The 430,073-nt window shown below is 48.3% G+C and overlaps 2 protein-coding genes across 2 annotated transcripts; both read right to left on the bottom strand.

Annotated features, from left to right (window-relative positions):
* Nucleotides 1-109,818: 109,818 nt before the first annotated feature.
* Nucleotides 109,819-114,199, bottom strand: LOC146869095 (collagen alpha-1(XII) chain-like). Its single transcript, XM_085599813.1, has 2 exons — nt 114,124-114,199; nt 109,819-110,477 (listed from the first exon to the last, which is right to left on the bottom strand). Exons 1-2 carry the CDS (start codon nt 114,197-114,199, stop codon nt 109,819-109,821), a joined length of 735 nt encoding a protein of 244 aa, XP_085455939.1.
* A 4-nt stretch (nt 114,200-114,203) lies between these two features.
* Nucleotides 114,204-374,904, bottom strand: LOC146869094 (uncharacterized). Its single transcript, XM_085599811.1, has 7 exons — nt 374,863-374,904; nt 372,641-372,710; nt 332,572-332,640; nt 225,198-225,293; nt 221,068-221,259; nt 114,436-114,582; nt 114,204-114,313 (listed from the first exon to the last, which is right to left on the bottom strand). The coding sequence occupies exons 1-7, from the start codon at nt 374,902-374,904 to the stop codon at nt 114,204-114,206; spliced, it is 726 nt and encodes a 241-aa protein (XP_085455937.1).
* Nucleotides 374,905-430,073: the final 55,169 nt, after the last annotated feature.

Genomic DNA, 430,073 nt, shown 5'->3' with positions numbered 1-430,073 from the left:
AGCCTGCTAAAATATTTATCATGGTGCCTGTGTTGCTATGTTGAAAGTTTAGCGCGGCGCCCGGAGCCATGGCAGCACTCGGGAGAAAGCTGACGCACTGCCAACTAAAAACAAGAATTTGCAATGTAATAGGTCTCGCATTTACACAAGTTTGATCTATTGGCATTGTAAATGACAATGCCTTTTATTTTATGTTTTGCTTTTTAAAACGTAAATAAAAGGCATTGTCATTTCCAATGCCAATAGCTTAAACTAGCGTAAATGCGAGACCTATTGCATTGCAAATGCTTGTTTGGAACGGGAAGGAGTTTCCCTGCTGGAAAAGTGATATGAGGTCTAGTGACAACAGCAGACCAAAATGGGCTAACATTTGAAGGTCTAGAGCTTAATAGGTTTCTAAGACTCTGATTCAGCAAACGTCTGACTTTTATCACCAAGGAAGCATCACTGAAATGTTCACAGAGAGAATTACTGACTGGTTTAGATAATTTTCTACTGCAACAACTGAATTTTAATAGCACCCTAAACTTCTAGCAACTCTACACTTTTGAATGACAACAGTCATCTAAAAATAGCAGATAGATTCTTCCCACTGGCAGCAGATATCGTGGAGTCAATATATGTGCAGGCCGATATTATTGTGCTCTGCATTGTGACATACAGCGGATAGATTTCTCTTTTATGGGACTGTATGTGTTGCAGTAGCAGACATGCCAACATTTTAGAAGAGGGAAGTTGGAGATCTTTAAAAATATATTCAGGAGAATGTATTTCTCCCATTGACTTCTATTGCGGTCGCATCGGGTCTATTGGCTTGTATGGGACTTGCAAGGGTGCTGCTGCAGGGTCGGATATCAGAAATACAGATGCACGTTTTTTCATTACCTGGCAGGAATCTGGAGGCGGGATATTAGTCTTGGAATCTGTATTCTCCTGTGTGAATCAGGAGGGTTGGCATGTATGTAGTATGTCTATGTCTATTTGTGTTGATGATAGGGGCTCTCACACCAGAGGTGCAACTAGAGCCAAAGTTCGGACGGGGCTATGAATTTTTTTTTGGGGGGGGGGTTAATTCTTCCAGCATTAGCAGCATGGAGATGCATGGGCTCTAAGAAGGGGGAAAAGAACAAAGCCTTATTAACAAGTAAATGATCTTTTAAAGACCTGTGAAGTGCTCGGGTGTGGCTGTGTGTGTGTGAGAAAGTGGCTCTGTATATACTGTTCCCAAATAGGTACAGTGTGTACAGAGTCCACAGTCCCCAGAGGTTTGGCAGAGGCTAAAGTTAGATATAACCTTACTCTCTTAAAGTGGTAGCTTGGTCGAGTATTAAGGCAGTATCAGAAGACAGTGTAAATCATTTGTTGTACACACTCAGTCAGCAAATGGTCTCACACACTCAATAACTGAACTCTAGGCCAATGGTTTATATAAAACATGTATGGTTGGTTTATTTTAGAACCAAAAATTGGTATTAAAATATACTTTATCAGAATGAGATGCTTTGTTTAAATACTTTTGTAATATGCAGTTGATTTTTGTAAATGCTGGTTACAGGTTGTTACAATAGGCAACACAATTTCAAACACAATAATGCATTGAGCTCAATGGAAGTTTTAAGTTATTTGCAATAATTACTTTCAGGATTACTTTTCTAACTCCAGGACTGGATCCTAGATTCAGTCCTGGGACAGTTCTTAGAAACAAGTGATAAAAGTCGACTTAGTTACTATTGTGATTTTTAGGCAATATTTTGCTATTTTAAAAGTTGACAGACGAAATTTCATAGAAAAACAGTCAATGATTCCCTATGGGAGAAAATTCAAGTTGCCGGTATAGTATGTTCTCGTAACTTTTGTAATCCAGTACTGGGCTCCTAGACTCAGTACTGGGACCTCTATCTGAAACAGGTAAGTAGTTACGTTTTCACAGTTGGTACGATTTTTAAAGAATATTTGTAGTTTGCAAAAATCGACACTTAGAAGAAATTCCACAGAAAAACCGTCTATGATTTCCTATGGAAGAAAATTGGGTTAATGGTAAGTACGGTTGTGAATATTTTTCAGGGTTAGTGCTGGGCACCAAGATCCAGCACTGAGATCTCTCCTAATAGCAGGTTAGTATTTTCTTTTTCGTTACTCGGTTGATTTTAGGTGAATATTTTAAGTTTTAGAAACTCCACACTTAGAAGAAATTTCAGAAGAAACCAGTCACTGTTACCCTATGGAAGGAAATTGAGTTTTCGGCTTTTGGGTACTCGACTGGCAGAGTTAGGGTTCTGGGCACAGACTCAGGGGTCTCCCAGGGTCAGGTAGGTACAGTTGTTACACCCTCAGCGACACTGAGGCGGTCGGGTGCAGAGTGAGTTAGGCCCAATGTTATCCTATGGGAGGCCGGGGGGCCTTGGTTGGTGGCTGCTGACTAGCAGGCCACGCGGCTGTGGGAGCTGGGCTCCTGGTCAGTTGCTCAGGGCACCTGGGGAAGTAGGTAGGAGTAGAAGTTGCACTGCCAGGGCCACTGGGGCGGCTGGGTGCAGGGTCCTTTTGAGCCTTCGGGCGCTCAATGGATTTCAATAGGAAAGCTCCTGGCTGAACAAAGGCAGCTCGGGGAAGAATATTCAGGTGCCACCACCACTTCGAGAGGTAAGTTGGGTAGTTGGAGGATAGTTAGGTACCCAGGGGTTGGGCACAGGGGGCCGCAGGGCGCCGGGTGCAGGGGTGCCTTTTGGTGTAGGGAAATCTTACCCTCTGTTGATCACGGTTGGGGGGGTACCTGGTTTTGAGGGCAGGCATCGTCAGGAGCGTCGAAGTGAGTCCTTGGGTGCCGAATTCGGGGTCACAGTCGCCGGGGGGACGTCCTCGGGGTCTTTGTTCACTCCGGCATAGGCCAGGCTCGGAAGGTGCAGAGTGTGCAGGGTTCGCGGTTCCGGGCTGATGCCAGGGGTTAGAAGCTGGTTTTGAGCAGAGCCACTGCTCATGGGAGTCCCAGGTGCTTAGAGCCAAAAGGTAGCCAGGTCCTCCGGGGTTTGTGAGGTTGCTGGCCACAAGAGGTGCCGGGATGTAGTAGGGTTTTATGCAGCTCTGTTGTGTGCCAAAGTGACGTGAAGTCTGTGCCTTCTGGCCCCACAGAACAGCATACGAGCCATCTTGTGACAGTGCACGGTAACTGCCTCTGGCCAGCAGTCTCTTTCTATGTACATATGGGATTTTAGCTTCACCTTGTTTATTTAAGGTGTGCACCCGCTCATACTTACACCAACATTCATTGCGGTGAGCCGACTTCAGCAATCAGTGCATCAAACGGAGGGAGGGGGGAACAGAATGAAGATGCATTTCAAAGCAACGAGCCACATACAATGTTCAACACTAGTACCCACGTGACCTCAACTACTGGTGCAGCAACTCAAGCGCAAAAAGTTCATAAACGTGCAGAAAAAATAGCTTCCTGGAAAGATGATGGAGATAAAGCAACAGAAGGAAAGCACAGTAAAGCAACCTCATGCAGAATGTGTAGTAAATCCTCCTGCATTGCCTGAAGATTACAAGCCTGCGCGCATCGCGCTCAAAGTAAAAAAAATGAGAGGCAGCAGGGGGATGGGAGAGAGGAGGGGGCCTGCGCCTGTTTCCCTTGTGGGAGCGAGCAGGAACTAGATGGTCTGAAAGCTCGCTCCCCCAAGGGAATCGCCAAACGTGCACGCGTTGCCATTCAAAGCAATGCAATGCGTGCACGTTTTGACTGCAAAATGGAATCGATTTCAAAAGGTCTTTTTCCTATGCAGCGCATGCGCGCTGCGTATGCGAGACCTAAAAAAGGGGGGGCAGCCAGACGCAAGCAGCGTGCGCGTCCCTGCTCGCTCTCAAGGCAATACTCCATGGGATTGAACTTGCCAGAAAAGGTGGGACATGCACCTACCATTAGCCATTTGCATGCAATGATTTGTAAAGGACAAATACGAAAGCCAATCCCAAGTGTGGGAGGAGTCAGACCCCCACAAAGTATAGACAACAGATCTCCTACAGCGCAAGTGATGTGTAGGCTTGATCTAAAAAGGGAAAGAAAGATGCCTGATAAACAAAACATTTTAAAAGAATAAGGAGTAAAATATAGAAAGTGTGAAAAAGTGGACAATACAAAACAGGCACGCATATCAAAACAGAAAAAATATCATATGTGTGAGCCTGTTCAAGGAGAGAAGCTATCGGCACTCCACTGGATCTTTTTCCCACATGCCATGAAGTGTCCACACTGTACACAAGTAATCCCAAAGTCTGTGAAATCAGGTATTCCCTCTCTGGAGTTCTATGTGGCTGATGATAAAGCAGGTGGGGATACTGAAGGCAGCAGACAAATGCAGTGGCTATCAAAGACGGTGCAGTGGATCATTAGCAGAGGATCTGCCAACGTGAAAAAAGAGGAAAGAATCCAGAAACTCCACAGAACTACTCAGAAAACTACAGAACATTCAAAATACAACAGCTAGACTGGTCCTTAACCTGCGCCACCGCAGCCACATCACTGAAGACCTTTAAGAACTCCAATGACGTCCACTCAACAAAAGAAGCACGTTCAAGCTCCTCACACATGCCTACAAAGCCCTCCACAGTGCAGGATTTGCATATCTGAACCACGGCTTTTCATTCCACGTTCCCACCAGACACCTCCTGATGAATACAAGCCCCAGCTAGGCCCGCAAGAGACAAGGGTTCGCTCTTCTGTAACGAAATCTATAAGGAAGTTGGCACGGAAACTGCAAAGTACAAAAACAACGTTTATTAACCCTTAAGGGTGGTCCTACAATCCACACAACACTCTTCAGTATTGCAAGGAGTAGCACACAGAACTTGCGTACATTGTCCCCTTTTATACACAACAGAGGGGCTCATGAGTGGGTGGATACCACATGAAGTCGAAGAACATTACCATTTAGGGTCATTCTCGATACCAAATCAATACATGGGCGGAGCTAACACATTCCTTGGGCCCGCGAAAACACATGGTCAAGCAAAGCTAATTATAACAGATGTGGTCAAGTCTGGGCATGCGCCAGATGGACAAGAGAGAGCTATTTATAACTGTTGCTAGGCAGATTACAAGAGCAACTAACACAGAGGTCGGACTCTCCTCGTGGTGAGCACGTGGGCAGCATGTCAATACAAAATGGAGTCCGGACTTCGGCCAACATAATGAGGAAAACACGATAAAAGGGAAACACTAATGTTTTCAGTGAATGCTTAATCACATTCTGCCTTAATTTACAACAGACGACCCTTTCAGCATTTACTGAAGACATCCGGTTTCCAAGAATAATCATCGTATATGTCAATTATCATCATTCCTTTAACCTCTTTAGCTAGACCCTTCTGGCGGGCAACATCGGCAATAGCTTTCTTATCTGGAATGCAAAATGAAATGCATACGGAACAGCACAATGGTCCACATTGAATACACATACAGAGAAAGAACAGAATTGCTATAATAATGCAGAGACCAGTTAAGACCTTCCATCCCCAGGCAGTAACCAACGCCCAAAACCATCCAGAAAAGGACCAAGTGCCGTTTTCCGTGTGGATTTCAGCTGCTATTTTATGCAGCTTATTAATGGCGGAAGCAGCTACTTCCAATAATTTTACAGGCTCCTCCTCGATCAGCTAGCATCACATCCAATACCATACGATTCTGTAATGCAACAATCCTGGTAATCTGTAATTCTTCCGTAAGATTCCCAAGAGCAGCAGCAGTCTGATTAGTCACAGCTTCTACCACTCTTGTTAATCTTCGGATCTTCCTACTATTCAGAGCGGCTCCAACAAAGAAAAACAGTCCTAAATTAAAATCAATATACTGTTGCAAGCTGGTATCTGTTTGATCCACCTCATTAATAGATAGAGTACGTTTATATCTATTTACAGTCACATTATTCAGCAATTTCAAATCCTTATGATATGACGCAGGTGCTAAGAATACAGGAGGTAATAGGAATGATACATAGCATACCCCAGACCACCCAGCCGGCAAACGGTAATAACCTTTATTTCCACATACAAAATAGGTATTATGGGATGCTAGGAAGGTGCTGTTATTTAACCCATCAATGTTTAACACAGTTATACAATCACTGACACCGACAGGGATAAAACCCACACTCTGGACGCACAGGTCCGCTTGGGCTTGTGCTACTTGGATTACAAATTTATCCTTCCCCACAGTGTCTCTGGTGTTCGTGAAGATATAGGGGATGGATTCATTGTCCGGTCGGTACTCTTCCCATTCCCAAATTGTCCCATTCGCTTGTGGATATCCATTCTTGTCCTGATGGCATTCTTTATTAAGTCTGAAAAGCAATCGTCCCACTGTCGGTTTTCGAGTGGCAAACAACAGAGTGTACCATGCTCTACAAGAGCCATTGTGAGAGAAAGGAAGGGGTATGAATGGCGTACCTCCTTTCTTCTGATGGGCTGGCATCATCCCACATATCCAACAGTTCGTAGCATTTGTAGCAACGTGGGTGTGATGCAGCATCTGAATGAAAGTGTTATTCAAATAGGATTGTCGATGCTTCAACTCTTGGTATGGCAATGTGTAAAAGTAGTGCTCCGCAGGCACTGGAGTCGTCAACACAAGTGTCTCTCGGGCAGGAGTTGCCTCCTCCACAAACCATGTGGTTATACCAATGATAGCTACTGTTAGCATGAACCCCAGTGCACAAAGAATTTTCTTCTTCTCCATGTCAAAGGAAACAATACCCTGGTATCTTCCTGAAACTAAAAAGTCTGTCAGAACTCTTCCCCTTGGGCAGCGGTTGATTTCTTCACCAGCGGGCCAAGACGGGTGTCGCTACACTAATGCGGGGCTGATCCCCCCCCCTTGCCTCATTGGCTCTCCGTTTCACTAACCCAAGGGCCGTTCTGACAGTATGTCCCGGTACTGGAAACCTCACTTCCTTGGTCGCAGATGATATCGCCTTCCTCCCGAAATCGTGTGGTCCGAAAAGAGCTCCTCAGTGTCGTTTGGCTCTGCAGCACGGCCTGTCTCTGCTGCTAGGATGTCTCGTTGATCGGTCAGCACGGCAGACTCCACCAATCCGGGCGGTACCTTTCGACAGTGCAAGGAATGGATCCAATTCTTCCTGTTCGAGACTCGCACAGCCGTCCTCGTTGCAAGAAGGACTTGCTCAGGTCCGACCCATCTCGGCTCCAAACTGTTCGATCTGTCGAAAACCTTTATCATCACATGATCTCCAGGCCGGAGACCATGTCCTTCGCCAGTAGACCGATCAGGGAGCGCCTCTCGGACCTGTTGATGAATAGAAACCAAGTTATCCGTTAACTGTGCCAGGTAATCACTCATCATCACACAAGGTACATCATACACAGCCTTAGGCCTTGGTGGACCCCAAATGTTCATTGGGCGTCCAAATACAATCTCATAGGGTGTAAGGCCGGTTCGGGAGTGTGGCACCGACCTAATTGACAATAACGCCAGTGGCAAAGCGTCTGGCCAAGTCAAAGACGTTGAAGCTTGAATTTTGGCGATCTTAAGCTTCAGTGTACCATTATATTTCTCGACTAGTCCTGCAGACTGAGGGTGGAACACGGCGTGGAACTTCTGGGTGATGCCTAGGCCCTTCAAGACATACTTTATAACATCTGCTACAAAGTGAGGGCCATTATCACTCCACAGAAGTCTACAGACGCCGTATCGGGGGAAAAACTCTTTCAGCAATAGCTTCGCTGTAGTCATTGCAGTATTGTCTTTCGCAGGGTACGCCTCGACCCATTTACTAAAGGCGCAAACCACTACTAGAACATACTTCAAATTGTTACAGCGCTCAAACTGGATGTAATCCATCTGCAGAACCTCAAAGGGTGCAGTGGGTGTCGCAAATCCTCCTGCTGGAGTTCGCGTGCCTTTCCCTGGGTTATACTTCAGACAGATCATACAGGTCTGCACCACCCTCTTCGCCGTGCTAGCAATCTCTGGATGCTCCCAGACTTGGGTAAGCAATTTCACAATTGCGGAAGCTCCAACATGTGCTAGCCCATGTGCCATCTGGACCATAGGTTGTACAAAAGCCGTGGGTAATTTCCATCTATCCATCTGCTTATTTCTCCAGCAACCCTCGTCATCCAGTTCTCCTTCGCTAGCCCATTGTTCCCGCTCTTTGTCAGAAGCGGTCTTTTGTATTTCTCGCACTTCCTCCTTCGCATCATGCCATCTCTCCACCTGTGACTTCACTACATACATGGCAGTAGTACCGGGCTGCATCGCAGTCTCCCGTGCTACTCGATCCGCTAACGCATTCCCTTCTCCAACCTTATCAACTACTTTCCTATGGGCACTACACTTAACAATGGCAATTTTCTTTGGGTATGTCAATGCAGTTAAAAGATTGTGGACTAACTCCCCATGCATTATCTGCACCCCATGTGACGTTAGAAACCCTCTCTCCTTCCAGAGTAGGCCGAAATCGTGCGCTACTCCGAAGGCATAGCGGCTGTCTGTGTAAACATTCACACACAATCCTGTACTAAGCTCACACGCTCGTGTTAACGCTATCAGTTCCGCTGCTTGGGCTGATTTCTGTGGTATGCGTGCTGTCTCCACTATCGTCTGTAACGTGGTAATTGCATATGCTGCTGAAGTCGTACCATCTGGTAGCTTCAGGCATGATCCATCTACCCACAACTCTCCATCTACATCTGAAAAGGGCGTATCCTGGAGATCAATACGACCCTTTGTTTGTTCCTCAGTCACAAGAATACAATCATGCGCTTTCTGTGCCTCAGGCTGTGTCTCGGGGTATGGCAACAATGTGGCCGGGTTTAATGTCACGCACCTTTTTAACGTAATGTGAGGAGCTAAAAGCGTCAACTCATATCCCGTTAAACGGGCACTGGTCAAATGCTGCGTCTTTGTTTGATTAAGCAGGGCATCAACAGCGTGGGGAACTAACACCAACAGTTTATGGGACAATACAATTCCTTCACTCTGCCGTATTGACACAGCTGTCGCCGCAACCGAGCGAAAACACCCCGGCAATGCTCGGGCGACAGGATCAAGTACAGCCGAAAAGTATGCACAAGGGCGCTGCTTATCACCATGCATCTGTACTAAAACTGATAATGCACATCCATCTTTCTCATGCACATACAACGAAAAGGGTTTTGCATAATCAGGGGTCCCTAACACTGGTGCTGAACAAAGGGCCTGTCGCAATTGCTGAAAAGCAGCATCACACTCATCTGACCAAGGGATTGGGATAGGCGTATCTTTTGTCAAGAGGGCTAGTAATGGCTTAGCCGTGTGTGAAAACCCCAGTATCCACTGTCTACAAAAAGAAACGAGGCCCAAAAATGCACGCACATCCTTCTGCGTGGATGGCCTCGGTGTGTCCAAGATTACTTGGATACGATCTGGTGTGAGTGCACGCCCCTCCTTAGACAAAAGGTGACCCAAATAAGTCACCTTTGGTCTACAGAATTGCAATTTCTTCCTAGAGACCTTGTGATTGTGGGAGGCTAAAAAGGAAAGTAGGGATAGCGTGCTTTTCTCGCACAACTCCAGGGTGTCAGCCGCCAACAAGATGTCATCGACATATTGAATGAGGGCAACCCCCTCGAGTAAAACAAAGGAATCCAACTGTCGCTTCAAAGCCTGACTATAGATACTAGGGCTTTCTGTGTAGCCCTGGGGAATTCTACAAAAACGATAAGATCTGTTGTTTAGTGTGAACCCAAAAAGAAATCGGCTATCAGGGTGAATGGGAATAGAAAAGAAGGCATTTTTCAAATCAATCACTGAGAACACGGTCGCCGTAGGCGGGACCAAGGTAAGCAACGTCGTGATATCGGAAACCACCGGGTACTGAGGTATCACGATCTTGTTTACCTCCCTCAAATCAATTATGAACCGATAGACCTTTGCATCCGTGTCCTTTTTCAGAATAGGGAGAATCGGACTGTTACAGATATTATAGGGAACTTCTTCCACTACTCCTACTGCGATCAAATCCTGCACAATCTGTATGAGAGCTTCCTCGCCCTCCTGGGAAATACGATACTGTGGGAGGCGTGGTAGCACCGCCCCCTCCTGGACACTAATGTGGACCGGAGGAATCACCATTTGTCCGACATCTGTGTCCGAAGTCGCCCATAAAGCTTGGGGGAGGGTAGCCAACAACGCATCCTCTGAGATCGTACACATCCGCCCAGATCGGGGGTAGTTGTCATTTAAAATCACCCTCACACCCTCAGGGGAACAACGAATTGTAGCCCTAAAGTACTTTAACATATCAAGGCCCATAATGTTATCCGGTGTGTACGGAGCAAGCAGAAACGGACAAGGCGCAGAAAAACAATCAACTTTAAACGCAAGGGGCTGTGAAAGAGGGCTTCGGGAGAGTGTACCGTCAAACCCTACCGATGTAACTATTGAGCCGGATGGGGGAGCCCCCGGAACCAAGTACCTAGACAATGCACTACGTGTCGCTCCTGTATCCACTAGGAACTGATCAGTAGAACCTAAAACCTCAGCCGATACATAAGGACCCGTCTGATCGACCGGCACCTCAACTGATTCGGACCCCCATCCTACGCATTCCTATGCATGCTGAGAATCATGATATCCCGAGTGATCGATGTCCGATACATGATACTGATGCTGGCGATCGAAAACGTTTGAGCTATCTCGGTGCTGCCCAGCAGTGTCGAAACGGACATTATCGTTAGAATTCCCTCTAAAGTTCGAGAAGCCCCCCCTACCTCTCTGGCCACCCGGAGTGTGCCCCTGCCGCGAAGCACGCAATGCTGGGCACTCCCTGGCCCAATGGCCCAACTGCTTACAGTACGCACATTGGTTCTTATTCAAATCAGATCGGCCCGAAGGGGGACCATAAGATCCGCCCCTTCCCCTATTATTATTACCCCGGCGGGGCGGGCCATATACTTGTGCTAACATCACTTTGGTTTTGAGATCTTTTGATTTCTTCTCCTCCTGGCCCTTCGCCTCGTGCTCCTGACGCTCATAATACTGAGCGATGGTCAGAAGGGCCGTCGGTGTCGCGGAGGACCAAGAACTCTCACTCGCTTTTAACCGGGCCGCAACTGCCGGCAGCAGATTGGCCACATATTTGTCCGCGAAAAGGTGGCGGCCTGTGTCGTCGGTAAGCGACTGGCCACTAAAGTCATGGAACGTTTCTTCGAAGCGCGTGAAGAAATCTGCAACTGACTCATCAACTTTCTGCTTACATGCCGCTAACATATTCCAGTCAATCTTTTTAGGGGGGATTATTGTTTTCAATTTAGCCACAATAGCAGCAGGGAGATCTAGAATATTCTGGGGTGGTTTCTGTGCGGGCTTCCGTTCCCTATCCTCATCCTCAAGCTCAGACCACCGGGCTTTAAAAGCAACTGCATCATCCACCTTTCGGACAGACCGCCACGTGTCCGGTGGTAGAATAAGGCCAAAGAACAGATCTATATCCGCTAAGGTCATAATGCAAGAATTCAAGGCCCCCTCGACTTCTTCATAGAAGGCCGCTGGATTCTTGCGGGGGTCAGGCAATGCATTCTTTAACGCCATAACATCGGCCCTATGCCAAGGAGTATAAACCCAATTATACACAAAATATCCCCTAGCATCGGCAGAGTTAATGTCCGAGCTAGTCCCTGCTCCTTTCGGAGGGACATACAAAGGTGCCGCCTCTCGCATCGGTTTAGCATGCACTACATTATCCTTATCTGACTGGGAGGTGGATGGGTGGCCCCCTGCCGCAACTGAATCCGACCGCTTCTCCTCCTCCGCTCGTTGGCGTGCTTTCTCTCGAAGGGCCAGCACCTCGTCCCGCAAGGCGAACAGCCGCCGAGCCGCCTCAGGAGCCTTAGAGGGAGAAAAAGCACCGTTACGTATTGCTCTGGCATCCGAAGACACTTCGTCAGGCTCAAAAACATGAGAATATTTTCGGAAAGCATTAATCACTTCATCCGCGAAATGACCCAGAAAATACACTTTATCTCTCTCCTGCCATGGCCCCCAAATTTGAAATAATTCCTCCATGGATACCTTGCCTTTAAGCGCACGGAAGGAAATTTGCCGAAGCTCAGCCATTTGCTCGGCCGGCAGCATGGACCGTGTGTCTACCTTACCCGAAGCCGGGTCAGAATCTTGCGGCCGCGGAGCGGATGCGCCAACATAAGGGGGCGGAGAGCGATCTAGCAAATAAAAATCATCATCAGGATTATTAAGGACAGGATAAAGCGGCTGGCGAACAACATATTGACCCGAAACTTGTAGCCTACGCTCTTTCTCTTGTCTGTCCGTTTGCTCTTTGTCCTCCCGATGCTTCGCTTCCTGCGCTCGCATATGATCATTCTTTCGTTGCTCCTTATCAAACAGCGCTTTCTCACGTTTCTCTCGCTCACGCACTTCCTTCACCCATAATCGCACACACTCAAACATATCCTGACGAGCACGTCGCTTACACATACACTGTTCCACATACTCAATCTTACGTATATCAAACGATCCATACAAAGGCCATCGCAACTCAGGATCCTTCCTAGTATATTTCCTCCATAACGTGCTGTACATTATGGAAGAAAGACCATGCTTCACGTACATATCCCTATTAGGAGTCCCCTCTGGGGGAGCTGGAGCAGATTCCTCGAGGTTCAACCGGTTATCCAAACAGCAGCACCACTTACGGAGTGCGCTAAAAGCAGGCATGCTAGGAATAATGCAAAATATGCAGTATTATCAAGAAAAATGGCACTTAATCGTTGCGCCGTTCCAAGTTTACACAGCTCCGGAGAAATTTCTCCACATTACCTGCCTATATGTGTTGCAACGCATATATTTTCACAAAGACAAATTCAAAATATGACTAGTCACCATCAATCAAACTCAAATAGCCAGACCAGGCTTCAAAACTCGGAGCAAGTACCGTACAACGGTTCTTACCAATCAAGAGTCCAGGTTCCAACTGCCAAGCTCCACAATCGCCCAAACGGCTCTCACGGCAGGACCGACAGAAGAGGTCTCAGTCGATGACCGGCGCCACCCAGATGGTCAGCTCGGAAGGGAAGGAAGAAAAACCTCGGGATGCCAGGGCTAAGACGCCGCTGGCAGTGATCACGTCCCCGGCCAAACTCCTCACCTTCGTCGCGACCAGTCCTTCGAGCATCCGAGTCGCCGATGAGCCCCACGTGACGGGCGCCAATTGATGAATACAAGCCCCAGCTAGGCCCGCAAGAGACAAGGGTTCGCTCTTCTGTAATGAAATCTATAAGGAAGTTGGCACGGAAACTGCAAAGTACAAAAACAACGTTTATTAACCCTTAAGGGTGGTCCTACAATCCACACAACACTCTTCAGTATTGCAAGGAGTAGCACACAGAACTTGCGTACATTGTCCCCTTTTATACACAACAGAGGGGCTCATGAGTGGGTGGATACCACATGAAGTCGAAGAACATTACCATTTAGGGTCATTCTCGATACCAAATCAATACATGGGCGGAGCTAACACATTCCTTGGGCCCGCGAAAACACATGGTCAAGCAAAGCTAATTATAACAGATGTGGTCAAGTCTGGGCATGCGCCAGATGGACAAGAGAGAGCTATTTATAACTGTTGCTAGGCAGATTACAAGAGCAACTAACACAGAGGTCGGACTCTCCTCGTGGTGAGCACGTGGGCAGCATGTCAATACAAAATGGAGTCCGGACTTCGGCCAACATAATGAGGAAAACACGATAAAAGGGAAACACTAATGTTTTCAGTGAATGCTTAATCACATTCTGCCTTAATTTACAACACTCCGCTCCTCCCAACTGGCCCTGGCCCCCGTCCCATGGATCCACAAGACTAGAACTGGAGGAAGATCCTTTTCCTACCTCGCTGCCAAGACCTGGAACACCCTGCCGATCCGCCTTTGGCAATCCCATCACTGACCTAATTCAGGAAAGATCTCTAGACCTGGCTCTTCGACTGATTCCCAGCGCTCAGACGGATCAGCATCCCCCCGCCCCCCCCTCAGTGCGTAGAGACCCTCACGGGTGAGTCGCCGCGCTTTACATATCCCTCTATGATTGATTGATTGACCTCTAGTCAATCTATGCCTAGAGAAAGCCAGACAGACTTGAACTTCAACATCACTTGTGGAACATCATTGTATGTGGAGAATATAAAATAAACCCATATCCATGAACGATGTGTACAAGGGTTATGGGCAGAAAGCACTGGTTCATCAATCTCTCCTTTCTCCTGGGGGATGTAGAAATAGAAAAGAAAAAGTACAGAAATTGAAAGTGATGATGGGAAAAAAGGAAAATGTGAAAAGGGGCTAGGAAGAGCAAATGTAAATTTGAACAGAATCAAAGGAAGTTTCTACAGAGTGAAAGAATAAAGAAGGTACAGGAAAAGATGGAATGCTATAGGAAATACATTCTACACAGTTGGACATTATAAAAACAGAAACAGACCTACCTTGGGATGACAGCAGAACTATTAATAAGATCTCTTTATTCTTCTTTGAAGAACAGCAAGGGCGCTCCCCTGGGCATAGAGTTGTCTCGAGACGAATGGCTTCTGAGAGGAAATAACAGGAACATGCTACATGTGGTAGTGATAGATTCATAAATAAAAGCCAAAGAAAAAGAAAAGAACTCGGGTTCAGGAAGGTCAATGTTAGAGTTGAAGGTAGAAAAATGATGAAACAAGGATTACAAATATTTTAAATTAACAGCAACATTCAAAATAGAACAGGAAAAAGACGGAAGTAAAATCTTTTTTCAATCAAAAAGCCACAATTGTAACAAAATAGAGATACAAGTGTAGACGAAACACTATACAGTCATTGAATCACTGAAACTTAAAATAAAGCTAAGAAACGTGATAAACAGCTGAACTAATGCTGAATATCCCGTTTAATCATGGCCGCCACAGTATGCCCAGCGCACCCAATGCAGTGAGAGTGAAAGGGAGTCGAGTAATAATGGAAGGAGCATAAGCGATTCAAATGTGCCATTTAATGGAAAGAAAGTTTGAGAACGGAAACAGGTTCACGCCTTTCGAGTCATGGTTTTCAATGGAAGGTTAGGGGAGTGACAGTATTGATCTAATACTCAGATGTATAGATCAGCTTCGTGGAAGGTCCTGTGACTTATTATCTCTTTTAATAAGTCTATGACGGAAGGAAATGTTAAATGCAGCCATAGTGAGAACACATGTAAGCACGGAATGTTCAATGTTTGGACAAAACGTTGAGAATAAAATATTGCGTGGACCAAATATTGTCTCCAAAATATCGAATACCAAAATATCATAAATGTACGTTTCAATGCGTGAGCAAAGTTTATATCTTCATGGTACGTAGATGTTGAGTTTAGAATAGTAAATCTATACTTACCCATTTGCACTACCTTCTTGATACTATGATTCTCGATATTTTGTCAAATAACAATATTCACTTTTGTAATGATTCTAATCTCACATGTGCAACCAGATATCCATACTCCTGTCGTACAATCATCAACTGTTCAACCAAGTATCACACCAACTCAGGAGATTAAAGCACTTATAAAAATATATTTAATTAAAATGTTTTTCACAATGATAATAACATACAATTTAAAAAAACATACAGTCAGTATATCTAAAGCACAGACTCCAATAAATTTTACACATTTTTTAATCCTCCTCCCCCCCGGAAAGGAATAGCATAAGACAGATTCGCCATTTATAAGTTAATTTGCAATCATATACAGTATAGCATAGAGGGATCTGTTTTCCGTCTTAGTGTTTTTACTGTTTTGAGCAAATTTACCAAAGTTTTCAACGTCGATGCGTTTCGGTGGGTTAAGTCAATTAGGCCATCTTCATCAGGACAAACATGTATTTCACTATCCTCTTTTCTGTTTTTGTTAAAAAACACACAATTTTCTTAAAACCTATCATATAAAAAGGAAAAATGAAAGAGTTTCTTTACATATACATGTATGAAAGCTTGTTGCCATCAATAATCATTCCATTTAACCCCAATATTTTTTTTTCCTAGGCTCTACTATCCATCCATTTCTTTAAAGAAAAATAACAAAAATGAAAGATTTTAATTTTACCCAATTATGAATTGTGAACAGCTGACAATAAGTGCTCCAACATCCCATAGTGTTATTACCAACTCTCATACCTCTATCATACTTGCACACCCCAGTGCAGCTTCTCAAATGCTCATGCTTTTGTGTGTCGATTGTCATGCAACTTACTGGTGCAAATGCACTCGGTGACAAGACGTATTCACTTTACTTTCAATTATTCATGGATTAATTTTCATATCTTTATGACAAGAGGTATAAGCAACCTTATTATATGTTCTCATGTATGGGCCATTACTTTAATATAATATTGAACTACTACATACCTATTTGACACCACTGTCTATTTAGGGTGTTCAATTGAGACAAATGATATTCCAAAACTAGGGTCAAAAGTCCATACCTTGCTGCCCACTGTATAATAAAAGAATATATGTACATCTTTAAGGATAGAACACGCTAAACAGCCCCTAATTGTTTACATTAGGCAGCCCCCCTTCATGGGATATCTTCCAAGTGGGACCCACCCAGTCATCCTTTTAAAATATAGCCACCATTTTGACTATGTCTAATTCGCAATGTGATAACGCCTTCATTGCCTTCATTGCTCAATTTCCCTGCTCTAAATTATCCAGTGCTAGGTTAGTGTGAGTCTCTGCCCCTTGAAGCGGCAGAAACTACTCTGCAAAGATTAGAGATATCGCCGTCAATACGGAATGGCGTTGTCACTGCATTTAGTATTATTTTTTAACATTCCCCTCACCTGAAATCCAATTGAGGTCCCCTTATGATTACTACCCTCGAACCGGCTGTATTCCCGTAGCTACGAATAAATATAAAAAGTTTTAGTTAAAAGGGAGATTCTATGTACTCCTACCCCTGCTACCGCTAAAGGGGCCCAGCGTCCTGCTTTTCACGCCTCCTCACCTCGATATTTTGGACATGAAACTTTGCCCACATAACATTTTACCAGTAAACTCTTTATTAGCTCTCTAGCGTAAATTTTGAATACTATTCCTTGTGATGCTTATTTATTAGGAGGTCAGGCCTGAAGAGCAGCATCAATTAGAACGGCTTATGATGAATCAGTTATTTATGTGGCCACCTTTACAAACATCATTAGGAGTTCTCATACCAGGCAGAAATGGAGCTCCTCTACAAAACCATCCTGGTACAAATCATTCCTAACAATGTTTTTATTAAAACCTGTCACCTATGATCACCAATTTCAGAAATTGGGTTTCTGGTTGGCAGAGATACCACAATCCTTGTTTGTGGGGTTCCCCAGGGATCAGCCCTGAGTTTTCTCCTTTTCAATATATACCTCTCCCCACTTGCAGCCTTGGTTGAATCCCTGGGGGTGAAGGTGATCTCCTACGCTGGCGATACCCAGCTTCTGTTTTCTTTTTCTTTTGACAATCAGAGGCTGCTTTTATCAACTTTAGGAGCTGTCTAAGTAACATCTCGGCTTGGATGACCCAAAATGACCCAAAATTGTCTAATGCTGAACTCAGAGAAAACCGAGGTGCTCTTCTTCAATCAACAGGCCTCTCCACCCTCTAAGCTCTGGTGGCCACAAGAATTTAATGCCCCTCCTGAGCCAGTAGACTCGGTGAGAAACGTGGGTTTCAGATTTGATAATGATATTTCTTGCAAGTCCCAGAACCGTCAAGTCTCCTACTCCTGTTTCAGGAAACTTGGTACCCTGCGAAATTTGAAGCAGCACAAAAGTCCTTCTGACAGAGATTATTTACAGGTCCAGAAGTGTCTGGTTTGAGGGAGTCAGATACCCAGTAGTTATACCCAGTTGTGCCTTTGAATTGGCAGTGACGTCCAAGAAGGTTCTTTGAAATACATAGAACCACTTTATTCCAGACCTGGCTCTAGACTATCTATCAGGGGTAATCCGTAGTGAACACTACCTCTTCAGAGGTAAGTGTCAGCTCCTCTCTCTATCCCTTCCTGCCCAGGAAGGGCCATCAGAATGCAGATGAGTACTAGGACATACCTAACCTTCCTGTGTTTGTGGCTCTCTAAAGGGAATGTACAAAGTATAGCTGTCGCCCACCGCAGGCATGTATTGGAAACAGGCTGCAGGCACACAGAGCTGTAAGAGCAGAGAAATACCCACTTTCTAAAATGTTCATTTCTAAAATAGTAATGTTAAATCCAACTTTACCAGTAAAGAGGATGTATCATGACCATTTGAAAGATATGAAACATAACACAGCCAGTCCTTTCTAATCAGGAATTACAGCTTAAAAGTGTATTATGGAATTCCCTATGTTAGCTTATGAGAGGAGCAGGCCTCACAGTAGTAAAAGACAAATGTGGGTGTTTTTTAATACCAGGACATGCAAAACTTGAAAGTACATGTCCTGTATTTTACTTACACAGCACCTTGCCCTATGGTCTACCTAGGCCCTACATTAGGGGGGGGGGGTTTATTTATAATGAAATAGGAGTATAAGACTTGGGAAAGGGTTTTAAATGAAAAGTGGCAGTGAAACATTGCATACTGGCCCTGCAGTGGCAGGCATGAGACAGGTTTGAAAGGCTAATCATGTGGGAGGCATAATCAGTGCTGCAGGCCCAATAGTGGCATTTAATTTACATGCCCTGGGTATATTCTATACCACTTTATCAGGGACGTATGAGTAAACTAAATATGCCAATTGTGTATACACCAATGTTACCATGTTTAGGGGAGAAGCATGTGTACTTTAGCACTGGTCAGCAGAGGTAAAGTACTCATAGTTCTAAGGCCAACAGAAAGAATCAGCAAAAAGAGGAAGTGAAAGGCAAAACGATTGGAGGAAGACCGCCCTAAGGATGACAGGTCCAACATGACTCTCCCCCTGCTGAAAGTGGGCAGATCTATCCAACCTCTAGTGAATGCTCATCACTCAGGCGGAAAGACCTTAATAGACCATAAGCAATGGCATGGTCATATCACTGTTTCGTTACATCCTTTCTGGCTTTTAAGTAGGCTGAAACTTGCTTCCACAACTTAGTCATTTGGCTTCTAAAGGCCAGCAGGTAGCTCACTAGATAGTGAGGAAACTTCCTGGGAGGTTGCTTTCACCCTTCTTTCACACACACAGAGTTCATCTGACTGGTTGCCCATACAGAAGCTAGAAGGGGCTGAAGCCAACACTCTTCTGTGGCACCTCTCTGTGTGCAAACAGAAACATGGCAAGAAGATAACCAACTTATTCCCCACTACCTCGGGCTGGCTTCAGGGTCTTGTTGAAACTTTCAACAAGCCCATTTGTATGTGGATGGTAGGTTACCCTACACTCCTGCCACATTGGCTACATATAAGTAGACATGACGTTGGTGCCCCTGTCAGACACCACTTCCTTGGGGAAACCCATTCAGGTAAAAATCCCCATAAGGGCCTTTGCCACTGCATGTGCATTTATGGCACTGAGTTTTATTGCCTCTGGGTACCTAATGGCAGGATCCACCAGAACCAGGATAAACCTGTTACCTGAAGCAGTCTGGGGATCCATAGGCCCAACAATATTGATGGTCATTACAGGCCAACGACAAGCAAGGGATTAAGGGCGATATAAACCTATGCCCTGTCTCCCCACTTGTCTGGCAGGTCATAAAAGTCCAACAGAATGCATCTGAGGAAGTAGTGATCCTATGCCCATAAAAGTAGGATACAAGCCTTGCAAAGGTCATGTCTTGGCCCAGGTGTCCAGGCAGGGGAAATGTGTGAGCCAGCTCCAGCAGGTAGGCCTTGTAGCACTTGGGGACAAGCAGGGCCCTTGTTGTCCCATGAACAGGAGGCTTAGGCTCACTGTGAAGGAGGTTGTCCTATCAGTAAAAGTTATGACTTCCAGAGGCATTACCTGCTGCTTGGGCTTCAGCCTGTTGCCTCATGCCTTCAAGGGTTGGCCACACCTTCTGTTCACTACAGAACTCCTCCTTGGTGAGACCCCCTTCCACATTCCATCTAGCAAGTTCTGGTAAGTCCCCAAGGGAAGCAATGTTTGGGACATTTTTTCCAAGCTCCAGCTGTTTCTAACTCCTCCCATCATGGGCAGCTATGGGCTCTGTCATTGCACAGATCAAATCAGGTAACCCCAACATCTCCACATTAGCCTTGAACTCCACTCACTACCAGGTAGTTTTCCCATGCTAATTACCAAGCAAACAGTCCATGGACAGGGCTCACTGAAGATCTGACCCCCCACTTAAATGGAACAAGGGCCACTGGAAAGATACCCTCTCTGTTATCAGCCACCACAACCTGGTGGAATTCATTGGGAATAGCCTGCTCTGGGAACACCAGCTGATTCCTTACCATGGCTATGTTGGAACCTACATCCCTCAGAGCCTAAACACCTTGCCCATTGATAGTAACCCATTACCTATACTCTGTAGTATTAGAGGGCACATGGAGCTTAGGAAACATCTCATGGTCACCTAGAGACACTAGTGTAACCCCACTAAAGTCCCCCCACGTTAAGGGGGCAGAAACTACTTCACGAGCACTATGCTCGCCACCCCTGGAACTTTCCCTCCAGTGGGAGGTTGTGCTCTTTTTGAACACTTGGGGGCAGATTTACAAGCCCCTTGCGCCACTTTTGCATCACGTTTAACATGGGAAAAGTGACGCAAACGTGGCGCAAGGGGCTTGTAAATCTGCCCCTTGGGATCCCCCTTTTAGTGTCCATAATCAAAACACTCATAGCACTTTGGTCTTTTGGGCTACTGACTTTTGTCAGGGTAGTTTTTCTTCTGGTAGCAAGATCGGAAATGAGACCCAAGTTGGTTTGGGGGTCTGAAAATAACTCTTTTTTTCTGTTACTCCTCCTTCTTCTAGTGGGCACCTTAACCACATTTTGAGAATCCCCCCAAGATACTGTCTTGGAAACTCTGGTGCTGACCCATATATCCACCTCCTCAGCAAACTTCCTGTGATCAGAAAGCTTACTGTGAACCAAGTGTTGCTTAAGCTCTGGAAAACAAACATCAAGCTTGTGCTCCTTTAAAAATAAGTTGTACGGGGGGGCATGGCATGGAAACATGGCCGACGGGACAAGAGCTGCCGGACAGCCAGCATTGAAAATCCTGTCTAATCCTGCCATTTTATACAGTTTTATCGATCCCCTGAAAGGCCAGGCAGAGATAGCATCCACAACTATGAGATCGAGTGGCGAGAGAGTCTACAGCTACGATGTTAAAGCTCTTCTAGACAGCTCTTTTTTTTTTTTTTTAATTTTTATTGATTTTATTGAACGATTCAGTGAAGTCACAATAAATTATTAACAATTCATATTATACAAAGTAAAAACAAAAATCGGAGCAAGAAGTACATACAGAGAGCCAAAATAAACAGTCCATGATTTAGCAGGGTTATGACAAAATAACAGTCCTTAGATTATATTACTGTACCCAATTTCTTATCGGCTCCCATATTGTGGCACCCAATTTTTTCTGTGCCCTACCTTTTAATTTATACAGAGCGGATTCCAAATTATATATTGAAATGACCTTAGCCCTCCAATTAACAAATGATGGAGGCTCGGGATCGAGCCACTGTGATGTTATACATAACCTCAAAACCGACATACATATAAACTTAAGAGCTCTGTGGGATCTCGGTTGCCTCCCCAAATCTGTGCCAAATTCTATTCCGAACAAAACCAAGGATGCTGTTACAGTCATCGGTATACCCAAAGAGCTTGACATAAAACATTTAATAACCAATAAAAGTTGGTGAAGTGCAGGGCAGGAAAAAAACATATGTGTCGAATCTGCCTCAAAAAGACCACATCTGGAACACTTAGTCCCCCTTCCCGCCTTCCATTTTGCAATCTTTGCTGGCGTATAGTATAAATTAAACATGGCCATATAGGATTGGCTTCTTTTTTTTTTTTTGTTACAAGTATGGGCCTACAACCTTCCGGCCGGCCGCTAGAGTGACAGGAGCATATTACATACATACAAAAAAGGCTCTTGGCGTTGCAGAGAGGTAAATCAGGAGGTATCAACGACGTGGGCCACATGACTCCGAGCCCACAATACGGTTTCATTTTATAAAAACACAACAACACAAAGAACCACACCCGCAAGGCAACCCGCAATCCGAAGTGACAGCACGCGCTCCTTAAGTGGGGGACCCCAACCATCCACAAGAATCTAAAGAGGGGAATGGGAACAGATCAGGGACTGGGGAACCCTGTGCCCGGGGCTGGGGGAGGGGGTCAACTAGGGGGACGGAGCTGGTGAGGCAGCCGGCAGTAGTGGTGGCTCACAAATACCCCCACGGTAGGCGTTCCAGGGGCCCCAAATTTTCACCCACGCCCCAGGCTTACCTCTCGCCACACACACCACCTTTTCTCGGAACATACACCAATCCATGTGTTCTTTCCAGGCCGACACCGCCGGGGGCCTCTGGGATCCCCACAGCTGCGCGATGTCACGCTTAGCTATCATATATCCCAGAGTCACCCATCGTGTCTGCGGAACCGAGTAGTCAGTTGGTTCCCACACATTCAGCAAGCATCTCCTCGCTTCAGGCAACAGCGCGACACGCGTAACCGCTCGCAGGACCTCATGCACACCACGCCAGAATCGCTCCACCTTCGGGCATTCCCACAGAATATGCGAAAAAGTTGCCAAAGCACCACACCCACGCTTACACAGCCCATCCTCGGCATAGCCCATACGGAGAAGCCTTGGCCCCGTCATGTAAACCCGGTGGAGGATCTTTAGCTGGACGAAGCGAAGGCGAGCCGGTATGGCCACCTCCTTCGGAAAGGCCACCGCGGAAATCCAGTCCTCGTCGTCCAACTCCAGCCCATCGGCAACCCAGGCCTCGCGGAGGCCAGTCAGCAAGCCCGAGCGATCATTAATCAGTTTTTTGTATATGAGGGAGATCGTGCTTAGGATTGGCTTCTTAAACTGCCAGAGAGCAAGATAGAGCTGGCGGTTCTCAAAATTAGCTGAAAATCCAGATTAATTAATGATAATTTCTCCTCCCATGCTGCTTCATGTCTACCGATATCATCAGATTCTATTAAAATAATTTCCCTATATATCTGACCTATTTTACATTTCCCCTTTAACAAATCCAACATTCGAATCTGTGAGACCTGACATCTCCCCCTCACAATTGCGGCCTGCAAAAAGCTTCTAAGTTGGAGATATTTAAAAAAATCAGACTTTCCAACCCCGAATTTCTCTTGTAAAGTTAGAAAAGAAACAATATTGCCCTGCTCTTGTAGGTCCCCAATTGTTCTAATACCATACTGTGACCACCTACACATAACCGAATCATGAAATACGGTAGATGACAAAGCAAACGAGTCTAAAGGTGTGTACCATGTAATACAAGGAATAGATAATTGTTTCCTAAGCCTCTTCCAGCCTCTTCCAGACTGCATATTCTGCCTGAATAATTTTAAACAGAGTCTTTTTATAGTAACTTGGCTCCAGGGTTTTGAGGAGTAACCCTCGCGCCGATTCTCCAAGACACCACTCATAGATAGATGGAGAAAAAGCGGGGTCCAAAACCGCACTCTTCCCACAAACCAAAACACCCATAAATTGTAGTAGCGTAGCGTAGTAATATAAATAAAAATTTGGAAGAGCCAAACCTCCCCGCTCTACCGGCAGATATAACCATTTCATCGCTCTTCTAGAACGGCGATAACCCCAAAGAAACCGTGAACACATTCGCTCTATTCTCTTAAATATAAGATTGGGGAACATAATTGGAATGGCCCGAAACAAATATAAGAATTTCGGGAAAATCGTCATTTTTAGGACATTACCTCTTCCAAATAGAGAGAGATGCAGCCGGTTTAATCGCTCCAGGGTATTATTTGCTGATACAATCAGTGGTTCGGCATTAATCCTTGGAATATCTTGAATTTTAGGGGAGATGATCACACCTAAATACATTGCCTCAGTGACTACCTCCACCTCCAATGGTAGTCCAACCTCCGTGTGTAGCACCTGTGTCTTATCCAGATTTAATTTATAGCCAGATACTGTACCAAAATTGTTAGTGATGACCACAATTCTTTTCATAGCCTTGTTCATATCCGTAGATAATACCGCAAGGTCATCAGCATATGCCAACACTTTCACTGAGTGTGTATACGCTTTTACCGGGCAGATTTCCAAATCAGCCTCTAACCTAGTAATGAGGGGATCTATAAATAAAGCAAACAGAAGTGGGGAGCAGGGGCACCCCTGCCGAGTGTCTCTGCTAACCAAAAACCTCTGTGACTCTTCCCCCCCCAACCGAACTATTGCGTTTGGCATAGAGTACATTGACTGTATTGCCTGTATAAAGCCATTAGGGAATGACTTCCATCTCATCACTGCCCATAAAAACTCCCAGGAGACCCTGTCGAATGCCTTTTCGGCATCCAACAGGGCCGCCCCCACCAGAACCCCCGTTCCCTGTGCCCAATCAAATACGGATATAAGATGCCTAATGTGATCCGTAGTCCCTCTCCCAGCTATAAATCCATGTTGTCGTGATGAAACTAGAGGGGTAATGATTCCTCCCAGTCTCCTTACCAAGCATTTCGAGTATATTTTGTTGTCGGCATTTATAAGAGAGATTGGGCGATATGAGGAAAGCTCACAGGGATCCTTTCCCTTCTTCTAAAAACTATTATAACTGTTTCCGACCAAGAGGCCGGAGGGGCCCCATTAAACGCAGCCTGAAATACCAAAATCAATAGCCCTGCTAAATACTTCCTAAACTTAATGTAAAACTCTAAAGGGATCGAGTCCGAACCCATCGCCTTCCCTGAGGCTAGTGACAGCATAGCGGTTTCGATCTCTCCCCGAGAGATCCCTTCCGCTAATACACCTTTATCCACCTCCTCTAATTCCACAGAGCCCATTTTGTCTAAATACTGTTCAATTCCTCCAACCGGTTCTGCCATGTATACATTTTCATAGTACTTTTTAAAAGAATCACGAATCAGGGAGGGGGTCTCTAATACATTCCCATTCATATCTTTAACCTTGGCAATCCTAGAGTAAACCTCTTTTTGTCTTAGCCTTTTAGCAAGAACACTCCCAACCTTTTCTCCATATTCATAAAACTCGCCTCTGTGTACTTGATACTTGGCGGCTGCTACATCTGCGTACCCTTGGTATATAGTTGATCGAAAGGCAGCAACTTCCGCCTGAGCCTCCCTAACCCTCCCAGCACGGTTTATCTCAAAGACTAACTTTTGTTCGAGTCTGGAGAGGGCCGCTAAGTCATTTATAGATTTCAAACGCTCATTTTTCCGCTTCCTTGCTACGAACCTTACTGTCTCACCTCTTATGCCAGCCTTAAGCGCGTCCCAAACAACCTCCGTCCTGGCAGAACCAATATTCAACTGGATAAACTCAGGGCTCTGCTGTGGTTTTGTGGTTCTGGGCAGCCATGCAATGCAACGCAACATATCAACCCGCGTCACTTTCGGTCTTCGATCTTCTCGGAGTCTCGGCAGTGGCAAAGGAGCTCGGAGAGCTCGTGGAGTGTAGCGAGGAGCGTGAATAAGGAGAACAGCGAGAAGCGAGGAGTGTGAAATAAGGAGAACAGCCGGGAGGCTGCAACGAGGCTACAATAACAATTAGCCTTTACCGCCTTTACTGCCCTTACCGCACCAAACCTGCGGGAACCCCCTGGAGGGGAGAAGGAGGGTCTAGAAATGAGAAATTGACCCGAGCAGGGGCTGGTAATAGGAAAATAGCCTGAAGTGGAGTGGAGGCTACTTAATGTTAGTTTTAATTCACGGCAAACCCGATGCACCACACCATACCACAGCAGAGGTAAGTGATTCTTGGGACCTTTTGGAAAAGTCCCTTTTTATTTAAACCCCAATTTATCAGAGAGCTGTCTTGGACTTAGTAAGTGGAAGCAGCAACTGGTATCGATAAGTAGTAGACAATAAGCAATTGCGTGTAGGCGTGGAGACAGAGCCATATAGACTGGATTTATTGTGATTTGTCCCCGCTCACTACTATCCTCCTATTGGCCTAGCTACAATCTGTTGAATTTTACGGATTAAAATTACGTGTGATAGCGGAGCTCTTTTACATGGCACATAAAAAGCAAAAAATAAGTAAAATAAGTAAATTAGGAAAAGACCCCCCGATTTTGAACATTGAAACAAGCGAATCAATTATATCTCCAGTGGAGAGTATGGAAGATCAAGATGTTAAGAGGGTACAAAAAAAATACACAAAGAAGAAACTGATGCCGGATACACCGCAAGCTATTACCAAAGGGGGGGAGCATCGTGTCTAAATCAATAAAACACTTCGGTGCCGATTCCGATCCTGTAAAACCCGGGTACGAATCGTCGGACGGAGCGTTTTCTCCGTCCGACTCGTACCCGGGAAAAACACCTTACAAACATGCAAGTACGATTTGTACAGAAATACCATTTCCGTACGAATCGTAAAAAACACCGTGCGACTAAAAAATACATACAAATCTGATCCGGGACAGCACATACGCGACATTCACACGGAGTCAGGCTGCTTTTTACGTACCAGCAAGTACGATTCGTACCGACAGCACTCCGGACAGCAATATTTTTACGGGACCCAAAAAGTGCCAGAAAAGCTAAGTACGCCGTGATGTGTGAGGCAAAGGGGGCCCGGTACGTGCCGTACCCCCATCCCTACACGTCTGTGCCGTACCCCCAGCCCCCCATGTACGCACCGTACCACAGCACCCATACGTGTACGCGCCGTACCCCCACCCCCCATATGTACGGTGCGTACCCCCACCCCCCGTATTTACGGTGCGTACCCCACCCCCCCGTATGTACGGTGTGTACCCCCACCCCCGTATGTACGGTGCGTACCCCCACCCCCCCGTATGTACGGTGCGTACCCCCACCCCCATATGTACGGTGCGTACCCCCACCCCGTATGTACGGTGCGTACCCCACCCCCCATATGTACGGTGCGAAATTCTGTTCTCGGGCCGGAAAGTCCGCTCGCGGGCCGGAAGTTCAGATTTGGGGCCAGACTACATTAACTGTGGTCATTGATCATTTGAGCCAAGGGTAAACACCTGTCCAAGTCCCTACCATCCCCCACCATGCATCAGCTGACACACTCCAGCCAATCCCAGCCAACAGCTCCAGTTTGCCATGATGTTGAAAGTGCTTACCATCCCCCACTATGATCCAGCTGAAGCCAATTAACACTAACTGACCAGCAGCAAAAAACATTTAAAAGCAGGACACAGTGAATGAACAGGTTTGGCCACAGAAAGTTTGTGTTTGCAAGCTGACACTGGCTGAGAACAATGGAGCTACTGAGAAGGAAGAGGAATTTCACAGCAGAGGAGACCACCATGCTTGTGGAGTTCATAGTGAGGCACCACAAACGCCTCTATGGACACCCACCCTACTGCACAAGTGGGACACAGAAGGCAGGCCTGTGGCAGCAATTATCCACTGCTGTCACAGCATTGGGGGAGGGGAGGCGCACAGTCCAGGACATCAAAAAGAAGTGGCAGGATGAGAGGCAGAGGGTGAAGGAGAAATACTCCCGAATTGAATTAAATCGGATCCTCCCTGCTGCATACTCTGGACCCCGCATCCGCCTCACCCCACTGGAGGAGGATATCCTGACCACGATACACCCCCAATTGGTCCATGGGCTGCCTGTTAGTGATGTCCGCTACGTGGTACCAGGTAAGTGGGATGAAAAGAAAAAGTGCATGAAAAGATTGTCTGTGTTGCACTGTCATTGTGAATAAGGAAGTAGTCCAAAGTGTATATAAAAATTATAGTCAGAGATTCATGTGTCACCCTCTGTATGTAGCACCACAAGTCCCACAATCCTTAGCGATGGAAATGGAAAATCCCTCCCCCACTTTAGAAAACATGGGCACTGTACTGTTGCAGTAATACACCAGCCTGCTAAGTAGCAATTGACAAATATCAGCAGAGATGCGCCAGTAACAATGCGACACGCAATCCAACTCTTGTGCAACCGCGGATGCGTCACATTTACAATGCGGTGCACTGTGGCGCAGGGATAGACAGATATGTGACGCATCTGATGGCATTAGGGGGGTGCTTTGCTGTAGTAGTGTCACAAGTGTTCACGCAAATCCAAAAATTTCCATGTACCGCCTACACCTAACGTTCTGTGCCACTCATTACATGTGCCTCAAGCAGGCGTAAGTTTGCATAGCACCACCCTATGAAAAGTGACTCCGTGAAATCTCGTAGATTACACTGCATCACATGTACGAGGCATAACCAAAGAAACGCACACCCTGCCTACATCACAGCTGATGCATGTTTAATGTTGTGCAGGACTGCACAACGTGACGCATCCCCATAGATGCATTACGTTGTGAATAAGTCTAAATGTGTCACCTGTATTACCCCACCGCTGTGTCACAGAAGTGACGCAACTGCAGTGTAAATGTATTACAAGGGGCGTGTAAACCTGCCACAAAATATCCAAGAAGTAAATCACCCTGTGCCAGCTTTAAGCACAAAGCAGAAGGTGAGAGGATCATCAGATCAAAATAGTCATACACCTATTCTGTTGTACATTTCCCACCCTGCCACGCCATTACATACCCAACGCACCACTGCTCCTACCTGCCCAGTCGGCGGCAGTCCTGCACAACACTGTTAGCATGCAGAAGAAATGGGGAAATGACAGAAAAGTCCCACAAGCACATTTCCCATTTGTTTACTTTTCTCTCTTCTCACCCATTGACACATTCAGCCAGAGCACAGACAACTGCCGTAGCAGAGGTCCCTGCATCTACTGGGAGGAATCGACACCGTACAGAGAAAGGCATACCACCCTCACCGACTGGTAAGTCAAAGTGGCCAGGAGATGGTCAAAAAGCATAAATTGTCAGGAGTGACAGAGGGACATATAGTGCCCACATATGAAAGTCAACCAGAGATGAAAAAATAGCTGCATTACTATTGGAGTTGTCAATGGACATCCACCTTTAGTAAAATATAATTGCGAACAGCGAAAGGCAAAATATTAAATGTCTTGGCTCATCAAACCTTTGTAATTGTGGAACATGACATGTTTTTCAGCAACAGCCCCAGACCTGGGAATCCAATCCTGTAATCGAGTGCCACAACTAGTCAAAAGGGTGTCCCCACTATGTTGTAATTGTGTCTGTAGACCTAATCAATAAATCCAATTTGCAGAAATATGGCAATGATGAACAAGAAGTGAGATACCAGGGTCAGTAGTATTGACAATGCATCCAGTGTCCAACTTTGAATGTTTCCAATATAGATCAAATGCCCAGTCCACACAGCTGGTCATGTACCACTTACATTGGCTGGCTTTTGTGTTGTCCATCAACAAACCACAATAGTGGACCTCACATCATGATCCGTAGACATGTCATTGTGATATAGGTTGCATCCAGGTAGTGGGCCCATTCGAAGTTATGTGGGAGCAATCATGATATTACGTATAACACACTTCTGGTGCCCACAACTGCTTGTGCTCATCCATTGTGCCAGAAATGTAGTGCATCACATGTGGCTGCAGAAATGTAAAGTTGCAAAACACACTTATCATTGTAGGAACAACGAGGTCCTCCCAGAATCAAAGACACACACGGACTTCTGCTACAAGGTTGGCTGTGACATCTGTTCAGGGACCACACACTGTTCCGGTGCTGGGCCAAGGAAAGTAAACCCAAGACTAAATCAGGCTGAATGCTCATTAAATGTGCTTTTCACCTCCACCGTATGTTGTATGTGTTGTACAACACTGTTGTCCTGCATCACAATATGCTCACATATGGCATTTGTACCCATGCAACATCAGACCCTGGTGGCTAATGAAAGGATGACACAAAATGTATGCCAAGTGAGTGCAGAATGAACATACAATAGTACAATGTGTCATATGAAGTGACCAAAACACAACTGGCTTGCAATTCAATGATCGGAAACACCATGATGAAAATAGCATGGCTGAGTCCAACACTGATGCCAGTTGTGTCCCTTTGAGATGGTTGTAGGGGCTGCTAAGGTGAATCTTCATGCAGTTACACCTGCAAAATGACTTGGCTGAAGAGCAAAACTCTAATCCAGTGCAGGCGGAAGGCATCAAAGCTTCTCAGCCTATCCGCAATGTGTGATCATAACCAAATGTTGCATTCTGCTTGCCTCCTCTCCTACCGTATTCACATGTATAGGAGAGTGTTTGATATATGAGGATTGGAATTCTGCTGTACAAGACACCAATCGTCGTCAGCTAAGTAGTACCATGATATTGGAAATAGAATATGCAAAGAGAGGACACTCAAAGGATGGACATAACAAATTTGTGTTCTCTTATTCAAAAATGAGCTGTGTGACTTCATGCGTAGGGAAGCACAAATGAGCAACATCATGTCCCTGACTATTGCACATCTCACACATGAACCCCTTTCTGACTTGTCAACAGACAACATTAGACTCTGGAAATATGTAAGTCTTAATGGCAAAGGTGAAAGCAGTGTAATGCGGAGGATTCCGGGTCATTTATCCCTTCCTATCAGTAACCTTCTCATACAAGTGTGTCTGTTGATGTGTCATCTTATTGATGTCAGTGTTGTGTGGAGGTAACGGCTGGCAACTGCTGCATGTGAGCAGGTGCCCACATGTAAAGTTCAGGAGCCAAACATGCTGCACATTGTTCTGGATTACCCACAAATGGTCATTGAGAATGACATGTTGGCTCGGAGCTACCATCTGTTGTTAAAAAATATAGACCTGTATGTCTTATCACAGCTACTGACAGGATGACACCACAGCAGCGGGCACCATCCCGGGGACTGCATGACAGCCTGGCTGCAGCAGTGAAACCATCGCGCACCTGTCCTTCAGGTAATTCTGGCATGAGGTGTGTCACTAGCTTAGACTCCGAAGCCATGACAGAGATCCAGATTCCCCTCTGCATGTAATCAGCATGTGGCATGTCGGAGTCCCTGTAGTACATGGTCCACTTCCCTCAGGTGGTGGACAGGCTGAGCCAAGTTTTGGATAGGATGGATAGGACTTGGCAGGACATGTCCAGAAACATGCGAGACATGATATCCATCCAAAGGGAAGAGGGTGCAAGACACCATGCCTTGGCCATGAAGATGATGGAGGGCATATTGAAAGTGATCCAAAGTCTCCCTTCACGGTCAACGCAGGGAGGGGAGCCATCATATCTGCCCACAGGAAAGCACATCCCCACACCTGTACCAACTGCACAGCAACAGAGCAAAGGTACACATCCACACCAGCGGGCTGTACTGGCACTCACACCACCAACCCCTGTACAGGCACTCCCGCCACCTGCACAACCACCACCAACCCCTGTACAGGCACTGCCACCACCTGCACAACCACCACCAACCCCTATACAGGCACTGCCACCACCTGCACAACCACTGCCAACCCCTGTACAGGCACTGCCACCACCTGCACAGCCACCACCAACCCCTGTACAGGCATTGCCACCACATGCACAACCACCAATAAACCTTGCTGCTTGCTGTTGCTGCCCGGACGATCTGGAGTCTTTGCCTGCCGTCGTTGGATTGTGCCCCGTGCTGAGGGGAGGAACTTGCATCTTGCCGGACCCGCTGCGCGGGTCCCGCTGCGCTAGGAGTCACTGTGGGGAGGCGAGCTGAAAAAGAACTGAGCCCTCGTGAACCGGCAGGGCTGCGAGCAGCCCAGCAGGGACTCCATTGCCCAGGAGTCCCTGCGTGTCACACCTGTGGCCGCTCTCCCTGCCGGCCACGCCCCCCGACACCGTAAAAGCAGCCTGTGTTAGAAACACTGCGGGAAACCTTGCTGCTTGCTGTTGCTGCCCGGACAATCTGGAGTCTTTGCCTGCCGTCGTTGGATTGTGCCCCGTGCTGAGGGGAGGAACTTGCATCTTGCCGGACCCGCTGCGCGGGTCCCGCTGCGCTAGGAGTCACTGTGGGGAGGCGAGCTGAAAAAGAACTGAGCCCTCATGAACCGGCAGGGCTGCGAGCAGCCCAGCAGGGACTCCATTGCCCAGGAGTCCCTGCGTGTCACACCTGTGGCCGCTCTCCCTGCCGGCCACGCCCCCCGACACCGTAAAAGCAGCCTGTGTTAGAAACACTACGGGAAACCTTGCTGCTTGCTGTTGCTGCCCGGACGATCTGGAGTCTTTGCCTGCCGTCGTTGGATTGTGCCCCGTGCTGAGGGGAGGAACTTGCATCTTGCCGGACCCGCTGCGCGGGTCCCGCTGCGCTAGGAGTCACTGTGGGGAGGCGAGCTGAAAAAGAACTGAGCCCTCGTGAACCGTCAGGGCTGCGAGCAGCCCAGCAGGGACTCCATTGCCCAGGAGTCCCTGCGTGTCACACCTGTGGCTGCTCTCCCTGCCGGCCACACCCCCAGCCCTGCCCCACCCCTAGATAACCAGCTGGAGTCACCGCTGCACGGGAGCGAGCGGGAGCGACCGGGGCGAAGACCGGGCTAAGAGCGGGCCGTTTGAGGCCGTTCGAGGTCTGCGAGGACTGGACTGGGCCACCCTCTTTCGTTCTTTTCCCAACATTTCCTCGTCTGAGCCTAAATTGACAAACCATTCTATCATTTCATCCCCACTGTTGAGCCAGGGGGTTGCCCTTGTTGTTGTTGTTAAGTTATGTGCACTAGGTTAACACGGAGCAAGGCCGCCAAGGGTGGCCCTCCAATCAATGGCCCCATGGATGATTTCATCACCCGTACCAATATAGCCATAGACCATGAAATTTCTAAACTTCAGACTCGTGTCTCCCTGGAATTGGCAGCCGCCAGAAGACTGTCCCAGGTAATCGAACTCTCAAAAAAATCCTCCCTGGGCCACATAGCCACCGCGGTTACCCCGGAGCGTCCAGCCATTCCCCATTGTGTAGTCACGCAGGTTGATGTTCACCACACCCCGACTCTTCCCCCATTTTCCCCTACTTTAGAGCCACCGACTCAGGAAAGTGTAGTGAACCAACCTACCATTTCTCTCAAGCAGGATGTTAGTTTTAATTCCCCCACCCCTGTAATATTTTCACCTAGGTGTATCACTAGTAAAGACAAACAGCCTAAAAGAAAATGCAATTCTTGGTCTGCTTACTGTCGTAAGAAGGCTAAAATTGCGGTTGCACAACAGCTGAAATCGATTAGTGTACCGGTATCCAATGCTATAGGAGGGTGTGTTTCCAGGGAACAACCACAATGTGAGGGAGCCAAAGAGGGGACAGCCACTGCTTCTTCCACCATCATGGCAGAGGATGAGGGCTTACACGTAGAGGGTCTGGAAAGGAATGAAGGGGAATTTATAGGTTTAGTTTGGGAAACTCTTAAGAAACTTCTCTCCCCCCTTGATCTTAGACTCTCACGCATTGAGAATAACTTGCTTGAGATGGAAAAGAGCATTATTGCCCTGGCCACTCTCGGCCTGAGAAGTCTAGAAAATCAGGGCTTTCCTGTAGTTGACCCACCACCTCAAGTTCTAATTTCACAAGCCCCGCAACCCCCCCCTCCAGTACCAGCTTTTGTACGGCCGGTTCCCAAACCGCGGACCGTGGGTGTGGATCATATTACCACCGCCCCCAAACTTAAGGCGCCCAAGCGCCCCACCCCTCAACCATCAGTCAAACCCAATGCAGGCGTCCCACATAGACCCCCTCCCAGTGAAGTGGCGTACCAACCAACCCAGTGCCCTTCTGTCAAGAACAATTTTAGAGGGGGCTATATCGATCTCCCTCCAGAGGCCAATGATTATGTGGTTGTGTTGACGGGTGTCCCCCAGATTGGAAACGGACAATACGAGAACCACTGGTCTCTGAAGAATAAGATAATGCATTGGCTTAATGTGAATAGACCAATTCCCAATGGCCGGAGAAGCAGAGTCCTGATGGTACGTAGAATCCCCTGGGTGGGTCCCACAAGGAAAACCAGTTCCGGGGACTGTATAGTGGTGACCTTTGAGGACCCTCACATGGCACACCGCATCTGTTCTTGGCCCATTGGTGAAGGTTCTCTTGTTATACCTAGGCCACTGTCCTTCTTTTATCCACCACGCCCTAGACATACACGGTAAGAGGACTGGTCATTAGTACACCACCACACTTGGAGGAGTCATCCTAATATCTACCAAGATTTCCCCTTAAACTGGAATGGCCTCCCAACCTCGAATAGGTTTGGCGGTCTTGAGGAGGTAGATTGACTCCCAAGGCAATCTGCTCTCCAAGCACCTTCACCACAGGGCCTAGGGCTCACAGAATCTTTTCCTGTGTTGATTGAACCTTCTGCTGTTAGCTCCCTAGGCCCAGAGGGAATGCCATTTGCTTTACCTACAGAGGGGGGATTGAACACGTCATGCACTTTAGGCTCCCAAGCCGTAGTGGAACGACTGGACTCTCCTCGTATGATTCCCTTGCCACCTACTCAGAATGTCCCAGCAGTGAGGAAGTTGACCGATGCAGCAATGGCTCCCTACCATCACCAGATTGAGCCACTGCATAGGTTAAATAGAACAGCTGCGGGGGTAGCAGGACCTGTGCTCAATCTGGCTATACCTGTTAACCCTTCAAGGCAGATTACCCCAGCCGAACCCTTGTTAAAGATCATAAGTTGGAATGTGGCAGGGCTCGCCCGTAACTTTGAAATTCCTGAATGGAACGCCTTTTTAGACCCTTATAACATCTGTCTCTTGCAGGAAACCTGGTGCCTAGAACCCAGGCACAGAGTAGGCTTCACGACCTACTTTGTCCCAGCTTCCCAACAACATGGATGCAAAGGTCGCCCGTCTGGTGGCCTTCTTGTATGGGTCAATATCGCACTAGGTTTAAGTGTAAGCCAAAAGTCCACTCATTCTCCTGACCTTCAGAGGATAACTATACTATGCCCAGGGGGAAGGAAGTTAGAAGTTTTTAACCTCTATCTAAGGGGGGCCAGGGGTGGGGTATCATCTCTATCCTCTACAGGTTTAAACAGTGATCTAGCCGCCTGCAGCATTGATTCTTACGTTCTTCTTGCAGGCGACTTCAACTGCTGCTTTGAACCATTGGCTAGGGAGGACATTCTGGACACTTGGGATGAGGACACAAGGAGAGGTATCCCCACCCTGACCCTAGACCCGATTCCTAAATGGACGCAGAGTGCGATAGACATCAATGCACTCTGCTTGGAACACGACCTAAGACCAACTAATGGACGATCCAAATCGGATCCTATGGGTGCGCACACCTACAACAGGATGGGACATACCTCCAGAATAGACTATATCATGCTGAATTACAATCTATGGTCATTCCACTATGACATGGAGGTTATAGCGTCTTGTGATAGTGACCACAATCCTCTCTCTCTAACTCTGATTCCGCCTTGGCAGGTCGGGAACCTAGCCAAGTTTCCCCACAAGTGGAAAACCTCCCATGAACTTGTACCTTCAAACTGTGGCAGGCGCCTAAAGTGGGCTAAAGCAGCGGCGGATGAGGAAAGGATGGCTCAGGCAGGGACCATCATGTTAGCGGTGGGGTCGCGCCTCGATGCCTTAGATGTCACCAGCCAATTTGTTTTACCGATATTCACAGAAACCATTGTGGCATTAAGCGATCTGTTTATTATATCCCAAACCAGCGCGAGGGTTGCTGTGAAAGGTGCTTCTAGGGCAAGAGATAAGTGGTATTCCTCCAAATGTCGGGTTGCTAAGGGGGAACTCATTTCCGCAGTGAAAAGCAAGGATCCAGGCAATATCAGACTAGCGAGGAAACTTTACAAAAAAGTTGTAGCTGAGGCTAAGGAGGCTCATGAATACAGTTTTTGGCGGGATCTAGTGGAGGCAAGTACCAGGAAAGATTCCAAGGGGTTTTGGGATCTGTTGAGAGCCAGGGACAAACCTCTTGATCTTCAGTTTACCTGTAATATCCCTGGTGATGTCTGGTTTGCCCACTTTTCCAAACTGTATTCTGTTCCACGGGGGGCTCCCCAACTTAGCATGGGTCTTCTTGCCAGTTTTCCAGCCGAGATTTCATTAACGACTGCCCCTTCAGCACTGAGGAAGTTGAAAGGGCAATCAGCTGTATTGTATCTAACAAGGCTGCAGGTCCTGATGGAATTCCGGGTGACCTGTTGAAGAAATACCCATCACTGTGGAGTAGACTAATTGCCTCACTCTCGAATGAGGCTTTGCTGGGAGGTTCTCTCCCTGATTCATGGAGGGGCGCTGAGGTCGTCCCTATTTTTAAGAAAGGCTGCCGGGACGACCCAGCTAACTATCGCCCTATTAGTCTGCTTGACTCAACACAAAAGGTTGCGGGCAAAGTGGTACTAGGTAGGATCTTGCAGTGGGCCGAAGAAAACCAGGTTCTGTCAGATTTCCAGGCAGGTTTTAAAACAGGGATAGGCACCATCGAGCAGACATTTCGCCTTCTAATGATATATTGGATAGTGGTTGTGCTGGGTGGGGGCAGCTTGTATCTAGTCTTTATAGACTTGCGAACTGCCTTCGACCTGGTCCCACGAGCCCAATTGTGGAATGTCCTCGATAGGTTGGGCATACCCCCTTACTTGTTGGCTTTGCTCATAAAGTTTCATGAAAGCAACTTTGCTCAGATTAGATGGGGTACCCAGGGGGAAAAAACATCTCGTATTCCCGTAGATAGGGGCGTCCGCCAGGGGTGTGTGCTTGCCCCCACTCTGTTTTCTCTCTATGTTAACGGAGTGGTGGAGCATCTGCTTCAACACCCGTCAGATGCACCATCCCTGGCTGGTAGGAAAGTCCCTATGCTCCTATTTGCGGATGATACCCTCCTAATTTCAAAATCACCAGCAGGTATCCAAAAGTTGCTTTCTAGTTTCAAGGCCTTCTGTGACATCAAGGGCCTGTCCATAAATATAAGCAAGACCAAATTCCTTGTTCTTAACCCCCCCAGGAAATCTGTTGTCCCTCCTGTTTTAGACTCTGTTCCACTCGAAAAAGTCAAAGAATTTGACTACCTAGGCATTCGACTCTGTGACAATATGAGTTGGAAGGGGCACCACCAAAAGGTGTTTCTGACCCATAAGAGGGTTGCAGGGGCCCTGCTCAAAGAACATCGTGCCTCATCCTTAAAACCTATTGGGGCACTACTAGACATTTACAGGGCAAGGGTGGTGAGTGCAGCATTGTATGGCGCGGAATTGTGGGGCATACAGAGAGTCGACATCTTAACCCACCTCGAAAACAACTTCCATAAAGATCTTATGAAGTTACCCCACAGTACCCCTACAATCCCCCTCTTGCTAGATGCAGGTACACGCCCAATTTGCGAGCAAGCTAGGCTACGCCCCCTTTTATTATGGGCCAGGATATGGAACGTCCCTGAACTGAGTAGCTATGCTGATGCCCTAAGCGAACTCTTATCCCTATCAGGCTGGCATAAGGTAACCTGGCTCAGGGAGGTTAAGCGACTTCTTTATGAGTTGGGTTTAGGAGACGCTTGGGTCAACAGAACAACACCTTCAAAACAAATGCTAAAGAAGGCTTACTGGCTTTGGGTGGATAACGAGAGGTTGTGCAACCCTAAACATTGTAAATCTGTTGCCCAGTTCCTGCTAGTTAAGGAGCTCCCCCTTAGAGAACCTTATCTGGTCTTAATCCATAACTCGGGCGACAGAGCATTGTACTTTAAATTTAGGGTGGGTGTACTTCCCTTAGGATTGTTAACTTCCACCTGGAAACCTCCATTTCAAACTATACCTTATTGCCCCTTCTGTGACTCAAGGGTTGAGTCCATAGCTCATCTGTTGTTTGAGTGCCATGCTTATGCTGTGCCTAGGTTGAGATGGTTGAAGCCCCTATGTAGGAGTCTGGGCACAAGATCACATTTGGAAGCCTTACGCATATTGCGTTCAGATGCCCGTCCCTTTTTTGCCTGCTGTATGGCTAAATTTCTGGGCTGGGCTTGGAGGATAAGAACTGCAAAGAAACAGTTGATACAGTAATGTGCTTCGGCCTGTACTGGCTCTTAAAATTGGCTACCATTTTACTTTTTTTTTTTTAAACGCCACTGTTGATTCGGTAGGCTTTTATACTGTGCTTTGTTAAACTGTTTTTTTTCTATTGATGTAATGTATTGCTTTTATGATATGTTTTTATATCGAAATAAAGCTTCAATCAATCAATCAACCAATAACCCCTGTACAGGCACTGCCACCACCTGCCCAACCACCACCAACCCCTGTACAGGCACTCCCACCACGTGCACAACCTGCCCTTGTCCAGGCACAAACATCAAGTGTGCATACACCATCTGCCCCAGCACATGTAGATGACCCTGGACAGACCCAAGGACAATACCCACCTCCACGTAGGCGACAAGCTAGACCTGACCACTCCGAGCGGTCATCACCCCCCAAATTGCGATGTCGCAAGCACGATCGCCAGTGACAGGAACCCCAGGTATGTGTGTGTGTGACACAGTTACAAGTGTAACCCATCATTGCAACAAGCCATTATGTGCATAGCAGATGACTCACCAAATATGTGTCCATATTCTGAACCAGACATTCCAAATGAAGTCAAACAAGTGGAAGAAATTAGAATTCCTCATTGATATTTATGAAGGTACAGAAGAACAACTATCCGTTTGGAAGGAAGAAAGGAAAACAAATGATGATCTTGATGCAGAGGGAGAAGGGAACCTGGATTGGGGTGAGGCAAAAAAAATATAACACTTCAGGGAACGTCAGGGAAAACAGTCTATTTACAAGGGGAAAATTAAATAATAGTTCACGACAACGTCTCCGTCGAAAGTCAAGTGTCCTTCTGGTCATCCTCTAGGACCACAATGTCCAGATCCTCTGAGTCCGATGGAGGCACACGTCTGGCGGTGCAGGAACAGGCACCACTTGTGTTCGTGACACACGAGTAGTACGGGGGGAAACAGTGTGGGGCAATGGACAAGGGGAGACATTGATGGTGGTATGGGAAGGGATTTGGGAGACAACAGACGACATGGCTCTGGTCATTGAATTGATGCTGGTGGTGAGGGTGGCCAGAGATCGGACAATGTCCTCTCGCATCATGCGTACCTCCATACACACTTGTAGCATGATGCGAGCGGACATGTCTGGCTGACCCTCACACATCCACATCAAGTACCCTGGCACAGCCACAGGTGGAACAACACCGGGAGGGGCTTGGGGGGACAGGAGGGGTGTGGTGCCTCAGGTCCAGAGCCAATGATGTCATCGAGCTGGCAGCTACGATGAGGGGGACTGGTTGCAGGGGATGCAGCTGGAGCCCCAAATGGAATGGGGGACTCTAGAGGTAGGGAGGGGCTGATGGCAGTCCCAGATTGTGTGTTGGCCTGTCCCGGGGACACCTCTTCAGGGCCCACAGGTGAAGAGTCTTGGGGAGAGTAGCTCTCCACCACATCATGGGCAAAGGTGTCGGGTTCTCACTCCCCCCCCCTTTAGTGTCCACAGCCTCCACCCGGGATGTAGCACCAGCATCAGGGTGTCCCTTGTCAGTCCGGGTGGGCGCAATCCCCTTGCCTCTTGATGTTGAGGGTCCCTCCTCATCCTCCTCTTCCTCGCTGGTGGAAAGAGGGTGTAGCCGCCGCCGCACTGGTGGCCTCGCGCCCCGGACCTGGTCCTGCTGCCCTTCCTTTTCGCCAGCTGTGTCTGCTGAAATGTAAGCAAAATCCTAATGTTATGATTGTGTCATGCAGGACGAGACACATACATAGAGGAGCCAAGGTCAGACTTATTTTCCTCTGATCACACACTACAGTTGTCAGTGTCTATGAGCTCACATTACGTGTATGTTCACTGTCATTTACTGGATTGAGTCTGACGTGGATGTTTGTGGCTTACACAACTGTATTGGCCAACCCTCAACCTGGCATTCTGGTGATCTGTGTGTCCTGCCACTGCTACATGTGCAGGTTCCAAAAGCAGTCCACCAATGGAGAACATGAAGAGTCCTGATTTCTTGGATTTTGGCCATTTATAGGGAGTCGCAGCTATTTAACGTCTGGACAAGTGTCATCTGCTTTGTAGCATTGTATGGGACAAGACCAGTGGCGAATGTGGGTCACACATCCACAGAGGGTCTGGGCTATTTCTGTAGCTACATTGTGAGTCTAGCCTTTTGCTGTCCCCACACATGATCTGACAATCCAGTGGCACATATTGGCTTTGGTGACTGATATGGTAGTGCAGTACACCGCTGAACAGTGGGGGATTGTTGTGACAGCTACCTGTACATGTGAAATGTCAAACAGGCCACTGAGGGTGAGACGTCTGTCAGTGGACACACCTTGCAAATTTAGAAGCGCTTAAAAGTGATGCAAGGATGTCAAAGTCTGTCTTGACTCCATGGCACATGATGATTTGTCTCAATTGGAACACAAACTCTACAAATGCAATGCAAGTCATAGCATCCAATACCCTTTGGCCTGCCATGCGCACACTGGACAGTGTCTGTACCATTGCTCGTCCAATGCACACATCAGTTATGATTTCCTAGTGCCAATTGTAGTGGTGCGGGAAGATCAGATTTCAGTATAAATGCACAAATGTGGCTCATTTAGCCAGTTGTCATGACGAAACTACAACTCCCAAAATGCACTCTGACCTGTACAGTCCATATGCCACAGTGTGCCTTTTTAAGCTTGGTGACTGCTGCATGGACACGGAATCTGTGAATGGAGGCATCGGACACACAATGGTACAGCACTGTTTCCCTCACATCATACTCCCAGACACATTTAGCATATGATGCACTTACCATGTCCCTGCTGCTCATGCTCCTCCAGCTGAGCATGGAGGGTCGGCCAAGCTGCTCGCAGGACCCTTCTGTGCAGTGGGGAGAGGCGAGGATGATGCACATGGTGCTGGGAAGACTGGCCCACCAGCTCCTCAGCCTTGTGCCGGGACCACCATTTTAGGTCCTCCCAGCGCTTGCGGCATGGCCTCGCACTCCTGGTGTGGACTCCCACTGCACTGCAGCGCTCACCGATGATGGCCCACAGCCTGGCCCGGGCTGCATTGCTCAGCTGGTGCTCAGGGTCCCCATATAGCTGAAGATATTTGGCCAGCACCCCCTCAGCCAAGATGTCTAACTCACTTCCAGCCATTATGGGAAAAATAAGGATGATGAGAGCAGCAGGATGTCAGAGGATCTGATCTCTGATAGAGGATGACCCAGAATGAACACAAATTGGCTGCCAACTATTTCCTGTGATGTATTTCCTGCCTCCCACTTCCTGTACAACATTTCCTGTATGAAATAATGTGTTCTGGGTCATTTTCGGAGTTTACGGCCCGTAAGTGCAGTTTCCGATTCCGGAGCGGAGGGTCCGCACACGCGCATTATGCTCCGTAATCGGGACTTCCGCTTTCGGGCCGTAAACTCCGAAAATGAACCGGAACATATTATTTCATACAGGATATGTTTTACAGGGAGTGGGAGGCAGGAAATACATCACAGGAAATAGTTGGCAGCCATTTTGTATTCATCCAGATCCATCCACAATCAGGAATCAAATCTACTGCCATCCTGCTGTTCTGTTGTGGATAAAAATGAAATGACAGTGCATGTGAGAATTATAAAAATGTAACAAGAGGGGGAAGAGACCATTTAATGACATTTCTGCACGGATGGGGTGGGGGGGGCTGACACAACATCAAACCCCTGTTTCAGTTTCTCCTACTTTGCATTATGGTACATGTAGTCCATATTGGGTGCTCATTAGCAGAGTTGTGTGATGTGTTATGTAACATTGGGGTGAAGCAGTGTGGCTATATCACAGACACATGGTGTCTGATTCACCCATGACATCACTCACGTTGTGGGCACATCATTTAGGGGGTAGTCACATCTGTTGAGGGCACAGGCCCGACAATGCTATGGTTATGGCCTTTTCTGATTAAGTGACCCATCCTCATGAGGTCCGGCTAGGTCTCTCAGTACATGTATCATTTTCCATCTGCGTCAATAGATTCTTTAGGGACATCCACTACACTGATCGCTGACATGGGCACAGGAGCTGAAGCACGCTCAACCTTTTGACTACTGTCAACAGCTGTGATTTACATGCAGTTAGTGTGGCTTGCAAAGTTGTCTCAGGAAGGAATTTATTGACACAGTCGTGTATATCCAAGTTTCATCATTGGCAACAGACAGCAATCCACATTTAGTCCATTCCACTACAGGTTGCTCATGTGAAAAATGTGGCAACGAGCTGCACACAGACTTGCATGCCCTGACCTCGGTTATGTGCAATGGCCCAGTTTCCCAGATTCAGAGCTAGCCAAGGTTCCAGCGGTATGTGTAAGCCATGCGTTAAGGCAATGTTGTGCAAGACACAACAGGTTAATATGATCTTGCACACTACTTCTGGGGAGTACAGCAGCACACCCCCTGTACGGTCGAGACATCTGAATCGCGACTTCAACAGACCAAAAGTGCGCTCTATGATGGCTCGAGTCCGTATGTGTGCCCTATTGTACCTACGCTGTGGTACAGTGTTTGCACGACTGTAAGGGGCGAGGAGATGTGGGGTGATTACATACCCAGCGTCACCTGAGGAGTGGAGAAAGGGCAGTTGGTTACATTTCCCTCTTTGAATTGCACAGGACATGATCTATACTGTATTACATGCAGTATCTGTTGGGCCATGTATGTAGCTTTATGATTCTTACTGTACAATGGTTAATGTTGGGGGGCATTCAGACATTTCAAAAACACATTTTCCTAATTTCTAACGCTTGGTACTTACCCAGTAGCCACATGTTGCCAAATTCTCCCGCAGCCATCCGCCGGGCAAGAGGTGACATGCGGAATATGAAGCTGTCATGGGTACTGCCTGGGAACACCGCATGCACATTAATGAACCTCCCACTGGCATAACAGACAGCTTGCACGTTGATGGAATGCCATCGGTGTCTGTTGCAGAAGATGTGTGCAATGTGGCGGGGTGGCTGAACGGCCACATGGGTACAATCAATTGCACCCAGCACACGTGGGAATTGTGCAATGAGATAGAAATCTCGGGCTGCCCTTTGTCTCAGGGCCAGTGTACGTGGCATTTGTATGTGGTTGTGGGATCTTGCAGTGATGCATCTCAGTACCTGATGCAGGCACCGCGACTGGCTCATCTGGGATATGCCCATATGGTCACTGGAGACCCTTTGGAAAGACCCAGTGGCAAAGAAATGGAGCGCAGAAAGGATCTTGAGATATGCTGGGATTGCATGTGAGCAGCAGGTCACAGAGTCAAGTTCCTGCTCCCACTCACATACCATATCCAAGATGACTTCTGGAGGGAAACGGTCCCTGGCCCTTACATCTTGGCTGGAAATTCCAAATAGGTTGATCCTCTGTCTGAAGATCCTCTCTGCTCTCCTCCTCCTCCTCCTCAAGTAGTTTTGCCGCATGGCAAGGGGCAGTGCAACTAACACATTCAGTGACATGTTGAAATTGTTTGTGTGTGTCTGCTCTGCAGTTATACATGCTGCAGAGCTAGGATTGGCTGGAGTGTGTCAGCTGATGCATGGTGGGGATGGTAGGGACTTGGACAGGTGTTTACCCTTGGCTCAAATGATCAATGGCCACAGTTAATGTAGTCTGGCCCCAAATCTGAACTTCCGGCCCGAGAGCGGACTCTCCGGCCCGAGAGCGGAATTTCCGGCCCGTGTCCGGACTTTCCGGCCCGTAAGCGGAACTTCCGGCCGAGAGCGGACTTTCCGCTCCGGGTGCGGAACTTCTGCTTCGGAGGCGGAAATTCAGGCCCGAGTGCGGACGTAAAGTTAGTAGTCGTAAATCCATTCTGTGAATAACAAAAGTAGTAAGTTCATTCTGTGAATGCCAGAAGTAGTAAGTGCATTCTGTGAATACCAGAAGTAGTAAGTGCATTCTGTGAATACCAAAATGGTAGTAAGTTTAGGATTTTGTCTTAAGTTTGTTCTGTGAATCGGGCCCATAGATTAGGGATCTGGGTTTTCGCATAGCCTAAGAATAATTTCCTGGAACATCAATGGATTCAAAGAACAAACAAAGATTGATTGTATAAAAAAATGTCTCACGGCAGACAGACATTATTTGCCTGCAGGAAACTTGGCTATGCGACAGCACCCTAGTTGTTGAAGGGTGTACCCAGATTTACAAACCCGCCAGTAAAGCAAGATTTGGTCGCCCATCAGAGGGGCTTATGACACTTATTTCCACAAGAACTGCAAAAAAAGTGAATTTGATAAACACTTCTTGTAAATGGATGTTGGTCAGTGAGGTATCCCTACTGGGTCCGAAAGGTTAAACGACCGCGTGATTGTGGTGAACATCTATATACAGTGGGGCTCTCAAGAAGGAAATTAAAGAGAAATGGGGCTATTCAAAGATGACATGAACTCCCTGAGCGATAAATATGGAAATGAATTGCTAATCATCACGGGAGACTTTAACCATAAGTTAAACCCCGAAAAATTGGAGCCTTGGATTACAGAAATGTTAAAAGTGTATCAGATAATGCCGGCACAATTCCCCATTTGCACCATGAATAGGCAAGACAAAGCCCTAGGGAAATTTTTAGGATCAAAGAGGTTATTTAGCTTAAATGGTAGGACAGAACTCGATAGACCAGCAATTCAGACATTCAGAAGAGGCAATCAATTGTGTCCTATAGATTACATCTTTGTACACGCTTGGAACTTTGCCTTGGTAAAATAATTTAAGGTAATCAAGCGTAAAGATAGCAACCATCACCAACTCTTTTGTGAAATATTGAGAGGGCCGCCAAGAGTTTGTGAACGATTCCTACCTCAATCATTGATTTACCCAAAATGCCGGACCACGAAGTTAACTGATGAATATCCAACAAAATTAGCCAGCTTTCAACAGAATGTATCCATTGAGGTAGTACAGGATCAGACGGTTCCGTGGTTTGAGGAACAAATACTTCAGGTTGTACAGTGCCTCAGAGCCGATCTAAAGAAGAAGGAAAAGGGCGGTAAAATCTGACAAGCCCTGTATAGAAAGCAGTTGAGCTGGTTTGATTCTGTATGTAGGGAAAAGAAAAGGATATTAAGGAGAGAAGAAAGACGTATGAGGCTAAGGTATGATCAGGAGGGTCTTAATAATTTAACAAATTTAAGGAAAGAATATAAAATGTTATTGAGATCTAAGAAGAGGAGTTTTGAAGAAAAATGTTGGGACACCCTATTGGAAACTATAGAAACAAAAAATATTAAAGGGTTCTGGAAGCTGATCCAGGACTCCTCGGGTCGATCCCCGGGAACCATGAGTTGTGTAGTTGATGAGGCATCTTGGGAGGAGTGCTTAGGCCAATTATATATGGCTAGTAATGTGCCAGTATTAAGCGAGGAAAGAGCCCCTATGTGGCGGACAGCAAAAGAACTAATACCATCATGGTCCATAGAAAAAGTGAAGGATACTATTAGGAAGTTAAACTTAACCCGAGCATCAGGACCAGATAACTTACCAGCTGTTATAATTAAATCAGAGTTAAACTGGTGGGCCCAGTTTTCTCTAAGATGTTTTCTGCCGTGCTAGATTCAGGTACTATCCCAAAATCATGGAGGGGAGCGGTGATTAGGCCTCTGCACAAAAAAGGGGACAGAAAGGACCCTAAAAACTATAGATTAATCAACCTATTAGATATCGGTGTGAAAGTTCTCAAAAATAATTCTAGGCAAACTGAAGGATTGAGTTGAGTTACATTTGATTGTCCCAGTGGAATAAGGAGGGTTTAAGGAGGGGCCCTCAACCACTGACCATTGTTTTGCCTTATGGGCATTAGCTCGAAAGTCGGTAGAACAGCAAGGCAAATTATACTGCTGTTTTGTCGACTTTTGGGCGGTATTCGATTTAGTAGAGAGCGCCTTTGGGAGACGCTAAAAAGATATAACATTCCTGGAGAACTCCTAGTAGTTATTCAAGAGTTGCATAGTGAGAGCTGGGCACAGGTTATTAAAGACACTATGGGGGGTTTGACACTAGAGATAGCAATCAATAACGGCCTAAGACAGGGCTGTGTATTGGTCCCACTGCTTTTGGCAATTTTCCTTGCTGATCTACCTTCCTCTTTAATGACGGAAAGAGGTGCAAGGCCAAAGGTAAACGGGAAGCATTTGTCCTGCTTACTGTATGCAGACGATCTAGCTATCCTTGATCAAAGAGAACTGGGTCTGTAAAGGAAGCTAAATACATTTGATACATATTGTGCATCTAAAAGCCTAACAGTGAACATGGATAAAACAAGATCAAAAATGCGATTGGTTCCTGGGGCAAACAAAGTTAGAAGTTGTCAATGAATGCAAATACCTAAGAGCATTGGTTTGACAAAGCTTTAAAATGGGGTACGCACCTAGAGGCCCAAAAGCCAAAACCTTAGCCTTTGTTTGCGGGTTGAAAAAATGTAACAGCAAATATGGAGCTTTGTCCCACAGACCCCTGTTGAAGGCCTACAATGCAATGATCTCTCCTCATTTGAAGTTTTGAGCAGAAATTCTATGTTTAGGAGGGAAGCTCCTGGGACAGCGAGGAAGAGAAATGTTTAAAAACCTTGTTGTCATTGCCCAGCTCTTCAATGATACAGGCCATTAGGTTGCAGCTCGACTTGTTGTCGTGGAATATTCAGGTTCAAGTAAACTTACTTGGGTTTTGGAAACGGCTGGGCTCAAGTGAAGAAGCAAAAGTGTCACTATGGTGTATGAAGGAGATTCAGCTGAGTGAACTAAAGTGGGCAAAAGTAATAAGAAAGAAACTACTTCATCTTTGACAATTTGAAGGTGAAAATCGACCCCCGTCCCTGCATGTGGAAGAACCTAAAGGTGCACTAAAACCCTAGAGGAAGGAAAAGTCTCGACTACTTGATCTGGAGTATGTGAGACAAAAAGACTCCATGCAATTCATGATGAGTAGCTGGAGCAATGATGGCTGGTGCCCTTATCTAGACCCTTATCTAAACCAAATCAATGCTTTAGAATGCAATTATCGAGGGTGAGAGTAGGCATTGGTCCCGCTCGTGCAAATGTTAAAATAAAAAGTATACTGATGGATCTTGATGGTAGATGTACATGCGGGATGGGCATAAAATTTACTTGTTTACACATTTTAATGGATTGCCAAAAATTGTTAGCTCTGCGAAAACGCTTTTTACGGGCAGTTTTTTTAAAGTATGGCATAAGGTCACGGATGCAACAATGGAGCTCCTTATTGATATGCAGTTCCTTAATATTGCAATAGCATTGGCGACGTTTATCCAGGCTGCTAAAAGGTTCCTTATGGAATAGGGAGCAAAGAGGTGGACTGAGGATTGATAAACAGAGTTTTAAATTGGGTAATTTTAATTGTTTTAAGTAGAAACCGTAATGTCGTGGTGGTAGTTTGTACAGCGCTCAAAGCGCTGCGTGGAACAGGAGCAGAAAGGGATTATGAGAAGTAATAAGGGGACTGTAGAAGGAAGGAACGAGGTGGGTAGGGTTAAAGAAACAAAGGAACAGAACGCTGTGCCGTGCTAGTGCTTTTATAGTGTTTAAACTACTCATGCTGCCTCAAAGCGCTGCGTGGAACAGGAGTGGCAAGGAAGGGAGGGAGGAAACCAGCCAGGAAAGGAGGAGCTTGTATTGGGCCGCAGACCCCGTATCAGCAGGAGGTTAGAAGGCTGAGGTACCGAAACAAAACAAAAACTTAAATCTCCATCATTTATTTTCAAAGTAAAACAAGCATTGGCATAGCCAATAGGTCTCGCTTTTGGGACCTTATATGTATTTAGTTATGCAGCACAATATCCTTGATGCAATAAAATCAACTGTAGCATGGCTAAACACTTATAAGGTCCCAAAGGCGAGACCTATTGGCTATGCCAATGCTTGTTTTTCTTTGGAATAGAAAAATATTTGAATTCTTTGGGTGCTTATTTAAAATGAAGAATTTCCCCCGCCCTACATCATCCACCAGAACGGGAAGTCTTATAAAGAGGCCAACCCCTTAACATAAAGCGATCTATAAAACATTCTGGGGCAGATCTATATTGGAGATGCGCCACTTTTACGCCGCCGTTGCGTCACTTTTGTGACGCAGCGGCGGTGTGAACCCTGCGCCACGTTGCGCCATATTTACATCGTGACGCATCTATGGAGATGCGTCACGATGTAAAGCCCTGCGCCACGTAAAACCTTCGTCAGGTTTCACGTGGGCGTGTCGACAGAGGGGGGGGCGTTCCGTCGCAGGAACGCCCCTGAAAAGTGACTCAGTCAAATCTATAAGATTTGACTGAGTCACTTTCCCAACGCTGATGCGCCAAAACCCTGCGCCTGCTTGAAGCAGGCGCAAGGCTTGACGCACCATGTTAGGGATAGGGTAGGTTGGAACAGTGCTGGAGTTGCGTCGCGCTTGCGATGCAACTGAAGCACTGCGCCAACCTTACGCCATCGGATGCGTCACGCATCTGTTTATTTCTGCGCCATGATGCGCCGCATTGTAAATGCGGCGCATCATGTGTGGCGCAAGGGTAAACTTGCGTGACGCATCATTCCTGGCGCATCCTTGCTGATTTGCAGGAATGCGCCAGGAAACATAAATCTGCCCCTCTATTTTTTGCACAAAGGAAGGAAATGTAAGCTGCTCCTCAGGGCCGTTTCTAGGTCTTTTGCCGCCCTAAGCGGCCGCCTTGTCTTGCCTAATGTTAGAAACGACCCTGCTGCTCCTAGCACTTGAGTGATGCTCTCTCCCTGCGAGCGCTGACTGCACGCCCACCCCTCACGCTGCAGCCTTGCTACTCCGGTGTTATCTTTGCAGCAGTGGTCACACAAGCCTGGCTAATTGGACAGAGCACCCACCAGCTCTGATCAGAAAGCGGCATCTCCTGGTTCATCCACTCAGCAGAGCTGGCATGTGGCTGGAGAAAGCCTGTCTCGTGCACACATCAGGCCCAAACCATGCGGAACACGGGGAGGGGGTTAGTGGGGTTACATTATCAATACCCTGTCAGATATGGATACATGTTTCACATCTCCACATGCATGTAATAAACACCAAGGAGTGCAAAACATTCTTGGGATCTGGAAGAGCCGAGAATGGTGAGTGAAAAATAGAAAGAAGGAGAAGGAGAAGGTAGGTGGATCGGTTGCCATGCTGGGCAAGGAGAAGGACAAAGGGAGGCAAGGTAAGCTTAGTGAGCTAAGAGTGAGTTTAAAGGGAGGGAGAAGCAGAGAGAGAGAAAAGGAGAGGTAAGCAAGGTACTGAGCAAGAGATAGATGACGGACGCACTGAAAGAGAGGTTGATAAAGTGAGGCGATGAGGTAGGGAGGGAAGCAGAGAAGAAAATCTTATTAATGTCCCCATCACTTCATCAGTGGGCATCTGAGAAGGGAAACCTGGGTCATTGCCCTCTTTGTCCATGGCCACTGGAATTATGCGATGCTGCTGCGTTTTCCGAATAAAGCGGTACAAAAGGGGGTGGTGATGGACGGAGCGTCAGAACCAATCAAACACTCACACCCAGTCAATAGATCTGGGTTTGATCCATCACCGTTCTTTAGCCCACTCTGCCACCCCAGTTCAGACATGGCCATATGCGTTTTCCGAATAGCTATGCATTTGCCACATTAGCCACATCATCCATCATCTGCTGCATTGTCTTCAAATTTTAACAAAAAAATGTTTACAGCTCACTCATCACAGATCAAAAGTTACTAAAAGCACTGAAACGTGTTTCTTTCCGCACAGTGGAAGGCCATTCGCCCAGCTGGCCACCATTCTCTCGCAGACTTCTGTAGTAGGGGGTTTTAATGTGCAGCATAAATGTGCTTTTTCTTGCCGCATTATATAGTCATCTCTGTTGCATGATTTGGCCCCCTGTAGCCGCATAATTCCCGTGGCCCCTGGCACTGTCGATGCCATAAAACACTTTTTTGAGCACGTGCAGAGAAGGCATAGTTGACAATGTGGTCTTTTCATAGCATTCTTGTTATCTGTCCTCTCCACATAGATATGGGAAACAACACAGTCCATAAAAAAACACTGGGTGAGAGGAGATCGGAAGAGACTTGAAATGTGCAGACGAGCCCCGGTCCCCGGCGCCTTCACGTGCAGCTAGTACACAACTGCAACCCTGGGACAGGCGGTGTACTGCCTCCCCCGGCTAGGGTAAGCAAACCACGGGTAACCGCTGCTCGCGATAGTGACAATACACTAGAAACTGGAATCTTCTAGAATTAAACTGCCCAGCACGGTTTGCAGTAACACACTGGCCACGACCTCTTTAAACTGCTAATCCGTGTGAAGCTGGCCCGCTCGCGAAAGAGGAGACCTTATTGCAACTGATAGGTGAGCAAGGCGAACATTTGGGAGGGTGTCCGGCATTGCTTGTAAGGTGAGAGGTGCATTTTTTATTTGTAGACTGTGATTGCCGGTGGGGGCCACCTGCACTACTTTTCTGGGGACCAGTCCGGGACTTATTTTCCTCATTAGACATTGAGTGCGAGCAAGAGGGAGAAACAAACAAAGCAGACCTCGGGAAGAAGTCCCCATCACTGAAGGAGAAATCCGAAACCTGCATGACTGAGTGAAGGGCGCAGGGATGCCCAGGTCATGTATTAGCGAGGCATAGGGTGGACTCCGGGATGCGCAGCTTGGTATTGGGCGCGACGACATTGAACCTGAACCAGGGACTTCTGAGCAAAGCTTTGGGCACCGGCGCACTCTCTTTTACAAATTAATAGGCACTGGCGTCCGGGCTGAAAAGGAAAGGGGTAGAAAAGCATACGGCACTAAGGGGCATATCAGCAAGGCCCGGCGATAATTATCGCTCAGCGCTCTTAGCATGAGGATAATTATCGCCGGCCAACTCTGAATTTTATCGCGGAGATAGCGTGCTATTAGCAACGCTTATCTTCAAAGCGATAAAATTCAGAGCGCAAGCTGCCAAATGTGCGATTATCGCTGGAAATCCAGCGATAATCACACAACTTTCGGCGAAAGCTTGCTGATAGGGCTACACATACTTAGCCATGATATCCACTTTACATAGGATATCATGGCTAAGTCAGTTTCAAAGCAGGCGTAAGGAAAGTAGCGATAACAGAGGTTATCGCTACTTTTCTTGTCGCTATCCTGCTTTGCCTGAGGCTTGATAATAGGAGAAATGTCGCTTAGCGACATTTCTCCCATAATTCTGGGCAGGAACGCCCAGTTTGCATCTCATTAGAGATGCAAAGCTGGGCGTTCAAAAAACAGACGCTAATGCAAGGTTTCACGCGCTAGCGTGACCTTGCTGATTAGGCGTTAAAATTATGGCCGCTTTCCGTCCGAAAACGGACGCAAAAGCGGCGATAATTTTCTATCACCGCGTTGCTGATATGCCCCCAAGACCGGAATGGTTATTGCTAGGCATTTCCGTTGTTCAAAGAATGGCCACTCGGGCGCAACAGAAGAAGGGACCCCCTGGGTGGGAGTTTGTGAAGAACGCTTGCCTCATACATCCTCAACTGGACTTTAAGGGGCAGATTTACGTTCCCCGGTGCAATAAGCAGGGATGCGCCAGGGAAGATGAGTCACTCCAGTTTTCCCTTGCGCCACCGCAGATGCGCCGCATTTTACAATGCGGTGCATCGTGGCGCAAGGACAAGCAGATGCGTGACGCATCTGCCGGCGTAAGGTTAGCGCAGTGCTGAAGTTGTGTCGCAAGCGCGACGCAACTCCAGCACTGTTACAACCTGGCCTATCCCTAACATGGTGCGTCACGCCTTACGCCTTCTTAAAGCAGGCGTAAGGATTTGACACACCAGCGTCGGAAAAGTGACTGCGTGAAATCTTATAGATTTCACTGGGTCACTTTTCCGAGGCTTTTTCCGATGTAACGCCCACCCTGCATACATTAAACCTGACGCGGGTTTAATGAGGCGCAGGGCTTTACAACGTGACGCATCTCCCTAGATGCGTCACGTTGTAAATCTGTTGCAGCATGGTGATAGCTTTGCGCCGCCGCTGCGTCACAAAAGTGACGCAACGACAGCGCAAAAGTGGCGTACGGGGCTTGTAAATCTGCCCCTAAGTGTTTCTTGTTGAGTCCCCACCCCACCTTCCACCATCCGAAGAACTTATACTAGATTAAAGCACGGATCCTCGCACTGAGTAAAGTATTGCCGGGCTCGCCCGATTGACAAAGTGCTAACATGTGTAACCTGAGACACCAGGAATGCAGCTGGCAGCCTGCTGGCAGCCTGTGCGCCCCTGCTCGCTCCCGAAACCCATAGGCTATGGGAGGGAACATTTAAAAAGAAGGCGGGACATACCCGAGCCTTTGGCCATTTGCGTGCTTTCTTTTGTGGAAGCCTTATGCAAATGGCCAATCAAATGCATGACTGGAAAAAAAAACACGAGGAAAAGATGTGCTAGATGGAAGTCTTTAGAATAAGCCTCGCAGAATTGGCTGACCAGTTTGAAAGCAGGGTGCTTCTGATTCCAGAAAGAAGCCATGTGATATCTCCCACCCCTGTGACGTCTCCGAGGAGCAGGCTCCGGGCTCAAGGCACCAACAGCATAGGGTAAACTTCCATGCAGCCCAGTGGTAACACAAAATGACAGGGCCCCGTTCAGGATGTGACCTGGTCTCCTATACTTTGGAGTTATTCATCGGCCTTCAGCAGATTAGGACTGCAGAGCCCCGATTCACTGTCCTGCTGCCCTCCTGCACTGCTCCCCCATCCTGTGCCCTCCTGAAATGCTGGTGCCCCCGTCCTGCTGCCCTCCTGCTCAGCTGGTGCCCCCGTCCTGCTGCCCTCCTGCTGCCCTCCTGCTCTGCTGGTGCCCCTCCCGTCCTGCTGCCCCCCAGTCCTGCTGTTCCCCTCCCCGTGCTGCTGCCATCCCTGTCCTGCTGCCCTCCTGCTCTGCTGGTGCCCACTGTTGTTAATAGAGGGCAGTGGGTAAACCAAGGGCACACAGGGACTTTAAGGGCACCTTCTGGGACACCTGCTCTTTGCCTGGGTCTGGGCAGTGCGGAGGGCGTCTGGTGAGCACGTGAGAGCAGAGTGTACAGTACTGAACGGCCCTGCACCTCTACAGCTGAAAGGAAAGCCTTGCTTAAACAAGCAGAGCGGCTGCTAAACTGTCTTTAATTCACTGGGAGATATGTGTGATTAGAAATATGAGCATGCGAAGAGGATTTATGTTCGTAGCTTAAAATAAAAATGAATGGCACGTGCACTGTTTGATAGCATGGATTACAGAGCACAACATTTGCTTAGCATTGGTGTGAGAAGTTGGCCTGGTATATGCTGTCCACTAGTTATAGTGGGCACCCTGTACCAGTCCAAACAACCCCTTATTGGTTGTAGGTTAAAGACAACCTTTATTGAAAGCTATCCTAGTGGTAGCTATGGAGAGCAGCCTTCAGCCTAAGTCTTGAAGGAATGTAAAGCAGCTTGTTTTACCAGTCTATAATCTCTTGAATGATCAAATGAAAAGACAACCACACCAGGTATATATCTAACATACATGTATTTATTACTAAACAAACCCTCCTAATCTCTTTGTGAGACTAGAGGTCAAAACACATAAATTACACTTCAATAATCACAGTAAAATAGCACAAGTTGTCAAGAATTAGTACCTGAGTCTGGTGAATCCACGGGAGCAGAAGGTTTGAAGTCCAGTTGGTGAATAGTTCCCAACTCCCCGAAACCTCCGAACCAGAATACTCTGATATCAGAAACGGGGGGTGGAAAGGGGAATGGGAGAAAAAACAAGAGAGACTGCCACTCTGGTGCCTTCGCTGCTAACCCTCTGGGGAATATCTGCACCGGTAATGACAAGCACAGAATTACTACGTCCAGAACTCCTCAGTGTACAAAATAAATAAACATCACATTAACCTCTCAATTTCCTGTCTGAATAGTGGATTTTGCCTCGCTCTAGCTATTTGAATTCTTATGCAAACTTTCTTTCTGGAGTTCAGTATAATAGCTTTTGTATAGTTCTGTTGATTTAATCCAATATCTAAACTGTATTTCTCCTTCTCTTTTTAGGTATTCCTTCTGAAAAAGATGCAGCCTTTGTGGTTGGTAAGTATTATATATATATATATATATATATATATATATATATATATATATATATATATATATATATATATATATATATATTACCTACTGGCGGTCGCCAGTAGGTAGTTATAGTTAGGACCCCTTTTCCATAGGAAAACCTCAACATTCTATTTTGAATAACTTTGGCGCCGGCCGATGAATCCTCGCGAATTTCTCAAAATAGGTGGGGCGCTACGCTCCGCTCCTACCCTGAAAGTCTCGGGGGGATTCGTCAAGCGGGGGCTGAGATAAAAGGGGGGTCCCAAAACGCGTTTTCCCCATGCATTTTTCCATAGGACCTTTAGAACGAGCTACAGCCCGAACGGCTGAACAGAATTACTCGAAATTTGGCAGAGAGGTAGTCCCTAGGTCAAGGAAGTGCCTTTTGTAGGTTTGGTGTAAATCTGTTCAGTAGATTCTGAGAAAATAGCCTTTAAATCAATATATATATCTGAGCCCGCTTACGGTACGCTTACCGTACGCTTACCGTAAGCGTACGGTGGCGTGCGCGAGCGCGATTCTGATTGGCTCTTAGATCTTAGTAAACATTCGAATCGGCCGAAACCAGGAAGCGGCGGCCGCCATTTTGTGTATTTCACTCAGAAAAAAAAGAGTGAAAACAAGAAAAGGGGGCAATGAGGAGAGTTACAGACCCCCTTACATTTGTGAGGGGGTCAAAGAAGGACTGTAAAGTACAAAGAAAACATTTATTGATTTTAAAAAAAATCACGGGGTACGCGTACGGTAAGCTTACGGTAAGCGTACGGTAGAAAAAAAAAAAAAAAAAATGAAAATCAGATTTAAGTGTTTAGATATTAGGGGGCTCTAAAAAGAGCTGTTGTGTTTATGAAATGATTTTTTAGTGGTACCTACAAGTAAGTACCGATGCAGAGTCTAAGGTTCAAGAGGAAGACTCTGTTCCCTTCATCATTGAAGTGCACACCATCTCCTCTATAAATGTCTTGCATGTCATAACGCAAGTTGTTGTGGTAAATGGCACCCATACCATAGTCACGGAGGAAAGCAGAAACAGATTTGTTGACGTGCTTTCTTGCTTTGTCATCGCACCGCGTGCCCACCGTGCGTGCACGGCACTAACTGCGTAAAGTGGGCGCGTGGTGCGCGAAGCGCACCGCGCGCGCACGGAACGAACTGCGTTAAGTGGGCGCGCACGCCACGAATGGCGTAAAGTAACTTAGCATTTAAAAAACCGTACAAATTCACTGAAAAAACCATAGGTTTCACACACGTTATAGTTAGGAATTAGCATTTAAAAAACCTTGCAAATTCACTGAAAAAACCATAGGTTTCACACATGTTATAGTTAGCGGAAATTTTACTGATAAAAAACCAATGAAATTCCCCCGTTATAGTTAGTGCAGGCAACTATAACTCACGCGACCGCAATCTTCTGCTGATGACATATGTGTCTTTATGAAAAAAAAATATTTGTAATATATGTATAGCTAAAAATGTATGGAAGAAGACATGGGCAAATAAGTGTCTAAATACAGTATTAGCATCAGCAGAGGATTGCGGTCGCGTGAGTTATAGTTGCCTGCACTAACTATAACGGGGGAATTTCATTGGTTTTTTATCAGTAAAATTTCCGCTAACTATAACATGTGTGAAACCTATGGTTTTTTCAGTGTATATATATATATATGTATATATATATATATATATATGATCCCACAATCGTCCAATGCTGCGCTCTCAGTAACCCAAAGAAAGCCAAATCCGGGTAAGTGCAAATAGAGGTGTTTATTCCTCACAACGCGTTTCAACTCATTGCAGAGTCTTGTTCACGTGAACAAGACTCTGCAACGAGTTGAAACGCGTTGTGAGGAATAAACACCTCTATTTGCACTTACCCGGATTTGGCTTTCTTTGGGTTACTGAGAGCGCAGCATTGGACGATTGTGGGATCATTACGAGTCGGCGTGCTCCGCCGGCGTTTGCGCCACCTCTCACGGGTCAAGCGGCCCAGAAGGAGCATTTGTGGATTTATATATATATATATATATATATATATATATATTACCTACTGGCGGTCGCCAGTAGGTAGTTATAGTTAGGACCACGTTTCCATAGGAAAACCTCAACATTCTATTTTGAATAACTTTGGCGCCGGTCGACGAATCCTCGCGAATTTCTCAAAATAGGTGGGGCGCTACGCTCCGCTCCTACCCTGAAAGTCTCGGGGGGATCCGTCAAGCGGGGGCTGAGATAAAAGGGGGGTCCCAAAACGCGTTTTTCCCATGCATTTTTCCATAGGACCTTTAGAACGAGCTACAGCCCGAACGGCTGAACAGAATTACTCAAAATTTGGCAGAGAGGTAGTCCCTAGGTCAAGGAAGTGCCTTTTGTAGGTTTGGTGTAAATCTGTTCAGTAGATTCTGAGAAAATAGCCTTTAAATGAATATATATATCTGAGCCCGCTTACGGTACGCTTACCGTACGCTTACGGTAAGCGTACGGTGGCGTGCGCGAGCGCGATTCTGATTGGCTCTTAGATCTTAGTAAACATTCGAATCGGCCGAAACCAGGAAGCGGCGGCCGCCATTTTGTCTCTCGCACTGAGTGTTGTTTATCAAACATGATGGCCAAAAACATGTTACGGGGCTGTTTTGACAACTCCCTCCCACATAGTCATGTTGAGGGAGTCCACAAACATCCCCCAAGGGCAAAAACGGTTTTATTTTTTTTTCGGCAATTTCGCGGGGTACGCTTACCGTACGCTTACCGTAAGCGTACGGTAAAAAAAAAAAAAAAAAAAAAAACACTATCCACACTTACCCCACCCCCTGTGCTTTTGTTGGCCGAAGGCCACCAAATGTACAGGGCTTATTATAAGGGAAAAAAACACTATCCACACTTACCCCCCCCCCCTGTGCTTTTGGTGGCCGTAGGCCACCAAATGTACAGGGCTTATTAATAGGTAAAAAAAACTAAATTTTGGCAACATGAAATTATAAAATCGAAATAAAAAAAACACTATGCACATTGACCCCACCCCCTGTGCTTTTGGTGGCCGAAGGCCACCAAATGTACAGGGCTTATTAAAGTTGATAAAAATCGTGCACGGAACGAACTGCGTTAAGTGGGCGCGCACGCCTCGAATGGCGTAAAGTAACTTAGCATTTAAAAAACCGTACAAATTCACTGAAAAAACCATAGGTTTCACACACGTTATAGTTAGGAATTAGCATTTAAAAAACCTTGCAAATTCACTGAAAAAACCATAGGTTTCACACATGTTATAGTTAGCGGAAATTTTACTGATAAAAAACCAGTGAAATTCCCCCGTTATAGTTAGTGCAGGCAACTATAACTCACGCGACCGCAATCTTCTGCTGATGACATATGTGTCTTTATGAAAAAAAAATATTTGTAATATATGTATAGCTAAAAATGTATGGAAGAAGACATGGGCAAATAAGTGTCTAAATACAGTATTAGCATCAGCAGAGGATTGCGGTCGCGTGAGTTATAGTTGCCTGCACTAACTATAACGGGGGAATTTCACTGGTTTTTTATCAGTAAAATTTCCGCTAACTATAACATGTGTGAAACCTATGGTTTTTTCAGTGAATATATATATATATATATATATATATATATATATATATATATATATATATATATATATATATATATATATATATATATATATTATCTACTGGCGGTCGCCAGTAGATAGTTATAGTTAGGACCCTGTTTCCATAGGAAATCCACAACATTCTATTTGGAATAACTTTGGCGCCGGTCGATGAATCCTCGCGAAATTTTCAAAATAGGTGGGGCGCTACGCTCCGCTCCTACCCTGAAAGTCTCGGGGGGATTCGTCAAGCGGGGGCTGAGAAAAAAGGGGGGTCCCAAAACGCGTTTTTCCCATGCATTTTTCCATAGGACCTTTAGACACAGCTACAGCCCGAACGGCTGAACAGAGTTACTTGAAATTTGGCAGAGAGGTAGTCCTCAGGTCAAGGAAGTGCCTTTTGTAGGTCTGGTGTAAATCTGTTCAGTAGTTCCTGAGAAAATAGCATTTAAATCAATATATATATGTGGGCGGAGCCTAACCACACATCTCATCCTGAGATCTGATTGGCTGTCAGCACTTCATCCAAGAAGTGTTGGCAGCCATCTTGGGACCAATATACATGATAGCACCTCATTAAAAAGCATTGCAGTTAATAGAAGATTTTAAGACTTTAGTTACATTATAAATCATTTGTTGATGGTACCATACTCATTTTAGGAATTGTGGTATGTTCTAAGGTGATTTCACCATGTGAAAAAGCCTTCTGCTGGGATATCATGATTGAGAGAAAAATATTTTCTCATGCTTTTACCACAGAGGTTTGGAAGGTGATCTATAAGCTAAACTGAGAGCTTATTTTCTGTAAATTCACATTATCTTTCTCAGTCATGTGAGAATGAAGTCTGACATTCTCAGTAAAACATGTACATCCAACAAGGGCAGAGACTGTCAGTTGATTCCTTTGTGTTCTACTGCAGCTTTCCAGAGTGTTCCAAAGAACTACTAGAGCGCTAACCGTCCTACTTATGATAAATGTATGGCACACCTGAAGCCATCTTGCTTGGATTAAAGTGGTAACTCTTAAAACATTTAATTTAAAAAGGAACAAAATGAGGGGGTTCATTTTTCCATAAAAAGTATGATTAGTGCTGCAGAAAGAAAAATTAGGGCACATTTTGAGTGACTTCTCAAATCCTGGCATGCAGACTGAAACATGCACTTTCAATACCAGCAGCAGTTTTCCCTGGTGAACAGTAGCTTTACTACAGTGATCTAATGAGCAAAAAGAGTGCTAACATTCTGATTTTATGGCAAATGTGTGACACATTTGAATGCCTTCTTGATGGAATCAAAGTAAAAAACTGAAAGTATTTCCTACTGAGGAGACTGCAGTAAATGAGGAAATTAGGAAACTTCATAACAAATAAGTCTCCCAAGATGGCCACCAGAGACAAAAGAGCCCAAATGTAGCCCAAATATCACCCAGATGTAGCCCAAGTATAGCCCAATGACAGAATGTCCAAGAATGTCCAAGAATGTTCTTAAAAACAACTAGAGCACTTACTGTCTTCATTATGACAAAAGTATGGCACACCTGAAGCCATCTTGATTGGAATAAACTGGTAACACTTAAAACATTTAATTTAAAAAGGAACACAATGAGGGGGTTCATTTTGCCATAGAAATTATGATTAATGCTGAAGAAAGAAAATGAGGGCACATTTTGAGTGACTTCTCAAATCCTCTTCTATTTGATTAAAAAATTCTGACATGCAGACTGAAACATGCACTTTTAATACCAGGAGCAGACTTCCATGGTGAACAGTAGTTTTACTACAGTGATCTAATGAGCAACTAGAGTGCTAACATTCAGAATTCATGGCAAATGTGTGACATATCTGAATACCTTCATGATGGAATCAAAGTAAAAAACTGAAAGCATTTCCGACTGAGGAGACTGCAGTACATGAGGAAATTAGGAAACTTCATAACAAATAAATCTCCCAAGATGGCCACCGGAGACAAAAGAGCCCAAATGTAGCCCAAAATCACCCAGATATAGCCCAAATATAGCCCAATGACAGAAGTGTGCAAAACACTTATTATTTTGTGTTTTTGCAGTGTTATATAGTGCAGACTTGTCAGGTATTGGAGTGCTTTACATGAGCATTGGTTACATCACACAAGAACAAATTCATTTTGGTTGTAGACATGGGGAGACTAAGTGATTTGACCGGAATCACAGAATGTCGAGCTGAAGCAGTAACTTCAACCTGGTTCCCCAGTTGCAAAGTCTGCAGTTCTGGAAGTACACCACATCCTCTCCCCTAAGTGCAACATTTAATCAAGTTGTCAACTAGATAAAAAAACATAAAGATAACAAATAATTTAAAAGTGCTTTGTCGCTATTTGAAAACTCAGAAAATATGTCCTTATTTTAGTCTTTTAGAGCACTAACCATAATTTTGATGCCAATAAGACCCTCTCATATATGTAATTTCTAAAGGAATGCTCTAGGTATTACAGTTTTGATTACATCAAGATGATGTCAGGCGTTCCACACTTTTGTAATAAATATAGAATGTTAGCAATCTAGTTGTTCATTAGGATACTGTTGAGAGGCAGAGGCCAGGGGCACGGACTCTGAAAATTGAAGGCAGGTAGGAGGGTGCAAAGGCAACGATTTAACCACACTGAGCAGGCAGGAAGGGCCGTGGAAGCACAACAGACTATGGAGGGCAGTGGAAAGGGGGGCAGGGGCAACAAACCAACAATACAGGACTTGCAAGAGAGGCTGTTGGAGGGAAGATCTATTACGGGTCAAGGAAGCTAGGGGCGGTCCCCAGAGCCCCGGGAGCCACCACAGAACTGAGCAGGAGAGTGAGTCAGGGACAAAAGGGGCACCTTAATTTGAGCCGGGGTGCCTAGGAATGCTTGCTCCAAAAATGAAGAAAACAGACATATGAGACATGGAATTGGAGGCAGAATACAATGGCAGTTTAATGAGAAGATGCAACTTCAAAGAAACCGCAGAATAGAGACATAAAGTACAAAATACAGAATCCAGATAATCATACAGCTGTCATGATATTCTCTGTATCTCAATTAATGGACTGACAGAGAGAGAGAGAAAACACATCTATAAATGCATCATGAGAAACAAGTTACACCAAGGAAAATGTTACCTAGGGACACTCACATTTACTCTTAGAGCAAGCATTCCTGCAATTACAATACAACATCTTTTAAATGCAAAAGTAAAGAGAACAATGGTTAAACATAACATGACGTTTCATATAGGTAAAATAGAATAAGATACTTCAAGCAAAGCAGAGCAAGACATTTTAAGCAAAGGAAGACAAGAGCTCCCAGTTCTTGGGGAAAACCTGCACAGCCTGTTAACCTACATACAGACGGCGAGGTTGTCCGTCGATATCTGTGGGTGCTCCCTTTTTATATCATTTTGTGGGCTCCTTTGCACGCTACATCTACCTACGTATGCTACCCAAAAGCTTCGTCTGCAGATTTTACCAGACATTTCGTCATTTACCCACTTAATGCTGACAATGGACTGGGTGAAAAGGTCAGTCTCTCAGGCCAATCGCTTATCGTAAGTTCCATAGAGCAAGCAGAAAATAATGGGTATTGTACAGGAATTCAATATATTCATGTATAAAATCTCCTCAGTTCTCCTAACTTGACGCTCTGCGGTTGCCACTTCCTTAAAAGCGGGAAACCTGCCCAGGAAGCAAGTACCAGTCCAGGATGCAGCCTACTGTATGTCGACAGCTTCAGGGGGATGTTGAACTTTGATACCGAGCACGGAGCACTCGGGTAGGGTGGGGGCTACTAGTTTGGAGCAGAAGGCCTCGCAGACCTGCCTTCAGACTGCTATACACTAAAATTGCAGAGCTATGGTCAATTTAACAAAGAGGCCTACATATTGAACAGAAGGGCCTACACAGGGGTTTTATGCTGGCTGAGTGGTAAGGATGTCTCAGGATAATTATATAGCAACACAGGACCCGCTGGTCAATTTAATACGGCCTACAAATGCGGCTGGCAGGGCAAGGACAAGGGTCTCATACTTCAGGTGTGGACAGAACGGGCCAGGGGCCCCCTGTGATACAAAATCTACCCTCCTTCAAGGCTGTGGCAATGTAATAGACCATTGTGGGCAGAAGGAAGAGGCAATGGTCGTACAACCAACATGCCAACAGACCCGATTCAGCCAGGAAACGTCCAATGTTTTTAAGCTCAAATGGGCTTTATTTGATCTGTCTCCTGTCTACAATATCCTCTTTTTCAATGTAACTCAAAGGGGAAAATCAATACCCCAGTTTTTTTTCAAAATCTCCCTCTTACCAAGTTCAAAATGTTCGCAAGTATGGTACATTGGATCATGGAAGGAAATGGGATAGGGACATGGACTTGGATAACAGAGGACAGGAGAGACATGGAGAGGTGCACCAAACTGACCCTGCAGGGCAGGCATCAGGGTTTGCAGCAGCACAATACACCCCACAGGGCATGCAGGACGGGAGTGCAGCACAACAATCCATAGAAAGCAAGAGGGAGGGGACAGGACCATGCACATGGACAACAGAGAACAGAGGGGCAAGAGGCAATGGTAGCTAGCTGACCATAATGGACAGACAGGAGAGAAGGCTGCAGCATAACAGACCATAAAGGGCAGGAGGGACGGATCAGGGGCATTACAATGGAACAGACAAGCCAGGAGGGAGGGAGTAGGGGTCTGCACATGTAAACAGAGGGCTGGGGGCAAGGGGGCAGGGCAGGAGCAGCAAGATGGCCATGGAGGTCAGGCAGGATGGGCACTAGAAGCAAGACACAACATGAAGAGCAACATTGAGACTGTGATGGCATACACACAGACCATGGAGGGAAGGTGGGAGGGGGTCAGGGGCAGCTAACTGACCACACAGGGAAGGTGGGAGGGGCCATGGCAGCACAGAAGACCATGCATGGCAAGTGGGAGGGTTAGTGGCAGCACAATGGCTATGATGGGCAAGAAGGAGGGTGCAGGGGCATGCACAAAGGACGATGGAGGATAGAAGGGAGGGTCAGGACCTGTGCACAGACAAGAAAGTTCAGGGGAAGGGGCCTCACAACAGACCACACGGGGCAGGCAGGAGGAGCAGTTGCAGCACAACAGACCAGGGAGGGCAGAAGGGTGTGGCAGTACAATGGACCATGTAGGACAGGAGGAAGAGGATAGAGGCATGGCATGTGGACAGGCAGGGTGGAGGTGTCAGGGACAGGTTACAGTCATCTGACAATGCTAGGCAGGTGGGAGGGGAGTGGCAGCTCAACAGAACACTCAGAGTAGATAGGAGTGGCAGGTCCATGGGACATGGTGGGCAAAAAGGATGGAGCAGGGGCATGCACAAAGACATCGGAGGGCAGGGGGAAGGAGAATAGGGGCAGCAAGCTAAGCACAGAGTTTAAGCAGGAGGTCAATGATGGGGCATAGAATTGGGCAATGGAGGGCAGGAGGAGTGGACTGGTACATCATACTAAATTGAGGGCAGTGGCAGCACATCAGACCATGCATGGCAGGAGGGAGGAGGCTAGTCCATGGATTCACACAACAGAGGATAGGGAGGAGGGGGATGGGGCAGCAAGCTAACTGTTCAGAGAAGGCGGGTATTAGAAACTTTATTGTTTTTAAAACATTTTGTCTGTGCAAACTACTTAAAATATGAACAAGTATGCAGCATAATCTCACTTTTATTCAGGAAGAAGAAGACGTTAGTGACTGTGACTCCGGGCTCACTTGGCAAAAACACCCCCTGACCCTCCACCCCCTATCGCAAAATGTAATGCCCGTGAAAAGGGTAGGTGAACACAGTGTTATATAGAACATAGTCCTGAGAGCACGGTTGAAAATGAAAACTAGATATAGTGTATGGTATAAACTATGCACCAAAAAGTGTGATATAAGATGAACCAGGCGTGAAATATAATATGCAATACATTGTGCGCAATGACAGATTCATTGGAGAGCGCGAGATAGCACAGGCACTAGCGCGTGCTATGCGATATGCGCCTTGGAGTGTAATATGCACAGGGCAGTGTTGTGTAACCTAATTAGTCTCTAAAGTTGTAATATAAAATATGTGCTGGGGAGTGTAACGTTGCATATGCACTGTGACAAAGATATGGATCCCAAATTGTAATATGTATGGCATAGCACTGTGCGTTATAACATAGGCATCGAGGAAGGCACGTTAGATGGGGCAATATAACCCGTGCGAAGACAAGTGTGGCATGACATTTTCACGGGGTGGTGTTACAGTGCACATGGGCTAGAGAGTGTCATAGCATATGCACTAGCTAGTGGAATACAATACAGAGGTGTGTGGCACTCGGCAGGCAATGGTGGGTGTAACACAGCATTGGGCTCTGTCAGGAGCGCGCTGTGACTCGCAAGTGATGTTCGTCCCCTTTCCAGAGAGTAAAATAAAAAGTATTACACATCCGGCAGTGGATGTGTGTTTTATTAACTGTGAGGGGGGTTTCTTGCATAGTTTTGGTCGAATTTTTGTCGAATCCCCTTTGAATGGCTTGGTGTGCATGTGTATTAAATGTGCCCGTCAATAGCTACCCATGTTTGTATAAATAAACGACAAGGGTGTCTACCGGGATTAGGCACGGTAGAGCATCGGACATGTCAGAGCTTCACTAGTGGTGTAAATACATTCCACGTGGATTAATTGCATGCATAGTCGCCTTTTAATGAATATCACGCAAATCGTCATGGTGATAGGTACGTACGGTTTGTCCAGCATGTCCTAGGTGTGTCTATAAATATCTATTTTTTAAAAATAATAAAAAACAGTGGCCGGCCCTGGGGATTGGGGTCAAAAAAATATAATTAGGAGACAGGCCCTGGGGGATGGGGTCATCAGGGCCAATAAATTAGAATAAGAAGGGGAACCACACAGCCCCCCTTCTTAAAAAAATAAAATAAATAAAAGACTGGCATCGTGCCGGAGGCCATGCCCCCTCCATGCAGCACTCTGCAAACGCGCCCCCAACAGGCATCTCTAGTATGCGCCAGGGAGCTGCGCTGCAGACAGGTGTTCTGAGGCCAAGCCCCTTTTTACACCTCTCTGCAACGCAGCTCTGTGGCGCTTACTGGAGGTACCTAGTGGTCTAGTGTGACCCTAGGGACCCTTAGGATTCAAGGGGACTTAATCTCTCAACTTAGAACAGCCACAGGGCGCGTTTACACAGTGGTGAAGGGAGGGGACGGGGCCTGAGGTGACGTGTGCAAACACGCACCATGGCACGTTTTAAATTGGGGATATAATTTCCCTTCAATACTGAGGGCCCCTGGGGGCTAACTAGCCCACCAAGTGCTTCCAGTAAGCGCCACTGAGCTGCATTGCAGAGAGGTGGTCCAGACCGTGCCACTTTTTACACCTCTCTGCAACGCAGCTCTGTGGCACTTACTGGAGGTACCTAGTGGGCTAGTTGGACCCTAGGGACCCTCAGGACTCAAATGAACTTAATCTCCCAACTAAAAACGGACACAGGGCGTGTTTACACAATGGTGAAAGGAGGGGACGGGGCCTGAGTTAACGTGTGCAAAAACGCCCTGTGGCCTGTTTTAAGAGGTAGTTTTAATCCCCATGCCCTATTATATACTAGGGGCTTATAGAGGAGGTAAGGCTAATCACAGGGGGACCCCAACGCATAATGTTCCCTAGTGTATGTAGGTGTTTTCACTGTATTCTAAGTGTCTTTTAACATAGCACTGGCTCTAGGACTGGTTAGTCAGACTCAGTTACCACCAGTATCCGTCTGAAAAAGTTGAGGGTACAGGATGATTTTGCAACAAGGCTTCTTTCTGCTCTTCTTTTTGTTCTTTCTGCACGTTATCCTTCTTCCTGCACTTATCTTCGTATTTGAGGACTTCTGTTGCTTCTTTCTGCACTTCTTTTGTTTCTTTCTGTGCATTTTTTCTTCTTTCTTCACATGTCCTATCTCTGTAGGCATAGTTAGAAATTTGCATTTAAAAAACCTTTGAAATTAACAGAAAAAACGATAGGTTTCAGGCACGTTATAGTTAGGAATTAGCATTTAAAAAACCTCAGAAATTCACTGAAAAAACCATAGGTTTCAGGGGTGTTATAGTTAGCTGGACTTTTCTCTTGTACAAAACCATTGAAATTCCCCCGTTAAAGTTAGTTCAGCTAACTATAACTCGCGCGCCCGCAATGCACTGCTGATGACGTCACATATTACATCACTCATGACATGGTCAGTGACATCACTCATGACATCACTGATGACATCTCAAATGACATCACTGATGACATCACTGATGACATCATCCTTGTGATAGAGTGGCAGACCTCCTCTCACCCTAATATAACCTTTGTTACACACATTCAAAAATAGAGACTAAAATTTTCAAAACAATGGACATACCAATACCAGTTACAACAACCTCTTCAGTAATTCTAAGATCCACATACACATCCACTCATTCACCAACAGTCCAATACAGTCACTCATACATGTACTCACTCATCATATGTACTCATACACCTATACATTCTGTTACACAATGCCACTCATCCATAGAGTTACTCACACACATAGTCACTCATGCTAATAAAGAATCAAACATACATTTACTTGCATATACAGTTATACACACACCACCACACTTACTTCTACGGAAACTTACACATACTTAGTCTTTTAAACAATCACTTATAGAAACACATACTTATTCATACAGGAACTCTTTCAATCTCTCACTCTCACATATACTCACATATATACACCAATAGTCACATATACTAGTTTAAAACATATGTAGTTACTCATAAAGACACTATTGAGACAGTCATTCACTCACTAACACACCCATACACACACTCATCCACCCATACAGTCCTGCACACATACTGTGTTCAACACATACAAACAGTGAGTCACTCATTCATGCACCTATGCACTGCGTAATACCCCCACCGAACCATGCAGACACTCAGACTGATACTCAAAAAACCAACTAATAACCTATATAGACACCCATGTAGCTACTCACCAACCCATGCAGCCACTTATACACAAAGTGAGAGACTGATACAGATATTTACATATTTAAACATTACTCACTAAGCCATGTATTCACTATGATACACTTAATCAGTCAGTTACACAATCAATTTTTCAAAAACAAATCATCCATTTAGACACTTATATACCCATTTATTCTTCCATCGACCTTGAGATTTACATATATAAAACATATTTAATTTTCAGAATAACACACATTCACTGGATGATGTCATCAGTGATGTCATCAGTGATGTCATTTGAGATGTCATCAGTGATGTCATGAGTGATGTCACTGACCATGTCATGAGTGATGTAATATGTGACGTCATCAGCAGTGCATTGCGGGCGCGCGAGTTATAGTTAGCTGAACTAACTTTAACGGGGGAATTTCAATGGTTTTGTACAAGTGAAAAGTCCAGCTAACTATAACACCCCTGAAACCTATGGTTTTTTCAGTGAATATATATATATATATATTTCTAAATACATTTGAAATAAGATGGTTGTCGAAATGATACTGCTTGCCGGTGTTCTCAAGCAGGTGTTCTAGGCGCTAAAAATCTGTTCGTACACACTTATTCAATAGCTCAGGACAGAAACTCATGTGGAGGAGTTAGCAAGAAAATACACTTAAAAATGCTCTATGCAGTCTTAGATCGTTTTCAGCCTTTTCATAGGCTCAGTAACACAGTGAGCAAGTCTTTAGAAAAAACGTTGCCCCTTTATCACTGTCGCTTCTGTCCTCCTTGTGGTAAAAGTAGACGCTAGGCAGGAATGTTCATAAACACTGTTAGCACAACTAATTTAATAAGCTGGGCTCTTACTGAAGAGAACTGCCCATACGAATGTCAGCGCAAAGGACTGGTGCCCAATCAAAATCACTTCAGGAAAAGAAAAGCCTTACCGCGGTAACTTGACTCAGCGATGCTTCAAATGATCTCAAACTCCTCGCTACTTACAGGAACTCTGGCGGAATACAACTCTCAGTGGAGAAAAATATCAAACTCTGAGGAGCGCTGTTCGGAAGCCGCCCCCACAGAAAATATGACGGTTGAAGTGCACAGAAACTACTGAGGCGCGCGAGTAAGAACTGAACGGCTGACCGGCTGAAGGGAGGGAAAAAGACTAGAGCGCTAACTCCCAGTGCCTGTCCTCCATGTTGGATATCCTCTGCCTAACAAAGCGTCTTGCCACCAATTCTCTCCAAGTAAAGGGTGAATGAACCAGCCTAGAAACCCTCCCAATCTTACGAATTGGACATTTTAGCACTGAACTTGGGAAAGTCTGATCAGACATGACACAAGTACACGTCAGGCCCTAGGGGCGAGCCAAACCACATACTAAAATAGTGGTATAAGAACCACGACTTTACTAGACACAATGCCTAGAGCCTGTAGAATCGCTGGGACCCCAAGGAACCACCCAAGGTAGTGACACAGGGGACCCACGGGTCTGTGTGCAGTGTGTAAACACAGCCGCGAGCTCCTGTTAGCTTCTATGGGGAAAGTCGCAGTTAGATTTTTAAAGATTAGGGACACTTAGAATGGAGTCAGGACGAAACCCTTTTGAACTTAGGAAGTCCTAGGGCTAACACCCACGGGAGCACCAGAGTACTCGTGTTACCTCACCCATGGAAGCCGGGTGCATAGATGTCTTTTGGTGTCGGGTCGCGTCATCGATGTCAATGGGAGCTGGCGAAGAAGTGCTGCTGCAATGAAGATGCGAAGTGTCCGAAGAGATCCAGGCCTGGATCAAAGATGAGAAGAACCTGAAAGCAGAGTGGACAGAGTCTGGGTCACTAGCCAGTGACCAGGAAGGCAATAAGCAGATGTCTACCGATGTAGGGTGATTTCAAGAGAAAGAGGTGAAGCTTGACTCTTCAGCCACGAGGACCAGGAGGTGTCAAGGACAACAAGGAGCTGGATTTGAGCTGTCCCTTGAAGGATGTCAAGTGCTGCAGCATCTGTGCCTCAATTGGACTCAACAAGCCTTGGCAACAGCAACCAACGCAGAAACAAGAAATATACTTCAGTGCAGACCAGCAAGGTCTGAGGAACTCACCACTTGGTAGGGAGTCGGGGCACGTCTTGAGCAACCAGGGAAGCCCAAGGAAATTCAAAGTTACCCTCTCAGGGGCCCACAAGTCAATGGACCAGGGATCGCGAAGGGACCTCAAGACGAAACACAAAATAGTGGCCCACGGGTCACTCGGAGTGACCAGGCCAACAATCTTCAGTAGATTCAGTGCTCGAGATGGGGGCTACATATCAGCCCAAGCACGACTCCAGGAGATGTCGAGAAGTCAATGCAGTTGCAAAAGTACATGGTAACCAGGCGTTCCGGTTCCACGCTACTCACGAGGGCTGCGGGTCTCAGCTTTGCTGGGGACTCGGGTCGGCCTGTGAGATGTCTGGAAATCCTCTTCCTGGGCTGCAAATACTTCACAGTCCGGCGGGAGCTTCAGAAATGCAGACCGGAAAATTGCTTCGTTGGTGCGTGCCAAGCAGGGGAGTCACTCCTTGACCCCAAGGGAGATTTCTTCAGTCCTCTGATCTTCAGCAGAGCGTCTAAGGTCCAGGATTGTGCTTCGTCCAGGGTAATCTATAGTTCTGGTTTTAGAGGTTCCTTACTTATACCTAAGGAAGGGGTTGGACTAGCTATGGGGACCCACCTATGGGAGGGTTTGTAAAGAGGGGTGGCTACGCCCATTTCCTTTGTCCAGTTTCGTGCCAGAGCTGGGGCTGAAAGCCCCTGAACCGTTTTGAGCTGAACTATGCACAAGGACACCAAATGTGCCCCCAGTGCAGGACTTCAAAGCACTCAGAGAGTGCTCCCACCCAGCTCCATTACACATATGCCTGTCTGGGAGGTGGTTACACCTCCCTGTGACAAGAAACCTATTGTCCAGGCCTCCCTTGCCTGAGCTTCGGTCAGTAGCAGGAGGCCAGACCCGTGTCTGTGGCTGCAGCATCCATTTTGTGATGCCAGGGCTCTATTAAGTTTCTACCGGGTAACCCAGTACTGCCATGTCTCTCCCTCTAGAAGGGTGGGATCATACTCCCACACCATTACTGGTGTGGGGATATGATTCCAAGGTGTTTGACACCAAACACGACATGTTTCCGTGCAGCTAGTCCAAAGTTAGCATTTACCGTTTGGTTATAATGCACTTCAGAGTATATGGTTAGGCTGCACTACAAACAGCATCAGAGAAGGGTCTACGAACGCTGCAGAGGGTCTCTGCTCATACAGGGGCACCCTCTCACATAAGAACCACCAAGCACTCTTCCTTCAGGATTGATAAGGCCTGCCATAGGAGTGACTTATAGGTTTATATGGGTGAATGATATGTAGTGATATAGGTAACCTATATCCCAGTAAGGGGTGCATGCACCACCTTACCCAGGCTGCACTAGCAGACCTGTGGTGTCATTTTGGGTGGCTTTCCAAGGGTGGCATAATACATGCTTTAGCCCCTGGTAGGCCTCTGGGGTACCTGTGCCCTGGGTACATAGTATACCATATACTAGGGACTTATAAGGGCACCTCAGATCCAATCTGTAATGTACCTAGAGAACATGGAATCATTTTAGAGAGGAAGCAGCTAGGCTGGAGCCCTGAATAGCAGGGTCCCAGCCAGACTTAAGTCGAAAAACAGGGAAACACCAGCAAAAAGTGGGGGTATACATGTGAAGCAGAACCTACTCTCCTACACGAACCCCCCCCCCCCAAACGCAGAGACATTAAACTAACCTTGACAAGTTGGGTCTTCATGTTCTAAGTGGAAATATCTGGAAAGTCCATCTGCATTGACATGGTAATTCCCAGGTCTATGTTCCACTGTATAGTCCATCCCCTGTAGGGAAATGGACCACCTGAGCAGTTTGCGATTTTCACCCTTCATCTGTTTTAGCCATAAGAGGGGCTTATGGTCTGAACAATGAAGTGAGTACCAAACAAGTATGGCCTCAACTTCTTCAGAGCTCAAACCACAGCAAAGGCCTCCCTCTCAACGGCTGACCAACGTTTCTCTCTGGGGGTCAACCTTCTGCTTATGAAAGCTACAGGTTGATCCTGACCTTCATCATTCACCTGTGACAGTACAGCCTCTACCCCCAACTCAGATGCATCTGTTTGGACAATAAACTTTTTGGAGTAGTCAGGACTTTGCAGAATGGGAGCAGTGCACATGGCCTGCTTCAGGTCATTAAATGCCTTTTGACAGCTAACTGTCCACTGAACCTTTTTGGGCATTTTCTTAGAGGTTAAGTCATTCAGGGGTGTCACTATTGATCCATACCCCTTGACAAATCTTCTATAGTATCCAGTCAGGCCTAAGAAGGCTCTCACCTGAGTCTGGGTAGTTGGAGCAACCCAGTCCATTATGGTCTGGATTTTGCTCTGCAATGGTTGAACCTGGCCTCCACCTACAAGGTTGCCCAGGTATACAACGTGACTGCCTTATCTGGCACTTAGTAGCCTTGATAGTTAGGCCTGCTTTTTGCAGGGCCTCCAAAACATTCCTCAGGTGGACCAGGTGATCCTCCCAGGTGGAGCTAAAGACAGCAATATGATCTAGATATGCTGCACTATAGTCTTCCAGGCCTGTAAGGACTTGATTCACCAACCTTTGGAAAGTGGCAGGTGCATTCTTCAAACCAAAGGACATTACCACAAATTGATAGTGCCCACTAGGGGTTGAAAATGCTGTCTTTGACTTTGCGTCATCAGCTAGTCTGATCTGCCAGTAGCCAGCTGTCAGGCCAAATGTGCTTAGAAACTTGACTGAGGCCAAAGTATCTATTAGCTCATCTGCCCTGGGGATGGGATGGGCATCAGTCCTAGTGACTGCATTGAGACCCCTGTAATCCACACAAAACCTCATCTCTCTCTTGCCATCTGTGGTGTGAGGTTTAGGTACCAGGACTACTGGACTAGCCCAGGGGCTATCTGAGGGATCAATGACTCCCAAATCCAACATCTTTTGAACTTCAGTCCTTACACAGTCCCTGACATGGTCAGGTTGCCTGTAGATCTTATTCTTCACAGGCAGACTGTCCCCAGTGTCCACTTCATGAGTGCACCAGGTGGTCTGACTTGGAGTCAGAGAAAACATATGTCTGTACTGACTGAGAAGCTTTCTGCAGTTAGTTATAGGTTTATATGGGTGTATATATGTTGTGATATAGGTAACCTATATCCCAGTAAGGGGTGCATGCACCACCTTACCCAGGCTGCAGTAGCAGACCTGTGGTGTCACTTTGGGTGGCTTTCCAGGGGTGGAGTAATAAATGCTTCAGCCCCTTGTAGGCCTCTGGGGTACCTATGCCCTGGGTGCATAGTATACCATATACTAGGGACTTATAAGGGCACCTCAGATTAATTCTGCAATGTACCTAAAGTACATGGAATTATTTTAGAGAGGAAGCAGCTAGGCTGGGGCCCTGAATAGCAGGGTCCCAGCCAGACTAAAGTCGAAAAACAGTGAAACACCAGCAAAAAGTGGGGGTATACATGTAAAGCAGATCCTACTCTCGTACAATGGGCTCAAAGCCCTGCAGGAACATAATGATAACAGTTCACAACCACTACTCCCAAACGAATATGACACTTTACAACGAACGCGTTACAACACGTGTCTTTACAACACATTTTTACATAGCAAAATCCATTTTAACCCATGTCGTTACAACGCATGTCGTTACAACGCATAATCCATTACAACTCAATTACTATTCTAACTCCACCGGGGCGTTACTTTGGGGAACGCGTTGAAATGGATTATGCGAAGTAATGACATGCGATGTAATGGATTACGCGTTGTAAAACATTCGTTGTAATGACACACGTTGTAACGCATGCGTTGTAAATGATGTTTCCCCTCCCAAACACTACTGTTAAGTTACATAGTAACTGTAAGCCTACCCATAGCCGTCTGAGCACTATCAACTAGCCTTAACCGAAAGTCTGACCCTAGACCAAACAGCCAAATTAACTTAACTAAAAAACTATTCTAACTACCCACGTGGCAGCGCTACAATACCATGAACACAAACTCTATCTGTATTGAAAATGCTGATGCAAACCCCCTGCCGTACCCCGGGACAATGAGCACCACTACCCCTGCAGGCAAGCAGTGGAAAACAAGATGGCGGGCGCTGCTTTGGAACACATAATGGGAATGCGTTATGATCTGTGGAAAGCCACAGTAGATCTTAAATCTGTTTGTGGTTCTAGATCCTGGCAGGTGCGGGGCACACAAGCTTTACCTCGAGCATGCCTCATCCCAACACGAATTTTATTTTCAAATGATTCGTTCTATCAGACTACTTGTTTTGGCTTGGCTACTTCGAAGCAAATGAATACCCCTACCATTCCTGCTCTGGCTACATATCATAACTGGAGCAGTCATACCAATTATTCCATTGAAGAATTGAAATCGTTGTATACGAATGTTACATTTAATATTTCTATTCTAGACCCACTAGTTTGGTTGGTTTGGCAGACCAGTTCGGATGCTTGCCAACTCCGTTTCCATAACAAGGCCCCTGGCTACACACAGGATCGGCCTGATCCTCGATTTTCTAACTCCCATTCGGTTACCACCTATTCTGTTGGAAAATTATGTCAAAATTGGTTACAGCACTCAACACTATCGTCAGTAAAACAACATTTGTCGTTGTTATCCGGTGAAATTGATTTGACAGATTTTATAAAAGGACCTGCTGGTCCTAGATCAAAAAGATTTCTTTACGCAGCTTACAATGAAATCTGGAAGCTGTCTCAAATTGAAGCTGCATCACGTTCAAGGGCAATAGATCAGGCTAATCTAGAAAAGTACTTGCTGTTGTTGATAATAGTATTAACACACTTTCTACCCGCATTTACACGTTGGATAATATTGTTTCATCTGTTGTTGATATTGTACAGGATGATGTGTTTGTTTTGTATCATGGTCGAAATCAATTGCGTTCAGTAATGCAGTTTGCTTGGACTTTACAAACACTAAAGATGGGGAAAGTGCCATGGGATTATTTGCATGCATCATCTTTATTTTTGCCTTTTAACTTGACAGACAAACAGCAGTTTATGTCCATGAAAGATGCTACATACACTCTTTTACATATTGAAAAGATAGATCCTATTCTCCTTGGCCGAAACCGACTGTGCTGTCTGGCTCATCCATGGGTTAATAAGTCTGCCATTTTCTTTGTTTAAATTTAGCTCCTTCATGAAGCATTATGCATTAGGCCTCTTTGAACCCTTAGGCAGCACTTTCCTTCATGAGGTGTGGTCATTGCCTTTCACATACAGATGCCTGCGGGATGACAAAGAGGTTTACCTTACAGGGGAACCATGCGATTCGTCAGTGGGTCCTTTTCTTGTTTGCAAAAACATACAGTTGCATGGAACTTGTAATCTGAAGACCCCAAATCTTGCATGTGTTTTAAAAGGTATTCTGGTGCCAGCTATTACACCTGCTTTCATTCTGCTAGCAAACGGTAGTTATCTGCTTTTAAATAATGAGGAATGCTGCGGCATGCTAACAGGCATCCCTTACATTGTGACTTTATCACAACGTGTGGTTTGTTGTAAAAGTGTGCTTTTTCCACCCCCACACAGGAGACTCGATAACTCGATCTGGCCTTCCATTCCAACCTTGAAGGCAGACTTCAAAAGGTTGAGCAGAATAAGAGCACTATTATCCCAAAAAGAAGTTTCGCTCACATCTGCGTGCGAGATATTCATCCTTCATGTAGCTAACACGCGGACAGAGGTGCAAGCCCTTCTTAATAATGACCTCCCTCTACATTTCGGTGCATTAATTCATACCATTTTCAATGCCTCTTATACTGCTGGCTTGGCCCATTTTTTTTAAAGTTTTGGGCTCTGGCCTTGTGACTTCTATCCAAAATATATTTGGTGTGATACCAGCATTTATTCACTCTATTTTTTCCAGCGTCTTCGGTGGGTTGCCACTATTACTTGCCTCAGCTGCTGGAGTTCTGCTGTTGATGTGCCTGCTACAAAATGGCTGCTCCTCCTGTGGCCCTACACAGCCCAGACCGGCTGCAAATGCTTCATAACCATATGCTTGAATGCTATGGTACTCTGCCTCTGGCCACACTCAGCGTGGCTTATGGATTGTCCTTTCGTTTTGCATATTGCACTTGCGTGCAGCCAGTCTTCAACTGCTTAGAATGTTCTTTTCAATGGGCATTGGATCTTTGCCTTTACAACACGGCATCTCCTGCACCGGATTTTGACCTGCTAGTAAGTCCCTTAGTGTCCCATGAACAAGAATGTTCTAGTGTTGGAATTATGGCCTGCGCGGCTGCGCTTGGTGTATTGGCACAATGGGATATCTGTGCAGAGGCACAGGATTTCCTACAACGTAGTTACATCAAGTATCACGCAAGTTGTCCTACGATGGTGCTGGAGGCACCCATTGTTGAGTAACACGTTTGTTTGTTCTGTTTACTTGATTGGATGGCGTCTCTTTTTTCTGACGATAACAATGACTTCTTCTTGGAAGATGTTGCAACTTACTGCTTGTACTCTCTGATGGATTAACTTGGCTGACGCTCATCTCTGCCGGATTTTTTTTTTGTGTGTTAATTTTTGCCACGTTAATTTTTTTTCAGGCATTGTTGCGAAATTTCTAATTGACTCTCTTCGCCTAATCTGAGGTCACATAGATACAGATGCTCTTGATTCTTGCTCAGACTTCTTGAACTCTGTGTTCTACATAGACCATTGTCCGTTGGACTGACCAGGGGAGCGTGTAGTGAGGACATGGTGTGAGAAGTTGGCCAGGCATATGCTGTCCTCTAGTTATAAGGGACACCTTGCACCAGTCCAATTCGACTCTTAAGGTGATAGGTTAAAAGACAACCTTTAAAGAAAGCTATCCTAGTGGTAGCTGGGGAGAGCAGCCTTCAGGCTAAGTCTTGAAGGAGTGTCAAGCTTATTGTTTTACCATAGATAACCTCTTGAATGACCAAATGAAAGAGTAGTCCACACAGGTATATTTCCAAAATATATGTATTTATTCTAAAAACAAATCTCACTAGTCTCTTTATGAGGCTGGAGGTAAAGATACAATTCAATAAAGCTTTTATAGTTACAAAAAATAGCACTGGAATCACAGGGCCCCAGTGGGGGACCAAACCATATATTAAAAAAGTGGTATAAGAACCACGACAATTCTACAGACAATGCCTAGGGCATTTAGGGTCGCTGGCCCCTTGTGAAACCACTCAAGGTAGTGAGGAAGGGGACCCACGGGAGAAGCGTGCAGTGGTATAAGCTACTGTCGGGATCTCTATTAAATCCTATGGAGAATGTCGCGGTTGAAATTTACAAGATTAAAAACACTTCTAGCAGGAGTTCAAGTTCAATAGTTTAGAGTTAAGCTTTTGGAGGGCCCGCACCCACGAGAGTACCGAGGTACCACTGTTACCTGCCCCAGGGAAGCCGGGTGCATAGGTCGTTTTCAATGTCGGGTCGCGGGCTGGTTTTTAATGGGAAAACGTGAAGAACTGCTGCTAGCAAGAAGCGTCGTCGATGTCGTGAAGATTGAAGATGTAGATCTTGAAGAGAAGGACCTGAAAGCAGAGGGGACAGAGTCTGGGTCACGGCACAGTGACCAGGGAGCTCAAGAGAAAGAGCCTTTCAATGTCGGGTGCTTCCAGGTGGAAGATGGGTAGCTTGGATCAGCAGCCACGGGCTCCGGGAGGCATCAAGGAAGGCCAGCTTCTGGAGAGCGACTGTCCCACAAAGGATGAGGGTTGTTGCAGTGTTAGTGTCCAGATTGGATCTACTAAGCCTTGGCAACCGCAACCCATGCAAGTATCACAAAACAGCTACTGGTGCAGATCCACGAGATCTGAGCGAGGTCTCCCGCAAGGAGACTGAAGAGCAGGCCTGGAGCAACCAGAGGGAACGCTTGGAAGTAAAGATTGACCTCCGCCATGGCCCACCAGTCGAGAGACAAGGGACCGCAGGAGGCAGCAATTTGGCGTGCATAAAGATGTGCCCACGGGTCACCGGAGTGGGCTAGGGCATTGATCTTTGGCAGAGATGATGCTGAGAGGTTGGCTCAATAATGGGCCAAAGCACAACTTCCCCACTTGTCGGGTTCGTGTGCTGTGCAAGAGGTGGCTGGTGTCCTGGGGTATTAGGGATCTCGGCACCCACGGGGTGCACAGTGCTCAGCCTTGCTGTGCACACTAACTGGCCTCTGGGATGCTTGGAAACCCACCTCAAGGCAGATAGGAGTCGTCGATGTCCGTAGGAGCAACGAAGTTCCAACTGGGTCACTCGCAGTGTTTCAGGTTCCTGCCAAGCAGGGAGGTAACTCCTTTACCCCAAGGGAGATTTCTTCATTCAGCTGTGCGGCAGCAAGTCGAAGTTCAAATCTGTGAAGTCCAAGAATAATCTGAGGATCTGGGGACCCTGCACCCACCTTTATCCAGAGGTATAGGGGGGTGGCTAAATCAGAGCCCACCAATGAGAGTTCAGGCGGGAAAGGGTGGCTACACCCTCTCCCCTTTGTGTGTTTCCCGCAAGGGCAGGGGACAGGATGCCCCTGAACCGGTTCCAGGCGGTGTAAGCAGAAGTAGGCACTGGAGAAGCCTACGTGCAATTCTGAAAGGCATCCTATGGTGCACCCACCCAGTTCCAATCCACATAGTCTGCCTGGGGAGGTGAGAACACCTCCCTGCAACAAAATCCCTATTGTCCAGCTGCCGTGGCTGGAGTTCTGCCTAGCAACAGGCATCCAGAGTCGTGTGGGTGGCGGGTAGCATCCATTTTGTATTACGTGTGCACTTTTAAATTGGTGTCTAAATTCTGTCGCTTTTACCATATCACACCTCTAGCAGGGGGGAATCATGCCCTCATGCCCATGGATGGACTGGGAGTATGATTCCTACATGTTTGACACTAAACACGACATGGTTCTGTGCAGCCACTCTCAAGTTATCACGCTATCGCGATTACTTATAATGCGGTTAAGAGTATATGGTATGGCTGCACTACAAACAACTTCGCACTAGTTTTTACGAAGGCTGCAGAGGGGCCCTACTCAGGTAGTGGTTCCCCCTCACACATATCTCAGCACCCTGCCTTGTAGGATTAGCAAGGCCTGCTTTAGGGGTGACCTATGAGGATATATGTGTTGTAATGGAGTGGGATACAGGGTACCTATATCCCTGTAAGGGGTGCAAGCACCACCTTACCCAGACTATAGTAGTGGTCTGGTGGTGTCAGTTTGTATGGCTTTCCCCGGGGTGGCACAATAAGTGCTGCAGCCCCTGGTAGGCCTCTGAGGGACCCATGCCCTGGGTACCTAGGGTACCATCTACAAGGGGCTGATAGGGTGTCCTCAGTATCCAATTGACATGTACCTAGGGTACTCACATCGGTTTAGAGAGGAAGCAGATAGGCTGGGGTCCTGGATAGCAGGGCCACAGCCTGGCTAGAGTCATAAAACAGTCAAAACATCAGCATAAAGTTGGGGGCAACTATGCAGTCGATGCCACTCTCCTACATAACCCCCCCCCCCCAAACGCAAGGACATTAAACTAACCTTGACCAGTTGAGTCTTCATGTTCTAAGTGGAAATATCTGGAGAGGCCATCTGCATTGGCATGGTTGCTCCCAGGTCTATGTTCCACTGTATAGTCCATCCCCTGTAGGGAAATGGACCACCTGAGTAGTTTGGGGTTTTCACCCTTCATCTGTTTTAGCCATAGGAGGGGCTTATGGTCTGTTTGAACAAGGAAGTAAGTGCCAAACAAGTATGGCCTCAGCTTCTTCAAGGCCCAGACCACAGCAAAGGCCTCCCTCTCTATAGCTGACCAACGTTTCTCTCTGGGGGTCAACCTTCTGCTAATAAAAGCTACTGGTTGATCCTGGCCCTCTTCATTCAGTTGTGATAATACAGCACTTACCCCCACCTCAGATGCATCAGTTTGAACTATGAATTCTTTGGAGTAGTTGGGGCTTTGGAGCACTGGAGCAGAGCACATGGCCTGTTTTAGGTCATCAAAAGCTTTCTGACAGCTGACAGTCCACTGAACTTTCTTGGGCATCCTCTTAGAGGTTAAGTCAGTTAAGGGGGTCACAATGGAACCATATCCCTTTACAAATCTTCTGTAATAACCAGTCAGGCCTAAGAAAGCTCGGACCTGAGTCTGGGTGGTTTTAGCAACCCAGTCCATGATGGTCTGGATTTTGCTCTGTAGTGGTTGAACCTGGCCTCCACCTACAAGGTGGCCCAGGTACACAGCCTGACTCTGCCCTATCTGGCACTTAGCCTTGATAGTGAGTCCTGGCTTTTGTAGGGCTTCCAAAACTTTCCTCAGGTGGATCAGGTGATCCTCCCAGGTGGAGCTAAAGACAGCAATATCATCTAGATATGCTGCACTAAAGTCATCCAGGCCTGAGAGGAATTGGTTCACCAACCTTTGAAAAGTGGCAGGTGCATGTTTCAAACCAAAGGGCATTACAATAAATTGATAGTGCCCAGCAGGGGTTGAAAATGCCGTTTTAGCTTTTGCAGATTCAGCTAACCTTATCTGCCAGTAGCCAGCTGTCAGATCAAATGTGCTCAGATATTTGGCTTGTGGAAATGTGGATTTTCCTGGTCAGTTATGTCCCCTATCTTGGACCCCAACGGTTCTATATGCATGTTACAAGTACATGTATGTTCCCTCCAGTTCCAGTTTCTAAGACGCAAACATATGTGTGTCTACCGTCGACATGTTCTCTGTCAGATCCGCCATCGATGGGCTGGATATTCGATTCCTAGGTATGAAAGGTCACCGACTTTATATGGCTAAGTTACTCCATTTTTACAGTTCAGGCAAGTAGGCCCGATTCTGTCCTCAAAGCCTTTCCCTGCTCTCAGCCTCTGACAGCTTCAGCTTGAGCTCGCATCTGTATCCATGAACTTTGTCCTACTCCCTGTGCAGCTAACGGTGCCTGCATCGGCCAGTTTTCGCCTGCCTGCCAAGAAGCTGTATTTCACCTTCGAATTATCTATTTTGCTCTTCAGCCGATGCATTCCTGTCTAGTGATTTAGGTAAACATTTCCTTTAGTTCACAAGCAAAAGGACTCAGCCTTTCCGTCCTCCTGCAAGTGATTCATAGCCCTGCTGCCATGGAAAGTTTTCTGCCCCTCGCATCTCATATAGACACTTAGACGCTTGTACACGCACACACAGTTAGTATAGAATAGATTCTGTCCGAGAGTCCTTCCTTGTGGATAACATAGTTCTCCAAACATAGGATGGTAGATATGATTTGGGATTAGGTTGACTTGACCCCTCAGACTTCTCGTCTCCACATGTAGAGCTAAATGTCAAGTCCCCTTCACCCCCTAGTTGCACGTCAATTACACGTCATACTGCTGCGCGCGCATCTATGCCAAGTATTATCTTATAGATCCACCTATGCCTGATAATCCTAACCAATCATGTTTCTTTTATTCCTTATTACGCCTAGTTTCGATTACGTACCTGTTTTGTCACTTTTCTTATCAAATGTTACGCCTTCTACATTCGTTTCATTGTAATGTACTTATTATAAAAATACATGTCTGTCAATAAATTATTGTACTTCACTTCCTGAACCCTCGTGGTGACGGAACCTGAAGGCCGCGACTCGAGTCGGCCATTTTGAATGGAATAAAGCCCATTTAGAAAACCTCTTATACCACGGATTCTGCCTCTTGTTATTTTGAGCTATTTTACTTTATTTTAAGATTCCGTATGAAATTCAGTCCGGTATTTTATTTACCACATAATGGCGCCCGAATAGGGACACTTTCTCATCTCACGCGCCGGCGGTGCGTTGCAGGCCCGGTCTCCTGCCACAGCTGGACGGACCATAAACGCGTACCAGCAGGATTTCCTGTAAGCTCCCTCCGGTCAAGCGGGGGCGACTGAGGCTGCGATCAACCCAGACGAGGCGGTGAGAAGTGCGAAGTATCCCGACCAGAGCCTAGCTGAGAGAGCAAGATCCGAGGTATACAGAGGCCCACCAGGTTTTCCGAAATCCCGATGTCCAGAGGGTCCGCTGTCCGCAGTCATCGAGTCCTGTCCATTCTCTGAGGCCTTCCGTTTCAAGGAGCTACTCGGTGAGTACCATCGCCGGGGAGGCGTGTTGACGCGCACATAGGTTGTGCCGGTCAAGACGGATTTGGGTACACAAATCCGGTCTGCACTGTTTAGCAGTGTATATGTACTGTTTAGCAGTATATCAAGTATTCCGAAGTATTCAGTTATTGTCAAGAATTCAGCGTGGTGATTAGTTAGGCAGACTGTCATCATTGCCGGTCATTTTTAAAATGTTTAATGTTTAATGTTTAAAGTATTCAGAGATGTCTTGCATATTGTGGTATGAATGATTGTTCATTGTTCACCGTTCATTATTGTGTTTTTTCATATTAAGTAAATTCAAGAGTAAGTATCAGATCAGTTGGCAATATGCCGTTCTTCTCGAAGTTAAGACAGATTACTACCAGAAAAGGGGTGCTTGAAGAAGCAGTTCCTATTCCTCCTAGGGACACTCCAGGGCATTTTATGTACCATAAACATGGCTTAGATGCCATATTGTTTCTTGATCTATGGGTAGATTATACCAAGGGATTACCGGAAAGTCAAAGGTGGCCCATAGCGGGAACCTGGGATGCAGAGTGCATCATGAAAGTGGAGGAAGAGTTATGGAAAAGAAAGGTCAGACAGTCACAGAAAGACGCTGTTGAGTTATGGCGTAAAGAATCTCATAGACGAACAGAAAAAGCACGTAGACAAGAAGAGAGGAGTAAAGAAAGTTCAAATAAAGTTCAAGAAAATCTATTAATTGAGGAAGGTATCCGAGTGAAATCAGAACAAGTACATAGACAAAGAAATGCTCTTATGAATGGTATGTATCCCCTACTAGCCGAAGGATTACCTAAGGCTGCTCCAGAGATACCAAAAGACTTGCCACCCCCATTATTTCCAATTAAGGTACATCCAAAAGGGCATCCCAGAACCGCAGAAGACGTCTTTCTTTCCTCATATCTAGACGACGCAGCTCCCGAGTATGCTAACGCCGCACCACATAGACCGTCTGGCGGAGGGGTTCAACGTCAGGATCAGGTACCTGCCCCCGTGCAACAGCAAGTTCCGACACAAGCGTCGGCAAGCACATCTGTTTCCGCATCTGTCTCCGCAGTCGACTCTACAGAGGTATCGACACCCATAGTTGCTGTGTCACGTTCAACGAACCCATTCACACCCGACGCCCCAGATAGGGCCACGGGAGGTGCTAGCAGTACTTTTACACCACCTAGAATAAATAAACTTGTCTTTCAAGAGTCAGCACATTCACGTACACCTAAATTCGTAAGTGAACGTACGCTTAAGGAACTTCTTGTTAATTGTAGATATGACCCCGTGGTCGGTAAAGAGGACGAAATGGTCCTAGCATCATTACGTATCAGACGAGCCGCAGAGTATTTAGCAAGGTTACCAGGAATGACTACGCATCTAGATAACATATATCATTTTGTTCAAACAGGACGAGATCCAGGCTGTATTAACAGAGCTATGGAATTCCAGAAAGTAGAGATACAGGGGGAACTGTTACGTTTCCTCATAAACTGTGTGATCAGAAATCAAGACCGCCCGGGGGTAGACCCGAATGCAATGCTTATTCTTACAAGATGGAGTCAGAATATATCAGAAGGGAGACACGATAAGCAAAATTGTATAATAGCCATGTGCCGAAAAATCCGTAAAGAAATAGAGCGTATTCATGAAGAAAGATTGGGAACAGACGAGTTTGAGCAAGATGAAGTGTCCGAATCAGGGAATTCCGCAAGACAGTCAGAGACCATAGCCTATGTAGGCAGAGGTAGATCCTGTGAAAATACTAGATGTTTTTCTGATCCAATACACTCTGTATACCCAAATAACAGCAGAACGTATCCAACGCCTGTAATAAATCTGAAGTCTCCTGAACATTCGTTTCAAGCCACAGATAAAATACTACGAGAACGAAGGGGTTACCACCTCCTCGATTCCATGGATGAGCAAGAATTAGCCAGATCAGCCGTTCACTGGATTGTTAGCCCTGAAAAATACGGTGATGAGACCGTAGCACACACGTTTCTCAACCTCAGTACAGATGAACAACGTTTAGCTGGAATCTATATGATTCAGCAACTCCTTATATTATATAAAAGCCGACATGCTGACCCTGGTCCTTTACCTGATATATTAACGGAACTACTCACGTACAGATGGAGAGGTTCTAGTAACAAGCTAATTAAAGAGATATTAGTGTCACGTAAACAGTATGTCCTTTTTGTAAATCCAGATTCTCTCTCCCTGCCCCGCAGAGAAAGAGCACCGTACTATATGGATAGACAAAATCCTTTACGAGAAGTGCACCCAATAAAAGGCGAAGACAATGAGTTTCACCGTGTATTTGTTTACACCCCCATATCAAAAATAGAATTATTAGAAATGAAGAAAGTAGTACCTAGTCATGACAAAGACCCAGCGGGTTTCCACCGAGAAATTAAAGACATGTTACTGATGGGAGAGTACACCTTTCCTGATATTATGACGATATTAAAGGTGCTTTTGCCTGCTGGCATTTATGAAAAACTGAAAGAAAAAGAGTGGGAAGTAGGAGACCAAAAGATAGACTGGACAGCGTTAGCAGAGGAAGAAAGGAGCCGAACTGCAGGTTCGGGGCTCGGGGATAGAGTTAAACTGTTACCAGGTTTACTAGTACAGGTACTGCCACGTTTATTAACTACAAAAAAGGAAGATTGGGGTGCAATCACAGCCTGTAAACAAAAGCAAGATGAAGACACAAGCGATTATTATGCTCGATTTGAAAAATGTTTTGGTATAAATAGTGGTATAAAAGCAAGTAGTGACTCATATCCACATCTATTTGTGACAAAATTAGTGGAAAATGCATTGCCCCCAGTTAAGAATAGAATATTGAAATTCGAGAGTACCTGGCAAAGTAACACTCCGTCGCAAATGCTACAAATGTTACAGTATCATCACAATAGAATTAGGGATGAACAAGAACACGAGCATAGACGCATGAAGGATACAAAAATGAAAATGCTAGTTTCTCAGACAGTACCAGCAGATGGCCACAAAAAGGGTGTGACACATTCTGGTGATTCTGCAGTTCCTGTAAAAGGAACCTGCAATTACTGTAAGCAACTAGGCCATTATGTACATGATTGTCCAGTCCTGAAACGTAATATAGCTACAGGTATTGCAAAAGAGAGACCACGATTAGTTAGACAAGATCAGAATGAACAAGGAGCTATGCAGCATGGACAGTCCATGCCAGTTCAGCAACAGTCCATGCCAGCCTCACAGCAACCCATACAGTTTGTGCCAGCTGCACCACCGTTGCCTGCTACTGCCACACAAACAACAACACGACAAATGTATCAGACTGCACAGTATGAATACCCTGAATATCAGCATTACGCATGAACCAGCCTAGAGAGGGAAGTTGACTTACCGCTCATCGAGATTCCTGTAGATCAAGAAGGACCTTATGTACATAGTGAATTATTAGGTCAAAATAGAAAATTCTTACTCGATACAGGGGCAAGTCGAACAACCATAAAACGTAGTGAAGTTCCAGGGGCACCCCTCTCAGGCTCTCAAAATGTTTCCCTTGGTTTTTCGGGAAAACCTATTGTTAATGAAGTATCACAGCCTCTACCACTTACGATAGGACCTTTGACACGAACTACAGATTTATTGCTTACTAAATCATGCCCAGAAAATCTGTTAGGAATTAAAACTCTGAAAGCACTAGGAGCCATAATATGTTGTTCTCCGGAAGGAGTAAGGTTGTTTTTGCGTGATTTTAAAGGTCACTATGTGTCTAGAGACATGGATCCCCGACTACAGACTTTACCAGTACATCTATGGGCACAAGGCCCTACGGATGTTGGCTGCATGAACATTACACCCTATCGAGTTACATTGAAAGCAGGAGTGGTACTACCACGAATGCGACAATACAAGTTACCGCATGATGCTGTAGTGGCTTTGTTGAAAATCATTGATGAGCTAATTGCCCAGGGAGTAGTTGTAGAAACAGACTCCAATATATGTAATTCACCGATAATTCCGATTCTTAAACGAACTGATCCTACTGCTCCACCAGTATACCGATTGGTCATTGATTTGCGTGAACTAAACAAATGCATTGTACCTCAATTCCCTGTGGTCCCTGATATATCATCATTATTGACAGCAATTGATTCCGAAGCAACATTCTTTACTGTAATCGATCTCAAGAATGCCTTTTTCAGCGTCCCAATAGATCCGGAAAGCCAATACTTGTTCGGATTCAGTTTAAATGGGCGCAGCTTTAAATTCTCACGCGCTCCCCAAGGATTTACAGAAAGCCCCAGCATCTACAGCCAAGCACTGAAACGAGAACTTGACAGTATCCACATGCCAATCAATACAGCACTGCTTCAATATGTCGATGATCTGCTGATCACCGCGAGAAGCGAGCCAGAATGTGAAAAAGCTTCTCTGACAGTTTTACATTTTCTAGCCGACAAGGGGCACAAGGTGTCCCCTTCTAAGCTGCAATTCTGTGTCCAGCGAGTTATTTATCTTGGTCACTCGCTGTCCAAGGAGGGAAGGCAGCTTACACCAGATCGCATCCAGTTAATTGCTAACATGTCAATACCCCAGACACAAAAAGAGGTGCGAGCTTTCATAGGCCTCACTTCATATTGTAGGCAGTGGATCCCTCAGTACGCATTTCTAGCAAAACCACTCATTCAGTTAACCACACAGGAGGCAGCCACATCGACTGTTCTCCCTTGGACTCAGGAACATACACAAGCTTTTGAAAGCCTAAAGAAAGCTTTATGTCAAGCACCTGTTTTAGCAACACCATGTTATAGCAAACATTTTACACTCTTTGTTACAGAACGCGAAGGTACTGCCTTGTCAGTACTCACTCAGGATCAAGCAGGATCACGCAAGCCATGTGCTTATTTTTCCAGTACATTAGATCCCGTCGCTCAGGCTTTGCCTGCATGCCTGAAATCAGTGGCAGCGACAGCTTTAGCAATCAGACAAAGCGATGCCATAGTATTAGGACACCCATTGACAGTACAAGTACCACATGCAGTAGAGGTTCTTGTGAACCGAACACAAACACAACACTTGACCATAGCAAGACTTACCGGTTATGAACTGACATTGTTTCAACCACACATAGAGATCCGACGGTGTAATACATTGAATCCTGCTACACTATTACCTGTAATCGGAACAGACCCACTAGCTCATGATTGTGTTGAAATCATTGAAATAAAGACGAAACCCAGACAAGACTTGACAGACGTTCCATTGTTAGATCCAGACCTGACGTTGTATGTAGACGGATCGTGCATGAGAACAAGTACAGGAGATTTAGTGGCCGCGTATGCAGTCACAACAGACACTGAAGTTATTGAGACACATTGTATAGATACTCTGTCAGCCCAAGCAGCAGAACTTATTGCTCTAACGCAAGCCTGTATTCAAGCCACAAATAAGAAAGTTAATGTATACACTGACTCACGTTATGCATTCGGAGTTGTACACGACTTCGGCGTGCTGTGGCGAGAGAGAGGTTATTTAACGTCCCATGGTGCCCACATTCAGCACGGACCCCTCATTCATGCTTTGTTAGACGCAATACATCTACCCACTGCTATATCGATTATGAAATGTAAAGCACACACGAAGGTTACTGATACCGTTTCTCAAGGCAATGATTTAGCTGACAGAACAGCTAAACAGACTGCTCAGAAACGCACATTAGACATGACAAAGCCAATAGTTCAGACACCAACACAGTGTATGACAATTAAGGATCCCGCACTTGACGTAATTGACATACAGACACATGCCACAGCAGAAGAAATAAAGAAGTGGACTGAACTAGGAGGGATCCAGACAGATCAAGGATGGATGACGAAGGAGAAATCTGTATGGTTTCTCCCTGATTCCATGGTTCAAGCCATTATAGCTACAGTTCACAGTCCAGCACATTTAGGAGAGAAGGCTATGCTAGACAGCATTCAACACATTTGGTTCAACAAACATTTACGAGCAGCAGCTAAACAAAAAGTTCGTACCTGTATGATATGTTGTCAGTTTAATCCAGGAAAGAGTGTTCCCGTAGAGCAGGGTGGATTTCAGCCTCCTGACCATCCTTTTGAAGTCCTCCAGATGGATTATATTCAGATGGAACGTTGTCGAGGATTCAAATATGTTCTCGTAGTTGTCTGCGCTCTCTCCCGTTGGACAGAGGCGTATCCCGTATCAGATTACACTGCCCCGACTACTGCCAAGCAGCTAGTTCGAGAATTCTTCCCACGGTACGGTTTACCACGTGTTGTATATTCAGATAACGGCCAGCCTTTCTCATCCGAATTAATGAAACATGTCTCACTTTTGTTGGGATATCAGTGGAAATTCCACTGTGTCCGACACCCCGAGGCAGCAGGTCTCGTGGAACGACATAATCAACTTTTAAAAATCAGATTGTCTAAAATATGTCAGGAAAAGGGTGTGGACTGGATAGTAGCCTTACCAGTTGCGCTATTTTACATGAGGATGGTAGCACACTCTCGAACAGGGTTATCCCCTTATGAGGTGATCTTTGGTAGACCACCGAATATGTGGGGGACGCCTATACCCCGTAAAATAACTGATGTTGACTGTAATATGCTGACAGATTACCTGGCTTCCTTGATGTCTGCACTACAATCTTGTCGTTCACAGGTAGTCGCAGCTTTTCCCGACAACACCGAGGTGAAACCTCATGATGTAATTCCCGGTGATTATGTTCTCATCAGAAATTTTGATCGGAAAACCCAACTGGAGCCAAGGTGGAGGCTTCCTAAGTTGGTCCTGCTGACGACCAGAACAGCTGTGAAGATCGAAGGAAGAAAAGGATGGGTGCATTCCAGCCATATAAAGAAATTTCATGGACTTCCTCCTGACACAAACAGTACTCCCCGTGTGTCTTCCCCCATTGACTCAAAGCTACCTTTGGCTGAGGCCAGTAGCACCGAACTCTATAAGCAGAAACTCAGGTCCAGATCCAAGCTGTCGGACGATTTGATTGTTTAAGTCCTCTCCAAGGTGAAGCGGTTGAATCTGTCCCGACATGTATCCCTTAGATCTGAATCACGTAGAGTCCAGAATCATAATGAAACGACATGCTTATTGTAAATTACTGCGTAGCCACTGTATTGTGACTTTATTAATTTTGTTTTCCTTGAGTTTTTTAATAGTTACTGCAAGTATATTGTTGCATATGTATTATCCTGTTTCTAAACGTGCTTTCAATATAACTGGAGAACATTCTTTTAGTGACCTACCCCCACATGAGTTGTCCTATAGACTTGCGCTGCGCAATAACACATTCATTAGCATGTTACATCATTCCCATCAGACTAGTAATGCCACCAATTGTTGGGTGTGTGGCCGACTTCCTCCCTATCAGAATAACAAAGGAGTTCTGCCTTTCTTTCCACATCCGTTTACACACAATGGCTCCTGTGGAGCATGGTTTAGTTTATTAAATTCCATAGACCCAGACACAGCAGTTTATCAACAACACTGGATATGGGGAAATCTGAATCTAGTTTTATTCAAAGTCTGTCACCCTAATAAGGAGGGTCATCCCAGTAGAACAGGAACTGATTTAGAAAATGAAGTGTATAAATTAGGTAATTTTACGCCTAATCTTATGATTTTGAATGTCAAAACCGAAGTTGAACTAATTCTGCCCACTATGTCAGTATTTCCAGCTAAGGGTGAATTATGTGTGAGAAAAGTTGGTTCCATACATATGGGCCATAGCCAATGCGTTACTACAGTAGAATATAGTGATCAAGGTAAATCTTCATTTAGAGCTTCTCGCCATTCTTACTTCATATGTGGCCAGACGGCATATATGCGTCTGCCTCTAGATTGGGATGGTACCTGTTACATAGCATTCCTTTTGCCACCTGTTTTCCTAGCTCCCCCTGATTATTATCGAAATGTTCATTTAGTACACAATAGAGAGCGAAGAGATCTCCCAGTTGTCGATTATACTGAGACGGCATGGGACAAGTATGTAGATTTCAATAAAGGTATCTTTCCCTATATAGGTACTATATCAAATAGTAAGCTGATACGCAGACTCACCAAGACTCTTGAAGCTGTAGTAAACGAGACTATAGCCGCCCTAGGCAATCTGACAGAGGAACAATCAGTGGTGAGAATTGTTGTTCTCCAGAATCGTCTTGTCCTTGACGTCATCCTGGCCGATAGGGGCGGAGCTTGCAGGGTCATCGGATCCAGCTGCTGCATATTCATACCAGAAAATTCGCCATCTGTATATAAAGCTATAACACGCCTTCATAAGATTGTAAGCCAGATACACGAAAATCCAGGCACTTGGACGTGGTCCGGGTGGTTTTGGAGTGTGATATCAGCCTGGGGATGGAGAGTTCTATCCTTCCTAGGTATTGGCCTTCTTATGCTCTTCAGTTGTTGTTTATGCCTGCAATGTGGACCAGCGATTTGTGGTCTGTGTGCCACATCATGCATTCCATATCACAGTTCTCGTTCAAAATGCCGGAAGAAGAAGGAAGAAGAAATGATGCTCCATGAGCAAATCGATGGATTGATGAAGATTGATATCTCTTGAAGGGCAAGTAGGGGACAAGGAGGGAATGTGGAAATGTGGATTTTCCTGGTCAGTTATGTCCCCTATCTTGGACCCCAACGGTTCTATATGCATGTTACAAGTACATGTATGTTCCCTCCAGTTCCAGTTTCTAAGACGCAAACATATGTGTGTCTACCGTCGACATGTTCTCTGTCAGATCCGCCATCGATGGGCTGGATATTCGATTCCTAGGTATGAAAGGTCACCGACTTTATATGGCTAAGTTACTCCATTTTTACAGTTCAGGCAAGTAGGCCCGATTCTGTCCTCAAAGCCTTTCCCTGCTCTCAGCCTCTGACAGCTTCAGCTTGAGCTCGCATCTGTATCCATGAACTTTGTCCTACTCCCTGTGCAGCTAACGGTGCCTGCATCGGCCAGTTTTCGCCTGCCTGCCAAGAAGCTGTATTTCACCTTCGAATTATCTATTTTGCTCTTCAGCCGATGCATTCCTGTCTAGTGATTTAGGTAAACATTTCCTTTAGTTCACAAGCAAAAGGACTCAGCCTTTCCGTCCTCCTGCAAGTGATTCATAGCCCTGCTGCCATGGAAAGTTTTCTGCCCCTCGCATCTCATATAGACACTTAGACGCTTGTACACGCACACACAGTTAGTATAGAATAGATTCTGTCCGAGAGTCCTTCCTTGTGGATAACATAGTTCTCCAAACATAGGATGGTAGATATGATTTGGGATTAGGTTGACTTGACCCCTCAGACTTCTCGTCTCCACATGTAGAGCTAAATGTCAAGTCCCCTTCACCCCCTAGTTGCACGTCAATTACACGTCATACTGCTGCGCGCGCATCTATGCCAAGTATTATCTTATAGATCCACCTATGCCTGATAATCCTAACCAATCATGTTTCTTTTATTCCTTATTACGCCTAGTTTCGATTACGTACCTGTTTTGTCACTTTTCTTATCAAATGTTACGCCTTCTACATTCGTTTCATTGTAATGTACTTATTATAAAAATACATGTCTGTCAATAAATTATTGTACTTCACTTCCTGAACCCTCGTGGTGACGGAACCTGAAGGCCGCGACTCGAGTCGGCCATTTTGAATGGAATAAAGCCCATTTAGAAAACCTCTTATACCACGGATTCTGCCTCTTGTTATTTTGAGCTATTTTACTTTATTTTAAGATTCCGTATGAAATTCAGTCCGGTATTTTATTTACCACAGGCTGAGGCCAATTTATCTATGAGCTCATCTGCTTTGGGAATGGGATGTGCATCAGTCTTAGTGACTGCATTGAGTCCCCTGTAGTCTACACAGAACCTCATCTCTCTCTTGCCATCCTGGGTGTGAGGTTTGGGTACTAGGACTACTGGGCTAGCCCAAGGGCTATCTGAGGGCTCAATAACTCCCAATTCCAACATCTTTTGGACTTCTGTCCTTATGCAGTCCCTGACATGGTCAGGTTGCCTGTAGATCTTATTCTTCACAGGCAGACTGTCCCCAGTGTCCACTTCATGAGTGCACCAGGGGGTCAGACTTGGAGTCAGTGAAAACATATGCCTGAATGACTGGAGAACTTGTCTGCAGTCAGACTGTTGCTGGGCAGTGAGGCTGCCTGCCAAGGCTACACCATCTACTGACCCATCATCAGGGTTGTGAGAGAGCAGGTCTGGGAGAGGGTCACTCTCTTCTTCCTGTCCTTCATCCGTTGCCATGAGCAAGCCCATGTCAGCCCTGTCCACATATGGTTTCAGTCTGTTTACATGAAGTACCCTGTGGGGACTTCTGGGAGTGCCAAGGTCCACCAAATAGGTGACCTCTCCCTTCTTTTCCAATATGGTATGGGGTCCACTCCATTTATCCTGGAGAGCTGCAGGGGCCACTGGCTCCAGCACCCATACCTTCTGTCCTGGCTGGTACACCACCAGTACAGCCTTTTGGTCATGCCAGGCTTTCTGTAATTCCTGACTTGCCTCAAGGTTTTTGGTCGCCTTCTTCATGTACTCAGCCATCCGGGAGCGGAGACCAAGTACATAGTCCACAATATCCTGTTTAGGAGGTTTGAGAGGTAACTCCCATCCCTCCTTCACCAGACAGAGTGGCCCTCTGACAGGGTGGCCAAACAAAAGTTCAAAAGGGCTGTAACCAACCCCCTTCTGTGGCACCTCCCTGTATGCAAAGAGAAGGCAGGGCAGAAGAACATCCCATTTTCGCCTAAGCTTTTCAGGGAGCCCTTTGATCATACCCTTTAGGGTCTTGTTAAATCTCTCAACAAGCCCATTGCATTGAGGATCATAAGGGGTGGTGAACCTGTAGTTGACACCACACTCCTACCACATTGCCTTGAGGTAACTACTCATAAAGTTTGTATCTCAGTCAGACAATACCTCCTTAGGGAAACCCACCCTGGAAAAGATTCCCAGGAGGGCACTTGCCACCACAGGTGCTGTGATGGTTCTAAGGGGAATAGCTTCTGGGTATCTGGTGGAATGATCCACTACCAGCAGAATAAACCTGTGCTCAGATGCTGTTGGTGGGTCAAGGGGACCAACAATGTTATTCCCTACCTGTTCAAAGGGAACCCCCACCTCAGGTAGTGGTATCAGGGGGGCCTTTGTGGATTTACCTGCCTTGCCACTGGCCTGGCAGGTAATGCAAGGGCTACACAAACTCTTACAGTCCTCACTCATTTGAGGCCAATGAGAGTGAGGGACAATTCTGTCCCAGGTCTTATTTTGGCCTAGGTGTCCTGCTAAGGGAATATCATGGGCTAGTGTGAGTAGGAAACCCCTAAACTTCTGAGGTATGACCAACCTCCTGGCTGCACCAGTCTTGGGGTCTCGACCCTCAGAGTAAAGGAGTCCATCATCACAAGATATCTTATGGGTTCCACCAGCATTCCCAGCAGCCTCAGCAGCAGCCTGCTGTCTGAGGGGTTCAAGAGTGGGGCAGCTCTGCTGCTCCAGGCTCAAGTCTGCCCTAGAAGGTCCACCTGTCCCCAAGAACTCAACCTGATCAGGCTCAAGTTCATCTGAGACAGTTCCTTCTTCAGGTGTCAGATCCTCTTCTGCAATAAGAGTCTCTTCAAACTGATCCTGGGGGGAAGGCACTACCTTACCCCTGCTACTCCTCCTCTTGGAAGGTCCTTGGTCCATTTTTCCAGGATCCATGGCCTGTTCAGTTTCTGTCAGCTTAGCTTTTGACCTTGTCAGGGCAAACACTTCTGCAGGGATACCCAGCATTGCTGCATGGGTAGTCAGCTCCACCTCAGCCCATGCTGAGGTCTCCAAATCATTCCCTAGCAAACATTCAACTGGTAGGTCTGCACTCACTACAACCTTCTTTAGGCCAGTTACCCCTCCCCAAGAGAAGTTAACAACTGCCAGAGCATGATTAGTACTGACATTGCTTGCGTTGGTCACTTGGTAAGTTTCCCCAAGTATGATCTGGCTAGGGTCCACAAGGTCCTTAGTCACCATGGTGACACTAGCCCCTGTGTCCCTGTAAGCTAGAGACTCACTTCCATTTATTCTAGGCTGTTGTTTATATTTGCCCACACCACTTGGACTCACAAATAGGGACAGGTCCCCATCACAAACTAACACAGCCTGAGTAGGCATTCTGACTAGGCCAGAGTCCTCTCCAGATCCCAGGGTCAACCCTACTATGCCCTTGTTCTGTGTACCACCACCTATAGCTGGACTAGGGGAAACAGATGCCTTAGGGGCAGGTGTAGTGGCACTTGTGGAGTCTTTGGCCTTGTTACAGTCTGAAGTCCAATGGGTTTTCTGCTTATAGTTTTTACACCATGGCTTCCTTGGCTGTTTACCTTTGTTTGATTGGGAATTATCAGATTCTGCTTTTTGGGGGCCTGTTGAAGACTGCTGGTCTTTTCCCTTTTCCCCACCCTTCTCAGAGTTTTTGGCATCTTCCTTTTTAGTTGCACCCCCAAGGGCTGGACCTTTTGCTTGATCCTGGTTCTGACCCATTTGTCTGCCTTCTTTCCCAATTATTGGGGAGAGGTCAGATCTGAGTCCACCATGTGCTGATGCAATAGCTGATTCTGACAATTATTAAGGATCTGCTCCCTCATGATGAGATTTTATAATCCTTGGTAATCATTTACTTTACTGCCAGTTAACCAACCTTCCAGTGCCTTGGTAGCACAATCTACAAAGTCTACCCAATCTTGATTCTGTGCTTTCTGGGTATCTCTGAACTTTAACCTGTATTGATCAGTGGTTAGACCAAACCCATCTATTAAAGCATCTCTCAAGATATAATAATCATCAGCATCCTCTTCTCTAACAGAGAGGAGCTTGTCTCTACCTTTATCAGCAAAGGAGAGCCATAAGATTGCTGCCCACTGCTCTACTGGGACCCTCTGAACCTTACAGGTCCTTTCAAGTGCAGTGATCCATTTATGGATGTCATCCCTTGTCTGATAGGGGGGCACAATCTTATGCAGGTTCCTATTGTCAGGAGCTTTCTCTCTAACTCTAGGGGTATTAGTACTGCCACCAGGGGTCTCTAGACCCCACTTTCTTGAAGCTTTCTGAAGCTCCAGGGACTCCCTGTCTAATGCTAGCTGTTCTTTCCTGAGCTGAAGCTTGGCTTGCTCAAACTGGATCAGTCTGCATTTCCTCTCCTTGGAGGATTCTCTTCTCTGAGAAGAGGCAGAGGTCCTTTTGAATCTCCCAGAATGGTTAGACTCCTCTGAGGGGGATCTGTTCCTTCTGTTTGGATCCACCACTCTCCCATTAGGGATGGAGGGAGTGCCTCTTGGGCCATCACCTCCATGTTGTGAGTGGTCTGGTTCATCCAGGTCAAGTTCAACTTCCTCTTCCTGGTCCTCATCAGAGTCCACTATCTGAGTGTCCTCTTCTGTAGAATGCCCACCCAACCTGTCTACCCCTTCAGGCACTAGTGTCTGTTTGAAGTCTGCAATGAGCAGGATTTCCCTGAGACGTTGAGTGTTGGCACCCTTGGTTGTCTTCAGTTGTCTAGTGGTGCACATCTCCCTAAGCTCAGCAAAAGAGAGATGGTCATACTTGTCGACTGGGACCCTCTGTGGTCCTTCCAGGGCCTTATGGGCTCCTGAACCTAAAGACATTTCTAGTGTAGTGGTACTGGTGTATCTACCTACACTAGGTGTGGCCTACTGAACCCTTTCTTGAGTTGTAGTCAAGGTGTGTTAAGCCCTGTTGGACTTGGCCCTTCTGGCAGGTTCACCCCTAAACTTTTTGCGATTATCCTAGCCTTTTCCTGTGTCGTGTAAGTGGTTTTAGGCCTCTAGGCGCTTTCACACTGTGTCCCAGTGGAAAGCGCGTGCGCTCTGTGTATGGTTTAGTGAGACTGACCTCCCCTCCCATAGGAATGCATGGGGAATGTGTGTGCCCATGATAGTTCATGGTGCGTGGGGAGTGCAGGGTCGAGTTTCGTATGTGCGAACTCGGGAGAGTGAATGCTGCGCGATGATGTGTGAGGCATTACTGTAGCTAGTGTAGAAGTTCCACTTCTAGACGCTGGCATAAATGTGCAGTGACTGTCTGGCGTGTGATTGGCTGGTGAGCCTGGCTCCAGGAGTCAGGATGGGTCTGCCCCAGTGGTGGGTGGAGAGCTCTGCATGTTGATGAGTGCACCTGGGACCTGAATAGGGCTGGGCTTTCCCCACACAATGCTGGCTCCGCCCCCTGTGGTGCGACTGATGACCCTGGCCTGTTTTGTGAATAGGGAGAGGGGCTGAGCAAAACAAAGTGCTCAAGAACCAGTTGCAACTGGTTTGCCCCTTCCCTGCACCTTGAGACAAAGTATAAAAAGTGGCTGTGACCCCATGTAAAATGTTCTCTTCTGATACTAACTTGAGGGGGGCCTGCTGCTGCTGGGCACCAGGAGAGACCGCCACTGGGGACTGCCTGTGAGCTGGCCCTTGGGCCCAGTCTTTGCCCCCCTGCATCTTAAGACTTTGTCCTGGACCTTGCCTTCAAGCGCCTGGGAAGCGCTATACCTTTATTTGCTGAGAAGCGCCTTCATTTGTGGCCAGCAGCGCTGAGCTGCGATAATTTACGGGGGAACCCCGACGTAGGGATTCCCCCGCTTTTTGCCGTGTTTTGTGGTGGGTGCCCACCCCGCATTGTGGTGCTCGTTGGTGGGTGCCCACCCCGCTTATTTGGTTGTTTTTGCCTGGAAGCGGGAGCCCACCCCGCGACTTCGCCGTGGTTGACGCGGGTGCCCACCCCGCTCCTGATAAACAAACGAGGGTGCCTACCCCTCTTGCTGCCAAAGAATAGATCACAGCCGCCGGCCCGGGGCCTCGCCAGCACCGTTCCCGGCCAGCGCTGACGTCAGGGGAAAGCCGCGCTGAGATTGGACTCAGCGCGGCGCATCACCTAGCAACCGAGGGGCTCGTTGGCCCGAAGCCGCGCTTGGATTGGAGGAAGCAGCTGGGAGCCTACCCCACGCTTCCCCGGAAGAAAGAAGAGAGCGAGTCAGCGAAGCAGCAGCGTCGCTGCTGCCCGGCCGAAGTGCTGCCGGCCGCGGAGAGTGTGGAGACGACGCCGCAGAGAGCCGGTAAGTGTGGGCGTCCCCGCAGGTCTCTCCTCGGCCCCGCGCAGCGTTGTTCCTTGTTTTAGACCCCGAGTGAGGCTCCAACGACCGGGGCATATTTGTCTTAGAGCCCCGAGTAAGGCTCCAACGTCGGACCTTCTTTTGTTTTAGAGCCCGAGTGAGGCTCCAACGACGGGGGCATATTTGTTATAGAGCCCTGACAGGCTCCAACAGTTGGGGCACATTTTCCTTTGAGGGCCCACGAGTCCCCCGGGCGGGACTCCAACCTTTTGGGGGTATTCTTCTTTTAGAGCCTAGGTGGCTCCAGCGCAGCATAGTGTGGTTTAGAGCTTGCAGGCTCCAACGTGTGGCATACTAACTTCCAGAGCTTAGGTGGCTCCAGTGCTGCATATTTGTTTTGAAAGGCACAGTGGTGCCCGGCTCATTTTCCCAGCTGCCCAGCACTTAGTGGGCAGCTGCAATGTTTAGGTTGTGCCCTGTTGCCTACGCTGCGTGCACAGTCCAGCCCTGACTTTGGACAAAGGGTGTTTGAGCCCCTGAGATGCCAAGTTGGCCTAGGGACAGTTTCCCTGTGTTGTGCCCTCACCTAGGGTACATGGTGATTTTTAACATGTATACCTTTGCACAATGTGCATTGTCTTTATGCTGTTTTCACTCCTAAACTGTGTTTATGCCTAGGAGATTGTTTTGCTAGTAGAAATTATGCTAGAGTGTTCATGGTGCCCTGCGTGACATATGCCTAAGGTGTTTAGGGTTGCGTAGGGTGTACTTACCTGCTACCAGTGGTTACTGGTTGTGCGCTACATTTATTATTTGTTCTACATTTCTACATTTACAATTTGGTGATTTGTGATGATTCTGACAGTGGTCCATGTGGCCCTGTCTTGTGTAAATAGTCCCCTGTAAATTCCGCCCAGTGCCAGTTGGCACAGTGTAAATTGTGTGAATATTATCTAATGTGTTTTGGTATATTACAAAGGCTATTTTTATATATAACCTTGCGTGGAGTTTCTTTTGTGGTGGGCCTAGGGTGTTGTTGCTGGGTGCGCGCGCAAACACTTTACACATTGACTCCGGGATAAGCCTGACTGCTCGTGCCAAGCTACCAAGGGGGTGAGCAGGGGTTATCTTTGGCGTGTAACTCCCCAGCCCTGACTAGAGTGGTGGTTTCTGACGGGCTTTTGCGCATTCCCTAGCCAACCAGAAATCCCATTTCTAACAAGCCCTCTACACACAACTCCTAAGTTCAGTAGAACTTATTGTATTCTAAGCTTAAATTTATATGTACCTTTAGTACCAAGTGGCTTTCACTTTAGAAATTCAATTTGTTATCTGGTAAAACAATGGCAAGCTTGAATCCAACCGCTGCACACCAATGTGAGAAGTTGGCCTGGCATATGCTGCCCTCTAGTTATAGGGGACACCTTGCACCAGCCCAATTCGACTCTTAAGGTGATAGGTTAAAAGACAACCTTTACGAAAGCTATCCTAGTGGTAGCTGTGGAGAGCAGCCTTCAGGCTAAGTCTTGAAGAAGTGTTAAGCTTATTGTTTTACCATAGATAACTTCTTGAATGACCAAATGAAAGAGTAGTCCACACAGGTATATATATAAAATATATGTATTTATTCTAGGAATAATCCCACTAGTCTCTTTATGAGGCTAGAGGTTAAGATACAATTCAAACAAGCATTGATTGTTACAATAAATAGCACTGGAATCACAGGGCCCAGGGGGGGACCAAACCATATATTAAAAAAGTGGTATAAGAACCACGACAATTCTACAGACAATGCCTAGGGCATTTAGGGTTGCTGGCCCCTTGTGAAACCACCCAAGGTAGTGAGGAAGGGGACCCACGGGAGACGTGTGCAGTGGTATAAGCTACTGTCGGAATCTCTATTAGACCCTATGGAGAATGTCGCGGTTGAAATTTACAAGATTAAAAACACTTCCAGCAGGAGTTCAAGTTCAAGAGTTTAGAGTTAAGCTTTTGGAGGGCCCGCACCCACGAGAGTACCGAGGTACCACTGTTACCTGCCCCAGGGAAGCCGGGTGCATAGGTCGTTTTCGATGTCGGGTCACGGGCTCGTTTTCAATGGGAAAACGTGAAGAACTGCTGCTAGCAAGAAGCGTTGTCGATGTCGTGAAGATTGAAGATGTAGACCTTGAAGGAAAGGACCTGAAAGCAGAGGGGACAGAGTCTGGGTCACGGCACAGTGACCAGGGAGCTCAAGAGAAAGAGCCCTTCAATGTCGGGTGCTTCCAGGTGGAAGATGGGTAGCTTGGATCAGCAGCCACGGGCTCCCGGAGGCTTCAAGGAAGGCCAGCTTCTGGAGGGCGACTGTCCCACAAAGGATGAGGGTCGCTGTGGTGTTAGTGTCCGGATTGGATCCACTAATCCTTGGCAACCGCAACCCACGCAAGAATCACAAAACAGATACTGGTGCATACCCACGAGGTCTGAGCGAGGTCTCCAGCGAGGGGAACTCTTGGAAGTAAAGATTGACCTCCGCCAGGGCCCACCAGTCGAGAGACAAGGGACCGCGGGAGGCAGAAATTTGGCGTGTGTAAAGATGCGCCCACGGGTCGCCGGAGCGGGCTAGGGCATCGACCTTTGGCACAGATGATGCTGAGAGGTTGGCTCAATAATGGGCCAAAGCACAACTTCCCCACTTGTCGGGTTCGTGTGCTGTGCAAGAGGTAGCCGGTTTCCTGGGGTATTGGGGATGTCGGAACCCACGGGGTCCAAGGTGCTCAGCCTTGCTGTGCACACTCACTGGCCTCTGGGATGCTTGAAAACCCACCTCAAGGTAGATAGGAGTCGTAGATGTGCGTAGGAGCAGCGAAGTTCCAACCAGGTCACTTGCAGTGTTTCAGGTGCCTGCCACGCAGGGGGGTAACTCCTTTACCCCAAGGGAGATTTCTTCATTCAGCTGTGTGGCAGCAAGTCGAAGTTCAAGTCTGTGAAGTCCAAGAATAATCTGAGGCTCTGGGGACCCTGCACCCACCTTTATCCAGAGGTGTAGGGGGGTGGCTAAAACAGAGCCCACCATTGAGAGTTCAGGCAGGAAAGGGTGGCTACACCCTCTCCCCTTTGTGTGATTCCCGCCAGGGCAGGGGACAGGATGCCCCTGAACCGGTTCCAGGCGGTGTATGCAGAAGTAGGCACTGGAGAAGCCTACGTGCAGTTCTGAAAGGCATCCTATGGTGCACCCACCCAGTTCCAATCCACATAGTCTGTCTGGGGAGGTGGGAACACCTCTCTGCAACAAGATCCCTATTGTCCAGCTGCCGTGGCTGGAGTTCTGCCCAGCAACAGGCAGCCAGAGTCGTGTGGGTGGCGGGTAGCATCCATTTTGTATTACGTGTGCACTTTTAAATTGGTGTCTAAATTCTGCCGCTTTTACCATAGCACCCCTCTAGCAGGGGGGGAATCATGCCCTCATGCCCATGGCTGGACTAGGGGTATGATTCCTACATGTTTGACACCAAACACGACATGGTTCTGTGCAGCCACTCTCAAGTTATCACGCTATCGCAATTACTTATAATGCGGTTAAGAGTATATGGTATGGCTGCACTACAAACAACCTCGCACTAGTTTTTACGAAGGCTGCAGAGGGGCCCTACTCAGGTAGGGGTTCCCCCTCACACATATCTCAGCACCCTGCCTTGTAGGATTAGCAAGGCCTGCTTTAGGGGTGACCTATGAGGATATATGTGTTGTAATGGAGTGGGATACAGGGTACCTATATCCCTGTAAGGGGTGCAAGCACCACCTTACCCAGACTACAGTAGTGGCCTGGTGGTGTCAGTTTGTATGGCTGTCCCAGGGGTGGCACAATAAGTGCTGCAGCCCCTGGTAGGCCTCTGAGGGACCCATGCCCTGGGTAACTAGGGTAACATCTACAAGGGGCTGATAGGGTGTCCTCAGTATCCAATTGACATGTACCTAGGGTACTCACATCGGTTTAGAGACGATGCAGATAGGCTGGGATCCTGGATAGCAGGGCCACAGCCTGGCTAGAGTCATAAAACAGTCAAAACATCAGCAAAAAGTTGGGGGCAACTATGCAGTCGATGCCACTCTCCTACACATGGGATTAACTGCGGACATTGCTAAGTTAGCATAAGCTAGTATATGCTTGGCCGCCATTTTGCCACTTTTGCACGCGTTACTACATGGCCCTATTCTCATAAATACTCTGCTTGGGCATTTTCATATGAGAACCCTCTGCCTTTCACACATCTAGCTGTACTCTGTGCTCTTCGTCTGCACAGCGTGTTCAAGGTTGAAAAACAATGTGCTCTTTTAGTTTGCTTTGGTCAGCCCAACGCCCATGGACACAACATAGAACACAGCTGCACTAATGAAAATCGAGTGCATTTAATATGGCTTAGCAGGCATGTAGAGGCACTTGGAGAAAAGCTTTCCAGAACAGAAGAGCTGTGTTTATCCGGAGATGTAAATCCTTGCATCTAAACTCGGAGGTACGGGTTCCCCCTGACAAAGCCGAGAGGTCTTCTATGATTATAATAAACTAGCTCTTAGCACGGGGAGGGTGGTAAGGTGCTGTGTCTTGTTTCCACTGTCATTATAATATGGTTTCCCCGTTCATGCTATATGGAATTGTAACAATGCTGATTATATTGTTTTTATGCATTTTGTTGCTATTATTGGCTTGTGTACTGCATTATAGAGCACGTTAGGTTAAATAAACATTTTAAATTATACGGTGTCTCTGTTTACTCACGTTGTGGACAAGTATGAGTGTTTGAACGAAAGATTGTTCTTGTTCCCATGATTCCTGAGAAGGTCGGAGTGACATGTTCTAGGATGTCTAATCATTGGTAGCTTCGCTGTAGTACGGAGAACGAATGAGACACTATAGCTAGTCGGATTGGGGTTCTGGCACTGAGGTGGGTTTTTTGGTACACCACTACACACCTAGGTCCTGGTTTCCTGCGCATAGTTCTGTGTATGTGCACAATCCCTGCAACAAAACCTGACCAAAAACTGAAAGTCTGTGTGGATTGAGGGCACTAAATTCTAATATTGTAGTTGACTGTCACCACCTACCAAATATTAATGAGGTAGTAAACATGCTGGGGGTGCTCAAATATTTTCCACTCTAGTTTTGCGATCCGCATATGATACCACCAAATAGAATTAATGGAAGAATCAAAGAAATATACAGCGTTCATTACACCCTTTGATTTGTACAAATATACTAGGATGCCTTTAGGACTGGCGTCATCGGCGTCAGTTTTTCAGAGGGTCATGTTCCATATTTTTAGGGATGTGGATGACTATGTTAAGTGCTTCGAAGATGATATTTTGATTTTGTCAAGGAATGAATCAAAACATTTATTACACTTGAAAGAAATTTGTAAAAGGTTAGAGAGTCATGGACTCCCACTCAAGGCACACAAATGTAAATTATTTAAACAATTCGTGGAATATCTAGGACATACATTGCCTGGAGATGGTGTGATTCCCCAAAAATCTAATATTGATGCCGATTTTAAAGCTCTGTCCCCAACAAGGAGCAACTGCTATCATTCGCAGGTGTATGCGAATATTATAGTACATTTGTGGAAGGGTTTGCGACTAAAATGGAACCTTTGAGAAAATTGAATGTAAGATATGAATGTGAAGAGGAACAGCAAAGTGCTTTTGAGTGCATCAAGAAAGAAATTGTAAATGCTCCCAAATTGAAACCTTTCCGTATGAAAAAAGAATGTATCATCACGGTTGATCCAAGTCTATATGGTCTTGGAGGAGTTCTTTCACAAAGAGAAGGTAAAGAGGAGGGGAATGTTGCTTTTGCGTACCGCACCTTAAATGATTGTGAGCGCAAGTATGCTGTCATAGAAAAAGAACTCCTTGCATGTGTTTGGGCTGTTGAGCATTACAGGCCATAAGTGTGGGGCAATAAGTTCACTCCTAGAACGGATCACAAGCCGTTAGTGAGTATTTTATCCGCTGGAGGGGGTTGGAAGTCCACGGCCAGAATTGCAAGACTGACATCGAAATTGCAAGAATATAATTTTAAAACTGAGTATGTCCCAGGAAAAAAAATGTTACAGCTGATGTTCTTTCTCGCTTACCTTGTGACCTTGGTAAGGTGAGTACCATCAAATAATGTGCTTTCATTGTTACTATTAATGATGTTGTTTCTGTACAGTTCCAAGAAATAACAGAAGATTGTTGGCGGAATTGTGAGCAACTTGATGACAGATGGTGTGAATTAAAGAAGTTTGCTTTAGGAGGGTGGCCAAGGAAAAATGTGGAAGACCGGACTTTTCTTTAACGTTTCAGGAGAGCTGGAATTATATGGAAGTTTGTTATTCAAATCTGGGAAGTGTATTGCTCCTAAAGGTATGCAAGATATCATACTTAATATAGCTCATAAAACTCACCCTGGCATCTCGTCTCTGAAACGTTTGATCAGAAGTTTCTTTTGGTGGCCAGGCATGGATAAGTTCATAGATCGCATTGTTAGGGAATGCAATGAATGTGTATCTAGTTAAAAAATGTTAAAAGTGCATTAGCCTCTAATTGAAGGTGATCAAGTGGCCTGAAGACCCATGGCAAAAAATTGCTTTTGATATTTCAGGTCCATTCAACTTTTTGCCTGAGGGTTCATGTTTTGCTTTGGTCATAATTGATTACCATTCTAAGTGGCCAGAAGTAAAATTTGTTCCCAAGGCCACAACGAATGCTGTTATTTATTTTTTCAAAGAAGTGTTTGCACGTGAAGGCTGCCCCTCCATTTTAGTCACAGATAATGGGGTGCAGTTGACATCGCTAGAAATGGAGAATTTCCCTAAGGGTTGTGGAATCAAACATAAACTTACATCCCTTTACGAACCACATGAAAATGGACAGGGGGAGCGCTTTAATAGGGTGCTCAAGAGTTCTGTTACAGATTCTTTTAAGTTGGGGGCCGGTAGGATGAGTGCTTTAAAAGAACGTGTGTGGGTTTATCGCATCACACCCCATTACACAACGGAGATCAGTCCTTTTAAACTTCTCAAAGGGAGAGACCCTGCATCCAGCGTGTGTCCATGGTGGTTCAAGAGCAAATGTCAAACTAAGTTTACTGATAAAGAATGTGTTCATGATACAGCAAAAAGAGTTGAAATGAAACAAAACAAAACTGCAGAATGGTATAATGACAACTGGAAAAACAAGACACACATATTTCAAGTTAGTGATTGGGTCAGAATTCTTAAACCAGGTTTAATTAATAAAGGTTGCAACAGATTTGGAAAAGCCATTCAGATCGAGAAAGTTTTTAGCAATAGTGTCAGTACACAAGATGGTAAGCTGTGGAATGTCAAGAGATTGAACAAAACAATGATACTGTTGCCTCAAGAGTCAAACTTACTGACCGAGTGAGACAATTACCAAAGAAGTTTAATGATTTTATATAGTTACATTTTCTTCTTGATTATATTTGTTTCATTAATGAGGGGGATGTGATACATCCTCTTAATGCTTCCACACTTCTTCTTCCTTCTCTTTTTTCTATCTCTACCACATCACCCTGTTGCTTGCCAGCCTTGGCATGCGCCCTTTTACTCTTGCATGACATTCCAGATTCTGTATGACTGTTTCATCCTGATATTCTTGTCTGTTGTCCAGTTGCATCTGGAGCTGTATGTGTATGGTCTTACTTTGCCGTGTTGGAAATAAATCAACTTTAAATTTATACTCTGGAATCTGGATTCATTTTAATAGGGAAGTGCTGATCTTTGGCAACAGTATCAACAGATAGGCCATCAGACCTACGACCCACACTCACTCCCTCTAACCACGCCAGAAGCCTCGGAATCTTCATTGACAAGCTCTCCATGATCAATGCCGTCTCCTCCACTGGCTTACTCGCTCTGCACATGCTATGTAAGGTCTTCAATTGGCTACCCCTACACACAAGATTGCACCGTGGCACAGGCCCTCATCACCAGCTGACTGGACAACGGCAATGCCCTCTATGTAGGAATCGACACACACCTCCTACAGAGGCTTCGGACTACACAGAACAGCACAGCAAGACTCATCCTCATCCTTTCCCGACAAACCCACATCACACCTCACCTCAGGCAGCTCCACTTGCTCCCCGTACAGAAAAGCTGCCAATTCAAGGTGCTGACCAACGCACACAAGGCTCTACACAACCAAGGACCCGCATATATTACCCACCGCCTGAACTTACACCAACCGTCTAGAAGACTATGCTCTGCCTCTCTTTCACTTGCCCATATTCACCGTATCTACTGAAGTGGAAGTGAAGGACGCTCCTTCTCCCGCATCGAAGCAAAGACTTTGAACAGTCTCCCCACGCACCTCTGCACCATCACCTCCCTTCCGGAATTACAAATGGCCCTCAAGAACTTGCAGTTCAAATAAGCCTCCAGGACCTGCAAGCGCCTGGAAACCCTATCGAGTGATCAGCCACATTTTATAAATCCTGAATGATTGTAGGGTCATCCTTACATGGAATATAGAGCACCCTGCCTTAGGACTGTAGGCCTGCAGTAGTGGTGACATCAATACCTCATGCAGTGTATAGGGGCATAGCTGTGCCATGTTGACTCTTTGGTTTTCTCTCACCCAAGACACGCAACCTGCGATGACATTGTGCATGGTCTGGTGAGAGTTCTCTGGAGTGGCACAATCCATGCTACCGCCCCAGTGGACCCAATTCAGTACCCATGCCCTAGGTACTGTAGTGACCTGGGGTAGGGCACTAGCACCCTGCAATGGACAGTGGGGACACGAGGGAACCGGACACCACATCCGGTCACGGGTGTGGGGATGGGCATTGTAGAGGGACGGGGAAGAGGATGAGATGTGTGCGTAAGCAGCTCGTGACAAGAAGTAAACAATAAAGATATCGCAACTTCTTATCTGCATCGTGTATACTTTGTGGGAACCAGAGACACGACAGCTGGCGAATGAAGGCGGAATTGTCATCTGGTGACCATCACCAACTGAGGAGACTGACGTGTGCACCGGAGTCCTGTCCCCTGGAGAGGCTGAGCGACGGTCCCTGGTCCGCTGGCCAAAGGAGGAGGAATCGTAGCGTCCGAGTAAACGGAAAAGCAGAGACGTGGGAGTCCACCCGACCGCTGAGGAAAGTTGATACGGTAAAGAGGCTGCCCACAAAATAAAGCACCCCCAAAGGAAAGCAAAGTAAAGACAAGCGCCAAGTAAAGAGAAGTGCAGACAAGCGCCAAATAAAGGGAAGTGCAGACTAGCTCCAGCACACGATCGTGCCTGCAGCCCAATAACAGAACAAAGACGCGCGAAGTTCAAACGATCTATCGCGAGAGCGGGGCGGCCATTCTGAAGCCAGGCAGATTGGACCAATCAGGAGCAAGGAACAAGCTGTGGCCATTTTAGGAGGTCAGGCAGAGCTCGAGAGACAGAAGTCTCGCAAGACTATGGCGGCCATTTTAAAGTCAGGCAACAAAGCCAATAGGAGCAGAGGAGAGCGCGGCGGCCATTTTGAAGTCAGGCAGCCATTGAAATATACAGAAAAACAAAGAAATAGAGTGAAAGACAGAATATAAATAGGAAACAGTGGAAATACAACTGAAGAATTTTTTTTTTAAAAAGGGAAAATGAGCGACAACGAGAAGCAGAGCACGCAAGCAGCATTCCGCAGAACTCTACCATTTAGCTTATCGGAGCTACAAGCAAGCATCAGGTGGGAGAGATGGATCAGACAATTTGAGCGCTACATGAGCACCACGGACGTCCCGGATAGCAAACAACTGCACCTGCTTCTGAATCTTGCAGGGGATGAAATAGAAGATCTGCTCTTAACATTCCCCACTGATCAAACAGCGGATTACAAGGGAGTGATACAGTGTCTCACACAGAAATTTGACTCCCAACAAAACGTTGATTTTGAGAGGTACACATTCAACACAACATGCCAGCAAGGAGAAGAGAGCCTAGACGACTTTGCAATGAGACTGAGAAAACTGGTCACATACTGCGAATTTGACAAATTTGACAATGAGCAAGCAATAAGATTACGTATTATCGAAGGTTGTCAATCAGTGGAGTTTCGAGCACGTTTTCTGAAGGAACCAACGACGCTTGAAAAGATATTGACGATGGCTCACACGGAAGCACGAGCGACAGCGCATGCCAAGCAGATAGAGATGGGAAAAGAAAAGAGAGTGACGCTAGCACATCGCGTCACTGGGAATTTCAAGAAAAAAAGGTCCTACCAAAGAAGAGCGAACAAACATGCTACCGATGTGGCCTCGAATTCCCACATGTCGGTGCCTGCCCTGCAATGGGCCAGAAGTGCAGGAAGTGCAACAGGTACAATCATTTTGCAAGCACGTGCATGACAACATAATTCAGAAGTGAGAGAGGCAGAACAATGAGACCACGGATGACCAGCAACAGGTACGCACGACACACGGAAACGGCCAACGCAGCTCCTCCGATGAGTCAGAAGAAACGCCAGCACCTGTGAGGGAGGCGAGACTATATCTAATGTCAGACTCGCCCAAAGAAGCTAAAAGGACAGAGCACGTTCATCTCGTGGAGAAGCAGCAAATAAAGAAAACCGCCACCGTGGACATCGACGTAGGGAGCCACCAAGCTAAGTTCGTGCTTGAAAGTGGAGTGACATGCAACATCATGTGCATGTCAGAATACAAGAAAATTAAAGTGAAACAACAGCTATCACCGTCGACCGTGGATGTGTTCCCATGGGGCTCCAAAAGCCCAGTAGAAAATATGGGAACATTTACAGGAACTTTAACATACAAGGGCAGGTCCTACCAAGAGAAATACACGTGCTCAAGGGTGACATCCCAGCACTATGCCTGCTAAGCAATGTGACGGCGCAGGTGATGGGGCTACTAGCAATGACGTACCACATGTTAGAAACGGAGAACATCCTACAAGAATACCCAGCTATACTGAAAGGTCTTGGTAAACTGAAAGGAAAACAGATAACATTACATATCAATGAAGCAATTAAGCCGGTGGCCCAACATCATAGACGAGTACCAATCCACCTACAACCACAAGTTGAAGAGGAAATAACCAGCCTACTGGCACAAGACATAATTGAACCTGCTGAAGGGCCAACGCCTTGGGTGTCTCCGATTGTGGCAGTTCCAAAGAGGAACACCTCAAAGATCCGCATCTGTGTAGACAGGAGGATCCCAAACACCGCAATCGCAAGGGAATGCCACCCGGGGCCACACCTAAACGACATGATCAGCTGTCTCACTGGGGCCTGCCGATTCTCGAAGCTGGACTTGTGCAAAGGGTACCATTAATTAGAACTAGATCACCAGTCCAGGTACATCACGACATTCTCCACACACCTGGGTCTGTTTAGATACAAGCGACTGAGCTTCGGAATCTCATCGGCAACGGAGATATTCCAGGAGACAATAAGGCAGGTGATAGGGCCGGTACGGAACAGCCTAAACTATAGTGATGACATCTTGGTAGTGGGAAAAACAGATAAAGAACATGACATAGCTTTGCGTCAAGTGTGCACAGAACTGGAGCAAGTGGGCCTAAACACTGAATGAAGACAAATGCGAGCTGGGGAGAGGGGAATTGGTGTTTTTCGGACACATTTTCTTCAAGCAAGAGATGAGGCCAGACCCCAGCAAAGTAGAAACACTGAAGAACGCAAATTCTCCGACGGATGTCGCAGAAGTAAGATCGTTTCTAGGACTTGCCAGCTACTGTGCTCGATATATACAGGACTTTGCCACAGTGAGCACACCGCTAAGAGAACTGACCAAACAAGGACAGAAGTTCATCTGGTCTCAGGAATGCAACAATGCATTCGAGGAAATCAGACAGGCAGTGATGACTGTGAAACCTCTCGCTTACTTTGACCCCCTACTATGCACTGAACTGACTGTCGATGCCAGCCCAGTAGGACTAGGAGCAATACTAGCGTAGCATCTGCCACGGAGAGACTCACCAAGAAAAATTGTCGCATATACAAGCAAAAGCTTAACAGACATTGAGAAGGCATACTTGCAACCGGAAAAAGAAAGCCTAGCAGTGGTATGGGCGTGTGAACACTATCACATGTTCATCTACGGGAAGTCATTCACCATCATAACTGACCACCAGGCGCTGGTAACGATCTGTGGCAGCCCGGCAGCCAAAATGCCGCCCAGGATTGAGCGCTGGGGCATAAGACTGATGGACTATGACTTCACAATTGTGCACAAGCCAGGGAAAGAACACAACCCGGCAGATTACATGTCGAGACACCCGATGCCGCAGGCACAAGAGACGACATCGATGGCAGAAGAGTACCTCAATTTCGTATTAAAGCAAAACACCCCGGCACCGATAACACTAGCGGAGCTAGCAAAGGAGATTAAGGAAGATGCCACGCTGCAAATGGCCATGGAAACAATGAGAAAGCAGAGATGGAGACACATTAACAATAACTGCAACTGGGGAGAAGGAGTATGCAAGGAAGAAGTGCTGGTTCTAAAGAAGATACACGAAGAACTGTCTGAGACAGACACAGGAATAATGATGCGAGGGACAAGGATAGTGATACCAAGTTCACTCAGGCGGCAACTGGTCAATCTGGCTCATGAGTCACACCGAGGCATAGTAGCAACGAAGAAACTGCTAAGATAGAAAGTATGGTTCCCTGGCCTAGACCGCATGGTGGAAAACACCATCAAGACATGCCACCTCTGTCAAGTGACAGGATCATCAGCCAAGCAAGAAACCACTACAAATGTCAGAACTTCCAAGAGCAGTGTGGACAACATTAGCAGCTGATTTCTTTGGGCCGCAAGGGTGCCTGAGTTGGTGCACGGCTGCTGTTTGTGCGCTGGCGCAGGGGAGAAGGACAGGAATGCACCATCATGGCGCAAGGGTGTCTGTGTTGGTGCACGGCTGCTGTTTGTGCGCTGGTGCAGGGGAGAAGGACAGGAATGCACCATCACGGCGCAAGGGTGTCTGCGTTGGTGCCCGGCTCCTCTTTGTGCGCTGGTGCAGGGGAGAAGGACAGGAATGCACCATCACGGTGCAAGGGTGCCTGCGTTGGCGCACGGCTGCTGTTTGTGCGCTGGCGCAGGGGAGAAAGACAGGAATGCACCATCACGGTGCAAGGGTGTCTGCGTTGGCGGGCGGCTGCTGTTTGTGCGTTGGCGAAGGGGAGAAGGACAGGAATGCACCATCACTGCGTAAGGGTGTCTGCGTTGGCGCACGGCTGCTGTTTGTGCGCTGGCGCAGGGAGAAGGACAGAAATACACCATCACGGCGCACTTCCTGCCCCTTTCTTTTGATGCACAGTAATGCAGCTGCCGTGCGTCAAAGGTGTGTGAATGAGGCCCAGGATATTCAGTCACATCTCATGTTTCAGCTGCAATGAGACATGAGGTGAAGGGGAGTGATAATTCTCTGTTGTAGAAAATAAGTTTAGTCTTAAATAGATTTCCGTCCAAAATTCTAAACGCTTTAAAGTTCTCCACTCTCCCTGAGATTTTAAATAGACTCTAAAACCCCCTTTAAAACACAGGCACGCACACATTGTTCCCTAAATGCAGGATTATTTCTTCTGGCCCCCATCTGTCTCCTTTCCTCACCGCCGGAAGTCCGAGGGTGGGATTTCCGGTGTGGGGGGAGTGACAGACAGGGCCAGGGAGGCTTCTGTGGTTTAAGGTTCTCCTGCCTGAGCCTCTTCCTTGGACACCCGCAGGTTGTGTTTTATGGTTTTCATCTTGTGCTGAACCCGGAGGCAGACGGACTCTGTCAGCGCTGGCAGGATGCCCCGGAGGTCTTTAGACTCCTCCTCTAGGAACAGGTGGGCCGCAGCCGGGGGGCTGGCGAGGGCTCCCAGCTCATCCCTCCAGTCTATCGCATCCCTCACACCAACCACAAAGACCTCCACCCCGGCCCCCCGCAGCGCCCGGGACGCACCTGCAGCGTCGACATCGGGCCCCCATCCTATGATGAGGATCAGGACCCTGGGCACGTGAGGCCGGGCCCCCCCGCTCTCGGACAGCACCTCCCGTCTGACGTAGGTGAGGGCTCCCCCCGTGGAAGTAGGAGTGGGCAACCATTTAACGGTCCAGAGGGGCAGGGTGTCCATCAGGCGACGGAGGCGGGGGGAGCTCCTCATGCGGTCCTCTGCCCCGGGATCACCGCTGTACACGACCAGGCGAAGCCGCACGGAGTCCGGGGACAGATGGAAGCCCCTCCCCAGCGCCTCCAAGAAGGGCTCCAGGACGAGGAGATCAGCAGCATCTAATACAGAGAAATATTCATTGACTAAGACCACGACGTCCGCCTCGATGTCCGTCCGACCAGAGCAATCTGTGGAAAGAAAAACAGGGACGTGTCAGAGGGGAGCAGACAGCATGTGCCGAGGAAGACAGGGATGAGGCTGGGAGGGGCCGGGATTCTGCCTCACAAAATACCATCCCATGAGACCAGTCACCGCACACCCTGCGCGCTTCAGTAGAATAAACACACGCCAGAAGCCATACGGCGCTGTTACCAAATACACGCCGGGATCCACACTTCGCTGTCACCAAATACACGCCAGCATCCACACTGCGCTGTCACCAAATACACGCCAGCATCCTTACAGCGCTGTTACCAAATACACGCCAGCATCCACACTGCGCTGTCACCAAATACACGCTAGCATCCACACTGCGCTGTTACCAAATACGCGCCGGCATCCATACTGCGCTGTCACCTAATACATGCCGGCATCCATACTGCGTTGTCACCAAATACACGCTAGCATCCACACTGCGCTGTTACCAAATACGCGCCGGCATCCATACTGCGCTGTTACCAAATACACGCCAGCATCCATACTGCGCTGTCACCAAATACACAGCAGCATCCATACTGCGCTGTCACCAAATACACAGCAGCATCCATACTGCGCTGTTACCAAACACACACCAAGATCCATGCTGCGCTGTTACCAAATACACCGCAGCATCCTTACGGCGCTGTTCACAAATACACGTCAAGATCCATACTACAGCTGAGATTTCTATATATGATGAAGGTGTTAACTGATGAGCTGAAACATTGTGTATAAAATCGATAATAGTTTTAGAAAAGTATCTAGAAGAAGGAGGCGGATATTAGATACGATCTGTCATTGTGATGCACTAAAATGGGAAAGTCACATGACTGTGTCTCCCCTCCTCCACCGGGATTTACCTGATATTGTGTGAGTGAATGTGATGCCAGGAAGACTATTGCTCTTCTAACAATAGAATGGTAGAGGCGTCATTTATAAATATTGTAATGTGGAAAAGATGGCTGTACTGTCTGTAAATCTAGTGTATTACAGTAACCTATGTGAAAATAATATTTTTGTTGAGATGAAATAAAAGATGGAAAGATATCAGCAATTCTCTTTCTCTCAAAATGGGGGCAGGATATATAAGTACAATTTAAACAAGTAAGACTGAATCGATTAAGTAGGAATGACAATGAGAAAGGAACCAATGCACTGATGAGATTTGAAAAGAGAGCCTATATACTTTCTAGAGCTCCAATCCTACTGATTAATATACAGGATATGCATCAAAACAGGGAACACTCGGGTAGGAGGTATAGGTCTGCCAATTACATGTAGGGTCTGGGATTGACTGCAACCCAAAGGCAGATCATTCTAGTCCGACTGGGTTCAGAGTTAGGACATTTAGATGAACATTATCCCTGTGTATCACAATTTAATTAGGAATCTTGACAGATTTCTCCAGATTGTGTTGAGGAAACACTTGAGGTCAAGAATGAACCTTTTATATTAAATATCTGAAGGTTAAAATTGTCCAATGGGGCAAAATAGGAGGGATTGAACTGACAGAAGCATCGGAGTAGCTTTCTTCCATAGTATAGTTCAAACCGATGACTCCAACAGGATGTGTGTTGACCTGAGGGGCTTGAATAGTAATATCTGGGTGGATTGGAACCTCTTACTGAACTAACGGGATGTGCTCCCTTTATTGGACAAGGCACAGTAGACTCCCACATTTTTTTAAGCGGATTCCATTTGGTCTGGCATCAAGTTCAGGAGTGTTTAGAGCTCTGTTATTTATGGTCTTCAAGATAATTTATGTTGACATTGTCCTTGGCTATGTTATCTGACAACAATGTTAGAAATTCTTCAAACTTCCAGTTCTCAATGTCATCAGCTAAACCAGAACTAGGAACAAAAATGTACTGACACAGTCACAGAAAGTTCATAGCGAAGTAAAAGGATCTTTATTGAAGTTTAAAGAAATGTTTAAAAACTATACAGATGCCAAGATTAAATCAACTCTAGATTACTAGGCTTGGTATAAAGTGTGGTTTATCACAAATATAAATGTCTAATCCTGTATGTTATAATATGCTACAGAATTAGAGTGCTAGTTACTTTAAACATTGAATGCAGTACAACCTGGAACCGCAGATGCTGGTTTTCCCTATCATTGTATGTTTTATTCCACTTTTCACAGATCTCTGCTGACATCTGCAAGGGCACCTTGTCATTGCTTGACCGGTGCCCTGGTTTCAGTACTTATGAAAGGATCCCAGTGTAAGGTACGGTGATTCTAAAGTGTCTAAGGGGAGGAAATGTGATCTTGTGGCTAGCTTTCTGACATTGAAACCTGGAAACATATGATCCGATCCCAGTTTTAGCACAAATACTTTGTGATTCTGGCTGAATCAATTCCCTGTTCCTCCAATCGTAAATGTGTGTGATGTAAAAATGCTTATTGCAAATATGTAAAACTCAATTCCTTGAATCCCAGCTAGATCCCCACTAGCTCTTTGTGTCGGTGCATGTAAATTAGGGGTGGGCAGAATTCATAGAGTTTCCCTCAGCTAAATTCTGCAGAGTTAAATAAAAACTCCACAACATTCTGCAGAATTCTGCTAATGGGTGGAAAATATGCAGCTCACCCTGTAATTTGCTGCCAGTAGCGTGAACAGCGCTGAAAATCAGCACGAACGGCACAATGCGTTGAGCAAGAGCGTTCCATCATTCGAGGGGATTCTGCTGACGCTCAGTAGAAAATCTACTTGAGCTGCAGCAGATCCTATCTACTCCAATGATAGCCCGCTGGCCACAACTGCTCACAAACACTGGCCATCGCCCATGTCAGAAAATGTCGCTAGGGGACGCTAAATCTCGTTCATGCTCGCCAGCTCGCATATCTGGAGCCTTGAAGGAGGAAAAGTCTGCCATGCGGCTATTGGTGGAATTTGGTCAGACCTCTGTGTTAAAAACTACCTCCGGAAAGAACAAAATTCACCAATTCTGAGAGCGGAACAAAATATGTCACCTAACCCTAATGTAAATGCATTTCATATAGGTATTCTATGATATATTGGTTTGAGTGTATGTAAAGGTATCTCGTGTAGTTATCCTATGGTATAATGGTTTGGGTGTATGTAAAGGTATCTCGTGTAGTTATCCTATGGTATAATGGTTGGAGTGTACGTTAAGGTATCTCGTGTAGTTATCCTATGGTATCATGGTTTGGGTGTATGTAAAGGTATCTAGTGTAGTTATCCGAGGGTATAATGGTTGGAGTGTATGTTAAGGTATCTCGTGTAGTTATCCTATGGTATAATGGTTGGAGTGTATGTTAAGGTATCTCGTGTAGTTATCCTATGGTATAATGGTTGGAGTGTATATTAAGGTATCTAGTGTAGTTATCCGAGGGTGTAATGGTTTGAGTGTATGTAAAGGTATCTAATGTAGTTATCCTATGGTATAATGGTTGGAGTGTATGTTAAGGTATCTCGTGTAGCTGTCCTATGGTATAATGGTTTGAGTGTATGTAAAGTTATCTCATGTAGTTATCCTATGGTATCATGGTTTGAGTGTATGTAAAGGTATCTTGTGTTGTTATCCTATGGTATAATGGTTTAAGTGTATGTTAAGGTGTCTCGTGTAGTTATCCTATGGTCTGTTGTACATCCCCGAGGCAGGGTTTACGGTTTTCCACCATTAGATGTTCTCTGTTTCTGTAATGCTTTGTTATCTGTTTTCTGTTGTGCTGGATTCTTTCCATTTCTTTATTGCATATTTTCTTTTCCACCTCGCTCACATTCCTCTGTGATCTTGAGTTCAGAGACAGACGTTTCTTGCATTTCAATGGGTTTTTGATCTATAAAAAGCAGGAGGCCTGGCAAGAAAAGATACTTTAACCTAACAATACTCCTGTTAAGGTGCTCAAAGTTTAATTTCTGGTGCTATATTTTTAAAATCACCAAACAAGCTCTAAACTTTGAAATAAAGTCCACTTACCTGCGCGGAGACATAATGTCCCTCTCAGGTAGGGCAATACACCGATCCAGGAAGAGGAATCTGCAGTTCCAGGCTTGTGTCTTGGGCAGGTGTAGTCCTGTCCACCGGCTCCTCCTTGTTTGTTATGCTGGTCACACTGGGTCACTGCTGTGGGGGAAAAAGAAGAGGGACTGATTTAAAGAGAGAGAGAGAGAGAGGAGTTGAGGACTCAGAAGAAGAAGAGCTACAGGCAGACAGAGATAAAGGGAAAAGGTAAAAGACTAAAAGAAAAGTGACAGGAAGAGAGCCAGAGGGGGAAGCTGTATAGAGAGAGAGAGAGACAGACAGAGACAGAGAAAGAAACAAAGGGTTGAGGGAAAGACTAGGAGAGCATGAAAGACACAGAGCAAGATAAAGGGAACAGAGAGAGAGAAGAGGGAATGAGTGAAATGCAGATAGAGAGAAAGAAACAGCTGAAATAGAGAGAGGAAGCAAGAGAAAGAGGGGTACAGGCAGAAATAGATCAAGAAAAGGAGAGATAGAGGGGGAAGTGGAAGAGAGTCTGAGTATCAGTGAAAAAGAGTGAAGGAAAAAGAAAGTATGTAAAATATTACTCTTGTAGTATTATTCCATTATAAATCCCATTACTCATAAATACTTTTGTAAATAAGCCATAATGTGTTTTTTTAATCCTGGCTATATTGTCCATAGCACAAGGTTGGAGGGAAAGAGAGAAACAGAAAAAAGAAGAGAGAAGAAGAAAGTGCAGAGCGAGAGAAAAGGAGAGAGGAGGAGAGCCAGAGACAGAATGAGAGAAAAAAGGAAGCTAGAGAGATTGGAAGATATAGAGAAAGAGAGCCTGAGATAGAGATTGAGAGAAGGTGGAAGAAAATTAAAGAGATGGAGGAATTAAGAAAGCGCGAGAGAGAAAGAGAGCGGGAAATAGACAGGAAGAGTGAAAGAGGCTGGGACATCATTCTAGGCCAGCAATGTGTCTACGAATCTAAAAAACGTTCATCGCTAAAGAGGGGGCAAGATGCGATGCCAACACCTCACACAGCGACAGCAATGCGGATAGAATTATATTCCAGTTTTTGCTTATGTATAAATTGATATTCTGGTGATATTAACCCTATTAATAGATTGAGAGTAGAGATGTCTTCTTGCCATGCATCTTTGCCATAAGCTGCTTCTTCTGCTACAACACCTCTCTTGATCTGGGCAGAATTTCTCTCTTACAAAGCAGGCCTGATTCACAAATTTAACCTACACTTTTGAGTAAGTTAACTATATTGCGGTATTCACAAACTGCACTTTTGTAATAACTTACACTTTTGCAGTAACTCACACTTTTGTAGTATGTCTAGCACTACCCATGGCTAACCACTGGTATTGCAATGCCCTTGCTTAGAAAATAATGGAGGAAGGGAAAAAAACATCATATAGGAAATAATGTTAAATTGAATTATTTAAAATAGCTAAAAATATAATGATATATAAATGAATGTTAAAATATATAGAATAGTACATCTTTGTTATTTAATTATAAAATATTTAGATTACTAAATACTGATAAATAAATAGAAATGGAATAAATAAAAATATGCACCCACGGGGGCGTGGCTAGCTGCCGGGCAAGATGGCCGCAGCCTGAAGGAGCTCCGAGGGTGAGGCCGACTCCCCTTGCATCCGGACATTAATCCGTTACACAAACTGTCCCCAAGTGACATAGGCTGTGAGCCTGAAGGTAGCGGCACCGCCTGAGGTGACTTGGAGGCTCCTACGTGCTCAGGAACTCGGTCGACGCCGACCCGACATTTGCGGCCTGGGCCGCCGGCTGCGACCGAGGCCTCGATTTGGCTGGAGGCCCGTCCGCGGTGTGGAGGGCGTTCGGCCTGCCCGCCGGGGGCGCCGGAGAGCGGGCGGCTCGGCGAGGCGGCCGGATTCGAACACGGCGCTGGAGGTTGCGGCGCTGCAGCGGGCCAGGCTCAGCGCTGCGCTGAAATAATGGGAGATCGCCCCGCGGCGGCCGTGGTGCGGGCCCGGCGGAGGTCACTGTGAGACCGCACCGCAGGCATCAGGAGGCGGCCCTGGCGGGGGGCTGGCGCCGGCACAATCTGGGCGAAAAATACCTGCCCACATTACCTTGGGGTCATGCTACACGACGAGAGTGGATGAGGCACAATCCGTGGTCTCGCCGGCTGCAGAGGTCCTTCGCCCCATGAGCTGACGTCCTCGAGCGGGCCACGTGGGTCACACTGCGTGAGTGGAGGGTTTGAGAGGATACATGCAGCGGTGTGCGAGAGTTTTGGGCCCCAACTGACTTGAAGGTGAGCCTGCGGCCGGTCTACTGACAAGGGAGGAGTGCTGTCTGTCGGGGGCTGCGACATCGCTGCAATTTGATCTGTGTGGTGAACGAGGGTGTCTGCCCGGGGCCTCCCGCTCCCCCGGCCAACCGGCAAGGCGCAGAGGAAACTCGGAACGGCATCCACCTGCCCAGAAATGAGTGGGAAAGGGACTCGTACGCACCAGCAGGGTAAACTGGACAAATTTGCTTATAATAAAGCCGCCGCCACAATGTCGGAGAAAAATGGGCGAGCAGAAAAGGCTGGAGAGGAGGCCGGGGCGCCTAAAGTGACGCTGGAAGACATCATGGCAGCTCTCACTAAAGTGCAGACCACAGTGGGGTCTATCTCCACGGATGTTTCCCTCCTTAGAGCGGATCTCCAGAAAATGACGACCAGTGTCACGGAAGTGGAGCAAGCGACAGCCGCTCTGACGAAAGACACTAATTTCCTGCTCCAAAAAGTGTCCCAACTAGAGGCAGAAACCAAGCGCATGGCGACAAAGATGGACGATCAGGAAGGGCGCTCCCGGCGCAATAACGTACGAATCACGGGAATTCCCGAAAGTGAAGGGAATTCCGCCATGGACCTGTATGTGGAAGAACTGATAAAAACCAAATTGCAGCCCAGGGGTCTCTCGTCCTTCTTCTCGGTGGAACGCGCTCACAGGGTACCTGGAGGTAGGCCTAAGGTTGGGGTGCCCCCCCGGCCGGTGCTGGCTCGTATATTCAATTTCCGTGACAGGGATGCCATTCTTCAAACGGCCCGGGTGGCGCCGCCATTGCGCATACAGAACTCGACGGTGTCTTTCTTCCCGGACTGCACGGCGGCGGTGGCGGCGCGACGGAGGAGTTTCTTGGAGATCAAGAAAAAACTGAGAGCCCGGGAATTGCCATACTCCATGATTTTTCCGGCGCGACTGCGGGTGGTGGCGGCGGATGGGAAGACACTGTTCTTCGAGACACCGGAGGAAGCGCACGACTGGCTCGAGGGATGGCGGCAAGTGGGCAGCGCTGGGCGCTCTGACAGGCGGAGGCGGCGCCCGGGGGGGACAGAGCACCTAGGTGACCAGGATCAAGGAGAGGAGGACTCGGACCGGTTGTAGGATGAAGCATAGTACCATGTTAAGTGCCTCTTTTGATTTATAAAGGTGCAGAGAACTTGGAGGGACAGGCGGTGCCTATTCAGTTCTGCTTTAACAGATGGACAGTTGGACTTTGGGACAGGGGAAGTACCTGGTCTTCCTCGGACCTCCCGCTCAGTTACACGAAAGTACTGTTCTGGGGTTTGGGCTTTGAGCACTCTGCTGAGTTGGGGTGGCGGGCAGTTCGGAGTCCGTATGGCAGGGAGGCAGGGAGGGGGTGGGGGGGTAAGGGGTTGTTCAAAGGTTCTTTTCGAAAGTTCACGTTAATGATGCAAATGTTATCTCAACAAACAGTACAAGCACCAAGCATAGCATGCACGATCTGCACCGATCCATTCATAACGCCAGTTCTCCACTACCCCTGCTGCAGTGATAGCTGACATAGCGCAAGGGCAGTCCAATAAGATCCCTCTAACTCCAACACAGCCTCTCTCCCTGCTCACGTGGAACGTGCGCGTTTTAGGAGACAAAATTAAAAGGGGTCTGGTCCTCCAGAGTCTCAAGAGGTGCTCCCCAGCGGTGGTATTGCTGCAAGAGACCCACCTCACGGGCACTAGTAGTAAAGCAATGGACAGGTGGGGATATAAGATGGTAGCGCACTCTGAATTTTCCTCCGGTTCCCGAGGGGTGGGCATAATGCTGAAAAAACAGTCCCCATTAATCATACACAAAGTTAAAACTGATGGTTCAGGGAGATTTGCAGCGATCCTCACCCAGTGGGAAGGGCGTCCGTTGAATATTGTCTCGGTCTACATTCCCCCTGCCTTACACGCCACAGCGCTCCCTGTGTTGAGCGGATTCCTGCTTGATTTGCCGGAGGGGGAGCTCATAGTGGGCGGAGACTTTAATGCGGTTATAGACGACCTAATTGATCGCTACCCGGCACGGGTTGGTGGCACGGGGACATCCCGCCTCGGGAGCTTCTTCGAAGCACTCGGGCTAATGGATATATGGAGGCTACATCACCCAACACAACACCAGTACACGTACCACTCTGGGGTGCATAATAGTTTGACAAGGATAGATTACTTCCTAGGTTCGGCAGGCGGTCTCCAGAATATAGATAGCGTGGAAATCAGGCCCAGGGGCATATCGGGTCACTCCCCGATACTCCTACAGTATACACACTATCATCTAACTAGACGCCGTATTTATTCAATCCACCCAGGTTATCTCCAGGTCCCCGCAATCCGCAACACAATCGGGAAGGCGACGAGCCTCTACTTTCAAGAAAACGCCTCTTCTGTTGACTCCCCAACTACCCTCTGGGAGGCATATAAAACAGTCCTGAGAGGGCAAGCTATAGCTTCCATTGCGGCGCACAAACGCGAGAAACATCTTGTACTGCAGTCGTTAGAATTAGACCTTAACGTGGCAGAGGCACAACAGTCCACAAACCCGACTCCTGAGACTTTCCGCAGCTTGCGAGCGGCGCAGGCAAGGTATAAGGAGCACCTTGCGGAGCGTACCAGACAGCAGTTGGAGGCCACAAGGCACAGAATCTATGATGTCGGGGATAAGACTGGGAAGCTGTTGGCATGGTTAGATAGAAGGGAAAGAGGCACTAGTTGGATACCGCGGATAAGCTCGGAGGGAGGGCAGGTAACAACTGACCCGCGCGACATAGTGCACATCATTGCAGGACACTTTCAAGCGGTCTACTCTTCCGCCTCCTCCATGACGGTGGAGGAGGCGCTGACATATATTGAAGATCTGGATATGACCAGACTTGCCCCTGAAGCAATGACGGCCCTGGAAGCCGATCTCACAGTGGAAGAAATACAGGCTGCGGTGGAGGCGCGGCAGTCGGGTAAAGCGTCAGGTCCAAATGGCATACCGGTCGAGCTGTACAAGAGGGCGGTGGGGACACTTGCCCGTCACTTACTCAATATGTTTTCGGACAGTCTGCAGAGAGGCGAACTCCCGCCTGATCAGCGCACAGCCACCATTGTGGTGATACCAAAGCTGGGTAGGCCGGCGGATAAGTGTACTTCTTACCGCCCCATTTCGTTACTCAATGCGGAGGCAAAGATCCTGGCGAAACTGCTGACGGCTAGGCTAACACCGCACCTGTCGAAAATCATACATTCGGATCAGTCTGGCTTCATGCCCGGCAGAAGTACGTCCCATAACCTGAGGCGGTTACACAGCGCGCTGGCTCAGGCGGATCGTGTGGGGGAACCAGCGGTGCTTCTTTCGCTGGACGCCCAAATGGCGTTCGACATGGTCGAATGGCCCTTTCTATTCACAGTATTACAACATCTGGGATTTGGGGCAAAATTCTGTGCCTGGATTCGGCTTCTATATACCAAGCCGGTGGCTCATGTTATTGCCAATGGGCATATGTCCGAAGATTTCCCCTTGACGCGGGGCACGCGTCAGGGTTGTCCCCTATCGCCGTTGTTATTTGCCCTTGTGCTTGAGCCTCTGGCGGCGTGGATATGGTGGAAACCCATGATACGGGGACTCAAATGGTCGGACGATTGGGAAGACCGAGTTTCTCTATACGCGGATGATGTGCTACTGTATCTGGCCTCCCCGCGCCGCTCCATACTAATGCTGCTCAACATCTGTGAAGTCTTCGGCAAAGCATCAGGGTACACGATAAACTGGTCTAAGTCTGTCATGTATGTGTTACGCGGCCCTCCACTGCAGTTACCGGCAGACTGCCCGCTCAGGGTGGCAGAAGGGTCATTTAAATATTTGGGTATATACATCACGGTAGATCAGGCGGATTTTTTCCTAAAAAATCTTTGGCCCCCGCTGGATCGTCTCAAGCGAGATGTACGTCAATGGGGAGCGCTTCCGCTGACCCTGTTGGGGAGGGCGGCGCTCTTTAAGATGATGGCCTTGCCTCGCTTCGTCTATGTGCTGGAAAACACGCCGTACCAAATACCGCCAGGGGCGTAACACAGGCCCCCGCAGCCCCCGCGATGCGGGGGCCCCCGCGGCTCCAGGGTCCCCCTCAGCGGGAGCCATCAAGCACTACATATCGTCAGGTATTTGCTAATGAAAAATGGTTACGTGCATGGCAGTCGTTCGATGCACCAGCACCGGGGAACAACCTTTACAACGCAACTTTTACAACGCACTACCTTTACAACGCATTTTTTACAACGCACAATCCATTACAACGCATGACATTACAACGCAGGACACTACAACGCATTTCTATATACTACCTTTACAACGCATTCCATTACAACGCATACTACCATTACAACGCATACCATTACAACGCATAATATAGTAATATACTATCCAACACTTACCCTACTGTTGCACCCCCTGGAGTTAGAATAGTAATTTTTACCCCTATACTATCCAACACTTACCCTACTGTTGCACCCCCTGGAGTTAGAATAGTAATTTTACCCCTATACTATCCAACACTTTCCCTACTGTTGCACCCCCTGGAGTTAGAATAGTAATTTTTACCCCTATACTATCCAACACTTACCCTACTGTTGCACCCCCTGGAGTTAGAATAGTAATTTTTACCCCTATACTATCCAACACTTACCCTACTGTTGCACCCCCTGGAGTTAGAATAGTAATTTTTACCCCTATACTATCCAACACTTACCCTACTGTTGCACCCCCTGGAGTTAGAATAGTAATTTTTACCCCTATACTATCCAACACTTTCCCTACTGTTGCACCCCCTGGAGTTAGAATAGTAATTTTTACCCCTATACTATCCAACACTTACCCTACTGTTGCACCCCCTGGAGTTAGAATAGTAATTTTTACCCCTATACTATCCAACACTTTCCCTACTGTTGCACCCCCTGGAGTTAGAATAGTAATTTTTACCCCTATACTATCCAACACTTACCCTACTGTTGCACCCCCTGGAGTTAGAATAGTAATTTTTACCCCTATACTATCCAACACTTACTCTACTGTTGCACCCCCTGGAGTTAGAATAGTAATTTTTACCCCTATACTATCCAACACTTACCCTACTGTTGCACCCCCTGGAGTTAGAATAGTAATTTTTACCCCTATACTATCCAACACTTTCCCTACTGTTGCACCCCCTGGAGTTAGAATAGTAATTTTTACCCCTATACTATCCAACACTTTCCCTACTGTTGCACCCCCTGGAGTTAGAATAGTAATTTTTACCCCTATACTATCCAACACTTACCCTACTGTTGCACCCCCTGGAGTTAGAATAGTAATATTTAACCCTATACTATCTAATACTTACCTTAAATGCAATTTAATATTATGCGTTGTAATGGTATGCGTTGTAAAGGTAGTATGCGTTGTAATGGATATGCGTTGTAAAGGTAGTTTTTAAAAATGCGTTGTAGTGTACTGCGTTGTAATGTCATGCGTTGTAATGGATTGTGCGTTGTAAAAAATGCGTTGTAAAGGTATGCGTTGTAATAGTATGCGTTGTAACGTCATACATCCACCAGCACCTGGTCCTCGCAGTGGCCTCTTCATATTGGTGCGCGGCGCACACAAACGGATGTCTCCGCGGCTGCGCAGTATTCTCCCTTAGGGTGGGGCTGGTCTGGTGAGCGGTATCATGCGCATCGCGCAAGCGTGACTGGTGAGGCGAGGCATCACAGAGTGAGATGACAAACTCTGAAAGGGACCATGCGGCCGCAGGCCATAATTTAATTATTTCTGCCCGCAGGTGAGTCTGTCCATGCATCCACGTCCAAGAAGCAAGGAGTCCATGTTAGAGGGTAGGCATGGTGGGGCGGGCGGTCGGGCTTAAAAGTGAAACGTCATATAGGCGTCGGTTCCGTTCTGCCAAGTGGAGACGAAGACCCTGAAGATTGCTCCAGTGCGAGTTTTTATTCATGAGGATTCAAAGCTGCCAAAGTTTCAGATTGCTGGGTGTGACATTTTCATAATATCTTTGTAAATATGATTGAAATTTCAACGACTATGCGTGACACTTTGTTACGAGCAAAATTAAGCAATGAAGACAAGGGAAATAGATAAATATCAGAAATGACACAAAGAAACTCTGTCTCTTAGATGATCTTGTAACTGCTGTAAAGCACAAGACATGCAAGGGCGCTAACCTGCACCTGGCAGGTCATGAGGTCGAACACAAGTGTTAGTCTTACTGTATTTAAACTCAGCCAGCACCGGGAGGCAGCAGCAAATCCCGGGGCCCGGCTGCGGGCATCCATTTAAAATAATTAAATACTTCCTGCCGCCGTTTGCGCTGACCAGATCCTCCTCAAGCAGCATCACGAAAGTCTGTGATCGTCTGTCAACATAACACCAGACCGGTGAGAGCCCAGGGGCCAGAGGCTTCAATAGAGCATGGAAGTGGCTAGAATGTTTTGTGTGATTGACACTACCCGCCATTCGTTCATCATGCTTCTCCAGCGGTAGAATGTGAAGTCGCCAAAAGGGCACTGACACTGGGGTTTGTGCCAGTTCCTTGCTGGAAAGCAGCAAGTCTGGGAAGGTGCCATCCCCGTCTAAGCAGTGGCACGGACGTTCTGCGGGCCACGTCACTAGGGCAGTCACAGACTGAGGCAGCCGACGAGGTGAGGTCTCAGCTGCTAATGCTGTCAACTGAGACCACTGTGACAAACATGTGCAGCGAAGTGCAGTGCTGGTGGTAGGCTGTAAAGCGTGCCTTAAGTTCTTTGCAAAAGAAGCAAGCCGTCCTTACTCCGGCCTCTTCAGGAATTGCGTTGCCCTTTAATTATACCGATTCGCCCCTGCACTGCCATTCTCTGGTGCATTGGCAACTGCTGGAGGTAGCTATCCTTGGGTACTTCGCTAGAGTGACAGTGAGTGGGTTCAAGTGCCCAGCTCCCCAGAAAGGGACTGACACTGTGACACAGTGCCGCAGGCGGTGGTGTGCTGCTCCGGGGCCAACAGGGGCACAAATTCCGTAATGTGCCTGTCCTGTTCAGAGTTGCCCTGCCGCAGGAACCAGCTGTGCAAGCCCCACTTCAGCTGCCCCAGCCCTCATCATTAGCTGCTGTAAAGGCATCTTTGACGTTTGCAGTCATTTCCCTGCTTTACCCTCAGGGCACAGGTGGTCAGACCATTAGTAAAGATGGTAAATAATGCATTTCAATGCGGTGATGCGGATCACCACATTAAAATGCGTTACTCTAATGCCTGATGCGTGGTGCTTGGATGTATGTCGTTACAACGCACACTTTTACAACGCATGCACTTACAACGCATTTTTTACAACGCAACATCCACTACAACGCATTCCATTACATAGCATGACACTACAACGCATTTTTAAAAACTACCTTTACAACGCATTCCATTACATCGCATACTACCTTTACAACGCATACCATTACAACGCATAATATTAAATTGCATTTAAGGTAAGTGTTGGATAGTATAGGGGTAAAAATTGCTATTCTAACTCCAGGGGGTGCAACAGTAGGGTAAGTGTTGGATAGTATAGGGGTAAAAATTACTATTCTAACTCCAGGGGGTGCAACAATAGGGTAAGTGTTGGATAGTATAGGGGTAAAAATTACTATTCTAACTCCAGGGGGTGCAACAGTAGGGTTACTGTTGGATAGTATAGGGGTAAAAATTACTATTCTAACTCCAGGGGGTGCAACAGTAGGGTAAGTGTTGGATAGTATAGGGGTAAAAATTACTATTCTAACTCCAGGGGGTGCAACAGTAGGGTAAGTGTTGGATAGTATAGGGGTAAAAATTACTATTCTAACTCCAGGGGGTGCAACAGTAGGGTAAGTGTTGGATAGTATAGGGGTAAAAATTACTATTCTAACTCCAGGGGGTGCAACAGTAGGGTAAGTGTTGGATAGTATAGAGGTAAAAATTACTATTCTAACTCCAGGGGGTGCAACAGTAGGGTAAGTGTTGGATAGTATAGGGGTAAAAATTACTATTCTAACTCCAGGGGGTGCAACAGTAGGGTAAGTGTTGGATAGTGTAGTGTAATATTATGCGTTGTAATGGTATGCGTTGTAAAGGTAGTATGCGATGTAATGGAATGCGTTGTAAAGGTAGTTTTTAAAAATGCGTTGTAGTGTCATGCTATGTAATGGAATGCGTTGTAGTGGATGTTGCGTTGTAAAATATGCGTTGTAAGTGTAGTGCGTTGTAACAGTTGCATTGTAAATGTTGTTCCCCGTGGTGCTTGGCAGGATGATTAAAAAATTTGATTTAATGCAGCCACGCAACGGTGCAAAGCCGCAACCATAATCAAAGGTGAGAGCATATTATGGGCCTCCAGTCTACAAAGTAATGGGCGGCCGCGTAGTCACCAAAGAAACATACCTTACAGCATACATAGATAGGGGCCTGTGCATTGTGACAATTTCTCATGTTTTACCTGATTACCGATGCGATAGGCTTACGAGATGTAGCTCTACATCTTCCCTTACTGTTCTGGAAAAGGCCTTTCTCTATGATTTTTGCATTTTCGTGCTCAGAAAAAATAGAACGTGTAGGACTGGGATATGTTCAAAGCCTCATACAACCTTAAAAGTTGGGAATTTTATGTGCACTTTCTTACACTTCGGAGACCACTTGTGTCTAATACATGCCTTTGGTGCCTTAGTGGGCTCTGCGATTGGAATCGCAATTGAAATGTCGCACATCAGCTATCTTAAAAAGTTGGCTGCAATGCCGCAGGTACGTAAGTACATTGTTTCAAGCGCTTGTTGGCAAATGCAGCCGGCTTTCTGGCAGCCGTGCTTTGTTTGTATCTTGGGGGTAATAATCTAAAACGGGTGGGTCTCTTCTGACAGTCATACTAGCTGTTGGTTTTGCCGTGAGCTTACTGCACAGCTCCTGCCTCAGCCTGAGGATAATGCAGTATGGTGCCTGTCCGTGCGTGAGTCAGTGTCACACTTGGGCAGCTAAGATGGATTTGTGTGTTGTAACTGTTCATGTTGGGGCTGCCTCACATCCTGTTGGGTTGGGTCCCACGTGGACAGAGAGGCCCTGGAGTCCTGGTGCTCTCCTGATTGATTGCTGGCAGGGAGGGGGCCCAGTGTGGGCAAGGGCTGGCAATCGTAGGGGCGCCTCTGCAGCAGGCAGCAAACTTGTATTTCATAAAAGCACATGGGAATGTACAGATTAAGTATCAGGAGGTGTTTTAAATATTCCTTTTACCCCCACATACAACATGGGGGTTTTCATACTGATCATGATGTGTACCACAAGCCATTTCATGTGCTTAAACCGTGTTCCCAGCAGCCCTGTGTTATAAAACACTCCTAATAACTTTTGACAAAACACACTTCCGACCCATAGGTTGGCAAAAACCTTTGATTTCTGTTTCCCGGCATGAGGTTTCGGTATGTGTTTTTTATGATGCTTGGCCCCGGAAGTTAGCTTGTATCAAGGTGGTTCCACGTTGCCAGCACTGTGCCCTGTGTATTGCGGTGCAGTTTCAATGCCCTGTAGGTGTGCGTCTTCAAGGATGGCACAGCTTGGAAATGGATGTATGTCGTTACAACGCACACTTTTACAACGCATGCACTTACAACGCATTTTTTACAACGCAACATCCACTACAACGCATTCCATTACATAGCATGACACTACATCGCATTTTTAAAAACTACCTTTACAACGCATTCCATTACATCGCATACTACCTTTACAACGCATACCATTACAACGCATAATATTAAATTGCATTTAAGGTAAGTGTTGGATAGTATAGGGGTAAAAATTGCTCTTCTAACTCCAGGGGGTGCAACAGTAGGGTAAGTGTTGGATAGTATAGGGGTAAAAATTACTATTCTAACTCCAGGGGGTGCAACAGTAGGGTAAGTGTTGGATAGTATAGGGGTAAAAATTACTATTCTAACTCCAGGGGGCGCAACAGTAGGGTAAGTGTTGGATAGTATAGGGGTAAAAATTACTATTCTAACTCCAGGGGGTGCAACAGTAGGGTAAGTGTTGGATAGTATAGGGGTAAAAATTACTATTCTAACTCCAGGGGGCGCAACAGTAGGGTAAGTGTTGGATAGTATAGGGGTAAAAATTACTATTCTAACTCCGGGGGTGCAACAGTAGGGTAAGTGTTTGATAGTGTAGTGTAATATTATGCGTTGTAATGGTATGCGTTGTAAAGGTAGTATGCGATGTAATGGAATGCGTTGTAAAGGTAGTTTTTAAAAATGCGTTGTAGTTTCATGCTATGTAATGGAATGCGTTGTAGTGGATGTTGCGTTGTAAAAAATGCGTTGTAAGTGTAGTGCGTTGTAACAGTTGCGTTGTAAATGTTGTTCCCCCTTGGAAATGGCCCATTGGCCTCTGTGGAAGGGAAAGACAACACGCACAGTACATAACCATCTACTATGCAATGAGAGGCCATACTGTGCCATTCCATGACTGAGTGCCCTTCCATTTCTGGTGCTTTGCACCATTTCTGGTGTTTTAAGATCTTCAAGTTTCTTCTTGCTCAAATGGGTGTAATTTCTGATATTTATATGTTTTGATTGTCTTCGTTTCATCATTTTGCTTGCAAGAAAGAGTCACTCATAGTCGTTTAAATGTCACTCATAATTACACTGAAATTATGAAAATGTCACACATGGCAATCTGAAACCTTGGCAGCTATGCCCGCAGCAGCCCGTGTTCCAGCCTCCAGGGGCCCCATCAGCGCACACAGGCAGCACTACACTCTCTCGCTGGCATTGGTTGCACCAGTGAGTTGCCTCATAACAGTCCTGCCTCATAAATTAAATGGTGCGTGCGACGTGCGGTGGGTGCAGGTGACCTGAGCTTCCAGTCCCAGCAGCAAGGGGGTTGAGGGCAACTGCCTTGAGGCCAGAGACCATTTGCAGATTTACATACCTTTGTAAACTGGTTACAGAGGCTTAGTCTTTTTCTGGTTCCAGTACCCCCTGGGCCCCCACTCTGCCAATTCCTTACATTTGAAATTTACATTTACTGCTGTAGTGTGAGAATGCATTCCATGAAAAGGAATATAAAGTAAGGTTGCCAAAAGAAAAATGCCAGAAATGTGTTGTTTAAAGAGCCTGGAAAGACCTCATATTGACACTAAGGCGCCGATCACGATCCTGTAAAAACCGGGTACGAACCGTCGGACCGAGCAAATTCTCCGTCCGACGCGTACCCGGTCGTCAAAATCTACCAACATGGAATTACGATTCGCACGGAAACACCATTTCCGTACGAATCGTACAAAAGCCCGACCGACGAATAAAAAATTACAAATGCGATCCGGGAACGCGCCGACCTGACGTCGGGACGCTCGCAGCCTGCCATTCACGAACCAGGAATTACGATTCGCACCGATGTCATCCCGCACGGTGAATATTATCCGGCAGCCAAAAACTGCCGGGAAATCAGGACGACGCGAACAAGGAGTACCAGTACGCGACGGACAGACAGGACGACGTGAACAAGGAGTACCAGTACGCGACGGACAGACAGGACGACGCGAACAAGGAGTACCAGTACGCGACGGACAGACAGGACGACGCGAACAAGGAGTAACCGTACGCGACGGACAGATATGGACCCGAACCTACGTGTCATCCCGGCCCTCATAGCAGTCGACCTCCTCTACAGGTTACGACGCAGACGCCGCAGAAGGTCAGAACAACAAAGGGAGGGGGGAAAGGGGGGGGTGGCAGGACCAGGGCAGGCCACAAACCCCCCCACCAAACTCACACAGCACACATGCCCTGGACATACCTGACTCCCAGGCCCTGGTCACTACGAGGGGGTGGGGGCGTGTCCAGCCAAGCCAGCGACCGCCACAACGAAGTCCTTCACGACGCGAACCGGCAACACAACCAGACAGGTACGTCCCGTACCCACGCCTTAAGAGCTCGGGTACGAGTCGTACCACGCCCACACCTAGGTCACCCCAACAATGGCGGGACGGCTCGTACCCACGTGGCAAAGGCCTGGGTACGGGCCGCACAAGCATCACATAGCGTGGGGACGGACATGTACGGACCGTACCCCCACCCCGTATGCATGGAGCGTACCCCCACCCCAACAGTGTAAGTACGACCCGTACCCTCACCTCGTATTCATGGAGCGTACCCCCCATGCCAACAGTGTAAGTACGACACGTACCCCCACCCGCGTATGCAAGGAGCGTACCACCAACCCCAACAGTGTAAGTACGACCCGTACCCTCACCTCGAATGCATGGAGCATACCCCCACCCCAACAGTGTAAGTACGACCCGTACCCTCACCTCGAATGCATGGAGCGTACCCCCACCCCAACAGTGTAAGTACGACCCGTACCCTCACCTCGAATGCATGGAGCGTACCCCCACCCCAACAGTGTAAGTACGACCCGTACCCTCACCTCGAATGCATGGAGCGTACCCCCACCCCAACAGTGTAAGTACGACCCGTACCCTCACCTCGAATGCATGGAGCGTACCCCCTATGCAAACATTGTACGTATGGCACGTACCCCCACCCGCGTACATATGGAGCGTACCCCCACCCCAACAGTGTAAGTACGATCCGTACCCTCACCTCGTATTCATGGAGCGTACCCCCACCCCAACAGTGTAAGTACGACCCGTACCCTCACCTCGAATGCATGGAGCGTACCCCCACCCCAACAGTGTAAGTACGACCCGTACCCTCACCTCGTATTCATGGAGCGTACCCCCACCCCAACAGTGTAAGTACGACCCGTACCCTCACCTCGAATGCATGGAGCGTACCCCCACCCCAACAGTGTAAGTACGACCCGTACCCTCACCTCGAACCGCATGGAGCGTACCCCCACCCCAACAGTGTAAGTACGACCCGTACCCTCACCTCGAATGCATGGAGCGTACCCCCTATGCAAACATTGTACGTACGACACGTACCCCCACCCGCGTACGTATGGAGCGTACCCCCACCCCAACAGTGTAAGTACGATCTGTACCCTCACCTCGTATTCATGGAGCGTACCCCCACCCCAACAGTGTAAGTACGACCCGTACCCTCACCTCGAATGCATGGAGCGTACCCCCACCCCAACTGTGTAAGTACGACCCGTACCCTCACCTCGAATGCATGGAGCGTACCCCCTATGCAAACATTGTACGTACGACACGTACCCCCACCCGCGTACGTATGGAGCGTACCCCCACCCCAACAGTGTAAGTACGACCCGTACCCCCACCTCGAATGCATGGAGCCTACCCACATCCGTGTATGTCATGAGCGTACATATTGTGAAATAGGAGGGGTGTGTGCAGAGTCCTCCCAGCAGTGCCCTGAGACAGGAGGGGTGGGGGCCTATCACTCCTAGCAGTGCCCTGAGACAGGAAGGGTGTGTGCAGAGTCCTCCCAGCAGTGCCCTGAGACAGGAGGGGTGGGGGCCTATCACTCCTAGCAGTGCCCTGAGACAGGAGAGGTGGGGGCCTATCACTCCCAGCAGTGCCCTGAGACAGGAGGGGTGGGGGCCTATCACTCCCAGCAGTGCCCTGAGACAGGAGGGGTGTGTGCAGAGTCCTCCCAGCAGTGCCCTGAGACAGGAGGGGTGGGGGCCTATCACTCCTAGCAGTGCCCTGAGACAGGAGGGGTGTGTGCAGAGTCCTCCCAGCAGTGCCCTGAGACAGGAGGGGTGGGGGCCTATCACTCCCAGCAGTGCCCAGAGACAGGAGGGGTGTGTGCAGAGTCCTCCCAGCAGTGCCCAGAGGCAGGAGGGATGTGTGCAGAGGCCTCCCAGCAGTGCCCTGAGACAGGAGGGGTGGGGGCCTATCACTCCCAGCAGTGCCCTGAGACAGGAGGGGTGTGTGCAGAGTCCTCCCAGCAGTGCCCTGAGACAGGAGGGGTGGGGGCCTATCACTCCTAGCAGTGCCCTGAGACAGGAGGGGTGGGGGCCTATCACTCCCAGCAGTGCCCAGACGCAGGAGGGGTGGGTGCAGAGTCCTCCAAGCAGAGCCCAGAGACAGGAGGGGTGTGTGCAGAGTCCTCCCAGCAGTGCCCTGAGACAGGAGGGGTGTGTGCAGAGTCCTCCCAGCAGTGCCCTGAGACAGGAGGGGTGGGGGCCTATCACTCCCAGCAGTGCCCAGAGACAGGAGGGGTGTGTGCAGAGTCCTCCCAGCAGTGCCCAGAGGCAGGAGGGGTGTGTGCAGAGGCCTCCCAGCAGTGCCCTGAGACAGGAGGGGTGGGGGCCTATCACTCCCAGCAGTGCCCTGAGACAGGAGGGGTGTGTGCAGAGTCCTCCCAGCAGTGCCCTGAGACAGGAGGGGTGGGGGCCTATCACTCCTAGCAGTGCCCTGAGACAGAAGGGGTGGGGGCCTATCACTCCCAGCAGTGCCCAGACGCAGGAGGGGTGGGTGCAGAGTCCTCCAAGCAGAGCCCAGAGACAGGAGGGGTGTGTGCAGAGTCCTCCCAGCAGTGCCCTGAGACAGGAGGGGTGGGGTCCTATCACTCCTAGCAGTGCCCTGAGACAGGAGGGGTGTGTGCAGAGTCCTCCCAGCAGTGCCCTGAGACAGGAGGGGTGGGGGCCTATCACTCCTAGCAGTGCTCTGAGACAGGAGGGGTGGGGGCCTATCACTCCCAGCAGTGCCCAGACGCAGGAGGGGTGGGTGCAGAGTCCTCCAAGCAGTGCCCTGAGACAGGAGGGCTGTGTGCAGAGTCCTCCCAGCAGTGCCCTGAGACAGGAGGGGTGGGGGCCTATCACTCCTAGCAGTGCCCTGAGACAGGAGGGGTGTGTGCAGAGTCCTCCCAGCAGTGCCCTGAGACAGGAGGGGTGGGGGCCTATCACTCCCAGCAGTGCCCTGAGACAGGAGGGGTGGGGGCCTATCACTCCCAGCAGTGCCCTGAGACAGGAGGGGTGTGTGCAGAGTCCTCCCAGCAGTGCCCTGAGACAGGAGGGGTGGGGGCCTATCACTCCCAGCAGTGCCCTGAGACAGGAGGGGTGTGTGCAGAGTCCTCCCAGCAGTGCCCTGAGACAGGAGGGGTGGGGGCCTATCACTCCTAGCAGTGCCCTGAGACAGGAGGGGTGTGTGCAGAGTCCTCCCAGCAGTGCCCTGAGACAGGAGGGGTGGGGGCCTATCACTCCTAGCAGTGCCCTGAGACAGGAGGGGTGGGGGCCTATCACTCCCAGCAGTGCCCAGACGCAGGAGGGGTGGGTGCAGAGTCCTCCAAGCAGAGCCCAGAGACAGGAGGGGTGTGTGCAGAGTCCTCCCAGCAGTGCCCTGAGACAGGAGGGGTGTGTGCAGAGTCCTCCCAGCAGTGCCCTGAGACAGGAGGGGTGGGGGCCTATCACTCCTAGCAGTGCCCTGAGACAGGATGGGTGTGTGCAGAGTCCTCCCAGCAGTGCCCTGAGACAGGAGGGGTGGGGGCCTATCACTCCCAGCAGTGCCCAGAGACCGGAGGGTTGTGTGCAGAGTCCTCCCAGCAGTGCCCAGAGGCAGGAGGGGTGTGTGCAGAGGCCTCCCAGCAGTGCCCTGAGACAGGAGGGGTGGGGGCCTATCACTCCCAGCAGTGCCCTGAGACAGGAGGGGTGTGTGCAGAGTCCTCCCAGCAGTGCCCTGAGACAGGAGGGGTGGGGGCCTATCACTCCTAGCAGTGCCCTGAGACAGGAGGGGTGGGGGCCTATCACTCCCAGCAGTGCCCAGACGCAGGAGGGGTGGGTGCAGAGTCCTCCATGCAGATCCCAGAGACAGGAGGGGTGTGTGCAGAGTCCTCACAGCAGAGCCCAGAGACAGGAGGGGTGGGTGCATAACACTCACAGCAGTGCCCATGAAACGCAAAGGATGGAGTAGCCACAGATACCATGCCCACAAATGTCAGTCAGGTGCACAAAGACCCTGCAGTACATGTACCACATGTGTGCGAGGCTGGGAGTATACGCATGCATAGGGCCAAAAAGAAAACATGGACACATGAAGTCATGTCAATAGTCACAAGTACAATGACTACCAAGGATGCCACAAATGATGCAGGTGGAGAATGGCTCAGCATGCATGTGCAAAGTTGAAGGAGTCCGTCACACACCCAGCTAATGTACACACAGCTCGGCGCTAAATATTGGGAACACCCTGCAGGGAAGAAGTCAGGGTACACAGAGGAAGGAAAACACCTTGGGACAATTGCAACATGCAGCAACTGCTTACATTAATTGAGAAAGCTAGCTAACACCGTGTGATGGCACACAGATCCCATGGTCCCCCCTATGAGCAGCACACTACTACATTTCCCACACACCCAACACATGAACACCACCCACAACCATGTAGCAGCCCCACCGACAGCAATGCCAGCAAAGCAGGAGTGTTCCAAGGGCAAAAAATAAATAGCTTTATTCAGCATGATCCAAAAACTGGTATGTAGGAAGTTCAATATGTACAAAGCCCATAGGGCAGTCCAGGAGTCACAGCTGGATGGGGGACACAGTGGGATGCGTGTCCCCTAGCTTGCCTACACAGTTACAAGCCGTTGTCTTCCACAGGGGTGAGGGCATCAAGTGGGGGGGAATGAAAAGGCACCGCAGGGACAGGAGGGCAAAGGGTAGGCGACGTGGGTGCAGGGATGGAGGACTCCACCACAGGGGGTGGGGCAGGGCCAAAGGCGGATTCTAGGAGCGCGCTGCACACCTTGGCAAGGTCCTCCAGGGACTCCCCTGCACCCGAAGGAACCACAGGCCCCAAGGAGGGGGGGGGGGTCAGAGGGATGGGTCGCAGCGCCACTGGGGGAGGGTGTGGACAGGGGGGGGGACTCAAGCACCCTGACCGGGGACTTCCTTGACCGCTTGCGGGGTGGTGTCACTGTGGGGCTCAGGGACAGAGCGGCCATGAAGGAGTCTTTGGGGGAGATGTGGCCAGGAGAGCTGAGGGGAGGGGATTTGGAGGGAGTGGATTGGGTGGAATGCGGACTCCCACTCTGGCTGCGTGTCACACGTTTGCCCCCCGACCCAGTGGGTGTGCGTACTTCACCCTGTGTGTGCGTGTCAGGAGGTGTGCGGCGGACCTTCCCTGCTGGTGTGGTGCCTGTGTCTGTTGTGGTGGATGCATGCTTACGTCTGTGTGTATGTGGGACAGGCATGGGAGTGGGAAGTGTGGAAGGAGCAGGGGTAGGGGGTGGGACGTAGCGCTGCAGGAGACCCACTGCTGCAGTCAGTGTGGAGTCTATGGACCTCAGCAAGTTGCGTTGGTCAGCCTGCTATGAATGAATGCCCTCTAAGTATGCCTCCATGTTGTTGAGGACCTGGCTGTGGCCATGGAGGACATTAAGGATCGCAGTCTGACTGTGAGACCGGCCTCGTGGCGTGGGCCCTCCCGACCAGCAAGTCACGCTACAAACACGCTGAACCTCGTGGGCACGGCCTTCCGGCTTCCGTGGACCAACATCCCGAGGGCCGACCAGATCCCCAACACGCATGCCCGGCCGAGGGAGAACGAAACCCCCCCCCAAACCAGACCGAGAGGCGCCGACTCTGTCACACCTCTGGTCTCTTCCCCGAGGGAGGTTACGATCGGCCACCAGGCCCCCGGTGAGCGGGCGCCTCTCCTGCTGGGCGTCTGGAGTCCCTCCCGGACACATCTGAACAGATCAAGGGGCTGAGCGACAGGAAACCCCGACACACCGCCCCCCAGGCACCAGATCCCTCTCCGTGAGGACTCCGGACTTCAAAGAGGAGGGGAAGTATAACAAGGGGTGCTGAAGGGACGAGAGGCAGAGAAGACCTGGACTGACGAGAGCCTGCTGACCTGGTCGCGGCTCGATCGCTCACCGAACAGAAGAACGGTACCCGAACTCTGAACCATCTGAGCCCTGCTGACGCTGTCGCGGCTCCCCGAACTCTGAACCATCTGAGCCCTGCTGACGCTGTCGCGGCTCCCCGAACTCTGAACCATCTGAGCCTTGCTGACGCTGTCGCTGCTCCCCTTCTATGAACTCTGAACCATCTGAGCCCTGCTGACGCCGTCGCGGCTCCCCGAACTCTGAACCATCTGAGCCCTGCTGACGCCGTTGCGGCTCCCCGAACTCTGAACCATCTGAGCCCTGCTGACGCCGTCGCGGCTCCCCGAAGTCTGAACCATCTGAGCCCTGCTGACGCCGTCGCGGCTCTCCGAACTACAAACCTCCGGTGCCTGCTGAGTGACTCGCGGCCCGCTCCCCCACGAGAAACGGCAGAGATTGCCAAGAGAAGCAACATCCCCTCAGCTCGAGGATTGAGAGCTGTGCGCCGGATACCTCGCAGAGACACTGATTGAAAGACTGTCCCGCTACCCCTCTCCCTCCATCACGAGATCACTGCCACTTGTGGCATTAACATTGCACCTGCCTGCCGGATCATAAAGATCCCTGACAACTACCGATAAAAGTTTATTGCCTTATAACGACCTACTGTGTGGTGTCCCTATATCCGAAGAGAGAGTAAGCGCAGCGCGTGCGATCCTAGGTGCGAGACCCTTCCAGGAAGGGCCTCCCTGCTCTTGCTCGGCCAACTTCTGGGAAAGGTGGGCCTCAGGGTGGTCGGGAACGCACTCCGCAGCCTCCCCGGGGAACGCCTTCCAACATTTGGTGGCAGGCGACGGGATCCGAGCCAACACCTAGAGATCGTGCAGTAGACGGCTTACGCACTACCAAGAAGAAATGGAAGGAGAAACTTCCCTAGGTGCAGCAGGCACCAACCCAAGCACGGCATTTCAAAAAGACCAGTTAGAATCTTATACGCACCGAGAACTGAAACAATTTTGCAAAGACTTTGGAATCGCTACCACCGGACTAAGCACGAAAGAGGACTTCCAGGGGGCATTAAAACCTGGGTCGAGGCAGAAGCTCCCCGGACACAAACAGAAGGAGAGCACCCCAACGAACCACGAAGCAGCCCGGGGAGGAATGGCGCCCCCGAGGGGGGCCTATCCCCAGAGGAACTAGCGGACCGAGAAAGAGGTCGCAACCACGAACTGGAACTAGCAAAATTAAAAATCGAAGGAGAGATAAAACTGGCTGAGAAAAAACTGGCGGTGGAACAATTACGCCTACAAGGAGAACTAGAGGAAAAGAAACGACAGAGAGAACACGAAGAAAAGAAACTCCAACTAGAGCACGAACGTAGCCTAAAAGAAATCGAGCTCAAGGCCAAGAGGGCGGAGGCCCGACCCTCAGAAACCCAACCCCTCTCCTCCACCGTGGAACCAAAGGTCCACATCCCCAAAGATGTGGTGAAAGAGTACTATAAGAACGACGACATTCAGCAATGGTTCAAGGCCTACGAAGTCGCCATGACCTCCCACCGAGTTCCGCAGAAAGACTGGGGGGCTGGGCTGTGGGGCCGGTTCCTGAGTGAGTGGAGAGATACCCTGCTGGACCTGCCCTCCACCGTGATGAACTCCTACAGTCACATGAAAGAGGCCCTGGTAGCCAGTTATGGGCTCACCCCTGAAATGTACCGGCAACGGTTTAGAGACTGCAAAAAGATACCCGGTACCACCTGGGTGGAGTACGTGAACTTTTACAGCCGGGCCTTGGACGGATGGATCAAGGGCAGCAAGGTCTCCACCTTTGAGGAGCTGTTCGACCTAATCTCATGGGAACACTTGGCCGCTAATTGCTTCGTAGAGCTGCGCCAGCACCTCCTGGACAGCAAACTCACAGACCCTCGAAACTAGCCATCGAGGCTGACCGGTGGGTGAACACCCGGACCTCCCGGGGCCCCGTGGGAGACTACGGTCGCCACAGTCAGGGACCCCCCCGCCAGAGGGGCGGAGGGAACCAAGGCCGGCAAAGGGAGCTCCCGGGGGGATCCCCGCTCAGCCCTCCCAGAGGACAATCTCCGCCCTTTCCAGCTCCGCCTCCAGCCAGCACCGGGCCACCAGGGAGGCCGGGGCCCCGAGGGAGAATCACCTGCTTCCGCTGCCAACAGACCGGACACTATGCCAGCGACCCCCAGTGTCCCCTGTACCAGCGGACCGCCACCACCACACCGCCGGCTCGACAGATGGCCTCGGTAGCCCTGGGAGAAGAGATGGAAGACTCCGAAGAATGGGAACCAGCCGCCATGGCTTTGGTCTCCCTAGGGGACCGAGAGATGGTCCCCGGAACGCCCCTGTTCGCCAACACGAAGAAGTACCGACAGCAGGTAACGGTCAACGGTCACCGCATCGAGGGGCTCCGGGACACGGGGGCGAGTGTCACGGCGGTCCATTGTCACCTGATTTCCGAGGATCAGATCCTGCCTGGCGCCTTTTGCCCCGTCATATCATCAGACAATTCCGAGAGCCTCTGCCGAATGGCCCTAGTCCCCTTCGAATGGGGGGGAGTCACCGGCAAGTTAAAAGTAGCGGTCCGAACCTCCCAGCCCGTGGACTGCCTCCTGGGCAACGACCTGGAGAACTCCCCGTGGGGACAAGTGGAACGAAGGGCCCACCTCGAGATGATGGGCCTACCGGAGTGGGTATGCACCACCACACGCTCGATGACTCTCCGGGCGCCTTCCTCCGAGGGGGGAGAGGCCATGCCCCTGGACACCGCCACCATCCCCGAGAGCCAGGATACACCACCAGAGGCCAACGACCCCCTTCTGGACGAACCAACCGCTCCCGGCGAAGAATCCGGGCCTTCCGACCCCGAAAACCTGACCAAACTTGGGGACTTGCCAGTACTGGCACCTTGGCCCTGCGAAGGGGGCCCCTCCCGTGAAGAGTTCTGCCAAGAACAATCCACCTGCCCGTCCCTCATTGGACCCCGACAACAGGCCGAAGCCCAAGCAGCAGGCGACCGGACTGGCACCCACTGGGTATACTGGGAGAACGGACTGCTGTACAGTGAACAGAAGTCGGCCGAGTTGGGATCGGCCCGAGTACTAGTAGTACCCCTACGCTTCCGAAGTCTTCTCCTGGGCCTGGCCCATGATGTACCCCTGGCCGGACACTTAGGCCAGGATAAGACCTACCAGCGACTCGTCACCCACTTCTATTGGCCCAAGATGCGAGCAAATGTGGAGGCCCACTGCAAGTCCTGCCCCACGTGCCAGGCCAGCGGAAAGAGTGGGGGCAAGCGCAAGGCTCCGCTCCAACCCTTCCCCGTCGTCAGTACCCCTTTTGAGCGGGTAGGAATCGACATTGTCGGACCACTGGACCCTAAGACCGCCCAGGGCCACCGGTTCATCCTCGTCCTGGTGGACCATGCCACCCGTTACCCCGAAGCCATCCCTCTCCGCACCGTGACGGCCCCCGTGGTGGGCCGGGCCTTGATGGGGATATTCTTCCGCATGGGGTTCCCCCGCGAAGTCGTGAGTGACCGGGGTACGAACTTTATCTCTCGATATATGAAGTCCCTCTGGCAGCAGTGCGGAGTATCGTACAAATTCACCACCCCGTACCACCCCCAAGGAAACGGCCTAGTCGAGCGCTTTTAACAAGACACTAAAAGGGATGATCATGGGCCTTGAGGAACCCCTACGCCGGAGGTGGGACGTCCTCCTCCCATGTCTCCTGTTCGCCTACCGGGAGGTTCCCCAAAAATCCCTGGGATTCAGCCCATTCGAACTGTTATAGGGACACCCCGTCCGAGGACCCCTGAGCCTGGTCAAGGAGGGGTGGGAAGCTACCCCCCGGGGGACCCCTCCGGACGTGTTCCGATATATCCTGGCGCTCCGCAACCAGACCCGAAAATTCAGGGAACTCGCAGAAGCAAACCTCGAGGCCAGTCAAGAAGAGATGAAGCGCTGATATGACCAGAATGCTACGCTAGTCGAGTTTCAGCCGGGCCAACAAGTCTGGGTCATGGCCCCGGTGAGACCCTGCGCTCTCCAAGATAAATGGACTGGGCCCTTCAAGGTGATCGAGCGGAAGAGCCAAGTCACCTATCTCATCGATGTGCAGTCCCCGCGGAACCCCCTCCGGGTTCTCCACGTTAACCGCCTCAAGCCCCACTTTGTACGGACCGAATTCAGTCTACTCCTGGCCACCGACGATGGGGCCGAAGAAGACACCGAGCCCCTCCCAGACCCCCTGGGGGCAAAGGAAACCGATGGATCCGTGGAGGGGGTGAGACTGTCGACCGCCCTCACAGCCCAACAGACCGACGACTGCCGCCAGCTACTAGGGCAGTTCGCGGATCTCTTCTCCCTGACCCCCGGGGTCACCCGCTGGTGTGTCCACGACGTGGACACCGGAGACAGCCCGCCAGTGGAACATCGGGCCTACCGGGTCCCTGATCGGGTCCGGACCTGCATCCAGACTGAAGTGGCAAAGATGTTAGACCTTGGGGTGATTGAGCCCTCCGACAGCCCCTGGGCCAGCCCGGTAGTCCTGGTCCCGAAAGCGACTACCCCGGGTGTTGCCCCCGAGCTGAGATTCTGCGTGGACTACCGAGGCCTCAATGCGGTCACCCGAGCAGACGCTCACCCTATCCCCCGTGCCGACGAACTCATTGACCGCCTTGGGGCCGCCTGCTACCTCAGCACCTTCGACCTGACCAGTGGGTACTGGCAGATTGCCCTCACCGAGGGAGCCAAGGAGCGCTCCGCCTTCTCCACCCCGGATGGGCACTACCGCTTTAGAGTGATGCCATTCGGAATGAAAAATGCCCCGGCCACCTTCCAGCGGCTGGTGAACAGGGTCCTGGCCGGGCTAGAGGGGTTCAGCGCAGCATACCTTGACGACATAGCATTCTTCAGCTCCCAATTGACCGAGCACCTCCAGCACCTCCGTCAAGTCCTGCTGGCTCTACGCCGGGCCGGCCTCACCATCAAAGCTAGCAAATGTCAAATTGGGCACGGCTCCGTAACTTATCTGGGGCACCAGGTGGGGAGTGGGCAGGTCGCCCCCCTCCAGCCGAAGATCGACGCCATCCTGTCCTGGGAACCCCCTGCAACCCAAACGGAAGTCCAAGCCTTCCTGGGCCTCACCGGCTACTACCGCAGGTTTATTAAAAACTATGGCAGCATCGCAGGCCCTCTCACAGAACTAACCTCCAAAAAACACCCCAAGAAAATACACTGGACTCCCGCCTGCCAGAAGGCGTTCGACACCCTAAAGGCCGCAATGTGCGCGGCTCCAGTACTCAAAGCACCCGACTACGCCCAGGAGTTTGTGGTCCAGACGGACGCCTCGGAACACGGCATCGGGGCAGTCCTCTCACAATACGACGACAAAGGCATAGATCAGCCCATAGCCTTCATCAGCCGAAGGTTACTGCCCCGGGAACAGCGGTGGAGCACAATTGAACGAGAGACGTTCGCCGTAGTCTGGGCCCTCAAAAAGCTATGGCCCTACCTGTTCGGAACTCACTTCCGAGTGCAAACAGATCATCGACCCCTGCGGTGGTTGATGCAGATGCAAGGGGAAAACCCCAAGCTGCTACGCTGGTCCATCTCTCTCCAGGGGATGGATTTCACTGTGGAACATCGCCCCGGGACTGACCACGCCAACGCGGACGGCCTGTCCCGATTCTTCCGCTTCAGCGAGGAGAACTCCCAAGTGGATGGGTAGTTCTCCCCGCCTTTCAGCTGGGGGGGGCACGTGTGAGACCGGCCTCGTGGCGTGGGCCCTCCCGACCAGCAAGTCATGCTACAAACACGCCGAACCTCGTGGGCACGGCCTTCCGGCTTCCGTGGACCAACATCCCGAGGGCCGACCAGATCCCCAACACGCATGCCCGGCCGAGGGAGAACGAAACCCCCCCCCCAAACCAGACCGAGAGGCGCCGACTCTGTCACACCTCTGGTCTCTTCCCCGAGGGAGGTTTCGATCGGCCACCAGGCCCCCGGTGAGCGGGCGCCTCTCCTGCTGGGCGTCTGGAGTCCCTCCCGGACACATCTGAACAGATCAAGGGGCTGAGCGACAGGAAACCCCGACACACCGCCCCCCAGGCACCAGACCCCTCTCCGTGAGGACTCCGGACTTCAAAGAGGAGGGGGAGTATAACAAGGGGTGCTGAAGGGACGAGAGGCAGAGAAGACCTGGACTGACGAGAGCCTGCTGACCTGGTCGCGGCTCGATCGCTCACCGAACAGAAGAACGCTACCCGAACTCTGAACCATCTGAGCCCTGCTGACGCTGTCGCGGCTCCCCGAACTCTGAACCATCTGAGCCCTGCTGACGCTGTCGCGGCTCCCCGAACTCTGAACCATCTGAGCCTTGCTGACGCTGTCGCGGCTCCCCGAACTCTGAACCATCTGAGCCCTGCTGACGCCGTCGCGGCTCCCCGAACTCTGAACCATCTGAGCCCTGCTGACGCCGTCGCGGCTCCCCGAACTCTGAACCATCTGAGCCCTGCTGACGCCGTCGCGGCTCCCCGAAGTCTGAACCATCTGAGCCCTGCTGACGCCGTCGCTGCTCTCCGAACTACAAACCTCCGGTGCCTGCTGAGTGACTCGCGGCCCGCTCCCCCACGAGAAACGGCAGAGATTGCCAAGAGAAGCAACATCCCCTCAGTTCGAGGATTGAGAGCTGTGCGCCGGATACCTCGCAGAGACACTGATTGAAAGACTGTCCCGCTACCGCTCTCCCTCCATCACGAGATCACTGCCACTTGTGGCATTAATATTGCACCTGCCTGCCGGATCATAAAGATCCCTGACAACTACCGATAAAAGTTTATTGCCTTATAACGACCTACTGTGTGGTGTCCCTATATCCGAAGAGAGAGTAAGCGCAGCACGTGCGATCCTAGGTGCGAGACCCTTCCAGGAAGGGCCTCCCTGCTCTTGCTCGGCCTACTTCTGGGAAAGGTGGGCCTCAGGGTGGTCGGGAACGCACTCCGCAGCCTCCCCGGGGAACGCCTTCCAACACTGACCAATCTGCAACTGCCGCTGGATGTCCACAGACTCAGCATTGGCGGCAGCAGTGGAGACAGGGGCAGGGGGTGCGGTGCCTGGCAGGAAGGAGACATGTGGGGACCGGGCACGTTGGGAAGGGACACGAGCAAGTGGGAGGCGGCTGATGCCAATGGAGGGGGCGGTGCGAGATGTAGGGCTGCTGTCAGATGGTGGTGCAGCCACCGCCCACTCGGAGAGATCATCCTCGGACCCGTCAGCTTCATACTCTGTTGTGCCAGTCGACAGGTCCCCGGGTTCACTCTCCTCCGCCTCTGTCCCACTCGAAGTGCCAGGCACGATGCCGCCACTGGCACTGGTGCTCGGTCCCTCCGCGCCGTCTGTGTCCATGTCTCCCTCCGTGTCCCCCGACGATGCTGTGGGCAGGGTGAAGAGACAGAAATTAATCATACACCTGTATACATATGTCACATGAGTCAAATCTACTTAGATCACAGTGCATAGCCTGAAACAAAGGAAGAGTTACAACTACAAAACAAGGTACATATGTAGGCCCTGCAAGACACAGTTGTGTGACCCACCATGCCATGGAAAAACTATGGAGAGCATGACACAATAGCAAATGAGATGACATGGAATTTTGACTGAGGAGCAAGGCCCTGGGGACAATCCAGCACTGCATCTGCACCACACAGCGTGGCAGGCAATAGGGATGAGCAGGGACCACATCCAGGAACTAGAGGCACATGCAGCATAGGTAATACTGAGAACATGCCCACCCTGACTGGCACAATGCACCTTGAGTGTATGTCCAGACAAACATCACACACTGGCCAGTCCTAGCAAGGAAATGACAGGTCTTGACATGTAGGCCATGCCCGCACCACCCACCCCTTACATGAGACAAATCTGTGGAGACACAGGAAGCACTTACATCTCTTAGTCAGGGTGAAATACACATGGGATGCAAAACTTCAATATTGCACACAAACTACCCAAGGTGCGGCTGTCCAAATTATCATGTACAAATGGGCATCATCAGATGATTGCAACAAGACACAAAGGCAATGGCCACCGTGAGTATGTAATAGGAAAATCAGGTCAGGCTGTACAGTGGACACTTGTAATACATCTCACGTCAATATACATGGTGCCAGGGGACAATGGCACAGAGCACAACCTATGCTGTAGACACAGAGATTGTCGACATTCTCGGATTACACACATGATACCTAGGAAAAGATGCCCCTGGGGACAGTAGTGGCCACACAACTCCATGCTCCTGAATGGGAATGACTGCAACACACGCTAACATCCCTGCACTATGCGTAACGCACAATCATGCACATCATGTCACAGGCCACCGCGCACTCGAGAGATTAACTCCCATGTCTGGAATCAGCATTAGTGCCAACTGACATGGAACCCACAAGTCCAGAACTGGACAGGGCACAGGCAAGGTCACTAAACCTGTTACACACCACCCCCACACATGATGCTGCAGGCATTGTACACTTGGAGAAGGTGTCAGGCTACATAACTTTGTGATGGAGTGACTACACAGAGACCAGGGAACACATTGCAAGGTGGGGAAGGGAGGCAGGAGAGCCCTGCAACACTGTGGGTAACAGGATCTGCACAGCACCATAAACCATGGAAGTGTATCCATGGAACAGTGCACTTACAAATGCTGGTGAAACACAACAAACACACACATGTACCTACCCCCTTCCGGCTGCTGCATCTCCTTTAGGCGCCTGTCCAAGTCAGGAAAGACCACCGCCAGCACACGTTTCTGGATGTGGGAGAGACGGTGGCGCCCGCGGTTCTTATGGCTCTCAGGTGAGTCCCCTAGCAGGACCCGTGCGATCCTCCGCGTCCAGCACCGGATATCCTGCCAGCGTTTCCTCACCTGGAACAGGCGCCGCTTCCGACCATCCGCACTCCTCACGGCGCTGACGGCGTCCAGCCATATCTGCTCCTTGGCAGAGGCGTCTACCTGTGAGGATGGACAAGTGACAATACATCAATACACCTGGCACATGTCACAGGGACACAGATTAGAACACATTCGCTGTTTACAACAAGGCATAGTATGCATCCAACGCATTGCACCTTTGTCATAGGGACATGATCCTCTGGGGGAAGGCCAAAAGCAGTACGTGCCATTGAAAGGACACAGGTGGAATGAGGGCAACGACACAATCAATGATCCAGGCTCACACTGTGCATCACACCCACCCCTCCTGTCTCAGGGCACTGCTGGGAGTGATAGACCCCCACCCCTCCTGTCTCAGGGCACTGCTGGGAGGACTCTGCACACACCCCTCCTGTCTCAGGGCACTGCTAGGAGTGATAGGCCCCCACCCCTCCTGTCTCAGGGCACTGCTAGGAGTGATAGGCCCCCACCCCTCCTGTCTCAGGGCACTGCTGGGAGGACTCTGCACACACCCCTCCTGTCTCAGGGCACTGCTAGGAGTGATAGGCCCCCACCCCTCCTGTCTCAGGGCACTGCTAGGAGTGATAGGCCCCCACCCCTCCTGTCTCAGGGCACTGCTGGGAGGACTCTGCACACACCCCTCCTGTCTCAGGGCACTGCTAGGAGTGATAGGCCCCCACCCCTCCTGTCTCAGGGCACTGCTGGGAGGACTCTGCATACACCCCTCCTGTCTCAGGGCACTGCTGGGAGGACTCTGCACCCACCCCTCCTGTCTCAGGGCACTGCTGGGAGTGATAGGCCCCCACCCCTCCTGTCTCAGGGCACTGCTGGGAGGACTCTGCACACACCCCTCCTGTCTCAGGGCACTGCTAGGAGTGATAGGCCCCCACCCCTCCCGTCTCAGGGCACTGCTGGGAGGACTCTGCACACACCCCTCCTGTCTCAGGGCACTGCTAGGAGACATCAGGCATTCCCCCCCCTGGGACCCCCCCTACAGTACATAGCATGTGTGTCACACCTGGACACAATGGCAGAAGTCACAGTCACTAAAAAGGGACACAGTCTGTGCCAGTGGACACTGCACTCACCTGTTAACCTGGTTGCCCGTACAGCAGGGGGTACTGTGGGAGGATCACATCCACCAAAGCCATGTTCTCCTCCAGGGTGAATGGTTGTGACCTCTCCACAGCCCTTGACATGGTTCCAGGGAATCAGTAGCAGCAGCTGGGTCGTGGAATACAGAGATGTGCAGGCAAGTGCTCCCTCATGGGACCTGGCTGCCTTATATCTGCCTTGCTGGCCCATCTCATGCACAGGAGTACAGAGTGATTGGTCACTCACATTTGCATCCTATGTTTCCTCCAATCCCTTCAAACCTAGCAGTCTGTGGGTTCTCAATCTGTTTTTTTGTCCTGCATGATGTCAGCCCCACAAACACATTGCAACAAAGTAGATTTATTCCAACTGAATTCTGCCGTGCAGCTTCCTGAACAAATTCAAAATTTGAACTTGGTCTCCATGACAACCAGCATGCATGTAGGCCTTAATACTTGTCCCTCATGTGTCCCCTATGTAATTTGGAGCTTCACACACAGGTACGGTGCGTTCCGGGGCCCTAGGGCACCCCAAATGCATAGCAACGGCCCGTACACGCGTGCCTACGTTCACTATCACTCTGGGTGTCCACGCGTATGCGTACTCGTAGTGGTACGGGCCGTACGCGCGCCTGTACGCTCCCTATCACTACGTGTACGGATACGCGAGGACACCCATAGTGATATGGAGCGTACAGGCGTGTGTACGTTCCGTACCACTACGAGTACGCATACGCAAGAACACCCATAGTGGTAGGGCCGTACACGCGCCTGTACGCTCCCTATCACTCTGGGTGTCCACACGTATGCGTACTCGTAGTGGTACGGGCCGTACGCGCGCGTGTACGCTCCCTATCACTACGTGTACGCATACGCGAGGACACCCATAGTGATATGGAGCGTACAGGCGTGTGTACGGTCCGTACCACTACGAGTACGCATACGCAAGAACACCCATAGTGGTAGGGCCGTACATGCGCCTGAACGCTCCCTATCACTCTGGGTGTCCACGCGTATGCGTACTCGTAGTGGTACGGGCCGTACGCGCGCCTGTACGCTCCCTATCAGTATGGGTGTCCTCGCGTATGCGTACTCATAGTGGTACGGACCGTACACGCGTGCGTACGCTCACTTTCACTATGAGTACGCATACGCGAGAACACCCATAGTTATACGGACCGTACACGCGTGCGTACGCTCACCTTCACTATGGGTGTTCTCGCGTATGCGTACCCATAGTGATATGGACCGTACACACGCCTGTACGCTCACTATCACCATGGGTGTTCTCGCGTATGCGTACCCATAGGGATATGGACCGTACACACGCCTGTACGCTCACTATCACCATGGGTGTTCTCGCGTATGCGTACCCATAGTGATATGGACCGTACACGTGTGCGTACGCTCACTATCACTATGGGTACACATACGGCAGCACTCCCATAGTGATAATGGAACGTACACAGGCCCTCTTAGCAGCAGTACGGCGGTTTTTACACATCACAGTGGTGACAGGCAGCACACAGGAAGGAATAGGGCTGACATACTTCTCCATGGATGGACATCAAGGCATTGTCTGGGCAGTACTACATGTGTGGGGCACAGGTGTGACAGGCTGTGATGTGGAACATTACTCCTGAGTGGAGAAGGCACCAGATGTATGATGAGATGTGTACAGATGTAATGTGTGATGGTGCAATGTGTGCCAGGCATGCCCTTCACTCCTTTGACATGTGTGCATGTCGTACTGCACACTGGGGATGAGCGTCACTGGCATGGCACGGACACCAACACACGCAAGTGTCCCCTAATGGCCGGAACAGGGGTTACCACACCTGACTTGTCACTACCCACGGTGCACGATGTGACTATGTCATGTATGTGTGGGGGGTTCCCATTAGGTTGATGTTGGAGCACCCTCAAAAGCTGCAGCTGTTGCAGCAACCAACATGTGTATGTGTGTAGATTGACATTGGACACTGTTCCACACACCATGCCACATGTGGTATCGGATGTGAGGTGCGTATGTATGCATGGGACACGGATTAGCGTGACAAGGACATGTCTGCATCCTCTCTATGAATGTGTGGTGAGTCATTACATGTGCACCTTCATGGCAAGGTGTGTGAGCTGTCCTAGTGTAATGTCATGTGACCTGTGTCTCTAGTGTTCCGCTACCAGTCTCTGCAATCGGCATCCTACTTCTGCTGATGTGTGGGTGTATGTCACTCCTGTGTTGCGTCTGGCTGTTCTCTTGCACTGGGACACAGCTAATCCCATGGCATGGCATGTGGAGGTTCTCAATCTCCGTGTGTAGCTGGGTCTTGGTAGGAGTGTCACCTGCCAGCCATACGTGTCCAGGGCATGTGGCACATACCTGACTCCGTATGTAGCATATGTGTATAGACAGATTAACATGTGCTCAGTACAAATTATTTGTTGTTGTGGGGCACTCCCTCTTCCTTGTCACTTCCACATTCCTGCAGAGCGCCGCCTCTTCCCCGAGCAATTCCGGACTTGGCTGCCATGCGGGAGAATGATCGTATCCGGTGCTACCGCTTCCCCCGACGGTTGATTCTGGAGTTGACGGCGAGACTGGCACCACACCTGGAACCGCTGCACAGGTATCCTACGACACTGACACCCAAGCTGAAGGTAATGGCAGCCCTACATTTTCTAGCCACGGGTACCTTTCAAAATACCATAGCTCATGTTGGTGGCATGTCCCAGAGCATGTTCTGCCGTGTGCTGCATGATTTCTTAGAGGCCATGTTGATTCACCTGGATGACTTCATCAAGTTCCCAACCCCTGAAATGTTGACTGGTGTCAAGCGTGAGTTCTATGCCCTGGGAGGGATGCCCCATGTCATTGGGTCCATAGATGGTACACATGTAGCTTTGGTACCACCACACGCACGGGAGGTAGCGTACCGCAATCGGAAGCACTACCACTCCATCAATGCCCTTGTGGTGTGTCTGTCCAACATGGTGATTTCACATGTCTGTGCTCGTTTTCCAGGATCAGCACACGATGCCTACATCATGAGGCGTAGCAGGATGCCTGAAATGATGATGCAGCTGCGCAACGAACGAGCATGTGTTGTTGGTGGGTACAGTCTGTCTGTCCTGTATTTTGCATAGCCTACCAGCACGACCGCTTCACCAGTTCTAACGATGTCCATGTGCTTCCCATGTAGGGGACGCTGGCTATCCCAACATGCCATGGCTGCTCACACCTCTCCGCAACCCCATCACGCCGGCCCAGCTCCGCTACAACACCGCCCATGGCCGGACAAGGCGAGTGATAGAGAGGACGTTTGGTCTGCTGAAGAGCCGATTTCGGTGCCTCCACAATACCGGCGGCGCGCTCCCATATGCCCCTGCGAAGGTCTGCAAAATCTTCATGGTCTGCTGCATGCTGCACAACATGGCAGTTGAGAAAGCTGTGCCACTCATCCTGGATCAAGATGATCAGGACCATCCACCCGTGGAGGACGAAGGGCTTGGCAATGGGGCTAGTGATGTGGAGGATGTGGAGCCGCAGGAGGACATCTGGACTCGGCTCATACGCGACTTCTTTGCTTAGTGGTGAGTACCAGTGTCTGAGTGTGCACACATTGCTCCACGTGTGGCATGTGTTGTGATGTGTGTCTCCACCTGCATGTATGGCACGTGAGTCAGAGGTGTGTGTGGGTGTGTCACTGGAGTGATGGTGGCAGTGATGGTTGTATTTCCCCAGTCATAATTGTGACCTAGCATGTTGTCATCCATACATGTGTCGAGTTCATGCACATGCAAGTGGCCGTGTTTTTTGTGGCTGACTTCATGTGTGTCTCTCTTGCCCAGGTACTTGTGCATGGCGTCTGCTGGTTGCATTGTTGTGGCACTGCTATTCCTCATGGACAGGTCATGGTGTGCTGACTCAGCGTTACACGCACGGACAAGTTTGGAAGTCTCCTTAGGGTAAGGGATGCATCAGGGGTGTATTGGGTGTGGCAGGTGTTCACGATGTATGCACACTGCCCCTGTCGATGTTTGGTTCCTCTGCAGCCATGTAGCATCACCATGGGACACGACATGCAGCTGTGTACACCTGAATAGATGGTCTGACTGGTTGACAGTCATCAGTGATGGGATAGTGAATTGTGATGATGGCATCAATGTGTGTAACACTGCCCTCGGACACATACGGTTTGCATTGGCTTGACATGGTGTGGGACTTCTACATCAGCGGATCAATGGTGTATGGCAGTCTCTCCGTGAGCAGCTGTGGGTGTTTAGCTGTTAGCCGACAATTGTGTGCCAGTTCCATGGCTAACACGCATTTGTGCTGCAGAAGGGGGGTGCCAGTGTTGGACCCACATGTTACTCCACAAGAAGTGTTCATGTGTAATTCAAGTTGCCTCTGCAATCCCGAAAACATGACTAATAAAGGTGTCCCTATGCCTCCAAGGTGCCTCTTCTCAGTCAATGCTGGTGTGTTGCCACGGTGCATCCAGCATGTCTGGCATGGTTTTCCCGGATAGTGGCTATGCGTCGATATGTCGAGTAGCAAGATGCAAGCTGTGTGTGTGGGCTGAGACTGTGTATTGGGCATGATGTCCATGACTGTGTGGGTATTGTGACATGTGCCATCCCCATGCATCCAACGTTGGCCAGGCCCCCATTCTCTGCATCCACCGGACTCAAGCTTGCAGGACATGGTTCTGCCACCTGTCTACACATACCTGGGTGCCCCCCAGGACACTCCACATGATCCCTGACCTCTGCGCATGACTGTTGCTGTACTCAATGTGTCTGTCAGCACGGTTGTGCGGCCACCCCCTCAGCTGGTTGGGCCCATCACGGGTGTGTATGGTGCTCCATGTCTGTCTTGCCTAATACACTGTGACCCGTGTGTCCTGTGCCAGACTCAGGCCCCAGGGTGTGGATGGTTGAAGTCAAAAGAGAACTCAGGCATGTTTAGACTTTACAACACACATGTAAGGTAATAACGCAACCAGCAGGCATCTTCTCTTCATGGTGTGATATTTTATTTTGGGGGGGGGGGGGGGGTATCACGTGAGGGGCTTTCCGGGAGTTTGGAATCCAAAGTTCAGTAGGGGAGTTGGTGTCCTTGCCATTGGAAATCCTCAGAGTCCATGCCACAGTCTTTGTCAACATTGGTCAGACAGTGACCAGCAGGGCCATGTGGCAGAGAATGTCTCTTGATGCTGTGATGCTGTTGCTCCAGTGGGCCAGGTGCCAGGCCAGGTGTCCTGGGAGATGGTGATGTAGCGCCGACCCTCACGGTCCTTTCCGTGGACGACCCGACCTCCTGCGGGGACCCTCAGAAGCAGGCCGTGACGATGTTTGGGATGCTCCGTCGGATGTCTCCTCCTCCTCCTGATCCCTCCCTGTGGGTGGTGATGTTCTACGCCGTCTGGCACAGGGAGGGTTGCCCATGTTGTCGGCCATCCGACGGAGTGTATTGTGAATCCCCTGGAACACCGTCACTTGCTCAGCCTGTCTGTCCTCCATCCTCCGTTGGTGTTGCAGTAGACAGGCATGTTGCTCCGCATGTTGCTGGGCCTGCTGGGTCTTTATCTCATCGAGGGTCCCCTTGATCTCATTGAGGGTGGACACAACCTGGGCCATGCCCGTGGTGTCCTGCCGGTATGTGTCCAGGATGTTACGGACATGGGAATATACCGGTTCCCCAGCCAACTGGCCAGGCTCGCGCCTCCGCCGTCCTCCACTCCCACCACCCCTGCCCACTTGCACCTGGCCTGCCCTTGTGGGCACATCGGGTCTCCGGGACCCCTGAGGGGTGGCATTGGCATTGTCGCCTGCCTCCTCCTGGGTGCCCGGGACACCGTGTCCCTCCTGGCCAGCCTGGCTGCATTGTGGTGTTGGGGCAGGGATCCTGGGTGTCTCCTGGGATGTGGCAGGAGTGGGGGTGGTGGTTGGCACAGTTGTACCTGACGCAGGTGCTGCAGGTCGTTGGACACCAGAGGGGCAAGGTCGGTCGGGGTCGGGTTCGTCCACAGAGTGGTGAGAGGCGTCGCTGCCGGTGGCTCCGTCATCCTGCAGAGCCGGGTCCTGTGAGTCTTCCCCCCAGTGTTGGGGGGTGATCCACGACGTTGACCTGTGTGTGAGAGAGACAATGTTAATTTTGGTCCATGCAACATCCATGTTTCATCAGTTTCAAAGTTGGCACATTTCCTCTTGGAATTAGGATCTGTCTTGCATTCCACTCACAGTGCACTTGTGCATGGGTGTGTCCCTTGGGCACCACTTTGGCCCCTTTAACTATGTGTGGCACAGTCTTACTTGCTGCGTCAAGTGTGACTGCAGTCAGCAGTGGAGTGGGCAGGTGTGGCGAGCCATGCATTTGCGCCTTCTGTGTAGCACTGTACATGTGCACATGGAGTGGATCCACACACTTATATGATGCAGGTAGCTGTCGTTGTGCTCGTGAACAGGTTGTGACATGGCCCTGTGTTTTGCCATGGAGAAGAGGGGGGGTTCTGGCACTGGCCACCCTTGGCTACATGCACGCAGTCTACCTGCTGACGAGCAGACATTCCCACACACCACACGGCTGATTTGCTCTCCCTGTGTCTCCCTCCCTCTCTGTCCCCCTCTCCCTCCCTCTGTGTGTCAGCCTCCTCCCTCTGTCCGTGTCCCTGTGTCTCCCTCCCTCTCTGTCCCCCTCTCCCTCCCTCTCTGTCCTCCTCTCCCTCCCTCCGTGTGTCAGCCTCCTCCCTCTGTCCGTGTCCCTGTGTCTCCCTCCCTCTCTGTCCCCCTCTCCCTCCCTCTCTGTCCCCCTCTCCCTCCCTCCGTGTGTCAGCCTCCTCCCTCTGTCCGTGTCCCTGTGTCTCCCTCCCTCTCTGTCCCCCTCTCCCTCCCTCCGTGTGTCAGCCTCCTCCCTCCTCCCTCTGTCCGTGTCCCTGTGTCTCCCTCCCTCTCTGTCCCCCTCTCCCTCCCTCCGTGTGTCAGCCTCCTCCCTCTGTCCGTGTCCCTGTGTCTCCCTCCCTCTCTGTGCCCCTCTCCCTCCCTCTCTGTCCCCCTCTCCCTCCCTCCGTGTGTCAGCCTCCTCCCTCTGTCCGTGTCCCTGTGTCTCCCTCCCTTTCTGTCCCCCTCTCCCTCCCTCTCTGTCCCCCTCTCCCTCCCTCCGTGTGTCAGCCTCCTCCCTCTGTCCGTGTCCCTGTGTCTCCCTCCCTCTCTGTCCCCCTCTCCCTCACTCTGTGTGTCACCCTCTGTCACCTCAGCCCAGCTTCCTGGGCACACACTGTTAGCAGATCTTTGAGTGGCCCTTGGCTTGTTGATGTGAGTTTGTTTCTGATCTCCAGGCACCCATTGGGTGTAGTGTGTGTCTCTGCGCTGCTGCTGTGGTGGTGTGTGCTGCCACTCTTTCACAATGTTGGCTGTTCATTAGCTGCTGTCATGTGCAAAACAGTGCCTTCACCCCCATGTGTTGATGCAAGGCGTCCGCCATTTGCTGGCGAGTCTTTCCTGTGTGGGGACACACTGTTTGTCTGGCTGTGACCTAGGCCATATGGGCAGAGGGCATTGTTGTCTGCTTCTGAGTTGCACTATGTGAATTTTGGGGCCCACCCTCCCGCCATCCGGGTTACCGTGTCATGTGTTGGTGTCTTCTGTGGCTTGTGACTTGACATTGTCCAGCTGGGTGCATGGGGCATGGTGGCGGCAGTGGCATGTGCGTGTTCATGGAGTGTGGTTGAGTCATGCGATAGCTTGGGGTGGTTGCGTGCCTGTTAGTGATTTTGGTTGTGGATGACGTTCCCCCCATGTGAGGTGCGTTGTTTGTGTATTCACCCGGGTCTCGGAGTCCTCCTAATTCTTCGACTGCCTCCACCGGCTGTATGGCCATCACCCTCTCCTCCCAGGGTTGGTAGTGTACGGGTCTGCGGGAGGGCCCTCCTCCAGTGGCGTTGGTCTGGTTGTGTTCCTCCAGCATCTTGGCTCGGACCCTCCTCCGCAGATCGTACCACCTGGCTTGGCATTCCTGCCTGGTCCTTCTGGTGTACCCAACAGCATTCACAGCATCGATGATGGTCTGCCACATGGCTGTTTTTGCTGCCATGCTGGTCTGTCTGACCAATGTTCCAAAGAGCTGTGGCTCGACTCTGAGGATTTCATCGACAAGGACCTCCAACTCTCGGTTACTGAACTTTGGATTCTTGGTAGTGGGCATGGTGAGGGGTGTGGGTGTGGATGGTGGGGGGTGTGTGTGGATGGTTGTGGGTGTGTGGGTGTGGTTGTGCAGGTGTGTGTGTGTGTGAATGTGATGAGGGGGTGTTTGTGAAGGTGGTTGTGTGAAGGTGTGCAAGTGTAAGGTGTGGTGAAGCTTGTAGTATGGTGCTGTAGGTTGTCTGTGGTGTCTGGCAGCAGTGAGTCTGTTGCAAAGGCTCATGGTTTGTGTGTGTGGGCCCTTTTTATTGGTCCATTGGTGGGTGTGGCTGTGTTTGAAGTTTGGGTGGGTGTGTTATAAGGAGTGGTGGTGTATTGGGCCTCTGTTTGTTTTTGGCAGTTGCAGGTCAGTGAATGTGTTATTTTAGTGGTTGTTGGACATGTTTAGTGGCTTTGTGCCATTCGAATGGTGTATTCTTGTGTTGTTTTGGTTTGTCCTGGTTGTGTACGTGCGTTTTTAGCGTGTGTACGGTGTGTACATGGGCCATTTGGTTGTACGGTGCTGTCCTTGTGTGTGGCTTGGTACGACTCGTACATGCGGTTGTGATGTTGGGGCATGGGGTGCGCTCCGTACTTAGGAGGTTGTGGTGGGGGTGCGACTCTGACGTACACGGGTGTACATACAGGGGGGTACGACACGTACAGGGGTGGGGGTAGGACTCGAACGTACAGGGGTGTAGGTACACGGGGGTACGACACGTACAGGGGTGGGGGTACGACTCAAACGTACAGGGGTGTAGGTACACGGGGGTACGACACGTACAGGGGTGGGGGTACGACTCGAACGTACAGGGGTGTGGGTACACGGGGGTACGACACGTACAGGGGTGGGGGTAGGACTCGAACGTACAGGGGTGTACATACACGGTGGTACCACACGTACAGGGGTGGGGGTAGGACTCGAACGTACAGGGGGTGTGGGTACACGGGGGTACGACACGTACAGGGGTGGGGGTAGGACTCGAACGTACAGGGGTGTGGGTACACGGGGGTACGACATGTACAGGGGTGGGGGTACGACTAGAACGTACAGGGGTGTGGGTACACGGGGGTACGACACGTACAGGGGTGGGGGTACGACTCGAACGTACAGGGGTGTGGGTACACGGGGGTACGACACGTACAGGGGTGGGGGTACGACTCGAACGTACAGGGGTGTAGGTACACGGGGGTACGACACGTACAGGGGTGGGGGTAGGACTCGAATGTACAGGGGTGTACATACACGGTGGTACGACACGTACAGGGGTGGGGGTAGGACTCGAACGTACAGGGGTGTGGGTACACGGGGGTACGACACGTACAGGGGTGGGGGTAGGACTCGAACGTACAGGGGTGTAGGTACACGGGGGTATGACACGTACAGGGGTGGGGGTATGACTCGAACGTACAGGGGTGTGGGTACACGGGGGTACGACACGTACAGGGGTGGGGGTAGGACTCAAACGTACAGGGGTGTACATACACGGTGGTACGACATGTACAGGGGTGGGGGTAGGACTCGAACGTACAGGGGTGTGGGTACACGGGGGTACGACATGTTCAGGGGTGGGGGTACGACTCGAACGTACAGGGGTGTAGGTACACGGGGGTACGACACGTACAGGGGTGGGGGTACGACTCGAACGTACAGGGGTGTGGGTACACGGGGGTACGACACGTACAGGGGTGGGGGTAGGACTCGAACGTACAGGGGTGTACATACACGGGGGTACGACACGTACAGGGGTGGGGGTACGACTCGAACGTACAGGGGTGTGGGTACACGGGGGTACGACACGTACAGGGGTGGGGGTAGGACTCGAACGTACAGGGGTGTACATACACGGTGGTACGACACGTACAGGGGTGGGGGTAGGACTCGAACGTACAGGGGTGTGGGTACACGGGGGTACGACACGTTCAGGGGTGGGGGTACGACTCGAACGTACAGGGGTGTAGGTACATGGGGGTACGACACGTATAGGGGTGGGGGTACGACTCGAACGTACAGGGGCGTGGGTACAGGGGGGTACGACATGTACAGGGGTGGGGGTAGGATTCGAACGTACAGGGGTGTACATACACGGTGGTACGACACGTACAGGGGTGGGGGTAGGACTCGAACGTACAGGGGTGTGGGTACACGGGGGTACGACACGTACAGGGGTGGGGGTACGACTCGAACGTACAGGGGTGTAGGTACACGGGGGTATGACACGTACAGGGGTGGGGGTACGACTCGAACGTACAGGGGTGTGGGTACACAGGTGGGGGTTCGACACGTACACGGGTGTACATACAGGGGGGGTGTACATTCACGGGGAGTACGACTCGAACGTATGGGTGCTGGGGGGAGTGTTGGGCGCGTATGCGGGCACATGTCTCCATGGTTGCAATGGGAGTTCGGTGCGGACGGTGTTTTTTCCATACGGTTGTGAGATCGGACGCACGGGTAGGATCGTGATTCCTCGGTCGGACTTCACTTTTCACGTTTGTACGGTAAATCGTCCGAGGACGTGTCAGACACATTTTCCGACCCGAGGACGTGTGGGGAATGATTCCCAATGCAGTTCGTATGGACTTTTTACCATGCGAATCGTGATTGCCAGTTTGTACGGCACTTGTACGATTCGTACGGTAAAAAGACCGGATATGAGTCGTACAGGGACATTTTTTACCGGATCGTAATCGGCACCTAAATAGGGTTATAAATAAAGTAAGTATTGATTTGTAATGTGACTTTTCTGTCTTTGTTCACTTTAATTATCAGTCATGTATCATTCAGGCAGCCCTAGAACACAATTAAAAGTGCTTCCTATTTATATTTGTTGTTCAAAGTATGCACAGATAAGTGCTGAAAGCTTTAGGTGACTGCTTATTTTTTCCCCGTCTGGGACATCAAAATAATGAGCTGGCAACCCTACTCATAAGACTGGCAGTTTGTTGCAGGATCAGTACATGATTTATTTCCTCCACCCTCGATCCCTGGTTAAAGCCATAATAGCAATAGTTTAACTTATATCTGAAATCCCTACGCCGCCATCAATAACATGCTGAGTTACTTAAAGTGTCTGGGAATGCACCCTGCATCAGACAACTCACTCCTAATTCTCGCCCTTCACTTTTACGCTCATCCTGCACTTACAGCAATCACAATGCACTCACAGCGACCACAATGCACTCACACCATTCACCCGTTCACCCTGCACTCACAGTGATCACTCTGCACTCACACTGATCACCATGCACTCGCACCATTCACCCGCTCACCCTGCACTCACAGTGATAACTCTGCACTCACAATACACTTGCGCTGTTCACCCTGCAGTCACACAAGCACACTACTCACCCTGCACTCATGTCACACTTCACTCACCTGTCCCCTTCACTGCTCAGTCTGCAATCTCATTTAAAAAAGCCCATCACTAACCATGCATTCTTTCATCCCACTCTGCACTTACATCCACACCCAAATTCATATGGTCAACTCACTCACCCTGTCATCACTCCTCTTACCCTACTCTCACACTGTCGCGTCACTCACTGTGAACTCACATGGGCACTCCTGTCAACCACACAACTCAGAGGGTTAATGTGCCTGCTACAAAGAACATGTACCATGCAAATCACAGAACTGAGTGTGAGTAAACTATGAGTAGTGCTATAAAAAAATTAAATGTTTTTCAGAAAGGTGCCATAGAGAGATGAGGTGCATTGTTGGTGAGTGGTAGTGAGGGAATTCATGGAAAAGGAGGAGGATGGGCGTGCCAAAAAAGACTGTCAGATGCCATCCAGAGACTTTTTGAGGCATGGGCAAAGTGGGCTTCGGCCCGGGGTCCCAGACTTTCAGGGGCCCCCTGATAAAACCAGCTCTGTTCTGTAGAGCCTTGCCCTGATGGCACTAAATGATTTTTGAACAGATTGTTTTAAGTACAACTTTCCTTCACTTTTTTTCAATATTGGTGATGTGTGTCTATTACAGACATTTTGTAGAGGAATGTTTTGTTTCATGCAAAATCCCTAACATTTTCTTTTGGATCAAATCAGGACCTCACACATATGAGAAATGGGAGAGCATCACAGACATTATTTGCAATAATATGCTGCTGTGTTACAATATTGAAAACACGAAACACTATCCCTAATTATTACATGTAAACATATTAAGAATTTGGACTAGTGTGTTTGTGCACTGTCTGTGACTCTGAGGAAATATGGATTTTATGATCAATTATGTCCCCTATCTTAGACCCCAACGGCTCCATGTACGTGCTACAAGTACATGTATGTTCCCTCCACTTCCAGCTATGAAGACGCAATTACATGTGTGTCCAACGTCAACATATCCTTTTTAGATCCACCATGAATGGGTCGAATATTCCGTTCCTAAGTATGCTTGGCCACCGTCTTTATATGGTTCACCTTTCACATTTTTACAACTCTGGCGAGTAGGCCCTGAATTCTGCCATCGAGCCTTTTTCTGCCTTCTGCCTCTGAAAACTCCAGCCTGGACCTGCATCTGTATCCATGACCTTTGTTTTGCTCCCTGCGCGGCTAACGGTGCCTGGCTCAGCCTGTTGCCTGCCAAGACTGTATTTCGCCTTCAAGTTATCTGCTCCGCTCCTCGACCAATACATTCCTGTCTAGTAGTTTAGGTAAACATCTTTCCAGCTGCAGAGAAAAGGGCCCGGCCTCACTGTCTCCGTGCAAGTAATTCATAGCTCCTGTTACCATGGTAGGCCCATGCCCCCTCGCATCTCATGTAGACACGTAGACGCTTATACACGCACTAGCAGTCAGTATAGAATAGCCTCTGCCCAAGAGACCTTTCCTTCCAGATAATACAGTTCTTTAAACACAAGATATTAGATACGATTTGGGATTAGGTTGTTCTGACATCCCAGACTTCTGTCTCCTCATGTAGGGCTAAATGTCAAATCCCCTTCACCCTCCAGTTACACGTCAATCACACGTCATGCAGCTGCGCGCGCATCTCTGTCATATATTTCTGCTGACATTGCAGGATTCTCTTATGAATCCACCCACCTGTGACATCTTCATAATGACGTTTCTAGTACACTCCCTTATGCACGCCTATTGTAACGCCTTTTCCATTACGTATGTGTATTCTTATCTCTCCTATCAGCTGTTACGCCTCTTACATCTGCCTTTACTGTAATGCATTGACTATATATATGACAACCTGTCAATAAAGAATTGTCAATCCCTTCCCGAACCTTTGTGGTGACGGAACCCGATTACCTGGTTCGAACCAATTCCTTTGTAAGGAATAAAACCCCTTTTAAAACCTCAAATACCACGGATTCTGCCTCTTATTTTTACTGAGTTATCCTTATTGAACTTTACCGCATAAATGAAGTCTAGGTAATTTAAATTTACCACATAATTGGCGCCCGAACAGGGACCCCTCCCCCACCCCACACGCCGGAGGTGCGTTGCAGGCCTGGTCGCCTGCCACAGCCGGACGGACAACTACGCGTACCCACAGGATTTCCTGTACCTCCCTCAGGCCGACGGAGGTGACTGAGGCTGCGATCAACACCCAGACGAGGCGGTGAGGAGTGCGGAGGATCCCGACCAGAGCCTAGCTAAGAGAGCAAGATCCGAGGTATACAGAGGCCCACCAGGTTCCGAAGTTCAGTTCCAAAGTACCTACGTCACGAGTCGAGTCGAGTCCAGTCCGATCCAGTCCAGTTCAGAGTTTCCGAGGCCTTCCGTTCCGTGCTTCCCGGTGAGTACCGTTGCTGGGGACGCATTTAGACGTGCGCATTAGTTTGTGCCGGTCAAGACGGGTTTGGGTACACAGATCCGGTCTGCACTGTTTCAGCAGTGTATCTGTACTGTTTAGCAGTACATCCAGTGCATCCAGTATTATGCCAGTTAGCTAGTTTTATTCTGATTATCGTTGTTCGTTTTAGATGTTTTAAATATTTTAAATGTCGTGGTATGAGTGATTATTCGATCTTCATTACTGTGTTTACTGTACTAATTATGTTTGTGTCCGAGTAAGAATCAAGTAACAAGGTTTGAAGATGCCGTTATTCTCAAAATTAAGACAGATAAGAACTAGAAAAGGGATCCTCGAGGAAGCCGTTCCCATTCCACCTTGGGACACTCCAGGGTACTTTATGTACCATAAACATGGCCTAGATGCCGTATTATATCTCGATTTATGGGTGGACTATACCAAGGATTTAGCAGAGAGTCAGAGATGGCCCACTGCTGGGACATGGGATGCGGATTGCATCATGAGAGTAGAAGAAGCATTATGGAAAAAGAAAGCCAGACAGTCACAGAAAGATGCCATTGAATTATGGCGTAAAGAATCGCATAAACGCACCGAGAAAGCGTTCAGAAAAGAAGAGAAAAGTAGGGAAGACTCAGACAAAGCCTGAGAAAACATATTAATTGAGGAAGGTAACCGAGTAAAAACAGAACAATTAGACAGACAACGAAACACTCTTATGAATGGTATGTATCCTCTTCTGGCCGAGGGTTCACCTAAGGCTACCCTGGAAGTACCAAAAGATCTGCCACCTCCATTACTTCCGATTAAAGTACATCCCAAGACCGCAAAGGACATTTTTCTTTCTTCCTATTTAGACGATGCAGCTCCCGAATATGTTAATGTTCCGCCGCCACGCACACCACCTGCTAACGGTGCTCGACCCCAAGATAATCTGCCCTCACCTCCGCAGCAACAAACTCCTTCTCACGTTCCAAACCTTCCGCCTGTCCCTACACTCCTTCCTGCATCTACTCTCCCTACTTTACACCCAACAAATCCTTTTGGACCTGGCACCTCAGGAGGTGCGATAGGAGGTTTTTCTACGCCACCGCCAACACTTCGGTTGACTTATAGGGATTTAGCACACCAACGTACACCTCAAACAGCGAATTACAATATATTTAATGAACCTCTTACAGACTGTAGATATGATCCAGTACCCGGTAAAGACGACAGAATGATGCTATCATCAGTACGTCTACGACGAGTTTCGAACTATCTAATGATGTTACCAGGAATGATTGGTCATCTAGACAAAATATATCACTTTGTCCAGACAGGGCAAGGTCCTGAAAGTATTGGTGAAGCCATGGAATATCAGAAAGTGGACACGCAAAAACTGTTGTTACGATTCTTCATAAACTGCTTGATCAGAAACAGAGATAGGCCTGATGTGGACCCGGAAGAAATGCAAGTACTTAACAAATGGGGTCAGAATATAACAGACGGAAAACATGATAAACAGAAGAGTATAGAAGTTATGCACCGAAAGATCCGAAAAACAGTAGAACAAATACATGAAAGAAGATTAGAGGCAGATAAAACTGAATCGGAGGAGGAGGAGGAACAATCAGAAATGACAACAGGACAATTACAATTACCAGCTAGAGAAATGATAGCTTATGTAGGTAAGGGAGGATCTTTTAATAATTCAATACGTCCGATACGTCCAGAAAGTAAGAGAATGTTTCGAGCAGCCATGTCAAATCCAAGGACCCCTGAACACTTATTCCAGACTATTGATAAAATACTACAAGAACGAATGGGGTACCATGTACTCGATTCTATGGATGAACAAGAATTAGCCAGGTCAGCAGTACAATGGGCTGACAGTTCTGATAAATATAGTGATGATGCGCTAACACACACGTTTCTGAATCTTTCACCAGACGAACAGCGTTTAGCTGGTATATACATGATACAACACCTCCTTATATTGTATAAAAACCAACACTCCGATCCTGGTCCCCTACCTGAGATACTGATAGAACTACTCATGAATAAATGGAGAGGTCTGGGTACCGATCTAATTAAAGAAATTCTAGAACATCGGCACAGATACAGTGCCTTCCTGTGTCCGGAGCATGATTCAGCTCCCTCCATGGAAAGAAAAATGTATTACATAGACAGACAGAATCCTTTACGCGAAGTACACCCAGTTAAAAATGATGATAATACTTTTTCACGCGTGTTTGTGTACACGCCCATAACTAAAATAGAACTATTGGAAATGAAAAAATTAGTGCCCAGCCATGACAAAGATCCAGCAGGTTTTCACCGTGAACTAAAAGACATGTTACTCATGGGTGATTATACCTATCCTGATATTATGAAAATATTAAAAGTATTATTGCCTGCCGGTATTTACGAGAAACTCAAAGAAAAAGAATGGGAGGTGGGAGAGCAAAAGATTGATTGGACTGACTTAGAAAACGAAGAAAATGCCCGTACTCCAGGCCGAGGGCTTGGGGACAAAACTAAAGCGTTACCAGGATTATTAGTACAAGTATTGCCACGTTTATTAACTACGAAAAAGGAAGACTGGGGTGCAATCTCAGCCTGCAAACAGAAACCCGATGAAGACACTAGTGATTTCTATTCCCGATTTGAAAAATGTTTTGGTATTAATAGCGGCCTGAAAGCAAGTAGCGATTCATATCCACATCTTTTTGTAACAAAGTTAGTCGAGAACTCCCTGCCCCAGGTCAAGAACAGAGTATTGAAAGTCGAGAGCTCTTGGCAAGCTAATACCCCTTCACAAATGTTACAAATGTTACAGTATCACCAGAATAGAATTAGAGAAGAACAAGAACACGAACAAGGACGTATGAAAGACACGAAAATGAAAATGCTTGTTGCCCAGTCAGTCCCAGCTGACGGTCATAAAAAGGGTATGACACAGTCCAGTAATTCAGCGGTTCCTGTTAAAGGGACATGCAACTATTGTAAACAGCCAGGTCATTATATAAACGATTGTGCAGTCCTGAAACATAATATCTCTGCGGGTAAAACCAAGGAAAGACCGCGTCCACCTAGGCAGGATCAGATCCAACAACAAGTACCTCAGCATGTACAGCCTATGCCAGTTCCACAACAGACCGTAGCAGTATCACAGCCACAGCCTATTGCCACAACACAAAACACGACACAACAGATGTACCAGTATGCACAAAATGACTATCCCGATTATCAGCGATACACATGAAATAGCCTAGAGAGGGAAGTTGGCTTACCCCTTATTGAAGTGCCTGTAGATCAAGAGGGACCTTATGTACATAGTCAAGTATTAGGGAAAGACAGAAAGTTTTTAATTGATACAGGGGCAAGCAGAACAACTATAAGTCACGACGAAGTTCCAGGGGCACCTCTCTCAGGCTCACAGAATATTTCCCTTGGATTTTCAGGAAAGCCTATTGTTAACGAAGTATCGCAACCTCTTCCTCTTGCAGTTGGTCCATTGACACGGACTACAGATTTATTGCTTACAAAATCATGCCCAGAAAACTTGTTAGGTATAAAGACACTGAAAGCTCTAGGAGCTGTAATATGTTGTTCTCCGGAAGGAGTACGACTATTTTTGCGAGACTTTAAAGGTCACTATGTATTTAGAGACATGGATCACCGGTTACAGAATGTACCTGCACATTTATGGGCACGAGGCCCCACTGATGTAGGTTGTATGCACATTACACCATATCGAGTCACACTAAAAGCAGGAGTGGTATTACCACGAATCCGACAATACAAGTTACCTCCAGATGCTGCAGTGGCTTTGCTGCAAATCATTGACGAGCTCATTGCACAAGGAGTGGTTGTGGAAACCGACTCCAATGTATGTAATTCTCCGATCATTCCAATTCTTAAACGTACTGATCCAAATGCACCCCCAGTTTATCGATTAGTTATTGATCTGCGCGAATTAAATAAATGCATTGTACCACAATATCCCGTGGTTCCCGATATCTCTTCATTATTGACAGCCATTGATTCCGAAGCAACGTTCTTTACTGTAATCGACCTCAAGAACGCCTTCTTTAGCGTCCCAATTGATCCGGAAAGCCAATATTTGTTCGGATTCTGTTTAAATGGACGAAGCTTCAAATTTGCACGCGCACCTCAAGGATTCACAGAAAGCCCCAGCATCTATAGCCAAGCACTGAAAAGACAACTTGACAGTATCCACATGCCCGTTAACACTGCCCTGCTCCAGTATGTCGATGATCTGCTGATCACCGCCCGAAGCGAGCCTGAATGTGAAAAAGCATCACTGACGGTTTTACATTTTCTGGCCGACAAGGGGCACAAGGTGTCCCCTTCGAAGCTGCAATTCTGTGTTCAGCAAGTTGTGTACCTTGGGCACTTGCTGTCCAAGGGGGGGAGACAGCTCACACCTGATCGCATCCAGTAAATTGTAAACATGCCACCACCCAAGACACAAAAGGAGGTACGGGCCTTCATAGGCCTCACTTCGTACTGTAGACAATGGATTCCCCAATATGCATTTCTAGCAAAACCACTCATTCAGTTGACAACCCAGGAGGCAGCAACATCGACTGTCCTCCCTTGGACTCAGGAACATACACAAGCTTTTGAGGGCTTAAAGAAAGCCTTATGTCAAGCACCTGTTTTAGCGACACCATGTTACAGTAAGCCTTTTACACTTTTTGTTACAGAGCGTGAAGGTACTGCCTTGTCAGTACTCACTCAGGAACAAGCAGGTTCACACAAACCGTGTGCTTACTTTTCTAGCACATTAGATCCGGTAGCCCAGGCTCTGCCTGCGTGCCTGAAATCAGTTGCAGCGACAGCTTTAGCAATCAGACAAAGCGATTCCATAGTATTAGGACATCAATTGACAGTACAAGTACCACACGCAGTAGAGGTTCTCTTGAACCGAACACAAACACAACATTTGACCATAGCACGACTGACAGGTTATGAATTAACATTGTTCCAGCCACACATTGAAATCAGACGCTGTAGTACATTAAATCCTGCCACACTTTTGCCATTAAGTGGAACAGACCCATTGGCACATGATTGTATTGAAGTCATTACTATTACGACGAAACCCAGACAAGACTTGACAGACATTCCATTACCAGATCCAGACCTGACATTTTATGTAGATGGTTCATGCATGAGAACAAGTACAGGAGAGTTAGTGGCCGCTTATGCAGTCACAACAGACACTGAAGTTATTGAAACAAATTGTATTAGCACCTTGTCAGCTCAGGCAGCAGAGCTCATCGCTCTGACACAAGCCTGTATTCAGGCTAAAAATAAGAGAGTTAACATATACACAGATTCACGTTATGCATTCGGAGTTGTACACGACTTTGGAGTCCTTTGGCGAGAGAGAGGTTATTTAACTTCTCATGGTGCCAACATTCAACACGGTCTCCTCATTCAAGCCCTGCTAGATGCAATACATCTGCCTACTGCGATATCTATCATGAAGTGCAAGGCCCATACAAAAGTCACCGATATCATTTCCCAGGGTAACGACCTAGCAGACCGAACAGCTAAACAGACAGCTCAGAATCGGACTCATGCCACTGACTTGACAAAGACGATAGTTCCGACCTCGACACACTGCATGACAGTTAAGGATCCCGCCCTTGATGTAATTGACATACAGACACATGCTACCGTAGAGGAAATCAAGAAATGGACTGAATTAGGAGGGATCCAAACAGATCAGGGTTGGGTGACGAAGGGAAAATCCACATGGTTTCTCCCCGACTCTATGGTTCAAGTTATCATTAACACAATACATAGTCCAGCGCATCTAGGGGAGAAAGCTATGCTAGACAGTATTCAAAACATTTGGTTCAATAAACACTTACGAGCAGCAGCCAAACAGAAAGTGCGTACTTGCATGATTTGTTGTCAGTTCAACCCAGGTAAAAGCATTCCTGTAGAGCAAGGTGGATTCCAACCTCCCGATCATCCTTTTGAAGTCCTCCAGATGGATTATATCCAGATGGAACGTTGTCGAGGATTCAAATATGTCCTCGTAGTTGTATGTGCCCTCTCCCGTTGGACAGAAGCATATCCCGTCTCAGATTACACTGCTCCGACCACTGCCAAACAGTTAGTTCGTGAATTCTTCCCACGGTATGGTTTGCCCCGTATCGTGTACTCAGATAACGGTCAGCCGTTCTCATCCGAGCTAATGAAACACATCTCACTCTTGTTAGGCTATCAATGGAAATTCCACTGTGTCCGGCATCCCGAGGCAGCAGGTCTCGTGGAGCGTCATAATCAGACTCTGAAAATTCGACTTTCTAAAATCTGCAGAGAGAAAGGTGTCGACTGGATAGTAGCTTTACCAGTTGCGCTCTTTTACATGAGAATGGTAGCACATTCTCGAACAGGGCTATCCCCGTACGAGGTGGTCTTTGGTAGGCCACCAAATATGTGGGGGACGCCTATACCTCGAAAAATCACTGATGTTGATTGTAATATGCTGACAGATTACCTTGCTTCCTTGATGTCTGCACTACAATCTTGCCGTTCACAGGTAGCTGCAGCTTTTCCCGACAACACCGAGGTGAAGCCCCATGAAGTGGTTCCCGGGGACTACGTTTTTATAAGGAATTTCGACAGGAGGAGTCCGCTAGAGCCCCGCTGGCAAACGCCGAAATTAGTACTTCTGACCACGAGGACAGCAGTGAATATTGAGGGTCGCAAGGGTTGGCTACACTCGAGCCATATCAAGAAATTTCACGGACTACCTTCTGATTTGAACTCTCAGCCCTGCCTTCCTCCACAGACTGACTCAAAACTTCCCCTGGTTGAGAAAACTGCGTCGCAGGAATATAAACTGAAACTAAGGTCTAGCAAGTCAGACAATTTAATTGTTTAAGTCCTCTCCTAGGTGAATCGGTTAAATTAGTCTCTGACATGTATCCTCTCGACCGAAATAGAGAAAGAGATAGACAGAAACAGCTCAAGAAACGTGCATATTGTAAATCACTTCATAGCCACTGTATAGTGACATTATTGATTATGTTTTTCCTAAGCCTTCTGATTATTGCTGCAAGTATACTGTTGCACATATACTACCCTATTTTCAAGCATGTACATTCTGCTTTCAATGTTACTGCCGAACACTCTTTTAGCGAATTACCTCTGCATGAGTTGTCCTACAGACTTGCGCTGCGCAACAACACATTCATTAGTATGTTACATCACTTCCATCAGACCAACAATGCTACAAATTGTTGGATATGTGGCCGACTCCCTCCCTACCAGAAATACAAGGGACCATTTTCATTGGGGGAACACGCCTGGTAGGTGTAGCAGTGTGCGACCAATCTGGTTTAACTTTATATTCAGGCTCCCTTGAGCCGGTGGAGTCGACGGACTCATGGTTACGCACCTGCGCGCTACGAGAGGTACTAGACCTGAACGATTTTAGCAGCTTACACAGCAACCCCACACATTTTCCTACTCCCTGCTGACGAGAGGCAACTACCTCGAAACACGTGTCCAGGGATGGCACACGCCACGCATACTTGCATTCACACTCGAGCATAGGTGTATCCGCCGACGCTGACCTTCAGGGACCATTTTCATTGGGGGAACACGCCTGGTAGGTGTAGCAGTGTGCGACCAATCTGGTTTAACTTTATATTCAGGCTCCCTTGAGCCGGTGGAGTCGACGGACTCATGGTTACGCACCTGCGCGCTACGAGAGGTACTAGACCTGAACGATTTTAGCAGCTTACACAGCAACCCCACACATTTTCCTACTCCCTGCTGACGAGAGGCAACAACCTCGAAACACGTGTCCAGGGATGGCACACGCCACGCATACTTGCATTCACACTCGAGCATAGGTGTATCCGCCGACGCTGACCTTCAGGGACCATTTTCATTGGGGGAACACGCCTGGTAGGTGTAGCAGTGTGCGACCAATCTGGTTTAACTTTATATTCAGGCTCCCTTGAGCCGGTGGAGTCGACGGACTCATGGTTACGCACCTGCGCGCTACGAGAGGTACTAGACCTGAACGATTTTAGCAGCTTACACAGCAACCCCACACATTTTCCTACTCCCTGCTGACGAGAGGCAACTACCTCGAAACACGTGTCCAGGGATGGCACACGCCACGCATACTTGCATTCACACTCGAGCATAGGTGTATCCGCCGACGCTGACCTTCAGGGACCATTTTCATTGGGGGAACACGCCTGGTAGGTGTAGCAGTGTGCGACCAATCTGGTTTAACTTTATATTCAGGCTCCCTTGAGCCGGTGGAGTCGACGGACTCATGGTTACGCACCTGCGCGCTACGAGAGGTACTAGACCTGAACGATTTTAGCAGCTTACACAGCAACCCCACACATTTTCCTACTCCCTGCTGACGAGAGGCAACTACCTCGAAACACGTGTCCAGGGATGGCACACGCCACGCATACTTGCATTCACACTCGAGCATAGGTGTATCCGCCGACGCTGACCTTCAGGGACCATTTTCATTGGGGGAACACGCCTGGTAGGTGTAGCAGTGTGCGACCAATCTGGTTTAACTTTATATTCAGGCTCCCTTGAGCCGGTGGAGTCGACGGACTCATGGTTACGCACCTGCGCGCTACGAGAGGTACTAGACCTGAACGATTTTAGCAGCTTACACAGCAACCCCACACATTTTCCTACTCCCTGCTGACGAGAGGCAACTACCTCGAAACACGTGTCCAGGGATGGCACATGCCACGCATACTTGCATTCACACTCGAGCATAGGTGTATCCGCCGACGCTGACCTTCAGGGACCATTTTCATTGGGGGAACACGCCTGGTAGGTGTAGCAGTGTGCGACCAATCTGGTTTAACTTTATATTCAGGCTCCCTTGAGCCGGTGGAGTCGACGGACTCATGGTTACGCACCTGCGCGCTACGAGAGGTACTAGACCTGAACGATTTTAGCAGCTTACACAGCAACCCCACACATTTTCCTACTCCCTGCTGACGAGAGGCAACTACCTCGAAAAACACGTGTCCAGGGATGGCACACGCCACGCATACTTGCATTCACACTCGAGCATAGGTGTATCCGCCGACGCTGACCTTCAGGGACCATTTTCATTGGGGGAACACGCCTGGTAGGTGTAGCAGTGTGCGACCAATCTGGTTTAACTTTATATTCAGGCTCCCTTGAGCCGGTGGAGTCGACGGACTCATGGTTACGCACCTGCGCGCTACGAGAGGTACTAGACCTGAACGATTTTAGCAGCTTACACAGCAACCCCACACATTTTCCTACTCCCTGCTGACGAGAGGCAACTACCTCGAAACACGTGTCCAGGGATGGCACACGCCACGCATACTTGCATTCACACTCGAGCATAGGTGTATCCGCCGACGCTGACCTTCAGGGACCATTTTCATTGGGGGAACACGCCTGGTAGGTGTAGCAGTGTGCGACCAATCTGGTTTAACAGAAATACAAGGGAGTTCTGCCCCTCTTTCCGTACCCGTTCACACATAATGGTTCCTGTGGTGCATGGTTTAGTTTGATTAATTCTTTAGATTCAAATACCGTAGTTTACCAAGGCAACTGGGTATGGGGAAACCTGAACTTGGTTTTGCTTAAAGTCTGCTACCCTGACAAGGAGGGACTTCCCAAACAGACAGGAACTGATCTAGAAAATGAAGTATATGGATTAGGTAACTTTTCACTTAACCTCATGATTCTGAATGTTGAATCCGAAGCTCCACCAGTCTTGCCTGCTATGTCAGTATTACCAGTCAACGGTGAATTATGTGTAAGAAAGAATGGTTCAGTACACCTGGGTCATAGTAAATGTACTACTGTGATCGAATTCAGTGATCAAGGCAAGTCTACATTTAGAGCTTCCCGTCATTCTTACTTCCTTTGTGGTCATACCGCATATATACGTTTACCTCTAGATTGGGATGGTACCTGTTACATTGCATTCCTTCTGCCACCTGTTTTCCTAGCCCCTCCTGATTATCATAGAAATACCCATCTAGTACACAATAGACCCCAGAGAGATCTCCCGATTGTCGATTACACTGAAACGGCATGGGAGCAATACACAGATTTCAATAAAGGTTTCTTTCCCTATATAGGTACTGTAGTTAATAGTAAACTGATACGCAAATTAACAAGAACCCTTGAAGCAATAGTGAATGAAACTACTTCCGCCCTAGGCAACTTAACAGAGGAGCAGTCTGCGATGCGGATTGTTGTTCTCCAAAATCGTCTTGTCCTTGACGTCATCCTGGCCGATAGGGGCGGAGCCTGTAGAGTCATCGGATCGAGTTGCTGTGTTTTCATTCCAGAAAACGCGCCATCAGTATATAAAGCCATAACTCGTCTTCATAAGATTGCAAGTCAGATACACCAGAATCCAGGCACCTGGACTTGGTCCGGTTGGTTCTGGAGTATGTTGTCAGCCTGGGGATGGAAAGTCCTATCCTTCCTAGGTATTGGTCTTCTCATAGTATTCAGTTGCTGCCAGTGTCTACAATGTGGACCAGCGATTTGCGGCCTGTGTGCCACATCGTGTATTCCGAATTCAAGTTCTCATTCAAGACCCCGTAAGAAGAAAGAAGAACAAATGATGTTACATGAACAGATTGATGGATTCATGAGGATCGATATATCATGAAGGGTCCGTAGGGGACAAGGAGGGAATGAGGAAATATGGATTTTATGATCAATTATGTCCCCTATCTTAGACCCCAACGGCTCCATGTACGTGCTACAAGTACATGTATGTTCCCTCCACTTCCAGCTATGAAGACGCAATTACATGTGTGTCCAACGTCAACATATCCTTTTTAGATCCACCATGAATGGGTCGAATATTCCGTTCCTAAGTATGCTTGGCCACCGTCTTTATATGGTGCACCTTTCACATTTTTACAACTCTGGCGAGTAGGCCCTGAATTCTGCCATCGAGCCTTTTTCTGCCTTCTGCCTCTGAAAACTCCAGCCTGGACCTGCATCTGTATCCATGACCTTTGTTTTGCTCCCTGCGCGGCTAACGGTGCCTGGCTCAGCCTGTTGCCTGCCAAGACTGTATTTCGCCTTCAAGTTATCTGCTCCGCTCCTCGACCAATACATTCCTGTCTAGTAGTTTAGGTAAACATCTTTCCAGCTGCAGAGAAAAGGGCCCGGCCTCACTGTCTCCATGCAAGTAATTCATAGCTCCTGTTACCATGGTAGGCCCATGCCCCCTCGCATCTCATGTAGACACGTAGACGCTTATACACGCACTAGCAGTCAGTATAGAATAGCCTCTGCCCAAGAGACCTTTCCTTCCAGATAATACAGTTCTTTAAACACAAGATATTAGATACGATTTGGGATTAGGTTGTTCTGACATCCCAGACTTCTGTCTCCTCATGTAGGGCTAAATGTCAAATCCCCCAGTTACACGTCAATCACACGTCATGCAGCTGCGCGCGCATCTCTGTCATATATTTCTGCTGACATTGCAGGATTCTCTTATGAATCCACCCACCTGTGACATCTTCATAATGACGTTTCTAGTACACTCCCTTATGCACGCCTATTGTAACGCCTTTTCCATTACGTATGTGTATTCTTATCTCTCCTATCAGCTGTTACGCCTCTTACATCTGCCTTTACTGTAATGCATTGACTATATATATGACAACCTGTCAATAAAGAATTGTCAATCCCTTCCCGAACCTTTGTGGTGACGGAACCCGATTACCTGGTTCGAACCAATTCCTTTGTAAGGAATAAAACCCCTTTTAAAACCTCAAATACCACGGATTCTGCCTCTTATTTTTACTGAGTTATCCTTATTGAACTTTACCGCATAAATTAAGTCTAGGTAATTTAAATTTACCACAACTCACCCAAAGGGGGCATGAAAGAGCTGAAATAGGATCATAAATTCAAAACTGTTCTTACAGGGGTCCCCAAAATATGTTTGGCGATTGGCCCCTAATATCCTTAAGATGTTCCTGGTGTCATCTGCGAATATGATGGCCCTAATTACCACATGGGCTGGCACGTCTACGTCCATGGAAAATATATTTATGTATGCTGCTGCTTGCTGTACTTGTTATTGTTTTACAAGTCACTTTGAAATATTTGCACCTTCATACACAAGCACAGACCAAAAGGTCATTGGTTGACTAAAGTGGTTTGATTTTTGTATGTTGCTGCCTGCTGTACTTGTTACTGTTTTGCTAGTTACTTTGAAATATGTGACACTTCAAAAAGGGAATTGCTAGTTTAAACTGGTTTGATTATTGTACGGTGCTGTAGTTGTTATTGTTTACCAGTTGCTTTGAAATATATGTGCCTTTATGCACACACTAAACGGGGAATTGTTTGACTAACCTGGCCTCATTTTTGCATACTGCTGGACTTGTTGTTGCCATGTACTTTGAATGTATTTTCATTTTGATGCAAGAAAGAAAGTTAATTGTTTTACTAAACATGCTTGATATTTGTTTATTGCTGGACTGGTGATTGCTTTATTGTGCACTTTGAAAGTATTTGCACTTTTCTTTTGCTTTACCAACTACAGTTTGTATTGATTGTCATTAGGTACTTGCTGATATGGTTTGTTTTTATTCTACATGCAGTGTTATTTATGGTGTTGCTCGCACATGTCTGTAATCTGTGTGCCTTAAATCTTGTGTCAATTCTAATTCAGACCCTTCATAGTTTTTCTACAGCCTTAGGCAGTTCCTGAGACAATAGGACCGCTCTTTGTCATTGTTCTGATTGCTGCCGTTCCTGAGACAATAGGATCGCTCCTTGGCATTGTTCTGATTGCTTCTGTTCCTGAGACAATAGGATCGCTCCTTGGCATTGTTCTGATTGCTGCTGTTCCTGAGACAATAGTACCGCTCCTTGGCATTGTTCTGATTGCCTCTGTTCCTGAGACAATAGGATCGCTCCTTGACATTGTTCTGATTGCTGCTGTTCCTGAGACAATAGTACCGCTCCTTGGCATTGTTCTGATTGCTGCAGTTTCTGAGACAATAGGACCGCTCCTTGGCATTGTTCAAATTGCTGCCGTTCCTTAGACAATAGGATCGCTCCTTGGCATTGTTCTGATTGCTGCCGTTCCTGAGACAATAGGATCGCTCCTTGGCATTGTTCAAATTGATGTCGTTCCTGAGACAATAGGATCACTCCTTGGCATTGTTCTGATTGCTGCCTCAATTAAATAATCTCCTTCTGACATTATTGTTACAAATGGGGTACCTTATATGTTAAGAGGGTTTCCCACTTCCTAATTAGAACTTTGAGAAAGACTATATAGATTCATTTCATTTAAATGTTGGAGGTTTCAAATCAAAATATGCCAGATTTTTGGGCGGTGGGGCAAAGTGGTAAGAGGTGAGCCGGGCCGCCGGGTGGGGGCCCCCTCTCTGTGTTTTGCAGGGGGGCCCCCTCAAGTTTCGTTACGCCACTGAATACCGCCGGCGTATTTCCGCACAATTGCGGCACAAGTGAATGGCCTTTTGTGGAATAACGTGCCGGCACGTATTGCGCCGTCCAAACTGACCCGCGGCTGGAACGACGGGGGGATAGCACTTCCCGACATCCAACTTTATTACTGGGCGGCACAGCTAAAGGTTATCAACCAATGGCTTCACGTCTCACAATCTGACCCAGCATTTAAGGCGGACAGGGACATACTATCGCCCTTGTACAACGGGAGGCTAACCCCAGAACTAATTGGCCCTTTGAGGCAGACCGTGGCCATATGGCATGCGGCCCAGGCTAGACTGGGGTGGAGAGGAGTTCTGACCCAGCTCACGCCTCTGTGGGATACGAAGCGGTCCGGGAGGCTTAGGAACAGCAAGGGCTTCGATAATTGGGACGACATCGGAATTTCCACGGTGGGCGACATGTGGCCTAGGGGTGCAGTAGTCTCCTTCTCACGCCTGCAACAACAATACGAACTGGCACCTTTGGAATGGTTCCGCTTTACGCAAATCAAACACGCCTTACTATCAAAACTAGAGCCCGGCACTGCGGTTCCAGAGGCATCGCCAATGGAGGACAGGTTTTTGACAGATTATATGCCAAAAAAGGCCACATCACTCACGTATCGTAAGCTAATAAACAACCTGCCGGACCCTATGGGACCCCTGCGAGAGAAATGGTCCAGTGATGTAGGAGAATTTGATGACCCGGAATGGAGGGAGGCATTGGCGTCCCCCGGGAGGCGGGGATACCTTCTAGGCTTAGGTTGGTACAGCTCCGGATTCTGCATCGTTCATATTACACCAGGTACACTCTACATAGAATAGGTAGGGCACCGCACCCATTCTGCCTACGCGGTTGCGGGGAGGAGGGTACCTTCTTTCACACCATATGGGAGTGCCCCATAATCCAAGAATACTGGAGGCGGGTGATGCGGACGCTATCCCAGTCTGGGGGAGTGTCACTGGTGCCGAAGCCCAGGCGCTGCCTGCTAAATGTGTGGGAACCCAATGACCTTAGCCGACCGGCTCAGAGCTGGGCTACGCTGGGGATTGTGATAGCTAAACGGAACATAGCCCAAAAATGGGGGATGGGGGAGGCGCCGTTGCTGTCCGCATGGGGAAGGGACATGGATATGGCCATGCTGGCTGAGCGATCAGTGTTCATCAGGCGGGGGTGCCCCCAAAAATGGGATAAAGTGTGGGGGGCATGGAATAAATATAGAGGGGACATATGCGAACCACCACCTACGCAAGAAGATAAAGCCTCTGACACTGACTGATGAGAGGGACTCTGAGGCGAACATGTGGGGCGTGGATGTCAGAACTGGAAAACTGTGCAGAAGTGCGACTGGAGGGTTGGATGTGGGGTTAGGTGCGACACTGTTATATGATGTGGAACAATTATGTACTCGAATACTAATGCATTGTACTGTTATAAACGAAAACAATAAAATTCTTTAAAAAAAAAAAAAAAAGATATGCACCCACTTCCAGAAAACAAAAGAAATACAGAAAAAAATTCTACATTTAAAAAAGGTTGTTTGCAGAGCCGCTGTTTTCAGCGAAAGAGTTTAATGTACCAGAATTAACTGTATCAGTACATATAGGCCATGCCCTAGTGATATATTTGAGCAATAAACACTCTAGTTGTTGATGTTGGGGTGGGGTTACTGGATCTTCTTTACCCATACATTGAACTCCTTAGCACGGACGCACTGGCGAGCCCATCGCAAGCCTTCTGCAACCAGAATACAACCAGTGCCAGCTACCCTGCCCGTTCAGATCCTCGTACCAGCTCCCCCTCTGCATCGCCTCCAGCTGCCTGGTTTCTGAGCATTTTCACTGTGTTACCGCTACCCGTAATCGACTGCCTGCATAGCCTTTAGCTGCTACATTGTATCCTATTTGCCATTAACATTGTATTCAACATTGAATCCAGCCTGCACTCTATAATTCCATTTTTGTAGCCAGTAATGCTGTTATTTCATTTACCCCTACTGTACTCTTTGTTAAACATGTTAATAGTTGTATTATCAGACCCCCTTTGCCGTTGTTCCTGTTTGTTTTGAATTCTGTTAGTTCTGATTTTGATTACTCTTCTGCCTCTCCCACCATTGGTGCTCGATTTCCCATAACTTTTCGCTGCTCCTTTTCCTCCCGCTTCCCGTCTCAGAGCGCCCCTCACTTCTCCTAGTACCTACTTAATCAAGGCCACAGCATGACCGCATTGAACAGGTCCTTGTGCCAGCTCCCCTTCTGATGCGTGTCGCTTCGCCTCCAGCTGCGCGACCGCACTGAGCAGGTCCTCGTGCCAGCTCCCCTGCTGCTGCGTGTCGCTTCGCTTCCGACTTCCTGTTTTCTTTGCACTTTCTTTGTTTTACCGTAACCACTATTCAATTGGTGGCATAGTCTTTAGCTGCTACATTGTATCCTATTAGCCATTAGCATTGTATCCAGGCTGCACTCAATAATTCCATTTGTATAGCCAGTAACACTGTTGTTTCATTAACCCCTACTGTAATCTCTTTTTAACCTGTTAATTTTTGTATTATCAGACCCCCTTTCCCATTGCTCCTTTTTTTTGTATTCTGTTATTTCTGCTGTTTTGATACTCTTTTGCCGCTTCCCCCACCGCCGCTCAGTTTCGTGCCATTTTTTGCCACTTCTTTCCCTCCCTCTTCTTGCCCCCATGCACTCCTCATTCCTCCCAGAACCTTCTTAATGGAAGCTAGGGTGCGGCCACTCAACATGCGCGCAGACGGCATGCCGAAGGTGTGCTAAAGGCAAGCCCTCTGCACCCATCTGGCCTGGACCACATCTAGCGATAGGAACCCTGGCTCTCCCACCACCCAAAGCTACACCACAGAGTTCTGGAATACCATCTCTTCTATCACCCTAGATGTCATCTTCCTCACCGAAACCTGGTTCAACCCTGCATCGGCTCCCTACATCGCCTCAGCGATGTCTGACGGCTACAAGATAACACACTGAGACAGCATCAACAAGCAACGAGGTGGAATCACCATCATCCATAAGGAAACTATCCACTGCACAACCACCACAGATGACACCACCCCAATCATGGAGCATCTCGACTTCCAACTCCACACTAACAGCAAAACCACCATCAGAGGCACGCTTGCCTACAGATCTCCAAGACCTCCCATCAGCTTCTGCTACGCCATCCCCATTTTCATTGCACTGCTCACAATCGACTACAAGCACGGCATCTTCCTCAGAGACATCAATTTCCACTTTGACGACCCTGACAACACCAACACAGCCAACCTCCTTGAGAGCATGAACACCCTCAAACTCACTCAACTAGTCACCAACCCCACGCACATCACAGGACACACACTCAACAGCATTGTCACTGCCAGTGGCCGAGTCAAGTGCAGCCACATCACCAAACTCCTCAGGAAAGACCACACCATTGTTCACTTCACCATCACAACATCAAAACATTGCTCAACCAATACCACCAACTACTGAAAAGAACAAAGAGAGTACCCTTGCTAACCGCATCAAGAAGTGTCAACCAAAGTAAAGAACTATTCAACATCAGCAGGGAGTATTCCCACCTGCAGCCTCTGAAAACATCATCATCCACTGCCAGGAACTCTGCGACACACTAGTTGTCATGTCTAAGGGTAGGCAAAGTTTGGGGATACATTAAGCATGGTATGTGTGGGTCCAAATGAATGCATGTGTATGTCTGCACTACAACCCCCATAATCCTATGGGGTACATCAACTGGTTTTGCCTCACAAGCCCTACTTAAGCACCGCCTACAGGCTGCTCGGAGCTTGTCAATAACGTAGCTTCATTTGGGACGTTTCACCTACATCGTGATATTCAAGCTGCAGGAAGGTATTCACCTTCCTGGTTCATCTCTCGTCTCATTTTGCTGCCCCGAGCTGTGAAAGGACGCTCTGCAGGAAAAACAGAGGCACCTGGAAATCCTTGACTTTATTTTATGTAAACGCGCTGGAGCGTGTTTTGGAGCCGTTACAGGGCTCGGATTTGTTGTTGTTTACTTTGGCCTCACTTAGTTAACTGTTCATGTATAAGTGCTGGATCGCGTCTTTAGAGCCGTTTGAAAGGCTTGGATCCCGCTGTTCTCTGATGTTTTCGAATGCTTGAGGCATTTCCTGACGAACGCGTGGAGCGCGTTCAGAGCCGCGTTGAAAGGCTCAGCTTCCTCCATCTTCTGCACATCAGTGTTTGCTGACCGAGTTCAGTAATCGCACTGAAGCGCGCCTAGAGCCGTCAAGAGGCTCAGATTGTACAGTTGCTTTCTCTTGACTTAGCTGTGCATCAAACACGCTGGAGCAGTGTGTTATACCCTGTTTTTTTTGTGCTGGACAGAGCGCCTGAAGGATCCTACGATAGCATACTCTCCTTCCATACCCTGAGGACCTGTATCTCAGCTAATAACTCCTTTCTATTTATTGCTGGGAAGCTGCTTTGCTGCAGGATAAGGTGTAGGCTCTGTAACTTTCAACTGAAGGCAAGATTGTTTATTTTATGGTTTATTTTTTACTTTTGTGGCTTTTCTGGTGTACAAGTGCGGCAAGATCGAAAAGTAAGTGCGTAAACATAATCTGTATGATCTTACGCTCACTAAACGCTGTGGCTGTTGTACATATGTGTTGTGCTTGCATTTTGTTACAGGCAACACGGCACTAGACAGCTGGAGTGACAGGACAGAACTGAGGTCTATAACTCCACGTGCATTCCCGTGTGTTTCGCAGCCGCATCTTTATTGTTTCCTTTGTCCCTTTTTTCCCTTTCCACTATTATGGTGTTGCCTGCTGAGTGATACCTACATGCTCACAGGCCACTCCATATTGGGGATAGGGTTTCGCAGCATCATCCATCGCTCCCGCTGTATCCAGCTTCGAAGGTTAGTGGTTGCATGTCGATGGTCTGACACTAGTGGACTTCTTCCACTGCAAGATCTCCGTCATCTAAAAAAGCTTTGAGCCCCAACCTGCAGTGACCGACCTCCTCAGCCTCATTGCACACATTGGGCTAACCCTGGCCACCTGTTAATTACCCAAGACCAGCTCAACACTCAAAACACCACTACCACATCTTCAACCTTGTGAGCAAGTCTATCAGCAACTAACTCACCACCATCCTCAAAGCATCCATCCCTCCCTGGACATCTGTCCATTTGAAAGGTCTTACTCCAGCCACCTTCTCCGATGAATGGAAACATGCTGAAGTCAAAACCCTTCTCAAGAAAACATAAGCCAACTCCAGCAAACTCAAGAACCTCTGCCCCATCTCTCTGCTCCCCATTTCCGCCAAAGCCCTCCAAAAAGCCATTAACCACCAACTCACAGAACACCTGGAGAACAACAACCTTCTGGACATTTCCCAGTCTGGATTCTGCACCAAATACAGTACTAAAACCAGCCTCATCTCTGCCACTGATGACATCAGAGCCCTCCTTGCCGTGGAGAAATAGCGGCATTGATCCTCTTCAACCTCCAAGCAGCATTCACACTGTATCACACCATACCCTTATCAAGAAACTCCACCACATTGGACTTCAATGACATGCCCATAGATGGATTGCCTCCTTCCTCACCAGAAGAACTCAAAGAATCCATCTCTCTTCCTAAACCTCCGAACACAAAAGCACAATTTGTGAAATCCCTCAAGGATTATCCCTCAGCCCCACCTAATTCAACACCTACATGGCCCCTAGAGTCAACTTCCACAAGTGTATGATGAGTATCGCCAATTGGATGAAAATCAAGTGCCTGAAACTCAACACAGAAAAAACAGAAGTGCTGATCTTCAGGAACAACACCTCCCCATGGAACATTTGCTGGTGGCCTTCTGAACTAGGACCTCACCTACCTCAGCAGACCATGCGTGCAACCTTGGCCTCATCCTGGACACAAGTTCACCGTGAAAAATCAGATCAACTGAGTCTCCTCCGCTTGCTTCCTCACTCTTCACATGCTCCTCAAGATCTGCAAATGGCTCCAGTCAACACCAGGCAGACTGTCATCATAGCCCTCATCACCAGCCTGCTGGACTACAGCAGCACACCCTACACAGGAATCACCTTGCACCTCCTGAAAAGACTACAGACCATACAGAACTCTGCGGCCAGACTCATCTTTGACCTCACCAAGCAGATCCACGTCACCCCCCACCTCAGGATGCTCCACTGGCTCCCCATTCACAAGAGATGTCACTTCAAGGTAATGATCGACACACACAGAGCCCTGCACAATCAAGGACCAGCATGCCTTAACCAGAGCCAGATGACCGCATGGAGATGGGTGCATTAATTCACTGATACACCTTTATTATTGAGCCCTTGAACTGACACGATTCGATTGCTTGGATATACGTATTTTCAAATCAATTGGTCTAATACATTGGCAACGGTTATACGAAAGAACACAGTTTACATATTGAGATCTGAAGAAGTCCGATTGAGGACGAAACGCATTGGCGGTTGCAACAAAAGTTTTCATCAAAAGAATATGAATAAAGGATGAACTTCAATATCGCAAGATCATTTTGACTCTTTGTTTTGGGAAAACAATCTTGTTGTACATCTATTTCATTGTGTACTCTACACATTTGATACTTAAAAGTGTGCTGGGCTATTTTGTTGTATGTTACTAGAGAGATCAGGTCTTCTGGTCTCTCTATATTGGGATCTAGGGGATTGTGCCCAAAGCTCTTTGCACCTTGTTTTCATTTTACATAAACCATAGGGACGTCAAGACTGGTGCAGGTTTCTATGCTTTGATCCCCAACCCTGTATGATACATGCCTCAACCACCGCCTGAACTTTTACCAAGTTCAGGCTTGGACTTGGAGAAGCCAAGGAGGAGAAGACTAGACTGAGGTACAGTAAGGAGGAACTAATGGTGGTAAATCCAGCAAGTGGCACCAAACATTGCCGTAATGCCACCGCACCAATTAAAGGGGCAGATTTATGATGACTGGCACATCCCTGCAAATTAGCAGGGATGCCCCAGGTAAGATGCGTCACGCAAGTTTACCCTTGCGCCACCACAGATGCGCCGCATTTGCTATGCGGCACATCGTGGCGCAAGGATAAACAGATGCGTGACGCATCTCCCGTCAGAAGGGTGGCGCATTGCTGGAGTCGTGTTGCAAGCGCAACGCAACTCCAGCAATGCTCGTGGCCTGCCCATATGTAAGTTGGTGCGTCACGCCTTATGCCTGCTTCAAGCAGGTGTAAGGTTTTGACGCAGCGGCGTCAGAGAAGTGACTGAGTGGAATCTTGTATATTTCACTCAGGCACTTTACCGAGGCTTTACTGCGCCGGAACGCCCCCCCCGTGCCGGAACGCCCACATGAAACCTGACGCAGATTTCATGTGGCGCAGGAATTTACAATGTGACACCTCTCCCTAGAAGCGTCACGTTGTAAATAGGGCGCAACGTGGTGCATGGTTTACGCCACCGCTGCGTCACAGAAGTGACCCAACGGTGGCGCAAAAGTTGCGCAAGGGGCTCGTAAATCTGCCCCACAATGTTTAAATACAACATGGGTGGTGTAAAGTGACTTACATGATGCAGATGTACACAACAAGCTAGATTCCACAGCGGAAGTAAGGTTAGTGGGTGATCATGATAATCAGAGAGTAGGAAGTAAGATAAATGTATATTTAATAAATGTAAGATTATTACCAAAATATAAGTTGGAAATATGAAACCTCTTAAATGACAACATTTGGGACATAGTGTTTCCTACGGAAACCTGGCTTAATAAGAGCTGAGCCATTGCTGGAGGATGCACTATTCTACATCTGGAAAGGAGAATGGCATGGGGGGATTGCAATAATTCATCGTTCAGAGATGCAATGCTCTGTAACATAAACTGGAAGGCGGGAACTTACCAACGGACTGGTCTTCTCAATGAAGATCACTGACAAATTTTATATATCTGAGGCCCTTGTTTACCTGGCACCCAAATTCCATCCTACTTTTCCTGATGTATTATCAAATGCTACTGCTCCTTTTATAGTGCAATACACTAATTTTATTTCTTTGGGTGACTGACATTTACATTTTGATGATTCAAATTGTAAGGTGGCCACTCAATTAGATGAGTCTGTGTCGGATTTCAATTTAACACAAACAGTTGAAGGTTCGACTCATAAAGATGGCCATGCGCTTAATGTCATTTCTTCTAATATCACCTCACTAGTCATGGAAAAAACCCTTCCGCTGGTTTGGACGGATCACTTGCTGGTTCCGTTCAACCCGACAGTGACTGATATTCAGCGTGAGGGTGATAGACACGCTAAGAAGTCACGACAGTGGCATCCTATATCTGATACCAATTTAGAAAATGGAGGAAGAATTTGACGAAGCTGTTAACTCCATTAATAGCGCACTAAGGGACAGATGTACGACCCTTGTAAATTGCGCCTCACAATTTGCGTTAGGTTGTGAGGCGCAAATTGCGAGGCGCAATTTACAATGTACTACATAGTCAGAGACACAATGCAATTCGCAATGGAGTCGCAAAATGCGAGGCTCATGTATATTAGTGAGCCACTCGCAATTTGCGACCCCATTGGGAATGGCTGGCCTTCCCAGGGATGGTGGACTGCTGGGCTCAGCAGCCCACCATGTCTGGGACTGCTTTTCAATAAAGCAGGTTTTTTTTAAAAATACAGACTGTTTTCCTTAAAGGAAAACGAGATGCACTGCCTGCCCCATAAAAAAGATTTCCCCTGCATTTTCAAAGGGTTTGCGAGTGCATTTCCACCCTCTTGAAGAGGGTGGTAATTTGCAAGTGTTGTGTGACCGCAATTGTGGTTGCAAAACATTCATTCATGGCTTTAGTGTCGCTATTAGGGAGGGAACGCTCCTTCCTAATAGCTGTGGTAAATAAAATAAATATTACCGGACTGAATTTCATACGGAATCTTAAAATAAAGTAAAATAGCTCAAAATAACAAGAGGCAGAATCCGTGGTATAAGAGGTTTTCTAATGGGCTTTATTCCATTCAAAATGGCCGACTCGAGTCGCGGCCCTCAGGTTCCGTCACCACGAGGGTTCAGGAAGTGAAGTACAATAATTTATTAACAGAGATGTATTTTTATAATAAGTACATTACAATGAAACGAATGTAGAAGGCGTAACATTTGATAAGAAAAGTGACAAAACAGTGACATAATCGAAACTAGGCGTAATAAGGAATAAAAGAAACATGATTGGTTAGAATTATCAGACATAGGTGGATCTGTAAGATAATACTTGGCATAGATGCGCGCGCAGCAGTATGACGTGTAATTGACGTGCAACTAGGGGGTGAAGGGGACTTGACATTTAGCTCTACATGTGGAGACGAGAAGTCTGGGGTCAAGTCAACCTAATCCCAAATCATATCTAACATCCTATGTTTAAAGAACTATGTTATCCACAAGGAAGAGACTCTCGGACAGAATCTATTCTATACTGACTGTGTGTGCGTGTACAAGCGTCTAAGTGTCTATATGAGATGCGAGGGGCAGAAAACTTTCCATGGCAACAGGGCTATGAATCACTTGCAGGAGGACGGAAAGGCTGAGTCCTCTGCTTGTGAGCTAAAGGAAATGTTTACCTAAATCACTGGACAGGAATGCATCGGCTGGAGAGCAAAATAGATAATTCGAAGGTGAAATACAGCTTCTTGGCAGACAGGCGAAAACTGGCCGAGGCAGGCACCGTTAGCTGCACAGGGAGTAGGACAAAGTTCATGGATACAGATGCGAGCTCAAGCTGAAGCTGTCAGAGACAGAGAGCAGGGAAAGGCTTGAGGACAGAATCGGGCCTACTTGCCTGAACTGTAAAAATGAAGTAACTTAGCCATATAAAGTCGGTGGCCTTTCATACTTAGGAATCGAATATCCAGCCCATTGATGGCGGATCTGACAGAGAACATGTTGACGGTAGACACACATATGTTTGCGTCTTAGAAACTGGAACTGGAGGGAACATACATGTACTTGTAACATGCATATAGAACCGTTGGGGTCCAAGATAGGGGACATAACTGATCAGGAAAATCCACATTTCCACATTCCCTCCTTGTCCCCTTCTTGCCCTTCACGAGACATCAATCTTCATCATTCCATTGATTTGCTCATGGAGCATCATTTCTTCTTCCTTCCGGCATTTTGAACGAGAACTGTGATGTGGAATGCATGATGTGGCACACAGACCACAAATCGCTGGTCCACATTGTAGGCATAAACAACAACTGAAGAGCATAAGAAGGCCAATACCTAGGAAGGATAGAACTCTCCATCCCCAGGCTGATATCACACTCCAAAACCACCCGGACCACGTCCAAGTGCCTGGATTCTCGTGTATCTGGCTTACAATCTTATGAAGGCGTGTTATAGCTTTATATACAGATGGCGAATTTTCTGGTATGAATATGCAGCAGCTGGATCCGATGACCCTGCAAGCTCCGCCCCTATCGGCCAGGATGACGTCAAGGACAAGACGATTCTGGAGAACAACAATTCTCATCACTGATTGTTCCTCTGTCAGATTGCCTAGGGCGGCTATAGTCTCGTTTACTACAGCTTCAAGAGTCTTGGTGAGTCTGCGTATCAGCTTACTATTTGATATTGTACCTATATAGGGAAAGATACCTTTATTGAAATCTACATACTTGTCCCATGCTGTCTCAGTATAATCGACAACTGGGAGATCTCTCCGCTCTCTATTGTGTACTAAATGAACATCTCGATAATAATCAGGGGGAGCTAGGAAAACAGGTGGCAAAAGGAATGCTATGTAACAGGTACCATCCCAATCTAGAGGCAGACGCATATATGCCGTCTGACCACATATGAAGTAAGAATGGCGAGAAGCTCTAAAGGAAGATTTACCTTGATCACTATATTCTACTGTAGTAACGCATTGGCTATGGCCCATGTGTATGGAACCAACTTTTCTTACACATAATTCACCCTTTACTGGAAATACTGACATAGTGGGCAGAATTAGTTCAACTTCGGATTTGACATTCAGAATCATAAGATTAGGCGTAAAATTACCTAATTTATACACTTCATTTTCTAAATCAGTTCCTGTTCTACTGGGGTGACCCTCCTTATTAGGGTGACAGACTTTGAATAAAACTAGATTCAGATTTCCCCATATCCAATGTTGTTGATAAACTGCTGTGTCTGGGTCTATGGAATTTAATAAACTAAACCATGCTCCACAGGAGCCATTGTGTGTGAATGGATGTGGAAAGAAAGGCAGAACTCCTTTGTTATTCTGATAGGGAGGAAGTCGGCCACACACCCAACAATTGGTCGCATTACTAGTCTGATGGGAATGATGTATCATACTAATGAATGTGTTATTGCGCAGCGCAAGTCTATAGGATAATTCATGTGGCGGTAGGTCACTAAAAGAATGTTCATCAGTTATATTGAAAACACGTTTAGAAACAGGATAATACATATGCAACAATATACTTGCAGTAACTATTAAAAAACTCAAGGAAGACAAAATTAATAAAGTCACAATACAGTGGTTACGCAGTAATTTACAATAAGCATGTCGTTTCATTATGATTCTGGACTCTACGTGATTCAGACCTAAGGGGTACATGTCGGGACAGATTCAACCGCTTCACCTTGGAGAGGACTTAAACAATCAAATCGTCCGACAGTTTAGATCTGGACCTGAGTTTCTGTTTATAGAGTTCGGTGCTACTGGCCTCAGCCAAAGGTAGCTTTGAGTCAATGGGGGAAGACACACGGGCAGTACTGTCTGTGTCAGGAGGAAGTCCATGAAATTTTTTGACGTGACTTGAATGAATCCACCCTTTGCGTCCCTCGATCTTCACGGCTGTTCTTGTGGTCAACAGGACCAACTTGGGTGCTTTCCACCTGGGCTCCAATTGACTTTTCCTGTCGAAGTTTCTCACAAAGACAAGATTACCCGGAACAACGTCATGGGGTTTCGCCTCAGTGTTGTCGGGAAAGGCTGCAGCTACCTGTGAACGAGAAGATTGTAGTGCAGACATCAAGGAAGCCAAGTAATCTGTCAGCATATTACAGTCAACATCAGTTATTTTACGTGGTATAGGCGTCCCCCACATATTCGGTGGTCTACCAAAGATCACCTCATACGGGGATAGCCCTGTTCTAGAGTGTGCTACCATTCTCATGTAAAAGAGTGCAACTGGTAATGCTACTATCCAGTCGACACCTTTCTCTCTACATATTTTGGACAGTCTGATTTTCAGTGTCTGGTTATGTCTTTCTACGAGACCTGCTGCCTCGGGGTGTCGGACACAGTGGAATTTCCACTGATATCCCAACAAGAGTGAGACATGTTTCATTAATTCGGATGAGAAAGGCTGACCGTTATCTGAATATACAACACGTGGTAAACCGTACCGTGGGAAGAATTCTCGAACTAGCTGCTTGGCAGTAGTCGGGGCAGTGTAATCTGATACGGGATACGCCTCTGTCCAACGGGAGAGAGCGCAGACAACTACGAGAACATATTTGAATCCTCGACAACGTTCCATCTGAATATAATCCATCTGGAGGACTTCAAAAGGATGGTCAGGAGGCTGAAATCCACCCTGCTCTACGGGAACACTCTTTCCTGGATTAAACTGACAACATATCATACAGGTACGAACTTTTTGTTTAGCTGCTGCTCGTAAATGTTTGTTAAACCAAATGTGCTGAATGCTGTCTAGCATAGCCTTCTCTCCTAAATGTGCTGGACTGTGAACTGTAGCTATAATGGCTTGAACCATGGAATCAGGGAGAAACCATACAGATTTCTCCTTCGTCATCCATCCTTGATCTGTCTGGATCCCTCCTAGTTCAGTCCACTTCTTTATTTCTTCTGCTGTGGCATGTGTCTGTATGTCAATTACGTCAAGTGTGGGATCCTTAATTGTCATACACTGTGTTGGTGTCTGAACTATTGGCTTTGTCATGTCTAATGTGCGATTCTGAGCAGTCTGTTTAGCTGTTCTGTCAGCTAAATCATTGCCTTGAGAAATGGTATCAGTAACCTTCGTGTGTGCTTTACATTTCATAATCGATATAGCAGTGGGTAGATGTATTGCGTCTAACAAGGCATGAATGAGGGGTCCGTGCTGAATGTGGGCACCATGGGACGTTAGATAACCTCTCTCTCGCCACAGCACGCCGAAGTCGTGTACAACTCCGAATGCATAACGTGAGTCAGTGTATACATTAACTTTCTTATTTGTGGCTTGAATACAGGCTTGCGTTAGAGCAATAAGTTCTGCTGCTTGGGCTGACAGAGTATCTATACAATGTGTCTCAATAACTTCAGTGTCTGTTGTGACTGCATACGCGGCCACTAAATCTCCTGTACTTGCTCTCATGCATGATCCGTCTACATACAACGTCAGGTCTGGATCTAACAATGGAACGTCTGTCAAGTCTTGTCTAGGTTTCGTCTTTATTTCAATGATTTCAACACAGTCATGAGCTAGTGGGTCTGTTCCAATTACAGGTAATAGTGTAGCAGGATTCAATGTATTACACCGTCGGATCTCTATGTGTGGTTGAAACAATGTCAGTTCATAACCGGTAAGTCTTGCTATGGTCAAGTGTTGCGTTTGTGTTCGGTTCACAAGAATCTCTACTGCATGTGGTACTTGTACTGTCAATGGGTGTCCTAATACTATGGCATCGCTTTGTCTGATTGCTAAAGCTGTCGCTGCCACTGATTTCAGGCATGCAGGCAAAGCCTGAGCTACGGGATCTAATGTACTGGAAAAATAAGCACATGGCTTGCGTGATCCTGCTTGATCCTGAGTGAGTACTGACAAGGCAGTACCTTCGCGTTCTGTAACAAAGAGTGTAAAAGGTTTGCTATAACATGGTGTTGCTAAAACAGGTGCTTGACATAAAGCTTTCTTCAGGCTTTCAAAAGCTTGTGTATGTTCCTGAGTCCAAGGGAGAACAGTCGATGTGGCTGCCTCCTGTGTGGTTAACTGAATGAGTGGTTTTGCTAGAAATGCGTACTGAGGGATCCACTGCCTACAATATGAAGTGAGGCCTATGAAAGCTCGCACCTCCTTCTGTGTCTGGGGTATTGACATATTAGCAATTAACTGGATGCGATCTGGTGTAAGCTGCCTTCCCTCCTTGGACAGCGAGTGACCAAGATAAATAACTCGCTGAACACAGAATTGCAGCTTAGAAGGGGACACCTTGTGCCCCTTGTCGGCTAGGAAATGTAAAACTGTCAGAGAAGCTTTTTCACATTCTGGCTCGCTTCTCGCGGTGATCAGCAGATCATCGACATATTGAAGCAGTGCAGTATTGACTGGCATGTGGATACTGTCAAGTTCTCGTTTCAGTGCTTGGCTGTAGATGCTGGGGCTTTCTGTAAATCCTTGAGGAGCGCGTGAGAATTTAAAGCTGCGCCCATTTAAACTGAATCCGAACAAGTATTGGCTTTCCGGATCTATTGGGACGCTGAAAAAGGCATTCTTGAGATCAATTACAGTAAAAAATGTTGCTTCGGAATCAATTGCTGTCAACAATGATGATATATCAGGGACCACGGGGAATTGTGGTACAATACACTTGTTTAGTTCACGCAAATCAATAACCAATCGGTACACTGGTGGGGCAGTAGGATCAGTTCGTTTAAGAATCGGAATTATCGGTGAATTACATACATTGGAGTCTGTTTCTACAACTACTCCCTGGGCAATTAGCTCATCAATGATTTTCAGCAAAGCCACTACAGCATCATGCGGTAACTTGTATTGTCGCATTCGTGGTAGTACCACTCCTGCTTTCAATGTAACTCGATAGGGTGTAATGTTCATGCAGCCAACATCCGTAGGGCCTTGTGCCCATAGATGTACTGGTAAAATCTGTAGTCGGGGATCCATGTCTCTAGACACATAGTGACCTTTAAAATCACGCAAAAACAACCTTACTCCTTCCGGAGAACAACATATTATGGCTCCTAGTGCTTTCAGAGTTTTAATTCCTAACAAATTTTCTGGGCATGATTTAGTAAGCAATAAATCTGTAGTTCGTGTCAAAGGTCCTATCGTAAGTGGTAGAGGCTGTGATACTTCATTAACAATAGGTTTTCCTGAAAAACCAAGGGAAACATTTTGAGAGCCTGAGAGGGGTGCCCCTGGAACTTCACTACGTTTTATGGTTGTTCGACTTGCCCCTGTATCGAGTAAGAATTTTCTATCTTGACCTAATAATTCACTATGTACATAAGGTCCTTCTTGATCTACCGGAATCTCGATAAGCGGTAAGTCAACTTCCCTCTCTAGGCTGGTTCATGCGTAACGCTGATACTCAGGGTATTCATACTGTGCAGTCTGATACATTTGTTGTGTTGTGGTTTGTGTGGCAGTAGCAGGCAACGGTGGTGCAGCTGGCACAAACTGTATGGGTTGCTGTGAGGCTGGCATAGACTGTTGCTGAACTGGCACGGACTGTCCATGCTGCATAGCTCCTTGTTCATGCTGATCTTGTCTAACTAATCGTGGTCTCTCTTTTGCAATACCTGTAGCTATATTACGTTTCAGGACTGGACAATCATGTACATAATGGCCTAGTTGTTTACAGTAATTGCAGGTTCCTTTTACAGGAACTGCAGAATCACCAGAATGTGTCACACCCTTTTTGTGACCATCTGCTGGTACTGTCTGAGAAACTAGCATTTTCATTTTTGTATCCTTCATGCGTCTATGCTCGTGTTCTTGTTCATCCCTAATTCTATTGTGATGATACTGTAACATTTGTAGCATTTGCGACGGAGTGTTACTTTGCCAGGTACTCTCGAATTTCAATATTCTATTCTTCACTGGGGGCAATGCATTTTCCACTAATTTTGTCACAAATAGATGTGGATATGAGTCACTACTTGCTTTTATACCACTATTTATACCAAAACATTTTTCAAATCGAGCATAATAATCGCTTGTGTCTTCATCTTGCTTTTGTTTACAGGCTGTGATTGCACCCCAATCTTCCTTTTTTGTAGTTAATAAACGTGGCAGTACCTGTACTAGTAAACCTGGTAATAGTTTAACTTTATCCCCGAGCCCCGAACCTGCAGCTCGGCCCCTTTCTTCCTCTGCTAATGCTGTCCAGTCTATCTTTTGGTCTCCCACTTCCCACTCTTTTTCTTTCAGTTTTTCATAAATGCCAGCAGGCAAAAGCACCTTTAATATCGTCATAATATCAGGAAAGGTGTACTCTCCCATCAGTAACATGTCTTTAATTTCTCGGTGGAAACCCGCTGGGTCTTTGTCATGACTAGGTACTACTTTTTTCATTTCTAATAATTCCATTTTTGATATGGGTGTGTAAACAAATACACGGTGAAACTCATTGTCTTCGCCTTTTATTGGGTGCACTTCCCGTAAAGGATTTTGTCTATCCATGTAGTACGGTGCTCTTTCTCTGGGGGGCAGGGAGAGAGAATCTGGATTTACAAAAAGGACGTACTGCTTACGTGACACTAATATCTCTTTAATTAGCTTGTTACTAGAACCTTTCCATCTGTACGTGAGTAGTTCCGTTAATATATCAGGTAAAGGACCAGGGTCAGCATGTTGGCTCTTATATAATATGAGGAGTTGCTGAATCATATAGATTCCAGCTAAACGTTGTTCATCTGTACTGAGGTTGAGAAACGTGTGTGCTACGGTCTCATCACCGTATTTTTCAGGACTAACAATCCAGTGAACGGCTGATCTGGCTAATTCTTGCTCATCTATGGAATCGAGGAGGTGATAACCCCTTCGTTCTCGTAGTATTTTATCTGCGGCTTGAAACAAATGTTCAGGAGACTTCAGATTCATTACAGGCGTCGGATACGTTCTGCTATTATTTGGACATACAGAGTGTATTGGATCAGAAAAACATCTAGTATTTTCACAAGATCTTCCTCTGCCTACATAGGCTATGGTCTCTGACTGTCTTGCAGAGTTCCCTGATTCGGACACTTCATCTTGCTCAAACTCGTCTGTTCCCAATCTTTCTTCATGAATACGCTCTATTTCTTTACGGATTTTTCGGCACATGGCTATTATACAATTTTGCTTATCGTGTCTCCCTTCTGATATATTCTGACTCCATCTTGTAAGAATAAGCATTGCATTCGGGTCTACCCCCGGACGATCTTGATTTCTGATTACACAGTTTATGAGGAAACGTAACAGTTCCCCCTGTATCTCCACTTTCTGGAATTCCATAGCTCTGTTAATACATCCTGGATCTCGTCCTGTTTGAACAAAATGATATATGTTATCCAGATGCGTAATCATCCCTGGTAACCTCGCTAAATACTCTGCGGCTCGTCTGATACGTAATGATGCCAGGACCATTTCGTCCTCTTTACCGACCACGGGGTCATATCTACAATTTACAAGGAGTTCCTTAAGCGTACGTTCATTTACGAATTTTGGTGTACGTGAATGTGTTGACTCTTGAAAAACAAGTTTATTTATTCTAGGTGGTGTGAAAGTACTGCTAGCACCTCCTGTGGCCCCATCTGGGGCGTCGGGTGTGAATGGATTCGTTGAACGTGACACAGCAACTATGGGTGTCGATACCTCTGTAGAGTCGACTGCGGAGACAGATGCGGAAACAGATGTGCTTGCCGACGCTTGTGTCGGAACTTGCTGTTGCACGGGTGCAGATACCTGATCCTGACGTTGAACCCCTCCGCCAGACGGTCTATGTGGTGTGGCGTTAGCATACTCGGGAGCTGCATCGTCTAGATATGAGGAAAGAAAAACATCTTCTGCGGTTCTGGGAAGCCCCTTTGGATGTACCTTAATTGGAAATAATGGGGGTGGCAAGTCTTTTGGCACCTCCGTAACAGCCTTAGGCAGTCCTTCGGCTAGAAGGGGATACATACCATTCATAAGAGCATTTCTTTGTCTATTCACTTGTTCTGATTTCACTCGGATACCTTCCTCAATTAATAGATTTTCTTGAACTTTATTTGAACTTTCTTTACTCCTCTCTTCTTGTCTACGTGCTTTTTCTGTTCGTCTATGAGATTCTTTACGCCATAACTCAACAGCGTCTTTCTGTGACTGTCTGACCTTTCTTTTCCATAACTCTTCCTCCACTTTCATGATGCACTCTGCATCCCAGGTTCCCGCTATGGGCCACCTTTGACTTTCCGGTAATCCTTTGGTATAATCTACCCATAGATCAAGAAACAATATGGCATCTAAGCCATGCTTATGGTACATGAAATGTCCTGGAGTGTCTCTAGGAGGAATAGGAACTGCTTCTTCAAGCACCCCTTTTCTGGTAGTAATCTGTCTTAACTTCGAGAAGAGCGGCATATTGACAACTGATCTGATACTTACTCTTGAACTTGCTTAATACGAGAAACACAATAATGAACAGTGAACAATGAACAGTCATTCATACCACAATATGCAAGACATTTCTGAATACTTTAAACGTTAAACATTAAACATTATAACAATGATCGACAATGATGACAGTCTGCTTAACTAATCACCACGCTGAATTCTTGACAATAACTGAATACTTCGGAATACTTGATATACTGCTAAACAGTACATATACACTGCTAAACAGTGCAGACCGGATTTGTGTACCCAAATCCGTCTTGACCGGCACAACCTATGTGCGCGTCAACACGCCTCCCCGGCGATGGTACTCACCGAGTAGCTCCTTAAAACGGAAGGCCTCAGAGAATGGACAGGACTCGATAACTGCGGACATCGGACCCTCTGGACGTCGGGATTTCGGAAAACCTGGTGGGCCTCTGTATACCTCGGATCTTGCTCTCTCAGCTAGGCTCTGGTCGGGATACTTCGCACTTCTCACCGCCTCGTCTGGGTTGATCGCAGCCTCAGTCGCCCCCGCTTGACCGGAGGGAGCTTACAGGAAATCCTGCTGGTACGCGTTTATGGTCCGTCCAGCTGTGGCAGGAGACCGGGCCTGCAACGCACCGCCGGCGCGTGAGATGAGAAAGTGTCCCTATTCGGGCGCCATTATGTGGTAAATAAAATAAATATTACCGGACTGAATTTCATACGGAATCTTAAAATAAAGTAAAATAGCTCAAAATAACAAGAGGCAGAATCCGTGGTATAAGAGGTTTTCTAATGGGCTTTATTCCATTCAAAATGGCCGACTCGAGTCGCGGCCCTCAGGTTCCGTCACCACGAGGGTTCAGGAAGTGAAGTACAATAATTTATTAACAGAGATGTATTTTTATAATAAGTACATTACAATGAAACGAATGTAGAAGGCGTAACATTTGATAAGAAAAGTGACAAAACAGTGACATAATCGAAACTAGGCGTAATAAGGAATAAAAGAAACATGATTGGTTAGAATTATCAGACATAGGTGGATCTGTAAGATAATACTTGGCATAGATGCGCGCGCAGCAGTATGACGTGTAATTGACGTGCAACTAGGGGGTGAAGGGGACTTGACATTTAGCTCTACATGTGGAGACGAGAAGTCTGGGGTCAAGTCAACCTAATCCCAAATCATATCTAACATCCTATGTTTAAAGAACTATGTTATCCACAAGGAAGAGACTCTCGGACAGAATCTATTCTATACTGACTGTGTGTGCGTGTACAAGCGTCTAAGTGTCTATATGAGATGCGAGGGGCAGAAAACTTTCCATGGCAACAGGGCTATGAATCACTTGCAGGAGGACGGAAAGGCTGAGTCCTCTGCTTGTGAGCTAAAGGAAATGTTTACCTAAATCACTGGACAGGAATGCATCGGCTGGAGAGCAAAATAGATAATTCGAAGGTGAAATACAGCTTCTTGGCAGACAGGCGAAAACTGGCCGAGGCAGGCACCGTTAGCTGCACAGGGAGTAGGACAAAGTTCATGGATACAGATGCGAGCTCAAGCTGAAGCTGTCAGAGACAGAGAGCAGGGAAAGGCTTGAGGACAGAATCGGGCCTACTTGCCTGAACTGTAAAAATGAAGTAACTTAGCCATATAAAGTCGGTGGCCTTTCATACTTAGGAATCGAATATCCAGCCCATTGATGGCGGATCTGACAGAGAACATGTTGACGGTAGACACACATATGTTTGCGTCTTAGAAACTGGAACTGGAGGGAACATACATGTACTTGTAACATGCATATAGAACCGTTGGGGTCCAAGATAGGGGACATAACTGATCAGGAAAATCCACATTTCCACATAGCGACTGGCAATTCCTAAGTAGCGAGTCGCAAATAAATTGTGAATTGTTATTTAGGAATTGCACATGGCCCTGTGACAATCTGCATTCGCAAACAGGTTGCAAACCCGTTTGTGCATGCAAAATAGGGTTGTACATCTGGCCCTAGATGAACAAACTGACTCCATTTAAAACAGGCGTGAAAAGAAGTAAATCCCCCACAGCTGCATGGCTTTCAGCAGCTCTTTAGCTGAAATAATGCAAATGTTAACAGCTGGAAAGAGCTTGGAGACGCCACAAGAAATTAGAAGATGAGGAAAAGTATTACAAAAAAGCATTAAGGGCTTTCAACAAAAATATTAAGAAAGCAAAAGTAGAGTTGTTTACAAGAGAAATTACAGTAGCTGAAAACTCTTCAAGAGCTGTCTTCAAATAGTAAATTCTTCTTTAATTCCTGCATCTCAGACCTCAGTGGATAATCCAGCTTTTTTCTTCCAGGGAAAAGTAGGAGAGATATATTCCAGCTTTGAAGGGTCAATGACACAGCTTCAAACTTCCACTGCCATAAAACACCTGGGTCCCAGTTGACAACTTTTAACCAGATATCTCTAGAATGGTCGAAAGAAGCCATTTAAAAATAAAATCAGGTTCTCCGCTCGATCTCTGTCCTCCGCACAGTCTCTCCAGGACAGTTTCTTTCCTAAATGGCTTGGTCAGCTCCTTATTTAACTTGTCACTCATGCAAGGAAAATATCTAAATGTGTGGAGGAAAGACCTAGTCAGGGCTTTAGTGAAAAAGACAAACGCAGGCCCATTAATCCTGAGCAATTAGAGACCCATCTCATTATTTCCAGCAAAGGGGAGAGCGCTAGGAGCTGTGTGTTGTAAGTTCATCCATCCAGGAAGGCAGCAGACACAGGGTACACTTGTTCCAAGTTTATTAGTAACAGGAACCCGATGCCAAGGAAGCTCAGTACGGCAGGTTCATCCGACAACTGAATTAGAAGCCCCACGAAGTCAGCGCAGAACATTCCACAGAATGACATGACCCGCAGGGTAGGAAGTAAAGAAAGACTAAAGGCACAGTAGAACACTATGGTCACAGTCCAGATTCATAACCATTTAGGCAGGACGGTGTCCTACACAGGTCTCACTCTGGCTTTCGGGCTTCAGCACTGAAACAGCACTTTTCGAGGCGACAAAATGTATTAAAAATACCCTCAGTAGTGGAAAAGAATCGGTGGTCATTCTCCTTGATTTATCGGCGGCATTCGATACAGCGTCTCATGACGCTTTGCTTTAGAGAGCGATGAGTGCAGGTATTTCAGAAAACCCCTTACAATGGATTCGCTCTTTCCTGTCAAACAGAAGACAAGCAGTGTTTTTACCACCTCTTTATTCCTGTTTCAGAGATATAAGATGTGGGGTTCCGCAGCGGTCAGCGCTTAGCCCTACCCTGTTTAATATATCTATAGCACCCTTGGGTACAGTTGTAGGGATTCAATATAATATCTTATGCAGACGACACGCAGCTGATGCTGGCGCTTCAACAACTGGACGACACTACTCCTGAAGGTCTTCAGGGACGTCTGTCGGCAGTTGTAGGATTCATGCAAAGTAGTTGCATTCAGGTAAACTCAGGGAAATCAGAAATTATTACATTTGGAAATGCATTGCCTGTTATGTTATGTTATGTTAGGGGCATTTCTAGAGCGCGCGACTCACCCGTGGGCATCTCGGCGCTATGCTTAGTTATTCACTGAGAGGGAAGTAGGAAGAAGAAGCCACGACTAATACTAAGGAGTCAGAAATAGAAAGGGTTTCAATTTTTTCCTAAAGATTGTGAGAGAGGGGCAGTTACGAATGGCAATGGGAAGCGAGTTCCAGTAACGCGGCGCGAGACGTGAGAAAGCCCTCGCCCCTGAACGGGAGCGGCGGATTCTAGGAATCTTCAGAAATTCCATGGCGTTAGACCTTAAATTAAGGTTGGAGGTCTTTTTTATTAGTTTGTTTGCCAAGTATTTGGGACCTTTACCTTTCAAGGCTTTGTAATTAAGGCAACAGGTCTTAAAGTGAGATCGTTTTGCAATCGGGAGCCAATGGATCTCTAATAGGAGAGGGGCTGAAGGCGAGCCTGCCGGCCGGTCGAGTATCATTCGGGCGGCGGTGTTCTGGATGACCTGTAGTTTCTTTAACAGGGACGGGCCAAGTTCGGCGAGCATAGCGTTACCGTAGTCGAGGCGGCAGATCACCATTGCCTGAACTAGAGTTCTTCGGTGCTTGATGGGAAGATAAGGGAGAATCTTGCATAAAAGCCGCAGGCTAAAAAAACAGGAGCTTAGCTAAAGGGGACATGTATAGATTGAATAAGGTAGGGCTGAGACATGATCCCTGAGGGACGCCTTTATCCAGGCCACGTTTGTTTGACCGGAATGGACCTAGCATAATAGTTTGATTTCTATCTGCCAGGAGGTTTTGTAGCCATTTCAGAGCTTGATCTTGTATGCCACAGGAACTCAATCTCTCCGACAGCTTAGAATGGGATATCGTGTCAAATGCTGCGGAGAGATCTAAGAGAACCAAAATGGCTGGTCCTCCTGCGTCCATTTCTAGCCTCAGTGAATCAGTAACTGTGAGAATAGCAGTTTCAGTACTGAAGCCTGGCCGAAAGCCTGATTGCGATGAATCTGAAAGATCATTTGATTCGAGGTAGTGACTCAGCTGTTTATTTATAGCTGATTCAAGTGATTTGCCCAACAAGGGTAATAGTGATATGGGCAGATAGTTGGCGAGCGTGAGGGGATCTGCTGTCGGTTTTTTCAGGATGGGGCGAACAAACGCTTCCTTCCAGTTGGAAGGGATAATGCCCGACTTAATGGAACTATTGAAGATTTCTTGGATTTCCGAAGCACAGCACGGGGCAATAAGGGCCATGATTCTCGGGGGGCACAAGTCACTAGGAGAACCAGACTTTGCCGATGAGAACAAGGTGTTAACTTCCGTTATAGATAGGGGTTCGAAATGTTTGAGCTTGCCCGAAGTCTTTTGGTTGATTTCGGCAGAGCTTAGGAGGGGGGTTGTGGTCTGTGTTAATAAAAGCGGAAAATTTTCGTAAATCAGGTTAATTTTTTCCTCAAAGTGGGTTGCAAGAGAGTTGCAAAGGTCCTGTGACTCCATTTGAGGCAGCCTACACGCCTGAGGGGAGACAAAAATTTTAACTATATTGAATAGAGTTTTTGAGGAGTTGGAGGCTTGGTCAATTTGTTTCAATATGAAAGATTTCCTTGCTGATTTTATATTCTGATGGTATTTAGATAGGGAGTGTTTATAGATCAGTCGGTCCGTAGGGGTTTGACTGGTTCTCCAGTATCTCTCTAGGGCTTTGCACCTAGATTTTTCGGCACTGAGTTCTCCTGTATACCAGGGGGCCGATTTTCGCTGTTTGGAGGGGCAGAACTTTTTTACGGGGATTAGGGAGTCGAAGACTGTAGTTAGTTTGGTAGAGAGAATCTTCAACAGTTCTAGAGCATCTGAGCCAGTCGGTGGAGGAGCCTGAGGCAGGGCATTGTAGGCAGCCGCGAAAGCTTCTAGGGATAGGTTATTCCAGGGTCTGCGGAATTGCGAAGAGCAAGGTTCAGAATCCGGTAGAGCAATTGAATACTGTCGTCGCATGGTAAAAGGGACCATGAAGTGGTCAGACCATGTTAAGGGGAGGGGGGGAGGTCGATGAGGTGCACGATATTAGAAAAGATCAGGTCAAGGGCGTGCCCTGCTCTATGCGTGGGGGCAGTTGAAAGAAGGGAGAGGCCGATTTGATTTAAGCTGTTTAGGAGATTTTTCGTCTCTGGGTTCCCTGGGGCATCCCCGTGAAAATTGAAGTCCCCAAGCAGAATGAAATTGCTGGACGCTATGGTTTGCAGGGCGATCAATTCCACTAATTCATTCGCGAAGTCGGTCCTGGGCCCCGGGGGCCGATAGATCAGGGCCCCGTTCCAGCTGTCTGATGCCGATCTGACCACCTTAAAGAAGCCTAATTCTAGACTGGCCGTACAGTGAGTAGCAGTCCAATGGACATTTAGGTGATCTTTGAAAGCTATTGCGATCCCGCCCCCCGGTTTTCCCTGCCTGTCTGAATGGATAAGTTTGAATCCGTCGGGTATAGCTAGGTTAATCTGGGGGTGGTTAGAGGGGTTTAGCCACGTTTCTGTAAAGAAACATAGGTCTGGGGAGTATGAGTTGACCATGTCCCAGATTTCAATAGGGTGTTTAGCTAAAGACCTGACGTTGCAGAGAATAAATGTTGGGCTGGAATGGTTTGCGTCTGGTGAGACGTTTAACTCAGGGCCGGCCGGATCGTTTAATTTACAGCAGAAGGAACATGTCTTACATGTCACTGGTCCTTCCAGGTTGAGCGGAAAAGATTCTGGACAATTCGCCCTGGTAGTGGACTGTGGCATATGTCAGAATCTATAGTCCATTAGAGCCTTTGAGGAGTAGATTATTCGAGTTGGTGGGGGCGGAGCACAGTATATTTGGGCAGAGGTTTCGGGCTTGGGGCTTGTAAGGGCGCGGACGGGCGCAGACGGGCTTGCCTTGTGCGTGCCTTCGGCGCAACCCGCGGCCCGCCCGCTGCGCGCGTGCGCTGAGGGGCCGGCATTTTATGCCAATGGAGTTGACTACTAGACCGCCTCCTCCTTGTAGCCCCAAGATGGCGGCCGTCCCAAGGAGAAGTCCGGTCTCTCCCCCGGTGCCCAAGAGTGAGGCTCCCAAGAGGTAACACCGACTAAGCAGCGCGTGTGCAAAATAGCAATTTTAGCTTTAAAAACACTACAAGAGGTTTAGCAGCAACAAGACAGTAAAATAAAATAGCGATTCTGTACCAGCTCTAAAACGTATTTTTCCCGGCTTCCGCCTCAGGAACTAAGTCTGGACATCTGGACTAAGCCTCTGGACATTCAAAGAATTTGGCCTTTCAGAGTTGATGGTTGCCCCGATGCCAACCGCAGTAGCCAGAAATTTGAGGGTTAAACAAGACACAGAACTATTCTTCCAACCACAGGTCCAGTGAGTGTTTCAGTTTCTTTGCCTCATTAAAGGCCTTAAGAAAGATTCTACAATGTCTTCCAGGTGAAACAATAAAAGATATTGTACACGCCCTAGCCACTTCTAGGCTGGAGTATGCAAATGTTCTGTATTTGGGACAATAAGTGAGACTGTTAAATATATTACAAAGAGTGCAATAATATTCTTAGAATAGAACTTAATATTCCTACAATACACAGGAGCGGATCAGAAGCAGTTCTGTCCATTTTAGGCAGCTAAGCTATGGAACTCTTTGTGGGACCAGCTTCACTGTCTTGAAATAGGGCCAGTCTTCAAGGCTAACCTGAAAACTTGCCTTTCAATGAAATATAGCTAGTTAAAAGGGAATTCTGTGCTTTCTTTGCCACTATTGATTTTCTGTCTAGTGCTCTGATGCTTCCTTGTGGGGCAGCTGTTTTGTGCGATATAAATACATTTTCATATCTTAATAAATTATTGAACAAACATATGTCTTGCCTAGTTACTGTTGAAAAGATCATGGCAGCTCATCAGGACCAGCGTCCTAATCTACTTGTGTATGGGTCGGTGACAAGTATCTGTGAGTTATGCGGTACCCGTCAAAATATCACACTGGTATGTAGTATACCTTCAGGAGAAAAACCGACCTAAATAGGAAGAAAGAGCAAAGAACATTAACAGAACGAACAATAGCACGCTGTGCATTGTGGAGAAGTGCATGCTCAGGTCGTCTCCACCCTTAAATCACAGGTGTGGAAATCCCTGGTTTAAGCATGATTTATACAAAGATACCACACACCGACATGACAGACACGTAACATTCAGCATAAGCCCAGAGGTATAGCATGGAACAGAAATGGAGGCGAAAGCCCCTGTCCCCCAAGTAAGAAGGCTTACCAAGTATGAGGAAAACTGCACCCCAACAATGGATGGGAGAGTGGAACACTCACTGGCGTTTCAAGTCCCTGGAAGGACGTTATGAAACAAATCAAATGATTGTGAGCATCAGAAACAGGTAATGCTAGCGGGGCCGGTCCAGTGGAGCCATTCCTGGGGTGAGGATTGTACTGACAGTATGCTGCGAACATATTTAGCGGTCGACCTTCCCCTCATTCTGCCGCCATCGGAGAGGTGAGCGAGTGGTCATTAAAAAGCTCCCTGCAGATTGGCCGATGCAGAACAGGTGTGGGAGAGATCTCATAGGTAGGCTGCTGCAACATAGCTGGAACAACGTCCAGAGCCAACGCCATCTTGGAAGTGGCGCATAGTTAAATATAGTCAGGAGGCAGTCTCTCTCGAATGTTATGACAGCATGGGGAGGGGGTAGGGGCGGGTTCAGGATGGCATGAGAGCTAGGGGTGCCCGCAGTTGATATGCCTGCAGGAGGTGGGCCTGATATCATATTCGCGGGTTGTACTGTAACGGGCGCCATATTCATAGTGGCCAGCTACGCTATTGAGTGCCCACGAAAATCCTATACCATAAAGGTGGGTGTCTGGGGGGAGTTTGGTGGCGGACACCACGTGAGAGGTGGCCGTGGCTAGCCCATAACGCTGAGAACACTATAGCAAAGCGTGACTCCAACTAGGGTCATGATGATGACAGGAGGCAAATTGACAAACATGCGTATGAGGAAGCTGCCTAAACTCATGTGACAACCAAATACACTAGACCCATGTCGTAGTGTGCAGGGGGCTACACACTGGGGGCATTACTGCCCTTAGTAGTGAGAGGGCTAAAGAAGATAAATATCTGTGTACTGCACAACTGGAAGCTAGGCTGGCACTAGGGCATGAAGGTTAACACACACAACAACTAGTCCTAGACTGCTACCCCCTGGCTAGCCTGTATGGATGTGTGTATGAGGGTAGAGGTACAGTAGAAACCCCCTATGTGGTGAGGTGACGGAAGGGTTCAAATGGTTACCTCAACCCAAGGAATATCATCGTTAAAACCACTGTGGTGTGCGGCCAAACGGAAAATCCATTCCTGTTTCTTGCGGAAGAGTATGTCTTTGTTCATCGGCGGGTGGGCCTCCAGTACTGTCCAGTGTAAATCATCTGGAGAGTGCTGTTGATTCAGGTGGCGATTACTCATCCTTGTTGTGATCTTTTTTGAATATAGTGCAAGTTTTTGGTTTTCTTTAGTTATTTGTCAATCAATCAGGATTTACAAAGTGCGACTAATCAAACAGGGTATCCGGGTGCTTGCAGGTCCCAGAGACTTATTCGAACAGCCAGGTTTTGAGGGCCATTTGGAATTTCGGAAGTGAGGTGATGGTTTGGAGGCTGTTCCAGGTCTTTGCTGCGACGTAGGAGAAGAAGCGTCTTCCACTTCTGCTTCGGCAGATGCAGGGAGTATGGACAAGTGAAAGGGAGGCAGAGTGTAGTCTTCTCAACTGTTGGTGGATGTTGAGGTGGTGGTTATGTGGGTCCTTGGTTGTGTAGAGCCTTGTGTGTGTGGGTCAGAAGCTTGAACTGGCATCCCTCCTGTATGCAGTGCCAGTGGAGTTGCCTGAGGTGAGTTGTGATGTGGGTTTGTTGGGGAAGGCCGAGGATGAGTCTGGCTGCAGCATTCAGTATGGTCTGAAGTCTCTGTAGGAGTTGTGTGGCGTCATCTACGTAGACGACATTGCAGTAGTCCAGTCAGCTGGTGATGAGGGCCTGTGTCAAGGTTCGTCTCATGTGTAGGGGTATCCACTTGAAGGATCTTACGTTATTATGTAGCATGCGCAGAGCGAGGAAGCAGACGGAGTAGATGGCGCTGGTCTGTGATTTCTTGGTGAGCTTATTGTCAATGATAATTTTGAGGTTTCTGGTGTGGTCAAATGGAGTGGGTGCAGGTCTTAGGTCTGATGCCCACCAATAGTCTTACATGTATTGCAGCTGTAGCCAAAGATCAGAACTTCTGTCTTGTCTGTGCTCAGCTGCAGGCAGTTGTTCTTCATGAAGTCATGAAGTTCGTCATGCATCTGTGAAAGTTAGTTCTGGTGGTGTTGTCAGTGAGTTAGTTGGTTGTCGTCAGCGTAGGAAATTATGATGAGGCCGTGGGATCTGACGATGTTGGCCAGTGGGGTCATATATGCATTGGAGCGCATGGGGTTGCCCTGGAGGACACCACAGGTGATCTCCTCGGTTCTTCCAGTGAGGAAGGAGGTGATCCATTTGAACAAGTCCCCTTGGATTCCAATGTGGTGGAGTCTTTCGATCAGTGTGTGGTGGGATATGGTGTTCAAGGCTGCTGAGAGGTCGAGCAGGATAAAAGCTGCTGTTTCTCCTCGGTCAAAGAGAGTTTGGATAGTGTCGGTGGCTGCAATTAGACTGGTTTTGGTGCTGTGATTGCTGCGGAAGTCGGATTGGGAAACGTCGCATAGCTAGTTCTGCTTCAGGTGTGTCATGAGTTGAATCTTGATGATATTTTCCAGTGCCTTTACTGGGAATGGGAGCAGAGTGATTGGTCGGTAGTTTTTTAGTTCGCTGGGGTTGGCGGAGGGTTTTTTGACTAGTGGTCTTATTTCTGCATGTTTCTAGGCATCAGGAAATGTTGCAGTGGTGATAGAGGTGTTTAGTGGGGTGGTAAGTTCCTGACTGATACTTTGGTTTCCAAGGTCGAATATGTGGTGTGGGAATGAGCCTGTGAGAGCTCCTGAGTGGATGAATTTTATGGTGGAGGTGGTGTCCTGGGTGGAGAGGATGTTCCAGGTGGTCAGTGTGTGGTTCTTGTTGGTTACAGGGGTGGTGTATCTGTTGATGAAGTCTGTATGTGAGAGTTGGGGTTCGAAGTTTCTGTATATGGTTGCGCTTTTGTTGTGGAAGAAGTTGGCGAGGTTGTCGCACTTCTCCCATGAGGGTATGATGTTGTTTTTTCTGGCAGTCGGGTTGGAGAATTCCTTAACAATGTTGAAAAGTTCCTTGGTGTTGTTGTCGCCGATTTCAATGCATGTGGCAAGATCTGTCTTCTTTTTATCTCATCTCTACTCCAGTCTACTCACATTATCACACCCACACTACACCACACTCTTCACATTGGAAAAAACCAAAAGAACTCCAGCAAAGAGCCCCCCTGTGGAACCCGCTGGGCATTGCAGCGCCGGCCCAACGATGAAGTGCCCGATGATGAAGCATGACACCCCACGGGATGTGTGAGGACCCTTGCCCCTGGGCAATCAGATCCCCGGATCTGTCTTCACAGGTTGTTTCTGACCTTTTCTTTTCTTCTGTTAGGAACTGCATACCATTCACTGTACATAGCCTGAGTGGGGGCCTTTATTTGCCCCGACTCCCTTCCTATATTGTTCACATTATTGTACGGAAACCCATCCGTGGGACGTTCTTGAGAAGCAGCATGACGGCGCTTCACAGACTAGCAGGATGTTTGCTCGCTATCTCTCACCTCTCTTTCCTTAGGTGCCTTCCTTTTCTTGTCTTCCTCCCAGCTGCCTACTAAGCCCGCTCATCCACCACATGGCCACGACAAGTGACCACACTCCCCACATGGACAACAGGGCTTGTCATTTGATGACGACATGGTATCTGAGATTCTCATGGCTCCATCCCTTCTGGGGGCCGATGGCACAACCCCTTCAGGCAGTCAGCATGAGTATTGGACCTCACCGACGGCCCTTAAGAGACAGCTTGTTAGGGTGACACTTCATAGTATACTCATGACTGAGTACCTCCAGGCTAATTTATCCCCCAATGGTCTGATAGTCACAAAAACTCCTCGGATCTTCTTAGAAGACCCTGCTTTCAAACTTGACTGGTCCCTGGTAGCATGTAAGTGCACCAGGGACTGACTCTTTTTGACAATTAACACAGCCAAATGCATTGCTGATGCTCTTACTATCAAGATCAACATAGCCGAAAATGCGCTAAAGGCGGGAAATTTGCTCTTGACTCATAAAGCTAAATTAGCCAAGATCAATAATGAGATAAATGAGAATAAAGAACAAGGGTGTAGTTACCCTCCCGCTATACCAGCTTAAGCAGTGGTGATAGAGGAGCAGATTAAATTGTTTTATGGTCTTTCTTAACTTTTATCTCAGTCTTGCAGGTCATCACAAGTTCCGCAAGAATAAACTACAATAACACAGCTGCAAGGTGGAGGCCAAAAGAAAATCTAAAAGTGGCTTAAAACGGTGACAGAGAGAAAGAAAAAATATTAAAATGTCACAGAAAAGGGGAGTTAGATGCAAAGGGAGTGAGACAGCATAAAGGGAAGAAATTTAATTCCAAATAATTAAGGAAAGGAAAAGAAGCATGAAGGAAATAGGGCACAAAAGAACGCGGGACATAAGGAAAATGGTGTAAAAGAAGAAAAGGAAGGAAGAAAAGAAAGAAGGATGGATGAAAAAAAGAAAAGACAGGAACAACAAAATAAATAAAAATTAAAGGAGAGGAAGAAAGAAAGCAGAAAAATATTTTGAAATAACAAAGCAGAAATGTAAGATGAAAGGATAGGTGACTGAAGGAAAGAAGAGAAAAAAGAAATAACAAATAGATGGAATATAAAAAGAAAAAAGGTGGGAAGGAATTACATGAGCATGTTAAGCATAAAGGGATATGAATAGGGAAAGAAAGCTAGGAAAAGGTCAGGTGGAATGAGAGAAGAATAGACAGAATGAAAGGAAGATGAAAAGATGCAAAGAAATATGCATAAAAACAAAGGAAAGATAAAAGAAAGAAGGAAGTGAAGAAGCATGAACGAAAGCTAAAACATAGAACGGATACATGGGAAACATAAGCCATCACTGGTAAATGTGTCGGTTTTTATTACCATATTCCTGTAAAACCTTTCTGTAATATTTATAATTTTGCACCATTTTCTGCAAATTTTCCCCAGGGGTACAATTCCCATGGCACTTTATAGTAAGGGCAGGGGTAACTCACTTTACTCATATATGTATTGCTGTTTATGGGTCTAAATTGGGGGGTATTTTATTTTTCTGGTTACTCCCTTGATAAAGAATCTCTGATGAAGCAAAAAATAAATAAGTTTCAAAAAGACATACAAAAGTTTGACAAGGAGAGAGTCTATCCTTATCTATGGGAGGACTCCCCAATAGGGGGGACACTTCATCTGAAGAAAGAAACACCTCACGTAGAAGGAATATTTTATTTAGTATCAACTCCAGCTCAGGCAGTTGGGGGAGTGATGAGACCTGGTGGGGCCCACCTTCCCCCTCTTTCGGTTTGGCATGGCCTCATATAAGGCCCCCCCTGCAATGTGGCCCCACCAGTACCACATGTACCCCCAAGGCCCTCCTCAGGCCTTTCCACAACCCTACAACCCACCTTTTTAGGCAGAGGTTGGGGCAGAGGGAGATGAAGTAGAAGAGGTACACAACAAAAGTGAGCACTGTGACAGGAACCACCTATGAAACCCCAACGGCAGACAAGGAGTCAGACCAGCAAAAAGCAAAACTCATAGTCAACCGCTCCACAAGAACCCTATGAAGCACTGAGACAGCAGTCCTACAGAAAGGGATGACAAGTTCCGTACTTCTTACGAGTTCCACCAATTGTTTCAGAGAATACACCTTAAAGCCCCGTACAGAGAACCCTGATACTGGATCACACAATCCATCTCCCTTTGCTCCGTTGGCGTGGATGATTCCCCACAAGGTACTTACTTTCTAACAGGTGGTTCTGAAGGACGTGGACAAATGCTCCCAGGGGTCTACCTTTCATAACATGTCCAATCTAGAACTAGCCGCCATGCGGTCCCTTGGTAACAACACCAAGATCACAATAAAACCTGCTGATAAGGGTGGGACCATTGTGATTATGGCAATTGCTGACTCTAATCTTGAATGCCCACGACAACTGGCGTGCAAGAAATACTGCTCCCTTATTGCGCAGGACCCCAATAAGAGACTCAGCACACAGATAACATCTTTAGTCACTTCTGCCTCGGCACCAGGGTGGATAAGTAAGAACGAGGCAGAGTCCTTGGTCAATACCAACCCCAGGATCCCTTACTTTTATGCCCTCTCCAAGATACCCAAGGAACTATCCCACCACCAGTCAATCTCATCGTATCTGGAATAGGGTCGCTACTTGTGGCCCTATCGAAATTTTGTGCCCATTTCTTACAGTCTCTTGTCACAAGGACTCCATCCTTTCATAGAGAAAGATTAATGATACAAATCACATTGATCTGCAGGTGACCCTCGACGTTGAGGCTCTCTATACAAATACCTCAGAGGATGCCACCTTGGCAGTTATAGAGGACACTCTTTTGTCTGAGAATTGGACTTTACCGATCCCAGTTAATTTCATACTTGAGTGTGCCACCCTCGCACTCAAAGAAAACTTCTTTCAATTCCAAGACCAGTTGTATCATCAGACACAGGGGACATCGATGGGCAGTACATTCGCACCTAGTCTGGCATGTTTGTACATGGTCAGTTTCGAAAATGAAACACTTTCTCTGCCTGCATCATCATATGTCGCTGATACATCGACGGCATACTCATTCTTTGACAAGACAACATGGAAACCTGTAATACTTTCTGTGAATGGATTAATACCTTGAATCCGTTCCTAAAATTCACCAGTAACATCTCAGCAGACAAACTTCCCTTCCTGGATCTGTTGGCCTCCCTCCAAGACAGAAGGATGAACCCCACCACATATAGGAACCCCATGGACTGCAACAGCCTGCTCCAATATGACAGCTACCATCCAAAACAATTGAGAGATAACCTACCTTTTGGGCAATTTTTTCGACTGTGCCAGAAATGCAGTTCCATTAATGACTATGATCCACAAGCCCGGGCCCTCACATCTAATTTGGAAGCACACGGTTAACCCCCTCATTTTTTCAAAGTGTCTCGTAAAAGGGCAAAGACCAACAACAGAGCCGCACTTTTAGAACCACGCGTACGCACTCAAGACGACGTTCTGACTTGCGTATTATCATTCACCCCTAACTCCAACAAAATAAAGAAAATCCTTAGGAGACACTGGTCCATTCTTAAAACCAAGTCCCTCTGGTTTGCACTACCATGTTTTGCTTTCAAGCGCATGAACAACATCAAAGATACTATTGTACATAGTAGATCCAGGGATAACACAACACTGACCGAACAACATGGAGCCTCCTACCGGTAGTAGGCCACTATCCGTGTGGATCATGTAGTGTTTGTACCCTGACTAAACCCACTAAAGAGATCCGTCGGGACCAAATACTAGTCTGGACCCAAAAATTGCACACAAATTGCAACACAAAAAACTTGCGGTGGAATATGTTGCAAAAAGATCACGACCAGGATGAGTACTCACTACCTGGATCAATAGCACTCTCCAAATGATTTACTGGAGGCCCACCCACAGATGAACAAAGAAACACTCTTCCGCAAGGATCAAAATTGGATTTTCCATTTGGTCACAACCAACACACTGGGCTTAAGGATGGTTGAATGACGGAACAACGCTGGGAAATACTCTGCATGCCTTTCCCACAAATCTTTTACCCCACATTTCTTTAGATCGCATATTGTTTTATAATGTATGCCTTTGTCACGCATTGTTTATACATATATTTATATTTATATATATATATAAATAATGTATTCATGGGGGGAGACCCCCTTGACCCCGAACATACCTTAAAGTCGTGGTAAAGGCATACGTTGTAAAAGCATATGGGTTCTAAAAACATGTGTGGTAAAAATTGTGTGGTAAAGGTACAACGTGATACAAACCTTGTTGTAAAGGCTGTTTCCCCTTAACAATGATATCCTTGGGGTGAGGTAACCATTTGAACCCTTCCCTCGCCTCACCACATAGGGGGTTTCTACTGTGCCTCTTCCCTCACCTACACATCCATAGAGGCTAGCCAGCTGGGTATCACTCTAGGACTAGTTGTTGTGTGTGTTTACCTCCACGGCCTAGTGCCAGCCTAAGCTCCCAGCTGTGCAGTGCAGGGACATTTGTTTTCTTTAGCCCTCTCATTACTGAGGGCAGTAATCCCCCTAGTGTATAGCTCCCTTCATGTTGCAACAAGGGTCTGCTGTATGTGGTTGTCACTTGACTTTGGGCCGCTCGCTCATACACATGCTTGTCACTCTGTCCGCTGTCATCATTATGAACCTGGTTGGTGTCACGCTTTGATATAGTGTTCTCAGCGTTATGGGCTAGCCACTGCCACCACCCATATGGCATCCATCACCGAACGCCTCCCCAGAGTCCCCCTTTATGGTAAGGGATTTTCGTGGGCACTCGCTAGCTTAGCTGGCCACTATTAATATGGCGCTTGTTACAGTACGACCCGCAAATATGAAAGATAAAAGGAATATAAACTATGGGCCCCCCTGGCTCTCATTCCATCCTAGACCCATCCCCCCTCTCCTCCCCACACTGTCATTACATTCAGAAGTGACTCTCCCATCATTATATTTAACTACGTGCCACTTCCAAGATGGCTTCTGCATCTGGGTGTTGTTCCATCAACGTTGCAGTTACCTACCCAAATGACCTCTCCCGCACTGGTTCTGCATCGGCCAATCTGCAGAGAGCTTTTTAATGACCGCTCTCTTGCCTCTCGGGTCACTTCCGAGTTGGCAGAATGAGGTGTAAGTCAATCGCTAGGCCCCTTTGCAGCATACTGTGAGTATGCAGCCCCCACTCACTCTCGCCCTCCCAGGACTGGCTCCACTGGACTGGCCCGCTAGCATTTCCTGTTTCTGATGATCACAATCATTTGATTCTTTCCATATTATCTCAACAGGGCACTTGAAACGCCAGTGAGCCTTCTGCTCTGCCATTTATTCTTAGGGTGCAATTCTCCCATACTTGGCAAGCCTTTTTACTTAGGACAGGGGTTTGCCTCAACTTCTGTCCCCATGCTATGCCTCTGGGCTTCCGCTGAGTGTTAAGTTTCTGTCTTGTTGGTGTGCGGTATCTTTGTATAAATCATGCTTAAACCAGAGCGTTCCACACCTGCAATGTAGGGATGATGACCTCCTCAGCATGCACTTGTCTGCAATGCACAGCATGCTATTGTTTATTCTGTTCATTTTCTTTGCTTTATCTTCCTCTTTAGGTCGGTTTTTATCCTGAACGTATACTGTATCCTAGTCTGATATTTTGAAGGGTACGGCATAACTCACAGACACTTGTCACCGACCCACACAAGAGTAGATTACGACACCGGTCCAAATGAATTGTCCTGATTTTTTCTACAGTAATGAGGCAAGGAGCATGTTGACCTTCTTGTAAAACATCACTTTGTGCTTTATAGGACCATTGTATCAATTTATAGCCAGCCTATGTTTTTAATCATAACAAGGGAACCCAGTTATTAAAATATCGTTGGGTTTTCCTTAGGTATTTTTACCTCACCTCTAGTCAGTAGATCCGACTTTGTTTTCCATTTTTTGTCGAACTGCATACCATTTACTGTGCACAGCCTGAGTGGGGGTGTGCCTGCTGGACCTTTATTTGCCCCTTGTCCCCCCTATATTGTTCATACACGTATCCATACCTCTGAAAGATTCCTTCAAGCAGGAGCATTGCAATCTGTGGAAAACTCCACGCTTCAGGCAGAAGAACTTAAAAGCGGTCTGCTGCTGTACTGGGAGGATTCTATGAGCTCCAGACACATCATTGAATTTTCCTTATTGTGCGTCTCTCCTAATAGCAATGACGTGTGTTCTCTACATTTGTGTTGTTCAACAACCCGGCAAACACAAATACGAGTTACAATGATCTAAGCTCAACTGCACCCAAGCAGCAATTACTTCAGGATATGGTGCAGGAGGAAGACCAAGACGACCCTTGGCAGCAGGTGGAGAGCACAAAGTCATGGACTGTGATTTGAGCTACAACGGAGAAATCCTCCTCTCGAGAGCATTCCGTCCATCATTTGTTTGTGTCATCCTAAGTGGGAAGGAAATGGCCAGACATGGGTCCCTTGATCACTGCACCACTGGATTCAAGCTAGCCTGGCTGAAAAGGGGTGATGCCCCAAAACCGGTCCCAGGATGCTTGTTTCTGGTCCAGGAGGGATCTGGCTCGGACGTTCAGGCTGGACTGTTCCCATGAGGAGCAGGGTCAAGACTGATTTGCATATGACCGGTTCCAAACTGGGGTGGCATGGTGAGCAAAAGACCGATGGATTAAAAATCCAGATCTTTGTGACCAGTAAATATTTGCATTGTTCAGCATTCCGTCCAGGGAGGCCGCCCCCCACGCCTCGCAGCTCCACCTGACTGCACCCGTGCTCCTGTGCCCAGCTGCTGCCGAGTGCCGCGTTCGAGGCCTGCCTCCACCCGCAGGCTACCACCTGCGCCTCATCCCTGGTGGCCAGTGGTAGGCCGTAGGTCTGCCTTTCAGTAATTTCATTGTATTTTGTATTTTGTTTATGTTAGACCTGGAACCTTGGCGTGAGTTTCCCTTCCACTTTTTGCTGATGTGCCTCAGATGTTTTGTTGGTGTTGGCCGCTCAGAGCACTGTGCCACTGCCAACCAGTGCCACAGTGCAGGTGCTCCCTTATGAAAAGTGTATACATTAATTGGTGTCCATGTTTGGCTTATTCGGTTTACTATCAGCCCCTAGTAAAGTGCACCAGGAGTGCCAGGGCTTGTAAATACGAATGCTGCTGGTGGGCTCGCAGCACTGGTTGTGACACCCACAGAAGCGGCCTAGTAAAATATGTCTAGGGTCTGCCACCGCAGAACCTGCGCGGGGTCTGGTACCATCGCACTGACTGCGCAAGTGCACCCACTGGCCAGTCCCTAAACCTTCCCTTAACTACATATTAGTCACCCCTCTGGTAGGCCCAAGGGCAGGGTGCATTGTAGGCATAAGGTAGGACATGCCCTGATGTGTGTGGCATGTCCTAATAGTGAATTACAGCCATTTTTGTTTTTCACTATTTAAGGCTACCTGCTCTCCATAGGCCAGAATGGGCTGCTGGAATTACTACACGCTGTAATCCCAGTGGACTCATAGAGCATGGTAGAAAGTCAAGTTTAGTATGCCTGAACTCAGAATAATAAAATACTTATTTTAGTAAAGTTTATTTTAATATACTGTGTTTGTAAATACTACTTTTAGAAAGTTAGTATTTACTGACCTGGCCATTTCAGTCCGCCTCTGCTGTGTGTGTGTGTTCTGCCTAGCAACAGTAAGGAGCAGGGCTGGGGAATTCCAGGAGACAGGCTGGCTGCCAGGTGGTGGGTAGAGAGATTACACCAGGATGGGTGGGAGGAGTACACCTTTGACTCTGAATAGACCTGTGCTCTGCCATCACAATGCCGGCTCCGCCCCCTGTGGGGCGGCTGATGTCTCTGCCCTGCTGCTGAAAGGAAAGAGCAGAGTCACCACAACAAAGTGCACGCAAACTGGACTGAGCCAGGCCCAGGCCCCCTGGCGACAAAAAACAAAAGAATTGTGCTATAAAAGAAGGAGCCTGGCTCCTAAGAAATCAGATCCTGTTTGCGCCAAGAAGAAACTCTGCCCGAAGAGAAGGACCTGGGAAGGCTGCATGGAGGACTACTGTCTCTGACCTGTGAGACTGCCCTGTGGTGGGTGCCTTGCTGCTGAAGGAGAGGAGGAAAAGACTGAAAGACTTTGAAAATCAACTTGTGCTTAAACTATCTCCAAGGGCTTGCTGGTGAACTTGCCCCCTGAACTGCGCCCGAGGAACAGTGGGCGCTAACCTTCCCTGGAAGAAGAAGAAGCTGCTGTGGGTGGATCTGCAACGCTGACCCCAGAGAACCTGTGTGACCCCTCTCGCTGAGCAACGCGACTCCTGAATCGATTGTGCTGCTGTGAGCACCGTAAAGGCCTGCCCCGTCTGGCCCGAGCAAAGTAAGCAACTGCCCCCTCGAGCCGGAGCTGGGAACGTAAGGAAGAGACTGCTGTGCCCAAGCGCCGAGCCTCTGCGACCCCCTGGCCGTAGAGCTCACTGTGAGGACCGGCGGCGCACTGGTTCGCCTCCCTGGATGAAGCCGTCAGCGCGCCGCGCTGGAAGATTGCCCCAGAGCTGCCCCACCTGCTTCTGAACTGAGACGTGCGCCTAGAAGCCTGGAAGTGCCCCTCGAAGCATCGCTGTCCGCTGACCAAGAGGGACAGCAACGCGACGTGGGACACCCCTCGACGGACTCCTGAGGCCGCCACGAACATTGCCCCCAAAGAACCATGGTATTGTGATCTGTGCGCCTTGGTACGACCCGTACTTGCCTTTGTACGAGCCGTACCTGCTCTGCCGTCCGTGTGCGGCGCGTCCCTGCCTTTGTACGGTCCGTACAGCATCAAATCCATTGCCGGCGCTCACGCGGGAAGCGTGAGGTTTGGCAAGAGGCGTCCCGAACGTGTACGACGAGGGTACGGTCCGTGCGGTTCACGTCCGGCATATGCGTACTCACGCAAGAAGCGTGAGGAACGGCACGACGCATCCAAATAGCGGTACGAAGCATACCGAAGGCACTACGAAGCGCACAATACCCCAAAGAAGCTTATTTTAAATAGAAAAGTGCCATTTTGAGAACTGTGGACTGCCTAAAAGCTATACAAGTAACTGGAACCTCATTTAAGTGAAGAACTGTATTTTTACCAACCTGCTTGAAGAAATCCTTTTATATAAAGAAACTTTATTTTGATATAAAAACAGCCTTGTGTCTTTGTGTGGTGGGGTGGTGATTATTGTGTGGGACATTTTGAATGCTTAACCTAATGCCCTCTGGAATCTAGCCTGACTGCTCGCGCCATGTTACCTAGAGGGTAGGCAGGAGTTATTTTTAAAGAGGTAATCCTACGCCCTGACTTAGAGGAAAGGGTCCCTGCTTGTCGCAAGTGCATACCTGCGCCAACCAGAGACCCCGGATTCTAACAGTTTACTTTTCTGTGACCGTTTTCTTTCCCCTCCTGTTATCTCTGTGCCCTTCTGCCTTTCTGTAATTGTATTGCATTTTGCATTTTGCTTACTTGCTCTGTGACCGTTCTTATCCCTGCTATTTCTTTGCACTTTTGACCTCTGTTTCCCTTTCGCCCGTTCTCCCCGCCGCTGCATCCCCTGTGGCCCTGCCCCCCCGCTCGCCGTAGGTTTGCGTTTCTGTAACTGTATTGTATTTGGTATTTTGTTTACTTGTTTCTGTGACCGTTTTCCCTCCTGTTATTTCTTTGCACTTTTGCCTTCTGTTTTCCCTTCACCGTCCCTTCCTTCCGTTCTTCCCGCTGCTGCATTCCCTGCGGTCCCGTCCCCCCGCTCGCCCATTCGTCGTTCCCCCCTCCCAGCTTCTCCTCCCTCCCACCTCCCCTTCTTATGGTGGCCACTGTGCGGCCGCGTTGCTGGCGCGCCGAAGGCGCGCCCAAGGCAAGCCTGTCTGCGCCCGTCTGCACCTGGACCGCACCCAGCGCCAAAACCCCTGGCCCCTGCGAACGCCACGATGCCCGACTCCTCTACGATGCCAGCACCCTCCATGCACTTAACTCTGGATGAGAACACACCTGCTACCGGGCCACCGCGAAGCGCACCCAAGGACCCTTCACCTGCCGGATCTGCAGCTTCACCAGCATCCGCCCTGCCAAGCCGCCGCCCAGGAAAGAACCCAACTACCTCAGATGCATCCTCCTCAACACCCTCTCCGCCCGCAAAGACGCCGTTGAACTCTGGCAGGTTCTCGACTCAACCTCCCCAGACGTCGCCTTCCTGACAGAGACCTGGCTGAACCCTGCCTCAGCACCCGACATCGCCATAGCCATCCCGGAAAGGCTGCAAGATCACCTGCAGGGATCGCACCAACGGAGTAGGAGGAGGAATTTCCATTGTCCACAAGAACATCCTCAGAGTCTCGACCAACACCGACGACACCCTCAGCACCGCCGAACACCTGCACTTCCAGATCCACACCAACCCCAACACCACCCTCAGAGGAACCCTCATCTACAGAGGCCCCCGGACCCCGACCACAGTTCAGCGACTCCATCACCGACTTCATCAACACACACGCCCTCGCCTCCACGGACTACATCCTCTTCGGGGACCTGATCTTCCACCTCGAGAACAACAACGACACCAACTCCACCCCCCTCATAGCAAGGACACACAGGACCTGCTGTTTGCTTAGCTTAAGCAACATCTCAGCCTCCCTACACACCAGGCCGGACATGTACTCGATCCCATTTGTTCTAATTTTCCAATTTTAGAGGTGGAGACCAGACCGGTGACCTGGTCAGATCACTATATTACATACTTCTCTTGGGAGGATAGTTAGGACTGAGCCTCCAGTACCTCCAAGCATTAACTAATCTTTTGGAAAAATGGATCCCTCTACACTTAGCACAGCGCTTGAAGCCTCTTAGCCAAAATTGGTCGGAGAGCTCAATGCTCTGGTGGCAGAGCTTTCTAGTTGGGTCTCGGCAGCAGTGGCAAGGGTGACTTCTCCCTGTCCGAATAGGCTGACGAGAGAATCTCCGTCTAAACCTTGGTTCAACGCCTCGCTAAAGGGATTGAAACATGACTGTAAGGCCCTGGAACGGGCAGGGAGGAAGGGTGGATATAGTCTGGAGGATAAGAGGAAGCTTAGGGACAAGCAGAAGGCTTATTATGGCTCAATTAAGCAGGCTAAAGGGCAATTCTATTCTACTCATATTGAAGCTGCTAATAACAACGCTAGGGAACTATATGCGATTGTTCAGAGTTTTATGTCCCCTGCGGCTCAAGCCAGTGTAATGCCCTCTTCTCCTTCCTGGTGTGATACTCTCTCCCGAGCCTTTAGGGATAAGATCCTAGGCATCCAAGCAACCTTTATCCCTCAGATTGCCCACGTAGAGGAACTTCTGGTAGGTCCGTCAGTAGGCACTGAACGCGAACTGTCTGAATTTGGCCCAGTTGTCCCTCACGAATGTCTTAAAATTCTTAAGGCTTTAAAATCAGGAGCTCCTTCTGATCCATGCCCGTCCAGGACATTGGCAGCAGTCTCTGAGACTGTTTATAGAGAAGTGACCACTATTATTAATCTCTCCCTGAAGGAAGCGGTTGTTCCTTCATCCTGGAAGGAAGCTATGATTCGGCCTCTTCTTAAAAAGCAATCACTTGACCCCCTCTGTCCTGGGAATTATCGACCTATTTCTTTACTCCCCGCTCTAGCATAAGTATGTGAAAAGGTTGTAAACAAACAGCTGACTGACTTTGTGGAGAGGGAGTCCATTCTACATCCAGCGCAGTCCGGCTTCCGAACTGGACATAGCACTGAAACTGTGCTGGTCGAGGTGGCGGAGGCCATACAGGACTGCTTGGATGCGGGTGGGAGGGCGGCGCTTATCCTGCTTGACCTCTCAGCCGCATTTGACACGGTTCCCCATCCATTGCTCCTGTCTCGTCTGGCCAGGATTGGGATATCAGGTGCAGTATGGGAATGGCTTCGCTCCTTTCTGGAAGCCCAGACTGAGCAGATATGGATGCCACCTTTCTCTTCTTCTCCCCAGGGGGTTTCAACGGGTGTCCCGCAAGTGTCCGCCTTTAGCCCCCTTTTATTCAATATCTATATGACTCCACTGATTTATTTAGCAGAGGAACTGGGGGCTAAGGAGATGGCGTACGCGGATGATACTCAGCTACTCTTTACTTGGAAGAGAGAGGGGGGGTTCGGTATCTCAGGCACAACTTTGCTTGGCCTCAGTTTTCAATTGGATGGGGGAGGCACAGCTCAAGTGCAACGAGGGGAAATCGGAGATTCTGCTATTTGGCATGTTTCCTCCGAATTTCCGAGAGCAGCTCTGGCCACCTGAGTACCCTTGTCCAATTTCCTCCGGGAAATCGGCAAAGAATGAACCTTGGATGAACGTCTTTCTTTTGAGGTACACATTAAGAAGTTGGTTGGTGGCTGCTTCGGTCTGCTTAAATCGTTTAGAAGCTTTTTTCCCCTTCTACCAATAGCAGCGAGATAAACAATTACATGTGCACTGATTATGTCCCGGTTGGATTATGCTAATGCCCTCTTTTCTGGCATTCCGGGCTATCTGTTAAAGAAATTACAGGTGGTCCAGAATACTGCTGCCAGACTGCTATCGGGGCTGTCATCTAGGGACAGTGTACAGAGCCAACTTCATTTATACCATTGGTTACCAGTAGCCGCTAGAGTGAGATTTAAGCTACTGATCCTGGCCCATCGGGCACTTCATGGAAGCGGGCCCCTTTATCTATAAAGGCAGATCTCCTTCTATGCACCTGGGCGGGCATTGCGTTCCGCATCTTTGTATTTTGCTCAAGTCCCACGCTTTAAGCGATAGAGGATCGGGGGTGGCTCTTTCACAGTGAAGGCAGCCACTGCCTGGAACTCTCTCCCATTGACCATGCGCACCATCCAGGACCCAGTGGTTTTTAGAAAAAAATTGAAAACCTATCTTTTTGTTTGAAGTTGAATATAGCACCCTTATAGACTCGCGCCGGGATACTCTTGAGTAACTGTGCGCGTAATAAATGTATATAACATAACATAACCTTCCATTGTAAAAAATACCACCATTCCTCCAGAATAGATTATGTGTTGGTGAATAGAGAAAATTTAGATAACTTTATTAATATATCGATTTTGCCGAGTCATCTATCTGATCACGCTCCCCTCTTATTTTTATATTCTACGGGAGGTAATTGCCCACAATCAAGATGGACGCTGAACAAAATAATGTTATCAGACCTAGGCATTGTCCAGTCCATCAGTGAGTCCTCTCTTGAATTTTTTTTTACTATTGACCTAGGATCAACTTCAATAGACCACGTATGGGACGCCTATAAGGCTAGTCTGAGAGGCATGTTACATGCCCTAAAAACCTCCAAGAACCGAATAAAGATTTTTGAATTACAGGCCCTTGAGAGTAGGATATCTGCTCTAGAACTGGAAAGGGGTGGTACAAACTTGGAGGATATAGAAAAATTAAAGCAGATAGGAAGGAATCTGGAAGAGGCTAGGCAGGTGTTTCCTAGATCAGAAATGTAAGGCCCAATGGCAAGCTAGAAATATGGACATTTTTGAGTATGGGGAAAGAGCAGGGGCCTTATTGGTCTGGAAGGCGAGGATAGATCGGGCAAAAAATAAGATCAACAAACTCATCATTCATGGTTGTGGGAACAAATCTAGTAAGCCTGAAGAGATGCAAAAATGTATCTTATCTCTTTTTTCAGATTTGTATAGGGAGGACCTAGACCCCTCCCAGGATCAGATATTCTCTTGGCTAAGGGATAAATCTCTACCTGTTCTTACCGAAGCCTCCATAGATGTTCTTGATGTGCTCATAACCAGGGAAGAGATCAGGGTTCAAATAAAGACATCAAAAAATAAAAAAGTGGCCGGTCCTGATGCCCTCCCCAATGAAGTATATAAGCTGCTACTCGATGAACTTCTACCTATACGCCATACATTATTTAATTCAGTTTATTGCTCCAATGGGGTGATACCCAGATCCTGGAAGGAGGCCACGATAGTTTTAATACTGAAGCCAGGAAAGGATCCCTTGATGGCTGACTCCTACCATCCGATCTCCCGCTGAATGCCGATTATAAGATCTTTATGGGCATTCTAGCAGGGAGATTGGCGAAACTGGCACCAAATCTGATCAATATTGACCAGAACGGTTTCATGGTGGGCAGAGCAACCCAGGAACAAACCCAACTATTGATAGGCAACATAGACCTGGCGGAGATAAGGGCGATCCCTTGGCAGTAGTGGCCTTAGATGCTGCTAAGGCCTTCGACCGGGTGTGTTGGAGGTACCTCTGGGGGGAACTGGAGGTCATGGGTATGGGTCCTATTTTTGTGCAGACTTTAAAGAACTGCTATCTAGGCGCATTTGCGAAGATCCTCCTGAACGGTTCCCTGACCCCAAGTTTCGACATCCAGAGAGGAACAAGTCCCCTATCCCCCCTTTTATTTAATATTTACATCGAGCCCTTAGCGCAAACTATCAGATTGGATAACACTATCAGCCCGTTTAAATCATCAAATTATGAGTGTAAATTAGCTCTGTACACCGACGATGTGAAAGTGTACACCAATGATCCAGAGCTTTCCATTCCATGACTCGAAAACAGGCTAAGGAATTTGGTTCGATCTCAGGGTACCTTGCCAATTTGGCCAAAACTGAAGTGATGTGCTGGAACACCATGTATAGAGGCGGTCCCACCAGTAAAGAATTCAGATACCTAGGTGTTAAAATTGTTAAGGACTTGAACAAAATCCCCTCGTTAAATCTGGGGGAAATTGAAAAGGAAATTGATTATCTTTTCGCCAAAAGGAAAAACCTCCCTTTGACCATCTACGGGAGAGTAAATCTCGTGAAAATGCCTGTCTCACCAAAGCTGACGTACATTTTCAATGCAATTCCTTAAACTTTCGCTCATAAGAACATAAGTAAGATTTAGGGGAAAATTGGTAGTTTTATATGGGGACAAAAAAGTTTGAGGATGTCATGGAAAAAACTACGAAGGAAACTCCTAAAAGGTGGGTTGGCCCTCCCGGACGTCAACTGGTATTTGATAGCTTTCCAATTTAAGGGCATTAAGATGCTGTTGACTACCCCAGAGGAAACCATGTGGGGCAGATTATTGGGGGAAATGGCGTTGGTTGAGGGAGGTAGTGGACAAGGAGGGTTTCTATATAAATTTAGGGCCCCAAGGTTTTTTAAACGGGTTCGCCTTAAGGTTCTCAAGACTGCCTTGACCATCTGGTATAAAGTAGGGGTGGGCGGAATTTGCGAAAGCGACTTTCACAAATTATCGCGAAAATGTTCAAAATTATCGCAAACAAGTCGGAAATATCGCGAAAATGCAGAAGTTTTTTTCCTGCCTGTTCGGGGTATTTTCTGCGTGGTCGCGGCTCGCTAACTTACCCATGCGGTTGCTCGCGGGCGCGGCCATCTTGTTTTCACTCTTCTCGCGGTGCATGATCGCGAGAAGAAAGATGTGATCGCGCGACTAATGACATTGCTGCGGGCGCAAACTGTCGCGAGACAGCGCAAATGGCTACCAACAATCCAACATTTTGTGGAGAACGCGACCGGATCGGGAAAACTTGTCGGCAAACGCGGGGATTCAGGTAAGGCGATCGCGAATGCGCGAGAATGTATTATTTTACAGCGCGAGCAAGAAACAAATTATCGCTAAACTGCGGAATGTTGAAATTTTGACATTTTCGCGCTCTCCGCGGAACGCGAAAATGTCAAATTATCGCAATTTCCGCGAGCGGAACGGAAATTTAGCCCAGGCCTAGTATAAAGTCAAACGTATTTGGGGTATAGGTTATTTTTCTGACTATGCCCCTATTTGGAATTCTCCGGGGACCCCTCCTTGTATGTGTGATAGTTTGGCTACACCGATTAAAAGTGCCGGTTTTGTGAAGTGGTCGGATCTGGTGGATTCAGGTGGGATTCTTCCATGGGAGATCTTACAAGCTAAGATTGGTCCCATATTTTCCAGGTTCAAGTTCCTCCAATTAAGATCATGGTACGAGGCAGAAGCGGGCGAAATAACAGGGAATTGGGAACTTGAGCAGATATTACAAGACTCCCTCCCCTAAAGGAAAGAAATATCTCTTTGGTACATAAGGTTTCTTGAAGCAGACGGAATTGAGATCCCCCCTCAAACATCGGTTTGGAATCAAACACCACTTGCCTATGGTATAGAAGAATTTTTTGAACCGTCACTTAAGCTACTTTATAAATATATAAAGCCCGCTAGTCTAAAGAAGAACCATTTTTTTGTACTTAACAGGCTTTACTATACTCCGGCCAAGATCGCCAAATTCGCCCCGGTCCCGGCTCCAAACTGTCCTAGATGTAAACTTGCCAATGCTGACGATATTCATTTTTTTTTTTTATGTCCGGAGTTAAGCTCGTTTTGGAAAAATGTGGGAGATTCTATAACATCTATTTTTGAAACTGACATAGAGATAGATCTCCATCTGGTGATTTTTGGTAAAAACGATTCTACCAGCGGGGAGCTCTCACAGATCCAAATGGGCTTGCTGTTATATCTTATACTGTTGGCAAGGAGGGAGATCTGCATAAGGTGGAAAGCTTCAACCCCTCCGGACAGAGAAGGCTGGCTTAAAGCTGCCTTGAGCATGGCACGTTTAGAGCAAGACGGCAGAGAGGAAAATCTACATAATATCTGCCTCCCATTGTTAAGTTGGGGACGGCGCCTGCGATTGATAAATCGTTAAATGATGGGCCTTCTTCCGGGTCCTATGATTACACCAGACCTCAAACACATGAGGAAGGCATTGCGGGCCTAGACAGACGCAGTTAGCAGAAGGGCGCCCAGTAACAAACAAAAAGTCGGCTTGTTAAATCTGCCAATGTCTTTGGTGAGATGAGGACAAAAAAAGAAGAAAAAAAAGAAAAATCGGGATTACAAAATCTTTGGGGTAAATACCGAAGGTGTCCCTTCCTGCCCAAAAAAATCCTGCCTACAATGCATAAGCCCTTGCACAATAGTGCAAGAGTGACTGCATTGTCACTAAGTAGCTGATTGTGAGCAGTGCAGGCAGAGAGCAGGAATGCGTCAGATTTTGGCATAAATGCCGCACTTCTCCCTTCTCCCTTTCATGCAGCGCACCAGGCTGGCACTTCAACAGCTGGACGACACTACTACTGACTACTAGTGCAGGCAGAGAGCAGGAGTGCTTCAGATATTGGCATATACGCCACACTTCTGCCTTCTCCCTTTCATGCAGCGCACCAGGCTGGCACTGCAACAGCTGGACGACACTACTACTGAGTACTAGTGCAAGCAGAGAGCAGGAGTGCTTCAGATATTGGCATATACGCCACACTTCTCCCTTCTCCCTTTCACGCAGCACAGCAGGCTGGCACTGCAACAGCTGGACGACACTGCTACTGAGTACTGGTGCAGGCAGAGAGCAGGAATGCTTCAGATATTGGCATATACGCCACACTTCTCCCTTCTCCCTTTCACGCAGCACAGCAGGCTGGCACTGCAACAGCTGGACGACACTGCTACTGAGTACTGGTGCAGGCAGAGAGCAGGAATGCTTCAGATATTGGCATATACGCCACACTTCTCCCTTCTCCCTTTCACGCAGCACAGCAGGCTGGCACTGCAACAGCTGGACGACACTGCTACTGAGTACTGGTGCAGGCAGAGAGCAGGAATGCGTCCGATATTGGCATATACGCCACACTTCTCCCTTCTCCCTTTCACGCAGCACAGCAGGCTGGCACTGCAACAGCTGGACGACACTGCTACTGAGTACTAGTGCAGGCAGAGAGCAGGAATGCGTCAGATATTGGCATATACGCCACACTTCTCCCTTCTCCCTTTCATGCAGCACAGCAGGCTGGCACTGCAACAGCTGGACGACACTGCTACTGAGTACTGGTGCAGGCAGAGAGCAGGAATGCTTCAGATATTGGCATATACGCCACACTTCTCCCTTCTCCCTTTCACGCAGCACAGCAGGCTGGCACTGCAACAGCTGGACGACACTGCTACTGAGTACTGGTGCAGGCAGAGAGCAGGAGTGCTTCAGATATTGGCATATACGCCACACTTCTCCCTTCTCCCTTTCATGCAGCACAGCAGGCTGGCACTGCAACAGCTGGACGACACTGCTACTGAGTACTGGTGCAGGCAGAGAGCAGGAGTGTGGCAGATATTGGCATATACGCCACACTTCTGTCTTCTCCCTTTCATGCAGCGCACCAGGCTGGCACTTCAACAGCTGGACGACACTACTACTGAGTACTAGTGCAGGCAGAGAGCAGGAATGCTTCAGATATTGGCATATATATCGCATTTCTCCCTTCTCCCTTTCACGCAGGGCACCAAGTCGTCATGCTGTGTGTGGGAAATATCAATAAATCTGGTCCGTGGTCCGCACATGGGAAGCGCCTTACAAAGTTTTTGCAGATTCATGAAACAATTGCAAAGTTATTAACAAATGGCTCATGAATTTGCTATCTGAATTAAAACATTGAGTACAGAGAAGCCACTGCCGACCCTACAATATGCACATAAATCACGGCTGGAAGAAGAAAACCTTTTCTGTTCGACCGAGCTCAAGTCAGAAACCCTGATGTTGGTGATTCACATCACAACCCCATTTAATTGGCCTACAAATCTGGGGTTCTGCCCCAAACACATCACAGAAAATGAGAGATCAAGGTTTCATACATGATACAGACCTTCCTTTCACATCTCAATCAGTGCCAGAGTCAAGGGTGGGATCTTCCAGCTGTCCCTACTTAGGCAACTCTGTGGCTCCTGAAACCATTCCCCAGATCAAGCTGACTGAGGATGACACCTTGATGACACTGACCGAGTCCACGCAGGGCATAAGTATAACTCGCCCCGCCATAGGTTTGAGATGTAAACAGTGATGTGATATGTGTGACCATACGCGGTGCATCACAGCGATGCAAGGTATAGTTATGTCCGGTAAGTCTATCTGGTGAATTTCAGTGTTTTTTTGATTTATAAACATTATGTTTTGACATCATTAGAAGACCTATGCATTACTCCAATTCAACCTTTGCTTTTTTCAGTGAATTCTCATGGTTTTTGTAATATAAAGTAGTATCTTATTATGATACGTCTGCATAACAGGTTGGTTCTAGTGTTGTGCGTACTCAACTTACCACGAATCCACAGCTCTACTGATTCCGCCTCACACCTTCAAAAGGCACCGATCCCTGGTGCACACTGACATCCCTCCCTTGTTACGCACGCACATTACACATACTCTACAATCACATACCTTTTTGAAATAGAATAAGACTCTTTTCAGCTGGACGAAGGCATCGAGTGGTTTTCAGAAGAGAGGCCACAGAAGTCTGGAATGACTGGTCATCGTTTTGAACGCCATGATGTACACGAAGACAGCTCTTTGCATAAGACTGGAGATCAGCAGAGCTCTGCGCTTTGGGATTGTAAAATATTTCTCGCTCTACTGCAAGACAGAAGGACCAGGAGAGACAGAGTGGGTACAGACTGGAAGAATAAACAGCTGTGAGACTGTGCGGGGAGCAATGAAGCAAAGGTGCTCTTCAGCAAGACCAACATAGGTCTACACTGTTTTCCAGTAATAACAACAAGCACTTAAGAGGCACTTTCCACCATCAATGTAAACATTTGTAAAGTGTTAGAAATGACTGACTCCATTGATATAACAATACAAGAGAATTACCATGATAATTAGGATCCATATTTGGATTACTAGACACATCACAAACAATGATTGTTCCAGGGCATCTAATGTGTGCTACTATTCAGGTCTTGATTTCAGCCATATCGTAACAAGATCACAGAAGAAGCACACAATACCCAACTTCAAGATCAACACCAACCATCTCCTGCATGACCATCAATCTGGGAGCAGATCGAGCTGCAGCAAGGAGACAACTAAACTACATATCAGAGGCCGCATCCTTCTGATTACCCATAGAGATGACCCCTGCCTCTGCTATTACTGAACCTCTCAGCTGCCTCAACACTATTGGCCACCCCATCCTCATTGACACTGTTTAGTCTCAAATTGGTTTCCATGGAGACACCCTTCACTGGTACTCCACTTGCCTATTCAACTGACATGAGTTGATTCACATGGGCACCTGCTGGTCCCCAAAGATGTGGCTCACCTATGGAGTACCTCAGAGTTTCATACTGTCCTACATCCTCTTCAGTCCCAAAATTAAGCCCCCTCTGGCTCTGCTCACAGATGACATGAAAAGTCACCACTACACTCATGACAACTGTATTTGAAGGTCACACCTGCGACAGACATCCAATTCTTAACGTGCTTCTTGCACCTCGTCCAGACCTGGATGTACAACACCTACCTGAAGTTTAATCTGACCAAAATAGAAATCCTGCTGTTCCCCAAGAACAACATGCAACAACTAGCCATACCTGGCTCAAAGACAAAGAACCTGGATAGATTAAAAACACAAATGTTCAGCCGAAGCCAGTTCACCCTAGACACAGGTCTCATCTTCAAGGAGCACATTGCCAAGAAACTAAGATGGCCTGTGAGCAGCTTTTTCTACTAAGTGAGTCCGCTAAGGAAGCAACTTTAGACCCAGCATTCATCTGGTTCATAGCAATGCTCTGATCCACAAGGTCTTCCTTAAGAGTATTCTTCATACAGCAGCGCAGCAGGACGCCTAATGAAGGACCTGAAGAACTATGAATACACGACCCCTACCCTGATGGATCTCCACTGGTTGCACATCACAGCCTGTAGCATCGTAAAAACCAGTGGTATCATCTATGAAGCCTTAACGACAGGCACCCGTGCATGTCTAGCTAGTAACCACCATCTCCTGTGGACCTACAGCAAGGACACTGTCAGACTGGAGACAAAGAGGTGGAACAATCAACAACAAGGCAACAGGCCTTCTCCATCGATGCATCTATCTGTATCATCTACAAATCCCTACCGACCGGCATCCCTGCATGTCTAGTTAGAAACCCACCATCTCCTGTGGACCTACTGCAAGGACACTGTCAGACTAGAGACAAAGAGGTGGAACAATCAACAACAAGTCAACAGGCCTTCTCCATCAATGCATCTAGGTTATGGAACAACAATCCCATAACAACCATAACTGCTCAATCCTGCTTCAATTTAAGAAAGCGCTAAATATCCACCTCCTTGAAGAACTTTAGATCGCAACGCAGTACAGTGCGCATTGGTTATTAATAAACATCTGACTCTCCAATCACACAATGACTGTATCTCGCCTTTGAACCTGTAAAAATGCTCTGCTGCCTTTCAGCTATGTTAACGCTCTATACATACCACAAACATAGATACAAAACTTAGACAAGGTCACATATTTCATTTATGTGAATAGACATCCGGAACAGAATAGTCATATTACGTAGCCAATCCTTAGAGCAATAAGAACCAATTAAAAATACTTCAAAACAGAAAATTAGCACTGGACTTAAATAATAAAAGCCGATGGGCACTATTGCAAGTCTATGGTTTAGAAGCCCAATTTAGGGTTAGATTTACAAAGCCATTTTACAACCACAAACCCTACACTTCACAAAATCCCAGGGTTTGCCACCACAAAATGTCCATTTACTGTGTACTAAATTCATTGGGAAAGCAGAGGTTTTGTCACACATATCAGATCACAATTAGGAAGGGTTGTAAAAGGGATATTCCTTCCTGACTGCAGTTTGGTATTGTACGCACAATGGATTCCCACCATAACTGCCATCACAAACCATGGACCAGTTACCAGAACCTCGTTGGAGGTGGTCACTACTTTGCTAATGAGAAATGGTTCCGAGGGGACCACTTGCCCTTTGAAAGTCATGTCAGTCGATCACAGGGGTAACAGGCAATAGTCAAGTGGACCACTGCTTGTTCTCACCGATATCGTCTCAAATGTGATTTTTTTTTTAAAGCACAGTCAGTCTCGTTAATGTAGAAAGTTTCACAATGCAAATACAAGAATGGAGGTCTGCTGCTCCTTCCAGGACTTCACCTGAGCATTCATAGCTAATGATAGAGTAAATGCAAATACAAGAATGGAGGTCTGCTGCACCAAGTAAGGCCTTCACCCTGTATTCACAGCTAATGATGGAATAAATGCAAAAACAAGAACCCAAGCAGGCCTTCGCCCCGGTATTCACAGCTAATGATAGAATAAATGAAATACCAGAATGGAGGTCTGCTGCTCCTAGCAGGCCTTCACCCTGTATTCACAGCTAATGATAGAATAAATGCAAACACAGGAATGGAGGTCTGATGTTCCTAGCAGGCTTTCTGCCCTGCATTCACAGCTAATGATAGAATAAATGCAAATACAAGAATGGAGGTCTGCCACTCCTTCCAGAACTTCACCAGAGTATTCACAGCTAACAATAGAATAAATGCACATACAAGAATGAAGGTCTGCTGCTCCTTCCAGGCCTTCACCTGAGCATTTCCAGCTAATGATAGAATAAATGAAATACCAGAATGGAGGTCTGCTGCTCCTAGCCGGCCGTCCCAGTATTCACAGCTAATGATAGGATGAATGCACATACAAGAATGGAGGTCTGCTGCTCCTTGCAGGCCTCCGCCTCTGCATTCACAGCTAGTGATAGAATAAATGCAAATACAGGAATGGAGGTCTGCCGCTCCTTCCAGGACTTCACCTGAGCATTCACAGCTAATGATAGAATAAATGCAAATACAGGAATGGAGGTCTGCCACTCCTTCCAGAACTTCACCTGAGTATTCACAGCTAACAATAGAATAAATGCACATATAAGAGTGGAGGTCTGCTGCTCCTAGCAGGCCTTCACCCCTGTATTCACAGCTAATGATAGAATAAATGCAAATACAAGAATGGAGGTCTGCCGCTCCTTCCAGGACTTCACCTGAGCATTCATAGCTAATGCTAGAATAAATGAAATACCAGAATGGAGGTCTGCTGCTCCTAGCAGGCCTTCGTCCCAGTATTCACAGCTAATGATAGGATGAATGCAAATACAAGCAAGCAGGTCTACTGCTCATAGCAGGCCTTCGCCCCGGTATTCACAGCTAATGAAAGAATAAATGCAAATACAAGAATGGAGGTCTGCATCTCCCAGCAGGCCATCGTCCTAGTATTCACAGCTAAAGCTAGGGGTCGCAAATTGCGACCTTCCTAATTAATATTCATCAGACAGGTTATTGTGCTACCTCCTGTGATTGTACATTTAGCAATGCAACCATTTTGTACATATGGTGCATCACAAATTGCATTACCATTTGCAAACCAGTCACTGTGCAGATTGAGCATCCCTGGTGTTTGAATAGGAACAGTATATCATATTTCACGTCCCTTCATCCAGTCCTTGGTGCCTGCTGGTCAGGTGTGTGAAGATTTGCTCACTGCTGCTTACCCAGACGGTAAAGAACGATGGTTACGAAGGTGCTAACGGCTGTCATCACGCCCAGGGTTATAGCTTGTCTCTTCAAGCCTCGGAGCTCTGAGCCAACTGCAAATAAAATAATACATGATTATTTATTACTAGGCTTATTTGCCCTTCAATACCTGATGTTCAACCTCATAGAGGAATTTATACTGGTGGGCCAGTGAAGATGTGTGAGCCAGCCCGAGTTAGTGTCTTTGAGTGTGTGTCAGGACTAGCCAGTGAATCTGAAAGTCTGATAGGTCCAATAAGGAATCACTGACACAATATCGAAAGACAAAAAATCGACCTACAAATATATCGATACAAAATAATCGATCACATTATTATCGACATCATATACTTATTTAAAACATTACAAAAATATCGAACACACAATTTCGAACTACATAAATATAGGTACACAAAATATCGGCAACACAAATATCGAAATCCTAAAATATCGATGCTCAATAATATACATATACTTCATAACAAAATATCGTAAACTAAAATATCGACCACTAAAATATCTCCATTTTACTAATATCGACTATATAACATTTAATGAAAACCTAAAATCAAACTACATAAACACCAAATAATGTCTTTTATCTCTACACAAAATTATTATTAAACAATTATATATTTACTACATTTAAAAATGGATTTAAATAATTAACTCTTTACTAAAACATTATTAACAACATTCCTACATTAAACAACTATATTATTAAATTATACTTTATCAATTCATGCATCCAATACATAATATAATGTTTAGAAAAATACATATAGAATAATACACCACAAAACCACTAATTAGCGTTTTCCTTATTAGGAAACTAACTACCAGAAAAAAAAAAAAAAAATTCGAACTAACCAATAAAAACACTCCGAATTCAAACTGACCAATAAAACACATATTACAACATCCAAAGCACTATAAAAAGAAGTTCAACTTCATTCACAGTCCAAAACCAAAAAAACGAAATTGAATGAAGAGGAAAATCGACTGGATTGCAACTACAGATATAAGAAAATCAACATACAGGAAATGTTTAAAACTATCAAAAGTAAGTTAACTATATTATTCTCATGAAGACTCAAATAGAATAAATTGTAATTACAATATACATACACTATAAATAAATTAATGTCTTCTTTCTATTTCATGTTTTCACTACAGGAAACTCCAAAAGAAACTAAGAAAATACAGAACAGCACCAAAAAAGATACAACTAAAAAGTAAGTATTTCACAACCAAAAATCAACTAATAGATTAAAATACCACCCTAATTAAATCCCAATTGCAAATCCCCTAACCATTCCCTATAAAAATATAGAAACAATTATTACAACACATTTCCTTTTCTTTTCCAGACAAAGAAAATACTAGAGGAAAATCCCACAAATAAAGAATCAGGAGCATTCTACTCAAACACATCAAAACCAACGTTGTAAGTATATAGTAACTAAATCTTGTTTTTTTCTACTGAAAATTAATATAACATCATATATAATAACTATAATATATATTTTTCATAGATAAAGCTACATCAAAATGACTGAAGGAGCTGAATTCATAACAAGCCAGAAGGGAAAAATGTTACTATGCTATATGGGGTACACTTACACACAGGAAAAAGTGTATGGTTTAAAAGTTAACTGGAAATGCACTAAATACTACTCTAATAAGTGCTATGGGCGTGCTACAACACGACAAACAACAGTACTATACACTAGAGAACATAACCACCCACCAAACATTACTGAAATCGAAGTCAGATCTGCTTTAGAAACTATAAAGGAAGCTAGCACAAGTTCTCAAAAACCTACCAGTGTAATTTTAAAAGAGCAGCTTCCCAAAATTCCTAAAACTGCTACTACACAAATGCCATCTGTAACTTCACTCAAAAGAACTATTGCACGTACTAAAAAAACCACTACTACTTCAACCCCAATTCCTCACACATACAGTGAAGTTATTCTAAGTCCAGAACAAAGTATAACTTTCAACAAAGAACCATTTGTCATTTTTGATAATAAAAACAATGACAAAAGAATAATAATATTTGGAACAGCTAAAAATCTCTGTAAACTACAAGAATCACATAACTGGATGATGGATGGGACTTTTACCATATGTCCCAAACCATTTTTCCAACTATATACAATACATGTCATATATCACAATTGCAATATACCATTAATTTACACATTATTACCAAACAAACATAACTCCACATACACTGAACTATTAAATATAATAAAACAAAAAACAAATGACTTTTCCCCACAAAAAATAATCCTAGATTTTGAACATGCAATGATTAATTCTATATTAAAAACACACCCCCATACCTCCATACAAGGCTGTTACTATCATTTTAATCAATGCCTATGGAGACACATGCAAAAATCAGCCCTAAGCATTGAATATGCAACTAATTCATCTTTTGCATATCAAATAAAAAAACTCATAGCACTAGCTTATGTACCTGACACAGACGTAACAGAACATTACAACATTTTAATAGACAGCGCCTTCTACAAACAAAATGAAGAAAAACTAAGTTCACTATTGGACTATTTCGAAGATACATGGGTCGGCAGACTACATAGATCTGGCCACAGAAGAAACCCTAAATTCTTAATTCCCTGGTGGAACGTATACAGAAGCACCTTAAATGGAGAATCCAAAACTAATAACGCAGTTGAAGGATGGCATAACGCCTTCCTACAATCAACAGGCAGAACAAAACCAACACTAGAAAGATTTATATCATGCCTACAAAAAGAACAGAGTTATCAAGAGTTCCGAATGGAACAATCCATAACTCAGCTAACTCCAAAAACCTCAAAACAAACTAAACAAATGTATAAATATCTAGAGCAACAAGTAAAATTGTACCCTACTACCAAAGGCCTAGAATACCTAAACATCATAGCTAAAACACTTCTTTAAAGTACAAATACAAATAAATGACTAATTACCCATTTTCAATAATATCAAACACATAAAATATATGTATCTTATTACAAAAATAATTACTGTGTGTAACATATTTATACATATTGTCAAAAATATATTAACACACATTAATAATATTTGTAATAAAATAAAAATGAACAATAATATTAAACAATACCCACCCACAAGAAATAATAATAAATTAACTTACCACGTTTATTCCAAAGTCTGAAAAATCCATTTCCTGCTTACACAATCCAAACATTAAAAAAATGGTTCCCAAAAAAAAATGCAAAAATACAACTGGCGATTAAATCCATAAGCCATTCACCAAATATCCTTCGAAAATCCATGAAAAACCCGAAAATAGCTAAAAATATTAAAAAACGATCCATGAAAACCGAAACATTTAAAGTAGTGTAAAAACCATATTGTTCAATAAAACGAACACACACTTCTTTAAAAAAAAAAAAGAGTCCATCCGAAACGAATAACCTAGAAAAGAAATAGTAAAAACAAAGCAACTGACATTCCCACCCACATAAAACAACACATAAACACGTACTAACAATAATACTAGATTTAAAACACTTCTAAATATACATTAAACACCTTAAACCTAACTTTCGAAACATGCCTACACATCGTTAAAAACACGTAAAAACACAACACGCAACTCTAACACATAACATTTCCAAATATAACTAATATATGTACAGCTACACTAAACATTATCTAACTAGGCTCAAAAGTAAATTTAAAACCATCTAAAACACATAAAACAAACCTTACCTTTCACGACGCGAAGTAACTCCCAACCGCGAGCTTCCCTTCAAACCAAATGACCCAAAACAACATTACCCGGTTACAAAATAGAGTGTCCAAAACATAATAAAACATTTAACTATACTAAAAAGCCCTAAATAAATCAGGTAAAACAGTAAATTCACACACAAATATTTTATATTATTTAGTAAAAATATACCTATTTTTTTAATTTACCTACAAATTGTCAACAAATGTTCCTAATTTGTAAAATTATATTAATAAATATTTTAAAATGTAAAATATTTATTATTATAATTTCTAAAAAGATAATACTACAGAACAATGTATGAAAAATTGTTAAATTTTTTTTTGCATAAATGCTAAAATTTTATTTATGTTAAAAAGATGTTTGTTTCGAAAACATTGTAAAAATAATTAATATTAATATTTTACATATTAATATTAATAAAAAAGGTATAACATGTTTGTACTACAAATATTAAAATGTTTATATATGAAAATATTTGTTAAAAGTTTTGTATAAAGATTTACAAAACCTATTGCTATGTTAATTTTAATTTAAAACACTACATTGTACAACATTATTAATAATCTTTATAATTTACTTAAAAATGTTTGAAAATATACTTAGGTGCCAATTCCGATCCGGTAAAAACCGGGTACGAACCGTCGGACGGAGCCTTTTCTCCGTCCGACTCGTACCCGGTGCGAAATCCATCCGAAAATGCAAGTACGAATCATACGGAAACACCATTTCCGTACGATTCGAACAAAACACCGACCGAACAGAAACTAAACACAATTCCGATCCTGAAAGGAGCCGACGTGACGTCGGTACGCATCCAGCCTACGTTTCACGAACCAGGAAGTACGATTCGAACCGACGTCATCCCGCACGGAAAATATTTACCGGCTGCCAAAAACTGCCGGGAAATCAGGACGACACACGCAAGGAGCAGCTGGACGCGACGAACAGACATGGACCCGAACCTACGTGCCATCCCTGCCCTCCTAGCAGTCCACCTGGCGTACAGGAACCGACGCAGACGCCGCAGAAGGTCAGCACAACAACCAGGGGCAAAGGGGGGGGCAGGGGCAGGACACACAACACCAACACATGGTACCAAATCACACATGGCCTGGACATACCTGACCATCAGGGCCTGGTCACTTCCAGGGGGTGGGGGCAAGGCCAGCAACGCAAGCGTCCGCCACAACGGAAGTGGATGGTCACGCGAACCGGTACGTACCCTACCCAGGCCGCAAGAGCGTGGGTACGGAACGTACCACGCGTCCCCCTACGTCACTCCAACAATAGCGGTACGGCCCGTACCCACGTCAGAAAGGCCTTGGTACAGCTCGTACCAGCATTGCTGGGGTCATGTAGGGGTACGCGTGGTACGACCCGTAGCCACGCCCCCAAGGCCTGTGTACGGTGCGGACCCCACGGCCCGCAACAATGGTGGGACGCACCGTACCCACACACCAAAGGCATGGGTACGGCCCGTACCCAGGCACGCAGAGCGTGGGCAGGGGTATGTACGGACCGTACCCCCACCCGTGGAAGTACGGCCCGTACCCCCACCCGTGCATGTACGCCCCGAACCCCCACTCGTGTATGTACGCCCCGAACCCCCACCCGTGTATGTACGCCCCGAACCGCCACCCGTGTATGTACGCACCCAAGCGCCACCCGTGTATGTACGCCCCGAACCCCCACCCCACCCTGGTATGTACGCCCCGAACCCCCACCCGTGTATGTACGCACCCAAGCGCCACCCGTGCATGTACGCCCCGAACCCCCACCCCACCCTGGTATGTACGCCCCGAACCCCCAGCCGTGTATGTACGCACCAAACCCCCACCCGTGTATGTACGCACCAAACCACCACACCAGCCGTGTATGTACGCACCAAACCCCCACCCCAGCCGTGTATGTACGCACCGAACCACCACCCGTGTATGTACGCCCCCTAACCCCCCCCAGCCGTGTATGTACGCACCGAACCACCAGCCGTGTATGTACGCCCCCGAACCCCCCCCCAGCCGTGTATGTACGCACCAAACCCCCACCCGTGTATGTACGCACCTAACACCCACCCCAGCCGTGTATGTACGCACCGAACCACCACCCGTGTATGTACGCACCAAACGCCCACCCGTGTATGTACGCCCCCGAACCCCCCCCCAGCCGTGTATGTACGCACCGAACCACCAGCCGTGTATGTACGCACCAAACCCCCACCCCAGCCGTGTATGTACGCACCGAACCACCACCCGTGTATGTACGCACCGAACCACCACCCGTGTATGTACGCCCCCGAACCCCCCCCAGCCGTGTATGTACGCACCAAACCCCCACCCGTGTATGTACGCACCTAACACCCACCCCAGCCGTGTATGTACGCACCAAACCACCACCCGTGTATGTACGCACCAAACGCCCACCCGTGTATGTACGCACCAAACCCCCACCCCAGCCGTGTATGTACGCACCGAACCACCACCCGTGTATGTACGCACCGAACCACCACCCGTGTATGTACGCCCCCGAACCCCCCCCAGCCGTGTATGTACGCACCAAACCCCCACCCGTGTATGTACGCACCAAACCCCCACCCCAGCCGTGTATGTACGCACCGAACCACCACCCGTGTATGTACGCACCGAACCCCCCCCCAGCCGTGTATGTACGCACCGAACCACCACCCGTGTATGTACGCACCAAACCACCACCCCAGCCGTGTATGTACGCACCGAACCACCACCCGTGTATGTACGCACCAAACCACCACCCCAGCCGTGTATGTACGCACCAAACCACCACCCGTGTATGTACGCACCAAACGCCCACCCGTGTATGTACGCACCAAACCCCCACCCCAGCCGTGTATGTACGCACCGAACCACCACCCGTGTATGTACGCACCGAACCACCACCCGTGTATGTACGCCCCCGAACCCCCCCCAGCCGTGTATGTACGCACCAAACCCCCACCCGTGTATGTACGCACCTAACACCCACCCCAGCCGTGTATGTACGCACCGAACCACCACCCGTGTATGTACGCCCCCGAACCCCCCCCAGCCGTGTATGTACGCCCCGAACCCCCACCCGTGTATGTACGCACCTAACACCCACCCCAGCCGTGTATGTACGCACCGAACCACCAGCCGTGTATGTACGCCCCCGAACCCCCCCCCAGCCGTGTATGTACGCACCGAACCACCAGCCGTGTATGTACGCACCAAACACCCACCCGTGTATGTACGCCCCCGAACCCCCCCCCAGCCGTGTATGTACGCACCGAACCACCACCCGTGTATGTACGCACCAAACCACCACCCCAGCCGTGTATGTACGCACCAAACCACCACCCGTGTATGTACGCACCAAACGCCCACCCGTGTATGTACGCACCAAACCACCACACCAGCCGTGTATGTACGCACCAAACCCCCACCCCACCCGTGCATGTACGCACCGAACCTGCTATAAGAATGGGGTGTGCAAAACACCCCCAGCAGTGCCCAGACACAGGAGGGGTGGGTGCAGGGTCCTCCCAGCAGTGCCCAGACACAGGAGGGGTGTGTGCCTATCACTCCCAGCAGTGCCCAGACACAGGAGGGGTGTGTACCTATCACTCCCAGCAGTGCCCAGACATCGGACAATATACCCCATCAACAAGTTCAGTGACCTACAAGGGTGATACCCCAGATGCAGGCGGAGACATCGCTGAGCCAGCATGGCTATATTGAAAGGCAACCCTCACACATCCAGGAAATGTAGACACAGCACAGCACAGCATTTGGGAGACACCCTGCAGGAAAAATGGGCTGGGCCACAGAGGACGGAACACACCTTGGGACAATGTCACCATACAGTGAGAGCAAACATGACCAAATACCATTTGCAGAGACCTTTGTGATGGCACGCAGATGGCAGGGTACACCCCATGAGCAGCACACTCCAACATTTCACAGACCCCTAACACATTATCACCACCCCAACGCAGGGAGCACCAGCACCAACAGCAAGTCCAGGAAAGCATCAGTGTGCAAAACAAAAAGAAAAGGCTTTATTCAGCAGGAAAATATATCAGAGAAAATGTCCACTATGTACAAGGGCCATGGGCCAGCCCAGCAGCAATGTCCGGGGGGGGGGTACACATCGGGACGTGTGTCCCCTAGCTTGGCTGCACAGTTCACAAGTCCATTTCATCCACAGAAGAGGGGGCATCAGGGGGGAGGGTGGAAACAGGCACCGCAGGGACAGGAGGGGAAAGGGTAGGTGTTGTGGGTGCAGGGAGGGATGAATCTGCCACAGGGGGGGTGCCAGCGCCAAAGGTGGAGGACAGAATGGCGCTGCACACGTCGGCAAGTTCCCCCAGCGACTCCCCCGTACCCAATCCAACCACAGGCCCCAAGGAGGGGGGGGGGGCAAAGGGATGGGTCGCAGCGCCACTGGGGGAGGGTGTGGACAGGGTGGGGGACTCAACTCCCCTGGCCGGGTCCCGCCTCCACCGCTTGCGGGGTGGTGTCATCCTGGGGCTGGGGGGCACACTCGCAGTGGATGATGCTGTCACTGACTGTTGGCCAGGAGAGCTAAGGGGAGTGGATTTGGAGGGAGTGGGTTGTGTGGAATGCGGACTCCCACTGTGGCTGCGTGTTCTACGTTTCCCCCCCGACCCAGTGGGTGTGCCTTCCTCACCCTGTGTGTGCGTGACAGGAGGTGTGCGCTTCGACTTCCCTGGTGGTGTGGTGCCTGTGTCTGTTGGGGTGCGTGCACGCTGACGTCTGGATGTGCGTGGGACAGGCACGGGAGTGGGAATTGGGGATGGGGCAGGGGTAGGGGGTGTTACGCAGCGCTGCAGGAGATCCAGTGCTGCAGTCAGTGTGGAGTCTATGGACCTCAGCAACTGCCGTTGGTCAGACTGCGCAGCCGACATGCCCTCCATGTATGCCTCCATCTGGGTCAGCACCTGGGTGTGGGCATGGAGGACATTTAGCATCGCAGTCTGACCAACCTGCAACTGCCTCAGGATGTCCACAGACTCCGCACTCACCGCAGCAGTGGTGACAGGGGCAGGGGGTGCGGTGCCTGGCAGGAAGGAGACATGTGGGGACCGAGCACGGAGGGAAGGGCCACGAGCATGTGGGAGGCCGGTGATGGAACCTGAGGTGGCGGGGGGATGTGGAGGGCTGCCATCAGCTGGGGGGGCAGACTCCGCCACCTCTGGGAGCTCAGCCTCGGACCCGTCTGCGTCATAGTCTGTGTTGGCAGTCAACAGGTCCTCCGCCTCACTCCCTTCGGCCTCCGTGCCACTCCATGTGCCAGACAGGACAGCACTGCTGGTACTGGTGCTCAATCTCTCCTCCCGGTCCGTGCTAGTGTCTCCTTCCGTGTCCCCCGGCGATGCTGTGGGCAAGGTGAAGAGACAGGAGAAAATCAGACACCTGTACACTTATGTCACATGAGTCAAATATACATAGGTCACATTGCATAGCCTGAAAAGCTACAGGAGTAACACCTACAAAACAATGTACACATGTAGGCCATGGAACACACAGTTTTTCTACCCACCATGCCACTGAGACACAATGGAGATCATGACACAACAGCAAATCACTGCACCTGAAATTTTAGAGAGGAGTCAGCCTCTGGGGACAAATGTGCACAGCACCTGCACCACACTGCGTCGTCAAAAAGGGATGAGCATGAATCATATCCATTTACTCTTGCCGCATGCTGCAAAGGCAATACATGAAACCAGGCCACACATGACAGGGTCACTGCACCTTGAGCGTATGTCCAGTCAAACATCACACACAGGCTAAACCCAGCAAGGAGGATGAAGCTTCTGACATGTAGGCCTTGTACGCACAAACCACCCACACCTGAGACAATCTCATTGAGACGGAGAAAGTATGTACACCTCTTACTCTGGGATGGAAACACATGGCCTCCACTAATTCATGACTGTAAACACACAGCCCCTGGTGGCCATGTCCACACATCATTGACAGGCAAACATCATCAGATTGTCTCAACAACACACACAGGTAATGCCCACTGTGAGTATGCACAAGCAAAATGGGTCCCCCTGTACAGTGGACACATGTAGCAACCTGTAGGTCCTAACAGTTGAGCCCAGGGTACAATGCCACCCTACGCAACCCATGGCAAAGACACAGTGAATGGCCATATTGTTGGATGACGCACATGATACCTAGGAAGAGGTGCCCCAGGGCACAGTAGTGCCCACACTCCTCCATGGTCCAGGATGGACATGACTGCAAATTAAGCAACCGTCCCTGCACTTAGCAGGCCTCCCACTCAGGCACATCATGTCAGAGGGCACACAATTGGACATGCATGCTGGAAGGCTGTACATTTTGGAGACACACCCCTATGTCGTGATTCACAATCAGTGCCAAGTGACATGGACACCACAATGACTGAAATTGGCCATGGCACACGCAAGGTCCCCATACCTGTGGCACATCACCCCCACACATGATGCTGATAGCATAGGGCACCTGCATGAACTGCCTGCATAAATAACCTTGTGCAAGAGTGGCGACAGACCAGGGAACACATTGCAAGGAGGGGAAGGGAGGGAGTGAGAACAGCACTGTGCTACTTTGTGGAGAAGTTGACGCACTGCACAATCAAACCCTGGCAGTGTATCCATGCAACTGCACACTTACATTGGCTGGGGACACACAACTGACACACATGTACCTACCCCCTTCCTGCTGCTGCCTCTCCTGTAGGCGCCTGTCCATATCGGGGAAGACCACCGCCAGCACACGCTTCTGGATGTGGGTCAGACGACGGCGGCCACGGTTCTTACGGCTCTCAGGTGAGTCCCCCAGCAGGAGCCGTGCAATCCTCCTCGTCCAGCACCGGATGTCCTGCCAGCGTTTCCTCACCTGAGACAGGCTCCGCCTCCGACCCTCTGTACCCCTCACGGCACTGACGGCTTCCCTCCAGATCTCCCCCTTGGCAATGGCGCCTACCTGTGAGGATGCAAAAGAGAGAATACATTAATCCACATGAGCAAAGACACAGAGACACACATATAGAACAATCCTCATTATGAACAGGCCATGGTATGCATGCAACTAATTGCACCTTTGTCATAGGGACATTATCCACTGTGGAAGGCCAAATGCACTACGTGCCAGTGGAAGCACACGGGTGGCATGAGGGGTACCACACACTCACTGACCAGGGATCACACTGTGCCTCACAGGCTACACCAGGATTATGTACAGCACCTCACAGCAGTCACCTGCCCCAGCACACTGATGCTACCTCAGCAGAGTACACAGACACACACAGGTACAGGACAATCACATGGCATTGCCAACTGCGGGTACACACCTCACTCTGCCCATGTGCCAGTAGACGGGGGTGTCACAGGTGTGGGGCTGGCTCAGCACGGCATGCACACAGCACTGCTCCCTGCTCACATCCGATGGCCAGGCCATATCCATCCCTCATGCTGCTTGTGTGCAACACTCCCCATATGCACTCACCCACATGACAGGGGACTAACACACACACCAATGTGCAGGGGACGAACACGGCCTTTGGACACTCACAGCACAGGTACACTGAACAAACACACATCCATGGGTACTGACACCTGTCACACTGGGGGGAACACAGGATCACATCAGGACTGTGGAAACAACATCCCCAGGAGGAGTATGCAGGCAGAATGTGGCATGCACCTTGCATTCATTGTCACAGTAGGCACTATGCAAGTGAGGAGTGCACACAGGAAACACAGCATGCTCTGCATGGGTGACATGAGGCCTTCCACACCCTGGGACCCACTCCAAACAACAGTGCATGTCTGTCACACATGGACACAATGCCAGAAGTCACTGTCACACAAAAGGGGCACAGTCTAAGCTAGTGGAGTCTGCACTCACCTGAACCCCTGGTCGACCATACAGGCTCTGGAACTGTGGGAGGATCACATCTATCAGGGCAAGGTTCTCCTCCTGGGTGAATGGCTGTGACCTCTCCACAGTCCTGGACATGGTGCCAGAGGAATCACTATCAGCAGCAGTGGTAATGGATGAATGGATGTGCAGGCAAGTGCTCTCTCATGGGACCTGGCTGCCTTATATATGCCTGGCTGGCCTGTTCATGTATAGGAGTACAGATTGATTGGTCAGTCACATTAGCATCCTACGTTTCATCCAATCCCTTCAAACCTACCCCAGTGTGTGGCTTAGCATGGTTTCAGTTTTGATAATGATGTCAAGTCAACATCCACATTGCAACAATGTAGATTCTTTCAAACTGACTTCTGCTGTGCACCTGGTGCTCAAAATCAAAAATTTAACTCAGTCTCCATGGCAACCATCAGGCATTTAGGCCCTTATACTTGTCCCTCATGTGTCCCCTATGTGTTTTCATACATTTACACACAGGTACGGTGCGTTCCACGCCCTAGGGCACCCCACAAGCAGTGATACCGACCGTACATGCGCTTGTACGGTCCGGATCACAATATGTGCGCTGGCGTATGCGTACGCCACAGTAGTACGGACTGTACACGCGCTTGTACGGTCCGGATCACAATATGGGCGCTGGCGTATGCGTACGCCACAGTAGTACGGACTGTACACGCGCTTGTACGGTCCGGATCACAATATGGGCGCTGGCGTATGCGTACGCCACAGTAGTACGGACTGTACACGCGCTTGTACGGTCCGGATCACAATAAGGGCGCTGGCGTATGCGTACGCCACAGTAGTACGGACCGTACAAGCGCGTGTACAGTCCGTACTACTGTGGCGTACGCATACGCCAGCGCCCATATTGTGATCCGGACCGTACAAGCGCGTGTACAGTCCGTACTACTGTGGCGTACGCATACGCCAGCGCCCATATTGTGATCCGGACCGTACAAGCGCGTGTACAGTCCGTACTACTGTGGCGTACGCATACGCCAGCGCCCATATTGTGATCCGGACCGTACAAGCGCGTGTACAGTCCGTACTACTGTGGCGTACGCATACGCCAGCGCCCATATTGTGATCCGGACCGTACAAGCGCGTGTACAGTCCGTACTACTGTGGCGTACGCATACGCCAGCGCCCATATTGTGATCCGGACCGTACAAGCGCGTGTACAGTCCGTACTACTGTGGCGTACGCATACGCCAGCGCCCATATTGTGATCCGGACCGTACAAGCGCGTGTACAGTCCGTACTACTGTGGCGTACGCATACGCCAGCGGCAATATTGGCCCATGGACCCTATACACGCGCTCCGAGCGTATGTACGGTGCGTATTACAACTGTCAGTGGTGACAGGCGGCACACAGACAGGAATGGAGCGGACAGGTATTGCCAAGGGTGGACACCAATGCATTGTCTGTGCAATACCACCTGTGTGTGACACAGGTGTGTCAGGATGTGATGTGGCACTTTACCCCTGAGGTGTGGGCAAAGCACATGTACGATGAGCTGTGTACACATGTCGTGTGTGATGGTGCGCATTGTACCACACATCCCCTGCACTCCTTTGACATGTGTGCATGTCGTACACACTAGTGGAGCCATGAGTCACTTGCATGTCCCAGTCACGGACACCCGCACCTGTCCCCTGATGCCAGGTACACGGAATATTACATATGACACGTGTATGGCTGCGTTGCATGCTGCAACCATGTCATGTGTGTGGCATGTCTTTCCATGATTTTGCTGTAGGTGTGTGATTCAATGTGTCAGCAGTTGCTGCTGCCAACATGTGTCTGTGTGTCGATGGGCATGGCACACTGTTCCGCACACCAGCCCACATATGTGATTTGCCATGAGGTGTGTATGTATCCAACTACACGGAGTATCAACACAAGTACATATCCACATGCTCCCTATGTATGTTCTGTCTCGACATGTACTCCTCAAAGGCAATGTGTGTGGCCTGTCCTATTCCTATGACATGTGACCAGTGCATATCGCATCCAACTACCTGTCTGTACCATACGCATACTACTTCTGCACATGTGTGGATGTCTGTGAATCCTGTGATGCGTGTGCATGTTCACTTACACTGGCCCACAGCTAGTCTCATGCCATGTCATCGTGATCTTGCCCCCCTCCGTTAGTGGCTGTCCCTTGGTAGGAGTGTAACCTGACTGGCGTTCGTGTCCAGGAACTGTGGCACAGACCTGACTCACAACGTGGCATATGTGTATTGGCTGTGTAACATGTGCTCAGTGCATTGACGATGTTGTTGTACAGTGCTCACTCTTAGGTGTTCCTTCCATTTCACTGCAGGGCTCCGCCTCTCCCTCGACGTATGCCAGACATTGCTGCCCTGCATGAACGGGACTGTATACGCCGCTACAGATTCAGCCAACGGTTGATTGATGAGTTGACTGGCCGGCTGGAAGCACAACTCCTCCCGCGCCACAGGTATCCAAGTGCACTGACACCCAAGTTGAAGGTGATGGCAGCCCTACATTTCCTTGCCACGGGTACGTTCCAACATACCATTGCTGATGTCGGGGGCATGTCCCAGACGATGTTCAGCCGTGTTCTGCATGATTTCTTAGAGGCCATGTTGTTTCACCTGGATGAGTACATTAAATTCCCAAATCGTGAGCAGTTGACAGATGTCAAGCGTGAGTTCTATGCCCTGGGAGGGATGCCCCATGTCATTGGGTCCATAGATGGGACACATGTTGCGTTGGTACCACCACAGGCACAGGAGGTGGTGTATAGGAATCGCAAACATTATCACTCCATTAATGCCCTTGTGGTGTGTCTGTCCAACATGGTGATTTCACATGTCTGTGTTCGCTTTCCAGGATCAGCACACGATGCCTTCATCATGAGGCGTAGCAGGGTGCCAGAAATGATGCTGCAGCTGCGGAACGAGCGAGCATGTATTGTTGGTGGGTAGACTCTGGCAGTTCAGTGTTTGGCGTCATCTTCCAATCTCACTGCCTGTGCTGACACACTTCTGTCCATGATGTTTCCTTGTAGGGGACGCTGGCTATCCCAACATGCCATGGCTGATGACGCCTGTCCGCAACCCCAGCACGGCTGCCGAGCACCTCTACAACAACGCACATGGGCGGACCAGGAGAGTCATTGAGAGGACGTTTGGACTTCTGAAGAGCCGATTCCGGTGCCTCCACAAGACCGGCGGAGCACTCCCATATGCCCCGGTGAAGGTGTGCAAGATCATCATCGTCTGCTGCATGCTGCACAACATGGCAGTGGAGGAAGCTGTTCCACTCATACTGGATCAAGATGACCAGGACCATCCACCCGTGGAGGATGAAGGGCTTGGTGACGGGGCAAGTGATGTGGAGGAGGAGGAGGCTGTGGAGGACATGCGGAGTCGGCTCATACGCAACTTCTTTGCTTAGTGGTGAGTTCCAGTGTCTGAGTGTGCACGCATTGGGCCGTGTGTGGCATGTGTTGCAATGTGTGTGTCCATCTGCATGTCTGCCAAGTGAGTCAGTGGTGTGTATTGAAGTGTCACTCAAGTGATGGCGCAATGGAAGGATGTTGTCTGAGGGTCATCATTGTCACCTGTCATGTTAACAACATGATACGTGTTAAGTACATGCTTGCGGATGTGCTCCTTTGTGCTGAATCCTTGTGTGTCTCTCTTCCACAGGTCCATGTGCATGCTGTCTGCTGGTGGCATTGTTGTGCTCCTGCTACTCCTCATGAACACAGCGACATGTGCTGATTCAGCGTCACATGCACGGGCAAGTGTTGAAATCTCCTCAGGGTAAGGGATGCCTCACGTCGTTTTGGGTGTGTGAATTGTTTGTAGTCTGTGTGCACTTCTCCGGTTCATGTGTGTTCCATTTGCATACATGGTGATCCTACATGGGGAACATGACATGGGGCAGGCTTCACCTGGAGCCATGCTCAGACTTGGTGACTGTCATGTGGCAGGGGATTGGGGATTGTGATGAGGCCATCATTGTGTGTAACACTGGCCTCGGAAACATACAGGTTGCACCGGGTTGACATGGTGTGTGATTGCCCCATCAGGGCCTCAATGGTGTATAGCGGCCTCTCCGTGGCAGCAGGGGGTGTTTAGCTGTTATCCGTCACTTGTGTGCCAGGTCAATGGGATGCCAGCATCTGTGTTGCAATGGGGGGTGCCAGTGTTGCTCCCACATGTACATCCACATGACCTGTGTATGTGTTGACAGAGTATCATTGTCATTCCAACACACATGACTAATAAATTTGTCCCTCTGTCTCCAAGGTGCCTCTTCCCTGTCAATGGTGCCCTGTTGCCACTGTGCGTGCCGCAGGTCTGGCATAGTTTTCATAGGTGGTGCATATGTGTCTATGTGTAGAGTGACAAGATGCTAGGGGTTTGTCAGGGAGTGGGAACTGTATTATGCACAAGATGCACAGTTCCATCCACCTCAAGGCAAGAGAGACCATCCCCCAGGGAAACTACAACATCTGTGTAGAATCCTACCCTGCAGTCTACGGACATGTGCCTCACGACTCCCATGGTACTTGTCCATATCCGGAGTGCATCTGCACAGCTCTGCTACTGCGTCGGGCAACCAGGCCACATCAACGTCCTAACGGGATGGGGGGAATGTTTCACAGCCAGCTGCAGGATGACCTTCTAGATCCACGCCCACACTCATGATGCAGCCCACAACCCCAACACAACCATGTGGCACAGTGATCCTAAACTGCATTCTGGCATCTCCATGCATCCAACCTTGGCCTAGCCACCATTCTCAACATCCGCCTGACGCAAGCATGCTGCACATTGTAGGGACACATGTCTAGACATACCTGGGAGCGGCAAGCCAGGTCACTCCACATGATCCCTGACCTCTGCGCATGACTGTTGCTCCCCTGAATGTGTCTGTTGCCACAGTTGTGCGGGAACCACTCAGCTGGTTGGGCCCAGCACAGGTGAGTTTGGTACTCCATGTCTGTATCAGATGAGACATTGGGACCCATGTGTGTCCTGGGCAAGACTGCGACCCCACGGTTTGGATGGTTGGAGTTAATTCTGAGATCAGGCATGCTTTGACTGTACGACACACACATGTATTGTAATAATGTAGAATCACGGCATCATCTTGTAAGTGTGATTCATTTATTTGTGGTGGGGTACGGGTTTGTGGGGATGACAAGAGGTGCACAGCGGGAGTGTAGAATCCAGAGTTCACTGGGGGAGTTGGTATCCTTGTCGTAGCAAAATGTCAGAGTCCATGCCACAGTCTTCGTCAACATAGGTCAGACAGTGACCAGCAAGTCCATGTGGCAGAGAATGTCATGTGCTGCTATTGGGCCAGAGGGCCAGGTGCCAGGCCAGGTGACCTGGGAGATGGTGATGTTCTGCTGACTCTCACAGTCTTTTTCGTGGACGACCCACCTTCCTGCGGGGACCCTCGGAAGCAGTCCGTGACGATGTCTGTGACGCTCCGTCGGATGAATCCTCCTCCTCCTGATCCCTCCCTGTGTCTGGTAATGGCCTTCGCCTGGTGCCACAGGGAGGGTTGCCCATGTTGTCGGCAATCCGACGGAGTACACCGGTCATTTGGGTTTGCACCGCCACGAGCTCAGCCTGTCTATCCTCCATCCTTCCTTGGTGTTGCAGTTGACAGGCATGTTGCTGGGACTGCAGGGTCTTCATCTCCTGGAGGGTCCCCTTGATGTCATTGAGGGTGGACGCAATCTGGTCCATGCCCCTGGTGTCACGCCGGTATGTATCCAGGATGTTGCTGACCTGGGACACTACCGGGTCCTGAGCTGCCTGGTCAGGTTCGCGCCTCCGCCGTCCTCCACTCCCGCCACCCCTGCCCACGTGCACCTGGCCTGCCGTTGTGGGTGCATCGGGTCTCCGGGACCCCTGAGGGATGGCATCTGCGTTGCCGCCTGCCTCCTCCTGGGTGCCCGGAGGACCGTGTCCCTCCTGGGCAGACTGGCTGGGTGGTCGTGTGCGGGCAGGGCTCCTGGACGTCTCCTGGGATGTGGCAGGAATGGGGGTGGTGGTTGGCACAGTTGTACCTGACGCAGGTGCTGCAGGTGGTTGGACACCAGAGGGGCCAGGTTGGTCTGGGTCATCCACGGAGTGGTGAGAGTCATCGCTGGCGGTGGGGTCATCATCCCGCGGAGCCTGGTCCTGTGTGACTTCCCCCCCAGTGTTGGGGGGTGTTCGTCGACGTTGACCTGTGTGTGAGAGAGACAATGTTAACAGTGTCACATGTGGCATCCATGTTGCATGCATTTCTGATTTGGCACTCTTCCTCTGGGTAGTTGGATCTGTCCTGCATTCCTCTCACAGTGCACTTGTGCATGGCTATGTCCCTTGGCCACAGCTGTCAGGGCTTTACGCATGTGTGAGACACAATCTTAGTTGATGCATCTATTTGGGTACACAGTCAGCAGTGTGGTGTGCGGGCGTAGCGAGCCATGCAGAGGCGCCTTACGTGTTGCACTGTACGTGGCCAAATGGTGTTTTGGCAAGGCAATTTGATGTTGCAGGTAGGGGACTGAAGCATTTGTGACAGGGTTCTTACCGACACGGTGGGTGGGTATACTGGGTGTGTGGTTAGGTCTGTGCCTGCAGCACGGATGGACTCGTGCACAGATTGACACATGGACCGGTCTTCATCTACGGAAGGGGGGGTTGAGGCACTGCCAGACCTGGTCTGCATGCACACAGTCCACCGGCTGACGAGTGGACATGGCCACACCACCCAAGGGTGATTTAGTCTCCCTGTGTCTCCCTTCCTCCCTCCCTCTGTCACCCTCCTCCCTCCCTCTGTCGGTCTCCCTCTGTCACCCTACTCCCTCCCTCTGTCTGTCTCCCTGTGTCCCCCCTCTGTCTCCTTCCCTCTCATTCCCCCTCTCCCTCCCTCTCTTTGTCACTCTCTGTCACCTCAGGCCAGCTTCCTGGGCACACACAGTTAGCCGGTCTTTGAATGGCCATTGGCTTGTTCATGTGAGTTAGTCCCTGTTCTCCGGGCACCCATTGGGCAGTGTGTCTGAGTGTAGGCTGCTGCTGTGGCGGTGTGTGCTGAGACTCTATCAGAGCGATGCATCTTCATTGTCTGCTGTTATGTGCAAATTGTGCCTTCAGACCCATGGCATCCTGCATGGCAGCCATCATTTGCAGGCAAGACAGTACTGTGTGGGTACACACAGTTTGTATGGCTGTGCCCTGGGCCATATGGGCTGAGGGCATTGTTGTGTGCTTGTGAGTTGCTCAATGTTAGTTTTGCTGCCCCCACTCCCAGCATCGACCACATCCTGTGTTGTGTTGGTGTATTGTGTGGCCTGTGACTTGGCATGGCCCTGATTGATGCATGGGGCATGGAGGTGCCAGTGGCATGTGTGTGTTTGTGGAGTGTTGTTGTGTCCGGTGGTGGCTTGGGGGGGGTGGCATGCATGATTGATTGTGTATGGCATCCCCCCCATGTGAGGTGAGTTGTTTGTGTACTCACCAGGGTCTGGGAGTCCTGGCAGTCCGTGTAGTCCCTCCACCGCCAGCGTGGACATCACCTTCTCCTCCCAGGGATGGTATTGTACCGGTCTGGGGGGCGGCCCTCCTCCAGTGATGTTCCCCTGGTTGTGATTGTCAGTCATCTTCCTCTTGACCGTCCTCCGCAGATCGTACCACCTGGATTGGCACTCGTGCCTGGTCCTTCTGGTTGTCCCAACAGCATTCACAGAATCGACGATCCTCTGCCACATGGCGGTTTTTTCGGATATGCTGGTCTGTCTGACCAATGTCCCAAAGAGCTGTGGCTCGACTCTGAGGATTTCGTCGACAAGGATCTCCAGCTCCTCCTTTGTGAACTTTGGATTCTTGGTGGTGGACATGGCGTGGGGTGTGGTTGTGGGGGTGTGGGTGTGGATGGCTGTGGGTGTGTGGGTGTGGTAGTGGAGGTGTGTGTGTGAATGTGATGAGGGGGTGTTTGTGTAGGTGGTTGTGTGAAGGTATGCAAGTGTGAGGTTCAAGTATGGTGGTGTGGGTCGTCTGTGGGCTCTGGCAGCAGTGGGTCTGTTGCAAAGGCTCATGGTTTGTGTGTGTGGTCCATTTTTATTGGTCCATTTGTGGGTGTGGCTGTGTTTGAAATTTGTGTGGGTGTGTTATGAGGAGTGATTGAGTTTTGGGCCTCTGTTTGGCAGTTTGGCAGTTGCAGGTGAGTGTATGTGATGTTTGTGGGGTTGTTGGGCCTGTTTGGTGGTGTGGGGAAACTCTACTTGACTCTCCTTGTGTAAATATGGTTTGTCCGGGTTCAGTACGTGTTTTTTTGGCGTCAGTACGGTCCGTACATGCACTGGTGGGGGTGCGGTCCGTACATTCCCTGGTGGGGTGGTGGTTAGGTGCGTAAATACACGGCTGGGGTGGGGGTTTGGTGCGTACATACACGGCTGGTGGTTCGGTGCGTACATACACGGCTGGGGGGGGTTCGGGGGCGTACATACACGGCTGGTGGTTCGGTGCGTACATACACGGCTGGTGGTTCGGTGCGTACATACACGGCTGGGGGGGGGTTCGGGGGCGTACATACACGGGTGGGTGTTTGGTGCGTACATACACGGCTGGTGGTTCGGTGCGTACATACACGGCTGGGGTGGGGGTTTGGTGCGTACATACACGGCTGGTGGTTCGGTGCGTACATACACGGCTGGGGGGGGTTCGGGGGCGTACATACACGGGTGGGTGTTTGGTGCGTACATACACGGCTGGTGGTTCGGTGCGTACATACACGGCTGGGGTGGGGGTTTGGTGCGTACATACACGGCTGGTGGTTCGGTGCGTACATACACGGCTGGGGGGGGGTTCGGGGGCGTACATACACGGCTGGTGGTTCGGTGCGTACATACACGGCTGGGGGGGGGTTCGGGGGCGTACATACACGGGTGGGTGTTTGGTGCGTACATACACGGCTGGTGGTTCGGTGCGTACATACACGGCTGGGGTGGGTGTTAGGTGCGTACATACACGGCTGGTGGTTCGGTGCGTACATACACGGCTGGGGGGGGTTCGGGGGCGTACATACACGGCTGGTGGTTCGGTGCGTACATACACGGCTGGGGGGGGTTCGGGGGCGTACATACACGGGTGGGTGTTTGGTGCGTACATACACGGGTGGGGGTTCGGGGCGTACATACGCGGGCGGGGGGTGGTGGGGTGTTCGGCGCGTATGCGGGCACATGTCTCCATGGTTGCTATGGGAGTTCGGTTCGGACGGTGTTTTTTGCGTACGGTTGTGAAATGGGGAGGACGGGAGGGATCGTACTTGCGCAGTCGGACTTTATTTTTCCGCACGGTGGGTTTCTCGCCCGGGGACGTGTCGGTGACTTTTCCCGACCCGAGGACGTGTGGGGAAATCTTCCCAATGCGATTCGTATGGACTTTTTTCCGTTCGAATCGTACTTGGCAGTTTGTACGCTACTTTGACGATTCGGACGGAAAAAAATCCGGATACGAGTCGGACGGGGAATTTTTTTACCGGATCGGAATTGGCACCTATATGTACATAAAATTTGTTCTGACCTATATTCAATATGTTTGAATGTAATTACAATGTAAATAATACTATTTCTGAATGATCTTACTCAAATGAATAAACAATAACAAATTTAAAAAACTACAATAAAAACCATGTTCTTGTCTTATGAATTGTGTTTCTCTGATTATTAATATTAATCTTCTATTATGAATATTTAACATATAGAATAATTATTTTATAAAAAATTACAAATCAATCAATATTATAAAATTACAGAATGCCATTACCCATTATTCCAATACAAAATATTCATATATTTTTCCTAATAATAATATTAAATATTCCAAACATATCAAATTAAAAGGTTACATGTATATATTATCCTAAACTATAAATATAGAATTAATTACTACAAATCCAATATATAAACATACAATACAAATAATATTCACTTAAATATATTTTTATAACTACTATATCAATGTAATTTAATTAAATTAAATACCAGACAGATTAGAGTAGTTGCTGGACACTGACCATAAACAATTTACTATTCCCACTCCACTCTATAATAAATAAAAGTAGATGCTTGACACTGACCATAAATAATTTACTATTCCCACTCCAGTCTATAATAAATTAGAGTAGGTGCTGGACACTAACCATAAATAATTTACTATTCCCACTCCAGTATATAAAAAATTAGAGTAGGTGCTGGACAGTGACCATAAATAATTTACTATTCCCACTCCAGTCTATAATAAATTAGAGTAGGTGCTGGACACTAACCATAAATAATTTACTATTCCCACTCCAGTCTATAATAAATTAGAGTAGGTGCTGGACACTGACCATAAATAATTTACTATTCCCACTCCAGTCTATAAAAAATTAGAGTAGGTGCTGGACAGTGACCATCAATAATTTACTATTCCCACTCCAGTCTATAATAAAATAGAGTAGGTGCTGGACACTAACCATAAAAAATTTACTATTCCCACTCCAGTCTATAATAAATTAGAGTATGTGCTGGACACTGACCATAAATAATTTACTATTCCCACTCCAGTCTATAAAAAATTAGAGTAGGTGCTGGACAGTGACCATAAATAATTTACTATTCCCACTCCAGTCTATAATAAATTAGAGTAGGTGCTGGACACTGACCATAACTAATTTACTATTCCCACTCCAGTCTATAATAAATTAGAGTAGGTGCTGGACAGTGACCATAAATAATTTACTATTCCCACTCCAGTCTATAAAAAATTACAGTAGGTGCTGGACAGTGACCATAAATAATTTACTATTCCCACTCCAGTCTATAATAAATTAGAGTAGGTGCTGGACAGTGACCATAAATAATTTACTATTCCCACTCCAGTCTATAAAAAATTACAGTAGGTGCTGGACAGTGACCATAAATAATTTACTATTCCCACTCCAGTCTATAATAAATTAGAGTAGGTGCTGGACAGTGACCATAAATAATTTACTATTCCCACTCCAGTCTATAAAAAATTACAGTAGGTGCTGGACAGTGACCATAAATAATTTACTATTCCCACTCCAGTCTATAATAAATTAGAGTAGGTGCTGGACACTAACCATAACTAATTTACTATTCCCACTCCAGTCTATAATAAATTAGAGTAGGTGCTGTACACTGACCATAACTAATTTACTATTCCCACTCCAGTCTATAATAAATTAGAGTATGTGCTGGACACTGACCATAATTAATTTACTATTCCCACTCCAGTCTATAATAAATTAGAGTAGGTGCTGGACACTAACCATAAAAAATTTACTATTCCCACTCCAGTCTACAATAAATTAGAGTATGTGCTGGACACTGACCATAACTAATTTACTATTCCCACTCCAGTCTATAATAAATTAGAGTAGGTGCTGGACACTGACCATAAATAATTTACTATTCCCACTCCAGTCTATAATACATTTGAGTAGGTGCTGGACAGTGACCATAAATAATTTACTATTCCCACTCCAGTCTATAAAAAATTACAGTAGGTGCTGGACAGTGACCATAAATAATTTACTATTCCCACTCCAATCTATATTGAATTAGGATTACTATATATGTTAGATTTTTTCAAACAATTACTAATTTGTAAACACTACCCACCCTTATCCCCTATAAATCCTACATCACTCTTATTAAATGAATTATCTTCTTAAAATTGTTAAATGTTAATTAAAATAACATTTCTAAATGGAAATAATTTTTTATGAATAATAAAATTTTGATATATTTATAAAACACTCCCCACCCTTATCCCCTATAACCCCAAAATACCACTTATGAAATTTTTTTTATTATTAAAAATATTAAAATTTACTTTTATTAAGAAATTAGAACTTTGCATTATATTTTTCAAAAATAAAATATTACATATATTTTGAATGCACTCCCCACCCTTATCCCCTATAACCCCCAATTCCCACTTATGAAATTTATTGTATTAGTAATTTATTTAATTTTAATTTTTAAACTCAAAAATTAAATTTCTATTTTTTTTTTATAAAATATTAAATATTTCTCAAAAACACTCCCCACCCTTATCCCCTATAACCCCAAAATCCCACTTATTAAATGTATTTTATTAGTAAAATGTTTAATTGTAAATTTTAATACAAAATTTTAAATGTAAATTTTTTTGAATTCAATATTAAATAATAAATATATATCTAAAACACTCCCCAGCCTTATCCCCTTTAACCCCAAAATCCCACGTATTACATTTATTTTCTTATTACAATTTTCACATGTAAAATTTTAAAACTAATTTGAAATGTTTTTATTTCTAAATATAATATTTCAAAATTTATATCATAAATTATTAAATTTTATTACTAAAATTTTTAATTTTAAATTTTCATACCAAATTTGAAATTTTTTTTTTTAATTAAATATTAAATATTAAATATATATCTAATACACTCCCCACCCTTATCCCCTATAACCCCAAAATCCCACTGATTACATTTATTTTATTATTACAATTTTCACATTTAAAATTTAAAAACACATTTGAATTTTTTTATTTTTTTTTAAATATAATATTTCTAAATTTATATCCTAAAATATTAAATTTAATATTTATTTCCAAAACACTCCCCACCCTTAACCCCTATATACACAACATCCCACTAACAATATTTTTTTTCATTATTAAAATTTAAATATTACTATTTTGTTCAAAATTTAAATTCAAATTATACAAATATTTATTAAAATATTTTATTTCTAATATATATTTTTAAAACACTCCCCACCCTTATCCCCTATAAACCCAACATCCCGCTCCTAAAATTATATATCCAAATTTAAAAAATTATATTAATAATAGTTAAATAATTATATCCTAAAATATTAAATATAATATTTATTTCCAAAATACTCCCCACCCTTAACCCCTATATACACAACATCCCACTAAAAAAATTTTTTTTCACAATTAAATTTTAAATAATTGAATTTTGTTCAAAATTTAAATTTAAATTCTACAAAAATTTATTAAAATATTTTATTTCAAATATATTTTTTTAAAACACTCCCCACCCTTATCCCCTATAAACCCAACATCCCGCTCCTAAAATTATATATCAAAATTTAAAAAATTATATTAATAGAAAGAAAATTGTTATTTTTAATACACTTAAATAAACATTTGCTGACACTTCTAAACAATAATTTTTTACAAATCACAAAGTGACTTAATACTATACTTTTTCGATATTTTTACTACACGATATTATGTCTTTCGATATACTATACCTCGATATTTTACTACACATCACAATCTCGACATTTTTTACATCGATATTGTTGACAGAGATATATTGTTCCATCGATATTTTGACTTCGATATTTCTGTATATCGATATTACATTTCCGATATTTTGTCTACTCACCTCCAATAAGTGACTCTGTGTGTGTGTCAGGCCCAATCAATGACTGTGAGTGTGTACCAGAACAAGGCACTGATTTTGAGCATTTGACACAACTGTTCATAGAATTTTAGTTTGTGCTAGGGCAGCCAGTGCCCCCCATCTGTGCCAACATTGATCAATGACTTTCAAATTCTACCAAGACCACCACATATTGTTGTGTATACCAAAGTTTAATACTGGCTATAAGTGTGTGCTGACCTAGACAGCAATTCTTTGTGTGTGACAGGTCTAGTTATCAACTTTCAATGCGTGTCAAAACTGACCAGTGCCTCTCAGAGCGTTTGCAGTCTGGCCTGTGACTCTCTGTTTGTGCCAAACCCAGGCACTGATTCTCTGTGTATACCCAGCATATTCAGCTTCTGAGTCTCAACGAGTACTATGGTCTTTGACTCAGCGTATGCCAAGATGGGACACTGACTAACAGCGTGTGACAACGCTAGCGGATCAGTTCCAGTGTATCCATAACTAGTCAGTCAATATCAGTGTTCATCATTCATGGCCAGTGACTCCTATTGTGCACCAGGACCACCCTGTGAGTCTCAGTGAGGGCCATGATTATGTCGTTGGCCCTCAGTGTATGCCAAGATGAGACACTGACTAGCAGTTATAAACAACACTGGCCAGTGGCTTTCAGTGTATTCCACAACTGTTGAGTGAATATCAGTGTTCATCATTCATGGCCAGTGACTCCCAGTGTGCACCGGAGAGCAGTCTAAATATCGAAAATTTAATTTCGACCTACAATAATATCGAGTTTAGAATATCGAAGGGACAGAATATCGATGTCAAGAATATCTATGGACAGAATATCGACCCTAAGGTAAGTAATATCGATTTTTTTTATATTGATGTTAGTAATATCGAAGTTAGTAATATCGATATGAAATATATCAATGTTACTAATATCCATATTTATAATATTGCTATGTATTTTATTATGTATTTAATATGTATGTGTTAATTCTTTTTTGTTAAGTGTTCTACTGGTTTTAAAATATATGTATACAATTTTTATATGTTAATAATGGTTGGTTTAAGTTAATTTTGTGTTTTAGTACCGTAGCGGGTTGTGGGTTTATAGGGGAATAGGGTGGGAAGTAATTTAATTATATGAATTTAATTATACATTTTTGGGAATTATAAATTAATTTTAAATAATTTTTGCGTTTAAATTCTGTAGCGGGTTGTGGGTTGATAGGGGAACAGGGTGGGAAGTAATTTAATTATATGAAATTAATTATAAATTTTTAGGAATTATAAATTAATTTTAAATAATTTTTGCGTTTAAATTCTGTAGCGGGTTGTGGGTTTATAGGGGAACAGGGTGGGAAGTAATTTAATTATATGAAATTAATTATAAATTATTAGGAATTATAAATTAATTTAAAATAATCTTTGCGTTTAAATTCTGTAGCGGGTTGTGGGTTTATAGGGGAATAGGGTGGGAAGTAATTTAATTGTAATTAAGTAATATTTTTCTTTATTTATTGGTATTGATAAATATATTATTGTTAATTAAGTATTAATTGGTAATTACATTTTATTAAATGGTAATTAGTTTTTATTAATTGATTAATTGATAATTATGTTAACTGTATTATTTTATTATTTGAGTGTTTTGTGTGTTTATAGGGGAAGAGTGTTGGAAGTAATTGAAATCTAATTAAGTAATTATTACATTTGTTGTTGAGTATTGATAATTAATTAATTGGAGATGAATTATTAATTGGTAAATATGTTAAATTATAGTATTTTGGTTATAAAAAATTATTTATTGTTGATTAATAATCAATTGGTAATTAAATTGATTAAATGTTATTTATTGATATTTCTAATTAATATACTAATAAGTAATTATTAATTGGTAATTAATGTATAATAATTATTATTTTGGGTATAAAAAATATGTAATTGTTTAATATTTTTTAATTGGTAATTAGTGTTTGATAATTATTTTTTGGTATAAAAAATGTAATTGTTCAATATTTTTTAATTGGTATTTAATATTCATTAATTGTTATTTATTGGTATTTATTAATAATTTATTGCTCAATAATTATTTATTGGTAGTTATGTTTTTAATAAATATCTATTGGTATTTGTAAGTAATTTTGAGTTATTTAATAATTAAATTATTAATTATTTTAAAGAATTATTTTATTTATAAGTATGTTATTTTTAACTTCTAAGCTATCCAACACTTTCCCTACTGTTGCACTCTCTGGAGTTAGAATAGTAATTTTTACCCCTACGCAATCCAACACTTTCCCTACTGTTGCACTCTCTGGAGTTGGAGTAGTAATTTTTACCCCTACGCTATCCAACACTTTCCCTACTGTTGCACTCTCTGGAGTTGGAATAGTAATTTTTACCCCTACGCTATCCAACACTTTCCCTACTGTTGCACTCTCTGGAGTTGGAATAGTAATTTTTACCCCTACGCTATCCAACACTTTCCCTACTGTTGCACTCTCTGGAGTTGGAATAGTAATTTTTACCCCTACGCTATCCAACACTTTCCCTACTGTTGCACTCTCTGGAGTTGGAATAGTAATTTTTACCCTACGCTATCTAACACTTTCCCTACTGTTGCACTGTCCGGAGTGGGAATCCTAAGTTTTACCCCTACGCTATCCAACACTTCCCTACTGTTCCACTCTCTGGAGTGGGAATAGTAATTTTTATCCCTACGCAATCCAACACTTTCTCTACTGTTGCACTCTCTGGAGTTGGAAAAGTAATTTTTACCCTTACGTTATCCAACACTTTCCCTACTGTTGCACTGTATGGAGTGGGAATTGTAATTTTTACCCCTACGCCATCCAACATTTTCCCCCGCCATCCAACATTTTCCCTACGGTTGCACTGTCTGGAGTGGGAATACTAATTTTTACCCCTACGCCATCCAACATTTTCCGTACGGTTGCACTCTCTGGAGTGGGAATACTAATTTTTACCCCTACGCTATCCAACACTTTCCCTACTGTTACACTATCTGGAGTGGATATAGTAATTTTTAGCCCTCCGCTATCCAACATTTTCCTTTCTGTTGTTTTTTTTGGAGCTGCTATTTAATATTTTATTTATTATTTTAGCTAATGTAGTATATAATTAATTTTAACCATATTTAAATTAAATGTAATTTTTTTAATTTGTTATACATAATTATTAAACTTTTATTTATGTTATTCTTTTATGTGTGTAATGTTTTTGCAATTTTTAATATTTTTAAATAATTTAAAATTTATTAAAATAATTAAAACATTATTAAGTAAGTATATATATTATATATTATATGTATATGTTTAATTAATTATTTATTAAATTATATTTATTAATTTTTAACATTATGAAATATATTTAATTATGTTTCTTTTATTTATAAGTATTATTATGTTTATTTTACATATTTTTTGTAACCAAAAAAAAACGATATTTTTAAAAACGATATTTTTGACATCTATATTTTATTTTCGATATTTTTGTACTTACCATGTTGTAGATAGGATGTCGATATTCTTGACATCGATATTTTTGTTGCGATATTTTTGTAGGTCGATTTTCAGACCTTCGAAATTTTGTCAGAGATCCGTGTGCACCATGACTAGCCAGTGAGAGCCTTAATTAGGTCGTTGGCTCTCAGTGTATGCCAAGACGAGATACTAACTATCAGTTAGAGACAACACTGGCCAGTGGCTTTCAGTGTATTCCAGGATTATAGAGTGTAGGAAAGTGCCCCTTTTTGCATGGTTCCCCCCACTTTTTGCCTGATGTTGATGCACTATGACTGAGTGTGCCCTGGGTTCCTGCCAACCAGGTGCCCAGGGCCTATGTTCCTTGCCTAAACTGTACAGAGGCAAAACCCAATTGGGAACTCTCCGGCCAAATGTAAGCCCCTTGCAATAGGTACCATAGGTACCAAGGGCACTGTGACCAAGGAAGGTCTCTAAGGGAGGCAGCACTTATTGTGCCACCCTTAGTGGCCCTGTACCTTTACACACACAGACTTCCATTGCAGGCTGCGTGTTTTGGTGCAGAGAAAAGTGAAGACTCAACATTGCACACATCCCTGTGGGCCATGCCTACAATCCACTGCCCTGGCATAGGTAAGCACCCCTCGAGCTGGGTGCATTATACCAGTGATGAAGTTACAGGTGCATGAGCCCTGTACCCCTATCGTGTCTAAATCAATTCTCAAGACATGGGTGCCGATCACGATCCGGCAAAAACCGGGTACGAACCGTCGGACGGAGCATATTCTCCGTCCGACGCGTACCCGGTCGTCAAAATATACAAACATGGAATTACGATTCGCACGGGTACACCATTACCGTACGAATCGTAAAAAAGACCGACCGAACAAAAAACACCTACCAATGCGATCCGGGAAAGCGCCGACCTGACGTCGGGACGCACGCAGCCAGCCATTCACGACCCAGGAATCACGATTCGCACCGACGTCACCCCGCACGGTGAATATTTTGCGGCAGCCAAAAACTGCCGGGAAATCAGGACGACGCGAACAAGGACCACCAGTACGCGACGGACAGACGGCGACGCGAACAAGGAGGACCAGTACGTGACGGACACACAGGACGACGCCACCAAGGAGGACCCGTACGCGACAGGACGACGCGAGCAAGGAGTACCAGTACGCGACGGACAGACATGGACCCGAACCTACGAGTCATCCCTGCCCTCATAGCAGTACACCTCCTCTACAGGTTACGACGCAGACGCCGCAGAAGGTCAGAAAAACTAAGGGAGGGGGGAAAGTGGGGTGGGGTGGGGGTGGCACGACCAGGGCAGGCCACAAAACAACCACATGAGTGACACACTACACATGGCCTGCACATACCTGACTCCCATGCCCTGGTCACCACGAGGGGGTGGGGGCGTGTCCTGATAAGCCAGCGACCGCCACAACGGAAGTCCGTCACCACGCGAACCGGCAACACAACCAGACAGGTACGTCCCGTACCCACGCCTGAAGAGCGTGGGTACGAGTCGGACCACGCCCACACACGTCACCCCAACAATGGCGGGACGGATCGCACCCACGTGGCAAAGGCCTGGGTACGGGCCGCACAAACATCACATAGCATGGGGACGGATATGTACGGACCCTACCCCCACCCCGTATGCAAGGAGCGTACCCCCCAGCCCAACAGTGCAAGTACGACCCGTACCCCCACCCGCGGACGTACGGAGCGTACCCCCAGCCCAACAGTGTAAGTACGACCCGTACCCCCACCCGCGGACGTACGGAGCGTACCCCCAGCCCAACAGTGTAAGTACGACCCGTACCCCCACCCGCGGACGTACGGAGCGTACCCCCAGCCCAACAGTGTAAGTACGACCCGTACCCCCACCCGCGGACGTACGGAGCGTACCCCCAGCCCAACAGTGTAAGTACGACCCGTACCCCCACCCGCGGACGTACGGAGCGTACCCCCAGCCCAACAGTGTAAGTACGACCCGTACCCCCACCCGCGGACGCACGGAGCGTACCCCCAGCCCAACAGTGTAAGTACGACCCGTACCCCCACCCGCGGACGCACGGAGCGTACCCCCAGCCCAACAGTGTAAGTACGACCCGTACCCCCACCCGCGGACGTACGGAGCGTACCCCCAGCCCAACAGTGTAAGTACGACCCGTACCCCCACCCGCGGACGCACGGAGCGTACCCCCAGCCCAACAGTGTAAGTACGACCCGTACCCCCACCCGCGGACGTACGGAGCGTACCCCCAGCCCAACAGTGTAAGTACGACCCGTACCCCCACCCGCGGACGCACGGAGCGTACCCCCAGCCCAACAGTGTAAGTACGACCCGTACCCCCACCCGCGGACGTACGGAGCGTACCCCCAGCCCAACAGTGTAAGTACGACCCGTACCCCCACCCGCGAATGCAAGGAGCGTACCCCCCTGCCCAACAGTGTAAGTACGACCCGTACCCCCACCCGCGTATGCATGGAGCGTACCCCCCATGCCAACAGTGTAAGTACGACTCGAACCCCCACCCACGAATGCAAGGAGCGTACCCCCCTGCCCAACAGTGTAAGTACGACCCGTACCCACACCCGCGGACGTACGGAGCGTACCCCCACCACACCAGTGTCAGTAGACTCGTACCCTCACCTCTAATGCAGTGTGCGTAACCCCACCGTGTATGTGCCAAGCGCACATATCCAGAAATCGGAGGTGTGTGTGCAGAGTCCACCCAGCAGTGCCCTGAGACAGGAGGGGTGTGTGCAGAGTCCTCCCAGCAGTGCCCTGAGACAGGAGGGGTGGGTGTGGAGTCCTCCCAGCAGTGCCCTGAGACAGGAGGGGTGGGTGCAGAGTCCTCCCAGCAGTGCCCTGACACAGGAGGGGTGGGTGCAGAGTCCTCCCAGCAGTGCCCTGACACAGGAGGGGTGGGTGCAGAGTCCTCCCAGCAGTGTCCAGACCCAGGAGGGGTGGGTGCAGAGTCCTCCCAGCAGTGCCCAGAGACAGGAGGGGTGTGTGCAGAGTCCTCCCAGCAGTGCCCAGAGACAGGAGGGGTGTGTGCAGAGTCCTCCCAGCAGTGCCCTGAGACAGGAGGGGTGGGTGTGGAGTCCTCCCAGCAGTGCCCTGAGACAGGAGGGGTGGGTGCAGAGTCCTCCCAGCAGTGCCCTGACACAGGAGGGGTGGGTGCAGAGTCCTCCCAGCAGTGTCCAGACCCAGGAGGGGTGGGTGCAGAGTCCTCCCAGCAGTGTCCACACCCAGGAGGGGTGTAACACATGTGTGTGATGCCACAATTACCCACATCCATACTGCCTACAAGGGAACATGTCCCCATGAACTCATGTCAACTGACTCCACACACAAGTACAGTGATCAGCAAGGATGCCACGATTGTTGCAGGTGGAGACATGGCCATGCATGCATGGCCAAAGTAGAAGGGCTCCGTCACACACACAGCTCATGTAGACACAGCTCTGCGCTAAACATTGGGAACACCCTGCAGGGAAGAAACTGGGTACACAGAGGAAGGAATACACCCTGGGACAATTGAACCATGCAGTAACTGCTGACATGACCTAAGGAAGTTAGCCAACACCTTGTGATGGCACACAGATCCTAGGGTGGCCCCAAAGAGCAGAACACTACTGCAAATCCCACACACCCAAAGCCTTAAACACCACCCAAAACAATGTAGCAGCCCCACCAACACCAATACCACCATAGCAGGAGTGTGATAATGAAAAAAAAAATAAAGCTTTAATCAGCATGAGCACAATGTCCGTGGATCAACGGCAGTTCAAAGTCAACAAAGGCCATAGGTCAGTCAATTATTCCCAGCTGCATGGGGGACACAGTGGGATGTGTGTCCCCTACCTTGCCTGCACAGTCAAATGCCATCGTCTTCCATACTGGTGAGGGCATCAGGGGGGGGGGAAGCAACAGGCACCGCAGGGACATCAGGGCAAAGGGGCGGCGTTGTGGGTGCAGGGATGGAGGACTCAACCACAGGGGGTGTGTCATGGCCAAAGGCGGAGGCCAGGATGGCACTACACACCTTAGCAAGGTCCTCCAGGGAGTCCCCTGCACCCGAAGTGACCTCAGGCCCCAAGGAGGGGGGGGGTTCAGAGGGATGGGTTGCAGCGCCACCGGGGGAGGGTGGAGACAGGGGGGGAGACTCAACCACCCTGACCGAGGACTTCCTTGACCGCTTGCGTGGTGGCGTAACTGTGGGGCTCAAGGACAGAGCGGCCATGAAGGAGTCCTTGGGGGAGATGTGGCCAGGAGAGCTGAGGGGAGGGGATTTGGAGGGAGTGGATTGTGTGGAATGCGGACTCCCACTCTGGCTGCGTGTCACACGTTTGCCCCCCGACCCAGTGGGTGTGCCTATCTCACCCTGTGTGTGCGTGTCAGGAGGAGTGCGGTGGACCTTCCCTGCTGGTGTGGTGCCTGTGTCTGTTGTGGTGGGTGCATGCCGACGTCTGGGTGTACGTGGGACAGGCATGGAAGTGGGAAGTGTGGATGGGGCAGGGGTAGGTGGGGGGAGGTCGCGCTGCAGGAGACCCACTGCTGCAGTCAGTGTGGAGTCTAGGGACCTCAGCAAGTTGCGTTGGTCAGCCTGCAAAGAATGAATGCCCTCCAAGAATGCCTCGATGTTGCTGAGGGTTTTCCCGTGGGAATGGAGGACATTCAGGATCGCAGCCTGACCAACCTGCATTTGCCGCTGGATGTCCATAGACTCAGCATTGGCGGCAGCAGTGGAGACAGGGGCAGGGGGTGCGGTGCCTGGCAGGAAGGAGACATGCGGTGACCGGGCACGCTGGGAAGGGACACGAGCAAGTGGGAGGCGGTTGGTGGGAACTGAGGGGGCGGTGGCAGGTGTTGTTCCACTGTCAGCTGCTGGTGCAGCCTCCGCCAACTCTGAGACATCCTCCTCGGACCTGTCAGCTTCGTAGTCTGATGTGCCAGTCGACAGGTCCTCGGCCACACTATCCTCCGCCTCTGTCCCACTCGATGTGCCAGCCCCGATGTCACGGCTGCCACTGGTGCTCGGTCCCTCCGCCTGGTCCGTGTCCATGTCTCCCTCTGTGTCCCCCGACGATGCTGTGGGCAGGGTGGAGAGACAGAAATTAATCAGACACCTGTACACATCTGTCACATGAGTCCAATCTACATAGTCAACATTGCATAGCCTGAAGAGGCAGATCCCTAACATCTGCAAAACAAGGTACCGATGTAGGGCATGAAACACAGTTGGTTGAGCCACCATGCCACTGAAATACCATGGAGAGCATGAGACAATAGCTGATGACAGGAAACGGAGTCTGACATAGCACCCAGGCCCTGGGGACAATCCTGCACTGCCTCTGCACCACACAGCGTTTGTGAAAATACCTATGACCAGGGACAATATCCATGAACTTGAGACACATGCTGCATAGGTAATGCTGCAAACATGCCCAACATAACTCGGTCACTGCACCTTGCGTGTGTGTCCAGTAACATCACACACTGTCCAGACCCAGCAATTAGGAATCAGGATTTGACACATAGGCATTGCCCGCCCCAAGCAACCCCCACACGATGCTAATTGCTGAGACACAGGTGGCACCAACATCTCATAGTCTGGGTGATAAACACAGTGGCAGGCAAAAGGCAAGATTGGACGCAAATCAGCAAAGGTGCGCCTGTACAAATAATGAGGTACCAGTGCCCATCCTCAGATGAGTATAACAAGACACACAGGCACTGGCAACTGTGAGTATGAAGAGGGACAATCAGGTCAGGCTGCACAGTGGACACCTGTACATAATAGCACGTCTATATACATGGTGACAGGGGACAATGGCACAGAGCACAACCTACGCTGTATACAGTGAGAGTGTCCACGTTGATGATGACACAAACAACACTGAGGATAAGGTGCCCCAGGGGACAGTATTGGGCACGCAACTACATGCTACTGAATGGCTGAATGGGAATGACTGCTACACACGTCACCATCCCTGCACTATGCGTAGCGCACACTCATGCACATCATGTCACAGGCCACTACATAGGACATGCGCGCTGTAAGGCATGACACATGAGAGACCAACTCCCATGTCTGGAGCCAGCATCAGTGCCAACTGACATGGAACCCACATGCAGTGAACTTGACAGTTCACAGGCAAGGTCCCACAACCTGTTACCCACCACTACCACCCATGATGCTACAGTCATTGTTCTCGTGGACAAAGCGCCAGCCTACATTACCTTGTGAAGGAGTGACTACACACAGACCAGGGAACACATTGCAAGGAGGGGAAGGGTGGCAGGGGCGCAGCGCTACACTTGGGCAAACTGGATGGGCACAGCACCTTTAAACCCTGCCAGTGAATGAATGCCACTGTGCCCTTACAAATGCCGGTGACACACAACAAACGCACATGTACCTACCCCCTTCCGCCTGCTGCATCGCCTGTAAGCGCCTCTCCAGGTCTGGAAAGACCACCGGCAGCACACGCCTGTGGAGGTGGGTCAGACGGCGGCGGCCGCGGTTCTTGTGGCTCTCAGGTGAGTCCCCCAGCAGGAGCCGTGCAATCCTCCGCGTCCAGCACCGGATATCCTGCCAGCGTTTCCTCACCTGGGACAGGCTCCGCCTCCGACCATCCACACGCCTCACGGCACTGACGGCGGTCAGCCAGATCTGCTCCTTGGCAGAGGCGCCTACCTGTGAGGAAGTACAAGTGACACCACATCAATACACCAGCCACATGTCACAGAGAGACATATGTGAACATAATAGCTGGTTACTACATGGCATGTAATGCAGCCAACGCATTGCACCTCTGTCATAGGGACATCATCCTCTGGTGAGGGAAAAGGCAGTACGTGCCATAGTGGGTACTCAGGTGGAATGATGGCAATGTCACAATCAATGATCAAGGCTCACACTGTGCATCACACCCACCCCTCCTGTCTCAGGGCACTGCTGGGAGGACTCCACACCCACCCCTCCTGTCTCAGGGCACTGCTGGAAGGACTCCACACCCACCCCTCCTGTCTCAGGGCACTGCTGTGAGGTATAGGCCCCCACCCCTCCTGTCTCAGGGCACTGCTGGGTGGACTCTGCACACACACCTCCTGTCTCAGGGCACTGCTGGGAGGACTCTGCACACACCCCTCCTGTCTCAGGGCACTGCTGGGTGGACTCTGCACACACACCTCCTGTCTCAGGGCACTGCTGGGAGGACTCTGCACACACCCCTCCTGTTTCAGGGCACTGCTGTGAGTTATAGGCCCCCACCACTCCTGTCTCAGGGCACTGCTGGGTGGACTCTGCACACACACCTCCTGTCTCAGGGCACTGCTGGGAGGACTCTGCACACACCCCTCCTGTCTCAGGGCACTGCTGTGAGTTATAGGCCCCCACCACTCCTGTCTCAGGGCACTGCTGGGTGGACTCTGCACACACACCTCCTTTCTCAGGGCACTGCTGGGAGGACTCTGCACACACCCCTCCTGTCTCAGGGCACTGCTGGGAGACATCAGGCACCCCCCCCCTGGTACCCCCCCGACAGTACATGGCATGTGTGTCACACCGGGTCACAATGCCTGAAGACACAGTCACAACATAGGGACAGTCTGTGGCAGTGGCCTATGCACTCACCTGATACCCTGGTCGCCCATACAGCATGGGGTACTGTGGGAGGATCACATCCAGCAGAGCCATGTTCTCCTCCAGGGTGAATGGCTGTGTCCTCTCCACAGCCCTTGACATGTTTCCAGGGAATCAGTAGCAGCAGCTTGGTCGACAAATGCAAAGATGTGCAGGCAAGTAATCCCTCATGGGACCTGGCTGCCTTATATGTGGCCTTCTGCCCAGTCTCATGCACAGGAGTACAGAGTGATTGGTCACTCACATTTGCATCCTATGTTTCCACCAATCCCTTCAAACCTAGCAGTCTGTGGGTTCTCTATCGGTTTCATTCTCCTGCATGATGTCAGCCCCACAAACACATTGCAACAAAGTAGAAGAATTCCAACTGACTTCTGCTGTGCACCTTCCAGAACAAAATCGAAATTTGAACCTGGTCGCCATGACAACCAGCATGCATGTAGGCCTTAATACTTGTCCCCTATGTAATTAGGAGAATCACACACAGGTACGGTGCGTTTCCGGGCCCTAGGGCACCCCAAAAGCATGGCAACGGCCCGTACATGCATGCCTACGTTCAAAATCACTATGGGTCTGCACGCGTATGCGTACACGTAGTGGTACGGACCGTACACACGCATGTACGCTCACTATCACTATGGGTCTGCACGCGTATGCGTACACGTAGTGGTACGGACCGTACACTCGCATGTACGCTCACTATCACTACGGGTACACAGACCCATAGTGATAGTGAGCGTACAGGCATTTGTACGGTCCGTACCACAAGGAGTACGCATACGCGTGCAGACCCATAGTGAGAGGGCCGTACACTCGCATGTACGCTCACTATCACTATGGGTCTGTGTACCCGTAGTGATAGTGAGCGTACATGCGAGTGTACGGTCCGTACCACTACGTGTACGCATACGCGTGCAGAACCATAGTGATAGTGAGCGTACATGCGAGTGTACGGCCCTCTCACTATGGGTCTGCACGCGTATGCGTACTCGTTGTGGTACGGACCGTACAAATGCCTGTACACTCGCCATCACGATGGGTACACATACGGCAGCACTCCCACAGTGATTGGGGAACATACACAGGCCCTCTTAGCAGCAGTACGCCGGTTTGTACACATCACTGTGGTGATAGTCGACACACAGGTAGGAATAGGGCGGACATACTTGTCCATGGATGGACATACTTGTCCAGGAATGGACATCTAGACATCGTCTGTGCATTACTACATGTGTGGGGCACAGGTGTGACAGGCTGTGATGTGGAACATGCCTCCTGAGTGGAGAAGGCACCAGATGTATGATGAGATGTGTACAGGTGTACTGTGTGAGGGTGCAATGTGTGCCAGGCATGCCCTTGACTCCTTTGACATGTGTGCATGTCGTACTGCGCACTTGGGGTGAGCGTCACTGGCATGGCACGGACACCAACACACGGAAGTGTCCCATGATGGCCGGTACAGGGGTCATGAAACCTGACTTGTCACTACCCACAGTGCACAATGTGACTATGTCATTTATGTGTCCGGGATTTACATCAGGTTGATGTTGTAGCACCCTCAAAAGCTGCAGCCGTTGCAGCAACCAACATGTGTCTGTGTGTAGATTATCATTGTACACTGTTCCGCACACCATGCCACATGTGGTGTCTGATGTGAGGTGCACATGTATGCATGGGACACGGAGTAGCGTGACAAGGCCATGTCAGCATCCTCACAAGGAATGTGTGGTGAGTCATGACATGTGCACCTTCATGGCAAGGTGTGTGGGCAGGCCTAGTGTAATGTCATGTGACCTGTGGCACAAGTGTTCCGCTGCCAGTCTCTGCAATCAGCATCACACTTCTGCTGATGTGTGGGTGTATGTCACTTCTGTCTTGCGTCGGGCTGTTCACTTGCACTGGGACACAGCTATTCCCATGGCGTGGCATGGGGAGGTTCTCAATCACCGTGTGTGGCTGGGTCTTGGAAGGAGTGTCACCTTGCATCCATACGTGTCCTGGGCATGTAGCACATGCCTGACTCCCTATGTGGCATGTGTGTATTGGCAGATTTACATGTGCTCAGTAGACATGAGTTGTTCTCGTAGTGCACTCACTCTTCCTTGTCACTTCCAAATTACTGCAGAGCGCCTCCTGTTGCCCGAAGAATTCCAGACTTGGCCACCATGCAGGAGAATGACAGGATCCGGCTCTACCGCTTCACCCAACCGTTGATTCTGGAGCTGACGGCGAGACTGGCACCACACCTGCAACCGCAGCACAGGTATCCTACGGCACTGACACCCCAGCTGAAGGTAATGGCTGCCCTACATTTCCTTGCCACGGGTACCTTCCAAAATACCATAGCTCATGTTGGTGGCATGTCCCAGAGCATGTTCAGCGGTGTGCTGCATGATTTCTTGGAGGCCATGTTGATTCACCTGGATGACTTCATCAAGTTCCCAACCCCTGAACAGATGACTGAGGTCAAGCGTGGATTCTATGCCCTGGGAGGGATGCCCCATGTCATTGGGTCCATAGATGGGACACATGTAGGTTTGGTACCACCACACGCACGGGAGGTGGCGTACCGCAATCGGAAGCACTACCACTCCATCAATGCCCTTGTGGTGTGTCTGTCCAACATGGTGATTTCACATGTCTGTGCTCGTTTTCCAGGGTCAGCACACGATGCCTACATCATGAGGCGTAGCGGGATGCCTGATATGATGATGCAGCTGCGCAACGAACGTGCATGTGTTGTTGGTGGGTACAGTCTGTCTGTCCTGTATTCTGTTTGGCCGAGCAGCACTACCGCTTCGCCTGTTCTAACGATATCCATGTGCTTTCCATTTAGGGGACGCTGGCTATCCCAACATGCCTTGGCTGCTGACACCTCTCCGCAACCCCATCACGCCGGCCCAGCTCCGCTACAACACCGCCCATGGCCGGACAAGGCGAGTGATAGAGAGGACGTTTGGCATGCTGAAGAGCCGATTCCGGTGCCTCCACAAGACCGGCGGCGCACTCCCATATGCCCCGGCGAAGGTCTGCAAGATCTTCATGGTCTGCTGCATGCTGCACAACATGGCAGTTGAAAGAGCTGTGCCCCTCATCCTGGATCAAGATGACGAGGACCATCCACCCGTGGAGGACGAAGGGCTTGGCAATGGGGCTAGTGATGTGGAGGATGTGGAGCCGCAAGAGGACATCCGGACTCGGCTCATACGCGACTTCTTTGCTTAGTGGTGAGTACCAGGGTCTGAGTGTGCACGCATTGGTCCCCGTGTGGCATGCGTTGTGATGTGTGTCTCCACCTGCATGTATGGCACGTGGGTCAGAGGTGTGTGTGGGTGTGTCACTGGAGTGATGGTGGCAGTGATGGTAGTATTTCCCCAGACATAATTGTGACATAGCATGTTGTCATACATACATGTGTCGAGTACATGCACATGCAAGTGGCTGTGCTTCTTGTGGCTGACTTCTTGTGTGTCTCTCTTCCCCAGGTACCTGCGCATGCCGTTTGCTGGTTGCATTGTTGTGGCACTGCTATTCCTCATGGACATGGCATCGTGGGCTGACTCAGCGTTACAGGCACGGACACGTTTGGAAGTCTCCATGGGGTAAGGGATGCATCTGGGGTGTATTGGGTGTGGCAGTTGTTCACGATGTGTGCACACTGCCCCGGTCGGGGTTTGGGTCCTCTGCAGACATGTGGCATCCCCATGGGACACGACATGCAGCTGGGTACACCTGAATAGATGGGCTGCCTGGTTGTCAGTCATCAGTGATGGGATGGTGGATTGTGATGAAGGCATCAATGTGTGTGACACTGCCCTCGGACACATCCGGTTAACATTGTCTTGACATGGCGTGGGACTTCCACATCAGCGGATGTATGGTGTATGGCAGGCTCTCCGTGAGCAGCTGTGGGTATTTAGCTATTATCCGACACTTGTGTGCCAGTTCCATGGCTATCACGCATTTGTGCTGCAGAAGGGGGGGGCCAGTGTTGGAGCCACATGTTACTCCACATGATGTGTTCATGTGTACTTCAAGTTGCCTCTGCAATCCCAAACACATGACTATTAAAGGTGTCCCTATGCCTCCAAGGTGCCTCTTCTCAGTCAATGCTGGTGTGTTGGCACGGTGCATCCTGCATGTCTGGCATGGTATTCCCTGATTGTGGCTATGTGTCAATGTGTCGAGTGGCAAGATGCAAGCTGTGTGTGTGTGCTGAGACTGTGTAATGGGCATGATGTCCATGACTGTGTGGGTATTGTGACATGTGCCATCCCCATGCATCCAACGTTATCCATGACCCCATTCTCTGCATCCACCGGACTCAAGCTTGCAGGACATGGTTCTGCCACCTGTCTACACGTACCTGGGTGCCCCCCAGGACACGGGCCAGGATCCCTGACCTCTGCGCATGACTGTTGCTGTACTCAATGTGTCTGTCAGCACGGTTGTTCGGCCACCCCCTCAGCTGGTTCTGACCATCACGGGTGTGTATGGTGCTCCATGTCTGTCTTGCCTAGAAAACTGTGACCCATGTGTCCTGTGCCAGACTCAGGCCCCAGGGTGTGGATGGTTGAAGTGAACAGATGACTCAGGCATGTTTAGACTGTACAAGACACATGTTAGGTAATAATGCTACCAGCAGGCATCTACTCTTAATAGTGTGATTTATTATTGGGGGGGGGGGGCCAAGTGAGGGCCTTTCCGGGATTAGGGAATCCAAAGTTCAGTAGGGGAGTTGGTGTCCTTGCCATTGGAAATCCTCAGAGTCCATGCCACAGTCTTTGTCAACATTGGTCAGCCAGTGACCAGCAGGGCCATGTGGCAGAGAATGTCTCTTGATGCTGTGATGCTGTTGCTCCAGTGGGCCAGGTGCCAGGCCAGGTGTCCTGGGAGATGGTGATGTAGCAGCCACCCTCACGGTCCTTTCCGTGGACGACCCGGCTTCCTGCGGGGAACCTCAGCAGCAGGCCGTGACGACGTCTGGGATGCTCCGTCGGATGTTTCCTCCTCCTCCTCATGATCCCTCCCTGTGGGTGGTGATGTTCTCCGCCTTCTGGCACAGGGAGGGTCGGCCATGGTGTCGGCCATCCGACGGAGTTCAGCGTGAATCCCCTGGGACGCCGTCACTTGCTCAGCCTGTCTGTCCTCCATCCTCCGTTGGTGTAGCTGTAGACAGGCTATTAGCTCCGCATGTTGCTGGGCCTGCTGGACCTTGATCCCCTCGAGGACGGACACAACCTGGGCCATGCCCGTGGTGTCCTGCCGGTATGAGTCCAGGATGTTACGGACATGGGAAAATACCGGATCCCCAGCCAACTGGTCAGGCTCGCGCCTCCGCCGCTCTCCACTCCCACCACCCCTGCCCACTTGCGTCTGGCCTGCACTTGTGGGCACATGGGGTCTCCGGGACCCCTGAGGGGTGGCATTGGCGTTGTCGCCTGCCTCCTCCTGGGTGCCCGGGACACCGTGTCCCTCCTGGCGAGCCTGGCTGCATTGTGGTGTTGGGGCAGGGATCCTGGGTGTCTCCTGGGATGTGGCAGGAGTGGGGGTGGTGGTTGGCACGGTTGTACCTGACGCAGGTGCTGCAGGTGGTTGGACACCAGAGGGGCCAGGTCGGTCGGGGTCGTCCGCAGAGTGCTGAGAGTGGTCGCTGCCGGTGGGATCGGTCTCCTGCAGATCCGGGTCCTGTGAGTGTTCCCCCCCAGTGTTGGGGGGTGCAGCACGACGTCGACCTGTGTGTGAGAGAGACAATGTTACTTTTGATCCATGCAACATCCATGTTGCATCCGTTACAAAGTTGGCACATTTCCTCTTGGAATTAGGATCTGTCTTGCATTCCACTCACAGTGCACTTGTGCATGTGTGTGTCCCTTGGGCACCAATTTGTCCCCTTTAACTATGTGTGGCACAGTCTTACTTGCTGCGTCAAGTGTGACTGCAGTCAGCAGTGGAGTGTGCATGTGTGCCGAGCTATGCGTTTGCGCCTTCCTTGTAGCACTGTACATGTGCACATGGAGTGGATCCACACACTCATATGATGCAGGTGGCTGTCCTTGTGCTCGTGTACAGGTTGTAACATGGCCCTGCGTTTTGCCATGATGAAGAGGGGGGGTTCTGGCACTGGCCACCCTTGTCTACATGCACGCAGTCCACCTGCTGACGAGCAGACATTCCCACACACCAAAGGACTGATTTGCTCTCCCTGTGTCTCCCTCCTTCTCTGTCCCCCTCTCCCTCCCTCTCTGTCCCCCTCTCCCTCCCTCTGTGTCCCCCTCTCCCTCCCTCTGTGTCCCCCTCTCCCTCCCTCTGTGTCCCCCTCTCCCTCCCTCTGTGTGTCAGCCTCCTCCCTCTGTCCATCTTCCTGTGTCTCCCTCCCTCTGTGTCCCCCTCTCCCTCCCTCTGTGTGTCAGCCTCCTCCCTCTGTCCATCTTCCTGTGTCTCCCTCCCTCTCAGTCCCCCTCTCCCTCCCTCTGTGTGTCAGCCTCCTCCCTCTGTCCATCTTCCTGTGTCTCCCTCCCTCTCAGTCCCCCTCTCCCTCCCTCTGTGTCCCCCTCTCCCTCCCTCCGTGTGTCACCCTCTGTCACCTTGGCCCAGCTTCCTGGGCACACACTGTTAGCAGATCTTTGAGTGGCCCTTGGCCTGTTGATGTGAGTTTGTTTCTGATCTCCAGGCACCCATTTTGTCTGCTGTGTGTCTGTGCGCTGCTGCTGTGGTGGTGTGTGCTGCCACTCTTTCACACTGTTGGCTGTTCATTAGCTGCTGGCATGTGCAAAACAGTGCCTTCACCCCCATGTGTTGATGCAAGGCATCCGCCATTTGCTGGCAAGTCATTCCTGTGTTGGGACACAGTGTTTGTCTGGCTGTGACCTAGGCCATATGGGCAGAGGGCATTGTTGTCTGCTTTGGAGTCGCACTATGTGATTCTTGGTGCCCAGCCTCCCGCCATCCGGGTTACCGTGTCATGTGTTGTTGTCTTCTGTGGCCTGTGACTTGACATTGTCCAGCTGGGTGCATGGGGCATGGTGGCAGCAGTGGCATGTGCCTGCTCATGGAGTGTGGTTGAGTAATGCGATGGCTTGTGGTGGTTGCGTGCCTGTTAGTAATTTTGTTTGTGGTTGCAGTTCCCCCCATGTGAGGTGCGTTGTTTGTGTACTCACCCGGGTCTCGGAGTCCTTCTACTCCTTCAACTGCCTCCACCGGCAGTATGGCCATCACCCTCTCCTCCCAGGGATGGTACTGTACGGGTCTGCGGGAGGGCCCTCCTCCGGTGGCGTTGGCCTGGTCGTGTTCCTCCTGTCTCTTGGCTCTGACCCTCCTCCGCAGATCGTACCACCTGTTCTGGCAATCCTGCTTGGTCCTCCTGGTGTCCGCAACAGCATTCACAGCATCGACGATGGTCTGCCACATGGCTGTTTTGGCTGCCTGGCTGGTGCTTCTGACCAATGTTCCAAAGATCTGTGGCTCGACTCTGAGGATTTGATCAACAAGGACCTCCAACTCTCGGTGACTGAACTTTGGATTCTTGGTAGTGGGCATGGTGAGGGGTGTGGGTGGGGATGGTGTGGGTGTGGGGGGTGTGTGGATGTTGGGGGGGGGTGTGGATGGTTGTGTGTGTGTGTGAATGTGATGAGAGGGTGTTTGTGAGGGTGGTCGTGTGAAGGTGTGCAAGTGTAAGATGTGGTGTCGCTTGTAGTCTGGTTCTGTGGTGTCTGGCAGCAGTGGGTCTGTTGCAAAGGCTCATGGTTTGTGTGTGTGGGCCCTTTTTATTGGTCCATGGGTGGGTGTGGCAGTGTTTGAATTTTGGGTGGGTGTGTTATAAGGAGTGGTGGTGTATTGGGCCTCTGTTTGTTTTTGACAGTTGCAGGTCAGTGATTGTGTTATTTTAGTGGTTGTTGGCCATGTTTAGTGGCTGTGTGCCTTTCGAATGGTGTATTGTTGAGTTGTTTTGTTTTGTCCTTGTTGTGTACGTGCGTTTTGAGCGTGTGTACGGTGTGTACATGGGCCATTTGGTTGTACGATTTGGTCCTTGTGTGTGGCTTTGCACGACTCGTACATGCGGTTGTGATGTTGGGGCATGGGGTGCGCTCCGTACTTAGGAGGTTGTGTTGGGGGTGCGCCAGGAACGTACTGGGGTGGGGGTACGACTGGAACGTACTGGGGTGTACATGGACGGTGGTACGACACGTACAGGGGTGGGGGGGTGTACATTGACGGTGGTACGACACGTACTGGGGTGGGGGTACGACTGGAACGTACTGGGGTGTACATGGACGGTGGTACGACACGTACAGGGGTGGGGGGGTTTACATTGACGGTGGTACGACACGTACTGGGGTGGGGGTACGACTGGAACGTACTGGGGTGTACATGGACGGTGGTACGACACGTACAGGGGTGGGGGGGTTTACATTGACGGTGGTACGACACGTACAGGGGTGGGGGGGGGTACATTGACGGTGGTACGACACGTACTGGGGTGGGGGTACGACTGGAACGTACTGGGGTGTACATGGACGGTGGTACGACACGTACAGGGGTGGGGGGGTGTACATTGACGGTGGTACGACACGTACAGGGGTGGGGGGGTGTACATTGACGGTGGTACGACACGTACTGGGGTGGGGGTACGACTGGAACGTACTGGGGTGTACATGGACGGTGGTACGACACGTACAGGGGTGGGGGGGTGTACATTGACGGTGGTACGACACGTACTGGGGTGGGGGTACGAGTGGAACGTAATGGGGTGTAGGTAGACGGGGCTGTGACACGTACTGGGGTGGGGGTGTGGCTCGAACGTACTGGGGTGTAGGTACACGGGGGGTACGACACGTACTGGGGTGGGGGTGCAACTGGAACGTACTGGGGTGTACATAGACGGTGGTACGACACGTACAGGGGTGGGGGGGTTTACATTGACGGTGGTACGACACGTACAGGGGTGGGGGGGGGTACATAGACGGGTGGGGGTATACATATACGGGGGGTACGTGTCGGACGTACGGGGGCTGGGGGGAGTGTTGGGCGCGTATGCGGGCACATGTCTCCATGGTTGCTATTGGTGTTCGGTGCGGACGGTGTTTTTTCCATACGGTTGTAGGCTCGGACGCACGGGATGGATCGTGATTCCTCGGTCGGACTTGGATTTTTACGTTTGTAAGGTAAATCGTCCGAGGACGTGTCGGACACATTTTCCGACCCGAGGACGTGTGGGGAATGATTCCCGGTGCGGGTCGTATGGACTTTTTACCATGCGAATCGTGATTGCCAGTTCGTACGGCATTTGTACGATTCGTACGGTAAAAAGACCCGATACGAGTCGCACGGGGAAATTTTTTGCCGGATCGTGATCGGCACCATGGTAAGTGCCATAAAGAATATATGGTATGGGAGTTTGTCATTACAAACTCCAGAGCACCATCATGGCTTTACTGAAAATTGGGATGTTTGGTATCAAAGTTCTCAGAAAATTAAAAACAAAGTGATGCCAGTGTGGGATTTAATAAGAAATTCACTCAGAGGGCATATTAGAGATGCCCCCTGAAAAACAACCTAACTTTAGTTTCCTTGCTGAGTGGCCACTTGCCAGCTGCAACCACCAGACATGTTTCTGGACCCCTGGGTCAAGAGACTGCCACTCTCGGGGTCTTGAAACAAACCCCATCCTGGGAAGAGGTGCAAAGCCTCCTCCCCTGGATGGGCAGGGTCCACGAAAGGGAAGTTTCAAAGATTTGCCACCTTTGCAAACTGACCCAACCATTTGCCACACCCACTAACTGGTCCCCACCGGTTCTAACCCCCCTGTGGTGGGAGAATCAGCGGGAAAACCAAGATAGGAAGAGAGGCGTGCCCACCTTGATGAACTCCACCCCTCGGGTGGGGAGACAAGGTGAAGCACAACTCTCAGTCCCTGCCATCTGACCTCTACCTACCTAAAACACTGCTACATTTAATATTCAGGGGCACCCCTGAACCTTGCCTCCTTAGACCAGAGCCGACAAGAAGCAGGAAGAAGAAGCAGGACCATACAGCCACGAAGAGGACCCCAGCCCTACCGGCCATTCCTGACCTCCGTCTCCTCCAGCAAAACCCCGGTGTGTCCTGCAGCCAGCAGCCCTCAAGAACCCAAAGGACCTGCCCTGCCTTTGCAACCCAAAGGGCTCTGTCTCCCATAAGCACCAAACTTGCCCAAAAGCAACCGACTGTGACTCCGGCCGACTCTGCAAGTCCACACCACTCAGCACCCAGCGCCGGGTGCTCTAGTGGCCCAATACATTAAGGAGGTCCCCCTGTGATCTTAACTTGGGATCTGGTGCCCCCTGAACAGCCACAAGCTTCTAACCCGAGCCTGCAACTATTACTTGGAAGGTCCCCCAACTTTGACCAAAGGTGGCACCACTGGCTGCCTCTCTGACCAAAGCCATCTAAGAAGTCCGACCGCGATCTTTTGAGCAACTCCATCTGCGACCGCCTCCAGTCACAAGGCTTCAACTTCCAAAGACCCCATTCGCCTCTTCAGTCGGTGACCTACTTCCAGGAATTCCCGACCAAGGTGCCAATTACGATCCTGGAAAAACCGGGTACGAACCGTCGGACGGAGGCTTTTCTCCGTCCGACTCGTACCCGGTAAAAAGACCGTACAAATAAGCAAGTACGATTCATACGGAAACACCATTTCCGTACGAATCGTACAAAACACCAACCTAGGAAATTAAACATACAAATGACATCCGGAAAAGCGCCGACGTGACGTCGGGACGCATGCAGCCTGCGTTCCACGAACCAGGAAGTACGATTCGCACCGACGTCATCCCGCACGGAGAATATTTTCCGGCACCCAAAAACTGCCGGGAAATCAGGACGACGCACGCAATGCGCACCCGTATGCTACGGACAGCAATGGACCCGAACCTACGTGTCATCCCTGCCCTCATAGCAGTCGACCTCCTCTACAGGTACCGACGCAGACGCCGCAGAAGGTCAGAACAACACCCAGGGGCAAAGGGGGGGGGGGCAGGGGCAGGACACAAAACCCCCACCCAAGTCACACAGCACACATGCCCTGGACATGCCTGACCTCCAGGCCCTGGTCACTTCGAGGGGGTGGGGTCGTGTCCAGCAACGCCAGCGCGACGCGAACCGGCAACACAACAATAAAGGTACGTACCGTACCCACGCCTTAAGAGCGTGGGTACGGTACGTACCACGCCCACACCCACGTCACCCCAACAATGGCGGTGCGGACCGTACCCATGTCCCAAAGGCATGGGTACGGGCCGCACAAGCATTCCACAGCATAGGCACGGGTACGTACGGACCGTACCCCCACCCGTGTATGTACGCCAGTGAATGTACGGACCGTACCCCCACCCCAACAGTGAATGTACGGACCGTACCCCCACCCGTGTATGTATGCCAGTGAATGTACGGACCGTACCCCCACCTGTGTATGTACACCAGTGTATGTACGGACCGTACCCCCACCCGTGTATGTACACCAGTGTATGTAGGGACCGTACCCCCACCCCAACAGTGAATGTACGGACCGTACCCCCACCCGTGTATGTACGCCAGTGAATGTACGGACCGTACCCCCACCCGTGTATGTACACCAGTGTATGTACGGACCGTACTCCCACCTGTGTATGTACTCCAGTGTATGTACGGACCGTACCCCCACCCCAACAGTGTATGTACGGACCGTACCCCCACCCGTGTATGTACACCAGTGCATGTACGGACCGTACCCCCACCCGTGTATGTACACCAGTGTATGTACGGACCGTACTCCCACCCCAACAGTGAATGTACGGACCGTACCCCCACCCGTGTATGTACGCCAGTGAATGTACGGACTGTACCCCCACCCCAACAGTGAATGTACGGACCGTACCCCCACCCGTGTATGTACACCAGTGTATGTACGGACCGTACCCCCACCCCAACAGTGAATGTACAGACCGTACCCCCACCCGTGTATGTACGCCAGTAAATGTACGGACCGTACCCCCACCCGTGTATGTACACCAGTGTATGTACGGACCGTACTCCCACCCGTGTATGTACACCAGTGTATGTACGGACCGTACCCCCACCCCAACAGTGTATGTACGGACCGTACCCCCACCCGTGTATGTACGCCAGTGAATGTACGGACCGTACCCCCACCCCAACAGTGTATGTACGGACCGTACCCTCACCCGCGTATGTATGGAGCGTACCCCCACCCCAACAGTGTATGTATGGAGCGTACATGCCCAGACGCAGGAGTGGTTGGTGCCCATCACCCCCAGCAGTGCCCAGACATAGGAGTGGTTGGTGCCCATCACCCCCAGCAGTGCCCAGACATAGGAGGGGTGGGTGCAGAGTCCCCCAGCAGTGCCCAGACATAGGAGGGGTGGGTGCAGAGTCCCCCAGCAGTGCCCAGACATAGGAGTGGTTGGTGCCCATCACCCCCAGCAGTGCCCAGACATAGGAGTGGTTGGTGCCCATCACCCCCAGCAGTGCCCAGACATAGGAGGGGTGGGTGCAGAGTCCCCCAGCAGTGCCCAGACATAGGAGTGGTTGGTGCCCATCACCTCCAGCAGTGCCCAGACATAGGAGGGGTGGGTGCAGAGTCCCCCAGCAGTGCCCAGACATAGGTGTGGTTGGTGCCCATCACCCCCAGCAGTGCCCAGACATAGGAGGGGTGGGTGCAGAGTCCCCCAGCAGTGCCCAGACATAGGGGGGGTGGGTGCAGAGTCCCCCAGCAGTGCCCAGACTGAGGAGTGGTTGGTGCCCATCACCCCCAGCAGTGCTCAGACATAGGAGTGGATGGTGCCCATCACCCCCAGCAGTGCCCAGACATAGGAGGGGTGGGTGCAGAGTCCCCCAGCAGTGCCCAGAGATAGGAGTGGTTGGTGCCCATCACCCCCAGCAGTGCCCAGACATAGGAGTGGTTGGTGCCCATCACCCCCAGCAGTGCCCAGACATAGGAGTGGTTGGTGCCCATCACCCCAGCAGTGCCCAGACATAGGAGTGGTTGGTGCCCATCACCCCCAGCAGTGCCCAGACATAGGAGGGGTGGGTGCAGAGTCCCCCAGCAGTGCCCAGACATAGGAGTGGTTGGTGCCCATCGCCCCCAGCAGTGCCCAGACATAGGAGGGGTGGGTGCAGAGTCCCCCAGCAGTGCCCAGACATAGGAGTGGTTGGTGCCCATCACCCCCAGCAGTGCCCAGACATAGGAGTGGTGGGTGCAGAGTCCCCCAGCAGTGCCCAGACATAGGAGTGGTTGGTGCCCATCACCCCCAGCAGTGCCCAGACATAGGAGTGGTGGGTGCAGAGTCCCCCAGCAGTGCCCAGACATAGGAGGGGTGGGTGCAGAGTCCCCCAGCAGTGCCCAGACATAGGATGGGTGGGTGCAGAGTCCCCAGCAGTGCCCAGACATAGGACAATATACCCCATCCACAAGTACAGGGACCACCAAGGATTACACCCATGATGCAGGTGGAGACATTGCTGAGCCTGCATGCCCAAACTTAAAGGGATCCCTCACACACCCAGGAAATGTTTTCACAGCTCAGCACAACAAATGGGAAACACCCTGCATGGAAAATGCCTGGCCCCACAGAGGAAGCAACACACCTTGGGACAATGTCACCATACAGTGAGAGCAAACATGACCAAAGATTATTTGCAGAGACTTTGTCATGGCACGCAGATACCAGGGTACACCCCACGAGCAGCACACTACAACATTTCACAGACCCCTAACACATAATCACCACCCCAAATCATGGAGCAGCACCACCAACAGCAATACCTGAAATACAATCGTGGTCAAATCAAAAACAAAATGCTTTATTCAGCATGAAAAGAAGCTTTGCACTAGAAGTCCAATATTTACAAGGCCCATAGGGCAGTCCAAAGTCAAAATCCGTGTGGGGGACACATAGGGACGTGTGTCCCCTAGCTTGCCTGCACAGTTTCTTCATCCACAGGAGAGGGGGCATCATGGTGGGGGGAAGGACCAGGCACCGCAGTGACAGGAGGGGCAAGGGTAGGTGTTGTGGGTGCAGGGATGGAGGACTCCACCACAGGGGGTGGGGCAGCGCCAAAGGTGGAAGCCAGGATGGCGCTGCACACGGTTGCAAGGTCCCCCAGCGTCTCCCCTGCACCCGAAGGAACCACAGGCCCCAAGGAGGGGGGGGGTCGGAGGGATGGGTAGCAGAGCTACTGGGGGAGGTTGTCGACAGGGGGGGGACTCAACTCCACTGACCGGGGACCCCTTGGACCGCTTGCTGGGTGGTGTCACGCTGGGGCTCAGGGACAGTGCTTGCATGTAGGCCTCTTTTGGGGAAACCTGGCCAGGAGAGCTGAGGGGAGTGGATTTGGAGGGAGGGGGTCGTGATGTATGTGGACTCCCACTGTGGCTGCGTGTCCGACATTTCCCCCCCGCCCCAGTGGGTGTGCCTACTTCACCCTGTGTGTGCGTGCGAGGAGGTGTGCGCTTTTCCTTCCCTGGGGGTGTGGTGCCTGTGTCTGGTGGGGTGCGTGCATGTGGACGTCTGGGTGTGCGTGGGACATGCATGGGAGTGGGAATTGTGGATGGTGCAGGGGTAGGGGGGGAGGCTGCGCTGCAGGAGATCCACTGCTGCAGTCAGGGTCGAGTCTATGGACCTCAGCAACTGGCGTTGTTCAGACTGCGTAGCCGACATGCCCTCCATGTATGCCTCCATCTGGGTCAGCACCTGGGTGTGGGCATGGAGGACATTTAGCATCGCAGTCTGACCAACCTGCAACTGGCGCAGGATGTCCACAGACTCGGCACTCATGGCAGCAGTGGAGACAGGGGCAGGGGGTGCGGTGCCTGGCAAGAAGGAGACATGCGGGGACCGAGCACGGAGGGAAGGGCCACGAGCAAGTGGGGGGCCGGAGATGGTGACTGAGGTGGTGGGTGGATGTGGAGGGCTGCCTTCAGCTGGGGGGGCAGCCTCCGCCAACTCTGGGAGGTCAGCCTCGGACCCGTCTGCGTCATAGTCGCTGGTGCCAGTTGACAGGTCCTCCGCCTCACTCCCCGCGGCCTCCGATCCACTCGATGTGCCAGACAGGACAGCACTGCTGGCACTGGTGCTCGCTCCCTCCTCCTGGTCCGTGCCAGTGTCTCCTTCTGTGTCCACCGTCGATGCTATGGGCAAGGTGAAGAGACAGGAGATAATCAGACACCTGTATACATATGTCACATGAGTCAAATCAGCAAAAACCAAAGGAAATGATGGACGGAGTGTTGAACATTGCAAGCACCCACCCCCAGTCAACTGATCTGGGTTTAATCCATCACCGTTATTTAGCCCACTCTGCCACCCCAGTTCAGACATGGCCATATGCAAATCAGTCTGACCCTGTGCCTCATGGGAACAGTGCAGCCCGAACTGCCAAGCCATGTCTTCCCTGGACCGTAAACAAGCTTCCTAGGACCAGTTTCTGGCATTTCAGCCGTCTTCAGCCAGGCTTGCTTGAATCCAGTGGCAAAGTGAGCAAGGGACTCACGTCTGAGCATACCCTGCCAACTTATGGCGAACACAGCAAAAACCAAAGGAAATGATGGACGGAGTGTTGAACATTGCAAGCACCCACCCCCAGTCAACTGATCTGGGTTTAATCCATCACCGTTATTTAGCCCACTCTGCCACCCCAGTTCAGACATGGCCATATGCAAATCAGTCTGACCCTGTGCCTCATGGGAACAGTGCAGCCCGAACTGCCAAGCCATGTCTTCCCTGGACCGGAAACAAGCTTCCTAGGACCAGTTTCTGGCATTTCAGCCATCCTCAGCCAGGCTTGCTTGAATCCAGTGGCAAAGTGAGCAAGGGACTCACGTCTGAGCATACCCTGCCAACTTATGGCGAACACAGCAAAAACCAAAGGAAATGATGGACGGAGTGTTGAACATTGCAAGATTGAGTCAAATCTACATAGGTCACAGTGCATAGCCTGAAAAGCAACAGGAGTAACATCTACAACGTACATATGTAGGCCATGCAACACACAGTTGGTTGACCAACCATGCCACTGAGAAACAATGGAGAGCATGACACAATAGCAAAGAACTTCATATCATATTTGACACAGGAGCCAGCCTCTGGGGACAATCCTGCACAGCATCTGCACCACACAGCGTGGCCAAAAAAGGGATGAGCAGGAACCATGTACATCAACTTTCGGCACCCGCTGCTAAGCTAATACATTTAACCATGCCAAACATGACTGGGTCACTGCACCTTGACTGTATGTCCAGACAAACATCACACACAGGTCCCAGCCAGAAAGGACACTTATGTATTTGACATGTGCCTTGTCCGTAAAAACCACCCACACCGGAGACAATGTCATTGAGACAGAGGAAGTACTTACAACCCTCCTTCTGGGATAAAAACACATGGCCTCCACTAAACCTGACTGTACACAGACTAGCCCTGGTGCGCCTGTACACATATATCATTGACAATCAACCATCATCTGATTGTCGTCCCAAGACACACAGGCACTGCCCACTGTGAGTATGCACCCGCTAAATTGGGTCACCTGGTACAGTGGACACATGTAGCACCCTTTACGTGAATACTGATGAGGCCAGGGTACACTGCCACCCAGCACAACCTATGCCGAAGACACAGTGGATGTCCATATTGTTGGATGACGCACATGATACCTAGGAAAAGGTGCCCCAGGGCACGGGAGTGCCCACACTCCTCCATGGACCTGGATGGATATGACTGCACAGAAGCAACCGTCCCTGCACTATGCAGTACTCCCACTCATGCACATTATGTCAGAGGGCACAATTTAGGCCATGCATGCCGCAAGGCAGCACACTTTGGAGACAGACTCCTATGTCGGGACTCACTATCAGGGACAACTTACATGGACCCCACAATGACTGAACTGCCCATGGCACAGGCAAGGTCCCAAGACATGTGACACATCACCCCCACACCAGATGCTGCACGCATTGTGCACTTGGACTAACTTCCAGCCTAAATAACCTTGTGCATGAGTGACGACACACAGACCAGGGAACACATGGCAAGGAGGGGAAGGGAGGGAGGGAGAACAGCACCGGTCCACTTTGGGGGAATGGTCACGCACTGCACATTCAAACCCTGGCAGTGTATCCATGCAACTGCGGACTCACAAAAGCTGGGGACACACATGTACCTACCCCCTTCCTGCTGCTGCTTCTCCAGTAGGCGCCTGTCCAAATCGGGGAAGACCACCGCCAGCACACGCTTCTGGATGTGGGTCAGACGTCGGCGCCCACGGTTCTTATGGCTCTCAGGTGAATCCCCCAGCAGGAACCGTGCAATCCTCCGCGTCCAGCACCGGATATCCTGCCAGCGTTTCCTCACCTGAGACAGGCGCCGCATCCGACCATCCGTATCCCTCACGGCACTGACGGCTTGCTTCCAGATCTCCCCCTTGGCAACAGGGCCTACCTGTGAGGATGCAAAAGTGAGAATACATTAATCCACCTGAGCAATGACACAAAGACACACATCTTGATAATTCCGCTTGTCTGAACAGGCCATGGTATGCATGCAAATCCTTGCACCTTTGTCATAGGGACATTATCCTCTGGGGAAGGCCAAATGCACTACGTGCCATTGAAAGTACACGGGTGGCATGAGGGGTGCCACACACTCGAAGACCCAGGAACACACAGAGCATCACAAGCTACACCAGGATTATGTACAGCACCTCAATGCAGTCACCTGCACCAGCCCACTGACTCAACCTCTGAAGAGTACACAGACACACACAGGCACAGGGCAATCACCTGCCATTGGCAACTGCGGGTACAAACCTCACTCTGCCCATGTGCCACTAGACTGGGTGGTGTCACAGGTGTGGGACTGGCTCAGCACGGCAGTCACACAGCACTGCTCCCTGCTCACATCAGATGGCCAGGGCATATCCATCCCTCATGCAGCTGGTGTGCAACACTCCCCAAATGCACACACCCACATGACAGGGGACTTACACACACACACCAATGTCCAGGGGACAAACACATCATTTTGACACACACAGCACAGGTACACTAAGCAACCACACATCTATGGGTACTGTCACCTGTCACACTAGGGGGACCACAGAATCACATCAGGACTGTGTAAACAACATTCCCAGGAGGAGTAGCAGAATGTGGCATGCACCATGCATTCATTGTCACAGTAAGCACTATGCAAGTGAGGAGTGCACACAGGAAACACAGCATGCTCTGCATGGGTGACATGAGGCCTTCCCCACCCTGGGACCCACTCTAAACCACATTGCATGTCTGTCACACATGGACACAATGGCAGAAGTCACAGTCACACAAATGGGGCACAGTCTAAGCTAGTGGAGTCTGCACTCACCTGAAACCCTGGTCGACCATACAGGCTATGGTACTGTGGGAGGATCACATCTATCAGGGCCACATTCTCCTCCTGTGTGAATGGCTGTGACCTCTCCACAGACCTGGACATGGTGCCAGAGGAATCACGATCAGCAGCAGTGGTGTGGAATGAAAGGATGTGCAGGCAAGTGCTCTCTCATGGGACCTGGCTGCCTTATATCTGCCTTGCTGCCCTGTTTCCTGTACATGAGTACAGAGTGATTGGTCAGTCACATTTGCATCCTACGTTTCCTCCAATCCCTTCAAACCTACCACAGTGAGTGCCTTAGCATGGTTTCATTTTCGATCCTGATGCCAAGTCAACAACCACTTTGCAACATTGTATATTCTTTCAAACTGACTTCTGCTGGGCACCTGTTGCTCACATTCAAAATTCAAACTCGGTCTCCATGACAACCAGCATGCATTTAGGCCCTTATACTGTCCCTCATGTGTCCCCTTTGTGATTTCCTATATTTACACACAGGTACGGTGCGTCCCACGCCCTAGGGCACACAAAATGCAGTAATACGGACCGTACACGCGCTTGTATGGTCCAGATCACCATGTGGGTGCTGGCGTATGCGTACGCCACAGTAGTACGGCCCGTACACGCGCGTGTATGGTCCGTACTAGTATGGCAGTGCTGGCGTATGCGTACGCCACAGTAGTACGGGCCGTACATGCGCGTGTACGGTCCGTACTACTGTGGCGTACGCATACGCCAGCACCCACATGGTGATCCGAACCGTACAAGCGCGTGTACGGGCGTATCACTATGGGTACGCATACAGGAGCAAAGCCATAGTGAAACGGCCCGTACACGCGCATATACGGTCCGTACTAGTATGGCAGTGCTGGCGTATGCCTACGCCACAGTAGTACGGCCCGTACATGCGCGTGTACGGGCCGTACTAGTATGGCAGTGCTGGCGTATGCGTACGCCACAGTAGTACGGCCCGTACACGCGCGTGTACGGGCCGTACTAGTATGGCAGTGCTGGCGTATGTGTACGCCACAGTAGTACGGCCCGTACACGCAAGTGTACGGTCCGTACTAGTATGGCAGTGCTGGCGTATGCATACGCCACAGTAGTACGGCCCGTACACGCGCGTGTACGGGCTGTACTAGTATGGCAGTGCTGGCGTATGCGTACGCGCGTGTACGGGCCGTACGCGCGTACGCGCGTGTACGGGCCGTACTACTGTGGCGTACGCATACGCCAGCACTGCCATACTAGTACGGCCCGTACACGCGCGTGTACGGTCCGTACTAGTATGGCAGTGCTGGCGTATGCGTACGCCACAGTAGTACGGCCCGTACATGCGCGTGTACGGGCCGTACTAGTATGGCAGTGCTGGCGTATGCGTACGCCACAGTAGTACGGCCCGTACACGCAAGTGTACGGTCCGTACTAGTATGGCAGTGCTGGCGTATGCATACGCCACAGTAGTACGGCCCCTACACGCGCGTGTACGGGCTGTACTAGTATGGCAGTGCTGGCGTATGCGTACGCCACAGTAGTACGGACCGTACACGCGCGTGTACAGGCCGTACTACTGTGGCGTACGCATACGCCAGCACTCACATTGACCTAGGGACACTACACACGCCCTCAGAGCGCATGTACGGTGCATTTCACAAATAACAGTGGTGACAGGCAGCACACAGAAAGGAATGGAGCTGACATACTTGTCCATGGATGGACATCAAGGCATTGTCTGGGCAGTAATACATGTGTGGGGCACAGGTGTGAAAGGCTGTGATGTGGCACATTACTCCTGAGTTGTGAAGGCAATAGATGTATGACGAGATGTGTACAGATGTTATGTGTGATGGTGCACCATGTGCCAGACATGCCCTTCACTCCTTTGACATGTGTGCATGTCATACAGAACACTTGAGATGTGCGTCACTGGCATGGCACAGTCAACAACACACGCAGGTGTCCCCTGATGCCTGCTACAGGGGATACCACACCTGACATGTGACTACCTACGTTGCACGATGTGACTATGTCATGTATGTGTGGTGTGTTCCCATTAGCTTGATGTTGGTGTTCCCTCAAATGCATCTGCAGTTGCTGCAACCAACATGTGTCTGTGTGTAGATGGCCATGGCACACTGTTACGCACACCAGGCCACATGTGGTATCGGATGTAAGGTGTGTATGCATGCATGGGACACGGAGTAGCGTAACAAGGACCTGTCTGCATCCTCTCAATGTATGTGTGGTCAGTCATGGCATGTACACCTTCATGGCAAGGTGTGTGGGCTGTCCTAGTGTAATGTCATGTGACCTGTGGCTCTAGTGTTCCGCCACCTGTCTCTGCAATCCACATCCTACTTCTGCAGATATGTTGATGTATGTCACTCCTGTATTGCGCCTGTCTGTTCACTTACACGGGGACACAGCTAATCCCATGCCATGGGATATGGAGGTTCACAATCTCCGTGTGTAGCTGGGTCTTGGTAGGAGTGTCACCTGGCAGCCATACGTGTCCAGGGCATGTAGCACACACCTGACTCCGTATGTAGCATATGTGTATTGACTGATTAACATGTGCACAGTACAGATAAATTGTTGTTGTAGTGCACTCACTCTTCCTTGTCACTTCCAAGTTACTGCAGAGCGCCGCCTCTTCCCCGTCCACTTCCGGACTTGGCTGACATGCGGGAGAATGACTGTATACGCTGCTACCGCTTCCCCCAACAGTTGATTGGGGAGTTGACGGCAAGGCTGGCACCACACCTGCAACCGCTGCACAGGTATCCTACGGCACTGACACCCAAGCTGAAGGTAATGGCAGCCCTACATTTTCTTGCCACAGGTACCTTTCAGTATACCATAGCTCATGTTGGTGGCATGTCCCAGAGCATGTTCAGCCGTGTGCTGCATGATTTTTTAGAGGCCATGTTGCTGCACCTGGATGAGTTCATTAAGTTCTCAACTCCTGAGCAGTTGACAGCTGTCAAGCGTGGGTTCTATGCCCTGGGAGGGATGCCCCATGTCATTGGGTCCATAGATGGGACACATGTGGCTTTGGTACCACCACAGGCACAGGAGGTAGCGTACAGGAATCGCAAGCACTACCACTCCATCAATGCCCTTGTGGTGTGTCTGTCCAACATGGTGATTTCACATGTCTGTGCTCGTTTTCCAGGATCAGCACACGATGCCTACATCATGAGGCGTAGCAGGGTGCCTGAAATGATGACGCAGCTGCGCAACGAACGAGCATGTGTTTTTGGTGGGTACACTCTGCCTGTCCTGTATATTGCATAGACTTCCAGCCCGACTGCTTCTCCTGTCCTACTTATGTCCATGTGGTTTCCATGTAGGGGACGCTGGCTATCCCAACATGCCATGGCTGATCACACCTCTCCGCAACCCCAGCACGCCGGCCCAGCTCCGCTACAACACCGCCCATGGCCGGACAAGGCGAGTGATAGAGAGGACATTTGGCCTCCTGAAGAGCCGATTCAGGTGCCTACACAAGACCGGCGGCGCCCTCCCATATGCCCCGGCGGAGGTCTGCAAAATCTTCATGGTCTGCTGCATGCTGCACAACATGGCAGTTGAGAAAGCTCTGCCACTCATCCTGGATCAAGATGATCAGGACCATCCACCCGTGGAGGACGAAGGGCTTGGCAATGGGGCTAGTGATGTGGAGGATGTGGTTCCGCAAGAGGACATCCGGAGTCGGCTCATACGCGACTTCTTTGCTTAGTGGTGAGTACCAGTGTCTGAGTGTGCACGCATTGGTCCTTGTGTGGCATGTGTTGCAATGTGTGTATCCATCTGCATGTATGCCACGTGAGTCAGAGGTGTGTGTGGATGTGTCACTCGAGTGATGGTGCCAGTGATGAGTGTATTTCCACAGTCATAATTGTGCCCTAGCATGTTGTCATCCTTACATGTGTTGAGTACATGCACATGCAAGTGGATGTGCTTTTTGTGGCTGACTTCTTGTGTGTCTCTCATCCCCAGGTACTTGCGCATGCCGTCTGCTGGTTGCATTGTTGTGGCACTGCTATTCCTCGTGGACACGTCATCGTGTGCTGACTCAGCGTTACACGCACGGACAAGTTTGGAAGTCTCCTTAGGGTAAGGGATGCATCAGGGGTGTATTGGGTGTGGCAGTTGTTTAAGATGTGTGCACACTGCCCCTGTCGATGTTTGGTTCCTCAGCAGACATGTGGCATCACCATGGGACACATGACATGTAGCTGGATACACCTGAATAGATGGTCAGACTTGTTGATAGTCATCTGTCATGGGATAGTGTATTGTGATGAAGGCATCAATGTGTGTAACACTGGCCTCGGACACATACGGTTTGCATTGGCTTGACATGGTGTGGGACTTCCACATCAGAGGATCTATGGTGTATGGCAGCCTCTCCGTGAGCAGCAGGGGGTGTTTAGCTGTTACCCGACACTTGTGTGCCAGTTCCTTGGATATCAAGCATTTGTGGTGCAGAAGGGGGGTGCCAGTGTTGGACCCACATGTTACTGCACATGACCTGTGTATGTGTACTCCGAGTTGCCTCTGCATTCCGGAATACATGACTAATAAAGGTGTCCCTATGCCTCCAAGGTGCCTCTTCTCAGTCAATGCTGGTGTGTTGCCACGGTGCATACGGCATGTCTGGCATGGTTTTCAGTGATTGTGGCTATGTGTCTATGTGTAGAGTAGCAAGATGCAAGCTGTTTGTCTGGGATTAGACTCTGTATTGTGCATGATGTCCATGGCTGTGTGGGTATTGTGACATGTGCCATCCCCATGCATCCAACGTTGGCCAGGCCACCATTCTCTGCATCCACCTGACTCAAGCTTGCAGGACATGTTTCGGCCTCCTGTCTACACATGCCTGGGTGCCCCCCAGGACACTCCACATGATCCCTGACCTCTGCGCATGTCTGTTGCTGTACTCAATATGTCTGTCGGCACGGTTGTGCGGCCACCCCCTCAGCTGGTTGGGCCCATCACGGGTGTGTATGGTGCTCAATGTCTGTCTTGCCTAATACATTGTGACCCATGTGTGTCCTGTGCCAGACTCAGGCCCCAGGGTATGGATGGTTGAAGTCATATGAGAACTCAGGCATGGTTGGACTTTACAAGACACATGTACGGTAATAATGCAAAATGTAGGCATCATCTCTTGATCGTGTAAGTTCTTATTTGTGTTGTGGTATGTGTTGGGGGGGGGGGTATGACAAGAGGAGCTTTCCGGGTGTGTGGAATCCAAAGTTCACTGGGGGAGTTGGTATCCTTGCCATTGGAAATCACCAGAGTCCATGCCACAGTCTTTGTCAACATTGGTCAGACAGTGACCAGCAAGTCCATGTGGCAGAGAATGTCATTTGCTGATGTGCTGCTGTTGGGCCAGTGGGCCAGGTGCCAGGCCAGGTGTCCTGGGAGATGGTGCTGTTGCGCCGACCCTCACGGTCTTCTCCGTGGACGACCCGCCCTCCTGCGGGAACCCTCAGAAGCAGGCCGTGACGATGTTTGGGATGCTCCGTCGGATGTTTCCTCCTCCTCCTGATCCCTCCCTGTGGGTGGTGATGTTCTTCGCCTGGTGGCACAGGGAGGGTTGCCCATGTTGTCGGCTATCCGATGGAGTGAACGGTCAATTCCCGTGAACACCGTCACGAGCTCAGCCTGTCTGTCCTCCATCCGTCCTTGGTGTCGCTGTAGACAGGCATGTTGCTCCGCATGTTGCTGGGCCTGCTGGGTCTTGATCTCCTCGAGGGTCCCCTTCATCTCGTTGAGGGTGGACACAACCTGGCTCATGCCCGTGGTGTCCTGCCGGTATGTGTCCAGGATGTTTCTGACATGGGAATGTACCGGTTCCGCAGCCAACTGGTCAGGCTCGCGCCTCCGCCGTCCTCCACTTCCACCACCCCTGCCCACTTGCACCTGGCCTGCCCTTGTGGGCACATCGGGTCTCCGGGACCCCTGAGGGGTGGCATTTGCGTTGTCGCCTGCCTCCTCCTGGGTGCCCGGTACACCGTGTTCCTCCTGGTCAGGCTGGCTGCGTTGTGGTGGTGGAGCAGGGATCCTGGGTGTCTCCTGGGATGTGGCAGGAGTGGGGGTGGTGGTTGGCCCAGTTGTACCTGACGCAGGTGCTGCAGGTGGTCGGACACCAGAGGTGCCAGGTTGGTCGGGGTCGTCCGCAGAGTGGTGAGAGTCGTCGCTGCCGGTGGTATCGTCATCCCGCGGAGCCAGGTCCTGTGAGTCTTCCCCCCCCATGTTGGGGGGTGATCCATGACGTTGACCTGTGTGTGAGGGAGACAATATTATTTTTGTTCCATGCAACATCCATGTATCATTAGTTTCAAAGTTGGCACATTTCCTCTGGGTATTTGAATATGTCTTGCATTCCACTCACAGTGCACTTGTGCATGGGTATGTCCCTTGGCCACAGCTTGTGAGACTTTACCTATGTGTGACACAGTCTTACTTGCTGCGTCAATTGTGACTGCAGTCAGCAGTGGAGTGAGCAGGTGTGGCGAGCCATGCATTGGCGCCTTCCGTGTTGCACTGTACGTGGGCACATGGAGTTGTTCCCACATTCCCACACCACCCAAGGCTGAATTGGTCTCCCTGTGTATCCCTTTCTCCCTCCCTCTCTCTCCCCCTCTCCCTCCCTCTGTGTGTCACCCTCTGTCACCTCAGCCCAGCTTCCTAGGCACACACTTTTTGCAGTTCTTTGAATGGCCCTTGGCTTGTTCATGTGAGTTTGTTTCTGATCTCCAGGCACCCATTGGGTGTAGTGTTTGTGTCTGCGCTGCTGCTGTAGTGGTGTGTGCTGCCACTCTTTCACAGTGTTGGCTGTTCATTGGCTGCTGTCGTGTGCAATAAGTGCCTTCACCCCCATGTCTTCATGCAAGGCGTCCGCCATTTGCAGGCAGGTCTTTCCTGTGTGGGGACACACTGTTTGTCTGGCTGTGACCTAGGCCATATGGGCAGAGGGCATTGTTGTCTGCTTCTAAGTTGCACTATGTGATTTTTGAGGCCCACACTGCCGCCATCCGGGTTACCGTGTCTTGTGTTGGTGTTTTCTGTGGCCTGTGACTTGGCATTGTCTAGCTGGGTGCATGGGGCATGGTGGCGCTAGTGGCATGTGCGTGTGTATGGAGTGTGGTTGAGTCATGCGAAAGCTTTGGGGTGGTTGCGTGCATGATTGTGAGTTTGGTTGTGGATGACGTTCCCCCCATGTGAGGTGAGTTGTTTGTGTACTCACCAGGCTCTCGGAGTCCGTCTACTCCCTCCACTGCCACCACCGGCAGTATGGCCATCACCCTCTCCTCCCAGGGATGGTATTGTGCGCGTCTGCGGGCAGGCCCTCCTCCAGTGATGTTGGCCTGGTTGTGTTCGTCGGTCATTTTGCGGTGGACCGTCCTCCGCAGATCGTACCACCTGGCTTGGCATTCATGCCTGGTCCTTCTGGTGGCCGCAACAGCATTCACGGCATCGACAATCCTCTGCCACATGGCTGTTTTTTCGGACATGCTGGTCTGTCTGACCAATGTTCCGAAGAGGTGTGGCTCGACTCTGAGGATTTCGTCGACAAGGACCTCCAACTCTTGGCTAGTGAACTTTGGATTCTTGTTAGTGGGTATGGTGAGGGGTGTGGGTGTGGATGGTTGTGGGGGGTGTGGGTGTGGATGGTTGTGGGTGTGGTTGTGCAGGTGTGTGTGTGAATGTGATGAGGGGGTGTTTGTGAAGGTGGTTGTGTGAAGGTATGCAAGTGTAATGTTCAAGTATGGTGCTGTGGGTTGTCTGTGGGCTCTGGCAGCAGTGGGTCTGTTGCAAAGGCTCATGGTTTGTGTGTGTTGGGCCTTTTTATTGGTCCATTGGTGGGTGTGGCTGTGTTTGAACTTTGGGTGGGTGTGTTATAAGGTGTGGTTGTGTTTTTGGCCTCTGTTTGGGAGTTTGGCAGTTGCAGGTCAGTGAATAGGTTGTATTTGTGCTTGTTGGACATGCTTTGTGGCGTTGTGCGATTCGAATGGAGTCTTCTTGTGTTGTTTTGCTTTGTCCTGGTTGTGTCCGTGTGTTTTTGGCGTCTGTACGGTCCGTACGTACACTGGCGTACATACACGGGTGGGGGTACGGTCCGTACATTCACTGTTGGGGTGGGGGTACGGTCCGTACGTACACTGGTGTACATACACGGGTGGGGGTACGGTCCATACACTGGTGTACATACACGGGTGGGAGTACGGTCCGTACATACACTGTTGGGGTGGGGGTACGGTCCGTACACACCGGTGTACATACACGGGTGGGGGTACGGTCCGTACATACACTGGTGTACATACACGAGTGGGGGTACGGTCCGTACATTCACTGGCGTACATTCACGGGTGGGGGTACGGTCCGTACATTCACTGTTGGGGTGGGGGTACGGTCTGTACATACACTGGTGTACATACACGGGTGGGGGTACGGTCCGTACATTCACTGTTGGGGTGGGGGTACGGTCCGTACATACACTGGTGTACATACACGGGTGGGAGTACGGTCCGTACATACACTGGTGTACATACACGGGTGGGGGTAGGGTCCGTACATTCACTGGCGTACATACACGGGTGGGGGTACGGTCCGTACATTCACTGTTGGGGTGGGGGTACGGTCTGTACATACACTGGTGTACATACACGGGTGGGGGTACAGTCCGTACATTCACTGTTGGGGTGGGGGTACGGTCCGTACATACACTGGTGTACATACACGGGTGGGGGAACGGTCCATAGATACACTGGTGTACATACACGGGTGGGGGTACGGTCCGTACATTCACTGGCGTACATACACGGGTGGGGGTACGGTCCGTACATTCACTGTTGGGGTTGGGGTACGGTCCGTACATACACTGGTGTACATACACAGGTGGGGGTACGGTCCGTACGTACACTGGTGTACATACACGGGTGGGGGTACGGTCCGTACATACACTGGTGTACATACATGGGTGGGGGTACGGTCCGTACATTCACTGTTGGGGTGGGGGTACAGTCCGTACATACACTGGTGTACATACACGGGTGGGAGTACGGTCCGTACATACACTGGTGTACATACACGGGTGGGGGTACGGTCCGTACATTCACTAGCGTACATACACGGGTGGGGGTACGGTCCATACATTCACTGTTGGGGTGGGGGTACGGTCCGTACATACACTGGTGTACATACACGGGTGGGGGTACGGTCCGTACATTCACTGTTGGGGTGGGGGTACGGTCCGTACATACACTGGTGTACATACACGGGTGGGGGTACGGTCCGTACATTCACTGTTGGGGTGGGGGTACGGTCCGTACGTACACTGGTGTACATACACGGGTGGGGGTACGGTCCGTACATACACTGTTGGGGTGGGGGTACGGTCGGTACATACACTGGTGTACATACACTGGTGGGGGTACGGTCCGTACGTACACTGGTGTACATACACGGGTGGGGGTACGGTCCGTACATACACTGTTGGGGTGGGGGTACGGTCCGTACATACACTGGTGTACATACACAGGTGGGGGTACGGTCCGTACATACACTGGTGTACATACACGGGTGGGGGTATGGTCCGTACATTCACTGTTGGGGTGGGGGTACGGTCCGTACGTACACTGGTGTACATACACGGGTGGGGGTACGGTCCGTACGTACACTGGTGTACATACACGGGTGGGGGTACGGTCCGTACATACACTGGTGTACATACACGGGTGGGGGTACGGTCCGTACGTACACTGGTGTACATACACGGGTGGGGGTACGGTCCGTACATTCACTGTTGGGGTGGGGGTACGGTCCGTACGTACACTGGTGTACATACACGGGTGGGGGTACGGTCCGTACACTGGTGTACATACACGGGTGGGGGTACGGTCCGTAGGTGGGGGTACGGTCCGTACATTCACTGGTGTACATACACGGGTGGGAGTTCGGTCCGTACGGTGTTTTTTCCATACGGTTGTAACATCGGACGCCCCGTACGGTTCGTACTTGCGCGCTCGGACTTCACTTTTCACATTTGTACGTAAAATCGTCCGGGGACGTGTCGGACACGTTTTCCGACCCGAGGACGTGTGGGGGAATTTTCCTGATGCGATTCGTATGGACTTTTTCCCATACGAATCGTACTTGGCAATTTGTACGGCGCTTTTACCATTTGTACGGAAAAAAGTCCAGATTCAATTCGGTTGGGGAGAATTTTTCCAGGATCGTAATTGGCACCCAAGTCTGCAGCTTAGACCAAGACCAACAGTCCCCACTGAGAAACCCTGGGATCCCCGACAACTACATCCTGCACCCGGCCGTCTCTGTGCCGGTGGCGGTGTAGTTCTTGTGCTGGCCATTGGGCCCTTGAGTATAGACCCCAACCCCAGGAGCTTTTTGTTCAATCAGCCAAGAAGCCTGCTTGTCTGCAGTCCCGAGCCTACGACCTCGCTTAGCCCATTGGCTAACACGTGGTCCCTGCACTCTGCACCCGGCCACCTCTGTGCCGCTGGTGGTGCAAACCAAGTGCCTATTTGACCGAACACTATTCACGGACCCGCAACCCCAGTTCTGTTCTCCCAGGACTAAGAGCGTTTCGAGAGTAACCCTGCAACACTGTATTTGTAAAACAAAACACATTGCCTTCTTTCCTTTCTTCTTGGAAATGTGCCAGCGTGATATCTAGGGATACCTCGCTGAGTAAAAAAAGTAACTGAAACAGAATAACAACTGTTTTGTCATAATTTACAAACCTGCATCAAGATCAACTCAATGTTGAATGCATAATTGTGATGCCTTGCCCTTGAGAGTACAATTCTGCTTATGATTTGGTTCTAGCAATAAATACCACAAAATTGATCTGAATTCAGTCTTTGAGTGTGTGTAATCATTTCTTGCCTAGATGTGTGCAATACATTCTTAACACTGTCCTCTGATAAACCCTTACTGCTAGACCACACTACCAAAAATAGAATAAGGTATTATCTACTTTTACCTCTGCCTACCTTTGGGGTTCCACTGGACTATGTGCACACTATACCTTAATTTGGTATAGTATATCCAGAGCCAGCTTCCTCCATAGAGTAAAAATCAGTGTGTATCATTTATGGCCAGTGACTCCCAGTGTAATATTTGCTAAGACAGCAATTGTCTGTGTGCCCAGTGAATCTCAGTGTGGTCCAAGAATGGTGAGTGGCACTACTGGTCACCTACTCTTTGCGTATTGTAGATAAGGGTGGGCGGTACTCACAGAGTTTCACTCTGCGGAATTTCATAGACCTGCATAAAAACTCTGAGATTCACCAGAATTCCACTGGCGGGCGGAATTCGGCATGCCGGGCTGCTGCTTGTGCTGATTTTTAGCACTGGGAGCTTGTTCCGCTCTGTAAAATCTGCACGAACGGCACAACACGGTGCGCAAGATGGTGCTGCTTCTCAACCTGTTGTGACTGCAGCATTGAGAAATCTCACCAGGAGTCATTCTAGTGACTGAAAATTGCACTAAGTAATCCAAATTCTCGCTTGTGTTCACCAACTTAAAGTTGGCGACCCCCCCCCCCCGAGAGAAAAACTCGACCACATGGTGGTTTGCGGAGTTTTATGCCAAATCAAAAATGGTAGTCTGCACACCAACATGTCAAATCCTTCAAATATTTCCATGCTCGAGAAAGTGATAGGGGCTTGCACTCCTAGAATGCGCTCCATCCGTGCACGTGAAAGCATACCTTTAAACAACAGGGGACTCGTCAGGTTCCCCAACCCAGGATGCACAATGGGTCAAATGTAGTCGAACATCAAACAATCCAATGAAGTTCAGACAGTATTGTCCAGAAGTATTCCAATGTATTCTATTAGTAATCCGTAGTAATCCATGTAGTCAGCCAAATGTTTTCATACTCCACACTTTTAGAAAGGTTCAACGAGTGCATGCATAGGCTTTGCTCATAGACATGTAGAGGTTCAAAATTCCTCATAATTCAATGTGAAATTTGGAGTCCCAATACATTTCGGGTATATAATGCCCTTCTTCAGGGATAACTGTGATGAAAACATCTAAATGAGAACCTCATCTTGTCAGCAGACAACTGAACGAAGGACACTAAGGTTCACTCTTAAATCATAGTCAATGTATTGAGAACAATAGCAGACTGTTCCATCGTGTGTGCCAGCTGCCATCAATCATTGTGGACATTGGTGTTTATTAGTTGATCACTGATTTTATAAGGAAGATTTTGTTCATAAATTCATGTTTTCTATGGGGTCTAATTGCCGAGTGTGCCTTAAATCTGGAGGTCATTCCTGTTTTGTGAGAACCGGGAACATTCTCGCTTTTGTTTCTAAATTACATGATTTAGCTTGCATAAAAGATCACGACCCAACAAATTCACTGGACGTTTCAATGTATAAACTCATTATTATTAGTACTTAAACCAAATGTAATTGGGGAATATGCTGAGAACATGTTAGTCAATTGTTTATTCCAAATGCTTACAACTTGTAATTCTTTTCTTAAGAAGTTGTATCATTAATGAGATTGGATGTCCATTAGGCTCTCCTTCTACAAAAGGCCCATTCTGGCCGACCTCTAGGGCTGCACCAAGCATGCAATCCTCCTCCCCTCGCATGCACAGTCATTGTGTCTGACTCGGTCCAAAAGGAACCAGGTGTACCTGCAAATTTTGAAAGCTGTCATTAATTACTGAAGCTTCTTGTTGAAATTTGGGCATATTATTCTGCACAGGTTATTGTATGGGCCTTAAATTCTGTTTGTGAAAGAGTTACATTTACCTTGTAAATCACCATTTCCACCTTGCACAAATTGCACACCGTCACCAGATGCTTAAAGTTCCTTGACCACTTTTTAAAAGAATTGTGTTTGAACTACCAGTAGCTTCTCCTTATTTGATTTCTTTATTACATTACAAAAACCGCTACAATATTTTGCATACGTCAAAAACTCATTCAAAGATTTTGCTTGTCTACATAACACTCTGCTCTAGATGCACACTGATCTATGGTCTCAATCCTAACAAAAGGCAAAACAAATCCTAAAACGCCCTCTTTTACCGGATCATCAACTACACTATGGGGCATATGTTCAAGGAGTTAACGCCGCCGTAGCGCCAACTTTTTGACGTTACGGCTGCTTTATTTTTATCGCTGTATGTACAAGTTGTCATTAACCACAGTTAGTGGCAGTTTTCCCACGTTAACATGCAATCTTCTGATCGCAAATTCTGTTAGCGGGACCTAACGAAAATGAGATGCAAGGTAGGCATTCCCGCGCAAAAACAGCCGCTTACCCCACTTCGCAATATTTGCAAGGAATTTCTTGTATGGTGTAAATCCAAAAAAACTGCCTCTAACTCCAGTAAGAGGCAGTTTTTTAAGACCAGAAAATAGCTGGTCTTAAAAATGGTGGGAACACTTGGGGCCTCATTTCAGAAGATTTTGGTGCTGCACAGCGTTGCAAGGAATGTTGCTGTGCTGCCCTGTGACAAAACCACAGGGCAGGAATGCGTACCATCAATAAGATAGGGCGCATTCCTGGACTTCATTCATGAAAAGTGTTGCATAGCTGCGACAAAACAGCGTTGCAATACTTTTCACTACGCCCTTTTTGCGACACCATGGATGCGCTGTATTTACTGTACAGCGCTCCATGTTGCAATTAATGACAGATACGTCTGGAATCCTGACATATTTGTCAGCGCAAAAGTCATGCATTGCTGCAGTTGTGGCACCAGCATGACGCAACTCCAGCAATGCATGGGTCAGCCTATCCCTGAGGCACTGCGTTACCCTTACGCCTGCCGTGAGGCAGGCATAAGGTACTGACGCAGTGGCCTCCTACAATTGTTACATTGAAATCGGATGGATTTCACTGCGCCACTCCTATGAGGCTTTGTTGCATGGAAACGCCCACCCTGCATATATCATACCTGATGCAGGTATAATTTGGCACAGGGCTTCACAATTTCACGCATATGGCCCCTGTCTTTTTCCCCTAAGTTGGTGCACAATGGCTGCCCTGCACCAACGCAGTCACCCTTGCGCCATGGTGCCTGGCAGACTGTGTTGCGGAGTTGATTGATGTTGTGGCTCCATCTCTTCTCAGACAACTGCAGGTGGGGCTGGACTAGTGGAGGATGGGAGTGAAAACTGCCAGTAACACTAGAGTGAAGTCGATACATATTCTGACTTTAGCGGGTGTAAACTAATGAAAGGCTCATTAGCGGCAAAAAAACTCACGTTAGTCAGACCAATGTGACTTTTTTTGCCTCTAGAGGCAAAAATAGCCTATACGTCCACCTCCAATGAAAAATAGGAAATAAAATCAATGGAACGCAGAGTGGAGCAGCCAGGGCCAAGTGCAGCAATGATCAACAACCCCCCCAATTCCCCCAACAGCCAGGATGACCAGCCAGAGTTGCAGGGGAAGAGGAAATTCAGGGCTACATCTATGAAAAGAGGAGCATCTCTTGGCAAAACCAGTGATGTATCACCTTTCATTGCGTCCTCCTTGCAACACCATGGCATCCAAAACCTTGAAAGCGCGGACAGTCCCCAGGGCCCGGAGGCCTCGCTGGGCCTGCGTCTGGGACCCAGAGAGGGATGCAGAGGTGCTGTAGACATTGTGCGTGGCGATCACCCTTACCTGGTGGTGAAGTCAGGCAGGTCGCATAGAGACATGTTGCTGACCTGTGTGAGAAGACCGCCTTGAGCCCCTTGGAGCTGTGAATGGTAGATGCGCTACTGCGCACCAACATAAGGAGGTCTGCAGCGCACATTACGATCCACCACTACACCGGGGTGCACGGAGGAGATTACCAATGGTGGGCGGCGCCTCTCTGCATCAAAGGCCGGATGATGTCGCGCTGGCCGGACTGGACAGCCGGGAGGCAGGAAACATGGGAAAGGATACTGGAGTGGGCGGACCCGTGGGGGGAGCCAGGGTTGCAAATATATTTTAGATAAATCCTTACCTTGAGGCCGGGTCCTGTGTTTTCTATGCTGCTGCTCTCCTGAGTCTGCTTCCAGGAACAGGATGCAGGCAGCCAGGCTACCTTCCCCTGAGCCAATCAAAACGCTGCAATGTGGCGTTGTGATTGTTCCTGAGCGCAGTGCGAAGGCATTCAGTCAGGCGTTGGAGGGGTGGGCATGTGCTCCACGCACGCTGTAATACAGCCTTCATTGTGAACAAGGAGGTGTTCATGACTGCTTTGCGTGGCCTGCGAGGGCCGATCAAACAGTTATTGCATGGACATACCACTCCACCTTTGCCCTGCTCCATGGGTAGTTCAGCCCCACCCCCCCTACCACCCACAAAGGAAATATAGCAGGAGTACAACAGAAAGTTATCATCATGTTATGTTTCCTCTTCTTGCACAGCTTGAAAGCAGTGGGGCGATCCTCTTTCCCCATAGTGGAGGAGCCGCCACTGGGGGTGCGTCACCCACAGGTGCTAGGCGACCCACGGGCCTCTTTCGCTACGTGTCCTACCTTCTCCTTACATGGACATTGACACCGTGGTGCTATCTGCTGCACTCTCTCAAAATCTGTTACTCAGCCAGCCGGAGGCTCAGCCAGGCTGAATTTCACAAGCCAGGGTACAGCAGTCGCTGCCAAGTCTGTGGGGAACCTCCCGATGCAGGTGATACAATAGGGCCCCCTTAGACGTGAAGTTGCAGTGCTCACACCACACCAGTTTGGTGCAGCTCAGGGGCCTCACACTCCACAGCGTCCAGCCAGCTCAACATCCCCCGGCCTGTGATGCAGAGAGGAGCGGCCCACATTGGTAATCTCCTCCGTGCACCCCGGTGTAGTGGTGGCACGTGATATGCGATGCAGACCTCCCTACATGGGCGTCCGCAGGCGGGGAAAGGAGGGGCGCTTGCCCCCCCCCCCCGGAGCGCCTCTCCTTGCCCTCCTTGCAGACGCCCACCCTACGTTGGTGCACAGGAGCACCTCTACCATTCACAGCTCCAAGGGGCACCAGGCAGTCTTTTCACACAGGTCAGCAACGTGTCTCCATGCGACCTGTCTGATTTCACCACCAGGTAAAGCCGATCACCGATGCCTCAATGCCTAGCACCACGGCCCAGCTACTCCACAGTACCTCCGCATCCCACTTCGGGCCCCAGATGCAGGCCCAGCGAGGCCTCCAGGCCCCGGGAACTGTCGGCGTTTTGAAGGTTTTGGATGCCATGGTTTTGCATGGAGTGCGTAATGATAAGTGATGCATTATTGGTTTTGCCCAGCCATGCGCCTCTTTTCATGATTGTAGCCCTGGATTTTCTCTTCCCCATGGACTCTGGCTCGTCATCCTGGCTGTTGGGGTCATGAGGGTGTTGTTGATCTGTGCTGCACTTGGCCCTGGCTGCTTCAATCTGCATTCCATTGGTTTTGTTTTCTATTTTTCATTGGTGGTGGAATTATAGGCTATTTGTGCCTCTAGTGGCAAAAAAGTCACGTTGGGCTGACTAACGTGAGTTTTTTGTCTGCAAAAAAAATTGGCCTTTTGTCCATTTTCGCACGCTAACGCCAGAATTTGTATCGCCTTCACGCTAGTGTTAACAGCAGTTTTCACCGCGACTACCTGAAACTATCTCCCTGCACCATGTATTGTACATACATCGCTAACAGGGCGATAGTTTTTGGTGATAGGCCACGTTAAGAAAACTGCAGCTAACTAGCGTTAGTGTTAGTTAGCGGCAGTTCTTGTACATATCCCCCTATGGTTTCTATAAATCTGCTTTAATCTCTCATAATTTGCATGCGCTAATTCATCTTCATTTTCGACCAACTAATTGGTTTCTGCTGAACCTTTCCTTTCAAATGTTCAATTACTTGAGTATAATTCTGCATGACAATTGCAGCCAGCTTAAAACGATGGGCTTTATCCGGCCACTGCACTATTGTGTTACACTCAGGCTCAGATTTAGCATCATTTGACATAGTGTAAGGGGCCTGCTCTGTAGGCAGGATGGTTTTTGTGCAGGAAGGGACACCTTCCAGCTCAAAAACAATCCTTAGAAAGAGGAAAAAATTAGAAAAAATAAAGATATTTCTCCTCATTGCTCCTCTATAAGGAAGGCGTAGCATTTTGTCGCATTCTGTTGTGGTAAATCTAGGAATGTGCTAAATTACATGGGAACATCTGCTCTCCACCCATGTAATTTATTTTACTTTTTTATCTTACAGACTTTTATATAGCGCGAACTTGACCTGAATCGGGTATCAGGGCGCTTTACATAGCACCAGTTGCAATACATGAGGACACATTTTTTTATTTTGGTTAGGCACGTGGAGATTAGGTGATTTGCCCAAAATCATTGGATGTCCAGCGTCATTGCCGAGACTCGAACCCAGTTTCCCAGATTCGAGGTCGACCGCCCTAGCCGTTAGGCCAACTCCTCTCCCTAATGCTTTCTTGGCGCTGCCCTGTGCTACTCCAGACTTACCAAGCAACTCAGGGCCACACAAAGTGGCCTTGCGTGGCTTGGTAATTCTGACTTAAAGATTGTGTTGCCCTTGCGCCACCCTGTGTGACGAAAGGTCAATGCATCTTATGACAAATCTGCCCCTCAGTCCACAAATCTTTAGGTGCTACAATTGAAATAACACATCTTGATCTTCTAAAAGTACCTTAGAAATAGTTACAATTCTCTCTACCTCAATATACCATTTTTCTGACTCCTCTGGACGCTGCAGAACATTCTTTGCAAAGGTCCACAAGCCCTGCCACGGCCAGGGTCCATGCACGTATGCTCCACAACGCACTTCTCCCATTTTACACTCAGAACCACTCACAGTCACTTCTTTTTTTTATTTACTCTTTTTTTACTTTTCAGATTTATCAGAAACCTTTGTGCATTTGTCTTGTTTCCTTCGCTGGCTATCGCTGGAATTCATCGCCATGCTAGTGCTCTATTAACAACGCTTAGCGCAATGGCGAACAAAATTCCAGCGATAGCGGGGAAATGGGCCAACGTCGCTGGAAAATCAGCGATGTTTACTGAAAAACGGCGAAAAGCTTGTTGATATGACCTTGTGGTCGGAAGCCCATAATCCACCTCCCATGTTAGGTATGCCTTAGTCAGGATTTTAACAGACGTTAGAATCCAGCGTTAATGACGCGTTAGCACGATTATGTTTATCGCTACGCCAGATGGGGCGTCATTGTTAATGGGGCCTCGGCGTCTCTGGTGTCTTGTTCTTGCGTCACCTTGCAGCACAAGGGCGATGCAGAGGCTTCATAAATATGGGTCTCGGTGTCACTGGTGTCTTGTTCTTGCGTCACCTTGCAGCACAAGGGCGATGCGAAGGCTTGATAAATATGGGCCTTGGCGTCACTGGTGTCTCCTGTTCTGGGATGGGCAGTTTGACTATTACATCCTATAGTCCTAACTGACCCAAGGAACATGGTGGAAAACGAATTTAGTATGCCTGAGCTCAGAATATTAAAACACATCTTCTAGTGAAGTTTATTTTTATATTCTGTGTTTGAAAATACCACTTTTAGAAAGTAGGTATTTTCTTGCCTAAGCCTTCCAGTGTGCTCTGCTGTTATGTGTATTGGCTGTCTGGTTTTGGAGGGACAGGGCAGGCTGAGTCAGACCTGGGTTGAATAGAGAGATCTGCATTGGAGTATGGGGAGGGGTAGCTCCTTGACCTGAATAGGGCTGTGCCTGGCAAGGTGAATGCTGGCTCCACCTCCTACTGTGCGTCTGATGGCAGACCCCCTCTTTCTGAAAGGAAGGATGCAGCCTGGTAAACAAAGTGCTCCAGGACTGGGCAGAACTGGTTCTGGCTGGGTTCAGTGACTTATGAGCTTTTGAGAACAAAGACTTTTGGGGCATAAATATCTGTGCGGAAACCCCTACAATTTGTATTGCTCCTGGACATCAAGAGGAACCTCTGTCCGTGTAACTGAAGGAATCTGCAGGAGGTAACTATCCTTGTGCTTGTGTGCTGTTTCTTGGATTGGCCTGCAGTGGTTACCATTGGACTTGGAAGAAGAGGGAAAAGGACTTTGAGAGAACTTTTATTAATCTTGCTAAAGCAATCACCCAAGGGCTAGAAGAGAGCTAGCCTCCTGTTGAAGTCTCAGGCACATCAGACTTCACCACCAGCCTCCTGATTCCTCCCAGCGAGGATTTCTATCTGCAGGTGAGGCTCCTGTGAGTTCCAGAGCCTCTAGTTCTACTACAGAGAAGAGAGGGCTGAAATCGTCGCTAACGCCCGTTTGCGAGCCACAGCAGCTGAAAGCGCACCGGAAAATCATTGCGCTGCTGCTGCTGAGAGCCCGCAACCAAAGATCATCGCATCGCACGTTTGCAGGCTGCCAAGTGCTCGCTAAACCCAAAGATCATCGCATCGCATGTTTGCGGGCTGCAAAGTGCTCGCTAACCCCACAGATCATCGCATCGAGATCATCGCATCACGACATCGCAGCGCGGACGCCGGGCGTCCGCCATTTTCATCACATCGCATCAGGATCGTCGCTCCCTCGCTGAGCGTCATTTCTTCGCATCGCAACCCGATCGCAGACGCAACAGGATCGTCGCCTCGTCTCCTCCCTCGCGGCAAGGAGTCATCGCATCAAGGGCCTAGCGTGCAGAAGTTTGTCGCCTTGTCCCCGCACGCATCAGCAGATCGGCGCAACGTCTCCTCCCTCGCGGCAAGGATTGATCGCATCTCTGGCCTCGCGTGCAGAAAATCATCGCTACAGATTCTTTTCGACATTTTGTTGGTTTTGTTATGAAATCCAGGTACTTTGTAAGTAAAAGGGTCGCAGAGACCACTGCTTTGAACTGAACTCCTCTTTGCACACTTTCAACTATTCTTGCAGCATTTCAAGAGTAATCCTATTTTACAGTGTTGTGGCTTTTTATCGTTATTGGTCTTGGGTTAAGCCTATATATAAAGAAACTTACAACTACTTGTGTGGTGTCCCTTTGTAGTGTTCTTCACTGTGTTACTGTGTATGGTCATAATGCTTCACAAAATGCCTCTGAGATAAGCCTAGCTGCTCGTGCTACGTTACCACAGGGTTGGGCAGGGGTTATCAAAGGGTGTAGCCCTCTTACTCTGATTTAGGAAGAAGGGTCCCTATTTGGACAGTGGCCAGCCATTGCCAACTAGAGACCCCCATTTCTAACACAAACCATATACTAAAATAATGGTATAAGAACCACGGCTTAACTAGACACAAGGCCTAGAGCCTGTAGAATCACTGGGACCCCAAGGAACCACCCAAAGTAGTGACACAGGGGACCCACGGGGGCCGTGTGCAGTGTGTGAACACAGCCGCGAACTCTCGCTAGCTTCTATGGGGAAAGTCGCGGTTAGATTTTTAAAGATTAGGGACACTTAGAATTGAGTCAGGACCAAACCCTTTGGGACTTAGGAATTTCTAGGGTCAACACCCATGGGAGCACCGAAGTACTCGTGTTACCTCACCCAGGGAAGCCAGGTGCAGAGGTGTCAATTGGTGTCGGGTCGCGTCGTCGGTTTCAATGGAAGCTGGCGAAGAAGTACTGCTGTCTGGAAGATGCGAAGAGTCCGGAGAGATCCAAGCCTGGATCAAAGATGAGAATAACCTCAAAGCAGAGGGTATAGAGTATGGGTCACTAGCCAGTGACCAGGAAGGTGATAGGCAGACGCACACCGATGTCGGGTGATTTCAGGTGAAGGAGGTGAAGCTTGACTCTTCAGCCACGAGGACCTGGAGGCATCGAGGACACCCAGGAGCTGGATTCGAGCTGTCCCGCAAAGGATGTCGAGTGCTGCAGCGGATTGGACACAACAAGCCTTGGCAACAGCAACCCACGCAGAAACAAGAAAGATGCTTCGGTGCAGACAAGCAAGGTCTTTGGGACTCACCACTTGGTAAGGAGTCAGGGCACATCTGGAGCAACCAGGGAATCCCAAGGAAATTCAAAGTTACACCCTCCGGGACCCACCAGTTGACGGACCAGGGATCGCGAAGGGACCTTGAGACGAAACAAAATGGCAGCCCACGGGTCACTCGGGGTGACTAGGCTGACAATCTTCAGTGGATTCTGTGCTTGAGGTGGGGGCTACAAGTCAGCCCACGCACGACTTCAGGAGATGCCGAGAAGTGCACTGTGACCAGGAGTTCCGGTTCCACACTACTCATGAGGGCTGCGGGTCTCAGCTTTGCTGGGGACTCGGGTCAGCCTGTGAGATGTCTGGAAATCCTCTTCCTGGGCTGCAAATACTTTGGAGTCTGGCGGGAGCTACGGAAATGCAGACCAGCAACATTGCTTCATTGGTGCCTGCTACGCAGGGGAGTCACTCCTGGACCCCAAGGGAGAATTCTTCAGTCCTCTAGACTTGAGTAGAGCGTCGAAGTTCCAGGATTTAACTTCAGAGTTTCGTCCAGGGATATCTAAAGTTCTGGTTACAGAGGTTCCTTACGTATACCTAAGGAAGGGGTTGGACTAGCTCTGGGGACCCACCTATTGGAGGGTTTGAAAAGAGGGGTGGCTACATCCATTTCCTTTGTCCAGTTTTGTGCCAGAGCAGGGGCTGGAAGCCCCTGAACCGGATTGAGCTGGACTATGCACAGGGACACCAAATGTGCCCCCAGTGCAGGACCTCAAAGCACTCAGAGAGTGCTCCCACCCAGCCCCAATACACATAAGCCTGTCTGGGAGGTGGTTATACCTCCTTGTGACAGGAAACCTATTGTCCAGGCCTCCCCTGCCTGAGTTTTTGTCAGCAGCAGGAGGCCAGACCCGAGTCTGTGGCTGCAGCATCCATTTTGTGATGCCAGGGCTCTATTAAGTTTCTACCAGGTAACCCAGTACAGCCATGTCTCTCCCTCTAGAAGGGTGGGATCATACTCCGACACCAGTTACTGCTGTGGGGGGTATGATTCCAAGGTGTTTGACACCAAACACGACATGTTTCCGTGCAGCTACTCCAAAGTTAGCATTTACCGTTGGGTTATAATGCACTTAAGAGTATATGTTCAGGCTGCACTACAGACAGCATCAGAAAAGGGACTCTGAACGCTGCAGAGGGGCTCTGCTCATGCAGAGGCACCCTCTCACATAAGAAGCAAGCACTCTGCCTTCAGGATTGGCAAGGCCTGCCATAGGAGTGCATTATAGGTTTATTTGTGTGTATATATGTAGTGATACAGGTAACCTATATCACAGTAAGGGGTGCATGACCCACCTTACCCAGGCTGCAGTAGCAGACCTGTGATGTCATTTTGGGTGGCTTTCCAGGGGTGGCATAATACATGCTTCAGCCCCTGGTAGGCCTCTGGAGTACCTATGCCCTGGGTACATAGTATACCATATACTAGGGACTTATAAGGGCACCTCAGATCCAATCTGATATGTACCTAAAGTACATGCAATCAATTTAGAGAGGAAGCAGCTAGGCTGGGGCCCTGAATAGCAGGATCCCAGCCAGACTAAAGTCGAAAAACAGTGAAACTCCAGCGAAAAGTGGGGGTAAACATGTGAAGCAGATCCTACTCTCCTACACCGAGGCCCATGTTTATCAAGCCTTCGCATCACCCTTGTGCTGCAAGGTGACACAAGAACAAGACACCAGAGACGCCGCGGCCCATATTTATCAAGCCTTCGCATCGCCCTTGTGCTGCAAGGTGACGCAAGAACAAGACACCAGTGATGCCAAGGCCCATGTTTATCAAGCCTTCGCATTGCCCTTGTATTGCAAGGTGATGCAAGAACAAGACAACAGAGACGCCGAGGCCCATGTTTATTATGCTTTGCATCACCTTTGTGCTGCAAGGTGATGCAAGAACAAGACACCAGAGACGCTGCGGCCTATATTTGTCAAGCCTTCGCATCACCGTTGTACTGCAAGGTGACGCAAGAACAAGACACCAGTGATGCCAAGGCCCATGTTTATCAAGCCTTCGCATCGCCCTTGTGCTACAAGGTGAAGCAAGAACAAGACACCAGAGACACCGCGGCCCATATTTATCAAGCCTTCGCATCGCCCTTGTACTGCAAGGTGACGCAAGAACAAGACACCAGAAACGCCGAGGCTCATGTTTATCAAGCCTTCGCATTGCCCTTGTGCTGCAAGGTGACGCAAGAACAAGACACTAGTGACGCCGAGGTCCATGTTTATCAAGCCTTCGCATCACCCTTGTGCTGCAAGGTGACGCAAGAACAAGACACCAGAGACACCGAGGCCCATATTTGTCAAGCCTTCGCATCGCCCTGCTGCTGCAAGATGACGCAAGAACAAGACACCAGAGACACCGAGGCCCATATTTGTCAAGCCTTCGCATCGCCCTGCTGCTGCAAGATGACGCAAGAACAAGACACCAGAGACACCGAGGCCTATATTTATCAAGCCTCCGCATCGCCCTTGTGCTGCAGTGTGATGCAGGAACAAGACACCAGCGACACCGAGGCCTATATTTATCAAGCCTCCGCATCGCCCTTGTGCTGCAGTGTGATGCAAGAGCAATGCAAAGGCCTCAGTAGTATTTGTAAAGCCGCTCAATGGGTGGTTTGCTCTGCCTTGCACTGCTTTGTAAAGAAATGTAACGCAACACAGCGGCTTGTTCTGCATTATGTCACATTTCAAGCTGGGAGGCGTTCCATGGGTGGAGCCTGGGCATTTCCATGCATCCACCCATGAATTTTGATGCATTCCCAGTTTTACTAAACTTAGTACACTAGGAATTCTTCAAAATGCTACACCTTCCCCAGTACAGTCTGTAGCACAGATAGATGGGGAAAAATGCCTCTAAGGATTTTTTCTCGCAGTAAGGTGTCTCTTCCAGTACAAAAACAATCCTGCCTGTAATGCAGGCAACAATGCACTATGGTGCACGCGTGCCCCCATTGGCGCTAGGCAGCACCTAGGGTGCAGCACAAGGAGAGAGAAGACATATCTTTGTGGATATAGAGGCTTGTTGCCCTGCATTGCATTAAAGATTAGTAAATATGCTCCTACATCACACTGCTGCCTGGAAATGAATTATAAAAAGGAGGGCTTGAGATTCCCAAATTTTCAGACTTAAGCTTTACACCAGCGTGGAAGAGATCAGCACAAGTTCTGACTGTTGTGAGCAGGACTGTGGACTAAGGGTCTTCTGGTCTCCCATGATGGGGAGGAAACATTACCCAGGAGAAAGAAGAACACACGCTTGGAGAACCAGGCTCAGCCTTATCTAAGACCAGTGGGCCTTGTGAGGAGAAGGAGACTGCCTGGAGGAAGCCAGTTCCAGTGAGGGCCCGACCCAGATGATCCCGGGAGCAGAGTGTGACGTGAGATTCTGCTCTGTCAAGATCAGCGTGCCGATCAGGTTGTGTGCCTTGTGTGCTGTGGCGGCCCCTATATGCCAGGTAGAAGCTACAGGGAAAACTGGACTGCCACACCAATCAGGCCATTTGCCGGTGTGCACTATGCGACCCCCCTGATGACAAGAGGTGACTGCTGCAAAGAGTCAGGGTTGCGGCTCTGGTCCCACATTGTGATGAGAGGGGCGTTGCCCTTCTCAACGCTGTGACCCAAAGAGGGCCATCGCCTCATCTGTGCTGCCAGTGATCTCCCTATGCCAGGGGGATCGAACTGAAGACTAAGGGTCATTGCCCTGTATGTGCTCTGATGACCCCCTGTATGCCAGGACGGGTGGTGTGGTCCAGGAATGGGGTTGTTGCTCTAGGACATCTTGCAGCTGTAACTGCACAGTTACAGCTGAGTTGGAGCAATATTTTATATGCCTGAGTATGGGAGCACCTGAGTCTGGAAGCTCCTGAGTCTGGGAGCACCTGAGTCTGGGAGCACCTGAGTCTGGGAGGGAGCGCCTGAGTCTGGGAGCGCGTGAGTCTGGGAGCTACTGAGTCTGGGAGCACCTGAGTCTAGGAGCACCCAAGACCTACCTCCCTGGGAGCACCTGAGTCTGGGAGCACCTGAGTCTGGGAGCGCCTGAGTCTGGGAGCACCTGAGTCTGGGAGCACCTGAGTCTGGGAGTGCCTGAGTCTGGGAGCACTGGAGTCTGGGAGTGCCTGAGTCTGGGAGCATCTGAGTCTGGGAGCGCCTGAGTCTGGGAGCGCCTGAGTCTGGGAGCGCCTAAGTCTGGGAGCACCCAAGACCTACCTCCCTGTGGAGAAAAAGATTCACTGCTAGACCGGTGGAGCACTCTGGAAGTTTGTTGCTTCAACCGCAGCTTCCAGACTTGTGCTCTTTTCTGGGCCGTGCAGAGCGCCTGGAGAGTCAGAATGTCTGCCCCAGCTGTAGTGGGTAAGACTGACCACTGGACCATCAGACCCTGAAAGAAATTGCTTTGACTTACGTACTCCAGTGCGTGGACCTGTTAATTTCTGCGGAAGCCATCGTAGAACTTTTAAAACTTCTATGGAGGCTGAGCGTGGATATTGTCACCCATGAATGGGGAAGAACCACCATCCTTAGAAGGGGAAGTTGAACTTGAAGCTGACCCAGGTAACTGCAGCACGCCTACCTTAAGAAGAGTGTCTATATTCTTTATAGTGTGTTGTATTGTACGCTGTGTTTATACATAAATCCTCCTTTTACATAAAAGCGAGTATTTGACTAGAAAGTCATTTATTCGGGTTACTTGATGGATTTTGAGTCCACTTACCTCCTCTCCAAGAAGCCTTGGACTGCTCCTCCCAGTCTACCCCTGAGAGCAGAGCCGGCTTTAGAACTGGTGGCACCTTGTGCCATCCTGTTTGTTGGGGCCCCTGAAGGACAACCTCTGCCACGGATTCCCTCACTATCACCCTTGCCTCTCAAGTCTCCATCAGCACTCTCCCGCTCGGACGCATTTAAAAAGCTTTATAGCGCCACTCATACCAGTGTAGGGTGTCAGAGACAGTCAATCATATGAGTGTAAATCAGAGTATGGGAATGTTACATGAGCCAGAGGACTACAAGGTGTAGGAGACACATGTCATCCATACTGATAGATAGTATAGTTGAAAAGTACTTGGTGCCATATCAGCAACGGCCAGCGATAATTATCGCTGGCCGTGCTTAGCGATAATTTTCTTATCGCTGGCTATCTCTGCTTTTTATCGCCCTGGTTGCACGTTATCATCAACGCGCTGCTCCAGGGCGATAAAAATTCCAGAGATAGCGATGTTATCGCCATTTTGCAGGGAACATCGGTGGTTTTCCAGCAATGTTCCCTGCAAAAGGGCGATAACCTTGCTAATACGACCCTGTGGTCGTATCAGCATAATCCACCCCCAATGTTAGAGGTGGCTTAGTCAGGATTTTAGCAGACGTTAGTTTTTGGAGAAAACAGCTAAACAGCTAAAAACAGCTAAAATTCAAGGGCATCCTTGCTGATAGCGCAAAGATGCGTTATTGCTCTCCTGACATGTAGTGTATGTCAGGAACGCCCACTTTGCATCTCATTAGAGATACAAAAGTAGGCGTAGTGTAAAAGGGTGGAAAACTCCATACATAAAAGATAGGCAGGAGCTTGGAATAAACAGGTGTACCAAGCCCGTCAGTGACTCTCAGTGTGTGGCAACACTGGACAGTGACTACAGGCATAAGTCAAGCCCCGTCAGTGACACTCAGTGTCTGGCAACACTGGACAGTAACTATAAGCATGAGTCAAGCCCAGTCAGTGACTCTAAGTGTGTGGCAACACTGGACAGTAACTATAAGCATGAGTCAAGCCCAGTCAGTGACTCTCAACATGTGGCAACACTGGACAGTGACTATAAGCATCAGTCAAGCCCAGTCAGTGACTCTCACTGTGTGGCAACACTGGACAGTGACTATAAGAATGAGTTCAGCCCAGTCAGTGACTCTCAGTGTGTGGCAACACTGGACAGTGACAATAATCACGAGTCAAGCCCGGTCAGTGACTCTCAGTGTGTGGCAACACTGGACAGTGACTATAAGCATGAGTCAAGCCCAGTCAGTGACTCTCAGTGTGTGGCAACACTGGACAGTAACTATAAGCATGAGTCAAGCCCAGTCAGTGACTCTCAGTGTGTGGCAACACTGGACAGTAACTATAAGCATGAGTCAAGCAAAGTCAGTGACTCTCAGCGTGTGGCAACACTGGACAGTAACTATAAGCATGAGTCAAGTCCTGTAAGTGACTCTCAGCGTATGGCAACACTGGACAGTAACTATAAGCATGAGTCAAGTCCTGTAAGTGACTCTCAGTGTGTGGCAACACTGGACAGTGACTATAAGCATGAGGCAAGCCCAGTCAGTGACTCTCAGTGTGTGGCAACACAGGACAGTAACTATAAGCATGAGTCAAGCCCAGTCAGTGACTCACAGTGTGTGGCAACACTGGACAGTGACTATAAGCATGAGTCAAGCCCAGTCAGTGACTCTCAGTGTGTGGCAACACTGGACAGTAACTATAAGCATGAGTCAAGCCCAGTCAGTGACTCTCAGTGTGTGGCAACACTGGACAGAGACAATAAGCATGAGTCAAGCCCCGTCAGGGACACTCAGTGTGTGGCAATACTGGACAGTGACAATAAGCATGAGTAAAACCCGGGCAGGGACACTCAATGTGTGACAACACTGGACATTAACTATAAGCATGAGTCAAGCCCCGTCAGTGACTCTCAGTGTGTGGCAACACTGGACAGTGACAATAAGCATGAGTCAAGCCCCGTCAGGGACACCCAGTGTGTGGCAACACTGGACAGTGACTATAAGCATGAGTCAAGCCCAGTCAGTGACTCTCAGTGTGTGGCAACACTGGACAGTGACTATAAGCATTAGTCAAGTCCTGTAAGTTACTCTCAGCATGTGGCTACACTGGACAGTAATTATAAGCATGAGTCAAGCCCAGTCAGTGACTCTCAGTGTGTGGCAACACTGGACAGAGACAATAAGCATGAGTCAAGCCCAGTCAGTGACTCTCAGTGTGTGGCAACACTGGACAATGACTATACGCATGAGTCAAACCCAGTCAGTGACTCTCAGTGTGTGGCAACACTGGACAGTAACTACAAGCACGAGTCAAGCCCAGTCAGAGACTCTCAGTGTGTGGCAACACTGGACAGTGACAATAAGCACGAGTCAAGTCCTGTGAGTGACTCTCAGTGTGTGGCAACACTGGCCACTGACTATAAGCATGAGTCAAGCCCGGTCAGTGACTCTCAGTGTGTGGCAACACTGGATAGTAACTATAAGCCTGAGTCAAGCCCAGTCAGTGACTCTCAGTGTGTGGCAACACTGGACAGTGACTATAAGCATGAGTCAAGCCCTGTCAGTGACTGTCAGTGTGTGGCAACCCTGGACAGTGACTATAAGCATGAGTCAAGTCCTGTAAGTGACTCTCAGCGTGTGGCAACACTGGACAGTGACTATACGCATGAGGCAAGTCCTGTAAGTGACTCTCAACATGTGGCAACACTGGACAGTAACTATACGCATGAGTCAAGTCCTGTAAGTGACTCTCAGTGTGTGGCAACCCTGGACAGTGACTATAAGCATGAGTCAAGCCCAGTCAGTGAGTCTCAGTGTGTGGCAAAACTGGACAGTGACTATAAGCACAAGTCAAGCCCAGTCAGTGACTCTCAGCGTGTGGCAACACTGGACAGTAACTATAAGCATGAGTCAAGCTCAGTCAGTGACTCTCAGTGTGTGGCAACACTGGACAGTAACTATAAGCATGAGTCAAACCCAGTCAGTGACTCTCAGTGTGTGGCAACACTGGACAGAGACAATAAGCATGAGTCAAGCCCCGTCAGGGACACTCAGTGTGTGGCAATACTGGACAGTGACAATAAGCATGAGTAAAACCCGGTCAGGGACACTCAATGTGTGGCAACACTGGACATTAACTATAAGCATGAGTCAAGCCCCGTCAGTGACTCTCAGTGTGTGGCAACACTGGACAGTAACTATAAGCATGAGTTCAAGCCCAGTCAGTGACTCTCAGTGTGTGGCAACACTGGACAGTGACTATAAGCATGAGTCAAGTCCTGTAAGTGACTCTCAGCCTGTGGCAACACTGGACAGTAACTATAAGCATGAGTCAAGCCCAGTCAGTGACTCTCAGTGTCTGGCAACACTGGACAGTGACAATAAGCATGAGTCAAGTCCTGTAAGTGACTCTTAGCATGTGGCAACACTGGACAGTGACTATAAGCATGAGCCAAGTCCTGTAAGTGACTCTCAGTGTGTGGCAACACTGGATAGTAACTATAAGCATGAGTCAAGCCCAGTCAGTGACTCTCAGTGTGTGGCAACACTGGATAGTAACTATGAGCATGAGTCAAGTCCTGTAAGTGACTCTCAGCGTGTGGCAACACTGGACAGTGACTATATGCATGAGTCAAGTCCTGTAAGTGACTCTCAGCGTGTGGCAACACTGGACAGTGACTATAAGCATGAGTCAAGCCCTGTCAGTGACTGTCAGTGTGTGGCAACCCTGGACAGTGACTAAAAGCATGAGTCAAGTCCTGTAAGTGACTCTCAGCGTGTGGCAACACTGGACAGTGACTATACGCATGAGTCAAGTCCTGTAAGTGACTCTCAACATGTGGCAACACTGGACAGTAACTATAAGCATGAGTCAAGTCCTGTAAGTGACTCTCAGTGTGTGGCAACCCTGGAAAGTGACTATAAGCATGAGTCAAGCCCAGTCAGTGAGTCTCAGTGTGTGGCAAAACTGGACAGTGACTATAAGCACAAGTCAAGCCCAGTCAGTGACTCTCAGCGTGTGGCAACACTGGACAGTAACTATAAGCATGAGTCAAGCCCAGTCAGTGACTCTCAGTGTGTGGCAACACTGGACAGTAACTATAAGCATGAGTCAAGCCCAGTAAGTGACTCTCAGTGTGTGGCAACACTGGACAGAGACAATAAGCATGAGTCAAGCCCCGTCAGGGACACTCAGTGTGTGGCAATACTGGACAGTGACAATAAGCATGAGTAAAACCCGGTCAGGGACACTCAATGTGTGGCAACACTGGACCTTTAACTATAAGCATGAGTCAAGCCCCGTCAGTGACTCTCAGTGTGTGGCAACACTGGCCAGTGACTATAAGCATGAGTCAAGTCCTGTAAGTGACTCTCAGCGTGTGGCAACACTGGACAGTAACTATAAGCATGAGTTCAAGCCCAGTCAGTGACTCTCAGTGTGTGGCAACACTGGACAGTGACTATAAGCATGAGTCAAGTCCTGTAAGTGACTCTCAGCCTGTGGCAACACTGGACAGTAACTATAAGCATGAGTCAAGCCCAGTCAGTGACTCTCAGTGTCTGGCAACACTGGACAGTGACAATAAGCATGAGTCAAGTCCTGTAAGTGACTCTCAGCATGTGGCAACACTGGACAGTGACTATAAGCATGAGCCAAGTCCTGTAAGTGACTCTCAGTGTGTGGCAACACTGGATAGTAACTATAAGCATGAGTCAAGCCCAGTCAGTGACTCTCAGTGTGTGGCAACACTGGATAGTAACTATGAGCATGAGTCAAGTCCTGTAAGTGACTCTCAGCGTGTGGCAACACTGGACAGTGACTATATGCATGAGTCAAGTCCTGTAAGTGACTCTCAGCGTGTGGCAACACTGGACAGTGACTATACGCATGAGTCAAGTCCTGTAAGTGACTCTCAACATGTGGAAACACTGGACAGTAACTATAAGCATGAGTCAAGTCCTGTAAGTGACTCTCAGTGTGTGGCAACACTGGACAGTGACTATAAGCATGAGTCAAGCCCAGTCAGTGACTCTCAGTGTGTGGCAACACTGGACAGAGACAATAAGCATGAGTTAAGCCCCGTCAGGGACACTCAGTGTGTGGCAATACTGGACAGTGACAATAAGCATGAGTAAAACCCGGTCAGGGACACTCAATGTGTGACAACACTGGACATTAAATATAAGCATGAGTCAAGCCCCGTCAGTGACTCTCAGTGTGTGGCAACACTGGACAGTGACAATAAGCATGAGTCAAGCCCCGTCAGGGACACCCAGTGTGTGGCAATACTGGACAGTGACAATAAGCATGGGTCAAGCCCAGTCAGTGACTCTCAGCGTGTGGCAACACTGGACAGTGACTATAAGCATGAGTCAAGCCCAGTCAGTGACTCTCAGTGTGTGGCAACACTGGACAGTGACTATAAGCATTAGTCAAGTCCTGTAAGTGACTCTCAGCATGTGGCTACGCTGGACAGTAATTATAAGCATGAGTCAAGCCCAGTCAGTGACTCTCAGTGTGTGGCAACACTGGACAGTGACAATAAGCATGAGTCAAGCCCAGTCAGTGACTCTCAGTGTGTGGCAACACTGGACAGTGACAATAAGCATGAGTCAAGCCCAGTCAGTGACTCTCAGTGTGTGGCAACACTGGACAATGACTATAAGCATGAGTCAAACCCAGTCAGTGACTCTCAGTGTGTGGCAACACTGGACAGTAACTACAAGCACGAGTCAAGCCCAGTCAGTGACTCTCAGTGTGTGGCAACACTGGACAGGGACAATAAGCACGAGTCAAGTCCTGTGAGTGACTCTCAGTGTGTGGCAACACTGGCCAGTGACTATAAGCATGAGTCAAGCCTGGTCAGTGACTCTCAGTGTGTGGCAACACTGGATAGTAACTAGAAGCATGAGTCAAGCCCAGTGAGTGACTCTCAGTGTGTGGCAACACTGGACAGTGACTATAAGCATGAGTCGAGCCCCGTCAGTGACTGTCAGTGTGTGGCAACCCTGGACAGTGACTATAAGCATGAGTCAAGCCCAGTCAGTGAGTCTCAGCGTGTGGCAACACTGGACAGTGACTAAAAGCATGAGTCAAGCCCAGTCAATGACTCTCAGCGTGTGGCAACACTGGACAGTAACTATAAGCATGAGTCAAGCCCAGTCAGTGACTCTCAGTGTGTGGCAACACTGGATAGTAACTATAAGCATGAGTCAAGCCCAGTCAGTGACTCTCAGTGTGTGGCAACACTGGACAGAGACGATAAGCATGAGTCAAGCCCCATCAGGGACACTCAGTGTGTGGCAATACTGGACAGTGACAATAAGCATGAGTAAAACCCGGTCAGGGACACTCAATGTGTGGCAACACTGGACATTAACTATAAGCATGAGTCAAGCCCCGTCAGTGACTCTCAGTGTGTGGCAACACTGGCCAGTGACTATAAGCATGAGTCAAGTCCTGTAAGTGACTCTCAGCGTGTGGCAACACTGGACAGTAACTATAAGCATGAGTTCAAGCCCAGTCAATGACTCTCAGTGTGTGGCAACACTGGACAGTGACTATAAGCATGAGTCAAGTCCTGTAAGTGACTCTCAGCGTGTGGCAACACTGGACAGTAACTATAAGCATGAGTCAAGCCCAGTCAGTGACTCTCAGTGTGTGGCAACACTGGACAGTGACAATAAGCATGAGCCAAGTCCTGTAAGTGACTCTCAGTGTGTGGCAACACTGGATAGTAACTATAAGCATGAGTCAAGCCCAGTCAGTGACTCTCAGTGTGTGGCAACACTGGATAGTAACTATAAGCATGAGTCAAGTCCTGTAAGTGACTCTCAGCGTGTGGCAACACTGGACATTAACTATAAGCATGAGTCAAGCCCCGTCAGTGACTCTCAGTGTGTGGCAACACTGGCCAGTGACTATAAGCATGAGTCAAGTCCTGTAAGTGACTCTCAGCTTGTGGCAACACTGGACAGTAACTATAAGCATGAGTTCAAGCCCAGTCAGTGACTCTCAGTGTGTGGCAACACTGGACAGTGACTATAAGCATGAGTCAAGTCCTGTAAGTGACTCTCAGCGTGTGGCAACACTGGACAGTAACTATAAGCATGAGTCAAGCCCAGTCAGTGACTCTCAGTGTGTGGCAACACTGGACAGTGACAATAAGCATGAGTCAAGTCCTGTAAGTGACTCTCAGCGTGTGGCAACACTGGACAGTGACTATAAGCATGAGCCAAGTCCTGTAAGTGACTCTCAGTGTGTGGCAACACTGGATAGTAACTATAAGCATGAGTCAAGCCCAGTCAGTGACTCTCAGTGTGTGGCAACACTGGATAGTAACTATAAGCATGAGTCAAGTCCTGTAAGTGACTCTCAGCATTTGGCAACACTGGACAGTGACTATGTGCATGAGTCAAGTCCTGTAAGTGACTCTCAACATGTGGCAACACTGGACAGTAACTATAAGCATTAGTCAAGTCCTGTAAGTAACTCTCACTGTGTGGCAACCCTGGACAGTGACTATAATCATGAGTCAAGCCCAGTCAGTGAGTCTCAGCGTGTGGCAACACTGGACAGTGACTGTAAGCACAAGTCAAGCCCAGTCAGTGACTCTCAGCGTGTGGCAACACTGGACAGTAACTATAAGCATGAGTCAAGCCCAGTCAGTGACTCTCAGTGTGTGGCAACACTGGACAGTAACTCTAAGCAAGAGTAAAGCCCAGTCAGTGACTCTCAGTGTGTGGCAATACTGGACAGTGACAATAAGCATGAGTAAAACCCGGTCAGGGACACTCAATGTGTGGCAACACTGGACATTAACTATAAGCATGAGTCAAGCCCCGTCAGTGACTCTCAGTGTGTGGCAACACTGGCCAGTGACTATAAGCATGAGTCAAGTCCTGTAAGCGACTCTCAGCGTGTGGCAACACTGGACAGTAACTATAAGCATGAGTTCAAGCCCACTCAGTGACTCTCAGTGTGTGGCAACACTGGACAGTAACTATAATCATGAGTCAAGCCCAGTCAGTGACTCTCAGCGTGTGGCAACACTGGACAGTGACAATAAGCATGAGTCAAGTCCTGTAAGTGACTCTCAGCATGTGGCAACACTGGACAGTGACTATAAGCATGAGCCAAGTCCTGTAAGTGACTCTCAGTGTGTGGCAACACTGGATAGTAACTATAAGCATGAGTCAAGCCCAGTCAGAGACTCTCAGTGTGTGGCAACACTGGATAGGAACTATAAGCATGAGTCAAGTCCTGTAAGTGACTCTCAGCGTGTGGCAACACTGGACAGTGACTATATGCATGAGTCAAGTCCTGTAAGTGACTCTCAGCGTGTGGCAACACTGGACAGTGAGTATACGCATGAGTCAAGTCCTGTAAGTGACTCTCAACATGTGGCAACACTGGACAGTAACTATAAGCATGAGTCAAGTCTTGTAAGTGACTCTCAGTGTGTGGCAACACTGGACAGTGACTATAAGCATGAGTCAAGCCCAGTCAGTGACTCTCAGTGTGTGGTAATACTGGACAGTGACAATAAGCATGAGTAAAACCCGGTCAGGGACACTCAATGTGTGACAACACTGGACATTAACTATAAGCATGAGTCAAGCCCCGTCAGTGACTCTCAGTGTGTGGCAACACTGGACAGTGAGTATACGCATTAGTCAAGTCCTGTAAGTGACTCTCAACATGTGGCAACACTGGACAGTAACTATAAGCATGAGTCAAGTCCTGTAAGTGACTCTCAGTGTGTGGCAACACTGGACAGTGACTATAAGCATGAGTCAAGCCCCGTCAGTGACTCTCAGTGTGTGGTAATACTGGACAGTGACAATAAGCATGAGTAAAACCCGGTCAGGGACACTCAATGTGTGACAACACTGGACATTAACTATAAGCATGAGTCAAGCCCCGTCAGTGACTCTCAGTGTGTGGCAACACTGGACAGTGACAATAAGCATGGGTCAAGCCCAGTCACTGACTCTCAGCGTGTGGCAACACTGGACAGTGACTATAAGCATTAGTCAAGTCCTGTAAGTGACTCTCAGCATGTGGCTACGCTGGACAGTAATTATAAGCATGAGTCAAGCCCAGTCAGTGACTCTCAGTGTGTGGCAACACTGGACAGAGACAATAAGCATGAGTCAAGCCCAGTCAGTGACTCTGTGTGTGGCAACACTGGACAATGACCATAAGCATGAGTCAAACCCAGTCAGTGACTCTCAGTGTGTGGCAACACTGGACAGAGACAATAAGCATGAGTCAAGCCCCATCAGGGACACTCAGTGTGTGGCAATACTGGACAGTGACAATAAGCATGAGTAAAACCTGGTCAGGGACACTCAATGTGTGGCAACACTGGACATTAACTATAAGCATGAGTCAAGCCCCGTCAGTGACTCTCAGTGTGTGGCAACACTGGCCAGTGACTATAAGCATGAGTCAAGTCCTGTAAGTGACTCTCAGCGTGTGGCAACACTGGACAGTAACTATAAGCATGAGTTCAAGCCCAGTCAGTGACTCTCAGTGTGTGGCAACACTGGACAGTGACTATAAGCATGAGTCAAGCCCTGTAAGTGACTCTCAGCGTGTGGCAACACTGGACAGTAACTATAAGCATGAGTCAAGCCCAGTCAGTGACTCTCAGTGTGTGGCAACACTGGACAGTGACAATAAGCATGAGCCAAGTCCTGTAAGTGACTCTCAGTGTGTGGCAACACTGGATAGTAACTATAAGCATGAGTCAAGCCCAGTCAGTAATTCTCAGTGTGTGGCAACACTGGATAGTAACTATAAGCATGAGTCAAGTCCTGTAAGTGACTCTCAGCGTGTGGCAGCACTGGACAGTGACTATATGCATGAGTCAAGTCCTGTAAGTGACTCTCATCATGTGGCAACACTGGACAGTGACTATACGCATGAGTTCAAGCTCAGTCAGTGACTCTCAGTGTGTGGCAACACTGGACAGTGACTATAAGCATGAGTCAAGTCCTGTAAGTGACTCTCAGCGTGTGGCAACACTGGACAGTAACTATAAGCATGAGTCAAGTCCTGTAAGTGACTCTCAGCGTGTGGCAGCACTGGACAGTTACTATATGCATGAGTCAAGTCCTGTAAGTGACTCTCAGCGTGTGGCAACACTGGACAGTAACTATAAGCATGAGTCAAGTCCTGTAAGTGACTCTCAGCGTGTGGCAACACTGGACAGTGACTATATGCATAAGTCAAGTCCTGTAAGTGACTCTCAGCGTGTGGCAACACTGGACAGTGACTATACGCATGAGTCAAGTCCTGTAAGTGACTCTCAACGTGTGGCAACACTGGACAGTAACTATAAGCATGAGTCAAGTCCTGTAAGTGACTCTCAGTGTGTGGCAACACTGGAAAGTGACTATAAGCATGAGTCAAGCCCAGTCAGTGACTCTCAGTGTGTGGCAACACTGGACAGAGACAATAAGCATGAGTCAAGCCCCGTCAGGGACACTCAGTGTGTGGCAATACTGGACAGTGACAATAAGCATGAGTAAAACCTGGTCAGGGACACTCAATGTGTGACAACACTGGACATTAACTATAAGCATGAGTCAAGCCCCGTCAGTGACTCTCAGTGTTTGGCAACACTGGACAGTGACAATAAGCATGAGTCAAGCCCCGTCAGGGACACCCAGTGTGTGGCAATACTGGACAGTGACAATAAGCATGGGTCAAGAACAGTCAGTGACTCTCAGTGTGTGGCAACACTGGACAGTGACAATAAGCACGAGTCAAGTCCTGTGAGTGACTCTCAGTGTGTGGCAACACTGGCCAGTGACTATAAGCATGAGTCAAGCCCGGTCAGTGACTCTCAGTGTGTGGCAACACTGGATAGTAACTAGAAGCATGAGTCAAGCCCAGTCAGTGACTCTCAGTGTGTGGCAACACTGGACAGTGACTATAAGCATGAGTCGAGCCCCGTCAGTGACTGTCAGTGTGTGGCAACCCTGGACAGTGACTATAAGCATGAGTCAAGCCCAGTCAGTGAGTCTCAGCGTGTGGCAACACTGGACAGTGACTATAAGCATAAGTCAAGCCCAGTCAATGACTCTCAGCGTGTGGCAACATTGGACAGTAACTATAAGCATGAGTCAAGCCCAGTCAGTGACTCTCAGTGTGTGGCAACACTGGACAGTAACTATAAGCATGAGTCAAGCCCAGTCAGTGACTCTCAGTGTGTGGCAACACTGGACAGAGACAATAAGCATGAGTCAAGCCCCATCAGGGACACTCAGTGTGTGGCAATACTGGACAGTGACAATAAGCATGAGTAAAACCCGGTCAGGGACACTCAATGTGTGGCAACACTGGACATTAACTATAATCATGAGTCAAGCCCCGTCAGTGACTCTCAGTGTGTGGCAACACTGGCCAGTGACTATAGGCATGAGTCAAGTCCTGTAAGTGACTCTCATCGTGTGGCAACACTGGACAGTAACTATAAGCATGAGTTCAAGCCCAGTCAGTGACTCTCAGTGTGTGGCAACACTGGACAGTGACTATAAGCATGAGTCAAGCCCTGTAAGTGACTCTCAGCGTGTGGCAACACTGGACAGTAACTATAAGCATGAGTCAAGCCCAGTCAGTGACTCTCAGTGTGTGGCAACACTGGACAGTGACAATAAGCATGAGCCAAGTCCTGTAAGTGACTCTCAGTGTGTGGCAACACTGGACAGTGACAATAAGCATGAGCCAAGTCCTGTAAGTGACTCTCAGTGTGTGGCAACACTGGATAGTAACTATAAGCATGAGTCAAGCCCAGTCAGTGACTCTCAGTGTGTGGCAACACTGGATAGCAACTATAAGCATGAGTCAAGTCCTGTAAGTGACTCTCAGCGTGTGGCAACACTTGACATTAACTATAAGCATGAGTCAAGCCCCGTCAGTGACTCTCAGTGTGTGGCAACACTGGCCAGTGACTATAAGCATGAGTCAAGTCCTGTAAGTGACTCTCAGCTTGTGGCAACACTGGACAGTAACTATAAGCATGAGTTCAAGCCCAGTCAGTGACTCTCAGTGTGTGGCAACACTGGACAGTGACTATAAGCATGAGTCAAGTCCTGTAAGTGACTCTCAGCGTGTGGCAACACTGGGCAGTAACTATAAGCATGAGTCAAGCCCAGTCAGTGACTCTCAGTGTGTGGCAACACTGGACAGTGACAATAAGCATGAGTCAAGTCCTGTAAGTGACTCTCAGCGTGTGGCAACACTGGACAGTGACTATAAGCATGAGCCAAGTCCTGTAAGTGACTCTCAGTGTGTGGCAACACTGGATAGTAACTATAAGCATGAGTCAAGCCCAGTCAGGGACTCTCAATGTGTGGCAACACTGGATAGTAACTATAAGCATGAGTCAAGTCCTGTAAGTGACTCTCAGCATTTGGCAACACTGGACAGTGACTATGTGCATGAGTCAAGTCCTGTAAGTGACTCTCAGCGTGTGGCAACACTGGACAGCGACTATACACATGAGTCAAGTCCTGTAAGTGACTCTCAACATGTGGCAACACTGGACAGTAACTATAAGCATTAGTCAAGTCCTGTAAGTAACTCTCACTGTGTGGCAACCCTGGACAGTGACTATAATCATGAGTCAAGCCCAGTCAGTGAGTCTCAGCGTGTGGCAACACTGGACAGTGACTGTAAGCACAAGTCAAGCCCAGTCAGTGACTCTCAGCGTGTGGCAACACTGGACAGTAACTATAAGCATGAGTCAAGCCCAGTCAGTGACTCTCAGTGTGTGGCAACACTGGACAGTAACTATAAGCAAGAGTCAAGCCCAGTCAGTGACTCTCAGTGTGTGGCAATACTGGACAGTGACAATAAGCATGAGTAAAACCCGGTCAGGGACACTCAATGTGTGGCAACACTGGACATTAACTATAAGCATGAGTCAAGCCCCGTCAGTGACTCTCAGTGTGTGGCAACACTGGCCAGTGACTATAAGCATGAGTCAAGTCCTGTAAGCGACTCTCAGCGTGTGGCAACACTGGACAGTAACTATAAGCATGAGTTCAAGCCCACTCAGTGACTCTCAGTGTGTGGCAACACTGGACAGTAACTATAATCATGAGTCAAGCCCAGTCAGTGACTCTCAGCGTGTGGCAACACTGGACAGTGACAATAAGCATGAGTCAAGTCCTGTAAGTGACTCTCAGCATGTGGCAACACTGGACAGTGATTATAAGCATGAGCCAAGTCCTGTAAGTGACTCTCAGTGTGTGGCAACACTGGATAGTAACTATAAGCATGAGTCAAGCCCAGTCAGAGACTCTCAGTGTGTGGCAACACTGGATAGTAACTATAAGCATGAGTCAAGTCCTGTAAGTGACTCTCAGCGTGTGGCAACACTGGACAGTGACTATATGCATGAGTCAAGTCCTGTAAGTGACTCTCAGCGTGTGGCAACACTGGACAGTGAGTATACGCATGAGTCAAGTCCTGTAAGTGACTCTCAACATGTGGCAACACTGGACAGTAACTATAAGCATGAGTCAAGTCCTGTAAGTGACTCTCAGTGTGTGGCAACACTGGACAGTGACTATAAGCATGAGTCAAGCCCAGTCAGTGACTCTCAGTGTGTGTCAACACTGGAGAGAGACAATAAGCATGAGTCAAGCCCCGTCAGGGACACTCAGTGTGTGGTAATACTGGACAGTGACAATAAGCATGAGTAAAACCCGGTCAGGGACACTCAATGTGTGACAACACTGGACATTAACTATAAGCATGAGTCAAGCCCCGTCAGTGACTCTCAGTGTGTGGCAACACTGGACAGTGACAATAAGCATGAGTCAAGCCCCGTCAGGGACACCCAGTGTGTGGCAATACTGGACAGTGACAATAAGCATGGGTCAAGCCCAGTCACTGACTCTCAGCGTGTGGCAACACTGGACAGTGACTATAAGCATTAGTCAAGTCCTGTAAGTGACTCTCAGCATGTGGCTACGCTGGACAGTAATTATAAGCATGAGTCAAGCCCAGTCAGTGACTCTCAGTGTGTGGCAACACTGGACAGAGACAATAAGCATGAGTCAAGCCCAGTCAGTGACTCTGTGTGTGGCAACACTGGACAATGACCATAAGCATGAGTCAAACCCAGTCAGTGACTCTCAGTGTGTGGCAACACTGGACAGTAACTACAAGCACGAGTCAAGCCCAGTCAGTGACTCTCAGTGTGTGGCAACACTGGAGAGTGACAATAAGCACGAGTCAAGTACTGTGAGTGACTCTCAGTGTGTGGCCACACTGGCCAGTGACTATAAGCATGAGTCAAGCCCCGTCAGGGACACCCAGTGTGTGGCAATACTGGACAGTGACAATAAGCATGGGTCAAGCCCAGTCACTGACTCTCAGCGTGTGGCAACACTGGACAGTGACTATAAGCATTAGTCAAGTCCTGTAAGTGACTCTCAGCATGTGGCTACGCTGGACAGTAATTATAAGCATGAGTCAAGCCCAGTCAGTGACTCTCAGTGTGTGGCAACACTGGACAGAGACAATAAGCATGAGTCAAGCCCAGTCAGTGACTCTGTGTGTGGCAACACTGGACAATGACCATAAGCATGAGTCAAACCCAGTCAGTGACTCTCAGTGTGTGGCAACACTGGACAGTAACTACAAGCACGAGTCAAGCCCAGTCAGTGACTCTCAGTGTGTGGCAACACTGGAGAGTGACAATAAGCACGAGTCAAGTCCTGTGAGTGACTCTCAGTGTGTGGCCACACTGGCCAGTGACTATAAGCATGAGTCAAGCCCGGTCAGTGACTCTCAGTGTGTGGCAACACTGGATAGTAACTAGAAGCATGAGTCAAGCCCAGTCAGTGACTCTCAGTGTGTGGCAACACTGGACAGTGACTATAAGCATGAGTCGAGCCCCGTCAGTGACTGTCAGTGTGTGGCAACCCTGGACAGTGACTATAAGCATGAGTCAAGCCCAGTCAGTGAGTCTCAGCGTGTGGCAACACTGGACAGTGACTATAAGCATGAGTCAAGCCCAGTCAATGACTCTCAGCGTGTGGCAACACTGGACAGTAACTATAAGCATGAGTCAAGCCCAGTCAGTGACTCTCAGTGTGTGGCAACACTGGACAGTAACTATAAGCATGAGTCAAGCCCAGTCAGTGACTCTCAGTGTGTGGCAACACTGGACAGAGACAATAAGCATGAGTCAAGCCCCATGAGGGACACTCAGTGTGTGGCAATACTGGACAGTGACAATAAGCATGAGTAAAACCTGGTCAGGGACACTCAATGTGTGGCAACACTGGACATTAACTATAAGCATGAGTCAAGCCCCGTCAGTGACTCTCAGTGTGTGGCAACACTGGCCAGTGACTATAAGCATGAGTCAAGTCCTGTAAGTGACTCTCAGCGTGTGGCAACACTGGACAGTAACTATAAGCATGAGTTCAAGCCCAGTCAGTGACTCTCAGTGTGTGGCAACACTGGACAGTGACTATAAGCATGAGTCAAGCCCTGTAAGTGACTCTCAGCGTGTGGCAACACTGGACAGTAACTATAAGCATGAGTCAAGCCCAGTCAGTGACTCTCAGTGTGTGGCAACACTGGACAGTGACAATAAGCATGAGCCAAGTCCTGTAAGTGACTCTCAGTGTGTGGCAACACTGGATAGTAACTATATGCATGAGTCAAGCCCAGTCAGTGATTCTCAGTGTGTGGCAACACTGGATAGTAACTATAAGCATGAGTCAAGTCCTGTAAGTGACTCTCAGCGTGTGGCAGCACTGGACATTGACTATATGCATGAGTCAAGTCCTGTAAGTGACTCTCATCATGTGGCAACACTGGACAGTGACTATACGCATGAGTTCAAGCCCAGTCAGTGACTCTCAGTGTGTGGCAACACTGGACAGTGACTATAAGCATGAGTCAAGTCCTGTAAGTGACTCTCAGCGTGTGGCAACACTGGACAGTAACTATAAGCATGAGTCAAGTCCTGTAAGTGACTCTCAGCGTGTGGCAGCACTGGACAGTGACTATATGCATGAGTCAAGTCCTGTAAGTGACTCTCAGCGTGTGGCAACACTGGACAGTAACTATAAGCATGAGTCAAGTCCTGTAAGTGACTCTCAGCGTGTGGCAACACTGGACAGTGACTATATGCATAAGTCAAGTCCTGTAAGTGACTCTCAGCGTGTGGCAACACTGGACAGTGACTATACGCATGAGTCAAGTCCTGTAAGTGACTCTCAACGTGTGGCAACACTGGACAGTAACTATAAGCATGAGTCAAGTCCTGTAAGTGACTCTCAGTGTGTGGCAACACTGGAAAGTGACTATAAGCATGAGTCAAGCCCAGTCAGTGACTCTCAGTGTGTGGCAACACTGGACAGAGACAATAAGCATGAGTCAAGCCCCGTCAGGGACACTCAGTGTGTGGCAATACAGGGACAGTGACAATAAGCATGAGTAAAACCTGGTCAGGGACACTCAATGTGTGACAACACTGGACATTAACTATAAGCATGAGTCAAGCCCCGTCAGTGACTCTCAGTGTTTGGCAACACTGGACAGTGACAATAAGCATGAGTCAAGCCCCGTCAGGGACACCCAGTGTGTGGCAATACTGGACAGTGACAATAAGCATGGGTCAAGAACAGTCAGTGACTCTCAGCATGTGGCAACACTGGACAGTGACTATAAGCATGAGTCAAGCCCAGTCAGTGACTCTCAGTGTGTGGCAAAACTGGACAGTGACTATAAGCATTAGTCAAGTCCTGTAAGTGACTCTCAGCATGTGGCTACGCTGGACAGTAATTATAAGCATGAGTCAAGCCCAGTCAGTGACTCTCAGTGTGTGGCAACACTGGACAGAGACAATAAGCATGAGTCAAGCCCAGTCAGTGACTCTCAGTGTGTGGCAACACTGGACAATGACTATAAGCATGAGTCAAACCCAGTCAGTGACTCTCAGTGTGTGGCAACACTGGACAGTAACTACAAGCATGAGTCAAGCCCAGTCAGTGACTCTCAGTGTGTGGCAACACTGGACAGTGACAATAAGCACGAGTCAAGTCCTGTGAGTGACTCTCAGTGTGTGGCAACACTGGCCAGTGACTATAAGCATGAGTCAAGCCCGGTCAGTGACTCTCAGTGTGTGGCAACACTGGATAGTAACTAGAAGCATGAGTCAAGCCCAGTCAGTGACTCTCAGTGTGTGGCAACACTGGACAGTGACTATAAGCATGAGTCGAGCCCCGTCAGTGACTGTCAGTGTGTGGCAACCCTGGACAGTGACTATAAGCATGAGTCAAGCCCAGTCAGTGAGTCTCAGCGTGTGGCAACACTGGACAGTGACTATAAGCATGAGTCAAGCCCAGTCAATGACTCTCAGCGTGTGGCAACATTGGACAGTAACTATAAGCATGAGTCAAGCCCAGTCAGTGACTCTCAGTGTGTGGCAACACTGGACAGTAACTATAAGCATGAGTCAAGCCCAGTCAGTGACTCTCAGTGTGTGGCAACACTGGACAGAGACAATAAGCATGAGTCAAGCCCCATCAGGGACTCTCAGTGTGTGGCAATACTGGACAGTGACAATAAGCATGAGTAAAACCCGGTCAGGGACACTCAATGTGTGGCAACACTGGACATTAACTATAATCATTCGTCAAGCCCCGTCAGTGACTCTCAGTGTGTGGCAACACTGGCCAGTGACTATAGGCATGAGTCAAGTCCTGTAAGTGACTCTCATCGTGTGGCAACACTGGACAGTAACTATAAGCATGAGTTCAAGCCCAGTCAGTGACTCTCAGTGTGTGGCAACACTGGACAGTGCCTATAAGCATGAGTCAAGTCCTGTAAGTGACTCTCAGCGTGTGGCAACACTGGACAGTAACTATAAGCATGAGTCAAGCCCAGTCAGTGACTCTCAGTGTGTGGCAACACTGGACAGTAACTATAAGCATGAGTCAAGTCCTGTAAGTGACTCTCAGCGTGTGGCAGCACTGGACAGTGACTATATGCATGAGTCAAGTCCTGTAAGTGACTCTCATCATGTGGCAACACTGGACAGTGACTATACGCATGAGTTCAAGCCCAGTCAGTGACTCTCAGTCTGTGGCAACACTGGACAGTGACTATAAGCATGAGTCAAGTCCTGTAAGTGACTCTCAGCGTGTGGCAACACTGGACAGTAACTATAAGCATGAGTCAAGTCCTGTAAGTGACTCTCAGCGTGTGGCAGCACTGGACAGTGACTATATGCATGAGTCAAGTCCTGTAAGTGACTCTCAGCGTGTGGCAACACTGGACAGTAACTATAAGCATGAGTCAAGTCCTGTAAGTGACTCTCAGCGTGTGGCAACACTGGACAGTGAATATACGCATGAGTCAAGTCCTGTAAGTGACTCTCAACGTGTGGCAACACTGGACAGTAACTATAAGCATGAGTCAAGTCCTGTAAGTGACTCTCAGTGTGTGGCAACACTGGAAAGTGACTATAAGCATGAGTCAAGCCCAGTCAGTGACTCTCAGTGTGTGGCAACACTGGACAGAGACAATAAGCATGAGTCAAGCCCCGTCAGGGACACTCAGTGTGTGGCAATACTGGACAGTGACAATAAGCATGAGTAAAACCTGGTCAGGGACACTCAATGTGTGACAACACTGGACATTAACTATAAGCATGAGTCAAGCCCCGTCAGCGACTCTCAGTGTTTGGCAACACTGGACAGTGACAATAAGCATGAGTCAAGCCCCGTCAGGGACACCCAGTGTGTGGCAATACTGGACAGTGACAATAAGCATGGGTCAAAAACAGTCAGTGACTCTCAGCATGTGGCAACACTGGACAGTGACTATAAGCATGAGTCAAGCCCAGTCAGTGACTCTCAGTGTGTGGCAAAACTGGACAGTGACTATAAGCATTAGTCAAGTCCTTTAAGTGACTCTCAGCATGTGGCTACGCTGGACAGTAATTATAAGCATGAGTCAAGCCCAGTCAGTGACTCTCAGTGTGTGGCAACACTGGACAGAGACAATAAGCATGAGTCAAGCCCAGTCAGTGACTCTCAGTGTGTGGCAACACTGGACAATGACTATAAGCATGAGTCAAACCCAGTCAGTGACTCTCAGTGTGTGGCAACACTGGACAGTAACTACAAGCATGAGTCAAGCCCAGTCAGTGACTCTCAGTGTGTGGCAACACTGGACAGTGACAATAAGCACGAGTCAAGTCCTGTGAGTGACTCTCAGTGTGTGGCAACACTGGCCAGTGACTATAAGCATGAGTCAAGCCCGGTCAGTGACTCTCAGTGTGTGGCAACACTGGATAGTAACTAGAAGCATGAGTCAAGCCCAGTCAGTGACTCTCAGTGTGTGGCAACACTGGACAGTGACTATAAGCATGAGTCGAGCCCCGTCAGTGACTGTCAGTGTGTGGCAACCCTGGACAGTGACTATAAGCATGAGTCAAGCCCAGTCAGTGAGTCTCAGCGTGTGGCAACACTGGACAGTGACTATAAGCATGAGTCAAGCCCAGTCAATGACTCTCAGCGTGTGGCAACATTGGACAGTAACTATAAGCATGAGTCAAGCCCAGTCAGTGACTCTCAGTGTGTGGCAACACTGGACAGTAACTATAAGCATGAGTCAAGCCCAGTCAGTGACTCTCAGTGTGTGGCAACACTGGACAGAGACAATAAGCATGAGTCAAGCCCCATCAGGGACACTCAGTGTGTGGCAATACTGGACAGTGACAATAAGCATGAGTAAAACCCGGTCAGGGACACTCAATGTGTGGCAACACTGGACATTAACTATAATCATGAGTCAAGCCCCGTCAGTGACTCTCAGTGTGTGGCAACACTGGCCAGTGACTATAGGCATGAGTCAAGTCCTGTAAGTGACTCTCATCGTGTGGCAACACTGGACAGTAACTATAAGCATGAGTTCAAGCCCAGTCAGTGACTCTCAGTGTGTGGCAACACTGGACAGTGACTATAAGCATGAGTCAAGTCCTGTAAGTGACTCTCAGCGTGTGGCAACACTGGACAGTAACTATAAGCATGAGTCAAGCCCAGTCAGTGACTCTCAGTGTGTGGCAACACTGGACAGTGACAATAAGCATGAGCCAAGTCCTGTAAGTGACTCTCAGTGTGTGGCAACACTGGATAGTAACTATAAGCATGAGTCAAGCCCAGTCAGTGACTCTCAGTGTGTGGCAACACTGGATAGTAACTATAAGCATGAGTCAAGTCCTGTAAGTGACTCTCATCGTGTGGCAACACTGGACAGTGACTATATGCATGAGTCAAGTCCTGTAAGTGACTCTCAGCGTGTGGCAACACTGGACAGTGACTATAAGCATGAGTCAAGTCCTGTAAGTGACTCTCAACGTGTGGCAACACTGGACAGTGACTATAAGCATGAGACAAGCCCAGTCAGTGACTCTCAGTGTGTGGCAACACTGGACAGTAACTATAAGCTTGAGTCAAGCCCAGTCAGTGACTCTCAGTGTGTGGCAACACTGGCCAGTGACTATAAGCATGAGTCAAGCTCTGTCAGGGACACTCAGTGTGTGGCAACACTGGATAGTAACTATAAGCATGAGTCAAGCCCAGTCAGTGACTCTCAGTGTGTGGCAACACTGGATAGTAACTATAAGCATGAGTCAAGTCCTGTAAGTGACTCTCAGCGTGTGGCAACACTGGACAGTGACTATATCCATGAGTCAAGTCCTGTAAGTGACTCTCAGCGTGTGGCAACACTGGACAGTGACTATAAGCATGAGTCAAGTCCTGTAAGTGACTCTCAACGTGTGGCAACACTGGACAGTGTCTATAAGCATGAGACAAGCCCAGTCAGTGACTCTCAGTGTGTGGCAACACTGGACAGTAACTATAAGCTTGAGTCAAGCCCAGTCAGTGACTCTCAGTGTGTGGCAACACTGGCCAGTGACTATAAGCATGAGTCAAGCCCTGTCAGGGACACTCAGCATGTGGCAACACCAGACAGTTACTATTTTTGTACGTACAAAGCAGGTATGGCTAGTGGGGCGCAGGGGCAGGGCAAGGGCGGAGCGGGGCGGGGGGTAAGTCAACAGACAGAATAGGAAAAATTACATTTAAAAAAAAAAACACTTACCTTGCACTTGCCGCATCGCCTAGGTGAGTGCAAGGTAAATGGTTTATTTATTGTTAATATGATTTTCCCTATTCCGTTGTCTATGGCTAAACCCCCTGCCCCACTCGTCTTACCTGTACCAACCGCGCCCGATACCAAGCCCCATCAGTAACACTCAGCATATGGCAACAGTGACTATAAGTGTGTACCAAGCCCAGTTAGTGACTCTCAGTGTGTGGCAACACTGGACAGTGACTATAAGCATGAGTCAAGCCCAGTCAATGACTCTCAGCGTGTGGCAACACTGGACAGTAACTATAAGCATGAGTCAAGCCCAGTCAGTGACTCTCAGTGTGTGGCAACACTGGACAGTAACTATAAGCATGAGTCAAGCCCAGTCAGTGACTCTCAGTGTGTGGCAACACTGGACAGAGACAATAATCATGAGTCAAGCCCCATCAGGGACACTCAGTGTGTGGCAATACTGAACAGTGACAATAAGCATGAGTAAAACCCGGTCAGGGACACTCAATGTGTGGCAACACTGGACATTAACTATAAGCATGAGTCAAGCCCCGTCAGTGACTCTCAGTGTGTGGCAACACTGGCCAGTGACTATAAGCATGAGTCAAGTCCTGTAAGTGACTCTCAGCGTGTGGCAACACTGGACAGTAACTATAAGCATGAGTCAAGCCCAGTCAGTGACTCTCAGTGTGTGGCAACACTGGACAGTGACAATAAGCATGAGCCAAGTCCTGTAAGTGACTCTCAGTGTGTGGCAACACTGGATAGTAACTATAAGCATGAGTCAAGCCCAGTCAGTGACTCTCAGTGTGTGGCAACACTGGATAGTAACTATAAGCATGAGTCAAGTCCTGTAAGTGACTCTCAGCATGTGGCAACACTGGACAGTGACTATATCCATGAGTCAAGTCCTGTAAGTGACTCTCAGCGTGTGGCAACACTGGACAGTGACTATACGCATGAGTCAAGTCCTGTAAGTGACTCTCAACGTGTGGCAACACTGGACAGTGTCTATAAGCATGAGACAAGCCCAGTCAGTGACTCTCAGTGTGTGGCAACACTGGACAGTAACTATAAGCTTGAGTCAAGCCCAGTCAGTGACTCTCAGTGTGTGGCAACACTGGCCAGTGACTATAAGCATGAGTCAAGCCCTGTCAGGGACACTCAGCATGTGGCAACACCAGACAGTTACTATTTTTGTACGTACAAAGCAGGTATGGCTAGTGGGGCGCAGGGGCAGGGCAAGGGCGGAGCGGGGCGGGGGGTAAGTCAACAGACAGAATAGGAAAAATTACATTTAAAAAAAAAAAACACTTACCTTGCACTTGCCGCATCGCCTAGGTGAGTGCAAGGTAAATGGTTTATTTATTGTTAATATGATTTTCCCTATTACGTTGTCTATGGCTAAACCCCCTGCCCCACTCGTCTTACCTGTACCAACCGCGCCCGATACCAAGCCCCATCAGTAACACTCAGCATATGGCAACAGTGACTATAAGTGTGTACCAAGCCCAGTTAGTGACTCTCAGTGTGTGGCAACACTGGACAGTGACTATAAGCATGAGTCAAGCCCAGTCAATGACTCTCAGCGTGTGGCAACACTGGACAGTAACTATAAGCATGAGTCAAGCCCAGTCAGTGACTCTCAGTGTGTGGCAACACTGGACAGTAACTATAAGCATGAGTCAAGCCCAGTCAGTGACTCTCAGTGTGTGGCAACACTGGACAGAGACAATAATCATGAGTCAAGCCCCATCAGGGACACTCAGTGTGTGGCAATACTGAACAGTGACAATAAGCATGAGTAAAACCCGGTCAGGGACACTCAATGTGTGGCAACACTGGACATTAACTATAAGCATGAGTCAAGCCCCGTCAGTGACTCTCAGTGTGTGGCAACACTGGCCAGTGACTATAAGCATGAGTCAAGTCCTGTAAGTGACTCTCAGCGTGTGGCAACACTGGACAGTAACTATAAGCATGAGTTCAAGCCCAGTCAGTGACTCTCAGTGTGTGGCAACACTTGACAGTGAGTATAAGCATGAGTCAAGTCCTGTAAGTGACTCTCAGCGTGTGGCAACACTGGACAGTAACTATAAGCATGAGTCAAGCCCAGTCAGTGACTCTCAGTGTGTGGCAACACTGGACAGTGACAATAAGCATGAGCCAAGTCCTGTAAGTGACTCTCAGTGTGTGGCAACACTGGATAGTAACTATAAGCATGAGTCAAGCCCAGTCAGTGACTCTCAGTGTGTGGCAACACTGGATAGTAACTATAAGCATGAGTCAAGTCCTGTAAGTGACTCTCAGCATGTGGCAACACTGGACAGTGACTATATCCATGAGTCAAGTCCTGTAAGTGACTCTCAGCGTGTGGCAACACTGGACAGTGACTATACGCATGAGTCAAGTCCTGTAAGTGACTCTCAACGTGTGGCAACACTGGACAGTGTCTATAAGCATGAGACAAGCCCAGTCAGTGACTCTCAGTGTGTGGCAACACTGGACAGTAACTATAAGCTTGAGTCAAGCCCAGTCAGTGACTCTCAGTGTGTGGCAACACTGGCCAGTGACTATAAGCATGAGTCAAGCCCTGTCAGGGACACTCAGCATTTGGCAACACCAGACAGTTACTATTTTTGTACGTACAAAGCAGGTATGGCTAGTGGGGCGCAGGGGCAGGGCAAGGAGGGAGCGGGGCGGGGGGTAAGTCAACAGACAGAATAGGAAAAATTACATTAAAAAAAAAAACACTTACCTTGCACTTGCCGCATCGCCTAGGTGAGTGCAAGGTAAATGGTTTATTTATTGTTAATATGATTTTCCCTATTCCGTTGTCTATGGCTAAACCCAATGCCCCACTCGTCTTACCTGTACCAACCGCGCCCGGTACCAAGCCCCATCAGTAACACTCAGCATATGGCAACAGTGACTATAAGTGTGTACCAAGCCCAGTTAGTGACTCTCAGTGTGTGGCAAAATTGGACAGTGACTATAAGCATGAGTCAAGCCCAGTCAGTGACTCTCAGTGTGTGGCAACACTGGACAGTAACTATAAGCTTGAGTCAAGCCCAGTCAGTGACTCTCAGTGTGTGGCAACACTGGACAGAGACAATAAGCATGAGTCAAGCCCCATCAGGGACACTCAGTGTGTGGCAATACTGAACAGTGACAATAAGCATGAGTAAAACCCGGTTAGGGACACTCAATGTGTGGCAACAGTGGACATTAACTATAAGCATGAGTCAAGCCCCGTCAGTGACTCTCAGTGTGTGGCAACACTGGCCAGTGACTATAAGCATGAGTCAAGTCCTGTAAGTGACTCTCAGCGTGTGGCAACACTGGACAGTAACTATAAGCATGAGTTCAAGCCCAGTCAGTGACTCTCAGCGTGTGGCAACACTGGACAGTGACTATACGCATGAGTCAAGTCCTGTAAGTGACTCTCAACGTGTGGCAACACTGGACAGTGACTATAAGCATGAGACAAGCCCAGTCAGTGACTCTCAGTGTGTGGCAACACTGGCCAGTGACTATAATTTTGCGTACCAAGCAGGTATGGCCGGTGCAGGTAAGAACAGTGGGGCACTGAGGCGTGGCACGGGAGGAGCGGGCAGGGGGGGGGGGGAGTCAGCAGACGTTAGAATAGGGAAAATAATAAATAAAATAAAACCACGTACCTTGTGCTCGCCACATTGCCGAGCTCAAGGTAAGTAGTTTTATTTATTATTTAATTTTATTTTCCCTATTCTGTTGTCAGTGACTCCCCCCAACTGGTCTTACCTGCACCAGCCGCGCCTGGTACCAATATTTCCCCCAGGCGCTGCCTAACTCTCTCATTCTGTGTAAGAATTGCTGCCATAAGAATTGTGACTTGCCAGACAGTAAGCTCAATACCCCTAAGTGCAGCGTGACTCTCTCAAACTCTAGAATGATTACCTGCATTGGAAGTGTGGCCCTGCCAGGCAGTGGGATAATACCCCTGGGTGCAGAATAATTCTCTTGCACTGTGTGAGGATTACCTTGGCAGGAAGGTTGGATGTGCCAGTCTGTATGATAATTACCACTCCATGCAGCATGACTCTCAAACACTAAAAGAATTATCACCATAGGAAGTATGACCCTTCCATATGGTATGCTATTTAACACTAGATGCAGTGTGATTTTCTCATAATGTTCAAGGATTACCACTGTGGCCTTGCTGGACAGTATGATAATTTCCCATAGGGTCTGCGTGACTACCCTGTAAGGATTACCACCATGGGAAATGTGATCCTGCCAGGTGATATGATAATTACCACTTGGTGCAGGGTGATTCTCCCATCCTGTTTGAGGATTTTCAATGTAGCAAGTAGGACCCAGCCAGACAACACGATAACTAACCCTAGGTGCAGCGTGACTCTCTCATACTCTGTAAGGATTACCACCATTGGATGTGTGGCCCTGCTAGACTGTATGATAATTACAACTAGGTGCAGCGTGACTCTCTCATACTCTGTAAGGATTACCACTATTGGAGGTGTGGCCCTGCCAGACATCACAATAACTACCCTTAGGTGCAGTGTGACTCTCTCATACTCTGTAAGGGTTACCACCATTGGAGGTGTGGCCCTGCTAGACTGTATGATAATTACTCCTAGGTGCAGCCTGGCTCTCTCATACTGTATAAGCATTACCCCCCAGGAAGTGAGACCTTGTAAGATTGTGTGATAACTACCACCCGGTGCAGAGTGATTTTCTCAGACTATGTAACGATTACTGCCATAGGAAGTGTAGTCCTCCAAAGGGTATGGTAATATCCCCTAGGTGCAGCATGACTCTCTCATACTCTGTAAGGATTGGTGCCATAGGAAGTGTGACCCTCTAGGTGCAGGGTGACTGTGTCATACTGTGCAAGGATTACCGCTGTAGGAAGTGTGACCCTCTAGGTGCAGAATGACTGTCATACAGTGTAAGGATTACCGCTGTTGGAAGTGTGACCCTCTAGGTGCAACATTACTGTGTCATACCGTGTAAGGATTACCGGCGTAGGAAGTGTGGCCCTCTAGGTGCAGCGTGGCTGTGTCATACTGTGTAAGGATTACTGCTGTAGGAAGTGTGGCCCTCTATGTGCAGGGTGACTCTGTCATACTCTGTATGGATTACTGCTGTAGGAAGTGTGGCCCTCTAGGTGCAGCATGACCGTGTCATACTCTGTACGTATTACCGCTGTTGGAAGTGTGACCCTCTAGGTGCAGCGTGGCTGTGTCATACTGTGTAATGATTACCACTCTAGGAAGTATTCTGTTATACCCTACTTAATTGTATAACATGTAGTCCAGCCCTGCTGCCACTAGCTGCTCAGCCAGAGCGTGAGATGGTCATAGAATGTTGGTGTGCCTGTGATGCATGGAATGCCTGGGTGTCTAAGTGGATGAGTGTTGGCAGTTAGAGATGGGCTGAGCAGCTAGGGAGGCTGCTCCTGGTGGGGCTGGTACCACACTAGGCTGGCTGGGGTAAAGACAGATGTGACCTGTGCTGGAGACTGAATAAAGAAGACTTAATAATACCTCCAGGCTCCAGGTGTCTATCTTCAGAGATCACAACATATTCCCTGCCAGATGGTATGATAACCACCTCTACCTGAAAGCTGACCCCATCATACTGTATCACAATACCTTCTCGAAGGACGGCCTTGACAGACTATATCAAAATTACCTGTGGGTGCAGGTTGATCCCTCTGAGCACTGGTTGAAGCCATTTGATCCTCAACAAATCCACAGGACTCTGTAAAGAGAAGAGTGTGAAGAAATGTGCTTTTATCTAATACAGATACAGGAAATGGCCTAGAAAGTGCTGATGCAGTTCTTCATGCTGCACACAGTAGAGGAGGCGGGGAGGTTCTAATGATCAGATACAATTTTGTTACTGCTGCAGTTTGTGTTATATGGAGAGCTGCTGAGAGTCAAGATAACAGGCCAGCATCACCAACATCTATCTTCAGTGACGTATTCGAGGGAGGCTGGAGGGAGAGACAAAGAGAGGCAGAGAGAGAGACAGAGACAGAGAGAGAGGCAAAGAGAGAGAGAGAGAGAGGGAGAGAGACAGAGAGACAAAGAGAGGCAGAGAGAGAGAGAGAGAAAGAAAAAAAGAGATATTTGTGCATGGGAAGGTGCTGGGAAAAAGAGAAACAAAAGACACACAGTTGATGGACGGAATGCAGATCAAATCTAAACATTCACCCCAGTCAAGAGATCTGGATTAAATCCATCATTCTTTTGTTTACCATGCAACCCCAGTTTGCACCTGGCCATGTGCAAGTCAGTCTTGACCCTGTGCCTCATGGGAATAGTCCAACCGGAACTGCCAAGCAAGGTCCTCCCTGGACCAGAAACAAGCATTCTAGGACTGGTTTCGGGGTTTCATCCCTCATCAGCCAGGATCGCTTAAATCAAGTGGCACAGTGAGCCCGGGACCCACGTCTGGGAATACTCGGCGCACTTTGGACGATAAAACAAAAGATACACATTTGATGGATGGAATGCAGAATAAATCAAAACATTCACCCCGAGTCAAGAGATCTGGGTTAAATCCATCATTCTTTTGCTCACCATGCCAACCCAGTTTAGACCTGGCCATATGCAAATCAGTCTTGACTCTGTGCCTCATGGGAACAGTCCAGCCCAAACTGCCAAGCCAGGTCCTCCCTGGACCAAAAACAAGTATACTAGGACCAGTTTCGGGGTTCACCCCTCATCAGCCAGGATAGTTTAAATCCAGTGGCACAGTGAGCCCAGGACCCACGTCAGGGCATACCCAGCGCACTTTGGGTGAGAAAGCAAAAGACACACAGTTGATGGACGGAATGCAGAACAAATCAAAACATTCACCCCCAGTCAAGAGATCTGGGTTAAATCCATCATTCTTTTGCTCACCATGCCACCCCAGTTTAGACCTGGCCATATACAAATCAGTCTGGACCCTGTGCATCATGGGAACAGTCCAACCCGAACTGCCAAGCCAGGTCCTCCCTGGACCAGAAACAAGCATCCTAGGACCGGTTTCAGGCTTTCACCCCTCATCAGCCAGGTTAGCTTGAATCAAGTGGCAGAGAGCCCAGGACCCGCATCTGGGCATACCCGGTGCACGTAGGGCGAGACAACAAAAGGCACACAGTTGATGGACAGAATGCAGAACAAATCAAAGCATTCACCCCCAGTCAAGAGATCTGGGTTAAATCCATCATTCTTTTGAAACTCTTGCAAATCCGAGACCTATTGCATTACAAATGTATGTTAACCCCTTCAGTGCCCGCCCCTTTCCCCGCCCTGTGCCGGCCGTTGCATTAGCGGGCGGGGTCTATGACGAGCTGGACTCGTCATGGGCACAGCGCCACCGCGGCCCATGACGAGTCCAGCTCGTCATGGGCACTGAAGGGGTTAAACCCCAAAACTGATCCCAAGATGCTTGTTTCTGGTCCAGGGAGGACCTGGCTTGGCAGTTTGGGCTGGAATGTTCCCATGAGGCACAGGGTCAAGACTGATTTGCATAAGGCCAGGTCTAAACTGGGGTGGCATGGTGAGCAAAGGATGTTGCATTTCCTTGACCTGTACATCAAGTTCCCTAGCCCAGCTCAACTCCCTGAAGTAAAGGATGCCTTTTATACACTGGGGAGGATGCCGAACGTCATCGGATCTATTGATGGTACGCATGTGGCCCTGATACGACCACAGGCACATGAGAAGGCATACCGGAACAGGAAACATTTCCACGCGATCAATGCTCTGGTGGTATGTCTTGCAGACATGTGTATCACACATGTGTGTGCAAGTTTACCGGTTCTGCGCACGATGCCTACATAATGAGGAGTAGTCGCATTACAACGCTGATGTCACAGATGCCAGACCAGCGTGCCTGGCTTGTCGGTGTGTACTGACTGTTTACCATTGTGTGTGTTTGGCAATGTTGTAATTCCCACTCCTACAAAACTCAGCTAATTGTTCAATTGTTTGTGTGTAGGTAACTCCGGATACCCCAACATGCCGTGCCGTGGTTGCTGACACCCCTCAAGAACCCTGTGACACCAGCCGAGATGCGCTACAATGAGGCACATGGTCGGACCAGGAGGGTGATTGAGCGGACATTTGGCCTCCTGAAAAGCTGCTTCTGCTGCCTGGAGAAGACCGGAGGGGCCCTCCCATATGACCCTGCAAAAGTGTGCAAAATTATCCTTGTATGCTGCATGCTACACAACATGGCAATGCGGAAGAAGGTGCATCTCATCCAGGATGATGATGACCGACCTCCGCCACCTGTGGAGGATCCCGGCCTGGGCCACGATGCCAGTGATGATGATGAAGATGAGGGTGACGGCCGCCCACAGCTCATCCACAACTTCTTCACCTGAATGTGAGTTTACAGGGTTGTTATGTCAATGTATGGAGTTAGCCTGAAATGTGTTGTGGCTGCTCTGTTGCTGTCTGATTGTGTCTGTGTGCCACTTGACTGGATGCGTGCAGTGATGTGTCCATTCAGGTGGTCTGTACTCCACAATAGTGTAGTACTGCTAACTTGTTTCTGTGTAGGTTTCTTGTGACATGTTTTGTGCATGTGTATTGCATTTCTCTCCTGTTCTGCTGTGCTTTTGACTGTGTATTGTGTCTGTCCTTCCCAGGGAACATTGCCTGTTGTTTGGTCAACACTGACCCCCAACACCCAGAATCCAACACCAGTGTGGGAGTTGTCAATTGCCATCAAGTGATGTGCCACACACCCCTGGACTTCAATTCTCAGACACTCTGTTACCGTGTGTCCACCGTAATGTACAAATTCCTTGCAACTATTTTAGAATAAACTTGTTGCTGATGTGTAATGAACCTGTGCTATGCTTTGTTAGGTGCGTTGTCTGTCTTCCCACATCTGAGTGAAACTTGCTTACCTCACATGTGTACTTGTTACCACTGACTGTGGATAGGTGTTGTGTCTGTGCATACCAATGTGGTCCAGGTCAACATCACTGTGTGGGATGAGTAACATGGCCATGGTGAGTATGTGTTGTGTTGCCATAGTGATGTGTCTCCCTCACATGTGTCACATTACCATGACTCACCTAACGGTGTTCACATTGTTGTAGTATTGGGCATACACTGTGTTGTTTAGCAGATCAACATCTCCATGACACATGACAAGTTGGAATCACAACAGAGGCAAGTATGGTGTACTGGTGAGTTTATTTTCGGACATGTGTGAGGAAACTGCACAGGATGGTGGGTGCTGTACATTGGGTTTTGAATCCAAAGTTCACAGTAGAGTTGGAAGTGTTGGTAGATGAAATGTCCAGAGTAAAGTCCACAGTCATCTGCTACATTGGACCAACATGAACCCTCCATGTCATGTGGGCGAGTTGTGTTCGATTGGACAAGGTGAACGGGTTGCGCACAAAGAACATTGTCCAGAACAGGTTTAGAGGCCCTGGGGGATGTGCAGGGACATCTGCATCTCACATGTCCTTCTTCGGACGACCCCTCTTCTTCTTGGGGGGGGGATCCTCAGGTGCAGGCCTCTGCGGTGCAGAGGACTCTCCGCCAGAGTCCTCCTCCCTCCCTGTGGCACTGGCAGATGGTGTGGCAACAGATGTTGTGGCCACAGGGAGGTGTGGACATGTTTGTGGTCATCTGGCGGAGGCATTGGAGTAAGTCGCATTGCACCGCAGTAATTGCTTCCCACTTTGCCTCCATGCGAGCATGGTGGGCAGCCTGCTCCTGTTGTATGTCCTTGAGGATCCCCACTACCTGCCCAAATCCTCCGGTGTTATCCTGGTACGCATCTATGATGCGTGCCAGTTGGGGGTCATCATGCAGTCCAGACCCCTCTGCAAGGCGAGCCCTCTGCCTCCCATCCCTCCCAGCACCCCTATCCACACGGCCAGGACCAGCGGCGGCACGCACAGGTGACACTGGGACCCCTTGGGTGGTGTTGCTGGTGGTGTTGGCTGCAGCTTCCGGGGGGTCCTGTGTTCCTGTGCTGTAGGTGTTCTGTGGCCTTGGTCTGTCCGTGTTGGCGGGGGTGCCCTGTCTGTTTCCAGATGCTGGAGGCATGGGTACAGGGGGTGCAGATGTTGGTGCTGCTGGTGCTGCGTGATGACTCACACCGGAGGTGCCAGGTTGTTCTTCGTCATCCGAAGAGGACAGAGACAGAGTCAAACCAGAGAGCTGGGACTGGGAATCCTCTTCATTTGGTGCTGTGTCCCCAGCACCACCTGTGTTTGGAAGAGACACACAATGTAAGCTATGTTTCTACAGGCTTCAATGGTTCACAAACATGACATTTTCTACTGTACGAATGGATGCCTGCCAGTACACTGCTTTGTTCCGGCTTGTCACGGACAGAGATTGATATTGTTGTTGCACATAGCCCAGCCAAAATGAAACATTTCAATGTGCATGTCAAAGTGTGTGCATGCCCAGCTCATGGATAGATTTGCCGGTACATGACCATTACTACTCAAGGGCCATCACGTTGCTGACACAGGTGTGTTATCCCTGTACACATGTGAGATTTAACAAGGACATACATGCTATTCCACTGGGGATATGTTGTACTATTGGGGCATGTGTGTTAGCAGAGTTTGCTAGTCTTTGTGTGCCACATTGGTGTATTGGTACGACATGGTCACAGTCCAGTATGCCTGTGATCTCTTTGGAGGAAGTGTTTTCTTCCAGTGTTCCTAGTTCCCATCTCATTTCATACAAGGGATGATGTCACCATCGTTAATGAGTCTGGTGCTGAGTTTTTTACGTGCATATGTGATTTGACTTGTCAATGTTCTCCATGGTGACATGGATTGGGCAATGTGGCACTCTGGCTTTTCAATGCTCATGACAGTGAGGGCCGGCGGTGTGTGTGTTGCAGTTTAGCTGCTATGAGTAGCATGTCTCCTCCAATGCTGTCCAGGTTTGACCTTGTGTCTACAGTGTCTATGTCAGTGAGTGGTGTGTTGTGTGAAGGATGCCTATGTTTCAGCACGATGTAGGAGTGGAATGCAGCTCACAACAGCACCGAGTGTGAATGCGAACATGCTATGGTGTCGGCTATATTGGTGTGTCCATTCCATTCACTGTCAGATGTCCACTGTCAATGATGTATATGTGAGTACCTGTGTGTTTTGTGTAATGTACCATATATGGGTCTCCACATTTGTCATCTGCAAGACACACCTCCCCTACCCGGCCAGGGGCCACCCCTGGAAACTGCATCCCCAGACAATGATTTAGAACGGGGAACAACCTTTACAACGCAACTTTTACAACGCACTACACTTACAACGCATTTTTTACAACGCAAAATCCATTACAACGCATTCCATTACATAGCATGACACTACAACGCATTTTTAAAAACTACCTTTACAACGCATTCCATTACAACGCATACTACCTTTACAACGCATACCATTACAACGCATAATATTACACTACACTATCCAACACTTACCCTACTGTTGCACCCCCTGGAGTTAGAATAGTAATTTTTACCCCTATACTATCCAACACTTACCCTACTGTTGCACCCCCTGGAGTTAGAATAGTAATTTTTACCCCTATACTATCCAACACTTACCCTACTGTTGCACCCCCTGGAGTTAGAATAGTAATTTTAACCCCTATACTATCCAACACTTACCCTACTGTTGCACCCCCTGGAGTTAGAATAGTAATTGTTACCCCTATACTATCCAACACTTACCCTACTGTTGCACCCCCTGGAGTTAGAATAGTAATTTTTACCCCTATACTATCCAACACTTACCCTACTGTTGCACCCCCTGGAGTTAGAATAGTAATTTTTACCCCTATACTATCCAACACTTACCCTACTGTTGCACCCCCTGGAGTTAGAATAGTAATTTTTACCCCTATACTATCCAACACTTTCCCTACTGTTGCACCCCCTGGAGTTAGAATAGTAATTTTTACCCCTATACTATCCAACACTTACCCTACTGTTGCACCCCCTGGAGTTAGAATAGTAATTTTTACCCCTATACTATCCAACACTTACCCTACTGTTGCACCCCCTGGAGTTAGAAAAGTAATTTTACCCCTATACTATCTAATACTTACCTTAAATGCAATTTAATATTATGCGTTGTAATGGTATGCGTTGTAAAGGTAGTATGCGTTGTAATGGAATGCGTTGTAAAGGTAGTTTTTAAAAATGCGTTGTAGTGTCATGCTATGTAATGGAATGCGTTGTAATGGATTTTGCGTTGTAAAAAATGCGTTGTAAGTGCATGCGTTGTAAAAGTGTGCGTTGTAACGACATACATCCATTTAGAACATATGGTTGCAATGGCTGTGTGTGCGACCGGGTTTTGTTTGGTCAGTGCATATGTGTGATTGTCAGCCACATCATTTCTCAGGCCCAGTGTCAGACATCTTGTCAGTCCCTTCCCACTCCCTGTGAGGCGAGCATGGTTCAGTGTGAGCTTGTTGGGCCATGTGGGTGGCTGGGGATTGTTTGTCACTGTAACTCCCATCATGCTTTTGGCTACACACCCTTTCCCAGCATGCCCATACTTCCTTCCTCTTGACTCTGCTTCCCTGTGACGGGGTGTGACAGCAATGGCAAGATGGCTGACTGTGAAATCCTGGTGTTTGTGTGGCTACAAGTCCAAAGAGAGCCCCTGTGCTTCACACAGCAGCACCCACTACGGTGTATCTTTTGCTGATATTTCACTGAGGTGTGGGTCAATGCATTCTACCCGGTGAGTTGTGTGGAGTTTGTGTTGGGAGGGGTGTCTCCACATGCTGGTAAGTATGGTCAGAGCTGTCAGTCCTCCTTCCCACCCGGCCAGACAACCCACCATGAAACGTGCTTCCATTGGAGGGCGTGCAAGTTGTCTTTCAGGATGTCAATCAGTGGTGGCCTGCTTCTGATTTGCACACAACCCCTACCAGGGCCTTGTGCTCCCCACAGCAGGACCCAGTGTCAGCCATCTTGTCAGTCATTTTCCACTCCCTGTGCTGTGGGAATGTTTCAGAGAGGTCTTGATGGACCAATTTTGAGGGGGAGCATTATCTGTGACTACAAACCCCATCATGCTTTTGGACACACTCACTTCACCTGCATACCCACTATTCCTTCCTGTCAGTCAGCTGCACTGTGAGGTAGTGTGTTTGTGGTGGCAAACTGTCTGACAGTGTTTATTTGGCTTTGTGCCACAGACTTGCTCTATTTGTTGTTCGGTTTGTACATGTCATGATACAGTTCCAAGTCACTATGAGATAGCAGGTATTGTGTTTGTCTGACTAGCATACACATCTTGGGATGATTATCTATTGGTTACTGTGGCTTTGCTAACGGTGCATGGTTTCACTGTCCCCTTGCCACACAATATTGAGTATGTTGTTTGTGTACTCATCAGGCTCTAGTATGTCTGTTAGACCATGGACGCTCTCTGGTGGTAGGATGTCCCGCACCTTCCCCTCCCAGGTCCTGAAGTAGACTGGTTTGGTAGGAGGGCCACCATTGGTGCGCTGACTCAAGGCGTGATCTTCCTCGATGAGTTTCTTGACCCTCCTGCACACGTCATACCACCTGTTCTGGATATCGTCCTTTGTGCGCAACGTTGGTGCTTTTGCGTTCACCTTGTCCACAATCCTCGCCCACATCTTGGTTTTCTGTGACATGGGGTTCCTTTGGACCAATGTACCAAACAAATGTGGCTCTACTCTGATGATCTCGTCTACTAGCACTTCTAACTCATCATCTGTGAACTTTGGATTCTTCTTTGGGGGCATGGTGATGGGTGGTGGTGGTGAGTTATGTGTGTGTGAGGGTGCAAGTGAAGGCGGGTTAGTGTTGGTTTAGCTAGCTGTATGTGTGAGTGCTTTTGGTGAGGTGCTAATTAGGGGTGGGCGGAATTTGCGAAAGTGACTTTCGCAAATTATCGCGAAAATGTTACAAATCTCCGCAAACAAGTGGAAATATCGCGAAGAGGCGGAAGTTTTTTTCCTGCCTGTTCGCGGTATTTTCTGCGTGGTCGCGGCTCGCCACCTTACCCATGCGGTTGCTCGCGGGCGCGGTCATCTTGTTTTCACTCTTCTCGCGGTGCATGATCGCGAGAAGAAAGACGTGATCGCGCGACGAATGACATTACTGCGGGCGCGAACTGTAGCGAGACAGCGCAAATGGCTACCAACAATCCAACATCTCGTGGAGAACGCAACCAGATCCAGAAAACTTGTCGGCGAACGCGTGGATTAAGGTAAGGCGATCGCGCGCGAGAATGTATTATTTTACAGCGCGAGCAAGAAACAAATTATCGCTAAGCTGCGGAATGCGGAAATTTAGACATTTTCGCGCTCTCTGCGGAACGTGAAAATGTCAAATTATCGCAATTTCCGCGAGCGGTACGGAAATTTAGCCCAGGCCTAGTGCTAATGGTGTGTGAGTTGTGTGATGGGTGAGTTGTGAGTGTGTCTGTGGTTGCTGTGTGATGGTGTTTGCTGCTGGCTGTGTCTCTTATTTGCAAAGGATCATGGTAGTGATTGATGTCCTTTATATATGTGGAGTTGTGGGTGTGTCTTTGTACCAGTTTTTTTAAAAATATTTATTGGCTTTGTCTTTGCTTGTTTGGTCCTTTTTTGTATTTTTCCTTTGGGTTTTCTAGGCATGAAGGAGACGTTCTTCTGACCAAGACGGACGCTGATGTTGGCTCGTGCGGGCTTCTCCGCCTCGTTCACGCTGACTTTCTTCTGTGTTTCATACGCGTCGGTCATGGAGATCTCTATTACTTGTGGGCCCTGTTTTCTGTGCGTGTCGGTCATGCGGCTTGGGCTCCGTGCGAGTCGGTCTGGGTTTACACGCATCGCATCATACTGCGCAGATCGGACATCGCGGGTACGTGTCGGTCGGTTTCATTCCGGGTTCGTGTCGGTCGGTGCAACTCGCGTCGGTTTTCCGGCTGGATCACTATTTTCCCTACGGCTCGGTTGTACGGCTTGTATTCCGTATGTGTCATTTGTAATTCACACGAGTTGCATCGTACTGCACGGGTCGTACGGCGCCGGTCCATGTCGGTCGGTCTCCGGTCCGGGTCCGTGCCGGTCGGTACGTTTTGCGGCCGGAATCGGGATCGGATCCTTTATGTGTAAATAAAGAATTCTATAAAATAATAAATGAATTTCGCAAACCAAATTGCCTAGAAGGAACTCATCCTGTTACTCATGATTTCACAGACAAACTGGCAAGTCATTACACGGACAAAGCAGACACGTTGGACTCATACTTAAAACAGAAACAAAGCACCAGCACTAACCCTTGTACAAAACAACAATCCAAGAATACTCTAACCAAGCCTCTCCGGTCCTTCCAACACATCTCACACGATTAATTTATGGACCTGGTCAAAGCAAGCAGGCCTGCCGGCAGCCCTTCTGACCCCTGTCCACCACAAACTTTCAAGAAAATTCTTTTAACAACCTCTGCTGCCACTCCAGTAAGAAGAACCATCAACGATTCCTTCACTACCAGAATATTTCCAGAAAAACCCAAAAAATCACGCATACGCCCTTTACTGAAGAAAACAAACTTGGACCCGCTGAACCCTGACAACTACAGACCCAATACAAATGGACCTTTCCTGGGCAAACTGATAGAAAGAGCAGCGTCCGCCCAGATGTCACAATTCATTGAAGAGAATGACATACTTTCAGACTTCCAAACAGGATTCCGTCCGGGAAGAGGCACTGAATCTGCCCTCCTTGCCATCTGGGATGACCTGAAGAATATATTGACCGCAGCAGGGTTGCTGCACTACTCCTCTTTGACCTCTCAGCTGCCTTTGACACGGTTGACCATGACACTCTGAAACAAAGACACTATGAAGTCGGGATAGAGGGAACTGCTCTAGACTGGATCACGTCCTACCTTCGAAACAGAACTAATGTCATCCATACCCCACCTTTCTCGTCCAAACCGTACTCCACAAAAACAGGGGTCCCTCAAGGTCCTATCATCTCGCCCATGCTTTTCAACATCTACATGAAGTCATTACCAGTACTGATCAATAAATTTCACCTCACGTGCCATAACTATGCAGATGACACGCACATACTCCTTCAACTGGAATGCCCCAAAGACATTGGAAAATCACCAATTTTCACCTGTCTCAGAGCCGTGGATCAGTGGATGACTGGGAGCCATCTCAAATTGAATGCTTCAAAAACTGAAATACTCACGTGTGGTGATTGGAAACATTACAATCCGCTTGCCTCATGGCCTAATTGTGAGACCGGCCTCGTGGCGTGGGCCCTCCCGACCAGCAAGTGACACTACAACCACGCCGAACCTCGTGGGCACGGCCTCCCGGCTTCCGTGGACCAGCATCTCGAGGGCCGACCAGATCCCCAACACGCATGCCCGGCCGAGGGAGAACGAACCCCTCCCCCCCAAACCAGACCGAGAGGCGCCGACCCTGTCACACCTCTGGTCTCTCCCCCGAGGGAGGTTTCGATCGACCACCAGGCCCCCGGTGAGCGGGCGCCTCGCCTGCTGAGTGTCTGGAGTCCCTCCCAGACCCACCTGAACAGATCAAGGGGCCGAGCGTCAGGAAACCCCGACACACCGCCCCCCAGGCACCAGACCCCTCTCCGCGAGGACTCCGGACTTCAAAGAGGAGGGGGAGTATAACAAGGGGTGCTGAAGGGACGGGAGGCAGAGAAGACCTGGACTGACGAGAGCCTGCGGACTTGGTCGCGGCTCGATCGCTCCCCGAACAGAAGAACGCTACCCGAACTCTGAACCCTCTGAGCCCTGCTGACGCTGTCGCGGCTCCCTGAACTCTGAACCATCTGAGCCCTGCTGACGCTGTCGCGGCTCCCCGAACTCTGAACCATCTGAGCCCTGCTGACGCTGTCGCGGCTCCCCGAACTCTGAACCATCTGAGCCCTGCTGACGCTGTCGCGGCTCCCCGAACTCTGAACCATCTGAGCCCTGCTGACGCTGTCGCGGCTCCCCGAACTCTGAACCATCTGAGCCCTGCTGACGCCGTCGCGGCTCCCTGAACTAAGACCCTCCGGTGCCTGCTGAGTGACTCGCGGCCCGCTCTTTCAAGAGAATCGGCAGAGATCGCCGAGAGAAGCAACATCCCCTCAGCTCGAGGATTGAGAGCTGGGCGCCAGATACCTCGCAGAGACACTGATTGAAAGACTGTCCCGCTACCCCTTTTCCCTCCACCATAAGATCGCTGCCGCTTGTGGCATTAATCCTGCACCTGCCTGCCGGATCATAAAGATCCCTGATAACCACCGATAAAAGCTTATTATCTTGCAACGATTTACTGTGTGGTGTCCCTCTATCCGCAGAAGAGAGAAGCGTAGCGTGTGCGATCCTAGGTGCGAGACCCTTCCAGGAAGGGCCCCCCTGCTCTTGATCGGCCTAACTCTGGGAAAGGTGGGCCTCAGGGTGGTCAGGAACACATTCCGCAGCCTCCCCGGGGAACGCCTTCCAACATTTGGTGGCAGGCGACGGGATCCGAGCCAACACCTAGAGATCGTGCAGTAGACGGCTTACGCACTACCAAGAAGGATGGAAGGAGAAACTTCCCTAGGTGCCGCAGGCACCAACCCGAGCACGGCATTCCAAAAAGACCAGTTAGAATCTTATACACACCGAGAACTGAAACAATTTTGCAAAGACTTTGGAATCGCTACCACCGGACTAAGCACGAAAGAGGACTTCCAGGGGGCATTAAAAACCTGGGTCGAGGCAGAAACTCCCCGGACACAAACAGAAGGAGAACCCCCCAACCAACCACGAAGCAACCCGGGGAGGAACGGCGCCCCCGAGAGGGGCCTATCCCCAGAGGAACTAGCGGACCGAGAAAGAGATCGCAACCACGAACTAGAACTAGCAAAATTAAAAATCGAAGGAGAGCTAAAGCTGGCTGAGAAAAAACTGGCGGTGGAACAGTTACGCCTACAAGGAGAACTAGAGGAAAAGAAACGACAGAGAGAACACGACGAGAAAAAACTAGAGCACGAACGTAGCCTAAAAGAAATCGAGCTCAAGGCTAAGAAGGCGGAGGCCCGACCCTCGGAAACCCAACCCATCTCCTCCACCGTGGAACCAAAGGTCCACATCCCCAAAGATGTGGTGAAAGAATACTATAAGAACGACGATATTCAGCAATGGTTCAAGGCCTACGAAGTCGCCATGACCTCCCACCGAGTCCCGCAGAAGGACTGGGGGGCTGGGCTGTGGGGCCGGTTCCTGAGCGAGGGGAGAGATACCCTGCTGGACCTGCCCTCCACCGTGATGAACTCCTACAGTCACATGAAAGAGGCTCTAGTAGCCAGATATGGGCTCACCCCTGAAATGTACCGGCAACGGTTTAGAGACTGCAAAAAGATACCCGGTACCACCTGGGTGGAGTACGTGAACTTCTACAGCCGGGCCTTGGACGGATGGATCAAGGGCAGCAAGGTCTCCACCTTCGAGGAGCTGTTCGACCTAATCGCATGGGAACACTTGTCCGCGAATTGCTTCGTAGAGCTGCGCCAGCACCTCCAGGACAGCAAACTCACAGACCCTCGAAAACTGGCCGTCGAGGCTGACCGATGGGTGAACACCCGGGCCTCCCGGGGCCCCGTGGGGGACTACGGTCGCCACAGTCAGGGACCACCCGGCCAGAGGGGCGGAGGGAATCAAGGCCGGCAAAGGGAGCTTCCGGGGGGATCCCCGCTCAGCCCTCCCAGAGGACAATCTCCTCCCTTTCCAGCTCCACCTCCGGCCAGCACCGGGCCACCAGGGAGGCCGGGCCCCGAGTGAGGATCACCTGCTTCCGCTGCCAACAGACCGGACACTATGCCAGTGACCCCCAGTGTCCCCTGTACCAGCGGTCCACCACAACAACCCCGCCGACTCGACAGATGGCCTCCGTAGCCCTGGGGGAAGAGATAGAAGACTCCGAAGAATGGGAACCAGCCGCCATGGCCTTGGTCTCCCTAGGGGATCGAGAGATGGTCCCCGGAACGTCCCTGCCCGCCAACACGAAGAAGTACCGACAGCAGGTGACGGTCAACGGTCACCGCATCGAGCGCCTCCGGGATACGGGGGCGAGTGTCACGGCGGTTCATTGTCACCTGATCTCCGAGGATCAGATCCTGCCTGGCGCCTTTTGCCCCGTCATCTCCTCAGACAATTCCGAGAGCCTCTGTTGGATGGCCCTAGTCCCCTTCGAATGGGGGGGAGTCACCGGCAAGTTAAAGGTGGCGGTCCGAACCTTCCAGCCCGTGGACTGCCTCCTGGGCAATGACCTTGAGAACTCCCCGTGGGGACAAGTGGAACGAAGAGCCCACCTCGAGATGATGGGCCTCCCCGAGTGGGTATGCGCCACCACGCGCTCAATGACTCTCCGGGCACCTCCCTCCGAGGGGGAAGAGCCCATGCCGCTAGACACCGCCACCACCCCCGAGATCCAGAATACACCACCAGAGGCCAACGACCCCCTTCTGGACGAGCCGACCGCTCCCGACGAAGCGTCAGTGCCTTCCGACCCCGAAACCCTGACTCACCGCGAGGACCTGCCAGAACTGGCCCAGTGGCCCTGCGAAGGGGGCCCCTCCCGTGAAGAATTCTGCCAAGAACAATCCACCTGCCCGTCCCTCATCGGACCCCGACAACAGGCCGAGGCCCAAGCAGCAGGCGACCAGACTGGCACCCACTGGGTATACTGGGAGGACGGCCTCCTGTACAGCGAACAGAAGTCGGCCGAGTTGGGATCGGCCCGGGTACTAGTGGTACCCCTACGCTTCCGAAGTCTCCTCCTGGGCCCGGCCGGACACTTAGGCCAAGATAAGACCTACCAACGGCTCGTCACCCACTTCTATTGGCCCAAGATGCGAGCAAATGTGGAGGCCCACTGCAAATCCTGCCCCACGTGCCAGGCCAGCGGAAAGAGTGGGGGCAAGCGCAAGGCTCCGCTACAGCCCTTCCCCGTCGTCAGTACCCCTTTTGAGCGGGTAGGAATCGACATTGTGGGACTGCTGGACCCCAAGACCGCCCAGGGCCACCGGTTCATCCTCGTCCTAGTGGATCATGCCACCCGTTACCCCGAGGCCATCCCTCTCCGCACCGTGACGGCCCCCGTGGTGGTCCGGGCCTTGATGGGGATCTTCTCCCGCATGGGGTTCCCCCGCGAAGTCGTGAGTGACCGGGGTACGAACTTTATCTCCCGTTATATGAAATCCCTCTGGCAGCAGTGCGGAGTATCGTACAAACTCACCACCCCGTACCACCCCCAAGGAAACGGACTAGTCGAGCGCTTTAACAAAACGCTGAAAGGAATGATCATGGGCCTCGAGGAACCCCTACGCCGGAGGTGGGACGTCCTCCTCCCATGTCTCCTGTTCGCCTACCGGGAGGTTCCCCAAAAATCCCTGGGGTTCAGCCCATTCGAACTATTATATGGACATCCCGTCCGAGGACCCCTGAGCCTGGTCAAGGAGGGGTGGGAAACAACCCCCCGGGGGACCCCTCCGGACGTGTTCCGATACATCTTGGCGCTCCGCAGCCAGACCCGAAAATTTAGGGAACTCGCAGAAGCAAACCTCGAGGCCAGTCAAGAAGAAATGAAGTGCTGGTATGACCAGAATGCTACGCTGGTCGAGTTTCAGCCGGGCCAACAAGTCTGGGTCATGGCCCCGGTGAGACCCTGCGCTCTCCAAGATAAATGGACTGGGCCCTTCAAGGTGGTCGAGCGGAAGAGCCAAGTCACATATCTCATCGATGTGCAGTCCCCGCGGAACCCCCTCCGGGTTCTCCACGTGAACCGCCTCAAGCCCCACTTTGTACCTACCGAATTAAGTCTACTCCTGGCCACCGACGATGGGGCCGAAGAAGACACCGAGCCCATTCCAGACCCCCTGGGGGCGAAGGAGACCGATGGATCCGTGGAGGGAGTGAGACTGTCGACCGCCCTCACAGCCCAACAGACCGACGACTGCCGCCAGCTACTAGGGCAGTTTGCGGACCTCTTCTCCCTGACCCCCGGGGTCACCAGCTGGTGTGTCCACGACGTGGACACCGGAGACAGCCCGCCAGTGAGACATCGGGCCTACCGGGTCCCTGATCGGGTCCGGACCTGCATCCAGACCGAGGTGGCAAAGATGTTAGACCTCGGGGTGATTGAACCCTCCGACAGCCCCTGGGCCAGCCCGGTAGTCCTGGTTCCGAAAGCGACTACCCCGGGGGATGCCCCCGAGCTGAGGTTTTGCGTGGACTACCGAGGCCTCAATGCGGTCACCCGAGCAGACGCTCACCCTATCCCCCGTGCCGACGAACTCATTGACCGCCTTGGGGCCGCCCGCTACCTCAGCACCTTCGACCTGACCAGTGGGTACTGGCAGATTGCCCTCACCGAGGGAGCCAAGGAGCGCTCCGCCTTCTCCACCCCGGATGGGCACTACCGCTTTAGGGTGATGCCGTTCGGAATGAAAAATGCCCCGGCCACCTTCCAGCGGCTGGTGAACAGGGTCCTGTCCGGACTAGAGGGGTTCAGCGCAGCATACCTCGACGACATAGCGGTCTTCAGCTCCCAATGGACCGAGCACCTCCAGCACCTCCGTCAAGTCCTGCTGGCTCTGCGTCGAGCCGGCCTCACCGTCAAAGCTAGCAAATGTCAAATTGGGCACGGCTCCGTAACCTATCTGGGGCACCAGGTGGGGAGTGGGCAGGTCGCCCCCCTCCAGCCGAAGATCGACGCCATCTTGTCCTGGGAACCCCCTGCAACCCAAACGGAAGTCCTGGCCTTCCTGGGCCTCACCGGCTACTACCGAAGGTTTATTAACCTCACAGAAGTCACTCAAAGTCACAGAACTAACCTCCAAAAAACACCCCAAGACAATACACTGGACTCCCTCCTGCCAGAAGGCGTTCGACACCCTAAAGGCCGCCATGTGCGCGGCTCCAGTGCTCAAAGCACCCGACTACGCCCAGGAGTTTGTGGTCCAGACGGACGCCTCGGAACACGGCATCGGGGCAGTCCTCTCACAGTACGACGACAAAGGCATAGATCAGCCCATAGCCTTCATCAGCCGAAGGTTACTGCCCCGGGAACAGCGGTGGAGCACAATTGAACGAGAGACGTTCGCAGTAGTCTGGGCCCTTAAAAAGCTACGGCCCTACCTGTTCGGAACACACTTCCGAGTGCAAACAGATCATCGACCCCTGCGGTGGTTGATGCAGATGCGAGGGGAAAACCCCAAGCTGCTACGATGGTCCATCTCTCTCCAGGGGATGGATTTCACTGTGGAACATCGCCCCGGGACTGACCACGCCAACGCGGACGGCCTGTCCCGATTCTTCGGCTTCAGCGAGGAGAACTCCCAAGTGGATGGGTAGTTCTCCCCGCCTTTCAGCTGGGGGGGGCACGTGTGAGACCGGCCTCGTGGCGTGGGCCCTCCCGACCAGCAAGTGACACTACAACCACGCCGAACCTCGTGGGCACGGCCTCCCGGCTTCCGTGGACCAGCATCTCGAGGGCCGACCAGATCCCCAACACGCATGCCCGGCCGAGGGAGAACGAACCCCTCCCCCCCAAACCAGACCGAGAGGCGCCGACCCTGTCACACCTCTGGTCTCTCCCCCGAGGGAGGTTTCGATCGACCACCAGGCCCCCGGTGAGCGGGCGCCTCGCCTGCTGAGTGTCTGGAGTCCCTCCCAGACCCACCTGAACAGATCAAGGGGCCGAGCGACAGCAAATCCCGACACACCGCCCCCCAGGCACCAGACCCCTCTCCGCGAGGACTCCGGAATTCAAAGAGGAAGGGGGAGTATAACAAGGGGTGCTGAAGGGACGGGAGGCAGAGAAGACCTGGACTGACGGGAGCCTGCGGACTTGGTCGCGGCTCGATCGCTCCCCGAACAGAAGAACGCTACCCGAACTCTGAACCCTCTGAGCCCTGCTGACGCTGTCGCGGCTCCCCGAACTCTGAACCATCTGAGCCCTACTGACGCTCTCGCGGCTCCCCAAACTCTGAACCATCTGAGCCCTGCTGACGCTGTCGCGGCTCCCCGAACTCTGAACCATCTGAGCCCTGCTGACGCTGTCGCGGCTCCCCGAACTCTGAACCATCTGAGCCCTGCTGACGCTGTCGCGGCTCCCCGAACTCTGAACCATCTGAGCCCTGCTGACGCCGTCGCGGCTCCCTGAACTAAGACCCTCCGGTGCCTGCTGAGTGACTCGCGGCCCGCTCCTCCAAGAGAATCGGCAGAGATCGCCGAGAGAAGCAACATCCCCTCAGCTCGAGGATTGAGAGCTGGGCGCCGGATACCTCGCAGAGACACTGATTGAAAGACTGTCCCGCTACCCCTTTTTCCTCCACCATAAGATCGCTGCCGCTTGTGGCATTAATCCTGCACCTGCCTGCCGGATCATAAAGATCCCTGATAACCACCGATAAAAGCTTATTATCTTGCAACGATTTACTGTGTGGTGTCCCTCTATCCGCAGAAGAGAGAAGCGTAGCGTGTGCGATCCTAGGTGCGAGACCCTTCCAGGAAGGGCCCCCCTGCTCTTGCTCGGCCTAACTCTGGGAAAGGTGGGCCTCAGGGTGGTCAGGAACACATTCCGCAGCCTCCCCGTGGAACGCCTTCCAACACTAATGAACTGAGATCACCACCTAAAGTATCGAAGGAAGTAAGAAACCTCGGAATGACAATGGACTCCAAGCTGTCAATGAATGACCAAGTGGACAAACTAGCAAGATCAAGCTTTGTCACTATAAAAACGCTGCGACGAATTTTCCCTCATTTGGGATTTCCACACAAGGTCCAAGCTACCATCTCCCTTTGTTCTGTCCAAACTCGATTACGCCAATAGCCTTGTGATGGTCCCCCCCCTCTTCTACTCCGCTTATGGTCCCCCTAAGGATATGACACGTGGTCCTTGGGAATATTACAATGTGAGGCTTTTATTGAGACTATCAGTCCAACAGTTAAGTGCACCATGAAGATTATCAAAACAAGGAGGGGATATCGCAGTCCTGGAGTATTGTCTTGTAAGGGAAGGCCTTCTTCTTCCAGTCGTAATCCTTCAATACTTCAACGAGGGCTGGTACTCCCAAAAGGAAACAGAAACACAACACTACCGTCACTGCCTGGACTAAAGTCTTAGTACTTTATATTGTGCTCCCCATCACCATCATTCACAGGTCACCGACAGTGTGTGTGAGGGAAGGAAATAATTGAAGGGCGGGTAAAGTGTAAGGGTTCTGTGCAGGGGTTATCACTCAACAACTGTAGCGTCTTGTGCCAGAGCCCCATAAAGCCCTTCCCCGCCAACCTCCTCCTCCACCCTTCTGCCCAAGACACTAGCCTTGAGCCACGGTCCCCCAGGACCGTGGTATCGGGTATCGCGGCGTCCTGTTCCCTCGGAGGACGTCCGGATACTGGCACAGGGTTTGTTGGGGAATTCTCCCTCTTCGATTTTGAGCCGGCGTCTTCCTCTCTCTCCCTGGCTCCCTCGAGACTCCGGTCACACTCAGCCCCGCCTCCCGTTCCTCCAGGGATCTTCTCCGTTTTCAGTCGTGTTCCTCCCGACCCGCAATCACCCAAATAAGAACACCTCCACCTGTTCCAACTGACGTTTTCTCCCCTCTCTGCTGACGTCATGCCCTCCGCTTCCTCAACCACTAGACCGCCCATGTTTCTGTCAAAGGGCGTCCCGCCGGGCGCCATCTTGGAATTCTCGGCTACTTCGGGCTTACCCTCGCCTATATTACAAACCTCTACCACGGATCATCTTTAATGACCATGAAAAGACTACAACAGATTCAGAACTCGGCTGCCAGACTACTCTTGCATATCAAACCACGAGACCACATGTCCCCTGCCTTGAAAACCCTGCATTGGTTACCGGTTCCCAGAAGATATATGTTCAAGCTGCTTGGTATCACCCACAAAGCAATACATGGAATGAGACCGCTCTTCATCAGGAATAAAATCACCAAACACATTCTACAAAGGAACCTACGCTCTAAAGGGGCATCTCGCCTCAAGATCCCAAGATACAAGAAAAAAACCATGGGTGGCAAATCCTTCTCTGTTCAAGCAGCCAAACTATGGAACTCTTTACCCCCCAACATAAGGTCCACCGACAACCACCTTATCTTCAGAAAACTACTCAAGAATTGGCTCTTTCCCACATAAGCACAATACGCAAAGAGAAATTTACAGCATACCCCTCTGTATATAAGCATTTGGTTCCACTATAGATATGGACCTATCTTTGTGTATTGCTTTGTATAAACATGCAAAATAATTATATTGTTGAGAATTAATAATAATAATATTAATAATAATCATAATCATAATAATAATAATAATAATAATAATAATAATAATAATAATAATAATAATAATAATAATGATAAATAAATAAATAAAAATCATCTTTGATCTACATGTACATACTTCCATTGTGCATCTATGTACCTTCCCATGTACTTGGATCTGTGTGTCTGTTACTTTTCTCCTGAAAAAGCATATCCAATGCACTACCCTATTTCTCATCCTGTGCCTCTATCAATATCTTTAATCTACATATACTTACCTCCTTTATGTATCTTTATACTTTCAATGTACTTATGGATCTATATATGTATCACTTTCTTCTAATTTAGAATTTCCAATGCACTACCCTATTTCTCAGCCTATACTTCTCTCAATATATCCTCTAGCCCAACCTTCTGACTCATCTCAAACTTCTTTCTACTACTCTTTCCAATGCACTGCCCTATCTCTCATCCTATACATCTATCAATATATCCCCTACATCCACTCTCTCATTGATCCCAATCCCCATACCACTACTATGATCCCCCCAAAACCCTTTCTAGACTCTCTCCTACTCTACCCCTTCTTGCATCATCTGACACCTCTTTTACTATACCGATCCCCTAAAACAAACCTTTCTAAACTCTTCCCTCTGATTCCTTCCATCTAAAACTCCTTTTTACTCATCCAAAAGCCTCCTCCTACTGCTAAGAAATAAAAATAAAAAAATCCTTCACTCTTTTATCCCTCCACTATCCTTTACAATCAAAATTAACAGACTAACATGTTCACTTCTCAAATTACATGTTCAACTATACTAATTCACCACTAATCCTTTATGGGTTCCAGAGTAGCGTGCTACTCACCAATAAAGCGTCTCAACACCCCATCAGGGTTAAAAGCGCTATATAAATGCAAACCTTTTCCCTTTTCTACCCCTCCTCAACCCTTCTCAATCCAAATAACTGACTAACATATCCACCACTAAAATTACTTTCATGTTTCACCATACTAATTCAACACTAATCCTTATGGGTTCCAGAGTAGCGTTCTACTTGCGCTTCAAAACCTCATCAGGGGTAGCAAGCGCTATAAATACAAACCTGTTTCCCTCTTCTATCCCGTCACCTACCCTTCTCTACCCAAATAACTGAATAACATATCCACTACTCAAATTACTTCATATTTTACTATACTAATTTTCAACACTAATCCTTTATGGTTTCCGGAGTGGCGTGCTACTCGCCAGAAGACGCTTCAACACCCATCAGGGGTAATAAGTGCTATATGAATGCAAACCTTTCTTCCCTTTTATCCCTCCGCTATCCTTCTCACTCCAAATAACTGACTAATACCCACCACATATTTCACCATACTAATTCACCACTAATCCTTTATGGGCTTCCTGAATAGCGCGCTTCAACACCCCATCAGGGGTAACAAGCGCTATATAAATACAAACCTTTTTTCCTCCTCTATCCTTCTGCTATCATTCCAAATCCAAATAACTGACTAACCTATCCACCACTTAAAATGTACTTGCTTGTTTCACTATACTAATTCAACACTAATCCTCTATGGGTCCCGGAGTAGCGTGCTACTCGCCGAAAAAGCGCTTTGACGCCTCGTCAGGGGTAGTAAGCGCTATATAAATGCAATTACAATACAATACAATTAGTCCTAGTTGGGAGAATATAATGTTCACATGCGATGAAAACCACAGTGACACAAAGATGTTCCATCAGTGTGCACGGAAATGAAAACCACAAACTTCCTGATGACAATCACAGAGGAACCTGCCAGTGCATAGCAAATACTTCACCAAGTGCAATCTCTGAATTTATGACTGTGGTCACAGTTTGCAAAGAATAGAGCAGCAGAGAGTAGTGTCACAAGCCCTGCCAGGTTTTTGCTTAGGCCAGCAATTATTAATTTGTCATTCAGCACAGAAACCAAGGCCCTCATGTACGAAAAGTGTTGCATCGCTGCGCGAAAACAGCGATGCAACACTTTTCAGTGTGCCCACCTTGCGACACCGTGGATGCTCCTTATTTACTGTAGGGTGCTCCATGTTGCAAGGATTTGCAGATACGTCAGTATTCCTGATGTATCTGTAGGCGTAAAAGTGGCGCATTGCTCGGGTCCTTGTGCAAACCCCATGTGAAAAGGCCTGCGTCACCCCATACACCTACTGAGAGGCAGGCGTAAGGATTTGATGCAGGGGCATCCTAGAGGTGTCACAGTGAAATCTCATAGATTTCACTGCGACACTTCTACAAGCCTTTTCTGTGCCGGAATGCCCCCCAGCATACATTATGCTTGTTGCAGATATAATGTAGAACAGGGGTTTACAAAGTGACACATCTGCTTAGATGCATCACTTTGTAAATAAGGCGCAGTGTTCTGCATTTTTTACGCAGCCACATAAAAAGGCCCCAAACGTGCTGTGCTGTATTGTGGAAAAGAGTACAGAACCATATTCCCTAAGACTGGTGTGCTGCTGCTTTCATCATGGTGCACAAGGTGTCTGCTTGGCATGGTGCATAGCCTCAAAACACAGTGCAAGGGTATGTGTGAGCTGCCTAGCATCGGATTTGTACTAGAAGCATCGTACTTCAATACGACAAATTCTTATACTAAGTCATATTCAGAAGGATGCAACACATGCAATGAATTGTTTTTGGGGGAAATTAGCACATTTCCATTTGCTTACACCTGATTCAGAAGGAGTGAGTTGATACAATTCCTAATGCAGCTATTTCAGTAGAGTTGGCTTTACATAAAAACCTATGGGTATTTGTGCTTCAGTGACACCCCCTGACACAAAGCAAAGTAGAGCAATGTGTTTTTTGCTATGGAAAAGGGGCACCTTTCAAGCGCAAAACACCTTTTGTACTGGATAGTAAATACCATTTACTGATGTTAACCCTCAGTAAATCTGGGATTGGTGTTCTCCAGACATAACAAGAAGGCTCGGAAGTCACAGGCTATCATAATTTCATGCACTGATGTTAACCCTCAGTATATCGGGGGTAGGTGCTCTCCAGAGAGAACAAGAAGGCTCGGGAGTCACAGGCTATCATAATTCCATGCACTGATGTTAACCCTCAGTAAATCGGGGGTCGGTGCTCTCCAGAGAGAACAAGAAGTCTTGGAAGTCACAGGCTATCATAATACCATGCACTGATGTTAACCCTCAGTAAATCGGGGGTCGGTGCTCTCCAGAGAGAACAAGAAGGCTCGGGAGTCAGAGGCTATCCTAATACCATGCACTGATGTTAACCCTCAGTAAATCCTGGATTGGTGTTCTCCAGACATAACAAGAAGGCTCGGAAGTCACAGGCTATCATAATACCATGCACTGATGTTAACCCTCAGTAAATCGGGGATCGGTGCTCTCCAGAGAGAACAAGAAGGCTCGGAAGTCACAGGCTATCATAATACCATGCACTGATGTTAACCCTCAGTAAATCCTGGATTGGTGTTCTCCAGACATAACAAGAAGGCTCTGGAGTCACAGGCTATCATAATACCATGCACTGATGTTAACCCTCAGTAAATCGGGGGTCGGTGCTCTCCAGAGAGAACAAGAAGTCTTGGAAGTCACAGGCTATCATAATACCATGCACTGATGTTAACCCTCAGTAAATTCTGGATTGGTGTTCTCCAGACATAACAAGAAGGCTCGAAAGTCACAGGCTATCATAATACCATGCACTGATGTTAGCCCTCAGTAAATCGGGATTGGTGCTCTCCAGAGAGAACAAGAAGGCTCAGAAGTCACAGGCTATCATAATACCATGCACTGATGTTAACCCTCAGTAAATCGGGGATCGGTGCTCTCCAGAGAGAACAAGAAGGCTCGGAAGTCACAGGCTATCATAATACCATGCACTAATGCTAACCCTCAGTAAATCCTGGAATGGTGCTCTCCAGAGAGCACAAGAAGGCTCGGGAGTCACAGGCTATCATAATACCATGCACTGATGTTAACCCTCAGTAAATCCTGGATTGGTGTTCTCCAGACATAACAAGAAGGCTCGGGAGTCACAGGCTATCATAATACCATGCACTGATGTTAACCCTCAGTAAATCCTGGATTGGTGTTCTCCAGACATAACAAGAAGGCTCGGGAGTCACAGGCTATCATAATACCATGCACTGATGTTAACCCTCAGTAAATCGGGGGTCGGTTCTCTCCAGAGAGAACAAGAAGGCTCGGAAGTCACAGGCTATCATAATACCATGCACGGATGTTAACCCTCAGTAAATCCTGGATTGGTGCTCTCCAGAGAGAACAAGAAGGCTCTGGAGTCACAGGCTATCATAATACCATGCACTGATGTTAACCCTCAGTAAATCGGGGGTCGGTGCTCTCCAGAGAGAACAAGAAGGCTCGGGAGTCACAGGCTATCATAATACCATGCACTGATGTTAACCCTCAGTAAATCGGGGATTGGTGTTTTCCAGACATAACAAGAAGGCTCGGGAGTCACAGGCTATCATAATACCATGCACTGATGTTAACCCTCAGTAAATCGGGAGTGGGTGCTCTCCAGAGAGCACAAGAAGGCTCGGGAGTCACAGGCTATCATAATACCATGCACTGATGTTAACCCTCAGTAAATCGGGGGTTGGTGCTCTCCAGAGAGAACAAGAAGGCTCGGGAGTCACCGGCTATCATAATACCATCAGTCAGTTCGCGTTCATGCTTCTAGCGCTGCTGATAACAGCTTTGCTTCTGATTCCTTCTTTTCCTTCAACAATACTTAGAAAATTCTCTGACGAAATTAGCTTAAGAAAATATATAAATATATGTCACGTGTGTGACGAGGGGGGGAGAGGGAGTGTGTGTGTTGCTGTGGGTTGGTTTTCCCGTGGCGTTTTCCCGTGGCGTTCCCATGGCGGTTCCTCAGAAAATGGGCACCTCAATGGGAGCGCCATAACCAGTTCCGGAAAGGCATGGACTGCACAGTCCAAGGCCTGCAGAGCCCCCTTTGTTTCCTCTCCACCACTGTGTTCATGAAGGAGGAATCTCCATGACACCGAAGGCGGAGAGGAAACTTGTGATATGCTCGGCGGGACTGTAGCGGTCCCGCCAAGTATATTGCGGCCTCCTGAACACAGCAACACTCCCAGGGAACGGCAGTTCCCTGCCGGCTGCGGCAGGGCTGTGGTGGTCCGCCTGCCCAAATCATAATGTGGTGGTCGAGAGACCAAGACGGCTGTGCCTCCATGGGTCTGGCAGTCCTTGGACTGCCAGACTCATAATTGGGCCCTTAGAGTCTTAGGTTTGACCTCCTTAGACTACAACAACCTCCCCCACGCCCCCAGGACAGCCAAGGACTGCTGCTCAAACACCGGGCAGGTTTCAGCAATGCTGTCTTGGGTGTGCCTCAAAAACCTCATGAACAAATTGTTGTAACGAGGTCGCACACCAGATAAGGTTCTGCAAGGTTTTATTGTACAAGACAACAACTCTCGACAAGGTACGGCCCCCGCCAGGCAGCAGCAACTGCCAGCGAACAAAATGTCACATCGACACAGCGGCAATGGAATAAGAACCCTCAGAACACTTGCGTGGCCAGCGTCCCACAAGTACCACAAGGACATTACAATACATCCCCTTCTGTTAACAGCAACAGAAGGAGACACGTAGCCCACAGTGAACTGAACATGAAGAAAAAGATAGAAATAACACATAATACACAGAACAATATAAATGTAACTTCACATGTAATTACAACTATGACTTAAGTGAATCTGTGCACTGCTAAAAGGGAAATGCTTGCACAGTAAAACAATGAAAACACATACTGTCGAAAAAGAAGAATAAGACAAAATGAGCATACCCAAGGCAGATACAGCCATCACTGAACAAAGTCACGCAGATAGGTCGACTGTCTGCAAGTACTGGGAATTCTACTGACCACAATCCAATTCCTACTGCCCACACAAGCCTCAATACCCGATCGGGCACTGTCACCACTCGCAGAGCCATGACCCCGCTCCACACCACCTCCATTTGCATCCAACACTTCTTTATCATTCATGAGCATAAAACCACTGCAACCTTCATCACCCTCACCATGCCCAGAATACTCATGGCCACTATAAGTGGCTACTCTTCTTGAGTTCCAATGTTCACCATTAGATAGCACCAGAGGCCACCTATGCACCTCCTTCTCTTCAAAAGGACCACAGAAGTAAATGGATTCTTTTTCCCCTCTGCCAGACTTGATTTTGACCCAATCACCAGAAACGATCCTCGGGCTAGCAGTGCTGTCCTGTCGGGAACCACTTTCCCTTCTATCAAATCTTGCATCCATGAAGGACAAAGTTTGAAACAGGCTTCCTCCCCCTCATCATGCAAAAGGGAACCTTCCCAGTAGCATAATTCTCAGTTGTACAATAAGTCAAACCAATTCAGAAACCATCATTTCCACATCCGATCTATAATGTATCTATCTATCTATCTATCCATCCATCCATCCATCCATCCATCCATCCATCCACCCATCCATCCATCCATCCATCCATCCATCCATCCATCCATCCATCCATGCATGCATCCATCCATCCATCCATCCATCCATCCATCCATATATCCACCCACCCACCCGTCCATCCATGCGTCCGTCCGTCCGTCCGTCTGTCTGTCTGTCTGTCTGTCTATCATGCAGTTCACCTTCTTCACAATTACATTGGCACAGGGATTGTACAAAGCAGTATGTGAATGCCTCACCCCACAGGACAACAAAAAGTATTTTACCTTGCCAGAAACCAGCTGTGCACCATTGTTGGTGAGGAGTACTATCGGGGACACTGCCTCCCTGAAACTGCCAAGAATGAACATCCACCAGAACCGTGGCGAATGATTGGCTTCATCCAGGCCAGACTTGGGACCAATATGGTCATATGGTTGCTGGGCCAGAGGCAGGGTACCCTCCCTTCTCCCACCGTCACTTCCATTAAAACCGTGTCATTTTTCATAGCATCAATCCACTCCAGTTCACTCTCCACCCCATCACACCGCGTGACCACATCCTCCACGCTTGCTGCAGTTCAATCTTGTTCTCTGCAATTCACCGCCTTTTCATCCACTGGTTTCCAATCTCGCAACAATCGCGAAAGGCAATTCCCTGGACAGTCGCCCACCCAGGTGTATGCTTGAAGCAGTAATCGGACTGCTGTAGCCGGAAGTGAACCGGCCAGTCTAGCTGACCCTTTTCCTGTACCAGCAGGAAGCAGAAGTTTCCGCAGCAGTGTGTGATCTGTCTGCAGGGGGTATGAACACCCCAAACATAAGTACAGAAATACTCCAAGCCCCAAGCCGTCGCTAAAGCCTCCCTCAATGACAGCCCAATGACGCTCTGTGTCTGTCAAAGAGTGTGAGACGAATGCAACAGTCTCCTCAGAGGTACCATGCATTTGGGATAACACAGCACCGATGCCTGTTGCATTTGCATCAGAGGTGACAGTGGTTTTATTCCTCATATCAAAAGAAGCCAAAATGTTTGCATTACACACCTCACCTTTGATCTGCTGGAAACACTTTTGTTGTTTTGTGCCCCATTTGTAACATACCCCTTTCAGTATCACCATGGTGCAAGGGTGTGTTGCTGGCATGATTGTTTTTGTGCAGGAAGGGACACCTTTCTGCAAAAAAACAGTCAAAGAAGGAATTTTCCTCATTCTATGCGTGCTGCAGAATGCAGCACGCATGGAAATAGGAAAAACGGGGAGAAATGTAAATATTTCTCCTTGTTACACCAGCTTTGGGAGGCTTTAGTTTTGGTGCTGCCCCAATGTATGCGTCTGCTGCTTTCAAATAATCTTCTAATCTAGAACCTAAGCCAAAAGCTTTGAATGCCATTTCACATTTAACTGAATGTGCTGCAAATCTACTGACATCAATTCCAGCTTCAGCCGTCACCCATTAGAGCTGGAGTCACCGCTGACACCGGTTTATGGGGTTTCTAAAGCGCAATCAAAGCTGTCCACTGGTATCCGTTCTGAACTGGCGCATGCATACTGCATAGACCCGCAGACATCTCACCACACACAATGGTGCCGATCACGATCCGGTAAAAAATTCCCCCGTGCGACTCGTATCGGGTCTTTTTACCGTACGAATCTTACAAGTGCCGTACGAACTGGCAATCACGATTCGCATGGTAAAAAGTCCATACGAACCGCATTGTGAATCATTCCCCACACGTCCTCGGGTCGGAAAATGTGTCCGACACGTCCTCGGACGATTTACCGTACAAATGTGAAAGGTGAAGTCCGACCGGGGAATCACGATCCATCCCGTGCGTCCGAGGTTACAACCGGATGGAAAAAAAACCCTCCGCACCGAACACCCATAGCAACCATGGAGACGTGCCCGCATACGCGCCGACCCCCCCCCCAGCCCCCGTAGGTACGCGCCGACCCCCCCTGTATGTACACCCGTGTACGTGTCAAACCCCCCCGTGTACGTTCGAGTCGTACCCCCACCCGTGTATGTACGGTGCGTACCCCCCGTGTGTCGTACCCCCACCCGTGTATGTACGGTGCGTACATACACGGGTGGGGGTACGACACACGGGGGGTACGCACCGTACATACACAGGTGGGGGTACGACACACGGGGGGTACGCACCGTACATACACGGGTGGGGGTACGACACACGGGGGGTACGCACCGTACATACACGGGTGGGGGTACGACACACGGGGGGTACGCACCGTACATACACGGGTGGGGGTACGACACACGGGGGGTACGCACCGTACATACACGGGTGGGGGTACGACACACGGGGGGTACGCACCGTACATACACGGGTGGGGGTACGACACACGGGGGGTACGCACCGTACATACACGGGTGGGGGTACGACTCGAACGTACACGGGGGGGTTCGACACGTACACGGGTGTACATACAGGGGGGGTCGGCGCGTACCTACGGGGGCTGGGGGGGGGTCGGCGCGTACCTACGGGGGCTGGGGGGGGGTCGGCGCGTACCTACGGGGGCTGGGGGGGTCGGCGCGTACCTACGGGGGCTGGGGGGGGGGGTCGGCGCGTACCTACGGGGGCTGGGGGGGGTCGGCGCATACCTACGGGGGCTGGGGGGGGGGTCGGCGCGTACCTACGGGGGCTGGGGGGGGGTCGGCGTGTACCTACGGGGGCTGGGGGGGGTCGGCGCGTACCTACGGGGGCTGGGCTGGGGGGTCGGCGCGTACCTACGGGGGCTGGGGGGGGGTACGGTGCGTTCCGGGCCACCTACTCTGGTCGATTCGCGCCGTACTTCGCTTTTGCGGCACTTTTTGGGTGCCGTGAAAATATTGCCGTCCGGACTGCTGTCGGTTCGAATCGTAATTCCTGGGTCGTGAAACGCTGCCTGTAAGCGTCCCGACGTCACGTCGCAGCATTCCCGGATCACATTCGTATGTATGTTTTCGGCGGTCGGTGTTTTTTACGATTCGTACGGAAATGGTGTTTCCGTGTGAATCGTAATTCCATGTTTGTACAGTTTTACGACCGGGTACGAGTCGGACGGGGAAAACGCTCCGACCGACGGTTCGTACCCGGTTTTTACCGGATCGTAATCGGCACCAATGTCTCTTTTTGTGGAAAAGCAAGATATTCAATGGCCATAGAAATCTTTTTTTTTTTTGTTGAAATTGCTAAAGTTACGTCGTCTTGAGAGTATACTTTACCTGCTGAATCTAATACTTTTACATCAGACGCTCCTCTACCTGACACCAAGCATAGCAGCTTGGTAAATATAGGTGACAATTGTATCCTAGACAACTGTGCTTTATCCAGTCATTGCTCCAACAATTTCAATACTGCATTTACATCCCAAAATGTATCATAGTGAGGTTTGGGAGGATTAGTTACTGTGATGTGTTTGAGCTATTTGCATATGAATGGATGTATACTTACCTGTTTGCCATCCAAGTGAGTGTGGCCTGCATAAATTGCAGAACGAAAATTATTTACTGAGCTGTAACCTAACCTTTCTTCTGCTCTCTCTGAGAAACAATTAAGTATATCTTTAAAATCCACACTACAGGATACAGATGCCATTCCAGACACCAAGCCAACCATCTCTTCCATGCTGCATTGTACTTTTTGTGAGTAGAGGGAGCCCAGGATTGCTATATACAGCCAATAGCCTGGCTTGATATTCCCGGCACATACCACCATTGACTGAAATTTTCCAGGGAATAAAAGGCAGATATTTCTGCAATACTAGAGAATTGTAGGGCACCCAGGGAGTCCTAAAGAATTTCCAGGAACATCAACTGCCTAACCGGAAGATCCACCACCCTTTCCAGGAGAAGCAAGAACTAAGGTGGGCCTTCCATAATGGGGTTATGAGGATTAGCATGGCTTTATGCCTCCTCATTTGAGTCGCAACTCACACTATCATCCCAATTTGGGAAAATGCGTAATGCATCCCCAATGATCAATCCTGCAAAAATGTACCTGTCGTTTTGCTAGAGGGTCCTGTCTCCTGCTGTAAGATTCCTGTACCTGAGCGTTCTTTCTCGACACCAAGAGGTTGATCGTACACTGGCCGAAAATGTCAAGCTTGAAACAAGTGTGGGTGAAGTTTCCATTAGCTCATGTCCATCAGAAACCTGGAGTTCCAATCTGCTATGACATTTCTCTGGCCTGGAATGTATTCCACTAATACTTATATTCTGTGTTGTAGACAGAAGTGCACAAAATCCTTGGCAATTCCTGCTAAAATACTGGACCTTGACCCCCCAGCACATTGGTGTGCCTGTTGTTTCTCCTGTGGGAGAGGGTCTTTACGATCAGCATGCCCAAACGTAGCTCTAGGCAACTGATATGGAGACTGAATTAATCTCATCCCCAGTGATCTCAAGTGGAGATATCTCCGCATTGGGCACCCCAACCCCATCAGCTGCAATCTGACTCGATCACTACATCCAGTTGGGCACTGAATATGGCTTTGCTATATCAAGCATCCATGTGTAGCAGTCACCAGTTGAGTTCTGCGCTGGTGTTGTCTGACAGCCGAACCTGATCTGTTTAGGACAATCTGATGAGCAGAAGTCTGAAATGTAGCTGTTGGAGAGCTTTGTAGTACAGAGGTCCAGGGAAGATTGCTTGAATCGAGGATGTCAATAGACCGACAAGCCCTGCTATTGACACCAACAATATCCACTATTTGCTCAAGGTGGATTCCAACACTTTCTTGATGTCTTTTTTCTTCTGGCTGGGAAGCTGTAACTGGGCCTCGAATGAGTCAATTGGAATACAGATGAATTCTATTGTCTGGGTCAGAATCAGGATTAACTCTGACTGGTTTATAATGAAACCTAGACTTTGAGGCAGATAAACTGCCCATGTCCGATGTTACAACAGAAGAGTCCAAGACTGGGCCATGATTATAATATCATCTAGTTAGGTAATCAATTACATTCCCTTCCCCAACATTGGTTTCACCGATTTCGTTAAACACCATGGAGCTGATGCAAGCCTGAATGGAAGGATTAAGAACTGATACCATTGGTCCCGCCACTGGAATTATAGGAACTTTCTGAGTAGTGTGAATATCAGCACCATCAGGTAAGTGTCTTTGAGGTCTAGACAGACCATCCAGTCGCCCTCTTTCAATAGATCTTGTAAAAGATGAATGCCCACCATCTTGAAATGTCGATAGACTACATTGGTTGAAAAATTGGAGATTCAATACTAACATGTGGTCCACACACTTCTGCGCCATGAATCTAGTACTGCAGAAACACCTGGGGTGGAAAAACGAAGAAGCCATCCCCATTAATACAAGAATTCCTGAATAAAGGTTATGTCTTGTTGGCGAAAGAAAGAGCTGTTGGGTACCAATTCTTCTTTTAATTTTTTTAATTTTTAGGGAGTTTTTATGAAGTGCAAACAAGACCCAAGGGTATCAAAGTTCTGTACAGAGTGAAAGAAAGAAAGAAAAATCCCTTCCTCTTACAAAACTATCCCAAGCCACTTTGAGTGAGGACTCACATTACTCAATCAGTCTGTATATAGCACATGTGGGTTCCCCTAGCCAACCCTTCCAAGCTCTCTTGGGACTAATCGGTCTGTTATGAACCTGACAGTAGAGCACATTGAGGGAATCTGAAATATAGGATAACTTTAACTTTTTGTTTAACCGCTTCTATGCGACGCACATTTCCCTCCTGTGCGGGCGAATTCTACGCGTGCGCAAATCGGATGGCCCCCTGCTGTCCAACGCATGGAAGAGGTTAAGGCAGAGAATGAAGCTATTGCTCATGTTTCTGGAGGCAAAGAGTTCCAAATTCTTGTGGCCGACCCTGAGAAGGTGTGGATATAGGTCTTCTGAATCTTAGAGGTCCTGTTGAGAGGCTAGCCCTAAGGGAGTGGCCGTCTCCTGATGTCTTGAGCTTCTGTGCCAGATACGCAGGTGCTACAAGGTGGTGGGCCTTGTGGATCGAGTAGGCTATTTTTAACTGGATCATGGCTTCAAAAGCGAGCCAGATTTGAGAGAGAGAGAGTGATGTAGTGAAAATGCCTCACTCCTTTAATCAGTCTTGCAGCGCATTGAGAGTTGTCTGCAGAGGTTTTGGTCATGCTTTCGGCAGGCCTGTTAAATGCCCTCCCAGATAATATTTGGAAATGACTAGGGACTAAACTTTCTTGAAATCTGGAGTTGGTGTATGTGATTTTATCTTCCTGAGGAGAGTCACTTGGGTTAAAGCTCCTCTTGTGGCTGTGCTGATGAGGGCTTGCATGTTGAGGTTTTTATTAAAGGACTTTGTTGACTGGATAATTGTAAGTTTCCAATTGAGGGCACCAAGGTTTGTAATCCATTCCTTGGTTGATGGTGAGCTGTGTGTGGGGATTTGAGTAAGAAATCTGTTTTCAGTGCAAGCGTGTTGAGTTTTCAGCAGTGACTTGTTTAAAACTAAGATATTTTCCAGGAATTACATTTTAGGAAGAACTGAGTTTCGCCTATATACATGTGATAAGATAGGCTTGCTTGTTTCAGGATCTCCGTTAGTGGTTTCATTTAGAGGTTGAACAGAGTGTGGATAGGGTGGATCTTTGTGGCACCCTGAGGGCCTAATAACGAGTCTGGTGGTCCTTGACACTGCCAGACTTGTGTTGGGGCAGCGGTGGAAGTCTTCTGACTGACACATTAGGGCCTTGGTGGTAGTGCCGCCTGGTACCGCCGACTCTGCCAGGGAACTACCATTTCTTGGCGGTGGCACGGCGTTCAAGTGTCATTTTTTATGCTTGGCAGGACCGTCGTGTTTCTGCCAAGCATATTATGACTTTCCTCACCGCCACTGATTTCATGTAGGTATTTCCTCCATGACAACAGTGACGGTGAGGAAAGAAAGGGGGCCCTACAGGGCCCCCTTGTGCCTCACTCAATGTGGATTCACACAGGGGGGCAGAACATGTGCTCCCCTGTGTGCATGCACCCCCAGTTCCAGCACAGCATGTACTCCACGGTCTATGCCATGCTGGAACTTCCTTTGATGTTCCCATTGCGGTGCCTATTTTATAGGCATCGCTGTGGGAACGTCAAAGAATCGCCCGGTATTGACGAAAAAAGTCATTAAACGTGGGCCGTTCTCACGCAGGTTCAGCGGTACTGCGGCGGGCGGTGCTGTAGCTGCACCGTCAAACTCATTATCGGGCCCTTAGTGTGGCCTGTGATGGGTTCGAAAGTAAGTCACCTACTTTAATTTGTTGTGATCGATTGTGAAGAAAAGAGGTGAACCAGTGAAGTGCCAATTTTGGATATTCTCATTCTGTGTTCCAGTAGCTTCAGGAGTCTGATGTGACTGACTGTGTCACAAATCTGAGGACAGGACGAGGAGGATTAGAAGGCACAAATCATTCTGGTCAATGATTTTGATGGTGTCATCCATGATATGCAGGATGGTTGTCTCGGTGCTGTGCCCAGGTCTGAATCTCGCTTGGAACTCGTCCAGAAGGTTGAATTTATATGATGTGTTGGCATAGTTCATGATGTACACATTTTCTCAGTAGCTTTGCGAGGAACGGAATGTTAGATACCAGGCAAAAATTGTGTCAGTTCCGTTTTTTTTAGTAGAGGTGTCACTTGCCAGTTTTTAGGCAGTCTGGGTTTTGCCTTGTGTTAGGGAGGGGTTCCTTGTCCAAAGAGGGCAGAGAAGAGGGCTTAAGTCATTCACTATTTTTAAAGGCATGGGATCTCCAAAATTGTTTTTTTTTCTACTGAAAGGTAGGTTACAATTATGTAAGCCAGAGTAAAAGGCATTTTTAAGAAGGGGAAAAATGATTTACAATATGTTTTGATCAGTGGTTCCCAAACGTTTCACTTCTGAGGACCCTATTGAGTCACTACTGAAAGACGGGGACCCCCAAGCAATTTGTATGATTTAAATGTCAAACATTAAAACTGTAATTCAAAAAAATAAACACACGTGTGCACATCAAACAAAGACTAGACTTGAATTACTAACAATTTAGTATTTTTATATTAAAAATATTTGTAAAAATCGAAAAATCTTTTCATGGTTTGGTTTTATTTCTCTGCCCGAGGCTCCTGCTCCTGCCAATGGCTGGACTGGAAACCGAATGCAGCCCTGGCAAATGTTGTCACACCACGCCCTGTACAGTGCACACCAAGTAAGCAGGACCACTTCAAAAGGGGCTTTGAGGGTCTCTCCCCAAAGAAAATTTGGGGGAAAATTGTGTATTTTACAACACATTTGTCATTATATATTGAATTGCATTAGCTTTTAAAGCATAGTAAATAATGACCTGACCATGCACCAGGATACAACAATCTTTTGGCAATCTTCAATGATTCCCTCACTACTACCCTCCAACAGTGCCTCTCATCTCTCCATAGCTCCACTGTCACATGTATTGAATTTATTTTATAGCACCTCTCATACCACTGTAGGGTGTCAGAGCACTTTACATCACACACATACAGAGACAATGAATAAATGTATAAATCAGTGAATAGAAAATGTTACATAAGGCAAAGAGGACTACAGGGTGTAGGATTCACATGTCATCCAGACGCGTAGGCATTTTTTAAGGGTGCTTGGTCTAGAGAAGCACAAACTCAGTATTCAGAACATAACACAGGGGTTAGCGTTGAGTTTAATAATAAGGATTTATTTCTACCCAAACAAACCTTTTTAGTAGCATTGGGATAATGAAAGACCGGGAAAAAGCATAACTTACTAACTTGTATCATGCAGTTTGCGTGCAGCTCCTTAATGCCAATTCATAGCTCACTGTGCTAGATTACGATTGGAACTTGTGAACTGCACAATAACAAAAGAATCTCAAAGCCAAAAGCAGGAACCCTCTGAGGTATGCACAAAACAAAATACTGCTTTTTAAAAAAATGCGTTGTAGCCATTCTTCGCAGCAGGCATATTAACCATCTGTGCTTCCTTAGATGAGTCAAAGCTGCCACTGGACAAAACCCCCATCTCTCCTCAGCAGGTACATTAATCACCAGAGTTATGTTGACACTTTTATTGCTGCCCAAAAACTGTTGATTATACAAGGAACTTTGCATTGCTTTTAAAACTGCTGCCTGCGGACCCCACGGAAATGTGTCATGGACCCCTGGGGGTCAGCGGACCCCAGTTTGGGAACCACTGGCTTAGATGATCCTTTTACTCTCTTTACTCATATCTCTGGTTACTGCTGCAGTGATCCCTAAAAAAAACAATGATGCCTCATGTGTTGGGTGCCACAGCCCATGCAAAATGTTGTGCTCCATAGTACGTGAGCTACCTGCCGTATATATTCATTGCACAAGTGGTTATGAAGCAGCTTGACCCCTGCCTTGGGGATCTTAGTGAAAAAGAGACACTGACCCTCACAGACTTGGACGAACGAGATGTTTTTTCTAAAACTAACCCCTAGTTTAACCCCGCTGCACTGAGTCCTTCTCACTGGCCTTGGTAAGATGTGCTTGGGAGTGCTGCAGCTGGGACCATGACATGAAAGAATTAAAACATTCCTGAAAGGGGTTGCACTGGGGTTGCACAGGCCCAGAGAAGGCTGGGCTACGCGTGCATGCTCCCATATCTGCCAAATCTGGGACCCTTGGAAACACGGATAAATTGAGACATAACCAAAACAACTGACAACTGGGAAAGCAGCGTCGATGATGGGAAAGAAGCCATCAACATGCTTGTGCCTAGTTTATTCATGACATAGTCGTGGCATATAGAAATGAGCTGCATGTCTCGAAGTAAAAACACAACATTGACTGGAAGGAGGGCTGGAGGGCAGGAGTGCAGATGGCGTGTTCGCTCATCAGTAGCAAGCACACACGAAGTACAACTGGAAATAGTATGCTACAACCAATAGAAACAGAGGAAAGTATGTGACAAGCACACAAAAAAAATTTGAAGAAAGGGCTGATGTAAGCCCTTTTAAGATTTATATTAAATGCAAAAGATTTCACAAGTACAGCACAAGCACTGTACAGGCGAAACCTAACAAGTGATTGCCCATTTTAGCTCCCAATGAAGACTATGCGTACATCTACAGCCCAGACAGCTGAAAGGATTTACACCAGACTGGCATGAAATAGAAATGTACTCACAAAGGGCTCTATTAGTATGGGAAGACCGTCTGCCACTTTTCCGCCCGGTCGACGAGTCGACCTGGCAGAAAAGGGTTGAATATGGTGACGGTGTCTGCTAGACACCGCCATCCATATTACAATGTCAGGGTTGCCGCCATGAAAAGGCATGAGGATTCCTCAGTTGGGGGCCTGTTATGGGCACCCAGGATGTTGAGGGAGTGGGGGGGGCACATGGGGGGGTACCTATGGTACCCCCCTGCATTTGCATGCACAACGTGGCACAAGTGCCTTTTTTGTATTGCGGCGTGTGCTGCTGACAGCACCGCCCGCCGCAATGCAAAAAATGCGGAATGCGCCCACCAGTGTGGCAGGCGCATCCTAATTGCACATGCGTGACCGCCGCACACATAGCGGGTGGTCCCATTTCCTGGGGCGATTGTGGGCAGACAAAGTCCGCCCACCATACTAATAGACCCCCAAAATGTCCTTTTTTGGATTTGGTGTAAATCCATTCAGTACTATTTTGAGATTATAGGTCCTGATTCGTAAATGTAAACTTACACTTTTCTGTGTTTACTTTTGTTTTGCTATTTACAAACTCTGATTTAATTCTAAGTTTACAACTGCGGCGATTACGCAGGCAAGGCAGAAAACTCTGCATATACAAAGATAAGCTTGTCCTATCTTTTTATGTGCACACTTCTCCACTCCAATTGCAGACTTGGAGATTGGTAAGAAGGTCCCAGGGTGGGAGACTTATTTGCCTCTCTAGCTCATTTTGCCAGAGGCAGACTCAGCAGATAGGCCTATGATGTGTACAACACGTAGTATGTTATATCAGATAGGGCACCATTGGCTATTATTGAGCTCACTGATACAGTGAGTTCTTGGCCCTCTTCATCTGGTGTTTCTCGCCTGCGTGCATCTTATGTCCTTGTCTGATGTTCTGCTCCTTCCAAGCTGAGACCACAAGCAGAGATTCTGAGATTGCACTTGGTGAAATATATGCTGATGCTGCTAGAAGGTTCCTGTGTGATTGCCATCAGGACGTTTATGGTGATGCTGATGAACGATCTTTTTGTTTTTGTAAGTTCCTTAGTACAGTAGTATGTGCAAATGAGCAGAATTACAGTTAGGATCTAACTTCTACCGCTACGTCTGTTGCTTACATGTATTTTTAGACACTGTAGGCCTGACTCACAATCTGCCTCCTCACTCGTGGTGGAGGCCCGCAGTCGTGGGTGAGTCTCCATTCTCGGGGCGAAATCTCTGTAACGAGAATTTCCAATACGGATACTCCCCCCATGAGTGCATTGCAGAGATCCATCCTTGAGTGTGGAGGCTCCCCCCATGAGTTCGTTGTTGTTGCTCCCTAATGCTGCATCCATCCCATAAGATGCACACATTTTTATTTAGGGCAAACAGGCTATTCTTCTTCCTGAGTGTACACAGTACAAGTACACCAGGAGCCCTGGCCTTGTCAGCCTCATAAATGGCTATACTGTTGTTGTTCACTGACTTCATAAAATTTAATAATTGTGACCACCCACCAGAAACTAAGAAGTTATATATTATATTATTGATCTTTTGACTGATGTTCTTCTGGCTTTTTTGCTTTTAGGTGCACAAAAGACGGAGGAGGTGTGTCATCATCATCGACCGTTGTGGTGCCAGACCGACGTCCTGCTGCTGTACACGACGTGACGTGTGAGTGACCTGCCCAGGCATCTCTGCAACTTGTGCAACTGAGTGCTGTTCTGACATCTGAAGAAGATGCCCCCAAAGAAAGCAGGTATCAGGTCCTCCGGTACCAAGAAAGTTGCCATGGAGAAGAAGGAACAGAAGAAGAAGGAAGTGTCACTTAAGTCTGGTGTGCCTCCCAAAACCTTTTTTGGGACACCAAAAATTACGCCTGCAGCAGCGGTGTCCGGGGGCCAAGCTGGGGGCAGCACCTCCGCATCAGTGGGCCCAACCCACCAACCCAGGCCCAAGCAGATGAGTGTGGAAGAAGTAACCAGCCTTATGGTGGAAAGCAGTGATGCTGAGCCTGAACTAAACTTATCGCTATCTCAAAGTAGTACACAATCAACGCAGGAGGGAACACAGCAGATAAGTGGTCAACAACAGCCGCAACCACCGCCCGCAATAGTAGCTGTAGTTCCTCCCGAAGTAGGGGCAGTTCAGGAAATTGAGCCTCATGCAGAGGAAGAAGTTCCATTGTCTTCCAAATCCTCAGCAAGGAAAAGGAGGGTTAGTACATCAAGTTCTTCACCAAGCCCCCCCTTCTGATGATCTAGATGCCACTTGGAAGCCACAAACTGAGTCTGAGAGGGAGACACGTCACAAGAGCAGGCATGGGAAAAGGAAGGTTCCAGAAAGCCTTACACTTATGGAGGTTGATGTAGAAGAGCAGGATGATGATGATGATGATGAGCCAGTCATCACGAACATCACTCCCGGCCCAGAGGAGATGGAGACCAACATTTTTACACTATCCAAAATGGCTGCGAGGGATGTAGCACGCATACCTCCAACACAGGTAACACCAACACGACCTCCAGCTTGAAGCTTCAAAGATTTGCCACCTTTGCAAACTGACCCAACCATTTGCCACACCCACTAACTGGTCCCCACCGGTTCTAACCCCCCTGTGGTGGGAGAATCAGCGAGAAAACCAAGATAAGAAGAGAGGTGTGCCCACCTTGATCAACTCCACCCCTTGGGTGGGTAGACAAGGTGAAGCACAACTCTCAGTCCCCGCCATCTTGCAGACGGGGGACCCACCCAACTGACCTGTACCTACCTAAAACACCGCTACATTTAATATTCAGGGGCACCCCTGAACCTTGGCTCCTCAGACCAGAGCCGACAAGAAGCAGGAAGAAGAAGCAGGACCATACAGCCACGCTGAGAGAAGAAGAGGACCCCAACTGACTTGGCCCCAGCCCTACCGGCCATTCCTGACCTCTGTCTCCTCCAGCAAAACCCTGGTGTGTCCTGCAGCCAGCAGCCCTCAAGAACCCAAAGGACCTGCCCTGCCTTTGCAACCCAAAGGGCTCTGTCTCCCATAAGCACCAAACTTGCCCAAAAGCAACCGACTGTGACTCCGGCCGACTCTGCAAGTCCACACCACTCAGCACCCAGCGCCGGGTGCTCTAGTGGCCCAATACGTTAAGGAGGTCCCCCTGTGATCTTAACTTGGGATCTGGTGCCCCCTGAACAGCCACAAGCTTCTAACCCGAGCCTGCAACCATTACTTGGAAGGTCCCCCAACTTTGACCAAAGGTGGCACCACTGGCTGCCTCTCTGACCAAAGCCATCTAAGAAGTCCGACCGCGATCTTTCGAGCAACTCCATCTGCGACCGCCTCCAGTCACAAGGCTTCAACTTCCAAAGACCCCATTCGCCTCTTCAGTCGGTGACCTACTTCCAGGAATTCCCGACCAAGTCTGCAGCTTGGACCAAGACCAACAGTCCCCACTGAGAAACCCTGGGATCCCCGACAACTGCATCCTGCACCCGGCCATCTCTGTGTCGGTGGCGGTGTAGTTCTTGTGCTGGCCATTGGGCCCTTGATTGTTGACCCCAACCCCAGGAGCTTTTGTTCAATCAGCCAAGAAGCCTGCTTGTCTGCAGTCCTGAGCCTACGACCTCGCTTAGCCCATTGGCTAACACGTGGTCCCTGCACTCTGCACCCGGCCACCTCTGTGCCGCTGGTGGTGCAAACCAAGTGCCTATTTGACCGAACACTATTCACGGACCCGCAACCCCAGTTCTGTTCTCCCAGGACTAGAAGCGTTTCGAGAGTAACCCTGCAACACTGTATTTGTAAAACAAAACACATTACCTTCTTTGCTTTCTTCTTGGAAATGTGCCAGCGTGATATCTAGGGATACCTCGCTGAGTAAGAAAAGTAACTGAAACAGAATAACAACTGTTTTGTCATAATTTACAAACCTGCATCAAGATCAACTCAATGTTGAATGCATAATTGTGATGCCTTGCCTTTGAGAGTACAATTCTGCTTATGATTTGGTTCTAGCAATAAATACCACAAAATAAATATTTTTGCACAAACAACATTGTTCTGAATTCAGTCTTTGAGTGTGTGTAATCATTTCTTGCCTAGATGTGTGCAATAAATTCTCAAAACTGTCCTCTGATAAAGCCTTACTGCTCGACCATACTACCAAAAATAGAGTAAGGTATTATCTACTTTTACCTCTACCTACCTTTGGGGTTCCACTGGACTCTGTGCACACTATACCTTAATTTGGTATAGTATATCCAGAGCCAGCTACCTCCGTAGAGTAAAAAAGAGTGTGTATCATTTATGGCCAGTGACTCCCAATGTAATATTTGCTAAGACAGCAATTGTCTGTGTGCCCAGTGAATCTCAGTGTGGTCCAATAATGGCGAGTGGCACTCAGTGTGCACTATTACTGGTCACCTACTCTTTGCGTATTGTAGATAAGGGTGGGCGGTACTCACAGAGTTTCACTCTGCGGAATTTTATAGACCTGCATAAAAACTCTGTGAGATTCACCAGAATTCCACTGGCGGGCGGAATTCGGCATGCCGGGCTGCTGCTTGTGCTGATTATTAGCGCTGGGAACTTGTTCCGCTCTGTAAAATCTGCACGAAGGGCACAACGCAGTGCGCAAGATGGTGCTGCTTCTCAACCTGCTATGACTGCCGCGTTGAGAAATCTCACCAGGAGGCATTCTAGTGACTGAATATTGCACTAAGTAATCCAAATTCTCGCTCATGCTCAACAACTTAAAGTTGGCGACCCCCCCCCCCCCCGAGAGAAAAACTCGACCACATGGTGGTTTGCGGAGTTTTATGCCAAATCAAAAATGGTAGTCTGCACACCAACATGTCAAATCCTTCAAATATTTCCATGCTCGAGACAGTGATAGGGGCTTGCACTCCTAGAATGCGCTCCGTCCGTGCACGTGAAAGCATACCTTTAAACAACAGGGGACTCATCAGGTTCCCCAACCCTGGATGCACAATGGGTCAAATCTATTCGAACATCAAACAATCCAATGAAGTTCAGACAGTATTGTCCAGAAGTATTCCAATTTATTCTATGAGTAATCCGTAGTAATCCATGTAGTCAATCAAATGTTTTCATACTCCACACTTTTAGAAAGGTTCAACGAGTGCATGCATAGGCTTTGCTCATAGACATGTAGAGGTTCAAAATTCCTCATAATTCAATGTGAAATTTGTAGTCCCAATGCATTTCGGGTATATAATGCCCTTCTTCATGGGTAACTGTGACGAAAACATCTAAATGAGAACCTCATCTTGTCAGCAGACAACTGAGCGAAGGACACTAAGGTTCACTCTTAAATCATAGTCAATGTACTGAGAACAATAGCAGACTGCTCCATCGTGTGTGCCAGCTACCATCAATCATTGTGGACATTGTTGTTTATTAGTTGATCACTGATTTTATAAGGAAGATTTTGGTAATAAATTCATGTTTTGTGCGGGGTCTAATTGCCGAGTGTGCCTTAAATCTGGAGGTCATTCCTGTTTTGTGAGAATCGGTAACATTCTCGCTTTTGTTTCTAATTACATGATTTAGCTTGCATAAAAGATCACGACCCAACAAATTCACTGGACGTTTCAATGTATAAACTCATTATTATTAATACTTGAACCAAATGTAACAGGGGAATATGCTGAGAAGATGTTAGTCAATTGTCAATTGTTTATTCCAAATGCTTACAACTTGGAATTCTTTTCTTAAGAAGTTGTATCATTAATGAGATTGGATGTCCATTAGGCTCTCCTTCTACAAAAGGGCCATTCTGGCCTACCTCTAGGTCTGCACCACGCATGCAATCCTCCTCCCCTCGCATGCACATTCATTGTGTCTGACTCGGTCCATAAGGAACCAGGTGTACCTGCAAATTTTGAAAGCTGTCATTAATTACTGAAGCTACTTGCTCAAATTTGGGCATATTATTCTGCACAGGTTATTGTATGACTGGGGCTGAAAGCATAGTCCCATTAAACTGCCTTAAATTCTGATGGTGAAAGAGTTACATTTACCTCGTAAATCACCATTTCCACCTTGCACAAATTGCACACCATCACCAGATGCTCAAAGTTCCTTGACCACTTTTTAAAAGAATTGTGTTTGAACTACCAGCAGCTTCTCCTTAGTTGATTTCTTTATTGCATTACAAAAACCGCTACAATATTTTGCATACGCCAAAATCTCATTCAAAGATTTTGCTTGCCCACATAACACTCTGCTCAAGATGCACACTGATCTATAGTCTCAAACCTAACAAAAGCCAAAACAAATCCTAAAACGCCCTCCTTTCCCGGATCATCAACTACACTATGGGGCATATGTACAAGGAGTTAACGCCAACTTTTTGACGTTACGGCTGCTTTATTTTTATTGCTGTATATACAAGTTGTCATTAACCACAGTTAGTGGCAGTTTTCCCACGTTAACGTGCAATTTTCTGATCGCAAATTCTGTTAGCGGGACCTAACGAAAATGAGATGCAAGGTAGGCATTCCCGTGCAAAAACAGCAGCTTACCCCACTTCGCAATATTTGCAAGGAATAACCTGTATGATGTAAATACAAAAAAACTGCCTTAACTCCAGTAAGAGGCAGTTTTTTAAGACCAGAAAATAGCTGGTCTTAAAAATGGTGCGAACACTTGGGGCCTCATTTCAGAAGATGTTGGTGCTGGACAGCGCTGCAAGGAATGTTGCTGCGCTGCCCTGCGAAAAAACTGCAGGACAGGAATGCGTACCATCAATAAGATAGGGCGCATTCCTGGACTTCATTCATGAAAAGTGTTGCATGGCTGCGACAAAACAGCGTTGCAACACTTTTCACTACGCCCTTCTTGCGACACCATGGATGCGCTGTATTTACTGTACAGCGCTCCATGTCGCAATTAATGACAGATACGTCTGGAATCCTGACATATTTGTCAGCGCAAAAGTCATGCATTGCTGCAGTTGTGGCACCAGCATGACACAACAGCGACTGCTGTAAACTGTCTTGTGAAATCCAGCCTGGCTAATGCTTCTGCTGGCTGAGTAACAGATTTTGAGAGAGTGCAGCAGATAGCACCACGGTGTCAATGTCCATGTAAGGAGAAGGTGGGACACGTAGCGAAGGAGGTCCGTGGGTCGCCTAGCACCTGTGGGTGATGCACCGCCAGTGGCGGCTCTTCCACTATGGGTGAAGAGCATCGCCCCAGCATTGCATTGCAGAATTTGTAACACCTTCACGCTAGTGTTAACAGCAGGTTTCACTGCGGCTACCTGAAACTATCTCCCTGCACCATGTATTGTACATACATCGCTAACAGGGCGATAGTTTTTGGTGGTAGGCCGCGTTAAGAAAACTGCAACTAACTAGCGTTAGTGTTAGTTAGCGGCAGTTCTTGTACATATCCCCCTATGTTTTCTATAAATCTGCATTAATCTCTCATAATTTGCATGCATTAATTCATCTTCATTTTCCGACCAACTAATTTGTTTCTGATGAACCTTTCCTTTCAAATGTTCAATGACTTGAGTCTAATTCTGCATGACAATTGCAGCCAGCTTAAAACGATGGGCTTTATCCGGCCACTGTACTATTGTGTTACACTCATGCTCAGATTTAGCATCATTTGACATAGTGTAAGGGGCCTGCTCTGTAGGCAGGATGGTTTTTGTGCAGGAAGGGACACCTTTCAGCTCAAAAACAATCCTTAGAAAGAGGAAAAAATGAGAAAAAATAAAGATATTTCTCCTCATTGCTCCTCTATAAGGAAGGCGTAGCATTTTGTCGCATTCTGTTGTGGTAAATCTAGGAATGTGCTAAATTACATGGGAACATCTGCTCTCCACCCATGTAATTTATTTTACTTTTTTATTTTTATTTTACAGACTTTTATATAGCGCGAACTTGACCCGAATGAGGTATCAGGGCGCTTTACATAGCACCAGTTGCAATACATGAGGACACATTTTTTTATTTTGGTTAGGTACGTGGAGATTAGGTGATTTGCCCAAAATCATTGGATGTCCAGCGTCATTGCCGAGACTCTAACCCAGTTTCCCAGATTCGAGGTCGACCGCCCTAGCCGTTAGGCCAACTCCTCTCCCTAATGCTTTCTTGGCACTGCCTTGTGTTACTCCAGACTTACCAAGCAACTCAGGGCCACACAAAGTGGCCTTGCGTAGCTTGGTAATTCTGACTTAAAGATTGTGCTGCCCTTGCGCCACCCTGTGTGACGAAAGGTCAATGCATCTTATGACAAATCTGCCCCTCAGACCACAAATCTTTAGGTGCTACAATTGAAGTAACCTTAGAAATAGTTACAATTCTCTCTACCTCAATATACCATTTTTCTGACTCCTCTCGACGCTTCAGAGCATTCTTTGCAAAGGTCCACAAGCCCTGCCATGGCCAGGGTCCATGCACGTATGCTCCACAACACACTTCTCCCATTTTACACTCAGAACCACTCACAGTCACTCCTTTTTTTTTATTTACTCTTTTTTTACTTTTCAGATTTATCAGAAACCTTTGTGTATTTGTCTTGTTTCCTACGCTGGCTATCGCTGGAATTCATCGCCATGCTAGCGCTCTATTAACAACGCTTAGCGCAATGGCGAACAAAATTCCAGCGATAGCGGGGAAATGGGCCAACGTCGCTGGAAAATCAGCGATGTTTACTGAAAAACGGCGAAAAGCTTGTTGATATGACCTTGTGGTCGTAAGCCCATAATCCACCTCCCATTTTAGGTATGCCTTAGTCAGGATTTTAACAGAAGTTAGAATCCAGCGTTAAAGGCGCGTTAGCACGATTATGTTTATCGCTACGCTAGACGGGGCGTCGTTGTTAATGGGGCCTTGGCGTCTCTGGTGTCTTGTTCTTGCATCGCCCTTGTGCTGCAAGGTGACAGAAGAGCAAGACACCAGAGACGCCGAGACCCATGTTTATCAAGCCTTCGCATCGCCCTTGTGCTGCAAGGTGACACAAGAACAAGACACCAGTGACACCGAGGCCCATATTTGTCAAGCCTTCGCATTGCCCTTGTGCTGCAAGGTGATGCAAGAACAAGACACCAGAGACACCGAGACCCATATTTGTCAAGCCTTCGAATTGCCCTTGTGCTGCAAGGTGACGCAAGAACAAGATACTAGAGACACCGAGGCCCATATTCATCAAGCCTTCGCATCACCCTTGTGCTGCAAGGTGACGCAAGAACAAGACACCAGAGACGCCGAGTCCCATATTTATCAAGCTGTCGCATTGCCCTTGTGCTGCAAGGTGATGCAAGAACAAGACACCAAAGACGCCGCGGCCCATATTTCTCAAGCCTTTGCATCACCCTTGTGCTGCAAGTTGACGCAAGAACAAGACACCAGAGACGCCGAAGCCCATGTTTATCAAGCCTTCGCTTTGCCCTTGTGCTGCAAGGTGACGCAAGAACAAGACACCTGAGACACCGAGGCCCATATTTATCAAGCCTTCGCATTGCCCTTGTGCTGCAAGGTGATGCAAGAACAAGACACCAGAGACACTGAGGCCCATATTTATCAGGCCTTCGCATCACCCTTGTGCTGCAAGGTGATGCAAGAACAAGACACCAGAGACACTGAGGCCCATATTTATCAAGCCTTCGCATCACCCTTGTGCTGCAAGGTGATGCAAGAACAAGACACCAGAGACGCCGCGCCCATATTTATCAAGCCTTTGCATCACCCTTGTACTGCAAGGTGACGCAAGAACAAGACACCAGAGACGCCGAGGCCCATGTTTATCAAGCCTTCGCCTCGCCCTTGTGCTGCAAGGTGACGCAAGAACAAGACACCAGTGACGCCGAGGCCCATGTTTTTCAAGCCTTCGTATCGCCCTTGTACTGCAAGGTGACGCAAGAACAAGACACCAGTGACGCCGAGGCCCATGTTTATCAAGCCTTCGCATCGCCTTTGTGCTGCAAGGTGATGCAAGAACAAGACACCAGTGACGCCGAGGTCCATGTTTATCAAGCCTTCGCATCGCCCTACTGCTGCAAGAGGACGCAAGAACAAGACACCAGCGACACCGAGGCCTATATTTATCATGCCTCCGCATCGCCCTTGTGCTGCAGTGTGATGCAAGACCAACGCAAAGGCCTCAGTAGTATTTGTAAAGCCGCTCAATGGGTGGTTTGCTCTGCCTTGCACTGCTTTGTAAAGAAATGTAACGCAACACAGCGGCTTGTTCTGCATTATGTCACATTTCAAGCTGGGAGGCGTTCCATGGGTGGAGCCTGGGCATTTCCATGCATCCACCCATGAATTTTAATGCATTCCCAGTTTTACTAAACTTAGTACACTAGGAATTCTTCAAAATGCTACACCTTCCCCAGTACAGTCTGTAGCACAGATAGATAGGGATAAAAGCCTCTAAGGATTTTTTCTCGCAGTAAGGTGTCTCTTCCAGTACAAAAACAATCCTGCCTGTAATGCAGGCAACAATGCACTATGGTGCACGCGGGACCCCATTGGCGCTAGGCAGCACCTAGGGTGCAGCACAAGGAGAGAGAAGACATGCTCTATATCTTTGTGAATATAGAGGCTTGCTGCCCTGCACTGCATGAAAGATTAGTAAATATGCCCCTACATCACACTGCTACCTGGAAATGAATTATAAAAAGGAGGGCTTGAGATTCCCAAATTTTCAGACTTAAGCTTTACACCAGCGTGGAAGAGATCAGCACAAGTTCTGACTGTTGTGAGCAGGACTGTGGACTAAGGGTCTTCTGGTCTCCCATGATGGGGAGGAAACATCAACCTTGAGACATATAAACACACGCCTGGAGAACCAGGCTCTGCCTTATCTAAGACCAGTGGGCCTTGTGAGGAGAAGGAGACTGCCTGGAGGAAGCCAGTTCCAGTGAGGGCCCGACCCAGATGATCCCGGGAGCAGAGTGTGACGTGAGATTCTGCTCTGTCAAGATCAGCGTGCCGATCAGGTTGTGTGCCTTGTGTGCTGTGGCGGCCCCTATATGCCAGGTAGAAGCTACAGGGAAGACTAGACCACCACACCAATCAGGCCATTGCCAGTGTGCACTACGCGACCCCTCTGATGCCAAGAGGTGACTGCTGCAAAGAGTCAGGGTCGCGGCTCTGGTCCCACATTGTGATGAGAGGGGTGTTGCCCTTCTCAACGCTGTGACCGAAAGAGGGCCATTTCCTCATCTGTGCTGCCAGTGATCTCCCTATGCCAGGGGGATCGAGCTTAAGACTAAGGGTCATTGTCCTGTATGTGCTCTGATGACCCCCTGTATGCCAGGACGGGTGGTGTGGTCCCAGAAGGGGGTTGTTGCTCTAGGACATCCTGCAGCTGTAACTGCACAGTTACAACTGAGTTGGAGCAATATTTTATATGCCTGAGTCTGAGAGCACCTGAGTCTGGGAGCACCTGAGTCTGGGAGGGAGCGCCTGATTCTGGGAGTGCCTGAGTCTGGGAGCTCCTGAGTCTGGGAGTGCCTGAGTCTAGGAGCACCCAAGACCTACCTCCCTGGGAGCACCTGAGTCTGGGAGCACCTGAGTCTGGGAGCGCCTGAGTCTGGGAGCACCTGAGTCTGGGAGCACAAGAGTCTGGGAGTGCCTGAGTCTGGGAGCACTGGAGTCTAGGAGCGCCTGAGTCTGGGAGCACCTGAGTCTGGGAGCGCCTGAGTCTGGGAGCGCCTGAGTCTGGGAGCACCCAAGACCTACCTCCCTGTGGAGAAAAAGATTCACTGCTGGACCAGAGGAGCACTCTGGAAGTCTGTTGTTCCAACTGCAGCTTCCAGACTTGTGCTCCTTGCTGGGCCGTACAGAGGCCCCGGGAGACTCAGAATGTCTGCCCCAGCTGTAGTGGGTAAGACTGACCACTGGACCATCAGGCCATGAAATAAATTTCTTTGACTGACGTACTCCAGTGCGTGGACCTGTTAATTTCTGCGGAAGCCATCGTAGAACTTTTAAAACTTCTATGGAGGCTGAGCGTGGATATTGTCACCCATGAATGGGGAAGAACCACCATCCTTAGAAGGGGAAGTTGAACTTGAAGCTGACCCAGGTAACTGCAGCACGCCTACCTTAAGAAGAGTGTCTATATTCTTTATAGTGTGTTGTATTGTACGCTGTGTTTATAGATAAATCATCCTTTTACATAAAAGCGAGTATTTGACTAGAAAGTCATTTATTCAGGTTAATTGATGGATTTTGAGTCCACTTACCTGCACCCCAAGAAGCCTTGGACTGCTCCACCCAGTCTACCCCTGAGAGCAGGGCCGGCTTTAGCACTGGTGGCACCTTGTGCCATCCTGTTTGTTGGCGCCCCTGAAGGACAACCTCTGCCACGGATTCCCTCACTATCACCTTTGCCTCTCAAGTCTCCATCGGCACTCTCCGCTCAGATGCATTTAATAAGGTTTATAGCGCCACTCATACCAGTGTAGGGTGTCAGAGCACTTTACCTCAAACACAAATTACACAGAGACAGTCAATCATATGAGTGTAAATCAGAGTATGGGAATGTTACATGAGCCAGAGGACTACAATGTGTAGGAGGCACATGTCATCCATACTGATAGATAGTATAGTTTAAAAGTACTTGGGGGCATATCAACAAGGGCTTTATCTCTGCTTTTTTGGCTTTAAAAGCCAAAAAAGCAGAGATAAAACTAGCCCCCTATCAACAACAGGGTGCTAACACGCAAATTTGCATGTTAGCACCCTTTTACTCTACGCTTCCCCTTGCATCTCTAATGAGATGCAAAGGGGGCGTTCCAGAGTAAAATAATAGGAGAAATGTCGCTAAGCGACATTTCTCCTATTATCAAGAATGTCGCTAACCCTGTTAGAGACAAAAAAAGCAGCGCTAACCGCGGTTAACGCTGCTTTTTTACGTCTGCTAATTTTCAGACTTAGCCATGATATCCTATGGAAGGAGGATATCATGGCTAAGTTTGCCTGTCCCTATCAACAAGGTAACGTGTGATTATCGCTGGGTTTCCAGCGATAATCTCACGTTAGCCTGTTAGCGTGTAGATTTTTATCGCTATTGAGATAAGCGTTGCTAATAGCACGCTATCTCAGCGATAAAAATTCACGCTAGCCGGCGATAATTATCCTCACGCTAAGAGCGCTGAGCGATAATTATCGCCGGTTGTTGTTGATATGCCCCTAGGTGCCATATCAGCAACGGCCAGCGATAAATATCGCTGGCCGTGGTTAGCGATAATTTTCTTATCACTGGCTATCTCTGCTTTTTATCGCCCTGGTAGCAAGTTATCATCAACGCGCTGCTCCAGGGCGATAAAAATTCCAGAGATAGCGATGTTATCGCCGTTTTTCAGGGAACATCGCAGGTTTTCCAGCGATGTTCCCTGCAAAAGGACGATAATCCACCCCCAATGTTAGGGGTGGCTTAGTCAGGATTTTAGCAGACGTTCGTTTTTTGAGAAAACAACAGTTTTCTCCAAAAACTAACGTCTGCTAAAATTCAAGGGCATCCTTGCTAATAGCGCAAAGACGCGTTATTGCTCTCCTGACATGCAGTGTATGTCAGGAACGCCCACTTTGCATCTCATTAGAGATACAAAGGTAGGCGTAGTGTAAAAGGGTGCTAACATGCGAATACGCATGTTAGCACCCTCTTGCTGATAGGGCGTTGGTTTTATCTCCGCTTTTCTGGCTTTTAAAGCCAGAAAAGCAGAGATAAAGCCCTTGATGATATGCCCCTTGGTCTGTAGAAGCACCACAGCAGAATTTAAAACATACCACCATGGTTGGAGTTTATATTTAACAATAAGAATTGTTTTTTTTTGCCATATGAAACCATTTTGCAACATTATAATAATTAAAGACTGGGGGGAAATCGTACCGCTCTAATCTCTACCTTGCAGTTTGCATGCAGATCTTTGATGACAAGTATTAGCTCACTTTACTATATTAGGATTTCAACATATACACTGCAAGTAACACAAGGATCTCTCTGACACAAGCACTGACCTACTTACAATATATATACTTTGTGATCTGCATGGTACATGTTCTTTGCAGCAGGCACATTAACCCTCTGCGCTACTTTATTATAAGACAAAACTCCGATCTCACTCCACGAAGAACATTAATCACTGAAGTTATCTCTCAGTATGGGCTGTATCAAGTGTTTGGCTTCCCAGGGCGTGGTCAGAGACTCTGAGCCTCTTTACAAGGCCTCTGTGCTGCCGGGACATCACGTTTAGTGACGGTCCGGCAGTGCAGACTGCAGGGTCTTACCTACAATACCTCATAAAACCACCCTGTCTTGGATATTTGACAGTGGGTATTCCCACGTAACATCCATGGTATTTGACACATTCCCAGATTGATGAGATTTCATAAACCTGGGAATGCGTTAAAAGCCAAAGCCTCCCAGGAGAGCCGTAAGGAAGGCACAATAAGAAGAAATACCTTTATTTATCCTCGTTTTTCCCTTTTCTATTGTTGCCGCATTCTACAGCATACATACAAAGTGGGAAAAGCCTCTCATGACTGTTTTTGTGCAGGAAGATGTCCCTTCCTGCACAAAAACAATAATCCCTGCAACGGTGCCTGCGTTGGTGCATGGCAGCTCATTGTACACTAATGCAGAGGAAAAGGACAGCAATGCACAGTAGCGAATAGACACTATTCATTCCTGCCCTCGTCTTTTGCCGTAGGGCAGCACAGCGAGAAGGCTTGCGTCACTGCCTTACGGCATAATCTTGTAAATGAGCCCCTCAGCCTGACTGGTTCGACGCTCCTTGTGCGAGCCATGGATAACCTTTAATGATCAGTGCATGTCAAGAGGAGACACTGACTATTTGTTCAAAGCTGAGCCAGTAGCTCTTAGGGCCTGATTCAAAAAGATAATCTCACACGTTTGTCTAAGTGTAGCATTTATTGATATTCACAAACTATGAGTTTCTTTTTACTAGTTGTCATTACATGACTGCAGAGACTTGGCTGTCGGGCGGAGAACTCCGTACATAAAAGATAGGCATGAGCTTGGAATAAACAGGTGTACCAAGCCCCGTCAGTGACTCACAGCGTGTGGCAACACTGGACAGTGACAATAAGCATGAGTCAAGCCCAGTCAGTGACACTCAGCGTGTGGCAACACTGGACAGTGACTACAGGCATGAGACAAGTCCTGTAAGTGACTCTCAGTGTGTGGCAACACTGGACAGTAACTATAAGCATGAGTCAAGCCCTGTCAGTGACTCTCAGCGTGTGGCAACACTGGACAGTGACTATAAGCATGAGTCAAGCCCCGTCAGTGACTCTCAGTGTGTGGCAACACTGGACAGTGACTTCAGGCATGAGTCAAGCCCAGTCAGTGACTCTCAGCGTGTGGCAACACTGGACAGTAACTATAAACATGAGTCAAGCCCAGTCAGTGACTATCAGTGTGTGGCAACACTGGACAGTGACAATAAGCATGAGTCAAGCCCAGTCAGTGACTCTCAGTGTGTGGCAACACTGGACAGTGACAATAAGCATGAGTCTAGTCCAGTCAGTGACTCTCAACGTGTGGCAACACTGGACAGTAACTATAAGCATGAGTCAAGCCCAGTCAGTGACTCTCAGTGTGTGGCAACACTGGACAGTAACTACAAGCACGAGTCAAGCCCAGTCAGTGACTCTCAGTGTGTGGCAACACTGGACAGTGACAATAAGCACGAGTCAAGTCCTGTAAGTGACTCTCAGTGTGTGGCAACACTGGACAGTAACTATAAGCATGAGTCAAGCTTAGTCAGTGACTCTCAGTGTGTGGCAACACTGGATAGTAACTATAAGCATGAGTCAAGTCCTGTAAGTGACACTCAGTGTGTGGCAACACCGGACAGTGACTACAGGCATAAGTCAAGCCCCGTCAGTGACACTCAGTGTGTGGCAACACTGGACAGTAACTATAAGCATGAGTCAAGCCCAGTCAGAGACTCTCAACGTGTGGCTACACTGGACAGTGACTATAAGCATGAGTCAAGCCCAGTCAGTGACTCTCAGTGTGTGGCAACACTGGACGGTGACAATAATCATGAGTCAAGTCCTGTAAGTGACACTCAGTGTGTGGCAACACTGGACAGTAACTATAAGCATGAGTCAAGTCCTGTAAGTGACTCTCAGCGTGTGGCAACACTGGACAGTGACTATAAGCATGAGTCAAGCCCAGTCAGTGACTCTCAGTGTGTGGCAACACTGGACAGTGACTATACGCATGAGTCAAGCCCTGTCAGGAACATTCAGCATGTGGCAACACCAGACAGTTACTATTAGTGTACCGGATATTAATCCTTTTACCGAAAGTGAAGTGGTCAACGCTATTAAGTCCATTGTCCCCCAGAAGGCAGCTGGTCCCGATGGTATCCCTGGCGACATCCTCAGATTAGATCCAGTTAGTTGGGGGAAGCTTCTCTCCACCTTAATTAATGCCATCGCCAATGGTGCTTCGGTCCCTGAATCCTGGAAGGGGGCTGAGGTAGTCCCGATTTTTAAGAAGGGTGGTAGGGATGACCCAGCCAACTATCGCCCTATTAGTCTGACTGATTCAACCCAGAAGGTTGTCAGGAAGGTGATCCTGGAGAGGATCCTACTCTGGGCGAATGATAACAACATCCTCTCAGACTATCAGGCAGGTTTCAGGGTCGGGACAGATACCGTAGAGCAAGTCTTCAGATTACTCCTCATCTACTGGAAGGTTGTCCTCCTTGGAAAGGGCAGCCTTTATCTTGCCTTTATAGATCTTAAAACAGCCTTTGATCTAGTTCCCCGATCTACTCTGTGGGGTGTCCTGGCCAGTATGAAGATTCCATCTTACCTACTGGCTCTATTAATAAAACTCCATGAGGGAAACTACGCACAAGTGCGATGGGGTTCTCTGTGCCAGAAGACAGAGAGAATCCCAGTGAACAGGGGTGTAGGCCAGGGATGCGTTCTTGCTCCTACCCTTTTTTCACTTTACGTGAATGGTGTAGTGGAGCATTTGATGAAAGTCCCTTCGGACGCGCCATCCCTGGCAGGTGAACGTATTCCAACTCTCCTGTTCGCTGACGATACTCTCTTACTGTCTAAAACACCCATGGGTCTACAAATTCTCCTCGTCAGCTTCCAAACCTTCTGTAAAGGCAGAGGACTTATAATGAAATTCCGCCAAAACCAAATATCTAATTTTGAATCCACCCAAAAAATTGGGACGGCCTCCAGTTCTGAATACAGTTAACCTTGATAGGGTAAAATAATTTGATTACCTGGGTATCCGCATCTCAGATACTATGCATTGGTCAACTCATATACAAAAGTTGCTTCTAAACCATAAGAGGGTTACTGGTGCCCTCCTCAGGGAACATTGTTCTTCCTTGTCCAGGCCAATAGCCCCAGCCCTAGAGATATATAAAGCAAAAGGTGTGAGTTCGGCATTCTATGGTGCCGAATTGTGGGGCCTAAATAATATTGACGAGCTTGCCAAGTCTGAGTCTAGTTTTTATAAGGAACTGATGGCATTACCCCAGAGCACTCCAGTGGTACCTTTGTTATTGGACTTAGGGTGCCACACGTTGAAAGACTTGGCAAAAGTCCGCCCCCTTCTCCTATTGGCCCGGCTTTGGCGTACCCCTGAGTTAGCGAAGTATGCTCATGGTTTGACTGAAATACTATCCATGCCTTGTTGGTATAAAATCAAATGGTTGAAGGATGTCAAGACTTTGCTTTATGACCTCGGTCTTAAAGACGCTTGGGTGAATAGAACTTCACCCCCGAAAGCTGAACTGAAGAAACTATACTGGAGTTGGGTTTCCGCGAAGAGGAATTCTAGTTCTTATGGTGCTAGAAGCACCACTGAGTTCTTAAGGCTTAAGGATGAAGTGCGCTACGAGCCTTATCTTGATATTATCCAGATGCCTTTTGATCGAGCCCTTTATTTTAAATTTAGGGTTGGCACACTTCCAGTGCGCGAATTAACTGCACGCTGGAAGCCACCTCTTCAGACATCACCATTTTGTCCCTTCTGCGAGATTCGAGTCGAGTCAATTGCTCATGTTTTATTTGCATGTCCTGAAAATAAAATCCCAAGGACCTATTGGCTCAAACCCTTGTGTAGAGACTTAGGCACAAGAGATCATCTCATAGCTTTGCGCATTTTAAAATCAGACACTCGATCCATGTATGTTTGCGCATTATCCAAGTTTCTGAGGTGGTCTTGGCTTCTAAGATCTAAAGCCCTCGCAGTCCACACATAATGCAGACTTTTTCTTTTGACACACTGATTCTTTATATTTTCTTTTAAAGAAATTGTCCTATTTATCTTGTTTATATGTACTTTTAAACTTTTGTCTGTTTTGGATTATTGGTGATATCACTGTTTTATGATTAGTTTTGTGATTTTATCGTTGTTTATGTTATAAATGTATATGCTTTCAAGATATGCTTATATCGAAATAAAGCTTATTTCATTCATTCACTATTAGTGTACGTACAAAGCAGGTATGGCTAGTGGGGCGCAGGGGCAGGGCACGGGTGGAGCGGGGTGGGGGGGAAGTCGACAGACAGAATAGGAAAAATTACATTTAAAAAAACAAACACTTACCTTGCACTTGCCGCATCGCCTAGGTGAGTGCAAGGTAAATGGTTTATTTATTGTTAATATGATTTTCCCTATTCCGTTGTCTATGGCTAAACCCCCTGCCCCACTCGTCTTACCTGTACCAACCGCGCCCGGTACCAAGCCTCATCAGTAACACTCAGCATATGGCAACAGTGACTATAAGTGTGTACCAAGCCCAGTTAGTGACTCTCAGCGTGTGGCAACACTGGCCAGTGACTATAAGCACGAGTCAAGCCCAGTCAGTGACTCTTAGCATATGGCAACACTGCACAGTGACTATAATTTTGCGTACCAAGCAGATATGGCCGGTGCAGGTAAGAACAGTGGGGCACTGAGGCGTGGCACGGGAGGAGCGGGCGGGGGGGGGGGGAGTCAGCAGACGTTAGAATAGGGAAAATAATTTAAAAAATAAATAAAACCACGTACCTTGCGCTCGCCACATTGCCGAGCGCAAGGTAAGTAGTTTTATTTATTATTTAATTTGATTTTCCCTATTCTGTTGTCAGTAACTCCCCCCAACTGGTCTTACCGTGCACCAGCCGCGCCTGGTACCAATATTTCGCCCAGGCGCTGCCTGACTCTCTCATTCTGTGTAAGAATTGCTGCCATAGAATTCTGACCTGCCAGACAGTAAGCTCAATACCCCTAAGTGCAGCGTGACTCTCTCATACTGTGCAAGGACTACTGCCGGTGAAAGTGTGGCCCTGCCAGAGTATATGATAATTGCCCCTAAGTGCAGCTTGTGTCTCTCGTACTGCATGAGCATTACCGCGTAGGGAAGCGTAATCCTACAAGGCTGTATGATAACTGCTCCTAGGTGCAGTGTGACTCTCTCTAATACTCTAGAATGAGTACCCGCATTGGAAGTGTGGCCCTGCCAGGCAGTATGATAATACCACTGGGTGCAGAATAATTCTCTTGCACTGTATGAGGCTTACCTTGGCAGGAAGGTTGGCTGCGCCAGTCTGTATGATAATTACCACTCCATGCAGCATGACTCTCAAACACTAAAAGAATTATCACCATAGGAAGTATGACCCATCCATGTGGTGTGATATTTAACACTAGATGCAGTGTGATTTTCTCACACTGTTCAAAGATTACCACTGTGGCCTTGCTGGACAGTATGATAATTTCCCATAGATTCTGCGTGACTGCCTTATACCCTGTAAGGATTACCACCATGGGAAATGTGATCCTGCCAGGTGATATGATAATTACCACTTGGTGCAGGGTGATTCTCCCATCCTGTTTGAGGATTTTCAATGTAGCAAGTAGGACCCAGCCAGACAACACGATAACTAACCCTAGGTGCAGCGTGACTCTCTCATACTCTGTAAGGATTACCACCATTGGAGGTGTGGCCCTGCTAGACTGTATGATAATTACAACTAGGTGCAGCGTGACTCTCTCATACTCTGTAAGGATTCCCACCATAATAAGTGTGTCCCTGCCAGAGCGCATGATAATTACCCCTAGGTGCAGCCTGGCTCTCTCATACTGTATAAGCATTACCCCTCCAAGAAGTGTGACCTTGTAAGATTGTGTGATAATCACCACTAGGTGTAGAGTGACTTTCTCAGACTGTGTAACGATTCCTGCCATAGGAAGTGTAGCCCTTCCAGAGGGTATGGTAATATCCCTTAGGTGCAGCATGACTTTCTAATACTCTGGAAGGATTAGTGCTGTAGGAAGTGTGACCCTCTAGGTGCAGGGTGACTGTGTCATACTGTGTAAGGATTACCGCTGTGGCAAGTGTGGCCCTCTAGGTGCAGCGTGGCTGTGTCATACTCTGTAAGGATTGGCGTCATAGTAAGTTTGACTCTCTAGGTGTAGCATGACTGTGTCTTACTGTACAAGGATTACCGCTGTGGCAAGTGTGACCCTCTAGGTGCAGCGTTACTTTGTCAAACTACGTAAGAATTACCGCTGTGGCAAGTGTGGCCCTCTAGGTGCAGCATGGATGTGTCATACTGTACAAGGATTACCGCTGTGGCAAGTGTGACCCACTAGGTGCAGTGTGGCTGTGTCAAACTGTGCAAGGATTACCGCTGTGGCAAGTGTGACCCTCTAGGTGCAGCATTACTGTGTCATACTGTGCAAGGATTACCGCTGTGGCAAGTGTGACCATCTAGGTGCAGTGTGGCTGTGTCATACTCTTTACGGATTACAGCTGTTGGAAGTGTGACCCTCTAGGTGCAGGGTGGCTGTATCATACTGTGCAAGGATTACCACTGTAGGCAGTGTGACCCTCTAGGTCCAGCATGACTGTGTCATACACTGTACGGATTACCGCTGTAGGAAGTGTGATCCTCTAGGTCCAGCATGACTGTGTCATACTCTGTACGGATTACCGCTGTAGGAAGTGAGACTCTCTAGGTGCAGTGTGGCCGTGTCATACTTGCAAGGATTACCCCTGTAGGAAGTGTGACCCTCTAGGTACAGCGTGGCTGTGTCATACTGTGCAAGGATTACCGCTGTAGGAAGTGAGACTCTCTAGGGGCAGCATGGCTGTGTCAAACTGTACAAGGATTACCGCTGTGGCAAGTGTGACCCTCTAGGTGCAGCATTACTGTGTCATACTGTGCAAGGATTACTGCTGTGGCAAGTGTGGCCATCTAGGTGCAGCGTGATTGTGTCATACTGTGCAAGTATTATCGCTGTAGGAAGTGTGACCCTCTAGGTGCAGTGTGGCTGTGTCATACTGTGCAAAGATAACCACTGTGGCACGTGTGACCCTCTAGGTGCAGCCTTACTGTGTCATACTGTGTAAGGATTACCACTGTAGGAAGTGTGACCCTCTAGGTGCAGCATGGCTGTGTCCTACTGTGTAAGGATTACCACTGTAGGAAGTGTGACTCTCTAGGCGCAGCGTGACTGTGTCATACTGTGGGAAGATTACCGTTGGAGGAACTGTGACCCTCTACGTGCAGTCTGGCTGTGTCATAATGTGTAAAGATTACCGTTGTAGGAAGTGTGACCCTCTAATTGCAGCGTTACTGTGTCATACTGTGTAAGGATTACCACTTTTAGAAGTGTGACACTCTAGGTGCAGCTTGGCTGTGTCATACTGTGTAAAGATTACCGCTGTAGGAAGTGTGACCCTCTAGGTCCAGCATGACTGTGTCATACTCTGTACGGATTACCGCTGTAGGAAGTGAGACTCTCTAGGTGCAGCGTGGCCGTGTCATACTTGCAAGGATTACCCCTGTAAGAAGTGTGACCCTCTAGGTACAGCGTGGCTGTGTCATACTGTGCAAGGATTACCGCTGTAGGAAGGGAGACTCTCTAGGTGCAGCGTGGCTGTGTCATACTGTGCAAGGATAACCGTTGTAGGAAGTGAGACTCTCTAGGTGCAGCGTGGCTGTGTCATACTGTGTTATGATTACCACTCTAGGGAGTTTTCCCTGCCAGACGGTATGATAACCACATCTACCTGAAAGCTGAACCCATCATACTGTATCACAATACCTTCTTGAAGGACACCTTGACAGACTGGATCAGAATTACCTGTGGGTGCAGGTTGATCTCTCCTCGGAGCACTGGTTGACACCATTTGATCCTCAACAAATCCACTGGACTCTGTGAAGAGAAGAGCATGAAGAAATGTATTTTTGTCTAATACAGACACAGGAAATGGCCTAGAAAGGGCTGATGCAGCTCTTCATGCAGCACACAGTGGAGGAGGGAGGGAGGTGCTAATGATCAGATACAATCTGGTTGCTGCTGCAGTTTGTGTGAGATGGAGAGATGCTGAGAGTCAAGATAACAGGCAGCACCACCAACACCTGTCTTCAATGATGTATAAGATGGAGGTAGGAGGGAGAGACAAAGAGAGTCAGAGAGAAAGAGAGAGAAAGGAAAAAGAGATATTTGTGCACAGGAAGGTGCTGGGAATAGAGAAGCAAAAGACACACAGTTGATGGACAGCATGCAGAACAAATTAAAACATTCACCCCCAGTCAAGAGATCTGGGTTAAATCCTTCATTCTTTTGCTCATCATACCACCCCAGTTTAAACCTGGCCATATGCATATCAGTCTTGACCCTGTGCCTCACAGGAACAGTCCAGCTCGAACTGACAAGCCAGGTCCTCCCTTGACCGGAAACAAGCATCCTAGGACCTGTTTGGGGGTTTCACCCCTCATCAGCCTGAAGTGGCGGCTAGTGACATTTGGAAGTGGTGAGCTGTAAAAGTCCGGGTTGTGTGCCCAGTAGTGAGAGAGGGGGGCTTGAGAGGGTTCTCCCCCTGAAAATATTTCGAAAAAAAAGAGTGGGTTAATGGCGTGTCTTCAAGCGCATATTTGAGAAAGCCAGAAGTTTGAAAAAACAAATATGAAAGTGTAGTTATGGCATCAATAAAAAGATTTCATATGATAATGATGTTTGAGACTTTTTGGGGATAATGGCCATCTGAGTCTCGATGTAGAGGCCATAGAAATGTTGTGCATAGTTAAGTAGCATCTGTCTCTTACTGGAACCTATGTTGTGTGCAGACACACTGCACTAAGCCCTCTACTGCGATCGCCTCTAGAAGCAACCTGCATTGAAACTGAATTTACATGCCTGGGAACTCAACTCACCCTGATTCTGGATGCTCATTTTATGACAATTCAGTTGTCAGCTCCTTTTTTATGTTGACTCTTTCAGATCAGAGCCTATGATCTGGAAAGAGGATTTATCTGAAGGACATGACATGCAAAACACAGCTCTATGGTGCACACATCATGACACACTGAGCCCTGCTTATTGCAGTTCACAGGAGGATAAACTGCTGGCCGGTGCCTTTGGGCAGCTACAGAGGGAGCCTTTGACTCTCAGCCCCTCTCCCATACCCTCTGTCTCTGGGCCCCTACCCCATACCCTCTGTCTCAAGGCCCTACACCATCCAACAAACGCAAAGATCACATCTCACAAGTTTTTTCCTGGAAACAGACATTATTAAGCAGTTTTACTAATCACTTGAGTAAACACACTTCGTATTCCGGCAACAAAACGTTAATGTGAGAAACTGATGCACAACATCAGGGTCAGACTGGCGAACACACAATGAGCTATGGCGCTGCAGCACGTGAGCAACAAAGTAAGGGGCATATCAGCAAGGGCCGGCGATAATTATCGCTAAGCGCACTTAGCACTAGGATAATTATCGTCGGCTATCACTGCTTTCTCTCGCGGATATAGCATGTGATCTGCAACACTTATCTCCAAAGCGGTAGTAATGCAAGCGTTAGTTGGAAAACAGTGTGATTATCGCTGGAAATCCAGCGATAATCACACTGTCACCGGCGATACCTTGCTGATAGGGCAGGGTGGTTTTATCCATGTAATCCACCTCCCATTGGATTACATGGCTAAGTCAGATTACAAGCAGGCGTAAGGAAAGTAGCGATAACCATGGTTAGCGCTACTTTTCTTATCGCTATGGTTCTTAGCGATTCCCTTGATAATTGGAGAAATGTCGGTTAGCGACATTTCTCCAGTTATTTCGGGAAGGAACGCCCACTTTGCATCTCATTAGAGATGCAAAGCTGGGCGTTCAGTAAACAGGCGCTAAGGCATGGATTTACGTATTAGAATGTCCATGCTGATAGGGCGATAAAATTATCGCCGCTTTTTGTCCGAAAACGGATGCTAAAGCGGCGATAATTTTATAGCCTTGCCTTGCTGATATGCCCTATAAGCGGCTTCGACCCCGGCTAATAAACCGGTCCACATGAGTGGGTGCAACGCACCTGCGTTCAGGATTTATTGGAAATCTCTGAGTACTAAGGTTTGTGACGGAGATTTGCATCAAAACCCATGTGAACGCCCAAACTCCACCAATGGAACACCCACTATACCGCAAAGCAGCGCATTGTACAGCTTTGTGTTACTTTGGGAAACTATCCAATGCAAATTCTGGTTTGCCTTGGACAGCAAATCCTAACATAACACTTTGTGTTACAAAAGTTAAAAAAAGAACACAAGTCAAAGCATTAGACAATCTGGTCCCCGGCGTTTAGAAGTGTTTCATTCACCAGGTGATGAGGTTCTCTTATGTCCAGCAGCAAAGCCACCAAAGAAGGCAAGGTCAGCAGAGAGATTATTAATTTATTTATCAACTAAACAGATTGATGTTGTCAATACATTTTAATGTAGAGCGTACTTTACTCCAGGCATTAAACTCAATCTGAAAAGGAAAAGAGTTTACCATGTTGGATGCTTATTCTGATTAACGTGCATCAACCAGGGTTATGCATTTAAGGCTTCTGCTGCTGTAAAATTAATTGATACTATTGATTAGGAAGAAGTCAATATCCGAAGGCGTATTGACTTCTTTGAGGATTTCAGCTCAAATTTTGTATCAAGGTCGGCCATGGAGCCCTATTTGGTGCCCCAACATGGTCAGCGTGGCATTAACACGAGTGCACCATTGCCGGCATTCACATCGAAGGAAGGAGGCACCCAATGTTTGAATGTTCTCCATGTCATGGGCCTTCACGCCTTATATGGTCATTTACCCCACAGATTGTCCTCTGAGAATCACCCATACTGTCAGCTCAGGGATTGCAGTATTTGATTACAGCCTTCTATCTGCCCAGTTCTTCAACTTTTTAAGAAGCTTCACCATAGGGGGGCGTGGCCAACCGGGCAGCGAGATGGCCGCCCTGTGAGTGAGCTCCGCCGGCTGCACTCATTAATCCTGCAACAATCCTGTTCCGGACACACACAGCGTCCCGATTTGCACACCAGTTGACAGCGGAAGCCCTGGTGCCTCACCGATCGAACTTTGGAGTATGCCGGATGGGAGGAAGCCGAGCTGTGAACCTGGGCGTCCTGCCCGAGTCGACATAGAGTCGGAAGCCTGCCGCCCTGGAGCCTGGGGCGGGCGAGGACAGCTATTGCGGTCCGGGGATCCAAGGGCCTGAAGGTAACCCCCGTGTCGCGAAGTACAAGCCAAGGTACGCGAGCGGAACACCTCTGAGCAGCACCGGTGGGACACTGATACGCTGGGGCTGCAACACCAGTCTATATATATCCGGCTGATAAGAGCGTAGTCGCGGATGTCTCCCCCGGGCCTAACTTGGGAGAGCCCTGAAGGCGGGACCGCCATTTTGTGTGGGGGTTCAGCGCTCGGCTAGAGGTTGGCCGCGGGAGAAATTTCCCCGGTCTGGCCTAGGAGCTGCCCCGCATTGAAGCGAACACACTGCGGAGAGAGCCGGTAAATTACTGTTAAAGGCTCACACAAACAGTTGCCGCCGGAGGGTACCCTCACACGATCTGCGACCCGTAGACTAGAGCGGGGAGCGCAGGCACGGCATTCCCCCTTGGTCGGAGACTGGCCCTGGGACGCAGCGCCGCTTCTGGGGAGACCGCACTGCACCCGACCCTGCCCCGCCGCATATGTGCCTGCGACATTCATGGAACACGCACCAAGTTGAAACCAAAGCTGTGCATGAGGGGGAAATCTGCTGATTGTGCTCCACCTGAACTGTAACTGGAGATATCACCGGTGCAAACGCCCTGAAAGACTCAGAACCCTTGCACCTAATGTACATTGGGTTAAGGTAGAGCCTTGTGGACGCCCAACATAGCGTGGACGGAGAGGCAGCACTCCTACCCCTTCCTGTGGACGACACCTCAAACACATAACGTGAGTGCTGCGCTGCGCAGAGTCATTCTACCAAGCGCGGGCGGAGTGGCGGACACATTCACTAGATGCAGGCCGGGAGAAGTGGCAGGCACCAGTGTGAGTTAAATAACTAAGGCACAACAGGGCCAGGACATAGGCCTCACGGGGCACTTGTGTGATGACACACCAGAGGCGGCGCTGCAGTACTGTACACTAATCCTGGGTCCTGCAGGGGTGTGGACGCTGCGGGAATACCGTTGTGTGCAAAGCCAAATCTGTAAGACTGGGCACTAAGGCATCTGCGACTGTCCTGCCCTGGCCTGGTGTCCAAGAGAAGGGGTGCTCCGCCGCTGACATACAACCCACTGAGAAATCTAGTGGAGCTCGAGACCAAACCCTGCGCACTTGGTGGCCCTGTTGCGGCTAGGCAGTGTATGTGAGGAGTAGGAGGTGTGCATCTGGGGTGCCAGGTGCGGCCTTTGACACTGCCGTATAGATAAGCAGCTAACAGGCATTGGTGTACAGCTATGCCTGAAGTGAAACCCTGAAAGTGAACATGCCTGAAGCGTCGCAATGGGGGGGAAAAATGATGCAAGACAGCCCAAACTTACTTTCGAACAAAACGCCAGGCCAAACAAACCGCGGTAGACCTGGAATCGGCGGAGTCTTCCTCACAGGGAGCTGATTCGGACATTGATTTCAGGGCACTGATGATGGAGGTTAGATCGAGCCTCAAAAGCATAGATACCAAACTTGACGCCATGTCCTCACAGCTGGAATCGGTGAAAAAACAGGTGGACACTCACGAAAACAGGCTGGACTGCCTAGAAAACAGGCACACAGAGTGCTGCGAGTTCCAACAAGACACCAAACGACATCTTACCACTATAGAAAAAGAGCTGGAGTTCCTCCGGGCTAAAACTGATGATTTGGAAGCACGCTCTCGAAGATCTAACATTCGCATCACGGGCATTCCGGAGACGACGAACACTGGCAGAATGGAGGTGTACGTGTCAGACCTGCTCCATGAAATCTTCGACCCAGCTCTCTCACCGGTATTTACGGTCGAAAGGGCGCACAGATCGCTTGGGAAAAAACCGCCGGTGGGATCGGCACCGCGCCCCATTCTTGCTAAGATTCTGAATTTTCAGGACAGAGACCTTATCTTACGCCTGGCTCGAGAGAAGGGTAAAATCATGCACAAAGGCAACAACATCTCCTTCTACCCTGACTTTACTCCTTTGGTGCAGGCCGCCCGGAAAGATTTTTTGCCGGCTAAAAAACTGCTACTTCAAGCTGGCGTCCAGTACTCACTGCTATATCCAGCAAAATTAAGGTTGATGCGTGAGGGCACCGCACATCATTTCACAGATGCCCAATCGGCACTGAAATTTGCCAAACATATCTGTGGTTCTGGGGCGAGAAAGAAGTCACCGAGATTAGGGGAGGGAGACGGACATCTGAGTGACAATGACTGATCACATTGCGAATATGTAGAGTGTAATATATGCATAGGTTGTCTTACTCTGATGTTCAGATAGAAGCTCCTCTACACCTAAAGTTGCTCTGGTGTGCCTGTTTCGGATTATGAGAGGGCGCGGAGATATTGCCCCTGTTGTTGGTGATTTGTTGCTGGAATAAGCTAACATTATAATGCTCCGCCAGGGTGAAAGTTGTGAACTATGTGAGGTGGTCATCGCTGGTGACGTGGATGGACTGTTATAGTGCAGCCATCCTGTGCAAACAGGGGTGTACGCTTGGAGCACCACGCCCCCATGGGGTGTCTCCCACTGTTTTTGTTTTTAGTTTGCCAACACGCTATGCGCGTATACAGAGGGGATTTGCCACAACCTGATTGGGGGGTTGGTGCGGGTGGGGGGTGGGGGGGGAGTTGGGAAGTTTAAAGCTACTTAAGTACTGGTACGATGGAAATGTTTTCACACAAAATGATATGGTTATGCTCTATCCTTGCTCAAGATGTGGATCCTGGTTGGTATATACTAAGCTATGCAGCAGCACTGTAAATATTACGCAGAGTGCGAAGTGTGATGGTATGCGCTAGGATATTGACATGGAACATTAGAGGACTCGGGGACTACAAAAAGGCTAGATTAATGCATGGGTTCCTCTCTAGGCATAATGTGGATATATGTTTTATACAGGAAACACACATCAACTCCACTCCATCACCCAGACTGAAACACTCAAGATGGGCACGGGTGTACTCCGCCATTTACTCTAATTACGCTAGAGGGGTGGCGATCCTCATCCGTAATGGGCTAGACTGGAAAGAGCACCACACTATATTAGACAAAGAGGGTAGATACGTTATTACACATGGCACACTTCAGGGGAGAACACTGGTGCTGGCGGCCATTTACGGCCCTAACGTGGATGACCCAGAATTCTTCAGAGCGGTATGGGCACAGATCATGTTACTAGATTGTTCAACAGTTGTCCTGGGTGGAGACTTCAATGTTGTGCTTACTGATGCGTTGGATCGTAGAGGTGCAGTAGGGCCTACGCATACTAGAGCCCGTCAGGCTATCTTGGATATAATGGAAGAGGGTCTACTATCAGATGTGTGGAGATCTAGGCACCCCAATGACACTGTAGGGACATGCATAACGAGTCAACATGCGGCTTGGTCTCGTCTGGACTACTGGCTGGTGTCACCAGATGTGGCTTCCTGGGTGGTGGGGGTGGACATTCAAGCCAGATCGCTCTCGGATCATGCCCCTTGCTTGTTGGAGATAAAAGTAGCAGATGCCCTCACTCGTGCGTTCTCCTGGCGTTTACCCCCTCATGCGCTTACCGACTCCGCTTTCACTGAAGAAATAAGAGCAGACATTGTGAAGTATTTTGAATACAATGCAGGGTCGGTCACTACCGAGGCCGTCCTGTAGACAGGCAGGTGTCCTAAAAGCAATCCGCAATACTCTAAGCAATTTGGAGAGGGAATTAAAAGAGTTAGACACGCGCTTCTGCAATGACCCTTCACCCGAGTTGGCGGTACAGATGAAGGCTAAGTTGCTGGAATTCAATGAGGAGGCGCAACAAGAGGTAAAATTCCTAGGCAAACAAGCGGAGGCACGTGCATACGGGGAAGGGGACAGACCAAGCAGAACCCTAGCGAGACTCACATCTCCACGCTCACAGTCCAACTATATACACTCCATTAAAAACAGCGAGGGTACACTCATTGTAGGGCAGGAAGCAGTTCTTAACACATTTGCAGAGTTTTACTCGACCCTATATACCTCCAGACAGACTACTACTCCGGCATCCCTAGACGAATTCCTAGACTCAATAGCCATCGTATGGTTTAACGACTTCCATCGTCGGTATATGGATGTCCCAGTTACTGCCCAGGATATAGCTCAAGTAATAAAAAGTATGACCGCAAACAAGGCCCCGGGCCCAGATGGTCTGACGACAGCCTTCTACAAGGCCTATGTCGGAGAATTGGTCCCCAGACTCCACTCTGTCTTTGCCGAGGCCCTGGAGACCGAATCCCTGCCCGACTCGATGCGCGAAGCATTAATAATAACGCTGCTAAAGCCGGACAAGGATTGCCAAGTATTAGACACGTACCGTACCTTATCCCTAATTAACGTGGATGTTAAAATCTACGCTAAAATCATCGCGGACAGGCTACAGCCCTTGTTACCAATGGTGGCACTGCCTGATCAATCTGGGTTTATCCCTGACCGGGCCACATCTCACAACCTCAGAACGATATTTTCAGTCTTACACTATTTACATCCTTCCATACAGGCGGCGGTCATTTTCTTAGATGCTACAAAAGCGTTTGATTCGCTGGAATGGCCCTACCTTTTTAGGATCCTCGGCAGGATGGGTTTTAGCCCCCTCTTCATAAACTTGATAAGATTGTTATACGACGCTCCCAGGGCAAGAGTGCGTGTAAAAGGACTTGTATCCCAGCCATTTGACATCTCTCGTGGGACTAGGCAGGGGTGCCCCCTATCCCCATTACTCTTTGCTATAGCCATGGAGCCTCTTGCGGCTAGAGTCAGACAACATCACACAGCGAGAGGTATAGGATTCAGCTCTTGCAGCCTGCTGATTTCCCTATATGCGGACAATGTCACGCTGTATGTCACCAACCCCGCTGAGAACTTAAACCCACTGTTGAGGGAGTTTGTCCGCTTCGAGGGTCTGGCAGGGGTATCCATCAACTGGTCCAAATCTGTCGCATTTCCCTTGACAGATACCACATCGGAAGTGTTATCTGATTATCCCCTATGCTGGGAAACTGACTCAGTCAAATACTTGGGGGTTTGGATCAGTCGCAACCTGAAAGATTTGTGGACTCTGAATTTTGGCAGAGCGGTGGACTGGCTGGAAGGGAAGATAGAAATCTGGAACAAGCTCCCCCTGTCTTAGGTCGCGAGAATAGCCCTAGCAAAAATGGTGGTCCTTCCAAAATTCTTATATCTATTCGTAAACCTCCCAATACCCCTGACTGCACACTTTCACGCTCGAGTAAGATCACTACTGTTGACGCTGGTCTGGGCTGGTGGTCAGGCAAGGTCATCTTGGGCGCTACTTACACTCCCATTGAGGCAGGGCGGACTGGGGGCCCCTGATATGAAACTATACTCGTTATGTGCGCAAGCACAATTTCTACACTTTTGGGTTTTTCCCACTCCTTGTCAGCCACATGTTGCGGTAGAATTGGCTGTCGCTGCCCCCTCGCCACTGAGCGTGGGAATTACAGAAGAGGGCAAAACTCCCACTTCTTTATGCGCCAGCCATTCCCCTGCGAGGCAATCCAATGATGTCCTGCCTACAAGATAGAGGGGGTGACGTCACTATTAGGGGGGAACCCCTGCATACATTTGCCGACATCTACCCCAATGGCACCTTCAGGGATCCCGGTTCTGGAGAGGCTGACCCACCTGAGTCCTTCTCTGACCTCTTCACTTACCACAAGCTCAAAGAATCCGGCGTCCACCTGGCCATTCATTGAACAATCATCTCGCTGCCCATACTAGCGCTGCCTACCTTGTTGTGCTGCAGTCCCCCGCCGCCGCCATCTCCACCAGCGGCCGCAGTGTGGGGACAGGGGCGGACTACACTCCCCAGCATCCTGTGCGCCACCGGACCCGCTGACGCTGTGTTCGCGCCATGAGGCGTTTAAAAGAGCGCCGTTGCCTCGACGGAGCGGGTTCCTGCGTCCACCTGGCCATTCATTGAACAATCATCTCGCTGCCCATACTAGCGCTGCCTACCTTGTTGTGCTGCAGTCCCCCGCCGCCGCCATCTCCACCAGCGGCCGCAGTGTGGGGACAGGGGCAGACTACACTCCCCAGCATCCTGTGCGCCACCGGACCCGCTGACGCTGTGTTCGCGCCACGAGGCATTTAAATGAGCGCCGTTGCCTCCGCGTCGCGGGACGCGCGCGGGCGGCGCCGGGCTGAGCCCGGGCAGAGGGCGGGCCGTCTGTGGCCATCAGGGGCCAGAGGAGGCCGGGCCGGACCACTCCCCCTGCGTTGTCTCCCTGAGGTACTGTTAAAATCATCCTGACCGGTCATTGGAAATTATTCACTGTTGGACTGCCCTACTTGGACCAGCTGAAGACATCAGACGGTATTGTGTACTTTAACTCTTTTCCATAGTTTATTAACATGGAACCACGTAAAAGTACAGTGGGCACTTTAGATGCATACCTACTGAGAGCTGAATCTCTACTCATTCAGGAAATACAATCTACCGAAAAAAGACTTTCTATAGAACCATCATTAAGATCAATCAGACTTTCTGACGCTTCCAGCCCACCCTCACCGACAAGATCCCCCATCAGGACAATGGCCACTACGGACCCCCCAGCCCATCTCCCCTCTACGTCACCGGGCTCAAAAGGAACACAGCAGAAAGTTATCTCTCCACTACCAAAAGGACCCTTAACTCGGGGGAAAGCTAACATTAAATCAAGCATTGGGAGGGGGGCGCACAGAAAGGGCCAATCTGTTAAACCCGGGAGGACACTAACCCATTTAGCTACCCATGATATAGGTATTCAAACAGACGAACCAATACCACTCACCCATGCCCGATTAGATACCTTCGAAGAAATGACAGCACAAAATAGTATGAAGGAAATTCAAACAGCTGTTAGCCATGATATAGAAGAAAAACTGAGTGAAATGATATCTTTACTCTCCTCGGTTTTTGAGGACAAATTTGCCCAACTTACGAAAACCTTACTCGATGGCAGAATAAAATCACACTCTTCAAACACTGTGTCAGCATTAAGTCAATCCAATCCCCAGCAAGCACGAAACCCATCTCTACCAACAGATCACCCAAATAATCCCACCGCAATTACTCCTAACACTGTCTCAACAGCAAGACCGTCAAGCAAACAGGGCACACAGGGAGTTGTCACACCACACACCACACATATCAATGGAACAATCCGTGACACATCGCACAATTTTAAACCATGAGAGCAGGGTAGACTTGACTACCACCACAATTCCAAACAAAGAAAGTTTACACCTACCGCCAGCTGCTCAACCATATGTTTTGGTCCTAACAAACGTCCCGCCCCTACAAAAAGATTCCAAAGAAACATGGGTTTCATTAAGGAACAAGGTTGCCAACTGGCTCACTAATAACACCTATTTCCACCCCAGGCATATAAATCAGATCCTGATGGTGAGAAGAGTGGGCTGGATTGGGGACCTTAACAAAAAAAACCCTGCGTAAAAGGAAAAATATCTACTCAAGTGACTCTAAAATAGAACACACTACTACCTATCCCTATCTGGGAGTCATAATAGATAACAAATCCACCTGGAATAGTGCCGTAGAGAATAGAAATTCACAATTCCTAAAAGCAACAACGGCACTGAGAGTGTTTGCTCGGAGACTGGGAAAAAGAGCATCCAAAGAAATGCTAGACATTTACAACTCAAAATGTCTTAGCGTGGCGATTTACGGGGCAGGGATATGGGGTAGCGCACGAGTCTCCTCAATCCAAAAAACAGAAAACTCCTTCCTGAAATTTTTGCTGGCAGCTCCGCGGTCCACCTCAACTTTTAACATTCACAGCGAACTGGGCCTCCCATTTATCACAGACGTAATACGAATGCAGCCAATTCTCTTATGGCATCGCATCTGGTCCACACCGGAACTAAAATTCACACAGACACTCATTTTAGATTGCATGAAATTGGAATACGGATCACGCATTACTTGGCTCACCTATGTCAAAAATTTTCTTACTGACTTAGGACTCGAACACTTTTTTACCAATCCCCTAAATACTAAACAAATCTCCAGAAAGAAAATACGTGACATATGCTCAACTCACTTAATAGACCTACGTCTGGCACTTGAATCAAACAAAACTACCGTGCAATCGTTTCTCAACATCCAGACAACAGACCAAATAGAGCCATATCTGAACTCCGCCTTAACCAACTACGAGAAATTTTTACTGACCAGATTGCGCTTGAATATATTCCACCGCTTAATTACATTCCCTGCGACAAACGATTGGTCAGCCCAATTGGCTTTATGCCCCTGTGACGACTCCTCTGTTCAGTCGACCCTGCACACAATCATGTTTTGTAGATTTTATACCGAGGCAAGAAAGCTACACTTGATTCCCGTTTTGAAGCATCTGGGCTTAACCCAATGTAGACCAGCTTTCATGACTCTTCAACTGTTAGAAACAGAAATGCTGGCAACTAACATGGCGAAGTTCCTAAAATTTTGCGTGCGACACAGAGCAAATCTCTAAATGAAATTTCATTCGAGTCACTTAACCATACCCTACGATGAACTGGGATTAGCCCCCCTTGCACCCTAAACCTGCAATTGGGGGGTTTTGTTTTTCGAGCATCGTCTGTACATTTTTACACTTTTAACGTTTTAAAATTTGTAAGGAATTGTGATGAATTATTTTATATGTATATTTGTACGTGCTTTTATGGTATGCAATTTCCTTACCGAATAAAGCTTTTCATTCATTCAGTGAATCCTGTAAAGCACTGTGGCCTCAGTTTCCAGAAGAACCCCCGCAGCTCCAGGCGCTACAAAACTTGCTCTCGAAAACATCTTCTAAAAAACTTGTGTCCAGGTTATACAACTGTATGCAGGAACACTCCCCTGTCATTGTACCTTCTTCCATGCATGCATGGAATGCGGAATTGGAAGATCCCTTGTCCGAAGACCAGTGGGCCTTCTGCTGCAGACAGCTAACGGAACTATCGCCTAACTATAGGTTGCGACTGGTGCATTTCAAGTTTTTACATAGGTACTATCGTACACCAAAGTCGTTACACCGCATGGGTCTTAGGGAGGACGATACGTGCTGGAAATGCGGATCCGAAAATGCTTCTTTTATACACGTGGCATGGAGCTGCCTGAGGCTAGAAGAATACTGGTCAAACATTTTTATTGCTATTAACCAAATCTTACTCAGAGCCGATACGCCATCTCCACACCGCGGGTTGCTGGGGTATGTTCAAGATACTATACCAAAGAATAGGAAACTACATGCGCTATTGCTCCTTTATGCCAAGAGACAGGTGGCGGTGCGCTGGGGTCCTAGATCACTGCCAAAATTTACTGAGTGGGTGAAGGATGTGACATATGGTAACACGCAACTCGAACGCTATTGGGAAACGATGCCGACTGCTTCCCGGCCCAGAGACATCTGGGAGCCTTTCCTACAGTGGTCGCGAGAAAGAGCAAGCTCCCCTAATTCCACACATTCGCTGTCTGGAGAGGTCTCTGATGATATGGGTTGACACTGTCTGGCGGGAGAATGCGTTCACCTGTACTGCTGGGCTCTGTGCACTTTCAAATTTCATTGATGACTTCTGTGGGTGGCGGGATTGAGATCGAGCCTCGTTGTCTAGAGGGTGTATTGCCACGAAATGCCTATCCCGGAGTCCGTACATTACAATGTGTAGTCCTGGGCCTATTGCACCGTACCACAGTCAGATCTATATGTGTATTTTTTGCTGCTGTATACTAATACTAAATACGAGATGCTTCCTTCGTAGGTTTTGCTCCTCCATTACTAGAGCAATGAGTTTTTTGTCTGATGCTTTCCTTTTGTACAATCATTTACCCCAATGCGGGCACCCTGGCGCTATAGTGCAAGGGTGCCTGCGTTGGCACTAGGCAGCTTAATTTAGTGCCAGCACTAGGGGAAACGCAGGGGTGCACCATATTTTTTGTAAATACGGTGCATCCCTGCATTTTCAGTATGGTGGAGCGTGGCGTTAGCATGTTTTACTTAACGCCATGCTGTGGCACTCTGTTGTACATATGCCCATAAGTGTTGAAATGAAAAAATATTCATTTGTGACAAGGTTTTCATTTGTAACCTCTTGTCATGATGGCCGATTTACAAAACCAATATCCCATTACATCAGCTAGACCATTCTGGTTGTGGAGATATGTAGGCTTTGTAGGCTTTCGAAGAACTCGAGGTACCCAGAGCCAATAACTGAGCTGCTCCCCTGCAATGGTTTTTCATTGTGTACTGAGTATAGAGCATGTCATATAGTAAAATATAAAAGTGAAAAACAGGTATCAAGGAAACCTATGTATTTCTGAAATGTGCACAAGATATGGAGTTTAGGAGCAGTGGTTATTTCACATCTCCCAATTTATGGGTTCCATACTCGCAAGTCAGTTAGATGGCATTTCTCAAAATGTCTTCTTTCTTATACACTGGCTTACATTCGGAAGGCAGAAATGCAGAGAAAAAGTATAGGTAATAACACCTGTTCTACTATTCTGTATTCTCCTAAGTCTCCCGATAGAAATGGTACCTCCCTTGTATGTGTCGAGCTATTACCCGCAATAGGAAAGGCACCAAAGTGCAACATGAACACATCACATTTTTTCACTGAAACCATACCTTCTTTTGCAAAGTGCCTAGCTGTGGGTTTTGGGCCCTAGCTCAGCCAACACCTAGGGAAACCTGGAAAAACTGTACAAGTTTGAACATTAGACACCCAGAGGAATCCAGAATGTGTTGACTTGCATGGCTCTCACTAGTTTATTTTACCCAGAATCCCTTACAAACGTTAAACTTTGACTAAAAAACACATTTAACTCACATTATTGTAATAGAAAGTTCTGGAACCTGTGGGGGGCCACAGACGACCTTCCACCCAGCAGTCCCTTAAGTCTTCTGATACAAATGGTACCTCACTTGTGTGGGTAGGCCCAGTGCCTGCAACAGGAAATGTCCCAAAACGCAACATGGTGTAGTATCTTCATGTAATGTTATTACTGTTCTCCTTTATCTTGTAACTAGCTGCTCAGACAGTGTGAGAGTTCCATGTGGAATGTTGACGTGACTGGAATGCTTGGGTGTTGGTGTGGTGTGAGACAGTTGGGAGGATGGGCTGAGCAGCTAGCAGGCTGCTCCTGGTGGGGCTATTTTATGGACCTTATTAACTTAATAAATATCCTAAAGATCTATCTTGGCTAAGTCTGCTGTGTCACATCTACTCATGGAACGAGGTCACTTAATTTGGCGACGAGGATGGGATACGAACCCACGCGTGCAGAGCACAATGGATTAGCAATCCCATCCTCGTCGCCAAATGAAGTGACCTAGTTCCATAGGTTGATGTGACACAGCAGACGTAGTCAGGATGAGTCTTAAGTGTATTTATTAAGATAGTTAAGTCCATAGAATAGCCTCACCAGGAGCAGCCTGCTAGCTGCTCAGCCCATCCTCCTAACTGTCTCACACCACACCAACACCCAACATTCCAGTCACGTCAGCATTCCACATGGAACTCTCACACTGGCTGAGCAGCTAGTTACAAGATACAGTAATACCCTTACATGAAGATACTACACATGGCTACATCAAATTTCTCCACTCAAAACTCACCCATTTTTTGCATTGTGTAGCTTTGCATTTTGAGTCCAAACTCAGCCATAACCTAAGGAAACTAAGCAAACCTGTACATTTTTTAAAACTGGACACCCAGTTAATCCAGTATGGGGTGACTTGGGTGGCTTGCTACTTGAGTGAACCTTGTTTGTGTCTGTTTATCAGGTCATTGTAAAAATGATCATCTTTATTGTATCGTATTCGGCCCAAGGAGTATTCAATTGGCCTCTATAAAAAAAGTTTTATATATTTCTGACTCATATGGCCAGTTTTGATAGTATTATGGGCACCTTTCCACGAGTCTACTAACGTTGTAGGGTGCTCTCTATTTTATTTTTTTATTTTTTTTATTTTTATTCCTCATTCGCCTCAGACCACAGTGAGCATGCTTGCCACCCTTACCGTTACTCGTTATTTGAGAATCATAGGTTAGTGTAAACGAGAACAAGCAGGAAGACACCTCCACCTACCGGTACCTCAGTAGACTAGAAACAACACTGACCCAAAGGAAAGGGGGCCGGTCACACTCCCATATAGTGCAGGTTACCCAGGTGACTGTTGATGTTAGCAATGGGGAAAGCGGGGGTGCCCAACGCAGTCAGGAGAGATCCAAAGAGCCATAATCATAGGAACCATGATTTTAAATAAAGAGTGTCATCCAGTCTCACCAGACTCAGCATTTGACCATTTCAATAGAGAGTCCCATACAGCTTTCTTCCTCCTACTCTGAGTGCGACTCAGGTCCACCTTAGATCCTGAGAACACCAAGGACAACCCCTCAGCATGCATAGGAGGTGCACATTCTACTCATCTTTTACATATTTCCCTCCTTGCCAACAGTACAGCGTAGAAAAGGATAGACCTAGCCGAGCCTGTAACTTCACTAGCTATTCCGAAAATGATCAAGGCCAGATTCATTTGAATTTGAAGGCCTAGAAACAGTCTGTGGGTGTTTTTACATTACGTATTCCTGTCCTTCCTATGCTGCTGCTCTGAGGAACTCTTCTTGCTGGGTGATTGTAACTTTAATTTGTTGATATCTTAGTGTGTGTCTTTCGTCCCTAGCTCCCTGTTTTGTAATTTAGGCTTATTCCCTTATCTGCTACTAATTGTTTGGTGATTATTATTTCCTCTCTGATCTCCTATACTGTTCATAATCATAACACCTCTATTTCCCTTCTGCCTTTTATTTGATCCTCCAGCACGCCTAAGAGTTCGGTTTGGTGATTGTAATTGTAATCTGTTTTGATATTTTTTGTCTGTTTCTCCCTGTATTGTAATTTATGCATATTCCCTTATTTTGCTATTTATTATCGGATGACTATTTCTTCCTTTCTGATCTCCTATACTGTTCAAAATCCTGACACCTCCACCTTCCTCGACCTTTCATTTGATCCTCCTGTTCCCCTTATTAGCTCTACCTCTGTCCACTCGTTGATCTTATTTCTCAATACTTGTACATTGCATTATCCTTATATTACCATCATCTCTTTCTGTTGCCACTCTCTTTGCTATTCACTCTCTGCTCTACTCTAACTATCCCACTACTCTGGCCCCTCCTCCTCCCCCTCCCCTTTCGTGGACACGCTTACTAAGCATATCCTGGTCTTTTGTTATATGCAACTATTTGATCACTGCATCTTAACTTCCTGCCCTTGCCTCTCAGTTGAACCATCATGCCCCCCTCATCCAATCCCCCTTCCTGCAGGTCTCCCTCATATCTAGAAAAGGCCCTGTATCATGGTCCATTCTTTACCCTCCTAATCTTTCCAAGATGCAAAAAAAAACTATAAACACAAGCTACTCAGGTGTCATCAAGAAACTTTATTCGTCAACAACTACACCAGCTTCACCTCCTTAGTTAAAACTAACTACATCTTTTGCTCAAAACGCCCCTCCAAATGGAAAAGCATATTCTTACACCACCTACCCATCACTAAATCCTGCAAAATACTATATGGCTTAAAACTGTCTACCTCCCCTTCGCCTGCTTTTCCCGGAGAAATTGACATATCGATCTTTAAATCCGGCAACATCTTCATACAAGCTTCCGAAAACCACCACTCCATCTTCGAACAACATTTCAACTCCTTGTCCTTCTTACTGTCTAAACCACCCCCTCACTCTTCAGTCTCGAACTCCCAAGACTCCCTTTCGTCCTCCCCATCGATCACCCTCCCCCAAGTTAGTAATACTGATTACGAAGTCTCCCAACCTCACTTCAATGTCCTACCCTCCCATTGACGTCTCTTCAACTTTAACGATCTCCCCTACTCACTCCCACATTCACTCACCTAACCTTAATCCCACCACTTCCCTCTCCAATCCTTTGTCACCTACCTTCCCTTCTCTAGCTATGCCTTCTGTTAATATTGCCTCCCAACCCATGCCTCTCACACCCCCTCTCCCCCTCTCTTCCTTATGACTTCGATTCCTCCAATCTGCCCTAAACCCCCCGCAACTACCCTGATTCTCCCTCTCCCTAATGACATCTCTTCTCCTACCTCCAACTCTACCACTCCCCTTCCTCCTCTTCCCCAGCCTTTTCCCCCTAACCAAGCTGCTTCCCCTCCTCTCTCTCCCCCTTCTGCTTCTCCTTCTCAGTACACGTATCCTGATTTTAGTAATGGCCTATTTGACCCCTTTGACATCCCTCCGACCTTCACCTCCTACAATACTCTCTCCCCCCTGGCCTCCCTCCCATCCCACTTTTCAGACCTCTTATCACAACTAACTTGGTTCATCCTCTCTACCCTCCCACCCTCTCTCCCTCCTCCCCGTTCAGTCTCCTGACCCAGTCTCTATCTAACATTGAAAACTATCTCCTATCCCTGTCGTCGGAACTCACCGGACTTAGAAAAGATCTAATCTCCCTCTCCTCGTTGAACCTCCTTAGCTGCACTAATCCCCTGGACCCGAATTACAAATCACCCCAATCCTCAATTTAGTAACAACGTCCCCCACTGCAATTGCAATCATAGGCCCCCTGAAGACCCGAGGCCTCTATCCTCCTCTGTCCGCCCTGGTCTTTGTAACCCCTTCTCTCCTAACTCCCCTTGTTCTGACCCTCCGTCACCCTCTCTACCATCCCGGTGATTCTGGGGACTAGCAGATTACCTTCCTCCCCTGTCTCTCCTAGACCACCTCTGCAACGTAACACTACCCAACCATGTCCCCCTCCCAAATTCTACCCCAAATCCCTTGCCTGCATGTTGGTTAACTGCCGATCAGCTGTCTGGCATGCAACTGAAATTGCAGAAACTATCCTTAGTGAAAACGTCGACATGTCCTTCCGTAATGAAACTTGGCTCAAGGACCACTCTGCTTCTATCCTTGACTTGCTCGTCCCCCCTGGTTTCTCCATTCTCAGGAAAAACAGGCCGGACAGAATAGGAGGTGGCCTAGCCTTAATCTTCAAAAATGTACTACAAATCTCTCTGGTTAAAAACTCAGACCATTCCACCTTCGAATACCTGGGTGCGGAACTTAAAGCCCAGGCTTCTCCCCCAATTCGTCTGCATAACATCTATCATCCCCCTGGTGATCCACTTCCCTTCGCAGAGGAACTCTCCGACCTCCTCACCCAATCCTCTCTCCTACACTAATAATCTCTTCCTTGGTGACTTCAACCTCCGCTGGAATATTAAGGACCCCACAGTTAATCTACTCTCAAACTTTCTTGACATCAATGACCTCAAACAACTTTGCCTTTTCCCAACCCACACCAAAGGGGCTACTCTTGACGCCATCATTGCTAACAACAATCTGGCCACCTTATCCAACATCATCTCCATCAATTGGTCTGACCACCACCTCATTCTCTTCACGATCTCTTCCACGTTTTCTTCCCTCTCCCCAAGATCTCTTAAACACAAGAAACTGACAAGAAACTTTAATGATATCCCCCCTGGCGAACTGGAGTCTAGGCTGCAAGCTCAACGTCTACTTAATCCACCCTCCCATAACGCTAATGACCTCACAGACCATTTCAATAATTCGGTTAAAGAGGTGCTTGACCTACTTGCCCCTCCCGAGCTTAAAACAATACGAAATATCCCTTCCAAATCGTGGTTCAACTCAGATCTCAACAATGAAAGACGCTCTCTTAGATTTACGGAAAGAACGTGGAGGCAACACCCTTCCCCCACCAATATTGCCCTACTCAGATCCACTAGGTCCAATTACAAGAAGCACATCCTGAATGGAAAGGCCTCCAACTTCCACGCACAACTTGATTGGGCCAAAAATAGACCCAGAGAACTGTTCAACATTGTCAAAAACCAAACATCCTCTGCACCCCCAAATCTTAAGGCCTCCATTGAACATTGTGAAGATATTGCAAACTTCTTCTCTGAAAAAATAGCCAAAATTGATCAATCCTTCCTCTTAACTCCCCTCTCTACTCTCCCTCTACCCTCCTCTGACATGACTTCGGTCTCTCCTGCCATTATCAACCCACCCACTGACCCCTCACTTCTCCCTCCTGACACCCTTCCTACAGAATCCATCCCCAACAAACCCCAGCAAAAAACAACGCATTCTAGAATACTTTCCGCCCTGTTTCTGAACTCAAAGTATATGACATCATCACTAACCTTAAGCCTTCCTCCCACACCAAAGGCCTCCTCCCTTCTAATCTAATCAAAGATCTTAAACATATCATTGCTCCTTTCTGGACCACTATCATCAATTCCTCTTTAGGCTCGGGGTGTGTCCCTGTCTCCTTCTAGTTCGGACAAATTACTCAAATTCTCAAAAATCCCAATGCCAACCCTTGGTAATCTCAGACCTATCTCTAACCTCCCTCTTCTCTCCAAAGCCCTTTAAAAATGTGCCCTTCTCCAATTGGATAAACACATCAGCTCTTTCAATCTCCTGGACTCTCTGCAATCTGGTTTCAGAAAAGGCTGCAGTACTTAAACTGCTATTCTTAACATAGTGGATGACATCCACCACTCCCTCGACAAGGGTGACTCTTGCCTTCTCAACCTCTCTGCTGCTTTTGACACTGTCAACTACTCTTCCCTACTTAACACTCTGAAAGTTCGCTTTGGCCTCAATGGGATCGTTCTCCAATGGTTCACCTCCTTCTTCAAGCAGAGAACCCGACAAATCAAAATGTTGGACAGCCTTTCTAACCCCACTCCTATCTCCCTTGGTGTTCCCCAGGGCTCTATTCTCTCCCCCTCCCTCTTCAACCTCTTTATGAAACCGCTAACCCTCATTCTTAAAAATGCAGATATCAAAGAACACCTCTATGCCGACGACACGCAACTCTATTTTAAGATTAAGTCCCGCTCTGATGTTCAACACCTTAACAACACTCTAACTAAGATCCAATCTGGGTTCCACCATAACCATCTCAAACTCAACCCAAATAAAACCGAAATCATTCTCTTCTATCCGAAAAGCAACCCGCTTCGAAAATTGACTATGGGAACGCTATCCTCTCCGGTACGCCTAAAATTCACTGTGCTCCACTCAAAACTGTGCTTAACCTTGCTGCAAGGCTTATCTCCGACTGCAAACGCTTTGAACACATCTCCCCTACCCTCAAAGCCCTCAACTGGCTGCCTGTCGAAGTCAGATCCTCCTTCCGGGTTGCATGCATTACTCATAAAGCCCTTCACCATAACTCCCCTTCGTACCTCACTGATAAACTCGACAAAGCGGGCTGTTTCTGACCAATGAGAAGTACCAATGCTCTCGTTCTAGTCCCGCCCCGGTTAAATATAAAACGCACACAAGCTCGCTCTTTCTCTGGTAACGCCCCTAGCATCTGGAACAACCTCCCCAAAGACCTGCGCTGCAACCCCTCCTATCTCAGCTTCAAAAAGGACCTTAAACTTAATCTCCTCAACAAATATTGGGGTCCCTAATTCCCTCCGCTTGCCTTCCGACACTCTCCCAGTTGCCCTCTGTCAGATTCTACATGTCAGTTCCCTTGTCTTTCTCCATTCTCCCTCTCTCCCTTTCACCACATCCACCCCGCCCCATCTTCCCTCTCCCCCCTCTTTGAACTTCCCCTCCCACTTTCTCCCACCCCCTTCACCTCATAGCCTCCACCCTTTTTTTTCCTCTTCCCCCCTCCCACCCCATACAGTTTGTTCTCGTTATTTATGTTAATTCTTAGGTTGAATAATTTTTTTTTTGTTGGCCCTTATGGTTTTTTGTTTTGACATGGCTGTACTCGTTTTATTCTCCGTACCTCTTCTAGCTGCTGTAAAGCACTCTGATACCTCTGGGTCTAGTCAGCGCTATATAAAACCTGTCAAATAAAGAATATCTGAGGTGGTTTTACCTACTTTTTCCCAGAATTCCGCAATAGCTGGGTGTGGCATCTTAGAGTTCTATGCCTGTTGCTATGTACTTTAGAATGTTATGATGTAAATAGCAGGGACTGTTCATTGATAGCTGAGGAGTGTAACCTGAAGCAGCTGTTTGTAGTTGCTGTCCGTGGATGGGATCCTTTCTTGGGAATAAACCTACTTTCAACATGGATTTGGAGTAACCCTCATTCTTACACTTGGCGACAGAGGATGGATACGGAAGGATCTCAACACTAATGCAAGAAGGACTTTCTCAAGATCAAGATTTGTTCTTTTACTTATCAAAGGTACTGTTTTTAAAAAAAAAATTTAAAAGAAGGGAGGAAAATCATCTTTCCGCTAAAATGATTTCTGGCCGTTTGACTTGCATCTCAGTTCATTGTAAGAGAAGCTGCACTCCTGTCAAGCACCGCTCTTGATGCGCTTTTAAAATTGTAACGTTATTTGGTGACATGCACTCCTGTTAAGCACCGCTCCTGATGCGCTTTTAAAACTGTAATGTTATTAGGTGACATTATACACTGGGATTGATCGTGTCCGGTCATTTACAAGCGCAATCTTTCGTTCGCTTAATACGGCCTTGATTAACGGTTGGAGAAAGGAGGGGTGAAACGGCACTGTTTACTATTGAATTTGTTCGCCCTACCTTGGAACTTCAATACATGGCGCTCGAGCGGCGTTCTTCATGGCATGCGCTGCGTGTGATCGTAGCTGAGTTCGACTGACGTTCTCTTTACTCGGCCTCATTGTACTCATCACTGTGTTCGAGCGGTGTCTCCCCTGGTCTCTGCCTCCATTGTTGCTGGTGCCTGCGCTTCACGCTGATACTGTCATTCCGTCACGAAGCGTCCAGTTGCCACGGCAATCTTCACGCTTTACACGTCGACGTGACGGCCATTTTGGAAAACTTCATAACAACGCTGTGAATTTGTTTTAATAGGTGCAAGTGACGAAACGTTATCAGTAATTAATACTTGCTCGGAGATACAACGAAGCGGACGCTGGTGTCAAACTTCAATTTCCCTGCATTAATACTTGCCCGGAGATACAACGAAGCGGACGCTGGTGTCAAACTTCAATTTCTCTGCCCAACACCACAGGTATTTTCTCGTGTGTCACACCAGTGATACACACACTTTTAATTAACACAACGTTGCTCTTTTCAACAGTGACACGCTCACTTAAGCATGTCAAGCCAGTGAAGGAATAAGAAATATTATAAAACCTTATTATTACACAGTGTGTCCCGACAGTGACACACACTTTGTATGTTACAACCACAGTACAAATATTTATTTCCTATGTTTTGTTGAATGCTCTATGTGTAATGCTTAGTTAAGCAGTCTGAGGGTCACAATAATTTTCATTAATTTTCATTTAGTCTGCATTTAGTCTACATTTGTTATACAATATGCAGAATGTAACTGCACCTCCGTTTTTCTTGTCATCTCCTGGTGACCCACCCATTAGATGGCAAAAATGGCGCAAGGAAACCAACTAGAGTCCTTTTCGATTCTGGGGCCAAGATCACCATTATATCAAAGGCATTTTATCTCAAAGAAATGAAACATAAAACTAAGGTTTTTCATCCGGACATTAGACCGTATGCCTATGGCGGTGAACCAATACACTTATTTGGCTATTTCTGGGGTCTAATAGATTACAAGAACAGGCTAACTAACGCAAAAGTGTATATTTTGCAAAAGGGTGATAGCATACTAAGTTGGTTTCACCAAAAAGATCTGGGGGTGATCTTAGATCCTAATTCCTCACCATCTATCATTCTAAAAGAAAATTTCCAATCTAAATCAATCTCAAGCATCCATCAAATTTCTGACAATGAATTCAAACACATGTTGAGAGAGAAATTCCCTAATGTTTTTTGTGCTAATTTAGGTTGTCTTAGGGGTTACATTCATCACATTCGCTTAGTCAAGGATGCGAAACCTGTTTGTTGAAAAGTTCGCAATGTCCCAGTTGCCGTTAGAGAAAAGGTTAAAGCTGAATTGGTGAGACTTAAAGCAGAAGGAGTTATTGAGGAAGTTGAGGCAACGCAATGGATTGCTCCGGTTGTGGCCGCACAAAAATCTGATGGCTCTCTCCGTTTGTGTGTGGACCTCAGAGAATTGAATAAGAATGTAATTGTTGATTGGTTTCCCTTACCAAAAATAGCTGACATTCTAATGTTGTTAAAAGGGGCAAGAGTGTTCAGCACACTAGATCTGAGATCAACATATCATCAGATCAGATTAGATGAGAATTCAAAAGATTTGACTGCTTTTGTTACTCCTTATGGAACATACAGGTTTCTTAGGCTTCCGTTTGGCTTGGTATCAGCTGCGTCTGTGTTTCAGAGGGCTTTGGAGAATGTGTTGGAAGGCCTAAGTGGTGTCAGAATTTATCAGGATGACATATTGATCTTTGGAGTGGACAATAAGGAGCATGATACTAGACTCTTAGAGGTGTTGAACAGACTTAATGACTTTAGACTGACTGTTAAGATTGACAAATGTAAATTTAAGAGAAGTTCCATTGATTATTTTGGTCACACTATCTCAGAAGGTGGTGTATTGCCGAAAGAGGGTTTGATCACCTCGATACAGAAAATGGCCTCTCCAACTAATAAGGAGGAATTAATGAGTTTTTTAGGAATGGCAGAATATTATAGTAAGTTTGTTCAGGATTTTGCCTCGTTGTGTGTTAATATGAGAGCTTTATTGCGCAAGGGTTGTGAGTTCGTTTGGAATGATGCGTGTGAAAAGGAGTTTTGCTTTCTTAAAGAAAAGTTAAACTCAGCCCCCAAGTTAAGCAGCTTTGACCCAGACAAAAAATCGATTCTAATAACTGATGCCAGTCTGAAAGGCCTGGGAGCAGTTCTTCTTCAAAGAGCAGATGGCAAGGACGACGTTATTCTATTTTTGTCAAGGAGTTTAAGGGGCGCAGAACAGAGATACTCCGTAGTGGAAAGAGAAGTTCTGGCAATTTACTGGTCTGTGAAGAAACTCAAGAACTTGCTGTGGGGTAGTGTTTTTGAAGTCAGGACAGATCACAAGCCGTTGTGCGAAATATTCAAGAAAAGGGGCATTGATGCTGTCTCTAGTAGAATCACTAAATGGGTTGTGGGTCTACAAGATTATAATTTTGACATCAAGTATCTTCCTGGGGTAGAGAACAAAGTGGCTGATGCACTTTCTCGCCTTGTTCTTAAAGAAGAAATGGAAGATGAAAATGAGAATGAGCAAGATGAGGAATTAGTGTGTGTTATTGAAGAAAACATAATTGACAAAGTGAGATGGGAGGAAGCTCTTCAGGCTGACGTTGATTTAAGGAAAGTACTGGAGTGTATTAATGTAGGCTGGAGAGTTAAACCCAAAGGTAACGAAATTTTAGAGAGGTTTTGGCATGTCAAGGATCAACTGTCTGAACAGAATGGTCTTCTTGTTAGAGGCATGAGACTTGTCCCTCCAAGTTCCATTAGGGAAGAGCTTATATCACTGGCACACATAGGACATTTAGGAATTTCTAAGACAAAGGAAAGACTGAGATTAGCCTATTGGTGGCCCGGGATGGATTTACAGATTGAAAGGAAGGTTAGGGACTGTATTGATTGTGCATTAAGTGAGAGAGTAGCCAAACCTAAGGTACAGCCCATGGTCATAAGAGATCGTCCTGATGGACCCTGGAAAGAAGTAGGGTTAGACATTGTTGGTCCCATTTGTCAAGCTAGTACAGAATGGTATATACTGGTTCTTGTTGATTTTTTTCCAGGTGGCCAGAAATAGCTATCACTCGTGGAATTGAGACGAAACATGTCATATCGTTCCTCGAAAAGCTCATTGCCAGGGAAGGAATACCTGGCAGCATTCCTACGGACAATGGTGTCCAATTAGTTTCTAGGGAAATGGAAGTGTTCTTGTCTAAACATGGCATTAGACATAAAAAATCCTCACTGTATCACCCAGAGACGAATGGAATGGTTGAGAGGTTTAATCGTGTACTCAAGGAAACCATTGAAATGGCTAAGTCGTCTAATTTAGACTGGCGTCCTGAGGTTTGGAAGAAGGTAGAGGTCTATAGATTGTCACCACATGCTGTCACCAAGAGAACGCCTTTTGAGCTCTTTAGAGGTAGGTGTGCCAATACTATTGTTACTCCCCCATGGGTTAATGACATGCAACCGGGCAGATTTAGTGAAAATGAGAAAAGTGATTGGCAGCTGGCAGAGTCAAAGAAAATTGAATATAGAAAGAAAGTTCATGATTTAAGGAAAAATGTGAAGGAAACAGTGGTCAAGGTTGGAGATTGGATTCTAATAAAAAATCCTTCAAATAAAAAGTCTTCTACAGCATTTTTGAAGCCAATTCAAGTCATTAAGATTTTCAACAATGCTGTTAAGACTGCTGATCACCGCATTTGGAATTTGAACAGGGTGGTGGTGGTTAGAAAAGAGTTTGCTTCTAAGTCTAACCAATCCTCTAGCATGTCAGCTCCAACCCAGAATGCACCCAATGTGTCAGCTCCAACCCAGAATGCACCCAATGTCATTCGGAAGTCTTCCAGGGTATCTCATTCTCCAAAGTATTTAAGTGATTTTGTCAAGTAAGTTATACCAGACTGTTTTCCTGTTTTTTGCTGTAAGTAAGCATTTACACTATGTAATTTACTTTGTTCTTTTGGAAATGTACATTTGTTTTGTTATTTATTAGGAAGGGAGATGTGTGGCATCTTAGAGTTCTATGCCTGTTGCTATGTACTTTAGAATGTTATGATGTAAATAGCAGGGACTGTTCATTGATAGCTGAGGAGTGTAACCTGAAGCAGCTGTTTGTAGTTGCTGTCCGTGGATGGGATCCTTTCTTGGGAATAAACCTACTTGTGGAGAAGTGTGGCTCAATGATTAGAGCGGCAGACCCTGATGCAGAGGTCTAGCCCGGGACCAGGGTTCAATTCCCTGCCTCGGCGGGACTTGGGCTAAAAAATTCCACGGACCTGATAATTCTCGCCTCGGTGCCATTCCAATCATGGAGTTCCACTCTGCAACTCTGGGCAATAGCTTGCTTAATCTCCACAACGGCCCCCACAACGCTAAGGATGCCTGGCCTCCACCTTGGGGGTGCCCAGGAGTGGACACCTCACAGGGAAAGCCAGGATGGGTTCCACAGCGGTATTCGTACAAGCGCCTTGAGACCCTTGCGGGTGAGTAGTGCGCTATACAAGTATCAATTTACATTTACATTTACTTTCAACATGAATTTGGAGTAACCCTCATTCTTACACTGGGCGCTTCAGAAACATGTGTATGTCAGAGGCTCTCTCCAAGCCACATTTCTTACAGCTGACTGGGGGGCTGTCCAACATCTTTGACAGCCTAAATGATGTTAAATAGGCCCTATGAACTGTAAAAAGATGATTCCTTCTCAGCCATGCTGGTTTTTCAGTGGCAAACAAAATACAAAAGGATGTTTCCCACAGGTGTTCCCAAGGTTCATTTGACAGTTTTTCGGCCATTTTAAAATCCCCATCGATCGACTCCTCGATGCTCCAGTATCAAGTGGAGGCCTCCTTTTTCCCTGTAGGTCTAACCGCCAGCTTATCCTCTAAGGTGTTACCTATGCCAATGGGTATTTTCACATTTTGGGCCCAACTCTGCAACTGGATGTACTCAAATTTAGGTAAACCCCCTACCGTCATGTTTTGATATGATGGCCAAGATAAGAGGGTGCCCTCTTGAGCCAAGTCCCCCCACACCTTCTACCCAGTGATAGTGCTAGTCTGTCATTCAGGCACGCCGGTGCACCGGGAGAGTCAGACAGGGGGCCAGACTCGAGAAATAATTGAGACCCGTCAACCGTTTGATATCAGCCCATGTTATTACCATTGACTATAGGACCTTTAACGTGATCTTCTTGAAGAATTTAGATTCTCCAAATTTAAACAAGAAGCCCTCTTGAGAGAAACTAGAACCCCTTAACATTGCATAAAACATTGCACCGACCCCGGCACTTTCCGAAGTTTTTAAAAGCATCCTAGAATGGGATACAATTTTTAATACATTAGATACTATCCTCATAGATTTAATATGGGGCAAGGGTCGACACCGGATAAGCCTTAAGAAACTCCAAATGAACATAAGGGAGGGCGGACTAGGGGCACCAGATTTGAGGGCTTATTACTATGCATGTCAAGCACAATGGCTATCATACTGGACTGAGGGCCACAACATACAAGAGATCGATTATAGCACTAGGCACATTGAGCAAGGGACACTTCACACCTTATTGCTACCACACATAAAAATACCCCCAGGACTCTCATACCTCCTACACACAGCGCTCCACTGCTGGGGAAAAGCGGTGTGATACACTTCTAAGGGTGGAGGGTATGCCAACAACATACCCTGGTGGGGATACCATTGGCGACTGGCAGGCTGACGCACCGGGCACTTGCGCCCTGGACAGATGCGGGGGTGGAGACTATTGGGGCACTCTTTGGCGATGGGACACTTCTGGATCATGACACCTTTACAAGTATTACGGGAGCGCCCATTCTACGTGCCACATGCTGCCCTAGTCCATTATGTTAAAAGACACTGGGCTCCGCAGAGGGAAGAACCCCAATCAAACGCGCTTATAAAATTTCTCTACTGCATAGGGCGTGGAAGCCACTTAGCAAAATGGCTCTACCTTAGCATCCGCACACATGCCTGAGTCCAGTTAGATCTCGCGAGGGCACAATGGGAAGCAGATCTGGGATGAGATTTAACGGAAAAAGAATGGAGTAGCATATTGGAATATCTGCGGAAAATACAGCGTAATGCCAAGTTCAAGTTTATCCAATGCATGATAGTACACAGGGCCTACCTGATCTAGCGCAGACTACACAGAATGTACCCCGAAACGACACATCAATGCCCCCAATGTAAACTACCGGAAGTAGACCTCCTACATATGTTGTGGGCATGCACGGGCCTAGTGGAGTTCTGGAGAGGAGTCAAACAAAAGATAGAGGATGTCACGCACCTGTCCATGGGGGACACAGCTCTAGAGCACATACTAGGAGTTCGTAGGTGGCCGAAAACACACAAGGTACAAATACGCTTTTTAGATTTGGCGCTTATAGTTGCAAAGAGATCGATCACTATGCGCTGGAGGACAGACAGAGCCCCCACCACATCTATCTGGCATAACGAATTGCTTAGGTGGGCAGGAGCTGAAAGCATGTCATTGCACAGAGAAGAGGCCCACGGCCTCCGGAGAAATCCAATGTTCTTGGAATGGGATGCAATGGTGGAAGCCTATTCAAATACCAACCCGGACGATTTTTCCACAGTTCCAAGAACCCAATAACACCTACAACAGTGTGAAAAGAAGAACAGTAATCCATGGTGGTTACAGAAGGTGCAGTATGGTCAAGAATTGTATGTAGAGTAATTGCACTGTATGGAGTTTTCTGATTAAGTTAAGGTAATGTATGCCAGAACCACTTACGGGAGGAGGGTGGGTGTTAGCAGGGTGGCGGGAGGGGCAAGAGGGTGTTGATTTAGTGTAAACATTCTTATAAGTGACCTGTGTAATATACTGTAGGAGAGCTTAGCCCCACATCAGTAAATATATGAAGCATTCTTCTGAAACACGCAGGTTTGAGGGCGTAATCATGTATGTAACAGGCAATGTAAGTCATAGCAAATGTTACTCTGCAATTACTTTACATATCACGACTCATGTATGACAAAAATACAGTAAAGAAAAACAAAAACCCAATAAAGTTTGTTTAAAAAAAAAAATCCTAGAATGGGATCAATGAAAGGCCCAGGCAGAGTATTGCAAGTCTGGCAACGAAAGTCCTCCCTTCTCCCTTCTACGTCTCAGCTTCTTCCAGGCGATCCTGGTTCCCCTATAAGCCCATATGAATGAATTAATGGCCTGCTGAAGCTTGACTATAAGCAATTTATCGAAGTGTAGTGGGATAGTATTAAAAAGAAAGGTCATTTTAGGGAGTACCACCACCATCTTGACCAGACGTATCCTACCAAAGATGGAAAGAGGGAGGTGAACCCAGAACTTCATGAGCTTCTGACACTCCCTTGCTACACTGGCCAGATTGGTCTCTGAGATCCTATTAATGTCCTGAACTATTGTGACCCCAGGTACCTCATGTCATGCTTGGTCTGATGCTGGCTCACCCCCAAGTTCCATGCCATGACGTCGGTCTTCTCTGCATTGATCTCATACCCAGATAACTGACCAAAATCATGCGCAAGCTCAATAACTGCCGGTAAGGCCGTAGAGAGACCCGAGGACAGAACCAAGATATCATCGGCATAAAGGGCCACCTTCTTCTCCCACCCCTCACGCTTAAATGGCAGAGTGTTCCGATCCTCCCTTAACCGCTGGGCAAAAGGCTCAATATACAGGTCGAACAGCAGGGAGATAGAGGGCAACTCTGCCAGGTGCCTCTCGTGATTTTAAAAGAGCCAGTTAGATTACCGTTTACCAACGGTTTAGCTGACGGATCTTGATAGATCAGCTGGATGGCTCTGCGGAACTTCCTGCCTAAGTAAAATTTCTCTAGGACTGCCGACAGATACACCCAGTTAACCCTGTCAAAAGCCTTGGTGGAGTCTAGCGTCATGGCTGCGAGGGGAAGCGAGTAGGTTGTAGAGAGATCAATGGCATCTATAAAGCCATATGTGAGGTCGTGTAGATTCCTACCCTTGACAAAACCTTTTTGGTCAGAGTGTAGCATATCTCCTGCTACCAATCCCAACCTGCTCGCCAGGATCCCGGCAAAGATTTTATAATCTGCGTTTAAAGGCGAGATGGGTATATATGACCCACAGCTCGCTAGATTCTACCCCGCTTTCAAAATCAAGGTGATAGTTGCCTCTCCCCAGGATCCTGGCAGCCCTGTTCCAACACTAGGAATCTCATTAAAGAGCTGTGTCAGGATTGGAACTATCACTACCCCCAAGGATTTGCAGAGCTCTATAGTCAGCACTCTCTATTTTATTATCTGGTATTCCTTTTGCTTTTCCTCCTTCCCCGCATTATACTAATTATTTTTATGTTACTTATGTACCTTAGTCTATCCCATGATGTTTTTCACTCTCAAAGTCTACCTCCTTGCCAGTTTAAGTTCCTTGGGTTTATCTTGTTCTTTTTCTTTCTACACTCGATCCTTTGGAGATATCTCCTTTGCTTTCAGCTTCTCTTATCTCTGCTGACGATACACAGATGTATTTGTGCATCGTCAGCACAGAGATGAAGAGAAGCTGATAACTTTTTCTAAAAACGGTAAAGACTCACATCAAATGTTAGAAATTAGCCTGAAGTAATCCTCATTTACTGAACTGCAAACACCATGACTCCTTAAAGCCCTCTAATATCAACATGTTGATGTGGCAATGTGTTACTAGTTATCTAGTAAGGTTGATGCAAATTGTGTATTCGGTGTATTTATTAGACAGGAAAACTACTAATTGCTCCGGCGTAATTTTAGTGCCTTATGCACTTGTGCGTTATATACACATTATACACTAATAATATTAATCCATGTATTAATTTATCAACATTAGGTGGCTTCATTTATCTTAAGTAAGAGCCACATATATATCTGAAATGTATCAATTCGTTTTTTTATGCTAATTGTACTTGTTTGGAATCCATTTTGATACAAGTTAGCTTAATGTTTAACCAGGCCTGAGTAATATGAATGTAATTGTGTTAAATACCTTGCCAGTGCCTTTTTATCTCTCCTCTGCAGGTGTCTTATTATCCCATTCATTAACCGTTTTATTGCTAGGCCTTCCCTCCTCCCCCTCAGTGCTGAGCCTTAATTTGGCTTTTTAGGATAGTTCACGCTTTGGCCTCCATAACCTTTATTCACAAAGGCTATCCATGCCAAATTGGCGTCCTTTTTTGCTAACATCCTGGGGATTCTACAGTTTAGCAGGGGTTGTAGATTCCTCTGGAGGGGACTGAGAAATAAGCTAAAATATAGCAAAACATTTTTTGGAGGGTAAAATGGTAAAAAAAGCGCTGCAGAAGAAAGTGTCTGTTTTTTCTCCTGCAAATGGCATGAACAAAAGTTGTGTGGTACTAAAATCACCATCTTACCAGCTTTCAGGATGAGGCAGACCTGAATCCAAAAACAAACTTTTTTACCACTGTTTTGACATTTTACTGAGAGACAGTCCATTTTTCCTATTTTTTGTCTTTCAACCTCCTTCCAGTTTGTGGTAGAAATGGGCGTTAAACCAATAATGGATCCCAAAAACTATACATTTTTTAAACTAGAGGAAATTCTAAATTCAGCAAGGGGTCATTTGTGTAGTTCCTTCAATTTTTTTCAAAGAAACTAAGGGGCATATTTGCAAGCCCCTATTGCCTGAGGAACGTCACTTTTTACGACATTTCTCCGGCGATAGGGCCTTTGCGTTATTTACAAGGCGGAGTTAAGCTATTTAATGTGGCTTAAACCCGCCTTGTAAATAAGGGACCTTTTCACTCTATACTTAGCGTGAAAGGGGTGGGCAATGGATGTTGTGGTGGATGTTCCACCACAACACCCATTGATTTTGACGCTGGCCTATCTTTACAAGGATGGCGTAAATATGTGGTAGACCCAAAACTAAGACAAGGGAAAACCTCGTCTTAACTAGGCCTGGGCGGACTTTGCGTAGTGCCACTACGCAGAATTTTGAAAAAAATTGTGGAAAACGAGCGCACGTCCTGAGTAGGGCTGGACGGACATTGCGTAGCGCAACTACGCACAATTTTGAAAGAAATTGTGGAAAACGAGCACACAACCTGAGGGACAGTGTGCCCGGGACTGGGGTCCTGCGTGCTTGGGCAGGCTCTCCGATCTCCCTGGCCTAACTGCGTTGAGAAGCAGGGACCGGCCCCGGGCCTCCTGAGTTTCGGTCAGGGACTAGGAGCCCACGTCCTGCGGCCTGCCAAGTGTCCATCTGCCTGGGACAAGGGTCCCCGGTGCAGTGCCCCGAAGCCCTGCAAGGACAGGCGGAGCCCTACCACTATGGCTCGGTGCGGGCAGCTGGGAGTCCTTTCGGTCGCGACCATCTGGTTTCAGCTTTCCCTCGGCCATCTGGTCGCACGCAATGCTTTCCAATGGGCCTCCTGGGGATGGCAGTTCTCAGGTGGGGACCAGATGGGCTAAGCCCGGACGACACTTCCCCGGCGCGTCCGGTGCTCCCTCCTCCAGCCCGCGGCGAGGCAAAGTGCCCTGGACGGGATCCATGGGTCCCCCCGGGCGTCCGGGCCCTGGGAGCTCCTGCGGGCCTCCCATGCCTGAGGTCCAGCGTGGGGTCTACGAGCCCTGCAGCCCCAGAGCCTAGCAGTCCCCGAGCCCTACAGACCCGGAGCCCTGCAGCCCCGGAGCCCTGGAGCCCCAGAGCTCTGCAGCCCTGGAGCCCTGCATCCCCAGAGCCCTACAGCTCCTGAGCCCTGCAGTCCCCCGAGCCCTGCAGGACCCATGCCCTGCAGCCCCCGAGCCCCGCGTGGGCAGGCGGGAACCCTAGCGCGAAGGCTCAGGGTTGGACAGATGGGAGTCTTTCAGTCCCGGCCATCTGGTCGCACCTCTCCCCTCGGCCATCTGGTCGCACGCAATGCTTTCTAATGGGGCGACCAGATGGCCGGGGTAGCCTGGAAGTCCCGATGAGGGCTCATTTGCCTCCCGGATCCCAGCCAGGGCTACAGGAGGTTGGGTGCGTCCGGGCCTAGTGTCCCCTCCGTCACTCGGTGCACACGGTTTACCAGAAATGGGGGTAGCCTTCCTCCGGGATACTAAGGGCAGGGTATGCCGGGACGCCCCTCCTGGGGATGGCAATTCTCAGGTGGGGACCAGATGGGCCAAGCCCGGACGACACTTCCCCGGGGCGTCTGGTGCTCCGTCCTCCAGCCCGTGGCGAGGCAAAGTGCCCGGGACTGATCGGACGTGGCAGGGTCCCTTGCCGAACATGGGTCAGTCGGTCCTAAGAGATGGGCGAGCGCCATTCGGAAAGGACGGGTGATGGCCTCCGTTGCCCTTGGCCGATCGAAAGGGAGTCGGGTTCAGATCCCCGAACCCGGAGTGGTGGTGACGGGCGCCCTCGCGGCGTCCAGTGCGGTAACGCAAACAATCCCGGAGAAGCCGGCTGGAGCCCCGGGGAGAGTTCTCTTTTCTTTGTGAAGGGCAGGGCGCCCTGGAATGGGTTCGCTCCAAGAGAGGGACCCGAGCCTTGGAAAGCGTCGCGGTTCCGGCAGCGTCCGGTGAGCTCTCGCTGGTCCTTGAAAATACGGGGGAGATGATGTGAATCTTGCGTTGGGCCGTATCCATATCTGCAGCAGGTCTCCAAGGTGAACAGCCTCTGGCATGTTGGAACAATGTAGGTAAGGGAAGTCGGCAAGTCAGATCCGTAACTTTGGGATAAGGATTGGCTCTAAGGGCTGGGTCGGTCGGGCTGGGGCACGACGCAAGGCTGGGCGCGTGCCGCGGCTGGACGAGGTGCCTCCCTCTGGGGCGGCAGCGACTCTGGACGCGAGCCGGGCCCTTCCTGTGGTTCGGCCCAGCTGCGGTGGTCACCTCTCCCCGTGCCCCCTCCCCTGGTGCACGGGGCCGGCGTTCTGCCTCGGGCGGCGCCTACCAGCTGACTTAGAACTGGTGCGGACCAGGGGAGTCCGACTGTTTAATTAAAACAAAGCATCGCGAAGGCCCGAGGCGGGTGTTGACGTGATGTGATTTCTGCCCAGTGCTCTGAATTAGGGGTGGGCGGAATTTGCGGAATTAACCTTCGCAAATTATCGCGAGAATGTTTAAAATTATCGCAAACAAGCAGAAATATCGCGAAGATGCGGAAGTTTTTTTCCGGCATGTTCGCGCGATTTTCTGCATGGTTGCGGGTCGCCAACTTACCCATGTGGCTGCTTGCGGGCGCGGCCATCTTGTTTTGAGTTGTTCTCGCGGTGCATGATCGCGAGAAGAAAGACGTGATCGCGCGACGCATGACGTCACTGCGGGCGCGAACTGTCGCGAGACAGCGCAAATGGCTAAAAACAATACAACATCTCATGGAGAACGCGACCGGATCAAGAAAACTTGTCGGCGAACGCAGGGATTCAGGTAAGGCGATCGCGCGCGCGCGAGAATGTATCATTTTACAGCGCGAGCAAGAAACAAATTATCGCCAAGCTGCGGAAACCGGAATTTTTGACATTTTCGCGCTCTCCGCGGAACGCAAAAATGTCAAATTATCGCAAATTCCGCGAACGGAACGGAAATTTTGCCCAGGCCTACTCTGAATGTCAAAGTGAAGAAATTCAATGAAGTGCGGGTAAATGGCGGGAGTAACTATGACTCTCTTAACCTATTCTCAGTTGTAGTGGCCTTTACCTCCCAGTGGTCCCACCGGTAACTGCCTTTATAGTACTAGACTCTGCGGAGAGAAGTCTATAGAGACAGGCTAAACAAGGTTCTATCATGGCAGCGAGCGTGATAGTGAGAAGTGGCGAAACAAACGAACACATTTCCAGATGGGGTAGTTCCTGGAGAATAAAAACTCTGTTAAGATGGCGTAAGGAGGTGCTGTCTTTTCAAGAAATCATTAACCTCCTCACCGAATTTGACAAACCAGCACCCGCTTCAAACAATACAACAAGCAACAACGATTCAGGTCACATAATAAGCCCTAGTTCACCCTCCGAAGCAGAAGAAGACACAACAGTAGACCTCAGCGAAACCATCGAATTTGTGGCCTCCTCAGCCAAGAATGACATTGGTACAATACATTTTGAAAATCTACCTGATGTATACGAGATCAGCAAAGAATTGATAACAAAGAATAGTGACTACACAAAAAAAGTCACATATTGGAAATACCCAAACAAAAAGTATAAATGTGACTTGTGTGGAGACATATTGGGAACTTACAAAGAATTGAGAGAACATGTCTCCAACAAGCATAAAGGCTTCTATCTCAAAACGTATTGTTCAAAATGTGACAAAGAAGCTGAATACCACAATATTGCATGCCATTATGCAAAATGTAAAGGAAGACCTCAAAAAGGAGAGTTGCTATTCCTGTGCAGCTTCTATGACCTCAGATTTGGAACAAAGATTGGAGTTTCACAACATGCTCGGCACGCGCATCCAAGAGCGCAAAATGAGGCTAGACTAGCAGCTCTAGCAAGCAGCAAACCATCAAAACTATGGTCACAGGAAGAAATACTGCTATTAGTAGAATTGGAAAAAGTGTATGAGAACAAAAGAAACATTAATGCGCTGATGGTTCCGCATTTTGACAATAAAAATAGTAAACAAATTGCAGAAAAAAAGAAGAGATAGAAGAGATAAGAGCAAAAAATCGGCAAAGGATGTACTGCAAGCATCCAATATCTCTGAGAATGACTCCTGCAATGAACCAGAGATTGCAGTAGAAATAACAACAGAAAGGCGCAGAGATTTTATCAATCGGAAACGAGCGCCAAAAATAAAAAACTTTGATGAACTGAATGATAGAATCACAGAAATCGAGAAATACACCAAAAACATCCAGCATCACGATGCTGCTATGGATCTGATGGATGAGATAGTGACTTATATATCAGAAAACACCAATGATATAAGTCCTGTACCAGAAAATCGTACCGAACCAACGAGCGAACCCAATAATGAACCTATGAACTCTGTTCAATATGAGCAACAGACTGCCTCTGTACAAAACAAGATACCAAAGAAAGATAAGAAAAATGGAAGGCTCAATCAGACACACAAGAAAAACTATGCAAAAGCAAAGGGCAGCTACAAAGAATACCAGGCAATGTTTCAAAAAGACAAAAAGAAAATTGCCAGGATAATCACTGATGGGGCAGAAGATGCCACCTGCCAAATCAGTGCTGATGAAATCTTCCAATACTATAAAGACATAATTGAAAAAGAAAACAAGAAAAATCCCAAATTCATCCCAATTGACCGGATACCAGATGAATGGGAAATTGGAAGTCTGTGTAAAGAAATTACACTACTCGAAATAACTAAAGCCTTCGATGAATCAGACTTAAAGAAAGCAGAGGGGCCTGATCAGATTGGTCTGAATGACTTAAATAAAGTGCAAAGCAGGCAACCAAGACTGCTGCCCAGAATCTTATCGTCTTGGTTATCGATGAGAAGAGTACCAGACAGTATTAAAAAGAACCGGTCAATACTAATACCTAAGAATGTACCGATTAGCGAACTCAAAAAGATAAATAATTGGTGTCCAATTACCATCGGTACGGCATTCATGAAGTTGTTCACGAAAATATTAACTAAAAGACTCACATTTTTCGTTGAAATAAATACGAGACAAAAAGGCTTCATGAAGGTGAGAGGTTGTCTCGAAAATCTGACTCTTCTGCAAAACATTATAAAAGGGGCACGAAAGAACAGTAGCTCGTTGGCAGTGGTGTTCGTAGATATCTCAAAAGCTTTTGACTCTGTCAGCCATGGTCATATTCTACAGAATCTTGAAAGACACAGAGTTCTATCATGCATCAGAGACATAATAAAAGACTTACACACTGACTCAACAACATTTTTCAAGGGAAAAAACAATGAAGCAACTCCAGAAATAACAATGAAGTCAGGAGTTAAGCAAGGTGACTCTTTATCCCCACTGCTGTTTAATATTGCCATGGATCCTCTGATCTGTGATCTTCAAAAAGATAGCAAGGGCTTCACATTCGGCTCCAATGATCTCATTAAGCAAATCACCGCTCTGGCCTTTGCCGATGACATCGCAGAACTCACCAACACCTGGGAAGGAATGAGTACAAATCTGAAAATCATTGAAAAATTGAGTAAAACAACAGGATTAAAACAATGTGAAAAAAACACATGGATTTTATATAAGTCACCATAAAGATAAGATCCTGGTTAACAACTGTAAACCATGGCAATTTGAAAAACAAAACTTGAAAACATTCATCCAGGAGAAAGTGAGAGATACCTAGGACTGAACTTTGATCCACACACCGGCCATTCAAGCAACAACAAAATTAATGAGGTTCTTGTTGACTGGGCTCAAAAACTCGATAATTTACCACTTAAGCCCACACAGAAAATAGAAATATTGTGTCAATATTTGATCCCTAAACTGTCATTTAAACTGGAAATGACAGGAACAGAAGCTAAAACTTTAAACATTCTGGATCAACAATTAGAAAGTATATTGAACATTTTCTACACCTACCTGTATACACATGTGATGGTCTCCTGTATTCGAAAAGATGATTTGGGGGCCTCAGTATACCAAAGTTATGTACGACAATTGGTCTGAACAAAGTTAATAACTTATTGTATCTCAGGGAAGCTCCAGATGTGTACATAGCTCACTCATTCATGTATGCAGGAGAAGTAATCAATGAAAAAATTGATAGCATCATCAAAACACACAAACTCAACATTTTAGACAGTAGATTTTTGAGTCATGAATTGAATTTGGTAGCAACATATGATTGGAGGAAAGAGGAATTTGAGAAATGGGCAAATCTCCCTGTCCAAGGTGATGGTATAAAATACTTAGCAAATAATCCAACCTCAAATTTTTGGATCAGCAAACATACTAAAATAAAAGAAAATCAATACATAGCTGCGCTAATGTTGAGAGCGAATGTCCTGTATACTAGAGAAACCATCACTAGGGGAAGAAATCGTACATTTGCTACTTGTAGATACTGCAAAGATGTGTGCGAAACAATTTCACATATTTTAGGTGCATGTCCTAAAACCAAGGACATAAGGATAAAAAGGCATAACAAAGTGTTGGAATTGCTAATTGATAGAGCAAAAAGGTGTGGGTGGATGACATACAGGGCTCGGCTTTAGGGCTCCCGCTTGGGGTTTAAGGCTCGCGTCTAGGGTTCAGGGCTCGGCATTAGGGTTTAGGGCTCCGGGCTAGGGCTTAGGGCTCAGTTTTAGGGCTTAGGGCTCAGCTTTAGGGCTTAGGGCTCCCGCTTGGGGTTTAAGGCTCGCGTCTAGGGTTCAGGGCTCGGCATTAGGGTTTAGGGCTCCGGGCTAGGGCTTAGGGCTCAGTTTTAGGGCTTAGGGCTCGGCTTTAGGGCTCGCGCTTGGGGTTTAAGGCTCGCGTCTAGGGTTCAGGGCGCGGCATTAGGGTTTAGGGCTCTGGGCTAGGGCTTAGGGCTCAGTTTTAGGGCTTAGGGCTCGGCTTTAGGGCTCCCGCTTGGGGTTTAAGGCTCGCGTCTAGGGTTCAGGGCGCGGCATTAGGGTTTAGGGCTCCGGGCTAGGGCTTAGGGCTCAGTTTTAGGGCTTAGGGCTCTGCTTTAGGGCTTAGGGCTCCCGCTTGGGGTTTAAGGCTCCCGTCTAGGGTTCAGGGCTCGGCATTAGGGTTTAGGGCTCCAGGCTAGGGCTTAGGGCTCAGTTTTAGGGCTTAGGGCTCGGCTTTAGGGCTCCCGCTTGGGGTTTAAGGCTCGCGTCTAGGGTTCAGGGCTCGGCATTAGGGTTTAGGGCTCCGGGCTAGTGCTTAGGGCTCAGTTTTAGGGCTTAGGGCTCAGCTTTAGGGCTTAGGGCTCCCGCTTGGGGTTTAAGGCTCGCGTCTAGGGTTCAGGGCTCGGCATTAGGGTTTAGGGCTCCGGGCTAGGGCTTAGGGCTCAGTTTTAGGGCTTAGGGCTCAGCTTTAGGGCTTAGGGCTCCCGCTTGGGGTTTAAGGCTCGCGTCTAGGGTTCAGGGCTCGGCATTAGGGTTTAGGGCTCCGGGCTAGGGCTTAGGGCTCAGTTTTAGGGCTTAGGGATCGGC

The sequence above is a fragment of the Triturus cristatus genome, chromosome 1_1, assembly GCF_964204655.1.
Source record: "Triturus cristatus chromosome 1_1, aTriCri1.1, whole genome shotgun sequence".
In the NCBI taxonomy this organism is placed as follows: Eukaryota; Metazoa; Chordata; class Amphibia; order Caudata; family Salamandridae; genus Triturus; species Triturus cristatus.
The sequence above is the reverse complement of the archived record's forward strand: the minus strand, read 5'-3'. Positions and strand labels throughout refer to the sequence as shown.

Bases quoted from the DNA above. Each gene is read 5' to 3' on its own strand.
- LOC146869095 (XM_085599813.1), bottom strand. From the start codon at position 114,199: ATGGAAAGAATCCAGCACAACAGAAAACAGATAACAAAGCATTACAGA. The intron at 110,478-114,123 runs GTAAACCCTGCC...TTCTTTCCACAG, and splicing joins ACATCTAATGGTGGAAAACC to ATTGCTCTGGTCGGACGGAC.
- LOC146869094 (XM_085599811.1), bottom strand. From the start codon at position 374,904: ATGGTGTGCAATTTGTGCAAGGTGGAAATGGTGATTTACGAG. The intron at 225,294-332,571 runs GTAATTTTGATA...TTTTATTTGCAG, and splicing joins GGATCAACCTGCACCCACAG to TTGGCTCAGAGCTCCGAGGC. The intron at 221,260-225,197 runs GTAAGCAGCAGT...TCTGTCTTGCAG, and splicing joins CATCGTTCTTTACCGTCTGG to TAGAGCGAGAAATATTTTAC.